This window comes from Mirounga angustirostris, unplaced genomic scaffold (genome assembly GCF_029215605.1).
Source record: "Mirounga angustirostris isolate CCGP_5_RB_7025 unplaced genomic scaffold, mMirAng1.0.hap1 SCAF_14, whole genome shotgun sequence".
NCBI classification, from domain to species: domain Eukaryota; kingdom Metazoa; phylum Chordata; class Mammalia; order Carnivora; family Phocidae; genus Mirounga; species Mirounga angustirostris.
In genome coordinates, this window is record NW_026991722.1 from 37,779,275 (window position 1) to 38,315,283 (window position 536,009).

At 36.3% G+C, this 536,009-nt stretch overlaps 2 protein-coding genes and 1 pseudogene across 9 annotated transcripts; 1 reads left to right on the forward strand and 2 right to left on the reverse strand.

Moving 5' to 3' along the window:
• The first annotated feature begins 14,355 nt into the window (after window positions 1-14,355).
• Window positions 14,356-434,797, forward strand: NOL4 (nucleolar protein 4). Of its 8 annotated transcripts, XM_064578809.1 has the most exons (14): window positions 14,356-14,619; window positions 110,050-110,199; window positions 112,455-112,457; window positions 114,021-114,056; window positions 120,423-120,452; window positions 132,797-132,908; window positions 133,820-133,932; window positions 139,881-140,013; window positions 227,688-227,971; window positions 320,398-320,577; window positions 321,298-321,489; window positions 337,768-337,881; window positions 378,365-378,545; window positions 434,604-434,797. In XM_064578809.1, the coding sequence occupies exons 1-14, from the start codon at window positions 14,356-14,358 to the stop codon at window positions 434,795-434,797; spliced, it is 1,986 nt and encodes a 661-aa protein (XP_064434879.1). The 8 variants fall into 8 exon arrangements, with proteins under 8 accessions (XP_064434879.1, XP_064434881.1, XP_064434882.1 ...); XM_064578811.1 differs by lacking the exon at window positions 321,298-321,489; XM_064578812.1 differs by lacking the exons at window positions 112,455-112,457; window positions 114,021-114,056; window positions 120,423-120,452; window positions 321,298-321,489 and adding an exon at window positions 111,177-111,239.
• LOC123852349 (glia maturation factor beta-like) lies at window positions 257,127-257,617 on the reverse strand. The gene has a single exon (XM_045886389.3). It carries the CDS (start codon window positions 257,609-257,611, stop codon window positions 257,183-257,185), a length of 429 nt encoding a protein of 142 aa, XP_045742345.1. The 5' UTR covers window positions 257,612-257,617; the 3' UTR covers window positions 257,127-257,182.
• Window positions 345,318-345,442, reverse strand: LOC123853372 (U4 spliceosomal RNA; annotated as a pseudogene).
• Window positions 434,798-536,009: the final 101,212 nt, after the last annotated feature.

Here is a 536,009-nt window from a genome sequence, read left to right on the forward strand (position 1 = left end):
ATCTATAAATATTTCCATATTGCAAACATATGCATCTCTATTAGGTTAAACATGAATTCATACTGATGTCTTCAACTCTAATTCAACTAATGTTTATAGGTCATTCTAGCCTTCTCCCCTCGCTTATATGTAAACTCCCACTCCAACAATGAGAAATTGGCTCCAACCACCTGACTTAATTTTTAATTTAATTGGAATTACTTGTTTACTTAATTGTTCAATTCAAGTATACATGTACAGAGGTATCAGAATGATTAACTCTTACTCTCAATATGTTTAGCAACTGGATAAATGTTTTGGTTTTTTTTTTTGCCTTTAGTTTCATAGAATCCATTCATTTCCAAGGTTACTTAGGTCAGTATCTCTTTCTCCTTCAGTGAGATTGTATTCATACTTTTGTAATACAGTTAGATTGTCTTGTCATCCACATTTCATCCTTGGATCCCTTGACTTCCGAAATGATCTAAAATTTGCATACATTAAGGTTCAGTCTTTGCTAAAGTTCTATGATTTTGAACAAATGTATAGTGTCTTGTATCCACTATTATACTATCATAGTGAATGGTTTTACCATCCTAAAAAATTCCCTGCTCTTCACTTATTCAAACCAACCCTACCCCGCATGCCAGGAAACCACTGATCTTTTCACTGTCTATAGTTTTGCCAGTTCTAAAATGTCATATAATTAGAAAGAGACGGCATGTTTTTCAGGCTTTCACTTCACAATAGGCATTTAAGATTTACGCCTTTCATCTTTATTTCTGAGCAATATTCAATTGTATAGGTGTTCATTTATAAATTAAAAGTTCACTTGTTTTATTTTTTGGTCAAATTCCATTGTATGGATATACCAAAGTTTGTTTACCCTGTTAGGTGTATCATCTATTGAAGGGGCTCTTGGTTGTTTCCAGTTTTTGGTGATAAAGCTGGTATAAACTTTTACAAATAGTTTTTTTGCATGGACATAGATTTTCAGATCAGTTGAGTAGAAGCCTAAGGGTGTAATAGCTCAATTATACGGCAAACCTATGCTTTGCTTTGTAAGAAACTGTCAAACTGTCTTTCAAAGTGATTGTGCCATTTTACAATCCCACCAGCAATAAATGAAAGTTCCTGTTGCTCTGCATCCTCCCCAGCCATTAATGTTGTCAGATTTTTTTATTTAGCCATTCTAATTAGGTGTGTAGTGATATCTTATTGTACGTCAGTTTATAATTCCTTATGACAAATGATGTTTCTTATGTGCATTACCTTCTTGGGTGAGATATATGGTTAGATTTTTGGTCCAATTTTAATTAGATTATTTACTTTCTTATTGTTGAGTTTTAAGAATTCTTTTTGTATTTTGGATACAAGTCCTTTATCAGATATGTGTTTTGCAAATCTTTCCTCCCAGTCTGTGGCTTCAGTCTCTTAAGAGTGTTTTTCATAGAGTAGAAGTTTTTATTGTTAATAAAGTCCAAATTATATTTTTCTTTCATGGATTGTTGCTTTTGTGTTATATCTAAAAACTCATTGCCAAACTGAAGGTCCCATAGATTTTTTTCCTATGTTTTTTTTTCTAGAGGTTTTATAGTTTTAGATTTTACATAAAGTTCTATGATATTTTTTGAGTTAATTTTTAAGTGTAAATTCCATGTCTAGGTTCTTTTTCTTTTTCTTGTGTATGAATGTCCAACTGTTCCAGCACCATTTGTTGACAAGAATATCTTTTCTCCATTAAATTGCCCTGTCAGTATATTTTCTTGGGTGCATTTCTAGGGTCTCTATACTGCTTAATTGATCTATTCATCTATTCTTTAGCCAATACCATGCTGTCTTGAATACTGTGGCTTTAAAATGAGCATGGAGATTGTGTCTTGTGTTTCTTACATCTTTTCCTTCTTTACCATACTGTTGGCTATTCTAGGTCTTTTGTCTTTCTATATAAATTTTACAATCAATTTGTTAATTTCTACAAAATAAACTCAGAGTATTGTACTTTTCTGTATATATATATCCTGTATATATTCTGTAAGATTTATACCAAGTATTTAATAGATTTTTGGGGCTATTATAAATGGTATTTTTAAATTTTCAAATTAAAAATGTTCATTTCCACTTTATAGGAAAAATTGGCTTTTGTATCTTTCAACCTGTATCTTTGCAGTCTTTTTATAATGACTTATTTGTTCCAGGACTTTGGACTTGTAGACTACCTAAGGTTTTCAACACAGACAATCTGTTATCTGTGGAAAAGATAGTTTTATTTCTTCCTTCCCAATCTGTGTACCTTATATTTTTTCCCTTGAAAAAAATCTTATTGCATTAGATAAGACTTATAATAAAATGTCAAATAGGGGTAGTGAGACAGGGCATTATTACCTTATCCTAAAACTTAGGGAAAAGTGTCTAATTTTTCACCATTAAGTATGATGTTAGCTTTAAGGGTTTTGAAGGTGTTCTTTATCAAGCAGAGGAAGTTCCATTTATTCCAAATTACCTGAGAGTTTTTAATATGAATGGGAGGTGGGTTTTATTTTATCTTTATAAATTAATATGGTCATATGATTTTTCTTCTTCAACCTCTTGATGTGGTGGATAACAATGATTGATTTTCAGATATAGAAACAGCCTTCCATATATGGAGTAAATCCCATTTGGTTGCAGTGTATAATTCTTTTACATATTGTTGTATGTAATTTGCTAACATTTCATTGGGGATATTTATATCCATGTCCATGAGATATTTGTCTCCAGTTTTTTATTTCTGAGATGCCTTTATCTAGTTTTGGTATTGAGGTAGTAATAGCCTCCTAGAATGAATTAGGAACTGTTTCCTCTGCTTCTAGTTTTAAAAAGAGACTGTAGAGTTGGGATCACTTCTTCCTTAAATAGAATTCAGTAGAATTCACCAGTGAAACCATCTGGGGCTGATGCTTCTCTTTTGGGAAGGTTATTATTGATTCAATTTCCTTAATAGATATAGGTCTATTTAGATGATCTATTTTTCTTTGTGTGAGTTTTGGTAGTTTTTATCTTTCAAGGAAGTAATACATTTTAATTAAGTTATCAAATGTATGGGCATATTGTTTATAGTATTCCTTTATTATCCTATTAATGTCCATGTGATAAATATAATGACTTCTCCTTCATATCTGAATTTGGTAATTTGTGTCTCGTATTTTTCTCAGCTAGTTGTCTAGAGATTTATTGCTTTTATTCCATTTTCCAAAGAACCAGTGTTTGGTTTTATTGATTTTCTCTACTGTTTTCCTATTTTCAATTTCATTAATCTTTGCTCTAATTTTGTATTATGTCCTTTCCTCTTGTTTTTGTTAAATTTGTTCTTCTTTCTTCTTCTAAGGTGAAAAGTGGTTACTGATTTTACATTTTTCTTCTTTTCTAGTATATGTATTCAATGCTATAAATTTCCCTCTATGCACTGCTTTTGCTGCATCCCACAAATTTTGATAAGATATAATTTTATTTTCATTTAGTTCAAAATATTTTTAAAATTTTTCTTGAGAATTTTTAACTCATGTATTATTTATGTGTTTTGTTTAATCTCCAAAACTTGGGTTCTCCAGTTATATTTCTGTCATTGATTTCTAATTTAATTTCATGTGGTTTGAGGAAACATACTTTGTATAATTTCTATTCTTATAAATTTGTAAGTTTTATTTTTTGGACCAGAATGTGGTATACCTTGATAACTATTCCATGTGTTATACGCAAACGATGAATCATGAACACTACATCAAAAACTAATGATGTAATGTATGGTGATTAACATAACATAAAAAAAAAAGAATGTGCATTCTGCTGTTGTTGGATAGAGTGTTCTATAAATCTCACTTAGGTCAAGTTGACTGATAATGCTGTTCAGGCCATCTATATATCTTCACTGATTTTATGCTTGCTTTATCTATTAATACTGGCAAAGAGATGTTGACGTCTCAACTACAACAGCAGTTTTCTTTATTTCTCTTTACAGTTCTATCAGTTTTTGGCTGACATATTCTGATGTTAGGTGTATATGCATTAAAGGTTGTTATGGGTAATTGAGGAACTGATCACTTTATCATTCTATATGCTCCTCTTTATCCCTGATTTTTATTGTTCTGAAGGCTGCTGGTTCAAAATTAACATAGTAGATCAATTTTCTTTTGATTATGTTAACATGTTCTATCTATCTTCATTCCTTTACTTTTAATCAGTGTAAATTCTTTATTTAAACTCCATTTCTTGTAGACAAAATACAATTGGGTTTTTTTTATTATTATGTTATGTTACTCACTATACATTACATCATTAGTTTTTGATGTAGTGTTCCATGATTCATTGTTCGCGTATAACACCCAGTGCTCCATGCAGAACGTGCCCTCTTTAATACCCATCACCAGGCTAACCCATCTTCCCACCCCCCTCCCCTCTAGAACCCTCAGTTTGTTTTTCAGAGTCCATCGTCTCTCATGGTTCGTCTCCCCCTCCGATTTCCCCCCCTTCATTCTTCCCCTTCTGCTATCTTCTTCTTCTTCCTTTTTTTTTTTTAACATATAATGTATTATTTCTTTCAGAGGTACAGATCTGTGACTCAACAGTCTTGCACAATTCACAGTGCTCACCATAGCACATAGCCTCCCCAATGTCTATTACCCAGCCGCCCCATCCCTCCCACTCCCCACCACTCCAGCAACCCTCAGTTTGTTTCCTCACTGATATGAGGAATTCTTAATCTCGGGATACAATTGGGTTTTATTTTGTGATCCACTCTGACAATCTCTATCTTTTAATTGGCATATCTAGACCATTCACATTTAAAGTGATTATATTGATATCATTGGATTAATATCTATCATGTTTATATCTTTCTTTTCAAAATTTGTTGTTAGTTTTTGTTCCTTTTTCTCTCTCTTTCTGTCATCTCTGGTTTTAATTAAGCATTTTCTGTGGTTCCATTTTATCTCCTCTCTTAACATATCAATTGTACTTTAAAAAATATTGTTAGCTATTGCTCTACAGAGTTTGCATGTTTATTGTTTTGTAAAAGTACAGTTTTTAATTGAAGGTAACATACATGGGGAAAAGTCCAATAACAGTTTATAATTCAATGGATTTTCATGAAATGGACCACCTGTGTAATTAGCACAAAGATTAGGAAATAATGTTACTAGCATTTTAAAAAACCTCTTAGTGTCTTCCACCAGTCACTATAATCAAAGTAACTTCTATCCTGACTTCTACTATCATAGATTAATTTTAACTGTTTCTGGATAAAATCTTTGGAAGTTTAGCTTTGTTCTTGTTACTTATGATGGCTTTTATTTAATTTACTTTTTTGAAGGATTTATTTATTTGAGAGAGAGATAGCATACGTGCAGGGGTAGAGGCAGAGGAAGAGAATCTTTAGGCAGACTCCTCACTGAGTGTGGAGCCAGATGTGGTACTCAATCCCATGACCCATGAGATCATGACCTGAGCCAAAACTAGGGGTTAGTCACTTAACTGACTGAGCCACCCAAGCACTCCTATGCTGGCTTTTGAAGATGAAAGTTGCTCTTCTTGTATGTGGACATTTCTGATTATTTGCTCATATCTGGTTGATCTTAATCTGAGATAAACCTGATTACTCAAATTGTGGCTGGTTTTTTTCTGCAGAGAATTTATATTTACTTTTTTACTATGAGCTAAGTGGCAAGGCACCCTTCAGGGTTAATACAGGAATTTTAGACACAACTCCAGCACTGTGCTGCTGATTTCATGCTCAGTCTTCCTACTATAATGTTGAATTTTAGTTTGCTCATAAGATAATCTAGCCCCTTGGGTGTGTTAACTGGATTTCAATAGACTCTTTCTGTGGGGGCAGGGGAGAGTGAGATGCTTTCTACATATCCTGTGAATCCAGTCATGCAATCAAAGCTCCCATTATGCATCCTTGAGTTGCTTTTTTGAAGAAGGTTCTCTTAAACTTTCTAGTTAGCCATAGCACTAGAAGCAGAAATCCACATCAATTTTATTCTTAAAATGTACACATCAATACAACGCCTTTACCTTGATGAGTATTGATAGGAAAGTGAGCCAATGTCATCACTACATATTTCTTAATTAATTGACTGATAACTTAAAAATGACATAGTTTCCTGCTATTTTAGAAAATAATGGTCATATGAATATTTTGAAACAATTTTAAAAAGTATAAGACATGACATCATTTCATTTTACTTGGGGTTAGTAAATTTAATACTCTAGCAAAATGGGATGCTCAGATGATTTTACTTGAGTCAAAGAAATCGAGATTTCAAGGACTGTCGCTGTTTCAAAATTCATGTATATCTGTTCTACAGAAACACATGTGCACATAAGTATACTCAGAAATATAGTTGTCTTTGTAAACCATTCTCTACTATTGATCCTCATGGAACTGCTCTATCATCTTGTATGTGGGGGTTTGTTCCAATCATCACACTGAATTATAAATTAATGGCTAAAATGACAAAGGTTTGATTGGTTAATTGCTTCATTATACCTAGTGAGGTTGTTCTTAATAAATTATGCTGTATGATATGTTAAGCAATTTGGATGTCATGCACAAATGTTTAAAACTTTGCCCTGAAGATTAATTCAAGCTAAAAAAATCACAATAATGTCACCCCTGTGGTGGTGTTCTGTTTTTCCAGGCTGGCAGGATGACCAAAGTGGACAGTTTTAAATTGAATTGTGAAAGAAGTATTTTTGCATATAAGTTGAACACTTCATTCTTTAAAAATTGACTTTCATTTCCAAACTTAATATAAACTATAAAGAGAACTTAAAATTTTGGAAACTCTAAGTGGTTACAACTGCTTTTTGATCAAGAAACCTAATTAAAGAGTTTTCTAAAAACTTGGGAGATGTTCATTTGAAAAGATAAAAGAAAAGGGAAGTCCAAAACTTTTTTCTGCTTTGCTTTTCAGTGCCTATTAGTATAGTCCCAGGGAAATTAAGGTAGCTATTTCTTCAGCTTCTCCTTTTCCAAAGGACAGTATTTTAACATTGTTACAACTACTTTACAGATTCTGATGTTTGAACTCAGATGTCTCCCCTGTGAAAACTGTTTATAGAGTCTGTGGTTTTAGGCAAGAAATCTTTGTGTCTTTTCTTGTCACTTTTATTCTGTAGGTTAAACAAGTGTCCTAGAATGATTAATAATGTATTACAAATAAAATATAATGGTCAGATGATGATGGTTATGATATTAATTGGTTTACTCAACAGAAATCAGAGTAAAAACTGGAAATCTGGAAAAGTATAATAGGAATTGGGCAGAAGTGGATTGCTCCCTCTTTCCAAAAGAGTTTTTATTTCCTATGACAAAATAACTATTCTAAAAATAATGTAGAAATTCTACAATAGTACTGTCCACTGAGTTGAAGATGAATATGTGGATTACTGTTTTAAGATATATATTTTGGAAGAAAAGATAAGCCATATGGCTAGTGGGAAATAAAGCAATATTTGGGGCCAGAAAAAATGTATTTTCTTCTCTCATACAAGGGACATGAACACCAGACTGTTAACTTTGGACTTTACCATAGTTATAACAGCTAGATGAAAATGTTGGGTGGATGAATGTTGAATGAATCCATATGTGGCTGTCAAAATGTAAGAACTGGCTGTGCCATGGACTTGCTTGTACAGAGATGTAAAAGGTAGGAATTAAAGAGAAATTCAGCAAATCGATTAGGTTGTTGAATCTAATTTGTTCTTAGTTTGCACCCTTAAATATTTATAGAAATTAACTTCTGCCCGATGCATCCTATTTAATGATGATCACACCAGACCTAAATATCAGTCAACTTGGGGCTGAACAACAAACATTAAATTTCTAATCTTTTTTTCTTTAAGTTAGAAAATGGACTAAAGATACTGATATTATAGCTCACAAACAGAAAGAAAGAAATGTTTTTTGGTGTCTTAGTAATGACAGCATGAAGATCGGGACACTATTTTAACACTCTCAAAAGCACTTTTTTTCTGAATCAAAGGATAGCTACAACATATTAAAAACAGGCTCTTTTCAAAATTATTTGGGAGAAGAGTCAATAGATGGAGGTCAACTATAAAATCAGATTTGTGACACTTTTTGTATGTAGTCCCCAATTGCTCTATCCACACGAGCTGTACATTTCTGCTGTAACTTTGTTCTCTGTTTTATTTTGAAAAGCTAACATGTTATATGTTAATCAAGATGCTGATTGAGTTGGCCATTTGCTTCCTTCACAAATTTCTGTTTCTTGGAAGAGTTATTAATAGACTGTTAAGCATCTGAATGCATAATGATGTTCAGAACTTCCAGGTTTCAAAGTGACAAGTACCATCTATCACAATGTCTAGTACAGCTAAAGGGCTCACATTGTCTTACTGACTCAACTCAGTAGCCCAAATGCCTATCCCTTTGATGACAGATGTGTTCATAGGCCATCCTCAAATTTTAGATTCCTATTTTAGCACACCTGCAGGTCCTGATCTAATCTAGAAGAGATCTAACCCAATGTTTTCTATCTTTTCTTTTTAAATTTTAGAGGATTTTAAAGCCCCATCAAATTTGGAACTCACTAATGATTTAGGTATAGTCAAGGATTGAGCCAAATGGCTTTGCTGTGTTTCTCAGGCTTTCCCATTATGTGTTATACCAAAAGAAGCCAACTTTGGCTGTTCAGTGTCTGACATTCTATTTTAGTCATGGGGTATTAGTTTATATAAAATCAATATCTAAAGATGAAGGTTTTTCCTTTTGGGGGATGGAGGAATGTGGGTAGAGGTGATGTCATTCATTCTTATGGCTTTAAAATTCCTGTATTTATATCTTCAGCCCAGACTTTTCTCTGTAGTTCAAGCTTCTATATTCAAATGCCTACATGAACAACTCTCCTGGTATTTCAAATTTAACTTCTCTGAAATTAAATTCTTCCTGCCTCTCCACATCAACCTACTTCTGCTCCTACCTCAGCCTCCAACTCCAATCTGTTCCTCCTCAAACATCCTTCTCTAAGTCAATGGCCTCACAAACCGTACTACAAAAGCCAGAAGCCATATGGTCATCCTTGACTCAATCTTTTCCCTCACCTGCCACATGCAATACATCAGCTAGCCCTCTTCTATCTTTAAAATTTATCTGCCATCCAACAATTCTCTCTACCTCAACCGTTATTTTCCTAATCTATCATGATGATATCTCACCTAAGCTACTACAACTACTGCAAGTTTCCTAACTGGTCTTCTGCCTTCCATGCTTGTTCCCTTCCAGTCCTTTCTCTTCAGAATGGCCAGTGAAACATAAAAACGCATATCATATCACATAATTCTCCTGCTTTAAATCCTTTATTAACTTTCTGCTGGATCAATAATAGAATGCAAACTCTTTATCATGGCAAGCACTGTCCTACAAGATCTGGCCACAGAAGACTATCAGACCTCCATTCCCGTACTCTCCCTTCCACGCTCAGTAAGCTCCACTTGGACTGGCTTCTTTCTATTCCTCAAACGTGCCAATAACTCTTGCCGTAGGACTTTTGTGCTGTGCCTGTAGTTTCCCTTCCTGGCTCTTCAGATGGTTGATCCCTTTGTATTCTTGAGGTCTCATGATAAATGTCACGTACTCAGAGATCTTCCCTGAATTACGAAGTCCCCCGACTCTGCCACTGTTTTCTATTACGGCACCATTTTTCCCCTCTTAGCTTTCACTTCAAGTGCTATTTTCTTCCTTGTTTATTGTGTTTTCCTGAGAAAAATTTAAGCTCCATTAGATGAGTACAATGTATATATACATGTCTTGTTGACTACTTGAACCTTAAAGCCTATCCAAGTAATTGGCACTCAGTAAATATTTGTTGAATAAAAGCATAATTACATGATGAAGCCTTTTTTATTCTTTGAACATTTATTTTATGATTACAGATTATATGTTGTTTGGACTATAACATTTTGCTGATGAATATGTGGTGTTGCATAAATATTTGTGATTGATATTAAAATATGAGTTTCCAGATTTTTCAAATTGTCATACCCAAACTGACCCTGAGGTTGGAAGAGATTTTACTTTCATAACAAAATCATGTTGATTATAGCTGAAAATTTACATTATCTTTAATTAAAATATTATTTTCTGATACAATACTTTCTGATTTCTTCTCCCCATAAATAGCAGGCAGGACCCTGGGCAGGGGTTAGGAGTTGGTGCTCACATCTGGGGGTGAAGAGTCACTTTTTGGGGAGATATGCTCTTAGAGAGGTAAATCTGAAAAAGTGTCTTGGGGGAAATGCCAAATTAAATTCCACGCAGCCTGTCAAGTTAATCATATAGCTGAAGGAAAGGGTCAATATGACCCTCCAGGTGGAGCTGGGAAGACCTGGCTCTAGAAAAATAAAAAGGAGAGAAATGAGTCTAGGGTGAGTTGCTGAAGCAGATTTTAGATTTTTGTCAGGTGCTTATGCTTTTAAGTAGGAAAGATAGGGTAAAAAAAATGTTGATTTAGATTGCATAATTAATAAAGAGAATAAATAGAGAACAGAACACACTTTAGGTTCCATTGGAGGCAAGAGAATCTTCATGGCTCTGAGAAGCTTGACCCTTACAGTCCTGGGACTTTATTTTTTTAGTCCAGTGAGAATATTCTTTCAATAGTGAATTATTTACCTTTTCCTTTAAAAAAAAAATCTTTATAATTGCTTAATTTGTGTGTGGGTTTTTTTGTTTGTTTGTTTTGTTTTGTTTTTGTTTTTTGTTTTTTTGCTTGTATACCAAATCCGGTTAATATAGCTGGGGGTTGGTGACATATTTGCTCTCATCCTATGAGTTATGTCTAAAGTGTTTTAATTTCCATACATTAGAATGCCAAGTATAATCATAAATATAACGAACACAGTACATGGTAAGGCCTTGGTCTGTCTTTAAGTGGGAACCAACTTCATCCAAATACCATCCAGCAAAAGCCAACAGGAATTGCTAAGGATTGTGCCTCCTGCTTATTTCTTCCTTTCTTCTCTTTCTCTTCTCTTTATTAATAACTTGGTATCTATTTATGAAGCACTTACTGTGGGCATTGTTCATTGTGGTGAAGTTACTTAAACAAGTAAATATAAACTCTCAAGGGTCTTCCAATCAAAATTCTATTTGAACAGTCAAACGTACTCATGTGAAACTATAAATATAGTACAAGGAGTGGTGTAGTTCATATAATCTAAAACAGTATTTTCCAGACTATAGGTTGCCAGGCATCCTTTGCTGCTTCATAAATTTATTGGGTTAGGACTACACTTTACCAAATAGTAATGATAATAATAGGAGAAGATCAGGTAACTATCAGTGTGTATTCCATATAATAAAATATGTTTTCTCATAATATTTTTGGAGGATAGATGTATGAATGCACTGTGTGTCAATGTAATGTATATGTCTTACTATGAGACAAGTTGAAAAAAAATGGTTGAAAGACACTTACCCGGAGGAGTTTAGAGACACAGACTGTTTTAACTTGAGTAGTCAAGGAAAGAAAGCTTTACAGGTCTGAAAGTACTTGAATGAGACTTAGAGGAGATGAGATGACTCTTCAGATGAAAGAGTTACCAAAAAGAATCCAGAAATTGTGAATTGTTATAACCATAAGAGAAAGTGAACTCTATAGAACCAGCTTACTCTTGAATGAATTGACCACTCTAGGATCAGCTATACTTCCAGAATCCTCTAGGAAACATTTAACTAACATACAACACAACCTTGATCTCCCAACTTGGAATTATCCTCTATCTCTGATGACACGAGGTAAACTTGTAATAGTGTTCCTGTGAGGTATACCACACAAGGGTGATTCAAAATTTCCAATTCCTTATTCCACATATCTGTTTAAGATATTGAAAAAATTTTTTAAATGTGAAAGGCCTAAAGATAAATACCTAATTTAACACATTTAAGGTGTTTTTTTCCTCCCTGCCTCCCCCCACCCTTATATTAGATCCACTTGTGACTTCTATTAGACAGTGGACTCTCTGAGCTCTACTGGTCTAATATTTACTGGGCAAAAATTCAAGGACTCAGGACAACTGATTTATTTTAGCATTTTTTAAATACAAAATAAAGAAATAAAAAGAATAAAAGCAGTCCGGGTGGCCTCTAGAGAAGGGTAGCTGTTGTTGCAGCAATCTTGCAAGTTAATGAGAATTCACCCGGGACTCAAGAGCGACCGAGAAGGGAGAAAGGAGGAGACGGGGTGGGAGGGTGTGTGTGGGGGGGAGGATAAAAACTCTTCCTTTGCAGCTGGCCCTCTCCCTCATTTGTTGCTCCAATAAGCAGTAATTAGGTCCTGAGCTAATGGTGTCAGCTGATCTGCTGTTTTTAGGCTAGACCCAGAGGAATCTCCATGGAAACCCTGCTGGAGTCGTCCCCCCACCTGGATGCTGAGTGCTCCTTTCCGCCACCTGGCTGCCGCCGCGCCCGCTGCTACCTCCTCCTGCCTCTAACCTGAAGCCTGCAGCATGCGCACTGCCCCCGGGATCCCTAAATGGGACAATTCTGCCCGTGACGTCAGCGCCCAGCCGTCTCCACAGAAACTTTTGTCCCATTGGCCAATCAGAGAGCTTGGAAGGGGCCGGGGAGGGGGGGTGGGAGGAGAGGGGAGTGGGAGGGGTGGGGGTGAGGGGAGAGGCGAGAGGTTTAGTGTGTGGAGCTGCTCGCGCTCCGCCCGGGCTGTCAGTCCCGGCTCCAGCCGCCGCGAGACCTTCCCGGAGACGCGCGCACACACAGCGCACCCCTCGCACACCGCACACCCTCGCTCCCTTGCTCACACACACGCACACACTCAGCCTGGCCGAGCGGGAGCCACTGACCATTTTGCAAGTGCCGGACCAGCTGCGGCGCAGTGGGTACAAACACTCCGCGTTCCCATTCGGGGCTTTCGTCTTGGAGACGACGACGAGGGGCGAAGGTGGGCTAGGACGCGGACCAGGCGCGGGGCACTGGTCGGGCCGCCTTCCTGGCAGAGCCGCCTCCCGGGACGGGCGCGGGCCTCCGCAGAGAGTAGAATAAAGAGGAGCGGCCGCAATCGCAGCGCGAGGAGGATGGGAACTCCCCTATTTCCAGCTCTGTAACAAACGGGTGGAAATCCTGAATGGAGGAGCCGCTGATTTCATTTGCTTGAGAAAATCGTCCAGAGGAACTCATATTTGGCTACTCTGAGCAGTGGAGGGGTGTCCATGACGTGGCAGGGGGAAAATAGACATACGAAACCTCCTATGTGTACTGCAAACTGTAACCAAGCAAGGGGAAAATAATCTCTATTTTAATTTCATGCAAAGGGTTTTAAGCATCTGTATTATAAACTTACTTCTATGCCTTGTACCCAGTTCAGCAGAAACCAGAGAAGTCCTGTCTGGGGACCCCATCATTATCCGGGAGACCCGCCGCCAGCGGCCTGCCTTCGTTTACCCACATCCCCCTGGAACGGATATCTGTTTGGGGTACCACAGTCTTTCCTATAGAACTATGGCCAAATATCCATGAATGTTGCTAATTCTGGGACCTAACTCCTGGAATCTACCTGCAGGGCTGGAATTTAGCCTAACTGCATATGAAGAAATGACATTTTAAACCATTTTAAAAATACCTTAAAAATTTCCTGTGTAGCAGGATTTGATAGGCTTAACAACATGACAGGTAAGAACTTTCTCTCTTTCTAGTCCCCGAACGCCCCACGCCGGGAAGGCTGAAGCGGAACGGGACCCTGGAGGAAGGAGAGCCAGGGGACCTGGGTGCCCCTCGGGGCTCGCAGGCGCTCGGCCCCGCGCTGCTTTCGAGAGCAGCTCAGCCCTCGCTTCCTGGACGGTGGGGCCAGCGGCTGGGGAAGCTTCTGGGGCGCGCGCGGGGAGGCGGCGCAGCGCTGCACCTGCCCTGCCCCGGACACAGCCCCGGGGCGAGGCTCCAGGGACCACCCCGAGTCAATATTGGGATTTTTAATAAACCAAGGAATGGGATTTTAATTATTTAAAACCCAGTTCCTCTGGGCCGGATGCTGTTGGGATGGTCCTAGTCACACAATATTAAAGAGACCCATCACTAAGAGGACGAGAAAAGCGTCCGAGACAAGCGTCTGAGACATCCGTTGCAATTACGAATGAACCAGAGACTTGGTAGCACAGGGCATTGATTGCTGGTGCCCAGCCGGACCCTCCTCCCCTCTCCCCATTCCTCCCCCCACCCCCACCCCCACCCGAGGCAGGCTCCGGCGGCGGCCGGGACCTCGCGTCCCTGCATCGTGGCCCGGGCTGCATTTTTCATGAGCCCGGGGTGAACAGGTGCGAAGTGCGCTGGGAGCATCCGGCCGACGGCCAGGAGCGGGGAACATGGAGAGCGAGCGCGACATGTACCGCCAGTTCCAGGACTGGTGCCTCAGGACTTACGGGGACTCAGGCAAGACCAAGACGGTGACCCGTAAAAAATACGAGCGGATCGTCCAGCTCCTCAACGGCTCCGAGTCGAGCTCCACGGACAACGCCAAATTTAAATTCTGGGTCAAATCGAAGGGCTTCCAGCTGGGCCAGCCGGACGAGGTCCGCGGGGGCGGCGGCTGCGCCAAGCAAGTGCTTTACGTGCCGGTCAAGACCACGGTGAGTGACTCGCCTTCCTCTGTTATTTGTCTGCGGGAGCAGCCAGCGGGGAGGGGAGAGAGGGGGGGAGAAAGGGGGAGCCGTGAGCCACCGTTGGCTCGTGTGCCCCCCACCTTTCTCAACCCCCTCCCCAAGTCGTCCCCCCTCGCCTTAGCCGGGCGCGTTTCCCCCACGGTGGAGTCTTTGTGGTCCTTTATTTTAAAGCGGCAGCGCACCTCCAGAGCTCGCCGCCCTCCTAGCCTCCGGGCTCCTGAACCCGCTCCTGGAGCTTCCATCCCCGCGTCGGGCGGCCTCCCGCGTCCTCGGGTTGGGCCATTGTCCCATGTCCTTCGCTGGGCGCCTGGCGTGTGTCCCGCTTTCGCCACCGAGCATAAGGGCCACGCAGGAACCCCAGACGCACGCTCCGATAATAGACGATTCTGATCGATCGTCTACAGTGTCTCCTAATTGGCACAAAGCCCGATTGTGGCGCTGGTCGGAGATGTGGGGTTCCCCCCCTCCCACCCCCCGGACACTATCGGGTTTTATTGTTAGACCGCCGCCTGGGAGACACCGGGCTATCCCATCGCCTTGATCACTCCCAGAGATCTTGCCACGACTATTTAGATTGTAGATAAGGTCCTGGGGATTCCTCCTCCCCGCCCCCCATTCCCTTCCTCACTTCCCCCTTTCACAAATAAAGCCGCAGCTACACGATGAACAACAAAGAGACGTGGGTTTCAGCGCAATCAAATGGTGTATGTATTTGTTCCCCGTTCTGGGATAGCTCTAGTCTCACGGCCACAAAGCTCCCAGCCCAGGCGCAGCAAGGTACTGGGCACTGAGAACCCAGTGTATCTCAGCCTGTCAGGGCAGAAGCCTGTGAGGTCGGGGAGCGGCAGCGGCATCAATTTCCTTTTTAAGAAGATGGGAACGGTGGGCTACAAGTAGGATTGCAGATCAGATCCGTAAGACCTCTTTCTTCGTCATGCTACGGTGGGTACTCGCCTGGAGTAGGGGTGGGGGAGGGTATTTGGCATCCTTTGCATTTTTGCCTGGCTTTGAGGTTTCTTGAGCATTTGCTCCTTTTCCTAACCCCCCACCCCCACCCCATACTGGCAACTGTTTCCCCGAGCAGTATTCCTGGAGGATGCTAGAAAGGAGATGTCTTGCAAGCTATTCTTCTGTCTCAAACGGAGGTATATTAAATTGGAAATATGTGCATGAAAGGTTTTTCAGAGGACTATTTGGAGGACTCTTTCAGGTTTGGAAAATAGTTAATGGTTTCCCGAGATTAATCAGGGATAGTTGTTTGAAGGAAGTATATTTCTTTTGGAATTTATCTGGAAAATGGGAAAAGGAAATAAGGGTGAAATAGAAACCCACATAAAAGTTCTGCTTTTTTTTTTTTAAGTACTATTGTTGGAATTTTCTAGGAGGTAGGTCTATAAACACAGCCTTCCCTTTTAATGTGGCATTGCTAAAGACAATGGTGAGATCACTGTCTTTCTTTACTAAATAATGAGGACTAGATGCCTATGGATTAGAACTGAGGTTTATTTACATCTGGATGAGCCAGAAGTCTGTTGTGGAGAATGAAGTGCTTTGATTCATTTGTATCGGAAGTAACTTAACCTGATTTTTTAAAAATAACTTGTTAGACAAAGTAGATTAGAATTCAGAACATAAGGATGTATTTTCTTTTGGGCACCACTGGGTTAACTGAATAAATAAAGTAGTCATTTAAGGTATATTTACCTAATTATTATTAAATAATATTTTATATGTTTTTCAAAACAATTGCTAGCTGGGAAGTTTGTTTTTCATTCCTTTTATATTAAAATCAGGTTCCTCTGTTTATCTGTCAGATAGCTTCACTTGTATATATTGGTCCAGTTTATACTTGCAGGGGTTTGGTTACATCCACTTGTGTATAAACAGATGTGCCCTTTTAAAACATTAATTAAAAATTCTAAATAACATAAATTGTGTAACAGCTATAGAGACACTAAGAGAAATATGGATGCCTAGTAATTCAGACCAGAATTCGCATGTTCAGATACCCATATTTTCATTCAAAAATTTATGCAGACTTGTTAAAGAACTATTGCTAAGACATCCATCGTAGAATAACAACTCCAGCGTTAACAATAAAGTAACACATGTTTCCCTTTTCAGTAAAGATTCCATATATTTATGGGAGAATATGTAATTCATCAGGTGGTGTTCTTAGATAGTGGTTTCCATGTAGTATTTAAGAGATTTGCTCTTCATGCAAGCCTGTTTTGAAATGTTGAAGAGGTTTTTAATTCATGAACTCTTCTGTTGCTCTTTATGAAAATTTTCTGCTGCTCCTTACATAGAATTATAGGCTCCGCCTTCCCTGAAAGACAGCCAATCATCATTTCAACAAGTTAAAAAATAAATAAAAGGTTCCCCTTTTATCATGTGTTTCTCTGCATCTCAAATGATCTCTTCCTTAAAAATAAGCTTTTCTTTATAATAGCGGGAGTACAATCCACCAGAAAGACAAGAAACATATTTTTATGTCAAAGGCGTATCTTGGTTGAAATAAAGTACTGTATTTGGTATTTTCAAGTAGACTGAGAATCATTCTAGCTGTCTGAGGTTTGAGGGTTTGCGGCTGGCTCTGCTGTCAGTGAGAGAGATTTGCGCCTGACGTTGCAGTGACCCACTGCTGCTGGTAATTAGACATCATTACTACCTTGAAAAGGGACAGAGAGAAGGCAAGAGGACAGGCTGGGGCTAATTAACTGCTAGTGTTTAATGAAAGAAAGAGAGACTGATAGCAACTGGGAGGTCGTAGCAGAACAGAGTAGACACACCACATAGACTTAATTGAAACAGACTATCTTCCAGTTTGAAAGAAGCTTGGTTCTCCCTCTTATTTTCTTAAAACGACAGCGGTAGGGTTCCAAATACTCTTTCCCCTAAAATCTGAATTTAATTGATGACAAAATCAAGAAAGTGACAACTGAACTTAAAATGCAAATGTAGAATACTAGAAAAGATAAACATGCCCCTTAATATTTGTCCTGGCCATGCCTAAAGCTGAGGGGACATATCTCTCACTGCTTAAATGACTCTGTGGCTGAGTAGATACTGTTTGGTCACCAAGCAACAACATCCCGCAACTCAGCCATTTTAGGTCTAGAGTAGGATCTGCCTGTGCGCCTGCATGCACACGCACGCACGTGTGTATACACACATGTGCAGTTTGTTGAGCATCGCATCTAAGTTTTGTTCACACTACCACCATTATTTTTATGTGTTCTCTCATTAAAGATGTCAGAAACTTTAAGGGATGAAGTAATGAATAACTTAAAACAGTTCTGAAAAAGATACAGATGTCTGACATTGATTATAAGAAATGTTTCATCAGTGATCATTTTAAATTAGCATCACTATGGTTACTCTCTTTTACATTTTTAATAGTTTCAGTTTAGTTTGTTTTTAGAAGCTTTTCATCCTGATTGATATTTTGCTTTTAGCCACAATTAGCTGAAACATCACACTTGTGACTCAAACTACCAAAACACATTATATATACCACTTGATATTATGAAAGGTAAACTTAGGAAATAACCAGAAAAATCATTAAACCTTTGTAGTAGTATTAGATTAATGCATTACTGTGTATTTTTTAAAGGCCCACTGCACTGTACAAAACATTAGGAAATTTGGCAAACTCACGTTTTTGTTTTTCAGTCTTAAGCAAACAAGGCAATGAATATCCAATTATGCGAGTAATGCTTTTCTTGACCTGTATATGTAGGAATGGACATTTAGGTCCAATTTTTGCCTTTTGTGTATTTCTTCTTTATATTTATTCCACCAGGGAACATAAAATGAATTTTCATCCAGAAAGGAAAATATATTATCTTTAGTTATATCTCTTAAAAATGATGATTTATTCAGTTCTGCAATCTGTAGCCTCAGATTTCATATTGTTCTTGCTGTGTATACTAATTGATTACTATATAGTGATTAGAATGAATATTCATGGACTGGTTTATAAACAGTTACTGTTTTTTTAGTTCTCTGACTATGGTTTTGGTTACAAATTTCTCTCTGCTCTATCAAGAGTGAAGGAAATAATGTCTCATAAAGAGTCTCTATACATTTCTACAGGGCCTAACTTCATGCCTGAGGCACATACCATGTATATTAGGCCATGATCTGAAATTTGCTACAGAAATTCCAGAAAAACAAAACTGAGGAACCATGCTAGCCACACATCAGGACACGTTATATCTCTGACACAGGCAAATCATGATAATAGTAATTAAGATGTAAACAAAGTTTTGCTTATCTCTTATACTTTCTTTTTTTTTTTTTTTAAAGATTTTATTTATTTATTTGACAGAGAGAGACACAGCGAGAGAGGGAACCCAAGCAGGGGGAGTGGGAGAAGCAGGCTTCCCGCAGAGCAGGGAGCCCGATGGGGGGCTCCATCCCAGGACCCTGGAATCATGACCTGAGCCAAAGGCAGACGCTTAACGACTGAGCCACCCAGATGCCCCTCTCCTATACTTTCAAGATGGGCTTTGCTGCAGATAACCAATGCATTTTTTCCCCCTCTTCATTGAGGTATTTTGAAGAGCTCTGTAATATAGGTCTTTGGGGATCAAATAGATCCCAAGTATGAGTCTCAGCAACGTGGCTTATAAGCGGACTTTAGTGGTTCCTTGAGAATTGTTGTGAGGAATAACTCATCTATGGCAAAACCCTAGTACACGGCCAATTACAGCTGTCAAGAATAGTGGATATATCCTTACAAGGGGCTGATATGGCCTGAGTATTTAGGGACAAGGGGCTTGTAGAGATAACTCCCCTGAATTTATGGAGGAAATCAGACCCTGTTAATATATGAAGACTAGCCCATACATTTCCTAAGATACCAGTTCTTGATTTTTCCATTGGTTCTTCCTTGTTTTGTTAATAAGCATACTGGGGGGCAGGCAGGGCAAGATTCAGCACTCATTTATATTACATCAATACACCTCCTGAACCAGCTGAGATCCTGCTTCTCAAGATTTTACACTCGAGACTTTGTGCATAGGATAAAGGAAATATCAAAAAGCAAATACAGGGATGTAGCAGCAGAACTTCTGAGAGTTCCAATCTCATGTCAAGACTATAAAGATCTCTCACTAATAGCTGTTGTATTTGCTAAGACTTCTTATAACTAACTGGGAATTATTAAAGTGAATCTACAAAGTTTTAGGTTACATTTGTTTTGATAGTCCTGGGATAACAGGATAAAATAAACTTCATGGACAGCATAGATGGCAGGAAACATGACATAGTGGGCAGGGTACAGATTCTAGAGCAAGATTTGAATCCTGGATTTGCCATTTACGATAACTGTAAGTAAGGGGAAATTTCTTAACTAAAGACACAGTTTCCTCTTTGTAAATGCCACTAATTAATATTTGCCTAACTAGTTTGGATAAGAATAAGAATTCATAAGTATATAGTGTATGTAGTATCTGTCTGGCATGTAGTAAATGCTAAAAAACATAGAAGCTGTTCTAAGTATTATTAAGAAAACAAGGATACCATGATGTAATTATAATTAGGTATATGTTATAAACTCAAGATCACGCTGCCACAAGGAGTTAAAATACATCTTTATGAATATGTATGTTATTCAGATATTTATTTTTTTAGAAACTAAAAATGACTATTTGGTAAAAGTGATACGTTTTCATTATTTAAAAAAATCTAAGTGAAAAGGAAAGAAATTTTGTTATATTAAATCCCCCATCCAGATTTAACCACCATTAGCTAATTATGAGCATCATTATAGATGTCTGTCTAAACATACATACCAAAACAAGATTAGATATAGTGATTGATTGATATAATGATTGATATGGACAGGAAGAAATAATTTTCCAAAACTGGGATGGCAATTATATGCTAATTTAAGTAAGAAGCATAAAACATAATATTATCAAAATGAAACAAAAGAAACAGAAAAACATGCAATTCAAAAAATTGCTAATAGATAAATACTTCTCAGAGGTATTTATTCCTGAAGTTAATAGAAAAGATTAAGAAAAACATTAAGAGATTGAATTACATTCATTTTTTTTTTCAACTACAGATTTCAGTTTCATTCTTATCATTGACTTTCTCCAAAGGTAGATGAGGAATAAGCCTATTTCACTTCTTTTTTTTTTTTTTTAAAGATTTTATTTATTTGACAGAGAGAGACACAGTGAGAGAGGGAACACAAGCAGGAGGGAGTAGGAGAGGGAGAAGCAGGCTCCCCGATGAGCAGGGAGCCCGATGCGGGGCTTGATCCCAGGACCCTGGGATCATGACCTGAGCCGAAGGCAGACGCTTAACTGACTGAGCAACCCAGGCGCCCCAAGCCTATTTCACTTCTCACTGTTTTGTACTCCCTGCTTATGTTAGGTTTATTATAATTATGTATTTTATTGTGTTATGTTCATTATATCATCTTATATACTATAATTGTTTTTATTGTCAAGGTTTTATAATGGTATATAATTTGGTTCTCAGGACTGTTTTTCTTTTGGTGTATTTAAATGCTTATACATTCTTCTACCTGTTTTTTTGTTTTGTTTTTTTTCTGAATTCTTTGATTTGATTCATCCCTTGGCTACAGTTCCTGGTCATTTTTTTCTAAAGAAAGATTATGTGTTCCATTCTTTGAGGTTTGTATGCAATTAAAAATATTTGTCCTTAGCCTTTATAACTAAAGAACAACTTAACTAGGTGTAATTTCTTTATTTTCCTCTTTCTACCAGAACATTGTTGATAATGTGGTTGCTCTGTAGAATTCTGAGGCAAACCTGTTTTTCCAAATTTCATGGATTGTTTGCTTCTTTATCCTTGAAATGAAATAATGTCACTGAGATATGTTTTGAATTCCTTTTCTCACTGAGTAATTGCATTTATGTCTGTGGCTTCAGTTGTGACTATGTTATGGCGACTTAATGCCTGTTATGTGAGGTTCACATCTGTATTTTACAATTTCTACTGGACGTTTCTACCAGGATATCCCAAAGCACCTCAAACTGAACATAACCCAAAATGACTATTTCTTCTCTCCATTTCTTCATCCTGGGTCTTCCCAGCTGACACCTTTTTTTTTTCTTTTGTATTGTCATTTTTAATAATTATACTGAAATATATCCTAGTATGAGACTGAATCCAGCTAAGCATTAAAACAGTGAACCAAATGAAATATTTGGTTCTCAGAATAAATGACTGTTCATAGATCATTTATTATAATTTCAGGGTGGCAAACAAATTAAAATGATTTGAAACTATGTAATATTTTGAAAGACTTGGAGAAAGTTATTAGCACTATACATTGGAAGAGGAACAGGAAAAAAAAGGTAAATTCAATACAATTTTATAAGTAGAATTTCCATAAGCTAATACAGTAAAGTTTTATGAAAAAGGAACATTTACTGATTGGCCTTTCTATTTTATTACTGAGTGTAACATTTAACATTACATTGTGAATTTAGAGAACAGCAGAAACATGACAAATAGTACATTTTCTCCACTTAAAAAGTTACCTGTATTTCTTGCCTTTGTTTAGAAATTGAAAACACTAAAATAATAGCTTGTCCATGAATCATCCAACGGGCACTCTGAAAAATTTAGAGGCTCTTCTTTACAATAATATTCCTGGGAATATATGCCTTTCTTTTCCTGCTCCCTATCTACATTTCATAAGAGTCATTTTGCCATTTATGTCCATTATTTGGTGTACAGCATATGCTACTTTACAAAAATAGTACTGAATAAATGAAAGCATGAATTTATGTTGTAATCTCTATTCTTTAAGGATTATCTTTTTAAAAATTGAATTATAATTGACAGATAATATTGTATTAGTTTCAGATACACAACAAAATGATCTGATATTTATGTACATTATAAAATGAACACCACAATGTCTAGTTACCATCTGTCAATATATAAAGTTGTTACAGTATTATTGACTGTATCCCCTATGCTGTATGTTACATTCCCATGTATTATTTATTTTATAATTGGAAAATTGTACCTCTTAATCCCCTTGTTCTTTTTGTCCATCTCCCCATCTCCCTCTCCTCTGCCTACCATCAGTTTGTTTTCTGTATTTGAGTCTATTTCTGTTTTGTTTCTTCATCAGTTTCTTGGGTTCCACACATAAGTGAAGTCATATAGTATTTGTCTTTTTCTGTCTGATGTATTTCACTTAGCATAATATCTTCTAGATCTGTCCATGTAGATGCAAAAGGCAAGATTTATTCTTTATGAGTTATATTACACACACACACACACACACACACCACATCTTCTTTACCCATTTATCTATCAGTGGGCAGTCTGGTTGCTTCCATACCTTGGCTATTGTAGATAATGCTAATGCTGCAGTGAACATGGGGGGGGCATATATCTTTTCAAGTTAGTGTTTGGGTTTTTTTTTTTTTTCATAAAGTGGAATTGCTAGATTCTATGGTATTTCTATTTTTAATTTTTTGAGGAACATCCATACTCTTTTCCATTGTGGGTGCACCAACTGACATTTCTACCAACAGCACATGAGGGTTCCCATTTCTCCACATCCTTGACAACACTTGTTATTCCTTGTTTTTTGACATTAGCCATTCCAACAGGTGTGAAGTGATATTTCATTGTGGTTTTGATTTATTAGTTCCCTGATGGTTTTTTAAAAGTATTTTATTTATTTGAGGGGGGAGGGCAGAGGGAGAGAGAGAGAGAAACAGACTCTTCTTTGACCAGGGAGCCCAAATGTGGGGCTCAATCCTAGGACCCTGAGATCATGATCTTAGCCGAAGGCAGACGTTTAACCAACTGAGCCACCCAGGCTCCCCTCCCTGATGATTTTTAATTGGATTTTGTTTTTTTTTAATATTGAGTTTTGTCAACTCCATATATTTTAGATGTCAACTGGTTATCAGATATGTCATTTGCAAATATCTTTTCCCATTCATTAGATTGCCTTTTTGTTTTGTTGATGGTTTCCTTTGCCGTTGAAAGGCTTTTTAGTTTGATATAGTCTCATTTGTTTGTTTTTCTGTTGTAAAAAGTAAATGTCAGAGAGCTTACTGACTTTGTTTTCTTCTAGGAGTTTTCTGATTTCAGGTCTTATATTTAAGTCTTTAATCCATTTTGAATTTATTCCTGTGGATGGTGTAAGAAAGTGGTCCACTTTCATTCTTTTGCATGTGGCTGTCCAGTTTTCCCAACACCATTTATTGAAGAGACAGTCTTTTCCCCGTTGTATATTCTTGTCTCCTTTGTTGTAGATTAATTGACCATATAAGCATGGATTCCTTTCTGGGCTTTCAATCCTGTTCCAATGATCTATGTGTCTGTCTTGTTTTGGTGCCAGTGTCATCTGTTTGGATGATTGTAGTTTTGCAGTATAGTTTCAAATCCAGGAGAGTGATACCTCCAGCCTGCTTTCTTTTTCTCAAGATTGCTTTAGCTCTTCAGTCTTTCCTGGTTCCATACAAATTTTAGGACTATTTATTTTAGTTTTTTGAAAAAGGCCATTGGTATTTTGATAAGGATTGCTTTGAATCTGTAGATTTCTTTGGGTAGTATGGACATCTTAATAATATTAATTCTTTCAATCCATGAGCGTGGAATATCCTTTCATTTGTCTGTGTCATCTTCAATTCATTTTACTGATGTCTTGTAGTTTTCAGAATATAGATCTTTCACCTCTTTGGGTTAAATTTATTTGTAGGTATTTTCTTCTTTTTGATGCAATTGTAAATGGGATTGTTATCTTAATCTCTTTCTGTTTGTTATTAGTGTGTAGAAACACAACAGATTTCTCTATATGGAATTTTTTATCCTGCACTGTTCTGAATTCATTTATTAGTTATAATTGTTTTGGGGTAGAAGCTTTAGGGTTTCCAGTATATAGTACCATGTTATCTACAAATATTGACAGCTTTACTTCTTTTTTTTCTCATTTGGATGTCTTTTATTTATTTTTCTCACCTAATTACTATGGCTAGGACTTCCAGTACTATGTTGAATAAAAGTGGTGAGGGTGGGCATTCTTTTCTTGTTCCTGATCGTAGAGGAAAAGTTTTTAGCTTTTCACCATTGAGTATGTTTTTAGCTGTGTGTTTGTCAACTATGAGCTTTATTATGTTGAGGTATATTCCCTCCTTACCTACTTTGTTGAGAATTTTTATCACAAATGGATGGTGAATTTTGACAAATGCTTTTTTTGCATCTTTGAGATAATCGTATGATTTTTAGCCTTCATTTTGTTAATATGGTGTATCACGTTGATTGATTTGCAGGTTTGGACTATCCTGGCATCCCTGGAATAAATCCCATTTGATCATGGTATATGGTCCTTTAAATGTATTGTTAGATTTGGTTTGCTAATAGTTTGTTGAAGATTTTTGTGTCTATCCTCATCAGGAATATTGGCCTATAATTTTTTTTGTAGTGTCTGTCTGGTTTGTATAATAGGGTAATGCTGGCCTTTTAGAATGAGCTTGCAAGCATTCCTTCCTCTTTTATTTTTTGGAGTTTGACAAGGATAGGTATTAGCTCTTCTTTAAGTGTTTGGTAGAATTCACCTCTGAAGCTCTCTGGTCCTGGACTTCTGTTCTTTGGGAGTTTTGTGATTACTGATTCAATTTCATTACAAGTAACCAGTCTGTGGAGATTTTCTTTCTTTTTTTTTTTTTTTAAGATTTTTATTTATTTATTGAGAGAGAGAAAGAATGATAGAGAGAGACCATGAGAGGGAGGAGGGTCAGAGGGACAAGCAGACTCCCCGCTGAGCAGAGAGCCCCATGCGGGACTCAATCCTGGGACTCCAGGATCATGACCTGAGCCGAAGGCAGTCGCTTAACCAACTGAGCCACCCAGGCACCCCGAGATTTTCTATTTCTATTTCTTCACTGATTCATCTTGAAGAAGTGTATGTTTCTAGGCATTTATTAATTTCTTCTGGGTTTTCCAGTTTTTTGTTGTATAATTATTCGTAGTAGTCGTTTTTATAATTCTTTGTATTTCTGTGGTATTTGTTGTAACTCCTCCCTTTCATTTCTGATTTTATTTGGCCCCTCTCTTTTTTTCTTGATGAGTCTTACTGTATGTTTATTAATTTGTTTATCTTTTCTTATTTTTTTAAAATTTCCTTTTTCTGTGGATGGCAACACAATTTGCCCATCTATCCAAGGCAAAAATCCTTGTGACATTTTTGATTTCCCCCTTTTCTTCCCCTTTATGGTCAACACTCAATGGAATACTGTTGATTCTATGAACTTAATATGTCTGGAATCCATCATATTCTTACCATACCATACTAAGCAATATGACCATTGCATGACAATTTCATAATTTTCCCAAAAGCTTTGAAGGAGGGGATTTGATTTCCACTGCTTGAAGATGCATCTTTGGTGCTCAGTATTAATGCAATAAATGAAAAACTTCCCAGCCTGACATCACATGAGAGGCCCTTCTTATTAACTACCATACAATAGCTATATATATCGGGAAATCTTTTTTTCACAAAATGTAATTAATTAATTTAAATTATTGTAAAAAACACATAATATAAAGTTAATCATCTTAACCATTTTTAAATATACAGTTGAATAGTATTAAGTATAGACGTATTGTTATACAATAGATGTCCAGAACCTTTTTATATTGCAAAACTGAAACTGTACTCATTAAAAAACAATTTTCACCCTTTCCCCTTTTCCTCCAGTGCCTGGTAACCACCATTGTACTTTCTGTTTCTATGTATATGACTACATTAGATACCTCATATAACTGGAGTCCTATAGTATTTGACTTCTTGTGATTGACTTATTTCAGTTAGCATAATGTCCTCAAGATTCATCCATGGTATAGGGTAGGACAGAATTTCCTTCCTTTTTAAAGCTAAATAATATACCATTATATGTATGTAGTACATTTTGTTTATCTACTCATCTGTTGATGGACCTTTGGGTTCCTTCAGCCTCCTGGCTATTGTAAATAGTGCTGCTATGAACATGGGTGTGCAAATATTCCTCAAGACCCTCGTTTCAGTTCACACACACACACACACACACACACAAGTGGGATTGCTGGATTAGTTCTATTTTTAGTTTTTTTGAGGAACTGCCATGCTATTTTCCAAAGCAGTTGCACCACTTTATAGTGCAACCAACAGTGCACACAAGAGTAAGCACTCTTTAAGAAACTGGTGTCTTTGCTCCTCATCTTGACCTCTTCAATGAACATACTTCTTCCTAAGGCAATTGCAAGTATTGAATATAACAAAGTTAGTAACAATACTAATGCCTTAAATTTATCAAGTTCTTACTAGAGGTTAAAGATTGGGCTAATCACTTTAAAGGAAAGATCACCTTTAATGTTCAAAACAGCCCTATGGTTATTAATGCTTTTTATTACACACTTGAGAAAATTGTGGTTTAAGTTAAGGTGACTTTCTGAAGGCACAGAACTTCAGAGTGTTAGAGTTCAGATGGAAACCATTTCAGTTGGATTCCAAAGTCCTTAATTTGATCTCCAGACTTAAAATAACACACTCCAATTGTTAACAAAAATGAACATGAAATTATATATATATAAAATATATACAATAAATTAATAGATATACTACTGTATTAATAATTAACACATTTTTAAAAATATTCAAAAATATAAACATACAGAGCTGAGATTAAAATACATATAAATTTTAATATTTTCTTCTTCACCTCAGTAGGTCATCTCATACATATCCTGGGATGTGCATATACCAGTTGGAGATAATTACTCTAATCCATAGTACAATTTTGCCTCACAGTAGAACATTGTGTTTAAGACCTTACACTTCAGCTAAAATATCACTTTTTTATTAAAGAGGGTGTACTCTGTACTCAACCAACACAACATTAAAATAGTATCTTAGCTCTACAAACCCTTGACATCCATAAAACAATGATATGTTTGATGTTGATATGACGGGAGATGTTGATATCAAAGGCATATTCAGGGGGTGGTGCACAGTCAAGAATAGCTAAAGTATAGGGTATGGTGAAAGGTGAAGTTGGAAAAGTAGGCTGGGGCTAAAAGTAAACATTATAAGATGACTTGATTCATATTCCTTTTAAGAGACTTTAAATTTGTTAAAGTCATGAATTTAACAAATTGCCATGTTAAAATGTTTGGACTTCATTCCGTAGGGAATGACAGCTACCAAAAGTGTTTGAACAGGGATGTCATTATTTAGGTCTTACAGGTAGAGACTTGATGTCTCATAGTGGTTTATATCGCAGAATATAAATCAGATGAGTAAACTAGAAGCTAAACAGTTCCTTTAACTCAATATATTGTTTTAAATATTATAATTACAGATATTACAGAGGCATTAAATTCAAATTATCAAGCAGTAAATCAATAAAATTCAGTAGCTTGATGTTATAATTGAATTATGTATGTTTGAATCATGCTATATAAATCTCAGACTTTAAGTCCAATAAAATGTTAAAAATAGAATTTATGAAACTTAAGAATAAATTTAAAGTCTCTTAAAAGGAGTATGAATCAAGTCATCTTATAATAAACAGGTTTTCTGTTTGTCGTTTTTGGAGTTGAGGAGAAATGATTGTTGATCTTTTAGTTGTTACTATATCCACAATTACAAAGACTTCCCAGAGAAATCCTTCTAAAAATCCAAGTGGGAGACGAACCATGAGAGACAATGGACTCTGAAAAACAGACAGGGTTCTAGAGGGGAGGGGGGTGGGAGGATGGGTTAGCCTGGTGGTGGGTATTGAGGAGGGCACATTCTGCATGGAGCACTGGGTGTTATGCACAAACAATGAATCATGGAACACTTCATCTAAAACTAATGATGTAATGTATGGGGATTAACATAAGAATAAAAAAAAATCCAAGTGGAGAATTCTATATAGAACACTTATTCAAGGGGTGCCTGGCTGGCTCAGTCGATAGAGCATGCAGCTCTTGATCTCAGAGTAATGAGTTCAAGCCCGATGTAGGGTATAGAGGTTACTTAAAAATAAAAATCTTAAAAAAAACTTATTCAATCACAGGCCTTTTCAAAGTCAAGTTAGTGTTTCAAATATTTATTAAAACATGAAGTTTATGCTTTAAAGCAGTGTTTTAAATCTTGCTCATACTTCTTTGATTTTATACCCACATGTCTGGCTCTACCACTGAGAGTCTTCCCGTGATCCTTCGATTTTTGTGCACTGTGGTAGGCAGGATTCTAAGATGACTCCCAAATGACCTTCACACTTGTTTAATTCCCCCCTTTTTGTGTGCGGTAGAACCTGTGAATATGATGAGTTATCCCTCCCACAATTTTGTTATGTTTTATGGTGCTGTTGACTTTAAGAAAGAGGGCTCTTTTAGGTAGGTCTGACTTAATCACATTAGCCTGTTAAAAGCAGAGAGTTTTTTTCATTGGCTCACAGCAGAAGACATAGAGTTTCAAAGCCTTAGATGGAGGGGGCCATGTGGTTAAGAGCTGACAGCAACCTCTAGGAGCTAAGAGCATGCTTTGCCAACAGCTAGGAAAACAACAGGGACTTAAGTCCCATAACCACAAGGGAATGAATTCTGCCAACAACCAAAGAAAGCTTTTAAGGGGATCGTTCTCTGTTGAGCTTCCAAATGAGAATGTAGCTGGCTGACACGTGTTTCAGCTTTATGAGGATCTGAGCAGAGGACCCAGTTAAAATGTGCTAGGCTTCTGACCCACAGGAATTGTGAGATAGTAAGCTTGTAAAGTTGTAAGCCACCTAATTTGCAGTTACACAGCAAAAGAAAACTGATACATAGGTCTTTGGTGCAAATTTCTTGAAAGTCATGTGCACAATCAAAACAAGTCAATTTTTTAAAAAGCATATTTGACTAAGACTGTGGTTTAAGATACAGCTGGGAATAATGTAAATATTCTTCCCACCTAATGCCTAATGTGTTGCCTTTTTTATAGTTTTTGATGAGATGGTCCCTAATTTAGTAATTTAGTAAAATATAAAATTTCTAACGGATCATTTGAAATATTTAATTATGGCTTGTATTGGGAGTAAATATATATTATATATGAATATATATACATATATAACTTTGATTTTTCTCTTAATGTCTTTATTTTTAAATGATTTTTATTTCATTATATTTCATCTATTTCCTAAATAGAATACAAGGTAGCTTACTGTTTTAGGCTTTTTGTGGGAGGATGAAGACAGAAGAGTATACATATCAAGAGATTATTATTATTTACATAATTATGTTGAAGTATTTTTGAAAACAATACAGAGAAGATAAAATATAATCATTTTTTAGGAATAATCATTCTGTAATTTTATTTTTAAATAATTATTTTAATATAATAAGCATTTTAAAAAGATGTGCCTAACATTTAGGGGCTAGAATATAGAAAATAACATCTATAGGTAGATCTTTTTCTGTTAAAATCTTAGCAGGTACTGGGAATATTTTCTCCTCTCTGTGTTGAGAAGGTAAAATCTTTGTTTTGATTTTCTTCCTTTCTATCTATCTGGCATTTATTCAATAGGCTCTTATGTTCCACTCTTCCTAATTTTAATCAAGTATTCATTTGTGGTAGTTTTTCTCACAGTTACAGATTTTCTCACTGTTTAGGGCTGTTAGAAGACTGTGAGATTGAGAAGGAGATTCAAAAGATAAGTTCAGTAACTTGGAAATTTAATTTTGGTAATAAAAAGTAATAACCTGTCTTATAGGCAGAGAGCTGGTGTTTTTGTTATTTGTGGTTATTTGTTTTCAGGGAATATTACTTGAATATTTGTGTCTTATCATTACGTATAAAGGGAGCAGTCATTGAAATAAGATTGGCAAATATTTTTGAAGTTTTCTTCTCTGGTGGGGTACCAAGATGGGGGGGCTGCAGTTCAGGCAAGGATGCTTACATTTGGACCTAACTGCACTTGCCAGATGGCTGCAGGGCTTTAGGGGTTTAATCTAGAGACCTGGGGCAAAGCTAGGTGGCATATATGAGGATCTAATGTCTAGCTTGGTCATATTAGCATCCTGCTCTAACCAATTGACCTAATTAGATGAGATTTTCAAATCTAATATCACAGGTTTGTTTGAATTTTAAATGTGGGTCATTGTTCTCTTAGTAGTCTCTGTTTACATGCTCTTTGATGTTTATCTGAGGTCAAGAAGGAGTTTTGCTATATTTGTTTTAATTAATCTTTCTTCATAAAAGCTACCATTATAAAATAGTTCATTTGATGATTTGTTTGGTCTCACTAATTTGTAATATGTTAATTTAAAATTAGCATTAATTTGAACAGGGGTAGGATGACATTTACCTTGAACTACCTATTAAAGGAGGATTTCATAATTAATAAGATAGCAGAGGGGGTATGCTTATCTACTATAATGGGTAAAAACTTTTTCTTAAACCATCTCTATCCTCATATAAACAATTCATAGGTCCATTCCATTATAAATGGATCTCTACTTAATAAAGACGGTATTATGAATAAATACCCGTTAGCTAATTTGCATTACTCTGTTGTTGATACATAGATATAATAGTAATATGTTCCCTAGAATTTTCAAATAAGGGAAATAAGATCATCCTCTAGAATTTAAACTTTAAAATCAACACAGTTAGTTAATATGTGAAATTCAAAGTCACTTCAAAGTGACAGAATGGCTATTAAACTGTGAGAATAGATGGTATTTTGCTTGAAAATATAATAAAAGATCTCTTAATAGAGCCTCACTAGCTAGTGAATTAACCAAAACTCTTTCTTCCATCTATAACGTGCTGATTCCCAGGGTGTGAACAAACTTGTTTTTGTAGCCTACCCAGTAGTTACTTGCACTTTGTGCCCATAAAATTGAGTTGTATGCATATTATTGGTTATGTTTTTCCCACATTCTTTTTTTGCTAGTTTCATTTGTTTTAATTATACTATTTGAATATTTTATAAACTGGTAGAATACAATAACAAATTTGGTGCTGTATAAAGTCTAAAAATAAATGTGAATTGTTAAAAACAACTGGGAAAATAAGGAAAAATAAGAAATTTTAGGTTTCTGCACTGCCTAAATTACAAGTAATGACTAACTTCTCATTCTACTTTAACTGAAATTTGAAGTCATAGACAATGCATTTTTGAGGGCTTATACCCTTGGAATGTCAATTAGTAGTCCCATACTTAAAGAAGAGATTATTGTTCTAGCACTAAAGTTTAGCAAGTAAGTATGAATGAGCATATATTAAATGAAAAAAATTGATATTTAGGTGTGTATGTGTCATCTTCTGTGTCTTTCAAGTTTAACATTTTTTGTATACTGAGCTTCACAATGGCTAAAGAGCTTTATGTATTATAGAAAGAAAGTTATAGGTTGTGTTTGTTTAGCCATAGGAATATGAGTAAAAGATGCACATCTTGGTGGTGCTAATAATATACTGTCATGATGACAGAAGCACTCAGTGTTTCCTGAAGACATATCCTTATTATGCACAAAAATGTTTCCATCCAGATGAACCTACTGCCATAACTTAATTACTTGGTATTATATCCTCATTCAATCCAAGTTTAACAAGCCACTTTTGAATTATTTGGGTTTCCATGTGGCTTGACTAAAGAGAGAGACTGCACTGGTTGAACTGTTGTCTATGTTGGAAATGTTGAAGTTATGTTTTTCAGTATAAGTTATGTTGTTTTAGGCTTTATACTAAAATCTCTTGTGAGTTTGGGTTGAATTCAGAGTCTCTATGTCTAATCAGTTTATATACACTGATGAGATCTCCAAAAAAATAATAGGGAGCTTAAGGGGAGGGAATAACAGATGCTAGAAAGACAACAAAATGGTGTCCACCATAATCTGACTTACTTAGAACTCTTCCTTCTAAGCAGTCATTCCTCTTGGTTCCCAGTTTTCTTGACTTTCTGGTTGTTCTCTTCTGAACTGATTCTTTTCTTTTCTTTTTTTTTTTTTTTTAAGATTTTATTTATTTAAGAGAGAGAGAACATGAGAAGGGGGAGGGTCAGAGGGAGAAGCAGACTCCCTGCCGAGCAGGGAGCCTGATGCGGGACTCGATCCGGGGTCTCCAGGACCATGACCTGAGCCGCAGGCAGTCGCTTAACCAACTGAGCCACCCAGGTGCCCTGAACTGATTATTTTCTAAAATTTTTGACTGGCATACTTTTTAGAGTTATAACATTAGTTTAATATAACTTTGAATTGTGCTTTTTCATTTAAAATTACTATCATTAACTTTTTCCCAATGTTACTAATCTTGATGATTATTTTTATGGCTTCACAAATACCTGCTCAAACATCTCTACCATGATTTTCTTTACCATTTCCATATGATGTGTCATTTTATTTTTTCTGTTTTAAGCTTCCCTTCCCACTGGATTATGATAATTACTTTTTTATTTTAAAAATATGTTTGTGTGTGTGTGGGTTTGTGTGTTAGAATTTATTTTTTGGACTTCATTGAAGGATTTTACATGAATCTTCTTAGATTCCAAGAGATTTTTGAATCTTATTCCTGTGATCTAGCTCAGACGTCTCTTATTTTAATGTGCTCACTAGTTACCTGGGGAGTTTGTTAAAACGAATCAGGGATCTAGGTCAGGGCAGGACTCATGATTTTTTGTTTCTGAAAAGCTACCATATGGGCTTCCAGTGCTGGCCAAAATAGCATAAACATTATGGACTATCGTTTCCACTGGTTACACTAAAAACTCTGGAGACAGTATAAAACACAACTACTTGAGAACTCTGAAAAACAAACAGTAAAGGAGATGGAAGTCAACAACAAGCACAGTAGTACAAGGGGTGGGTGTCCTTGTTGGTTTTTTCCTTCTGTTTTAACTCTCGGATTTAATTGAAGGTTAGTCTCAGTCATGGAATTGCATGGCGAGAGCAGACAATACAAATTCTGACAGTAACTTCTGCCCAGAAGATCAGAAAAAAGGGCCCCTACCATCTAGAGAATGTCAGGGAATCACTTTTTTTCCTCTCATTGTCATTGAAAGCCCTTCCACTGAGGCAGTGCTGTGAGAGGGACCTAAAACTCTGAGTGGAAGACCTATCTCTTTGGCCAGAAGAACAAGGTAAAAAGGCCCCTGTGGTCCAAAGAGGGTGTGTGAGATCCCATTACTACTTTCTCTCTCCCTGTTTTCCTGATGCATTTTTGTGAAGATGGACCAAGTCTCATGGAATTGTGTGAAGTGCAAAGGTCTAGAGGAATCAGAAAAAAAGGGGATTTAGGGGAATAACATAATGTGAGCAAAATACCAGAGAAGAGATACCCTAAATCCTTGTGTGAATTGAATTCATTGTCAAGCTTTGAATGTAAAGAACATATGCAAAGCACCATGACCAAGTCTTTGAGAACTGAGGTATGATATAAACCACTGTCCAAGGCCCAGATGAACCCCTGAGCTGCCCATGTGCAGAGTAGACCCAAGGAAGCAGAGCAAAATTTGAAAAATGAACTGATGTTGGCATCACTGTTGCAAAGGAAATGTTAATAGGAAAAAATCAACATACGAACTCTCAGTTGAGCTAGATGTTGGAATTAAATTTAAAGAAATTTAAAGCAGCTATTATAACTTCGCTCTGTGCAGGAAATGTGAACACTCTTGAATGGAAAAATAGACATTCTCAGCAGAGGAAGAAGAGCTACAAAAAAAGAATAAAATGCCAATCTTTGAACTGAAAAAAATATAGTAAGTGATAAAAATTCACTGGGTGGGCTCAAGAGTAGAATGGGGAGGGCAGATGAAAGAGTCAGTGAATAGAAATTATCCTGTCTGAAAAACAAAGTAGAAAAAGTTTGAAAAAACAAAACAAAACACAGCCCTTGAGGGATCTGTGGATCAATATAAAAAAAAGCTAACGTTTGTGCTAATGAAATCATAGAAGAAAAGAAAGAAATTGATATAGGAAAAAAAAGTTGGAAAAATTATGGCTGAAATTTTCCCAGGTTTGGTGACAGACCAATTTAAGATGCTTTCGTGAGACCCAAACAAGATAAGCTCAAAAAAAATTATCATAGAACACATAATAATGCAACTGCTGAGAGAAAACAGTCCTGAAAGTAGCCATGGAAGAACAACACATTATATGTGGGTAAATAGTAATTTAAAAGATTGCAGACTTCTCATTAGAAACCATGAAGGGTTTGAGACAACAGTATAATTTTTTAAGTGTTGAGAGAAAAGGATTGTATATCCAGTGAAAATGTCCTTCAGGAAAGGTGAAGGAAAGACATTCTCAGATGAAGAAAAACTACGAATTATTTTACAGTAGACTTGCTCTAAAATAAACCCTAAAGGATATTCTTGAGGATGAAGAGGAATGATACTAGAAGGAGATTTAAAGCTTCAGTAATAAAGGAAGAATGCCAGACATAATAAACAGACTATTTTTCATTATCTAAATTCTTTAAAATATGTATGACCACTGAAAGCAAAAATTATAGCATTGTTTGGTGGGGTTTTAAGTCTATGTAAATATCATGCATGTAACCATATATAACACATAAAAGATGCTCTCTGACCACAAAAGATTTAAAGTACAAATCAATATGAGAATGTTATGTGGTAATTCCCCAAGTATTTAAAGATTAAACAATGTACTTTCAAATGATCTATGAGTGAAGAGGAAATTCCAAAGGGAATTGGACAATTCCAAAGGGAATTGAACTGAATGAAAATGATAATGCAACATCAAAATTTATGGGATGCCCCTAAAACAAGGCTTTGGGGAAGATTTGTCATAGTAAATACTTAACATTACAAAAGATGAAATGTCTCAAATCAATAATCTCAGCTTGCACCTAAGGAACTAGAAAAAGAAGAGCAAATGAAACCCAGTGAAAGCAGAGACTTAATTTTAGTTAATTCCTGATGATCTCAGTAATTCTTAAGTACCCCTTTACCTGAGGTTCTAAGGATTAAGGATAATTCATATAGTGTCACAGCCTCGGAGTGCAGAGGTAAATGGGTCTTGGTTATCAGCTGATGGTGATGGCATCTACTGAGATGTACATTTTCTCATACATTTTGCTCCTACCATTTAGATTGGTGAGGTGGTACACCTTGCTTCTGAATATATGGAATATGTAAGTATGGGACCCTCTTAACATATTTAGGTGTCCTTTTTGATATCATGGGATGAATTCACCTACTCTCCTCTGAGACTGTCTCAAACTAATATGTGTTCAAGGCTACTTCTCAGGAACTCATGAGTATATAGGTTATATTTCGTTCTTTCCATGTCTTTCTCTACCCACTGAGAGAATTGTTACCTTATTGGAAGTGTGAAAACTGTTTATTACTTCATCAGTATTCATTCAGATAATTTTTGTGTGGCATAAACATTATATGATGAGCTCTCCAGGCTTTAGGTTCATGAAGCTCAAAAGCTCAAGCTTTTACAACTCCAAGTAAATCTCTGAAATCTAAAATGCAAGACTTGAATGTTTGTAAACAATGTGTGCCATCATAACAGTCTTTCCCTAGGGCAGCAATGATGGAATTCCCTGACAACCTGGTTTGGGAACAAGGCCAGAATACACATAGAAATGCAAATGGAAGAAATCCATTAACACTTCAAAAATTCTCCCAACATATGTGAAATGAGGAGAATAAATGATATTTATTTTACCTGGGGATTGGAATGATTAAATGAGTCAATACATATGATTCATGTGTCAGTTTTGGACAACTAAGAGTTTAAATATAAATTTTTCCTTTTTTAGTTGAAAATAGAGCTACCATATGATCCAGTAATTGCACTACTGGATATTTACCCCAAAGATACAAAAGTAGGGATCCAAAAGGGTACGTGCACCCCAATGTTTATAGCAGCAATGTCCACAATAGCCAAACTGTGGAAAGAGCCAAGATGTCCATCGACAGATGAATGGATAAAGAAGATGTGGTATATATATACAATGGAATATTATGCAGCCATCAAAAGGAATGATATCTTGCCATTTGCAACGATGTGGATGGAACTGGAGGGTATTATGCTGAGTGAAACAAGTCAAACAGAGAAAGACATGTATCATATGACCTCACTGATATGAGGAATTCTTAATCTCAGGAAACAAACTGAGGGTTGCTGGAGTGGGGGGTGGGGTGGGAGGGATGGGGTGACTGGGTCATACACACTGGGGAGGGTATGTGCTCTGGTAAATGCTGTGAATTGTGCAAGACTGTTGAATCAAAGATCTGTACCTCTGAAACAAATAATGCAATATATGTTAAGGAAAAAGAAAAAAAAAGAAGATAGCAGGAGGGGAGGAATGAAGGGGGGGAAATCAGAGGGGTAGATGAACCATGAGAGACAATGGACTCTGAGAAACAAACTGAGGGTTCTAGAGGGGAGGGGGGTGGGAGGATGGGTTAGCCTGGTGATGGGTATTGAGGAGGGCACGTTCTGCATGGAGCACTGGGTGTTATGCACAAACAATGAATCATGGAACACTACATCTAAAACTAATGATGTGATGTATGGGGATTAACATAACAATAAAAAAATTTAAAAAAATTTTTTCCTTTTTTTTTAGTCATTGTCATTTCTTCCTTTTCCTCAATAAATACAACTGGTATAAATGTATGAATTCTGAAGTATCCTCTATGTGTAAAGAGGATGTGAAGATATCTTAGAGTTTGTTCAATTATTTATAAAACAATTCAGAAAAATAATATGCTTGGAGAGAGGCTCAGGCCCATAGTACTAGAGTAGAACACAACTGGCCAAGTGAAGAGTAGGGACTTAATTTTCCTTCACCCATTGTTTTCTTACCCATTATCCAGCATGGATTTCAGCCAAAGACCATTTTAAAAGTCTCTTCATATAAACCAAATGATTACTTTGAAATACAGTATATTTAAAGTTATAAAACTTCAGAATATTGAAATAAGGAATGATATAAGACAAGTATTATAAAAAGCTTTATTGTAAAGATTGTCTTAGGGACCAGCGGATTAAAAAAATGCTTACAAAGTAATTACTGGCTGAGATTATTTGTGATCAAAGGTCTAGAACTCACTGTCAAAATGTACAGATTCTCCCCTTATTGCAGCAACTATATAGAACAATTAGATGATGGGAGAAATATCATGTATGCAATCATGGATCAATAGGGTGTTATAGCTGTGTATTTTGTATGCACATACTCAGGTTTGTCGAGAACTGTTTTAAAGACAAATAGCACTTTTTTTTTTAAAGATTTTGTTTATTTGACAGAGAGAGACACAGTGAGAGAGGGAACACAAGCAGGGGGAGTGGGAGAGGGAGAAGCAGGCTTCTTGCCAAGCAGGGAGCCTGATGTGGGGCTCGATCCCAGGACCCTGGGATCATGACCTGAGCCGAAGGCAGACGCTTAACGACTGAGCCACCCAGGCGCCCCTTAAAGGCAAATAGCACTTTTAATGATTCAGAACTCTACAGGAGATACCAGATGAGGTAGTATGGAATGAGCAGAGGCGTATACTGTCTATGATGCCTTATCAGTGCTTGGCACATTGTGTTCATTTTTCAAACAAGTAGAAGTTTGTTTTTCTCTCATTCAACAAAAGGCCATAGATAGGTTGCTTTGGGATGATGTAACAGAGCCCCAGTGTCTTAAGGGACCAAGGCTCCTTCTGTTTTCCTATTTGCCATCTTTACTATATAACATTCATCCTCACTTGCTGGCTCAGCTCTAGTTCTGGTAGCCATGCTGCTTTCCAGACAGAACATTGTGTGTGTGTGTGTGTGTGTGTGACAGAGAAAGAGAGACAGAGACAGAGACAGAGGATAGAGAGACTGCTCCAACTCTCTAATCGCCCTTTGTTGAGTTGAAATTTTTATTGAGATAATTGTAGATTCACATGCAGGTTATAAAATATTACAGAGCGATCCTTTGTACCCACCGTTTCCCACCAATGATTAACATTTTGCAAAATTATAGTATAATATGACAGCCAAGGTAATTATATTGATACAATCCTCTAATCTTAGATTTCCCCAGTTTTACCTTGTATTTATTTGTGTGTGTGTGTATTAAATTCTACACAACTTAATTATTTGTGTGTGGGTTTGTGTATCCAGTACCATACTCAAGATACTGGAACAGTTTTAACAACACAAGGATCCCTTAATCTACACTTTTATAACTCCACCCACCTCCCTCTTGCCCCCTTTTCCTCATGACCCCAACCTTAACCCTTGGCAATCACTGATCTACATTATATTTCTAAAACTTGTAATTTCACAGTGAAATTATATAGTATATAACCTTTTGGGACTGACTTTTTTTTTCATTGAGTGTGATTCCCTGGAGTCAAGTGTTATATGTATCAATAGTTTGTATTTTTTGTTGCTAAGTAGTACTCCATGGTATAGATGTTACACTATTTTTTTTAATCATTAATCTGTTGAAGGATATTTGGTCGTATTTCAGTTTGGGGCTGTTACACATAAGCTGCTATAAATATTTGTGTACAGGTTTTTGTGTGGACACAAGTTTTCATTTTTCTGGGATAAATATCCAAGTGTGCAACTGATGTGTTAGAGAATAATTGCATGTTTGCTTTGTTAAACTGCCAAACTGTGTTCCAGGATGTCTGTATCATTTTACTTTCCTACCAGCTATGTATGTATGACTTTCCTATCCTATCCAATTTTTAATGTTATGGTAATAATAACTTATGTCAGTTACAACATAAAGAAAGTCATACTTTCTCTTTGGGCAATTCTTTAGTGTATGAAAGTAACTGTCACTGATACAACCATAGGGAGGTATCACTGTGACATTTTCTCAGACACTTTTTATTTTGGAAAAGTCACTGATATTTACTAAGTTCATTCCTCTTGAGCATCACTATCTATTACCTACAGGTCTGTAATTCACTTTCTTTGAAAAGTTTCCTAGTAGTGCTCTCCTATATAGTCAAGGTTAGAGAAATTGACATGTGTAAATACCTAGCCAGCAACTATCTTCTTAAAGTGGAAGCTATAGAAGCAAATACTTTCAGTGCTGATGTTTATAGACAATGAAAGGAAGGATGCAATTTTTAACTTTAGGACAAAGATACTGAAGTGAACAATCTATATAATAATAAATTATGTAACCATGAAATTTAACTAAGTAGGATTTGCCAAAATTTGACTCTCAAACGTATCTTAACAGCACCAACACTCATATTAATCTTAGTATCCCTAGAATTCTGGGTGGTGTCTACCTCATAGTAGCTACATGATAAATATTTAATTAAAGAATAAAATTGTGGCAAAGGTAGGGTTTCGATCTTTTTTTAGGTCAATACAAGTTGAAATCAACTTTGTTGGTCTTAAATCTCTAATTCATGGTTACTCCCAGGACAAATAGAATTTAATAATAATGTTTACTTTTCTTTTTTTAATGCTCCAAAAAAAGTAAAATAAGCCAATACATTTATTGACAATAAAAAGGTATTCACACAAATCCAGGTAATGAGAAATATTTCCATATGGATTAAAGGCAGAACTAGATGAGAGGAGAGGTAGTTTCTTTTTTGACCAGAACAACATTAGTATAGAATGTTGGTATTCTCATGACACGGAATATAAGATTTGCATTTATGATATAGATATATTTAAATTGTAGGTTTAAATTAAACATTTATAAGTATTTTTAAAATGTAATTCTGGCCTTGAAAGAATTTTGAAAAACTCCAGAAGATTGTTATTGAACTAAAAACCCAGATGAAAGTTTTTGAATTCAGAAATTTACTGGATGTGGCCTAATGTTCTCTTGGGTCAGCTAACGGGTACCAACCACTGTGAAAGAAAGGCACAATATTTTATGTCTAATAGACAAAGGATGCGGAGGGAAAGTATTAATGCTGTACAATCCTTAGATGTGATTATTTTGCTTTTCTGTTTCTTGGGATCTCTAATTCCTACCATTAATTCATGGTAACATTAATGGTAGTTAAGAGCATGAACTCTAAAAGTAGGTAACTGCCTGGGTCTGATTTCCAGCTCTTCACAAATTAGCTGTGTGACTTTTGTCCAGTTACTTAATATCTCTGTGCCTCACTTTATTCATCTCTAAACTGAAGATGATGCTTACCTCATAGGATTTTTATGAAGATTAAATGAGTTAATATTTGTAAAACAGAGAAATGCCTTGTATGTATTGTGTGTTATCGAATAATGGCTAAGTAAAACTTCTGTGTTTAGAAATGATAATGAAAAAGCTGACAGAGTATCACTTTCTTTTCTCTCTTTATATGTCTGTCTGTCTGCCTCTATTTCTCTTCTTTGTCTTTTTTTCTCTCTCAATCTCTAATCATACAAAACATTAACCCTCTATCTAGGTTGAAACTTAGAAGGGATGCGTATTATTAAAGTTAATTTGCCAAGATAAATGTGAACCTTTTTTTTTTTTTTTTATTAACAACTGATCTTCGGTCCTGGAATTTCCTCTATACCATAAGGAACTCTTCTGTTGGTTGGAACGTTCTGGAAAAAAAAAATTCTCCTTATGGAATTTTCTTGTCACATAGAACTCTCACATTGAATACTTTCACTGAATTAGCCAGTTTATTTGTTCTAACAATTTTTTTTTTATTTCTCTCAACTGATCAGCTCTCTCCTATTGGCCGCTGACTTTTGTACTATGGTGGCATTGGCTAATTTCTGACCTGAATGGATTAGGATCCATTGTGTGTAACACATCAATATATTGCTTTCTCAAAGAGGTTCATAGAGACTTTTTCCTTTCATAGATTAGTAAATTAAAAAAAATTTAAACATGAGACCACAACAAATTTACCAAATTTTTGTTTTTCCATGTAAGGATATAAGAACACTGAAACAAAAGAAAACCTCTGTCACCTATTATATCAACATTTTATAAAATAGTAGACATTTTAACCTAAAAAACAACAACATAACAACAACAGCAGCAACAACAACAAGGAAACAAGGAGGGATTTAATCTGAGAATCAAAAACAGCTCACTAAATTGAGTAAGTTTAACTTAGTGAAAAACTCACTCAATTTTTACTTTATTATTTCTCCTTGAATAGTGGGAACTACATCATGGATTAGCACCAGAACTGAGACAAGCCCATCTCCTTCTGGATACATATTTTGTTTGATTTGTTTTTAAGGATCTATTGGTTATAGAAGAAACACCAGTGAAGTGCTATCAAATCAACATGGCTCTATGCTCCAATTTATAAAGTGGTGAAAGCCATGACTCAAAATGAAGTTTCTAGAGAGCTCTTCTTCACAGTAGTCTTTTTTCTTTCTGTTCCTTCTGTGATGAAAAGTAACACATTAATTTTCCTGTCAACTCTTATTTTGCTTACTGCTCTGATGACACTCAGTAGATTGTGCCAAGGGATGGAAGACAACAATTACTAAAATTGTTAAAAATGGAAGAAAAAGCAGAGATTATATAAGGAAAGGTGCCCTTTCCCCCCAATTTAAGATGCGGCTGCTCTTCTTGTTGGAATCCATTTACGTGAATAGGCTGGAAGGTATTGGTTGATACCAGCCACCATTTGCATTGTGTATTTACAGCTAGCCCCCTCCTCCCTCTCCAGCTTGTACCAATTTGATGTGAAATTATTTTTAAATGCATAGTTAAATAAAAGTTTATTTTTATTTATTGGCTTTTTGGTTGTAAGAAAACTTCTCACCTCCTAGAGCTAACTGATGTCACTGATTTTTTTTTTTTTAACCTTATGCCATAATAAAGAATTTTCCTAGGGCACCTGGGTGGCTCAGTCAATTAAGCGTCCAACTCTTGATTTTGGCTCAGGTCATGATCTCAGGGTCCTGGGATTGAGCCCTGCATCGGGCTCCATTCTCAGCGGGGAGTCTGCTTGAGGATTCTCTCTCTAACTCTGCCCCTCCCTCTGCACTCTCTTTCTCTCTCTCTCTCTCCCAGAATATTAAAGTCTTTTCTTCTGCAACCCAATCATTAACCTATGCCACTTATTTCTACACTTGTGTCATTATAGCTGCAAGTATAAGTTTATAGAATTTTGAAGAATTCATCTTCTTTTGTTCTGTGAAAGTGTTATGCAGTTTATATGGTTTGGTTTAGTAGAGAATAGTAGTAGAAACTACATTAAATATTATGGATACAGAGGGCGCCTGGGTGGCTCAGTCGTTAAGTGTCTGCCTTCGGCTCAGGTCATGATTCCAGGGTCCTTGGATTGAGCCCTGCATTGGGATCCCTGCTCAGTGGGGAGCCTGCTTCTCCCTCTCCCACTCCCCCTGCTTGTGTTCCTGCTCTCGCTATCTCTCTCTCTCTCTGTCAAATAAATAAATAAAATCTTTAAAAAAAATATTATGGATACAGAGATAAATAAGTCTAGAATTTTTTCCCGGTAAGGAGCTAAATTGTTTTGTGTGTAGAGGTAAACCTGATTATGTTTTAAATTCTTCTTAGAACATTCTTACCCTTCAAATGAAATTTGAAACTATCATCTTATTTTAACCAGATTTCATCTACTTAAAAGTAGCTCTAGTTAAGCTACAGGTTAGCACTTTTTCAGCTGTCTGTGGCCAGGAGATAGGAACCTGGGTCCACCTAAGCTTGGAAGTTGGAATCAAAGACCCCTCATAAAGCTGAAATCAAAGAATTTCATTTTCAGTGAAGGGTGTACAAGGATATAATAAGGGAACTTCTCTGTCTCAGGCATGGGTCTGGAAAGGAAAGAAAGTTTCTCATGAAAATTTATAACCATAGACCCCACATGTCTGTTGGTTTGGGTTCACATCTCCCACGGCACTGTGGTCTTAGAGATCCCAAGCTAAGAAATTAGTATAAGTGAATCAGAGTTGCTTGCATGGACGGTGACTGGCAGAAGCTTTCTCTGAAATGGTGTACTTTCGACTCAGTCTTCCCAGGATTCCAGCTGAGAAAACTCAACTGTACCTGAATGTGCCAAAATTGTAAAGTATAAAACAAACACCCATAACTAAGAGTCAGCAGAAATCTTAGAAGAATTAGACCTCCAAGAACTTGGGATATTAGAATTACTATGTACAGCATGTATGAGGAAAATGTTTTAAATGTCTCTCAAAACATTGAATCAAAATCTAAGAATGAAATGAAATATGTATATAAAAAAAGACAGGAAGATATTCAAAAGAACCAGATACTTCTAAAAATGAAAAAAAAAAAAAATCATCAAAGTCTGTACTAGTTTCTGGAGGCTAGAAGTCCCCAGTGAAGGTTTCAGCAGGGTTGATTCCTTCTGAGGGCTGGAAGGGAGATTTTCCCCTCACCCCTGCTGGTTGACTGACAGCCATTGATCCTTAGCTGTGGCAGCTCAGCCACTTCACAGAATGGCATTCTCCCCCTGCCAACAGAGAAGTTAGACAGTGCATGAGACAGAATTTAATAGTGAATTTGTGAACTGAAAGATAAATCTGGGTAAATTTCTTTAGATTTAAGAGATGGCAATAGTGATAAAAAGTAGGAAAGACAGGTTAGGACACAGAAGAGAATGTGAAGGTAAAAAATACATTCAATTATGTTCCATAAGCACAGCATAGAAAATAAGGGAAAGGAGGGGCACCTGGGTGGCTCAGTCGTTGGGCGTCTGCCTTCAGGTCAGCTCATCCCAGGGTCCTGGGATTGAGCCCCGCATCGGGCTCCCTGCTCCGTGGGAAGCCTGCTTCTCCCTCTCCGACTCCCCCTGCTTGTGTTCCCTCTCTCGCTGTGTCTCTCTCTGTCAAATAAATAAGTAAAATCTTAAAAAAAAAATAAAAAAAAATAAAAAAAATAAGGGAAAGGAGATTTTCAAATATATATTTGGCTAGAATTACCAAGAGGCTTTGAAAGAGATGAACCCACAAATTCAGGAAAGATACAAAATATCAAACAGGATAAATACAAAAGAAATCCATAACTAGACCTATAATAGTGATGTATGAAACCATAGGCAAGAAGAAAAACTTTAAAAGCAGACAGAATAAAAATGATTTAAGAACGATTTATTTAGGAATGATTAGATAAACAGATAGCTTTCTTCTCAAGATCAGTGGAAACCCAAATGACTTCAAAATACTGAGAAGAAAAAGAAGGTGTAATGAGACATTTTCATTTAAGAGACTTTGCCATTAATAGACTCTCACCCAAGAAATTTTGATATGATATGCTTAAAGACAAAGCAATACAGAGATCTCAAAAGGAATAATCAGAATGTCAGAGGAAATGGTGAATATAAAAATGAGAAAACATGAAGGCATAGTAAATATTATGAAATGATATTAATATGTGATACACGGAAATAAAAAAAGTGGTAGCAAAATTCTGGACAAAAATAACATTTTAAATGAAAGATGACTGAAATTTAAAGCAATTTAAGCTTGTATTGAATAAAAGGAGGGCTGAAATATTACTTAGTTTGGACTTAATTAGATATGCATTTAAAAAATTATAATCACTACAAGAATAGAAATTAATGTTCAGTTTGTTAGAGAAAAGTGAAATACGAAAAATAACTTCAGTGCATTGTAAAAATCATATAAAGGGAGAAAAAAACATGTGAAGGAAAATGAATAGCACAAAATGAAACTCATAGAATTGAATTCAAATACATCATTAATACAGTAAAATAAATGAACTAAACTTTTTGGTTAAAAGGAAAAATGGGCATGTTAGAGTAAAAAAAATCTATGTCCATCTAATACCATATTTTTTAAAGATTTTTATTTATTTATTTGACAGAGACACAGTGAGAGAGGGAACACAAGCAGGGGGAGTGGGAGAGGGAGAAGCAGGCTTCCCGCAGAGCAGGGAGCCCGACGCGGGGCTCAATCCCAGGACCCTGGGATCATGACCTGAGCCGAAGGCAGACGCTTAACGACTGAGCCACCCAGGCGCCCCAATCTAATATCATTTTTACAAGGGGTACACCAAATTATAAAGTTATAGGTTAAAATGAAAATATGGCAACAAATATTAACACAGCAGGGGGATGTCTATTTATACCAGACTAAATAGAATTTCATTATTCATAACAATGTTGTTAAACATAAACATAATTCTAAACTTGTATGCTGCTAATAGTGAAATCTTTATTATATATATATAAGCCAAATTTGACAGAATTACATGGAGTAACTGACAAAGCCAACAGTCAGAAGTTTATTGTGTATCTCTCATTTAATTTTTGTTTGATTTGACTGTCCTTTACTAAAGAATACAAGATTTAATTCAACAGTAAATAGACTTGGTCTAATGAAAATATATTTAGCTTCTATGTAGGAGTTATAACATTCACATCATTCTTAAGAATATACAAATTATTTGTAAAATTTGCATATGCATTATAGTGTAGGAACAGGTATCAGTAAATTTCTAAAGCTCTGATTCATATATGCCGTTTTGAAAAAATTAAGCTAAAAATTAAAAGTGAATTACTAAAAAATATAGTTGGAGATTTTAAAACTCCCTTTTAAATTACTCATGCATCAAAGAAAAACTCAAAGTTGAAATTAGAAAATATTTTAAACTAAATGATTAAAAAAATTATGTCAGAAATTTTGTGATACACCCAAATTGGTATTTGTCACTTCTAATGTTTCTCTTTATATAGAATGCAGAAAGTGGAAAATCAATGAGATATCATGTTCAATTTAAGAAGTTAGGAAAATGATTTAAGGGAAATAAGCAATGAAAGAACAGAAACTAATAAATATTTTCAGAATTTTTAGAAGATTTTTTCCACGGACTTTTGGCTTGCATGCTTTTATTTTTAAATTTTTAAAGATTTATTTATTTATCTGACAGAGAGAGAGTAGGGGGAGGGGCAGAAGGAGAGGGAGAGAGAGAATCTGGAGCAGAGATCACTGCCTGAGCGGAAACCAGGAGTCTGAGGCTTAACCCACTGTGTCACCCAGGCATCCTTGGCCTGCATGCTTTCTGATGAGAAATTCACAATAATTCTTTGGGGTTTGATGAGCTCTTAACTCTTAATTTATTTAAATTTTATTTATATATTTGAAAGAAAGAGAGCTCTGGGGGGGAGGAGCAGAGGGAGAGGGAGAAGCAGACTCCCTGCTGAGCAGGGATCCTGGGGTGGGGCTTGATCCCAGGAGCCCAAGATCACGACCTGAGCCAAAATCAGACGCTTAACTGACTGAGCCACCCAGCTGCCCCTTAAAATTTTTTGTTTTGTGTGGAAGTTTATGTCTTTCACCAAATTTGAGAAGTTTTTGCCCATGATATCTTCAAATCCTCTGTCTTCCTTCTGGGACTCCAGTTACCCATATGATAGAACTTTTGACATTTTTCCGTGAATCTTTGAAGCTATGCTCATTTTTTCCAATTTGTTTCCTGTCTGTCCAGATCAGGTGATTCCTAATCTATCTTTATTCATGTCCTTAAAATACTGATACTCTCTCATCAAGAAAAGCCTTTTCATATGGTGTTCCCCCTCCTAGGAACTCAAACCACACTCCCATAGCCCCTTTCACCTACTTACCTATTATGCATCCTTCAGGTCTCATCTCAAATGATGCCTTTTTCAGGATTCTGTCTCATTCAATTCCTTCCTAGCACTTATTTCACTTTATGATAATACATGTGCTAGGGTGATTAATTAAAGCTTCCTAGTCCCATGAGATAAGTTTCATGAAACAGGCAGAATATAAGTTTCCCCCCACTATTGTATAGCCCCAGCACAAAGCAAGTACACGATAAATGTTGAGTGAAAACTTAGGGCTTTGCTCTTTTATAGTATTATCAGCTCCCACACATGTGTTTATTGTCGACAAGTCAAATATTAATTTGCCTATTTCTGACCTCACCTTGCTGAACTATAAAATGAGGGGATTGGATTAGATATACTTGTGAATCTGTTCAACTCTGAAATGCCATTTGTCACCTACTCTTGGTTTAAAAGGATAAACTTATGAGAAAAAGAAAAAAGATCATAGTTTTCAGGTTTCTTTCCATTTTCTTAATTGTTAAGGCACAATGAAATGGAATAGTGTATTGCCTATCCCTGAAACTTGCTTAATTCCCATGTTACATGCTGTAATTTTATATGAGTTAATACTCTGTTGTATTGTTTTCTCCATCCTAGTAATGGATCTGCACAAATTCATTATTACATTCTCCACTCAAAAAAGCAACAGAACTCAAAACTTTAGTAGTCTCTAAGGACATTTGAGAGACGGCAAGGCAGCAGAAATCCATCTCCAAAAGCTCTAAAATATCTGTCTATCAATTTAAAGAATGTTATCAGAAACATCTAAAGAGTTATACAGTGTTTGTACCATATATAACTAAACTACAATCATTCAATGTAGAGGAAATATTCATTTGTTAAATATTATTTTCTTTCTTAAACCTTTAAGTGTGGCTTCTCTACAGGGAGGAAGGCAAAAGTAAATGGAAGATAAGTTAAATTATTGAAAGGGAAAAGTACCTTCCTGTCAGATTCTGGAAATGCCGAATAATCTTTCCATTGCATGAAAATTTGCTGCAAATTCATACGTTTTGCAACTAACAAAGTGTGAATAAATCTCCGAAATGTTTGCTTGAGGGCCCTCAAATCCCTGCTGTGAACATCTAATCAAAATTCATGTTCTACAAATCTTCTTCGACTTATGTCCTGATAAACCCATAGTAAATTGAAAATATCATAAGTCAAAAATGCATTTAATACGCCTAACCTACCCAACCTCATAGCTTAGCCTAGCCGACTTTAAATGTGCTCGGAACATTTACATTAGCCTACAGTTGGGCAGAATCATCTAACACAAAGCCTATTTTATAATAAGGGTGTTGAATATCTCATGTAATTTATTGAATACTGTACTGAAAGTGAAAAACAGTTGTCTGGGCACAGAAGAATTGTAGGTGTATCAGTTGTTTACCTGGTGATGGTGTGGCTGATTGGGAACCACAGCTCACTGCCATGTTCAGCATCACAAGAGAGGATCTTAGGGCATATCGCTAGGCCAGGAAGGGCTCAAAAGTCAAAATTTAAAATCTGGTTTCTACTGAATGCCTATCACTTTTGCACCATTGTGAAGTTGAAAAATTGTAAGTCGAGGGGCGCCTGGGTGGCTCAGTCGTTAAGCGTCTGCCTTCGGCTCAGGTCATGATCCCAGGGTCCTGGGATTGAGCCCCGCATCGGGCTCCCTGCTCAGCGGGAAGCCTGCTTCTCCCTCTCCCACTCCCCCTGCTTGTGTTCCCGCTCTCGCTGTGTCTCTCTGTCAAATAAATAAATAAATAAAATCTTTAAAAAAAAAAAAAAGAAAAATTGTAAGTCGAATCTTTGTAAGCTGGGGCCTATCCTGACAATAGTTCTGTAATGTCAATTTCGCTTGTAGAATAGGCCATTTATTTTTGGATGAATGATATTTTGGGATAAAACCACTTTGTGATTGTGACACTGCACAGCTTAAAATGTTGTGAATATGTGTGGTCTTCCAGTCTCAAATGGCTCTGATCAGCAATTTCTGTAAGCTGGTGTGATGTTTTCATACTTGGATTAAAATAAGATAATTGAGTCTTTGTAATCTAGTTGACTGTCCTCAGAATTGCCATGAGAGAAACTATGTGCACACATTTTAGCAGCCACCTCCACCTAGCTTAAAATTTCATAAACCAGATACAGTAGTACGGATACCTTTCTCTGGATCCTCAAAGGATATGATGGAAACAATATCTTCAGCGTGGACATTTCTGAAGAGAATCTGTTATTTAAAAAAATTAATGCATTTTTTTCAAACATATGAAGAAAGAGAAGTGTATGCATCTAATCTCTTTCTCTTTCCCTCTCTCTCTCTCTTTTTTTTTGGTCAGAAAATAAGAATTACCTTTCTTTATATTTTATTACCTTTATTGTATCTTCATGAATATATCTATTTCTTGCATGGTCATCTACAGTTATCTAATTTTTTTTAAATGAGAATGTTGGGTAGAGATTAGTTTGGAGGGTGGAAAAATGGATTCTTTATATACTGGGAGGGATTTTTTTTTTAAATAAAAGATTGGCCCACTTGTGCATCAGATGCTGACATCATGATATTTCACCTTCCTGAAGCAATGCTAGTAAAGAATTCCAGACAAGATGACACTTATTAAGGTCTCAGATATCTTGATCACTGCTAGTGGAAGACAAAATGCATATAATCACATGTAAAACTGGCATAATTGACCTCAATGCAATGGCCAGATGAAAGCTTATTTTGGCGCACATAGTTGTTAGAGTAAAATAGCATTCTTTTTGAGAAAACTAACATTTGTTTTACAAACACTGAGACTTAAAGGAAAACATGGCAGAATGATTTTAACAGGTCACCCTCCATCAATACCTACATACAATTTACCCAAACTGAGTTTGGTTTTTCATTATTTCGCACTGATAAAATCATCAAGATTTGCAACTTCTGTTTAACTTAGCTGCTTGGGTTTCTATGTTGAGAAATATTCATTTTGTTATTTGTGACTCATCCTTAGATTATCTTTTATTAATTTCAATTTTGAGAAACTGATTAGAAAGAGCATATATAGGTGATGCCACTTGTCAGTGATAAAATCCATAAAATGCACATTTGAGAAAAATGTGGTCATGCTTCAGTGTTTCATGAAAACTATTTCAATAATTTCTGATAAAGTGTCATTTTCAATTTTATTTGTAAATGATTTAACACAAGGCTGTAATTACAAGATTCTGGTAAGCCATTTGAAAATCCCTTTTCACTGAAACTTTCATCAACTTGAATTAATTGGGTTAGAATCCCATTAAAGATCTCTATGTTAAATCTTAGCTCTTTAAAGATATTTACATTCAGGTGAGTAGTTTTTATATTAATTACATGCAAAAATGCTCTACAGTCCTATCATCAAAAACCTGCTGAAGATGAGAGAGCCAACATAGTAGCTCTTGGAAAATAAGGTGAAACAAAATGTGTGACATATTTTAATGTTTGAATTTTGAACAAAGGCATTTAGGGATGCTGGAAATGGTTACATTTTTTGACCAACTAACTTATAAGAGAAATACATAAGTCCAATGAAACCTATTTGCTGCTTTTTTTCTTTCCTCTTCCTCCTTCTTCTTCCTTTTTTTTTTTTTTTTTTTACCAAAACAGTAAATTTCAAAGAGCTACAAACCTGTGGCAGCTATTTGTTTTTGTAAAGACCATCAAAGGCTTCTGAATCCTTTTAGGTAAAAATGTAGCCAAGAGTCAAAAGGTTTAATATACAACTAGATACAGTGGAAAGATGTACATATGATCTCTTGGCACATTAGAATAAGCAGCATTTTCCTTACACAGGCTAGTAATTGCAGGAGAAAAGTACACACATAGGGTAGTGTGTGTGTGTGTTTGTGTGTGTGTGTGTGCGCACACGTGAGTTTGCAAGAAAGAGAGAGGAGGGGATACATAGGTAGGTGAATTTTGAACAATGTAGGGTAAATTAGACATATCTAGAGATGTGGCAGACTTTAGATAATCTCCGTGACTCCTGTCTCTCTCCGGCCCTTCTCTGCTTAACCCATATAAAGGTTGAATATGCTTATATACTTGCTTTCCCAGTTTCCCCTGCGGCTAGGGCATTGGAATATAAACTCATTCTGGCCAGCGGAATGTAAGGGAAAGTCTTTTGTAAGGCTTCAAGAAAGTTAATTCTTCATAAATAAAGGAGATGAAAAGAATAAAATACCCTTCTTTGCTGGGTGTGGCGGTGCATACACATGAAACCTGGGACTTGTGAAGCCTTCTTGCAATCATAAGAGAGAGCTGACATGGGGAGGATGACAGGACCCTGAAGGAAGACACTTACTTGGGTCATAATGATCCTGCTGGCTTAGAACCAAATCTAAAACAACAAACACTACCTCTGGAAATTTTTGTGTACAAAATATTAAATATATAAGTATTTTTAAGGTGGCCATTCCATTGACTGTAGCAAAATCATCTTCACTGACACGTGATCAGTTATGTATATATACATACATATATATGATGTGTGTGTATATGATGTGCATATATATGTGTATTTTTTTCAGTATCATGTAACTCACTTTTCCAATCATTTAGACAAGTCAGAATAAGGAAAGTGAACTTGGTTGCTGCTTTTCAATGGACAATATGTTCTAAAACAATGAGGTTATTAGAAGTGGGTGGAGATACCCTCGTTTTTATGGAATTTTCCTACTTTATCACATAGGCAGAGCCTTCTAAAACTGTGTGCCACAATTACAGAGCCATCTCATTAGGAAAATACAGCTAAAGTTGGGTTCTTTCTTCTGTATTGTGATTTCAAGCTGAAGTTTATTAGCGTCTTCAGGGATTTTTGAGCATTATCTTTATATAACTTTTAATAACATGAGATACTTATGATTCAGGGGACCCCAGTGGGTTTCTTTGGCTCAGTTAGAATAGTTTTGTAATTTCATGTGAAACTGTTTTGCATTGTATACCAGACCTATGTATAGAACACCATTTATAATTGCTTTAAAAGACAAAGTAATTGCCCTAATGTACTGATCTGAATAATACCAGAGTACTTTTTTTGAGTGGGAAGTATACAATTGTAATAACATATAAAAGAAGCTTAAAATCATTGTCAAAATATAGCTTTTTGTGTATTTAAATAAAAATATTCTTTAAGTTTTAAGCTATCACAACCTAAAATTTCCATTCAGTATTTTTGTATTTAACACTGTCTTTGGAGTCTTTCCTTGACTGTTCCACTTAGTTTTGCAAGGAGGATTAAAAGACTGTGATTCACTATAAACTAATAAATCCTAAAATCTTACTAACAATTTGGGATGACTGGGTGGCTCAGCTGGTTAAACGTCTGCCTTCGGCTCAGGTCATGATTCCAGGGTCCTGGGATCCAGTCCAGCATTGGGCTCCTTGCTCAGCGGGGAAACTGCTTCTCCCCCTGCTTGTGCTCTTTCTCTCTCTGACAAATAAATAAATAAAATATTTAAAAAACAAAAAATCTTACCAACAATTCAAAGCACACATTTTACTCATAGTGACTGGGTAATTCTACCTTCATTTACAAAGGACAGCACATTCATTCATATAAATATTGAAGATATAAACATAATAGAATTTTACTGAATTTATAGTTAGTTGGCAATTATTTATAGAAAAGCATTTGGGAGATCTATAAAATCATATATATAAATTATTTGTCCAGTTTTATTACATTTTAAGAGACTATTTTAATTTATATTGCAAGCTTTTATTTGCATATGATCTGTTACAGATGGCCTTTAGCCATCCTTATCAAGAGATAAGCATTCTCAGCTCTTGTAAATTATGGTGAATGAATATCAATCAATCTGTTTTGCCTCTTTATATAGACTATAATTCCAGACGGAAGCTTGCTGCTTATAAATCTGAATTCTTGCCAAAACAGAGATGTTGAAATTCAAATTCATTTGGATATTATCTGTATGCAATGGATCATATATATGTATATATTTTTTCTCTATTACTTAAATTGTAACTAAAAAACTCCACAATCATCCAGTGTGTAGTTAGGAGAGGAAACCTGATAAGGTCATAGCAACAAGCAAAAACATGCTTAAAAATGTATCTCTAAGTCCAAATGTCAATGTGAGTCTTCTGGATTCAAATATCTCAGAGCCATATGGAAATTAAAATATTTATTTGCAAATGAAGAATGGAAAGAAAGTATTTTGAAGTTGGTTAAAGGAGTTTAGCCTTAATCTTTTCAGGACTGATTTATTTCTAAACTAGAATAACATTAATTTAAAATATACCAAATGACATATCCTGAAACATTTTATTAGATATAGGAGGAAAAACTTAAATGTATATAATAAAAATCATTAACTTTATCATTTATCATCATGATTCTGCTCACCAACATATTGTTTGCTTTGGAATAGTGCCTAGTATATAGTAAACACTCAATAAATGTTTGCTGAATGAATTAACTTTGAAAGTCAAATTGTCAATTGTCATTATTTGTTTTTAAGATTTTATTTATTTATTTGACAGCAAGAGAGCACAAGCAGGAGAAACAGTAGAGGGAGAGGGAGAAGCAGGCTCCCCACTGAGGAGGGAGCCCCAATGGGGGGGCTCAATCCCAGGACCCTGGGATCATGACCTGAACTGAAGGCAGAGCTTAACCATCTGAGCCACCCAGATGCCCCTCAAATTGTCATTATTTAAGATTTTGGGAGATCATTGATAGGAGTTAGCATATTGGAAATATAGTTCATTTTCCCTTTAATCTCTCTCAGGCTATGCAAGCAAACAACAAAGCAATAACCGTAGTACAGTAAGGCCATGTACCTTGGGCTCACAGACCTATTTCATAAGAAAGAATATCATCTGTGAACAAATATACCAATAAAGATTTACAAATATACAAAATTACTACAATTCCAACAATGACTGATTCTGGTATTACAACTTAGACAATTCTGAGGCTGAATTCATCTTTCCAATCAACTGAGACAATTGTTTTTCATTTCTTTTATTTTCCCTCAAATCCTAGCATTTTGTTCAATAATTATTTCAAGGCTTTATATTACATTCAGTGGATGAGAAAAAGATGAATAACTTTGGCTACCCTTAAGAAGTCTATAATTAAAATGAAGATATAATGCATACAAAAATTGTTATAATACTCAATATCATATGTTATTCAGGAATTGCAAATTAAAACAAGATATCATTATACACTATTAGAATGACAAAAATCTAAACACTGACTTTTTTTTTTTTTTTAAGAGAGAGTGAGAGAGCACATGAGTGGGGCAGGGGAGGGGCAGAGAGAGAAGGAGAGAGAGAATCTCAAGCAGGCTCCATGCCCAGCAGAGAGCCTGATGCAGAGCTCGATCTCAGGACCCTGAGATCATGATCTGAGCTGAAATCAAGTCAGAAATTTAATCAACTGAAGCACCCAGGTGCCCCAAGGAACTTTCATTCATTGGTGGGAGTGCAAAATGGTATGGTTACTCTGGAAGACAGTCTGGCAGTTTTTTTTTTTTTTATAAAACTAAACATATTCTTATCTTATGGTCCAGCAATTGTGCTCCTTGGTATTTGCCCAAAGGAACTGAAAATTTATTTCCACACAAAAACCTGCACACAGTTGTTTATAGCGGCTTTTCAGGATTGCCAAAACTTGGAAGCAACTAAGATGTCATTCGGTAGGCAAATGGTAAATAAATTGTTGTACACCCGACAGTGTAATATTATTCAGTGTTGTAAAGAATTGACCTATCAAGCTATGAAATGACCAGGAGGAACCTTAAATGCACATTACTTAAGTGAAAGAAGCCAATCTGAAAAGGCTACATAATGTATACTTCCAACAATCTGACATTCTGGAAAGTGCAAAATTATGGAGATGGTGAAGGATCAGTGGTTTCTATGGTTTATAGAGGAGGAAGGGGTGAATAGGTAAAGCACAAATAGTTTTTAAGGCAGTAAAACTATTCTGTATGATACTACAATGATGGATATATGTCATTATATATTTCCCAAAACCCAGAGAGTATATATTTGTCCAAATCCAAGAGTGAACCCTAATGTAAACTATGGACTCTGAGTGACAGTGTAGTTTCATCAGTTGTAACAAGTGTACTACTCAGGTGTGGGGTGTCGATAGTGGGTAAAAACTGTGTATTTGTGGGGCAGGCAGTATAAGGCAAATAACTCTGTAACTTCCACTCAGTTTTGCTGTGAACCTAAAATGTCTCTAAAATATGAAGTTTTTTTTTTTAAAGCTATATTATAAAGAAAGGCTGGTGGTGTTCCAAAAAAGCAAAATCCACATGCTTTGGGAATTTATAGAAAATAGCTATTCTGGTTTAGAAAAAAATTGTGAAAGATGCAACCATTATGTATGAATATTATTTTATTAGGAGTAGGAGTTAAATATTGCTTGCAGAGAGGAATGCCAAGGGCAAAACTTTGCCAGGTGTAGTACTTGCAAAGTCCTTTCTGTGGAATGGCTCATAGTTTCATTGGACGAAATACTCCATTTAGTGGAGTAATGGAAGCTAAGATTTGAAAGACTTGCGTAATTCTATAGTAAGCCAGAATGGTTTTGTTTTGTTTTGTTTTTTTGATGTACTCATTCCTCATTCTACAGATAAATAAGAAGGCTTAGAGGTACGATCGCACAGTTAGTAATAAGCTTGTTCTTCTAATTCCTAGTCCAAATTTTCATTATTTTATGCTTTAGCAACTAGAGGGGATCCTTGAATGTTAAAACACGGAATTTAGACTATTCAATTGGCCATCAATGATTTTTTTTTTTTTACATTGGAGAGTGGCAAAATAAGACATGATCTTAGGAACAATATAATGGAAAATGAGCAGAATAGATTGTGGACAAAGCAGAGAGACTTAAACATGGAAAATATCATCATTTTGATAGGGAAGACCTGAGGGTAGTTGCAGTGGTAATGGAAAAGGAGACTTGGCATGATTTGGGGCTTGAAGACACAATTTTCTATCACAGTCATTGTGCCATAGACCAATCTTGAAATACGTAAAAGGAACAGGACATGGAAGTTGGGGTTGAAGTATTAACAATTTTATATGCAAATTACATTTGTAATTTAAACATCACTATAAAGAAAATAAGCATGTTTTTAAAAGGATAAAAAGGTTTTAATATTGACAGTAGGTAAGGAAGTAAAAGACTTGGAGGTTGAGCCTGGATTGCTAGTGCAAAAATGTTACAAGTGGCAGGGGAAATATGAGGCAGATGTGTGTCTGATGTTAGGTAGTACATGATAATGAGTTTGTTTTGGAAAAATTACACTTGAAAATTTTTACCACATAAGTGAAATTTTTCTGTCAGGGAGATAGCAAAAAGAGTTAAAAATTCAGAGAAGCCAAACTGGATTGGCAAGTTATCCTTATAGAGGTTGTCTCCTTGGAGTCAAAAGGACGTTAAGGTGAGTAAAGAAAAGGAGAAATATACACATTTAAAGACTGTGAACTTTTATTGGGCATATATTAGTTCTTAGATAGTCTAGGTAGGTGATGGTCAATGGGTAAAAATCTTTGCCTTCAGGGAGCTAAGACTGGTAAGTGTATCTCAAAGCAAAATCTTTGGCCTACTTTATAACCTGTCTGAGCATCAAATGGTCTACAAGCAGTTTAACTGGTCCAGAGAAAAAGGGATGAAACATTTGTTGAAATACATTTAATAAATATGAAATGCAAGATTAATTGTGATGTTATTATCATCAGATTACATTCTCAATACTTTCTCAATGATGGCTCATGACTATTATATACTTGGTTGTTCAAGTGTCATGAAGGAGATATTGGTCACTGGCCTTGGCTAACAGTTAACAGGGAGCAGGTCAGGTTGGCTAAAATGTTTTCATGCTATTGTTTGTATTTGTGAAATTTGCATATTTGTGTATTGAATTATATCCCAAATTCACAGAAGTGGACCAGAAAATAAAATGATTTGTTGACATATAAAAGTAATGTAATTCACAATAAAGGAGACAGAATAGAGAATACAAGTGTACATATGTCAGAATAAATGGATTTGCAAGTGTAACTTTTCCATGAAGCAGCCCAAGAAGAAAAATTACGTAAAAAAAATATGATGATGAATATCTGAAAATTGGATTTTTGACTGTGTATCTATTTGCCCTCTTTCCCATACACATTGACAATAATGAAACTTTCTATGTATGGATAATATGCCATTGTATGGATGTGACAAATTTTGTTGATCCATTCATTAGTTGATGGACACTTTGAGAAGTTTCTACATTTTATTTATCATGAGTAATGTTGCTATGAACAAAATTTTCATATGTACAGTTTTTTTTAGTTCTCTTGGCTATATACCCAGGAGTAGAATTGCTGGGTTATATGGCAACCCTGTTTAACGTTTTTAGGAACTGCCAAACTGTTTTCAAAGTAGCTTACCATTTAAATTCCCACAGCAATGCATGAGGTTTCCAAATTCTCCACGTCTTTACCAACATTTTTTTTTTTTTGAGGGTAGGGGGAGGGGCAGAGGAAGAAGGAGAGAGAATCTTTAAGCAGGCTCCACACTGGGTGTGGAGCCCAACTCAGGGCTTGATCTCACGACCCTGAGATCATGACCTGAGCTGATAAGAGTAAGATGCTTAACTGACCAAGCCACCCAGGTGCCCCCCCAACATTTTTTATGTTCCATTTTTTTTTTTGTTTTACTGTAGCCATCCTAGTGGATATGGAATAGTAACATCTTATGGTTTGCATTTCCCTAATGACTAATCTTTTGAACGTTATTTCATGTGCTTATTGGCCATATGTATATGTCTATTCACATTCTTTGCACATTTTTTAAATTGGGTTGTCTTTTTATTGCTGAGCTGTAAGATTTCTTTATATATTCTGGAACTATACCCTTATCTGATATATTATGGGCAAATATTTTCTTCCACTCTTTGGGTTGGATTTTTACTTCTTTTCAAAGTGTTTTTTGATGTGTAAACATTTTAGTTTTGATAAAGTCCAACTTGGTTATTTTTTCTTTGGTTGCTTGTGCTATAGGTGTCATATGTAAGACACTGTTGCCTAAAGCAGGGACATAAAGTTTTGCACCTGTTTTTTTCTAACAGTGTTATTGCCTTAGTACCTACATTTAGGTTATTGATCTATTCTGAGTTAATTTTTGGATATGTTATGAGAGAAGTATCTAGTTCATTTCTTTTGCATGTGCATGTCAAGTTGTACTTGCACCATTTGTTGAAGACGATTCTTTCCCCAATTGAACTAGCTTGGCACCCTTGTCAAAAATCGTTTGATTATAGAGACCTGATTTACTTATGGATATTCAATTCTACACCATTGATCTATGTCTATCTCTAAGCTAGCGCTACACTGTCTTGATTATTGTACCTTTGTAGTAAGTTTTGACATTGAGAAGTGTGACTTGTCTTAGTTTAACTTTCTTTTTTAGGTTGGTTTGGCTTTTCTGAGTCCCTTGTGTTTCCATATGAATTTTAGGATCAACTTGCCAATTTCTTAAAAAAAAAAAAAAGCAGGTGGAATTTCAATATAAATTGTGTTGAACATGTAGATTAACTTGGGGAGTAATGCCACTTTAAGAATAATAAGTCTTCCAGTCTAGGAAGCTGGAATGTCTTTACATTTATTTGTCTCTTTTTTTTCCTAAAAAGTATTTTAGCTCTATTGAGGTACATTGACATATACAATTTTAAGATATTTAAAATGTACATCTGGGGCGCCTGGGTGGCTCAGTTGGTTGAGCGACTGCCTTCGGCTCAGGTCATGATCCTGGAGTCCCGGGATCGAGTCCCGCATCGGGCTCCCTGCTCAGCGGGGGGTCTGCTTCTCCTTCTGACCCTCCCCACTCTCATCCTCTCTCTGTCTCATTCTCTCTCTGAAATAAATAAATAAAATCTTTAAAAAAAAAATAAATAAAATAAATAAATAAATAAATAAATAAAATGTACATCTGGTAATTTGTGTGTACATTGTGATAGGATTCCTCCCGTCTAATTAATTAACACATCCATCAGGCCACATATTTATCGTGTGTGTATGTATGTGTGAAAACATTTAAGTCCTATTCTCTTAGCAAATTCCAATTATATGATACAGTATTATCAACTATAGTCACCATGTTTTACATGGGATCCTCAGACCTTATTCATCTTATACCTGGAAATTTGCACCCATTAACCAGCTTTCCAATTTTCCTTACATCCCAGCCCCTGGCAACCACTTTTCTATTTTTCTTCTCTTTGTTTCTATTGACTTTTTTTTTTTTTTTAAGATTCCACATATAAGTGATAGAACACAGTATTTGTCTTTCTCGGTTTGGCTTATTTCATTTAGCATAATGCCCTCCAGGTACACCTATATAATACAGGTGGAAAGTATTCCTCTGTGTGTGTGTGTGTGTGTGTGTGTGTGTATCTTTATACATTCATCTGTTGATGAACAGTTGTTTCTATTTCTTGGCTATTGTGAATAATGCTGCAGTAAACATGGGAGTGTAGGTATCTTATTTTCATTTCTCCTGCATACACAGAAATGGGATTACTGGATCATATGGTAGTTCTATTTTTAATTTTTTGAGAAATATCTATATTGTTTTTCATAGTGGCTGCATCAATTTACATTTCTACTAATGGTGAACAGGGGTTCCCTTTTATCCACATCCTTGTCTGCACTTGTTATTTCTTGTCTTTTTGATGGTAGCTATTCTAACAGGTGTGAAGTGATATCTCACTCTAGTTTTGATTTGCATTTTCCTGATAATCAGTGATGTTGAGTACCTTTTCATGTACCTCTTGGCCATTTGGAAGTCTTCTTTGGTAAAACGTCTATTCAGATCCTTTGCCACTTTTCAAATTGGATTTTTTGTTTTTTGCCATTGAGTTGTATGAGTTCTTTATATCTTTTGAGTATTAACCCCTTATCAGATGTATGGTTTGCACATATTATCTATCATTCTGTAGATTGCATTCCATTTTCTTGATAGTTTCCTTTGCTGTGTAGAAGCTTTACAGTTTGATATAGTCACATTTATTTATTTTTGCTTTATTTGCCTTTGCTTTTGGTGTCAAATCCAAAAGCTCATTGCCTAGATTAATGTCAAGGATTTTCCCCATTATGTTTTATTTTAGGAGTTTTATGGTTTCATGTCTTATGTTAAAGTCTTTAATCCATTTTGAGTTGATATTTGTGTATGGTCTAAGATAGAAGTTTAAGTCTTTTTTATTTCAACAATATTTTGGGGGCACCTGGGTGGCTCAGTTGTTTAAACATCTGTCTTCAGCTCAGTTCATGATCTAAGGGTCCTGGGATGGAGCCATGTGTCAGGCTCACTGCTCAGCAGGGAGTCTGCTGCTCCCTCTCCTTGTGCCCCTCCTCCCCACTTTTGCTCTCTCTCTCTCAAATAAATAAAATCTTAAAAATAACAACAACAGTGTTTTGAAGCTCGCAGTGTATAGTCATTTCTTTTGGTAAGTTTAGTTCTGATCATTTTTTTTTTTTTTGATGGTAGTATAAAAGGAATTGTTTTCTTAATTTCATTTTCAGATTTTTCATCACTATTGTGTAAAAACTCAACTGACTTTCATATACTGATCTTATATCCTGCAACCTTGCTAAACTCTTTTTTACTCAATATAGATGATTTTTATTACCTCTTTTTTTTCTTAATTTCCTTGGCTAGAACTTCCACTACAGTATTGACTGGAGTGACAGGAGCATAAAACCTTGTCTTCCTGAGCATAAGAGAAAATTAAGTATAATCTTAACTTGTTTTTTCATAGATATCCTTTATCAGTTTAGGAAACTTTCTTCTATCCCTAGTTCATTGAGCTTTTTATTTTTTTGCCATGAAAGTGTGTTGAACATTTGTCAAATGTTTTTCTTGCATCTATATACATGATCATATGTTCTCCCCTTATTTTATTAATATGAGGCTTTACACTGATTGGGTTTGTATATATGGAATCTGCTTTATATTCCTGTGATAAAGCCCACATGATCATGGTATTTAATTTTTTTATAGGCTGCTAGATTTGGCTTCCTCATAACATAGCTCTTTATTTCTTCATGTGTATTAGAGTTACTTTTTAGTTTCCTGTCATTTCATCCTACTAAAGAACTCTCTTTGGTTTTTCTGTTAGGTTAGATATGCTAGGAACAAATTCTTTGAGTTTTGGTTTATCTAAGAACATTTTAACGTCTTTACTTTTTGAAGGATAGTTTTGCTGGGTATAGATTCTGGTTGACAGTTGTTTTTTTCTTTAGCACTTTGAATATGGTTTTTGGCATTCCTGCTTTATGGCCACTGCTTCTGGGCCTCTCTGGTTTCTGATTAGAAATCAACTCTTTATCTTACTGAGGATCCCTTGTGTATGATGAGTTGCTTCTTATTGCTTTCAATATTCTCTCTTTGTCTTTGCTGCCAATAGTTTGATGAGGTACCTTGGTGTCTTAGTCTGCTTGGGCTGTCATGACTAAATACCATAGGCTTTCTGACTTAAACAAAAAAATATTATTTTCTCAGCATTCTGGAGGCTAAAATTCCAAGATCAAGGTACTAATAGAGTCACTTTCTGGTGAGAATTCCCTTCCTAGCTTGTAGATGGACACCTTCTTGCATGGTGGGAAAAGGGAGCACAAGCTCTCTGATGTCTCTTCTTATGAAAGCACTAATCTCATAAAGTTCCCACCCTCATGACCTCACTCTCTCTAATTACCTTTCAAAGGCCCCATCTCCAAATACCATCACATGGGTATTAGAGCTTTAGCATATGAATTTGGGGCAGACATATTTCAGATCCACTAGGTGTGGATCTATCTGAATTTAACCTACTTGAAGTTCAGTGAAATTTCTGAATACATATATTCATTTTTTTCATCAAATTTGCAAAGTTTTTTCCCCATTATTTCTTCAAATACTCTTTGTGCCCTTTTCTCACTTCTCTCAATCTGGGAATCCCATTATACTTTTGTTTGTATGCCTGATGATGTCCCACAGCTCTCTAAGGTTTTGTTTATTTTTCTTTTTTTCTTTTTTTACTCTGCTCCTCAGAATGGATAATTTCATCAACTTTATGTTCATGTTCATGGATTCTTTTTCTCTGCCTGCTCAAATAGCTTCTGTCTTTTCTTCTGCTTTCTTCTGTTGAACTCCTCTACTTATTGTTCATTTCAGTGATACTACTTTTCAAATCCAAAATTTCTTTTTTCCTTTCTTAAAAAAATTTTCTGTCTCATTATTGATATTTCCACTGGTGTGACCTTGTTCCAATATTTTTCTTTGGTTCTTCATACATGATTTTCTTTATTTAGCTTTTTGTAAATATTTTAAAAAGCTGGTTTAAGGTTTTATTTTTTTCCAGTTTTCTAGTTTTCTAAGTTTCATCTGAGATAGTTTCTGTTGATTGCTTTATTCTTGTGTATGGGCAATACTTTCTTATTTCTTTGAATGTCAATTCCAATTTCTTACTGAAAAATGAACATTTAAAATAACATTGTATGGGAATTCTGAAAATGAGATTCTCTTCTTTTTTCCAGGGCTTGTTTTTGATGCTTATTATAGTTATAGATGTTTTTTGTTTAGTGGATTTTTAAAATTAATTATGTAACATCTATATTGTTTGTCTTCTGCAGCCACTAAAGTCTTTTCTCAGCCTAATAATCTAATGATAAAACAATGATTCCCTTAAATTCCTAGAACCAGTATTTGCTAAGAGGCTCTCTGTGTTAGGGCAAACCTCTGATAGTCGGCCAGTCTGCTTACAACTCTTCCCTAACCTTTATTTCCTGCTTGTGCAGAGTCTCAAGTTCAGTTAGAGGTGAGACCTGAGGGCCTTCTTAGATCTTTTTTGGGTGTGCAGGAGTGTGTTGTTTTGGATTTCTAGGGAATATGTTAGAGCCTTTTAAAACCATATAGACATCTTATTCCCTAGCTTTTACTTTTAGGCTTTTGTTTAGTCTATTGTTTGACTCAAATGTTATTCACTGTTGTAGGCGGCTGTGAAGATAAAACATTTTCCTGTAATTGTTTTCCATAAATGTTCCCGAGGTGGAGGCTTTTCACAGTGGGTGAGTTCCAAGTCAGGTCAACTTCAGACAGCTTGTTAAATGGGGTCTTCCATGGAACCACCTGACCGGTAAAATAATGCGACTGTTCTTTGGGACTGAAGCTTTGAAAAAGCTCGGGTTCCATTCTCTTACTTCTGGTGACTAACAGGCTGCTCTAATAAAGTGGGTTGTTACTTTTCTAGGCTACGGCAGAGTACTACATTAGGAGATGGAACTACAGCAAGTTAAAACACCATAAATTTCCCTATTCTTTTCAATATTTAGCCCTTTTTCTTTAATAAATACTTGCTGGGTTTTGTAAGGTTTTGATGAGTTTCCAATGTTTTGGAAAAGTAGATCCTGACAGTTTTGCCTGTTCTTTCGTGACTTTTAGGAAGGGCAGATTTTCAGAGGTTCTTACTCTGCCATTATAGTTTTGATGTCACTTCTGTACACTAATTTAAATAGTACAGTGTAAGCTCCCTGCCAAAATTTTTGGGTATTGGGCTGGAACTTTAGTTCAGGATCACTCTAAAGGGGCAAACAAGCTGGCAGGACACCACTAAGTGAATAATGCAAGGAATTTTCCAAGCATCATTCAGTCTCCTCATTGCTACATGGTGTTGTACCATTCAGTTGCTCACATTCACTCTGGGAGGTCATGTGTTTCTCAAAGGATTTTTAAACTTTTTTTTTTTTTTAAGATTTTTATTTATTTATTTGGCAGAGAGAGACACAGCGAGAGAGGGAACACAAGCAGGGGGAGTGTGAGAGGGAGAAGCAGGCTTCCCGCCGATCCCGCCGAGCAGGGAGCCCGATGTGGGGCTGGCACCATGACCTGAACTGAAGGCAGCTGCTTAACGACTGAGCCACCTAGTCGCCCTGGATTTTTAAACTTTAATTAGTTAATAAAAAGTATTAATTGACATTAAATTCAGAAATACTGAGCAAGTATTATGATTGAAGTTAAAATAAATATTACCATTCACATTGGGATATCACATTCAACACATCATCCATGTTGAGAGGGACACTTTTCCTTAGTAAAAGCACATTCACACAACACATGGCACTGTTAATATTTGATTTTGATACATCTGCAACATCTGTGGGTATAAAGAAGATTTGCCATTCAAGAATTCATATAATACTTTAAAGACAGATAAAGATATGTAGAGTCCCAGAGCAAGTTTGTAGTTTGGTGTCCCTTAAACAGGTATCTTTCAATAGTTTTTCAGCATTTGTTTGGTGGATATGGAGAGAAACTACATTTATAAAGTGATTACTTCTTTATTTTCACAACAAAGAATTCTTAAAATAACATTTTAATTGATTTGGAAGTATGATTTTTTATTTTAATTAGTTTTTAAAACTGGATAATTCAAAATTACATTAGTATTAGATTAATATTAATTAATATATTGATGTCATTATCCAAAAATATTTCATTCATTTGTAGTTATAATGCTGGGTGGTGACACAGAACAGATGTATCTTAATAGTTTCAGATATGTAACAGGACCTCACAGGTTGTCAAAAGTATATTTTATAATAACTTGATTATATATGTATATATGTTTGTATAAATCTGTATATGCATATATGGTATGTATATACATATACAGAAATATACACATACAAATATTCATAAATGTAAAATTCTAGGTTAGAAATAATTGGAGTTTTACATAAAATATTTGTCTCAAGAAGTCCCTTGTCCAGATTGAAACAGAAAATAGATGTACTTGAAGTAACATCAGAACAATAATAAAGTAATGCATTAATTAAAGAAATGACAGGTGATACTATATTCTTAAACTCATCAATAGACTGAGGCCTTTGATTCTGGAAAGAAGGTCAGGGTTGAGAGTAGCATGATAAAATGCAGTTTGGATGACTAATAACTTGAGTATTTTCTATCTTGTAAAATGGTATGAAACTCCATTCTTTTTATAAATCCTACCTAAATTGTATTGATGGCACGATGTCTGACAGTTAAAACATATATGGTTTTGTTATAGAATATGTTTATGATAATTAATTCTCTACCTGGTATTGATATTTCCTCTTAATGGCTTACCCAGTGCCTGAATTAATAACCTGTTTAGATGTTTAAAACTAGATAAATAGAATAGGGCACTAACTGAAGATGTAGCAAGAATAATAACCATTTTCGTTGCTACAGAGATGACAGGCTTTATCTTCAGTGGTTACTGACAGTTTATGGGCTATAGATGAACAACTTCGGAATTTTTTTTTAATATTTAGTATGTAGATTACACATTTTTCATGAAGCTTGTAATTGACAAAAGTTAATTTTACTCTGATATTTTCCTAGTGAAGTTATTTGATTTTTCCCTGAGTACTTAAAAATAGCTTGAAATGTTAGAAAAATACAAAGTCTGTCTTCTTTTATTCAACAAAAATATTTGAGCACAGTGGTAGAATAATGGCCTTCAAAAGATGTCCACATCCTGATCTCCAGGCAAAAGGAACTTTGAAGATGTGATTAAAGATCACAAGATAGGAAGATTATCCTGAAATTTCCAGGTGGGCCCAATTAATCCCAAGTGTCTTTATAAGAGGGTGACAGAAGGACTAGAGAGGTAAAGGAGATGTGAGGACAGAAGCAGAGGTTGGAGTGATGCTCTTTGAAGATGGAAGAAGACGCCTTGAGCCCGGAAGGTAAGCGGCCTCTAAAAGCTGGAAAAGGCGGAGAAATGATTTTCCCTTAGAGCTTCCAGATGGGATCTGAAGAAATTGTGGGTGGGGTGATTTGATAGAAGCAGCACCTACAAAGGCTAAAAAGCAAAGGAGAAAATTGATTAAGAATTGAAAAAAGAATGGCATAGCTAGAGAGTAGAGTAAGACAGGGAGACCGGTGAAAGACAATGTTAAAGAATTCCTTGGGCCAAACCATGAATGTTTTGGCAGTTCGTATTAATGCGTATGTATTTTTGTTAGGTGTGTCTTAAGTACAAAGCGTAGTTAAACGTTGTCCTTTTTCCTGTTGGAGAAGTTTCCTTTAATTCCTACTTTTTTGAGAATTTTTATTAGGAATGGATGTTGGATTTTTCAGGTGCCTTTTCTGTATTATTGGCCTGAGCATATGGTTTTTTAGTTTGTTGATATGGTGGATGACATTGATTTTTGAAATGTTAAACCAACCTTGCATTCCCACCTCCCACTGTGGGAGTCAGCCACCCAGGTGCCTCAACATCTCATTTTTTTTGTTTTCTAATTACCTTGCTCTTTTTTAATGTTCTCTTTCCTACTACCTTGACATTAAAATTTTTTTTTTTTACTCACCTTTCCCCTTCACTGATTTGGAATTTATACACTAGATTTATCTTAGTTACTGCCATTTACATTTGGCCATGCATAATTATTAAATTCTACCTCTGGACCTTCCTGCCTACCATCTTGGACATGAATTACAATCTTTTGTTATCAAGGGTTTGGTTTATAGTCTTTTTTCTCTTGAACCCCAGAATGTAGATAATATTACTGTTCTTCTTTTATATAATTATTTCTTTAATTTATGTATTACATACTGTACTTTATTTCATAGATCATGTTTCTTTTACACTGTATCATCTTCAAATTCACTAGTTTCTTTCCATGTTTCTTATTCCAGTCTATTAGGTTTTTTCTTTGGAGACAAGTTTTCTTCCTTGAAATTAGTGCTTTAGAAGTTCCTTTATTTAAAGTTCTATGGGTGGTTAAGTTTAAGTATAAAGTATAGTTTAAGAAACTTAATTTTCCAGCTGAAAATATTTTTATTTAGACCTGTTATTTTAACTTTTTAAATCCTTTTTTTTTTTAAAGATTTTTATTTATTTTTCAACAGAGAGAGAGACAGTGAGAGAGGGAACACAAGCAGGGGGAGTGGGAGAGGGAGAAGCAGGCTTCCCTCGGAGCAGGGAGCCCGATGTGGGACTCGATCCCAGGATCCTGGGATCATGACCTGAGCTGAAGGCAGACACTTAACGACTGAGCCACCCAGGCCTGAGCCACCCAGGCATTCCTTAAATCCTTTTTAAAAAGGTCTTTTTATTTTTCATATTACATCATATCATCCTGTTGAGAAATGTGCTGTCACTCCTATTATCCTTTTTTGTAGATGATCTCTTTTTTGAAGGTGTTTAAATCTTTCTCTTCTGATGGTGTTCTACAGATTCACTTATAATGTATTTAAGTGGAGACTTAAAAATAATTAGGCTTGGGCACCTGGGTGGCTCAGTCAGTTACGCGTCTGCCTTCAGCTCAGGTCATGATCCCAGGGTCCTGAAATCCAGTCCCAAACGGGGAATCCCTGCTCAGCGGGGAGTCTGCTTCTCCCTCTGCCCCTCCCCCTACTCATGCTCGTGCGTTCTCCCTCTCTCGCAAAAATAAATAAAGAAAATCTTTAAAAAAGTAATAAAAATAATTAGGCTTTCTAATATATAGTCTTGAATTTCTGAATTAATGACTTTTACCAGTTGTGGAAAATTCTATTATTTTCTTAAATTAGAGGGAAAGAAATGATATAAAAGTGACTGGACAGATCTAGAACATATTTTATAAGTGAAAAAACAACAAATATAGAAAGTAGGAACTCAAAGGTTTCAATAGAAATTTTGATAACATTGAAGAGTTGGTGAACTGAAATCTAGATGTGAAGATATTGCCCCAAATGCAGTCTTTTTTTTTTTTTTTTTTGTCATTCCTTTCCCTCTAAATCCTTGCACTCACAAATCAGCTTATTTACTGTGCTTTGCCAGAATCCAAGGTTTAGTTTCTTCCTCTGGCTCCCTCCAATCCCCAGAAGCTGTAGGTTCCTGGTATGGGCAATTGCCTCCAGATAAGCCTAAGCTTTAGTTTTCTGTTATAACTTACTTCTCTGATTTCACTTTGCCATTTCTTTTAAATTTTAATTTTGGTGTTCTTGGGGTTTCTCATATGTGTGCTCAATAATATATTTAAAATGTATACACATACGAGGGAGAGAGAGTAAGTTGGCTCAGATTTTCATTTTATGAAAATACTTTAAATTGTAGGTGTCAAAAATGAAACCAGTAAAACAAGTAGTAAATTGAATAAGTAATCCAAGCAAGAGATACAGGCAAGTGTCAGCAGATTTGAGAAGGGTTTAATAGTTATGCTTAGTAATTGGATATGTGGGAGGTGTAAGAAATTCAAGATAATTTAGGTTAAAGCTTAACAGCACTTTATATACAAGTATTCCATAGCTGTTCTAGAACAGTTTGATTGTTACAAATTTATAAGCTTTAGTGGATATTACTGTAGTTCTAGATTTTATTATCAGCTCAAGTTTAAATGATGTACCTCTGATGCTGGGACTGTGGGAAAATGAACATAGACAAATTTTTGTGTAATCTACGTTCTGTTAAAAGACAAACGTCTTTCAATTCCTCCCTGCTTGCCTATGACAGACTCTGTTTGTTTACTTCAAATCTAGGTGCAAGATCCAACTGACATACCCTGTTGAAGTGGGAATTAGAAGGTGGCTATTTTTATGTTGTATTTGTGTTTTCTTAATTGTTCTATTAATATTTTTCTGTCAAACACTTTAACTCCAACTTATGAATTAGTTGGTACCTACTGGCCCAGGTAAGCTATAATGTTATATTCTGATCAGTGGATAAAAACTGTCAGCTTTCTATCATATGAAGCTTTGGAGGTTTGACAGTCTTATAATAAGGTTAATGAATATTTTAAATATAACAGTTTCTTCTAATATAACATTCTTTAGTGAGTAAGCTGGAGATGTACATACAAGTTTCTCTGGCTCTGTATTCTGTGTTAAGAATCTCTGAAATATTCCCAACTCTTGGAAAGACATATTTTGAAAATTTTCATTCAGTTGGCTTTTTTTTCTAGGAAGATTTTAGACATTGAAAAAATATAGCATTGCTTGTCACAACTAACAGATTAAAATAAACTTATGCTTTTAAAAGTGTAGACATTTATCAATTTAAATATATATAATGTTTATTATTATTCAATTAATACCTGCTTATTATAGATTTCTTGAAAAGTAGAGAAAGAAAAAATAACCTCTGGTTCTATTATCTAGAGACATCTATTAACAAAAATTGCATATTGAGTACATGATATGTGTTTCTTTAAAATCATTTCTTTATATACTTCTTTTTCCAGTTTCCTCAATTCTAGTGTGCACTAATATTAAATGATCAGATAATTATTCATTTTGAAGGCTTTAGTTAGCAGCTCTGTGTTATAGTCTATATTTTAATGCCCCAATATATATTGTACCTTGGGAAAACGGAACAATACTTGAATATGCAAAGATTGAGACCTAGCTGAAAGCATGCCAGACCTGCTGAGAGCTAATCATACCATGTGAAATAATAAGGAGTGAGCAGCTAGGTCTTTTCAAACGGCAAAAGAAGCAGTCCAGAAGGCCAAAAGCTTTTCTATTTGCTTCCCATTCATTTAAACCTCTACCATTGGGCGATGGGGTACTCTGATCATGAGCCTTCTTCTGTGAGATCCTGATGACATAAAGTGAGATATTTTAAACATTAGTCCATATACATTCTATGGCTTATATACAGATCTATCTCCCAATTGAAATATGCATTTTCCTTTAATCAATGTGGACAAAAAAGGAGCTAATTTGGCACTTGAGGGCATGGATAAATCCCCAGGGAGATAGAAACATTTCTGCCATATAGAAATAGTTTGACAGTTTGGAAGATGATTAAAGATATATTGTCTTTATTAATCTCCTACTCACTGTATCACATTTAAAGTGAACTTCTTTATAAAAATCATCTTTGGAAGTAACTGCCTTATAAAATTGAGTATTTCAGTACAAATATACCAGAACATACCTGAATTAATCAGATAACACTTCAGTTTGCATTTTAAGGCATATATCGAATATTGAAACTCTAACTGAAAGATCTTCTATGTTTTAGTACCAAATTTATTTAGTATCCAAATATGTATACATATATACATATCACTTAAAAAATTCTTAAGCAAACTATTAAATCTAATTGACAAATGTTGTTCATTTCCCTATGAATTTCCTCCAGTTGCAGATTATCTTTGCCCTAAGTGCTAAGTAACCAACAATTATTGAACAATACAGTGATTCATCAAGCATCTCCATAAATGTTTGGAAAAATCAATGATACAATGTATATTCAACAACACAGGTATTGCTTACAAATTTATTTTCAAATTTTGTGGATCTTATTTAAAAGGTAATACTAAAAGCTTCTATTATGAAAAGCCCTGGTTATAGCAATAAAATATTGCTCAAGAAGTGAACAGGTCCATATTGTAACTATGGAAAACGGTCCTGAAAATTTCAACTAGAAATAAAAAATAGTTTCTTTGGTTTTTTTCTTTGTCTACACCTAAGCAATAATGTTTATTTCTTTCAAAATCGTGGCGCCTTTTGAAATCAAGGCAACAGTCCCCATTGACTTCGCTGCCAGAAGAGACGCCCTTCTCCACCCGTGATTGTTTTGCTCCAGTGAACAAACACATGATTCAGTTCTTCTAGGCTCTGGGCAAAAATCAGTTTCTGTATGCAATTTTGAATCATTGGTCACGGGTGCCTCTAAAGGACAGTTTACCTGGCTGGGGGTGGCAGCGCTCTGCCTGCTGACGACTCCCCCTCCCCTGCACCCCTCTCCCATGGGAGGCCAGGGCAAGCGGAGCTGCTGACCCTGGGGAAGGCTGGGGGTACCCTAGGGTCCCTGGCTGCACTAGCCACCTTCTACTGAGTGGCTCCGAGGGAGTCTACCTCTCGCTCCCCAAAGCCAGGGAAGGGCAGGAAAAAAGAGCGAGGACGCTGTGTCCTGGTCCTTGGACATAAGCCTAGGTGGGCGTGAAGGGCAGGTGGCAGGCGTTGCGAGGGGGCCAGGAAGCGGAGGGAATGGGGGCAGAAAGCCCGCAGCCAGCGGGAGCGCCCCCCTCCCCGGAACGCACCTCGGCCCTCGCGTGGATGTGGGGATGGATTGGGGTGGGGTAAGCTTCTAACGGGCTCTCTCGGACCTTTGGAAGGTGGCCCGCAAATCCTAGCGCCTCGGCCGCGGAGGAGAAAGCAGATGCCTCTCCAACGTGCTGGGAAGGCGGGGAGGTTGAACCTCTCCCCGGCTGCCTCGGGTCCCCGCCGGGTCTCCAGGCCCCGTCGCCTCCTTCTTCCAAGGGCACCATTGGGCCCGGCCCGGCTTGATGAGTCCTCAGATCTCCTCCCGCCCTCAAGCTCCGGGCCCAGGGGGCAGGGAACGCCCGAGGGAAGAGGGCCGTGGCCTTCCTTACCCCCGGCCTTTGCCCAGGCAACAGCGCGGTGGGCCGCGGGCGCTGCAGAGGCTGGAGCGCCGAGCGTGTGTGGCTGGAGGACCAGCGGGGCGCCGGCGCGAGGTCGGGGGAGGCGCGGCGGGCGCGGGGCGGCTGGACGGCGCCTTTCTCACCTCCGCCCCTCCAGCGTTGCGGTGGAGACCGCCGGGGCAGCCTCACCTGTCCCGGCTGCTACCGGCGCCGCCGCCCGACGAGCTGCAGCCACCAGAACCCTCTCTGGCCCCAGCGCTCTCTTCCAGGAACTCTGACCCGGCCCCTGCCACTGCTCGCCTCCCACAAACAGGAAATGAGAGGGTAGACTTCCAAAATTCGCCCGGGGTTCCTCCACCACACCTTTCTTTATTCGGCTTTCCACCCAGAATTCTCTGTATCTCAGTGTTTTCCACTATTAACGGTCTGGAGGATGAAAAGTGACTCCCTTTGTACTATGTCTGCCACACCTCTTCTGTTGACAAACAGCTTATTCCGCAGAACACTGTTCTGGACAAAATCTAATTATCAACAGAAAGATTTAAATTTTTTTTTTTTAATTACAGTAGATACGTGAAATTCCTGCTTTTCATTTGTAGTATATGGATAACATAGAAACATCCTTTTGTTGAAATTAACCACTCTTTGACAAATGAGTGGAATAATTATGTGTCGGAATATCTGGGGACATAATAGAGAAAGAATAAGCTGTTCAGAAGCCTCTTCCTTGTTTTGTTCCCCCCCCCCCCCAGTCTGTATTCCAATCCAGTGCTAAAATGTCTATTTCTGGGCTCCATTCCATCCATGTTTGAGATCAGTTTTTGGCTTTGCAGGGGGGTAGGGGTTATTTTAGCATGGATCTGCCTTTGAACTGGGGTGGGAGGTAAATTAAATACCCTAGAATATTTACACTTAGTTCAGGTTCAAGATTTAGTGCATGGATGCATCTCTACTGACTACCGGCATGAATGCACTTAGCAAGAAGGATTCTCCCTGATTAGAGCAAGTTGAGGCATCTGTGATCTTGAATTGCCAACCATACCCTGGCAGGCTCTGTGAACTGCTGTTGGTCTCAACCCCTTGCTTCTCAAATTTCTTTTCTGTTTAATGTGTATATGGTACAACTTTCATTCTCTGAAAGCACCCTGGTAGCTTTTGCTACTGATAATCATGAGTTTCCTTACATAGTTCTGCAATTTTGAATAGACTAGCCTTTTCTGCTAACTTTAATACTACCTCTTTAGAAAATTCCAACAATGTCGGATAACTATTTATTCCCTAAAGCTGATAGGTGAAGTACTTAATAATTTAGTTTTGTCACACTTTCTGTGTCATGGGGTTTTCAAAGCCTCTAAAAAAGATTTTTATATAGTCCAAGGGCTAGGTAAAGCTATGAATTTGAAACACGTTTATCTTCAGTGTCTTAATCTACTTGGTTGCAGCCTCTCCCAGAGGCCATTAGGGTTTCCTAAACACCAACCCTGAATCCCCCTTTTCATTTGTCATCCTAATTAACTTCTCCTAAGACTTTGACCCTCCCTCTTGATTTAACCTCTCATCATCCTGGAAAATCTGTCCTCATCTTCTCCTGGTGCTTCTCTGATCTCTTTGAAGGCTTTTCCTCATGCTTTTCATTTGTCCTCTTTCTTCTTCTTCTTCTTTTTAAAGATTTTATTGATTTGAGAGAGAGTGAGAGAGAGAGAGAGAAAGAGAGCGCACAAGCTTGAGTAGGGGGAGGGTCAGAGGGAGACCTGCTGAGCAGGGAGCCTGATGGGGGTCAGGGCTCAATCCTGGGACTCTAGGATCATGATCTGAGCAGAAGGCAGAGGCTCAACCAGCTGAGCCATCCAGGTGCTCTTGTCCTTTTTCTTCTTTTATATTGCCTGTTGGTCTTCTGCTTTATCCATTCAGCTTGTTTTCCTGGGCCTTTTCTTTCACATCCATAGCTTCATCTGCCCTGTTATTCTCGTGTCTTTCAAACCTACGTTATCTTGTCCAGACTCTTCTCTGAATGCCAGACCTACCTATTTCATGGACATTTCTACTGGTCTTTCCTTCAGGCATCTCTCTCCCTCACTGAACTAAGTTCCTTTTCAAAACTTGCTTCTGCTACTGTATTTCATATCTTGGTTAATGACCTTACTATCCCCCCAGTTACCCAAGATAAGAAACATGGAGCCATTTATTGATTCTTGCATTCATCTCATCAGATTTCTTATTGGTATCTAGGATGTGCCAGGCACACTGTCATGAGGGTTAATTCTAGTAGGAAAGATAGAGTACTGCATTTATGACTAAGTAATAAAATTACAGCTTTTTAGAAAGTTTACTACAGAAGTAACCAGGGTGCTATATGATAAGAAAAGTTCTTATGTTGAGATGAGGATGAGAAGAAGCCAAACATTTAAGTTGTTGGAGAAAGAACAGGTCAGGCAGACAGAATAGCAGTCACCAAGATCCTGTGGTAAAGAAGGGCTTCTTGTATTCAATGAATTAACATAAAAAGCAATGTGCATGGTGAGAAGGAAAGTGAGGAGCAGGATTAGGGAAGAAAGGGAAGCAGGGGTCAGATTTTGTAGGATTTGGTGGGCCCTAATAAGGATTTTTTCCCTGTGTGCAGTGGGAAGCTATGAAATGTTTTTAAGAAGGGTGGTCTGAGCTGTTTTATAATTTAAAAAGATCATTCTGGCATGGAGAATGAATTAGAGGAGGTGACAGTTTAGAGATGGAGAGGAAATTAAAGACTATAGAAGTGTTAGTGATTAGAAGGTTAGTGATAACAGGGTGGAAGTGGAGAGGGAGATAAGTGAACTGACATGAGGTATTTTCAATAGTCTTTGTCACTCAGATTGGGTCTCAATTTCATTTCTGTCTTTAGGGTGCACCATGCCCTATGGGACTTTCCACATTCGGGTACTTACTACTAAATCCTAATTGTTATGATTTTATTCTTTTATGGCCTTAACTGCCAATGATACATGATAGCTGGCAAGGAAAATGTAGAGAACAATAGATAAGAAAGAAGCTCTAGAGTCAAGCTGCCTTGGTTCATGTCCAAGGTCCATGACTTACTAGCTGTGTCACTTTGAGCAAATTGCTTGAGCATCCTGCTATAGAATAGTAATAGTAGCGTAATACTTATTTACAGGACTTTACAAGGATCAAATAATGCATATAATATACAGTGTATGTCAGGTGCTCAGTAGATGTTAGATGATGATGTTGGCCCTGATGATAATGATAGAGGACTTGTTATCTCATTCGATTAAGGGCTTTTTATGAAATCACTTGAGGGAGGTTCTGTAGCTTTTACTTCTAACTTATTTATAAGTGGGTTAAGAACCAAGAAAAGAAGTGCATGTGGCTAGTCTTGAGGGCAGGAGGAAATGGGGAATGTTTTGACAATCTTAGGGTTGCTCCTCCTCAAATATCCCTTCTTGGAAAAATTCTCCTTGAGGAGTTTTCTGTTCCTTTCTGATTTAAAAAAAAATATTACTTTCCTTAGGCTTGTGTTTTGTCGTTTTATTTTTCCTTGAGTGATTTGAAAAGAAAATGAATATGGAGTTGTTAATCATGGCAAGAATGATAAAAAGCCTCTAAGTTGGGAGAAATTGGGCCTTGTTGTTACTTGGTGTGATCATTATAGTAAAAACGAATTCCAAAGTAAACACTCTTCAGTAATTCAAAACTTTCATTTTCCTAAGTTCCCATCTGCCAATATTGACTGCATTTTATCAAGTATTCACTGTCCTTCATAAATTGTGCATATCCCATATTTTTCTTAATCAGTTATCAAGTCTTCTCACAATTGAATAGATGAATCAATCCTTTATAAAGTGTCTCTCTCATCTTTTTCCTTTCCTTTTTATTATTGTTGCCCTCTGTCTAAACTAGGCTCTCATTATATATATACATACATTATCAGGAAATATATACATTATCCTTTTAACATTTCTCTGCTTGACTCTTTCATATTCATGACAGATGAATTTTCTCAAAACATGGAACTATTCTTGCCACTCTCTCATTCAAAAAATTCAAAAGCTGTTCACTGAGAAGAAAGTTACAAACTGGCAAAGGATTCATATTCAGGCTATCTATAGAGCTCCTATAAGTTAAAAAGACCACCCAATAAGAAGACGGTAAACAGTTAGGAGGGATACTCAACAAGAGTAGTTCTCCAAATGACTAATAAATAAGAGAAAGGGTCCTTGACCTCAATAGTCATCAGACAAATGAAAATTAAAACTACTAAGTAGTTAGCAGACAAATGAAAATCACAACTGCCAGAATGGCTACAATGAAAAGGAATGATTTTCCCATGTGTTGGTGAGAATGTAGCTCAAATAGAATGCCCCTGTGTTGCCAGGGGAATAATAAATGATGCAGCTACTTGGGAAAAACTATTTAGCATGATCTACAAAAGTTGAATGTAAGTATGTTCTTTTTTTTTAAGATTTTATTTATTTGAGAGAGAGAGAGTGAGTGAGAAACAGCATGAGAGGGGAGAGGGTAAGAGGGAGAAGTAGGCTCCCTGCTGAGCTGGGAGCCCAATGCGGAACTTGATCCAAGGACTCCAGAGGCAGTCGCTTAACCAACTGAGCCACCCAGGTGCCTGAAATGTAAGTATATCCTATAAAGCAATTCTACTCCTCTGGTATATAGCCAAAAGAAATGAGTAATGGGTGCACCGAAAAACACAAGGGAAACTGTTAGAGCAGAATTATTTTTAGTAGCTGAAAACTGGAAACAACTCTAATGTTTATCTTGAAGACAATGGTTAAATAAATTATGGCATGTTCCAGAGAAAGAAGAACCCCTGGCACACTGTTGGGGGGAGGTACAGCCACTCTGGGAAACTGTATGGAGGTTCCTCAAAAAAGTTGAAAATAGAGCTACCCTATGACCCAGCAATTGCACTACTAGGTATTTAGTTTGTAGTGATCTGAAGGGGCACCTGCACCCCAATGTTTATAGCAGCAGTGTCCATATAGCCAAACTATGGAAAGAGCCATATTTCCATCAACAGATGAATGGATAAAGAAGATGTGGTATATATACACAATGGAGTATTAGTCATAAAAAATGAAATCTTGCTATTTTCAATGATGTGGATGGAACTAGAGTATTATGTTAGGTGAAATAAGTTAATCAGAGAAAGACAATTATCATATGATTTCACCCGTATGTGGAATTTAAGAAACAAAACAGAGGAGCATAGGGGAAGGGAGGGAAAAATAAAACAAGATGAAATCAGAGAGGGACACAAACCATAAGAGACTTTCAACTATAGGAAACAAAATGAGGGGTACTGGAGGGGACGAGGGTGTGGGGATAGGGTAACTGGGTGATGGACATTAAGGAGAACACGGGATATAATGAGCACTGGGTGTTATATAAGACTGATGAATCACTGAACTTTACCTCTGAAACTGATAATATACTATATATTAATTTGTTGAATTTAAATAAAAAATTACGGTATGTTCTGTAATGGAATACTGTGCAGCTGTAAAACATTAAAAAATCCTGTCACATACTACATATATGAATCCCGCAAACATAATGGCATGACAAGATAGGCAACACAAATCTACATAGAGAAGTTAGGTCGTGGTTATCTTCAGGGAGGTGAGCAAGGTTGGTGATTGGGAAGGGCATGAAAATGCGGGTGGAGAGCTGAAACTTAAATTTCTTGAGCTGAGTGATTCTGACATGGGTACGTTGTATAAATTTAGCAGGCTGTACATTTATGATATGTGCATTTTGACCGTATGCTCTATTTCAATAAAAATATTTATTTTTAAAAAGGCTTCTCATTAGCTACCATATGAGGTCACTCTCTCCAGATGGTCATTCAAGCCTCCCCCAACTGGACTTTACACAACTACTTTTCCAGTTGTTTCCTTGTTACATCTTGGCACATGTCCAGTTTCTTTTTTTTTTTTTTAAGATTTTATTTATTTATTTGAGAGAGAGAGAATGAGAGACAGAGAGCATGAGAGGAAGGAGGGTCAGAGGGAGAAGCAGACTCCCTGCCGAGCAGGGAGCCTGATGTGGGACTCGATCCCGGGACCCCAGGATCATGACCTGAGCCGAAGGCAGTTGCTTAACCAACTGAGCCACCCAGGCGCCCCACACATGTCCAGTTTCTGTCAGGTCTGACTAGTAAATGAGGCAGAGGCTTCCACTTTTTCATATTCATTGTTTTTTTTTCTTTTTAGAAATAGAACCATCTGAATTTCAGCAGGACACCTGACTGCCTTTGACCAATTTGCTGACTACATTTTCTAGCTTTCTTTGCCTGTAGGTGTGGTCCTGTGATTAAGTTTGGACCAATGCTGCATGAGTAGACATTATACTTTGTCTTTCGCTTTTACTTCTGGCTGGGAACTAGTGAAATTTAGAGAATCCTTGGCCGTTGCCTGTTTCTGATGGCAAAACTACTGCTTTGGCCAGCTCTCTGGACTGTTACGTGGGAGGGAAATGCATTTCTGTTTATTTAACTTACAATATTTTGAGATCTCTTTATTAGAATATAGTCTCTATCTTAGCAGACTTAATATTTCATAAACATTGTGATTCATATGTGCCTCTGCATTGAGTGAGGCTAGTTTTTCCAGAGATGCCCTGACCCTAGGTTTCTTCTACTGAGAGGATCTCCAGGCTGCGCCATAGTTATTATTTGTTCCCTTGCAGTGTGTTCCGTGGCCTATATATGTGACCATGGAGAATGCATTAATTTTTCTGAGCCCCATATTCCTCACCTGTGAAATGACAATGATAGATGACTCTTAAGAAGATTAAAATATATGTGAAGCATTTAGCACAGTCTGGGATACAATATGAAGCACTCAACAAATATAAGCTTATTTTCACATAATAATTTTAATATACATCATGACATTATAGAATTAAGCAAAGGCATAGCATCAAAGATCAATATGTGTTGGAGGTAGATACCCAAGTTAAGGGTATTTTAAAAATGAGCTCATCTTGCTTTATGATTCCAGGGCTTCTAGAAATTCCTAAATATTGGAAGTAGTGCAATGTGAACATAAATATACCCTGTAACTAAACATTTCTACTCTTAGTTATATGTCTAAAAGAAATAAGTACATGGGTATACTAAAAATATGAACAAAATATTCACAGCAGCACTATTTTTAATAGACAAATGGAAATAACTTGTTTCTTAGATATAGGAGCAAAATTGATTTTTAATTTTGGCATTTATCTTTAACTGTTCCCTGCTTCTCTTTCCTCTTAAATATTGGGGGGTAAGAACTCCTTGCAGTTGACTCCTTAAGAACCTGACTTATCTATTAGGAAGTGCTTTGGAAAAAATTTCTAAAAAGTCTCTAATGTTACAAATAAATTATGCTTATAATTTTAGTATTTCCTTTCTAGAATCATCTAGCAATTTTCTTGGATCTAAAGTACTTCCTTTAAGTTCCCTTAGTGAGGGTGGTAAATGCTTTTGGTTTTTGTTTCAAAATTCATTGTTGAATGATAATTTACCTGAGTACACAGTTCTACATTAATATGTATTTGCCCTTAGAGCCATGGAACTATTATTCTACTGTCTTCTGAGTTTTCTGATTACTGAGAAGTTTGCAGTCAGACAAATAGCTGGTATTTAAAAGTAATCTGTTTTATCTTTCTGGCTGCTTGTTAATGTGGTCAGTCTGTGGATATCAGCAGTTTAACGGAGATGTATTCAAGAGTGAATTTTTTAAAAACAAAATTATCCTGTTTGGAATTCATCGTATTTCTTAAGTCTGAATAGCTCTACCTAAATAGCTCTACCAAGTTTTTTCTCCATTGTTTTCCCAAGGGTGAGACTTTTTTTTTTTTCTCAATAAAGAGATAAAGGAAAATAAGACAAATCACTTTGTCTTCCCTATTTTTAAATGGGCAGATTTTTTCCTATTCCATTTTTTTTTTCACTACATGTGTTGACCCTGTTTTGAGGGTCTTGTTTTTATATGTGGAGGTATCTCTTTCAAATCTTATGGCCCATTGTTCACATGACCCTAGAAAGTTGCCTTATTTTGAGAGCTGTGTATTTATTTTATTTTTATTTTTATTTATTTTTAAAGTTTTTACTTTAATTCCAGGTAGTGAATATACAGTGTTGTATTAGTTTCAGGTGTACAATATAGTGATTCAATACTTCCATACATCATCCAGTGCTCATTGCAACAAATGTCCTCCTTAATCACCAACACCTATCTCACCCATCCCCCACCTGCCTCCCCTCTGGTAACCATCTGTTTGTTCTCTATAGTTAAGAGTCTGTTTTTTGGTTTGTCTCTCTTTTTTTCTTTGTTCATTTGTTTTGTTTCTTAAATTACACATATGAGTGAAATCATGTGGTATTTGTCTTTCTCTGACTGGTTCATTTCTCTTCCCATTATACTCTCTAGCTCTATCCATGTTGTTGAGAATGGCAAGATTTTGTTCTTTTTTATGGCTGAATAATATTCCATTATATATGTATACCACATCTTTATCCATTCATCAACTGATGGACACTTGCGCTGCTTCCATATCTTGGCTATTATAAATAATGCTGCAGTAAACATAGGGCTGCATGTATCCTTTTGAATTAGTGTTTTTGTCTTCTATGGGTAAATACCCAGTAGTGCAATTACTGGATTATAGGGCAGTTCTATCTTTAATTTTTTGAGGAAACTCCATACTGTTTTCCACAGTAGCTGCACCAGTTTGTATTCCAAGAGCTGTGCATTTTAGTTATTTTATGGTGGAAAGTCTTTGTTTTTTAAGAGAATATTAATGGAAGTGGATGGTTTATATCCTTGGCAAATTTTTATTTTTTAGTATGAATTGTTCTAAAATATGAAGAAGTATTTTTAGAAATACATGCAATTAAAAGAGACATAGAGATTTTGTTATATTTAATTTTTTGTGAATTTTCATTTTTTTAAATTGACCAAGGTTACCTTACAAAAAAAATGCCTTGAGCTGGTTTTTGGTCCACTTAAATAATTTTCCATAGTGGTTACACAAGAAACAAGGCTTTCATTCACTTTAACTTTTTTCTTTCTTTTCTTTTCTTTCTTTTCTTCTTTTCTTTTCTTTTCTTTTCTTTTCTTTTTTTAAAAGAATTTATTTATTTATTTGACAGAGAGAGACACAGCAAGAGAGGGAACAGAAGCAGGGGGAGTGGGAGAGGGAGAAGCAGGCTCCCCACTGAGCAGGGGCTCTATCCCAGGACCCTGGGATCATGACCTGAGCCGAAGGCAGACGCCTAATGACTGAGCCTCCCAGGCTCCCCTTTTTCTTTCTTTTAAATAGACTTTATTTTTAAGATCAATTTTAGGTTTGTGGTAATATGGAACAAAAGTACAGATTTTCCATACATGCCCTGCCCTCACACATGTATAAGCCTCCCCCATTATCAAAATCTCACACCAGCTGGTGCATTTGTTACCATTGGTAAACCTACACTGACATACCATTATCATCCAAAACCCATAATTTACATTAAGATTCACTCTTTGTGTACATTCTGGGGGTTTTGACAAATGTATAATGACACGTATTACCACTACAATATTATAAAGAATAGTTTTGCTGCTCTAAAAATTCTCGGTGCTTCACCTATTCATCCCTCCCTCCCCCCACCCACACTTTACCCTTGGCAACTGATCTTCATGATGGTGACTGTCTTGACTTTTCCAGAATATTCATATGTCTGTAATCAGTGTGTGCCCTTTTCAGATGGTTTTATTTCACTTAGTATTATGCATTCAAGGTTCCTCCAGGTTTTTTCATGGCTTGATAGCTCATTCATTTTAACACTGGGTCTACCACGATTTATTATCCATTCACCTACTGAAGGATATCTTGGTTGCTTCCAAGTTTTGGCTATTTTGAATAAAGTTGCTATAAACTTCCATGTGCAGGTTTTTGTGTAGACATAAGTTTTCAACTCCTTTGGATAAATACCAAGGAGCACAACTGCTGGATCATATGGTAAGAGTATGTTTAGTTTTGTAAGGAACTGCCAAACTGTCTTCCTAAGAGGCTGTACCATTTTGCATTCCTGCCAGCAGTGAATGAGAGTTCCTGTTGTTCCACATCCTTGCTAGCATTTGGTGTTGTCAGCATACTGAATTTATGCCACTCTAATAAGTGTGTAGTGGTAACTTCTTATTTTAATTTGCATTTTCCTAATTGCATATGATATGGAACATTTTTTCATATGCTTGCTTTGTATCTGTACATCTTCTTTGATGAGGCGTTTGTTTATATCTTTTGCCCATTTTTTAATCAGGTTGATCGTTTTCTTATTGTTGAACTTTAAGAGTTTTTTGTATAGGGTGCCTGGGTGACTCAGTTGGTTAAGCGACTGCCTTCGGCTCAGGTCATGATCCTGGAGTCACTGGATCGAGTCCCGCGTCGGGCTCCCTGCTCGGCAGGGAGTCTGCTTCTCCCTCTGACCCTCCCGACCCTCCCCTCTCTCATGTGCTCTCTCTCTCAGTCTCTCTCTCTCAAATAAATAAATAAAATCTTAAAAAAAAAAAGAGTTTTTTGTATATATTGGATAAAAATCTTTTATCAGATAGGTCTTTTGCAAATATTTTCTTCCCATCTGTGACTTGTCTTCTCAATCTCTTGACAGTGTCTCTCACAGAGAAGTTTTTAATTTTAATGAAGTCCAGCTTATCAATTATTTCTTTCATCCATAGTACCTTTGGTTTTGTACCAAAAAATCATCATCATGCCTAAGGTCATCTAGATTTCTTCGTATATTATCTTCTAAGAGTTTTTATAGTTTTGAGTTTTACATTTAGGTCTATGATCCATTTTGACTTAATTTTTGTGAAGAGTATATGGTCTCTGTCTAGATTATTATTTTTTTTTTTGCATGTGGATGTCCAGTTGCTCTAGCACTAGTTGTTGAAAAGACTATCTCTTCTTTTTTTTCCATGGAGATTTCTAAGATTTTATTTATTTATTTGAGAGAGAGAAGAGAGTGCATTTGTGCATGAGCTGGGGGAGGGGCAGAGGCAGAGGGAGAGAGAATCTCAAGCAGACTCTGCACTGAGTGTGGATCCTGACCTGGGGCTGGATCTCAGGACCCTGAGGTCATGACCTGAGCCAAAACTAAGAGTCAAAGGCTCAACCAACTGAGCCACCCTGCACCCTGGCTATCTTTTTTTTTATTGTATTGCCTTTGTGTCTTTGTCAAAGATCAGTTGACTATTTTTGGAGGCTGTTTCTACACTTCATCTTCTGTCTCATTGATCTATTTGCCTGTTCTTATGTGATATTGTCTTGATTACTGTAGCTTTATATTAAGTCTTGAAGTCGGATAGGGTCAGTCCTTTGACTTTGTTCTTCATTAATATTGTGTTGGCTCTTCCAAGTGCATTTTACTCTTTTTCCCCTATTTTTTTTTTTTAGGGAACTATACCAAAATTCCATCTTTCTGTAATAGGCTTAGTCAGATATTTGAAGGATACATATTATAATAAATTAACAACTAACTTTTGTTGAGTGCTTATTAAATTCCATGCAAAGTTCAAGAAATCCTCAAATCAAACCAAACAGATAAGTGCTATAATTATCTTCATGTTATAGATGAGGAAACTAAGGACCAGAGAAATGTAAGGGAATTGCCCAAGGAAACTTAGGAAGTAAATGGAATATAGTAGTTTGTCTCAAAGAGGCATAGTTTATCACTTCCCAATACCTACATCATGAGCCAACTGGCAAGGAGAGTCTACAACATCCAGGTTAGAAAGACACAAATTATACTCCAATGGGATGATTACTGATCAATTACTATATACCAAGGACTACTCTTAGGTATTACAATTTCAAAATAATCATCATCAAGCATCGTCTCTTGATGAGTTCATTGTGCAAAGTAAGGATCTTACAGTGAAGAGACTATTTAAAATACAACATAGTAGCTATTTTCATAATAGTGCCAAACTAGAATCTACCTAAATGCCCATAAACTAGAAATTGGACAAATTGTGGCTTAGGCATACAATGGAATATTATTCAGTAATAAAAAGAAGGGACTACTGCTACAGACAAAAACAAGAATAAATCTCTAATATTATGCTAAATGAAAGAGATGAGATACAAGTACACAAGTATACATCTATAATCCCACTTATATAAATGTTTGGAACAGGCAAATAGTAACCTCTGGTGACTGAAATCATCAGTCATTGCTTTGAAGGGGTTGACAAGGAAGGAGTATGAAAAAATTATCTAGGGTGATGGAAATATTTGTTTGATGCATTTGCCCAAACTGGCTGAATAGTATACTTAAGATCTAAGCATTTCATTGTGTATAAATTATAAAAAAGAAAAAATGAACCAAAAATAGCATATTAAATGCTAAAACCAGGAATGAACAGAGGGATACAGAAGCACAGGGGAATAAGTGGGTAACTTAGCTTTGAGGAGTCAAGGAAAGCTTCCTTGAAGACTGGACATGTGAGATGGGTTTTGAAGGGTACCCAGGAATTTGCCATTTAAAAAAGAGATTCTGGAGAGAGAGCAAAAAATGTTAGTTTATTCATTTCTTATTCATTTTTCTGCTCAAAATTATAGTCCGTTTATTCTCTGCTTGGTACAATTTTAGGTAAAAAGACAAATGCAGACTTTGCCCACAGAAAGCTTAGGTTCTAATGGAGAAATCATGAATCATGAGTTTTACAGAATTTTCAGGGAAGTTGAGAGGTTCAGTGTGATTTGAATGTGTTTGAATGACAGGAGATAGGTGAGTAGTGTTAAGTCAATTGGGACCAGATTAAGAAATTTAAGTGTATAATAAATTAAGGAGTTTGAATTTTGTCTTACAGGCATGAGAGTCAAGTAGAAATTTGTAAGTCATAAGTTGATATAGTTACAATTTTTAAAGAAAGATATTTTAGCAATGTGAGGACAGATTGGAACAGGGAGAAATTAATGGAAAAATGATAAAAAAAATACTGTTTCCTTAGTTTATGCCAGGGTTGGCAGAAACTCAGTACATGTGCCATATCAGCTTTTTGAGCATGTAGTAGACAATACTAACCTATAAAATCACTCTTTCTCATTAAGCCAAAACAAGGCTTTACATACATACTAGTAGCCACTATCAAAAATAGATTTACCAACATAATGAAACCTATTTGCAATTCCTGGTCTAGGCTCCCAAAGTCATTTCCTGGGCTAGTAAATCAGGAATCCAATCAAGTGGGGGGTGGGGTGGGAAGGAGTAGATTGGAGAGCCAGTCCAGAGGTAGAATTATCTGATTACTGGATAAGAGAATGATTCAGAATTTTAGATTGTGAATCTAGGTAACAATAGCATTAAGCAAAATCATCATCATCATCATCATCATCATCATCATAACACAGGATATAAAATATGTTCGGATTCTTGGGGAAGTATGATACCAATGTTTTGACAAAGATCTCGCTTACACATCTCACTAGCTAACTCTTCACATTTACTTCTCAGTGGAACTCCTTTGTAGCTCTTCTGTCCAAGTTAGAAGTGAAGAATCTTTCTTTCTAGACTCTAGTTCCTTTCCTTGCAATTAGGTCAAAACTTCTTACTTTCTGTCCATACGTATCTAACTCAGTGACTATTTTTGGAATTTTCCGAAAATGAGGTCTTTCTTTTTTTTTCTGGGATTATGACTCAAAAGATTGGCTTCTTCACCTTAAAGGTTTTAAATTATTTTTTTGTCCTGTTATGATCTTTTTTTTTAAATTTTTAAATTTTTTTTATTTTTTATTCTTATGTTAATCCCTATACATTACATCATTAGTTTTAGATGAAGTGTTCCATGATTCATTGTTTGTGCATAACACCCAGTGCTCCATGCAGAATGTGCCCTCCTCAATACCCACCACCAGGCTAACCCATCCTCCCACCCCCCTCCCCTCTAGAACCCTCAGTTTGTTTTTCAGAGTCCATCGTCTCTCATGGTTCGTCTACCCCTCCGATTTCCCCCGCTTCATTCTTCCCCTCCTGCTACCTTCTTCTTCTTTTTTTTTTTTCTTAACATATATTGCATTATTTTTTTTTAAAGATTTATTTATTCATTTGAGAGAGTGAGAATGAGAGAGAGTACATGAGAGGGGGGAGGGTCAGAGGGAGAAGCAGGCCCCTCGCTGAGCAGGGAGCCCGATGCGGGACTCGATCCCGGGACTCCAGGATCATGACCTGAGCCGAAGGCAGTTGCTTAACCAGCTGAGCCACCCAGGTGCCCTAGGATCTCCTTTTAAAGTTACTTCTGCGTTAGAGGCTATTGGCTGTGGACACCATGTATCTTAGACCTATTAATTTTTTTTAATCAAGTTTGTAATGAGTATTAGCATCTCTAAAACTCATTTTTAGTTGCCTTGCTCTGGCTGTTAGTACTAAAGGAATAAAAGGGATTTACCAGTGTTAGGTCCTGATTATGCCAGCTAGTTAAGGGAAAATGCAAGAAGGTGCAGTTGCATTTCCCATTCACGACCAAGTCCAGAATTATCCACATGATGACTGAAAAAGTGCAAGTGATTTAGTCTTTAGATGAACCCTAAACTTATATTGAACAAATAAGTTTTCAAGGGGAGAAATTTAGTTTTACCTTTGTCTTGGTGACTGCATAAACCATTAATGATGTTAGTGCAGTGAAATAATTAAAAGCAGGGAAATACACAGCCTAAATAATACTACTGGTCCTGGTTCATCAGTATCTGAGAATCAAAAGTTATTTGTATGGCAAGGGCAACAACAGTGTGTCAGGGAAGTGCTGAAAAGTCACTACTCCAAGACAGTGTCTGAAAGGAAAGTTCATTTTGCCAGCATCTGAACATATGGCAAAGCAGTGTTTCTCCAGACTTCTGTGTGCTGGCAGGGATTGGCCTCCTAGTAACTTGGACTTTTGTTTGTGTCGAAGACAGGATGAATATTCTCCATAAATAATTGTAATTATCTTCTCAATGAAGAAACATAAACTTGGAATTCAGTACTGTTTTCTTGAATAAATCATCAATTTTGGAAAGAAGTGGAGTTACATTTTCTCTGTTTTTGCAAATGAATTGCTAGTACAAAATTAACAAATTGCCTTTCACAAAAACATATTTTTCGGTTGAAGTACTTTACGTTGAAATACTACATCTTTCTCTTTATGCTACTTTTACTTTGTGCTGTTTTTTCTTCTCCCCCAAATATTGTCTGTTTGAAATTCTACAAGTTGTCTTATTTTCCTTTTGAAAAATACAGTCAGTAACTTAAACACTTTAGAAGATGTTAAAGAATGCTGCAGGTTAAAAGTTCTTCATTTGGTTTCCAAACATACTATTTTACAGAAAATTAGAGTGCTTTTCTTCAATAATAAATACATAGGATCGAATTTTTTTTTTTTAGCTGAAGGTTTCTTCCAAATTATTTACTTTACCAGATGTTTGTTGTTGTTTGTTTTTAAATATATGTGGGAACTGAAGCACTGAGGGCCAAATAGCAGGATCTTCCCCAGAGGTGAAAAAGAGTTTATAGGGCTGCAGATGGTCACTTTGAAAATTAGCACATTCTGCTTGAATGAGAGCAGAAATGTGTATTTTCATGTCTGTTTCCTATTCCTAGGGGATAACTGCTTGAGCTCTGGAGCCCTGGGTTTGTATCCTGTCACAACCTAGTGATGGGAGAAAGTTATAATCTCCAGGCCTGGTTTCCTGTTTGTAAATTGGGAGTAGTAACAGTTTCTGGCCCCACAGAAGAGTTGCTATGAGGGTAAAGGACTGTGCTTGCACATCAGCGGGGTCTGCCTGAGCACAGAGAGCTTAATGTTCAGCAGCAGCTCATTCCATGCCCACTTCCCGCGCCAACCTCAGCCCTGTAGCTTCTACTTCATACTTCACCTACCGATGATTTTTCCCTTTCATTTTACTTTTTATTTTTCCCTCTTTTTTTTTTTTTTGCGGGAGGCGGGGGCGCGGGGGAATCTCATTCATTTGGATTCTCACATTGAAAAACCGTTGAATGGTTTCCCACTACATGTTAAAGAACATGTTAACTAAATCTGACATCCATGACCACATTTGGTCTACCCCATCATTCTGTTTCATTTTTATCTGTAACTAACTCCTCTCCTGATTCCTCAACTTTGGCTGCATATAAGAATCCCTGACAGAGAGGTGAAAAACTCCCATGCCCAGGTGCACCCCTGTCCTATTCCATCACATTCTCCGGAGAAAGGACCTTGGTATCGGAAATTCAAAGTTCACCAGGAGATCTCAATGTGCAGCCAAGATTGAGAACCAGTTTTAGAGCATATTGAATTTACCATGTTCTACTTACTACCATCTCTTTTGACATACTCATCTAAACTAATACTCATCTAAACTACAAAAATTTAGGAAGGGAAACAAAAATTTTTCTTTGTAATTAGCCAAAGTAACCTATTACAGTATCTTGCACATAGTAGAGGTAATTTCTTAAACCTTGCTAACACCTTATATTGCCTTATACTGTCTCACTCCCAGGCTTTCTGATTACATCTCTCTTGCACAATTATATTCCAAGGCATCACCCTTAGGTAGTTACAGTAAGATAAGCTAGGTTTTGGGTACCTTCCGTCTTCACAGACTGAATCCTCCTCCTCTTCCATCCCCCATTGATTTATCTCAGCATACAACAAAGGACTTGCCAATGGAAAGTGAGTTTCTAGGGTCAAGTGAATAGAGTAGGAGCAAGGGTACCTTTCAGTTTAGGTAGCACATTGAAAGTATTGGTAAAAATTCGATTATTTACAGGTGGTCTCTATAAATTCTTGAATTTAGGACTCTCGAATATTGAGCATTGGAAATTTATATTTATTTAACTATCCTTTTTTTTAAATTATGTTGTTTTATTTGTTGTTTATAAACCGGCAGTCCTTCATTCTGCTTTTAATTCTAGGTATTTCACTAAAATTGCTATCATATCAACTAATTTATCATGACGATTTTGCCAGTTATTTGTTTGATAACAACTACACTGAAGAAGGAAAGGTGATAACTGTTTTCACTCATTGATTCCCTGACAGTAAATGTGTTATATTGGCCTTAGTTTGACTTGCATAATATAATTCAAATAAAGATTATTTCAGTAGATGTTGTATTTGATGTATCAAAAATTTGACTTTCAAATAGTTTTTAATTGAGTGGAAAATTCTCACAAATTATATGAATATGCTTGAGTGACATTCTAGTGTCAATGTCTATCTGTATCTTACCATAGCTTAGTAATGCTGCAAGCAAATACAATCTCCTGTGGAGAATGGGAGTCAGGAAGGATTGCAGGAGAGAGATCTACCCCCTAATGGCTCTGTTTTCATTAGTTCTTATTTAGCTTCATAATATAACTGGAAATGAGGAATTTCAGAAGAAGTTGAATTTGAAACTTAGGAATGGTGTATTTTATTTAGCTCCTGTATGGCCAAGAAGAAACATGTAAAACTTTATGATAGTCTTTTAACATAATGGCATTTTGATTTCACTATAATAATGTTAGTATCTCTAAGCTTTGTGTCTCTCATTTATTAATTTCACATGTTTGCCTTCAATTTTTATGTGTATGTATCATCTCACCAATGGCAATTAGTAAGACAGCAGGAAGTGAAGTAAGGGTGATTCATTTTTGAGCTTAATTATTGAGAATTAGTTGTCTATATGGAATTTACAATAAAATATATAATTTTCCTTCAATATCATTTTAGTGTGTTAATATAATACAATAAGGGCATTAAATTAACCAAATTTTTTGAGCACAGACTTGCCATCCCATACTCAATTTACAAATTTGATTAGTTTGGCTATCATATTAGCTTTAATATAAGATTTTTCCAATAGTAGCTATATTTTCTAGCACCCTGAAGTGTTATGTTAGATCAGTTAGCATTGTGAATTCCTGTTATCTAAGGCTTTTTATGTCAATGGTTAACTACAGGAACTACACTATAAAATATTCACTTAATTCATTATTCACTCATCCTGAATGACATAAAAACAGTGGTATCCTGGAGCTATTTTGTAGTAGCTTAAGAGAGCTCATTATTAAATTTTCAGGAGCTTTTCAAGCCATTTGTGAAACAGGTATTAGGAAAAATTAAATGATAGAGACTTATTAAGTTATTTATTAAGAGGTGGTAGATACTCAAAATGTATCACTGCCTAATTATTTTCTTATTATTCATATTCTTGAGGTGGTTTTTCTGGTCTATAATACCAGCATGGTGAAAATACCACATAATGGGGCGCCTGGGTGGCTCAGTTGGTTAAGCGACTGCCTTCGGCTTGGGTCACAATCCTGGACTCCCAAGATCGAATCCCACGTCGGGTTCCCTGCTCAGCAGGGAGTCTGCTTCTCCCTCTGACCCTCCTCCCTCTCATGCTCTCTCTCTATCATTCTCTCTCTCTCTCAATAAATAATAAAAATCTTAAAAAAAATTACCACATAATGGTACACTGTTGTGCATCTCTTCCCAACTCTGGGCTCAGTGACTGCACATTAGTATCTTGTAGTATGCCTTGATGGAAGTACTTAACACCACAAAAATCAGCAAATACCACAAATCAGAGCTGGATTTATTGTTTTGTTTATTGTCATAGTGCTGAACCTGAAAGAAGTTTCAGTTTAATAAAATTTTTACAGGGGAGAAATAGTACGACAGCAGAGTACATACCATATTAAATTACAAAAAAACTTATTAGGAAGAAGTCTGCAATGAAATTCCATTTGATGTATCCTATTTCAATTAAAATAATAGGTTGGTTTGCTGAACAAGAGTTCAACACAAGTCAATGAAAGCATTCTGTGAGAATTAGTTGTCTATATGGAATTTACAATAAAAACATTACCTATTTTGCTATTGTTTATAAGTTGTATGCTACACATATTTATATTATTAAAATTTATAAAAACCTTATGTATTTGGGGGGAGACAATTGGTAAACATATACCAACACATCACTATAAGCCTTGATAATTGAGCCCTTCCCATTTCCACTTTACATTTATGGGTTTGTGGACTGTTAGAATTACATTGTATGAACTCCTTTTTTTGTTGTTGTTGTTTTTGTTTTGTTTTGGTTTTTGTTTCTTTGCATCTTTGAAATTAAAATGTATGTTGTCACAAATGGTAATAGATGGTATTATGTTAAGTGAAATAAGTCAGACTGAGGACAGATACCATATAATTTCACTCATGTGAAATCCATAAAACAAAATAAATGAATATACAAATAAGCAGAATCAGACCTATAAATATGGAGAACAAACTGGTGGTTGACAAAAGGAAGGGGGTTAGAGAGATGGGCAAAATGGGTAAAGAGGAGTAGGAGATACGCACTTCCATTTATGGAATGAGAAAATCACAGCATAGGGAATATAGTCAGTGATATTGTAATAGCATTATATGGAGACAGATGGTAGCTACACTTGTGGTGAGCAAAGCGTAATGTACAGAAGTTGAATCACCATGTTGTCCATCTGAAACTAATATAATATTGTGTGTCAACCATACTCAAAAAATGTTTAAAAATTTAAAAAATACACATTTAGAAATAATAAAATGAAAAAGAAATTAAAATCCCAAACTATTGGAGACCACGTATTTTAATTACTTTTCAGAGGTATAACATACCCCGTGCAATTCATCTATGTAAAGTGCACAATTTAATGTGTTAGTATATTCACAGGATTTAAAACCATCACCATCATCTAATTTTAGAACATTTTTGTCCCTTCTAAAAGCCACTTTGTACCCATTAGCAATCAGTCCTCATACAGCTCTCTCTCTAGTCCTAAGCATCCAGTAATCTACTTTACATCTACAAATTTGCCTTTTCTGGACATTTCAAATAAAAAGAAACAAACAATATATGTCTTTTTATGTGTCTGGCTTCTTTCACTTAGCTTTATGTCTTTAGTTTCATCCATGGCATAGCATGAAACAATACTTTATCCCTTTTATGACAGAATAATATTCCTTTGTGTGGTTATACCACATTTTATTTATATATTCAGTTCAGGGGCATTTTAACTGTGTTTTTACTTTTTGGCTGTAATGAATATGTTGCTGTATTTTGTACAATTTATTTTGTGTGGTTGTATGTTTTCATTTCTCTTGAATATATACATGCTTAGGGCTTATTAAGTCATCTGGTAAGTCTATGTTAAAATTTCAAGGTACTGTCAAACTTTCCAAAGCTCCTGCATCATTTTGCTTTTCCACCAGCAATGCATGAGAGTTCTAAGTTCTCCATATCTTTGCCTATACTTATTTTTGGTTATAGCAATCCTAGTCAATGTGAAGTAGTATCTCATTGAAATTTTGATTTACGTTTCCCTGATTACTAATGATGTTGATCATATTTTCTTGTGCTTTGCCATTTAAACATCTTCGGAGAAATGTTTACTCAAAATCTTTACAATTTCTTTGTTTTAGGTATACAACATAATGATTCTGATATAGATATATAATGATTATATGGTTATAATGATTGTATATATATATATGTAAATGATCACCACAATGTCTAGTTAACATCCACCACCACGGTTACAAATCTTTTTTAGATTTGTACTTAGAACCACTAAGATCTTAGCAATTTCAAATATATAATATAGTATTTTTATCTATAGTAGCCATGCCATATATTACATCCCCAGGATTTATTTATTTTATAACTAGAAGTTTATACCTTAACACTTTTGACCATCTTTACCCATTTTATCCACTCCCTACTTCCTGACTCTGGCAACCACCAATCTCTTTGTCTGTTTTTGTTTTTTATTTGCTTGCTTTTTAAGATTCCACATATAAGTGAAATCCTATGGTTATTTGTCTTTCTCTGTCTTATTTCTCTTAGCATAATGCCTGCAAGTGGCAGGATTTTCTTCCTTTTTGTGGCTGAATAATATTCCAGTGTGTATATGTGTGTGTGTGTGTGCACATAATAGCACAATTATGTGGTAGCACAAAATGTGGCATACATACATATGACCACATTTTCATTTATCCATTCATTCATCAACAGATACTTCAGTTGCTCTCATGTCTTAGCTATTGTAAATAATGCAGTGAAAATGGAGGTGCATGTATAGTTTTGAGTTAGTGTTTTTGTTTCCTTTGGACAAGTCCAGAAGTGGAATTGCTAGATCATAGGGTAGTTCTATTTTTAATTTTTTGAGGAATCTCTATACTATTTTTCATAGTTTTGCAACAGTTTATAGTCCCACCAGCAGTGTGCAATGAAGTGTTCCCTTTTCTCCATATGCTTACCAACACTGGTGATTTCTTGTCCTTTTGATAATAGCCATTCTAACAGGTATGAAGTGATATCTCATTGTGGTTTTGATTTGCATTTACCTGATGGTTAGTGATGTTGAGCACCTTTTCATGGGTGCCTCCTTTGGGAAAATGCTGATTCAGATCCTTTATCCATTTTTTAGTTGGATTGTTTGTTTTTTAGTATTGAATTGAGTGTTTATATATTTTGGATATTAACCCCTTATTGGAATTATGATTTTCAAATGTTTTCTCCCATTTCTGTGGGTTGTCATTTCATTTTTTGATGGTATCATTTCAGCATAAAATATTTTAATTTTAATGTAGTTCAATTAATTTTTCTTTTGTTGCTTTTGCTTTGGGTTTTATAACTGAGGGGTCCTTGCCTTACCCAAGGTTAAAACATTTACTCCTATGTGTGTTTTTTTTTATCTTAAGTTTTAGCTTCTACATTTAGATCTATGATGCATTTTGACTTAATTTTTATGTATGGTGTGAGGTAAGGATTCTACTTCATTCTTTTGCATGTGGGTATCCGGTTGTCCCAGTACCATTTATTGAAAAGATTATTTTTTTCCCACTGTATTGTCTTGATACTCATGTTGAAAATGAATTGAAAATAAGTTTAAGGGTTTATCTCTGGAATCTCACTTCTCTGCCATCGATCTATATATCTATTCTCATGCCCAGTATCATGCTATTATGTAAGATTTATAGTAAGTTTTGAAATCAGGAAGTATGAGACCTCCAAATTTCTTCTTTTAAAAGATTATTTTGGCTGTTCTGAGCACCTTGCATTTACATATGAATTTTAACTTGTCAATTTCTGCAAAAAAGCTAGCTAGAATTTTTAAATAGGGATTACATTGACTTTGTAAATAAGTTTTTGGAATATTACCATCTTAACAATATCAATCCTGTGGTCTGTGAACAGAGGATATCTTTCCATTTATTCAGTTCATTAAAAATGTTTTTTAACAATGTTTTGTAGGTTTCATGTACAAGCTTTGTACTTCTTTTGTTAACTTTGTGTCTAAATTTATGCCTTGTATTCTAATTTATTTTTTATTTATATATATATATATATATATATATATATAGAGAGAGAGAGAGAGAGAGAGAGCATGAGCAGGGTGAGGAAGGGCAGAGGAAAAGGGAGAGAGAGAATCTTAAGCAGGCTCCATGCCCAGCATGGAGCCTGAAGTGGTGCTCAATTAGATGACCCTGAGATCATGACCTGAGATGAAATCAAGAGTCAGACACTTAGCTGACTCAGCCACCCAGGTGCCCCTGTATTATTGTAAATGAAATTATTTTTCTAAATTCATTTTTAAATTTTTATTGCTAATGAAAGGAAATATAATTGTTTTTTGTTATTGATTTTGAACCTTAACTTTGCTTACTTCACTTATTCTTTTTTAAAAAAATTTATTATGTTATGTTAATCACCATACATTACATCATTAGTTTTTGATGTAGTGTTCCATGATTCATTGTTTGCATATAACACCCAGTGCTTCATTCAATACGTGCCCTCTTTAATACCCACCACCAGGCTAACCATCCCCCCACCCCCTTCCCTCTAGAACCCTCAGTTTGTTTCTCAGAGTCCATAGTCTCATGGTTTGTCTCCCCTTCCAATTCCCCCCCTTCATTTTACCCTTCCTACTATCTTCTATATATTGTACTTTTGATAATAGCCATTCTAACAGGTATGAAGTGATATCTCATTGTGGTTTTGATTTGCATTTACCTGATGGTTAGTGATGTTGGAATGAATATATATATATATATATACCACATCTTCTTTATCCATTCATCTGTTGATGGACATCTTGGCTCTTTCCATAGTTTTGCTATTATGGACATTACTGCTATAAACATCAGGGTGCACATGCCCCTTCAGATCACTACATTTGTATCTTTGGGGTAAATACCCAGTAGTGCAATTGCTGGGTCATATGGTAGCTTGATGCAGAAGAAGCATTTGACAAAGTACAGCATCCTTTCTTGATCAAAACTCTTCAGAGTGTAGGGATAGAGGGTACATACCTCAATATCATAAAAGCCATCTATGAAAAACCCACAGCGAATATCATTCTCAATGAGGAAAAACTGAGAGCTTTCCCCCTAAGGTCAGGAACACGGCAGGGATGTCCACTATCACCACTGCTATTCAACATAGTATTAGAAGTCCTAGCCACAGTAATCAGACAACAAAAAGAAATAAAAGGCATCTGAATCGGCAAAGAAGTCAGACTCTCACTCTTTGCAGATAATATGATACTTTATGTGGAAAACCCAAAAGACTCCACCCCAAAACTGCTAGAACTCATACAGGAATTCAGTAAAGTGGCAGATATAAAATCCACGCACAGAAATCAGTGGCATTTCTATACACCAACAACAAGACAGAAGAAAGAGAAATTAAGGAGTCACTTATTAGTTTTAATAGTTATTTGGAGGATTTTATAGAATTTTCTACATACAAGATCATGTCATCTACAAATAGAGATAGTTTTTCTTCCTCCTTTTCAACTAGGTGCCTTTTCTTTTCTTTTTCTTTTTTTTTTTCTGATTCCCCTGACTAGTACTTCTAGTAAAATGTTAAATAGAAGTGGCTAGAGCAGACATTCTTGTTTTCCTCTTGTCCTTAGAAGGAAAGCGTTCAATCTTTCATCATTAAATGCATATTAGTTGTAGGGCTTTTGTAGATGCCCTTTATCATATTGAGAAAATTCCTTTCTACTTCTGCTTCACTAGGGTTTTTCTTAGGAAAGTATGTTGGCTTTTGTTAAATGTTTTTTCTGCAACTATTGAGGTGAGTATATGCTTTTGTCCATTATTCTTTAATATGGTGTATTACATAATTAATTTTTATATGTTAAATCAACCTTGCGTACCTGGGATTATCCTACTTAGTAATGGTATATAATAATTTACATATATGTATATATATATATATTATTAGATTTGGTTTGCTAGTATTTTGTTGAAGTTTTTTACATCTATATTCATAAAATATATTGGTCCATAGTTTTCTTTTCTCATAATACATTTGGTTTTGGTATATGGGTAATTCTGGCTTTATAGAATTATTTGGAAATGTCTCCTCTTTTTTTTTTCCCCCCAGAGAGTTAATGATAAATTGGCCTTCATTCTTGAATGTTTGGTCCAGTGAAACTTTTTGGGCCCAGGCTTTTCTTTGTAAGAATTTTTTTAAGTTACTAATTTTATCTCTTTTACTTGTGGTAGGCCTATTCAAATTTTCCATTTTTTCCACTCAATTTCAATAATTTGTATCTTTCTAGAAATTGTTCACTTTACATAGTTATCTAATTTATCATAGAGTTGTTTATACTATTTCTTATAATCCTTTTTTATTTTTATTTTTATAAGATCAGTAGTGATGTTCCTTCTTTCATTCTTGGTTTTAGTAATTTATGTCTTCTCTCTTTTAATCTTGGTTAATACAGCTGAAGTTTTGTCTTTTAAAAATATATTTTCAAAAGCTGCACTTTGGTTTTGCTGATTTTGTCCATTGTTTTCTATTATCTAATTTATTTCTCCTCTTTAAAAATATTTCCCCTCTTCTGCTTGGTTTTAGTTTACTCTTTTTCTAGTTATATAAGATGGAAAGATAAGTATGTTATTTTTTAAAATATGCAGTTACAGTTATAAATTCCCTTGAAATACTATTTTTGGCATTTTGTGTTTCTGTTTCTGTTCATCTCAAAGTATATTTTAATTTTCCTTTTGACTCCTCTAACTCTAACTCTAACTCTAACTAACTTTTGGGAAGTGTGTTGTTTAATTTCTTCATCTTTGTAGATTTCCCTATTTTCCTTCTGTCATTGATTTGTAATTTAATTCCATTTTGATCAGAAAACATATAAAACGTATTTCAGTCCTTTACATCTTATTGAGACCTCTTTTAGGCTGAAATATGGTCTGTCATGGAGAATGTTCTGTTTCTGTTGTGTGGGATGTCCTATGTATGTCTGTTAGGTTTATTTTTTATAGTGTTGTTCAGTGTTCTTTTCCTTGATCATATTCTCCCTTGTTATTCATTTTTGAAAATAGAGTTTTGAAGTCTCTATTATTGTTGATTTCACCTGTTAATACTGTCAGTTTTTGCTTAAACAATGTGTGTGCGTGCACATACTACTTGGAATTTTGTTTTTTGGTGCATATATAATTATTATATCTTGCTGGTGAATTGACCCTTTTATTATTATGAAATTTTCCTCTTTGTTGTGAGTAACATTTGTTGTTGGTTTGTTTAAACTCTGTTCTCTAATATTAATATAGCGATTCCAGCTCTTTTTGTTGTTGTTGTTCTTAATTTCATAATGCAGCTTTTTACCTTCATCCTATCTGCATCTTCTTAAAAAAGATTTATTTATTTATTTATTTATTTATTTATTTATTTATTTATTTATTTAAGAGTGTGAGCCGGCGGGTGGGGGAGGCAGAGGGAGAGGGAGAGAGAGAAAATCTCAAGCAGACTCCACTTCCATCTCACAACCCTGAGATCATGACCGGAGCCAAAACCAAGAGTTAGATGCTTAACTGACTGAGCCACCCAGGCACCCCTTATCTGCATCTTTGAACCAAAATTGTTACTCCTCTACATAATATACAGTAGGATATTGTTTTTAACCAATTCTTTTTGTTTGGATTCCTTAGTCCATTCATGTTTAATGTTATTGATGTGATTGGATTTATATTGGTGATTTTGCTTTATTATCTGTATATCTCATGTCTTTTTTCCTTTAATTTTCCTTTGTTGGCCTTTTTTTCTATTAAGTACATATTTTGCCTTGTAAAATCTTAATTCCTTTAATGATTTGAAATTATATATTTTTAAATGTGGGGGTTACTTTAGGAATTACAATATATGTTTTAACTTATCAGAATCTACTTCAGATATATACTGATTTAGTTATAATCCAATATAAAACTTTACTGCTAAAGAGCTCAATTTTCTCACTTTTTAATTCTATGATTTATATATATATAATATCCAGATATATCAATAATCTCACAATATTATAGTTTGATAATTATTTATGTACTGCTATGTCTTTCAAAGAGCTAGGAGAAGGAAGTAGAAAAGCAGAGTTTTGTTGTTAACCTTATTAACGTTTTTGGTTCTCTTTCTTTCTACCTGTGGATTTGAGTTATCATTCTGTTATTTCTTTACTCCAGACTCCAATATCGCTTCGTTACTGCCTTTTTTGTGCTGTCATTGTCAAATTTATTACATTTATGTATGTTATTATACCAGTAATACAATTATTTACATATTATTTTAGTCAGTTGCCTTTTAAATCAGTCAATTCCCAAAGAATCAGTATTCAAGGTGAATATTTAATCTTCAATCTTTCTTGTTCTCTAGTATTGTAATTATATATCTTGCTATGTTTAATTGCAAATGTAGATTATTTCAACACCACTATGGGTTAAAAAACCTTTTGTGGAATCCTTGGTAAAATAACCACCAGTTACATCTGTGTGGGATATGTCCAAGTGTATTTTTAGGATGAACAGGATTTTCTTTCTTTCAAAAAAACTCTGTTACCCAGCTTTAGTAATCGCTGTGAGTCTTTGGGAAGGTTACATAACTTCTGAGTATTAGTGTTCTCACCTCAGAAGATGATGGTAGAGATTTAAAGAAAATATTTGAAAATCCCTTAAGGTATTGCTTGTCAAAAATGAGACCCTCGGGGCGCCTGGGTGGCTCAGTTGGTTAAGCGACTGCCTTCGGCTCAGGTCATGATCCTGGAGTCCCTGGATCGAGTCCCGCATCGGGCTCCCTGCTCGGCAGGGAGTCTGCTTCTCCCTCTGACCCTCCCTCCTCTCATGTGCTTGCTCTCTCTCTCAAATAAATAAATAAAATCTTTAAAAAAAAAATGAGACCCTCATGTTTGAGACTGTGAAATTAATTTTATTATCAGTAATAGGAACAAGATATAAGTTGTAGTGTATATATTTTCCCTTATGGCAATGTACCTGTTATATATTCATTTTCTGTCTTCATGATGTGGTTCTGGCCCACCTGTTGCAACACAAAGTCTACTAATTTTTGTAACTGAGGAAGGATTGTAGATTAATAAAGAAAACAATAAATAAAAATGACTCAATTATTATCTTTAAAAAAGAATAAATAAGTAATTATATTGTATTTGGCTTGCTATTTATTTATTTATTTATTTATTTATTTATTTATTTATTTATTTATCTTTACCTACCTTTACTGAAGCTCTTAGTATTTACATTTGTATTTGGATTACTGCTTGATGTCACTTGCCACTTTTATCCTGGAAAACTCCCTTTTACTATTTATTATAAAGCATGTCTATAAGCATGGAATTGTTATTGGGGTTTCCTCAAAAGTTGATAAGTTACTTATCTCTTGTTGCTTTTGAGAGTTTGTCTTTGGCATTCAACATTTCCACTATAACATGTCTGTTTGTGAATGTCTTTCTTTTTATGGTACCTGAAGTATGTTTTTTAAAGATTTTTTTTTTTTTTTTTTTTTGAGAGAGAAAGAGGCATAAGCGGCAGGGCAGGGTGGTGGGGAGAGGGAGAGGGAGAAGCAGACTGCAGTGCAGGAGCCCCACATGGGCCGATCCCAGGACCCTGAGATCATGACCTGAGCCAAAGGCAGAGGCTTAACCCACTGAGCCACCACACACCCCATGGTATTTTAAGTATGTTAAGCTCCAAGCTCATTGAATATATTTCTCCCACTTCCTGAAGGGCTTCATTACTCCTTATTTTCTTACCACAAATACTTGGCTCACTTCCATTGTTGGCCCAACCTCTGAAGGCATTTTGGAGTTTTAATAAGAGTGTGGATATGAATTGAGCTTAATTACAATTGCAAGTAAGCAGGTCTACATGACAGAAGGATAACAGATGACCTCCCTTCCCCAATGTATGTGATTTCAATATTATCTTAACACTGAACTTATGATTTCCTGAAAGAATACTGACTATTAACCACCAATAGTGAAGCATTTCCAATATATGTTCCCATAGCACAACTTGTACCTTCTGTACTCTAATTCATAACTACATGTAGTTAAATAATGACCATCTAATGATTTCAAGTTCTGGGGTGCCTGGGTTGCTCAGTTGGTTAAGAGTCTGACTCTTGATTTCAGCTCAGGTGATGATCTCAGGATTGTGAGATTGAGCCCTGGGTCAGGCTCCACTCTGGGTGAGGAGCCTGCTTAAGATTTTCTCTCTATCTCTTTCCCTCACCTCCTCCTCCCCACCCCTCACACCACACCCCACTTTCCCTCAAAAAAAAAAAAAAATTCAAGTCCTAATCTCTGGAATTTGTAAATGTTACCTTGTTTAGAAGAAGAGTCTTTGTAGATGTAATTAAGTTAAGGATATGAAGTGAAGAGATTAGCTTGGATTATCTGGTTGGGCTAAATTAAGGATATTGAGTGAAGAGATTAGCTTGGATTATCTGGTTGGGCTTTAAATGCTTTCAGATAAGATGAGCCATTAGGAGAGACACACACACACACACACACACAGAGGAGAGATACACCAAAGACAAGAAGGCAGCGTGATATGGCCTCAAGCTATGGAATGCTAGCAACCACAGGAACTGGAAGAGACAAAGAATGGATTTGCCCCTAGAGCTTCCAGAGGGAGTGCAGCTCTGCCAACATCTTTGAATTTCAACTTCTGGCTTCCAGGACTATGGGGGAATAAATTTCTCTTGTCTACAATCATTGAATTCTCTGTTTTGTTTATCTGGGAATGTCTTTACCTCACCTTAATTTTGGAAAACTAGTTTTTCTGGATATAAAATTCTTGTTTAGCAGGGTTTTTTTTTTTTTTAATATTCAGCATCTTGAATATATTGTACTATTGCCTTCTGACCTCCATTTTTTCTTTTGAGAAGTCAACTGACCTTGGTAACTTCAGCACCTAGTAGAGGGCTTGGCAGTATTTAGTCTTTCTGGGATACTTGTTGAAGGAATGAATAAATAGGCTGTGATTCCTACATCACTCACAGTTTATTAACTGTACAACATTTCTATGTTTCTGCTTACCCAGCAAAGGAACTGAGAGGAAACTGTACAAATTTTATGAGTGAGAGAAAAGAAGACAAAATTTTGTGGGTGGTTTTTGCTGATGGGCAGAGTTAGAATTTGGATTTCTAGCCTAGGAACAGTGGATGTTCTCTGAGGAGTGGGGGTAGGCCAGGGTGGTTGAGGGGTAGGCATCTGAAATAGTCTTTCCCAGGCACTGTACACTAAGCTACAACAGTTTTTTGGGCTAGTCGTAGCCGCACTTCATGCAGCTTCTCTGTACTTTTGTTACATATTGGTCTTGCATCACGAGACAATAAGGGATTATCCATGGGGCCCAGTATAGAAGAGATGCCTCAAAATGTTAAAGGAGAGAAGTGAGAAAGGTCTAAAACCTGATGACGAATCACATGCATCATAGGTAATTGTGAAGGAGTGCTTCAAATTTAACAGAGATGAGATACCATGCAGTTTGACCTTACGTACAACTCATAAATATTTGTATATATTTAAATATATACACATACATATATATGTATACATATATATGTATACACAGACATATATATGTATATATGGCTATTTGAATATACAGCCTCAGACACTGCTACTTCTGAGACCTATTATAAATCAGAAAAAAAAAAAAACAAAGCCAAACGAAGAAAAAGCACCATGTGATTTGTTTTGAGTTTTGCAGTGAGCTCCGTCTGCTGGGACTACTGTTCAAAGAGGCTTTCACCATTTGACTCATTGACTGCATAATGATTTTGCTCAGATTAATCACCTTCTTATGTTGTCTACCAACATAATGGCTATGTCACGTTACTTCAGTTTATGCCTCAGGGTCCAAATAAGAACATTGTGTGTGTATGCATGTGCGTGCATGTCTCTGTTTGCAAACGGGAAACCAGTTCATAAAAGATTAAAAGATTAAATTTCTTTTTTCTCTAATTTCCAATTTCTTATTCTTTTCTTATACATTTCTTATTTTCTGTCATCTATGGGAGGGTTTGGCTCTTTGTTACACTTCCCACCAGCACCACCATGGCTTAGGCACTGTGTGTATCTCCACCCACATCAAATTCTATTTCTTCCAAGAATTTACTTCACCCAGAGGTGATATCTTTATTCTTTGAACTCCCATATTTATTTTGCTTATATTTTTATCATGATCGTCAAAATGACAAGAGTCACCATTTGTCGAGTGTTCACTATATACCAACCATTGGGTCAAATCCTTTACCTATGTTACCGCATTTAATTCTTACAATTCTGTGAAGTGGGCTCTACTCTCTGTTTGCCAATTGAGAAAACTGAAATTTGAGAAGGCTGAAATTTAGGAAATTTAAATGATTTGCACTAGGCATATAATTTCCGAGTGGAGAATCCAAACTGCACACCTAGATAATTTCTATAGCTCACATTTTTAACCTTGAACAATTATTGTCCCTTAGTCCAATCTGATAACATAGTAGATGCATTTTCTTTCTTAGCTTATATGATGTTTAAGGATAGAGATTCCATATTATTTCTTTTCTTTTTCTTTTTTTCTTTTCTTTTTTTTTTTAAAGATTTTATTTATTTATTTGACAGAGAGATAGTGAGAGCAGGAACACAAGCAGGGGGAGTGGGAGAGGGAGAAGCAGGCTTCCTGCTGAGCAGGGAGCCCCATGTGGGACTCCATCCCAGGACCCTGGGATCATGACCTGAGCCAAAGGTAGACGCTTAACGACTGAGCCACCCAGGTGCCCATTATTTCTTTTCTTTTTCTAATAACAACTTCCAGTACCTAGCAACTCAATAAATAGTGATTGGATGAATGAATCAATATCTAGAATGAAATTATTGTGATAAAAATTACTAAGCCTTAACATATATTTTAGAATAATTTAAGAAAGTTATGCTGATGGCTACAAATAAGTCATGATAAAACTTAAAAGATGTTATTTATGGGTAAGCATGATCACTATGCCAAATATCTTTTCTCAGGTTTCTTTTTTTTTTTTTTTTAGATTTTGGCATAATTCTTTTTTTTTTTCCATTCAATATGTGCCCTCTTTAATATCCATCACCAGGCTAACCCATCCCCCCCACCCCTCTCTGCTCTAGAACCCTCAGTTTGTTTCTCAGAGTCCATAGTCTTTCATGGTTCGTCTCTCCCTCTGATTTCCCCCCCTTCATTTTTCCCTTCCTACTATCTTCTTCTTTTTTTTAAAACATATACTGTATTATTTGTTTCAGAGGTACAGGTCTGTGATTCAACAGTCTTACACAATTCACAGCCCTCACCATAGCACATACCCTCCCTAATGTCTATCACCCAACCACCCCATCCCTCCCACCCCCCACCACTCCAGCAACCCTCAGTTTGTTTCCTGAGATTAAGAATTCCTCATATCAGTGAGATCATATGATACATGTCTTTCTCTGATTGACTTATTTCGCTCAGCATAATACCCTCCAGTTCCATCCACGTCATTGCAAATGGCAAGATTTCATTCCTTTTGATGGCTGCATAATATTCCGTTTTGTGTGTGTGTGTGTGTGTGTGTGGTATGGATGTGTGTGTGTGTGTGTGTGTGTGTGTGTGGTTAGATTTATTCCTAGGTATCTTACATCTTCTTTATCCATTCATCTGTTGATGGGCATCTTGGCTCTTTCCATAGTTTGGCTATTGTGGACATTGCTGCTATAAACATCGGGGTCCACGTACCCCTTCGGATCACTACATTGTATTTTTGGGATAAATACTCAGAGGTGCAATTGCTGGGGTGTATGGTAGCTCTATTTTCAACTTTCTGAGGAACCTTCATACTGTTTTCCAGAGTGGCTGCACCAGCTTGCATTCCCACCAACAGTGTAGGAGGGTTCCCCTTTCTCTGCATCCCCGCCAACATCTGTTGTTTCCTGACTCGTTAATTTTAGCCATTCTGACTGGTGTGAAGTTTTAATTTGGATTTCCCTGATGCCGAGTGATGTTGAGCACTTTTTCATGTCTCTGTTGGCCATTTGGATGTCTTCTTTGGAAAAATGTCTGTTCATGTCTTCTGCCCATTTCTTGATTGGATCATTTGTTCTTTGGGTGTTGAGTTTGATAAGTTCTTTATAGATTTTGGATACTAGCCCTTTATCTGATATGTCATTTGCAAATATCTTCTCCCATTCTGTCAGTTGTCTTTTGGTTTTGTTGACTGTTTCCTTTGCTGTGCAAAAGCTTTTTATCTTGATGAAGTCCCAATAGTTCACTTTTGCCCTTGCTTCCCTTGCCTTTGGCGATGTTTCTAGGAAGAAGTTGCTGTGGCTGAGGTCAGAGAGGTTGCTGCCTGTGTTCTCCTTTAGGATTTTGATGGACTCCTGTCTCACATTTAGGTCTTCCAACCATTTGGAGTCTATTTTTGTGTGTGGTGTAAGGAAATGGTCCAGTTTCATTCTTCTGCATGTGGCTGTCCAATTTTCCCAATGTCATTTGTTGAAGAGACTGTCTTTTTTCCATTGGACATTCTTTCCTGCTTTGTTGAAGATTAGTTGACCATAGAGTTGAGGGTCCATTTCTGGGCTCTCTGTTCTGTTCCATTGATCTATGTGTCTGTTTTTGTGCCAGTACCGTAGTCTCTTGATAATGACAGCTTTGTAATAGAGCTGGAAGTCCAGAATTGTGATGCCACCAGCTTTGCTTTTCTTTTTCAACATTCCTCTGGCTATTCAGGGTCTTTTCTGGTTCCATATAAATTTTAGAATTATTTGTTCCATTTCTTTGAAAAAAGTGGATGGTATTTTGATAGGGATTGCATTAAATGTGTAGATTGCTCTAGGTAGTATTGACATCTTCACAATATTTGTTCTTCCAATCCATGAGCATGGAATGTTTTTCCATTTCTTTGTGTCTTCCTCAATTTCTTTCATGAGTATTTTATAGTTTTCTGAGTACAGATCCTTTGTCTCTTTGGTTAGATTTATTCCTAGGTATCTTATGGTTTTGGGTGCAATTGTAAATGGGATCGACTCCTTAATTTCTCTTTCTTCTCTCTTGTTGTTGGTGTATAGAAATGCAGCTGATTTCTGTGCATTGATTTCATATCCTGCCACTTTCCTGAATTCCTGTATGAGTTCTAGGAGTTTTGGGGTGGAGTCTTTGGGTTTTCCACATAAAGTATCATATCATCTGCAAAGAGTGAGAGTTTGACTTCTTCTTTGCTGATTCAGATGTCTTTTATTTCTTTTTGTTGTCTGATTGCTGTGGCTAGGAATTCTAATACTGTGTTGAATAGCAGTGGTGATAGTGGACATCCCTGCTGTGTTCTTGACCTTAGGGGGAAAGCTCTCAGTTTTTCCTCATTGAGAATGATATTCGCTGTGGGTTTTTCATAGATGGCTTTTATGATATTGAGGTATGTACCCTCTATGCCTATACTCTGAAGAGTTTTAATCAAGAAAGGATGCTGTACTTTGTCAAATGCTTTTTCTGCATCTATTGAGAGGATCATATGATTGTTGTTCTTTCTTTTGTTAATGTATTGTATCACGTTGATTGATTTGCGGATGTTGAACCAACCTTGCAGCCCAGGGATAAATCCCACTTGGTCGTGGTGAATAATCCTTTTAATGTACTGTTGGATCCTATTGGCTAATATTTTGGTGAGAATTTTTGCATCCATGTTCATCAGGGATATTGGTCTGTGGTTCTCCTTTTTGATGGGGTCTTGTATGATTTTGGGATCAAGGTAATGCTGGCCTCATAATGAGTTGGGAAGTTTTCCTTCCATTTCTATTTTTTGGAACAGTTTCAGAAGAATAGGTATTAATTCTTCTTGAAATGTTTGGTAGAATTCCCCTGGGAAGCCATCTGGCCCTGGGCTTTTGTTTGTTGGGAGATTTTTGATGACTGCTTCAATTTCCTTAGTGGTTATAGGTCTGTTCAGGTTTTCTGTTTCTTCCTGGTTCAGTTTTGGTAGTTGATACATCTCTAGGAATGCATCCATTTCTTCCAGGTTATCTAATTTGCCTGCATAGAGTTGCTCATGATATGTTCTTATAATTGTTTGTATTTCTTTGGTGTTGGTTGTGATCTCTCCTCTTTCATTCACGATTTTGTTGGTTTGGGTCATTTCTCTTTTCTTTTGGGTAAGTCTGGCCAGGGGTTTATCAATCTTATTCTTTCAGAGAACCAGCTCCTAGTTTCGTTGATCTGTTCTGCTGTTCTTTTGGTTTCTATTTCATTGAGTTCTACTCTGATCTTTATTTCTCTTCTGCTGGGTTTAGGCTTTATTTGCTGTTCTTTCTCCAGCTCCTTTAGGTGTAGGGTTAGGTTGTATATTTGAGAACTTTTTTGTTTCTTGAGAAAGGCTTGTATTGCTATATACTTTCCTCTTAGGACCATCTTTACTGCATCCCAAAGATTTTGAACAGTTTTGTTTCATTTTCATTTGTTTCCATGAATTTTTTTAATTCTTTAATTTCCTGGTTGACCCATTCATTCTTCAGTAGGATGCTCTTTAGCCTCCAAGTATTTGAGTTCTTTCCGACTTTCCTCTTGTGATTGAGTTCTAGTTTCAAAGCATTGTGATCTGAAAATACGCAGGGAATGATCCCAATCTTTAGGTACCAGTTGAGATCTGATTTGTGACCTAGGATGTGATCTACTCTGGAGAATGTTCCATGGGCACTAGAGAAGAATGTGTATTCTGTTGCTATGGGATGGAATGTTCTGAATATATCTGTGAAGCCCATTTGGTCCACTGTGTCATTTAAAGTCTTTATTTCCTTGTTGATCTTTTGCTTAGATGACCTGTCCATTGCAGTGAGGGGGGTATTAAAGTCCCCTACTATTATTGTATTGTTGTTGATGTGTTTCTTTGCTTTTGTTATTAATTGGCTTATATAAGTGGCTGCTCCCATGTTAGGGGCATAGATATTTAGAATTGTTAGATCTTCCTGTTGGATAGACCCTTTAAGTATGATATAGTGTGCTTCCTCATCTCTTATTACAGTCTTTGGTTTGAAATCTAATTTGTCTATTATAAGGATTGCCATCCCAGCTTTCTTTTGGTGTCCATTAGCATGGTAAATGGTTTTCCACCCCCCTCACTTTCAATCTGGAGGTGTCTTTGGGTCTAAAATGAGTCTCCTGCAGACAGCATATTGATGGGTCTTGTTTTTTTATCCAATCTGATAGCCTGTGTCTTTTGATTGGGGCATTTAGCCCATTTACATTCAGGGTAACTATTGAAAGATATGAATTTAGTGCCAGGGTATTGCCTGTAAGGTGACGTTACTGTATATTGTCTGTGTTCCTTTCTGGTCTATGTTGCTTTTAGGTTCTCTCTTTGCTTAGAAGACCTCTTTCAATATTTCTTGTAGGGCTGGTTTCGTGTTTGCAAATTCCTGTAGTTTTTGTTTGTCCTGGAAGCTTTTTATCTCTCCTTCTATTTTCAATGACAGCCTAGCTGGATATAGTATTCTTGGCTACATATTTTTCTCATTTAGTGCTCTGAATATATCATGCCAGTCCTTTCTGGCCTTCCAGGTCTCTGTGGATAGGTCTGTTACCAATCTAATGTTTCTACCATTGTAGGTTACAGATCTCTCGTCCCAAGCTGCTTTCAGGATTTTCTCTTTGTCTTTGTGACTCCTAAGTTTTACTATTAGATATCGGGGTGTTGACCTATTTTTATTGATATTGAGGGAGGTCCTCTGTGCCTCCTGGATTTTGATGCCTGTTTCCTTCCTCAAATTAGGGAAGTTCTCTGCTATAATTTGCTCCAATATACCTTCTGCCCCTCTCTCTCCTTCTGGGATCCCAATTATTCTAATATTGTTTCATCTTCTGGTATCACTTATCTCTTCAATTCTGCCCTCGTGATCCAGTAGTTGTTTATCTTTTTTTTTCTCAGCTTCTTTATTTTCCATCATTTGGTCTTCTATATCACTGATTCTCTCTTCTGCCTCATTTATCCTAACAGTTAGAGCCTCCATTCTTGATTGCACCTCATTAATTGCCTTTTTGATTTTGACTTGGTTAGATTTTAGTTCTTTTATTTCTCCAGAAAGGGTTTCTCTAATATCTTCCATGCTTTTTTCAAGCCCAGCTAGTATCTTTATAATCGTCATTCTGAACTCTAGTTCTGACATCTTACTAATGTCCATATTGATTAGGTCCCTGGCAGTCGGTACTGCCTCTTGTTCTTTTTGCTGTGGTGACTTTTTCTGTCTTGTAATTTTGTCCAGAGGAGAATAGATGAATGAGAGAACAAAATGCTAACAGGGTAAAGATGACCCCAGAAAAATATACACTAAACAAATCAGAAGACACCTGAAACTGGGGGAAAAGAAAGGGAAAGAAAGAAAAAAGAAAAGAAGATGAAAAAGAACAAGATAAAAAGAAAAAAAAAAGAATATGATCATATATGATCAGGCTGGTGAATAGATCAGTGCCACACACTAGATTTTGGGTGTATTTTGGTCCATTAGAAGAAACTGCCTCCCAAAATTTTAAAGAAAGAAAAGCTTGTATATGTACAGAAATAAGAGTAAATACAGTGAAGGGATGAAATATGACTGTAAAGATGAAAATTATAACAGATTTTATAAAAGGAATTGATAAGAAGTTGGTTGAAAAAAGAAAGAAGGGAAATTAAAAAAAAAGGGAGAGAATGTGATCAGGCAGGAGACTAGAACAAAGCCATACACTAGAGATTTAGGGTATATTTTGGTCTGTTAGAAGAAACTGTATCCCAAAATTTTAAAGAGAGAACAAATTATATATATACCAAAAATAAGGTTAACTATTATGAAGGGATAGAATATGACTCTAAAAATGAAAAATAAAAAATATTTTTATTAAAAAAGGGATTGAAAAGATGTTGGTTGAAAAGGGAAAAAGAAAAATTCCAAAAAACAAAAAAAAAGAAAATTAAAAAAAATTAACTTTGAAAGACTAAAGAATCGGAGGAAAAAAGCCATGAATTCTATGTGCTGTATTCTCCTAGTGCTGGAGTTCTGCTGTTCTCTTTGACTGGTAAACTTGGTCTTGGCTGGCTGTTCCTGCTGATTTTCTGGGGGAGGGGCCTGTTGCCGTGGTTCCCAAATGTCTTTGCCTGAGGCGGAATTGCCCCGCCCTTGCCTGGCCTGGGCTAAGTAATCTGCTTGGGTTTGCTCTTGGGAGCTTTTGTTCCCTGCAAGCTTTCGGTACAGCTTTGGAGGACGAGAGTGAAAATGGCGGCCTCCCAATCTCCACCCCGAAGGAGCCGAGAACTTGGGGCCCCACTCCTCAGTGCGCCCCCAGAGAAAAGCAGTCAATCACTCCCGACTCCGAGACCATACTCCGTGCTCACCCAGCGTGTGACTGCGTGTTTCTATCTCTGGCACCCAACTCAGTGTGGAGTCTCCAAACCCAGCAGATCCCTGCGGTGAGCTCCCATACTGCTCCTCCCAGGGGAGGAAGGGGAGTCTCCCCGGATCTGCCGCTTTTTGGGTCCCTGCTGGAGGAGCAGTGGCCCAACTGTGCTGCGGATCATGGTTTATGGCAACCCCGCGCCTGGGCTCCACGTCTGCAGCCAGCTTCCCTGCTCCGTTACCTGGGAGCTCTGCCACACTCAGGCACCCTTGGTCTTTCTGTGACCCCGAGGGTCCTGAGACCACACTGTCCCGGAGGGTTCCACCCCCCGCTTAGCCACCAGAGTGACGTCCCTCAGCAGAGCCGACTTCTAAAAGTTCCGATTTTGTGCTCTGAGGCTCTATCACTTGCCAGAAGTGGCTGACGGAGGCCCCTCCCCCCACCTATCTTCCAGAATATCACCTCGGATTCACTTCTCCGTACGTCCTACGTTCCATAAAGTGGTCACTTTTCTGTTCAGAGGGTTGTTGCAATTTTTTTCTTCAATCTCCTGTTGAGTTTGTAGGTGTTCAGAATGGTTTGATCCCTATCTGGCTGAATTCCTGGGACCAGAGGAAATTTAGGTCTCCTACTCCTCCGCCATCTTGCTCCTCCTTTTTTCATGTTTCTTAAAGTTCTCTATGTAAACAGTTTATGAAATGATGCAATATTCACTCACAGTTTTTGGAATTTCCTATCTGGATGATTTGGTTCAGTTTATCAAAATATTTTTGTTTAATTCACTCTCTCTGTTAACTTTGTGTCTTTTTTTTTTTTTTGGTTTTGTTTTCAGGATGGTGTAGGGGTAGATGAGAAGCTGTCTTTGCGGCGGGTAGCTGTGGTTGAAGATTTCTTTGACATTATCTATTCGATGCATGTGGAAACAGGGCCAAATGGAGAACAAATTCGAAAACATGCTGGACAAAAGAGAACTTACAAAGCAGTAAGTTAAAAAACAAAACAAAACAAAAAACAAAAAGAGGCATGCTTTTTGAAATTTGATATTATGTATGTTTGTTGAAATTGGATTAAATATTTATAAATATTCTATCTTCAATATAAATTAAACCATATTATGTTACACCTAACATTTAAACTATTATTATTACTGATTCTGTTTTGGCCATATATTCACTAAGTCTATTGCATATAATTTAAATCTGTCTCTAGCACTCTCATTTTGTTTTCTTTAAATATACTTAAAATGTGGTAGTCCCAGTCAAATGCCCACAAATGGGAAGATGTATTTTTGTCATATATTCAATATATATTCAAATCATAATGTATGAATTATGGACTGGGATATATGAACTTTTGTACTACCACTATAATCTTAACATTCCTTCCCCTTCAAATCATATTAATATGTTCAGGTATTTCCTATTTAATATATGTTTCCATGCATAAGGGAAATTTGATGTACTTTTCTTGTGTCACCTTATGTTAAATACATTTGTCCTGAAGGGTATGCATTTCTTAATTTTCCAGAATAGAGAATTAAAATATATGTGTTGTTTTAATAGATCCAATTCCCTTAAACATTTTAAAATGGAAATATACAATGTTTTTATCGTAAATTATGTGGAAAACATTTAATTAACTGTTAGATATTGAAATATGTATATTCTCAAAATGGAGTTATATATTATTTTTTAAGTTTCTATTATATTTACAGTTTGACCTAGACACTTTAATCTAGCTTTTATTTAATCAAACATTTTATGAAATCATCTTATAGATATTTCATCCTTTCTAGGAAAATTGAACAGTAAATTATTCTTTTCCAACATGAGCAAAGTATACATCAGAAGTGTTTTATCAGCAACCAGAATAATATCCTTTTTTAGAATTCTTATTTGAATTTTGCTTTTGGCTACCTTTTTATTGACTGTTTTCAGCTATATTGATACACAATATCAGTCTGGATCCATTTTTTTTTCAGATACAGAAAAATGTGTGAAATGCTCAAAGTTTCAAATACAGGTACATATGTTTGAAAATTAGCTACTGAGCATAAGAAATAGCTTCTTTTTCCATAACTATTTTTTGCTATATTTCCAGGGTCATATTGAACCTTTGTAGTTGCATAATAACCCCTAATACATGTTGTATTTATCTCTCCTTCTCTATGGTTTTGTTTCTTGGCTGTTTCCAAATTGCATGGTTTGTGGGCAGGCACTATTGTAAGTTTCCTTACATAATTCTGCCACATAAACTTTCTTTTGACTTACATATCCTAGGAGACATTCTTATCATGACTAATGACAATGGCCTAGCTTCTTAAGATATTTTTATGCAGACTAATATTACTGAACATACTCATTTTGCTTGTCTCCTAAGCTAGGGTTGTATCTTTGGATAGTAACAGGAAAAAGGATATACATTGATCTACTAATATCACTAACTGTGTACTCTGATGATCATGCATTTTCATGAAATAGCTGCCTGAACTTGATAGAACTTTGTAAGGTAGGAATGCATAAGTTCAGCTGTGAAATGAGAGCAAACCAATAAGCAAAAAAGCAGCTTCACTATTGGTAGAGTGTAGCAGCCAAATCTGTTTAGGTGCCAAAAGCAATTTAAAATGATTTAATCTTTGGAGTGCATTTATTAGAGACCTTTAATTCAAATGGAAACATGACACAGACCCAACTCTGTCACCCTGTTTTCTTAGGTGAAATGTAGGGAATGTGATCCATTGCCATTATGCATGCTAGACACTTCCAGTACATTGGTAAACATGTTCCCGACATTTATCATTTTGCACTAACATTATGAAGACATTTTCTGCATTTTGGGGTGGAAATACCAACTGTGGACATGTAAGCAGCCCTGAAGCCTCCTCCATTCCCTCTTGAGAACATCCTATTTAAAGATCCTTTCCCCAGTGGATTTTTAATTTCCACATCTAAAGTACTTTCACCTTTTTTCTAATATCATGAAGGTTCTTTTTTGGCATAATCTTTTGCCTTCTGGTATCTCTTAATTGAATCCTAGTTAGGAAAGATTTCCATTTTATAGAGTCATAATACATCATAGAAAAAAAAAAAAAAGAGCTGCTGCTGCCAGCAAAACTGCACATATCACTCTACCATAGATTAAGTCTAATGTTAATATTTCATATAAATGTTCACCTAAATGGGGCATAGGATGAAACGCAATTTGAAATGGAATGCGTTAGTGGTATTAGGGCCCTAGCCTGTTGGGTCAGTGTTGAGTTCTCAATACTAATGCTAGAATTGGCTAGTCATTGGTACCTATGGCAATTATAATGGTTCCCATGAAGTTTAAGATTTTTTTTTGCTACTTCTAACACATTAGTCATAGCACATGCATGATTATGTTTATTGACCTTTTTCTCCCTTTTCCTACATGGCCAAGAAACCATACTTATACAACTAATCATTAAAGTGTTTCATATTGTTTTAATAATATTATCAATAGATTTAGTGGTCATTTTATTTACTTTGCCTTTTTTTGCCAATCTTTCTATGTTTTCACTCTGCAGGAAATGGTGGTCCTTTAATATTGGATTAACTTCTGAATGCTATTTGTTTTTACCTATCTGCAGTATGTCATTCCTTGAAATATCTAGGCATTTTACAACTTAACTATTATTGCAATCTGATCTGACTATAGATAAAATTGGAGGGTATGTATCCTACTACTGATGAGCTCTTTTTAAAAATCCACATAAAATGACACATTTTAGGAATATGTAAAGGCTATCATAATTGTTTTGTTCAGTCATGGGGAATTCTAATGTCTTTTAGGTCTTTTTTTTTTCTGCATTTGTCCTTGTGTATATATGACTATTATTGCCGCACTGAATGTGTTTCCTTCAATATATTTGACTATAGTCAACTTTTGATTATCTACATTCACAGAACAGAGAGGAGGTATGACTCATTCAAATATCACTTATATTTGAATTTAAAATATATCTTTGTACTGAAAATTGAATGCAAGCAGGCTTAGCAATTTGGAAGGTTACTCCAAAATTAATGATGTAATATTGTAAGAAATTATTGCGAGATGTTGTCTTCCGGTACTTAATTCTCAACTTCTGCCTGAGCTCCACCTTTGGGAATATATCAGTCTTCTCCAGTTGTCTTTTATCACGTGTATTTTATTCCAGGCTAAGCACAGTTGCCCTTCCAGTAACATAAGTTAGGGTCCGATTAGAGGATTAAGTTTCAAAGCTCTCTCTTCTACATGTAAAATGAGAGTGACTGCTGGAAATCCAGGAGCTAAGGGGAAAAGTCAGTGTTTTCAATAGAGAGAACAGTCTGCATATAAATGTGTATATGTACACACACACACACATACAACTTGTAGTGTGATACAGTAAACCTACATGTATTATTCACATACATCGCTGCCAATAATTACATTCATTTAACTCAGAGTGGAGAACATATGCTAGAGCTAAAAGAAAATAGGCCAGAAGCCAGACAAACTCAGCTTCAGATTTCAAATCTAGCACTTCCTATCTATTCAGTTTTGGCAAATTATTTACTTTTTTCATCCCCCTTTTTAGAGGGAGATAACAATATGCATGGTGTGGTGAAATAAATGAGTTCCTGTACGTAAAGTGCTTGGCATATGGTAAACCTTGGAATAGTATTATTTTGCCTTTATCCAGTCACTACTCACTTTCCAAGTAGAAGGACCAGCAGGACAATTAACACAGCTCTGCCATTGTTCCAGTTATAATTATGGATATAATTTCCTCTGCCCACCCTGATGCCTCTGTGTTGGGAGATAGAAATAATAATAACTTCTCATGCATCCTTTTATGTCAAACTCTAGATGTCACCATCCCTGGAAAGTCCACAGTGTAAATTTACCTGAGGTTTCACTGGGCAGAAGGGAAGCATGAAAGCAGGCCAGAGTTTCCTTGCTCAGAAGTTCTCCCACTTGATGAAGTTTATGAGAATATCATTCATTTTTCTTTGCTTTTTCCAAAGTTTAGGTCTATTATATTAATTTCAAGTGAACTTTTTGAAAAATTTTAAAAGTGGTTCTTTTTAAAGAATGTGTTTTTAATATGAGTTGAACATCCCTTTCTAGGGATGTACATAGAAAAACACATCATGTAGAATGTCTACATTCCTACTCTGAAAATTAAAAAAGGTACATCTTTATCTTATCAGATCTAGAACACTTAACCTTAAGACTTTAGTTAGCATAATTTTTGTTCTCTTCTTTTTATGAATACTTTATTGGCTTAGTGTTTCCACTGCTAAATAGAATATCTTAACTTGCACTGGTTTCTGCTGATTTGTTATGTAAAATTTTCTAGAGTTCTTGTCAACTTATAATGAGATTAATGAGCAAAATTTGTAGCCATCGTGGTGTGAAAAAATAACACTACACTAAAATTCAAGAGCTCCAAACAATTAATTTAACTTCTTTTTGGCTTAGGTTACCTTTCAGTTTTCTTTAAACTCTGAAGGAACAACACCAAAGAAAATGAAACAAAAAGTAGGGGGTGATGTCTGGGTGGCTCAGTTGGCTGAGCATCCTGCTCTTGATTTTGGCTCAGGTCATGATCTCAGGGTCGTAAGATCAAGCCTCACATCAGGCTACATGCTCAGTGGGGAGTCTGCTCGAGATTCTCTCTTCCTCTCCCTCTGTCCTTCCTCCCGCTCGTTCTCTCTCTCTAAAATAAATAAATCTAAAAAAAAACCAAACAACTCTGAAGCAATAACACCAACAATAATGGTGTGTATGGGACCATTACTGTGCTGGCAACACAATGGAGATAGTAACAAAAACGAGTAAATTAGTTGGCACCAGAAATGTGCAAACATAGGGAATGTATCCTGCTGTTATAAAGGCAGATTGGCTGAGAAGCATAGCTAAGAGATAGAACATTTTGGCTCCACTCTTATCTAGAGAATTCTTCTGTAAATAATCATAATGATGATGATAAGAATAGTAATGAAAAGGATGTGTAGTCATTGGACTTCATATTTCCAGGAATTTAAAAGAGTAATCAAAGGAGAAAGCCACCAAATGTCAGATCTTCACTGCTCTCCTTTTTTTGTTAAAAATTTTGCTGTAATCTGAGCCATGTTATGAACGGGCAGCTTATTAGTTATAATATGATTTTAAGCTGCATCACAACACATGTGGCTGTTCCTCAGTTGCATTTATTCTTGTCTGGAACCTGAGGCTTTGCTGTATATCTCATTTGTTTATTTATGGTTTTTCTTCTGCATTTTCGTTGTAAACATAAATGATCATGTGACTGTCAGCATTGCCTGTCTTATGGTCCTATAGTCTGAGACAGCATTTAATAGGATTTGCTAGATCTTACTGTTGAAATATATCTACCTATCTAGTTCTGTGATTAGGACCAGGGAGGCTTTGCTCTCCAAATCTCTTTCCCTTCCCTATCACAGTGTGTCAAGTTTTCCAGTTAGGATTTAAATTATTCGGGTTAAACCATTGACCCCTATATCTTTATATGGACTTCAAATATCCCTGGGCAAGAAAAGTTGGAGAACAAATAGACTGCTAGCAGTCATGGGCATTTTGTATAATCATTTCATAAACTTGCTTCTGTATCTAGCTGGGTTTAACTCAACCATAGAGAAATCTACAGAAAGGGAATTCTGGATGCTCTAAGTCAACATTCCTACATCTCACACCCCAGGTAGCGTAGGATCTGCCTGATTTTTGTGGGAATCCCAGTGCAGCATTATATATTATAGCTTTCGAAACATGTATGATATTTGGAAGTTGAGAACTCATGTCGTCAAGACAAGGATAAAAAGCCTTTACAAACCTCATTTGAAAATATTTTCCAGGGCGCCTGGGTGGCTCAGATGGTTAAGCGTCTGCCTTCGGCTCAGGTCATGATCCCAGGGTCCTGGGATCGAGTCCCACATCGGGCTCCCTGCTCCTTGGGAGCCTGCTTCTCTCTCTCTGCTCTCTCTGTCTCTCATGAATAAATAAATAAAATCTTTAAAAAAAAATATTTTCCAAAAAGAGGGTACCATTTCTTTTAATGAAATATTTTTAAAAGATGAGAGTACTGTTTTAAAAATAGATAGGAGGACGCTTGTTGCATGAGCGCTTGGTGTTATATGTAAGTGACAAATCTCTAAATTCTATACCTAAAACTAATATTACTAAGTATTAGATTTAAAGTATTAGATTTAAAACTATGAAATTTAAATAAGATTTCCTAGTAAAAGTGCTATTCAGTCATGATTTACTAATAGAATATAACAATGTGTGCTTCTGCCCCTTCTCACTTCCTTTTGCCATTTTGAATTCTTCCCTTCCCTGCCACAGATCTAAATGCATGGATAGGGTGTTACTGAAGATAAGTGTTGAGAAAAATATTCTGTGGGACTTAGAAATTAATATTATGTCTATCAGCCATCTTCTTTGACTTAATGTGCAAAAATATCAAAGCAAATTAATATAACAAATAAATATAGGTTCCTGTCTTTTTTATATAGATGACATTTTTTATTTCGTTATTACAAACTACAGCGTCTTAAATAACCAACTGTTCTGGATATTCAAATAGAGATAGAAAAAACCTTAAAATTATTTCAAATTCAAATATTTTTGCAGACACTCTTTAATATTGAATTCAGTGATAATGTTATACAACAATTCAGTGATTTAGAAGGGTGTTTTACAATTAGTTTATCTTTGAGAGTTTATGAGTACAAAATATTACTCAGTTATAGATAAGATATTTTATGCTCCTTTTGTTAGCATCCTTTCATTCGTTTGTTTTTGTATAAGTAGAGTAGATGTTTAAAAAAAAAAGTCACACAGTTCCTGCTGGTGGGGGGACCATGTCTCCACTGTATAAGCACATTTAGCAGAGGGCCGGTCTCATAGGAGGTACTCAATAAGTACTTGTTGAAGGAATAAATTCTCCTTGTCTTTGTGAAATCCTTGCCTTTTTAATATCAACTAAACAATACAGAGTTGTTACTATAAATAGAAATAATGAAATAAGACTAGTAAAGTATCCCATGGCTGTGAAGAGTGTGCACGTCCATGTTTACACTCAACACAGCCCCAGATTTATGCAGTTTTGGGGGTTCTCAATAAGGTAAAAAAAATATTTAACACAAAGTTTCCTCATTTGCTTTCTAGGGAAAACGTCAGTGCTCCATGAAATAATGTACCCATCTTTGAGGCAGGATGTAAACACTTGACTTACTTTTCCAGAGATTGGTTTATTTTTATTAGATACACACTTATACCCACATATTCTACACAACCACACATACATAGGTTTTACAGAAGTGATTTCTATGTATTGGAAACAACCATTAAATTCAACATGGGACATATCATATTAGATCCACTTTTATGTTAGAGCAGCCCTATTGTTTTTGAAAACTAAAAATAATATTCAGCCTAATAAGTCAAATGTGTAAAACATCTCAGACGGAAAAAAAAAAAATCAATGGCATGGCAATTAGAGTTATTAAACAACCATTCTGAAGCAGAAGACAGGTATACCGCCATTCATCAAAATTGATTTATTTCTCATCTAGGTGTAGTTAGAATTAGCACAGGTGGGCAGATTAATAGTGCAAATCCATCATACTCAGAAGCTGTCTTTTTGGTAGTGGAGATCATCAAAAGACATAAGAGCTCACTGAAACCGGTTAATCATCAACGAATGTCACAAAACCTGTCATTAATAATTTTTGTATTAAACGATAATGTCCCAGTGAATAGATCTATTCCTTGAAAGGGAATTAACCTTTTGAAGAAACCATTAACTCTTTACGTTCAACCTAGTAAATTGCTACTTCAGTGCACCCTTGTGGTGAAAATGAGCCAGTGCAGCTTCCTGACTACTGGGGATGATTCATGCCTCCTAGAGGGTGATTTTCACTCAGATCCAGAGGTTTTAGGTATTCCTGGGTATGGTCATTGTATAATAAATAAAATCTCCTGAATTTCTTCAAGCATATGCATGTGTGCACTTGTATAAATACCTATATATGTATTTAATTGGGATAAAATATGACAAGAAGAAGATGTAAGTTGTGAATGACTAGTATGAGGTAGTACAGAGAAAATGGTGCTGGTTTTGATGTCAGCCGTACTTGGTTTAAATCTCAGATTAGGTGACTTCTATATGTATGAGTTGGGCATGTATTATTTGAAGGATTTTTATGAGGCTCAGAAATAATATATATGGTTTTAACATAGTAATTGCTTCAAACAGGATTGAAATAATGGAAATTTGATTTTTAAAATGCAGAGTTGCATGTGGGGTGACAGATGCTATAAACAGCTTCCTATTAACTAGATTTTGAAAGATCTATTTCTTTCTTTGTATTATCTGTGCTCCTCATTGGCCTATGGATAACACCCACCAGGTCTTCATTCTTGACTTTCCCAGAATTGAGATTATTATTCACTAGCTTTATCAGCAGCAGTTTTCATTTCATACTAGGTAAAAAGAAACCAGCCTTTGCCTATTTCTTATCTGTTTATCTGTTTACTCCTTTCCCTCCCCTCCCCCTCATTTTCCTGGGAATGCCCTCTCCCGATCAACACACAGCACAGCCATGTTTGAGTATGGCTCTGCTCCTTGGCTACAGTAACGGGAGAGGAGGTGAATCCCAAAAGAAACTGATCTACCTGCTACTTTTGAGAATTTGGAATTTCCACCGAGAAAGTTCTATCTTGGTATGCTTTTTCTCTTTAGTAGAGTACATGTAAACATGGTATCTTTTGTCCTATGTATCCATTAGTTGTATAATTATTTGTGTAACCTAAGGTGACATTTCTCAGTTGGGCCCTGTAGGCTTATGGGCAGGCAGTTGGCTTTTTTCAAATACTCCAAGCCATTTAACATCCTTTCCGTCTGAATGTTAAGTTCCAGCAACACCGACCCAGCTTCCTGTGATAATCAGAATGCAGCCCTGTTCTCTATTTCAGGTCACCTCTACAGCACAGCAAACACCCCAAGTTGAGAGATATTTTCTTTCTTTTCTTTTTAATTTTATTTTATTATGTCATATTGGTCACCATACAATACATCATTAGTTTTTGATGTAGTGATCCACGATTCATTGTTTTCATATAACACCCAGTGCTCCATGCAGTACGTGCCTGCCTTAATACCTGTCACCAGACTAACCCATCCCCCCACCCCCACCCCTCTAAAACCCTCAGTTTCTCAGAGTCCTAGTCTCTCATGGTTCCTCTCCCCCTCCGATTTCCCCCCCTTCATTTTTCTCTTCCTTCTCCTAATGTCCTCCATGCTATTCCTTATGTTCCACAAATAAGTGAAACCATATGATAATTGACTTTCTCTGCTTGACTTATTTCACTTAGCATAATCTCCTCTAGTCCCATCCATGTTGATGTAAAAGTTGGGTATTCATCCTTTCTGATGGCTGAGCAATATTCCATTGTATATATGGACCACATCTTCTTTATCCATTCATCTGTTGAAGGGCATCTCGGCTCTTTCCATAGTTTGGCTATTGCAGACATTGCTGCTATAAACATGGGGGTGCATATGGCCCTTCTTTTCACTACATCTGTGTCTTTGGGGTAAATACCGAGTAGTGCAATTGCTGGGTCATAGGGTAGCTCTATTTTTAATTTTCTGAGAAACCTCCACACTGTTTTCCCAAGTGGCTATACCAACTTGCATTCCCACCAACAGTGTAAGAGGGTTCTCCTTTCTCCACAACCTCTCCAACATTTGTTGTTTCTTGCCTTGTCGATTTTTGCCATTCTAACTGGTGTAAGGTGGTATCTCAATGTGGTTTTGATTTGAATTTCCCTGATGGCTAATGATGATGAACACTTTTTCATGTGTCTGTTAGCCATTTGTATGTCTTCTTTGGAGAAGACATGTATGTCTTCTGCCTGTTTTTTGACTTGATTATTTGCTTTTTGGCTGTTGAGTTTGTGATGTTCTTTATAGATCATGGATACCAGACTTTTCTCTTTCATTTGCAAATATCTTCTCCCATTCTGTGGGTTGCCTCTTTGTTTTGTTGACTGTTTCCTTTGCTGTGCAGAAGTTTTTATCTTGATGAAGTCCCAAAAGTTCATTTTTGCTTTTGTTTCACTAGCCTTTGGAGATGTATCTTGAAAGAAGTTGCTGTGGCCGATGTCCTAGAGTTTACTGCCTATGTTCTCTTCGAGGATTTTGATGGATTCCTGTCTCACATTGAGGTCTTTCATCGATTTTGAGTTTATCTTTGTGTATGGTGTTAGAGACTGGTTGAGTTTCATTCTTCTGCATGTAGCTGTCCAATTTTCCCAGCACCATTTATTGAAGAGACTGTCTTTTTTCCATTGGACATTCTTTCCTGCTTTGTCGGAGATTATTTGACCATAGAGTTGAGGGTCCATATCTGGGCTCTCTATTCTGTTCCATTGGTCTATATGTCTGTTTTTGGGCCAGGACCATGCTGTCTTGGTGACCACTGCTTTGTAATATAGCTTGAAATCGGGCAACATGATGCCCCCAGCTTTGTTTTTCTTTTTCAACATTTCCTTGGCGATTTGGGGTCTTTTCTGATTCCATACAAATTTTAGGATTTATTCCAGCACTTTGAAAAATGTCATTGGAATTTTGATCAGGATGGCATTGAAGGTATAGGTTGCTCTGGGTAGCATAGACATTTTAACAATGTTTATTCTTCCAATCTATGAGCATGGACGGTTTTTCCATCTTTTTGTGTCTTCTTCAATTTCTTTCATGAGTGTTCTGTAGTTCCTAGAGTATAGATCCTTTACCTCTTTGGTTAGGTTTATTCCAAGGTATCTTATGGTTTTTGATGCTATTGTAAATGGAATCGTTTCTCTAATTTCTCTTTCTACAGTTGCATTGTTAGTGTATAAGAAAGCAACTGATTTCTGTGCATTGATTTTGTATCCTGCCACATTACTGAATTGCTGTATGAGTTCTAGTAATTTGGGGGTGGAGTCTTTTGGGTTTTCCACATAAAGTATCACGTCATCTGTGAAAAGAGAGTGTTTGACTTCTTCTTTGCCAATTTGAATACCTTTTATTTCTTTTTGTTGTCTGATTGCTGTTGCTAGGACTTCTAGTACTATGTTGAACAATAGTGGTGAGAGTGGGCATCCTTGACGTGTTCCTGATCTTAAGGGAAAGGCTCTCAGCTTTTCCCCATTGAGGATGGTATTTGCTGTGGGTTTTTCATAGATGGATTTTATGAACTTGAGGAATGTTTCCTCTATCCCTATACTCTGAAGAGTTTTAATCAGGAAAGGATGCTGTATTTTGTCAAATGCTTTTTCTGCATCAATTGAGGGGGCCATATGGTTCTTCTCTCTCTTCTTATTAATGTGTTCTATCACATTGATTGATTTGTGAATGTTGAACCACCCTTGCATCCCGGGGATAAATCCCACTTGGTTGTGGTGGATGATCCTTTTAATGTATTGTTGGATCCTATTAGCTAGGATTTTGTTGAGGATTTTGGAATCCATATTCATCAGAGATATCCGTCTGAAATTCTCCTTTTTGATGGGGTCTTTGCCTGGTTTGGGGATTAAGGTAATGCTGGCCTCATAGAATGAGTCTGGAAGCTTTCCTTCTGTTTCTATTTTTTGAGACAGCTTCAGGAGAATAGGTATTATTTTTTCTTTGATTGTTTGGTAGAATTCCCCAGAGAATCCATCAGGCCCCGGACTCTTGTTTTTTGGGAGGTTTTTGATCATTGCTTCAATCTCATTACTGGTTATTGGCCTATTCAGATTGTCAATTTCTTCCTGTTTCAGTCTTGAGAGTTTATAGGCTTCCAGGAAGACATCCATTTCATCCAGGTTGCTCAGCTTATTGGCATATAGTTGTTGATAATAATTTCTAATAATTCTTTCTATTGCCTTGGTGTTAGTCATGATCTCTCCCCTTTCAGTCATAATTTTATTAATTTAGGGCCTTTCTCTTTTCTTTTGGATAAGTCTGCCAGTGGTTTATTGATCTTATTAATTCTTTCAAAGAACCAGCTTCTAGTTTCGTTGATCTGATCTATTGTGTTTCTGGTTTCTAATTCATTGATCTCTGCTCTAATCTTAATTATTTCTCTTCTAATGTGTGGCTTAGGCATCGTTTTTTGCTTTTTCTCTAGTTCTTTAAGGTGTAGAATTAGTTGGTGAATTTGGGATTTTTCTATTTTTTTGAGTGAGGCTTGGATGACTATGTATTTCCCCCTTAGGACTGCCTTTGCAGCATCCCATAGGTTTTGGACCGATGTGTTTTCATTCTCATTGGTTTCCATGAATTGTTTAAGTTCTTCTTCGATTTCCTGGTTGACCCAAACATTCTTGAGCAGAGTGGTCTTTAGCTTCCAAGTGTTTGAATTTCTTCCAAATTTTTTCTTGTGATTGAGTTCCAGTTTTAAAGCATTATGATCTGAGAATATGCAGGGAATAATCTCAATCTTTTGGTATCAGCTGTGACCTGATTTGTGACCCATTATGTGGTCTTTTCTGGAGAAAGTTCCCTGTGCACTCGAAAAGACTTGAGTATTCTGTTGTTTTAGGGTGGAACGTTTTGCATATATCTATGAGGTCCATCTGGTCCAGTGTGTCATTCAAAGCTCTTGTTTCTTTGTTGATTTTCTCCTTAGATGATCTGTCTGTTGCTGAGAGTGGAATATTGAGGTCTCCTACAATTAACGTATTGTTATAAATATGACTCTTTATTTTGGTTAACAGATGGCTTATGTAGATGGCTGCTCCCATGTTGGGGGTGTACATATTTACAGTTGTTAGATCTTCTTGTTGGATAGACCCTTTAAGAATGATATAGTGTCCTTCTGTGTCTCTAACTACAGTCTTCAGTTTAAAATCTAATTTGTCTAATATAAGAATTGCTACCCCAGCTTTCTTTTGAGGTCTGTTGGCATGGAAGGTGGATCTCCATCCCTTCACTTTCAGTCTGGGTGTATCTTTAGGTTCAAAATGAGTCTCTTGTAGACAGCATATGGATGGATCCTGTCTTTTATCCAATCTGCAACCCTGTGCCGCTTTATGGGAGCATTTAGGCCATTCACGTTGAGAGTGATTATTGAAAGATATGAATTGTCATCATGTTGCCTGTGAAGACCTTGTGTTTATAGATTGTCCCTGTAAATTTCTTTTCTATATCACTCTTGGGGCCTTTCTACTTTTATAGAACCCTCCTTAATATTTCTCGCAGGATGGGCTTAGTGGTCACATATTCTTTCAGTTTCTGCCGGTCGTGGAAGCTCTGCATCTCTCCATCCATTCTAAATGACAGCCTTGCCGGATAAAGTATTCTTGGCTGCATGTTCTTCTCGCTTAGTACCCTGAATATGTCTTGCCAGGCTTTTCTGGCTCGCCAGGTCTCTGTGGATAGGTCTGACATTATTCTGATGTTCCTCCCTCTGTACCTAAGGAATCTCTTCCCCCTAACGGCCCTTAAGATGGTTTCCTTTGTTCTAAGATTTGAGAGTTTTACTATTACATGCCGGGGCATTGGCCTGTTTTCCTTGATCTTGGGAGGGGTGCTCTCTGCCTCTAGGACACAAATGTTTGTTTCATTCCCCAGATTAGGGAAGTTCTCAGCTACGATTTGCTCAAATGTATCTTCTAGTCCTCTCTCTCTCCACCCCCTCAGGGATTCCAATAATTCTCAGAGCAGAGAGATCACAGTCTGTTTTTCAGTGAGCTCTCCAGGCCACACTATCTCCGTTTCTGTCTGTGCTGCTATAAACTGCAGCGTCCTGGGTTGTGTGCCCCTCAGCAGGCTCCCAGTCCTTGCCTCCAGGTTGGGGCATGGGGGCACTCTGCCCTTTGTGCTTCTAAAACCGCCAGCTGCCCCCAGATGGCTCGTGCGACCCCGCTGCTCCAGTTTCCGTCTGGGTTTCTGCCCTAAAGTCCTTTCCCCACCACTACCGGTCTGCAAGTCTGTGCCCCGTCCCCAGCGGGGGAGGTTGTCGCTCACTGGTGGTGTAAGATCCCCACGGCGAGGCTCCCTCCCCCTTCCATTTATCTTCCGATATGTGCCCACGGAATCACAGCTCCCTGCTTCATACCTTGAAACCAAGGGCCTGCGATATTCTGTTTGTAGAGATCCATATTTATCTTCTTACATCTCAGGCTGATTTCGTGGGTGTTTGGAGTGTCTGGTAGATATCCAGCTCAATTCCAGGGACCGATTGGAATAGGGTCCTACTCCTACTCCTTCTCCTCCCCCATCTTCTCCCCCCTTAAGAGGCATTTTCTAAAGGAAACCATCTCTGGCCAGTTTTCTACTTAGTATCTCAAAATATTGTTTTCATTATTTGCCAGTTGTTGAGCAATTCAAGAATTCACACAATGATTTCTGCATCTGTGGCACATGGTTAGCATCTCCTGACTGCTTTGCCTGCACAAATCTGTGAGGGTTGTGTAACTTGAGATCAAGCCCCGCCTGTGGTCCTGCTTCAGGCTCCATGCTCAGTGGGGAGTCTGCTAAAGGTTCTCTCTCCTTCACCTCCTCCCAGCCCCTGTCTCCTCTCTCTCATAAATAAATAAATCTTTAAAAAAAATTATTTTCAGGCTCTAACTCATATTTTCATTCATCTAGTTAAATGCATCCTGTGAAATTGCCAGATTTAATGAATAAGACACAGGATGCCCAGTTATATTTGAATTTCAGATAAACAATAATTTTTAATAGAAGTTTGTCCCAATGTTGCATGTTTATCTGGAATTCATATTTAATTGGCAAAGCTGTTTTATCTACTACCATTAATCCTATTTAAAAATCAGCACTAGACCCTAAGGGTGGAAAAAATTGTGGCGCCTCCCCTCATCTGTAATGCAAAATAAAAACTGTACTAAGTCCCAAATAAGCGTAAGGATGATCTGATTTTGCCGTGTTATACTCAGTTGCTTTTTAAAAAACCTAACAGTAGTTCGGGTTTTGAAGCAAAAATTGTTGAGGTCCAGAGTGAATGCAGACTTGATATAGGCAGGCCAAATATCTGGCTTTTTGTCTAATTGATTATTGCTATGCATGTACTTTTTACCTAAGGGTATTTATGTTGAGTCCTGATGAAAGCATTTTTCAGAATCACTTTGGAATTAATCAAACACTTACCAATAGGTGAGTCCAATAATTTGATGTATCCAGGCACATTAGTGGTGTAGAACCATATCTAGCTGTATGCAGGGATAATTATACTGTCTGTGCATTCAGTAGATATTTGTTGAAGAAGTAAATGTTTAGGTGAAAAATGTCTTCATCTTTGAAAGAAAGTTTCCATATGCACCTCTGCAAATTAGTAATTACCTCTGTAGAAGTACAACGATGCTTACTGCTCATCTTTTCTCATGCATGAAATGGGTAATAGAGAACCCATATAAATATAAGGGCAAACCATTGGCTAGACATTTCAATTTCGTAATACACCTAGAAAAATATCTGAGCGAGGTGTTATAACATTTGCAAACTTTTTTTTTTAATTGTCTGAATTCCCTCTTTTCAAATGTATTCAAAGATACACAATGCGTAAAGTAGATAAAGGCAGGGTAGCCCTTGTTGAATAAGAGGTGTTACACTGTACCAAGAATTCCATTCCCCAGTAGAGGTTTCTCTGGACTATGGTGTGCTATTTCTTTATGAATCAGGACATATGAGGTCTTTAATAACATTTAGATTTATAGGCTTTATTCAATGATAGTTAAATTTTATTAGTTTTTTAAAAATATGTTTTCTATAGTTGTATTATCCAGTTATGTACATTGCAGGTGGTTTGTGATAGAATAGCAGAATATTAAATATCACAATACTAAATATAACAAGATAAATTTCACTAGGAGATTATTTCTAATTTATTTTTTGTTCAGAATCTCAAGAGTGTACATATGAGAAAATATCGAAAGTTTGGTCCCAAGCGCAAATTCTTCCGTAAGGGTACGGCATGGTCAGCAACAAACATGTTTTTAATGTTATCATTCCAGTAAAATAAAAGTATTACTGCTATTCTCATTTTTATAAAATAAAGGCAACGGTAATTTTAAAAATAGTGTGATTAGACCAGTTTTATTTGCTCTGAGGCTCAGTATCTGAAATGGAGCATACTATACCAAGGCAGCAAGCTGAGGAGTAATGTAATTTAATGGAATGGAATAGAATTTATAATGAAATTCAGCAGAGCCTCCTAGTTTTCCAAATTACTGATATTTAGTAACATTAATTTTGTTTGTTTTTGTTTTGTTTTTTGCTAAAACCTTAGTGAACTTAGGACAAAATGGTGTGATTTTGGTGGATAAATCTTTTGGCTTTAGCCATTTTGTTTTGCTTTAAAAAGTGGTTGCTAATGCACATGACCAGTGTCATGTAATATCTCTATTTCAGTTCATGGGTTAGTTTTGCATCTTAAGCCGAGCATGCCTTCTCTATTGGTGAATTTCCTTCAATAATTGGAATTCTTATTCCTTTAAAAATAGGCTACTCATACTCCTTGTACTTTCTATTAAAAAGGAAGTCCTATGCAGTTAGTTCCTGGCTGTTAAATATTACAACATTGTTGCAAAGCCCGTCACTTTAACCATCAGTTCTGCGGAATAGCCTCCAGGTGGCGCCCTCCATTGTTAGTGTGCAGTCTGATGTGTTTCTTGTGAAGCTTTGTAACCCAAGCCCAGACACAGAGTTTGACTGCCCCTTGTATTCAGAATGGTCGCCTCAAACCTGCTAGAGCATCTTAAACTTACAAAGAACCTCACACCAGAGAACATTACAAACATTTCAGGATATCAACCTAGGCTGTGAGGTTAATATTCCAACTCTCTATGGATGAGACAGTCTCTCTCTCTCTCTCTCTCTCTTCTCTCTCTTTTAATGCTGATAAGCAGGAGAGGCTAGAAAATATAGTGATTAAGGGGATAGTCTCCAAAACCAGATTATCACCTGAGTCCTTTCTCTTTACTTGTTTGACAAGTTATAAAACCTCTCTGAAGCTTAGTTTCCTCATCTTTTAAACAAAGATGACAATGGTGATGATAGTAATCTATTCTTGGGATTGTTGGGAGGATCAAAGGATAAAATCCATGTAAAATCCTTGCTTAGTATAATCCAGTTATTAAGGACTCAATTAATGAAAAACTTAAACACACATGTATTATTTAGGAAGCATTTCCTTTTTTGTAAAACAGCAACAGTGAGTAATAGTTGTCATATATTGAGTGAGAATCTTAATTTTGAGAACTGTCCATTCTCTACTATAACAGGAACCAGAATATGTGGCAGCTGACTACATTTAGAACACCTTTCTTCTGAAAATGTTCAGAAATTAAACAGTTAAATATAGAGAAGAGGCTTGGGACTGAGGAAGAAAGACATAGGACAAGTAGTCCTGTTTTAAAATTCTTCTCTGTTAGCAGTGTTGTTACCAAAATTTTATGGCTTGGGTTAATGAGATAAACTTGCATCATATAACTGTGAGACACAGAGTCTGAGAAAATACAGCAAAGCAATGGTTTATTATTACATTGTTTTGATTAACTGACCAAGTTCTTCAACTTTTCTAACTTGATGTTACTTCATGTATTCAGATCCAGGTAGGAAAGATTTACTTCTGAAGACAAAGCTCTGCTATTCAAAAGTAAATGTAAGAAAATTTTAAGAATTATATATTATTGAATTTACAAGATAAGATTTGCAAATCAATTTAACCACAGTTGCTCTTTTGTTTCCATTCTTTCGGATCACTGACATTTTTACCCTAACTGAACTGTGTTGAGAGGAAGCCAGAATTTGGCTTTATAGTTGTAAGATTTTGAAAAAAATATTTTCTTCTTTCTTCAGAGTGGCAGGGACATTGACAGGGTAAAATGCCCATCCTCTTTTCAATCATAATATTTGCCAGTAAACTTTTCAAAAATGTGCCCCCAATAGTTTGTTGTTGTTGTTTTAACCCACAAGTGGAAGATCAATAGCAGTGTCCCTTATGGGACTTGATCATTAGGCCTTCTTCAGGTGGATTTCTTTATCATTAGATTACTAATGTCATACTGTCTTTGCTATCGAGGCCAGTTTTATTGTTTACTCTATCAAAAGATGCTGCAGTTCCATTATTCTTATGTAGAAGTATTACCATATTTTTTTTGATGGGAGAAGTCATTTCTACTTCTAGTTTATGATAATAATTTGATTCATGATATTTGGCATTATTGATGAACTCTGGTTTTAATGGACCTAGGATGTAATATTTTCATTGCAAACAGTATTAATGATGTCCAAAACACAGAGGAATTAAGGTCTTTAGAACTGGTAAGAAATGAAAAAATAAGTTGTGCCACAACATCTCCTCCCCTCTCAACCGTAGCTAATTCAAAGTTAAAAGCAACACCAACAGGGGGCACCTGGGTGGCTCAGTCGTTAAGCGTCTGCCTTCGGCTCAGGTCATGATCCTGGGGTCCTGGGATCGAGCCCCGCATCGGACTCCCTGCTCAGCAGGAAGCCTGCTTCTCCCTTTCCCACTCCCCCTGCTTGTGTTCCCTCTCTGGCTATCTCTCTCTCTCTGTCAAATAAATAAATAAATAAATCTTTAAAAAAAAAAAAAAAAAGCAACACCAACAGAATCTTCAGCCATAACTCAAGTTTAGTGAAGTTTCACAAGTGCTGACTTTGTCCTATGAGGATACTTTGATACTTCAGGTGTTTTTGAAATATACAATTTTTAAAAATCTGTTTTGACATTTCTGCTTTCCTTGGACACTACACATTTCTCTATTGGATAAGGCCACCATGGTCCATTCAATTTATGGAAATAGACAAGGATTTGGGAGATCCAGGCTTGAGTTCCAGCTCTTTGCTTTGTCCTCTGTTGTGTAACGATGGCAGTTCATTTCATCTCTTCATACCAATCAATCCACTTATCAGATCTGTTTAGCTACTGTTTAAAATAATGAATGCAAAAAGTCAATGAAAAATATAAAGCATTATATAAATCTAAGAAAACAAGTCTGGATTCTTAGGAAAAAAAAGCATTTTTATGAAAGAGATGCCTCATAATTATTTACATGATAAATAGTGTTTGGTCATTAGTTTATAAATTTCTATATGGTTAGGTTCTCATCCTTCCTTTGGATGTTAATTTCTATTAATAAGCAATATATGTGCCTTGTCATAAGGCAGTTGTCTTTTTAGTGTTTAGTTCAGAGAGAGCAAGACTAATATCCATTCGTGTTTTGTTTTGCTTCTTATTACTAACAAGATGCAGTGTTTCTGCATGAACAAATTCTAAGTAAATACTCTCTATCCTTCCAAAATATAAAGATATTTCTAAGAATACATTTTCAAGTGAAGTATTAATCTCATCAGTGTTCTTGAAAATGTTCTGTCCTCTATATTCAAAGCTCACTTTCTATCCCAGAAACAAATAAGTGGATTAGATTTGAAGAGTGGGTCAAGGAAAAAGACATTTATGCATGATTAAAGCATTTTATGTAATTAATTATGGTATTGGTAGAATGGTATTTCAAGTATCCAAGTCAAAATATTTTTCAATTTTGGTCCTTTACTTCCAGGTTTTATTTGCAACAGCTAGTACATATTGCATAAAGGATGTTAGGACTTTGATGAATGGACAGCAGAAGAACACATCTCTGAGTTTTATCACCGCTTATGAATATCTATTTAAAGTTGACTTAGCATCTCAAATGTTCACTCCCAGCAAATGGAAACAGAGCCTTTCATTAGAGTAGGAACCATAAGGGCGTTTAGCCCCTGCCTCAATTTCTAAAGAGGCTTCCCGTGTGGGCTTTCAATGTTATCTCTAAATGGGGTTACTGGAGGGTACCGACAGGATCAAAAGACAGGGCTTTAATTATGAAATGTATTTATTCAAATGTACCATAATTTAAGAACTTTTTAAGGATATTTCTTCATTTTTAAAAATACTCTACGTACTTCAGCAATGAAGGTTGCCTAGGATTCTTAAATTCAAAGAAGCCGGGGAGGAAAAATTCTAGATAAGGAAAAAGAAATTATTTTCCGTCTTCACCTGCATGGCCAGAGAAATATTATTTCAGAAATGAGTGTGAGATGTGATGAGTCTGTTCTGGGGGTCTTTTGTCCTTGTGCTTAAGAAGACTCCGGGGTCTGCGGGCCCCAGTGAGCTTGAGGTGGGGAAGAAAGGACTTGAGGAGAGTGGGATGCCTTGGCAGGTCTCCCCATAAAATGGATTTTGAACACCAAGAAAAATCCCCCCAAGTAAGTGCTTTTATCCACTTACATAACATGTAGTGACATGCCAAGTGCTGTGCCAGAATAACATTGCAGAGAATAGTGTGATAAAAGACTTGCTGAATTTTTTTTCTAAGATACAAAGTGGGACTTTATATTTTTTCCATGTACACATGAACACAAACATATTTGTGACCCTTACAGGTACTCTATTTTTCAGAGTTAAACTATAAAAGAAATGTAATATGATTAATAATAATTATTTAAAAAATGGATTTGGGGCGACGTAATGCTAGGACAAGTAATACAGTTGAGTCAGGTCAATGGTGAATCTGTCTAGAAGGGATTCCTACACAGGTGCCTTCTTAGCATGGGGAAAAGGGCAGATTGTGGAGAGCATCAGGACCCTGGAAGCAAATTCAGGATGTCTTCAAGTCCATCATTTGCCCATCATTTTTTCAATGGAAGGTTTCTCTTTTATATAAGTAGAGAAAGATATAATAGAAATCCTCTATGAAAATCAATCGGACATTCTTCTCAAATCCTCTTTGTTGAATTTACTGGTCAGCCCCATAGTTCCAATGGACTATGACTCCATGTGAGTTAAAATATCAGGACCAGGCATGTCTCATGGATTTTTTTTTTTAACTTCGGAATTGCTTTAATGTAGGTTTTCAGAGAGTCAGAAAAAAAGAAAAAAGATCTTTAAGTTAGATAAACAAATCAGGCAAAGGTGTGAGTTCCCTCAGTAAAATAGATGAATAGGAATCAAATTTGTGTGTGTGTGTGTGTGTGTGTATGTGTGTAGTTAAGGGAAATAACATAAGAGAAAGTGAGAATTTAAATTGTGTATATATTTCCTTATTCAATAACTAATATAAAACAGTTTGATGAAATACTTTCAAATTGTTCTGTTTATTTTTCTCTCATGATTCTTTGTACAGTATGAAGAAGTATATTTTAAAACCGGACAACAAATTTTAATTTACAAAGGATAGTTATATTAAAAACCCTAGTAGAGTTGAATTTTAATACCTGTGTATGGATAAGCCACAAGAGATTTTAATTGTGGACTTATACCTTCTCTTTGGTATTCTTATGGCTTTTTTTGCCCTGATCTAGGATAAGTGATGCAAACTGATTTTATTATTAAATTCAAGGCAAAGTACGCTTTACAATTTTGGATTTTAATATGTGGGGTTTCTTCAATGGTGTGCTCTTTCTACAGCATGAATAAGTAAAAGTTGATCCCATCACTATTAATGGAATTGGTGTAGACTTGTACTTAACTATACACAAACTGCATATTTTCTTTCCTAGCTACAAACTTAAAATACAGTAGTGTTCGTAACAGCTGTGCATGCACCTGAGAAATTGCCTGTAGCATTTATGTCTAATTCCCAACTCATTTCTTCTTCTTTATCTCATATTTCATGTACCAGTGTTAGTATGATGGTGGAAGACTAATGCCCTGTATCACACTTCTTAGTAGCACTGCCTGAGTCCATGTCTGCTTTTATTTAGAGAAATTTAACTATCTGTCAGCTTCCCTTCAGGAGTTATTTGCTTTGATAAGAGAAATACCTTGGTTTTTGAAAAGTTAATATTTTAAAAATTACTGACGAGAGTATTGATTTCTAATGTGATTCTAGATCATGTTTCTGAAAATAGAAACTCTGTATAGGGTATGGGGAAAGCTTGCTCTGACCCTCAGTGTGAGCTGTTGTGGACATAAATTATGAAAGACTGACATAAGATAACAAATGGAAGAAGTGGCCAAAATGCATTTCCAGGTGTGTCATTTTCTGTGGAAGGGATGATTCACTGCAGTAAATATGTACGAGTTCTTAGAATTATCTGTTATTTTCAATTAAAATGTTTTGAAAAGCCATAACGAAGAAATGCTCATTAATGCAAAGTCCAAAGTTTCTTGTTTCTAGTTGGGGCTAAATTTTTTAAAATATATGTAAAATTGGATAAAACTATGGTGGTGCTAGCAGTAAGTTTAAAAACAACATTGACAATTTTTAATAAGGAAAATTCACTATAGACTATCTGCACACTGTGATTACTTTTCCTAAAAGAAATGCAGAAATATAAACAGATATCCATCCAGATGTGGTTGATTTTTTTTTCTCCACATCACCTTATTAGCTATTATTAAGACACATGCAATCAAGTTGGATAGATATTTCTTGAAATGATGCATGGTATGCAGTGCATGCTTTCATTGTGCTTCCTGCCATTATGGAATAATGCGTCTTATTTGGAAATACACTGATCATTTCTGTTGACTCAGGCTCAGTCAGCTTATATAATAACACCTCTATTTTATGAATCATTTCAGATTTCAGAGAGCTATGCCTTCCTACCAAGAGAAGCGGTGACACGGTTTCTAATGAGCTGCTCAGAGTGCCAGAAAAGAATGCATTTAAACCCAGATGGAACAGATCACAAAGGTAGCCACAGTGTCAAATAGTGAGACTTAAAGTAATTCTATTCATAGTGGCAATTTATATCCCACATTTTTATAAAAATGTGGCAGACTGAAACAGTTCAACAAGTCAGATCATCTCATTTATTGGAGTAGGAGGCAGTGAATTTTGAATATCCACTTCCAGAATAATTCTGTGCCCATTCTCAGAAGAAAGGCAGTTTTGGCTGTGGCAAATAATTTTTTTTCCTATAATAATATTTTAGCTTTCACATATTGTGTGTATTTCATGGTATTTTAAATATATTTAGCAAGGAAATTGATGTTCCATCAGTGTCCTTTTAAACCTACCAATTCCTTATTTGTGAAAGTGATGAGTAGTATGGAGCTCCCTAACTGAAAATTTTTATATGCAAGTTATAATTTGTCTTTAGCTCTCATTAAAAATTATTTAGATGATTTTCCTAATCTATCAATTTCTCTCAGAGTTTAAATTCATCTCAAAGATACATTTAGGTTAGCCCACTCCCATATGTTGGGGGATGAATAGACAAAAAAGAAAAAGATAAAAGAAAAAAAACTGCACAAATTTCCTTTTTCACTCAAGTAGCACATAGAGAAAGTAGTTATGCAGCAAAGGAGAAAAATACAAAAATACAGGTAATTGTGTTTAATCACTATATTGGCTTGACCCACTGTTACTGGGGTATCAAAAAGCTCCCCTAGAGTTAGAGGTAGCTAATTTATCTGTAGCGTTAATTTGGCCCATACACCTTTTCATGGTTATTTTTTTCCTACAACCCATCCATAATGCTACCAATCTCCTGAAGACTTGGTATCTAGAATCCTATTTCAATTTGAACAAATTGAATCATTCTGAAATTATAGGTAGAATGTGGTATCACTTTCATACCCATTAAAAATGTTTCATTACAGATAATGGAAAACCTCCCACTTTGGTGACCAGCATGATTGACTACAACATGCCCATTACCATGGCCTATATGAAGCATATGAAATTGCAGCTGCTAAACTCACAGCAAGATGAGGTAAAGCGGAAATATCTACTTCCAAGTCAGAATGAAGTTTGATAACCATGACTATTGTATTAAGCATGATGGCATTGTAAAGACGGTAATTTATTTTTTAATGAAAGGAGTGTCACTGGGATTGCACAGATGGAGAAACGGGCAGAAACTTCTAGTCCTTGACAGAGAGTCCCTGTCTCAACGCAGCTACCTTAATGCTCTGTGGGAATGTGTTCGTTCCCAAGAAAGATTCATTTCACTTAATTAACTGCCATCAAGCCGGCCTTGGTAAAGGGCTAGAAAGTTCAGGGGAAAGCATCCCGAATGAGTGAGTATCCAAGGAAAGTATCCAAGCCTTTAGTACGAAGGCTATTTTGCCTGGAAGTAAAAAAAAAAAAAAAAAAATCATTTTAATAGGTATTTCAGGTATAATAATTTTTCCACCATCAAAATCTTTCATACGTTTTAATGCTTTTTTTTCCCTTTCATTAGTCTATATATTAGTTTGTCTACTTCTCCGCATTTTCTAGAGATAAGTTCGGTGATTCTTCCTAATTAGAGGTATTTCGATGTTTCAAGTTATTCTGTTTAATTTGTATGGTAAGAATCTAGAAATATGCTTGCTGGCAGGTATTAGACACAAATGCACATTTGTTGAATATTCTCCAGGATACTAATGAACTATTCAGTTTGGTGGAAGTGTCTCAAAGACAGGGACCAATTTATATATATTCCCCCCAAAACCTGTAGCAATAGGGACTTGGGAAATCCTTGTAAACTAGTTTAGTAGTCATTAACTAATGGGCACATTTGGATTATCAATATTAGGAATAGGTTCACAGGCTAATACATACACTGCTTCTTGAAATTTCTCAAGAACAGGAAATGTGGTTAAATATTTTTCAAATACAGCATTACTTGGTGAAGTATTATAAAATTCTTTCAATATTACTTTGTTGAGCTTACTTTATTAAAACTCGTTTTTTTTGTTTTGTTTTGTTTTCCTCTGTATTTGAACAGGTTTAATCTCAAAACTATATTTATAAATTTGTTTGATCTCAAAAAACTAGTAAGGGTACACTCTATGAGATGATCTGCATTTGTACGATGGCAGTTTGGATTTCATATTACCAGATGGCTACATATAAATGATTAAATAAATAGTAGTAAAATCATTGGGTTAAAGACGTGAGAGATAACTAAAAAAAATATTAATGTCTATCTATCCCAGAGAATGGAAAAATTATTCCCATCACTTATTATATAATTGGAAAAAAATTTAAAACTTCATAAACTAGTTAGAGCTGTCAAATTATTTGTAGGAAGCTCATTCAGATGTTGGTACATTTATTTCTAGGCTAAAAAGTAAGAAGATCAACTTTGTGCCAACAATACAGCCTACACATGCTGAATCTTTCTGGCTTCTAAAAAATCATAAGTATTTCACACAAAGGAAGTAGATCCTTTTAATTTATAACTGGATTAGGAAAATAACTCTCATCTTTACGTTTTGAAGATACCAATTGGATGTACACTGCCTTAAAAATATTCAGATAAGTGACTGCATTTTTTGCAAAATTTTAGAAGTCATGATTATCGAAAGATAGGAAGGTGATTAAGTAAATCACATAAAAAAGGAATTCAAGTGATACATTTCTTTGTGATCAGTTATATTTAAATTTTAATGTGTTAATTCAATTAGTTCAACAAATGTTTATTGACTACCTTCTATGTAACTGGCCCTCTTGTAGATAATGGAGGTAAACAGTGAGTAAATTGACAAAAATCTTACGTTTATTAAACTTAACTTCTAGTGAGGGGGAGAAAATGAAGTAAGTAATGAAAGTGTGTTTGTAAGAAGATGCGAAATGCTATTAAGAGAGAGAAAGACAGGAGTGGGAATCCCTTTAAGATTACAAAATACTTTATCCAATGTAAGATCAGTTGACTTTCTTATAAATTGTTGACGGAGTTTAAACCAGGATAAACTTACAGGGAGGAAGTTTGGCAGTAATTATTAAAAGCTTTTAGAAGTTACCCATATGCTTTGACTAGAAATTTGTACTAAGGGATGTGGTGAATAAAACAATTTATATATTAGGATGTTTGTTGCATTGCTAATGGTGAATAATTGGAACTATTTTCAAGATCCAACAATGAGGAATTGTCAGATCTTCACTGACCAATATGATAGCCACCAGCCCATATGTGGACATTTAAATTTAATTGAAAATTAATTAAAATTAATGAAAATTAAATTTTCAGTTCTTCAGTTGCACTAACCATGTTTCAAGTGCTCAATAGCCAAGTATGGATGGTAGTCACCTGACTGAATAGGGAGTATTATAGAGCCATTCCATCAGCACAGAATGTTTTTCTGAACATTACTGGCTGAATAACCAGCATTAGGGGCACCCCTGGAGCTTAGTGAGCTGCATGTTGCAGGTCCCCTCACCCCAAGATTCTGATTCTAGACCTAGTGTGTGACACCTGGTGATCCGAATTTTTAACAGTATCTACCCTCATGCACACTAAGGTCTGAGGTGGTACATTTCATGGGAAGGCTAATAATATAGGCTTTAAGTTGATTTGGGCATAAGGTAAGTGAAAAATAGAACAAAGAAGGGATTGGTGAGAGCAGTTTTCAGGCAATCTTATGGAAACCCCTTAATGTTTGATTGAGCAACTTACACATTACTTGGTAGATTTGGATTGACTTGAATATAGCTGCAAATTTATGAGCAGAGAAGGCACTCTCTGAAGTGGAAAGATTAATTTAACAGTAGTCAATGAACAGGACTGGTGGGGAAGAAATTGGAGGGGGGTAGATAACTAGGAGACTATTATTCATCATTCAGGAAATGGGAACATGAGCTCAGGACGATACCAATGGAAATGGAGAGTTACATGGTACAGACTCTTTAAAGGTAAAATCTGGAACTTGAAAACTAAAATAAGATATGGAACAGATCAGGGATCTGAATTTCAAGCAACTGTCTTAAAAGGAAAAAGACGGGATAAAATTATTATAGTAAAATATTTATTCTAATTTTTAAAAATTAAGTTTTAGGGAAGCAAATGCTATGATAACTGGCCATAGCTTTCATTATGATAAGATTTTAGTAACATAAGGAATAAGGTCACACTGTAGGATGTGAAGACTTTTTCTGGTTATCATTCAGAATAAAATACTCACAGAGGGAAGAATTTAGATGAATGGCTTACAGATGATCATGAATAAAATAAAATACTTAATATCATTTCAATAAAGTTTTCTGATTCTTCACTCTTAGAAATCTTCAGTAATTTCTTTCCAGAGTGATTAGCATTGCCTCTATGTTGATAATAAAAAACCCACAGTACTGTATTTTATAAACTTTTGCCACCTCTTAAAAAACAAACAAAAGATAGTAATTTAATCATTTAATAATTGGAATAGAACTTACAGAATGAATGCATGCACTTAGTTTCATTAAAGGTCTTAAATCTAAGCAATTGGATAATTTATATTCTAATGAGTAGAATTGGGAAAAGTGAATTATATTTCTATAGGAAATCATGGAGGAAAATATTTAAGATAGTCACAATCATTAAGCCACTTATGATAAATAGAATGGTGATTTTTTAAAAAAATAAGTACATTTGGTTATATAACCGTTTAATTTATTGTCCACATTTCTTAAAAAGCATGCTGATATGAGTGTTATTTATAGCTGATAAAATGTTGATTATTCATAATGCGTTATAGAAGTTTATATAATCATTCTGTGGATTAGAGATTGTGATCTCTTTGTGTCTAGCTTTTCTTTAAACACACATACAGTCTCATATACACATACGTTTTACACACACACATGCATACACATGCACACATAATATATATCAGATGGTATATATTGGAAATTAGCTATTTGTAGTATATATAATAAATGTTGATTCTAAAGACTATGTTTATATAGAATACACAGCTATTTTATAAATACATGTTGGTCATCTTTACTATTAAATTTATTTTCTGTATGTGTTCATAAAATATTATCGATATGAATCCTATTATATGCTGTAGGGTTTCCTATATAGTGTACATAAAAATATTAAACAGTTTTATACTTATTATATATCTGACATTGTTCTCACTACTTTAAATATTATTATATTTCCTTAATCTTTATATATAGCCCTATGAGATTGATGCTATTATTCCCATTTTATAGATGAAGAAATTGAGGCACAGAAAGGTTAGGTAACTTGCTTAAAGTAACATATTTAAGTGGCAGAGCATGGGTCTAAATCAGTTCAGTCTGGCTCTAGAGAATGTGCTCTAAATTACTATCATATTGTAGACACTACATATAGTGTATATAATAAATATCTGTCACTTATGTGTGCATATATGTGTATGTATATGTATATGGTACACACTGATAACATTGATGTGCACATTGAATTCTGTTATTTTTTCTCTTTTTAACATATATATTTATTTCAGATGCTTTGGATTTTCTTAGAATTTAGAATTGGAGAAAACATAATGTACCGAGAGAGAGGGCATGCCGCCGGGAGAAGTCTATGTGGCTGATTGCCCAGAGGCCTCGCAGGGTGGCATTTCCTTGCTGAATTAATGAAGAGCTAGTGCTACTCAGTAGACCCAGACATGATCAGACCTTTTGTAAAGGAAGGACACCAAAATCACCTTGACCTGACCTATGGATCAGAATGCCAATTTGTTAGTCTACTAGAACGTTCCTGTCCCCTAACCATAGCAACTTCTTTGCTGAAAACAAGATGTCATTTATGAAGCCAAGGTAACTCTTCCTATTCAAAGAAGCTATTTTCTCAAGCCTGAGTGACTCCATATAAATCCCGGTTCTGGTATATAATAGTGGGATACATTCTTTAACTGCTCTGTGCCTCAATTTCTCAATCTGTAAAATGGGATGAATCCTGGGACCTGACTCACAGGTGGTGATAAAGCTGAAGTGAGTGAACAAATATAAAAAAACAGTTATCTGTAACATTAATAGCACTACAACTACAGCTGCTGCTAATTATTATATTAATGCTAAACTTTCAGATCAGACATTTATAAATTAAAGTCAAACCTGGTGATTTTGATTCAGTACTTACAGTATGTCAAAGCAGATTCCTCAGGCCCCTCTTCCTACATAAGCCCACCATTGGCCAAAAATCAATTCTCCAACAGGAGTTCGCTTCAGTAAAATGGCTACAGCAAAATATCTTAGATTGGATTTAAGTTCATTTTTGTCAGGTTTTGATGAACTGGGTGTTTGGAAAACTGGCCTTTTTGGTAATTTCTCCACTTGGTGACCTGGCTTTTGGGAAATGGGTCTTTCACACTTCTATCCAGAACTTCTTTTTGGGGTTACAGTACAGTGTATATTCACTTATAACGAAAGAAGGGATGTGCTAAAACCTTGCTGTCAGTAAACGTGTATTTTCAATCTAGCCATGTAAGTTTGTCAATTATTAGAATCCATACTGTTTGCCAATGACAGTATTTTGGTTAAGGTTTTCTTACTACATCCTAAGATTTTTGCTTATAATATTTTATTAAGTAATTTATTTTTAGACTCAAAACATATACTTCTCTATATTTTGTATTTTGTGATTTGACTCTTCTAGGAAGTTTTTACTAATTAAAAAAATCCATTTTTCATTATTTAGGATAATTCACCAACTACATCCTTCCTAAACACGTTATTTTACCTTTCAAATATGCCTGTGCATAGATACATTGTTTGATTTTTCACAAATCTTGAAATTCTTTAAAGGGAGAAATTATTACATTATTTGTTATTTCAGGTATCTATTAATATGTAACATGTTTTGCTGAGTTCTGTAAAAGCTTACTTTCTGGCTAAACTCTAATTGACCCTGTAGATAAAATGGTCACTATTTGAATGTGTTATATTTTATGATGCTTGATGATATTTTAAAACCATTTTCAGGATGAAAGTTCAATAGAAAGTGATGAATTTGATATGAGTGATTCAACACGGATGTCAGCTGTGAACTCCGATCTTAGCTCCAATCTTGAGGAAAGAATGCAAAGTCCTCAAGCTCTTCATGGCCAGCAAGATGGTAAGCCTTTCAAACTGAATAAACACAACAACAGAAATCTGAGTCAGAATGTATGAAAACATCTTATTCTCTTGTGCCAATTTTTTATCTGTTCCTACAGGGACTTTGTACGCTCAGGTTCCATTATCCACTTTCACTATTTTTTGGATTCAAGTATTTTGTTTAAAACTAGTGTGACAGACTGATTTATAAACAGATGTTAGTTACAAAAATCCAAGCTTGGCCACGTTTTGCTCCCTGAACATAAAATGTGTCGTATCAGTGTGGTTTTGGTTTCTGCAATGTTTCCTAGCTTTGGTTTCTTGAGCCATAATAACTAAGAGTTTAAAAATGATCAGAAGAGTAATTTGGATGTTTTAATTTTCCTAAAAGACAAAATTGTAATTAAAAAACAACTTACATAAAAGGACAGTTTTACCAAAGTGATTTTGCTGGGTAAGGAGATTTTTGCTGGGATTTTGACCTACTTTATTCAGCAGTAAAGGGAAAAAAAAGATCATGATCTCTTATTCCTGGGTCCATTGACAATCCCTGAATTATCCAATTGTTCTTGACAGGAAGAAAACTGGATATGAGAAAGTACACTAGGCAGTTAATGTTTTAAGTCTCCTATTTGCAGAGATCTTTTAAAAATTATTTTGTAGATTTCTATCTTTGTAAGTATAGAATAATGTGTGAAAATAAATGTACCTTACGAGGGTCATTGTGAATGAAAATGAAGGGTTATAAATAAAAGGCAAATGGCCAATTTTATTCAACATTAGTTTATTATTCCTGTAATTAACAAGTTTACATGAACTTTTTTGGCTGTATAATTTTGTGCCTACATCTGTAGATAGGGAAATGAAACATTTTTCTTGCTTTCTCTGATACTTGCTATTAAAAACTGGTTGTAAAAGATTATTCCTGGATTTCTAGTGGCTATTAGTGATCTGCTTTTGCTGTCAAGGTTTAAGAAATCCGTAGTTTTAAGTATACCAAAAGTTCAAAAAAAAAAAAGTGGCAAGGGTGTTTCTTTTTCACAGTTCAGATGAGTCTAAAAGATGTTGGTGTCCTTGGCATGAATTACAAGGAAGAAGGAGTGCGTTGATCAGTGGCCTTAAAATCATATCTTACCCACTACAGAGTAGCATAGCTATTGGGATAGAAAGGACATTTACTTGGGAAATTTCTAAGAATGAAGTTTTTCTGGTTTGGATATAAATTATCTTTTTAAAAATTATTTACTTATTTATTGGAGAGAGAGAGAGAGAGAGAGGGAGAGCACGGAGGGAGACTGAGGGAGAAGCAGACTCCCCACTGAGGAGGGAGCCTGAGGCAGGACTCGATCCTTGCACCCTGAGATCATGACCTGAGCCAAAGGCAGATGCTTAACTGACTGAGCCACCCAGGCGCCCCCATCTTTTTTCTTTTAAAATATGAGTAGATGTCTTCAGATTTTGATTTTTTATTGGAGATTGTCTAGCACTGGGATCATAGCATAACGGAAATATGTATCAGTGATATATCACTCTACTAATATTTGCTCATGTGTTTTGCCTGTTTATACCATCATCTTTTTTAGTCTATAATTCTAGAGAATGTAAATAACAAGAGGATGTGATGCAAATTCATGGTTTTCTTGTTTGAAGTTGCAGTTGTGGATCTTTGGCTAGGGAATAGCTGATGTGATATAAATCTGTATTGATTTTAATAAAATCCAGTGGAATAATTTCAAATATTATTTACTCTGAGGGGAAAGTACTTTCTCATCATATATCAATGTATGCCTCAAGGATAAGGACATATCTAGTCATTCCTTCTCCAACCTAAGCCTAACCCTTCCTGCCTTTTCCTCACACTTCTCACTGAGTTTTCTCTTGCAGGTACTTCTATTCTTTTCCTACATACAAGCCTGGTGTAATAAATGTCCTTTTTAGAAAGCCTCCTCTGATCCCATTGTTACCTTCCATTCCATGCCCCATTCCTCTGCACCATTCCCACAACACACTTTCCAGCAAAACTCATTTAAGGACTTGGCTCATCATCTCCACTTTCTCCCTTCTGCTCCTTCTGCTCATCTCGGGTAAGCTTTCATCCTTGCCACTCCACATTGGAGAGCCCTAGGGTGCAACCCTTAACTCTCTCTTCCCCTACATTCACTCTCTAGATGATCACATTGAATCATGTAGCTTTTAATACCATCTGTACCCTGATAAATCCCAAATTTACTTCTCCAAGCCCTGATATCTTTCCTGAGCTCAGGACTATCTCCCCCAGACACCTATATTTTAATATTCTTCAGAAGACTTATCATTGTATGAAATGATATTATTTTTCTTATTTATTAGCTGTTTCTCTTCTAAAATACAAATGCCATATTAATGAATAGATCTTATGTTTTTGATTTTCCTTTCAGTTGTTCCATTTGAGGTAGTTCTTGAATGCCTCAATATTAAAAAAATGAAAATATAACTTTTTACCATTATCATGATTTGCCACATAAATTTTACATGTTTTTTTCACTTTTTTTATTTTCTCCTTTCCCCTGACAGTAGCACTCTCCTAGGGAATCCGCATTGACCAACTACTGTATCATTCCATTTCCTCTGTACTTATACACACATACACACACATGAACACACCCAGACACACACACAAACATATGTACATACTCAGAAGATTTTCTCACTGTTCTTTTATAAAAATAAGTTCATATCATTTACACTATTCTGTATCTTGTTTTTCTCATCCAATATTACCTTTCTTTTAGAGCTTCCTATAGACGAATACATATATTATGAAATCCCTATATAATGGTGAGCAAAGACATGGTCCCTACCTTCATGTAGCACACAATCTAAAGGAATAAAATTGTACATGACGTCACTCACGTTTGATTACTGTTCATCTACCCAATGTGGGGAAATTCCAGCCTCTGTAAAAATAAGAATCGTGGTAGTAAAATTTGTAGTTTATGTCTATCTTTCTTAAGTTAGTGGGGACTCTGAGTGCTAGACATATATTGGATCTAGGGGGTATTACTTTCTTGTAGATGGTGTACATTGATATTTGAGAGTAGTCAGAAGTTGGGGGACTTAGGATATAACAAATCCAATTTTGGGTGGGCAATCCACATACAGCTTCAATCTAGAGTAGTCTAGTCCAGAGTTTCTCAACTTGGGCAAGATGGACACGGCATTCATTGTTGTGAGGGGTATCTGTGCATTGTAGGGTGTTCAGCGGTGTCTCTGGCCTCCACTCACCACGTGTCAGTATTAAATCCTGTCTCCCAAATTGTGACAACCAGAAATGTCTCAGACATTGCAAATGTCCCATGGGGGAGCATAATCTCCCTAGGTTGAGACCAACTGGTGGAGGCAGAGAAGGAGGGTCTGAATAAGAATCCAGTAAGATGGAGATTGAAGAGACCTAATGAAGAGAAGTTTAGAAGTGGAGGTTGGAGAAGAGTCGAGGAATCGTATTAAGTCTACTTTCTGAGATAACAGAAATGTTCTATATCTGTGCTGCTAGTAAGATAGTCACTAGCCATGCTGCAGCTATGGAGTACTTGAAATATTGCTAGTGCAACTGAGGGACTAATGTTAATTTTAATTTGATTTAACTTTAATTAATGTTAACTTAAGTTTAAATAGTCACATGTGGCTGGTGGCTATTGTGTCAGGTGGGGTGGTCTAGACTATTGTTTTACTGTGACTTGGCAGTTAAATGCCTTTCTCTGTAGCCATGGGTTTGATGTTTCTGAAGTCTTTAGAGAAATTATAGGTGAAACTCACATTTTAACAGTCAGCTGGAACCCAAGTTTAATATTTGTAGAATATGAATAATGTAACATTTTAAATTTTAAATTAAAAGGTTCTATTTTCTTTACTACTAAGTGATCAATTTATTATTGTAAAGAAATTGAAATACTGTGATTTTTAAAAATCTTTCCCTATAACTATAACGCAGGTAGGTATAATAATGTCTTTATTAGACAAATGGAGAGTTAAAAATCCCTTTTTAAAGTTTTTTTTTCCTCACTGTGGTTATGAAAGATTTGCAATTTAATCAGTACGAAGGGAAATAATACAAAATCATTTGGGGGATATATGTATATTATGTGTGTTGGAGAAAGAGAAGAAAAGAAGAGAAATATCTTGCCACTGGGCTAGATATTTAGGTAAAGTTCAAGAAGACATAAACTGGAACGAAGAATTTAGAAGAAGGAAAATTGATGTATAATATTCAGCTTTTGTTTATTTTAAGCTTATAATGCTTCCCTAAGTCAACAACAACAAAAAAATAAAAGTAAAAAATGCGCAAAACCCCTGAATCTTAGCATAGTAAATATTTAACCTATTTTACCTTTAAAATATTGAGGTATAATTGACATATAACATATTAGTTTCTGGTGTACAACACAATGGCTTGATATAGGTATTTATTATGAAATGGTCACCACACTAAGTCTAGTTAATATCCATCACCATACATACTTACAGTTTTTTTCTTGTCATGGGAAGTTTTAGAATCTCCTCTTTTAGCAAGTTTGAAATAAGCAATACAGAATTATTAACTGTAGTGACCATGCCATACATTGTATCCCCAGGACTTATTTTTATTTTATTTTTTTATAACTGGAAGCTTGTACCCTTTGTCCACCTTCACCCAATTTTGAGTAAAATATATTAAGCTATGTAAAACTTTACAGACTTCAAATAATTCCTGCAGGCTAAAATCATTTAAAGATTCCATAGTCACTTGAGTTAATCATAAAAGCAGGAGGTCCTTGGAGCTATCATGAAACATAAGTAGCTAATTGTGAAAGAGGCTCTCCTAGGCAATGGCTGTGGTTTACAGGATTCCAAAAGGTATTCCAGATCAAAAAGCTTAAATATGGGGGCACCTGGGTGGCTCAGTTTGTTAAGCGACTGCCTTCAGTTCAGGTCATGCTCCCGGAGTCCCGGGATCGAGTCCTGCATGGGTCTCCCTGCTCAGCGGGGAGTCTGCTTCTCCCTCTGACCCTCTCCCTTCTTGATCTCTCTCTCACTCTCTCTCTCAAATAAATAAATAAAAACTTAAATCCATAAATTTTTTTTTTAAAAAAAGCTGAAAGATACTCTGTATTCAGGTGTTCATCAATTTGTGTCTTGTTCTACCATCATTTAACAGCCACCATAAAGAAAAGAGCCCAGGGACACCTGGGTGGCTCAGTCAGTTAAGTGTCTGCCTTCAGCTCAGGTCATGATCTCCGGATCCTGGGATCCAGCCCCAAGTGGAGCTCCAGGCTCAGCGGAGAGCCTGCTTCTCCCTCTGCCCCTACCCCTCCCCCCTCCCCCATCCCCCTCCTAGCTCCTGCACACTCTCTCTCAAATAAATAAATAAAATATTTTTTAAAAAATGATTTATAAGTAGAAATGTGCTCATGTAGGCTCTGTCTTTGAATCCTGATTCTAGAAATTTGTGGGAACATGCCATAGCTCAAAAAATATTCTTTTTTCCTCATTATTTGTTTTATTCTGAATTTGTACATTCTAAAAACAGTTGATTTGTTTTTTGTTGTTGTTGTCTAAAGTTATGTATTAAAGGATGTCTGGCAAAATAAAAGAGCCAGATTTAGAGACAGACTTGAAAGTTTCAGTTCAAAATAAACATTCAACTTCATTTGATAGAAATATACTTTTCTAAGAACCATTTTAATTGTTTTTCTGAGTTAATATATTGTATACTATTGATAGTTTTGCAAAGGAATATTTGTACTTTATTTATCTCAAAAATATTATTAGATCGGGGCGCCTGGGTGGCTCAGTCGTTAAGCGTCTGTCTTCGGCCCAGGTCATGATCCCAGGGTCCTGGGATCGAGCCCCGCATTGGGCTCCCTGCTCCGTGGGAGGCCTGCTTCTCCCTCTCCCGCTCCCCCCGCTTGTGTTCCCTCTCTCTCTGTCAAATAAATAAAAAATCTTTAAAAAAAAATATTATTAGATAATCAGCAAAGGATTTCTGTTTTTTTAAGTCACAACAGATTGTTGTGTTTTTCCCTTTTGCCCTTTTAAGATTATAGGAGTACAAAGGAAAATTGAGACATTCCCTTTAACTCTGCATATTAGCTTAATCAGCTTTTAAATTGAGGGATTGCGATAGAAAAAATATATATACATTTCCCTTAAGTCCTCATTTTTTTAATGATTTTAGTCATGACATCACAGAATATATTGCTCTTTGGAGAGTGTGTTCTGTGTCCCCAGACTGTCTCTCAACTTAGTGGAGTAATAATAGAATTTTTTCATAGTTTTTTGTTTTGTTTTATTTTTTGCAGTATTTGGTACTTCATTTATGTATCAAAAAATGACTTCTTTATGCATTTGAAACCTTAACAAGCAGCATCCTATGTGCCAGGCAAAGGGTTGTGATAATGTCTAGAAACCAAAAAGAGGGAGAAGGACTTGAGAATTAAGAATTCTCTTAAAGCGTTCACTAATACTTCAGTGTCTACCCATGATGGATAAAAAAAAAAAATATTCAAGGCAACTTTTTCATTCAAAGATATGTTTGGTAATTCTATTAGCATGTAGAAATGCATAGTTCATTTACTAGAATTTAAAAATCTCCCCCTTTCCAGGGCGCCTGGGTTGCTCAGTAGGTTGGGCATCTGCCTTAGGCTCAGGTCATGATCCTCGAGTCCTGGGATGGAGCCCTGTGTCAGGCTCCCTGCTCCGGGGGGGAGTCTGCTTCTCCTTCTGCCCCTCACCCCACTCCTGCTCTCACTCTCTCTCTCTCTGTCAAATAAATAAATGAAGTCTTTAAAAATTAATAAAAATAAATAAAAATCTCCCCCTTTCTGCATAATATTTGTATTCTAGAAATGTTTTGATAGCTTCAATTGGTCAGACCATTTTTGAGAAACAGGAAAAAAATTTAATTGGAACTCAGTGGTTAACCTGCATACAAATACTAAACTACAACATATATATTATGTATATTATATATAATATATACACATACATACAATCATGTTTAATTATAAGAAACTTTGAAGAATTTTAGGTTTTATTTCACTGCTAAAAACAGGCAAATTGTTTGCCATAAATATCAGTTTGGTAAGAATAAAATAATTTATATGTTATAAATATCTTATAGATTAATAGCTAAATATTCTGCATTCTAATAATTTGAATTGCATATCTTTGAGTAAAATCATAATTTTCCTTTAAAAGTGTTGTGGCTCTCAGGATCAAAAGGTCAGAAGACAGTTTCTGAAAGTCAGAAAAATACCTTGTTTTGAATCTTGTTAGAAAAAAAAAATTGAATCCCACTGAAGCCCACTTAGTCTTTCAAAGCCTAGTTTGATTAGAACAAATGACTAGAACAAATATCCCTTTCTAGAATCTAGGGTTAAATTCCTGTTTCCAGGAATGCATAAATATTTTGTTTGATAACATATTAGTCTAGAACATTTTTCCTATATAATAATCCACAGTGTACTGATTTCCAAGAGTGTTAGTAAGAAACCCATTGAAATAACATTTCCATGTGAAATATTTTTCCAAGATTCTTTGAGCCCCTTTGGCTTCTGTAATGGGGATCTTTGTTCTTACTAAGACATATGATATAGCATTAACCACCCTCAACCCTAATAAAGGAAGCATATTCAGGAGCTAGGTATCCAAAAAGGAAGCGTATGTCCCATTCAGACATACAATTTTAGTAAGTATCTTACTTGCAGCTTTGAGCATACTTAGGCAAGGGTAAGACTCAATATTTCATTATTCATTTAAACAAATACCTACTGAACCCAAGAATGAGCTACACAGTGGAATTAGAAGCATGGACATGACATATAAGGTTAACCATAAGAAATTGTCATATTGGATCAGCCTAATAGTTCAAGCTCTAAAATAAATGGAAACAGAAGGGAGTAAATTTAAATTATAGCTAATTAGTTGTGAGATAAATAAGTGGGGAAAGAGATATAGTAGTGGAAATTTTACTTTTCTTCTGTCCTAATTTAGATTATATGCTCAGTTGGTAGCACAGATTCCTACCTGGGGAACTTACCTTAAAAAAAACCCAAAAACCAAAAAACAAACAAAACAAAACAAAACAAAAAAAACCCCACAACAGATTCATGGGACCACCTCAAATGGGATGACTAAGACCATAATGTGGGAAAAGTGTGGAGCCGGTATTCCAGACCATACTTTTATACTCTTCACATTTCTACTAGCAGTGTCCAGATGGCAACAATCTAAAGAGTATCAAGTCATGTGGGTATAGTCCTGCTCAAATGCTGGTTTTGGCCAGTGTTATCTTCTAAATTACCTTCTGAGTGAGGATTGATATGCATGGGTTTCACTTAACATTGTTTTCTTAGTTATGACAGTTGTGTACTGCAATTTTTTAATACTTCTGAAAATGTTCCTTGTCTACTAAATTTTACAATCTGTTTGCAGTCTTTTTTATCTGAGTATTGCACACATTTGGATTTCATTTTAGAAGACACACACACACACACACACATAACACTCTTTAACTGCTGTGTATACATGAATAAAATTTTATTAAAAGTAGGTTTGTGACTAAAATTGCATCTAATTTAGCCCAGTGGAATAGTCTCAAGTAATTATTAAAGCATATAAACCAGTAATAAAAGCAATTACTATTCACCATTTAATTTAGTTGGAAAATCTAATAAAACATGTTTTTAATAAAAATGATGTAAAACCAGTATATTTAATATGAAATTAAATTTAGTGGTTAATTTTTTATGATGGTGAGTTTTAATTAGAAAAGCTATTAAAATTTTTTTAGGTGGAACACCAAATTCCCTATTGAGGTTATGTTGTCTTACGTAAGTCACTTTCTTTGTTTGAAAACTTTGTTTTCCTTTAATGGTTTCTAATTGTTTAGGAAATTTTGCAGAAAGCAAAAAATAATTAAAAGGATTTTTTTTACATAGATGTAATAAAATATTTGACTTCCCAAATTGAATCTGTTCCTACTGGTGTTAATTCCCAATTTTTAAGTTGCATACACTTCTGGACTTAAAATACCTAAGAATGATACAATGATGCTATTTTTTCTTAATTCAATTTGTTTTAATGCTAAATTTAAAAAGAATTTACATGATAAACTTATTTAGTTAGTTGAGGTAGTTACACCAATAAAGTTTTTAGAAAGTTTTCTCTTCATGGCAATTCCTTTATAAGTAATTATATCATAATTGTCAGAAATATAAAGCATCTTTGTAAGTACTATGAAGAAGATAGATAATTAGATGGAATGTTTCTATGAATTGGAGGAAATTTTGATTGCTAGATTCTTTTGTAGTATTATATATGCTTGTGTGTGTGTATTTAATCATTTGAAATTGCTTTTAGGCAGTTATTCTATTTCCAAAAACAGAAGAAGAAACAGCAATTTGGCTTACATGTAAAACATCAGTATGGCAAAAATATGCTTAGTTATGCATTTACTTTAAATGTTTTTGTAGGGAATATTTTCTTATATTTAGGGTGATAATATTTGAAAGTTTACTTTTCTCTTGAATTAAAATTCTGCTTCTTGATACTTTACTCATATAAGTAGCTTTTCATATAAGTGAGTGCTTGTTTAGAAATTTAGCTTATTGATTTCAGTCTAAAGCTTGCATACTCCAGACCCTAATCCAATCTTAACTAGTTCCTGGACCTCTGGAAAACTAAGGGAAATTGGCTAGGTTCCAGTCTTGACTTGGAGAGTCTAATCTGATCAGTGAAGGATGTCAGATTAATTTGGAATTTTACTCCTGGGTTATTTCTTTGTTTTGAAGTATTGTTCTTGTGCTTTGTCATGACCTTTATGACAGTGTTCACTGGTCCATGAATGATTACATGGATCCAACACTCAGTTTTTTAGTACCTCCAGGAGATGCCAAAATTCTGTTAGGACCAAGTAGCAGAGACTAGACCTGTTAGTCCTTAAATATGGAGTTTTGTCTGTCTGATAATAAATGCATAAATAAGGTAAGAATACACAAGACACCAAAGAGATGTTAGAAAGTATGTATCTTCTGAGCATTTATTCAAATAAACTTTGAACCTATAAATTCATGTATCCAGCTATATTATAAAATCAGAACCACTTGAATTTTACCAATTTGAAAGTCTAAGTAGTTTTTTTTTTTCTAAATTTTTGTTTGTTTTTACTGCCACCTGCCTAACCTTTATAAACTCTCACTGTAAAGTCAACACCATGCTGTGTTTCTTTACAACTTTCTTATAGCTAGTGTGGGTCAGCCAGCTATTACTTTAAAAAAAAAAAACAGCTTTAGCCTTTGGTTAAAAATAATTTCAAGGTTGAATAATTTCAGGACTTTGAAGCTGGTGTTGCATGAGAGTTACAGAGAGATAAAGCAGTTACAAAATGGTGCTAAATTGACCATAAAAATCTTTATTTACTAGGTTTACAAAGATCATAATTAGATGATAAGTTCACAAAAGGAAAGAATCGTCAGAGGATATTGAAGAAAAGAGTTGAAAGGATATTTCATTATATTCATTATAAATATATAGTGTAATTGTTTTCTTATCACTCTCACTTCTTTATTTGGGAATGCCTGCAGGGAGGAAACAGTGCATCATCTGCATTCATGCACCTGGCCTTTGGAGCCAAGAACAATGTTTGACATATCATAGAATGTAGTTTTTGAATTAAAGTGGGGTTTGAAATTTCTTCCCCATCTGCTTGCTTCTGAGGTGGATGTGCACTCACCTCTTAGACTCAGTCTTTCTTGCCAAACATTAGAAGGGCAGTTGATTTCCTTGCCCATGAATGAATCTTCTGTCCTTTTCACATCTCAATCTGGGGTTTCTAAGACCTATTGCTGTCTCCCTTACCTACCTCCCAACCCGCTGAGGAGCAATGGAACAATAAAGTAGCATTGCGACCTGAAGTGAATTCATTAAGGAGGCAGCAGGAAGAAACTTTTAAGTTTAAATCTTGACACCTGATTTCTTATCCCAGCTCTTCCAGTAACTACTTTTGCAAACTTATTTAAGAATTATTAAAACCTTTGGGCTACCATTTCTACATCTGTAAATGGGAAGCTCAGAAAACCTCTAAGATTTATTCTAGCTCCAGAACACTCTGAGTGATCACCCTTTTAGGATCCTCTTTCTCATCTATAACATTTTCTGTTGTTTTCATCCTGACAAAACACTTCCTTTAAAAAATAAGTGGGACATGGGGCGCCTGGGTGGCTCAGTCGTTAAGCGTTTGCCTTCGGCTCAGGTCATGATCCTAGGGTCCTGGGATTGAGCCCCGCATCGGGCTCCCTGCTCTGTAGGAAGCCTACTTCTCCCTCTCCTGCTTCTCCCTCTCCCACTCCCCCTGCTTGTGTTCCCTCTCTCGCTGTGTCTCTCTCTGTCAAATAAATAAAATCTTTAAAAAATAAAAAAAAAATAAGTGGGACTCTATCATTTTCTTTTTTTTTTTTTTTAAGATTTATTTATTTTAGAGAGAGAGTGAGTGAGTGTGAGTGGGAGGAGGGAAAGAGGGAGAGGGAGAGAGAGAATCTCAAGAAGACTCCCCGTTGAACACGGAACCTGACTTGGGGCTCAATCTCACCACCCTGAGATCATGATCTGAACCAAAATCAAGAGTTAGATGCTAACTGACTGAGGCACCCGGGTGCCCCTCTACCATTTTCTATATGTCCTTAAACTTCCTTAATTGTTTTCTCAGGCTAGAGGAAGGAATTAAAGAATGATGGAGACACCCCCATCCTTCTTCTTCCAGCTGACCCTTCCCATCTTTAAAGAGCAATTTCATTTATTATTTTTTAGTTTTTATTTAAATTACAGTTAGTTAACATACAGCATAATACTAGTTTCAGCTGTTTTAATTCCAAGGTATATATATATAAGGAGTACTTAGGAAACCAGGGTGATTACTGAAGGAGCAGACTTCCCACTTTCCCTCCAATCTTGACTACAAGAATCTTCCAGAGTCTTTTTCTGTCTTGTTTTTGCTGCCAATCTTCCATGCTTTTGGTAAGAAACTATAGTCAACACAAAGGCTGTTAGGTATTACCAATATGTGAAATTAATTCTCCCCCTTTTTTCCCCTCTTCTTTATGAACATCATGCTTAAGAACCCTTATCCCTTATTCCTTCCTGAATATATGTATATAGTATGTACATATGTATGTAGGAGTGGCTGTGTGTATATGTAGAGAAAGAAAGAATGGGGCGCGATGGCTATGTGTGTGTGTGTGTGTGTGTGTGTATAAGGGATAAAAGAGAGAGAGGGAGAGAGAGGGAGGGAGGGAGGAAGAGTTAGTTTTAGTACTTTCAACAATTATGATTATCATCTTCCTTTAAGCACTTTTCATAAAATTTATCCTGAGTTCCTGAGGTACTGGAGGGTTTCTTAGGATTTCCTTTAACAGCAACATCATTGAAGATTTGACAACCTTAAATGTCTATATACATTTCAGAAACTTTGAGATTTTTGGCAGTCAAGTATCAATCAGCACATCTCTCAGTGTGGGGATTTATTTCACTAACATATCATTATTGCTACTGCATAATAACATCTTGGAGAATACATTCCAGCAGCATACAGAATAAAAAATACAACTCATCACTGCTTAGCTCTGTCTTTATTCAAATCTATGATAAAGCAATCAAGAAAAATCAGATTCGCATTATAGGTACAGGGGAGGTTAGTGCACTGAACAATGATGCCAGGGTTCTAAATTGGGCTCAGTGAGAACATACTTACTTAATGCGTGTCAACAACATCAGCAGTTTGTTTATCTAAAATGTGATGTGCATAATCCTATTTTTGAACGGATGAAAAACATCTAGACTCTCATCTGAATTTAACCATCTAAAATCAAATTGTTGTAAGGTATTTCCAACAGAAAGTGAGGATAGGTGATGACAAGAACTGTCTTGATTGCTTACTGTATGGCAGGCGCTGCCCCAAGAACTAACTTTTCAGATTTTCTCAACAATCTTATGAGGTACAAACCGTTACTATTTTTATGGTATAGATGAGGACATGGAGGCTAAATAACTAGTCTGTCATCACCCAACTGCAGAGTGGTAGAAACAGAATTGGAACACAGACATTCTAAACCTGGAGCCTATGTCTTTAAAGATGAGATTCTAAGTGGCCACAAGCCTACCTCTGTAACCATTGCATTTATTATGTTCTGTAACTGATGCATCTTATGCACATTATTTTATGTTCTTATTTTCTGAACAGGGAATTAATATTCTGGTTCATATTTTAGTCTTGCCTGTGCTTTTTAAACTGCTTATGATAGCTACTTGTAGATGTTTTCCCCATACTTTCCTATTTTCATGCACATATCTTCTTTGTTTCTGCATTGTTATAAAGATATTAAAATATTATTTCTAGCCATTGAAGTATGTTGGTTTCATCTAGCTTTCTAAAAGAGGAGTAGCAAACTTAAAATCTATTTCAAAAACACCTCTTGACAATAATTGCCCTGTGTTTAAAATTCGTATTTCCTTTTATCTGTCAAATATGTAACTGACTGTTGACAATTTCTTTCATTTCCCCCTATTCTTCCCTTGTTGGAAAGGACAGTAAGAAATTATGATTGACCTTCTCTACTGCATTCATTATTTCAGATCTTCTCATTTTACTTTACTATTCTTTATTCTAAATAATAAGACCAAGCTTTGGCAGAAGAGGAAAAAAAAACAACAACACTTTTCATTCATGACCATCCACTCATGTCAATAATGATTTATCTTATAAGCTTCCTGGAGGTAACATTTCAGTTTTGCTTTGTGTGAATAACAATAAAGTGTACACTTTTTGATGAAGAGTACCATTTTCCTACATAAAGCAGCCAGATGAATAGGTTATTTTGAAATATCAATCATACAAGGCACATGTCTTAAAATAACATACATACTTAAAACACTCATTGAAAGAATGTTAAATGGTGTAAAATGTGGAAATTATCCAGATTAAGTTAGGTAAACTTATATAATAATGGTATATTCAACTGTACCCAAATGTGAATAAACTTTAAAAATAAAACATCAAACTTCAAAAGAAGGCTTTTAATATTATAAATCGAAATCACTTGCATTTGTGACAAGAACATAACTAGACCCATAAAGGTTACTAAATGCTCATGAGATATTGTGGCTTTGAGAACTGATACTGAGTGAATGAAGGTTAATAATAGAACCAGTTACCACTTTGGTGTATTTTTTGTCTAGTGATTGTAAATGTCACTACATAGGGCTTGTCAACTGGCCAAGCTGTAAATAGGCCAGCTTTTGCATTTGCATCTATAGGTAAGGACCACTTCATATTTTCTTAAAAGGAAGACTATAAAATGTTATTCTGGAAATGAAACTTTTATAAATAAGCTCCAAGTAGACTAGGCATTTTGACTTTCTTTTGAAAATGTTTCTTACCCCATCGTGGTGGTATTATAATAATGTCATTCAGTTTAATAATCACCATGGTCTCTTGGGTCACATATTATTCTTATTTCAAAATTGAACCCTGTCTTTTGTTTTCTTTCCATTAAACCATGCTGCTTTTTTGTTACTAAAAATAATGTTTTACCTTGTTAAGCAAGCGTTTACTAAGAATTCTTTATAAGGCAGATTCCAAGCCGTTATGAAACAGGACAGTGGACAAGGGAATGGTACAGTGGATAGTGGTGTGCCAGGGTTCACAGGACCGAAGTGTAGATCCCATTTCTATGACATAACATGTCCTGATGCATTCCATTTCACATATGTTAATGTAAGGGTCCTCCATTTTAAGGTAATATTTGCCTTATTAACCTCACAGAATCTATGACAGGAACCAATACGATAATATGTCCATTTACAATAAATATTTATTACCACCCACTGTATGCCAGAACTATGTAAAGTGCTTGGAATTCAGCAGTGTGCAAAACATAAAAAAGGTCTACACTATTACACGATATGTAGTCTAGTAGGGTGGGGACAGGAGACTAAATTTCTGATTACAAATTGTAACAACCACTATGAATGGAAGGAGCCTCATGGGAGAAGATGGCAGTGATTTAACCTGGCAGTGGAGAGCTGGGAAATGCCTCTGAGAAAGAGTGATGTAGATCCAGAAGGTGAAAAACAGTTCAGAGGTGATAAAAGGCCCAAGAGCACCTCAGGCAGAAGCACCTGCATGTACAAAAGCCATGTGCTTTATAAACTGTTAGGTATAATGGGGCCATATTTTGATGTTAAACTCTGTGTGCTTGGTTTTTCAAATCCTTTTACTTCTGCTCACCACATCTCCTTTCAAGCAGAGTCCAGGGCTTTTCAAATGAACTGCCCTTAGGCTAAGCATATTATGGAAAGAATAAAGAATCAATTGTTTGGCTTCTGAGTACTTAAGTAGATATTTTAAAATTAATAACATAGATATGCATCTTTAACACCATGGCTTTCAGTGGCAAGATACAAACATAGAATAGAATTCTAAGAAATTGGTTTTAAATAGGAGCAAAAGCCTAGAGGTCTGGATGAATAAATTATAGAAAGGACAAGAATGCATAATAACTTTTTTCCTTCCCAAAGAAGTTAAGCTTCCTACTCTATGGGGGAAAGAGCAATTTAGAGAGATGAGCCACATGGTTCTCTGCGAAAAGTTTAGTGGTCATGGCCAGGGCAGCAGAGTAATTGGAATATGCTTGAAGGATAAGAGAATTGAGTTCTTTACCCAGGGTATAGTTAGGAAGACTGCAAACCTCACAGAGAGATGCCCTGTGTCCAACATGGCATCTGAAGAGTACAGTAGCCATAGCATGAGGTACTTAGATGATAGGCTAAGGAACATCTCACAGACACACTGGCTAGCATGGGGTAAGATGGCAGGAAAAAGCAACTGGGGGGTCTGGTGAACCAGAAAAATCTCTGAGGTTGAGAGGACGAAGTTCCGAATCTACGATTTGGAAGCCCTGGTAGACTCATGGTCATCATCAACAGATGCCGCAAGGATAGGCATCTGATGAGAAGGTTACTCTTCCTCCTTTTCTTTCTCACACTTCCTGAGCTTCATTCAATGTCATGTCACTGAGATCCCTAGGGAGAAGGGGAAGGAGTGCTGGTGGTTAGAATCCTGACGAGTTTACAAGACAGAGTAGTTCTACAAACAAGACTGAGTTTTCACTGGAAATGACTGAACATCCTTCATGTGGCATAAATTTCCCTCCCTGACCAGGAGTGGAGCAAATAAAGTGAATTCAATTAAAAAGGAAAACGCCCCCTTTTTGTACACTTGAGTTGGTGACCATGTTGATTTAAACCAGTTCTACATAGAATACAGACGTCAGTAGTAATCATCATTAAATTTGGGGCAGAGCTTAGAGGTTAACATTTCTAAGGTACCTTCACAGTTATCTTAAATGTATCATCCTGAGCAATGTCCTACTTTTTTCAATGCCTTGTAGGAAATTGGAAAGCTGGACCATTTTGTACCCATGTTCTTTTATAAGTAATCACTAGGCATTCCAGAAATCCTCTTCCAGATCAAAAGATGTTTTAAAACTATGCTATTTTGATCCCATGTGAGTAATTGCTTTTATATTGGCTTGATATTGTGTATACATAGTTGGCTGGACCATGATGTATTAAATAGTTTATCTTCTCCTACACTTACCTATTTGAAATGAATTATTTGATAATATGTAGCAAAGGAACACATTCTTGTGGGAAGTCATTTTTTTTTTGTTAGAGTGATGTCATTGAGGGTGTGTGTCATTGGCTCCTGGGAGTCGTTCTATAGCTACAACATCTAGTGTCACCTAAAGAATGCTGCTGTGTGCAGACATCCTTTGCATTTTGCCAATTGTCTTTATTAATCAGGGGCAAAAGCCATCATTAACAAGAATGACTTAAATTTGGGAGAAGGAAATTAACTTCACCTGAGACTTCACCTTCAGCTAGAATACAGTATATGCCCACCTAATGCGATTTTCTGTAACCTGACCAATGTTGAGAGGTTTACGTCCATCATACTTCAAAACCGACATTTATTTCATTTTCATGTAAAGAAAAATTGTGTTACTTATTGTCTCCCTTGTAAGTAAAATCATGTATTCATAGCTCACAGGTTTAAATGTAGACTAAAATACCTTGGCTAAAGAAAATGCTAACATTTCAATTATCTGAGATGAAAAGAAATAACACATAGGTGCATTGAATTCCTCTTTTCATGGAAATTATTTTACAATCAGAAAGGTAAACCTCTGGATTTAAAAACCTATAAAGGCATTTTTCAAGTGTAAAAATAATAGAATATTTTTATGTGATAGTTTATAGCCAACCTACTTTGGAAGTTAGTTTTTTTTATTATTATTATTTTGCTTTTCTGGAGATATGAACAGATATTTGCTACTGTTTACACTGTTGCCATTGAAGGTAATATCCTGGAACACTTGAACACTTTTAGTTTTATGCTGGAAGAGGCTGTAATGGGAAATAGTAAAATCACCAGTTACTCTATTAACCACTAGAGGTCTACTGATATCAAATTTCTGCCAACATCCTTCATTTCTATAAATACTTAATTCCATATGAATTAAAGTAAATTTCTTCTTTTTTGTTATGTATCTTTTTTTCCTGTGGACTTTAATTCCACTTAAAATTGAGGGTGTTTGGCAGTTTAGGGGGTTTGTTTTTGTTTGGGTGTTTATTTTTTGGTTTTTGTTTTCCTCTCAAGTTGTATTTAAATACTATAACATGACTGTTAACTTTTAGGAAAAGTTAACTTTTAAATGGTTGGTATGTATTTAGTGTGTGTGTGTGTTCTGTGTGTATGTGTGTGTGTGTATATATATATTTATATCCCATGTGTATATATGATAACAGTTTAAAAATGTCTGGCTTGCCTTTCATTCAGTAGATATATGAATGCCATTTGATTCTAAAGCAAGAATTTACTGCCTGGTGTTTCACATTTTCACATTGACTTGTGAGTACACCTTCAGGGAGTTTGCAGCATGCATATACATCAAACATAAGCGGAGTTCACCATTCAGGGACTCATGTTGTAGTCCCTGTCATGTTGCTAAAAATAGATGACTTCTATTTTGTTAGAAACAAGTAAGTGTTACTAACCACCATTTTGTAGAAAATTTGTGTCTAAGAACCCTGGAATTACATGATATTGTGCTCTTAAAATACTTTGCCATTTTATATTCACTTATATAAAAAAAGGTAGCAATTGAAATCTGAGTGAAAGAACTGAGGAGCTCATCTTTGAACCCTTAGGAAGGTTAGGAGGAGTTCGGTAAATGCTGTTCAAGTGATTGTCTGTCTTCCTATCATGGACCAGGGGTGACATTGGAGGAACTAAGAAACACCCTCTAGTCAGAGGTCTCCTGCGCCTACAGTACTTTAAAGAGTCCCAGCTCTCAAAGCTCCATAGAAATGTCACTTTCATTATTCACTAATCCAACCCATCCAGCTCCAGCCCCATTCTCTTGCCCCCAGATGAATAGTGAAATTAGAAATACGGTGTCATCTTGTTGGAACTAGGAGGAAGGGCAATGTGCAAGTTCTGGGATTCCCTTCTGGTAAGCCAAAATAATTTTGAATGCATCTGCAATAAAGAGAAAACCTCAACTTAATGAAACATTACATCTACATTTTTTAGAGCATTTAGTGAGCTGCCCTTGAATTTATTTTCAGACAGCATTCTGTCTTGGCAGAAGCAAGATTTACAAATGCAACAAACGGAAGACTTTCATTTAGCCCAGGAAGCCAGCTTTTTGTTTATGTTTTTGCCCTATGTTGCTGGGTAGTTGTATTTTACACTATCCAGGACGACCTTTTTTTGAGTAGGCAGGGTAGGCTACCGGGATTTGGAAGATGCCAGAAAGGGCTCCCGTTGGCTGCTATGTGTAGGTATGAAGTGAGGAAGTCTGTGCACTCTACAAAGGCTACTGTTGGCCATGCAGTGAGGGAAAGCTGATTATTGGTCATGTTCTGTTCTGCCAAGCCAAATGTGCAAGGCTCCAGAAGATTGGAGATCTTTGTGTAATTCATCTGACAAGGGGAAACACCTCTTGCAAGTAGCTAGCCTTTCTGTAGTTCGTTCAAGGAATCCCATGTGTCTGCTACTGTCTTCCCCCTACTAAAGTATCACTCCCATTCACCTATCAGGATATATAAAATTTTACCATTATATCTTTGGTATCCGAAGTTTCTCATATATTCTCCTTTATCATAATTAAGAAAACATACACTTCTCAAAATATAACCTTTGCAACTATAAATGAATACCTAAATTTAAATTATCAACTACTAACTGGGAAGACTCACAGGAACTTAAAGATTTTTTAAAAAGTTTATGGAATATATATATTATACAAAATATATATAAAAATTTCAAACACAAATAGAGGAAACAATAAAGTGCATATGTACTTTATATGTATATATATGTATATATATTACATATACACATATATGTATTAAATGTACATATGTATTAAATATGTATATTTATATACAATAAAGTGCATATTTATTTATAATAGGATGTACTCATCCCCCAGCTTCAAAATTATTTGCTTGTAAACCATTTAAATTGGGGAATAAAGAGCCCTGAAAGAGAACAGGATTCTGCCTCCACTTTGGCCATGCCGTTCATGTCAAGATCGTAGTGAAACTTCCATGGAGATTAATTCCTTCTCTCCTTTTGTTCAACTGTGATCTGATGAATGAAAAAAAAATTATTTCACTTACTACTTCTGGAAGCATTTCATAAAAATGATTGAAAAGACATGATTGCTGATATACTGGGTTCAAGAGTAATTCACTTGTTCTTCAATTATTAAGCTCTTACTTTGAGGCAGAAATGTTTTTACTGCTAGGACCATAGCAGCAAACAAGGCAGACAAGATATCTGTTATCCTGGAATTTATATTCTAATAAAAGAAAGGCCAAATTACATAATATAAACTAAAACACTAAATCCTGTATATCATCTTCCATGAGGAAGCAGGGACCACTTATACAGCTTTTTTTTTTTTAAGATTTACTTATTTATTTTAGAGAGAGAGAGCAAGCCTGAGGCAGGGAGGGGCAGAGAAAGGGGGAGAGAGAGACTAGCAGACTCAGCACTCAGCATGGAGTTGTGCAGGGCTCGATCTCATGACCCTGAGATCACGACCTGAGCTGAAACCAAGAGTCTGACGCTTAACCGACTGTGCCACCCAGGTGCCTCAAAACAGCCTTTTTTAAAGAAAGAAAATTAGAATCTACAAGTTTCTCTTTTAAGAAAGGAGAATTTTTTATTAAAACTGTTTAATAACTAAGAGGGAAAAAATCTAGAAAAGTATGTGTTTGTTACAGTGTGCTCTGTTCTTTTCAGGGTATCTAAGAAAAGACAAACTTTCTTGGGTTATGAAACTCGTAATCCCTGTTTTCCCCTATAAAATACACTTAATGACTTCATTCTTGAGTTAGTTTCATAATTTATGAAATATTGCTGATAAAATTAGATAAGCAATGAAAAAATGATCACTATAAAAACTGGTCCTTCAAAATGTTATCAGTTGAGGTAAGTAAAACTATATAAGATCTTGGATGTCTTATGGTTTTGTAGGCTACTTTATTTTCAAAGCTATGAAAAACACCACACAATTGTGATCAGCAAAAAGAACATGACTACCTGGTATTTTCTTGCTGCAAAAATTATAGTGTAAAATCATTTTGCCAGTGTTTTTCCTGAAAACTGAATATGAAGCTTTCTTTATTTCTTATTTCTTATTTTTAAAGCTATTTTTTGAAGCAGTTTTAATTTTACAACAAAATCAAGAGGGAGGTATAGTGATTTTCCATATACATCCTGCCCCACGTATACATAGTCTCCACATTATCAAAATAGCTCACCAGAATGGTACATGTTTTACCAAGGATGAGCCTACCTTAACTCATCATAACCACCCACAGTCCTTGGGCTTCATTCTTGGTGTTATACATTCTTTGGGTTTGGATAAATGTAAAATGACATCATCATTATAATAGAGTATTTTCAATGCTCTAAAATTCCTCTGTGTTCTTCTTTTTTTTCTCTCTTCCTACCCATCCCTGACATGCAGTGATCTTTTTATTGTCTCCACAGTTTTGCCTTTTCCAGCATGTTATATAGTTAGAATAATACATTATGAAGCCATTACAGATTGGTTTCTTTCACTTAGTAATATGCATTTAAGATTCCTCCATGTCTTTTGCTGACTTGATAGCTCATTTATTTTTGGCAGTGAATAATATTTCACTCTCTGAATGTACCACAGTTTATTTATCCATCCACATATTGAAGGTCATCTTGGTTGCTTCCAAGTTTTGACAATTATGAACAAAGCTGTTATAAGCATCCATGTGCAGGTTTTTTGTGGACATAAATCTTCAGCTCCTTTGGATAAATGCTAGGGAGTGTGATTGATGGGTTGTATCATAACGGTATGTTTAGCTTTCAAGAAACCACCAAACTGTCTTCCAAAGTGGCTATGTTATTTTGTACTCCCACCAACAATGAATGAGAGTTCCTGTTGCTCCATATCCTTATCAGCTTTTGATGTTGTTTGTGTTCTGGATTTTGGCCATTCTAATTGGTATGTGGTTGTATATCATTGCTGTTTTAATTTGCATTTTCCTAATGACATATGAATGTACTTATTTGCCATCTGTATATCTTCTTTCCTGAGACATCAAGTAGTCTTTGGCCTATTTTTTAAATGAGTTGTTTTCTTATTGTTGAGTTTTAAGAGTTCATTGTATATTTTGAATAACAATCCTCTATCATTTGTCTTTTGTAAATTTTTTCTTCTAGTCTGTGCCTTGTTTTCTTATTTCCTTGATATTGTCTTTTGCAGAGAAGAAGATTTTTATTTTAACAAAGTACAGCTTGTCAGTTATTGATCATTTATGTAAAAAAAGTCATCATCATGGGGCACCTGGGTGGCTCAGTCAGTTAAGTGTCCAACTCTTGAATTCAGGGCATGATCTCATGGTTGTGAGATGGGGCCCTGCATTGGGCTCCACACTCAGCAGGGAGTCTGCTTGAGATTCTCTCTCCCCCTTTCCATCGGCCTCTGCCCCTCCCCCAGCTGTCTCTCTCTCTAAAATAAATAAATCTTAAAAAAAAAGCCATCGCCATGCTCAAGGGCATCTAGGCTTTCTCCTTGGTTATCTCCTAGGAGTTTTCTAGTTTTCATTTTATGTTTAGATCTATGATCCATTTTGAGTTAATTTTTGTGAAGGGTCTGGGCCTAGATTAATTTTTTTACATGGGGACATCAGTTGTTCCAGCACCATTTGTTGAAGAGACTGTCTTTGCTTCATTGTATTGCTTTTGCTTCTTTGTCAAGACCAGATGACTCTATTTATATGGGTCTATTTCTGGACTCTCTCTTCTCTTCCATTGACCCGTTTATCTAATCTTTGGCCTATACCATACTCTCTTGACTACTGTAGAATTAGAATAAGTGTTGGGCGCCTGGGTGGCTCAGTTGGTTAAGCGACTGCCTTCGGCTCAGGTCATGATCCTGGAGTCCCGGGATCAAGTCCCATATCAGGCTCCTTGCTCAGCAGGGGGTCTGCTTCTCCCTCTGACCCTCCCCCCTCTCATGTGCTCTCTCTCTCTCATTCTCTCTCTCAAATAAAAAAGAATTAGAATAAGTGTTTAAGTTGGGTAATGTTAGTCCTCCAACTTTATTCTTCTCCTTCAATATTGTATTGGCTATTCTGGGTCTTTTAACTCTCTATGTAAAGCTTAGAAGAGTTTTTCCAATATCCATTAAATAACTTGGTGGGATTTTGACTGACATTACATTGAATCTGTAGATCAATTTTAGAAAACTTGGCATCTTGACAATAGTAAGTCTTTCTACCTATTAACATGGGATATCTCTCCCTTTATTTAGTTCTTTTTTGGTTTTGTTCATTGGAGTTTTGCAGTTTTCCTCATATAGATATTATACATATTTTGTTAGATTTATACCTAAGTGTCTCATTTTTAGGGATGAATATGTGTTTTTAATTTCAAATTCCACTTGTTCATTGTTGGTATGTAGGAAAGCAATTGACTTTTGTACATTAAATTTGTTCTACAACCTTCCTCTAATCACATAATTTCAGGAGGCTTTTGTGATTCTTCAGATTTTGTACATACACAATCATGTCATTTGTAAACAGACAGTTTATGTTTACCTTCCCAATATGCATATATTTTACTTGCTTTTCTTGATTTATTACATTAACTAGAATTTCCAATATGATGCTAAGAGGAACAGGTGAGAGTGGACATTCTTGCCTTGTACATAATCTTATGAGAGAGCTTTAAGTTTCACACCATTAAGTATGTTAGCTGTGGGTATTTTGTAGACAGACTTTATCAAGTTGAGAAAGTACCCCTCTATTTCTATTTTACTGAGAGTTTTTTTTTATCATGAATAGCTTTTGGATTTTATCAAATGCTTTTTCTGCTTCTATTGATGTGATCATGTGATTTTTTAAAATCTATTAATATGATGAATTACATTAATTCACTCTGGAATGTAGTATCGGATTTGCATACCAGGGATAAATCCCACTTGATCATGGTGTATAATTAATATTATGCTTTTTTAGATTCAATTTGCTAATAATTTTGTTGCATCTATGTTTATGAGAGATTCTGATAGGTAGTTTTCTTTTCATGTAATGCATTTTTCTGGTTTTGGTATAAGGATAATCCTGACTTCATAGAATGAATTAAAAAATACCCTCTCTATTTCTGTCCTCTGAAAGAGATTTTCAAGAATTGGTATAATTTCTTCATTAAATGTTTGGTTGAATTTACCAGTAAACCCACCTGGTCCTAGTGCTTTCTGTTTTAGAAGGTTATTAATTACTGATTCAATTTCATTGATAAATATTGGCCTATTTAGATAGTCTATTTCTTCTTGTATGAGTTTGGCAGCTTATGTCCTTCTAGGAATTGGTCCATTTCATCTAGATTATCTCATTTGTGGGCATAAAGTTGTTCATACTATTCCTTTGGTATCTTTTTAATGTCCATGAGATCTATGGTGATAATGTCCTTTTTCATTTCTGATATTACTAATATGTGTCCTCCCTCTCTCTCTCTTTTTGGTTAGCCTGGTTAGAGACTCATTGATCTTTACAAAAATTATTTTTTGTTTTCTTTGATTTTCTTTATTGATTTCCTATTTTCAATTTCATTGATCTCTGCTCTAATTTTTATTCTTTTGTTGAATATATGTTTGATTTTCCCTTCTTTTTCTAGTTACATAAAGTGGAAACATTGATTTTAGATCTTTCATCTTTTCTAATATATACATTAAATACTGTAAGTATCACTCTAAGCTCTGCTTTCATTGCATTCCACAAATTTTGATAAATTGTGTTCTAATTTTCATTTAGTTCAAAATATTTTAAAATTTCTCCTGAAATATCTTATTTGACCCATGTGTTATTTAGAAATATATTGTTTTGTTTTGTTAAGTTTTTATTTAAATTCCAGTTAATATACAGTGTAATATTAGTTTCAGGTGTACAATTTAGGGATTTAACACTTACATACAACACCTGGTGCTCATCACAAGTGTACTCCTTAATCCCTATCACATATTTAACCCATCGCCCCACCCCCACATGCCTTCTGGTAACCATCAGTTTATTCTCTATAGTTAAGACCCATAAGGTTGGCTGCAGATTTCTCAACAGAAACTTGGCAAGCCAAAAGAGAGTGGCATGATATATTCAAAGTGCTGAATGGGAAAAATCGGCAGCCAAGAACATTCTATCCAGCATGGCTATCATGCAGAACAGAAGAAAAGATAAAGAGTTTCCCAGACAAACAAAAGTAAAGGAGTTTGTGATCATTAAACCAGCCCTGCAAGAAATATTATAGGGGACTCTCTGAGTGGAAAGGATAGAAGTATATTGTTTAAACACCACATATTTGGGGACTTTTCCATTGATCTTTCTGTTATTGATTTCTAGTTTAATGCCATTGTGGTCTAAGAATATACACTGTATAATTTCTATTCTTTCAAATGTGTTAAGGTGGGATTTATGGCAGAATGTAGTGTAACCTGTTGAACGTTCCATGTGAGCTTGAGAAGAGTATATACTCTGCTGTTGTTGGATGAAGTAGTCTATACATGTGAATTAAATCCAGTTGATTGATGGCGTTGTTGAGGTCAACTATGACCATACTGATTTTCTGGCTGCTGGATCTGTCCATTCCTGAGAGAGGGATGATGAAATCTCCAACTATGTTAGTAGATTTATCTATTGTTCCTTGCAGTTCTATCAGTTTTTGCTTCACATAGTTTGACACTCTGTCCTTAAGCACATACTCGTTAAGAATTGTCATGTCTTCTTGAGGAGAATTGGGCTCTTTATTGTTATATAACGCCCTTCTTTTTCCTGATAAATTTCCTTGATTTGAAGTCTACTGTGTCTGAAATTGATATAGCCACTCTGCTTACTTTTGATTATTATTAGCATGGTAAGTTTTTCTCCATCCATTTACTTTTAATCTATATGTGGTTTTGTATTCATATTTACAGTAGATTTCTTATAGGCAACATATAGTTGGATTGTGGTTTTTTATTTGACAATCTCTATCTTTTAATTGGTGCATTGATACCATTGACATTCACAGTGATTATTGATGTGGTTGGATTAATATCTACCACATTTGTCACTGTTTATTTGTTCCCCTTGTTCTTTTTCTCCTTTTGTCTTCCACTCTTTTTCTGCCTTTTGAGCATTTTAAGATTTCATTTTCCTTCCTTTCTTAGTACGTCAGTTATACTTCTTTTTTACATTTTTAAGTAGTTTCACTAGGGCGTGAATGTACATTTATAGATAATCCAAGTCCACTTTCAAGTAACACTGTACCACCTCGCAGGTAGTGTGAGTACCTTATAATAACAAAATCATCCTAATTTCTCCCTCCTGCCCCTTGTATCATTGCATATGTGTATCTCTCTCTCTCTCTCTCTCTATATATATATATATGATATATACAAAACCAGACATAATTGAATATATTATAGGAATTATTATTTTGAATAAACTAATATCTGTTAGATCAATTAAGAATAAGAAAATAATTTTTTTATTTTACCTTCCCCTATTCCTTCTTTGATGCTCTTTCTGGTGCAGTTTCTGACCAGTTTCTGACCTATATTATTTACCTCCTCTCCAAAGTTCTTTTTTTATAATTTTTTTGTAAGGTTAGTCTACTGACCACATATTCCTTCAACTTTTGTTCATCTGAGAAAATCTTTGTTTCTCCTTCTTCGCTTTGAAGGATATTCACAGGGTACAAAATTCCAGATTAGTAGGTTTTTCCTCTTAATACTTTAAATATTTTACTCCACTCTCTTCTTGGTTTCATGGTTTCTGAGAAGTGGGAGTAATTCTTATCTTTTTTTTTTTTTTTTAGCATATATTTTTTTTATTCTTATGTTAATCCCCATACATTACAACATTAGTTCTAAATGAAGTGTTCCATGATTCATTGTTTGTGCATAACACCCAGTGCTCCATGCAGAATGTGCCCTCCTCAATACCCACCACCAGGCTAACCCGTCCTCTCACCCCCCTCCCCTCTAGAACCCTGTTTGTTTTTCAGAGTCCATCGTCTCTCATGGTTCGTCTACCCCTCCGATTTCCCCCGCTTCATTCTTCCCCTCCCGCTACCTTCTTCTTCTTCTTTTTTTTTTTTTCTTAACATATATTGCATTATTTGTTTCAGAGGTACAGATCTGAGATTCAACAGTCTTGCACAATTCACAGCGCTTACCAGAGCACATACCCTCCCCAGTGTCTATCACCCAGTCCCCCCATCCCTCCACCCCACCCCCCACTCCAACAACACTCAGTTTGTTTCCTGCGATTAAGAATTCCTCATATCAGTGAGATCATATGATACATGTCTTTCTCTTTTTGACTTATTTCACTCAACATAATACCCTCCAGTTCCATCCACGTCGTTGCAAATGGCAAGATCTCATTCCTTTTGATGGCTGCATAATATTCCATTGTATATATATACCACATCTTCTTTATCCATTCATCTGTCGATGGACATCTTGGCTCTTTCCACAGTTTGGCTATTGTGGACATTGCTGCTATAAACATCGGGGTGCACGTACCCCTTCGGATCCCTACTTTTGTATCTTTGGGGTAAATACCCAGTAGTGCAATTGCTGGATCATATGGTAGCTCTATTTTCAACTTTTTGAGGAACCTCCATACTGTTTTCCAGAGTGGCTGCACCAGTTTGCATTCCCACCAACAGTGTAGGAGGGTTCCCCTTTCTCCGCATCCCCGCCAACATCTGTCATTTCCTGACTTGTTAATTTTAGCCCTTCTGACTGGTGTGAGGTGGTATCTCATTGAGGTTTTGATTGGGATTTCCCTGATGCTGAGCGATATTGAGCACTTTTTCATGTGTCTGTTGGCCATTTGGATGTCTTCTTTGGAAAAATGTCTGTTCATGTCTTCTGCCCATTTCTTGATTGGATTCTTTGTTCTTTGGGTGTTGAGTTTGATGAGTTCTTTATAGATTTTGGATACTAGCCCTTTATCTGATATGTCATTTGCAAATATCTTCTCCCATTCTGTTGGTTGTCTTTTGGTTTTGTTAACTGTTTCCTTTGCTTTGCAAAAGCTTTTTATCTTGATGAAGTCCCAATAGTTCATTTTTGCCCTTGCTTCCCTTGCCTTTGGCGATGTTTCTAGGAAGAAGTTGCTTCGGCTGAGGTCAAAGAGGTTGCTGCCTGTGTTCTCCTTTAGGATTTTGATGGACTCCTGTCTCACATTGAGGTCTTTCAACCATTTGGAGTCTATTTTTGTGTGTGGTGTAAGGAAATGGTCCAGTTTCATTCTTCTGCATGTGGCTATCCAATTTTCCCAACACCATTTGTTGAAGAGACTGTCTTTGTTCCATTGGACATTCTTTCCTGCTTTGTCGAAGATTAGTTGACCATAGAGTTGAGGGTCCATTTCTGGGCTCTCTATTCTGTTCCATTGATCTATGTGTCTGTTTTTGTGCCAGTACCATGCTGTCTTGATGATGACAGCTTTGTAATAGAGCTTGAAGTCCGGAATTGTGATGCCACCGGCTTTGCTTTTCTTTTTCAATATTCCTCTGGCTATGCGGGGTCTTTTCTGGTTCCATACAAATTTTAGGATGATTTGTTCCATTTCTTTGAAAAAAGTGGATGGTATTTTGATGGGGATTGCATTGAATGTGTAGATTGCTCTAGGTAGCATTGACATCTTCACAATATTTGTTCTTCCAATCCATGAGCATGGAACGTTTTTCCATTTCTTTGTGTCTTCCTCAATTTCTTTCATGAGTATTTTATAGTTTTCTGAGTACAGATCCTTTGTCTCTTTGGTTAGATTTATTCCTAGGTATCTTATGGATTTGGGTGCAATTGTAAATGGGATCGACTCCTTAATTTCTCTTTCTTCTGTCTTGTTGTTGGTGTATAGGAATGCCACTGACTTCTGTGCATTGATTTTATATCCTGCCACTTTACTGAATTCCTGTATGAGTTCTAGCAGTTTTGGGGTGGAGTCTTTTGGGTTTTCCACATAAAGTATCATATCATCTGCAAAGAGTGAGAGTTTGACTTCTTCTTTGCCAATTTGGATGCCTTTGATTTCTTTTTGTTGTCTGATTGCTGTGGCTAGGACTTCCAATACTATGTTGAATAGCAGGGGTGATAGTGGACATCCCTGCCGCGTTCCTGACCTTAGGGAGAAAGCTCTCAGTTTTTCCCCATTGAGAATAATATTTGCTGTAGGTTTTTCATAGATGGCTTTTATGATATTGAGGTATGTACCCTCTATCCCTATGCTCTGAAGAGTTTTGATCAAGAAAGGATGCTGTACTTTGTCAAAAGCTTTTTCTGCATCTATTGAGAGGATCATATGATTCTTGTTATTTCTTTTGTTAATGTACTGTATCACATTGATTGATTTGCGGATGTTGAACCAACCTTGCAGCCCAGGGATAAATCCCACTTGGTCATGGTGAATAATCCTTTTAATGTGCTGTTGGATCCTATTGGCTAGTATTTTGGTGAGAATTTTTGCATCCATGTTCATCAAGGATATTGGTCTGTAATTCTCCTTTTTGATGGGGTCTTTGTTTGGTTTTGGGATCAAGGTAATGCTGGCCTCATAAAATGAGTTTGGAAGTTTTCCTTCCGTTTCTATTTTTTGGAACAGTTTCAGAAGAATAGGTATTAATTCTTCTTGAAATGTTTGGTAGAATTCCCCTGGGAAGCCATCTGGCCCTGGGCTTTTGTTTTTTGGGAGATTTTTGATGACTGCTTCAATTTCCTTAGTGGTTATAGGTCTGTTCAGGTTTTCTATTTCATCCTGGTTCAGTTTTGGTAGTTGATACATCTCTAGGAATGCATCCATCTCTTCCAGGTTATCTAATTTGCTGGCATAGAGTTGCTCATAATATGTTCTTATAATTGTTTGTATTTCTTTGGTGTTGGTTGTGATCTCTCCTCTTTCATTCATGATTTTGTTGATTTGGGTCATTTCTCTTTTCTTTTTGATAAGTCTGGCCAGGGGTTTATCAATCTTGTTAATTCTTTCAAAGAACCAGCTCCTAGTTTCGTTGATCTGTTCTACTGTTCTTTTAGTTTCTATTTCATTGATTTCTGCTCTGATCTTTATTATTTCTCTTCTCCTGCTGGGTTTAGGCTTTACTTGCTGTTCTTTCTCCAGCTCCTTTAGGTGTAGGGTTAGGTTGTGTACTTGAGACCTTTCTTGTTTCTTGAGAAAGGCTTGTATTGCTATATACTTTCCTCTTAGGACTGCCTTTGCTGTATCCCAAAGATTTTGAACAGTTGTGTTTTCATTTTCATTGGTTTCCATGTATTTTTTTAATTCTTTAATTTCCTGGTTGACCCATTCATTCTTCAGTAGGATGCTCTTTAGCCTCCATGTATTTGAGTTCTTTCCGACTTTCCTCTTGTGATTGAGTTCTAGTTTCAAAGCATTGTGGTCTGAAAATAGGCAGGTAATGATCCCAGTCTTTTGGTACCGGTTGAGACCTGATTTATGACCTAGGATGTGATCTATTCTGGAGAATGGTCCATGGGCATTAGAGAAGAATGTGTATTCCGTTGCTTTGGGGTGGAATGTTCTGAATATGTCTGTGAAGTCCATTTGGTCCAGTGTGTCATTTAAAGTCTTTATTTCCTTGTTGATCTTTTGCTTAGATGATCTGTCCATTTCAGTGAGGGGGATGTTAAAATCCCCCACTATTATTGTATTGTTGTCGATGTGTTTCTTTGCTTTTGTTATTAATTGCCTTATATAATTGGCTGCTCCCATGTTAGGGGCATAGATATTTACAATTGTTAGATCTTCTTGTTGGATAGATCCTTTAAGTACGATATAGTGTCCTTCTTCATCTCTTATTACAGTCTTTGGCTTAAAATCTAATTTGTCTGATATAAGGATTGCCACCCCAGCTTTCTTTTGGTGTCCATTAGCATGGTAAATGGTTTTCCACCCCCTCACTTTCAATCTGGGGGTGTCTTTGGGTCTAAAATGAGTCTCTTGCAGACAGCATATCGATGGATCTTGTTTTTTAATCCAGTATGTTAGCCTGTGTCTTTTGATTGGGGCATTTAGCCCATTTACATTCAAGGTAACTATTGAAAGATAGGAATTTAGTGCCATTGTATTGCCTGTAAGGTGACTGTTACTGTATATTGTCTGTGTTCCTTTCTGGTCTATGTTGCTTTTAGGGTCTCTCTTTGCTTAGAGGACCCCTTTCAAGATTTCCTGTAGGGCTGGTTTTGTGTTTGCAAATTCCTTTAGTTTTTGTTTGTCCTGGAAGCTTTTTCTCTCTCCTTCAATTTTCAATGACAGCCTAGCTGGATATAGTATTCTTGGCTGCATATTTTTCTCATTTAGTGCTCTGAATATATCCTGCCAGTCCTTTCTGGCCTGCCAGGTCTCTGTGGATAGGTCTGTTGCCAATCTAATGTTTCTACCATTGTAGGTTACATATCTCTTTTCCCGAGCTGCTTTCAGGATTTTCTCTTTGTCTATGAGACTCGTAAGTGTTACTATTAGATGTCGGGGAGTTGACCTATTTTTATTGATTTTGAGAGGGGTTCTCTGTGCTTCCTGGATTTTCATGCCTGTTTCTTTCCCCAAATTAGGGAAGTTCTCTGCTATAATTTGCTCCATTATACCTTCTGGCCCTCTCTCTCTTTCTTCTTCTTCTGGGATCCCAATTATTCTAATGTTGTTTCGTCTTATGGTATCACTTATCTCTCGAATTCTGCCCTCATGATCCAGTAGTTGTTTATCTCTCTTTTTCTCAGCTTCTTTATTTTCCATCATTTCATCTTCTATATTACTGATTCTCTCTTCTGCCTCATTTATTCTAGCAGTTAGCGCCCCCATTTTTGATTGCACCTCATTAATAGCCTTTTTGATTTCTACTTGGTTGGATTTTAGCTCTTTTACTTCTCCAGAAAGAGTTTCTCTAATAACTTCCATATTTTTTTCAAGCCCAGCTAGTATCTTTAAAGTGATGATTCTGAACTCTAGATCTGACATCGTACTAATGTCCGTATTGAGTAGGACCCTGGCAGTCGGTACTACCTCTTGTTCTTTTTGTTGAGGTGATTTTTTCCGTCTTGTCATTTTGTGCAGAGGAGAATAGATTAATGAGAGAACAAAATGCTAGCAGAGTAACCACGTCCCCAGAAAATATACTCTAAACAAATCAGAAAAGACCTGAAGCAGTGGGATAAGAAGGGGAAAGAGAGAAAAAAGAAAAAGAAAAAAAAAGAAAAAGATAAAGATAAAAACAAAAACAAACAAAACAAAACAACAACAACAAAAGAAAAACCAGAATGTGATCAAGTATGATCTATATGGTATATAGATCAGTGCCACACACTAGATTTGGGGTGTATTTTGGTCTTTTAGAAGAAAGTGTCTCCCAAAATTTTAAAGAAAGAAAAACTTATATATGTACAAAAATAAGGGTTGATATGATGAAGGGATGGAAAATGACTCTAAAAATGGAAATTATAAAAAATTTTATAAAAGGAATTGATAAGAAGTTGTTTGAAAAAAGAAAGAAGAGGATTTAAAAAAAGAAAAAAAAAAGAAAATAAAGGGAGAGGATGTGATCAGGCAGGGGAATAGAAAACACCATATACTAGAGATTTAGGGTATATTTTAATCTGTTAGAAGAAACTATCTTAAAATTTTAAAGAGAGAACAACTTATATGTATAAGCCAAAAATACGGGTAACTACTATGAAGGGATATAATATGACTCTAAAAATGAAAAATAAAAATGTTTTTTTTTTTTTAAAAAAAGGGATTGATAAGATGTTGTTTGAAAAAGGGAAAAAGAAAAATTCAAAAAGAAATAAAAAGACAAAAAAACAGTTGAAAAAAATTAACTTTAAAAGACTAAGGAATCATGGTAAAAAAAGCCGTGAATTCTATGTGCAGTAGTCCCCTAGCGCTGGAGTTCTGCCGTTCTCATTGATCGGTAAACTTCGTCTTGGCGGGCTGTTCTCGCTGATCTTCTGGGGAGGGGCCTGTTGCCGTGGTTTCCAAATGTCTCTGCCGGAGGCGGAATTGCCCCGCCCTTGCCCCCTCCCGGCTAAGTCATCTGCTCGGGTTTGCTCTCCGGGGCTTTTGTTCCCTGCGAGCTTTCCGTACAGCTTTGGAGGCGGAGAGTGAAAATGGCGGCCTCCCAATCTCCGCCCCGGAGGAGCCGAGAACTCGGGGCCCCGCTTCTCAGTGAGCCCCCAGAGAAAAGCCGTCAGTCACTCCCGTCTCCCCGGTCTCCGGCCGCACTCCGTGCTCACCCGGCCTGTGACCGTGCGTTTCTATCCCTGGCACCCGACCCCGGATGGAGTCTCCAAACCCAGCAGATCCCTGCGGTGCACTCCCGCGCGGCTCCTCCCGGGGGAGGAAGGTGAGTCTCCCCGGATCCGCCGCTTGTTGGGTCCCTGCTGGAGGAGCAGGGGCCCGACTGTGCCGCGGATCACGGTTTATGGCGACCCCGAGCTGAGAGCCCGCGCCTGGGCTCCGCCTCTGCAGCCGGCTTCCCCGCTCCGATACCTGGGAGCTCTGCCGCACTCAGGCACCCCCGGTCTTTCTGTGACCCCGAGGGTCCTGAGACCACACTGTCCCGGAGGGTTCCACCCCCCGCTTAGCCACCAGAGTGACGTCCCTCGGTGGAGCAGACTTTTAAAAGTTCCGATTTTGTGCTCCACTGCTCTATCACTTGCCAGAAGCGGCCGACGGAGGCCCCTCCCCCGCCGTCTACCCTCCCGAATATCGCCTCGGATTCACTTCTCCGCACGTCCTACCTTCCAGAAAGTGGTCGCTTTTCTGATGAGAGAGTTGTTGCTCTTCTTTTCTTCGATCTCCTGTTGGGTCTGTAGGTGTTCAGAATAGTTTGATCCCTATCCAGCTGAATTCCTGAGAGGAGACGAAATCCAGGTCTCCTCCTCCTCCGCCATCTTGCTCCGCCCCCAGTAATTCTTATCTTTGTTCCTCTATAGGTAAGGTGTTTTTTTCTCTCTGGTTTCTTTCAGAATTTTATCTTTGACTTTCTGTTATTTGAAAATGATATGCCTTGGTGTAGTTTATTTTCTCCTTTTGGCATTCATCTTGTCTGCTTCCTAGCTTTGTGGTTCAGTGTCTGACATAAATTGAGGGAAATTCTCAGGCATTCTTCTTTCAAATATTTCTTCTCTTCCTTTCTCTCTCTTCTGCTTCTGGTATTTCCATTATGCGTATATTATATCTTTTTTAGTTGTCCCACAATGCTTTTTTTTTTTTTTTTTTTAGTCTTTGTTCTCTTTGCCTTTTTGTGTTTTTGGATTCTATTGATATATCTTGTAGCTCAGAGTTTCTTTTATCAGCTCTGTCATCTACTAATAAGCCCATTTAATGCATTCTTTTATTTCTGTTACTTTTTTGTTTTAATCTGTAGCCTTTCTTCTTGGTTCTTTCTTAGTATTTCCATCTCTTTTCTTACACTTCCCATCTGTTTTTGCACCTGTCTACTTTATTAATTAGCGTCCTTGGTATATTAATCATAGTTGTTTTCTATTCCTGGTCTGATAATTCCAACATCCCTACCATGTCTGGTTCTGATGTCTGTTCTGCCTCTTAAAATTGTGTTTTTTTACCTTTTGGTATGCCTTGTGATTTTTTTCTTGGTAGCTAGATGTGATATAATAGGTAAAAAGAACTGTTGTAAAAGGCTTTTAGTGATGTGCTGTGAGATATGGGAGGTGAGGAAAACCTTCCATAGTCCTACAATTAATTCTCAGTCTTTTAGTGGCCTTGTGCCCCGGTGTTTCTCAGTTTTCTCCCTGCCCTTGGTAGGACAGGATAGCAAGATTGGGCTGGATTTGGATATTTCCTTTTCTTAGGTCACTTAGGCTCTAAAATACTGCAGCAGATTTTACTCTGGTTAACTCATTTTCCTTGAGTGCAGGCCTTGTTTAGAAGAGTCCTCCGTTTTATTTCAGAATGGTTCCTTTCCCCTCCCGATGCCAGATACCCGGGGAGGGGGGGGGTTCTCTGATATTTACTGTAGGAATCTGGTTGAGCTCCAGGAGGTAAATCTCACAATATTGTGGGCCCCCCCATTTAGGATTGGATCCCATTGGAGTTATTCACTCTCAGGGTTGTCCACACTGAGCTTCCAGCAATTCGTCATTCACAGTTCATGTATTCCTACTCAGGCACTGGCTCCCATGGCAGTTTCCTTTTATGTGTCTGTGTCCTGGTAAGCTAAGACTCCCTACATTCACCTGTCTGACTGTTCAGTCTTGGTGGCTGCTATTTGCCCTGTGTCATCTCCTCTCTAGGTACCCAGAAGATTTGTTGACTTCCTTCTTTTGGCTTTTTACTCATTAGGATACAGTGGTGACTTCCAAGTTCCTTCCTTCCATGCGGAACTGGAAACTGGAAATAATTTCATTATGTTTTAGTCCCTCACCTAAAAACCAAAACCAACAAAACAAAACAAAACAAAACAAAAAACCGTAGTTGTGAGATGAAAAGACATAAAGTCAACCCTCCAAAGAGTAAAAACAACAAAGAGGAGATAACTAATATGAGAAAACTTTGCAATCTAATAAATAATTTAAAGAATAGAAACTAATAAAAGAATGATTTCCTCATCAAACTAGAAAATAGTTTTAGAATATAATGGAATTGTTATGGTAGAATATAATTTTGTAAAGCAGACAGTCCCATATCACACTGATAAAAATGTAAATTGGTACACTTTTTCTAGGAGACAATTTGAAAGTATGTTTCAAGAAACTGTAAAATATTCATATGTCTGAATTATAATTTCACTTCCAAGAATTACTTAGAAACATATACTAAACAGTCATTATAGGTGTAAACAGATATATATTATCTGGCAACAGAGATGTTTACTGAAGCATTATAACAACAATAACAGGGGTGCCTGGGTGGCTCAGTCGGTTAAGCGTCTGCCTTCAGCTCAGGTCATGATCCCGGGGTCCTGGGATCGAGCCCCGCATTGGGCTCCCTGCTCAGTGGGAAGCCTGCTTCTCTCTCTCCCACTCCCCCTGCTTGTGTTCCCTCTCTCGCTGTGTCTCTCTCTGTCAAAAAAATAAATAAAATCTTAAAAAAAAAAATAACAAAATAAGTAAACCTAAATGTTCTACAGTAATGGACTAGTAGAGGACAGCTAATACCTGTTTTTTCATTGATGTATCTTAAGTGCCTAGGAAAGTGTCTGGTAATATTAAATACTCATAAATATTTGTTTAATTAATGAATTTTTTAATAGAAAATTATATTATCATTAAAATATTAGCTTTGAAGAATAGTTACTGACTATTCCATATTATTGATATGGGAAATATCCATGATATAATTTTAATTGAGAAATAAGTTTGCCAAATTTATATATACAGCATGTTTCCGACTTAGCAAAATATTTATTTTTTTTGTTTCTGTGTTTATTACATGATATTATATAATACCGCAACAATATGAAGAATGACTAGCTTTAAGTTATATTAAATGTGATTTTTCTTTAGACTTTTTAATGTTTAAGTATCTATAATGAGCTTATATTATTTTAATTTTTAATAAATATAATGCATATAAATAGTTTAAAATCTCAAAAATTAAATAGCATATACAAAAATACCATCAGTGCCTTACCTAATCTCTCCTCTTCTTGCTTCATGAAGGTAACTGTTTTCAAATATTTTAACTGTTTCTTTTTCATTTCTAACACATTTCTAAATAACTGCTACTTGCTATTTTTTTTGGTTTACATTTTGGACATCATATTTATCTCTTTCCTGTCTTCCCAATTTTGTTATATCACATTTTTTAATTAAAAAATATTTAACTTAGGGGCGCCTGGGTGGCTCAGTTGGTTAAGCGACTGCCTTCAGCTCAGGTCATGATCCTGGAGTCTCGGGATCGAGTTCCACATCGGGCTCCCTGTTCGGCAGGGGGTCTGCTTCTCTTTCTGACCCTCTTCCCTCTCGTGCTCTCTGTCTCTCATTCTCTCTCTCTCAAATAAATAAATAAAATCTTTAAAAAAAATATTTAACTTAATTATTGTGTAAATGGTATTCATGGATGTCCATATCTCCTTCTCTATAAAACATTTTCCATTATTTCTTTCCTGAAGAAAATAAATGCCTGATTTTTTATTTGATTGTATTTCTATATTTCTATTATTTTGTAGATCCATTATCTAACACATACAGGGATATTTCAATTATTTCTTTTGTTACATTTGTGGTTTTAAGAAATTTATCTATTTCATCTAATTTACTTAATTTTTTGGCTTAAATGTTTAGAATATCATTTTATTACCCTTTTAATGTTTGTAGAATCTTCCTTTGATGCCATTTCTTGTTTCTGATATTGGTAATTTATGTATTTTGATTTTTATTTTCATGAATAGTTATTCCAAGGGATTATGAATTTTTACTATTTTCAAAGAACCAACTCTAGCATATTGCTTCTTCTCTATATTTTTTATATTTTCTACTTAAAATGATTACCACTCTTAATTTTTAATGGTTTACTTTATTCTTCTTAGTTTCATTTGTTTTTCTTTTTCTAGCTTCTTAAGTAGTTTTAGCTTCCTCACATGTACATTTTGTTTTCTTATTAATTAAAATGAACGTATTTTTAAAATTTCCTTGTGATATTCAACTCATGGATTAAATAGAAGCAAGTATTCAATTCTTTGGGTTTTTTGTGGGTTTTTTAAAGATTTTTAATTGTCTTCTATATGATTTACATACTTCTAAATTTACTGAGATTTGTTCCATGGTGCAGTATATGATATCACTTGATGGAAGTTTTGTGTGCACCTGAAAACAAGAATATTATGTAGTTGTGTTCTGTATTACTCTACATATGTCAATTAAGTCAATTTGGTTGATAGTGTCATTCAGGTTTTTATCTACTTGTTTTATTAATTACTCAGGAACATATATTAAAATCTCCAACATAATTGTACATTTATCTGTTTCTCCCTTTAATTCTGTCCATTTTTGCTTCATGTATTTTCAAGCTCTGTTATTAGATGTACACACATTTAGAACATGTCTTCTTGATAAATGGACCCTTTGTCTTTATAAAATGTACTTTTATATCTCTGGTAATACATTTTTATCTTAAAATCTATTCTAATGCTAATATAGCCACACCAGATTTCATACAAATGGTGTGCCCTTTTCTGTCATTTTTCTTTTCACCTACCTGTTTCTTTACATTTAAAATACAGCTCTGTATGACATATATAGTTGGGTGCCCCTCACCACCTCTCTCTCTCTAGACTGACAGCTAGCTAGATAGGTAGGTAGGTACATATGTAGTTAGGTAGGTAGATGGACCTAGATCTAGATCTCGGTATTTGTCTCCAGTCTGACAAACTCTAATTGGAATATTTTTAGTTCTAATTTTTTTCATGGTTATCTAAGAACTTCAATATGTATCTACCTTATTATAGCACACTTTTTATTTATTTTTTTTTTATTTTTATTTTTATTTTATTTTATTTTTTTTTTTTTTAAGATTTTATTTATTTATTTGAGAGAGAGAATGAGAGACAGAGAGCATGAGAGGGAGGAGGGTCAGAGGGAGAAGCAGACTCCCTGCCGAGCAGGGAGCCCGATGCGGGACTCGATCCCGGGACTCCAGGATCATGACCTGAGCCGAAGGCAGTCGCTTAACCAACTGAGCCACCCAGGCGCCCTATAGCACACTTTTTAAAAAAAGATTTTATATATTTGTTTGACAGAGAGAGAGGGCACAAGCAGGGGGAGCAGCAGAGGGAGAGGGAGAAGCAGGCTTCCCGCTGAGCAGGGAACCGGACATGGGGCTCAATCCCAGGACCCTGGGATCATGACCTGAATTGAAGGCAGATGCTTAACCAACTGAGCCACACAGGCGTCCCTATAGCACACTTTGAATTAATTCTTTACCATTTTATTTTTAATGTAAGAATCGTAACATTATTTATTTCCAATTGCTCCCTTTTTTGTACTATTGTTTTCATGTTTCACTTCATAATTTATAAACTCCATGTTTATAATATCATTTTTGCTTTTAATAGCCTTTTAAAGAGAGAAAGATTAAAAAATAGACTTTCATATTTTCTATGTATTTATAATTTCTTTCGCTTTTAAGCTGAGTTTCCGTCTGGAATTATTTACTTTTGTACTGAAGGATTTACTTTATCTTTTTTGTTGCACAGATTCTGCTAGTCACATATTCTTTCACTCAAGCTCTTGCTTAGTGGATATATCTTTATTTTGCCTTCATTTCTCAAGGACCTTTTCCACGGATTGTAGAATTCTAGGTTATACAATGCTTTAAAGATTATGTTTTTTATATTCTGGGTTGACTTGTTTATTATGTATAGTCAGCAATCATTCTTGTTCTATACATTACGTGAAAATAAATGAAGACCAACCAAATGAGAACAGGCAAAGGCTATTTATTCAGAGCTTGCTATAGCAAGAGTCAGCCACCATTTCTTATGTTTGGCAGAAATTCAAAGACAGCCAGAGGAGTGGGAAAGCTTTATAATGAAAAAAAAAAAAAAAGAAAGGCTTCAAGAACGCCCTGATTGGAAGCTGTTGGCCTGGGGAAGCTGGAAGTGGGCTAATTAGAAGTGGTACATTCTATGCAGTTAGTTAGGGGTGCACAGGGCTTGCTTTGGTTAGTCATAAGTTGGATGTGGGACAAAAATTAGGGAAGCTGTCAGTTATTAATCAGGTCCTGGTCATTTTGGACCAACTGTATAGGGTTTTTGTTGGGCTTTTTAGGCAGGTTGCTAGAGAGAGTCATCTGATTTCCTACGCATCTGACTTATAAAAAGTAGTCTGACTTCCTGGGCTAGTTACTGTAGAAAATGGGTTGGTTTTCTGGGATGATTGCTGCAGATTGTGGGTCACAGTTCTACTTTTGTACGCAGTCTGGCCATTATCCATATGTATATTCATTCTTTCAGCTATGTGTATTTTGTCTCTGTCTTCTCTTAAGATTTTCTTTTATTTTTGCTTTATAACAGTTTGCCTATGGAATGCTCAGAGATGTGTGTGTGTGTGTGTGTGTGTGTATTGTGTAAATTCTGATTAGGGTTTGTTGAGTTTTTTAAATCTGTGGGTTGAGATTTTTCATCAGTTTCTTCAATTTTTCAGACTTCTCTTTTCCAAAAACATTTTCAGTCTCATTTTCCCTCTTATCTCCTTTTATTCATTTGCATAATTATGTGTCTATTATTGATATAATGTCACAGATAACTGACATTTTTACTGTCATTTATTTTTTTTATTTTTTTTTAAGATTTTATTTATTTATTTGAGACAGAATGAGAGAGACAGAGAGCACATGAGAGGGGGGGAGGGTCAGAGGGAGAAGCAGGCTCCCTGCCAAGCAGGGAGCCCGATGCGGGACTCGATCCAGGGACTCCAGGATCATGACCTGAGCCGAAGGCAGTCGCTTAACCAACTGAGCCACCCAGGCGCCCTTTACTGTCATTTTTTAAACAATCTTTTTTCTTTCTGTGCTTTTAGTTTAGATAGTTTCTTTTCACTTGACTTCAAATTCACTTATCCTTTCTTTACCCATGTCAAGTCTTCTTTTAAACTCATCTAATAAACTTTAGTTTCAGGGAATGTGTTCTCTAACTCCATAATTTCTGTTTGGTATTTTTTTATTGCTTCCAGTTTTCTGCTGAAATGTGCTATCACTTCACCCAATATATTACTCTTTTGCTATAAATTGTTTACCATATTAATAATGGTTATTGTAAAGCCCAGGCATGCTAATTTCAGTAATTGAATTATCAATGGATCTTCTATTTACTTTGCTTTCTCTTTATTATGGATAATATATCCCTTCATGTATCTTGTAAAGTTTTATTTTTTTTTCTGAACATTGTTATAAAAGAATGGTTGAAGTATAGGTATTGTTTTGATTTCTTTCCCAGGTAATAAAGCCCTTTCACTTGTCTGGTGGTTAGGGTAAGGAGCTAATCATTCCAAATTCCTCTTATAGCTGGGCCAGTTTTAATTATATTGAGTTAATCTTTGGTTTGTCAGGCTACCACCCCTTTTCTCATTTTATCAGTATTTGGGTAGAGAGGGTGTTGTATTGCAGTTTTAAGTATGTTTGTTCACTATTTAATTCAAATTGGAATGTGTTTTGAAATACAGTCACTGCAAGAATGCTTAGGAATAAGCTAATTTTCTAGGGGATTTGTCTTGCTGTTTTTTACTTTGTTATTACTATATATTTTTACAATGGCTTTTTATTTTTTATTTTATTTATTTTAATTCAAGTATAATTAATACATGGTGTTATATTAGTATCAGGTGTACAATATAGTGATTCAACAATTCTGTACATTACTCAGTGCTCATCATGATAAGTGTCCTCTTAGTCCCCTTCACCTATTTCACCCATCCTTCCACACACCTCCCCTCTGGCAACCACAGTTAATTATTTCTATTTTTTAAAAACCCAAAAAGAAGGTTTAAAATAATAAAATAACAGCTAAGTGAATTGTCATTGTGTTTTTTATTCATCAAGGACAATAGAACATTTACAGTTAGTTGTTCTTGTTTGATTATTACTCAGTCTATTAAAATTGTAAATTTTAATACATAGTATTTCTTAAACCTTAATCTCAACTTGTAGATTTTTTTTTATAAACTTATTGGTACTTTTTATGTTAAAAGAATGCTTAGGAGTAAGCAGTTTCTTTTTGCATTGTTTCTCCTCCATAGCTGCTTCCTGTTAACATTTGAGGAGGGGAGGAAGAAGAATTGACATACTAAGATGCTAGTTTTTACATTTGGAGCTATTTTCAGTTTTTAAACCATTCTGCATGACCAAACTGTCATCTGGTGTTGCCTGACTTTTCCTTATCCTGGTGAAGCCTCTCCAACTTTTACGGGTCTGTGCTTCCATTGCTTCCATTGTTCGTACACGTTCATGCCCACCACCAGGTATAGAAGCTGCAGCACCACGTTGCTCACCTCCTGTTTCCTCTTATCTCACTGGCTTTTCCTTCTCATGTTGTTTCTTAATTTTTCATCTTTTGTCATATCTCTTAACTTTGCAGCACCTTGTGACTCAGTCTTTGAATACTTTCTATTTTCTATGTGCAATCACTCCTTTGGTGATATCAGACTTGTGTGTTATACATTTCGTCTATGCAGTGATGACTCATAGTTATATCTCCAAACCAGACTTCTACTATTAACCCCAGACGTGTATTCCCAACTGCCCATTTGATATTTCCATTTGGACGTAGAGATCTTTTTAAAAATTTTAAAAAAGATTTTATATATTCTGGAGAGAGAGAGAAAGAGACTGCACAAGTGGGAGGGACAGGGGAAGAGGGAGAGAGAGAATCTCAAGCAGACTCCACCCTGAGCATGGAGCCCAACATGGGGCTCGATTCCAGGACCCTGAGATCATGACCTGAGCCTAAACCAAGAGTCAGATGCTTAACCGACTGCACCACCCAGGTACCCCTATAAACATCTTGATACATCCAAAATTTAACTCTTTACAAAATAATCAATCAATCAGTCTCACTCCACGTGCATTTTTGTCCACCTCAGTGGCAACTCCATCCTCAGTTGCTCAGACCAAAATACCTGGAGTTATCTATGACTTTATTCTTTATAATGCTCAGCATTCTCTCAATCAGATAATTTTCTGGTTCTTTTATCTTCAGAGTGTATCCAGAATCTGGATGCTTATCTCTACTTCCAAACCTATTCTCCTAGTCCAAACCACCAGCATCATTTGCCTGGCTTATTCAAGTAGCCTCATATCTAGTCTCCCTGCTTCCACTCTTGTCTCCTCTTCTGTCTTACAGTATATTCTCAACCTGGTGATCCTTTTGAAGCCTGAGTTAGATCATGTTACTCTTTTACTCAAAACTAGTCAGAGGCTTCCCTATGTCTCAGTGTAAAATTTGAAGTCCTTTATATGGGCTGGCTACAGTGAGCTTCTTGCTGTTCCTCAAACATGCCAGTTATACACTGGCCTCAAGGTTCTTTGTGCTTATTAATTTTGCCTGAAATTTTCTAATCTACATTTCTTGCCCTATTGCCTCCTTCAAGGGTTTGCTCAAATATCATCTTCTCAGTGAGTTCTTAAGTGACCAGTTTATTTAAGTTGCAAACTCAATACACTTCCCCACCTTATATTGCCCTATAACATTATTTTCTTCAACTGTCTAGGTAATTAACTTTAGTATTTTATTTTCTCCTCCCTCCTAATTAGAATATAAGTGGGGTAAAAGGGATTTTTTCCTATTTTATGCTGTATCCATAGAATAATTCCTGACACATAGAAGGTATTTTAATAATGTTTCTATATATTAGTAGCTGTTCTTTTGTCCCTTGGTTTGTCCCTATTGGTTCATATTGCCACTTTGTGTCCTTTACATTATGACAATCTAAAGGCAAAGAGGTTTTGTTCGTTTACAGTGATGCCTGGCCCCTTTCATACATTGTTATATTGATTATGTTTGAATTTTGGGATTATTTTTACAGTTAAAATAGAAAAAGCAAACACAGTTTTCTTGAACAAAGGTTAAATGTTATATTAGAGAAAGGAACATATATTTGTACTCCATCTTTCAAAAACTCCTTTGTAAATATTAAAATACTTTTCAAATATAAGGAATTAAAATATTTTACATAGTAGACAGCCTTGGAATAATTCAGTACTGATTTGACATGCAAGCTCTCTACTAGAAACTACACGCTGCTTTTAAATATTGTGGAGCCTACAGTGTAAGTAAAGTTTGAATATCCAAATTCCATTTAAATAATTTAATATTTTTATAACAGAGTTCCAAAATACTTTTCCCTTTATAGCATATTCAAGGCTAATTAAATTCATAGCAATACCTATGCTCATGTACCATATTTTAATCAGGTGTAAAGACTCCTAAATAATTGAAACCAACAGAAAATTAGGAGTAGCTGCTCATGTTTAAGAATGGAATTAGAGTGGAGGTGGGGGGATGGGCAAAATAGGTGAAGCGGATTAAGGGGACACTTATGATGATGAGCGCTGAGTAATGTACAGAGTTGTTGAATCACTATATTGTACACCTGAAACTAATATAACACTGTATATTAATTATATTGGAATTAAAATAAAACTTAATTAAATAATGGAATTAAAGAACTTTGTATTTTAATGTAATGAAATGATAAACTCTCTTGAGAGCTATTTTGATAATTCTCAAGAGTGAATGAACCATCTAAAACTAAAAGATGTTTTACCATCATAACTTTGCAGTGACTAAAAAGTATAACCCAAATTTACCTTCTTTTTTAGATTAATTATTCATGGCCAATATTTTAAAAATTTATATAGACATTACTTTGAATCTCTGTGTAAATATCCCCAGCAAATTTCAAATTATTATTTTTGTTGTTAGAATATGTACTTGAAATCACTTCATCCTAAGAGGTTGCTTGTATTTTTTAGAGATTGATAATCCCCAAGTCAAATTCTTTAGAGTTGTGTTTTTAAAGTTGTTTAGATATTTAAAACCACTCAAAATGTTATATATGGCAAAAAATTTAAACTTTTTGCTTGGAAATTTCCTCACACATTCAAGCAGAGTCCTTAATTAAGTCAAAGAAACCAATATTCTAAAAATTCCTACAAATTAAATACTTAGCATTTTTTATATATCCTAATTTTTTATATCTCCTGTCAGAAATTCTTAGCCCTTAATCCCTAATCACTAACAGATTATTTAAAGTTATAAAATAGTTATTTTACTATGTAGTAGTCAGGAAACATAGATGTGTAAGCATCTTCTAATTAAAATATAAAATGAAGAATCATAATTTTAGTGCATTTCATAGTATAATAGTATACCAATCCATTGCAGAGTATTTTTTTTAAGGGGGGAACTCATTTGCATGCTGAAATCCTTGTTAGTATCACAAATAAGAAAAGTCATGCATTTTAGTCTTTATTTATTTATTATTATTATTTGCATTTTAGTCTTTAAAAAAAGAAAAAACTCATTTCTTTTGATGAAACTATTGGGTATTCAATTTTAGAATGTTTGATATTAAAATTTGAACTCTGGATTTTAGAATGCATTGTGACATCATTTTAAATTCAGTGGGATGTAGGCAGAATGCATTTAACTGAAAGAGTAATAGAAGCCAATTTATATGAAGATTAATAAGCTGCTATTGGCTTTGAGTTGATGGTTTAACTTTCAAATAAAATTAATAAATACCAAGTGTCAAAGATACACAATCAAATGGAATTATGAGATGATTGGTGATATTTGAGAAAATAAATTATGTGTGTGTGTGTTCTCTTTCAAGCACCTGATCTCCCTTCTAACACTTCTTAAAACTGTACTAAACTAGATTTCTGAGCTAATTTCTAATAAGATTGTACTCCTTTCTCTTCTTGAGAATGTAGTGATATCCTTATTTGAATAGCGCTTATTATTCAAGTTAATTGCCTATTTTATTGAGTTGGTTTAATAAAACCAAATAACTTTCTACATAGATTGTGTTATCTAGTACATGAGTAAATATTGTATATTTTAATTTTTTTGGCATAAAACCAGATGTTTATAAATTACATGTATACTAAAAATGTCATAGGGGATAAAAGTTATAATTTTGGAAATTTTTATGCATTAGGATGATCATAGTAGAATGCTTTGGGTAAACCATCTGGAATATGGTTGGAAGATTTGTAAGACTTGAATGATCATTTTCAAGTCTAGGGAAACCAATGATACATAATGACAAACTACAGAAATTTATATATGATACATTATATCATGATTAATAGTACTATTGAATTATATTTCACATTTCACAAGTAAAGTATTTATATTACATCTATTATTAATAATAACACCTATTTGTTTTGCATTTTCAAATTTCAAATACAAATTTTCATAATAATGATCTGGGAATATGGATATTTCATAATTTGGAATGCATGCTAACTACCAGAATAAAATATAGTCTAGCATATGATCCTCAAAAACAGTTCTTCCTTATGAATGATTAGATGTCAGACTCTGTAATTTCACTGACACTACTTCAGATGAACTTATGGTTATAGGATCCCAGGCTTTTGTGATATTGTAATAGAAGTGGGAAGAGGAAAAGGACATGTGCCGTGGGGCTCTATACAGTCTCTACAGTACAATGAGAATAACCATAGTAATATTTACGTATGGTGTTAATGACTATTCTATATTGTAACCTTTGTTTCTCTTTATTCCTTGACCTTCTTCATTAAAATTTCAACAAATAAGAGAAGTTAGCAAAGGTGGCTCCTGGGTGGCTCGGTCGTTAAGCATCTGCCTTCAGCTCAGGTCATGATCCCAGGGTCCTGGGATCGAGTCCCGCATCAGGCTCCCTGCTCTGCGGGAAGCCTGCTTCTCTCTCTCCCACTCCCCCTGCTTGTGTTCTCTCTCTCGCTGTGTATCTCTGTCTGTCGAATAAATAAACAAAATCTTAAAAAAAAAAAAAAAAAGAGAGAACTTAGCAAAGGAGACTGTCCAGTGGCCCCTGCTTTACTTTTCTTGGACTCATTTGATCCTTTACTAACACTCATCTTGCACCAATAAAAGAGTAAATATGTTTTGTGTTTCATAGGTGACAGTGTGTTGATTGTACTCTGTAAGTTGTACTTGAGTTCATATGATGGCCTTTGTATCATAATAATTAATTCTTTATAAACACAAGAACCATTCAGCCATACTAGTCAGTATATGGCAAGGAAGAAAAAAAATAGCAATTTTCAACTATGTGAATAGAATTAATTGTTTTCTCTACATTAGTTTAATCATAGTAAAGGATCTTTTGTAGAATTGCTACAATGTATTGCTTTAAAGTAGTAAGACAATCTCACTTTGAGAGAAAATAATTGAGCTTTAGTATAACATTCAGTGATATACTATTGATATAATTAGTTTCATATTAATTAATTATTAACACATAATAAAGCAGTACCTAATGTCTGGAAACAGTATTTGTTTATATTTTTGTTGCCTTGGTTTATAAAGTGCATTTACAGACATTATTTGGGCATAAAGGTGGACAGGATTGGTTTTCTCACATGCCCACTTAAAAAATGTAAAAGCTCAGACTTGAAGAGATGACTTTTCAAGTGCCCAATAACAGCACACAGGCAAGAACAAAGGTTTCCATCTAGTTCTTATTTTAATATCCAATCTTTTTTTTCTTTTTTTTTCTTTTAAAGCACAATTTTTTAAAAAAGATTTTGTTTATTTATTTGGCGGGGGGAGGGGGAGAGCAAGCACAAGTAGGGGGAGTGGCAGAGAGAGAGGGAGAAGGCTCCCTGCTCAGCCCCAATGTGGGTCTCCATCCCAGGACCCTGGGATCATGACCTGAGCCGAAGGCAGACATTTAACCAGCTGAGCAACCCAGGCACCCCTAAAGCACAATTTCTGTTGTCAATTAGAGATTGCCAAATTTTGATATAAATAATTACATATATGGTATCATAAAACATATTTTGGGGGGTTAGACAGAATGCCAATGGGAGAAAAAAATGTAAGATAGTTAATGGGTAAAGTTGAGGGCACTGAGTAGCAGGATGATAAAGATCGAAAATGCCACTTAGCTTATTTTGGGAAGGCAAACTGTTTGCTCAGTGCTTACCCCTATGAGAGAGGCATTGCACTGAAATTTTGGCTGGTGGTTTTACACTGCTGCTAGTCAAGGTTGCTGTCTTTTCAGATTGATTTCCCTAAGGTCTGATCATCTCTGTTGGATCAAATCAAGATACAACTATGGCTTTTCTTCTCTGTTCATTTCATTTGGGATCAATTATTCATCTTTTGCCTATGTCTCAGAATGAGTGAGAAGGTAAAAATTACCAAAGGTGAATGACCTCTTCAGGAGCAGGGATCCATTACTGATATAAAAGACAATAGGGGCACCTGGGTGGCTCAGTCGTTAAGCGTCTGCCTTCAGCTCGGGTCATGATCCCAGGGTCCTGGGATCGAGCCCCGCATCGGGCTCCCTGCTCAGTGGGAGGCCTGCTTCTCCCTCTCCCACTCCCCCTGCTTGTGTTCCCTCTCTCGCTGTGTCTCTCTCTGTCAAATAAATAAAATCTTTAAAAAAAAAAAAAAGACAATATAGCATCAACAAGTAAATTCTCTTTGTAATTTTATGATGTAGTTGATTGAATGATGAGTGGTGTTTTACATGACAAATTTTGGGATGACTAACCAGTTCTGAAATTGGCAGTCTTTTTGGTTTGTGATTTGCATTCACTTCACATATTCCAAACATTTCATTCTGGATATAATTAATTTTTCATATGAATATGCACTGTTGCTTTCTACTTGCTGCTAACTAAGTCAAAATGACTTCTTTCTATGATATTATATTGACATATTTTCCATCTACCTGTCTATTTTAATTTTGATTTAAAATAAAATTTTGATATAAAAATTTTGATATATAAAAATGTGTGTGTATATATATGGCATGGATATATAAAAATGAATATTTGAATATATTATTACTCATTTTTAAACATTAGCTCTCCCCTTTGACACATTCTCAAACTTGATTAAACTTGTCTCTTAGGGCGCCTGGGTGGCTCAGATGGTTAAGCGTCTGCCTTCGGCTCAGGTCATGATCTCAGGGTCCTGGGATCGAGTCCCGCATCGGGCTCCCTGCTCCTTGGGAGCCTGCTTCTCCCTCTGCCTTTCTCTCTCGCTCTGTCTCTCATAAATAAATAAATAAATAAATAAATAAATAAATAAATAAACAAACAAACAAACAAACAAACAAACTTGTCTCTTAGACATTTTGAGCATTTCAAATGAGGAATGGAATGGAAATAACAGGTATTACTACTCCAAAATATTACATATATCTGAAGAGAGGATAATGTTTATATCTTTAGTTAACTTATAATATTCTAGCGGAAGTTTACTAGAAGACTTCTTTAGGAAAAAATTCATGCTTGTTGAGGTTCTGCCATGTCTCCTTCTTGCCCCTCAGGTGAGGCTCATGTATTTAACTGGAAGTTAAGGTCCATTACCCAGTGCTGTATTTTTATGTCTCTCTAAAGTATTTAGTTATTATCTTTCATTATCTCTCTTTTAGGTGACTTCTACAGCTGTTTATCTTCTTTTGTCCCTTCAAATGAATCTTTATGTTACTTATTAGCATTCTAGGCTTTGATAATGCTATTTCTTATTTTAATTCTTCCTTTTCTTTTTTTTGACTGTTTTCCTTTTTCTCATTTTTCCATGTCCCTGCTTTATCTTTTGTCCTATTCTGATAGACTGAATGTCTTTTCTGGTATATATCATTCTAAATAATACGTAATTGGTTTCTTGGGTAATTGGAGGAAGAGTGAGTTTTTAATAATGTATCTAGAGGAGTTGTAGCAACTATAATAAGCAATATTAACTCTCTACTAATTGTTCACTCTTTCTAAATACTGTAAGATACAACAGTTATTTAAGACATGATCCCTTTACCTAATGAATTTATAATATTGCTGGTTAAAAATATCATATTATATATAAATAAAATAAACTGTTGATGTTAAAACAAACTGACTATACTTTCTTTTCCTTCATTTATGCATAGTTCTTATGAGTTACTATTCCACTAATGTAGAGCTGATGAAAACAACAAATTTATCCTCCCTCAGCTAACCCAATAGTGTGACTTCAGCAGACCAAGGATATGTGCCTTGAAAGAATATGTTTAGCCAGACCACCGGTCAACCTTCTTGTAGGAACATTATAATGTCCTGGTCACCATCCCCTAAGGTCACCTTGTGCATATGATAATCTTCCAAAGAGCTCTCGAGCTGTCTCCACTTAAAATCACTGTAATAAAGAGTATAAGAGACTAATATGCTCTTCTTTCCCCATACAGCTAGGTCTGTAGGATTAGAGTGTTGGTGATAACACCTGATTGAATTTTTCTTATTCACCATATCTTGAAGAGCACCGTTAAGATAATTTATTATCTTAATAATAAATGTTATTACTAAAGCTATTGTGTGTAAGATTAATGTTTCTTTATTCAACACTAATTCAACACAAACATCTTTCAAATATTTATTATGGGCTACTGACTAAAGTAAACACATGTGTATACTCCTAGTTCTTAATTATATTCTCTCTGAAATTTTTATATCTTATATTTAACTGACTGCTGCGTGATAATATAAAACTGTTTTTTGTTTTATAACACATCTTAGGATTTCTTTCTGTATGAAACTCAGACCACTTAAGTCATGTCAGCCTTGTATATTCCTTTAAGTTAATTTGAAGTTCTGTTTTCTGAAGAAAAAATACTGAACGTCTGAGAAATAAATACTTTCACAACCTGGAATAGTCACATCGCAAGGTAGAATGTGATGTCTTTCCATCTACGTAGAACCTTTATTCTGAAGAGGTCAAGGTGTTTCCTACACATTTATCTCATTTCCACCCAGATTTCCTTTCACTAAATACTAAACACAGAGAAGTGAAATTTCTTGTCTTGGGTCATGTAGTCCTCTTCCTTAGCCACTGACTATATACCTTTTCTGTGTCCTGGTTTTCTCTACAGTGTAGATCACAAGTATGTCCAGTTTCCTCCTAAAATAATGAATTAGGCCAACCAGCAAATATTGTACATCTGCTGCTACTAGGTATTATTCTAGGTACTTGGGATAAATCAGCAAACCAAACAGAAAAAAGAAAAAAAAAAAACCTTCCCTTGTCCTCCTGGCATTTACATTTTAATGGGAGGAAGGGGATAGAATGGGGGACACAGACAATAAACATCATAAATTAATATTACCTAGCATTATGATGAGAGGAAAAATCAAAGGCAAAATAAAGTAGGAAAAAGTTAGTGAGGTAGGAACATATAAATGGGTTAATGCAATTGTTGCAGAAATAATTTAAATTCCCAGCTGTGTAAAATAATGTCAATAAAAACTAGTTCAGAACTGAAAATTAAAAGCAAGTTTGTTTGGGAGGTTTTTGCACATTCAAATTGAGGAGACTTGAATTTATTAATTCAATTTAGTAAACATTTATTAGAACCATTCTGTACAAAGTACGATTCTAGTGGTTTTGAGTACAAGAATTGATCTAGTGCAGATTCTGCTCTCAAGCTGCCCAGAGTTTGAAGGACAAGATATTCTGGTTATCTGTCTCTGCATAAAAATAACACCTCAAAGTGTAACTGTTTAAAACAATAAACATTTTATTATCTCGTGATTTATTGGCTTGACAGCTTAGCTGGTAGTGCTTCTGCTTCTCCTGATGTTGGCTAGGATTGCAGTGGTCTGAGGGTTTGATTAGCATCAGAGGTGGCTCATTCACAAGGTTGATGCCTTGGTGTGAGAGGCTGGAAGGCTCATTTCAGGTAGGACATTGGTCACTGGGACAGCTCGTACTCTATGTGTCAGGGCCTCTTCACCTCTCAAATAGTTCTGCACAGGGTTTCTCCACATGGTTCTTTCAGTAGGTAATGAGACTTCTTATCTGTTGGCTCAAGGGTCCATAAAATGCAAAAGGAGAAGCTGACAAACCTTCTTAAGTGTTAAGTCCAGAATTTATACAGGGTTCCTCTCTCTGCATTCTAGTGGTTAAGGGAGTCCCAGGCCAGGTCAGATTCAGGGAGAATCCTTCACAGGGGGAAAACTGTGGGATTCACAGATCATCTGGGGCCATTTTTGGAGACGAACAATCTCAGGAGACAGTGCTTACGATATGTGCAGGGTACTGTGGAAACACTGATGAAGAGCATCTGCCAGTCTGGAGATGCTCAAGCAAGGCTTTCAAGAACAAGAGAATGCTGAGCTGGTCTTACAGGAAAAATCCGAATTAGCCAGTAAATGAGGAACAGGATATGCCAGCCAGAGAGAGAGAGAGACAGTGTGTGTGTGAGAGAGTGAGCAAGAGAGAGAGAGCATGAGGCATTATACAAGACATGGTGTCAGAGGAGAGGACGATGTGTTCTGAGAACTTCCAGTTATTCAATATGAGAATAGAGTACAGCCTTTTTTGGTAAATGCTGAGAAAGAAGACAGAACTTTGACCCAGGGGTATTTTATAAAATGAGGACAGCACTGTATCTCAGAAAGTTGCTGTGAAGATTAAATTATACCAAATATCCAGTATATATATGTGTATGTTGTCAATATACTAGATAATTTCTAATACTTGTTTTGCCATGATGAGGGTTTGAAATTCACTCTAAAGCTGATGGTAAGCCAAGTATTCTGGAAGAAACATTTTGCTACATGGAATTTACAGCAGGGACTATCTTACATTTCATTATTATTATTATTATTTATAAATTGTGTGTTAGACATCCTTTATATCAGTGAAATTTATAATATATGCTCACTTTTTTTGAGAACTGGTTGTTAAACTTTTACTGGCACATGAAAAGTATTAAATCATTTTCCCATTTCCTGTATGTTCTGAACACTCGTTCTCTACATTTCATGCATTTAACTCAATGTTTCCACCTGGATATATTCTACTGATCTATATTCCAATTCACTAATCCTCTCTGCTTTTCTCTCCAACTATTGTCAACAATAAAACCTATCTTAAATGCCTAATTTTAGTGTTCCTCATATTTAAAATTATTGAATTTCCTTTGGATTCCCTTTTGTAAATTCCAACTCTGACAAAATTCCCACCTCTTTTTCCACTTAATATAATAATCACAATAATTTTAAAATTTACTTCTGATAACTCCAGTAACTGGCTGTCTCCTTCTATTGTGTTTTCCTGTAAAATGTTTTTCCTCTCGATCCTGTTTCTTGTAGGCCTTATAATTTTTTATTATTGATACTGTGTATAGGAAAAATAATAGATGGTCTTGGGAATGTTGTCTGGCTCAGGGAGAGTTTCCCTTATTTCCTTGTAGGCTGATAAGGAGACATAGATCATTTCAATCAAATCAAGGATTGAACTGATTTGATGTTGGGTCTCAGGTCTTATAATAAGCTTCCTTTCGCATCTGTTTTTCCTCAGCTGGAGGGTGTGACCTTCCAGAGGTTGGAAGGATAACCTGGATTATTTACAAAAAACCCTGCCCCTCTGCGGGTCCATGGCCTTTCAGTCCAGAGCAGAACTAAAGCAAACACTGCTGCATTTGTTTGTTTAGAGGTTTTCTGCTTATCTTCTTGGCCTTTTGCTCTGTGCAACTTATAAATAGGCAAAAGTCTCAAGAACAAAGCCACAAGTTGTGGTCTCACTTCCATGCTGTTACCCTTTCTCTGGGATCTTGACTACTCACAATCTGGCTACCCACACTGAAAAAGTGTGAAATCCATTTTATTTTCTTTACAGCTTTATGAGATTTCCAAAAGTTCTACTCTCTTCTCTGTCTCTTAACAATGTATGCTCATATTCTTGGTCTGTCTCTTCACATGAACACCAGCATTTGCCTAGAGTAAAAAAAAAAAAAAAAGCTGCTTAGAGAATGTTAGTTCACAGTTCTCTGATTTCCTTCTCTCAGGGATCTTGGGCTCTCAAATCCTGGTTGCCTGCTAGCTGTCTGATGTCTTCAAACGGATTTCAGGCATATATTTTTTAAAAATTAGCTTTTCTGGCTATTCTCAGTGATAGCATTGGCCTACTCAAATCTCTTCCATTCTGGCTGCATCTACACACTCCTTTAATGATTTCATACGCCTGTACTGGGACAAAATTCTCTCCTAGGTCCTCTCATAGCATTCTGTGCATAATTTTATAATAATTATTACTCTGTTGTGGTAAAGACTTGTGTATTTTTCTGTCTCTACTGCTGGACCATAAACTTGTAGAAGGCAGACTGTCCCATTTTTCTTTGAATTCCCAATATCTGGTGCATCATTGCACTGAATAAATGATTGTTTAATAAATAATTTAAAAGTGGGTATGGAAATAAAATCTTTAAACAAAATAAATAAAAGTGGGTATGGGTGTATATCTGTAGATTTCTGGACTGATCAGGATGTCAATTATCTGATAGAATATTTCAGAATTTGTTTTCCTCTCTCTCTCTCTCTCTCTCTCTCTATATATATATATATTAAAGATTTTACTTATTTATTTGACAGAGAGAGAGCACAAGCAGGGGAGCTGTAGGCGGAGGGAGAGGGAGAAACAGACTCCCCGCTGAGCAGGGAGCCCACTGTGGGGCTCGATCCCAGGACCCTGGAATCATGGCCTAAGCAGAAGGCACCTGCTGAGCTACCCAGGCACCCCTATAATTATGTTTCTTTAGTCATGTTTTACCTTAGGAAAATAAGAAAATTACTTTTTCAAAGTAAAGGGAAATTACTTCTGTAGATCAACCATATATTATTTCAGTTGCTGGGATAACATGCTTTTAATTGACCATGAAATTTTGAACATTGTAAACCCATAATAATTAGTTAATAGATGTATATTTCTCTTTTGAGATATTTTAGTATTTTTATATGTTATTTATTCACTTTGTTGTGGTAGGTATTACAATCAAACAGATGATGTGAAAAATACTATTGAATACACAAACAAGAACTTTTTTGTATTTATTCTTAAATTTCTTAGTTGGAATTTGACCGCTCCTTCTATGAAGTCTTCCCAGATTACTTAGGGAAGAGTTAGTTGATCCCTTTTGTAGCTGCCCATGGTCCTTTGTTGCTCTTTTATGACTGTTGCCAATTTGCATTATACAGATCTGTTTAACATTAGAATTTCGACCCTGTTTCTTTCTTTTTAAAAAAAATAGATTTTTATTTATTACTTATTTGACAGAGAGAGAGACTGCAAGAGAGGGAACACAAGCAGGGGGAGTGGGAGAGGGAGAAGCAGGCTTCCTGGCGAGCCCGATGTGGGACTCGATCCCAGGACCCTGGGATCATGACCCCAGTTGAAGGCAGATGCTTAACGACTGAACCACCCAGGAGTCCCTCGACCCTGTTTCTACCACCCTTCCTATTTCCCAAACTTGTGTCATTTTCCTCTCAAGCAGTTATAATCTATTTATATACTCACATTTTGACCCCTAACACATGCACACACACACACACACGCACACACACAGAACATGAATAACTCTCTTGAGAGTAGACATTTCTCTCTGTTTGGTTTACTGCTATGTCTCCAGCACCTAGAACCGTGCCTGGCACATAGAGTATGTGTTGAATGAATGTCTGTTTCCTACATTAGATTCTGAACTCACTGAGAACAGAACCCATGATCTAAGCCTTAGTATCTTGGTGTCTAGCATCATATTTACTAAAGCAGGTGCTAAATACTTTTGTAATAAGTAATAATTCATTCTCTTGTAAAACTAAAGGGATTATGGTACTTGTGTTCAGATAATTCTACTTATTGTAATGTGTAGCTATTGTTCAGCAAATAGTTCTTAGAATTAGTATGCAAGAGGGCTACATATTGAAAAGCTACTCCATTCCTTGAATATGTATTTATTTATTTACTTATTGAACTTTATAAACCCATAATAATTATATATACAGATTTCTTATTTCTCTTCTACTATATTTTAGAATCCTTAGATATAATATATTCACTTTGCTTTAAAGATATTGAAATCATATAGATGATATATGAAAAGTACTTTTGTACATTTACTGAGTACATATCCTATAGCAGATATTGTGTTAGGAATAGGAGGAACAGAACGAATAATATTTAATCCCTGTCTTCAAAATCCTAAATAATATCTAACATTTACATCGTATTTTGTGTATGCTAGGCACTGTTATGAGAACTTTATATATATTTAGTCCTTGAATTCTTATGAGAATTCCATGATAGAAGTACTATTATTTTACCCATTTTGAAATTGAGAAACTAAGGCACAGACAGATGAGCAATGCAGTTTGTCATTAGAATCTGTGCTCAGTGTCCCACTAAAGTCTAGAGAGTGTACCTAAGCCTTTCTACCAAAGGTAGCCTCTTAGAAAAAATGGTTCTTGACCCACACTTTGCTCCCCTTTCCAAGGGCTCCGGTATCTCAGTCTCTTTCCTGAGAACTGCTTTGGGGTTCATCTTCAAAGCTGGTTTTTAGAAAAATGCTCTTTCTTCTACTCTCCCTATCTCTATTTCCCTAAGACAAACTTATTGTGGTTTGACAGACATACTAATTATTATGTGAAAAATAGAAGATCAAAAGTCATACATAGGAGACAATCATAAAGCTCATAAATTTCTAACAGTAGGGATCTCTGGCATTCATATTATTTTAGTTGGTTATAACTTGCTTGCAAAATTCAAATTTAGGTTGTGATACCCTAGCATGACCTACTTAAATACTTTTTTTTTTTACACTAGTAATATCATTTTTTAGAAGGAAGGGGAAGTGGGAAATATATAATATGATTGATCTCCAGGTAGTTAGTCTAAAGGAATAGCAGATGGTAAACATTAGCTATTAGAGCAGGAAATTATTTCTTCAACATATTTTTTTAGCTAAGAGATTCTTTGAAAATGAGTAATTCTGGTTGGTTGATTTTGAAAGTAAACCATATGTTGTTTACATGTTTTGGCATTTATCCAGTTTCCCTGAAGATGAGAGTGAAAATGGAAAAAAAAAAAAGCCTTTTACTAATTAGATAATAATGAACATAATGAAAACAGGTGCCATAACTTTTTGAAATATGAGAATGTATCTTCAGAACATGCTCTGGGAATAGGATCATGAGGGAAAAATGTTCTGTATATGCCCATGATGTGAGCACATAGGTGTCTGGAGGTACAGACCAAGGCACACATTAAACAAATTTAACTGCTAGTTTTTACTATGGTAGAAATAAAAAAAAAAAAACGACACAAATCAAAGTGAGTTTTAAAATGCCCTGCTCATTTTATGTGAACAACTCAATGTACATGCATGTATTATTTGCGATCTTGACATTCTAGTTAATATCTTAAAGTTTTTCACACACATTTGAGTAAGAAACAAGAAGTAACTAAAGAAAGCTAGATGATTCTCCTAGAAGGCAAATAGGACACTGAATCCCTCTAACCTGTAGATCCCCTTACCTCTGAGTGACAGCAACACCCATGAAGTCATGTTCTCCCTCCACAGTCTGAAGGATGGATGTAGATGATGCAGATGATGCTGCTTCAGCCACAAAGGAGAGCAATTGCAACCTAGTATGGGGGAAGGGTGATGTGTTAAGAGCTTCTCCTGATAGATAGGGTTGAGAAATGGATGAGGTATTGGGGAAATCAAGAGGGGCAAAAAGGACAGTTTGGATGACTCTGTGGGTGAAAGCCTCACTCATGGTGGGGTAGGAAACTGAATGTCTGCTGCTGAAAAGGGAAAACTTTCCCTGCCCTGTGTCTTTTCCTTCTAATGGATGAGATGGACGTGTTTGAATTCACAGGAATGCCTTCTGAAGAAAAATGAGTATCCCAAATGGTACAAAGTTAGGACTATTAAAATGCATGATCAACTTTTAAAAATATGTAATAATGTACGTGTTAATTATTTTCCAAAAAATATAACTGCTGTGTTTGAAAATAATATGTGAAACCTGCCCTTATACAATATGACCCGATACTGGCTCTCTTCTGTGGTTGCAAAGGCGCTTAAATTCTACTGGTGATTATTTTTCTAAATGATTAATGCTTATTGTGATTATTCTCCAGCTAATATATGTATGCAAAATGTGGCTGCAGGGATTTGCTTTTGTTAGCATATCCCCTCCCCCACCCTGAAACCTCAAGGCTCCAGACGTTGATGCTGGAGAGAGAAAATGGATGTGTGTGTGTGTGTGTGTGTGTGTGTGTATCTAACCTTCAAGTTGATACATTGGTGATGATTATACAAACAAACGAAAAAAAGATAAAGCTTTCCCCTTGATAATGCCCTTCTCAACACATTAATATCATTTTCGAAAAACTTAACAGTAAGCAGAATGCTTTAAATTTAAGTGAGGCTAGTGTCTTAAAACAGCTATACAAAGCAGTTACAACTGGAAATTTAATATAACTGAGAATGGCACTTTTATTAAATAATTCTGTGATCTTCCAGCCATGTTCTTAATCAGTGATCTCCCTGTAGCAAAATGCATAGATAATCAACAACTCAGTCTGTCAGTGAAGTTGTTGGTGGATTAAATCCTAAAGGAAGGAGCCCATAGCCCTGGAGGAAAACTGAGTACACGTTTCCCTGAGTCTTTGAAGGCTCATCTCGGTAGTCCCACTGCTAGAATGTGCTCTGTTGTCATAGCAACACCATCTCCTGCTTCATACAGGAAAGATTAGCTCTTACTGTGCAGAGGAGAGAATTTAGGGGAAGTCAGACTAATCCCTGGGTTCACTTGGAGAGAAAGGTTGGACCTCGCCTGAGGGATGCTGTCTCTGCAATGATAGAATTGGCTGCCACAGACACTGGTATTTAAGTTGAAGAGCAGAATTCACAGTAAGTGTCAACTCCTCCAGAGTAGAATATTGATGAATGAGGTTTGTCTAAGTCTTGTTGAAGACTGTCCCATGCAGCAGTGGAATGACAGCAGGAGACTCTGATAAGACTGCCAATGTTTTCCTCGTTTAGGTGGTATTTAAAGGGTTGACCACATCAGAAACTTGAGGAAAAATTTTAGGTACTTTTGAAACATCCATCTAAAATCCTGGGAGCATGGCAAAATTAGATAAGAAAAAAAAAAGTATGTTTTTGGCGCTTAATTTATTTACCCTAGATTTTTGTGCACTTAAATTTAAAATTCCATAGAGAGAAAGAAAAAAAAACTCATGAAAAAATTTATTATTTCTAAGCAAGTGGGTTTCTTTAACACCAAAAGTAATAAGATTTCATTTTAGGATTGCAAATGTTTGTTTTCAATTATGTATACAGTTTGTGAAAATCCTTTTAGAAGCATACAAGTGGTATAGTTCTTTAAGGTAGTTAGAATATGATTAAAAAGGTATTCTTTGGGGAAGATTAATTTATTTAGGTCTTCTCTTTGGTGCTGTTGGTTCAATTTGTCAGCATAAAGTATGTGCAATGTGTAAATCTTTCAGGATTTTCTGTTGCTTGTCTAAAATGGATTTTAATCTGGGGGGCTATGTGGGTTTATTTTGTTTTTCCTCCTTGGTTTGTATGGGCACAATTCTTTCTATAATTACTGAATAGTACATGGATTTTAGCTTAAGAACTTGTTATGGGTTTGAAATGTTTGATACTGATATCCATTGTAGAGTTATCTACTCATTGAAAAACTTAATTATTTCAAAGTACACTTTAATCCACATCCAAAAATAAAAAGAGTATTTCAAGCATATGTAGATTTTTTGTACTATATTACTAATATGGAAATTGTGGTTTTGATGATCAATGTGTATTATCCTGAAAGTATATATATATAAATATTTATATATATAAAAGTATTCCTGGTGAAGATTGTATCACGCTGCATTCATCATGTTTTTCAATTGCTTTGATCATGGCCATATATTTACAATGTGTATTTAGAAACTGGGTTTTGGTTCCTACGTACAAAATCTTAGGCTACCAATGTACTACCACACTACAACTAATACTGCAGTCTATGTTAAATATAGCCAATATCATAAAAAAAAACTTGTTATTTGAAGTATACTGCTTTAATTTACCAAAATGAAAGAGATTTGGGTGTTCTTGTAAAAGGAGAGTGCAGATTACACATAGACTCCTTTTCTCTGAAACTTAATGCTAGAAGAGACCATAGGTCTTAGACCTGAAGGAACAGTTGTATTAAATGGTTACATTAAATTATTCTCTTTATGTGTCAGGAAATATACACAAAACCATAAGGGTCACAATTGGCTGAATATCATTCAAGTTATAACTATGCAGAAGCCTGATGCTCTAAAGAAAATGGAGACAAAGCAGGAAGTCAGGGAGCCCCTTTCAGTAAATGATTGCAAATTATTACAACAACCTCTTTTCTATCAGTAGTTCAGGGTAGAGCCCTTAGAAATCACAAAGAGAAAGAAGCAAATCTGCTATTTCTCTCCAGCCTTCCCTCCTCCCCCTCTGAAAACAAACTGGAATAACTTATTTCTCTTCCTTTATCGACTGGACAAAAATGAGGAAGCCAATGACCCTATTCTAAAAGGAGAGAAACTTCGGGTTTGGTATGATGCCAGGCTCAAAATTAACACAACAGAACTGGGGAAGGAGAAGGATGGCAGGTAAAATGGACAGCACTGACTGAGATCACAGAATAAAGTATATACATAGATAACCGAATAGTAATTGAAAGCTAAGGCAGGGATTTAGCCCATTCACTACCTTAACCAAAGTTTTTCAAGAGGTAGTTCTGACTAGTTTAAAACAACAACAACAACAATGTATCATATTACTTAGAGTTTTCCATTTCCTGTCTTCTGGGCTCATTTCTTTTGTAAATACAGTAATGATTGAACTAGAGCCAAATGCTGTGAGCTGAAGACTTGTGGGAATTTATTACCTCCCTGAGGCAGTTTGGTTTGGGCTCCTACTATGTCAGGGTCTTGCTTGGTGAGGAACAGGTCATACTCCAAAGCCTAATTATCCCTTGAAAGGCATTGCTTCAGGAACCTTTGAAAGAGCAAGCTGTTCTCTTCTTGAACTGGTCTCAGAGGTTTAGACTGTCTTTTGGAAAGTCTAGAAGTCAGTTTAAGAATAAAAATCTTCAGGACGCCAAGGTCTTGAGGTTAGTGGGTGATCTGGAAATGGTCTGAGCTTTTACGAGGGAAACCAGAGTACAGAAAAGGGAAAGAGGAAGATCACAATAGAAGCTTCTGCTAGGGAATACTCAACAAACACACACACGGAAGGCATTGATGCATGATTTTATAATAGTCAGTTTTCATGTGTACTAAGGATTGCTTCTAAAACTACCCAGTATGGTTGATGGTTGACATATGTATTATAGCACATATTGAAGATAAAAATATTTAGCCCAAAAGATAATACTGTGATATGAATGCTTTTTGCTTTTAAAAATCAAATTAAGAAAGTTCAGTTTTGACTATATAAGATTCGATTCTATCACACATTGTTGGGTTAGAAAGGCCACTTTAGAGAACAGTAATATAGCAATGATTCCTCCTCTCTTTTTAAAATTTTGAGACTTATGCTTATGTTAAAACCTCCTTATATTCTTTAAATTTGACTTTATATGTCTCAGGACAAATATGTAAGATGCTAAATTTATCTGTCTTCTTAGGATTGCGTGTAAGCAAATGTGTAGCATCATGTATGGGAAGATGGCTAGAACAGTTGTTGAAATTAGGTTATATGTAGAAAGACCAGAATGTTAGTTGGGGCTATGTACTTTTGGGGATAGACACTTTTGAAAGCAGATGGGGGCCAATGGGCATTTCTGAGCCAGGAGTGAGAAATAGGAGCAGGGCTTTGTGAAAAGGTATCCTACAAATGTGGAGAGGAAAAATAGATGGTATGGGCAAGTGTTAAAGGAAGGCTATTAGGACTGAGAACCTAAACTAACATAGAAAAACTGAGAATTAAAGGTAGGGAATAGATGAGAAAGCAGTCATAGCCATATACTATAAAGAATTTCATGTGTTAATGTACTCAACCAAGGTTTAATTTGGCCACTGCCAAGATGGATGCTAAGAATTACAGAGCAAAATGCATATGTTCAGGCATTCGTAAAAACACTTGGTCTGGTGGGAATGACTGAGAGATAGCAAATCAAAATATTTCGTGCTAAGACGTGTGGTAAAACAAGCACAGGGGATAGACTTGGCCAATGACTGGATAGCGTTAAAGAACTTTCAAACTTGGAAACCCATGGGTGCCATTACTAGACATAAGGAAAGTCAACAGGAAGAGGGGGTCTGCGAGGAGATGTAAGGAAAGAAGTGACGCTAATGGAGACAGCAATGAATTTGATTTTGGGCATCCTGTTTGATCTGTAAGCCTTAAAGAACAAATACTGCATTTAATTATGAGTTAATTTACCCATAATTAGTGTGTTTGGTTGTTTATTTATTTGAGAGAGAGAGAATGGGGGCAGGGGCAGAGGGAGAAGAGGAGAGAGAATCTTTTTTTTTTTTTAATTTTTTTTTTTTTAAGATTTTATTTATTTATTTGAGAGAGAGTGAGAGAGAGAGCGCAAGAGTGGGTAGGGTTAGAGGGAGAAGCAGACTCCCCGCCGAGCAGGGAGCCCGATGCGGGACTCGATCCTGGGACTCCCGGATCATGACCAGAGCCGAAGGCAGTCGCTTAACCAACTGAGCCACCCAAGCACCCGAGGAGAGAGAATCTTAAGCATGCTCCACGCCCAGTGCGGTGAAGCCTGATACAGTGCTTGATCTCATGACCCTGAGATCATGACCTGAGCCTAAATCAAGAGTTGGATGCTTAACTGACTGAGCCACTCACGCACCCCATGATGTATTTTATTTTAGAAGGTCATGTTAGTGCATATAATTTCATAGCATCTTTCGCATTTATTTTATTACTCTATCTTGTTGCCTCTTTAATAGTTGTATATAGCAATTACAGTATGCAAAAACTTGGTTATGTGTTTTCATTTTGAAGTTCAACCATTTGGTATGACCCAAAAGAAGTTTACTTTCATTATTGGGGCCTGACAGTCTAAAATTTAATAATTTTTATCTTTGCGTTCTGCTCTTGGAATTAACATAGATTAAAAATAAGTTTAACACAAAGGAAAAAAGAATATATTCACTGACCTTTTGAGAAAACCACTTTCGGGAGAACTTACCCATTGAGCTGGTATCAGAAGTATTTTATCATCTTTTTTATCTGGATAATGGCATAATTTTCATCACAGTAGTTGTGAAGTGATAATAATTATAGTAATTATAATAACAACCTCAACAATTAAGAATTTTTGGCACTTTACAGTTTATAATTGTTTGGGAAATAAAAACGACCCTGCCCTAAAAAAGACCCCTCTGTACCTGTATAGAAGAAAGAGAGAAAACACAATTTATTATAGTGTAGGGATGCATTGTGACATCCAAGTGACTACAAGGACTGTACAGAATCTCGCACATATTTATACAGTAAAGTAGAATAAAGAACAATGACAATTTCTCTATCTTCTTGAGAGATAAATAGCTGTACCCGATTGTCTCCTATTTCTCTTGTGAGGGAAAGCTAATTCTGAGCTAATTCTGGAGGCTCATATTTACAGTTTGAAGGGTCAGAAGTGCTAACCTTGCACTGGAAAATCAAAAGGTTGGTCCTGCTACACCTGAATATTTTCAAGAAGACACCATAAAGGGGATGGTAGGGAAGCAGCTGCCTGTCCCCTCAAAGAAAAATCCATCCACTTATCCTTACATGATGCACCTTTTTCTACACATTATCTCATTTAATTATCACAATACTGTCAGACACATATAATTACCATTGTGTCCCAGTTTTATGAATAAGAAAACTGATGCTTGGAAAGGTCAGGGAATATTTTTAAAGTCAGAGAACTAACAGCAGGAGATTATCCAGCTCACTCTTTATCTTTCATTCTCATTTCTTAAATGAGGCATTGGAGAAACTCATTTTTGGATGCTACATGGAGAGGTAATGATAAGGAAACAATCATTTTTATTGTTCTTGCCTTAGGTATGTATGAACACTTATGCCGCATGTTATAAATATGCAGGCCATTGCATACAGTCTGGTCCAATTTTTCTGTGTAATAACTATTTCACGGAATTGTTTTGGGAATTAAAAGAGATAAGTAATGTAAAGAAACTTGGACTGCACTAGGTGCTTAATAACTGAGAACGGTCACAGAAACTTATTCTACTCTAGGAAGAGGAGAATGATGAAGGCAATTGAGCTTTATTTATTTTTTTTAATTTTTAAGATTTTATTTATTTATTTATTTTAGAGAGAGAGAGGGCGAGCAGGGGGAGGAGCAGACAGAGAGGGACAAGCAAACTCCCCACTGAGTGGGGAGCCTGATGTGGCGCTCAATCTCACGACCCTGAGATCATGACCTGAGCCAAAATCAAGAGTAGGGTGCTGAACCAACTGAGCCACCAAGGCCCTCTTGCAGTTGGAGCTTTAGTAAAAAGAATGCTGTCCTGAGATTCAGAAAATTATTCATCCATCCATCCATTCATTTCTTTACTCATCATTCATTCAACAAGCATTTAAAACCCTTAGATGAAATCAGAGAGGGAGACAAACCATAAGAGACTCTTAACTCTAGAGAACAAACAGAGGGTTGCTGGAGGGGAGGGGGTGTGGGGAGATCGGGTAACTGGGTGATGGACATTAAGGAGGGCACGTGATGTAATGAGCAACGGGTGTTATTCAACTGATGAATCACTGAACTCTACCTCTGAAACTAATAATACACTCTATGTTAATTAATTGAATTTAAATATAAAACAAATAAAAAACCCTTACCCTGGGACTCCTTCTGCATAGACACATTGTAGGAAAATGAAGAAAACCAGAAGCTACCCCTCCCCTCAAAGATAATGTTAAACTCTTCCTTGTTATGGACCAGGTATGGAGTTAAATACTCTGCAGACATTAACTCATTTAATTGTTATCAATTATCCTGTAATGTAAATGTTATCCCTGCCCCTATTGTTTCTATGGGGAAGCTAAGGTTCCCAGAGAGTGTCCAAACCACCTGACTTAAAAGTGACAGACCTGGGTTTGAATCTATGTTTTTCTAGCCACATCACCCATTCTCTAAACCACAGTGTTATTCCTCCTGTTGCACATGTGTGAAAAGTGCTATGAGGAAGGTTAGTATGGGATACAGAGCGGTCACAAAGGATAGTGGTGACAGGGTGGGGGTGGTCACATGGGGAGGCCTTAGCAGGTACAATTTTCCTTCAGCAGATCCAATTTCTCTGTACAATAACTATTTCATGGAATTGTTTTGGGAATTAAGGGAGGTAACCAGAAAAAATTTGCAGGGCACTAGGTGCTAATATATATTAGCAGCCACTTACTATCACTCAACTACCATGTTAAGTCTCAGTTACCGCTCAGACTTACTCTCCCTTTCTCTTTCTCTTTCTTTCTTATGGCTTTGATTGTCTGTTTCAGAGACAATATGCGAATATGCATTCTACCTCTCCTTCACTTTGCCTAACAGTTTGGGAGGTGATTAATGGTTCACAGAAAACTTTCCCAGCATTTGACCTCCCATGTGTATCCATTAGGGTTCCTAACAATTGGGATAGGCAATGGTGGACATATTTCTCTAAACACCACCATGTTTTCTGTCTCAATTTTTTCTTTTCTTTGTTGTTGTTGTTGTTGTTTTATGTTTTGTTTGGTTGTTTATTTGTTCAGAGAAAGGGGCTTGGTGGGAGGAATGTCTCAAGAATTTTTCATTTTTGCAAGTAAGATGCCATTCCTGGGTAGGGAGCTTGCCTCCTTCTGCATGCAGCCTTCATTTATAGGTTTTACTGAATGTGTAGTAGAGAAGGGTAAGAAAATTAGTGCCAGAGAAAGGGAAGGGCAGTGTTTATAATCAGGTCTTCAGAGGAGTCAGTGGCTCAATATCTGAGTCAAAACATCAAAATATACTAAAGGATATTGAAACTTTGTAACCTGTAGAAAAGAGGTTTTCACACATGGGTCCTGAATGCATGTATATGTATTATATTGCAGCCTTTTAAATCACGTGCAGAAATTCACGCAACGGGAAACTCTCTGAAGGCTATTACTTCATCTGTGACAGAATCACTTATATCTCATACCTTTTAGTAAAAGCTAACAATACGATTATAAAGTTTAGCCCTGTATAATAAATATTAAGAACAGCAATTCACATAACAATGTGGCCAATCCAGTGACTTGTGGAACAAACCTAAGGTAGATTTTAAAAGGAAAATGAGAAATTAACTTTGACACTGCCTGTACCTTCCGACCTATCTAATAATGGTCACCCCAGTTAGTAAAAAAAAAAAGGAAGAAAGAAAGAAAAATCACATAGAACACTTTTCTAACACTTAGAAAGAAGCTTAGAAATTTAGAAAATCCCAGAAGCCATGACTTTATTAGAGAATGCTACACATGGGTATCTTCTCTGTAGAAATTGCTTTAAGCAAGTAGGGAATTTAAGGGTGATAACCAAGTTTTTTTTGTTTTTTTTTTTCTTCTGTAGCTAATAAGGTCCCAAGGGATGACGCTACCCATATCAGGAAGGAGACATGGGCTTCTCTTAACTCCTGCTAAATAGAGGATATCATGGATCTTCTTAGCCTTTAGTTCTTTCCTCTGATTGCCTTTTCTACACAGTGGGGAGTGGGGGGCAAGAAAAGGCCCAAGAATGTGACTTTTCTTTTCTGCTCATTTTTTTGTTACAAATTTTCACAGCATTTTTTTTTCACGTTCTCTTAAGATTTCTTTAGAGCTTAAAATTGTAACCTGTTAATTTAGCATTGTTTCTTCTCAACCCCAAGACTTGGTTTTCTTAGTGGCCCATCCTCTCTTGAAACAAATACCATAGTTTTTAACTGGTCAAGAGAAAAAGCAGTACTGGGACTAACATGATATCATTAGTAACTTTCTCATTTTAAATGTCTTAAGTATTCTTTTTTTTAGAAATAGTCCGTTGCAAGCAAATTATGTGTTATTGGACCTCTGGTATAAAATTAAGTTTATAATCTGGCAAATATTTGCATTATGCTTTCTCCATCCTAGAATATCTTTGGTTATCAGATAAAATTATCTTCAGTATGATAGGTGACCTTTGTCAACTTAACATGTTCTTTGCACTCATCACTAACCTTCTAAAGACTAAGTGACTCTCTTACTGGTTTTACCAGACCAGGGGAAAAGTTTGGTAGGGTAATTAAAATATAAAATATACTTCTGACAAACGTACCTGAACAATTTTGGCTCAGAACTACCTCAAATTCTGGGTTATATCACTGTCACAGTGCAGGTTTCACATGGGTCCTGTTTGTTGTTTATCTACCCCGGGAGACCTAAGTTAGAGATACAAGAAGATTCCATTAACTGATGCAATGTGCTCATTTGTCATTGCCCTGCAGCATAAGGAAGTGGGAAGTTCACAGACTTTGGCATAACACATATTTCCTTGGAATCTCAGCCCTGTACCGCCACTGTAGTTCCCTCATCTATCTACTGAAGGGCTAAGAACCTGCCTTGCATATTGCTTTACTTCGAAGTTCAGTGGATAAAGTAATAAAATGTATTAATAAAATATTACACATTTGTTTTAAATATATATTCATGTTTAAAACATTTAGACTTCCGAGAATCACTTCCATCACCAATATATTATTAATAAAATATTACATATTCATTTAAATACATATTCATGAGAAAATTTTTTTAAAGTACAGAAATGTACAAAGAAGGAAGGGTCCCCTATTTCCTACTTCCAGTCTGCTGTACTCCCAACAGATCGTTAACAGTTTGGTATGTACTTTTTTCCAGAAAAGATAGATAAATGACAGCTTGTTCAATAGATATCCTTTAAAAAATGGTCACCAAGATTTTGAATATAGGTTTCATTTTTATCATTTTGAATCAGTTGTTGGAAAGGACATTTTGCCAATGATTTGCTGAAGTTGTTGTAGTTATTGTGTTGTTTTTATACTAGCTGTTTTATACTAGCCAGTACTACCAAAGGCCTAACAATTTACAGACTAAAAGAAAAGTACAATGGGATTGACCACACACTTATCTTTTGGGAACCATTGATTATTTGTAGCAGGATCTCTTCAGGAATGACAATTAAATACCCATCTTAACATTAAAAATACAGAAATGGATGCTAAGCCAAATTAAAAACTAGCTCTTAGAATATTGGTCTGCAAATGTCTGCAGAGCTGAAATGTGTAAATTAGAGATTCACTGGAGTCTGCTAGCCAAAAGTGAAAACGAAAGTGCTTACAGCTTGCTAATTAATGCTGCATGTCCAATTTGATTGCAGAAAAAAAGAGCCACAGAGGCCTATGGGAAAAAGCAGTGGCCTGGGAGTCGAGAGAACTGAGTCCCCTTCTATTCTGCTACTCAGTACAGGACCATCCTCCAACAAGCCTGTCCTTTGTCCTCAGTGTAGCCATTTAAAAATAGGGGTCAGATTCACCACTCTGTTAACTTCTCAGAATTGGCAATAAAATGGGGGGAAAAAACCAAAGAGATCAAGTTCCAGAAAAACCATGGTTCAACTATAATTTATTGCTGAACTGTTGATGTTCTGATGGCTGGATTGTTTAAACATGTTACCAGTTTTTAATGAGTTTCTACCAGGTCAGTCTCCTCAAGGAGCAGTTAGTGGACCTCATAACGGTTACTGGTCCATGACAAGATAAATGCATGACTTGAAACAACAATTTCATGTCTGTAGAATTTAATAATAAATAAATGGGCTTGTATTTTGTATGTTCTGTTTCAAGCTTTGTTTGTTTTCACAAACTATTTATCCATGACAGAGTGGAAATTAAAAGATCAGTTCTTCATCACAGATACTTTGAGCAGCACTGTCCTTGGGAATTGGAGCTGTGTTGGATTAAACAAAGAGCACAAATGGACCTAATCCCTGTTCTCTCTGAGCTTGAGGTCCTGGGAGAGACCCAGATATTAATCAAGTAACCATATCGAAGTGATTGTGTTATTCAAGGTGAAATAAGCACTTCTTCTCAACCACTTTCCTCCTCTCTCCTGTTTCCCCCTCCCCTTTCTCTCCTTCCCCTCTCCTGTCTTCCCCCTCTTCACCCATTCACCTCTTGTCTCCCTCTCCCTTCCCCTGCTATGACTCACTCTCCCTACTGTTCCTCTTAATCTTTCATTTGTTTTCACCTATTCTGCTTTATTTATCTGAGAAATTTTATCAATCTACACAAGAGAATAAATAATTACCTTGATTTTAATCATGGTCAACAAACAGAGCTCTTCAAATATGCCAATTTGGGTGGAGCATATATATTTTCTTTGATTACTAAAGAATATGTGCCTACATCCCTATGTGTTTCTTCCTCTCTCCTTTTCTTCCTTCCTTTTGTTCATTTCAATTTATTTCAGTTATTTAGATTTATTTATAATTTGTTAAGTCTCTCATATGTGGCAAGCTTTATGCTTTTCACCCCACTATATCCCTGCTTCCCATTCCCTGTTCCTATCCCTAAAATGAAAAATAAGCAAAAGTAATTAGAACTGGAATACAGGAATCTGTGAATATTTAACCTGAGCATGTGCAATCTTAGGATGCATTCTTGCATTGTACCCTTTAAAAAAAGACCTAATGTTAAGAAGTTGAAATTCATGGGCACCTGGGTGGCTCAGATGGTTAAGCGTCTGCCTTTGGCTCAGGTCATGATCCCGGGGTCCTGGGATCGAGTCCCGCATCGGGCTCCCTGCTAGGTGGGGAGCCTGCTTCTCCCTCTGCCTCTGCCTCTCTCTCTCTGACTCTCATGAATAAATAAATAAAACATTTAAAAAAAAATAAAAAAAAAGAAGTTGAAATTCAAAGCTTTTATTATTAAGAATATAAAGGGGTGCCTGGGTGGCTCATTTGGTTAAGCCTATGACTCTTGGTTTCAGCTCAGGTCATGATCTTGTGGGTCCTGAGGTAAGAGAGCCCTGAGTTGGGCTCCCTACTTGGGGGGAGGGAGTCTGCTTGAAGATTCTTTCCCTCTGCCCCTCCCCCCATGTGTGTGCACATGCTCTCTCTCTCTATCTCTCTCTCAAATAAATAAATCTTAAAAAACAAAAAGAACATAAATACAATTGGAATGATTCCTTTCCAAATGCCGGAAAATGTGGGCAAACTAGAATCTCACTTAAGCCATTGCTTTCCTTTGCCTTTAAGATAAGATTCTTACTATAAAAAGGAGAAAATAGTTTTTTTCTGAGGTACAAAATCACTTAATCATAGTACATTTTGCACTATTTAATAACAGTTGTAAATAATAGCTGAGATGACTTGTATGTGAATAAATGTGAAATTTTGTCCTGGTTTCATCCATTAACTTTTCAGTTATTTTGTCACTATTTACTACTGCAAATTGGTTAACATACCTTGGTGGTTATAGGAAAAAGGCACATTTTGGGTAAGAATATATTTAAATAGAGTAAGATAAAAAATTTCCATGTCTTGGTTCAGTATAGTCTAGAAAATAATGCTCAGCCCATATCTGCAAACCATCTAAGCATTTTGTCAGAAAAATAGAGGATAGTATCTTATAAAAACTACTTGTATGCCTCCAGAGACGATACATACCATATTTTTTTCATGACTGGTGTTTGCAGCATCACTAAAAGAATGGGATGACATGAGATCATCTCCTAGAGAGGTATGTGGGTGAGGGAAAAGGACAGTGGCTCTGGAGTCAGCTGCCCTGATTGTGATTCGGGCCTTGGCACCTGTGGTACCTTTATGGAAGTCATTCGATCAAGATCCCAGAATATGCCTCTATGATTTTAGATTAGCTGGGTCTGCTTTGAGGATTAGATATAATGAAATAAGTACCCAGCATATAATATTAAATTATTTTTAATGGCAGTCAGTCAGCACTAATTAAGCAGTATACTTTTTTGCATCAGTTACTTCAAATAATGAGGGCAGAAGGGAAGTGTTGGTGTTTGTAAGAATGATGTCACAGTAAGGGAGACAGCGATTTAAGGAACCCAAGAATTGGAAGTGTAGAACAGACAGGCCATGAATTAGCCTTGGCCTCACTGAATTATACACAGGGTTATCATACAATTTATCATCCAAACCAAACATATTTGGAGTCAGAGGGGGCACAGTTAATAATTATGTTGTCACCAAGACATAGTCCCTCTGTTATATACCTTTTCTCTTTTCTCTGTGTCCATCTGTCCCTCGACTCTGGCTTTCTCTGATGAATTTGACTTGCTCATGGCCCCTGTAACTCCTTCTGTCCAATGCTCCCTCATGGCTCTTTAGCTGCAGTTACTAACCAAGGTAGGAGTTTGGGCTTCTGAGATTTTTATTATGCTAAATAATAAAATAGCTGAGGTGATTTGTATGTGATTATGTTATTCAAAGTGAAATAAGTGCTTCTCCTCAACCCCTTTCCTCCAGTCTTCTGTTCTCTCCTTCTCTCCCTACCCCCGCCTATCATACAATTATCTGGAAGTCATGTTAAAATGCAAATTCTGATTCAGTAGGTCTGCAGTAAGGCCTGAGATTTGATAGTTTTAACAAGTTCACAGGTGATTTTGATGCTGCTCATCATTAGCCTACATGTTGAAGAGAAAGGTGTTAGTTTAAATTCCAAGAGATAGAATCTTTTTGAGCTAATGTGCCTTTCTGGTTTGACCACAGCGATTGTGGCTTTGACTTCTTCTGGTTCATTGATCCTTTGGTCAGGTGTCTACCTTGGCAGTTTGGGCCTGGGAAGGTCATATAGCTACCAAGGCAGTAGGCAGGTTAATATTTTCTAGAAGGGAGTACAGGGAGGAGATCCAGACACTAAAATGATATGTTCAGTGTAAATTAGTTGTCCTGTTTCTTTTCATGGAGAGCCACTGAGGAAGGAGCTTGAAAAGCTTTTTTTTTTAGGATTCTGCTATTATTAAGACATTGTATTATAAAAAGTACCTGGTTTATAGTTTACTCTCTACTTTGTGTATAGTGTGGACACCCCTGTACACCAGGCCAGTCAAATCACAGTAAGTTTCCTCTCTGCTAAAGCCAAGAAACAATAGCTTTCAAACCGGAATCTACTGCGCTTTATCCAAAGAAAGATTTTATGGATGGCCATGGTTGTGTAACATTAGTTTAGCAGCATGAGACGTGGGGGGCAAGGGGGTGTATTTTGAGCAGCTCTTGGCTAATTAGAAATAATCACACTGTAAGAGCTCTTATCTTGGTATTATTCAGAGAGTTTAAATTGATATAGTCAGTACAGAAACTTAGAGAAATTAGTTTTTTAATGGTCAACCAAGATAGATTTTGTAATTTTGATTTGAGGGCAATTCAATGATTTGTTATGATAAAACAGTAGCAATGAAAATGAGCACATATATCACTAATATAAAAAGAATATTCATTACCTGGGAATCCTTTTTTTTAATGATTATTTATTTAAAAAGAGAATGAGAGTGTGAATTGGGGTTAGGGACAGAGGGGTGGGAAGAGGGAGGGGGAAAAGAATCTCAAGCAGTTTCCCTGCTGAGAACAGAACCTGCTGTGTGGTCCATCTCACAACCCTGAAAACATGACCTGAGCCAAAATCAAGAGTCAGACGCTCAACCAACTGAGCCACCCAGACACCCTTCGTTACCAGGGAATCCTTTCAATTCTTAAGTTGTTTTTTATTTTTTATTTTTAAACTCGTGCTGACATTACCTCTTGCCAATCCTTTTACTACAAAAAATAAAACATCAACAAAAACCAAAATGTTTTCTCCTCTTCCATTGACTTTTTAAGAAACATTATATTTCTACTTATGACTTGCTAAATACACTACTTTATATAAAGGAGTATTAAAGCAAGGTCCACACTCTACATGAATATTTGGAAAAATATGACAAACATGTGAAAAGTTAGTGTATAATAAAAAAAATTTGAACTGTGAAAACCAAAGCTTTAGAAAATAAGATCAATGTAAGTAGTATTCCTTGGATGTTGGTAGAGATGGATCTGTGAGAGCCTGTGCTCTAAAAGGAGGATTTGGGGCAAGATAGCTGCCCTGATGTTGCCAAGGCTGCTCAATGAGAGTCTACCTAACTCCTCAGCCATACATGATTTGAAAGTTTGCTTGGTTTCAAACTAGATGATGACTTTGAGAACTTTCATGGTTCTCTTGAACCATAATCCTCCTTTTCCCCCAAATCAGTGCTAGGACTAACTATTGGTCATTTAATTTGGGATTAACAAAATTTTTTAAAGATTTTATTTATTTATTTCAGAGAGAGAGTACACAACCAGGGAGGAAACAGGCTGAGGGAGAGGGAGAAGCACATTCCCCACTGAGCAGGGAGCCTGATGTGGGGCTCAGTCTCAGGACCCTGAGATCATGACCTGAGCCGAAGGCAGACAGACGCTTAACCAACTGAGCCACCCAGGCACCCCAACAAAATGAAATATTTAAATTGACTCAAGTATACAGAATTTGAGAAATGTAAAATGTGGAAACAACTCTTCTGTATTTACTGTTTGCAATTAATACAAGAAAAGCAAGTACTATTTCTGTTATTGAAGATGTTTCACCATTTTATCCCTGGGCAGTAACAAATATCTGAATGCTATGTGGACTCATGATGTGTAGTCTAGGATTCTGCTTTTTGTTTTTGTTTTTGTTTTAGGATTCTGCTATTATTAAGACATTTTATTATAAAAGTACCTGGTTTATAGTCTACTCTCTACTTTGCAAACACAGTGCTTCCTATTTTTTACAGAGCACTTTATTTTAGATTTGGGCAAGTAGTTCTTTCTCCCCTTTGTATTTACTTACAGTCCTTTCAACCTGGCACCTAGAAGTCTATACACACCTTGTGCACTTACTGAATACTCATATATAGAGATGAAGCCATCCACAGTCATTCAGATTTCACATCCTCTTCCATGAATGTGGCTGTTGGTCCTTGACTACCTCTCACCTAGGCTCTGCTGATATGGTGTGATGGGAGAGAAGGATGTGGGAATGTCAGTGGTATTAGAGCTTTATCTTTTTGGGATGACCACATGACCCCTGGCTTCTTTGTGCTTTAAATAGATTTTAACTGTGGCCTGTGGGTAACCCCTTTATTGATATTTTTTTATATTGAGGTGTAATTGATACTTAACATTTTGCTAATTTCAGGTGTACAACATAACGATTTGATATATGTGTATATTGTAAAATGGTCACTATGATAAGTCTAGTTAATATCTATTGCCACACATAGTTACAAATTATTTTTTCTTGTGATGAGATGAAATCACTTTTCAAATAAAAAAGTAGCAAATTTTCAAATAGAAAAGTAGCACTTTCAAATAAAAAAGTAGAAAAGTTACTATTCTCTTTCAAGAGTAGGGTTAATTTTCTGTATCCTCCAAACACTGATGTTAATGTTGGTTTTCTTTTACCTCATATTTCATAAATTATGTTATTTTTTCTCCTCCTACTTACTTAAAGCTTTAACCACTTTCCTAAAATGATATAATTTGATGTCATTCGGCCCTGAATATCAAATACAGTTGTATTTGGTTATAAATATCACGTAATTGGTCAGCCTGTACTTATAATCATGGTGATATTGAAAGTTTATCTGCCTTTATAAAAACATCATAGCTGCTCAGTTTATGCTAATTGCAGGAAGGATAGGCAGAAGATCTTTGTTACAGTGAGTGAAAGGTGGTAGTAGGCTATTCATTGTGAGCCCTGATTTTATGAAGTACTGCAAAATGGGTAACCTCAGATGACACCTTTCAATTTAGTGACTCTAAAAGTTTCCTAAGTCCAAAGTTAACTTGTTTTTGCCCCCATGTAGCATATTATTTGTCTTTTTCAGGCTCTTCTCTTCATAATATCTAGATAGGTGTTTCCTGCTGAGCTGTAGTTATGCAATTTAGACAGAAATTTGGTCTAGAATTAAGGAGCCAGTTTTTAATCCTTTATTTGTCACTATCAATGTGACTTGAGCAAGTTCTTCATTTTATCTTTATCAAGCTCTTTAAATGAGGAAAACTGATAGTGTTATTTTATTCCTAGATCTGTTTTAAATTTTGTAAAGGTAATGACTACCAAAATGATTTGTATAATTAAAATGTGTAATGATTCAAATCGATGATATTATTCAGATGAATCTAGAATAATATAGTCTTTGTTAGAAAGATACTAGTACTTTGAAAAGTGTCTAAATAATGCTTTATAAATTGCCACCAAAACTCTTACTGGCTTAGAGTCCTTTAAGATGGCCAATAAATTCTTTAATACCACTGTTACTGATGATGATGGATTTTAACACCAGAGGTAGAAATAGTAAAGAAAGTTTGGTGGAGATCTCCTGGATATCAAATAATGAATTGACATTAGCAAGGGGAAATAGATCACAAAGCATTGGCTATAATAACATCAAAGATGATAGAAAACAGAAGTCTTGAAGCCAGAATAAGGTGAATTTTATCAGTTGCGATCCAATCTAGAAAATGGAGTTCCATTCCATGTAATTCATTAGAAAAACTCAATACCAGGAACTATTTCCAATGGTGTTAGAAGAGCTGAAAGGCTAAACTGAAGATAGTAAAGCAATACAGGAATTAATAACAGAAGGAAGCCACTGCTACAGCTGGAGGTGGAAAAGTCGGGGAGGAGTTGGTGTTAGTAGAACTCAAGAACCCAAGAGCCAGAGCTGCCCACCTGGTTGTGTGAGATTCATGGAAGATGCTTCCTGGCAGGGTCTGGGATATGGGGAAGAAGCATCCTGAGCTGGAGCCCCAAATCAGAGGGGGTGTGTGTAAAGTGGGGGTAGGGATACCCACCTATTTTCACTTTCTCCCATCCTGTCTTTGCCAGTGTCTCCCATCATTTGAACTAAGCCATAAGACAATAGGCAAAGAAATCTGGGAAATGGTTTGCAAAGAAATGGAGAATAGATCAAACCAGCAAATACCAAAGTGTTAGATGGAACGTGTGTGGAAGCCTTTCATAATCCTATTTTTGGATTTGTTTGCTTTTTAGGTCTAAGAAGTTCTGAGTGGCTCAGATTTCTGGTCATCTCAGAATGTTGGGGATGAGATCTTCAGCTTCCTTTTTGAGTAGTCCTAGCTCACCTACTACAGTAGGGAGAGGAACTTCTGGGGGAAGGAGTGCTTAGGAGAAAACATCATGGAGCATGCACTCTAATCTAATCATTAGCCTCTACATTACTTTAAAAATGTGGACATTAAATAGGTCTAGTATGACTGCAAGATTTCTCCCTCTACACATACTCCCAAAATACAATACAATTCTTCACCTGCTTGCTAATGGCTGAAAATACCAAGAGTAAAAGCCTTTCATTCCACAGTTAGAAATAAGATGTTTAAATTACAAGTGCCTAGCTGAAGTAACATTTTTTTCTGTGGAGAAATTTCAGTCAAAGGTCAATCAATCAATCAACCAGTCATTCTCTTCCTTAGTAAAACCACTTACATCTGAGCCAGTGTGCACACAAATAGCTAGAAGATTGGTCATTAAGATGGGAAAGAGAACGTGAGGGACCCAGAGGACAGACTTCGAAGGTTTTGACAATTTTTCCTCTTTACCTACTATATGAGCAAAACCAACAGTGATTTCAGTACATGTGAGCATATAGGTGATATGCAGCTCTGCTTTATGGGCTGAGTGAAGATTCTTGACTTTGCAAACATACACTTGACCGTGGGAAAAATCTTTCCCAAGAGTTTGCCAATCAAGATAATTAAGGTATTCTTCTTGCCTGAAATAATGCCTTTAGTTCTTTAGTTACACATTTATATTCGCTCTATGGGAAAAAATTCTATTCTTTCATGAGTCTTTTAAATGTGGGGCCACACTGGCAATAAGTGCTCTTGTTTATTAGTTTGGGTTAAGAAAGAATATTTGGCTTGCTGGCGTCTTTTTCTGAAAATTTCCTAAAGATTTACTAAATGGGATTAAAATATCCTCAGATTCAGTCTTCCTAAACTCAGATTTCATGGCTTTCAGTTGTGTTTGTTCTCTTGGTATCAAGAGTTGCTTCCTGCAATCACATATTCAACCAGTTAGTTATTGGATATCATCTACATTAATTTCTCACATGTGGCCCCAAAACTCTTCTTTGAGAAATACTTCTAGGTTACCTGCCCCTTAAGATGAATTAAACCAAGATTTCTGGGTTTTGTTGGGGTAGAGGTTTTTCGTGTTCAAGTGGATCTGCATTTTTAACAGTTTCCCTAGAAAATTCTGAAGAAATTAAAGCTTGAGAACCACTGATACACACTTATCATATGAAATATGCTTGAATAATTTTGAGTGGTGTTATCTTATCCCAAGACACCATAGAAAATCAGTTATGTTTGTTGCTATATTCATTTCATATTGCTGTGTAACAAATTACCACTTAGCAGCTCAAAACAACACCCATATCTCACAGTTCAATAGGTCAGAAATCTAGACAGCCTCATGTGATTATAGAACTGAGGTCCCTGTTTCCGTACTGGCTGTTGGTAGAAGTCTCTGTCAGCTCTTTACAACTGCCTGCATTCCTCCTTGTGTGACCTCCTCCATCATCAAGCCATCAATGGCAAACTGAAAAAACCTTTATGCTTTGAGTGTCCCTGACTTCTGCCACTAACCAGAGAAAGCTCTGTGCTATTAAATGATCATGTGACTAGATCAGGCCCACCCAGCTAAACTCCCTAATTAAGATCCACTGTGCCACATGACATTCCATAATCACAGGAGCGATATCTCACCATGTTTATGGGTTTTGGGAATCAGGATATAGAATCTCGAGGGGAAAGGCACTTTTTAGATTCTTCCTACCACAGCATCCACTGTAGTAGTGCTTTCAATAAGTAGTTGAAAAACATGTAAAAGGATATAAAAAGATTCACAGTCCATTTTTTTAAGCAAACATTAAATAGATATGTGATTATCACCTCTTATGATTATCCAGTTCAACAAATAGAGTATTTACTATGTGGTGATCATAAATTGGTAAAAGAATAAGAACTGGAACTTTCCCTTCAATAGCTTACATTTCATAATTAAATTCCTCTAGAGGTAGAGAAACATCTTTGATGTTTTGATAATTTTGTCAAAAAGATTTCCCATATATTGTACAAAAATACCGATTCTGTGTAACTTCTAATCTTTGATCTTCTGACAGTTAACATCTATAAATTTGATTCAACTGTATTTCTCCTCATAATCTCTGACAATGTTCTTTTCAGGTTTGGAGTCCTCTAGTTCTTTGACTATATTTTATTATGATTTCAAGTCCTTTCAAGGTATAAATTATATTTTTATTAAAACATAATCAAGTCACTTAACATTTCTGTGCCTCAGTTTTGTCAAAAGTAAAACAAATATTATGCATTAGTTAAGGTTGCTTTTTTCAAGTTAAAAATTACCTTTGGCTAAATTAAGTGAAAACAACACAAAGAATGGGAATCTAATGGAGAGGTACTGGAGTTTCTGACAAAATTCATAGAAGAGTTGGTCACCCACTAATCTGAAAAAGGAACAAAAGACAGCCCCAGTTTTAGAGAAGTCATGGTACCTCCAGTGATAGTAATTTTTGTACTTTTTTCCTAGAGGTTAAGATAAAAAGACCTAGTTCCAATGACTCCCTTTTTCTGTCTCACAGCTCCAAATTTTTCTCATTTCTTGACATGATATGCCATCTGGAAAATACTCTAGGAAGGGATCCAATGCACTAAGTTTACAACTCAGTGGGTGCTTAGTACCTACCATCATTTGGCTGCTAAAACACATACACACACACCATACCATTGTGTATCACACATCACATAACTTTTTCATATAGTCAAAGATAATCCTACTAAATAGTTACCACCTATTTCACATAAACCTCAACCAACCTCATTCTTCCCCAAATGGAAAGAAATCTAAGTCATGTCCAGCTATTGCATTCAGAGATGCTATTGAGGAGCCCCAATTTCTGAGGCCAGATCACCAAATGATGTTCATTTCTTTTTTAGGTCTGTAACAATTGAAATTATGTGATTAATGGACTGATTAGTATATTTATCTACTACCACCACACCATATATACAACAGTGGAAATAAAACCTAAAGAAATGAGAAATGTGTTTTAATCTCAGACACTTGACAGCAAACAAAGAAATCCAGATGAGTATTACACTCCTTTCTGCATCTAGTTCCAAAGCCGTAGACAGTATGACTAACAAGCTCCACTATTCATTCCACATTGTCTTCTCTTTAGCTAGCAATTAAACAACTTAGAGTATTTTCCAGATGGTATATCATGTTAGGGAATGAGATTTTATCTCTGCCTATAAGGATTGCCTTGACCAATATTTTCCTTTTGGCAGAGTGAAATGAGAAATGCTTCAGGTGCTCTTATGGGCCTATGTCCCAATCCATTTTGTTTTTTGGACATCTTTCATTCCCTTAGTATTCAGGATCAGTGATCACAGCCAACACACAGCTCTTCTTTTTATCTACTCCCATAGTGGCCTGCATGGTGTGAAATGGGTAGTTGTCCATTTTTATGGAAGTGTCCTTCTTACAGGCCAATGGAACCCATACCTGCAGAGAATTATGAGAAGTGTCACTGCCATCTCAGAAAAGCCTTGTTTTCCAGACTGATATTGTGGCTATGAGGGAGGCAGCCCCAAGAATCAGTAGCTGGTTTAGAGCATATATGGCATCCTGAAAAGCAGCCCCTCAGGCTCAGATTGTATCTTTCAGTGGCATCATGGCTGAGTTTTTAATAGTTTATTCCATTATTTTAGAAGGTCCATAGTTTGTCAATAATGGAGTAGAGAATAAGAGTAATAGCTCCATGGGAAATCCTCCAATTATTTCATTTATTTTAGTATGATGTGATTTCCTTGATTAAAATTAATGTGTGGGGGAAAAGGCTAGTATATGAAACATTCTGAGGGTTCTTATGAGGTGGTGGTGAAGGAAGAATGGGTGAGTAAAATGCAGGACCAAGTCAAAAATAAGTGTCCGTTCTGCTGAGGACAAGTAACTATCCTCTCTAATTAGAGGTGTCTAATATAATTGTTCTGCCCTGGCCTATTATGAAAGATCTATCAATATCATCCTTCCTTCAACTTCTATTAAAAAGTCCTCCAGACTTTCCCTTTTCAAGTCTCTACACCATTTGGCTACTGCCAAAGAAATATCACAAAAAATAACCTCTGACTATCTTTGTTCTAAAGAGAATATACAACCAGACCTACTGTTCAAGTTTCACTAAATGGATTTCATTGTCCGTTTGGGCCTATCCATGAAAGCAACTGTACCATCATAGAGTTTCACAGAATCGTGGAAACCTGGCTGACATTTTTTATACTCAATTTTTCACAAAGAATTTCATTTAAGACAGTGTCTAGACAGAGATTAAAGAAGGAACTCTTGTATGGCAGGTCGTGCTCATACACCACTGGGGCATGAATAGACTCCTTTCTATATATTGTACTTATGCTCAATGAAAGAGGGCTCCTAAGCGTGCATGAATTTGACATTCAGTGAACCAGGTGGCACTCAGTTCATGATGGCCAGCTGGATAAAGAGTCAGGAGCTGTTATCACAAAGCAAAGTTACCACAGGAAGAATACAGGGTCTGCCACTAAATCTTGTTTTTTACTGACAGAATTTCTCTGGTTGGAGATTAGCCCAAGCTCTCTGCCCAATCCTGAGCTGCTACAGATGCCTAGAGTACCATCTGATCTATTTTGCCTTCACAAATGTCAAGTGGAGGGGCGCCTGGGTGGCTCAGTCGTTAAGCATCTGCCTTCGGCTCAGGTCGTGATCCTGGGGTCCTGGGATAGAGCCCCGCATGGGGCTCTCTGCTCCGTGGGAAGCCTGCTTCTCCCTCTCCCACTCCCCCTGCTTGTGTTCCCTCTCTCGCTGTCTCTCTGTCAAATAAAATCTTAAAAAAAAAAAAAACCCAAAAAACAAATGTCAAGTGGAAAAGCCACTTTCATTGCAATCAAAACCAAATGAAACCTACTCAGTGATGTGCCTTCTTCTTAGTGATAAAGAGGTCAAGTTTCAAGAATTTATCCTTTGGAGGGGAAAATCTGAAGCCCTCTCTACTTTCTTACCCTCAGTATTGGTATTATCATTTTAAAATCAATGCCCTTTAACTTTTTTTATATATACCTAGATATACACACATATATATTTATTTATATTAGTAAACTCCTTAATGTGAATGTTTGACTTCAAAATATAGCATCATTCTTTTGTACATGTTTAAGATAGTATTACTAAATAGTACATAATCTGGATTATAGTTTGCAAATACAAACAAAAATAGAGGATTACTTTTGTTGATTACTTATCTTTTCAAAGATTTTTGTGGTGTTAAAGACTTGGAAGTGCAAGACTTTTGTAATCAGCAATTAAAATTTTTGCATATAAGTAAACAAAATATAGAACACAGAACAGTGCTGTTTACTTAATAACAGTATTCTAGAAGATGAGTAAAATAGAAATCAAAGAATGGAAAAGTCATCAGAAGGATTTGAAGAAAGGAAATAAGAAAAATGAGGAAGAAATTTCTAGGTGGCAACTGCAAATGGACTAAGGCAGGAATGTGTCAGGGTCTTGGACTGGGGGAGGAATGGGACTGACCAGCAAAGTATCTATCTATCTATCTATCTATCTATCTATCTATCTATCTATCTATCATCTACCTATCATCTATCTATCTATCTATCTATCTATCATCTATATCTATCATCTATCTATCCATCATCTTCATTTCAAGTTTTTATTTAAATTCTAGTTAGTTAACATACAGTGTAATATTGGTTTCAGGAGTAGAATTTAGTGATTTGTCACTTACATATAACACCCAGTGCTTATCACAAGTGCCTTACTTCATATCCATGACCCCTTTTGCCCATCCACTGCCCACCTCCCCTCCAGCAACCCTCAGTTTGTTCTCTGTAGTTACTAGTCTCTTACGGGGCACCTGGGTGGCTCAGTCATTAAGCGTCTGCCTTTGGCTCAGGTCATGATCCCAGGGTCCTGGGATTGGGCCCCACATCGGGCTCCTTGCTCGGTGGGAAGTCTGCTTCTCCCTCTCCTACTCCCCCTGCTTGTGTTCCCTCTCTCACTATGTCTCTCTCTGTCAAATAAATAAAAAAATAAAAAAATAAATTAGTCTCTTACGGTTTGCCTCCTCCTCTCTTTTTTTTCTTCCTTCCCCTATGTCATCTGTTTTATTTCTTAAATTCCACATATGAGCATATACTATTTGTCCTTCTCTGACCAACTTATTTCGCTTAGCATAATATACTCTAGCTCCATCCATCCTGCAACTCTAGTCTCATTGCAAATGGCAAGATTTCATTCCTTTTGATGTCTGAGTAATATTTCACTGCATGTATATGTGTATATATATATATGTATATATATATATATATATATATATATATATATACACACACACACACACCCCACTTCTTCTTTATGCATTCATTAGTTGATGGACATCTGGGCTCTTTCCATAATTTGGCTATTGCTGATAATGCTGCTATAAACATTGGGTATATGTGCCCCTATGAATCAGTATTTTTGTATCGTTTGGGTAAATACCCAGTAGTGCAATTGCTGGATCATAGGATAGTTCTATTTTTAACTTTTTGAGGAATCTCCATACTGTTTTCCAGAGTGGCTGCACCAACTTGCATTCCCACCAACACTGTTAAGAAGGTTCCCCTTTCTCCACACCCTCACCAACACCTGTTGTTTCCTGTGTTGTTAATTTTAGCCATTCTGACAGGTGTGAGATGGTATCTCATCATAGTTTGGTTTGTATTTCCCTGATGATGAATGACGTTGAGCATCTTTTCATGTGTCTGTTAGCCATTTGTATATCTTGTTTGGAAAAATGTCTCTTCATGTCTTCTGCCCATTTCTTAACTGGATTATTTGTTTTTTAGGCATTGAGTTTGATAAGTTCCTTATAGATTTTACTCTTTATCAGATATGTCATTTGCAAATATCTTCTCCCATCTGTAGGTTGCCTCTTAGTTTTATTGACTGTTTCCTTCACTGTGCAGAAGCTTTTATCTTGATGAAGTCCCAGTAGTTCATTTTTGCTTTTGTTTCCCTTGCCTCCAGAGACGTGTCTAGTAAGAAGTTGCTATGGATGATGTCAAAGAGGTTGCTGCTTGTGTTCTCACAAAGGATTTACTTAGACTGGTTGCCTGCTTCATGTTGCAGAGTAGAGGGAGCTATGGTGTAAGATGTAGAGTATGGACATACAATCTCACTCATATGTGGAACTTAAGAAACAAAATAGTTGAACATAGGGGGATAAAAGAGAGAGGAAAACCATAAACATACTCTTAACTATAGAGAACAACCTGATGGTTGCTGGAGGGGAAGTGGGCAGGGGAAGGGATGGGTTAAATGGGTGATGGGTATTAAGGAGGGCACTTACCATGATCACTGGGTTTTGTATGTTAAGTGATGAATCCCTAAATCCTACACCTGAACCTAATATTACACTGTATGTTAACTAACTAGAATTTAAATAAAAACTTGAAAGGAGAGAAAAAGATGTAGGGTATAGTCTAGCAATGGATATACTTCCATTTTTTTATAGGGGACCCTAGGCTGGGAGAGGACTTAGAGCAGAGGTCAAGAGTGACAAAGTGATGAAGGAGACTGGCCCCTAAATTCCATTTTGCAAATAGATTTTGAAGGATTTAAAAAAAAAATTCTACTTTTTTTGGGTGTTAAGGTACCAATCTTTTGACACAGCATTATTTACATCTATATTTTGGATCTAAAAGTTAGCTTTATGGTGAGATATTAAAGGGAGGTTTTCTAAGGAGGCACCAAAGGACTAGAGGCGGAGGACTGTGGTGCATTTGGGGGAAAACCATAAAAAGCTTTTTGGACCCTATACGCAGCTGACCTGGATTTTTGGACTAAATTTCCAAGTACTAATCTTAAAATGAGGATTATATATATATTTTCCTATTCATTTTTCCCAAGGCACTTGGCCTAAAGGCCATAATGAAGAACTACTGAAAGTAGCTGAATGAGAATGTAGGTCAGGTGCTTTGGGAGATTTCAAATATATATACATCACATTATGTTTATATATAGAGAGAACACATATATGTATATTTATATACTTAAATACACATCATACTTACTGTTATGGGTTAATTATCCTTATATAGAGAGAGCTAACCATTGAATCTTGTAACGACATTAGACATAATTTAAACAAATAGTATTTCTAGGGTCTGTGCTAATCGGTGGAGGGAATGGGGAGTAGGAAAGGAGAAAGAAGAAAATGAATAGCTGGTCTCTATGGTTGGTGTTACTGCACCTTACATGCAAGAGCCGCAGCTGAGCTCGCTTGGCTGGTCCTCTGCACAGCCCTAAATCCATCCCAGCAAAACCAACCTCAGAGCAATGCAACCCAAACATCCAATGGCCCTGCTGATGTCACTGGATGCCACGCTACCTGTCATCACATTCCACATTCTCATCTGTTGCTAGGTACCCTGGACATTCTTAATTTCCAGAGCTCTAGGTGCTGTTTTCTCCTTGGCCCTCAAACACAGAGTTTTTAGTTCCAATGCCATGGTACCCAGGCTGACACTTGAGAGAAGCACCAGCGTTCTGGGCCTGTGAACCTAAAGGCCATAACTACAGATCTCAACACTGTACCTTTTGTGTAGCAGCTTGGTACCCACACGCCAGCAGCCACTTAGGATGGAGCAAATTATCTTGGGTAAGGAAGCAGATTTCCCCTTTAACGCAATAAGCTGATATGAGTTGGTTTTGATATATCGGCGTCTGAGATGTGTGGTTTCAAATGCTGAAAAAGTATCCTTAAAGAAGAGAAAATAAAGGCGCCTGGGTGGCTCAGTTGGTTGAGCGACTGCCTTCGGCTCAGGTCATGATCCTGGAGTCCCGGGATCGAGTCCCGCATCGGGCTCCCTGCTCCTTGGGAGCCTGCTTCTTCTCCCTCTGACCCTCCCCCCTCTCATGTGCTCTCTCTCTCTCATTCTCTCTGTCTCAAATAAATAAATAAAATCTTTAAAAAAAAAAAAAGAAGAGAAAATAAAAATCGGTAACGTGGTTACAAGAAACCAGACAATAAAAAATGGTTAATTTCGCTTCAGTTTAGTGTCTGCTCACTCTTTATACTGAATTTTTCTAATATAGATATCAAAACCTTTGTTTTAAATTTTGACTTATAAGATAGTGGCATGTGACATTACTGGTTCTTTTACTATTTAAATGATAAAATGTGTGGATATATATTTAATACAAATAAGTAAATCATTCATTTGTTCTTCATAAAACATACTGATTTACTCATGAATGAAATATGGAAAGCTGTGGAATTTAGTTACCTTGGTAACATCTGGAGTGAACTACTCTAAAAATATTTTCTCTTTTATTGTTTATACTTCATACCAAAATTATAAATACATGACTTTTATTAAAGATTCTCCTGATAGGTAATAAGGTTTATTTTATTTAAAATGTGAATAAATGGTACACTAGTTACTAAATATGTATGACGATTTCAGACTAAAGATACAGATATACTATTTTAATTTTTAACTATAAAAGATATTGGATTTGTTTTATGCTAATATAGATTTGGTTTTATTTTATTTTACTTTTTAAAAAAATTATTTATTTATTTACTTATTTATTTAAGAGAGATAGAGCGCACAAGAGAGCACAAACGGGGGAGGAGCAGAGAGAGAGGGAGAAGCAGGCTCCCTGTCAGGGAGCCTGACAGAGAAATCGGGCTCGATCCTAGGACCCTGAGATCATGACCTGAGCCAAAGGTAGATGCTTAACTGACTGAACCACTCAGTAAAATGTAATATATCTTTAGGGTTATTCATTCTTTTAACATATTGATAAAATTTTCTTACATAAAATATTTAGCATTTTTTAAAAATTCTAGTACACAAATGTTAAATCACACTTTTCTTCATGAATTTAATAATTGGACTGGAATGTATCCATTATGCTTTTCTTTGGACTTTTGTGGAAAGAAAGAAATAATCAGAAATGACCTTGCATACTTTAGCTTTGGATTTGACTTCACATAAAGGACATGCACAATTTTCTGAATTACTTATGTAAATTATTCCCCTAATTCTTTATTTCAAAAACCTTATATATTTCATAATTAAAAGAATGTTTTTGATTTCTCAATAGCTATGGAAAGTGCTATGTCATATTATTTATGACTGGGTTTCCCTAAATTCTCTTATGTTTGCTTTCTTTCCACATGAAGTCTTTTGTTGAATGGGATGTAAAAGGAGTAATTTATTAGTAGAATCTTGCCATTTGAATATGTTTTAACTTTTTCACAAAATAGTTTTAAAATATTGTTTTTAAAATTTAAGTTTTTAAAATATTATTTTGCTGAAAATTAAGCTTAATGCCCTTTGTTTTTATTTTCCACTGGAGCTGGAGATCTGGGCTTCCTCCTGGACCCTCGTCTGTCCTACTCTCAGTCTTTACCTGTTCTTTTCTTATGATTATTCTAGTCCCCGCTTGTTCTACACTATTGTTGCTTTAGTTTGGGCTTTCAACAATGCTGATTCAGATGGCTTCTAGAACTCTTAACGGTTTTCCATTTTGTCACCATCATCCCAAACTCCTCATAAGAGTCAGAGTAATCTCCTTAAAAGATTTTTTTTTTTATATCACCTCCAACAATAAAATTGCTCCTATTTGCTCCCAAGGTCCAAGCCAAGCTCTTGATTATACAAAGCACATCCTCTGCCTCCGTATCTAGGTTTCCCTTTCTGACTGTTTTGTTTGCACTCAACACCCCAACCTTATTTCTCATCTGCCCTGCACATTCTGTCCTTGAAGATATTGCACCTACTGATCTCTAGGTTGCAAACGCTGTCCCCCAACTTCTTCACCTGGTTAAGGCTTACTCATCTTTTGAAATTCAGCTCATATGCCACCTTCTTTAGGAAAACTTCTGTGGTGTCCTTACCCCCTTGTTTTGAATCAAAGCCTTTTTCCTCTGCATTTTAGTTGCATGTTTGTTTGTTTTTTTCATGTCTTTTAATTATTTGTGAACTCATTGAAGGCAGAGTCTCTGTTGGCCAAATTATTTAACCCCCTTCTGGCCAAGTGTAGGTATTCAATAAATGTTGAATAAATGAATGAACAGGTGAATGATACCACTCCTTCAGAATTTAAATATTATTTTCATGAATTTAATTGATTAGAAGGCATTAAATATTTCATTGCATCCTACAAAAATAAAGCAAACTTGAGAATGTTCAGAAATCAAAATATTACTCTTGCGCACTCATATTTATATGGCTTCATCAATAACCCTTAACTAAAGGAAACAATTGAACACCTTCGTCCTTCATAATCCTTTAAAATTAATATAAAAATGAAATTAAGAGAAATAGAATTTTATTGTTTCATGTAAATTTTGTTTCTTACTCTAATTGTTATTGGTGTGTATTTCTAAACAAGCTTATCATTTATTTTAAAGCCAGAAAATTTTGACTAATTTTGTTTCTTCTCTTCCCTGTTTTGCTTTTTATTTATTTATGTTTTTATTCCTACAGTTATTTTATTTTTGTTATTAGAAAATTATATATGTTGTAAATAATAAAGAATATTTAAAAATCTAGTGCCATTCCAGTTAAGAAGAAATTAATATTAACATTTTAGCCTACATATTTTCACTCTTCTCCCTCTATATGGGTATGTGTTTTCTTTTTAGAAAATTGGGATCATTTGACCATTTTTGTAGCTAGCTTTTTCCATTTAACACTTCACACTTCCCATTAATATTAATGGAAAAATATTCCACATTTCCCATATTCTAATCATTCCAACATGTATTGAGCCAATTTTTTATTTTTGGTAATTTCTGTCACTTCTGGATGTTTGCTATTATAAACAACACTGATATAAAGGCCTTTTTACCTACACAGAAATGCACACAATGAAGTCCCAGAAGTGTAATGACTGGAGCAAAGGTTATGAGCGCTTTTAATGTTTTAGATGCATATTAAACACTCATAAAGCTTGAACCAACATACACCCCACTAGCAGGATAAATAATGCTTTTATCAGAGAATTTTCACCAAATCTGGATATTCTCACTAGAAAAACAAACTCTATGCAAATTAATTAACAAGTTTTCTTTGTCTCAATTTGCTTTTCTTTGAGATCGCATTTGAGATTGGACTGTTTTCCCTCTTTTATCTTCTTCTTATCATTTTACTTCATTTCTTGTGCCTAAACGTGCCTACTAGATTACAAATAACGACTGCTTCACAAGTTTGTTTGTAGGGATAAATTACACAGGAGATGTAAAATTACCACAATGCCAAGCACATAATAGGAGCTCAGTAAATGTTAGTTGAAGTAGAAACTGAATGGCACATTAATTAAAATCACACTATTCTTTCCAACAGATGATTCTGCTGCGGAGAGCTTTAACGGCAATGAGACTCTGGGGCACAGTTCAGTTGCTTCAGGGGGAACACACAACAGGGAGATGGGTGACTCCAATGGTGATGGCAAAACTGGGCTGGGGCAGGAGGAGCAGCCTCTGAACCTGAGTGACAGTCCCCTCTCAGCACATCTGACTTCGGAATACACAATAGATGACCACAGCAGTAATGGAAAAAACAAATATAAGAATCTCCTAATTTCTGACCTCAAGATGGAACGAGAGGCAAGAGAAAATGGAAGCAAGGTAAGGTCACGTTACAATTTTCAGCGTTTCTAAGTTCTTCATGAAGGTCATAAAGAAATACATATTTATACGAGAGATGAAGATCGTTGTTGCTAAAACCATTTTAAACAAATCTCAGTAATACGTTGCCAAGAGATTTATAACCATAGATATCCTGTGTCCATATAAGCAATGATTTTCAGGAATAACAGTGAGCAAAATGGATAGTATTTCAGACAAGGCTGTTGGTATGTGGGGTTTTTTAAATTTAAATTCAATTAGCCAACTATAGTACATCATTAGTTTCAGATGTAGAGTTCAGTAATTCATCAGTTGCATGTAACACCCAGTGCTCACCACATCACATGCCCTTCACATTTGTGTGTTTTTATACATGAAATCACTTGATGTAATGTTTCTCCTTCATATAATTCTCCTTCATATAATTTTCTTATGGGTCTGTCTCTGGGAGTTTGTTGAGCTCAGTTGTGAAAGTTGAGCTTTCAGAACACAATTATGGGCTCTAAAAAGATCACTATCTAGTTTCTCCTAGACTGAATAGGTGTATGCCGTAATAAAGTTTCAATTACACTCTCAAGTTTGCTTTAGAGACCCAGGGACTTTGGTCAATAATTTACTCCCCATACGTGGGAGAAATGTGTCAGTGTTCTAGATGAAGCTTGCAGATTAAATAACTGCTGGAACAAGTAATTTATCACAAACTGTATCCTACAAAAGACAGAAACATGTTTCAGACATATCTAAATTTCTAGATTCTTTATATTAGAATAAATTACAATCCTCCCCATTCCCAATTGATTTATTTATTTTTTTAATTTTTATTTTTTGGTCCTTCTGTTTTGATTTCTATCTCTTCACACCCATTTTCAGAAATACTGCCAATTCTTTTTTTGTTTGTTTTTATTTAAATTCTAATTAACATACAGTGTAATATAGTTTCAGGTGTACAATGTAGTGATTCAACACTTCCATGCAACACCTGGTGCTCATCACAAGTGCACTCCTTAATCCCCATCACCTATTTAATCCATTCCCCACCCACCTCCCTTCTGGTAACCATCAGTTTGTCCCATTTGATTTCTTAAAAAAAAAAAAAAAATTAACTTCACATTTCTATCAGTTTGAAATAATGCATGCTGGTGATTTTTGTTCTGTAATTTTTGAATGTATACTTTGGAACACAGAAAGATTTTTATGGAATATACATTTTGACTCCTTCCTCCCACCCCTCCTCCACTTCTAAATTAGAATTGAAGAACTGATCTTTTGACATAGATCTTAAAGCAAAATGTCTTAATTTGAATTAATTTCTGAATTTGCTGAGGCACCATACTTCCTAAATTGGCTCTATTTAAATCCTCTTGCTTGCCTGAGGGTATGTTGTTTTATCCTCTTTTAAGCAAGTCACTGACATCATCAGACACTTAAGCATTTCTGCCTGAGGGAGGCTGCTACAACTTTTGCTGGGGTAAATGCGCAAATATTCTCTCCAGTGGTTTAAAGCCAAATCACACAAGCACAAATGAGTTTGTATTCACTCACATGATCTGAATCAAGGTTGCATTTTACAGAACAAAATAACCTTTAAGTGCTCTGGCCATCTACGTTGTCTGTCTGGTCTTTATAAACATCCTTTTTATGCCATGTATCTGTTGAGTATTTTTCTCAAATTATTCAGTGGTTTGCTCTTCTCTTCTATATCCCTGTATTCATTATAATGATAGGAACTATGCTCATTTGAAACACGCTGTTGCACATTTTAAACAAAGTGAAGTTACTTTTCCACTCTCTAAGACGAAGTTGTAAAAAGCACAGATTGAATTTGGGCTATATGTGAAGAGTAAGATGAGAAATGGACCCGGGGAGGAGACATACCTGAGGAACCAAATATTTAATGGTTTGGTAAAGGAAGGACAGCTGTATGTGAAAGTAGCCAGAGATACAGAAGAAAAATCAGAGGGGCATAGTGTATGGAAGCTAAGTGTAGTCTACCTTTCAAGAGAGTGGTCTGCTCTGATGGACCAATGCTGATATACCAAGTAAGACAAAAACAGAAAATAGTTACGTCTGTGAGAGTAGTTTTAGAACACTTTGGGAGCAGAATCCAGAGTGATTCTTTATTCATTCCTTCAAGGATAACAGAATAAAAGAATATATTCAATATCTGCCATACTTGCACTCATGAAGTAGCAGAGACAACTCAGAGAGGAGTCTTTATTCATAAGACCTTTGAGAAATTGTTTTGGTAAAAAGGGGTACATATACATAGAAAAGTTTCTTAGTAAGAGTATAGGCAAATACCCATTTCTGTGTTAAAACCCTGGGAGTTCAAAGTAAGAAAATACTACTTCTATTGAAGTAATAAAGAAGGCTTCCCTAGAGGAAGTGAGTCTTGAACTTTGAAGGAAATATAAGATTACCATTTTTTCAGAAGGGCTCTCCTGTTGGACATTGTGAAGGGCCTGGAATGCACAGGGAAGATGAGTTGGTCTCATAGGTTAGGGAACCATTGTCTCTTCGGAGCCAGGTAGGACTTCATAACACAATGTTTGAGGAAGAACCCAGTATCATTATGCAAGATAGACTATTTGCCACCAATTAATTTATTCACTGAATATTTACTGAAGGACTCCTACATGCAAGGCACTGTTGTAGAAAGCAAAAACATGGAAATGAGCAAACTAGGGGCTCAGCCCCTCAAAAGTTTAAAGTCTAGCAGGAAAGAAAGGCAAATCCATGATTATAATCTGATTCCATAAGTAATATGATGGGCAAATGGCAAGGTGAAATGAGAAAAGAAAGGTGGGGCACCAATGGGACTATAATGATTTTTAAGGAAGATTTTATAGAGAGATGAATGCCAGCATGAATGTGAAGTGTAAGTAGAACTTATTCAGTTGGAGAGGATTATTTATGGTAGAGCATGTGTAGAGGCATGGAGCCACGAGAGAGCATACTTGGCATGGAGATTTGCAAGGATCTTAGCATGGCCACAGCAGAGAATATGGTGGAGAAATGGAGTACAGAGAGGTTCCATCAGCAAAGTCTTTATGGGCCAGTTCAAGGATTTATGATTGTATCCCATAGCTAAGTTGAGCGTGATAAAGTTGTGGTCAGCTTGCAATTTTAGAAAGATTATCCTGGCTACATCAGATCAGATAAATAGGATAGGGACTAGGAAATAAAAAAGACAGAAAACTGGTTAGAGAGCTATTATGGCATTCCAGGAAGAAAATAATGCAGGAATACAAAATAAAATGAACATATTACTTTTGCTCTTTTGATATTGTATTTGTGGGATATATAGCTCGAGAGATTTTATATTGCCGAACTCCTAGGAATGTTTTTCACATACACTACAGTGTGAAAAACCTCTTTATACATCCCATTAGGATGTAAATTCTATGAGTATGGGAATGGTATCTACCTTGCTTACTGAGGTATGTCTAGCACCTGGCTTAATATCTGGTACATAGTAGGTTCTCAAATATTTTGAAGAAATAAAGTTTTATCAAATATGGGAAGTGAAGCAGAGAACATTCATGAATGATTCTGGCCTTATTGGCTTGATTGACTAGGTGGATGGTGACACCATTTTCCAAGATTCAGAATGAGAAACATTTGAAGAAGTGCTTTTTTGATACATAAGGTTAACCGTGCCTATGGAGTATCCACGGGATATGTTTAATAGGCATCAGGGATATATGTTTCAGCTCAGAAGAAATGTCCAGATTGGAGAAAGAAACATGTGAAAGGTTTAGAAGTGCAGCCTAAAGCTCTTGTGGTTGATGAGATCACCTCAGAAGAGCATAGACTGAGGAGAGAAGAGTCAAGATATATCATCCTACAGAAGAATATCGGCCCATCAAGAACAGGTGGCATAAAAGGAGTTTGTGGAGGGCAAAAAAAAAAAAAAAAGGAAGAAGAAAATGAAGGCAACCAGATAAGGAGATGTTTTAGAAGCCAAAGTGTGGGGCATTTCGAAACTGATGTGTAGTTAAATGGAGTAATCCTTAGGTGAAGTCACATAGGTCTAAACCCAGGCGATGGTTAGGAGTTAATGCTAAGTAAGAGTTGGAGTTAGAACAGGTGGCAGAAGAAGGGGCAGAATTAGTGGGGAAGTGGATTGGAGACGGTTATAGAGGCTGGATAGGGAAGCTGAATCATCTTAATTGTGAAGGAGACTGTGTCTGGAATTTTGTTTTAGGGCTTCTTCTTGCAATGTGAATTTGTATGCAGAGAGCTCTGGGGTTCTTGGCTTTGGATCAATACTTGCTGTACCTGAGGCTGCCAGGTGAACTTCATACGAAAGGTTTAGCACTCATCTTTCACTTAGCACTACCTCTTGTAGTCCTTAGAAATGTTCCAACACTTATGTACAAATTTATAGAGTGACACTACCAATTTCTTCTTCCAGTATTGTTCAGGGTAGCCTCTGTAATAACTTGGAGAAATATAAAAGCTTAATTATATAGTATATTTGAAAAACTTAGATTTCTGTGAGTTTGATATTGACCTATTTCAAAATTTTATTGTGAATAATATCAAACAAAAATGATTATAAAGCATTTAAATCTGAACAGTGAATAGAAATGCTTAAAAAGAATAGCTCAGCTGGACTATGCCATTTACCGATTGCTTGTTATTATGCAAATTCACTCACTAGACCAGTGAATCATATTAATCAATCTAAAGAATAAATATATTGCTTTGAAAGAGCTTAGGTGATATTTATTTTCTGCTTGAAGATGGCCACATTTTTAGAGGACAACTAGTAACATTAGAAATCAGAAGAAAGTAGAAATATTGATTAAAAGCTTAGAAAATGAGACTCCTGAGTAAGTGTAAAGGAACAAGTTATATAGGAAAAGAAAGGTTAAGAAGACACAAATTTGGATATAAATATGTTTCAAATTATTAAGTGAGAATAAAAACAAAACAAAATCTAATAGAGGGAATTATGTAACTTAAAAACACTATCATTGATTTTTTTTTCTTTTTGGTTTTCTCTTTTTCTTTTGGTATTTGTGACCTAGCTGCATTATACTTAAATATGGTAAAATATTCTGAATCAACCTCCCAAAAGAATAATGTTTCAAGTAATAACTGTGGTAGGAGGGTGATTATTGTTTGAGGGTTAATGTGTCACTGTGGTTACTGCATATTTGGTTTGGTTTTTGGCTCAGTTCCAAGACCCTTCAATCTTCACTTTATTAAAACAGTATTTTTCTCTAAAGTGGTCCATGTGACACTTTTTCAATGAATCTTTCCTTTAAATTCTTACCAAAATGGATATTGACATTCAAATTAAAGTTTATAAAATACTTATCATAATTACCATTAATAATTACTATGTAATTTTATTTAGACATGATGAATGGAAGTAGCGCATTTTTCTAAATATCTTTGTAATATTTAGGTGTAAGGAGATTGCCTTTTAAAACATAAGAGCCATGGATTTACTTTTGGAACAATGTTATCTTGGTCTTTGTTGTGTGGATATTCTAGCTCATTATTGTTTTAACTTGATGATTTTCCTTTCTTTTTTTTTAAATATTTATTTATTTATTTATTTATTTATTTATTTATTTAAGAGAGAGAGAGAGAATGAGAGACAGAGAGCACGAGAGGGAAGAGGGTCAGAGGGAGAAGCAGACCCCCCCACTGAGCAGAGAGCCCGATGTGGGACTGGATCCTGGGACTCCAGGATCATGACCTGAGCTGAAGGCAGTCGCTTAACCAACTGAGCCACCCAGGCTCCTAACTTGGTGATTTTCAATATCTAGCTTCTTGGTGTTATATAAAGATTTGGGCACAGATCTTCTTCAGGGTAGAAACAGCAGTGTATATTCAACAAATATGCCTCATGTGCCAGGCACTGTCCTGGGTGCTAAAAAAAAAAAAAAAAAAAAAAAAAAAGTTTATGTCATTAAGAACTCCCATTTACTAGAAAGATAGACACAAAAGTAAATAAGTGTGTTATAATATAGAAATTAATTTATATGTAGGTGTGCCTTCTAGGCCTACTAACCATGTCCTGGAAAGTTCCCAAGTTAATTTTTAATGGTTAAGTAGGAGATAGCCACTTGGTGAAAGGAAGTAGGAAATTCGCAAAGAACACAGCATTAAACTAAGGCCTAGAACTGTTGAGGATGGAAGTGGTGAGAGATAAGTCTGGAGTGGTAGTTCAGGGTGTCAGGATAGGGTAGGCTATGGATGCCCTTTTAAAGCTTGAACTTCACTCTGTCGTTGACAGGGAATTTCTTAGGATGGAGGATAGGAAAATAGCATGAGCAGATTGTGTTTTGGGGTAGATCATTATGGCATCTTTGTTACAAGATGGCTTTAAGTGGCATAAAAAGGGAGGGAGCTATTAACAGGATGAGGTCTTGCCTTAGTGAGGTGGTGGTAGGAATGGAAAGGAAAGCAAAGAATTAAGAAATATTTAGATTGTTAAATGGGCAGAGTTGGGAGTTTGATTAGGTAAGTGATGGAGGGTGTGAAAGACTTAGAGCCAGGAGATAAAGGATATATTAGTTCTGATATTAAGATGTTATGTCAACTGTAACAATGATGAACACTTACTTGGGTATGCTTTCACATTCACAACTCAAACCAACTCCATGTGGTAAAGAGAGCAAGTGTAATTAGCAGCCGTATTTAAACATAAGTGCATAAAATCTAATGGATGCTAAGCTATTTAACTAATATTAATTATATACTTAGTTAAGTGATAGAGCCTGGTGTTGAACACAGATCTTCTGACTTTGCAGCCCATGTGCTTTTCATCATACCCACATACTGGTTGATGTTGTGTAGGACTAGTTATCTCTGTGGACCATATGGTGACTATGATGAGCACGCTCTCCAGAGAGGCAGAGATTTAAAATAATTAGTGAATAGCTCCTTGATAAATGGCACATATTTGCAGTGGCATTTATTATGCATATATTTGTTTTGCCCTCCTATATGAATTACTTTACATAAAAATAATATACTAGTGCTTCTATTAGAAAACTAAGCATGTATCCATTGTTGCTTTTTGTGCATAAATGTAAATAAATGGGTAGTTGAGTTAAAGTGGGTCCTTGAAAAGCCCCAAGGTAAATTTTAGACTTCTATTTTGCTAACTACCAATTTAAGATGGCATCTTCATATATTTTACATATATACATATATATTTACATATGTATTATATATAGATAGAGTGTGTGTATGTGTTTTATAAAATATAAAGTTATGTGGACTTCAGTTCTGCTCATTATTGGACGTATTTTTTCCTTCTGTCCTTAGAAGATCTTTTTTTAATCAAAAGATATATAAGAAGGATATAGTATCATATGATTTTTTTGTAGTGTCTATCATATTTGCAACCTAAATTTAAATGTGTATAATGCTTTAGCAAAAAAAAATATATATATGCCTTATTCAGGGACCATTAAATTAACTACTCTGTAGAATAATATAATTTTAAAACTGCCTCATTTTCCAGATGAAGAAATTAAGACCCATTCAAGTGACTCCTAACACCCAGATCTGTGTCCTTCTGAATCATCATGCTGTCATGGTTACCACCTGCATGTGCTTATATTCTTGACATGTTATTATAGGAAGAGAAGGGGTAAAGTCAACATCTCTGAGTGCCTACTATGCACGATCTAGTCTATGTTTGTTCATTTCACATTTGTTATCTCAGGAGAATGGAGAAGACAAGGGGCTTCTAAAATTTATACCCTGAAATGTGCAAAGTGAAGTTGATTTTAATTCTCCATATGCAGCAAAATATACATTTTGAGTTCCCTTTTAAAGATATGAGTTCAATCAGTTCAATACAAAATCTCAACTGATCCTTCAGCCATCAAGTGCTATGCACTGATAAGTAATCTGGTTAGAGTAATACATTATATTTTTGGCCAAAATACAAAACCAAGGAAAATGACCAGTTATTATCTTTATCTTTATTTGATGGTTAATCAATAGCTCAAAAAGAAATAGGGTTGTATTTCGTATGCTTTGTGTAATTTTGTTTTGTTTTGTTTTGGGTTGGGTTTTTTGTTTTGTTTTGCCTGTGTATGTTTATTTGTCTGTCTTACATTTGTATTCTGTCTTTTGGGATAAGATAAAATGTTTGATATTTTTTAAAATATCATTTGGTCTGTAGGTTATCTTGAGAATGGTAGAGGACCTCTAAGTGAGAGAACTATAATTAATATACCCAGAAGTAATTCATACACATCTCAAAATAATTGGTATTACCAGGACTCCTTGTGAAGTACTTTGATATTGACCCAAATTTGGGGAAAGAATAAAAAAAGAAATACCAGAAACCAAGAGTGATATATTATAATTTGCCTCAATATAATAAATTTATATTATTTTCACTAATATTAAATATTTGATGAGTCTTAAAGTATATTCCTGAAAGCAATTATCTGTAACCTTGTTATTAGTATGATTTTTAAAAAATATTTTTGAATTGAAGATCTTGGGGTTATTTGGAATTGAGAGAATAACATGGATGAGAGTTTAAAGAAAAGGATCAAGTAATAAGTCACAAACTTTCATCCCAAGGAATAATAATGAAAGGTAACATAATTGAGTTCTTACCATGAGTTCAGGCAGTATTCTAAAAACTAACTCATGTAATCCTCATATAACCCAGTGGAATTAGGTTCTGTTATTATTCCCATTTTTACAGATGGGAAAACTAAGACCTGGTGACATTATAAATATGGTTACACTAAGAATTTCTAGGATTTGGATTTAAGCCCCCAATCATTTGGGCCACATTTCAAACATACAATTTGAGTTAAGATCATGGTGTAGGGCCTGAAAATGAGCAGCATATTTAACTTGGTGCTGAGACCCCCAGATGCTATTTTATGGCTCACGGTTACTACTTGATCAGGAAGCCACACTGATCAACTCTGTGACCTGGAGCAAGTCTTTACCTTTTAAGCCTGGATATTTCATTAGTTACATGGGGATAATAATACTTAACCTATAGACAATTGTGACAATTGTTTATATAAGCACATAATAAATGGAATTGCTGTGGTGGTTGTTACTGGCTCCAGAGTTTGGGGCTTAGCTAAATCTTGCAAAAACATTCTTGACTCATAAATATTTATTTGGAAAGTTGAATATCCCTTTTTTATAGCCTACCAAGTACTTACTGAGATTGGCAATTTGGAGAAGCGTTTTACTTTATTTTATCTTATCTAGCAAATACTATCTTTTCTTCCTTTATTCCTTCTTCCTTCCTTATTTCCTTTTAGTTACACTTATTTTCTAGGCATCTGGAATATATAATACATTCCCAGAGGTATTTTATAGGCATTTATTCTAGGACCTATTTCTGTGAATATGTAACAGGCACTCATGGAAATAGATCCTAGGATACCTTGCAATTTCTGCTTGTTAAAATCTTCCTGACCCTGTTGGAATCTGTCCAGTTCAAATGTCACTTCCTTTATAGTATCTGTCTTGATTACCTCAGCGGGGGGGAAAAAAATCTTTTCTTTTCTGAACTTCTAGGGAGAAAGATCCATGAGGAATAAGGACAAGGAGGCAGGATGATAAATTGTGTGGGTGGTGGATTGTATGGTTACGCCTTAAAGTGATTTACATGCATAAAACTTACTCCTTACAAAATGTTTGTTGAACAAAAATGATGCAGGATGTGGGAATAAATCTTATTGATCTTACCCCACCCACTTTCCTATATCAACACTTTCCTCACATTGCCACCTGGCTTCCCCAAACTTCCTCCTATGTAGCTGACTCTGACCTTAATCTGGAATATGAGTATGTCCTATTCCAGGTAATATGTATACAATCTTATTTCTCTGGGCCTTAGAGTCTCATTATATTTCACCATAGTGACTCAATTGAATATGACATCAAAAACCAACAAATCAGGGGGCGCCTGGGTGGCTCAGTCATTAAGCGTCTGCCTTCGGCTCAGGTCATGATCCAGGCTCCTGGGATCGAGCCCCGCATCCGACTCCCTGCTCAGCAGGAAGCCTGCTTCTCCCTCTCCCACTCCCCCTGCTTGTGTTCCCTCTCTCACTGTGTCTCTCTCTGTCAAATAAATAAAGAAAATCTTTAAAAAACAAAACAAAACAAATCCAACAAATGGGGTTACATCAAATATAAAAACTTTTGCACAGCAAAGGAAACAATCAAAATGAATAGGCAACCTAGAGAATGGGAGAAAATTTTTGCAAACCATATATCAGATAAAGGGTTAATACCCCAAATATATAAAGAATGTGTAACAACTCAGTAACAAAAACAAAAAAGTCAGATTTAAAAAGAGGCAGAAGAACTAAATAGACATTTTTCCAAAGAGGTCATCCAAGTGGCCAAAAGGACATGGAAAGATGCTCAACATCACTTATCATCAGAAAAATGGAAATCAAAACCACACTGAGATATCATCTCACACCTGTTAGAATGCCTATCATCAGGAAGACAAAAGAAGATAAGTATTGGAGAGGATGTAGAGGAAAGGGAACCCTTGTACAATGCTATAGGAATGTAAATTTGTTCAGCCACTATGGAAAACTATATGGGGGTTTTTCAAAAAATTAAAAATAGATCTACTGTATGATCCAGGAATTCCACTTCTAGGTGTATGTCTAAAAGAAATGATATATATCTCCTATCTTCTATATCTTAATTGTTTTATATATATAAAAAACATATATATATATGAATATTATTCAGCCATGAGAAAGAAGGACATCTTGCTATTTGCAACAACATGGATGGACCTTGAGGACATTATGCTAAGTGAGATAAGTTAGACTGAGATAAGTTAGACAGAGAAAGACAAATACTATGATATCACTTATATGTGGAATCTAGGAAAAAAAAAAAAAGCCAAACTTGTAAAAACAGAGAATAAGATAGTGTTTACCAGGGGGGGGTGGGGGGTGGGAAAACAAGACAGATGTTGTTTCAGGATACAAATTGGCAACAAATAGTAAATAAGTCTTTGAACTCTAATGCACAATGTAGTGAATATAGACAACAATATCATATTATAATAATCAAACTTGCTGAGAGACTTGATCTCGATTATTGCCATCACTAAAAAGAAATGATAATTATGTGGTGTGATAGAGGTGCTAATTAGTGTTATAATGCCAAACATATAACTATATGTGAATGTATCAAATTGACATATTATACACTTTAAATTTACACAATGTTATATGTCAAATATATTTCAATTAACAAAAAAACAGTGACTCAAATGAATTGAATTTCTAATATGATGATTGATGAGCATAGCATCATCGCAGGCTGGTAAAAGAGATATTTGGGAGTTTATGAGGTCTTGTGTTATGATTCTCAAACGTGCACACTAAATATAAAGAGAATTGATTGGTTTTTAAATTGGTTTCACTTTGGTGTTTCAGACATAATTTTTTAAGACTTAATTTTTTTAGTTATAGTTTTAGTTATAGTTTTAGGTCCACAGAAAAATTCAGAGGAAGGTACAGAGACTCCCCATATCCCCCTTGTTCCCACATACGTATTAACATCCCCTACCAGAGTCATACATTTGTTAAAATTGATGAACCTGTATTGATACATCGTAATTGCCCAAAGTCCATAATTTATCTTGGCATTCACTCTTGGTGTGAATTATATGGGTTTGGATGTATTATATGGGTTTCTATGTATTCCTCAGTTCCTGTATAGGCAGGAGATTGCGGGCGCTATAGAATTGCTTCTGAAAGAGCTACTACCTAACAAAAACAAAAGGTAAAAATATATGAATGCCAATCATTACGTGCAAAAATGTTCTGTGAAAATACAAAGCAGACAATTGAAGAAGGGTTCATAGAGGAAACACTGTGTGTATGAATCAAAGGATAAAGATAGCTGTGACGAGAGAAGTTTGAGGAGGCGAGAAGAGGAGAGTTAAGTCACAAAAGCAAGAAGGCACCAAACTGACCTGGAAGCAAATAACCATGAGTTTGGATAGACTCAAGGGTGCATAAAAGCAAGTCAGGGGGGATATTTCCCAGGGCCAATACTAATATGCTATTTGGTTTATATCTCTGAGTGTGGGGAACTATAGAAAGATGTAAGCATGAGAATGATGCAGTGAGCATGATCTTGGGCAGGAGGATGGATGGCTTAGCACTTCATAGAATGGTTTGAGGATGCTAGAGATAGGAGGTACAGAGAACCTTTTCAGGGGAGAGGTATGAGGGCCCTTGCCAGGGCAGGAGCTGTGTCAGTTTGTTTTAAGCTTATGGAGCTTCAGGTGCTAGAGGGTTGGTTAGGCATGGCTGATGACAGGTGGAAATGTGAGGCCAACATATAGCAGAAAGACTGGGAGGACAGAAGTAGGGGTCATCTGCTGTGTCAACAGGAAGCCAGACAGCAAGTGGCCAGCCAACAAACCTGAGCCTTTTCTATGGATGAAAGAAGAGAAAACAGTGACGAAGGATAGAGATGAAACTGACACAAAGAGCCAGAAAACAGAGAACTTAGCAGGTCCAGGCCCAGAGTAAAAGAAAGGGGGGCAATGGATCATTTTGAGAGTGGAGGAGAAGGAAAAATGAAAGGAACCTTTGACTTGGATATCCCTGGAGACCATCCAGAAGGTAGTTTCAGTTGAGTGGTGAGAACAAAGGCACATCTCAAAGAACTGAGGCATGAGTCAATATACGGTTTCTTCAGAAAAAGGCAGTATAGTAAAAGGGTTTGTTGGATTTGTATGCTTTTAAAAATGATATATGGTTAGAGTAATAGTTTTATGAAAATTAAATATAAGTTTAAATTAATATTTTAACACAATATCTTAACACTGACTTTTCAACTGAATTCAGCAAATAACTTTGGGCACCAATTACACACTGAGCACTGTGAATGATGCTCCAGGGGCATCAGGAAAAGAAGGGAGACATTAAACATGTTACAATGTGACACTCTGGTAAGTGCAGTCACTAAGGATAGTAAATAAGCCACATGTGTAAGAGAATGACTCATTTTATTGAGAAGAGTGCTGGGAATGAAAGTTTGGAGGAATCAGAAAAGATTTTTTTTTCCTGAAAATATCCCACCTTACTTGGGTCTTAAAGGAAAAACAGTTTCCAGCCAGAAAAAGGAAGAAAGATGATTCAAATCTCTGGAATTGACTAAACTGTATGGGCTCAGACAAATTACTTAATCTCTCTTTAAATCAATTTACTTACCCATGAAGTGAGGGAGTAATCTTTATTGCTAAGGACTCTTCATTTAGTCATCAACATAGATTTGCTATTTACTGTGTGCCAAGCCCTGAGTTAAATGCTAGGCACTTGGTAAATGCAATGAGAATCAAATGGAAAAAAAACAAAAACTGAAAATGTTTAATGTGGATTCAGTACAAAATGAAAAGGATCTATCATTTTTTGTGTTACGAATGTAAATGAATGAAACAATGCAGTAAGTTAAGGAAATAATAAGCAGCCAGTCATGCTGAAGACTAGGATGAGTGTGTAGTGTGTATGAGAATGATGGGTGGTGGGGTGTGCTCAGGACGAGAGGAGAGGCAGGAGAGAGGAAATGAGGTGGGAGCCAGATCATGAAGGATCTCATAGGCATGCTGAAGGCTTTGGACTTGATCTTACAGGGAAAAGTGAAAAAGAAAAGGATTTTTCAGCAGGGGGAAGATGTGATTCCACTTGTATTTTAGAAGGCCAAATAGTATGCTCTTCTAATTCACTAAGGTGTTTAATATGATCAAAGTACTGGATTTGCAAAATTGGTAAAGTAAACCTCATTTCATCTATTGAACAAGAATGTACTGAAGATCTACTATTTGCCAGGTATCATGCTGGGCTCTGAGGATGCGGGGATGAATAAAATGCAGTCTGTTCTAAAAAACCCTGTCCATTGAGCAAGGCAGTTACATAAATAGATAATGGCCTATAATAAAACACATGCAATGATAAAGATATACACTAGGCAGCATACTTGCATGAAAGTTTTGGAACACTGGAAAACATCAATAAAAGCCAAAAGATAATCATTTACTTTAATACTTATTCATAAGAAGTTCACAGATTTGGGTAGATTTCAAAAATGCCAAACGTAAAATGTAGAATAAAATTATTTCTGCACCTCCTGCAAAAATATTATTATGCAGGGACTCAGAGAATGAGTATGACTGAGTTTTCTTGGCACTCCTCTTTTTGAAAAATAGGGATAATGTTTATTCCCATAATATTTCACACAATTTTGATAAATGTAATTAAAGGGTATCTACATTAGGAAGGACTGATCCCAGGTTTTGACCTTAAATATAAAGCATGATCATTTTTGACATTAACTTTAGTAAAGTGGCAGTGACTTCTTAATGAAACTTTCATTAATCTACAATGTTCCCAAGTCACGTGGTAACTTTTAATGGGTGAGAAAGTAAATGGGGATTTAATTTACTATTTAATGTTTGTATTGGAAGTTCTTATTTAACACTTATGTTGGAGCTTATATTTAATATTACATATTTTATGTTGTTTTACATCTTACCCATCATTCAACATTTATTGAGCCCTTCCTGTGAGCCAAGTATTATGTTGGCAGCTAGAAATACAAGGGTAAAGAAGACAGAGGTGGTTCCTGTTTCTCAGAGGCTGGTTGGGTCCTGCTAGGAGGACATGCTGAGGGAGGAGCACTAGGAGAGGCACTGATTGGGATTTGGGAAGTCACGACCTCCTTTGTAGAAGAAATAATATCTAAGTAGGAAACTGAAGAATAAGTAGGAGTTACACAAGAGAAAAGCCTTATGTTCTATGCTGAAGGACTGGTTGCAGGCAGAGACAAAACTTGGAGAAAGACAGTGCATGGCATGTTTGAGGAATTAAAAGAACTTCAGTATGGCAGGATTTTTGAGTCTCAGGGACACAGTATCAAAAATGAGTCTGGAAAAGTAAACAGAGCCATATCTCAAAAGTCTTTGTAAATTATGTTTATGAATTTGGACACTGTCACTATAGAAGTCATTAATCGGGCCAAGATTTATATTTTTAGGATGTCTGAAACTGGATGAACCAAGGTAGAAGGAATCAAGATAATCTCAAATACCTTTGAAATAATCTAAACCAGTTATTTTGGTGGCCTAGTGTCTAGCATGGGGACTTGGGTGGATAGTAGTGCACATCACTGAAGTAGGTCTCTGTGTAGATGTCACTTTCCCCACAAAGCTGTTTTGACACCCATTCTGGGAATACTTGCCTCTCTTAGTCCATCATCCCATAACATTCTCTGCTCTTCCTACTCCAATACCTAAATATTATGTTTAAATTTCAGCATTAGTGCTTAACACTCCCTATGATGAAACCTGAGTTCTACCATTTCAGAAATACTGTGCTTGGGGCGCCTGGGTGGCTCAGTCAGTTAAGTGTCTGCCTTTGGCTCAGGTCATGATCCCCGGGGTCCTGGGATTGAGTCCCGCGTCGGGCTCCCTGCTCGTCAGGGAGCCTGCTTCTCCCTCTCCCCCCACCTCATGCTCTTTCTCACTATCTCTGTCTCTCAAAATAAATAAATTCTTTAAGGGAAAAAAAAGAAATACCATGTTTGAACATGCACTTCCTTTACCCAGAGTATTTATTGTGTCTGCTTTCCTCTTCCTACCCAATTCCACATCCCATCTACCCCACACACACTTCTTTGACCTGGTGTGCATCCATTACCTACCACTGGGTTCAGGTATGTAAAGTCTTCCCTGATGATAATGACTATAACTATCTTCTTTTGTCTATTAGAATTGGTATATAATTCTATGTCATTTACATTAGATTCTGAATATATAGGTTTGTATATTTTTCTCCTATGCTGGACCAAAGAAGAAATATGTATCAACCATCTCTGAAGCATTAGCATTTAGTGCAATTTCTAACAAATATTTATTGAATCAGACTGGCTGGAAGATGGTAAAGTATATGTTGTTCTTAGCTAATGTTGTATGTATGAGAAGGACAAAAAAAAAGGATGAGGGCAATTAAGTAGTTTGGAATTCTCTGGTAGAAAGAATTTATAGTCAGAGATTAGAGAATTTAGCTATCATCATCTGCAGTGCTAAAGAAGTAGTGCTTAGAAACACTAAATCTCTCAGGTATATTTAGGAAGAATTCAAGTTTAAAAACAAGTTGTATTGAAGTGTACCCTACTACACTAAAAATAATTAAGCCTTCTGAGCCATCTTCCTTATAATCATTAGGAATAACTGAATTGAAATAATTCTTATTTGCACGAAGCCTGGGTGGCCCAGTCAGTTAAGTGTCTGCTTTCGGCTCAGGTCATGATCCCAGGGTCCTGGGATTGAGTCCCTCATCCAGGTCCCGGTTCCGCGGGGAGTCTGCTTCTCCCTCTGCCTCTCCCATTCCCCCTGCTTGTGCTCGCTCTTTCTCTATCTCTCTGCCAAATAAATAACTAAAATCTTAAAAAAAAAAATTCTTATTTGTGCTGAGATTCCTGACCTACCTACATTCTTGTCCTAACGTATAAAATCTAAGAATATAACTTTGTCCTTAAAATTTTCAGCTACATTTTTTAATTTCAGGTTTATAGTTCGTTACTTTTAGGAAATAAATTCAGTATCAAATCACATTCTCTCTCAAAAGTCATTGTTGAATTTTAAGAACTTCTTTGTTATGACAGTGCTGTCGCTATTTCTGAGTAGAGAAAATAGAAATTAGTATCTGTCATGTCTGCAGCAGAGTTTCCAGGCACTGAGAATGATATAGATATTATCTTTCCCCCCCAAAAGGAGCACACATTGTCAAGTGTTCACACTCTCTTGAATTTTAGCCCCTTGGGATTCTATGATTTAATTTGGATATCGTGCCAGATCAGGAGTGTTCTGGGGACTTTCAGATTTTGATCCAATTATGGTAACAAATCTCTCCTTATTTTCTTTTATAAAGACAGAGACAGACTGACATATTCAACAAAAGTTTTCCCAGAGATGAATGGAAAACAAAGAAATAGTAATGGGAAAAAAAGACTAGTATAAAAACTAATATCTTCAATATCTTCAGTGTCTTTACTCCATGGTAGCTATAGTATAAATATCTATCGGGCAACTATGTATACCATTTTGTTCATAGTTGAAACCTAAGTACCCAACACAGTGTTGAGATCAAGGTAAAATATATTCTTTAAACAAAGTCTGGAATTGAATTAATCTACAGTAATTACCAAAGAGCTGGTTGTATTTTATAGGCACTTTTGCCTGGTTTCTTGCTCTTTCAGCAATTGGCCAACTATTGAGCAGGTTGGCTGTAGGGGCCATATTATATTTTTAAAATTGTATTACTCGTGGACAGTCAGATTAAATACCAAATGCCTGATAATGTCTCCAAAACTATTTCTTATCTACCTGATTTACACTTCTTGGCTGAGAGATGTTCCACTCAATATGACATTTGAATGATCTTTATCCTAGGAATGGAAAATAGATTTCAATTTTTGTTTCAGTCGCTTGGTAGTGACTGTGCTTGTTTTGGAGATACATTTTGCCCAGGCTAAAAATGATCAATTAAAACGTGTGTCCTGGGGCGCCTGGGTGGCTCAGTTGTTAAGCATCTGCCTTCAGCTCAGGTCATGATCCCAGAGTCCTGGGGTAGAGTCCCACATTGGGCTCCCTGTTTGGTGGGAAGCCTGCTTCTCCCTCTCCCACTCCCCCTGCTTGTGTTCCTGCTCTCGCTGTCCTCTCTCTGTCAAATAAATAAAATCTTAAAAAAAAAAAAAGTGTGTCCTGAGCATGGGTTAGGAGAGTAGTGGCATCCAAATAAGAAAGGAAGAAATAAACTTGTCTTTGTTTACAGATGATGTGATCTTAGATATAGGAATTCTATACACTCCACCAAAAAACTGTTAGAGGTAATGAGTGAATTCAGTAAAGATGAAGACGCAAATTCGACATAGAGAAATTATTGCATTTCTATACACCAACAACAAAATAACTAAAAATAAAAAAAATAAAACAATCACATGTACAATAGCATCAAAAACAATAGGATACTTACAAATATATTTAACCATGGAGATAAAATATCTATACACTGAAAACTGTAAGACATTTGTGAAAGAAATTGAAGAAGACACGAAATAAATGGAAATATATTTGGTGTTCACGGAAGAGAAAAATAAATATTGTTAAAGTGACCAAACTACCTAAAGGCATGTATAGATTCAATGCAATCCCTATCAAAATTCCAATATCATTTTTCACAGAAATAGGAAAAATTATCTTAAAATGTGTATGGAATGCAAAAGAATGAATGGCTAAAACAATCCTGAGAAAGAACAAAGCTGGAAGCACCACACTTCCTTATTTCAAACTATACTACAAATTTATATTAATCAAAACAGTATGGTACTGGAGTAAAAATAGACCTAGATCAATGGAACAGAATCAAAAGGCCAAAAATAAACTCCATATATATGGTCAACTAATATTTTACAAGAAAGCTAATACTCAATGGGAAAATGATAGCCTATTTAATAAATGATGCTGGGAAAACTGGACAACCACATGCAGAAGAATAAAATTGGATTCCTAATTTACACAACTTACAAAAATTAACTGCAAATGATTAAAGACTTAAACATAAAATCTGAAACTATAAAACTCCTAAATGAAAATATAGGGGAAAAGCTATTTGACATTGGTCTTGGCAACAATTTTTTGGATATGACACAAAAAGCACAAGTAGCAAAAACAAAAATAAATCTAAAATATTTCTTTTTTAAATTTAATTTTATTATGTTATGTTAGTCACTATACATTACATCATTAGTTTTTGATGTAGTGTTCCATAATTTATTGTTTGCGTATAACACCCAGTGCTCCATGCAATACATGCCCTCCTTAATACCCATCACCTGGCTAACCCATCCCCCCGCCCCCCTCCCCTCTATAACCCTCAGTTTGTTTCTCAAAGTCCATAGTCTGTCATGGTTCATCTCCCCCTCCGATTGCCCCCCCCTTTACTTTTCCCTTCCTTCTCCTAATGTCCTCCATGCTATTCCTTATGTTCCACAAATAAGTGAAACCATATGATAATTGACTTTCTTTGTTTGACTTATTTCACTCAGCATAATCTCCTCCAGTCCCATCCATGTTGATGTAAAAGTTGGGTATTCATCCTTTCTGATGGCTGAGTAATATTCCATTGTATATATGGACCACATCGTCTTTACCCATTGGTCTGTTGAAGGGCATCTTGGCTTTTTCCACAGTTTGGCTATTGCAGACATTGCTGCTATGAACGTTGGGGTGCATATGGCCCTTCTTTTCACTACATCCATGTCTTTGGGGTAAATAATTAGTAGTGCAATTGCTGGGTCATAGGGTAGCTTTATTTTTAATTTTTTGAGGCACCTCCACACTGTTTTCCAAAGTGGCTGTACCAACTTGCATTCCCACCAACAGTGTAAGAGGGTTCCCCTTTCTCCACAATCTCTCCAACATTTGCTGCTCCTTGCCTTGTCAATTTTTGCCATTCTAACTGGTGTAAGGTGGTATCTCAATGTGGTTTTGATTTGAATTTCCCTGATGGCTAATGATGATGAACATTTTTTCATGTGTCTGTTAACCATTTGTATGTCTTCTTTTGAAAAGTGTCTGTTCATGTCTTCTGCCCATTTTTTGACTTGATTATTTGTTTTTTGGGTGTTGAGTTTGAGAAGTTCTTTATAGATCTTGGATATCAGCCCTTTGTAGTGTCATTTGCAAATATCTTCTCCCATTCTGTAGGTTGCCTCTTTGTTTTGTTGACTGTTTCCTTTGCTGTGCAGAAGCTTTTTATCTTGATAAAGTCCCAAAAGTTCATTTTTGCTTTTGTTTCACTAGGCTTTGGAGATGTATCTTGAAAGAAGTTTCTGTGGCCGATGTTGAAGAGGTTACTGCCTATGTTCTCCTCTAGGATTTTGATGGATTCAAATAGTGATCTTAATAGTAGGTCTCACATTGAGATCTTTCATCAATTTTGAGTTTATCTTTGTGTATGGTGTTGAAGGATGGTCGAGTTTCATTCTTCTGTATATAGCTGTCCAATTTTCCCAATACCATCTATTGAAGAGACTGCCTTTTTTCCATTGCATATTTTTTCCTGCTTTGTCGAAGATTATTTGACCACAGAGAAATGGTCAATAAAATGAAAGGCAACATATAAAATAAGAGAAACTATTGCCAATCATATATCTGAAGGGGGTTAATATCCAAAATATATAAGAAACTCATACAACTCAATAGTAAAAAACAAAACAAAAAATATGACTAATAAATGAGCAGAAAAACTGAGTAGACATTTTTCCAAACAAAATATACAAATGGCCAACGGGTACATGAAAAGATGTTCAACATCACTAATCATTAGGAAAATGCAAATCAAAACTACAATGAGATATTAACACCCATCAATTAGAATAGATATTATCAAAAGGACAAGAGATAACAAGTATTGGTAAATATGTGGAGAAAAGGAAACCCTGTGCACTGTTGGTAAGAATGTATATTGGTAAAACCATTATGGAAAACAGTATGGAAGTTTCTCAAAAAGTTAAAAATAGAACTATCATGTGATCCTGCAATTCCACTTCTAGGTACATATTGAAAGAAAATAAAATCAGGATCTTGAAGAGATATCTGCACTCCCATGTTCATTCAGCATTATTCACAATAGCAAAGATAAGAAAAGAACCTAAGTGTCTGTCAACATATGAATGGATAAAGAAGGTAGTATGTGTGTATATAATTACATATATATAATTTAGCCAAGAGAAAGAAGGAAATCCTGCCACTTGTAGCAAATGTATGATATCACTTACGTGTGGAATCTAAAAAAACCAAACTCATAGAAACAGAGAGTAGAATGATAATAGGGGCTGGGGTTGAGGGAAATGGAGAGATGTTGCTTACAAAGAACAAACTTTCAGTTATAAGTTGAATAAGGTCTAGGGATCTAAGGTATAGCATGGTGATTATAGTTAACAATACTTATTACATACTTGAAAGTTGCTGAATAGTAGATCTTAAATGTTCTCACCACACACACAAAAAAATGATAGAGGTGTTAACTAACTCTACTGTGGCAATCATGTTGCAGTATATAAGGGTAACAAATCATAACATTGTACATCTTAAGCATATACAATGTTATATGTCAATTATGTTAAATAACAGGAAAAAAAGAGAAACCCCATCCCCTTTAACTATGACTCTATCTCTCCATTCCTCTCAGCCCCCTTAGCAGCCACTAAACTACTTTTACAGCTCAGTTGATTTCCTATTCTGGACTTTTCATATAAATGGAATCATGTAATATGTGTTCTTTGTGATTGGCTTCTTTAATTTAGTATAATACTTTTAAGGTACATCCTTGTTTTAGCATGTATTAGTACTTCATTCCTTCTTATGACCAAATAATATTCCATTGCATGGATATACAGAACTACATTTTGCCTAACAATTCATCAATTGATGGACATTTGAGTTTTCTTCTTTTTTCTTTTTTTCTATTATGAATAATGCTGCTAATAAGCATATGTGTGCAAGTTTTTGTGTGGACATATGCTTTCATTTCTTTTGGCTATACACTTGGAAGTAGAATTGCTGGTTCATATGGTAACTCCATGATTAACCCTTGAAGTATTGCCAGACCGTTTTCTAAGCTGTGTGTATCATTTTACATTTCCAACAGCAGTATAGGAGGGTTCTGATTTCTCCACATCCTCACAAACACATATTATCTGACTTTTTGATTCTAGCCATTTAGTAGGTGGGAGATGTTATCTCTTACGTTTTTGATGTTCATTTCCCTGATAATTGTTGGTGCCAAGCATCTTTTCTTTGGTTATTTGTATATCTGTTTTGGAGAAATGTCTATTCAGAAACTTTGTCCTTTTTAAAAAATTGGGCTATTTGTCTTCTTATTAAAAAGTTGTGTACGTTTTTTGTATGTTCTAAATACAAGTCTCATCATATATATGATTGGCAAATATTTTCCTCCACTCTGTGGGTGGTCTTTTCATTTTCTTGATAGCATCCTTTGAATCACAGATAATTTTGATGAAATCTAATTTATCTATTTTTCTCACATTGCTCATGTTTTTCATGTCATATCTCTGACTCCATTGCCAAATACAAGGGCATGAAAAATTTATCACTATGTTTTATTCTGAGTTTTATACTTTTAGCTCTTTTCTCCAGATGTCTTAGCACCATTTGTTGAAAAGACTGTTCTTTTCTCATTGAATGGTTTGGGCACCTTTGTTGAAAGTGCATTCACAATAACCACATGGGTTTATTTCTGGATTCTGAATTCTATATCTATCTATCCTACGCCATACTGCACTGTCTTGATTACCATAGCTTTGTGGCAAGTTTTGAAACTGGGAAGAATGAGTCGCCCTATTTTGTTCTTCTTTTTCAGAATTGATTTGGGTATTCTGAGTTCCATGCAGTTTTATATAAATTTTAGAATCAGCATATTAATTTCAAAAAAAAAAAAAGCTTGGATTCTGGTAATGATTTCCTTGAATCTGGAGATCAATATGGGGAGTATTGCCATCTTAACAATTTTAAGTCTTCTAATTTATGAACAGGTGGGTTTTTTTTTTTTTTTGTATTTCCATCTTCAATTTCTTTCAAAAATAGTTTGTAGATTTCAGAATATAAGTTTGTACTTTTTTGTTAAGTGTATTCCTAAGTGTTGTATTCTTTTAGATGCTTTTGTAAAAGGATTTTTTTAAAATTCATATTTGGTTTGTTCATTGCTACTCTATAGAATACTATTAATTTTTGTATATGGATCTTGTATCCTGCAACCTTGCTGAATTCACTCTTTAGTTCTAACAGAGTTTCACGGGATTCCTTAGAAATTTCTACGTATGAAAGCATTTCAGTTGCAAATAGCGATAGTTTTACCTCTTCCTTTCTAATTCTAGGTGCCATAATTTCTTTTTCTTATAAAATTGCTGTAGCTAGAACCACCTGTACACTTTTGAATAGAATTGACAAGAGTGTAGGTCCTTGTTTTGGTCCTTATCACTGATGAAGGCATCCAGTCTTTTACCATTAATTTAGGTGTTAACTGTGGGTTTTTGTAGATGTCTCTTCTGAGGTTGGTGAAGTTCCCTTCCCTACTTTGTTGAATTTTTCTCATGAAAGAGTGTGGGCTTTGTCAAATATTTTTATGGGTGTCTATTGAGTTGATTATCTGGTTTTTGTTTCTTATTTTATTGATATGATTAATTACTTTTCAGATGTTAAGCCAACTTTGTATTTCTGAGATCAATTCCAGTAGATCGTGGTATATAATTTTACTTAAATGTTCCTGGATTTGGTTTGCAAGTATTTTATTGAGGATGTTTGTATTCATATTCATAAGGTATCAGCTGTAATTTTCATTTCTTGTGATATCTTTGCCTGGCATTCAGACCAGGGTGATACTGGCCTCATAGAAAGAGTTGGGCAGTGAAGCCATATGAGCATGGGCTTTCCTTTATGGTAGTTTTGATTGTTAATTCAATATCTTTATCTTTTATAGGTCTTTTCAGATTGCTTATCCTTGAGTCAATTTAAGTAGTTTGTATATTTCTAGGAATTTGTCCATTTCACCTAAGTAATTTGTAGGCATATGATTATTTAGAGTATTCATTTTAATCTTTTATTTATGTAAGGTCAGTAGTGGTGACCCCTGCTGCATTTATGTTGATCATTTGAGTCTTCTCTCCTTTTTTATCAATCTAGGTAATGAGTTGTCAATTATGTTCTTTTTCAAAGAACCTTTTGGTTTCATTCATTTTGTCTACTGTTTGACTATTCTCTATTTCATCAGTCTCCACTCTAATTATTGTTATTTACTTCCTTTCCCTTGCATTAGGTTTTGTCTTTTTTTCCCAGTGTCTTAAGGTGGAAGATTAGGTTATTGATTAGAGATCTTTATTCTTTTTTAAAATGTGTTTACAGCTATAAATTTCTCTCTAAACACTGCTGTTTTAGCTGCATACCATAAGTTTGGGTATGTTGTGTCTTCATTTTAATTCACCTGAAAATATTTTCTAATTTCCCTTTGATTACTTCTTTTACCAGTTGGTTATTTAGAAGCATATTGTTTAATCTCAATATATTTGTGAGTTTACCAAATTTCTTTCTTTTGTTGATTTCTGATTTCATTCCATTAAGGTCAGAGAGAACACATTTTTACTATGTCAGTCTTTTTGCATTTATGGATATTTGTTTTATGGACTAGCATATGGTCTGTTTTGGAGAATGAGCCATGTGCACTTGAGAAGAATATATATATTGCTGTTGTTTGGTGAAGTGTATTCTATTGATGTCTATTAGATCTAGTTGGTTTATAGGGTTGTTCAAGTCTATTTCCTTGTTGATCTTCTGCTTAGTTGTTCTACCTATTTTACTGGAAGTGAGGTATTGAAATCTCCAACTATTATCCACCTATTATTGTTGAATTGTCTTTATCTCCCTTCATTGTTGTCACTTCTTCCTTCATGTATGTTGGTGCTCTGTTATTAGGCTCACATATTTTATGATTGTTATATCTTCCTGATAGATTGACCCTTTTATCATTATAAAATGTCTCTCATTTACAGTGGTAGCATTTTTGTTTTAAAGTCTATTTTGTCTGTTGTTAGTATACTCACTCCAGCTTTTTTGTGGTTGTTGTTTGCATGATATATTATTTTCCATTCTTGCAATCTCGTTCTGTCTTTGATTTTAAAATGTGTCTCTTTTAACAAAAATTAAAAATTAAATGTTTCTCTTTTAAATAGCATATAGTTGTATATTGCTTTGTTTTTTGTTTTTATCCAGTCTGATAATCTCTTTTTTTTTCATGTTAACATTTTATTTAAACTAGTACAAGCACCATGCTTAACAGAAGACTGTCCAAAATAAACATGCAATATGAACTAGCAGAGACTGAAATCACAGTTTAAGAAGTTGTGCCAGTTGTTGAGTTTGTTAAATGATGACAGGGAGCTGTTAAAATTCACAAGACAAAACCATTAATGTTTCAAGCCTCCTGAATGAGATTATATTGGACCATCTAGATCATGGGAACTGCCCTGGCAAGTTAGTGATCTCAAACAATATTCAAGTAATATATGTGCATGAACTATATTCCAAAAAGCAAGAAAACACAGTTTCTATCATAACCCTAACATAGTTGTTCTGAATATTACAGGAACATGGTCACTGATGTGAAATGTCAAATGGCATAACAAGAAACAAATTTCTCAAGAATATTCAAGTTGGGCCGTTAGTGTTAAGTGTCCTAAAAAGATTTTTATTCTTCTAGAAATACAAAATAAGATTTGCCCAGAAATGTTTGAGACACTTCTTCACATAAGTTGTAAAGGCTCAAATTCTATAGATTCCAGTATTATCAGTCTATTGAACAAATAGGGAAAGCAACCATACTAAGAATATTTGAATTGATAGAATACAAGTTACTCTCTACTTCCACAAAATATCAGCATTTAAACTCTCATGAGGATATCTATTCATCACTAGTCCACGTTATGGATTAATGACATTGCTCAGGTTTTAAAGTAGTCCAAACATTTTTTTAAGTATACCTTCCTTACTATCTATATAGGTGGGGAATAAAGACAGCCAAATTTAATTTGGCAACAAATTCCTCTAACTGGAAATTTTTAGTTAAAGTGTCATACCAGGATATAGTTTATGGCTACATTTGAATCCTGAAAATAGGAGATAAAAGGGGAAAGAAAAGTGCAGACAAACATTTTGCTACAAAGGTTATTTAGTAACAGTAATAAAAAAAATTAGCAACACCCTCTTAAACAGGAGTATGTGTAACTGCACTAGCCGTTTGGTAAACTTCTTAGAAATAGACAATTTGAACATTTATTTTAGAAGTCAATTAAACAAAAATGGTCTAACAACCTTTCTCTTAACATGGTTGCTTCAATATCAGAACAAAGCAAAGACTATTCAAAATTCTGACATTTTGGAATTTCAGCATAGTAACCTGAGAACAGTTTTCTTCATATGTCATTTATGTTGCCACAGAAACCGTACTAAAAGCATGCTGGAATTACTAGTTGGCTCTATTGTGACAACATTAGATTCTATGCAGGACTCATGCAAGGTCAACAATTTCAAAACTAATGCTGACTTGGAAGACCATGAAGGAGGTTCCTAAGAAAAAAGCTGATGCCAAAAGGGAAAGATTAAAATATGAATGGGAATGGCTGCACCAGAAAGCTATGGAATGTAAAAACTGGAATTATCCAATCTGGAGTTACTATTTGACAGAAGGCAGAAAAAGAGAGCAAATTGAACATATACTTGAAAAGAACAATGCAAAATTTGATTACATGGGAGGGAAATTTATATAAAAGTCTGATAATACTCTAGAGCATAGGATTTTTAAGTCTCCCTGTAAGACAGAGGGAGTCAAAACATGTTCTACTGATTCCCCAATCATAATCTATTGTCTTGCAAAATACATGCTATTGATAAGGAGTCAAACAAGCTCAAAAAAGCATGATTTCTCACAACTTTTTGTCCCTGTTAGAGAACAGGGGAACTATATTCTGTTTATGGAAGTCAGTATCATCTGACAATATGGAGGACTTTCAAATTTAAAAACAAAACAAAACAGCTAAAACATGCAAGATAAAATAAGGAACCTCATAAAAAGATACATTCTTGCAGCACTAGTTTCCCCTATTGCTGCCAACATGGTGAAATGAAATCTCATTTCCTTCATTTGAAAACATTAAAAACACTCTCCATTCACTTGGGTTGTATCTGCATTTCTACAGAATTGTAAGCATTATTCTCCAATACCAAAATAGCTATTTAAAGAATTCGTAAACTTCCTGGATTTGAAGTTCTCTCTCTCTGGAAATTGGAAAAAAGAGTCCTTCCCATTCATTAACCAAAACAAATGCCCACTCTATCACTTCCTGATCTCCTACTAACTTCCTATTGCTTCCTGTTTTTTAGATTAGTGAAGCCAGACAGTGTTGGCCACAGAAGATTCAATATTGTGAAAATTCCCACTATCTTTACCTCTTTATTAGTGTCGGCACAGAAACCTCAAAAAAATGCAAAGAATATATAAATGAAAAATACGCCAACATAAAATAATGCCTTTCTAGTTTTGAAATGACTAAGATATTCTTTTTTTATTATGTTATGTTAATCACCATACATTACATCATTAGTTTTTGATGCAGTGTTCCATGATTCATTGTTTGCATATAACACCCAGTGCTCCATTCAATACATGCCCTCGTTAATACCCATCACCAGGCTAACCCATCCCCCCCACCCCTCTCCGCTCTAGAACCCTCAGTTTGTTTCTCAGAGTCCATAGTCTCTCATGGTTCGTCTCCCCCTCCGAATTCCCCCCCTTCATTTTTCCCTTCCTACTATCTTCTTCTTCTTTTTTTAACATATAATGTATTATTTGTTTCAGAGATACAGGTCTGTGATTCAACAGTCTTACACAATTCACAGTGCTCACCATAGCACATACCCTCCCCAATGTCCATCACCCAGCCACCCCATCCCTCCCACCCTCCACCACTCCAGGAACCCTCAGTTTGCTTCCTGAGATTAAGAATTCCTCATATCAGTGAGATCACATGAGACGTGTCTTTCTCTGATTGACTTATTTCGCTCAGCATAAAACCCTCCAGTTCCATCCACGTTGTTGCAAATGGCAAGATTTCATTCCTTTTGATGGTTGCATAATATTCCATTGTATATATATACCACATCTTCTTTATCCATTCATCTGTCGATGGACGTCTTGGCTCTTTCCATAGTTTGGCTATTGTGGACATTGCTGCTATAAACATCGGGGTGCGCATACCCCTTTGGATCACTACATTTGTATCTTTGACTAAGATATTCTTAATATAAGAATTTGCTCACCAAATTTGGTTAGTCTTTACAGTCTCAAGACCTTTTGTCAAATTAATGGTAAACAGTTACTAATATGTTGTTCTTAAAGTACACTATATACTAGAATCCTTGCTTTATGATGGATGTCCAGTTTGGAATATCTTCTGACATTTAGGATATACGATGCAATTTCTATTAGTGTGTTAATGTTATTAACTCTGGCCAAGGTTTTAAGGTAAGTAATTTTTCTTATGGCACAAAGGTAATCATAAATACACCCCAAATTATAGTTCTCAACTGCCATATATTCACCAACGCAAGCAGATAGTTGGAATTTTTGAAGTTGATTTTATTACAAGTTTCAGATACACACATTAGAAAATTGTTTTACTTGGACCCTTTACAAATGTATTAATTTCACCAAATCTGGAATACTGGCAGTGTAAAAGTCTTAAACTAACTTTAAAGCTAACAAATCAAAGGCACAGTATTAACACATTTAAAATAACTTGTGTTCACAGGAAAACATCAAGAGGTGCTTTATAAATAAAGTGTTATTAACCTAGATCCAAAACTATCTAGCTATGACACAACCAGGAATGAAGCCTTTGATTAGTTCCAGCCTATCAATTTCCAAGACTAAGATGCTATTTCCTGTAAGAAGAAAACATAATAGTCATAACTACTATAAAATCTAACTCCCAGACCTTAAGAATGAATGACTGATGAACAAAGTTTCTGGTCTTCATTAAAAAGATATAGGAAACCAAAGAACGTACGGAATTGATGACAAGTGTACTTGTAATGCAACTTACACTACAGTAAATTATTTTTCATGGCTCTAAATTGGGTCATTCAAGTCTTTTACCCCAAATAAATTTTAAAGATTTGACAAGTGATAATATACTATTTTCATATATAAACTGCTAATATCCAGTATTTGTCAGAAGGAGGCAACTGTTCTCTATCACAATCTAATACCCACTTTCCAATGGTGTCTGTAAATAGTAACAAATTCTGAACTGTAAGTTATAGAAATCAGTCACAAGAGTGCAAAAGTCCCTGGAGAGAAGTAGTCCACCTAACAATTACAAATATAAGGAAACACTTCACAAAGTTTCATTACTATGAAGATGATTTCCCCTTTGTTCAAACTTTGAACAAATGAAGAATTTTTCTTTACTGCAGGAAACCAACTGTAAATAACAGTGCATTTTTAGGCATAAGATTTATGTCTGGTTCCAGTATGGTCAGGTTAATACATAAATACTTTAGAAACACAGTTCACATTAGTGGAAAAATCCAAGTTTCTCACGTAACCACTCTTCAGTTAGGTCTTCGGTATTTCTTATTTCAAATACCTTGGTTAGTTCAGCTGTTTGGACTAGCTTATTCTTACTCCCAGCATACATCATCTGTTGTTCAGGCTTACACCCAACAGGACTGGAGAAAATAAAGCACAGAGGATATGAAACTCTTCTATCCTCATGTTGGTATTTATAACTATACACAATGAAGTGAGGTTGTCGTTCAGGCAGTTCATCTTTAAGTTCATCCAGTGAAATGCCCTCAAGCTCTTCATCCAGTACCACCAGGCGTTTATCCTTATCAATTTTCATTATAATGGCAGCATTGTTCGTTTCTTTGTGAAAACAAAACTTTATCATCTTTTCCACTAAATCTTCAGCGACATCACAAACCACCAAAGACTCACCCATTTTCTTTCCGGCCATCAGCAGCTCCTCGCCTTCCCTCGGGCCCCTTTAAGCAATCTCTGTCTTTTAATTGGATTATTTAATACATTCACATTTAATGTTGTATTGATACTGTTGGATCTATATCTGCCATTTTGCCTTTTGTTTTCTACATGTCTCATGTCTTTTTTGTTCTATTTCTCCTTTACTCTTTTCTTTTGCTTTGAATAAATATTTTTAATGTAGCATTTTAACTTCTTTAATGATTTTTTTGTTCTTTTTTGAATTATTTCCTTAGTGGTTGTTCCAGGTCCTATCATTATCTTAATTTCCAGTGAGAAACAGAAATACTTCTATATAGCTCTTTTCCTTTTTTTTTTTTTTTTGGTACTATTATTGTTACATTATATCCATAAATATTACAGTACATTGTTATAATTATTACCTTACATAATCTTATCACTTTTAAAGAATATGAGCAAGGAAAGGAGAACCTAGTATATATAGTTTTTTCTATATTTACCTTATTTATCATTTCTGGCTCTCTTCCTTTGTTCCTCTGGGCTCAAGTCTGGTGTCAAGTCTGGTGTCATTTTCCTTAACCTAATAGAGCTTTGCTCCCATCCATCTCCTTTGTGCTATTACAGGTATTCCCTCTTTTTTGAAAGTTTGCCTTACACCATTCCTTTTTATGAAAGACCTATATTAGTACCTCTTTCTCTAACTGAAAGAAATCTAAAGAGAATTTTCTCTTTTGTGTAAAAAGGTAAAAAGTGGAAAGAGCCTTCAGTATTTGTTTATAGCAAGCTGTGATAGAGATACACACCCTGAGTAGCAAGAGTGCACTACCAAGCTCCTTTCCTGGGGACTACACTCAGGATCTCAGCATCACGCCATCATAGCTTTGAACTATGTCTGGGAACATGTGTGCTTTATCTTGATTTTTTATTCATTTTGAAATAAATTATTTTTAATTCCTATGAGCTCTCATCATATCTTTTAGGTTAAGTGTGTATATGACCAAGATGCAGTACAGATAGGATAGGAGAGCTAGGTCAAACTGAACTTTACAGAATGTCAACATTTCTCCTCATTACCTCTGTGGATCACATTTTGTAGAGAAAGAGCATTGCTTTTATCAGGACTATTTTGTAGGGCTAATCATTTATGAAAAAAAGAAAACAAGAAAACTAAACAAATATGAGGTTAAGTGGAATTATTAAACTGTGAAATGAATTTTTAGGGCAATATTCTCAATTTATCATACATCATCTCAAATTTTGAACTTCAAAAGAAAAATAGACATGGGGTTAAAACATTAAAAAGATATTTTATTTAATTATAAATAAGAACTTAAAATTATGCAAATGCTAAGTACAATTTCAAGTTACGTAGTTCCAAATGAAGAGAAAATAGATTTTCATAGTGAAGAAACTATTCTCGTGTCGACTTTAGAGGTTTTTCATTAACATTCTCCTATTAACATTTATAGAAGATTTATGCATGCACTGATGGGAGAATTAACCTCTGAATCTGTAATGTCAAGTATTTTCCATAAAAAGCTTAGCGATATCTGCTTGAAGAATTTGGCTGTTTGCAATTAGAGATGATACTACTAATTCTACAAAAATGATTTTATTAATTTTACTTGCAGATATATTAAGTGGCAAAAACCTAGGATTTAATTTAGTCCCAATTTATGTCTCCATAGATACCTGTCCATTTATGGTATAGAATTCAGTTTAGCTGGATCAGCACCGTCCAGTAGAAATTTTTGTGATGACAGCAATGATCTGCACAGTCCTGGTAACCACTGGCCACATGTGGCTATTGAGCATAGGAAATATGGCTAGTATGACTAAAGAACTGGATTTTTAATTTTAGTTAATTTAAAATTAAGTAGACTCATGTGGCTAGAAGCTATTGTATTGAACATCACAGAGCTAAAATCATTAGTTAATGGTAATTCTGCTGTTTTGATTCACTTATCCTGTCCCTATTTACCTTGCTCCCTCCCCGACACACAGGCTAACATTGACTGCCACCCACAATTGTAAAAAAAAACAACAACAAAAAACTATGCTATTATTTCAATTTAAAAATAATAAGATGTATTCTAGAGAAGCCAAGTACACAAGATCATTTAATGGTTGGAAAACAGTGGTTATTAAAGAATAGAGATAAGTGCACTAGATTATTTGTTATTTTCACCATTATCTTTTTTCTTCATTATCTTTTAAAGCAAACAAATTTGAAATGAAAATATGCATTAACTTATAAATAAAGTTTTCCTCAGGGGTTTTAACATGAAAGTTCCAAGAAAGTGGAGCAATATAAAATAGTAGGATCACACAGTATATCTAAATAAACAGGTGAAAACGTTTTGTTCATATGAAAATTGCCAGAATTAGTTGTTAAATAATCATTCTCTTTCACACTGTAGTAGGTCATGGAGACTCAAAGATGAAACTGATTTTCCTCAAAAGGCACTTCATGTAGACGGGAGGCAGACAAGTAGAGATTATTAAGAGAAGATGGATTAGGGCACCTGGGTGGCTCAGTTGGTTAAGCGACTGCCTTCGGCTCAGGTCATGATCCTGGAGTCCCTGGATCGAGTCCCGCATCGGGCTCCCTGCTCAGCGGGGGGTCTGCTTCTCCCTCTGACCCTCTTCCCTCTCATGCTCTCTGTCTTTCATTCTCTCTCTCAAATAAATAAATAAAATCTTTTAAAAAAAAGAGAGAAGATGGATTAATGTTTGTGATGTGAAATACACACAAAAAGATGCCTAACCCATTTGAAAAGGGCAGGTGGGGATCAGTTAAGACTTCCTTGTGGAGAATCTTGAAAGATGAATAGGAGTTCACCAGTTGACAAAGCTGAGGGAGTAATGTGTATGAAGAAGAGAAAATTAAGAGGACATGATAGGAACAGGATGATACAACCATGCCAGTACCGCTGGACCACAGGCTTCTTAGACCAAGGTGGGGGAAGGTGAGTACAGAGGCAAAAAAAGAGGCTTGACAGGAGGGAGGGTTCATCATTGTAGGGCTATTGGACTTTAACCTGAAGGTAGCGAGTAACTGAAGGATTCAAAACAGGGGTATCTCTTTTATATTGTGACATGTAGTCATAGCCTTGCAGATGTATGGAAACTGGAGTGAAGTTGAGCAGAACTAGGGGGAGCAGTGAGATCAGTGAAAAGATTGAGAAGTCAATGAGAAACCCTGAACAAGGATAAGAGGAAGATGGATGCAGGGGAAATAAGTTCTCTTGTAGATAGGGAGGCAGGATGTTGAGGGATTTTAACTGTGAAGGATGGGGGGAATGAAAGTAGGTAATAGGCATGAGAACATAAAGAGGCGGGGAAGTTTTGACTCTAATGATAATAGGAATTGGAACAGATATGGAGCCCTCGGTGGGGTTGGCAACCACAACATTGAGAGGACACCATCTCTCATAGTTGTGTAGCTTTCCTAGATTGTGAGGCAGGCTCAATTAGTGATACAAGGTGTGTGTTTTCTCTTTTGAATTCAGCTAAAGATCAAGGGATAAGTTAGTTGTGGGCATTGGTAAAGGGGTATTTAGAGTTATGATAATCTTTTTAGGTTGAATGAAAGGTAATGAAAATGGGTGGGGATTGGTAAATTGGGAGAAATTTTGGTTAAAGAATTGGAAAACTTGGGACGCCTGGGTGGCTCAGTCATTAAGCGTCTGCCTTCGGCTCAGGTCACGATCCCAGCATCCTGGGATCGAGTCCCGCATTGGGCTCCCTGCTAGGCGGGGAGCCTGCTGCTCCCTTTGCCGCTGCCTCTCTCTATCTCTCTCTCTGACTCTCATGAATAAAAAAAAAAAAAAAAAAAGAATTGGAAAACTTAATGAAGACAGCTAAAAGACAGTGGGTGGGAGATAGTGACAAAGTTGTGAAGATAATAATTTATAAGTAGAGAATTGAAAATTGAGGTTTTGTATTTCAAAAGAAGAATCATTTCTTGCGATAACGAGGTCTAGGGTATGATCTTATTTGTATGTGCCTGAAATGACCTGTCATTTAAAATGAAATGAATGTCATTTGAATTGAGGAGTACACAGTGTTATGAGGCTGGGATGATGAATACATCATCTTTAAGGACATTGAAGTAATTCAGGAAAATGGTGTCATTTGGGGTAGAAAGGGAGACTGTGGGCCAGGTGATAAATAAGTCTTGAAATACAGGAAACTAAACTGCAGGTAAAATAATAAATAAGGAGAGATCAGGGGCTATAAAACTGGACAAGACAGACTTCAAAGAAGGTTGTTTTCACGTAATAGTGGAAAACTAAATGTTAGGAAGGGGCAATGTGGATCTAGTCTCCCTAGGTGATGGTCAGTCATATGCAGCCACCAGAGAAGACACACAAGAGGCTCAAAAGAGCAAAGTGTGTTATACTCACAAGTCCTAGGAACTGGAGACATGGCTCACCAGGCAGGGCCACATGAGAAAGCACCAGTGTTGGTCAGGAGGAAGAAGGGGCAACAGCAAGGGGCCTACTCCATGGGCTTAATTGGAGTTTCTGTAAGAAAAGCAAGGCAGGGCAGAGTAGACAATTTAGGTTGGTTAATTTGAATAATTTCAGCAGACTCTAAGCTATCCTAGTAGTCCTTAGTTGCCTGGTACCTGGCTCTGAGATGACTAAGGCAGAATAATATCGCCTCCTGGAGTATATGAGCCACACAGAAGGGATTTGGCTCTGGGTTATCTAGTTTTCTGATCAAAGGCATGATTCAGGCTAAGCTCTGTGCTGTCACTAAGAATTGATTAGCCTGGGGAGGATCAGTTTCTTCCCTACTCAGACAATAAGGCAATGGTCTCAGCAAGGGCTATATTTAACATATGGCAAAGAAAGGAAGGAAGCATGTTCTCTTCTGCAAAGGTTAAAGTGACAGAGTGTGCTTGCCATGAAATGGGCGGTTTTAGAGATGGGGGAGCGTAAGCTATGTGAAAGGTGTATAACATGGTAGGATGCTCAAGAGAATGGATGAAATATTTATATTTTGTGCAGTGACCAAGAATGATTAGAAGTCAAGTATGAAAAATTAGTTGGCTTCTATTTTCCAAAAGGAATTATTTTATAAAGTTGTTTTGATATTAGTAAACTGATAGCTTCAACGTCCCATTACTATTATAATACCTTATTTGATTTTTTTCATGATTCTTACCAGTGTCTGAAATTACCCCTGGTTAATTGTCTCCTGATTATATTCCTCCCCTAGTAGAAGATTCCTTCCTTAGAAGAGTAGGATCTTGTGTTTTATCTTGTTACTACATCTCTAGTCCTCAGAACAATGCTTGGTATATAATAAGTGCTCAATAAATATTTGTTAAACAAAATAATTAACTCAGTTACATTCTGCTATGTTATTATAAGTGGGAGAAAAAAAGACTAAAAAGATTATACCTAACTTTTTAGACACTGTATATGACATATCATACATCATAATTATGCCACAGCTATAGGGGGACGTCAATATAGAAGTAACCCTAACATAGTTATTTTTATTTTGCCAAACACTTGTATAGTGCTTCTGTAGATCAGAAATTGTTCAAATTACTTTCACTAATATTAATTCATTAATTATTAATAATGAATTGTTATACCACCTTAATGGTTTCCTAAGGAATTTGCTTTGGGTTTTATAAACATTTGACTTTAACCACTGAAATATGCTGAGCATAAGAATATCATCTACCATCTGTGTCTACACAGAAAGTAAACATTATAATAAGGTTAAGTGAATATCCTTAGCAGCTCTTTGCTGGCCTAGGCACTATTCATGAAAACACATTCTTTTTGTCTGATGCCATACAATAACAATTTAAAGTCCTATTAATAGATCCCATATTAAAAGTTATTTATCTATTGATTCATTCAGCATCTAGCAAACTGTCTTCATTGTGTTGCTTAAAGATATTGTGTGTTACAGATTTCTATTATTTCTCCTACCCAGCTGGCTCATAATTATTAACAGATGCTATCATTCATCTCACTGAGATGCAGTGTTGAATTGCAGCAAATCCCTTTACACTAATCAGTCTGTATTTTAGGCTTTGATTCAGGATGACTTTTGCCATTGATTTTATACATCTATTTCAAATAATTCTGATGGAGTTTTCAAATTATACTTGGTGCCATTGTCCACAGAAAGGGAAGATGGTATATATAGGGGTTTTCGAAGTGCTTTTCATTCTTTAGCCTTTGACAGAATTCCAATAAATAAAATGTATGTACCATTAGTGTCTTCTTTTCTTTTCCCATAAGATGCATGTGTAGCTACCTTCGTTGGAAATAGGTATATAAATCTGAATAATCAGTCTTTTCACTCTTCAGCTGGGTCAAAAGCCACATCATCTATACTTGTGGTTCCTCACGGCCCCAAATCTGTAGTTATCGTTGGGTAGATGCTTCTTGTATTTCAGTAGTCCATGATGAATGTGATGCCCACAATCGCAATGACCATGAAAGAGGGCTTCCTCCTACCAGTTCCCAGTAGCTCCTATTTTGCCTTATCATCAGTGAACAGGGCTTCCCTGCATGGGCCATTTCCTGGGATGAGTTATCTTTCCCTAAAGAAATGATCAAGAATCAAGTACATTCTTATGCTTAAGCATTTCATACTTCTGGCATCCTCTGAAACTCTTCACCTCTATCTAGTTTCTTGGGCGCTTCAGAAGAAGAGAGAATTCCAGAGGAGGAGAGGAGACAGGTCTAGTGATATCCAGTGTAGGATAGGGAAGGTGGGAAGAATAATATTGATAGTGTCCATTTTACTTCTCTGGCTAAGGTTTTATTTTCCTCAGAAACATAAAGTGAATCATAGCATGCTCCATGATCTTATTCTTCCAAGTCCACCTTATGGTCTACATGAGAATTTTATATTTCATTAACAACATTTGGGCCTTATTTTTTGATCTGGAAACCTAAGTCTTGATACTTAAGTGAGCATTGTATTGCCTGTCCTTCTCCAAGAAGGAGCAAGAAATTAAGTTTTTTCTTGTTTCTTGAGTAGAGTGGGGAAATCACTGTAACTGTAACTGCACTCCGATTTACTGATAAAAGCAGAAATCTTCTGATTTTAGCATGCCTTGGGGCATTAGGGCTGCTCCAAGCCTCCCCAACTCAGCCTGCTCATTTTTGCCCACACACTACAATATGCTTTCCTTGAAGTGGCCTCTGGTGCACAGATGGCTGGCTGGAGATCACTAGTGTGTAACCTCAAAACTTGCTATAATCATCTGTTAGTTCAGGGGTTTTATTGTCCATTCTTTCAGATTTTTACATAGATGATCATGTAATTGGCGAACAATAACAGTTTTATATCTTCCTTCCCAATGTGTATACTTTTGTTTGCTTTCTTTTGCCTTATTGCATTAGCAAGTCCTTCCAGTAGAATATTGAAAAGGAGTGGTGAAAGGCGACATTCTTGCCTTGTACCTGATCTTAGTGGAAAACTTTCAAGTTTCTCATCATCAAGTAAGATGTCAGCTGTAGGTTTTTATTGATTGTCTTATCAAGGTGAGAATGTTTCCCTCTATTCCTATAGTTTACAGAGAATTTTTATCTTGAATATTCGGTGTTGATTTTGTCAAATGCTTTTTCTTGATTGATATGATCATTAATTTTTTTTTATTCTTTTGATGTGATAGATTACATTAATTGATATTTGAATGTCGAACCCACTTGCAACCTGCGGGAACTCTTGCTTTGTTTTGGTGTGTCATTTCTTTATACTTAAAAGAAAGATTATTTATTTATTTGAGAGAGAGAGTAAGAGAGAGAGAGGAGCATAAATGGAGGTGGGAAGGGAGAGAGAGAGAGAGAGAGAGAATCCTCAAGCCAACTCCCTGCTGAGCTTGGAGCCTGATACGGGGCTTAATCCCAGGACCCTGAGGCCATGACCTGAGCTGAAACCAAGGGTTGGATGCTTAACTGACTGAAACACCCAGGTGCTCCTTATACTTTTTTGCAGTAAATTTACTATTTTGTTGAGAATTTTTTTTTCTCCATGTTCATAAAAGATACTGCTCTATAGTTTTACTGGTTTTGGTTTTGATATTTGCATTATGTGGACCTCATAGAATGAGTTAGGGAATATTGTCTCTCTGTTTCTATTCTCTGGAAATGAGTGTAGAGAATTTTTTTTAAAAAATTTTATTTATTTATTTGTCAGAGAGAGAGGGCGCGCAGCAGGTAGAAGGAGAAGCAGGCTCCCCGCTGAGCAGGGAGTTCGATGCCGGACTTGTTCCCAGGACCCTGGGACCATGACCTCAGCTAAAGGCAGATGCTTAACCAACTGAGCCACCCAGGGGTCCACAGTATAGAGAATTGATATAATTTCTTCCTTAATGTTTAGTAGAATTTACCAGTGAACATATCTGGGCATCATTTCTTCTTATGTGAGTTTTCCCACTGTTTTTCAAGGAATTGGTCCATCTCATCCATGTTTTTGAATCTGTGGGCATAGAATTGTTCATAGTATCCCTTTATTATCCTTTTTGGGGGGCTTAAATTCATGACCCTGAGATCAAGACCTGAGCTGAGATCAAGAGTTGGACGCTTAACTAAGCCACCCATACACCCCTCTTTATTATCCTTTTATGTCCATGAGATCTGTAGCAACGTCCTGTCCTTCATTTCTGGTATTAGTAATTAGTGTGCTCTCTTTTTTTCTTTCTCTAAGCTTGGCTAGAGGCTTGTTGATTTTATTGATTTTTTCAAAGAACCATCTTTTGGTTTTGTTGATTTTCTATGTTGTTTTCCTGTTTTTAATTTTATTGCTTTCTGCTCTAATTTTCATTATTTCTTTTCTTCTGGTTACTTTGTGTTTAATATTCATCTCTTTTTCTAGTTTCTAAGGTGGAAACAATATATATTATTAATTTTAGATCTTCTGTCTTTTCTAATATATATGTTCAATGCTGTAAAATTCCAAGTACTGCTTAAACTGCATCTTACAGATGTTGGTAAGTTGTGTTTTCATTTGCAAAATATTTTTAAAATTTTCTTGTGATATCTTCTTTGACTTATGTTATTTAGAAGTGTGGTTTTTTACTGCCATGTTTTGGGGGATTTTCTAGTTAGCTTATGGTATTCATTTCTAGTTGAATTACACTGTTGTTAGAAAACAGGCATTGTATGATCTCTATTATTTTAAATATGTTAAGGTGTGTTTATGGCCCAGAATGTGAATATTCCATGTGAGCTTGAGAAAAATGTGTATTCCACTATTATATGAAGTAGTCTATGGATGTCAGTTATATCCAGTTGATTGATGATGTTGTTTCTGACTGCTGGATCGTTTCTGAGAGAGGGGTGTTGAAACATCCAATTATGATAGTGGATTCATCTATTTTTCTTTGCAATTCTATCAGTTTTTGCATCATATAGATCAATTATTCAGTGCATACATGATAAGAATTGTTATATCTTCTGGGGGAATTGACCTCTTATCATTATGTAATATCCTTCTTTGTACTTGATTACTCTCCTTACTTTGAAGTCTGCTTTATCTAAAAATAATATAGCTACTTTCTTTTGATTACTGCTGTTTTTTTTTTTCTCCATCCATTTACTTTTAATTTCTGTGTCTTTATATTTAAAGTGGGTTTCTGGTAATAATACATTAGTTGGGTTATATATTTTTTTATCTACTTTGACAATCTGTGTCTTTTAATCAGTATATTTAGACCACATTCAATAAGATTATTGATATAGTTGGGTTAGTATCTACCATGTTTTATTGCTATGTTCTATTATTGTCCTTCTTCTTTGTTTCTGTTTTCTGTTTTCCATTCTTTTCTGCCTTTTGTGGTTTTAACTGAGCATTTTATATGATTCTATTTTCTCTTTTAGCATATCAATTATACTTTTTAAAAACTTTTTTCAGTACTTGCCCTAGAGTTTGCAATATACATTACAACTAATTCAAGTCCACTTTTAAATAACACTATCCCATTTCACAAGTAGTGTGAGTACCTTATAATAACAAAATATCCTAATTCCTTCCTCCCATCCCTTGTATTATTGCTGTCATTAATACTTATATAGACACATACATAAGCATATATATATATATATATATATTAATTCCAAATATATATATATTTAATTCCAAAATCCCTATCATGTCTGATTCTGATCCTGCTCTGTATCTTCAAATTGTATTTTTGGCTTTTTGGTATGAGTTATAATTTTTTCTGAATAGCCAGATTCAGTGTACTTGGTGAAAGGAACTGCTGTAAATAGGCCTGTAATGATGTTTTGGGAGGTGTAGGGGGAGGGGCATGTTCTATAGTCCTATAATTAGGTGTCTGTCTTTTAGTGATCCTGTACCTTGGACTGTGAACTTCACAAGTGTTTTTCAGTTTTTTCCTCCCCACTTAGGTGAGACAGGGGGACAGATTGGTTTAAGTGTGCTAGAGTTGGATATTTCTCTTCCCCATGTCAGTCAGGCTGTGATAAAACTCCAGCAGGCTGGGCTCTGGTTAATTAGTTTCTCCTGATGGCAGGCCTATTTAAGAACAGAGTGCTCTGGCTTATTTCAAAATGGTTCCTTTTCCTCTCTCTCTGCTGGAAGTAGGAGAGGATTTTTCTCCAATATTTACATTGGGAATCTTGGGCAAACTTTTGGACGTAATGCTCCCAACATTGTTGGGTTCTATCCTATAACTGAGTCCCCCTAGGGTTTTTACTTCTGAGAGTCAACACTGAGTCTCCAGCAATTCATCAGTTACACTTCAGGTTTTCCTACCCTAGCACCCCGGTTCCTGCAGTGGTTTCTGCTTGTGGGCGTCTGCTGAGGTAAGCTGTGAGTCCCAGTCTTCACCTCTCTGCCTCTCTAATTTCTGGGGTAGCATTTGCTCTGTGTCTTTCTCTCTCTTATGAACTCAGAATAGTGATATATGTAGCAAGTATATGAACTTATAAATAATGAGTCCACTATAATGATTTTCTCAAACATGAAATTTATTTACTTTCCCCTCAAAATATCAGATAATCTCTCATTATGTTTTTTATTTTCCCTAGTCAAAAACCATAAAACTGTGTGACTATTTACTTCTTTAAGACCTATAGTAGATTGAATGCTAATACTATGCTAAAATCCTTTAAGTGGGTCAGAATATCCATATCACATTATCTATAATACAACCAAGGTTGGAGAATAATTTGAAGATTTATACTAGGTCTTTATGACTTAAGGAATGAGTATCCTGCAAAACTTTAACAACCAAGAATTTGTAGATACTATAAATCCTTATTAAAGTCAATGTAATGATCAATATCCTTTTGTGGTTCAACAAAGTTTCCACATCTGCCTAAAAAAAAAAGCCTAGCTTTTAATTTCTAGATAAAAATGGTCAGGATAAAAATGGTCAGTATTCGTATATAGTTCATGAGTCATAAAATACTCTGTAAACCAGAAACTTTGGGGGAATAATATGAACTATTTCAGAGCAATGAGCTGTATTTTAGTCACCAACTGCCCTAGGACAAAAACTATATCAAGAGTTTCCTTTTAAACTTCTCTCTTATAAGGGTGCCTGGGTGGCTCAGTCGTTGTCTGCCTTCAGCTCAGGTCATGATCCTGGGGTCCTGGGATGGAGCCCCACTTTGGGCTCCCTGCTCAGCGGGAAGCCTGTTTCTCCCTCTCCCATCCCACCGCTTGTGTTCCCTCTCTTGCTGCGTCTCTCTCTGTCAAATCAATAAATAAAAAATCTTAAAAGTTCTCTCTTACAACAGGAAGAGTCAAACAGGAGAAATTTGGCCCCCTTATTTTAACCTATAAGGAACACATCTATGTAATGAAAACAATAAATACAGTTTGTGGTTAATTCTGTGTTTCAAACAATTTTCCTTTTAAAAATAGTTGTTTTTAGGGGTGCCGGTGTGGCTCAGTTGGTAGGGCATCGGGCTCTTGATTTCTGCTCAGGTCTTGAGATCGAGCCCAGTATGGGGCTCTGTGCTGGGCATGGGACCTGCTTGGGACTCCCTCTCCCTCTCTCTCTCCTCCCCTCTCCCCTCCCCCCCCCACCCCCCGCTGGCTAGTGAATTTTTTTCTCTCTCTAAAAGAAATAGTTGTTTTCATAAAAAATTAAGTACATGACTTAGTTCTTTATTTAGCAGAATATTGTTTGCATTACCCTGTTTCATGTAAATTGACACTATTACATCATACATTGGTTTAGAGCTCCTCCTGGTTGTATTATTTGGTCTTATCCCAAAGTTATTTGAAGAACATTAATAGACTTTAAATCAGTATATCAAATAGCTACAATTACCGTTATTAACAAACATCTCTTCTAAACTGATAGATATAAGGGAATAGAGCATAGTTTATGCCATAAAGTACTTAGAGTACAACGTAAGTAGACAGATGTTATATCAGGCACACTTTTTTTTTAATTGCTTTCTTTTATTTTGGCTTAAGAATAAAGCAATAAAAAGTGGTTGATTTGATCAAAGGTTGATAACCAATTTCAGAGGTTATTTATCTACATACCTATATCCCAATTTATCTATAAAATCCAAGTGGGTATAACCTTAGGCTGTTTGCTGCATCACCCTAGGCTTAAGCAGATAGTCAATTAAGAGAGATTAAGGAAGCCAGAACATCATTTAGAATCTTTCTGTATATTTCATACCTTCCCCAACACACACTGAAGATGGGTTATGGTTAGAATTTTACCTAAAATCTATTGAATGTACAGCCTTTACTGCAAAACTAAAATGGTTGATTGCATTTTATCTTACTCAATATTGTGTTATTTAGTGTGTTTTTCTATAATAGGAAGACTAAGACAGGCTTTTAAAATATTGGTCTAGAGGAAAAACAAAGTGTCTAAAAGGAGATTTTTGAGGATCAGGCATAACTGAGTCATAAACCATTCAGAAACTATAGTGATGGCCATGCAAGCTTTTTTTTTCCCCAATAGAAGACATAAATTTTTATAGCATTTTAAAATACAAAAACAAAATACTAAAACTCAAGTAATCAAATGTTGGAAGGTACAATATTTAGGCGCTCACAATTAAGTGCCTGTGAAGGTTTTATTTTCCCCATCTGTCAGAGGGTTCGTGCTGTCTCAGTAAACACTTTCAAATGCCTGAATTTCCCAGCTGTCAAAAATAGCTCTCAAAAATGATCTCATGTGAGGTTTTACAACTGGTGTAGCCATTTAGGGTTAATTAGTTTAAAAACTTATCTTAAAAATTAAACAGCCTTTAAACTATATAATCATATTCTAGCTTATGCTTTAGTCATTAGTTGACATTATAGCATTTTTCTCTTTGGGAAATAATTTTCAATCAGTTTTTGTTCTTAAACACCATCTCAGTAATTTCTCATTTCAATCCTGTGATGTGTAGGTACTAGTAATATCCTGTTTTTAATGAGGAACCTGAGATTTAGAGAGGTGAAATAAATCCTCCAAGGTCACAGATAGCAAATGGGGGAGGGAGAATTGAGTTGGTTAAATTAAAGATAGCGCTTGGACAAATGCTGACAATCTGTAAAAGCTTTGGATTCATTACTTTTCTCCAGAGTTGATAAACCAATAGAAACCACTAAGTTTTATGTTGTTTTTCTTTTTTAATTACAAAACTGACCAGTATTAGGAATCTTGCAAACTCACATACGCCAACCCAGGAGAATATTTCTATGTAAGTGTGATGTGGTCTCTATCTAGAGGTATATTACCCTGTATATTTGGACATAGGATAAAAGTGAAAATTGGATCAAGATTGAACTTGCATTACATTTCATCATAATCCATTGTGTCTTATAAATTTACTGTGACTTAACTTGTTGGAAAAAAACAATATATTCTTTGTTTCCCTGTCGTTGAACAAATATGGCCCTATGGCAAGAGAAAAAATTTGGTCTGTCTTCTGTGTAAGGTGTGAGCATCCAGTTTCCTGTGAACTGAGAACATATTTTTTCACAAGCTATACATTGGTTAATGTCAAGATAATTTTATTCTGATTCAAATCATGTGCAAGCAAGAAAGAAAGCTTTTATTTTTATAAGTTAAGCACCAGCTTATATTCTATAGTTAATTTTAACTTTGTTGAAATTGCTAATGTTTGACTTTTTACTCATAAGAAATGGCAAATTCATATGTTTAATCTAATATAAATGAGAATAGGAAACTAAACTATTGGCTTAGCTGAGTGTTAAAAAAACATTGAAGAAAGGAAGTAAAAAAGAAAGCCAAAGATCCTGTGAATAGTTTGGAAGCAACAATGGTTTATATCAAAAACAAAATCATTTTTGTTGTTGTTTTTAAAATATACCTTATTTTTAGAGGAATTTTAGGTTCACAGCAAAATTGAGAGGAAGTACAGAAAGTTCTTGTAGACCTCCTGTAAACCCCCTATAGACCTCTGCCCACTATTAATATCCCTCACCAGAGTGGTACCTTTGTTACAATTGATGAAACTACATCATTATCATCCCCAAATCCATAGTGTACATTAGGGATAAATCTTGGTGTCGAACATTCTATGGGTTTGGACAAGTGTAAAATGACATGTATCCATCATTACAGTATCATACAGAATAGTTTCATTACCTTAAAAATTCTCTGTGCTCCTCTACCTATTCCTTCCTGCTGCCCCCCCCCCCCAGGACTCCTGACAAACTATTCTTTTTACTGTCTTCATAGTTTTGCCTTTTTCAGAAAGTCCTATAGTTGGAATAAAAAGTATAACCTTTTCAGACTGTCTTCCTTCCTTTAGTAGTATGCATTTAAGTTTCCTTCATGACTTTTAGTGGTTTGGTAGCTCATTTATTTTTTGCACTGAATAATATCCCACTGTCTGCATGTGCCACAGTTTATCCTTTTACCTACTGAAGCACATTAATAGTTGCCTCCAATTTTGGCAATTATGAATACAGCTGCTGTAATAATTGGCATAAAGGTTTTTGTGTGGACTTGTTTTCAACTCATTTGGGTAAGTACCAAGGAGTATGACTGCTGAATTATTTGGCAAGTGTATGTTTACTTTTGTGAGAAGCTGCAAACTGTCTTCCAAAGCAGATATAGCATTTTGCATTCCCACCAATGATGAATGAGAATGCTAGCATTTGATGTTTTCAGTGTTTTGGACTTTCACCATTCTAACAGATATTTAGTGGTGTGTCATTTTTGTTTTAATTTTTAATTCCCTAATGACATATGAGTTTGAACATCTTTTCATTTGTTTATTTGCTCTCTGTTTATCTCTTTTGGTGAGGTGACTCTTTAGATCCTTTGCCCATTTTTTAACTGTGTTGCTAGGTTCCTTTCTGCTGAGTTTTAAGAGTTCTTCATATATTTTGAATAACTGTCTTCCTCAGATATGTCTTTTGCAAATATTTTCTTCCAGTCTGTTGTTTGTCTTCTCATTTCTTGACAGTATCTTTCATAGAGAAGACATTTTTTGTTTTAATAAAGTCCTGTTTATTAGTTATTTTTTCATAGATTATGTCTGTTGTATCTAAAAAGGTATGGCTATGACCAAGGCCATCTAGATTTTCTCTTTTATTGTCTTCTAGGACTTTTTTTGTATTGAATTATAAACAACATACAATATTTTATTAGTTTCAGGTATACAACATACTGATTCAACAATTTTATACATTACTCAGTGCTCACCATGATATGTGCAGTCACCGTCTGTCAACCATATAGCATTATTACAATATTATTGACTATATTCCCTATATTGTACTTTTAATTTCCATGACATTTATTTTATAACCGGAACTTTGTACCTCCTAATCCCCCTTCTCTATTTTACCTACCCCTCCATCCACCTGCCTTCCAGTTTGTTCTTTGTATATAAGAGACTGATTATTTGTTTTGTTTTGTTTTTTGTCTCTCTGTCTTATTTCACTTAGCATAATACCCTCTAGGTCCATCTGTGTTATTACAAATAGCAAGATTCCATTCTTTTTTATGGTTGAGTAATATTCCATTGTATATATGTGTGTGTGTATATACTACATCCTTTTTGTGTGTTTGTTTGTTTGTTTTGTGTTTACTCTGATTTTTATTCCCATGACTTACTCATTCCATAACTGGAAGCCTTTATCGCCGTCTCCCCTTTATCATTTTGCCAAACCAACTACCACCACTACCCTCCCTCTGGCAACCGTTTATTATCTGTATAGTTTTGATTCTGCTTTTTGTTAATTTTTACACAGTATTTGTCTTTCTCAGTCTTATTTTACTTAGCATAATACCCTCTAGGTCCATCCACATTATCTCAAATGGCAGGATCTCATCCTTTATTATGGCTGTGTAATATTCCTGTGTGTGTATGTGTGTGTGTGTGTGTGTGTGTGTGTGTGTGGTGTTCACCCACATTTTCCTTATCCATTCATCCATTAATGGACATTTAGGCTACTTCCATGTCTTCGCTATTATAAATAATGCTGCAATAAACACAGGGATGCATATATCTTTTAGAGTTAGTGTTTCTATTTTCCCTGGGTAAGTACCCTATAGGGGGATTACTGGATCATTTGGTATTTCTATTTTTAATTTTTTAAGGAAACGCCATACTGTTTTCTGCAGTGGCTGTACCAATTTACATCCCCACCAATGGCACACGAGTGTTCCTTTTTCTCCATATCCTCACCAACATTTGTTGTGTCTTGTCTTCTTGATTTTAGCCATCCTAACAGGTGTGAGGTGGTATGTCATTGTGATTTTGATTTGCGTTTCCCTGATCATGAGTGGTATTTAGCATCTTTTCATGTGTCTGTTGGCCACCTCTGTGTCTTCTTTGGATAAATACCTATTCAGGTCTTTCGTCCATTTTTAATTGGATTATCCATTTTGGGGGGTGTTGAATTTTAGAAGTTCTTTACATATTTTGGATACTAACCATTGATCAGATATGCCATTTGCAAATATCTTCTCCCATTCAATAGGTTGCTTTTTAGTTCTGTTGATTGTTTCCTTCACCGTGCAGTTAAGTTTTTATTTTGATGAAGTCCCAGTAGTTTACTTTTTGGTTTTGTGTCCCTTGCCTAAGGAAACCTATCTCTAGAAAGATGTTACTATAGCCAATGTCACAAAATTTATTGCTTGAGTTCTCTTCTAGAATTTTTATGGTTTTGGGTCTCACATTTAGGTTTTTACTCCATTTTAAGTTTATTTTTGTGTATGGTGTTAGAAAGCAGTCCAGTTTCGTTCTTTTACATATAGCTATCTAGTTTTCTCAGCACCATTTACTGAAGAGATTGTCTTTTCCCCATTGTGTACTCTTGCCTCCTTTGTCAAAGATTAATTGACCATATAAATGTGGGTTTATTTCTGGGCTGTCTATCCTGTTCCACTTATCTTTGTGTCTATTTTTGTGCCAGTACCATACTGTTTTGATTACTACAGGTTGGTAGTGTTCTTGAAATCTGGAATTTAAACCTCCAGCTTTGTTTTTTTTCAGGATTGCTTTGTCTATTCAGGGTCTCCTGTGGTTTCAGACAAGTTTTATTCTAGTTTTGTGAAAAATGCTATTGATATTTTCATAGGGATTGCATTAAATCTGTAGATTGCTTTGGGTAATATGGGCATTGTGGCCATATAAATTCTCCCAATTCTTGAGCATGTAATATCTTTTTGTTTGTGTCATCTTCAGTTTCTTTCATGAGTGTTTTATAGTTTTAAGAGTACAGGTCTTTTACCTCTTTAGTTAGGTTTGTTCCTAAATATTTTGGGGGGGGGTCCATCGTAAATGGTAGTTTTTAAACTTTCTTTTTCTGTGATGTTGTTATTTGTGTATAGAAATGCTGCCAATTTCTGGTGTTCTAGTCTTTACGATTTTCTATGTATAGTATCATGTCTGCAAACAGTAACAGTCTAGCTTCTTCTCTACCAATATGGATGCCTCTTATTTCTTTTTCTTGTCTGATTGCCATGGCATACCACATCTTCTTTATGCATTTATCTATTGATGGACACTTGGGTTGCTTCCATATCTTGGCTGTTGTAAATACTGCTGCAATAAACACAGGGGTGCATATATCTTTTTGAATTAATGTTTTTGTTTTCTTTGGACAAATAAAGTAGTGGAATTCCTGGATCATATGGTATTTCTATTTTTCATTTTTTGAAGAATCACCATACTGTTTTTCACAGTGGTTGCACCAATTCACAATCCTACCAACAATGCATGAAGTTTCCCTTTTCTTTACATTCTTGCCAACAATTGTTATTTTTGTCTCTTTTTTATTCTAGCCATTCTGACTGGTGTGGGGTGATATCTCGTTATGGTTTAATTTGCATTTCCCTGATTAGTGATGTTGAACATATTTTCATATGTCTGTTGGCCATTTGTATTTCTTCTTTGGAAGAATGTCTATTTGAATCCTCTACCCATTTTTGGAAAAATGTCTATTTGGCTCCTCTGCCAATTTTTAGATAAATGTCTGTTTGGATACTCCACCCATTTTTTTTTACTGGATTGTTTGTTTTCTTATTGCTGAGTTTTGTAAGTTCTTTATATATTTTGGATATTACCTCCTTACTGGATGTATCATTTGCAAATAACTTCTCCCAATTAGTAGGTTCTCCCTTTTCATTTTGTTGATGGCTTCGTTTGCTGTGCAAAAGCTTTCTATTTTGGTATATTCATAATAGTTTATTTTTGCTTTTGTTTCCCTTGCTTTAGGGGACCTATTCATAAGTATGTTGCTAAGGGCAGTGTCCAAGAGATTACTACCTATGTTTTCTTCTAGGAGCTTAGTCTCTTTAATCCATTTTGAGTTTGTTTTTTGCCTATTGTGTGAGTTATCTACTTTCATTCTGTCCAGTTTTCCCAGCACCATTTATCAAAAAGACTGTCTTTTTCCCATTGTATATTCTTGCCTCTGATGTCATAGATTAACTGACCATGTAAGTGTGGATTTATTTCTGGGCTTTCTGTCCTTTGCCATTGATTTGTCTTCTTTGTGCCAGTACCTTACTGTTTTGATTACTACAACTTTGTAGGATATCACGAATCTGGATTTGTGATACCTTCAGCTTGCTATTCTTTCTCAAGAGTGCTTTGGCTATTCAAGGTCTTTTATAGTTTCATGCAAATTTTAGGATTATTTCTTCTAGTTCTGTGTAAAATGCTATTGGTATTTTAATAGAGATTGCATTGAATCTATGGATTGCTTTGGGTAGTATGGATATTTTAACAGTATTCTTCCAATCCAGGAATATGATATACCTTCCCATGTGTTTGTGTCATCTTCAATTTCTTTCATCAGTGTCTTATACTTTTCAGAATATAGATTTTTCACCTCCTTGGTAAAATATATTCCTAGGAATTTTGTTTTCTTTGGTGCAATTGTAAATGGAAATGTTTTCTTAATTTATTTCTGCTACTTGATTATTTTAGTATATAGAAATGCATTTGATTTCTGTCTATTAATTTTTATCCTGCAACTTTACTGAATTGATTTATCAGTTCTAATACTTTTTTTGGTGGGTCTTTAGAGTTTTCTATATATAGTATCAGGACAGCTACAAATAGTGATGGTTTTACTTCTTCCTTACCAATTTGGATAGATTTTATTTCTTTTCCTTGTCCAATTTCTGCAACTAGGACTTCCAGTACTATGTTGAATAAAAGTGGTGAGAGTGGGTATCCTTGTTTTGCTTCTGATCTTAAAGGAGAAGCTTTTAGTTTTTGACCATTGAGTATGATGTTAGCTGTGGGTTTTCATATATGGCCTTTATTATGTTGAGTTATGTTCCCTTTAAACCCACTTAGTTGAGAATTTTTATTATGAGTGGATGTTATAATTTCTCAAATGCTTTTACTGCATCTATTGAGATGACCCTATGATGTTTATCCTTCATTTTGCTAATGTGATGTATTGTATTGATTTGCAAATGTTGAACCACCCTTGAATAAATAAATAAATTCCACTTGCTCATGGTGAATGATTCTATTATTGTATAGTTGAATTCAATTTGGTAATATTTTGTTGAAGTTTTTTTCATCTATGTTCATAAGAAATATTGGTCTGTAGTTTCCTCTTTTTGTAGTGTCTTTGTCTGGCTTTGGTATCAGGGTAATTAATGCTGGCCTTATAGAATGAATTTGGAAGTTTTCCTTCCTCTTCTATTTTTTGGGATAGTTTGAGAAGAATAGGTATTAACTCTTCTGTAAATGTTCAGTAGAATTCACTTGTGACTTGTTTTGTGTCCTAACAAGTGATCTATCCTGGAGAAATGTTCCATGTACACTTGGATGTGTATTCTTCTTTTGGATGGAATGTTTTGTATATATCTGTAAAGACCATCTGGTCTAATGTATCACTCAAAGCCACTGCTTCCTTTTTTATTTCTGTGTGGATGATTTATCCATTGTGGTAAAAAGGATGTTAAAGTCCCTACTGTTATTTTATTACTGTCAATTTTTCCCTTTATGTCTCTGAATATTTGCTTTATGTATTTAGGTGCTCCTCTTTTGAGTGCATAGATATTTATAAATGTTATATCCTTTTGTTGGATTGATCCCTTTATCATCATATATTGCCCTTTGTCTCTTGCTACTGTTTTTGTTTTAAAGTCTATTTTGTGTGATATAAGTATTGCTATCTCAGTTCTTCTTCTTTTTTTTTTTTTTTGCTTTGATTTTCATGGTATATGTTTTCCCATCCCTTTACTTTCAATCTGTATGTGTCTTTAGGTCTGAAGTGAGTGTCTTGTAGGCAGCATGTAGATAGGTCCTTTTTATTTTTTGTTCATTCGGTCGTTCATTCGGTCACTGTATATTTTTTTATTGGAGCATTTAGTACATTTACATTTAAAGGAATTGATAGGTATGTACTTATTGCCATTTTCTTAGTTATTTCCTGGTTGTTTCTTGTAGTTCTTCTGTGTTCCTTTTGTTACTTTCTTCCCTTGTTTTGATGACTTTCTTTAGTGTTTTGCTTGGATTCCTTTCTCTTTATTTTTGGGGTATCTATTACAGGTTTTTGACCGGTGGTTACCATCAAGTTCATCGATAATGTTTTATGTGTTAGTCTCTATTAAGTTGATGATTGCTAAAAGTTTGAACAGATTCTAAAAGCACTAAATTTTTACTTCCTCCAAGTTTTATGTATGTTGTGTCATATTGTACATCTTCTATGTGAGTGTATCTCTTAACTAATTTTTGTAGATAAAATTCACTTTACTAATTTGGTGTTTTAACCTCAATATTGGCTTTGTAAGGGATTAATCTACTATCTTTACTATATATTTGCTTTTACCTGTGAATTTTTTTCCTTATATAATTTTATTCTAATTAAAGCCCTTTCTTTCCACTCACAGAAGTCCCTTTAATATTTCTTGTAATACTGGTTTAGTGGTTATGAATTCCTTTAACTTATGTTTGTCTTGGAAGCTTTTATCTTTCCTTCTTTTTCAAATGATAACCTTTCTGGGTAGAGTATTCTTGGTTGAAGTTTTTTCCCTTTCAGCCCTTTGAATATATTATACCACTCTCTTCTGGCCTGCCAAGTTTCTGCTGAAAAATCAGCTGATAACCTTATGGGGTTTTCCTTGTATGTAACTCTTTTCTCTTGCTGCTTTTAAAATTCTTTATCATTACTTTTGCTATTTTAATTATGTGTCTTGGTGTGTACCTTCTTAGGTTAATCTTATTAAGAGCTGTCTGTGCTTTCTGGATGTGAATGTCTGTTTTCTTCCCTAAATTAGGGAAGTTTTCAGCTATTATTTCTTCAAGTATATGTTCTGCCCTCTTCTTTCTCTTCTTTTGGGATTTCTATAACGCAAGTGTTGTTGTGTTTGATGGTATTGCTGAGTTTCCTTAACCTATTCTCTTTTTTTATTCTTGCTTTTTGCTTTTAGTTTGGTTGCTTTCTATTACCCTATTTCCCAGATCACTGATCCATTCTTTTTCATTCTCTGATCTGTTGATGATCTAGAAGTTTTATAGTTTATTTTTAGGTCCATGTATTACTTTGACTTAAGGTCTGTGAAGTATATAATGCCTGCATCTACATTCATTTTTTAAAATTTTGCATGTGGATGTCTAGTTGTTCCAGCACCATTTGTTGAAAAGGCTCTGTTTTCTCTATTGTAATGCCTTACTCCTTTGTCAGAGATCAGTTGACTATATTTATGCAGGTTTATTTCTGGACTCAATCTGTTCAATTGACCTATTTATTCTTTCACCGATACCATGCTGTCTTGACTACTGTAGCTCTAGAGTAAAGTGTTAGTCCTTTGCCTTTGTTCTTCTTCAATATTGAATTGTCTTTCTGGGTCATTTGCCTTTCAATATAAACTTTAAAGTCAGTTTGTCGATATTCACAAAATAACGGGATTTTGATTGGGACTGCATTGAATTCAATCAAGTTGGGAAGAACTGACTTTTTGACAATATTGAATCTTATCAAGGAAGATGTAGTATTTCTTTTTATTCAGGCTTTCCTATTTTTTTCAGTTTTGTACTTTTCCTCATGTATATCTTATACATACTGTTACATTGGTACTTAAGTATTTAATTTATTTGAGTGTGAATATAAATGATATTGTGCTTTTAATTTTGAATTCCACCTGTTCATTACTTGTATATAGGAAACAAATGACTTTTATATATTAACCTTGTAACCTGCAGCTTTGCTGTAATCACTAATTAGTTCCAGGAGTTTTTTGGTTGAATCTTTACAGTTTTCTACATACACAGTCATTTCATCTATAAAGAAACTGTTTTCTTTCTACTTTTCCAATGTGTTTACATTTTATTTTTTTCTTGCCTCATTGCATTAGCTGGGACCTCCACTATGATACTGAAAATGAGGGATGAGAGGGAATATCCTAGTCTTATTCCTGATCTTATCAGAAAAGTGTCTAGTTTCTCACCATTTGAGTATGATGTTTGCTGTAGGTTTTTTTTGTAGATGTTCTTTATCAAGAACATCAAGAAAGGTTCCCTATATTCCTAGTGTGCTGAAAGTTTTATCATGAATTTAAGTGCTGAATTTTTTCAAATGCTTTTTCTACATCTATTGATATGATTGATATGATTGTGTAATTGATCTGTTCATGTGAAGGATTACCTTAGTTGATTTGTGAATATTGAACTCACCGTGCATATGTGAGATAAGCCCAACTTGGTCATGGTTTATAATTATTTTTATACATTGTTGGATTTATTCTGGTAATATTTTGTTGTATATTTTTGCATCTGTTATGAGAGTTATTGATTTATAGTTTCGTCTTTTTAAAAACTTTTTATTTAAACTCCAGTTAGTTAACATACAGTGTAATATTAGTTTCAGGTGTACAATACGGTGATTCAACACTTCTGTGTATCACCAGTGCTTATCACACAAGTGCATTTCTTAATCCCCATCATCTATTTAACCCATCTCCCATCCTACCTCCCCCCTGGTAACTGGAGAAATGGGAACCCTCTTGCCCTGTTGGTGGGAATGCAAACTGGAACAGTCACTCTGGAAAACACTATGGAGGTTCCTCAGAAAGTTAAAAATAGAATTAGCCTACAATCTAGCAATCACATGGTTAGGTATTTACCCAAAGAATATAAAAATACTAATTCATACTAATTCAAAAATACATGCACTCCAATGTTTATAGCAGCATTATCTACAACAGCCAAATTATGGAAACAGCCCAAGTGTCCATTCATTAATGAATGGATAAAGAAGATGTGGTATATATACACACTATGGAATATTACTCAGCCATAAAAACAAATAGAATTTTGCTATTTTCAATGACATGAATGGAGCTAGAGAGTATTATGCTAAGTGTAGTTTTGTCATTAAAATTTTTTGTTGTTGTTTAATTTTTATTAAGTAGGCTCCATATCCAATGTGGAGCTTGAACTCATGACCCCAAGATCAAGAGTTACACAATTTACCAACCAAATCAGCCAGGCACTCCAGTTCAGTCATTTTTTAAATCTAGCTTTGGTATTAGGATAATGTTGACCTCATAAAATGAGTTAGGGAGTATTTCCTGTCTTCTGTTGTCTGGAAGTGATAATAGTGTTACAATTTATTCCTTAAATGTTTGATAGAATTTACCAGTGAACACTTCTGGGTCTCATACTTTCTGTTTTGGAAAGTTACTAGTGATTCCATTTTTTAAATAGATATAGTTCTATTTAGATTGTCTACTACTTCTTGTGGGAGTTTTTACAGATTGTTTCTTTGAAGATATTAGTCCATTTCATCTTGGTTATTGAAATTGTGGCCATAGAATTGTCCTTTAGAATTGTTTTTGTAGTATTCCTTTATTATCCTTTTGATGTCCATGGGATCTGTAGTGATTTCCCTCGTTTCATTCATTTTAGTGATTTGTGGTTTTTTTCCTTGTTCTACTTTAATAGCTTGACTAGAGGCTTACACATTTTCCTAATCTTTTCAAAGAACCAGCTTTTAGTTTTGTTGGTTTTTCTCTGTTTTCATGTTTTCAATTTCATTGATTTCTGCTCTAATTTTTCTTTCTTCTGATTAGTTTGGATATAACTTGCTCTTCCATTTTGAGTTTTCTTCAGGTGGAAGCTTAGGTTATTGACTTTAGATATTTTTTCTTTTCTAATATATATAGTCAATGTAATATATAGTTTAATATATCTTTTTGCTGCATCACACAAATTTAGCTAAACTGTATTTTTTTCATTTAGTTCAAAGTATTTTTAACTTCTTTTGAAATTTCTTTTTTGACCTAAGTGTTATTTATAAATATGTTGTTTAATCTCTAAGTATTTTGGTATTTTTTAGCTATCTTTATGTTGACTTCTAGTTTTATTCCTTTGTGTTCTGAGAGTATAGGTTATATGAGCTTTTATCCTTTTAAATTTAAGATACTTTTTATGGCCTAAAATGTGGTCTATCACATTTGTTTTTAATTTTTTCTCAGAAATCATCTGTCTATGCTTATGTTGTCTATCTCTTCCTGCATATTGTCTAGTTTTTACATTACAGTCCTTAGTATATTATGCATAGTTGTTGTAAACTTAGAGTGTGATTATTTCAACATTCCTGGCATATTTGGGTCTGGTTATAATACTTATTTTGTCTCTTCAAAACTTTGTTTGTTTGCTTTGTAATTTTTAATTGAAATGTGGACATGTTGTACTAGGTTAAAGAAACTGTAGTAAATAGGTCTTTAATAATGGTAAGGTATGTGAGAAGTGTTCTATATTCCTATGATTAGGTTTCAGTCATTTAGTAGACTTATGTCCCTCAGCTATGAACTCCATAAGTGTTTCTCAGTTTTTTCCTTCCCCCCACCCTTTAAATGGTATTGGATGGCTGGGGGTGGGGGGAGGCTACATTTGGATATTTCCTCTCAGAGTAGGTAGGGTATTTTTCTTCCCCCAAGTAAATTAGGACCTGATAAAACCCCAGTAGTTTAGGCTTTGGTAAAAGAGTTTCTCTTGAGAGCAGGACTTGTTAAGAAGTTCTGAACACTGAAAAATATCACTTTCTCCTTCCCTCTGGAAGCCCAAGGTTTTGTTTTGTTTTGTTTTGTTTTCCTCTGATCTTCACTATAATAACCTAGTAGAACTCCTGGAAGAATAAATGCAAATTGAGGAGCTCCCTTCACTCCAACTGCCATGACTTGGTCCCTCTGGAGTTTTTATCTCTCAGATTTTTCTACATTGAGCCTCCAGAATTTCATCTATTACAGTAAAAATTTTCCTACACCAATACCAGTTCCTGTGATGTGAGTTTCTGCTCCAGTAAGTCATGATTCTTTCTTCCCACCTGTTGGTCTATCTGGTTTTGGGGGTAGTAGTTTGCCTTGTGACCTCACCTCTCTGACAGATGTAAGAAAAATTGCTGATTTTTTTGTGTTCACTTCTTACTTGTTAGCTTCTTACATGCTGGACCAACAACCACCAGAAACATTTTTATTTGACCATACAATAGTTGTTTGAAATTTTTGAGATATTTAAATATCTGTAATTCATTAGAACTGCTTCATGAACAGGCAGCATAGGAACAATAATCTAAACACTGAAGATTTAATCATATTATGAGCCCATTGTTCCTTTTTCATGATTTTAAAATCTAAAAGGCTCTCAAAAATAAAAATTTTCTACATAAATTTGTGACAAACTCATTTTTAGCAAAACCTGATCTGAATTGACATGAAGCTATTTATGGCCTCCATCTACTTCAGTGTATTCATATTTTCTAGAGAAATATTAATATATTTTTATAGTATTCTTCTGGGATATTTCAAACTATGTTTATGTTCCACATACTATATGTAGATATAAAAAATTCTAAGTCTGAAATCTATCTGGAACCAAAGGTTTCCAATAAAAGATTATGAACCTATAATATTGTTCTTAATCTCAGAATTCAAGACCTTTCTTTAATAGATGGTATGTTATTGTATAATTAACTAGACATGGAGTCACACAATATGGTTAGGGCATTTAAATAGTTGGGTAAAAAAGGAGTACAAAATTTTATTTATAATTTTAAAGGATAAGATTTTGTCTGGCATGTTGTTTGAGCATGAATAAACCTCAAATGCCAATAGGATAACTAACAGAAAAGTACTTATTTGTCATAGTTGTCTGATTGCCCTTTTATTCTGATTTTGCATTAAGGGGAAATGTGGGGTTGATTTTTGTTTTTAATTTTTTTCCAGAGACCTAAGAACAAGCATGCTTTAATGTATTTTTGAGTCTTGCTTTTCAGATTTTACATTTATAGTATAAAAGTTCATGTGCTTCACATATCAAAGAGCATTGCCCTACAATCAGCCATTTCCTACACACCTACCTTCAAAAGTAAATATGAAAGGAAAACAGTCTAATCCTTCTGTAAACCTTTAATTTAGATTCAAAGTTTGGATTCTTTCTCTTTAGCCACAATTAAAAACCAATATTGTCCAAGCAATAATCCAAAACTTCTACTAATAAGCACTTGCTATGTTCCTAGCACTAAGTATTTACAGAGCACTTTTAAATTAATAATTAACAAACCCAGGATATTCTTGGATGCTTACTATATATCAATAACCAATCCTGTCAAAATTCCTCAAGGAATTCCTTAAGTTCTCAAGGGAGTTAATATCTTGTAGCAGGGACAGATAAGAAAACAGGTATCTAGCAGATAAGTTTTCCCTCACAGGAGAGAAAGAAAAATTTTCAGTGAAGACCTGATTGAATATTACATTGTCTAGCTTTTTTTTTTTCCCTTGACACCCAAAATCTCCTCATTGGCCAGAATCTGGCCATTTTTTAAATCCTACTCTACCTTCATAACATCCTTTGTATATACTGGTATCATTCACTTTGATATATGTATATGGAGTGTCTAGAAAAGATAGGTATAATGGAATAAATACTAGTTTTAGAATCAGAAAGTATGAGTAGCACATCACTAAGATAGGCAAAGACCGATGTGGGAGATATTGGCCATCTACTCACTGATCTCCTTTTTTTTTTTTCTCCCCCTGGGCACACACATACCTAAACAGCATTTCTAAGTGTTCCTTGCCCCTGTAATTGAGTTCTGGGCAATGGAAAGAGAGTAGAGATGAAATGTACCAGTTCCAGGACTGGCCCATAGTAATTTCCATGCATGATCCTCCTTTCCTTCTCTACTGGCTGGAGACAGGATTCCAAGGTCCTAGATTTCCACACATGGAAGAAATGTAGGACCCTGAATTACCACATGTGAAGTCCCTACCAGTCACAGAAACCACTTTGGACCTGATTTGAATGAGAAATGAATTCTGTTTAGTCACTAAGATTTGGAGGGTTTGTTTTTTATAGCAGCTAGCATTGTATTGACCATGCAGTTATAAACATAAATTTAAGGATAGATGTGTGTCACATAGTATCAAAATAATCTCAAACCAGAAGTCATATCAGTTAAATCTTGCGTGCTATAACACAGCACATATGGGTGGACAGCATTGAAGCTAGATTGCAAGGGTTCAAATCATAACTCCACCATTCACTCTCATTTTTTTCTCACCAGTAAAATGAGCATAATAGTATTTACCTCCGTGGGGTCCTTGTGAGAATGAATTAATATGTGTAACATATTAACTATAGAGGTAGAACATAACTAACATTTATATTGTGGTTATCATTGTCATTATTGGTGGTCTTGCTGTTATTTACAACTAGACTTGTTTTTAAAAAAAATGAAACAAGGTTAAATATGTAATCTACAAGTTAACAGTACTTTAATAATAGATACCAGGTTTGGAAATTCTACCTTCCAAAACTTCAGTTTTTAGTGTCGGAGGCCTAGGCTGTGAAATTTTTACTAAATAATGTTAAAATATTTATATCACCCCCTTCCCTTGTGAATAAAAATTATAATAGTGCCTCAAAACCACTAAAAATATTCTAATCATTTGAATTGTTGGGGATGGAATTAAGGATTGGGAATTTAATTCACTTTCAACTGAAATTTAACTCAAAAAAGAAAAAAAACCTCTAAGAACACAAAATTAGTAATTGGGGGAAAATATATTAGCAGTATGCATAACATTTTTCATCTTTTTAAAAGTACTTGAACAAAATCTAATTGATATTCATGAGACATTCAGAGATCCAATGCCCACATTTACCTTTTATTATTTTAATCGTAGAATGAAATGGAGATATTAGAAGATGAATTTTGCCATTTGGGGATTTCTCCTTCAGGGTGATAAGTTAATAACTTTAATAGTCGTGTTTGAAACTTTAAAAGAAGAGTTAGATCAGAGATTCATGTTTTTACTAAGGCACAAGACTTCTCTAATATCAGTATATTCTAACCCTATAATAACAGATAAAATCAATATCCCTAACATTTTTGGAAGCTTCAGGAACATAAACTGTGTTGGCTTCTTGCTCTTAAAAATGGTGTAATCCGAGAAACTTGGAGTTCATAGAAACCTGTAATGTCATTCCTCCCACATATTTCTGTCATCATTTATATAATAAAAATAAAAAGCCTTGACAAATTGGTTAAAATATATACCAATTCTCTCAGGGGAAATTATTTCACATAGAAGTGTATAGTAAGTTTAAATAAAATGTGTTGCTTTTGACTTATGCCTTTTATTTCTAAGTGAAATCTGCAGAATGATGGGACATTTTTTTTTCTCAGATAGGAAAAACTTCAGTAACCATTTAGCACACCAGGCATGTGTGCCAAGGGACAATCATGAGAATCTGTTGTTCTGCACCCATTTTAGAATGATGGCTTATACTTTCCTCCCCACTTCTACTCCATGAGTGTTTATGTAGCCTGATCAATATTTCTTTTCTTTGCCTTGGTATGTGTGTTAATATTGAAGATTAATTGTTTGGTGTTGAATCTCTGCATGATCTCATTGCATGTTTGAGGCCATACATCCTCAAAAAACTGCTTCCCGTAGATGACTTCCTATCATCAATGGATCAAATTATGTTTGATATAAAAAAAAAACCCACATATGTTTAGGATGGCAGGAAGGATAGCTCTCTTCTCTACCTCTACCTCATCGTCTAAAAGTGGTACCCAAACAATACCAACTTAGGAGAAAGCCCACTTTGATTGAAAGATAAATCAGACATGCTTGACATAAAGGTGTTTTTTTCTTTTTTATATATCTTCTAATTTCTTCACTGAATGTCTTTTAATAACCCCGTAGTATTGCTAGTAAAGAAGAGAGCATGTGAAAACTCAAACATGGGAATTAATCAGAGCAAAGAAAAACAGGAGGTACTCCTTACCTTATGTTTGGATTTCTTTCCTTATACAAATTTTGGAGTTATTTGTTTTTAAATATTTATTTATTAGAGAGAGATAAAATGAGAATGAGTGGGGAGAGGGGCAGAGGGAGAGAATCTTTCAAGCAGACTCCCTGCTGAGTGTGGAGCCTGACTCAGGGCCCCATCCCACCACCCCTGAGATCATGACCTGAGCTGAGACCAAGACTTGGACACTTAACTGACTGATCCACCCAGGTGCCCCAATTGTGGAAACTTTTTAATTAAAATATTTTGTGTTCTTGTGTGTTGTTAGAATTGTGGTAAAAAGACATATAACAAAAAATTGCCATCTTAACCATTTTTAAGTGTACAGTTCAGTGGTTTTAAATGTGCAAATATCATGACTATCCAAGTCCATAACTCTTTTCTTGTCTTGTAAAACTGAAACTCTTTACCCATTAAACAATAACTTTCCACTCCCCTCTCCCCTCATCTCCTGGCAACCACCATTCTACTTTATGTCTGTGTGATTTTGACTGCTCTATGTACATCATATAAGTAGAATCATACAGTATTTGTCCTTCTGTGACGGGTCTGTTTCACTTAGCATAATGTCTTCAAGTTCATCCATGTTGTAGCATGTGACAGTATTTCCTTCCTTTTTAAGGCTGAGTAATATTTCATTATATGCATATACCACATTTTGTTTATCCACTTATCCATAGATAGATATTTAGGTTGCTTCCATCTTTTGGCTATTGTGAATAGTGCTGCTATGACCATGGATGTGCAAATATATTTTTGAGACCCTGCTTTCAGTTCTTTTGGATACATACCAACAAATGGGATTTGAAGATTATATGGTAGTTCTATCTTTAATTTTTTAAGGAACCAACATATTTTTCATAGCCATCACACTATTTTACAATCCCACCATCAGTGTACAAGGGTTTGTACTTTTCCGTGTAACCACCAACACTTGTTGTTTTCTGGGTTTTTGATAGTAGCCATCCTAAATGGGTTTTATTGTAGTTTTTGTGTGCATTTCTCTGATGATTAGTGATGTTGAGCGTCTTTGCATATGCTTGCAGGCCATTTGTATGTCAGTTTGGGACAAATGTCTACTCGAGTCCTTTACCCATTTTTGAATTCGGTTATTTAACTTTTTTGTTGAGTTGTAGGAGTTTTTCTTTTTTTCTTGAGAGGGAGAGAGAGCATCTTAAGCAGACTCTGTGCTCAGCAGAGAGCCGAATGTGGGGCTTAATCTTACAACACTGATATCTTGACCTGAACCAAAATCAAGAGTTGGACACTTAACCAACTGAGCCACCCAGTGCCCCTGAGTTGTAGGAGTTCTCAATATATTCATAGTGTATTTTTAAAACTTGCAGTATATCATGAGTGATTTAATCTTGGGGCTAAAAAAATTTTTCAATTCAAATATCCATTTTCTCATCAAAGAGTTTGGCATTTGTAACACTCAGGGATTTTAGTGAAGGTGACTAATTGCAGCAGAAAGAAAATATTTATATAAAGCAGTCTCTGGGAGGTGTGAACAATCAGGCTTGGAATCTTCATAGCCAGGAACAATTTTGTAATTTGCATTGCACAAGTCACCTGTTGGAAATAGTTCAAGACTGAGCATAGGCAGTTGCTCCCTAGAACCATGGATACTGCTACCCCTGGAACTGAATGCCCTCTGGCTACTACCTGGCCAGAATGGTTTCTGTTTCTTTACATACTACCTTGTATTTAAAGTTTGTGGTGAGTACATTCAATATATGGAGTCTGGATTGAGAGTACCCCCCAAAAAGGCATTTTTAAGCCTCTGTGTTGGGAGTTGGGCTCAGTTTATATAAGGGGGGGGCTCCTCAAAAATAGGAAAAAGTGTCAAATGTCTACTGTTTATTTTCCTTCGTTCACCCAATATCACAAATTTACACTTCTAAAAAAATTGTTTTCCCACATCCTAAAATGCAACAGTTACTACTAAATGGAAAACATGCCCTTCTACAAAATAGAAGTCCACTGAAAATTTCATTGTTGTTGTGAAGGAAACAATCAATAAAACTAAAAGGCAACCTTCAGAATGGGAGAAGATATTTGCAAGTTATGTATCTGATAAAAGGTTAGTGTTCAAAAGAACTTAACCAAACTCAGAATCCAAAAAAAATAATCCAATGAAGAAATAGGCAGAAGACATGAATAGACATTTTTTCAAAGAAGACATATAGATGGCTAACAGACACGTGAAAAGATGCTCAACATCACTCATCATTTAGGGAAATACAAATCAAACGTACAATGAGATATCACTTCACACCTGTCAGAATGGTTAAAATTAACAACCCAGGAAACAACAGATGTTGGTGAGGATGTAGAGAAAGGGAACCCTCTTACACTGTTGATGGGAATGCAAACTGGTGCAGCCACTCTGGAAAATGCTATGGAGGTTCCTCAAAAAGTTAAACATAGAACTGTCCTACAACCCAGAAATTACACTACTAGGTATTTACCCAAAGGATACAAAAATACTGATTTGAAGGGATACGTGCACTCCAATGTTTACAGCAGCATTATCAACAATGGCCAAATTATGGAAAGAGACTAAATATCCATCAACTGATGAATGGATAAAGAAGATGAGGTATATACACAATGGTATATTACTTGGCCATCAAGAAGAATGAAATCTTGGCATTTGTGACAGCATGGATAGAGCTAGAGTGTATCATGCTAAGTAAAATAAGTCAGAAAAAGACAAATACCATATCATTTCACTCATATGTGGAACGTAAGAAACAATAGATGAATATAGGGGAAGAAAAAAAAAGGGAAACAAGCCATAAAAGACTCTTAAATATAGAGAACAAACAGGGTTGCTGGAGGAGAGGTGGGTGGGGGATGGGCAAAATGGGTGATGGATATTAAGGAGGGCACTTGTGATGAGCACTGGGTGTTATATGTAAGTGATGAATCACTAAATTCTCCTGAAACTAACATTACTCTATATGTTAACTAATGGGAGTTTAAATAAAAACTTGAAACTACCAAAAAAAAACTTTCATTGTTACTATAACTGGTTTTAAGTCTACGATCTCTAAGGTATGTTCATTGATTTTTCTCCATTTCATTTCATCATGGTTCCATCTTGTAACAGGTAGTTTAAACTGCTACCAGAATTTTAGAAATAAACTTGAATCACTGAAGTAGTAATTAGTAAAAGTTTACTGTGTACACACCAAAAAGACAGTTTGTAAACTGGGAGCATTCAAAACCTGGAATGAGGCTGAGGGGTATATCGTTACAAAACAGCTAACATAGTGAAGAGGCAGTGACTGTTTATTCACAGTGATTGGTTATCCTATTAGAATTTTCTTAAATGAGGAAATTGGTTAGTGATGACCTCATACCAATTTTGGGAGCCAGTTTAAGCTTCACCCATGATTTTCAGAGACATAAGCAAAAAATGACCCAGGTCAAGTTAATCTTGCAAAATAAACTAAGTTAAACTTTGCTTGTATAACTGACCTAGTTTTGTCTGCTCAGAATTGTCAGTTCTGGTCTCTTACTTATTTTTGATTTGAACACTATAAAGTTACCACACCTGAAACACCCTCTATGAAACAATGGAGGAAAAGAAAAGATTCACCGTCACTTCTGGGTGCACTTGAGTTACTGTAGCTATGCCAGCATAGGGAGAACTCCCAGGAATTATCCTAACACCAACTGTCCTGACGTTAATCCACAAGGTGTTTAGAGCCACAGATCCTGATTTGGACATGTACTGTTGTTCTTGGTAACAGAACTATATGGGAAATGGAGACAGGAGAAACAAAGATTGAATTGTTTGAGCATTCTTCTAATCATCACATATGTAAAATAAAAGATTTGCTTCTTACTGAGAATTAGTCAAAATTAAAGCTCTGTCATTTGAAGAATATTCTCAATAAGCCTACTATGGGTTTTTTTCTTTTTTATGGGAATCCCATCAGAATTCTTTTGTATGACGTAAACCTATAGCAGATCTGAGAATAGCTAATGTATCTACAGGCAAAGGTACTTGTATGCATCTCACTTACCACTCACTTATCTCTCTCACATACTGCATCAAGCATATATTCTGTCCAGATGAGACCTGGAAGTTCCAGAAGAAATGGCATGGAAAGTTGCCATTGAGAAGCTGAAATAGCTTGAAGAAATAAGTTTTCCAATAACAAAACTCTATATAAATTCATCAAGAACTTCAATGTATATGGTAGAAGGACAATGTGTTAATATAGTTATGTAGCTCAAAATAACATGGAAGTGACTTAAAAATATATATGTTGTAATTGTAGATTAATTTTATATATTCAGAATTCTTGATCATTCCACAATTCATATATAAAGGAAAGGAAGTGTTCTATTAAAAAATCCAAAAGAGAAAGATTGGTAGGAGCTCCAAAATGTCAACCTGTCAAAAACTATTGTTAAAAAAGTCTGATGGTCAAAATTATAAAAATAAGGAGTGACAAAAAATAAAGATGATGAAAATAACAGATAATGAGATTCAAGACCCTAACAGGAAACAACAAGGGAAAGATTAAAATAATAAAAACACAATTTGTTAGGGTGACAATACGTAAATGTCAGCAGCAGTTTCCTTTTGACTTTGATAAATACTGTGATATTTCATTATGGCATTTTAAGATGAATTGATTCCATTCAATATAGTTTAATTTTAAAAAGGTTTTTTTTCCCTTAAATCTTGATCAAATATTATTTATTTTTTTATTTTTTTATTCTTATGTTAATCCCCATACATTACATCATTAGTTTTAGATGTAGTGTTCCATGATCATTGTTTGTGCATAACACCCAGTGCTCCATGCAGAATGTGCCCTCCTCAATACCCACCAACAGGCTAACCCATCCTCTCACCCCCCTCCCCCCTAGAACCCTCAGTTTGTTTTTCAGAGTCCATCATCTCTCATGGTTCGTCTACCCCTCCGATTTCCCCCGCTTCCTTCTTCCCCTCCTGCTACCTTCTTCTTCTTCTTTTTTTTTTTCTTAACATATATTGCATTATTTGTTTCAGAGGTACAGATCTGAGATTCAACAGTACATTGACAAAAATAAATTCTTTACTAACATTTTATGGAAAAAATTAAAAGTGTCAAAGTGATAAAAGATGCTGACCAGTTTTTTGAAAACCAAAGGTCACATATACTATTTTGCTTGTAAACTATTTTGAACAAGAAAGACATGCACCAGGGTTTATAAAATGGGATAAATATCTTGAAAAAATATTTAAAAATCTTAGAGGTTATGAAGATTTCATGGAGCTCATAATGGTAATGGTTACTGGATTACATGTGAAGAAAATAAAAATGTGCTAGCTTCTCAAAGTGTGTTCCCCAGACTTGCAGTGTTCTGAAATGAGTATTTGTGTCCTTCTGAAATTCCTGTGTTGAAATCCCAACCTTCAATGTGATACCAAGAGGTGGGGTTTTGGAGAGGTGGTTAGGTCATCAGTGTGGACTCTCATGAATGGGACTAATACACTTCTTAAAAAAAACCCAGAGAGTGCTTTTACCCCACCTGCTATGTGAGGACCTAGAGAAAAGATTACTGTCTATGAACCAGGAAGCAGGCCTCATCAGATATCAAATTTGCTGGCACCTTGATCTTGGACTTCCCAATGTCCAGCACTGTGAAAAATAAGTATTAGTTGTTTAAGTCACCCATCTGTAGTATTTTTGTTATAGCAGCCCAGACTAAGACTAGCTGCATCTGCATTACCTGGGTGTGTATTAGAAATTCTAATTTGGGGGCCCTATTCCAGACCTACTGTATGAGGTACAGAAATCTGTTTTAACAGCCTCTTGGGGAGATTCCTTTTTTTTAAACTTGAAGCATAATTGATATAAAATAGTTTCAGGTGTACAACACAGTGATTTGACAATTGTATACATTATGAAGTTCTCACCACAATATGTGTAGTTACCATCTGTTACCATATGTTATTAAAATGTTATTGACTATACTCCTTATGCTGTACTTTGTATCCCCTGACTTATTTATTTTATAACTGAAAGTTTGTACCTCTTATCCCTTTTACCTATTTTGCCCATCCTTCCACCCGTCACCTTCTGACAACAAGTTCTTTGAATTTGAGTCTGTTTCTGGTTTTTGTTTGTTCATTTGTTCTTTTTAGATTCCGTATATAACTGAGATTGTATTTGCTTTCTCATGCTTATTTCACTTAGCATAATACCTTCTAGATGCATCTGTGCCATAACAAATGGCAATATTTTATTTTTTATTATGGAGGAGCAATCTTTCATTGTATAAATATACATACTACATCCTCTTTGTCCTTTCATCTGTCAGTGGATACTCAGGTTGCTTCCGTATCTTGGCTATTATAAATAATGCTGCAACAAACATAGGGGTGCATATATCTTTTTGAATTAGTGTCTTCATTTTTTTCAGATAAATACCCAGAACTGAAATTACTGAATCATATGGTATTTCTATTTTTAATTTTTTGAGGACCCTCCATACAGTTTTCCATAGTGGTTACACCAATTTAGCTTCCCACTAATAGTACATGAGGGTTCCCTTTTCACCGAACTTGTTATTTCCTGTCTTTTTGATACAGGCCATTCTAACAGGTGTGAGATGATATCTCGTTGTGGTTTTAATTTACATTTCCCTGATGATTAGTGATGTTGAGCATCTTTTTATGTACTTCTTGGACATCTGTGTGTCATCTTTGGAAAAATGTCTATTCAGGTTCTCCACCCATTTTTTTTTTTGAGATTTTATTTTTTTTATTATTATGTTAGGTTAATCACCATGCATTACATCATTAGTTTTTGATGTAGTGTTCCATGATTCATTGTTTGCGTATAACACCCAGTGCTCCATGCAGAACATGCCCTCTTTAATACCAATCACCAGGCTAACCCATCCCCCTTCCCCCATCCCCTCTAGAACCCTCAGTTTGTTTTTCAGAGTCCATAGTCTCTCATGGTTTGTCTCCCCCTCTGATTTCCCCCCCTCTTCATTCTTCCCCTCCTGCTATCTTCTTCTTCTTCTTCTTTTTTTTTTTTTTTTTAACATATAATGTATTATTTGTTTCAGAGGTACAGGTCTGTGATTCAACAGTCTTACACAATTCACAGCGCTCACCGTAGCACATACCTCCACCCATTTTTAATAGAATTGCTTGGTATTGAGTTGTATGAGTTCTTTACCTACTTTGGATATTAACTCCTTATTGGATATATCATTTGCAAATATGTTCTTCATTTCAGTAGGTTGCCTTTTTGTTTTCTTGATGGTTTCTTTCACAGTGAAAAAGAGTGTCAGTTGCATATAGTCTAAATTGTTTATTTTTGTTTTTGTTTCCTTGCTAAGACCAATGTCTAAGAGTTTACTGCCTGTTTTCTTTTAGGAGTTTTAAGGTTTCAGGTATTACATGAAAGACCTGTATGAAGAAAACTGAGACACTGAAGAAAGAATTTAAAACTGACATAAATAGATGGAAAGATATACCATGTTCATGGATTGGAAAAATATTGTTAAAATGCCCATATTACCCAAAGAGATCTAAAGGTTATATGCAATCCCTATAAGATACCAATGACATTTTTCACAAAACAAATAATCCCAAAATTGTATGGATCCACTAAAGACCCTGAAATAGCCAAAGAAATCTTGAAAAAAAAGAACAAAGCTGGAAGTAACACAATCCCAAATTTATAACCATACTATGAAGCTATAGTAAAGAAGACAGTACAGGCACAAAAATAGACACATAGATCACCTAAACAGAATAGAAAGTCCAGAAATACATTCTTTTATGGTAAATTAATCTATGACAAAGGAGAAAAAGTAGATGACAGGGATAAGACAGTCTCTTCAATATATGGTGCTGGGAAAACTGCACAGCTACATTCAAAAGAATGAAACTTAACCATTTTCTTACACCAGATTTTTTATCTCCTTGGTTAAATCTATTCCAAAGTGTTTCATTTTTTGATATAATTGTAAATGAGATTGTTTTCATAATTTCTTTTTCTGATAGTTCATTATTAGTGTATAGAAATGCAACAGATTGCTGTATATTAATTTTGTATCCTGGAAATCTACTGAATTCACTTATTCTAAATAGACGTAGCTATAGTACTATAGCTAGGACTTCCACTACTATGTTGACTAAAAGAGCTGAGAGTGGACATTGGTGCTTTGTTCCTGATCTTTGGGGAAAGGCTTTCAGCTTTTCACCATTGAGTAGGATATTAGCTGTGAGTTTTTCATATATGGTCTTTATTATATTGATAAATATTTCCTCTAAATGTACTTTGTTCAGAGTTTTTAGCATGAATGGATGTTAATTTTGTCACATGCTTTTTCTGCATATATTCAGGTAATCTCATGATTTTTATCCTTTATTAACGTGGTGTATCATGTTGATTGATTTGCAAATTTTGAACCATTCTTTCATCCCTGGAATAAATCTCACTTGATCATTGTGAACAATCCTTTTAATGTATTATAGAATTCAATTTGCTAATATTTTCTGAGGATTTTTGTATCTATGTTCATCAGGGATATTGATCTGTAATTTTTCATAGTGTCTATTAAGTTTTGGTATCACGGTAATGCTGATTAGAAAGAATTTGGAAGCATTACTTCCTCTTCTATTTCTGTGGAATAGTTTAAGAAGATCAGTATTTTTTGCTCTTTCCATAGGCTTTCTTTGTTTGTAGTTTCAAGTTTTTATTTAAATTCCAATTAGTTAACATATAGTGTAATATTAGTTTGGGGTGTAGAATTTAATGATTTATCACTTACAAATGACACCCAGTGCTCATCGCAACAAGTGCCCTCCTTAATACTTACCAGCCATTTAAACCATACCCCCCATCTACCTCCTCTCCAGCAACCCTCAGTTTGTTCTCTTATAGATAAGAGTCTGTTTTGTGGTTTGCTTCTCTCTTTCCCCCCCTATGTTCATTTGTTTTGTTTCTTAAATTCCACATATGAGTGAAATCATATGGTATTTGTCTTTCTCTGATGGACTTATTTCACTTAGCATAATATATTCTAGTTCTATCCATGTCATTGTAAATAGTAAGATTTCATTCTTTTTGACAGCCAGGTAATATTCCATCACACACACACAGACACACACGCACACACACACACACTCTCTCTCTCTCTCTCTTTCTCGGTCTCTGTCTCTCTTTCTCTCTCCCTCTCTTTCTTTATCCATTCATCAGTTGATGGATGTTTGGGCTCTTTCCATAATTTGGCCATTGTTGATAATGCTGCTATAAACATCACGGTGCATGTATCCCTTCAAATCAGTATTTTGTTTCCTTTGGGTAAATACCTACTAATGTAAATTCTGAGTAATAGGGTAGTTCTATGTTTAACTTTTGAGGAACTCCTCCATAGTGTTTTCCAGAGTGGCTGCACCAGCTTGCATTCCCATCAACAGTGTAAGAGGGTTCCCTTTCTCTTCATCCTCACCAATCTCTGTTGTTTCCTGTGTTGTTAATTTAGCTATTCTGACCAGATGTGAAGTGCTATCTCATTGTACATTTGATTTATATTTCCCTAATGATGAGTGATGTCAAACATCCTTTCATGTGTCTGTTAGCCATCTGGATTTCTTCTTTGGAAAAAAAGTCTATTCTTGTCTTCTGCCTATTTTTTAACTAGATTTTGAGTGTTGAGTTTGATAAGTTCTTTATAGATTTTGGATACTAACCCTTGATCAGTTACAAATATTTTCTCCCATTCCAAAGGTTGCATTTTAGTTGTGTTGTTTTCTGTGCAGATTATTATCTTGATGAAGTCCCAATAGTTTATTTTTACTTTTGTTTCCCTTGCCTCAGGAGATGTATCTAGTCAGAAGTTGCTATGGCTGGTGTTAAAGAGGTTACTGCCTGTGTTCTCTAGAATTTTGATGGTTTCCTATCTCACATTTAGGTCCATTTTGAATTTATTTTTGTGTATGGTATAAGAAAGTAGTCCAGTTTCATTCTTTTGCCTGTTTCCAGTTTCATTCTTTTGCCTGTTCCTGTCCAGTTTTCCCAGCACCATTTGTTGAAGGGACTTTCTTTTTTTCCATTGGATATTCTTTCCTGTGTTATTGATTAGTTGACTATATAGTTGTGGGCCCATTTCTGAGTTTTCTATTCTGTTTTGTTGATCTATGTGTTTATTTTTGTGCGAGTACCATACCGTCTTGATCACAACAGCTTTGTAATATAACTTGAAGTCCAGAATTGTGATGCTTCCAGCTTTGCTTTTCTTTTTCAAGATTGCTTTGGATATTCAGCATTTTTGTAGTTTTATATACATTTTGGGATTGTTTGTTCTAGCTCTGTGAAAAATGCTGGTGGGATTTTGATAGGGATGGCATTAAATGTGTAGACTGCTTTCGGTAGTATAGACATTTTAACAATATTTCTTTTTCCAGTCCATGAACATGGAATGTTTTTTCATTTCTTTGTGTCATCTTCAATTTCTTTCATAAGCATTCTATAGTTTTCAGAGCATTTTACCTCTTTGGTTAGGTTTATTCCGAGGTATCTTATGGTGGTTGGTGCAGTTGTAAATGGGATCGATTCCTTGATTTCTCTTTCTGCTGCTTCATTTTTGATGAATAGGAACACAATAGATTCTGTATATTGATTTTGTATCCTGCAACTTTACTGAATTTGTGTTATCAGTTCTAGCAATTTTTTGGTGGAATTTTTCAGGTTTCCTACATAGAGTGTGATGTCATCTGCAAATAGTGAATGTTTGACTTCCTCTTTGCTGATTTGGATGACTTTTATTTCTTTTTTGTTTTGTGATTGGTGATGCTAGGACTTCCAGTACTATGTTAAATAACAGTGGTGAGAGTGGATGTGCCTGTCTTGTTCCTGCCCAAAGAGGAAAAGTTCTCAGTTTTTCCCCATTGAGGATTATATTAGCTGTGAGGTTTTTTTGTAAATGGCCTTTATAATACTGAGGTATGTTCTCTTTATCCCTATTTTGTTGAGGGTTTTTATCAAGAATGGGTGCTGTATTTTATCAAATGCTTTTTTCTGCATCTATTGAGAGGATCATATGATTCTTATCCTTTCTTTTATTAACATGGTGTACCACATTGATTTGTGAATATTGAATCACCCTTGCAACCCGGGAATAAATCCCACTTGATCATGGTGAATGATTCTTTAAATGTGATGTTGGATTTGGTTTCCTAGTATTTTGTTGGGAATTTTTACATCCATGTTCATCATGGATATTGGCCCATAGTTCTCTTTTTTAGTGATGTCTTTGGTTTTGGAATCTGGGTAATTCTAGCCTTGTAGAATGAGTTTGCAAGTTTTCCTTCCATTTCTATTTTTTGGAATAGTTTGAGAAGAATAGGTACTAACTCTTCTTTAAATGTTTGGTATAATTTCCCTGTGAAACCATCTGGCTGGCCCTGGACTTTTGTTTACTGGGACTGTTTTGTTTTGTTTTGTTTTGCTTTTAATTAAGCAAATTTTATTTCCAAGCTCATCAAAGATTATTACAAACACAAAGTATCCTTTTAAAAGTGTCCCAAATTAGGGGTGCCTGGGTGGCTCAGTTAAGCATCTGATCTTGAATTTGGCTGGGTCATGATCTCAGGATCATGGGATCTATTCCGAGTTTGGCTCCATGCTGAGCATGGAGTCTGCTTAAGATTCTCTTTTTTCCCTCTCCCTCTGCTCCTCCCCACTCTGCTCTCACAAGTTCTCACTCGCTCTTAAATTTTTTTAAGTGTCTGAAATTAAATCAAAGGGACATCATCAAAGTAAAAGCACTTGCGACATTAAGAATTAATTTAGGTTGTAGTATTTCCACATTATTTGTTTTTAATCATTTGCAGTGTTTTGAAGATCACATTTACATTTTTTTTAAAGATTTTATTTATTTATTTGAGACAGAGAGAATAAGAGACAGAGAGCATGAGAGGGAGGAGGGTCAGAGGGAGAAGCAGACTCCCTGCCGAGCAGGGAGCCCGATGCGGGACTTGATCCAGGGACTCCAGGATCATGACCTGAGCTGAAGGCAGTCGCTTAACCAACTGAGCCACCCAGGCGCCCCACATTTACATTTTTTTAAGACATGAAATAGGGGTACCTGGGTGGCTCAGTCAGGCATCAGACTCTTGATTTCAGCTCATGTCATGATCTCAGGGCTATGAGAGTGAGCCCTGCATCAGGCTCAGTGCTCAGCTCAGAATTTGCTTAAGATTCTTTCTCTCTCCCTCTTCCCATGCCCCTGCTTGCATGCATGTTCGCTCTCTAAAATAAATCAGTAAATCTTTTTATTTTTAAAGACATGAAGTAATGTAGTTTTTTGGCTTTTTTGTTCTTTTTTTTTTTTTTAAGTACAACCACAACTATAAAGTAGAGGAACTTAAGAAGACAAAGACCAAATCTGCTTCATACACATGAATCTTTCCAAACAAGTTTGCTGAGAAATAGCTCCCATGTTTTTAGTTACAAGTAAAACAATCTTCTCATGTAGAAAAATGTGGACATTCTTTGATTAATAAAGCCTATTCTTCCCCCAGTTTTATACTTGCTTATCTTCATTTAGAAACTAAATTCATGAGAAAAGAACAAGTTTTGTTATGCTATAAAAACCTTTGGAACAACAAATTACAAATATTCCATTTTTTAACAAGCAAAAATGTTTTCTTTCCCAGAGTGTAAACATCCAGTAAGAAACCCCAAATATTCCAGGTATAGAAACACCAGTAATTTGCTTACGAAAAAGGTGTATTGCGGGGGGCAACATTTTTGTTTGTCTTAAAGATAAAAGTACTTTACCAAGAGTCAGGCCATTATTATTTAAAGTATACTCCTTCACCCAGTTTTCTTATCTAAGTAGAAACTCATCAATTTCTATAGAATTTTGGCTATAGGAGCAGACCACAGGAAAGGTCTGAAATATCTAAAAGTCATTTGGTGGGTACCTGGGTGGCTCAGTTGGTTAAGTGTCTGCCTTAGGCTCAGGTCATGATCCCAGGGTCCTGGGATCGAGTCCCGCATCGGGCTCCCTGTTCAGCAGGGAGTCTGCTGCTCCCTTACCCCTCCCTCCTGCTTGTGATCTCTCTCTCTCTCAAATAAATAAATAAAATCTTTTTTAAAAAAATAATAGTCATTTGGCTGGAGAAAAGTGTTTTCTTGAGACTTGGAGGCAGTTATTCATCACTTTGTGCTTAAAAGCATTCCTCAGTGAACTTCTTCCCTACAGCCTTTAGGATAAAGCACAGCATCTGGGCTGCTGGGATACCTACCAGCAGGGCATCGCTGCAGGCATTCTGCATGCTATACTCTTGAAGCTGGGCAGCTGCCTGAAAGACCTTGATCTTCTCCATGTTGGCCTCCAACTTGAGCTGCTCCACCAGGTGCTGCATGGCATTCATCCTGGCCCCAGAAGACATGGCAGCAGCGGCACTGGGCTCTAGGGTTCAGGAGCTGGGCTGCAGGAGCCACAAGGCTGTTGGGAGATTTTTGATTAGTCCTTCAATTTCTTTGCTGGTTATGAGTCTGTTCAAGTTTTCTATTTCTTCCCATTTCAGTTTTGGTTTTTATATGCTTCTAGGAATTTATCTATTTCTTCCAGATTGCCCAATGTATTGGCATATAATTTTTCATAATATTCTCTTGTGATTTCTTGTATTTCTGTGGTGTTTGTTGTGATTTCTCCTCTTTTGACTGTGATTTTTATGTATTTGAGTCCTTTCTCTTATCTGTTTGATATGTCTGTGTTGGGATTTATCAATTTTATTAATTTTTTCAAAGAACCAGCTCCTGGTTTCATTGATCTGTTCTACTGGGTTTTTCTTGTTTGTTTCTATATAATTTATTTCTGCTCTAATCTTTATTATTTCCCTTATGCTGGCTTTCAGCTTCATTTTTTGTTCTTTTTCTAGCTCCTTTAGGTGTAAGATTAGGTTGTATATTTGAGATTTTTCTTGCTTCTTGAGGTAGACCTGTATTGCTATATGCTTCCCTCTTCTGACCACTTTTGCTGTATCCCAAAGGTTTGGGATGATGATGTTTCCATTTTCATTTGTTTCCATGTATTATTTATTTATTTTTTCTTTAATTTCTTGGTTGACCTACTCATTTTTCAGTAGGATGTTCTTTAATCTCCCTGTATTTGTGGTCTTTCCAAATTTTTTCTTGTGGTGGACTTCAAGTTTCATAGCACTGTGGTCAGAAAATATGTATGGTATGATCTCAATCTTTCTGGACTTGCTGAAGCCTGATTTGTGAACTGCATGTAATCTATTGTGGAAAATGTTCCATGTACACTTGAAAAGAATGCGTATTATGCTATAGGATGAAATATTCTGAATATATATGTTAAGTTCATCTGGTCCAGTGTGTCATTCAAAGCCACGGTTTCCTGATTGATTTTCTGCTTAGATGATTGTCCATTGATGTAAGTGGGATATTAAAGTCCTACTATTAATGTATTATTATCAATGAGTTCCTTTATATTTGTTATTAATTGTTTTATATATTTGGATGCTCCCAAGTTAGGGACATAAATATTTATAATTGATAGATCTTCTTGTTGGATAGACCCCTCTATTATGATATAGTGCCTCTTCATCTCTTGTTACAGTCTTTGGTTTAAAATCTAGTTCACCTGCTATAAGTATTGCTGCTCCAGCTTTCTTTTGATGTCCATTTGCATGGTAAATGTTTCTCCATCCCCTCACTTTCAACCTTCAGGTGTCTTTTGATCTAGAATGAGTCTCTTGGAGGCAGCATTTAGATGGATCTTTTTGTTTTGTTTTAAATACATTCTGATACCCTATATATTTTTTATATTTAATTTTTATTGTTATGTTAATCACCATACATTACATCATTAGTTTTTGATGTAGTGTTTCATGATTCATTCTTTGTGCATAACACCCAGTGCTCCATGCAGAATGTGCCCTCTTTAATACCCATCACCAGGCTAACCCATCCTCCCACCCCCCTCCCCTCTAGAACCCTCAGTTTGTTTTTCAGAGTCCATCGTCTCTCATGGTTCGTCTCCCCCTCCGATTTCCCCCCTTCATTCTTCCCCTCTTGCTATCTACTTCTTTTTTTTTCTTAACATATATTGCATTATTTGTTTCAGAGGTACAGATCTGTGATTCAACAGTCTTGCACAATTCACAGCGCTCACCATAGCACATACCCTCCCCAGTGTCTATCACCCAGCCACCCCATCCCTCCCACCCACCCCCACTCCAGCAACCCTCAGTTTCCTGAGATTAAGAATTCCTCATATCAGTGAGGTCATATGATACATGTCCTTCTCTGATTGACTTATTGCTCTCAGCATAACACCCTCCAGTTCCATTCACATCATTGCAAATGGCAAGATCTAATTCCTTTTGATGGCTGCATAATATTCCATTGTGTGTGTGTGTGTGTGTGTGTGTGTGTGTGTGTGTGTGTACCACATCTTCTTTATCCATTCATCTGTTGTTGGACATCTTGGCTCTTTCCACAGTTTGGCTATTGTGGACATTGCTGCTATAAACATCGGGGTGCACGTACCCCTTCGGATCCCTACATTTGTATCTTTGGGGTAAATACCCAGTAGTGAAATTGCTGGATCATATGGTAGCTCTATTTTCAACTTTTTGAGGAACTTCCATACTGTTTTCCAGAGTGGCTACACCAGCTTGCATTCCCACCAACAGTGTAGGAGGGTTCCCCTTTCTCCGCATCCCTGCCAACATCTGTCATTTCCTGACTTGTTAATTTTAGCCATTCTGACTGGTGTGAAATGGACCCTCAACTCTATGGTCAACTAATCTTTGACAAAGCAGGAAAGAATGTCCAATGGAAAAAAGTCTCTTCAACAAATGGTGTTGGGAAAAATGTGATACCCTATATCTTTTGATTGGAGCATTTAGTCAATTTACATTCAGAGTAATTATTGATATATATGTATTTAGTGCCATTTTATTACTTGTTTTGTGATTGTTTTTGGTGATTTTCTCTGTTCCTTTCTAGTCTTTATTGCTTTTGGTCTTTCTTACCCACTCCAAGAATTTCCTTTAATATTTCTTGCAGGGATAGTTTAGTGGTCATGAAATACTTTAGTTTTTGTTTGGGAAACTCTTTATATCTCTTTCTATTCTGATGATAGCCTTTCTGGATAGACTAGTATTGGCTGCATATTTTGCCCATTCAGCATGTTGTCAGTATATCATGCCACTGTATTCTGGCCTGCCAAATTTCTGTGGAGCGATCTGCTAACCTTATTTGTCTTCCCTTGTAAGTTAGGGACTTCTTTTGTCTTGCAGCTTTTAGGATTTTTTTTCTTTATCTCTGTGTCTTGCAAATTTAACTATATTATATCTTTGTGTTGGCCTGCTTTGTTGATTTTGATGGGAGTTCTCTGTACCTCCTGGATTTGGATGTCTGTTTCCTTCCCCAGATTAGGAAAGTTTTTAGCTATAATTTCCTCAAATAAACCTTTTGCCCCTTTTACCCTCTCTTCTTCTGAGACTCCTAAGATATGATGATCCTATGCTTTATGGAGTCACTTAGTTCCCTAAGTCCACACTCATATTCCAAGATTTTTCTTTCCCTCTTTTGTGTACCCTTATTTCTTCCTCATAATTTTATCTTCTATATCCCTTATTCATTCCTCTGCTTCTACCATCCTTGTGATCATTATATCCAGTCAGTTTTGAATCTCGGTTATTGAATTTTTCATTTCGGCCTGGTTAGTTTTTAACTCTTTCATCTCTGTGGTAAGGGACTCACTCATGTTTTCTTTGCTCTTCTCAAGCCTAGCTAGTATCCTTATGATTGTTGCTTTAAATTCTGGATCAGGCATATTACTTATATATGTTTCGATTAGATCCCTGGCTGTGACCTTTTCTTGTTTTTTTCTTTTGGGATTAATTCCTCCATCTTGGCATTTTGTCTAGGTCTCTATTTTCTTCTCTGTGTTACAAAAGCCTGTTAGGTTTGCTGCTCCTGAAAGTAATGGTTTTATGAAGAAGCGGTCACATATTGTCCAGGGTCTGACAATTCAGGAAGGGGGCAGGGGAGGGAAATGGCACCAGCCAGCTCCTTAATCCCTGGAGAGGGGAGTTCACACTTGCTGCTATCAGGGTAGCTCTCCCAGAAGAGTGAACAATTTTCCCTCTGGTGTCCCAGACGTCCTTCAGATCACTGCCTTCACACTGTCTGTCCAGATTACTTGCCTGCCTGGAGCAGTGCAGTCACTTTGGTCTCTATCCCAGCCAGGCCTGCTGAGTTTTAAAACTCCAAACTTTAAGGACCTGGTGTGGTGAGACTATGCTGGTCTTCTGGAGGACAGTCTTACCACATCAGGACTGATTCAAGTTTGACCCAGAAGTGCACTCACATCAGAGTGCAGTATCATGGGTTTTGCAGTAAAGCCCAGTAAAGAGCCAGTGGTGTTCAGGTTAACCACCCTCAGCAGGTGTCTCTGCACCTATGCTGAGGGGTGGGGGAGGGAAATGGCACCTGCCACGTCCTTTTTCCCTGGAGAGGCAATGCCATCTCTTTCAGATGCTCTCCATGAAGGGGGAACCATCTCTCCCAGTGTGTCTTAGTGATCCTCAGATCATTGTGGTCCCCTCAGTGCTCTATACCAGCCATGCTCTGGACCTCTAAAATACAGTCTCTGAGCCCCACTGGTTGCAAAAACTCATGAAAGTCAGCCCCCTTGTTTTTCCAGTGTTTTCCTTGTGTAATTTCCTGTGTACTCTTCTCTCTCTCTCTCTCCAACCAGGGCCCTCTCCCCTCTACAGTACCAGTGATTGATCCATTTCTCCCCCAAACCATGTCTCTGCACCTCCTACCTTCCACAATGTGGCCTCTTCTCCTCCTCTTGTTGTGTAGTTTGTTCTGTCAGTCCTCAGATCGATTTCATGGGTATTCAGAATGATTTGATATTTATCTAGCTGTGTTTGAGGGATGAGCAAGCCTAGGGTGCTCCTACTACACCATCTTAGCTCCTCCCACCCGAGGAAGGTCGTTATTAACTCTCCCTTAAATGTTTGGTAGAATTCACCTATAAAGCCATCTTGGTTTTAAGTTTGTTGGGAGTTTCCTATTACTAGTAACACAAGTGAATCAGTAATCCATCTGTTTAGATTTTCTATTTCTTACTGATCCAGTCTAGGAAGATTGAAGTTTTTAGGAACTTATCTATTTCTTCTACATTGTATAATTTGTTGGCATATAATTTTTTGAAGTAGTTTTATGTAATCCTCTGTATTTCTGTGGTGTTGGTTGTAACTTCTCTTTCATTTGTGATTTTGAGTCTTCTCTTTTCTTAATAAGTCTGGTTAAAAGTTTGTGCATTTTATCTTTCCAAAGAACCATTGTTCATTTCTATTCTTTTAGTCTCTATTTCATTTAATTCTGCTTCATTCTCTCTTATTTTTTCATTCTCCTAAAAACTTTAGGTTTTGTTCTTTTTCCTTTAGGTGTAAGGTTAAATTGTTTGAGATTTTTGTTATTGTTGTTTCTTGAAGTGGGTTTTAAGAAACAAAACTTCTTAGAACTGTTTTTGCTGCATCCCAAAGATTTTGTTGTGTGGTTTGCATTTGCTTTTGTCTCAAGATATTTCTTTTAAAGATTTTATTTATTTATTTGACAGAGAGAGACACAGCAAGAGAAGGAACAAAAGCAGGGGGAGTGGGGGAGGGAGAAGCAGGCTTCCTGCTGAGCAGGGAGCCCAGTGTAGGGCTCGATCCCTGGACGCTGGGATCATGACCTGAGCCAAAGGCAGAAGCTTAATAACTGAGCGACCCAGGCACCCCCAAATTTTTTTTGATATTTATTCTTTGATTTCTCCATCGACTTATTGGTTATTTAGTAGCATTTATTTAGCCTCCATGTATTTTTGTTTTTTCCATCTTTTTTTCCTTGTGATTGATTTTTAGTTTCATGCCATTTGGGTAAAAATGATGCTTGATTTGATTTCAGTCTTTTAAAATTTATTAAGACTCGTTTTGTGGCCTAACGTGATCTATCCTGGAGAATGTTTCATGTGCAGTTGAGATGAATGTATGTTCTGTCCATTTTGATAGAAAGTTCTGTAATCTCTTAAGTCCATCGTCTAATGTGTCATTCAAAATAACTCTTGCCTTATTGATTTTCTGTCTGGATGATATATCCATTGATGTAAGTGGGATGTTAAAATCCCTACTATTTTTGTATTACTGTGAGTTTCTCCCTTTATATCTCTAATATTTGCTTTATATATTTAGGTGCTCCTACATGGGTGCACAGACACTTAAAAGGTTATGTCCTCCTTTTGGATTGATCCCTTTGTGATTATGTAATGCCCTTCTTTGCCTCTTATTGCAATCTTTGTTTTAAAGTCTATTTGGTCTAACATAAGTATTACTACCTGACCTCTTTTTTTTTTTTTTTTTTTTTGTCTATTCAGTCACCCTATGTTTTTGATTGAAACATTTAGTCCATTTACATTTAAAGTAATTGTTAATAGGTATGTACTTATTGTCATTTTCTTAGTTTTTGTAATTCTTCTCTGTTCCTTTCTCCTTCTCTTGTTTTCTTCCCCTGTGATTTGATAACTCTCTTTAGTCTTATGCTTAGATTCCTTTATTTTTTTTGTGTGTCTATTACAGGTTTTTGGTTTGTGGTTACCGTTAGGTTCATATATAAAAACATATGTATATAGCAATAGGTTCATATATAACAGTGTATGTATATAGTAGTCTATATTATGTCAATGGTCATTTAAGTTCAAATACGTTCTCTATATACTACATTCTTACTCTGTCCCCTTCCTACATTCTATATATATGATGTCATATTTATTTTGTGTATCCCTTAACTAATTTTTGTAGATGTAATTGATTTTACTACCTTTGTCTTTTAACCTTTATACTAGCTTTATATGTGATTAATCTACTACCTTTACTATATGTCTGCTTTTACCAGTGAAATATTTTCCTTTCTTTTTTTTTTTTTTTTTTTTTTTTTTTTTACTTGTACTTATGGCCTTTTCCACTGAAAGGAGTCTCTTTAACCTTTCTTTTAAGGCTTGGTGGTGATGAACTGCATTAATAATGTCTTTTTCCCCCCAGTCTGGGAAACTCGTTATCCCCCTTTCAATTCTTAATGATAGCTGCTAGGTAGAGTATTCTTGATTTTATTTTTTGTTTGTTTGTTTTTTGTTGTTTTGTTTGTTTGTTTTGTTTTGTTCCTTTAGCACTTTGAGTTTATCCTGCCATTCCTGTCTAGCCTATAAAGTTTCTGCTGAAAAATCAGCTGTAATAGTCTTATAAGGTTTCTCTTGTTATGTAACTATGTGCTTTTCTCTTACTGCTTTTAAGATTCTCTATTTTTAGTTTTTGACATTTTAATTATTATGTGTCTTGGTGTGGGCCACTTTGTGTTCATCTTTTTTGGGGCTCTCCATGCTTCCTGAACCAGGACATCTGTTTCCTTTCCCAGGTTAGGGAAGTTTTCAGCTATTATTTCTTCATGTAGGTTTTCTGCTCCATTCTCTCTTCTCTTTCTGCAACCCCTATAATGTGAATGTTAATATGCTTGATATTGTCCCAGAGGCCCCTTAACCTGTCCTCATTTTTAATTTTTTTTTTTTTTGGATGATTTCTACTACCCTATCTTCCATATTGATGGTCCATTCTTCTGCTTCCTCTAATCTGCTGTTGACTTCCTCTAGTGTATTTTTCATTTTATTTGTTGTAATCTTCAGCTCTGATTGGTTCTTTCATTTCCTATCTTTTTGCTGATGTTTTCATTGAGTTCATCCATTTTTAAGTCTGGTGAGCATCGTTATGACCATTACTTTAAAATCATTATGAGTCAGACTGCTTATCTCCATTTTAGTTATTTTTTCTAAGATTTTGTCTTGGTTTTGTTTGTTCAGAACATGTGTTCTGTCTCCTAATTTTGTCTGACTTTCTGTGTTTGTTTTTATGTATTAAGTAGATCATCTATATCAATAGCTCCTGGTCTTAAAAGTAGTAGACTTATGTAGAAGGTATCTTATGGGGCCCATAATACAATATCGTCTGGTCACCAGAACCAGGTGCTCCAGGGGTGTCCTTTATATGAGCTGTGTGCACCCTCCTGTTATGGCTATGCTGATGAGAAGGGCTCACTTCCAGTGTAGCTGGTTGCAATGACCAGCTGTAAGTACTGTGGGGACACTGCTGGGCAGGGCTGGCCCCAGTATGGCTGGCTGAGAAGCCCAGCTATAGATGATGTGGGCAGGCTGGTGGATGCAGTTGGCCCCTAGTGCAGCTTGGTGAGAAACCAAGCCACAACTGTTGTGGGTGTGCTGGTGGTCAGGACTGCCTCTTCCCCACTCCCCCATCACTGGGGTAGGAGTTACTTTGGAGGTGTTTCAGTCCTGGCCAGGACTACCTGCTGGATGTGGCATGACAGTAGTGACTCTGGGAGGACTCTGGTCCCCACTGAAGCTGCCTGCCAGGTATGGTGAGAGGCTCCTTTGGAGGGGTACTTGCCAGCTGGGCATGTTGGGTGGGGCAGTTTCAAAGAATATAAGCCAAGTAGATGGAGAGTGTCAAAACTACCTTCTACTAGCATCTGCCAGTTAGGCTAAAAGAGGCAAGAAAAATGGTATCTGCCAGTACTTTCATTCTGGAGAAAGTTCCTAAAGTTCCCTACCTTCCCAATGCATGCCTAAAGTTAGTCAATAAATCGTCATGTACAATCCAGTCACTTTTCAAACTGCTGCCACTGTGCTGTGTCTAGGAATGAGTGAGATAGCATGCTTACCCTTTACAAGCAGAGTAGTGGAGTCTTCATTTCTTATAGTCATCCAGTTCTCCTGGAGTTAAGCACCCCTGATTTTTAAAGCTTCCAGAGTTAAGCCCCACTGTTCTTCAAAGCCAGACTTTCTGGGGTTTTGTTATCCTGGTGCAGATCCCCCATGCTAGGGATGACCAATATAGGGATTAATACCCTGACTCCTCCAGGGGGACCTCTTATCTGTGATAGTCCTCCTTGCCAGGCTGACCTCAGGTGATACTAGTGCATGCCAATTGAGAGAACCACTGTGCTAGCCAACATACATCTTGAAGAACAGGCTTGAAAAACTTGTATTATTTTGAAGTACCAAAGAAGTAGCTTTAGTTTTAAAATTATTAAGTGAGAGATTACCTTTCAGAGGTTATGATGAAAAGGAATGATATTGAAATAGCTAAAATTTCATGAGAATTTTCAAAGTAATTGTTAAATTTGGTTCATTATTGGACAATGTCAAGATGAAATGTCAACTGTGACTTATTTATCCAAAAACTGTTTAAGATTAATCTCAATCATTGGAAAACATTTACACAATGGTAAATCAATAAACCAAATAACAAATACCAATCCATGGTTATATAAATGGATAATTGCAGATTTGCATGCAATTGTAAGTAATAATACAGAGATGTCTTGTGAAATATGACATTTCAGCTACCGGGTGGGAAAATCTTTTTGACAAAACAAGTGAGAAATTACAAATGCCTAATTTGAAATATATGAATACTATATCATTTTGTTTTCTTTATATTTAATAAATGATTGAAAGAAAACTCAGATAAAATATTAATGGAATATGAAAAGCAATAAAAGAGAAGGGACATCAATAGACATTCTGACACTGAGAAGTAACGGACTTGTAATAAAAATTTTCAGATCTTACTAAAGGCAGTATTTAGGAGTAAGAAAAATACAATTAATGATGAGGAATGAATTATATTAACACAATGGGAGAAGATTTAAATTTCATATTGAATTTGACAGAATATACCAATATTAAGAAAACATAATCTCATAAAATGCCACTTTAATGAAGACAATCATTCACTTCACAGGAAAACTTGAAATGCCCTAAAAATTCATAGGTTAGACATGAAAAGAACTTGATTAAGGGTTTCCTCAACAGAAAACAATGTAACAATTATGTGATATTGGCAATAATTAATTTGAAGAGCAAAGGAAAGTTTCTAAACTATCAACGGTAAAAGGCACATTTCCATCAGACAGGCTAAAGACTGAATCACTTTTCTATTCTCAATAGATGATAATACAAAATCATTGTCATATGAAGAAGCAATCAAAGAGCATGCCAAGAAATATGAAAAGAAAACAGTATTATAGAGATGTGCCAGGGAGTTACTTAATTTTTAAAATATTATTTTCCTATATTTTGTGATTGTAGCATTTATAAGCTTTCAGCATCTCATAATTTGTGATTTTACTCTTATTAAATCTCTTTTGTATCTAATTTTTCAAATAAGTGAGGCCCATCTCCAAATTTTATAACTTTAAGGACTTAAGAAACTTGGATCAGATCTATCGTATGAGCCTAGAATGCAGCTCTAAGCATGGATTAATGATTCTGTAATTGTTGAATAAATTACTGTTATGTAAAATATCTGAAATGGAGGAAACTCACCAAATGAATCATAAATCTTATAAATTTTAAAATTTATTTTGGAATTTTAATATGTATTGAAAAATAGAGAAAATAATACACAGAACTATTATCTATCAGCCAAATTCAACAGTAATTAAGACTTTCCACACTTTTTCACATTTTTCCTTTTTTCTGTAGTATTTTAAAGCAAATCCCAGATACCCATGTCATTTCATCTCTTACACCTCAATTTGTATTTCTAACAAATGTGAGCATTTTCTTACATAAATATTTACTTAACCAAATGTTAGGTCTTACATTTAGCAAAATTAATAAGAATTCTATGTTATCATGTAATACCCCCATCTATAGTCAAATATTCCCAAATTTTTTTCAAAATTGACATTTTGTATTGAGTTTATTTGAATCTGATACAAGCAAGGTCAACACATTTAATTTTATTATAGGCACAACCTCAGACACATTATGGGTTCAGTTTTGGAAAACCACAATAAAGTGAAAATCACAATAAAGTGAATATCACAATAAAACTAATCAAAAGAATTTTTTGGTTTCCCAGTGTATATAAAAGTTATGTTTACAATATACTATAGTCTATTAAGTGTGCAATAGCATTATGTCTAAAAAACTGTACATATTTTAATGAAAGAACACTTCATTGCTAAAAGATGCTAACCATCATCTGAGCTTTTAGTGAGTCATAATTTTTTTGTTGGTAAATGGTCTTGCCTTAATGTTGGTAGCTGCTGATTGATCACGGTGCTGGATACTGAAGGTTGGAGTGTCTGTAGCAATTTCTTAAAATAAGACAACAGTGAAGTTTACCAATTGGACTCTTCCTTTTACAAACAATTTATCTCACATGCAGTGCTGTTTGATAGCATTTGACCCAGAGAACTTCTTTCAAAATTGGAGTCCATCCTCAAACCCATCAGTGCTTTATCAACTGGGTTTTTTGTTTTTTTTTTTAACAATCTAAATCCTTTGTTGTCATGTCAACAGTCTTCACAGTGTCTTCACTAGGAGTAGATTCCATCTCAAGAAACTACTGTCTTTGCTCATCCATAAGAAGCAACTCTTCATCCATTCAAGTTTTATCATGAGATTACAGCAATTCAGTCTTGTCTTCAGTTTCCACTTCTAATTCTAGTTCTCTAGTTATTTCTACCACATCTGCAGTTATTTCCTCCACTGAAGTCTTGAATCTCTCAAAGTCCTTTATGAGGACTGGAATGAACATTTTTTTTTCTTTTTATAGATTTTATTTATTTATTTATTTGAGAGAGAGAGCGAGAGCAGGGTGGGAGGGTGGGCAGAAGCAGAGGGAGAGGTAATCTCAAGCAGACTCTGCAATGAGCATGGAGCCCAATGTGGGGCTTGATCTCCTGACCCTGAGATCATGACCTGAGCTGAAATCAAGAGTTGGATGCTTAACTGACTGAGTCATTCAGGCACCCTGGAATCAACTTCTTATAAAATCCTGTTAATGTTGATATTTTAACCTTTTCCTATGAATCACAAATGTTCTGAATGGCATCTAGAATGGTGAATTCTTTCCAGAAGGTTTTCAATTTATTTTGCTCAGATCCATCGTAAGAATTGCTGTATATGGAAATTTAACTTTATGAGATGTATTTCTTAAATAAGACTTGAAATTCAAAATGACTTCTTGATCTGTGGGCTCCAGGATGGATGTTGTGTTAGCAGGCATAAAACCATTGATTTTATTGTACATCTCCATGAGAGATGAAGTGACTAGGTGCATTGTCAATGAATAGTAATGTTTTGAAAGTAATCTTTTGTTTTTTCTAAGTCTCAACATTGGGCTCAAAATGTTCAGTCAACCATGATGTAAACAAATGTGCTGTCATCAAGGTTTTGTTTTTCCATTTATAAAGCAAAGGTAGAATGGATTTGGCATAATTCTTAAGGACCCTAGGATTTTCTTAATGGTCAGTAGGCATTAGCTTCAACTTAGTCACCAGCTGCATTAACTCCTAACAAGAGAGTCAGTCTGTCCTTTGAAGTTTTGAAGCCAGGCATTGACTTCTCTCTAGCTATGAAAATCCTAGATAGCATCTTCTTCTAATATAAGGCTGTTACTTGTTATATTTAAAATTTGTTATTTAGTGTAGCCCCCTTTATTATTTTAGCTAGATCATCTGGATAATTTGCTGCAGCTTCTACATCAGCACTTGCTGCTTCACCTTGCACTTTGATGTTAGGGAGACAGCTTCTTTCCTTAAACCTCATAAACCACTCTCTGCTAGCGTCAATGCCATTGGAATTTTCATGTGTCTAAATAAATTTTATTTAGAGTTAGGGCCTTGCTCTGGATTAGTCTTTGGCTTAAGAGAAAGTTGTGGCTGGTTTGATCTTCTCTAAAGACTACTAAAACTATCTCCATATCAGCAATATGATTGTTTCACTCTCTTATTATTCATGTGTTCCCTGGAATAGCACTTTTAATTTCCTTCAAGAACTTTTCCTTTGCATTCACAATTTGGTGGCACAAGAGGCCTCACTTTTGGCCTGTCTCCATTTTTTATATGCTTTCCTCACTAAGCTTAATCATTTCTAGCTTTTGATTTAAAGTGAGAGACATGTGACTCACTTGACATTTAGAGGCCATTAGAAGTTTATTAATTGCCCTGATTTAAATTTTGTTGTTATCTTAGGTAATAGGAAGGCCTGAGGAGAGGGACAGAGATGGAGGAACAGCTGTTCAGTGGAGCAGTCAAAACACAAACACTTTCTCAAGTTCACTGTCTTTTATGGGCATGGTTTGCAATGCCCCAAAACAATTACAATAGTAACATCAGAGATCACTGATCACAAGTCACCATAACAATTATAATAAGAAAAAAGTTGAAATAGTGTAAGCATTACCAAGTGTGACACAGAGACACAAAGTGAGCTTAATGCTGTTGGAAAAATGGTGCTGATAGAGTTGCTTGACACAAGGTTGCCAAAACCTTCGATTTGAACTGCCCTCCCCCCCCAAAAACCAACCCCACAATATCTGTAAAATTCCATAAAAAAAGGTATGTCTGTACACCTCTTTTTTTTTTTTTTTAAAGATTTTATTTATTTATTTGAGAGGGAGAGAATGAGAGCAAGAGAGGGAAGAGGGCAGAGGGAGAAGCAGATCCCCTGCCGAGCAGGGAGCCCGATGTGGGACTCGATCCCGGGACTCCAGGATCATGACCTGAGCCGAAGGTAGTCGCTTAACCAACTGAGCCACCCAGGCGCCCGTCTGTACACCTCTTAAATCTCTTCTAATGTGTCACTTGTTTTTCTGGTGTCACTTACTGAAGAACCAAAGTCAGTTGTCCTATATAATGTCTCATATTTTGGGTTTGTCTCTGTGCTTTCTCTGGTGTCATTTAACTTGTTATTCTCTCTGCCTTATTTCTTGTAAATGGAAGTTAACTCTGGGCTGGTATTTTTCAAATTTGAGAGAGCATTAGAATACCCTGGAGGGCATGTGAAAACGTAGATTGCTGGGTCTAGCCCCAAGGTGTCTGACTCAGGTGGTCTTGGATGCGATCCAATAGTTTGTATTTATAATAAGTTCCCAGGAGATGCAGTTACTGCTGACATAGCAAGCACTCTTTGAAAACCAATGCTTCTAGACTGCTCATATTTTTAATGATTCTAAGATTGCCCAATATATTCAGTAATCAATAATATATTTTTAAAAGCTGACTGAATTCAATAAAGTTACAAAATACCAAATCAATATACGGAAATCTGTTGTGCTTCAACTATACTTCAATTAAAAAATTATTTCTATACATTAATAATAACTATCAGAGAAATGAAGAAAACTATCTCATTAAAAACTACCTAGGAATGAGCTTAACCAAGGAGGTGAAAGACCTATACACTGAAAAGTGTAAGACATTGACGAAAGAAATTAAAACTGATACAAACAAATGGAAAGATATTCCATGTTGATGGATTGGAAGAAATAATATTACTATCCCAAGTAATCTAGAGATTCAATGCAGTCTTATCAAATAAATAAAATTTATTTAGACACATGAAAATTCCAATGGCATTTTTCATAGAAGTAGGACAAATAATCCTAAAATTTGTATGGGCCCACAAAAAACCCTAAATAGCCAATGCAATCTTGACAAAGAAAAACAAAGCTGGAAGCATCATGCTCCCTGATTTCAGTATGTATTACAAAACTATATTAATTAAAACTATATAGTGTTGGCATAAAAACAGACACATAAGTCAGTGGAACACAACAGAAAGACCAGAAATAAACCCATACCTATATGGTCAACTAATTTATGACAAAGCCAAGAATAGACCATGGGGAATGACAGTGTCTTCAATAAACAATGTTAGGAAAATTGGACAGCTGCATGCAAAAGAATAAAACTAAGCTACTACCTAACACCAAGTACCTAAATGAACTTAAAATGTTTTAAAGACTTGAAGTAAGACATGAAACCCCAAAAGAAAATATAGGCGGTAATTTCCTCGATGTCTGTGTTGGTGATGATTTTTGGATTTGACATCAAAAGCGAAAGCAACAAAAGCAAAAGTAAACAAATGGAACTACCTCAAACTAAAAAGCTTTTGCACAGTGAAGGAAACCAATGAACAGGAGAACATAACTTGCAAATGTTATATTCAATAAGAGGTTATGATCCAAAATATATAAGAACTCCTACAATATCAAATCATTATTATATACCTGAAACTAATATAATGTTGTTTGTCAATTATAACTCAATTAAAAAAGAAGTAACTGGCAAATAAATGTTTAAATTGCAATTTAAAAATTAAATTAAATTATCTTCTGTACAACTCTAACGTGTAAGCAATCACTTATTCAGAAAACATTTATTACCTTATTCCCACTATGTGCTTGACATTGTGCAAGATTTTAAGGGTGGAAAAGGCATAGTCTCTGAGTGACCCCAACATCAAGTAACTCTTAGACTGTGTGGAAGATGGACATATAAGCTAACTTGTATAGTATTTCATGATCAGTGCTGCGACAGGGCTACATACAGGCTATTATGAAAGCATGGATGCCTGCCACTCAATTCATGAGAGTCTTACCTTATTTAGGGCATGATAAAGAAATGACAGGTTTGTTTTTATTTCCCTTGGCTGTATATATCACAAATTGCCCCTCTAGCCTCAGCTGGTTCTCCTATCAAGCACTATGGATGGTCTTGCTCTCTCAGCCATTCTATGCTCTGACCACAGAGTAAGCAAACAGATTAAGCTTTCTTTCTAGGGTGCGGAAGTGAGGTTTCCTAGGTCCAGAGCTGGCAGTTCTATTAGGGTGGTAAAAACGTGAGAAAATAGAAGTGCAAATGTATTTTTCAAGAAGTCTTTGCTAAGGAGAGCCACAGGTTATCTCAAGAGGAAAAAATGGAATATGTAATCAAGGCGAAGATATACCTTTGGCCCCATGAACTAACACGTGTGTTATGAGAATAAGCAAGTTTGCATCTTCTATAGGGCCTAAGTGGTGATTCCTTAACATTTGGTTTTTTTAAGATTTGATTTGGGGGCACCTGGGTGGCTCAGTCAGTTAAGCATCTGCCTTCAGCTCAGGTCACGATCTCAGGGTCCTGGGATGCAACCACGCATCAGACTCTTTGCTTGTTAGGGAGCCTGCTTCTCCCTCTACCTCTGCCTCTCCCCCTGTTTGTGCACTCTCTCACTGTCAAATAAATAAATAAAATCTTTAAGAAAAAGATTTAATTTGGATTTTTTCAATTTATATCTGGAATATGAAAATAACTGCTCCTGAAATTAAGGCTTCTTAGAGTATGGTCATCCAAAGTTCTTAATAAAGTAAAGTAGGTTTATGGTGTAGAGACTGCAATATTTTATGTGGGATGTTAAAAGACTATAGTAATTTTTATGACTTGATTCTAGATTATCATCCCAATACCCATATTCCCCATTTTCTAAAAAAAGGGCTTTATTTTTTAGAGCAGTTTTAAGTTCACAACAAAATTGAGAAGATGCAGAGATTTCCATACACCCCCGGGCCCTATGCGTGTATAGCGTCCCTCATTATCAACATCACTTACCAGAGTGGTACGTTTGTTATAACTGATGAACCCACATTGACAAACTATAAACATCCAAAGTCCATGGTTTATATTAGGAGTTATGGTGTTGTACATTCTATGGGTTTGTACAAATATATAGTGACATGTATGTACAATTATAGTATCATATAGAGTATTCTCAGGGCCCTAGAAATCCTCTGTGCTCCACTTATTCCTCCCCTACCCCCCACAACCCCTGGCAACCAATGATCTTTTAACTGTTCATGGTTCTGCTTTTTCCAAAATGTTTTGTAGCTCAAATCATACAACATGTAGTCTTTTCAGATTGGATTCTTTCACTTAGTGACAGGCATTTGGTGTTCCTTCACGTCTCAATTAGCTCATCTCTTTTTAGTATTGAATAATATTCCCTGATCTGGATGTACCACAGTTTATGCATCCATTCACATACTGAAGCACATCTTGATTGCATTTGTTTTAGCAATTCTGAATAAAGCTGCTATAAACATCCCTGTGCAGTTTTTTTGTGTAGACATAAGTTTTTAACTCCTAGGATAAATACCAAGGAGCATGACTGTTGGTTCATATGGTAAGAGTATGTTTAGTTTTGTAAGGAAATGCCAAACTGTCTTCCAAAGTGGTTGTACCATTTTGCATTCCCATCAGCAGTGAGTGAGTTCCTGTTGTTCCACATCCTCACCAGCATTTGATGTTGATGTTGATGTTCGAGATTTTGGCCATTCTAATAGGGTGTATAGTCGTATCTCATTGTTGTTTTAATTTGCATTTCCCTGATGACATATGATGTGGAGCTTCTTTGAAAAGTCTATTTGCCATCTGTTTATCTCTTTTGGTGAGTTATCTCTTAAGGTTTGGGGCCCATATTTTAATCAGGTTGTTTGCTTTCTTATTTAGTTTGTAGTGTTCTTTTGTGTATTTTGGCTAACAGTCCTTTATCAGAGGTGCCTTTTGTAAATATTTTCTCCTAATCTGTGACTTGGCTTCATCCCCCATTTTTTTTTTTAAAGACTTATTTATTTATTAGAGAGCAAGAATGAGAGAGAGTACATGAGAGGGGGAGGGTTAGAGGGAGAAGCAGGCTCCTCGCTGAGCTGGGAGCCCGATGCGGGACTCGATCCAGGGACTCCAGGATCATGACCTGAGCCGAAGGCAGTCGCTTAACCAACTGAGCCACCCAGGCGCCCCTTCATCCCCCATTTTTTAAGACCAAATCATTTTGTAGAAAATGGGACACTGCTGACAGTCTTAAGTGCTATTTCTGTAGAGAACATTTCTTTGTTGCTGTGAGAGAAGTAGTAGAGGTCATGTGTTGATTCCTATCTCAGTCTAGCTTGAAAGAAAATGCAAATTAACATGAGAAGTAGAGAACAATGATAGTGTTTAATTCTGTGTCAAATGTCATAGTATATTAAGACTTCACAGTTTAGGGGCGCCTGGGTGGCTCAGTCGTTAAGCGTCTGCCTTCCGCTCAGGTCATGATCCCAGGGTCCTGGGATCGAGCCCCGCATTGGGCTCCCTGCTCGGCAGGAAGCCTGTTTCTCCCTCTCCTGCTCCCCCTGCTTGTGTTCCCTCTCTTGCTGTGTCTCTCTCTGTCAAATAAATAAATAAAATCTTTATTAAAAAAAAAAAAAAGACTTCACAGTTTAGAGAAACATTGAAGGAGATTGAGAAAGAAGAGGGAATCTTGGTGGAAATTGAATTTACTTGGATTGGCCTTGAAAGCCAGTTAATAGTATCTTTAACAGTGAAAGAGGCAGGAAATGATACTGCAGCTGAGAAACTGGATTCAGAGTCATACAAATTTCAGTTTATATTACAGAAGGAAAAATTGATTATGTTTTGGATTTAGATTCTCAATATTCTCAGATCTGTAAGACTGGGGTCTTCTTTATCTAGAGGGAGTAGAGGTGTAAAACAATGTCATTCCAAATGGTTCTGTTTATAGCAGACGGCTAGGTTGTGTATTTCACGTGGCATGTGGAAAGAATATATTAGCCCAGCATATTTGCATTCAGTGTATTGTAACATTTTTAAAAATGTTGCACACTGGCATTAAAAATATATATATGATATATTTTTCAAACCTACGGAATATTTGCCTTACATTTTTTAAGGTAAATCTACCTTCCTAATAATTTGAAATACTATAATATTACAGTAATATAAAATATGTTGCTTTTTAAATTTTAACTTTATTTTTTATGTCTATTCTACTTTTATTATTCTTCCTCTGATTATGCAGTAATAATATATTATCGTGATCCTTACAACACACTACACATGTTATCGCACATAGGCATTTTTGAACACTGCTGATTTAAAATTTCCCGTTGTGAGGTTCTTTCAAAAGCATTTTACTTCTTTGATTTGAGGATGCTGCTGCTGTTTAGAGATATTATCCATTTCACTGAGGTCACCTATGTATCTAAGTTCTCATATGTGAAATTTGGGTTGTTAATCTGGCCTTACCATGATTGATTTCTGTACCACTCCAGACACAGTCTACTGTTATTTAAGATTTAAGCAAAGAGAAAATGAAGGGGGATGGGGTGTAGAAGAGGTAGAGTATCACACAACTGACAGGTTAATTTCAGGCACAGTTGAATCTATAATCTCAGATGATGTTATTAGGAGTCTATTCTGCTTAGCCTTGCTGGATTCAACTTGATTTCAGTTACCCGGAGGTAAAGTTGGGGCACAGCTGGAATAGAGAAGGTTGCTGCCCAGGGATTGGCACTCTCACCTAGGGGAGCAGAGGCTGTTTCTGAAAGGCAAAGGTGCCGTATGGACAAAGAAGTAGGAGATACCACTGCAGGACCCATGGTTAGTCTTGAACACAGTTATCGAAGTTTGTGAGAACTGTGTCGGCTGGCATTCATCTTCCATTAAGCATTAGGAAGCATTAAGCTTAACATGATTCAGAGGAAACCTGGTTCCTTTTTTCTAGACCAAAATTCAGTGCCATCCTAAGACTCACAGACAATTTAAAAACTGATTTTCAAGACTTTGTCTTATAATTAGCACCCCTAGCATCAATATTTTGTGTAGTCCTTGTTGGGCAAATCAATTAAATATATCCTCCCCTCGGTTTCCTTATCTGTTTAAAAAAATACTGATACGATTAGATTGACTAACCTCTGAGGTCATTTCTGTTTCTAAGAATATGTGACTCAATGATTCTCTCGCAAAGGTGATTACAGGTTGATTTTTCTTTCTTTTTTTTTTAAGTATGTATATTGAGTGGAAACTATCTTTGCTCTCAAAAAGCTAAATCCAGTAGAACTTTCTGCAGTGATAGAAATGTTCCATGCAGCTATTGAGCACTTGTAATATAACTGGTGTGACTGAGGAGATGAATTTTTCATCTGAACTTCATTAATTTTGCTTCAAATTAAAATAGCCACAACTCTGGGATTAACTTCTTTCAGCAAGATTTTTGAGAAACCATTGAAATTAAAAACAGAATTCATATGCTCTGCTATGAATTTAAAAACAGCAATTTGCCCCTTTCTTTTCAGTCTCCTGCACATAGCTACTCAAGCTACGACTCTGGCAAAAATGAGAGTGTAGACCGAGGTGCCGAGGACCTGTCTCTAAACAGGGGAGATGAGGATGAAGATGACCACGATGACCACGACGATTCTGAAAAAGTGAACGAGACAGATGGCGTTGAGGCCGAGCGGCTGAAAGCTTTTAATGTGAGTCCGGCCACCCTCCCTGTGTGGCTTACTTTTTACCACTTCACTTTCATGTTGTTGCTTGCTGGTAAATGTGGATCTTCTAGAGACATGTCTGTTTAATTTACAGAAGGATTTAAAAAGTACATGAAACACTCTTTGCCAACCAGACACCAGAATTGCTGTGTTTTGTTTAGAATTTTAAAGCCAAATGTGAGCTGAAAACTGGATTTGTGTTGTGTGAGTATGCATGTTTACCTAGTGGACGAGGGGGCCTCCGCTTCTTCCTCGGAAGAGTATGCCTGTCTTCAGTTATTTCTCTTGCCTTCCCGGCTTACCTAATTATGCATGACAAAAGAGTCCATTGTTTTCAGAGATTAGTGCACTGTGCAGCATAACAATGTAGCAGTCGCATTTATCATTAGTGGAGAATTTGATGGGGTGCTTAATTGTCACAGTCTACTGTTATTTCCTGATTTTTTTTCCTACACGATAGTCTATACTTTTCTGTCTGTCTGTCTGTCTGTCTGCCTCTCTCTCTTTTTTCTCTCTATTTTTTTATCCAGCCATTTAGAAAGCCTTTAAAGGGTGTTTGCTTAAAGTTTCTGGCTTTCCATTGCAAAGTTCTTCAGTGCATAAAGCAGAAAAGAGTATTTTCCTATCGGTAATCAAGACAGGAAGCTAGGAACAGCAGAGAGCAGTCCTCCAAACCCTTCTCCTCTGTCTCCCTCTTGCCAACAGATGTTTGTCAGGCTGTTTGTAGATGAAAACTTGGACCGAATGGTCCCAATCTCTAAGCAGCCCAAAGAAAAGATCCAGGCTATCATTGACTCATGCAGGCGACAATTCCCTGAGTATCAAGAGCGTGCCAGAAAACGTATACGTACTTACCTCAAGTCCTGCAGGCGGATGAAAAGAAGTGGTTTTGAGATGGTGAGTTTTGAATTAAAACACAGCCCTAGATTTCATCAAAATCCCACATGTAAACCATGACACTATTTTTTTTTTCATCTTAGTGTCTTTTTTATTTTTTCCATAATGTCAGGTCCAAGGGGTTTTTGTTTGCTTGTTTGTTTTTTTCCCCTTCTCCTTTTCATCTTCCTGAAGTATTTATCCCCTTTGTTATTCAATGAGGAATACCTGGTGAGACCAACACTCCCAGGCACACATGGTACCATGTCACAGGAAATGAGGGGGATCTGAGTTAAAAACCAATGAGAACCAGCATCTCATTCGTGTTTGTTTTCTGTCACTACTGAAGCAGATAGAAGGTTAACCAAGTCTTCAACTGAAGCACAGGTTGTTGCTTTAGATGGTATATGAGAATGGCTTTCTCTGGAACCAAAGGAAATGGATGGATCCACCTAAATAATACTGTTTTCATACCGGTGGTTAATAAGTAGCAAGCCTTGAGAGTAAAGATCAGGGAATGAAAATCCTCATGTGAAAAAGAAGGCTTTGTTGTACTCAGTGTATTTGTGTGCTTGTGGATGGTAACATGAGCTTTTCTATTCACCTAGGCTTTACAGATGGATGAGATTATGTTGACATTAGTTATTTATGGGTGGAAATCAGATATCAGTGGTTTTCCAACTTTATTTCACCTTGCACTAATTGCTATTCCTAGAACTAGTGTATATGTTTACAATGTATTTTTTTTTTATTTTTGTTTTTTATGTATGGGAGCAGAAATGTATTAGAAATTTTCTGAAGCCATTTTTTTTTTTTTTTCCTTTCTTGGCTCCATCGAAGCCAAGACTGCTGGTTTGTGATCAGTGCCTGTCATGTATTAGTTGTAATGGAGTAGTGTTGGTGAAGCTAGGAGAGGTTTCAGAGATGTCATATAGGAGAAATAGGTTCTTAGATTTAAATGAAATGACAAAAGCAATAAATCCACTATCTACTATCAATGCTTCTTCACTGGCTTCTAAAAATACCTTCAATATTTTTTTCTTTTTGAGAGAGAGAGAGCATGTGCTGGGGGGAGGGGCGGAGGGAGAAGGAGAGAGAGAATCTTAAGTAGGCTCCACACCCAGTGCGGAGCCCAACAAGGGGCTCAATCTGATGACCCTGAGATCATGACCTGAGCCTAAATCAGGAGTCTGATGCTTAGGCCTTTGAGCCACTCAGGTGCCCCCCCTTTGATATTCTTTGAAACAGTATGACTTTATAGAGAGGCAGTCTGCCTAGATAGTACCAAGCACAAGGCTCAGTCCCCAGAGAGCCTGGTTTGGGGTTCTGGATCCACCACGTCCTAACTGTGTGGCACGTTACTTCAGCGACCTGGACTCAGATGCCTCTTCTAGAGGTGTTAACTCCTAATTCATAAAGTTGTGAGAATTATATAAATTGTCACTTGTAAAGCTCTGCAAACCATTTCTGACACATAGTAACCACTCAATATATCTTAACTGTGACAATATTTTCAAATATTATTCAATCTATCATCTGATAAAAGCTTCCCAAACTGTTTGTATTAAACAATCACAGAATACTCCATTTAAGTACTTATTTACTTCTCAGAATAATAACTATATTGAAGTCAGAGTTGGTAGTGCATAAGTCATTTTAAAATCAAAATGGCATTTCTGTGCCTGATCAAACTAAATTATGACAGTAGAGGTATAAGAGAGGAGAGTTTGCTTAAAGAAAATAAAGCTATTTCTCCCATTACTGAATGATTTAAAAATTATTATTACCTACTCAATAGAAGAGAGATGACAGAGAGAAAGGGTATCTAAACAGGTATAAAAACCTAGAGTCCTAGCACTGTCATTTGGCTCAGAACACTCAGCAGCTGATGTAAAATTGCGATAGAACCTAAATATGTCTCATTCAGAATACAATGTACAATATTTACTTTTCTTTTTCAGTAACAATAAAGATGATATCCTATACCAAGGTTTTTATTTTACCAGCATCTGGCATTTCTATTTTTGGAGATATTTATTCGGAGATTTTTTGGTAAAATTTCTTATTTTCCATTAATTATTCTTTATGAGAAAAATTATCGTCATGTAGAATTCTTAATTTCTCTAAGGCATATTTGAAACTTTCACAGGTTTTTCTATTGCTTGTATTTATTTACTTCAATATGGGCATCTATTTGTTGTATACCCTGTGCTATGCATAGAGAAGAACAAAAATTGACTAATTCAAAGTCAAGGAGTTTTACAAACTAATCACAAAGAAATATACTGTAAAGAAATGCTATTTTAATTAACTTATTTTTTATTTATTCATTTATTCAATAATGTACATACCATTATACAAAGTAATAAGCAGAAATATTAGAGATTTCTAACCAGTTATTTAGGAAATATAACATGTTCCCTGATATTACGATTCATTGAGGTGACAAGTTGTGGGAAGTGAAATACCTAAGTAATAATATAAGGCCTAATATAATTAAATGTTAAGTGAACAACATGAATGAAAATTTTTATCATAGGTTAGGGCTTTTTTTATACACAGGAATATTCTAAAATAACAAATCTACCATTCAGTTGACACTTGGAATCTTGATTTTTTTTTTTAATGTATTACTTCACTGTCATGGGGCATGGGGAAGATTATGTGTCATTTTGAATACTTATCCTTATCTAGAACAGATAGGAAAATGTATGACTAGGGCAGATAGTAATTACAACTAAATATTGTATGTGAATATTTTTCCCTCACTTTTAAAAATTTGATATAAAGTAATATCCATAGTTGTTCTTTTTAATTGAAACAGCATTAAATAAAAAACCTTTGTTCTATTGTGTTTTATGTAGGTAGACATGGAGAAAAAGTCTCATTTTCAGCATGTAGTTGTTTTTACATACAAATTATTCTGCAATACTTAACAGGTCAACAAGTCGAAATAAGAATTTTTTACTATATTTGTAAAATGAAATTGTTAAGTGTAGGATTATTTGGGGTTTTTAAATTTTTATTTATTTATTTGACAGCATAAGCAGGGGGAAGAGAGAGGCAGAAGGAGAAGCAGGCTTTCCATTGAGCAAAGAGCCAGATGTAGGGCTCCATCCCAGGACCCTGAGATCATGACCTGAGCCAAAGGCAGATGCTTAACTGACTGAGCCACCCAGGTGCCCCATTATAGGTTGGGATAAGTGTAGAATTATTTGGTAGGAGATTCCATCTTATAAAATGAAAGTGGCTTTCAACAAGCTTATCTCTTCCAGTTATTTGGGTGAAACACAAAATACTGAATTATGTTTTGTGTTGACTTTAAGAAATTCAAAGAGGTAATCCCATAGAAGTGGGTCATCACAACATATATTAGTTGAGAATGTTGGCATTCACTTTTATTAATTTCCCACTGTCATTAAGACAAAATATATGCATGGTTAATAATAATTATCCCTTAAGAATTTACATGTCAACATAAATACTTTTAATTGACTTCACTGAATGTATACAAATATTAGAGTAGATGTTTAAGCATTTTTTTATTTCACTAGAATTATCAAGACCCCACAGATCTTGATTGCCTAAGTAGCCAAAATTTCATGCCATCACTCCAAATAGTCTCTGTAATGGGCTAAGTACAATAACTGTATTACTATATTTATATAACTATAACTATATTATTCTATATTCTATATTCTTTTCGTACACTTTCACCAACTCACTGCTACCAATCCTTTCAAATCATAAACTCCTCAGTGTTGAATATCAAAGGGCATGTTTTATGAAAAATCTCATAAGTTTGATCCAGAGTACGGTTTTAATATTCATTAAATTTTTAGAACCCAGTGAATGAGTTAAGCAGCCATTAAATTAATCCTTTGACAAATACATCCAATTGTTACTGATTCACTTGTGCAGCTTTGACTCTCAAATTACTTAACTAGTTTTCTAAAGAATATCTGTTGATTGTTCTAGAAAAAAAAAAGCGTTTCTTCAAGATGTTCTGATCTTAAAGAGCATGTATAACAGATAAGATCATAAAAGCAAAACTTTATGAACAAGGTGGGATTGGTCCATGCCTAAGTATAGTCTGTGTTATGTGATGTGATTTCTCTTTTTGTGTTCTGAGCTTATATTGTTAGAGACTGTTTCACCATGCTGCACATGTTTACCTGTATTTTTTATAAAACTCGATATTTCGGGGAGCCATTATAAGACCCTTGCAGCCCATAATTCCTACTGTATCTCAAATTGTGCCACTCTACCAAGATAGATCAGGTAGCCTAGATATTTGAATTCAATAAATTTAGCGTCTTGAAAATTACTTGTTTACTTACTTTTTAAATATCATGTGATTAACTATGTTTGAAGAAATAGGTCTATGACATTTTTATAATATTTTGTTAAGGATGTTGTCCATGAGGCTACTAAATGTCCATAGTATATTACCTCATTTCAGAAACTTCTTTTAGAATGTCATACAAGAAAAAAAGTGCTTCTCCTATGGAAATAGAATGTTTTTTGTTTTCTCTTTACTAGAACAATGCAACTAAATTTGTTTACTTTTGTGCCCACTGCCAGCAAGTTCAGAGCCAAAGTTTATCTGAAGTCCTAGTTATATTTTTTTAATTGATCATAGCGTATATTTCTTTGGTGGCTCTGATATCTATTTTAGGGGAAAATGAGATATAAATTTAAAAAAATTAAATCTAATTATGGAAACACCATATTTTAATACCCTAATCGAAGTTCTTTATTATAGTATTTCTTTTTAAATACATCCTATAGTGCCCTCCTCAGCTATTTTGATACTGGTCTTCTGAGCTTATGACTCTTTCATCAGAAAAGAAGTAATGTTTAGGAAATAGTACATTTTTTTAGGGAATTTCACTAATTAAATCATTTGCCTCGAGTTGTCTAATGCAGATGAAAGTAGAGAGATCGGAATTGTTTTTCAATTTAAAACTTCTCTGATAATGAGCATTGCAAAAGCTACAGTGACACTTGCTATTCATTCTTTAGCAAATGGAGATATTATAAAAAATGAATTAAAGTGCTTCTTTAAAACTTTGATTAGAGATATAACCATCCCTTCATACAAGGTCATGATTAAAAACTATAATAACCTGTGCAGCCATTATTCACATTATTATTCGCACAACTGTGTAAGTTTCTGTCTTTTGTGACCAATTAACTTAATTGATGCTAATTAGCAAACACATTTTGTTTGAATTCCCCACCTGTTACTTGTGCCAACTTTTGGTCTGTTTTTTTATAAATGTCATCTACCATCCTCCGGGATACTTTACATGCCATCTTCTGAGTTCTTTATTCATAGTATTTCTTTTTAATTACATCCTCTAATATTCTCCTTAATAATTTTGCTATCTGACCTTTTGAATTCACAATTCTTTTACTTTCTCAGTTTCAAGATCTGCATCTCTATTTCACTTTGGCCAGTGTTAACATGGATGTACCTTAGTCTTAGTTATCAAAGAGTCTGCACAAGCAATATTAAAAACTTTGACAGTCATCTAAAATTTTTCAAATATCTGCCACTGTCTTTGCAGAGGAAATGCCCTCATTGTATTTGCCCCTGGATGAGCCCGAAGCCTCTGTTCCCCCATCATTTAGCCTCCTTCAGGATGTTGCTTCATCAACCATCCCAGTGCTCATATTCCCTTTTCATTGAGAGGGAAACTTCTCTTCTGACTTAAAAAAAAAAAAAAAAAAAAAAGGTCCCCAGACTCCAAGAAAATATTTCTTCTGGTGTCTTCTTCTTCTTCAGTTGAGACCATCCTTCTTTGCCAGATTCCTGAAAGATTATTTTATACTCACAGATCACCACCAACTCCCCCAGTGGTCCCTCACATCCAGACTCTGGTTCTCACGACCCTTTGAATTGGTTCTTTAAAAGATCACATGACTGCCTTTGTACCAGACCCAAACATTGCATCCTCAATGAAACCACCCCCATTTTCTTGAGGCTCTTGTTACTCTCCCTCCTTATTTACTTTTTCTTGCTTTTGAGCCACTTGCTAAGATATCCTGGGCTTGGCCATGTACAGCATCTTCCCCTATCTGCAACTGAAGAGGTCTGTTCTGTGTAAGCAACTCTCAACGTTGAATCCCAGTCATCTGCAGAGCTTTTGTGTTTCATTCCAAATGTCAGCCAGATGCTGGCAAATGTATTCTATCTGCAAGGAACTCATTGTATTCTTCATCATTCATCTTCTCCCCTGGCCTTTCACCTCATCTACCAAACCACCAGTAAATTCCTCTTGACTTGCCTCTTTCTGGTAATAGTGCCACTAATTGTCATTTTTACAGCAGTGCTCATAAACCTGGAATGAGACTGGACTCTTTCATACACTTATGGCTTGCATCTTACCACTCACTGAATTTCTTTCTTTGCTATGATTCCTGAATCAGTCGAATAATTTTGACTTTTATCGGCTACCATTTTAGTTCTAGCCTTTCATACCTCATACGTATACACTTACAGACTCATAACTCACCTCTATTTTCATCTTATTCTCCCTCCCTACCCTCTATTCCTAGGCAGAGACAGAACTAGGATTTGTGCCTGAAAGTTATAAAAGTTGTGCCTTTCATTAAAAGAAAAGTAATACAAAATGTTGAGCAAAAAATTAAGTAGAGGATGAATATTTATTTCTACTTAGAAAAGATACCATACACAAAAAATTTCAAAAACAGAAGTCATGAAGATTCAAACCCTTTTCCTCTGACATCTCTTGAGACAATTTTCGGACACACTTACATATAAATACTTCCTGATTTTCACTTGGCTTTCCCTCCCTACCCAGAATGCTGACAATACCCAGAAACTCTGGTGAGGGACCCTGGTGTCTAAACTTCATTGGCTTTATGAGAAATCTTCCTTTGTGCCTGGAGTAGTCTTCCTTGATTCTGGCTTTGATGATGTCAAACTTTTGCCATCTCAGAACAAATTCTAAGTTTCTTACAATAATAGAGCATGGCCTTTTGAAACTGAGAGACCTAGATTCAATTCCTGGCTTAGTTCAATCCCTGTACAACTTTGTGTGATGTTTCTGAATCTCCACTTTTCTAAAGGAGTGGGCTATTGGGGTATTGTATGTGATAATGCATATGAAATATTTAGCGTATGATCTGGCCTCTTTCTACCCTTTCTTCTAATACACTCAGTTATTTCATTTACCACCTAAAGCCTTCACATGGGACTTCTGGTACTGTTCTCAGTGTGTGCTCTTGTAGTCCACGGATTGCTCCTGACTCAGGGATCATGGGTGTTGTTTATTAAATATATTAAGGTTGAAGAGTAACTAGAGTGTAAAGAATATAGCCAACAGAGTTGTCAGAGTTACTTATCACTGGATCTTTTAGTTTTAGCAAAACGTTGACTTAAGCCTCATGGAGTACCCCTCCCACCCACCCACTTTCCCTCTACAAATACATAAATACTGAGTAGAATATAACAACTTTTTAAATACCTAGCCAAGAGCAAAAGAGAGAAAAGGAAATTTTCAGGCTATGAACTTGGTAGGAAACTCATAGCCATAAGCCCTTAATTTGATAGGGTAACAGACTAGCAAGGTAGAAAAACTGAATGTAGGCCAAAACAGGTCAGGGTTGCCATCTAAATGCACACTTAAATTCAAGAGATGTGGATTTTGTAACCGGAGAGGAACACGAACTGCAAACTGTATAAATAGCTGGGCCTCGGGAAGAGTTACTGCCCTGTGAAAGGAGAATTAGAAACATCCAGTTACAACTTTGAGAAATAAAACGGCAGGCATTATAAGCATTAAAATTAAAACCTTCCTGGATGGGTTAAATAGCAGATAAGATTCAGCCAAAGAGAAAAATCAATAATCTGGAACATTGAACTACGGAAATTACTTCTAGAAAGAAAAAGAGAAATAGGAAAAAAGAAGTGAAGATGGAAAATAGAATGATAAAGATAGATCTAAAAGGCATTCCAGAAGAGAAATTAGAGTAAGGACAACATTCAAACAGATGCGAAGGGAGAGTTTTTTAGAATTGAGTAGACCATTGAATCCTAAGAACAGAGAAATAGACCAGTGCTGAGCAGTGTAAATAAAAACAAATCTGTATCTGTATACATCATAGCGAAACCACAGCAGACCCAAGAAATTCTTAAATGTCGCTATGAAGAAACGAGGCTATCTTAAAACAGAAAACTGAATGAACACACCTCTTTCCTCAAAATAGATACCAGAAGACTGTCTACAAAGGACTAAAGGAGAAATAGTCTTTTTTTTTTTTTTTTTTTTTTTTTTTTTAGAGAAACTACTTTTAATTAACAAATCAATGCCCAGCTAACCTCTGCTTCCAGAGTAAGACAGTGACCAATGTTACCACTCACAGGCTGGCTGTGGAAGAGCTGAAACATCCTCCAAGCAGAGGGAAGCTGAGCCCTGAGGGAAACAATGGGAAATTAGCAGCATGGCTGAGAAAATCTGAAGAAAAACGCCCTGATTTCACAGTCCGTGGATCTTGGTTCTTAGACCTGCTTTACCAGTCGTTACTCGTAGACCCCGTATCCCTGAGCTTCAGTTTCCTCCTGGGAAAAATGGAAACAAATAGCATTTGTTTCGTACATGTCACTTGAAATAACAAATGTAAAAAGTCCTACCTAGCCTAGTACCCAGTATCTGAGGAACATGATAAAATGCAATCTAATTTGGAATTGCATTCCATGGCTCCCTTTATTGGAAAATCCTCACTGTCTCAATCTCTGGAACTAGTTGGAGGACTAAATCAAATATGTCTTTATCTATTTAGTCCTCACTTCTCGCTAAAAGCAGCCTTAAATCTCTCTCTCTTCTGTGTGCAAATTGTACTTTGTGGTACTCTTATGTAGTTTTATCCTGTCTTTTATTGCTGTTATTTATATATGGGCCTTAGCTCCCTTACAGGAAGTTCTGTTCCTCAAGTACTATGCTGCTTACCTTGTTCATGTCCCTATCACCTACAGTGTTTTATATAGAGTGCGATTAATTGCTCATGAAAGCAGCTCAATATATGTTCAATTCAACTGAATTGACGTTGTCGAATGAAAGACGAATGAATGAATGGACATTTACTAATGTGTTACTTTGTGGTAGAAATTAGCTGGGAGATAAGCTAATTTTTATTGTGTGCTATGTGTTTCACAGTATTCAGCATTTGGCGTTTCAATTTTAAAAGTGACTGCTAACTGAAAATCTAATAGGAAAAAAAAAATCTCCCTAAAGAGAAAAGTTACATTGCATTTAATTTTAACTCTTGTTAACTCTTTAAATACTGTTTTTAAAATATTGTCATCTATTTGGCAGTTTGTGTGAATAGGTAGTGATATTAACTGAATGGGTAGAAATTGTGTACTGTATTGGTTTTCACAAATAAGCTATTGGGGCAAAGAGACCATGACTGACAATAATCATAAGCATATCTAGTCGCTTATTTTCAAGATTAAAAGATTTAAAAGATTAAAAGATTTAAATAAGTAGTCACTTTGTTAAAAATGATAATATGTCATTTCAGTTGATAATTTAGTTTTTCTTGTCTTGATCAAAGATATTTTCAGATGGGATTAGCCAAACTGGGCTTCTGAGTATTAAATACAAGACATTAAGTCCTCATGTATTTGTGAGAGATCATTATTAAAGGCCAATAATGCTCTAAAATTAAGGCCAAAGTGCATACCATTAACTCATAATTATTATCAAAGCTTGGATGAAGGTTAATTAGCATTTTTGTTGAAAACACTTTTTCAATCTCCTTTCAAATAGGTCCGGAGAATTTTCTCAAGAAACTGGGAAGTTCAAGGATTCACACATAGCTGGATCCATGGGGTCAGATGTCAGGGCTTCTCTGCTCTCCTATTTCTTAACTATATGCTTCTCTTGTGTGTTAGTTAGCTTACTTCTCAGACAGGTCCTTGCTACCTGTTATAAAATGCTGCCATCCGCAGCTCTCAGTCTCTCTTCTTAAAACATAGAGTCCAAGAACTGTCTTCCAGCTCCAGATCCCCCTTCCCATGAAAGGACTTTGCTCCTATTTGGATCATATATCCATCCTTAGATCAGCCACTGAGAACAAAGGGATGAGCTCTCATGATTGTCCACACCCACACCTAGGTCATGGCGAGGGTCAGGTCACTGAGAAGCTTTGTCATTTTTTCTACCAAAACCATATAGGATGAGGGAAGAACAACTAAACTATGATTTTAGTCCATATCCACAAACCTTATCTGAAACCTTGGATCATATGTGGTCCAGAATTCAGAACTTTTCAAATTTGGGGCATGTGACACAGTATATATTCTACTTATTGCATAGCACTCACAACAGGGTCTGGGAAAGCCTCTCACAGACAAATATATAAGTATTTCTGCCATAAAAGATATGGATATTCACAGAAAGTAGGAAAAAGAAAGATTATAGGTATTCTCATGTCAATTTTTTCTGCCAAATTTCCCCAAATTTATCAAAAAAAACTTTCAGTTTAACAACATGAACATTACAGAATTGTGATAAAAGATTGTGAGTCTATAATTAACATACTTTATTGCATGTATATTACACCCTACATGCTAGGCATGTATTAGCTTGTAAACTATGATAGCATAGAGAGTATTGATACTGTTTATATATTTGAACTTGACACAGTTCCCAACATATAGAACGTGCTCATTAAATACAGTTGTTGAATAGATAAGTGAAGATATCAGTGGCTTTATGTACATTACCTCATCATGGAATTGTAACAATTATCTCATGAGATGGAGACTATATTGCCTCTTCAGAACTTACTGAATGAACCTTAGTTTTGCCATTTGTAAAAATAGAAATAATGATATCTGGCAGGATGAGTGAGGTTCGAGGGGAGTGTATAGCAAAAGTGGACAGACTGATTACAAGTAGCTGATCTCATAATAATATCCTAATAGTCTAACAGTTCATTGCTAGACTATTACTTTATTCCACTGATGTATACAAATGAAGCTACTTGGTTAGTAGAAAGGATCCCATAAGGGCTACAATTTACTACACAGCCTATAACAATTATCCCTTTAGGTATAGATATACCATTTGGGGGAGATAGAATATGCATTTCATCTAAGCTGCAGAATTTTAAAATTATGTATTTTATGAAGTAACAAGATTAGGAAAAATAACCTTAGTGTAGGTCTCTATCTAAACTGACTACTGAATCATTTGCTTTGGTTATTTTGAAAGAGCTCATTCTATATAGAATCTTGGGTGGATGTGCAGTTGCTCGCAATCTGACCTCATTTAATACTTGATCTGGTAATGCTCGCACCCTCGATTCTAGCAAGCCTTGCCACTAATAAGTACTATTAACCCATGAATAGAGTCTTACAGTCATGATTTCTTGTTACTTTTTTAAAATTGTAAAAAAAAAAACAAAAACAAAACTGGAGCATCCTAAATGTATGGCGAAAGTTCAGAGGACTCTAACATTGTTTAGTTTATATCTTATGACCAAAAATTGGAATAGTTTGTTGATGTGGTGGTTTTACATGTATATATAAGGAAAGGCACCTTTATGTTGTGCCAACAGCAATCACATCTTAAGTCCCCAATTAAAATGTGACTTTTTCAACTCCAAAAGTTCCATGCGACAGTTTAGCCATCTGTTTAATGAAATGACCACCACTGATTTGGTCATAGATAATTATTACAATAAGAACAGTGCTAGGGAAAGATCAACTCATCCCAGTTGAGGATGACAGTTAATTACGAAGAGGTAATTAGTGAAGGTGATTCGCACTGTCTCATCTCCAGGGTAAGAAATAAGTAACAAATCTCACTCTAGGTATAGATCATGTAGTGTGTATGATTATATACATCTTTGAATCATTATTTTTAAATCTTATAAGATATATACCAAATAGTGTATTTACTGAACTAAATTCAACCAGAAGTGTTGTTTTTCATAAATTATCTACTGAATTCTATGTATTTGAGGGTTTTTTGGTCAAAATATTCTCAGATTATTACGTGGAGGCTTTTGTGTTCTCTGGCCACTCTTAGTGATGTAAGAGGGAATTTTCAGCATTTGTCCCTCGTGGAATCCATGATGAGAGCCCTTGATACACTTTGCTAATTACCTGCCGGGAAGACCCTAGTGCAGCAATATTAGAATAAGCTCTGTGCTATCAATGTGGCGAAGGAAAGGAGAGTTCTGATGACGGTGGTTCTCAAAACTCACACTAAATAGTTTTAAATTCCTCTATGATAACATTGCTTTGCTAAGGAGCAAAATTGATTAATTTCCTTCTCACTATCTTGGCTTAAGTACTCCTGAGCTGTGAAATAGACAAAAGTCAAATTATGGAGGAACAATAAACAAAAGACTTTCATTTTTCGTATCTTAGAGCCAGGCACAGTGTAACGGACCTCTGTGTGTCGTGAAGAGCTTTGGCATTCATTATTGGCTCCTCAGTATTAGAACCAAGGGGATTTTTAACAGATTGCCTCACAGGAAGGCAAGAACTCTGCCTGGCTCCTCGTTCTCATTTTGGGCATGAGACTAAGCTTTTCTTATGTTTCATATACAGTTATTTCTTGGCACTCCTGGTTTCTCCAACATGAAATTCTTATGAATTTATATGGCATCCATTTAGAACATATGAAGAACTGAGCTAAGTTACATTTATTTTTGTGCTTTTAATGAAGAAGGGTTCTAAAGCATCAATAGCAAAATATATTAGGAGATTCTCAGTCCCTTTAAGAGGAGGATTTTGGTGAGATCCTAATATATTCTTTGCTTAAATGCAAAATAGGGTTAGCTGTAAATGGATTCCGCTGTAGGAGTGTGTAGTATTTAAGGTCTCTAGCTTTGTTTAAGCTTACTGAGACTTTAGTTGTGAACTGAGAATAATTCTTTACTAGGAATTATTCCCAATTTATCATCAGTCTTAGATATAAATCCAGGTGTTTCCACGTACATAGCTGTGTCATCTTGGGCAAGTTATATAATCTCTCAGAACTTCAATTTATTTTTCATCTAAAATATGAATATTAGAAGTACTTTTCTCAAGGGTTATTTGGAAAACGAAATTAGATAATGAATCTAAGCTGCTTGTTATAATTCCTGGCCATCTTAACACTCAGGATGAGATAGGTATTATTAATATTTATCTAAAAATTAAATTAGGATGGTACTCATTTTCTACTTAGAAGTACATATTTCATTATATACTTAAGATATAGTAAGTTCTTTGAAAAATACCTATTTCTTAAACTGTAACATAGACTTATTCATTCTGCCTTTCTTTCCAATCAGCATGTCTGAATTGTAATACATACTTGTAAAGGGTTAGCTTTGGCCTGCTTATTGTTTAGTTGAGCGTAACAGGGTGTGTGTGTAAAGATTTTTTCTATAATATTTTATATTAATGATAAATTAGGTAAAAGTACTAAGTATAGAACAGAATTTAGAGAGTAGAAGGGTTGAGAATTGGGAGACATGAAATCTGGGTTCTATATCTGGTCAAATCACTTAACTTCTCTGGGTTTCAGTTTCTTCAAACTTTAGTGAAGAAACTTGTACTGAATGATTTCTGTGGCCGTTTACAGTTTTCAAGTTATAATTCTAGCATAAACTCAGAACAACTCTATTTTCAAAATTATACTATTTAACTACTGGCAATGTCTATCACATATCTTTGCTTCTACTTATTTTTTTCCCACTTAATAGAAAAGAGTACGTGATTGCTTTATCTTAAGCTGATTTTTTTTCCCCAAAATATTGAAACATTAGGCTATCCAGTGACCTTAAAAGTGATCTAGCCCTTCTCAGCCAGGGCATTATTCTAGTTTCTGAGAAGACCAATTTCCTATATCTGGAAAAGACTCAACTCTCCCTATCATTATCTTTGAAAAAGAAATCATATAAATTATCATGCCTAACAACTTTTACTGTTCTAGTGAAAGTTATTTCCCATTTTGTTTTAAAAAAAATTTTTTTTAATTGAAATAAAATGCTAATTTTAATTACAGGGATATTTTACCTTTTATTCTCCTGTTCAACAGACTTTTATGCATTTAAGAAGGTGTGTGTTTATTACTTTAATTGAATCAGCTTAATAAAGTTCTATAGCTTTATATATTCCTAATTTTGAATGGAAATACCTGATGGAGAAAAATAAAGATAATGAAGAGCAGGAATACATCTCTCTGAATTTCATGTGACTATCAATAATTGGATCAAGAAAAGAGAGGCTGCTGATGTTTTATTTAGATTGTGTTAATTCAGTCCCCAGAACCAGATGAAAGGTCTAATAATATAGTTTATAATGATGTGAACTGTCACTTCTATTTGAATAATGTTAGCTACAATCAAATAATTTTTTCTTTTTTCATTATGGAATGTTCTTATTCTCATTTTTTCTATAACACCTTTGCCTCCAAACATAATTCAATTGGGAAAAACAGCACTGTGTACCTAATTCCCATGTGGTTTAGATTATAATTTTGAGCTGAGCTGTGGCCAAAGCTTTGCCCTTTCACGAGACACTGATTTTGTGGCTTAATATATTTTGGTTCTGAGCTAGATTATCTTATCCATACTCAGGGAAGTACAGAATGAAATGAAGAAACCATATGAATTTTGAAATTATATTTACATCTTTATGGCCATTTACTTTTTTTAAATTTTCAATTATTTATCTGATTTGATCCTCCTCTCTGTTCCCAGCACACACTCCTGGCTTTCTAATTTCCTTCTCAAAATGATGCCACTGCATTTACCTGCCACTTCAAGGGCCTCTCTCTTTTCTTTCTTTTACAAAAATAGCATTTCCAGTATCTTAATGCTTTATTGTCAAGGTTGTCTAAGCATCCTTCCAGGCATCTCGTGGGGTTAGCAGTGGAGACAGTACCCTGTACCTTTCCTACCTTTTGTCTACAGAGGTAACTTTAGAGGTGGAAGCATGAGGAGATCGGCTGAGGCAGCTACAGAAATTGTTTCCTAGTTCAAGCAAGGTCAGAGCCTGGTCTTGTTATACAATATACAAATTCCACTGAGGAGTACCTTTGAAAGCCCTCATGGTCTGAATTTAGCTGTTCTTCAGTACTGAGATATAAACCCTATGGTTCAATTTGCTAAAGCACATTTTACATGCTAGAGTTAGCAAAAGTGAATCAAGTACCATAAAGGCATGCTCCTATTCACTTAAAAAAATTAGAAGGTCTCTATTACGTTAGAGACTTCTAATAAATGGCATCCATAAATATTTGAGATTCAGGCTTTGAAAACTCTAAGGTGGCATGTTACTATATAGGCTAGCTTCCCAAAGGACATTTTTTATTTTGTAATTTCATATTTTGCTATCTTATCTGGCTTAATTGTCATGTTATTTCTTATCATTTGCTTATCTTCATTAAAAAACTGTTCAATATCATTAAGCACTTCATCTTTCAGTTAGATGATTTTGCATGTAATTATGGGAAAAGAAAATGGAAAACTTTTCTGATTATCACAAATGATACGGAGAATTGCAAACAATTTGAAGTTAATTATGAGCTTAGTTGGGTGGGTTAATTAATTTCAACGTGGGCTACATAGAAGACGGATTTCCAACATGTATCCATTAAGTTAATAATATTAACTCCTATTTTATAAATAAAACATGTAGGTACACATACAGCTCATATGAAAACATCAAACTTTTATTATACTGAAATCGTTCCAGGACTGACGTTTTAGTTTGTATTTAAACAAAGTATTTTTAGTGCTCGCTTCAGCAGCACATATACTAAAAAAAGTATTTTTAGAGGATTTGAATCCTACCAATTGTGTCCCAACTTTGACTGCAAATATTCATATTTCATATTAAACTTGTTCAACATGGTCTGAGTGTCTGTCAGTTTTTCCAACTATGTTTCAGCCTCGTCACTTGATTTTGTTTTGTTGTGCATTGTCATATGTTACGAGAGAATTAAAGCACTTCTTTTATTTACAAAACCCAGTCAGCATTTTGTCACTGCCTATTCAAACTCCAGCTTAATGGCCCAGACTGACTATTTGTGACAATGGAGCTATGGGAATGAGTGATGGATCGGTGTAGCAGCGATAGCTTTAACCTCTAACTAGCTTTCATTTCTCATCTTTGCAATTTCCATTTCCTCTTTTTATTGAAATAAGTTCAGTTGAAATAAATGGATGCTCCTGCACAGCCTGTGAGCTCTTCTGAGAATAACATTGGTCTGTTAATAATTTTTCATGTTTCTCTCTCTCTCTCTTTTTTTTTTTTTTTAGTCTCGACCTATTCCTTCCCACCTTACTTCAGCAGTTGCAGAGAGTATCTTGGCCTCAGCCTGTGAGAGTGAAAGCAGGAATGCCGCCAAGAGGATGCGTCTGGATAGACAACAGGTACTGAGGAGCCTTGGGGGCTGGTGTGCACCCACGATGGCAGACAAAATACGGTTCATTTAGTCCAATTTATGTAGAAGGCGAAAGACTCTTGAATGGATTTTGAAGTACACCAAGATACAGTTTTTGTGTCTTTCTGATATGAATTTGAACTTGAAAATGCATGTTCATGAGATCAGTAGGCATCCGTCAAATTTTCCGTGGTGAAAAATGGCCAACTGTAAAGTTAATGAGCCAGAATTCTGTTTAGTATCCAATTCGCGGGCTAATGGCTTATTTAAATAAGTGGTTCTAGCTGATCATTGACAATAGTTTTGTAAATTTACCTGATTGTTTATGATAGTGACATGATTGTGTTCATTCTGAATGAAAGCAAACATTTCTTTAATGGCCTCTGGTCTGCTGCTAAATGTCTGTGGATTATTCTGGAAATGGTGAAAAAGCACAGATTTTGCAAGCCTAGAAAGCTGTAAAATGGGGATATAAAACAATGAAAATGTACGTCCTGGGCTTGCTTCCTCATTAATGAACCATTTACTATATACCCATTAAGAATCATCTTTCTCTGTCTCTTTTTTAAGGATGTACCCCCATGTGGTGTGGACGTGTGCATTTTTTGTGCATTGTGTGCTTATGTTTCATTCAGTTTTCCCTTGGTTTATCTGCATCCATCTGTTGCCCCTTCTCAGGTCTGGAATGCCTTTCTCTGTCTTCTTTTTCTCTCTGGCCTTCTTAATTATCCATAATAAATTACTAAATTGTAATATATAACGTTAAATGCTACACATAAAAGTATGCTGTATTCTGACTTCTAAGTTACTTTTACAACAAGTGATCTGGTGCTTCATATCTTTAATTAAGTTTGGAACGAGAGGACTAAATTGTTAGTCTAATTTTGTTTTTCCTGTCAGCCAATGAGCTTCTAAGAAAAATAGAAAAAAAGTTTTTCTCTCCCAGGACTAAAATATGTAAAAATGTTTCAGAATGGCATTATTTAAAATTTTACGTGTTTATTATCAATATGGCATGTGCTAATAATTCTAAACAGTGCAAAGATGAAGCCTTCAATTTTTTTTTTAAAGATTTTATTTATTTATTTGAAAGAGAGAGAATGAGAGAGAGCGAGTACATGAGAGGGGGGAGGGTAGGAGGGAGAAGCAGACTCCCTGCTGATCAGGGAGCCCGATGTGGGACTTGATCCTGGGACTCCAGGATCATGACCTGAGCCGAAGGCAGAAGCTTAACCAACTGAGCCACCCAGGCGTCCGAGCCTTCAATTTTTTTAAATGTATTCACCTCAGATAAAATATATATTTTGAGTTTGTTAATCATTCTTGGCCAACAGTATTTATTCACATATGCATGCCCTCAGTGAGACTTTTATCATTATCGTAAGTCTAGAATTTGTCTTCCTTGAAATAAGTCGGAGCTCTATATACGGTACCACATAGCAGAGTGATCAAGATGGCACATTCGGAGTTAAAGACATCTGGTTTTGATTCTCAGCCCTACCTTCACTAGCTGTGTGCCATTCAGAAAGCTGCTCCATTCTCTGTGCCTTAGTTTCTTTATGGGCAAGCTAACAGTAACAGTTCTCATCCTATAGGGTTGTTGTGAGAATGACAGATTTACGTTAAGTACTTAGCCTGGCATGTAGTAAGCATCAGTAAGTTCAGCCTAGAAAAGAAGATTTTAACTGATATTCTCTCAGTGCCTTGGCATCAGTAAAACTAGAAAGAAGCACTAATAGGACTATCTTAGATACAGGAGTTTTGAAGTCAGACTAAGTCTATTTGAGACAAGATCATAATTCTAGAAACAGGAATGGTAGAATTCTGGGATTGAATGGGCTCTTCTGGGTGTTGTCTTGCCATATATCCCACCTAGTCTACACTCTAGAATGGTATCAGTCATATATACAGTTATTATGAAAATTGAAGGACTGATTCACATTATGGACTACCTATGATATCACTCTACAGTATCCCCAAAAGCTGGGCATCCACCAGTATTTGGTCCAACTTCTTAAACCACTGTTGGCCTAACCTATAACATGGAGGGTACAAATATTAAGTTCACAGATTTATTTTGAGGATTTCACAAGGCAAGGCATATGAAAGCATAGTTCATTTGATTAGTTTATGTATTGTCAGAGCTCTACTGTGGTCACCATTTGCTTGAATACCTAAAGTGGTAGGAAAATCCCACCTCTAGGGCTGAAGATCTACTATTTACTAACACATGTGTCCTGTTATCAGAGAGCTATAATCATTTTGACAGTCCTTAAATTGAGATCAAATTTGTTTTCTAGAGCTTCCACCCACTGAAGAAAAGCTGCTAGCAATCATGAGGAGAGTGACTTCTTACTATTCCCCTACTTCCCAGGGAGTAGGGACTGGAATGGGTGAGGACCAACTAGCTGTTTCCTTTTTCTGTCCTCCTATGTAGTGGTCATTTATGACAAGGCTTCATCACCTGAGAATAGGGCATGTCCAATATCTCTCCCACCTAGTAGTGTTCTTTCCAGGCTTTAAAAGTGTTCAGTGAGTTTGGGATGTATGGGGGATATGGAAGAAATGATTTAAAAAATACATTCAGTAATTTATTGGAAACCTAATAGGCACTTTTTAGATTTTTTTTTTTTTTTTTTTTTGCCATTTAGTAATTTCGACAACCCCATGAGAAGCAGGTATTATTATTCTCATGTTCCTATAAGGAACCCAAGGTTCAGAGAAGAGGGATTATTTGTACAGGGTCAGCTACATCAGACTCAAATCAGCTCAGATCAGACTTTGAGTTTACATTATGTGAGGCTGACACTTGAGATCTCTATACAATCCTATACCTCTCACTGATAAATTCACTGAGGGAAAACCGGTGTCCTGGAAGAAACTCTTAGGACACATATCATTTGTGCCTCTGCTCATATTGTTGTTGTTGTTTTTTAAGATTTTAAGATCAGTAGGCATCCGTTAAATTTTCCATGGTGAAAAATAGCCACAGCGAGAAAGGGAACACAAGCAGGGGGAGCGGCAGAGGGAGAGGGAGAAGTAGACTCCCCGCTGAGCAGGGAGCCTGATGCAGGGCTCGATCCCAGGGTCCTGGGATCATGATCTGAGCGGAAGGCAGACACTTAACGACGGAGCCACCCAAACGCCCCCACTCATAATGTTTTTGATAGTGCACTTTTCTGTTGGTAAACTATCTATTTTAATCACAAAGATATTTGCACTCTTTTGTAACTAGCAAACCAGCCTTCCCCAGTAAGCAAGTTATTCCAAGCAGGACATTTTTGTCTCAATATCAGCTTGAAAAAGTGCCTCACTTCATCTGGGAAATGAGTTATGCATTGCAAATGCTGGTTTAGTGTTTATTTAGTATTTTAAAATAAATAATACATATTACACATAGATATTTAAAAAATCTAAGTTATTTCTGTTTAACATGAATTCTGTAGATTTCATTTGGCATGCCACACAAAGACTTCTACCAAGTGACTTTGCACTTCCAACCCAAGCATGCAGATGGGAGAGCCCTCTCCTAATTAGATCTAAACCCTCTTTACCCAAGCAGAGATAGCAAGGATTCTTTTGGGTGTTGGCAATGAGATCATTCTTTTCTGTGCCCATTCTTAACCCAACTCACAATTCATAGAATTTGCTGGTGATTCAGAGATTCTTTGTCATGCCCCTGCATGCCTGTAGGTGTAGGTGCATGAAAGTTCAAGAACTGGACAGTTAAATCTGCATGCTGTTAAGCCCCATGTCTGAGTGCTTGCTGCCAGGGGTTGACCACATGTAGAGCGATAATTATGTATGTCCTTCAGACTTTATGAAGCTTGATGAATTAATTGGATTTTATAAAGCTGTTTGAGCTATGGACATGAAAGTTATTATGGATGTGTTAAATACTTTATTTCATATGCCCACCTTGAACCACAGTCCAGAGGGGCCTTGTTATTATGCAGCCTGAGCCCTGGAGCAAGCCAGTGGCAAGGACAGGAGCCTCCTGTTTATCAGGAATCAGATTTCACAAAACTGAGGTCAACCCTTAGTGCATTATCAAATACAGTCAACATTTCTTTTAACATGAAAATCTGGAATTTTTATGGTGTTTGGGAAATTCCTCCTCGCTCTGACAATTCAAAAAAAAAATGGGCAAAGTTAGACTTCACTTTTCTATGACAGAGCTTGAATTAAAAGATTATCTTTTTCTCTATCTTTATTTCATTCCTCTTTCCTTAAAAAGAGTTTTCAGTGCTCTTGGTTACAATTCATCTAAATGGAGAGACCAAAGCAGAAAGTGAGAGATGAGAACCAGTTATTTGCTGGTGATTTGTTTCCCACTGGTGTGTATTTTTTGCTGTGTTTCAGGGATGCCATATCTTTTATTCCTGGCTTGCTGACTGATAAACTTAGGGAGTTTCTGAATGATGTGTTTCTTGGGTTTCTTCTCTCTATCCCCAGTTCTTTGAGTTAAGTTAGTTTGTAGTGCTGTACTGGGGATCACATAGAGCCAGGGGTCAAGGGCTTCCCCGGCATCTGTGTGACAGATACAGCCCTCATGAAGGACAGCTCAGTACCAGTGCGAGATGACACTTCTTGCGGTGACTGGGACAGATGGGAAATCAATGGTAGGCTGCGATGCGACCTCTTTATCGAAAAGAACAGAGAAGGGAGAAGGAGAAATGGCTTGTTAGTTCCTTGTGACATAATAACAGGCGAGAAATTAAGGGAAAAAAATACTGAAAACTGGTGTTTTGCAAAGTTAAAAAAGAAAGTCACTGCTAGTAAACTAGCATGAAACCACCAGGCAGGACCTAAAAATATTCAGTAAGCCCAGAGTTCCCGGTGCTCTGTTTTCTTTAGCAGTGGTGAATGCCCTGCAGACTGCATCTCTTCATGATTCTTCCGATGTCCTGTTAGGGTACCAATGAGTGGGCATATTATTAAATGTAAATGTAGATACAAAAGTTGAAAATAGAGCTGTGTAAGTATGGTGGCGATTTTCATACAGACTTTGTATTTTGTCAAGGATGTTTTTGAAAACTAGAGAAAATTTTCAAAACAGGCGGCTTTTCTATCATATTTCATTCTGTACAGTCGTATGTCCTTTTGATTACCACTTACAAGCTTTAACAAGGGCACAACTGAAAACAATATTTTTCAATAGGATTTTATGCTTAAATTGAAACCGTAACTGAGATGTGGCGTGAAACCTCTCTCTGTGCCCTTCCGGCCCACACCCCCGGGGCTCCCATTCTCAATCATCTTCAACTTCTGTTCTACTCCCATAATTTTTCTTTCTTTTTTTTTTTTTAAAGATTTATTTATTCATTTGAGAGAGCGAGAATGAGAGAGAGTACATGAGAGGGGGGAGGGTCAGAGGGAGAAGCAGGCTCCTCGCTGAGCAGGGAGCCCGATGCAGGACTCGATCCCAGGACTCCATCCCAGGACTCCAGGATCATGACCTGAGCCGAAGGCAGTCGCTTAACCAACTGAGCCACCCAGGCACCCTAATTTTTCTTTCTTTTATGGAATATTTTACGGAAAACCTGACATCTTTGAATCTTTCAACCTATGTTTCAGCACGGCCCTTGCATCCAAAGGAGAAAATATACTATATAAGAAGCACAAAGTACCATAGAGGGTAGTTCTTGGATGACATCGTATTTCTGTTGTAGCGTGTCTAATTTAAAGCTACTTAGGCAGGGGGTGCCTGGGTGGCTCAGTCGTTAAGCGTCTGGCTTCCGCTCAGGTCATGATCCCAGGGTCCTGGAATCGAGCCCTGCTTCGGGCGCCCTGCTCCGCAGGATGCCTGCTTCTCCGTCTCCCTCTGCCCCTGCTTGTGTTCCTGCTCTCGCTGTGTTTCTCTCTGTCAAATAAATAAAATCTTAAAAAAAAAAAAAAAAAAAGGCTATTTAGACAGAATAAACTCCCCAGGTCATCTCACCATATGGCACCTTATTTTCCTCATTGATAATAATATTAATATTAACAACAGCATCAGAAGTATTTATGGATGCACTAGTGTGTGAGGTGTTTTGCAAGCTCATTATATGTCAGCATGGCTTTTAATGAAGTGGGGAAACCGCGGCTTTGGCGAGGTAACTTCTCGCAAGGGTGCAGAGTTGTTCCAATTCTCCTGCTTTTTAAGATCACGTGTTCCATGTGAAATCACTAAAGCAACCAGAGCAGCTACAGCTCATCTGATCTATGTGTGTGGTGGCAGCTCACCGTGTTCGGTGACAGGTACTTTCCAAATGGTGAAAAACTATCGGTAAAGTTCCAAACGATATATATAGTACGGCATTGCCTTGATTTACACAGTAGCACTACACCTGAAATAATTCAATTTATATTTAAAAGCATGCATAAACGCTTTGTGTTTATACCTAAAGTAAACTTTTAGGCTCAGATAACTATATATAGGCTTTCGCCTAAAAAATATCCAGCAGGACTTTTTAAAATTGACATGGGAACAAAGACAGTGCTTAGTGATTTGAGATTGCCTGGAGCATGTCAGAGCTTCCAGTAAACTGGTCCCCCACCGACTTCACGCCTGTGTCACCTGCTATGTGTTTTCCAAATGTCCCCTGTGAGTGGTTGGTAGCACTCTCATCAAGAAGCACTGCTATGGACAGACTAGGATTTGAATAAGAATGGGAATCATAAATTCTCAGATCCATTCCTTGATAGTGAACTCATAACTCTGTTACTCCCACTTGCAGAGACTGACTTTGAGTTTCAAAAACCACACATTTTCCATAGGCTCTGCATTTATCATATTAAATGAATTTTCCATCCATCCTTTTCTCCTTCCTTTTACTTTTTGTTTTTATATTCACTAGAACCTAGAAATAAAAATTGCATGGTATCAGATAAAAATAACTTAACCGGGTCCTTTGATTTAATTTTATGTCTTTGCAAGGATGAGGCAATTAAATATCAATGGCCATATCAATTACGCCCTTGGTCAGGAAACTAAGCCACATGTGAATTCTAATTCCAGTTTTATTCTTGAAGTACAGTTCCATTTTGTATTCATCATTCAACTATTTTAAAATCTCTCCCAGAATTGCATTTCTATTCTTTCTAATTTTGAAGTCTCCATTATGTTAGATATTTATAATAGGGATGCCACAAGATCCAACACTTTGCTACAAATAAAATACCCCAAAAGGATAAGGCTCTGTGGTCTTCAGAAATGCATGTTTCATCAGTTTTCCTCATCCGTAAATACGCTGTTTGCATGCTCACCATTGGAGGGCATGACTTGGCAGCTCTTCTCTTTCTCTGATGGGTATCCACTGAACTATCTGCCTACTCACATCATCTCTAAAATGCCAGGCAATGTGTAGTAAGTTATCATATTCTAAAGGAATAGAGTTTTTCCTATATGGGAAATAGCTAACACAGTGGATATCAACCATGACCTTAAATTCATGAGCACCAAAGAATAGACCAATTAGTAAACCAATCCAGAGAAACTTGATTACAATTAGTAATAATCACGCCTCGGATAAACCTCATCGACTACAATACTGCCCCTGCGCAAAGCTGAGAAACTTGATTACAAACATTCTTACTACTGCAAAGCTACCATCATACTTCTTTTAGACCAGAACAGACTCTGGGAATATGTATAATCACATTTTAAAATAATAAAAATACGGAAATATTTTATGTTCCATTTTATTTCTGTAAAAATATAGAAGCTTTATATGTATGAAAACTAAGCAAAGTAAAGGTATATACCAAAATAAAGTGTTTTACAGTTACATAAAATATCCCTTATGGATAATTAAAATGCATTTTTACCATTCCATTTCAAAAGTTTGAGATTATTGTACACATTATATAATATTTGAGAAACAGGGTTAAAATAGTTTTCCCGGAATTTTTATTTGCTCTGTGGGGAAGAATACTTGACCTGAATTCTGTTGATATTTTGTGAGCAAAATAATTGCTTTATGAGTTTGCATTCTTTCAGCATTAGTTAATGTGGCTGGGCTTTGAATATGAATTAATTCCAACTTGAGTTTTTGCAAGATATCTTTCTTAATGGATATTAAAAGTTTAAAACTTTTTCCATGATTTTTTTTTAACTTCTCTGGTTCGTTCCTTAAATATTTAATTTATCTCTGTCAGCAAAGAACATGATTAATAGTAGAAAATTACTTGTAAATGAGCCCTAAAGTGGTTTGCTTATTTAGCAACTATTCATCATATGGAAGATATTTTGCTACATATAGAGGCCATGAAACAAGTAAGGAGAGGGGAACCTCTCTTTACTACTAAGTGCTGGATTTACTTGGTTCTTTGCATATATGACTTTCTTTGTGGCAATATCACTGCTGAGCTAGTATCATCATTCTCACTTTACAGATGGATAAAACATAATATTTTTCCTCAAGAAACTCACATGCCATTAAAGATAAGTGAAATTAGCATGGTAAATGCTAATTTTAGCATGGAAATTATAAGGGTGTGATCAGATTGTTGTGAGAGCCAGGGGACAGTGCTCTTAATTCTGCCTAGGGAACCCAAGAGGGCTTCCCAGAGGAGGCACTATTAGATTTGGACCTTGGGAAATAAAGGAGATTTTGACAAACAAAAAAGCTAGAGGATGATATTCCAGACATATAGAGCATTCCCACACATGAAAGCTGCTTGAGTATTCAAAACTGCAGTCTCCTGTGAGGGAACCAAGATTGTGGGGAAGACCTAGAAAGAGAAAGGATTGGACATGAAAGTTTAAACTAGATTGTGTAGGTGCTTTCTATGGTGTTATTTGGACTTTAAACACATGCCAGAGAGGAGTGAGAAGGAGAGTGAAATGTTTTATTTTTAGGAGGCTTCAGAAGCCTATGGACAAGGAAGTGTTGAGGAGACACTGAGGCAAATGTGAGGTCCTGATTCAGCAAGGAATTACTCTCCTTACTACCTGTCATTTCAAACTTGCTATTTATTTTTGTGTAAAGATTTTATTTATTTATTTGACAGAGAGAGACACAGCGAGAGCGGGAACACAAGCAGGGGGAGTGGAAGAGGGAGAAGCAGGCCTCCCGCTGAGCAGGGAGCCCGATGCAGGGCTTGATCCCAGGACCCTGGGATCATGACCTGAGCCGAAGGCATACGCTTAACAACTGAGCCACCCAAGAGCCCCTCAAACTTTCTATTTAAATGAGGTGAAATGTAAAGCTGAGCCTATGCCAAAAAGTGATTATGAAGATGAATCTGCTACTAAAGAATCGTATGGTTACAGGGCATTTCTGAGTTAAACACGACAGTCTCGGGAATGCCAACTCCTCCGTACCACATTAGCTCAGCTAATTAGGAATTGAAGCTTAATGTTTTTCTATAGTTTTAGCTTATGGAATTATATACAAAGATTATTATTCTGTCTTAAAAGTCTTTTAATCTTTTTCTATCTTTTTATGATGTCTCAAAAAACTGACATTACCGTTTTCATCCATGATTTTATTTTTTTAAAACTTAAATTGAGAATATGGTTACTTCTGTATAAAATTTTTCCTTGGTGTATATGCTTTCCTTATATAATGGTGTATCAGTTTATATCTGTGTAGTGATGCATAGAACATCATTTTGTTGGCCCCTCATAATACTCTGAAGCATGTAGATCAAATGGTTTCCTTCTTCTATGCCTGGGGAATATCAAGCTGAAAAACCTTTATTCCTTTTGGGTGCTATCTATGGGGTTGATTTTCTGGCTTCATTGAGCATTCTCCCACATTCTTTTTTTTTTTTTTTTTTTTTTTAAGATTGTATTTATTTGAGACAGAGAGAATGAGAGACAGAGAGCATGAGAGGGAGGAGGGTCAGAGGGAGAAGCAGACTCCCTGCCGAGCAGGGAGCCCGATGCGGGACTCGATCCCGGGACTCCAGGATCATGACCTGAGCCGAAGGCAGTCGCTTAACCAACTGAGCCACCCAGGCGCCCCTCCCACATTCTTATAGAAATGATTTCTTTTTAAGTTTTTAGGTACATCTTTGGCTTAGGATGTTATTAGTTTCTGGATCAATGTCAGGGTATGAGTAGGTGGTTTGAATTCAGACAGAGAAATTCACATAATATGTTTATACATTTTTTGGTGCCAAAGTCAGAGGAACATATGGTTTACTGAGCTCTCCATGAATACAGCATTTATGTTAATATTTATTTTAAAATGGATTATTTTTAGGCTTAGTAGATAAATGAAAAGTCTGACATTCGGCTTATGCCAAATGTATTCATTTTTATAATTTATTTCTCATAATCTATTCATTCTTTGTCTTGTCTTTTCTCTTTAACCACTTTAAAACCCACTATTTACCCTGAAACAACAATATTGTGTGTATTGGTGAAATTTAGCCATAGTTACAAATTTATTAGAAATTAGATAACGTAGTAACTTGACAAACTGGACTACGCTTCCTAAAGAGATTTACGATGTTTGACATGACTCATGTGGTAAATACAGTGAGACCAGTGGCCTCAAGAACCACGTTTTTCTCTCAGTAACTCAGCACTTTGGGAAAGTGGGGTTTCTGCAGAGCTGAGTATTTTGGGTGGCTAAATATTAAATCATTAAAACTGATTTTACTTTTGTTTCTCATTTCATTTATTTCTCTTTCATTTCATTTCATTCTAAACTTTCAGTGCATCTTCATTTCATGACAAAAGTCTTCTGATCATAAATTTAACCATGGATTTAGTTACGAATCTTCACTAAGGATGGGCAGTTCTGATATCAGAGCCTCAGCTCCAAACATAGGTACCACAGAACAGGTGATTTAACAGGCGATCCTATAAAGTCGGTCTTAGAGAAAACCCCCAAGGCAGGTCAACCTGCTTTCTTGGTAATTGACCTCTTTCTCATAATGGTGAAAGGAGCCTGGATTTCTGATAGGCTTGCCAGCTAAGTTGATCTTTATTGATCCGTTTTGCTCAAATGGATCAATCTCATAAATTTCTCACCCTCAGGAAGAAGCCCCATCTGTCCTGGGCTACCAGTGTTCTTTACCTTGTCAGCATTTTAAATTATTATTATTTGCTTCAACAACCCAATGGCTTCTAGATATCTCTAGGACATGTCTGTATTTGTTCTCATTTACACCCTGTTGATGGGATATATGAAGGACTACCTCTCACTGTTTTTAGGAGTTTATGCAAACATATTTTCTAAGAGCCCTTACCCACGATCTTTCATGAGGAAGAAAATGATGTTTATATAGATCAAAAACCAAGTCCCATTTCTTTCTAAGTTCTTTTTTTAATGTTTTGCCTTGAACACAAATAAGATCAAGATAACACTTTAAATGATACAATTAGGTTGAAAGCCCAGTGATCTTCCTACATTAAGATCAAACTTCTCATTAAATCACTTCTCTAGTAACATTCCATGTTTTTATTTTTCTTGGTTTTGGTGCTCATTTTGATACATAAGGAAACATAAGAGCGCAGTCTGGTCCTGATACTCAAGGACACGCAGAGAACTCCAACCCATGGGGGCGCCTGGGTGGCTCAGTTAAATGTCTGCCTTCTGCTCAGGTCATGATCCCAAGGTCCTGGGATGGAGCCCCTCGTCATAGGGCTCAGTGCTTCTCCCTTTCTCTCTGCTGTTCCCCCTGCTTATGCATTCTCTCCCTCGCTCTGTGAAATAAATGAATGAAAATCTTAAAAAACAAACAAACAAACAAAAACTCCAGCACATGGCACAAACGGTCACCTTTTTCACATCTGAGGTTTGTGTTTTGTCTTCTCCCAAGTCTTCTAGGAACATTTAAGTGCGATTTAATAGAAGTCCTTGTTCTGAGTTCTGGAAAGAGGGCAGAGAGCAAATGTACAAAAAGATCATAGCTGTAACTATAAACTTAAGTAATAAAATAGGTAGATGTAAGTGAAAAGTTTATCTGAATCCCAAAGGCATTGTGATTTGCATCAAAAAACAGCAATTAAAGCTTTTTCCTATGCCAGCATCTTTCCTATTGGTTATTTATGCTCCATGATTAATTAATTTCAGGTGAGGGAACCTGAGAAGTTAGAGGCAGAAGGTAGGCTTTCATTCAAACTTTAGAAAACAAAGAGTCCAGGGGTGCCTGGGTGGCTCAGGTCATGATCCAGGCTCCTGGGATCAAGCCCCGCATCCGGCTCCCTGCTCAGCGGGAAGCCTGCTTCTCCTTCTCCCACTCCCCCAGCTTGTGTTCTCTCTTTCACTGTCTCTCTCTCTGTCAAATAAATAAATAAAAATCTTAAAAAAAAGGGGGGGGGGCTCTCACTTTTGTTTACTAAAAAAAAAGGAAACAAAGAGTCCAGAGAATGAGAAGCAATGGGATATTTTAAATACACCTGTGTGGCATTTACACAGTCAGTATACTTGGGGATTGCTAATATAAAACTTTACAGAAGAAGAGCCTCTTTTTCAAGTTATTAAATTTTCATTTTTATTAGGGGACATATTAGACTCATTTTAAAAAGTTAGAGCTCCAGGGAACCTTGCAGACCACTTAGTGCAATAAATTTATTTTATAAAAGAAGCAGGCCTGGAAAAATTAATTTTTAGATTTTCTTCGTCTCTTCCACCTTCCTTTCTTCAGTGATTTTTCCATATTTCTCTAGAAGTGGAATTTCTCTTTAAAAAGAAAAAAAAGACCAATATAGTACAAAGAGTTTAGCTCCTTTTTTATTTCAGGGTAATGTTCTGAGTAATGAAAATCAGAATGCTTCATAAATTTCAGCTTTTAATGCCATCATACATTCATAACATGCAAGAATTTGAATACAACTTTAGGTGGGGAACTCAGAAGGTCACATTAGTTTAATTCAATTTCATTTTTCTCTCATTTATGATTGCCTATGAAGCAAGTTTCAGAAGTCCAATGAAGCTGTCAAGCTTTGTACAGTCTCCATGTATGTGAGGAACATTTCCTTTCTAGGGAACTGCCCAGTTATTAGTGTATTTTCTTTAATTCTTTCTAAAGGATCTGCATCTGAGGTTTTTAAAATATGGAATCTTTTCTGTAGCTTTTTACATCACTTTCTTAAACTACTCTTTGATAATTTTTCTTCTAAGAACATTTGTTGAAACCATTTCAAATATCCAGATTCAGGTTTAAATTCCAAGTTCTTTAACATGCCAACTCTCAGCCCCACTCTATGTGGGAGATAAGCCAGGACATATATAGGAATAACATCACACATAATTGTACTCATGTTTGTGTGTTCTCTTATCCCTTCGTGTCGAATTCACACAAATTTTCTCATTTAATTTTTCCCCACACCTTAGTGAGGTACATACATCATTACTATTATTCGTGACTCAAAATGGCACAAAGAAGTGCAGCCCCCTCATTGTTACTCCTGTTTTCTTTTTAGCTACATGAGATTTTGAGGATTTGGAGGTCTGTGAAAGTAAAGCAGGACTCATCATCCTCTAAACACACCCTAAATCTTTCCACCCACTTGTCTTTGCCCAGTCTGCTCGTCCTCTCCAGTTCCAATCCTGCGCTTATTTGTCTCCATCTCAAAGTGCGTCTGTTTAAGGAGCACCTGCTGGATCAAATCAGCCCACCAAATGAGTCCTTTTCTCTCTGTAGTAACAACTCTCAGCCCGACATACCGCACTGCTTGATACATACTCGGCTAACATCGCTCACAATGGCCTCCAGGTGTCTTTTGGAATATTGACTGTACAATTACAGATCACTCTGTAGGATTAAAACAGCTTTGGCTTTTCATCATTTTGAGCCTCAAAGATATACCTACTAATATACTGGGATGAGGTTATGCACTAAATAAATATCCATATGTGGCTTGATGTAGCATGGCAAAAAGTTCGGTTTTAGGGAAGGAAAGAGCCTTTTAAGGAGATGCCTTCTAACACAGTAGGGATGCTCAGGCCTGAGAATGGTAATAGGTAGTCAGAGCAGTAATCATTAGATTTAATACTACAGTCTAAAATGCTGACTGACAGCCCAGCACACGTAGTTTTAGCACCAAATGGGGAAAATAAAAATACTTTTGAAATTTTTTTACCAAGCATGTAAGCTGGGGAGAGGGTGAAGAATGTCTCAACGTTTAGTCTTTGGGCACTGTTGCTTTTACTTGTTCAGTGAGAAAAAGAAGGCAGCTAGGAGGTTTCTGACAAAGCAATTATAGCAAGACACAGATGCTGGGAGCTGACCTGACATTTGCCTCTGGATAGTTGTCATAGCAGCAGGCTGAATAGAGCAGCCTGCTAGGAGTGCTGTTGTAGGCTCTGGAGGAAGTCCCGCCCTAAATGGACCACATTAAAACAATATACGAGGATGTTTATCACTCCTTAGCGGTGGCCATCTTTCTCCTTTATTTGCTGTTTATCTAATTTTTAAGTACTCATTTCATAAGAAGTCCATATGTAAAGGCAATGACAACCACAGGCCTTGGGGTGATTTGCAACACCATCCACCATAAGTAGATCCCATGTATCTAGGGTATTGTTCCTTGGGGAGAAGGTATTTTAAAGTGTTGCTAACAAAAGAAATGTTTAGATGCTAAACTGGATGTAGCTCTTTTTTTTTTTTTTAAGCTCTGTATGCTGTATCCATACTCAGCACATTTTTGTCCTTAATTACTCTTTGATGACTCACAAATGTATGCATGCACCCCTTCATCTTTGTCTTATCCACGAAAGATAGCCACTTAAGGTTATATATGAAAGATGTAAACATATATAAATATATCTACATAAAGAAGAGGGTGTCTGTTAACATGTTAAAAAAAAGGCTCTGGGATTATTTAGTGGGGTACCCATTTGAGTTTTGAAAATGTTACTTTTGGTTTAGTAGGCTAGAGTTGGCATTAACATGGACATGTCTTTCTAAAACTGAAGTCTTAATAACGTTAAGTTGTATATCATTAGACGATCGTATTTTATAAATAGTTATAATTGTTCATGCATAATCTCGAAACACTCAGATAAACTATTGATAACTACCTAACTTTCAGCAAAAAAAGGATATTTATTCCAACGATAAGTAAAGTCTATGATAATCTTGGATGATTCTGCCTAAAACAAAAAAGAATAAAAATCCTAATCCTATGTATGATCAATAGAGAACCTGCATATTCTAAGGGCGCCTGGGTGGCTCAGTTGGTTAAGCGACTGCCTTCAGCTCAGGTCATGATCCCAGGGTCCTGGGATCGAGTCCTGCATCGGGCTCCCTGCTCTGCGGGGAGCCTGCTTCTCCCTCTCCCACTCCCCCTGCTTGTGTTCCCTCTCTCACTGTGTCTCTCTCTGTCAAATAAATAAATAAAATCTTTAAAAAAAAAAAAAAATAGAGAACCTGCATATTCTAAACCATGACCTAAAAAATTTCTAAATATTTTCCAAACAATGGCCTTATGTAGTTATAGAGTAGGCATCATAAAAAGATCATAAAAATTTAGTATAACCATAAACATGAGAGTGCTTTTTTCTCTTTCTCAGTCAATGTGTATTTCCACCTTTAGGAGGAATTGAATAATTGCATTTTGTTCACTCAATGTTTTGACCCGAAAAAATATAAGCAATGCTATTGGCAAAAAGAAAATAATATGGTTTTGCGTAAAGCTTGAAAAAATGAATATAATATATTGACTCTATAGTAATTTCAAACCAGCATTTCAGAAGTTACAAAATAATGCATATACAAGAAGCTAAAAAGAATATAAACTAAATTGAAGAGTTAGAGTCAAAATTGCATTTTGTCTCTGTTATGAATCAGGTTGGAAATTGGGGGAGTTTTCCAAAAAAGCTTGGAAGCACAATTTGTTTGGACACAGAATATGTAGACATTAAAATATAGCTTTTTACTGTAATGAACCAACTTTTAAAATGTATTTAAAAGCATAAAATATATTCACCTCAATGGCACAAAAATTAAAGATATATGTAATCCAAATGTACATACATTTGAATCCATATATATATGAAGAGAGACTCTTCTGTATTACTCCCCTGGGGAAAAGTTAAGCGACATTTGTCTGCTCTCGCCTGCAAGACTAGGTACTAGATATGAAAGTATCCAAGCAGTCCACGTTCAGAGATGAGGAAACCTGATGAACTTTTTTCTCCTCAGAAATAACTTGAATTAGGAATTGTCAAAGTATTTCATTCATTAAGTATTTGGTAAAACATCAGACCAAAAGCTTAACTTTATTTTTAAGGTTAGAAGTGACCCAAGAGAGAGGGACCTGGCATTCAGTGACTATTGAAAGCAAATGAAGGAGGAGAGTGCCAGTTGGGAGATCGAACACCCAGAAATGTCTTACTTGAAAGTGTTAGAAAATGTAGTTAGGGATGGTTTGAGCAAAGGGAATTGATAAGCTCAGGCAACTAAAAATTCTAGCAATAGGGTCAGCTTTATATGGGGTTGACTATCTTATAGATAAATAGGATCTCCCTGAGATCTCTGCCCCATCTTTGTTTCTATTCTTGGACAAGTTATTCCTCATGGTAGCAATATGGCAGCAGGAGGTCCAGTTTTCCGTCTTCCCATGGACTGTGATTGGGTTACACATGCATCCCTGAAGCACGTGCTGAGGCCCAGAGAACAGAATAATGCATAGGTTGCATGTTCAGTTTTGGATCCATGGGCGCAGTCAGCTCTGCAAAGCACATGGAGTAAGAGCGGGAGAGCAAAAATCAGAAGCAGTTACTAAAAGGGGGAGGGGGAGAAGATAAATGCTGACAAGCCAAAGAAAAACAATATTCACTAGAGTGGGCTGTGTTAGTTTCCTAGGATTGCCATCTCAAAGTACTACTAACTCAGTGGCTTAAATCAAGAGAAATTTATTTTCTCACATCTCTGGAGGCTGGATGTTCAAAATCAAGGTACTGCAAGGGCCACATTCCCTCCAAAGCATCTAGAGGAGGATCCTTCCTTTCCTCTTCCAGCTTCTGGTAACCCCAGGCATCCCCTGGCTTGTGGTAGCAATCACTGTCTCCATCTTCGTAGGGGCATCTTTCCTCTGTGTCTGCATCTCTTATTTTCTCATGAAGACATCAGTCATATTGGATCAGGTCCCATCCTACTTCAGTCTAGTCTCAACTGGATTATACCTGCAAAGACCCGATTTCCAAATAAGGTCACATTTGCAGGTATCAGGGGTTAGGATTCAACATATGTTGTTTTGTTTTTTTTAAAAGATTTTATTTATTTGACAGAGAGCAAGCACAAGCAGAGGGAGTGGAAGGCAGCGGGAGAGGGAGAAGCAGACCCCCTGCTGAGCAGGGAGCCTGATGTGGGGCTGGATCCCAGGACCCTGGGATCATGACCTGAGCCGAAGGCAGAGATTTAACCGACTGAGCCACCCAGGCGCCCCTAAACATATGTTTTTGAGGGGCACAATTCAACCTGTAACAGTCCACCCCCTGCCCTCCTCCCGAAATTCATGTCTTTTCCACTTGCAAAATGCAGTCGCCCATCCCAACTTCATCAGATGTCTTAACCCATTCCAGGATCCATCCTAAATCCCAAATCTCCCCTAAATATAATGAACTCAACAAGTCTCAAGTCTTCTAAATCTGGTATGGGTGAAACTCTGAGTATGGTCCATCTTGGGGCAAAATTCCTCTCCTCCGGCAGACTTGGGAAACCTGGAAAACAAGTTAGATGTTCCCAAAATACAATGATGGGACAGGCGTAGGATAGCCATTCCCATCCCAAGAAGGAGGGATAGGAAAGGAAAAAGGGATCACAGATCCTGAGTAAGTCCAAACCCAGCAGGGTAAATTCCATTATATTTCAGGGCCTGAGAATAGCCATCTTTGGTGCAATGCTCTGTCCTCCCTGCCCAGCCAGGCAGCAGCCCCAGGCTCCCTGCTCTCATAGCCCAGGGACATCTGGTAAGCTGGCTTCATCAGCTCCTCCCTCTCTCTCAGGTCTCTGCCTCTTTCCTTTGCCCTACAAATCCTTCTTCTTTCGTTCTATCCCATTTCAAGCTTGCAATTTCTCTGCCAGCATAACATTTTTAATACATTTGTCAGTCTTCCGTGGTTGTTGAGGTGATCCACATTATTTGACGTAACGGTTCTTCACACACCCTTCCTAGATAACCTCGTTTCTATCCCTAGCCTCTCCTGACATGGTTGATTGGACTTAGAAGTCACACTTAAAATCTTTAGCATAGGGTGGCCCAGCCATACCCTTTCTTCAAAGCACGCTGTCTATAAAATTTTCCAAATCAAGTGCTGATTCCTTTGTGTTAGCAAATTCAACCTGCAACATGGATTAACTCCAATTTTTGCATTTTTTGAAGAATGTGTGTATGTCTATTAGGTGGTATTATACCTAAGAAGAATTAACCAACAGAACTATTGAAGGCATAGAACTTAAAGTACACCTATAAATGGAAATATATTACTATCCCCAGTTCTATTTAAATGGGAAAAAAATTACAAATTATCTTTGGGTTTTACTTATTTAAAGATGTAAGGTAGGGCTAATATTTCCATTTATTTGCTTGTTTTTTTTTTAAATTACATGAGTTTTATTATCAGGAGATTGGCCCAGATTCCCTCTCTCTCTCTCCTACATAGTATAAATATAGTAAACTCTTATACAAAATAAAATTTTGTATCAAAATATGAAGAAATGCTAAAAATCTTAAATCAGTGATAGGTATGGAAAGGATAAACATTTGAAATAAAATTCAAAAGAAAGGTGAATATAGCCCTATTGCTTATTGATAGATGCTTTGCTCTCTCATGAATGTAGCAAATATATATACTCTGTTAGGTTGCTACTGTCAAAACAATAAAAGTACTTTATATACCTCATGTCCCCACATCCAGATAATCTTTCTTTAAAAATATTAAATTTTGTATTTTTCCTAAGCATTTTTTTAAATGCTGCAGCTCAATGCTTTGTATTTATTTATTCATTTTCAGTTCAGACTATGGCCAGAGGAAGGGGTTTTCAGCCTTAAAAGAATCAGGGTAAAACGTAACTCTTACTGCCCACTGATATAAGTACATTTTGCTTAGTTGTAATAATTGTTAAGTATAAGATGGGAATACTGTGTAGATTTACATTGTTTTTCTGCTTTAGAGACAAAGCTGTTCGAGAACCCAGTGATTCATGCGTATATACCGTGTACATTTCCCCTAATCAAGGCCATCTATAATTAGACTAGTAATAAGGGCTTCTTAATGATTAGGAGGAAACCAATTATTAATGAGCTGTCTCTTAAAAAGTACTGTCCATTCATTAGCTGTAGAGTGCTGACCAAGCTTTAAATGTATACATTCTGTTCTAAAACATTAAACTAAAATTAACATATATATATATATATACGTATATATATATAGCGCCATCTTTTGTTTCTTATTTACCTCGTTGCTCTTTTCTGAATGTTGAAAGCACCATAGAAAATTTGACAGTGATTTATTAATTATAGAAATGCCCACTCAAGACAGGTTCTGAAAAGTTGTGTGTATCTTTGTACAAAGGCAAGCACACCCCAGCCCACATTCACCCCTGCACAGCACTGAGGGGATAAACATCAGGGCTGCCTGGCCTCAAATATCTTCCCTTAATCCCTTCCTGAGCAACCCCCTCAGGAGGAGGAAAGGATCTGGTCTCTGTCTTTGTGACACATCAGGGTCCCATGTTCTTCGGACGTCAGACATGAAGTAAATGCAATGGATGCTGTTGTATCAGGTAGCTCGAAAGCCTCAGTCCGTGAGGCACAGATAGGGAACCTGGAGCTGAGTTCTGGCTGTGGCCACAGGGCCCAATTCATCTTGACAACTGATTAGGTCTAATAGGTATTTCCAGGAATAATTCAGTAGAGCCCTGCATTGTTAACTCATGACTTGCTTCAACAGGTCAGGAAACACTGCTTCAGTATTCTAAAAAAAATAAAATTAAATTAAAATGAATTGAATAATTTCTCAATACAGTAAATATATATATATCTCAAGATATATATATATATCTCAAGATTATATATATATATATATATATATATATATATATCTCGAAAGTATATAGGAGGATGGCAAATGGGAGGAGACCATGGAAGTGTTTATTTGGCCTAAATGTTGCTGGCAAATGTTTGCATTTGAACCCTTTTCAGGGGGGCATGTGCTCTGGAATCTACCACCGTCCACAACTTCTCATTGTCCTATAGTCAGACCCCTTCTCTCATTTACTTACTTCGCTGGGTGCTTAGAAGCAGTTGAGAGTACCACCTATAGCATATCAAGACTTTTGATTTACCTCATAATAGCTGAGTCTTTTATCATCTGAATAGATCTGCCAGCATTTTGGCTTCAAAAATGAAAGCTTTGCTAAACCTCTGAACAAAAGAATTAGGATGAGAAATAAGATAGCCTGTAGATGTTCTACCCATTCCAACTTATATGAATACGCAAATACTAACTCCTTTCCACATTTTGATAGTAGAATAGAAAATATTATTAAAAGAATAGAATGAGAAAGCTATTTAGATTTGATTCTTCTCTCTTTCCATATTTTAGCATGGTTTTGCCCTTGAGGTGATACTTGCTGTATTTAGAAATAATACCTATATCAGTAAGAATACATGAAGGACATATGAATATATATCAGCAAGAATGTACGAATATAGATGTATATATTCAACTCAAGCTGAATTATGAACCTTGTTCTTAACCAACCACTGAATTAAAGTTTACTTCCTTTTTAAAATTCTAACTAGCTGTGTGATTTCTGTGAGCTACTTGGAACCAACAACCTTGCTTGCTACAAAACATGAAGGAGAAACAACTGGGCAGATTTTCTTTTTCCACCCGAAATGAATCTATCAGTATTCCTTTTGAACTGAGTTGCCTGTTGTTCCTGGTAAATTCAGAGGGAAAATAAGCCTCTGGGTCCCCAAATAGGTAAACACATTATTTATGTTTGGTCATAGCAAAGACATGTTTAGTTAAAAAAAAAAAAAATGGGGCCAGAGTCCTTAAGCTAGAATTAAAAGACATTTATAAAGCAGAAAAACAACTAAATTAATTCATTTAAAATGAAGGATTCCTGGGATAAAGCATCTTGAAAGCCCATAGCTCATGAAGCATTTTAAAGCCATGGAAGGAGGCTTAACAGCCTTCGTTAAGCAAGCCCCAAAAGACACACATCTTAGAATGAAGCCCTCATTTTTATTTTTATTTTTTTATTATTATTATTTTTTTAATTTATTTATTTGACAGAGAGATAGCACAAGTAGGCAGAGCAGCAGGCAGAGGGAAAGGGAGAAGCAGGCTCCCTGCCGAGCAGGGAGCCCGATGCGGGGCCCAATCCCAGGACCCTGGGATCATGACCTGAGCCGAAGCCAGCCGCCCAACCAACTGAGCCACCCAGGCGCCCCAAAGCCCTCATTTTTAATTAGCCCTTCTACAGAGTTTGAGATGATCATCTTGTTCTTTAGGTGGTGGTGGTATTAAACACCTATACAGCGTTTTATTCTACAGTCCTCAAAAAGCTGTACAAAGATTAATATGACCCTATTTAGATGGCTTCCACAGGGCAGGTAGAACTGTGCACCTCTGTTCATCCAAACACACTTGGAGACAAACGGGCTGAGGGCTGGGCCAGCATTTGACTGCAACTCTGGATGAGCCACTGACAGGAAAGGGGATGTTCTTACCAGCTCTTCACTCCTTTACACACAGGACTCTATCCTATCTTCCCTTTGCCAGGAAAGGCCCACAAAGGAGGGAGAAGGGGGAGGAAAGAAAGTTGTAGTTCATTTGCATTATTTAGGCTTCTGGAAATTAAAAGTATTAATCACCTTGCTGATTTTGCACTGAAATGAAAAAACTGCTTATCAGCAAATCCAGCCTCCTGCACAGTGCCTGGGTTAAAACAAACAGCAAATCCCATCGAAGGGAAATTTTGAAGTGAAGATAATGCTGAATTCATGATGAAATAGCCTTGTGCGGTTCCATTATTTTTCACTTTGCTTAATTTTATTTTAAAGGCTATTTTAGAATTAAAACGCCCCTTCCTTAATAACTAAATGTCGTTTGTCCTTGAAGCTATAGTTGAGGGCAGTTACAAATTTTAAAAGATGAAAAAACCCAAGTTTGAATTTTTGCCTATAAACATCTGAAGATATACCTAAAAATATATTTAGTATGAGGCATACCAAAAAAAAATCATATTTAGTGTTCATCAGAGTAAGTATTGTTTATTAAGTAAACAGATGAAAATAAAATTTAAAAATTTTTTTTTAATTTTATATATTTGAGAGAGAGAGAGCACAAGGAGGGGGAGCAGCAGAGGGAGAGGGAGAAGCAGGTTCCCCACCGAGCAGGGAGCCCCATGCAGGGCTCAATCCCAGGACCCTGGGATCATGACCTGAGCCGAAGGCAGATGCTTAGCCAACTGAGCCACCCAGGTGCCCCGATAATAGAATATTTTTTATTTGAAAAATTTCTCAATTCTGCTGTCACATTGTTTCACATTTAAATAGATAAGCATGGAATATTAAAATGATAGCGCTAGCCATATTTCTTTTTTGCCCTTTGTGTCTTAATTGCCTAACATTAACTTATCCTGTGGAACACTGGGTACGATCTGCTTTGGATATGACTTTTCTACCAGCTGTGAAAGAGCTCCGATCAGTATTTGACAGCTTAAGCCTGATAAAGATCATTCCCTGTGAAGGAACAAATGAATATTACTCTTTGTCTCTTCTGGTGAAACATCCCCAGTTCCTTTAAGTTCATTCTAAAGTTTTGAGATCTTCCAGCAGCCTGGTTTTTCTTGCCTGGACAGGTTCAGTCTATCCTGGCTCACAGTGTGGCCATCACGAAGGTCTGACTTGCTCAGCATAGTGCATTGGGTAAGCCCGCAAACTCTGGAGTCAAGAGTGCCTGAGTTTAGACCTCAGTTTCAATACTTACAGCTGTGTGAACTTGGATAAGTCACTTAGAAACCTTTGTGTCTCTGTTTTTCCAGTATGTAAAATGAAAGTTTAATAATATATAATTCATTGGGATGTCATGTGGATTAAGATAATATGACAGTCAATATGACAGTTCCTGGAATATAGTCAATGCTCTGTAAGTGTTAGCTGGTAATATATTTAGCTCTCCTCCTCCTCTCTCTCTCTCTTTAGTGTCATTCTTTATTCAAGGAATAATTAAATGCAGGCAGCTCAGCATTCTAGGATTTATAGACTTTTATCAATGCAACTTAAGATGGCATTAGATAATTTTTGTCTAATTCATCCATACATTAGATCCCCTGTCATATGCATTCTAATATTAATTGTTCTCTTTTGTTATACTTCAGTCAATTATAATCAGTAATTCTTAAGTATTATCTGTTTCCCCTGCTCCTGTGTAAGTTCATGGGAAGCGGGCATTCATTCTGTATCACTTATTACAACTGCAGTGTCTTGCACATTGTGTGCCCTCAGCAAATATTTTCACAAATGTTTTAAGGTACTTATAACTGTACATTGTTTCAGAGATGCTAATGTTACAACATTGCCTCCTCACTTTATGTGTAGAGATAATATTTTGGACTTAAGTTTAAGGTCTACTTTCAGCCCTGTTGAGTTCACTGTATAAAATATCAGCCTGTAATGAAGTTATTCAAATCCTGTTGCTGTTAACTTTGCATATTGTTTACTCTTTGTCCTCCTTCCCATCCTGCATCCTGTTTCTTGTTATCACCCAAGTTGTTCAGTATTCTATCAATACACTGACGTGTCTCAGTTTAAACTTTGAATGGCACAGGCTAAGAGCACAACTCTGTGGCATGCCTTCTAAAAACCTCTTTTCCAGCTGCTCTAATCCATTCACCTGTCTTTGGATGCGGTCATTCTGTTAGATGTGAACCATCCTCATGGTGCTCTCTTTCAGCACACCCTGCTTTATCTTGTCACGTGTTTTGTTCTGTGTCTAGAAAATCATGATCTGCATTTTTAAGTTTTTGGTTTTTTTTTTTTTTTTTCACAAGGAAAATGAGGTAAATTTAGCATGAGTTGTTTCTTGCCATTTTTAACCAGTTTTAAAATATTTGTCAACTTTAATGACTTATATTGCCCTTACAATAGAGACAGTGTGATCTTTCTACTCACATATTTTAAATTTTCCTTTTCTATTAAACAAAACTTTCAGATAGTTTGCCATCTGATGTATTCAAACCATTTCAAATGACAAGAATCTGAGATTAAAAGATATACTTAATGTAGCTATCCAAATCCTAAACATATTGCATTACATCCTGAAGTTTTCCTGCCTGTAGTCTTATATATATTAGTTTGAAAGTATACAGGTCTTTTGTCATGGCAAAGTAAATCCTTGCCTTTATCTCTGCTTCCTTCCAAAACCCCACTAAAATAATTGTAAGTGGAATATAAAGAAGTTAGTCCTACAAGGAGATACAGAATGGGGAGGATTCAGAAAAGGAAAATGGAAATCTGACATGCAAATGATAGCAGGGAGATACCAATAAGAAGCCATTCAATCCGTGTAGACCATGAAAGTCTGAGAATTAAGGGCACCAGGTATTACAGAAAGTGGAGAAGCATGAATATGAAAATAGAAGAATTGGCTCAGTAGACCTGAGAAGTTATTAGACCCTTGGTCCCCTCCCCAATTCTGTATTACCATGGAATCTCTTACTCTGATCCCCCAAGGAGGAGATGAGAGGTTTATCCTGCAGAGAAATAAAGGCAAAAGGCTCTGAGCCCCGGCAAGCCAGGTATAATCGCAGGAACAATATACTGAAAATGGGCAGAATAAATTCTTCAATCTGAAGGCTCTGTATCTCTGCTAAAGGCCTTTTCACATTTTAGCTCCAAGAATGGAGATAGCCTAAAAATTTCTTCCATTCAAAAAATGAGAAATCTTCTCTCAAAAATTGAGGATCCAGAGAGGAAGAGAACTATGAATCCTGGCACTCAAATTTCAGAAGCAAAGCAAAGAACAGAAGAAAATTTTGAAGCAAAACATAACCCAAATTCTCAGATTTTTTAAAAAGGTTTTTCCTTGAAATAAGAAATGAATACATGAAAAAGAACAATAAACAAAATCAAACTCTTGGAACATGAAAAAATATATATGATAGTCAAAATTGTTTGAAGGATTGGAAGATCATTTTTTTAAATTTTTTTATTAACATATAATGTATTTGTTTCAGGGGTACAGTTCTGTGATTCATCAGTCTTACACAATTCACAGCACTCACCATAGTACATGCCCTCCCCAATGTCCATCACCGAGCCACCCCATCCCTCTCACCCCCCTCCACTCCAGCAACCCTCAGTTTGTTTCCTGAGATTAAGAGTCTCTTTTGGTTTGTCTCCCTCTCTGGTTTCATCTTGTTTCATTTTTCCCTCCCTTCCCCTATGATCCTCCATCTTATTTCTCAAATTCCTCATATCAGTGAGTTCATATGATACTTGTCTTTCTCTGATTGACTTATTTCGCTTGGCATAATACCCTCTAGTTCCATCCATGTTGTTGCAAATGGCAAGATTTCATTTTGATGGCTGCATAATATTCCATTGTATGTATGTATGTGTGTGTATATATATATATACCACATCTTCTTTATCCATTCATCTGTAGATGGACATTTTGGTTCTTTCCACAGTTTGGCTATTGTGGACATTGCTGCTATAAACATCGGGGTGCACGTACCCCTTCGGATCACTACGTTTGTATCTATGGGGTAAATACCCAGTAGTGTAATTGCTGGGTCGTAGGGTAGCTCTATTTTCATCTTTTTGAAGAATCTCCATACTGTTTTCCAGAGTGGCTGCACCACCTTGCATTCCCACCAACAGTGTAAGAGGGTTCCCCTTTCTCCACGTCCTTGCCAACATCTGTCATAGGATTGGAAGGTCATTTGGGAAATTATGCAGAAATTTTTAAAAATTAGACACAGAATGGAAAATTAAAGAGAAAGTTTTTTTAAAAGGAGGATCAGTCTAGGAGGGACAACATCTGGCTAATTAGAGTCAATAGAAAGAGAAAATATGAAGAAATTATTAAAAAAAAAAAAACCACAAACCTTTCAGAACGAAATAACACGCATCACCAGAACAAAAGCCCATAAAGTTATCAGGACAGTAAACACAAACAAAGATCTGAGTCAGTCACATTACCATGAAATTTTCAGAACACACAAGATGAAGAGAAAATCTTAAATACTCGGGGAGGGAGAAAAAAAATGTCACATATAAAAAATTAGAAAGCCAAAGGACATCACCCAGCAAAAACTGTCCTCAACACTAAAATATATGGGAGTAAAACCTGGAAAATTCTACAGACAATTCTATATCCAGCAAAATTATCAATCAAATATAAGGGTAAAAGTAATTTAAAATAATTTTCTGGTATGTATCTTCTAATAATCTTTCTCAGAAAGTTATTGGAAAATATTCTCCACTGAAACAATAACATAAACCAAGGAAGAAGTCACTGAATCTAAGAAGAGGAGACCCAAAATAGAAGGGGGAGAGGAGGTTGGAAGAATATCTGGAGTGATGTTATGGAGGAAGCCTTGGAGAAGAATCTTTCCAGATTAGAATAAGAAGATAGAATTCCAGGAGAGAAGTGTCCAGGAGAAATACAGAACTGATGAGACAATGGATGGATTTGATAATATGGAAAATGTTCTAAGGGGTTTTATATTTGTGTTTGAGAATTTGGGGAAAATTACTGTTAGTGGCTTAGAATACTAGCCAATTAGAAATAGTGGCTTGGAATACAAACAGCAGCAAAGAAAAAAAAAATTAATAACAAGGAAATACAAATTAGGTAAGACAGTGTATTCATTGCTCACTGGTTGGCTCAATAACGAATACCACTATGTCATTCTGGGACACAGCAGGGCACATAAAGCATATTCGAAAGAATATTTTTTCTAAAGATTTTATTTATTTATTTATTTGTTTGTTTGTTTATTTATTTGTTTGTTTATTTATTTATTTATTTGACAGAGAGAGAGAGAGTGCACAAGCAGGGGGAGCAGGAGGGAGAGGGAGAAGCAGACTCCCCGCTGAGCAGGGAGCCCCAAGCAGGGCTTGATCCCAGGACCCTGAGATCATGACCTGAGCAGAAGGCAGACGGCTTAATGGACTGAGCCACCCAGGTGCCTCCGAAAGAATATTGAAGACTGTTTAACAGCGGGACTATTTACGTGGGTGTGGGATGGCCTAAGGAAATGCAGAAGAAGAGGCGAAGCAACACTATCAAGTGAGAGAAACCTGGAGGAGGAATGGAAGGGAACTCTTAGCAGAACCAGATAGGAACCGAAGCCCTGGCAGAGGGGCTGGTTGCTAGGATCCAGGTTCAGCAGAGGATGAAGACAGCTGCAGCAGAGCACGACAGGGCAGGAGAGGCTGCTGGGGGATGAAAACCCCAGGCACTCCCATCTCTCCACCTCTGAATCCTGCCTAGGCTTCCCCTTGACCAAATCCTAGCAGCTGGAAAGCAAGGAAGCTAACTAACTTCATAGTGATTCTACTCCCAGGGAACACTCTTAGCACATCTGAAGGGGGGAAGTGAGAATACTCAGTTCAGTAGCAAAAATGGGTGTTTAAATGTTTTGTTGTAAGGCAAACTCTAGTCTAAGCTATGTGAATATTTAACGTGATATTATGTAACGAAATCTCGGGGATCATAGAGATCTTTGGGTATGAAGAATGTTTCATAATCAAGTGTAGGATGGATTTCTGTGCAATTTTCACATACACACTTCCCCTGTATGTTCATATGTTCATATGACTGCCTCTTTTCTATCATTTTTAGCTTGTTGGCTTATATACTTTTCTCAGAAATGCTTTCCCTCTTGGACACCCATCTCCAATTATTTTTTACATCACCCTATTTTCTTTCATTATTAATGGTTCTCACTCTCTGAACTTATTATATCCTATAGTTTTCATTTCTTCCTCTTCCCTAGTTTCTCTCCCCTCCCATACCTCTGTAGGTCCCCTTGAGGGCAGGGATCCAGTCTATTTTATCTGATGATATATCCCCAGCACCTAGCTGGATGTGTAGCCCAGTAAATAGGATATTCAATAGAACATTTTTAAAACAGTCATATAAGATTTCATCCTGGGTTGTACATATGAGGTAATCAAAAGGGGGCCTGTTCAATATGGCCTAGGTCTCTAGCTCAGGAGACTGGATGGAGGTATTACTAATAGAAGTCAGGAGTTCAGGAGGAAGAGCAAATTACGGCTACAGAAGTGAGAGTGTGAGAAGAAAGTGTATAGTTTTGACATACTGATTGGAAAGCACCTGTGGGTTATGCAGGTATTTATGTCCAGTAGGTGGTTGAAATGTGGACTTAGGGAAAGGTCTTAATTACAGATTGAGATTTAGAGGTCTTTGGTATAGAAGAGATAGATGAGTCATAAACACAGTTGAGATTTTGCAGGAAAACTCTGCATAGAAAATAGCAGACTCAAAGAGAAGCTTAGTTACACTATTTTTACCAAAATTTATTATGGAGTAGGATAACATAATCCAATATCTTAAGGAAGGAAAATTTATTATGGAGTAGGATAAGATAATCCAATATCTTAAGATAATACCACTACTCCAAATACATGCAGTGTTCAAGAACATTAATGGGGTTACTTGTGTATATTTTTGAGAAGTTAGAGAGTTAGAGAACTCCTAGAAGTTAATGACTTCTTGAACAACAAATTAGTTTTTCATCATAGATGGAAATAAAATTGTAAACTTTACATCTGATGTATGAAGAAATACCCTAATAGTGCTATTTCTTTTCTTACTATATACCCTACACCCACAGCCAACATAGTAGATCAGAACACTTTACATAACTAAGTTATAAGTAACAGAAACAGTACTATTCAGGAGAGGAACATTAACAAAAAGCATAGTATTTTGTTTATGGATATATATAAACACACACCCATATGTAGTCAGGCTTAAACAATGTGTGTTAAATTCATCACTAGATTTATTTTCAGTTCATGTTGTCTCAAGCATGTTCCCTTTAAAAGTTAATTTCACATTAATATAAAAGCATTATGATTCAGTGACTCTGGCATCACCATTTTGATGGCTTTTCTAATTACTTTAGTTTGACTATTTCATAATTAATATACCTGAAATACCAAAATGGATGGGTAATTTTTACACCCAGATTAAATTAAAATAAACTGTGAGCTTTTATTCCAATATGTAGGAATTAAGATCTCAATTATGTGGCTCTTTCAAGATACACAATTCAGATGGAATTATGTTTACTATATGATTGAACATAATGTTCATCAAAAGTAGCCATGAAGGAATCTATTATGTAGAATGACATTAAGAAGGAATTGTTCTACATTCTGCTCATTCATCCATGCTGACACACCTGTTTCTAATTTTGAAATCATCTAATTATATCCCAACATCAGTGTTGAAATAACATCATTAGTCAAGTTTCTCTATTTGCTCAAAATGAAAAGATGAAAATCGTGTGCTGTGGCTAGTTTTTTTTTTTTTTTTTTAACTTTAATTGTATTTTCAAGTCTCTGTTTTCCAGTTGAGTCTAATTTTTTTAAGCCAGTGATGAAAACTCCCAGGATCATACTGAGAAGATTTTGGGTGACTGCCATCTGGGATAAACAAATAGTATCTGAGGGGTCCCTTTTAAAGTACTCAGCCTGAGTTTTGTTGATCTATGTTTATGTAGCCATTTGTGACAAGGAGTTTAACCACAGTTTTAACATAAATTGTAGCTTAATCTTGTACTTTAGAAAAACTGGTGTTTTCCTAAAATGAAATGAAAAAAAAATGAAAAGTTTGTTACTCTTAATGTATCTTTTAAAGTGGCATGCGTTTTGTATTTAATTTGAAATAAAATGTTAGTCACAACAGCATTAATACCTCTTAGTTTATTTTAGCCAATAATATATAGATGTTATATGTGGACAAAATAAAATAAATATCAGACTAGAATTGGTAAGTGCCAGTAACTAGTTAAATCCCTTTAGGAAGCTCCTTTATGTATCACAGACTTGACTACATTGTCGATAAAATAATACACCTCTTCAGGCTGTCCAACATTATACTCTAGATGGCCATTGCACAGAGTTAGGCTTAATCTTCTGACATCATCATGTTAATGGGATTCCTATATAGTGGCTAATGGCTAACTGCTCTGAAAAATTCTTTACTGCCTCCATTGTGCTTCTCAAAGTTTAACACTAAAAATATTTGTTCTGAATTTTGGTTGCAACTATAATATTTATTTGTTCTGAATTTTTATTACAGTTGTAATATTTTTATAGCTAAAGATTCTGACATAGCTATCATGTTGAGGTTCTTGCCTTGAGGGAAATTTCTAATTGTTAGAATATAATTGTCTGACATTCTTTTTGGACTTCCCATCTTCTGTAGAGTATTTATTCAAGGTCTTTTGGTCTATAGCAGTCTGAGAATTAAACAACTCATTTACACACAATTGAGGTATTCTCTTCTACAATATCTTTTAGTCTCTATTTGCTTTTCTTGCATTTTTTTCATAAAGATAATTGTATACAGGAAAAGAAGTAGAAGAATTTCAGACAAATAGGACTTGTTTCTTTTGTTTAAGGGTGGCTGGCAGATATATTAGAGATTTAGGGAGGAAAAAACATTTTGTTATCCTGGAATTTAGGTTAGTTAGGATGTGAAAAAGGAAAATACTATCTTTCTCAGTTCTTAGTTTGATGAAAGCCATATCTAAACTTGCTTTATCTATATAACACTTTTTGATTTCACACAAAAGGCAAAAAAAAAAAAAAAAGAAAAGAAAAAAACCTAAAAACTTTAAAGAACCTTTAAAAAAAATCTTTTAAGAAAAAAATTTAATTTGTTATTCAACCTTAGATACATATGTTAAAATTTTGGAAACAAGATTAAAAATTAAATGACACTATCATCAGATATAACATATACAAACAAAACTTAACACCAGCAGAAATAAAGAAATGATAAAGATTAGAGCAGAAACAAATGATACAGAAACTAAAACAACAATAGAACAGATCAAAGAAACCAGGAGCCGATTCTTTGAAAAAAATTAATTATGAGAAACTTTCTATATATTGATGCTCTTTTGGGACATTTAAATGGCTCAGAATATTACAGTTAAGATTTTTTTTTTCCAGTTTAAGTTATGACAGAGTATAGAGTGTTATAAGAGGAAGTAATAGAAAATGTGACTGCCAAGATTGTTCTCCAACTCTGAAGAACTTTGGATGCCGGGAGCTTCTAGGTTTTGTTCTCCAAGAAAAAAGAAATCTCAAAGTCCTTAAAGAGAAAAGCAACATGATAAATAATTTTTTTTTAAAGATTTTATTTATTTTTTAGAGAGCGAGCGAGAGAGAAACAGCATGAGAGGGGCGAGGGTCAGAGGGAGAAGCAGGCTCCCCGCTGAGTCGGGAGCCCGATGTGGGACTCGATCCCAGGACCCTGGGATCATGACCTGAGCCGAAAGCAGACACTTAACCATCTGAGCCACCCAGGTGCCCATGATAAATAATTTTAAAAGACAGGTATTATGCTAAGCAAAATAAGTCAATCAGAGAAAGACAGGTATCATATGATCTCACTGATATGTGGAATTTAAGAAACAAGGCAGAGGATCATAGGGGAAGCGAAGGAAAAATGAAACAAGATGAAACCAGAGAGGGAGACAAAACCATAAGAGACTCTTAATCTCAGGAAGCAAACTGAGGGTTGCTGGAATAGAGGGTGGTTGGGGGGATGGGGTGGCTGGGTATGGACATTGGGGAGGATATGTGTTGTGGTTAGTGTGGGGAGTTGTGTAAGACTGATGAATCACAGACCTGTACCCCTGAAACAAATAATACATTATATGTTAAATAGTTGAATTTAAATTAAATTAAAAAAAAAAAAGGTTTGAAAAGATGTGGACAAGATTTGAAGGGGAAAACACTAGCCAGAGGGTTATCACATTAGCCCAGAAGAGAGATTATGGGACTCTGAATTATGTATTCTCAGATGTATGCCAATGAGGGTCATTTCCAAGATAGAGCTGAGGGGACTTAAGGTGTTGTTTGACTAAGAGAAGCCCAGTCTAAGAGAAGAAAAAAATCTTGGTGTGATGCATTAACTAGCACAAGATATATTGGTAATAGAACAGGTGTTGTTTTGTTTTTTAATTAAAAATTTTTGTAAGAGGTATCTGGAGAAAAGAACACATAAATTTAGTTTCAAAATATTAAATTTAACATACCTGAATTTTCTGTTACTCAGGAATGAGCCTCAGAGGGAAGGTTGATATTAGAAGTAAGAATTTTGAGTGTGACAGTTAGGTAGGTAATATCTGACACCAGGCCTGCCATGGAATCACCAGGTAGAGCACTGCAACTGTCTTACCCAAAACAGAATATTATGTGAAAGGGGGACTAAGAAAAAAATAATCTGAGTGTTCTTTTTTTTAATCAGTAGAGCCCAAATTGCAAATAAAGGTATGTTTTGAGTTGCTGTAAATGTAGATTTTGGTTTATTTATTTATTTATTTATTTATTTAAAAAGATTTTATTTACTTGAGAGAGTGAGAGATCGCATGAGTGGGGGAAGGGGTAGAGGGAGAGGCAGAAGCAGAGTCCCCACTGAGCAAGGAGCCTGATGTGGGGCTCGATCCCAGGACCCCGGGATCATGACCTGAGCTGAAGGCAGATGCTTAACCAACTGAGCCATCCATGTGCCCTAGATTTAAAAAATATTAAAAAAAAAAAAAAATTCAGGAGAAACAAAAACATCATGATTAGGAAAAAATACTTTTTATCCCCAAAAATACATTAAAATTTAATGTTAAAGATACTGATTTGGTATTGCTTTGTTAAAATTTATTTTTCTGAGACCAAAAATACTATGAAATCATATAAAAACACTAACCAAAAAATTTTTATCTGCAATCCAATTTTAGAACCTCAAAGGGACATTGCCTTTAAATTTTCATTTTGGTCATATTAACAAAGGAACTCAAAATTGAGTGTGAGAAACCTGTAGAAAATGACATTTTTTTTTAATTCAATTTTTTTGGTCGATAATTAAATGGCCCCGTGTTAAAGTTGAAATTTTTTTTTAATATTTTATTTATTTATTTGACAGAGACACAGCGAGAGAGGGAACACAAGCAGGGGGAGTGGGAGAGGGAGAAGCAGGCTTCCTGCTGAGCAGGGAGCCCGACATGGGGCTCAATCCCAGGGCCCTGGGATCATGACCTGAGCTGAAGGCAGACGCTCAATGACTGAGCCACCCAGGCGCCCCAAAGTTGAAATTTTTAAATGCTAAGTCTATACTTTTATTTTTTGATAGTAAAACTTTAAGGCCATCAGGAAGAATTTTAGAGATGACTTTGCAATGTACTTGGTTACTTCTTGCCAACCAGGTATCTATGCTTACTGGGTTAGGGACTGTATTTACTTTGTAGTTTTATTTAAGCCAATAGTTCTCAAATCTTCATTGTTTATGAAATCATGCCAGTGTGTAAAATAATGCTACAAAGGAGTTTGTTAATATAATAACCTGTTCTTCTGAGAGTTTGATAAACATCTGGGTAACCGCTATCTTGCTGTGGCTTTGGTTTCTCAAGTCAGAAACACAATCTAGCGTCTCTGTTATTTCACTTCTTACCACTAGGTGACTTGGATTTGGGCAAGAGATTTTTGCCTTATTATCTCAGTGGGTTTGGGAGCATCTTTGCAAAGAACGGTCTTCTGTGTTGGCTGTCTTAATTATTTGTATAGCCCGCAAGGGGAGGAGACTATATAGAATGCTCCTCACTGAGCGAAAGAAATGACTCCCTGCATATTACTATATATGTGTGTATGTGTGTGTGTTGATGGCATCATCAGTCACTTCTCATCTCAAGTAATAAGTACATTTACTTTAAGTGCAGACTGTTGTTCTCAGCAGTAAAGCAGTTTAAATGGAAGTTCCGGTTCTCTCAGATCTTTTATGAATTTCCTTGGAAACTCTTAGCAATGTACTTAGTTCTGAAACACTTGCTATCAAATGGAAGAAGAGAAGCTTTTAGGAAGTAGAGCTTTTTCCAATAGTTTACATGTGAAATAAATTGTACTCCCTCACCCCATCTGTACTAAAAAAGCAAAGAAGACATTTAGAGCAGTTACTTAAGTAAAAATTCTTCTGTCATATAGACTGCAAAGAACACGTAAAGATAGGGGACATCCTGTAACAGTTGTCTAGAAAGTTCAGCAAACTGACACTTGAATTATCTGTGTGTTTACATTCTCACAGTGAGAAGCTTGAGGTCTGTGCAAGTCTCTTCACCTTAAAAAGTGGATCACTAGTTCCCTGACCACCTCAATGATAAACTAAAAATAGAACTCACTATTGATGCAACATTGCCTTGCAAACTCCAGTAGCTCTAACAATGTAAGGTAAAAGACAAAAAGAAGAAAGATATCTGGATTATTGAACCTAGCAGTAAATTTTATTGGAGTTTTCTAATTACAGATAGAGAAAACTTAATGAAAACAAAGTATACTTAATAGATGGTAGAAGCTATGGTCCAAGAAAAAGTGTAATTCTTGGAAGATATAATAAAGGCAATGTAACATTTTCCATGCAAAAGTTTTTTTAAATCTATTGTCAAAAATTTGAGTGGAATCAATCAAATTTCATTTTTATAGAGAAAGTATCTGCCTAAGGTATTCGAGTTAAGGATTCCTTAGGCATCTGCACTTAGGAAGTCAATGTGTATGGCCCAAGTACCAGATCAGGTTCCGCAAATTCAGGTTCATCCCTGTCCAGTTTCTGAGGATAAGGTACAAGGCAGTACCAACCAGTCTTCTCAAAGAGTGCGATAATGTCTATGCTTTCAAATCATTCCCAATCTTGCCCTCCCTCCATAAGTAATCACACATCCTATTACAAGCCTATATTTTTTGGAATATGAAATGCATACTTATATACATCAAGGGTATATTTATTGATAAGGCCAGTAATTATAGAAGTAACTGTATTTCTTTAATTTGTTGTATGTTTTTAATCAAAGAAATCTGAATCAAAACAACACTGCATTATCTAGTGCACTGCGGGTGGTCATTAAATCACTGATGCGATCTTATTTTTATGGAATTTTTTTTATTATTATGTTAATCACCATACATTACATCATTAGTTTTTGATGTAGTGTTCCATGGTTCATTGTTTGCGTATAACACCCAGTGCTCCATGCAGTATATGCCCTCTTTAATACCCATCACCAGGCTAACCCATCCCCCCCACCCCAGAACCCTCAGTTTGTTTCTCAGTGTCCATAGTCTCTCATGGTGCATCTCCCCCTCCATTTCCCCCCCTTCGTTCTTTCCTTCCTGCTATCTTCTTCTTTTTTTTTTTTTTTTTAACATATAATGTATTATTTGTTTCAGAGGTACAGGTCTGTGATTCAACAGTCTTAACAAGTTTTTAAAGAAAATTGAACTATGTCTCATAAAAGCCAGGGTAGGATTTTGTCTGATTTTTGATGAATAAAATTTATTTCATTGCCTGGATATGCAGTCTTGTAACCTGTTAATATTATCCTCTTTTAAAAATAATCTTCATAGCAACCCAGGGGGCAGACTGTCAGCCTTGAGAAGTTTGGGAACTAATGATTATTAAAAGTTGCTTACAGAGATAAAATGTGACTCTAGGGGATATTTATTTTTTATGTCATTAAAATCTATGCTTCTTCGAAACCAGTAACAGTGATCATTCAAAAGAAAAACTTATATTAAAGTTTTGCCCAAAAGATACGGCAGACCAGATTTTATTGGGACTTTCATATGTTTTCTTTCTCAACATATAGTGGACTGCCAAGAACATTAATAATGCAAATCTGTGTTTGAACACAAATGACTCCCTACAAGGCCTGTTTTGATTATTAATGAAATTATCTGCCTGCTCCATGCAGATACTGTGTTTTGGAATAACAGTTAATAATGAAAGACTAAGGCACATTTTCAAAATAGAATGTTTGATAATACAAATTATTTCTATCATACAAAGAATCAATGAGCAAATATTATGGAGACAATGCCTTCTCCCTTCTCCCTTTTTACTGGTCATCAAGAAACTCCTCTCCTGTGAGTGTATCTTATTGCCATTTTCCAAACACAGAAAAATAGACTGGGATGTTCAGAAGAGCTACGAGTTTTGCCAAAGTAGAAACTCAAATTTTATCATGTTGCCCAAGTTATTTTCAGTCAAGAAACTGGGAAGTTATGCTAGCTGTGGGCATTGTTTGAGGCCAGCCCCTTCCCAAGGACCTCAAAATTGCTTTGAAGTATGGAATATTCTGCCTCCTTTCAGAGTTTCAATGGCTACATGTCTTTACAGAAAGAATACTTTACAGCCCAGTGGTTTTATTATGCAAATGTGCTTTAGATGTGGTGATTTTCATAAAATCCGCTAGTCTGTGTTAAGAGGAAGAACGTGTCAGGACAGCATATCTGTGTGCCCTTGTTCCATGATCTCAGAAAGACTCTAAAACATTTCCCCCAGAAGACTTATAGTTCCATGAGTGTACTTTGATATCTATTTCTTTAGAGAAGATAGAAGCCATTTGCATAAAAAAAATCCATGGTAAATATCATGGATTCACCTATCAATTTTCTGATAAGCTTTACTCATTTAATAAGTTTAAATTGAATGACTATATCTATATATAGATAGATAGATATAGATATATCTATATATTGATATAGGGGAATATATATATAGATATACATAAATATATAGTATATCATTCATATATATATAGTAAATATATATGTATATATATTATATATATATGTGTGTATGTATATGTATGTATGTGTGTGTATATGTATATGTGTGTATAAATACACAGACACACATATATATCATATATATGTCATATATATGATAATCTCTGTCTCCAGGCAGGGAGGAGATTGGCACTCCTAGATGAGAGACCATTTCACTGCACTTTTATAAAAGACTTTTGGACACTGCATGAGGTGCTGTCATCATTGATTTGACCATTTTCCACTCACCCTGTCATTGTAACATGCCATTTAAAAGGCCGCTGGTTACAGTTTCTAAGATTGTAATAGTTGCTATGTTCCTGTACTACTAATACTGCTTTATTAACAATTCTTGTTCACATCAGCACTATAATTAGTATAATTATTTACCTCAGACCTACTTATTATGGCACATACTTCCAGTAACAAAAGATTCTTGGAAATATCCTCTTTGATATCTTAGATTATTTAAACTTTCTTACTACCTGGGGTGCCTGGGTGGCTCAGTCAGTTAAGCATCTGCCTTCAGCCAAGGTCATGATCCTGGAGTCCAGGTTCCCTGCTCAGTGGGGAGTCTGCTTCTCCTTCCCCCTCTGTTCCTCCCCCCACTGGTGCTCTCTCTCTCTCTCTCTCAAATAAATAAATAAAATCTTTAAAAAAATAAATTCTCTTACTATCTGTAATATCATATTGCATCATAGTACCAGGAAAAAACCCACATATTTTGGTATGTTTCTAGGAAAAGCCCCAATTTGGTGAAAGCCCGATATCTCTATTCTAAAACCCACTGTCTTTGGGTACTTTCAACTAGCAAAGAGTAACTTTCAGAATTAAAAAAAAAAAAAAAAGTCTGGAACTTTCTGACTTCCCAGTGTAAATAGTAGAGCAGTGATACCAAAGAAATTTGATTCTATCTCAATCTCTTCTAATGGGTTGTTTCTCCAGGAAAGTGTTATACTAAAGTAATTCACCCTCTCAGAGATCACCAGGGTTTAAATGACAAGAGGGAATTACAATCAGATATTCCAGTTCATACACCAATTTAGGTCAGTTCACATTTGTTTGTTTATTTTTAAAGGCAATGCTGGGCAAATTCTTATTTTCAGTTCAGTTTACACAGAGGATTTTTTCCATTTATCTTGAATTTTTTTTTTTTAAAGATATTTCTTTGAGAGAGGGAGAGAGAGAAAGGGAGAGAGCACAAGCTGAAGGAGTGGCAGAGGGGGAGGGAGAAGCTCCCCACTGAGCAGGGAGCCCGATGAAGGATGCGGGACTCGATCCCAGAATCCTGAGATCATGACCTGAGCTGAAAGCAGACACTTAACCAACTGAACCACCCAGGCACCCCTGAAATCTTTCTACTTAGAAATGAAATGATGAAATGCTCACAGATTATGTGTCTAAGTGTAATGGTCAGAATAGATCAGAGATGAAAATATCAAAAGAAAAGAACAAAATCATAATTGCATAATTCTGATAGCTGTGGTGATGCTTTCGGTACATGAAAGATTAGAATATTTCTGAATATAACAATAATGCTGGGTCCATAAGAGCAAACTTATTCCATGTGTCCTCTTTTTCTAGTACTTGATGCCTTTTAAAAATGTATTTGAAAGTTACTTTATTTCTCTAAGCAAGTACTCTAAATTTAAAAGTTGCAAAATACTTGATTATGACAAAAACACTCCTAGGTATTCACTAGGAATCTATTTATAATTCTTTCTTAAATAAAAAAAAGAAAATATGAAGAATGTAACAGGCAAGTGAAGTCATATATGCTGTATATATTTTAGACTTTATAAACTCACAGCTGAAGAGTAATCCAACCTGTTTTGCTATTGAAAATACATACAACTTATTACAAATTTTAATTTCATTGTCCTTTACAACTTGACATGGTTAGAAGTTTTAATGCACAGTTCGCAGACACTAGTGTAGCTTCAGAAAGGAAAAACAAGCTGAAAGGCCCAGGTTTATTTGGGTTTTGTTAGGCTGTTAAAATGCATGAAATGGGCCTAGTGTGGACTCAGCAGGCAATCAGTTTTGCTACAATCATGAAATAAAGTGAGAGGCAGGGAGGGAGGGAAAGAGAGGCGGGGGTGGAGGGCAGGCAGGCGCAGGCTCCAAAAAAAAAAAAAAAAAGAAAAAAAGATTTTAAGAAAGTCAACTTTGCAAAGGTTTTTCTACAAATTGTGATTTCTCTTCATGTATTTTTTAAGCCTAGCTAGTTGGGGTTTTTTTCTAATTTTTAACATAAAAATTCCCCCTCCCAATGAATTCCAAACGTACAGTACAGTATCGTCAACCATATGCATGTTGTGCGCTGACTCACCAGAAACCCCCCCCAATCCTCCATGATTGAAACTGCACCCAGGTAACAACTCCCTGGCTCCCACCTACCCCTTCCCCAGCCCCTTGCCACCACCCTTTGACTTCACTTCTGTGTTTGACTGCTTCAGATACCTCGTATGAGTACAATCATGCAAAATTTGTCTTTTTGTGACGGACTTATCTCACTTAGCATTATGTCCTCAAGGTTCATCCACACTGTAGAAGGACAGGATTTCCTTCTTTTGTTAAGGCTGAATGATACTCCACTGTAGTTCTATACCATATTTTTTTTCTTTCTTTCTTTTTTAATTTTTTAAATTTTATTTTATTATGTTAGTCACCATATATTACATCATTTGTTTTTGATGTAGTGTTCCATGATTCATTGTTTGCGTATAACACCCAGTGCTCCATCCAATACGTGCCCTCCTTAATACCCATCACTGGGCTAACCCATCCCCCCCACCCCCTCTCCTCTAAAACCCTCAGTTTGTTTCTCAGAGTCCATAGACTCTCACGATTCATCCTCCCCTCTGATTTCCCCCCTTCATTTTTCCCTTCCAACTATCTTTTTTTTTTTTTTTAACATATAATGTATTATTTATTTCAGAGGTACAGGTCTGTGATTCATCAGTCTCACACAATTCACAGCACTCACCATAGCACATACTCTCCCCAGTGTCCATCAGCCAGCCACCCCATCCCTCCCACCCGCCACCATTCCAGCAACCCTCAGTTTGTTTCCTGAGATTAAGAATTCCTCATATCAGTGAGGTCATATGATACATGTCTTTCTCTGATTGACTTATTTCGCTCAGCATAATACCCTCTAGTTCCATCCACATTGTTGCAAATGGCAAGATTTCGGAGTTTTTTGATGGCTGCATAATACTCCATTGTATATATGGACCACATCTTCTTTAACCATTCATCTGTTGAAGGACATCTTGGCTCTTTCCACAGTTTGGCTATTGTGGACGTTGCTGCTATAAACGTGGGGGTGCACGTACCCCTTCGGATCCCTACTTTTGTATCTTTGGTATACCGTATTTTCTTTCTCTCTTCATCTGTCCGTGGACATCTAGGATACTCTCACCTCGGGCTCGGGTGAACAGCTCTCTTCATGTAATTTTAAGTTCAGCTGGAAAGTGCAAATTGTGCCATCTCCAGTCTGTCTCACATTGTTACTTTGCTTTCCTTTTTTTTTTGTTTTTTTAGTTTTTAGCCAAGTTGTTGAAAATGTGCCTATGTGCTGACTGAATGGTGTGGACCGTAGATTCTTTTTCTTCCCATATAGATAACGATAAGATAGTCCTGGTCAAGGCGGAATAGCGCTGTGACTTGACAGTCCCGCATGCTGTTGTCATTGCAGGACGAATCGGCGCCGGGGGACAGACAGTGTAAGCCGGAGGCGGCGCAGGCCCCGCACTCGGCCTCAGCGGTTTCGGGCTCCCAGGAGGTGCTGTACATCAACGGAAACGGGACCTACAGTTACCACAGTTACCGAGGGCTCGGCGGCGGTCTGCTCAATCTCAACGACGCCTCCAGTAGTGGTGAGTCTTTACTGTTTATTGTGCTTTTTCTGTCCGATTGGGGATAGCAGGTTCTCTAAATCTGAGAGGAGAAAATGAGTTTGCTGTGATACGCAAGAGTACCAATCGGCTAAAAACAAGACGTTTAATAGGTCGCGTTCGTCTCCCTACAAGGATGTCTCCCGGTTCTGTTGCTGTTTCCGAAAGGAGCGGCACTAGGATGCAGCTGGATAAGTGATGTTTTGCACTCAAAAAAATCTCAACCAGAGAAATAGCAATTTTTTTGTTTTAACCAAATAGTTGTACATTCTCTCCACCCCCCCCCCCAAGCTGTAATGCACGATTTGTCAAGAATAATGACCCATTTTCTCAACGTTCAAAGAGGTTTTTAATCTGGAAAATTTGAGGCACCAGGAACTTTACTGACTTGATAAAACACAACTAGTCATCATACCTAAGAACATATGAACGGAAACAACACATAGAAACAACCCCTGGCTCTCCATGCTCCACCAGTGATGAATGGTGTGCCGGGGACAGCTCATACTGGCTCATGCTTGGTAAACTTTTAGGAATTTCTTGAGCTTATATACCAAAATGAGTTCCAAATGTGTAATATAAAAGGAATAAAATACATGGGTGAATTTCTTATAACTGAGTTGTAGCAAAATTTTCCTAAAGTATACTTAAAATCCAGGGAAAAAATAAATTCCATTTCACACACACACACACACACATGCACACACTCTTTTGCATGACAAGAAAACATACACAAAGTAAAAAATAAATGATAAACTGGGAAATTATTAGCTACCTATACTATAAAAGGTTAATAAGCCAACACATGAAGTTCTTTGAAAAAGAAATGCCCAAAACTATATATTAAAAAAGTAAGGTTAGAAAATGAATAATACACAGTTTCCAAAGAAAGAAATGCAAATATCCCTCAAATATGGGTAAAGTTACTTAACCCCACTCACTCCTAATAAGAGAAATGCAGATAAGCAAAAAGCAAAATATTTACACAATATTCTTTTGACAAGGCTGTGGGGGAAATGAGGATTCTCATGCATAGCTTGTAGAAATGCAAAAAGTCGGGGTGGAATTTGGCAGTGTCTAGAAAAATTAAATATGTAGTTACTATTCAGTCCAGCAATCTCTTTAGGAATCTCTTATTAGGAATTTATCTTAAAGCCATATGGGTAAACATACAAAAAGACATATGCACAAGGCTATTCATTGTAGTGTTATTTATAAGTGCAAGAAAAAAGGATTACCAATAAAAATGTCCACAATAAAAATGTCTATCAATTGATGGTTAGTTGATTCATTTCGAGTGCATCCAAACAAGAGAGTAACATGCAGCTATAAAAAGTGATAAAAAATCTCTTTATGCATTCCAAATCCTGAAAAGTACCTATAGTATGCTAAGATTCATTAAACAAGGATTTATATAATTTAAAAAATTTTTACATAGAGGCAGGAATGGGGGAGAACAGTATGGGAAAGGAATGTAAGTTGGAATTGTGAGTATACTTGGTTTTTATATTTTGTTTTATAAATTTAACCTTGAACAATTTAAACACATAATTATAAACCAAACTGACTTTAAGCATTCCTGATATTGAAAGAAAAATGATGCAAATGAACTTTATCTTTTTAATGAGTGGTTGGCATAGCCCCCACACAGAGGAACTTTTCCAAGTGATCTCAAAAACCATTATTTGACTCCAGAGCATGTAAGTCTATGATAAAACCCTATTTTCAGTAATAATATTATTATTTTGGGACTGTTTGTGCATTGTGGTTTAAAGCAAATTTATAATTCTGTGATATCAGTGGAAGTTGGAATTTCTAGCAGGAGGCAAAGTAGATATAGATATAAAAGCAATACGTTCAAACAAAAACTCCATACTCTTGTATTTGAATTGGTAGCTATCAGTGAGACATTTTCTACTTAAAAATGCCTAAAAATAAAGACCAATTTTAATTTGAATATTTGAATTAGGCTTGGTGGGATTTTCATATATTTGGGAGGGAATTGCCTTACTAATGTCAAAGGAGTATATACTCTAGAAAATCACTTACCTATATAATACCGGAAATAGGCTCTGAGTGTGTTCAGGGGTGACTCTGTTTGGAAAGCTAGGGCTGGCTTTTTGGTCTGCTTTAAAATTAAGGGTGCTCTAAGGACACGATCACTGAGCTTTAGTCTGAATCAGTTACCTCCAAATCAAAAGAGGGGTGCCTCAAGTAGAAGGAAAAAAAAAGAAAACCTCTTATTTAGGAAAGAAACTAAGTTTCAAATGTATATCCCGTTTTTTCCAAAGCTAATGAGCCTTCTCAGTTGTTTTTAAGTCTTGTATTTAGACAGCAAATCAGCTGGAATAAGAAAGTTCAATACCAGAAAAGGACAACATAAACAAAAGCTGAACATTCCTTTAGCCAGTAAAGCTGGAAACTAACAACTCTTTTTAAAAATTTGACATGGGAAATAAGAACTGTTAGGTAGTTCAGAACTCAACCACCAAATCAAAACATTTGGGGGGAAAGTGTATTGACTATAGATTTTATTGACAGAAACTTTGTTTTTTAGACTTAAACAGTCATTCATTTATTAAAGTAATTTATTTAACATCAAGTAATAGCAATACCAATCACTTACTGAGTCCTTGTGGTGCTTCATGTAATTTCCATTTATTCCTTACACAGTCCTCTGAGATCTGTTTTGCAATTTTGTGGAAAAATTTTGTAAAATTGAACTTACCCCAACTTAAAAAAATAATGCTTGGGCACCATTTCCTTTTTTTTCTAACATGATTGAAACCCGTTTTGTGAGGCTCAGAGACAGTGAATGACTTTCCCACGGTCCCTCCTTAGTAAAGGGAGGAGCCAGGATCTGAGCACAGGCTTTCTGACATCAGAGGCCACACTGTAAACCACTGAGCTAACAATCTGTGCGAAGGAAGCAAGTGCTGAAGTATGTGATAGTCTCTGGTAAGAACTAATCAACTTTTTTTCTCCAGAGACACTCCTATTCTGGACATTTTATTTAATGGGCGAATCGTACAATATGTGGTCTTTCGTGTTAGGCATCTTTCATTTAGCATGCTGTTTTAAAGGTTCATCTATATTAAAGTATGATCAATACTTCATTCTTTTTTATTGCCAAATAATGTTCCATTCTGTGGCTATGCCATATTTTGTTTAGCCATTCAATTGATGGGCACTTGGATTTTTCTCACTTTGGCATTACTATGAATAATGCTATAAACATTTATGTACAAGTTTGTGTATATATGTTATGATTCTTTTGGGCATATACCTGGGAGTGGAATTGCTGGTTCATACATGTGGTAACTATGATTAATTAACATTTTGAGGAAATAATAGACTGACTATGAGATGTCTTTTCATTTGTTATCAATCTTTAAAAATTTTTAACTATGTCTTGTAATATTTACAGTACAAGCTTTGCACTTCTTTTACAGCTATTTCCTTTTGTGATGCTGTTGTAGGTGGAATGTTTACTTTAAATTTTATCCTATATTTTTCTGTGTTTGGAGGAGTTTGCAAAGTAGTGGAATTAATTCTTTAAATGTTTGGTAGAATTCAGGAGTGATGATATCTGTGTCTGGGTTTTTCTGAGGGGTTTTTGATCACTAACCCAATCTCTTGTTATATGTCCACTTATATTGTCTATTTCTTCTTGAGTCAGTTTAGGTAGTTTGTGTATTTCCAGAAATGTGCCCATTTCAGCTGAATTATCTAATTTATTGACACAGTTGTTCATAGGATTCCTTTATAATCTTTTCTATTTTCATAAGGTCAGGAGTGATGCGTCCTCTGTAATTTCTGATTCTAGTTATTTGAGTTCTCCCCTTTCTTCTTGGTGACTCTAGCTAAAGGCTTGTCATTTTGCTTGATATTTTCAAAGAACAAGCTTTGGCTTCTTTTATTTTCTGTATTATTCTATTCTCCATTTCATTGATTTTTACTCCCACATTTATTATTTCCTTCATTTTGCTTACATTAAGTTCAGTTTGTCCTTATTTTCCAGTCTTAAGCTGAAAAGTTAAGACATTTATTTGAAGCCCATTTTTCTTCTTCATTTATAGCTTTAAAGTTCCTTGTAAGCATTTCTTTATCTCCATCAAATAGGTTTTGGTATATTGTGTTTTTGTTTTCATTCACCTTAAAGTGTTTTCTAATTTCCTATGTCACTTCTTTTTTGACCCACAGGTTATTTAGAAGCATGTTGTTTAATTGCCACATATTTGTGAATTTACCAAATTTATTTAATGATTTCTAATTTTATTCCATTGTGATTGGAAAACATATTATATATATATTCCAATCCTTTCAAATTAATTGAGGCTTTTTTTATGACCCAGATTGTGATCTATCCTAAAGAATGTCCCATGTGTACCTAAGAAGAATGTGTATTCTGCTGTTGATGGTTGGGTATTTATAAATCTGTATTAGGTCTAGTTGGTTTATAGTGTTGTCCAAGTTTTCGATGTTCTTGTTGATCATCTGACTAGTTATATCCATTATTAAAAGAAGGTTATTGAAGTCTCCAACTACTATTATTGTTTACTTTGCCTTCGTTTCTAATAGTTTTGGTTCATTTATTTTGGGACTTTGTCATTAGGCATATTTATTGTTTATATTGTTATATCTTATTGATGGACTTTTTCATCATTGTAAAATATCCCTCTTTATCTCTAGTAACTTCTTACATCTATTTTGCCTAATATTAGTTATTTCTGTAATATCATGGTGGTACTGCAAATGAAGAGAAGTGTGCAAAACTTTGGACATGGAAGTGACATATAAAAGAATATAGGACAAATTGAGTATTGCTCACCTCTACCCAAATACAACCAAAATAATTTATCTTTGCTCCATAATGACTGTGTAATTTGGGAATCCAATGCCAAGTGAAAATGTAGGGCTTCTTATTTAAAAAGTAAGAATATCAAGATGGTGACAACAGAGCATTACACAAAGCATGGGACTCTTCTGAGCTCAGGATCCTGTGGGACTATACATGTGTCATGCTCCACTTTGCTCCTTTGACTTATTGAGCTAATTGGAAGAAGCACTGTGTTTTCATGAAAAAGGCAGATAGTTACTGGTGGGAAGAAAGATAATATATACAAAGAAGGACAAGATTGAAGACACAAGTGAGAATATGAGAATATTTTGAGTTTTTTGAGGAGAGAGGAGAGAACTTTGGGGCAACTGGCAATCATGAGTAAATATTGAGAAGGAAATTAAAGGAAAAATTTTGCTATGAATTATTAATGAGCAGGGCACCAAAATTTTTTCTTGCCCTTCAACCCATTCTCCACATTGGAATCAAAATAATTTTTTTTTTAAGATTTTATTTATTTATTTGAGAGAGAGAGAATGTGAAAGAGAGAGAGAGCACCAGAGGCGGGAGGGTCAGAGGGAGAAGCAGACTCCCCACCGAGCAGGAAGCCTGTCGCAGGACTCCATCCTGGGACTCCAGGATCATGACCTGAGCCGAAGGCAGTCACTTAACCAACTGAGCCACCCAGGCGCCCCGGAATCAAAGTAATTTTTAAGAAAAGAAAAATCTGATTGCATCACTTCATTATCTAAAACCCTTCTATGGCTCTCCTTGTTCTTAGGAAAATGCCATTAGTTAGCCTTTTATGCCTCAAGGTTCACCCACCTGAACTTTTCTTTGATGTGCCCTTTTCACCCCCATGTCCCTCATTTATTGCTCATCTTTTAAAGCCTTCATTCTGAGTCTAGCTAAAATATAGTCATAATTTTCATAGCTTCCCGAGTTTGTCCTTTGAAGCATGTACCACAGTGCATGGACAGATACACACACTACACACCCCTACACAATATATCGGTATCCATTCCTCAATTTTATTGCTCAGTGCTGCTCAAAAGCCACGTAGAAAATTTGGTATAGATTCTAACTATACAGCCGTATATGTGGTTAGAGAGCAGGTTTTATAAACTGGCAGTTCAAATGTAGGTACTATGATACTGTGGTGAGGTTTACCTTATCTGTAAGTTATCCCCCAAAAAACCCATCATAGGATGATAGGCCTAAAGAGACTTGAGAAATAATTTGGTAGCAACCTCTTTATTTTTAAAAGGCTATGACTAAAGAAACACCCCAGGAAAGTAAGGTGACTTGCTCAAGTTCACACAGGCTGACTTTTTGGTTATTGGATTAATACATCTTTGGTTTTTGTATGTATCTCTTAAGGACACAGTAAAGAACAACTTTGAACAATTCAGACTGTGTACCAAAGCAAAGAAACAGGAATAGGAGAATAACCAGTATGGCATGCAACAAATTTAAAATGGATGGCTTTCTTTGAGCACTGGCTTCGGGATGAGTGTAATGGAGTTTAAAAAAAAAAAAAAAAGCAAAACGTTAGTCTTGGCAAATAACAGTTTCAAGCTTAAACCAAAGAGAATTTCTCTACCTCATGTTTGAAAAATAACTCTGGCTATAATAGTAGTAGCAAGGCAAATGGGTAATTTCAGGTTGTGAAGGAGCTCTAAATAACGTTTTTTCTCAAAAGCACATCCTACCTGTAATACTTGTAATGGCTACTGCTATTTTTTTTTTTTTAAGATTTTATTTATTTATCAGAGAGAGAGAGACAGAGGCAGGCAGAGGGAGAAGCAGGCTCCTTGCTAAGCAAGGAGCCCGATGTGGGACTCGATCCCAGGACCCTGGGATCATGACCTGAGCCGAAGGCAGAGGCTTAACCGAATGAGCCACCCAGGCGCCCCAGCTACTGCTATTTTGATAGTGTTTAGTTTTTGCTTGTTTTAATCACAGAAAGGCAGCTTGATTGGATCAGGCTCACAATTTCCTTTATTTGGGGACTTTCTTCATAAATTCTGGAAACCCCAAACATTCTGACTTTTAAAAGTGGTATTATCTTTAGCTTATTTCTTCACTTGTAAGACCTCAGAATAGTCATTCCCTGTAACATATTTGGAGCTGTGGGGAAAGAAAATATATACATATACATAAATCTTGAGAGCTAAAAAGGACATAGCAGAAGATTAGCATTATATGAGATGCTAACATCATCTCTGATGGCTGACAACTCCAGTTACTCTAAGTTTGAGAATTCTTGATTTTAGGATTTGTAGAGATCTTCTGAAATGTGTAGAATGGAGCAGCAACTTTCAAGAGAGCAAGATGAATTAGCTACACATCTGAATTATAAAGCAGATAGGAAGACAATCAGAATTTAAATCATTAAATGGGAAGCAGGATGTGGATTAGCTGCCTAAATAGGAAGGCAAAGATTGAAGGAGATACTATGTTTGTAAAACCTTTTACGCTAACGTAGTAAGAACATGAACCCTGTAGACTGTGCTATGTTCAAAAAGAATGCGAGGGCAAAAGAATGAGAAAGGATACCTTAACGGGATTTGGACTTAGAGTCCAAAGACTTAAGAGTTTGGGTTCTCATTTTCAAATCACTTTCTTAATTTATTTCTTAATTTCTTTGGGCTGCTATAACAAAAATGCCATAAAGTGGGTAGCTTAAACAACAAACCTATATTACTCAGCATTCTGGAGGCTATGGAGTCCAAGATCACGGTGCCGGCAGATTTGGTATCTGGTGAGAAGCTACTTCCTGGTTCCCAGCTGCCCACTCCTGGAGAAGGAGTGGGGCCTGATAAAGGCACTCCTCCCATTCCAGAGGGCTCCACCCTTACAACCTAACCACCTTCCAAAGGTCCTACACCTCCACATACCATCACACTGGAGATTAGATTTCAATATATGAATGTTGAGAGGAAGGCAAACATTCAGTCCATAGCAGGCACTTTAAGAGAAACAAAGTTGAGTAAGGCAGAATCACTGACCTCAAGGAACTTACATGTCAAAATGAGATAAAATATTCTTCCTCTTCTTGTCTAAACATCAGAATCCTTTAAGATTCTGATTAAATAATACTTCCTCGGGGAAACCTTACTGTACCTCGGCCCCCTTCCATCCTTTGGGAAAGTAATTATTCTCCTGTTTATGTCTCTATTCTAGCACTTGTCTCCTTGAATCGTGACATAGGTTTTCAGATATTTTCCCTAAATAGATGTGTATTCCTTGAAAGCAGAAACTCTGTCTTGCTCACTATTATATCTCCTGAATAAATATAAGTGCTCAACCATATTAGCTTAATGAATAATAAATGTTTTAAAAATAGAACACTTGGTGCCAAAGGAGAAAAAGGTGCAAAGAGAATTATTTATGTATATTGGATGGCAGGGGTAAGGGTTGATTTTAAATAAAGCAAAGGAATCAGAAGTAAGAAGAAAGACTAAACTGAATTTGAAGATTCTGTGGGTGAAAGAGGAAGAGTCCAAGAAGCTTTACACACTGCTTAATTTTGAATACAGTAGCAGTAGGAAAGCTTGCCCCTGGTGGAGACTTGATAGCAAGGGAAGGGTACCCTTCAAATCCTTCATTAGCCAACCTCCATTTGTTTAGCACTGGCAAGGGTCTGCACCCAACAATCCAAATTTTCAAGTTGGAGTGTTATCAAAATGACAGCAGTGACAATTTGTATAAAGAATTTGTTCAAATTATCAAACTGAAATGAGAAGCAAGCAAGCAGCCAATCCTCCCGTTATTATCACATCCAATTACATAGGACTTTGGAATGCTTTCTTTCTATCAGGAAGTTCACACTGAGCTGTCTAAAGAGGGCAATTGTGGTTTGCTGCAGTTATCCATTGGATCTCTTGAGTCTAAATTATATGCATAATACGTAAGTTAACTACTGATGTTTCCTCTCCACAAACTCCATTGGGCAGACTTTTCAATTTGTTTTTCAACTGTGATATAAACTGGGCTGATATACAGACCGAAATTTAACAAGACAAAATTGTAGTAATAATGACCATAATAACTAACATTTGTGTGGCAATTTCTAGTTTGCCTGAATCTTTACATCCATTATCTTATTGGCTCCTCACTAATATTCAGGGTTGTTGGTTGTAAAGATGCTTTGGATCAGAACTTATAATTATGAGTCTAAGGAAGGTTGGCCCTAAGTTTCACTACCATTCTAGAGATCATTGATAGTGATATGACTGGCTTTGTGTATGGATAGTGCTTCCCCTTGGCATCAACATTCTGAAGCATCACTTATCATCTGAAATTTTCAGAGGAGTGCTTCTATTCATGCACTGTCTTTGCTTCTCATCTATCCTTCACTCTTCAATCCACTATAGTTGGCTTCTCTCTCACTATTTTGCTGAAACTGGTCAGGGCAAATTTATCCACGATTCCACTTATTATCAAACTACAGATGATTTTTGTCCTTTATCTTACCAGATTTCTTGGGTATATTTGTATCTGTTGATGATTAGAACCTTGAAACATCCACTCTCTTGGCTTCCACGATAATACATTCTCCTGTCACTTTTCTCCTCAGATAATTCTCTTTCTGCATTCTAGGGCTTTCTCTACTTGTGCCTTCCATCCTGGGGTTTTCCTAGCATATCCTGCCCTTGTCCCTTTAATCGTCTTGTCCTGCACACTGCTCAAAGGTGAGCCCGCTAGCTCTTATGGTTTTAGAATATGCCAAAAGGGGCATATCTCACCCAAGCTTTGCCCTGAGCTTCGGGTTTTATATCCAGTTGTCTACCAGATCACTTGATCTAGACATCCCGAGAAAATTCATATTCAATTATTTAACAATGAATTCTTCATCTTGACCCCTCCTATTGCCTGCCTCTCATGCAGGAATGCCCTCCCCTGCACCTGACTTATATCAGCTATTATGTTCTCTATGATAATTTTCTGGATGCCTCCCCCATTAAGTTTTCTTCTTATATGTTCCCATGATACCCTAGCCATACCTCTTATTTAACCTGTTATGTGCTCTTTTCTATACTGGACTGTGCTCAGTTTGAGGACAGGCAAGGTGATTTTTTTTTTTTTTGACTATCATAACACTAGCATCAATAAATAACCGGCTTATATTCATGCTCAGTGAATATTACATGCATAAATAAGTGATCAGAAAGAAATTGTTCCAATAAAATATTGTACCTGTTTAGAGAACTTAACTAAATCCAATTGAGCATGGTAATCATCAGTTAGGATGTCTTCTTAAAGTTTATTCTCTTTTTCTCTTAATATCCTAAAGAGCACAATACTAGAAGAAAAGTGTTTCATATCAAACATTTCAGACAAATGTTTTGAAGTACACAAATTCCATTTTTAAATGTATTCAGATTTAAGTTCCCTGATTCAAGAGAGAAATGTTTACATAGTTATCCAGGGAACTGGCAAGGTGCTCTTTTTACCTTTACCTTATCCTCTTAAATAACTTGTTCTGGTTCACTAGCCACATGCAAAGTAGTGCAGAGGCATGGGGGAGGGATTCATCATCATCCTGCTCTAGAAGACCAGCTGGGTGTTTCTGTTGTGTGAAAGATACATAAGATCTATTACGTAAAATTGTGAGAATAATGATTTTACAGAGTAGAGCCTAAAAGTGATACACAGAAGTTCAGGAATCCCCTAAGGTTAATTTGTATGTCATTTCCACAATGGAAAGATCTACATGATGATAACATGTAAAAAAAAAGATGACCATGTGATCTAATTGAAGTCAACATAGTTGGGATTATGCACTTATTATATCTCAGTAGAGTTCCAATAAACCTGAGTGAGTTTTCAAAGCACATTCTATGGCACATAATAGAGACTTTGTATCTGGTGATTGTGTCATCATGGTGTCCAACTTGTGACTATTCTTAGAAAGCCCATTTCTTCCATGTGAATTCCTTTGATGACCTCTCTTAGTGTATTTCCCTACTTTAAACCCTACTCATTTGTACCCTTATTTTGATTTTTTTAAGTATGTTTCTCAACATCTGTATTATCCAATAGAATAGCCACTAACCACAGGTGGCTATTGAAATGGGAATTAAATAAAATTTAAAATTCAGTTTCTCAGTCACACTGGGACACATTTCAGTGTCTCAGTTGCCAAAGTGGTGAGTGGCTACTGTATCCAATAGCACAGAAGAACATTTCCATCACCACAGAAATTTCTGTTGGACAGTGCTGATTCCAGATACTACTCTGCTCACCCCACACCATTATATTGGCTTTTGGACGGTTTTATTACTGCAGAAAACTTTTTCTACATTTATTCCATCAAGCTCTGTGCGTTTAATTATATATGTATTTTCACTCCTCAATAAAATAAGTGGGGTCAATGAATAAACTTATGGAAACTTAAATGGTGATTTTTAAGTAACAATGCTTTTAATTCAAACTGCCCAGCTTTTAAATAACTTGCAGTCATTTTAGGGTTCTGAGAAAAGCTAATAATTTGTAACATAGGCATTGAAAACCTCTTTGGCAGAAGCTGACATTACTTTAAAATTAGAAACAAGACAAATTTTTAAAAAGATTTTCTTTATTTATTTGAGAGAGGGAAAGAGTGAACACACACAAGGGGGAAGAGGGAGAAGCAGACTCCCTGCTGAGCAGGGAGCCCACCCTGGCCCCAGAGATCATTACCTGAGCCCAAGGCAGATGCTTAACCGACTGAGCCACCCAGGTGCCCCAAAACAAAACAAATTTTACAAGAGTTTCATTGTGACAGAATTTTAAATTGTGTGACATTTAGAGAAAGCAAGCCCAAACTGAAAATGTTTGAAATGTGACTCCAGTTTTGCCACTGAGTTCATTCTATTTTTCCAGGTTTTCCCCCATGCACCATGATAATAATCTAGAACTGAGGTGAGACTGAACGATTTACACACCTATGTCTTGAGATACATAGAGTTTCAGGGAGATGCTTATTGGTAAATTTTAATGATTGGAAATTATGTTAATCAGTTGCTGGAAAATTGAAAGGAAAATGATACGAATTACCTGCAAAACAAACCGAAATATCTTTCAGTTTATCTGACTGAGCCCCCAAATCTTTCAGCAGGTTTTTGTTCAGTCAGGGAGCCTCAGAGAAAGGGCTCTGAATAAAAGAAGTTAGTGGCCCTGTGTTTTCCATGGACTGCCAAGCACATGTAACTGGTTTTACAGTTCCATATTGATCAGGCTTTCTGGCAGCAGCTTCCTAAGAGCCCTTCTCTACAGTAAAATGGATCTTTTCTGACTGTTAAGATCCTTTTTGTTTTGTGTTTTTGTGTTTGTGCCTACTCACTGAAGGGAAGGAATGAAAGGATGACTCCATTAGTATTCTGGGACCTTTCTTTTTGAGCCTGCTAGGATCCACTCCAGGGGCTATCCAGGCGGTATGAGTTCCTAATGGTTGGCTGGGCTTGTTTTCCATACAACCTCCTTTGGACTTGGACATGTCCTCTGGGAATCTGTCTGAACAAACAAGTTAAATTTTACTGGCCTCACCAGCCCGCTGCTACTCAGGAAGGAGCTCTTTGGGGAGTTCAGAATGTTCTACTTTTCTAGGAAGTCAGAAATATCACTCTCTGTATGAAAATTGAATTAGCCATTTTCTACATTCCTCTTTCCTGGGTTCAGGTACTGATGCATCTTCCCGAAATAGGCACCAGGCTGCTCCTCGGCCTCACTAGAGATCTTGGGTCTGTCTGCCTGAATCACTCCAAGAGGGTAGGAAGGCCAGAGTTGCCTTATTTTTTTCTCTTTCATGTTAACACATTTCAAATGCCAAATACGATTACAGTTACAATGCTAATATTTCCTTTTGTGGTTTCAAGGCACACAGTCGTTTTAAATGACATTTGGTTCTTGACTAACATACAAATGCTTTTTCAGAGTCCTCCTTCTATCCGCGTACCATTGCTGGAACTCGGGGAAGTGAGTGAGTCCACAAAGTACAAACTGCCTCCTGTGTTTCTATTTCCACTCAGTCAAATTCAGAATTAACAAATGATTAATGTGTGGTGACTAACATTCTGGCCAATATCGCCGTGATCTCAGGAAAAACAAATTATCTCTGGTGATTAAACTCATAAGGGAATATAATCCTCTTGAGTACAGTAGTCCCCCCTTATCCGCAGGGGATATTCCCAAGACCCCCAGTAGGTGCCTAATACTGTGGGTAGTACTGAACCATATATACCGTATGTGTTTTCCTATATTAACATACCTATGATAAAGTTTAATTTATAAATTATATTTTTAAATTTACATATTTATAAATTTAGTAATTTATAAATTAGGCTTAGTAAGAAACTAACAATAACTAATAAAATAGAACAAACAATATACTGTAGTAAGTGTTACATGAATGAATGTAGTCGCTCTCTCGGATATCTTACTATGCCATACTCACCTTTCTTGTGATGGTGTGAGATGATAAAATGCCCACGTGATGGAAGTGAGGTGAGTGACATAGGCATTGTCACATTAGCATTAAGTCGCTATTGACCTTCAGATGATATCTCAAAAGGAGGATCACCTACTTCCAGATGAAGTTGCCCAGAAGTAACTGAAACCCTGGAAGGGGAAACCATGGATAAGGAAGGACTGCTGCACTCTGAATGTATCCAAAAGTAATTTTTACACTAAATTTAGAAATTTTTTTCTGGTTCCTATTTCTGCAAATATAAGTTACTCCATTGTTCCTTGGGGCACTATTGTAGAAATAAACGTTTTTTTAAATTTTAATTCTGGTAGAACATAACATACAGTGTTATATTAGTTTCAGGTGTACAATATAGTGAGTCAGTAATGCTATACTTAGTGCTCATCATGGTAAGTGTACTCTTAAAGCCCTTCACCTGTTTTACCCTTCATCCTACTCACCTCCCCTCTGGTAACAATTAGTTTGTTCTATTTGAGAGTCTTTTTTTTTTTTTTTCGGTTTGTCTCTTTTCTTTGTTTTGTTTCTTAAATCCACATATGAGTGAAATCATATGGTATTGTATTTCACGGACTTATTTCACTTAGCATTATACCCTCTAGATCCACCCTTGTCATTGCAAATGCCAAGATTTCATTCTTTTTTATGGCTGAGTATATTCCATTGTATAGATATACCACTTCTTTATGGATTCATCTATTGATGGACACTTGGGTTGCTGCCATAATTTGTCTATTGTAAATAATGTGGCAGTAAACATAGGAGTACATGTATCCCTTTGAATTAGTATTTTTGTATTTTTTTAGTAAATACCCAGTAGTGCGATTACTGGATCACAGGGCAATTCTATTTTTAACTTTTTGAGGAACCTCCATACTGTTTTCCACAGTGTACAAGAGGGTTCCTTTTTTTCCCCACATTCTCACCAATACTTGTTTCTTGTGCTTTTGTTTTAGCTATTCTGACAGGTGTAAGGTGATATCTCTTTGTACTTTGGATTTTCATTTCCCTGATGATGAGTGATGTTGAGCATCTTTTCATGTGTCTGTCGGCCATCTGTATGTCTTCTTTGGAAAAACATCTGTTCATGTCTTCTGCCCATTTTTTATTTATTTTTTTTTGTTTTTGTTGTTGTTGAGTTATATAAATTCGTCATATATTTGGGATACTAACCCTTTATTGGATATGTAAAGATATTGCGACTATTTCTCCCATTCAGTAGGTTGTCTTTTAGTTTTGTTGACTGTTTCCTTCACTGTAGAGAAACCTTTTGTTTTGATGTAGTCCCAGTAGTTTATTTTTGCTTTTGTTTCTCTTGCCTCAGAAGACCTATCTAGAAAAACATTGCTATGGCTAATGTCAGAGAAATTAGTGTCTATGCTCTCTTCTAGGATTTTTATGGTTTCAGGTCTCACATTTAGGTCTTTAATCCATTTTGAGTTTATTTTTGTATATGTTGTAAGAAGGTGGTCCATTTTTCCCAACACCATTTGTTAAAGAGAATTTTCCCATTGTATATTCTTGCCTCCTTTGTCAAAGATTAATTGACCATATAATCATGGTTTTATGTCTGGGCTCTCTATCTGTCCCATTGATCTATGTGTCTTTTTTTGTGCCAGTACCATACTGTTTTGCTCACTATAGCTTTGTAGTATATCTTGATATCTGGTATTGTGATACTTCCAGTTTTGTTCTTCTTTTCAAGATTCCTTTGACTATTCATGGCCTTTTGTGGTTCCATACAAATTTTAGGAGTATATGTTCTAGTTCTGTGAAAAATGCTATTGGTATTTTGATAAGGATTGCATTAAAACTGTAGATTGCTTTGAGTAATATGGACAGTTTAACAATATTCGTTCTCCCAATTCATGAGCATGAATATCTTTCCATTTGTGTCATCTTCAATTTCTTTCATCAGTGTTTTAAAGTTTTCAGAGTATAGGTCTTTCACTTCCTTGGTTAAATTTATTCCTAAGTATTTCAGTTTTTTTGGTGCAATTGTAAATGGGACTGTTTTCCTAATTCATTATTAAGCTATTTCATTATTAGTGTCTAGAAATGCAACAAATTTTATATATTGATTTTGTATCCTGTGACCTTACTGAATTCATTTATCACTTCTAGCAGTTTTTTGATGGAGTCCCTAGGGTTTCCTATATACACTATCAGGTCATCTGCAAATAGTGATAGTTTTACTCCTTCCTTACCAATTTGGATGTTTTTAATTTATTTTCCTTGTTTGATTTCTGCAGCTAGGACATCCATTACTATGTTGAATAAAAGTAGTGAAAGTGGACATCCTTGTCTTGTTCCTGACCTTAGGGGGAAACCTCTCAGTTTTTCACCATTGAGTATAAGGTTAGCTGTGGGTTTTTTATATATGGCCTTTATTATGTTGAGGTATGTTCCCTCTAAGCCTACTTTGTTGAGGGTTTTTATCATAAATGGGTGTTGTACTTTGTCAAATGCTTTCTGCACCTATTAAAATGATCACATGGTTTTTATCCTGATTCTTGTTGATGTGATGTATCACAATGATTGATTTATGAATATTGAACCACCCTTACAAGCCTGGAATAAATCCCACCTGATTGTGGTGAATGACTTTTTTTAATGTATTGTTGAATTCAGTTTGCTAATATTTTGTGGAGGATTTTTACATCTATGGTCATCAGAAATATTGGCCTATAGTTCTCTTTTTTGGTAGTGTCTTTATCTGGTTTTGGTATCAGGGTAATGCTAGCCTGGAAGGTTTCCTTTCTTTTATATTTTTTGAAATAGTTTGAGAAGAATAGGTATTAACTCTTCTTTAAATGTTTGGCAGAATTCACCTGTGAAACTGTCTGGTCCTGGACTTTTATTCGTTGGAAGTTGTTTGATTACTGTTTCAATTTCATTGCTGGTAATTGGTGTGTTCAAATTTCTGTTTCTTCCTGATTCAGTTTAAGAATTTGTTTCTTCTAGATTGTCAAATTTGTTGGCATATAATTTTTCATAATATCCTCTTACTGTCCTTTGTATTCTGTGGTGTCAGTTGTTACTTCTCCTGTTTCATTTCTGATTTTGAGTCTTCTCTTTTTATGAGTCTGCCTAAGGTTTATTAGTTTTGTTGATTTTTTCAAAGAACCAACTTCTGGTTTCATTAATTCATCCTATTGTTTTTTCAGCTTCTATTTTGTTTATTTCTGTTCTAAAATGTATGATTTTCTTCCTTCTAGTGGTAAGGGTTTTGTTCTTTTTCTAGCTCCTTTAGGTGTAAGGTTAGGTTTTTGTTTGAGATGTTTCTTGCTTCATGAGGTAGGCCTGTGTTGCTATAAACTTCCCTCTTAGAACAGCTTTTGCTGCATCTCAATGATTTTGGACTGCTGTTTTTTCATTTTCATTGTCTTGATGTACTTTTGAATTTCTTCTTTGATTTATTCGTTGATTGATTCATTGTTTAGTAGCATGTTATTTAACCTCCATATATTTGTGTTCTCTCCAGACTTTTTCTTTTTGTTGATTTCTAGTTTCATAGCATTGTGGTTAGAAAACATACATGATATAACTTTGATCTTTTTGAATTTGTTGAGACTTGTTTTGTGGCCTAAAATGTGATCTATTTTGGAGAATGTTCTGTGTGTGCTGTTTTAGAATGGAATGTTTTGTATATATCTGTCAGATTCATCTGATCCAGTGTGTCATTTAAAGCCATTCTTTCCTTGTTGATTTTGTTTGGACGAGCTAACCATTGATGTAAGGAGGGTGTTAAAGACCCCTACTATTTTTGTATTACTATTGATCACTTTCTTTATGTTTGTTTTTAGCTGCTTTATGTATTTGGATGCTCCCACATTTGGTACATAAATATTTACAATTGTATCTTGTTGGATTTTTTCTATGATTATATAATGTCCTTCTTTGTCTCTTTTTACAGTCTTTGTTTCTATTTTGTCTGGTACAAGTTTTGCTACCTCAGCTTTCTTTTCACTTCCATTTGCATAATAAATGCTTTTCCATCCCTTCACTTTCAATCTGCATGTGTCTTTAGGTCTGAAATGAATCTCTTGTAGGCAGCATATAGTTGGGTCTTATTTTTTTCATCCATTCTGTGATCCTATGTCTTTTGATTGGAGAATTTAATACTTTACATTCTAAATTATTATTGATATATACATATATATTGCCATTTTGTTACTTGTTTTATGGTTGTTTTTGTAGTTCTTTGTTCCTTCTCTTGCTCTCTTCTCTCATGGTTTGCTAGCTACTTTAGTGATATGATTGGATTCCTTTCTCTTTTAGTTTTTTATCTATTTTATTATTATCTATTTTATACATTGGTTTTTGATTTGCCATTACCATTATGTTTATAAATAACATCTTATGCATATAGCAGTCTATATTAGGTTGATGGTCCTGTAAGTTTGAGCCCATTCTAAGAGCACTAAATTTATACTCCTCTCCCCTTCAAACATTTTAGATATAATGTATCATAGTTTATATTTTTATTTTGTGAATGCTTTGACTGATTTTTTAGATATTCTTAATTTTACTGCTTTTGTGCTTCCTATTTTCCTTACCCCTACTTATGATCATTCCTTGCCACTCAGAGTCCCCCTTAACATTTCTTGCAGGGCTGGTTTGGTGTTCATGAATTCTTTTAATTTTTGTCTTGGAAACTCTCTCTTTCCTTCTATTCTCATTGGTAGCTTTTCTGGATAGAAGTATTTTTTTTTTTTCCCCTTTCAGCTCTTTGAATATATCATGTCACTCCCTTCTGGCCAGCAGTGTTTCTGCTAAAAAATAAGCTGATAGCCTTGTGGGTTTTCCCTTGAATGTAACTCTTTTCTATTGCTGCTTTTAGAATTCTCTCTTTATCACTACCACTTGCCATTTTTATTACTATGTGTCTTGGTGTGGACCTCCTTGGACTGATTTTATTAAGGGCTCTCTGTGCCTCCTGGATCTGGATTTCTGTTTTCTTCTCCAGATTCAGGATGTTTTCAGCTATTATTTCTTCAAATACATTTTCTACCCCCTTTTCACTCTCTTCTACTTAAGGGAAACCTATAATGTGAATGTTATTACACTTGATGGTATTGCTGAGTTCCCTTAATCTATTTTCATTTTTATTCTTTTTTCTGTCTCCTGTTCAGCTTGATTTCTTTCCATTACTCTGTCCTCCACATCACTGATTTGTTCTTCTGCTTTTTCTAGTCTATGTATTCTACCAAGTGTGTTTAATTCAGTTAATTGAATCCTTCATCTCTGATTGGTTCTTTATATTTTCTCTCTCTTTTTTGAGGTTCTCACTGAGGTCCTCCACTCTTGTTCTCAAGTCCAGTGAGTATCTTTATGACCATTACTTTAAATTCTCTATCAGGCATATTACTTATATATGTTTCATTTAGCTCCCTTGCTGTGATTTTCTCCTTCTCTTTCGATTGGGACCTATTCCTCCATACTTTTATTTTGTCTAACTTTCTGATCATTTCTGTGTGTTAGGAAAGTCAACTACATCTCTTGCTCTTGAAAGAAATGGCTTTATGATAAGAGGTCCTGTAGTGTCCTGCAGTCAATGTCCCCTGTTTACCAGAAGCTGGTGCTTCAGAGTTGTCTCCTACGTTCATTGCACGCATCTTGCTGTTGTTGGCTGAGCCCCATTTGTCTTTATTCCAGTCACCTACAATGGCTCTTTCTGCCTGTTTTGGGCAGGGCTTGGTCCCTGTGTTGTTATTAGGCCAGTCTAGGGCTTCCTTGGGCTTCATTTGAGTCAGACCAAGCATTGCCAGATCCGTGGTAGCACCAAATTGCAGGGCCCTCTCCCTATATTCTCCCCTGTGAAGCTTTTGTTGGTGGATAGGGCCTGTAGTCAGACCAGACATCTGCCCTCAGCCCACTGCTGAGGCTGCAGTTGGGCTGGTGTGGGTGGTTATCTTCCCCTCTCCCTTGGACAGGAGTCACTTTGGAGTGTTTCTGAACCCTGTTAGGCTTATGTTACTGCTTTGAATAGTCTCCTATCAAAGCATGTTGGAGAGGGCATGTCCACAGGAGAATGTGGGGGCAAAGTTCATGGTGCCAGCAAGGTCTGCACCAGTTCAGTGTGGGAGGGAACCCGCAGCCCTGTGGGAAAGCTCCTGCCCAGGATGAGATGAAAGGGGTCAGGCACACTGTTAGCAAGCTAGGTGGAGAGTTTCCACTGTGCTGGTTCCCACGGGTGTCCATGTCACCATGAGACAAGGTGAGGCTAGGATCTTCCTAGACTGCTAGCCTCCCCAGAAGTCAATCATGTTTTCTTAATACTTTGTTCTTAAAAACATATTCATAAACAGTTTATCCATAATTGTGAGAGAGGTCTTACTGTTTATTTTTGGTGTGATATTCCAAAGGAAACCTATGCTTTGGTGTTTATAATATACCCACCTCTTTCATATCCTCATTATTCACAAGATATTCTTCTCATACCACTCTAATTATGATCTCCCATGATTTCTTCTATTTTGTGTAAAATATTAATTTGCCTTGTATATAACTTAAAAACAAAATGAAACATTGAAAAGAGGACATTAATATCCATGGATATCCATTAACCCTGTCTGCCTTCACATATAAGAAAGTATTTTGTTTATGTTCAAAAAAGTGTTGTGCTTAACTTTTAAATCTCTTGATTTTTAACAAATCAAAGTACGTATTTGATTAAAAAAACAAACAAACCATTGAGGGAAGACAGGCACAGGTGCCCTAACCCCAAACATTACTTCTTAAAATTTTGTTATTTTTTTAAGTGAGGTCTAATAGCCATATAACATTATATTATGTTAGTTTCAGGTATCTACATTATTCAGTATTTGTATACTTTGCAAAATGATCATAAAAAGTATAGTTAACATATATCACCATACATAATTACAAGACTTTTTTTCTTTGTGATAAGAACTATTAAGGTCTAATATCTTACCAGTATTCAAATATGCAGTACAGTATAATGAACATATGATCACCTTGATGTATATTATATACCCATGACTTATTTATAATTGGAAATTTGTATCTTTTGACCTCTTTGCCTATTTTGACCACCCCACAACCCACCTCTGATAGCCCCACTAGTCTGTTCTCTGTATCTTTGAGCTTTTTTTTTTTTTTTTTAAGATTCCACATATAAGTAAGATCATATGGTATTTGTCTTTCTTGGCAAAACTTATTTCACTTAGTGTAAAGCCCTCAGAGACTGTCTATATTGTTGCAAATAGCAAGATTTTTTGTCTAAATAAAAATTGTATATTACATTTTCTTTATCCATTTATCCATCAGAGGACACTTAGGTTGTTTCCATATTTTGGCTATTGTAAATAATGCAGCAATGAACATGGGGGTGCATATACTTTTGAGTTAATGTTTTCATGTTCTTTGGATAAATACCCAGAAGTGAAATTGCTGAATCGTATGGTAATTCTATTCTTAATTTTTTGAGGCCCCCCTCCCATACTCTTTTCCACAGTGGCTGCACTAATTTGTATTACCACCAACAGTGTACATGAGGCTCTTTTCCCACATCCTTACCAAAACTAGTTATTTCTGGTCTTTTAGATAGTAGCCATTCTAACACATGTAACATGATATCTCACTGTGGATTTGATTTGCATTTCCCTGATGACTAATGTCGTTGAGCATCTTTTCATGTGTCTGTTGGCCATCTGCATGTCTTCTTTAGAAAAATGTGTATTCAGATCCTCTGCTTATTTTTTAATCAGATTGTTTTTAGGGGTGCTGAGTTACAGGATTTCTTTATATATTTTTGGTATTAACCCTTATCAGATATATGATTTTCCAATTCAGTAGGTTGCCATTTATTTTTGTGGGCAGTTTCCTTTGCTGTGCAGAAGCTCTTAGTTTTATTTAATCACATTTGTTTATCTTTACTTTTGTAGCTTTTGCTTTTGGTGACAGATTTAAAAATCATCACCAAGACTGGTGTCAAGGAGTTTATGGCCTATGATTTGGTCTAGGAATTTTATGGTTTCAAGTCTTACATTCAAGTCTTTAATTCATTTTGAGTTCATTTTTGTCGATGGTGTAAGATAGTGTCCAATTTTTCCATCACCATTTATTAAAGAGAAAGTCTTTCCCCATTGCATATTCTTGGCACCTTTTTCATAAAATAATGAACCATGTATGCATGGATTTATTTCTAGGCTCTCAGTTCTGTTCCATTAATCTATGCATCTGCTTTTATGCCAATACTACTTTGTTTTGATTACTATCACTGTGTAACATAGTTTGAAATCAGGGAGTGAGATGCCTCCAGCTTTGTTCTTCTTTTTCAAGATTGTTTTGCCTATTCAGGGTCTTTTTGTTGTACCACACAAATTTTAAAATTGTGTGTTCCATTTCTATAAAAATGCCATTGAAATTTTGATATGGATTGCATTGAATCTGTAGATTGCTTTGTAGTATGAAAATGTAACAATATTAATTTTTCCAATCCATGGGTATAGAATAGCTTTTTATTTGTGTTGGCTTTAATTTCTTCCATCAATGTCTTATAATTTTCAGAGCACAGGTCTTTCACCTCCTTGGTTAAATCTATTCCTAAGTAGTCTATTCTTTTTGATGCAACTTTTTGATGACTTGTGTTCTTAATCTTCTGGTGATAATTTATTAATGTACAGAAACACAACAAATTTTTGTATATTGATTTTGTATGCTGCAACTTTACTGAATTTGTTTAAAGTCTCCACCAAAAAAAAACCCCTACTATTATAGAGTTTATATATAATATGTCATCTGGCACTTTTTTCTTTCTAATTTGGATGGATTTTCTTTTTCTTACCTACTTCCTCTGGTTGGGACTTCAAATATGATGTTGAATAAAAGTGAGAATAGGCATCCTTTTTTTTTTCCTGGTCTTAGAGGAAATGCTGAAAGCTTTTCGTGGTTGAGTATGATGGTAGTTGTGAGTTTGTAATATATGGTCTTTATTATGTTGAGGTAAGTTTCCTCTCTATCTTCTCTGTGAGAGTTTTTATCATAATTGAATGCTTTTGTGAAATGCTTTTTCTGAATCTATTAAGATGATATGATTTATATCCTTCATTTTGTCAATGTGGTGTATCACATTGAGTTGCAGATGTTGAACTATCCTTGGATCACTAGAATAAATCTCACTGGGTGATTTGAATGATGTTTTAGTGTATTAAGTTAGGTTTGCAAATATTTTATTGAGAATTTTTGCATTTATGTTCCTCAGGAATATTGGCCTATAATTTTGTGTCATCCTTGTCTGGTTTTAGTATCAGAGTAATGATGGTCTTGAAAAAAATGAGTTTGGAAATGTTCCCCTCTTATTTTTTGAAAGAGCTTGAGAAGGAGTGATATTAATTCTTCAAATATTTGGCATAATTCACTAGTAAAGCCATCTGGCCCTGGACTTTTGTTTGTGTGGAGGTTTTTGATGACTGAGTCAATCTTACTAGTTATAAGTTCTTTCACATTTTTAAATTCTTCATTATTCAGTCTTGGTAGTTTGCATATTTCTAGGAATTTGTTTCTTCTATGTGGCCCAATTTGTTGGTGCATAATTGTTTCCAGAATAAATCTCACAGGGTGATAGTGAATGATGTTTTAGTGTATTAAGTTACGTTTTCAAATATTTTATTGAGAATTTTGCATTTATGTTCCTCAGGGATATTGGCCTATAATTTTGTGTCATCCTTGTCTGGTTTTAGTATCAGAGTAATGGTGGCCTTGAAAATGTCTGTTCATGTTTTCTGCCCATTTCTTGATTGGATTATTTGTTCTTTGGGTGTTGAGTTTGAGAAGTTCTTTACAGATCATGGATACCAGCCCCTTATCTGTAGTGTCATTTGCAAATATCTTCTCCCATTCTCTGGGTTGCCTCTTATTAATGTGTTCTATCACATTGATTGATTTGTGAAAGTTGAACCACCCATGCATCCCGGGGATAAATCCCACTTGGTCGTGGTGGATGATCCTTTTAATGTATTGTTGGATCCTATTAGCTAGGATTTTGTTGAGGATTTTGGAATCCATATTCATTAGGATATCGGGCTGAAATTCTCCTTTTTGATGGGGTCTTTGCCTGGTTTGGGGATTAAGGTAATGCTGGCCTCATAGAGTGAGTCTGGAAGCTTTCCTTCTGTTTCTATTTTTTGAGATAGCTTCAGGAGAATGGGTATTATTTCTTCTTTGAATATTTGGTAGAATTCCCCAGGGAATCCATCAGGCTCTGGACTCTTGGGGGAGGTTTTTGATCACTGCTTCAATCTCATTACTGGTTATTGGCCTATTGAGATTGTCAATTTCTTCCTGTTTTTTTCTTGGCAGTTTATAGGTTTCCAGGAAGGCATCCATTTCTTCCAGGTTGCTTTAATTTATTGGCATACAGTTGTTGATAATAATTTCTAATAATTGTTTCTATTTCCTTGGTGTTAGTCGTGATCTCTCCCCTTTCATTCATAATTTTTTAATTTGGATCCTTTCTCTTTTCTTTTGGATAAGTCTGGCCAGTGGTTTATCGATCTTATTAATTCTTTCAAAGAACTAGATTCTAGTTTTGTTGATCTGAACTACTGTGTTTCTGGTTTCTAATTCATTGATCTCTGCTCTAATCTTAATTATTTCTCTTCTAATGTGTGGCTTAGGCATCATTTGTTGCTTTTGCTCTAGTTCTTTAAGGTATAAAGTTAGTTGGTAAATTCAGGATTTTTCTATTTTTTTGAGTGAGGCTTGTATGGCTGTGTATTTCCCCCTTAGGACTGCCTTTGCAGTATCCCATAGGTTTTGGACCAATGTGTTTTTGTTCTCATTGGTTTCCATGAAATGTTTAAGTACTTTGATTTCCTAGTTGACCCAAACATTCTTGAGCAGAGTGGTCTTTAGCTTCCAAGTATTTGAATTTCTTCCAAATTTATTCTTGTGATTGAGTTCCAGTTTTAAAGCATTATGGTCTGAGAATATTCAGGGAATAATCTCAATCTTTTGGTAGCAGTTGAGACCTGATTTGTGACCCAGTATGTGGTCTGTTCTGGAGAAAGTTCCATGTGCACTTGAGAAGACTGAGTAATCTGTTGTTTTAGGGTGGAATGTTCCTTATATATTTATAAGGTCCATCTGGTCCAGTGTGTCATTCAAAGCTCTTGTTTCTTTGCCGATTTTCTGCTTAGATGATCTGTCTATTGCTGAGAGTGGAGTATTGAGGTCTCCTACAATTAATGTATTATTATCAATATGACTCTTTATTTCGATTAACAGTTGGCTTATGTAGATGGCTGCTCCTGGGTTGGGGGTGTAGATATTTACAATTGTTAGATCTTCTTGTTGGATAGACCCTTTAAGAATGACATAGTGTCCTTCTGTGTCTGTAACTACAGTCTTTAGGCTTAAAATCTACTTTGTGTGATATAAGAATTGCTACCCCAGCTTTGATATCCATTGGCATGGAAGATGGATCTCCAACCTTTCACTTTCAGTCTGGATGTATCTTTAGGTTCTCTTGTAGACAGCATATGGATGGGTCCTGTCTTTTTATCCAATCTGCAACCCTGTGCCATTTTATGGGAGCATTTAGGCTGTTCAGGTTGAGAGTGATTATTGAAAGATATGAATTTATTGTCATTATGTTGCCTGTGAAGTCCTTGTTTCTATAGATTGTCTCTGTAAATTTCTGTTCTATATCAGTCTTGGGGTCTTTGTCCTTTTATAGAACCCTCCTTAATATTTCTTGCTGGGCCAGCTTTGTGGTCACATATTCTTTCAGTTTCTGCCAGTCTTGGAAGCTCTGCATCTTTCCATCCATTCTAAATGACAGCCTTGCCAGATAAAGTATTCTTGGCTGCATGTTCTTCTCATTTAGTACCCTGAATATGTCTTGCCAGGTTCTGCCTTGCCAGGTCTCTATGTATAGGTCTGATGTTATTCTGATGTTCCTCCCTCTGTACGTAAGGAATCTCTTCCCCCTAACTGCCCTTAAGACGGTTTCCTTGGTTCTAAGATTTGCGAGTTTTACTATTACATGCCAGGGCATTGGCCTGTTTTCCTTGATCTTGGGAGGGGTCCTCTCTGCCTCTAGGACACGAATGTTTGTTTCATTCCCCAGATTAGGGATGTTCCCAGCTATGATTTGATCAAATATATCTTCTAGTACTCTCTCTCTCCACTCCCTCAGGGATCCCAATAATTCTGACATTGGAACGTTTCATGGTGTCACTTATTTCTCTGATTCTATTTTCATGGATTCTGAGTTTTTTTCCCCTGGCCGCCTCTTTTTCCTTCTTGTCTATTAATTGGTCTTCTAGATCACTAATTCATTCTTCTGCCTTGCTTACCCTAGCTGTTAGATTATCTAGATTAGATTGGATCTCACTGATAGCATTTTTAAGTTCTGCCAATTCAGCTTTCATTTCTGCCCTTAAAGACTCTATGTTGCCATTAATTGATTTCTCCATTCTAGCTATTGTCTTCACAATTGCTAGCCTGAATTCCATCTCTGACATCTTGGTCATATCTGTATCCATTTGTAAATCTCTGGCATAAGTCATAGTCTCTGAGTCTTTCCTATTTTGGGGGTTCCTCCTCCTAGTCATTCTGTTGAGGGGTGGTTGAGGGAATGTATAGAGTCCAAATTATTGACCACAACCCAAGCAAGATGCTAGGGCTAGGGTTGCTGGCCTCTTTTTTTCCCAACCTGTCTTCTGGGGGAGGGGTCTGCTGCATTGTTACTCAGGCAACCCTGTTTGGGCATAGTTGTCCTGCCCCCTGAGGTGGGGGGATGGGCTCAGTGAAAAACAGTTTTTTGGGGCTTTTGTTTTCTGGCGGCTTTTCCTGGCAGCTTTCCGTGTCTCTTCCAAGAGTCAGAGCAGAAGAGATCGTTTCCAACCCTCTGCCTCAGAGCAGAGAGATCACAGTCTGTTCTTCAGTGAGCTCTCCAGGCACACTATCTCCGTTTCTGTATGTGCTGCTATAAACTGCAGCACCCTGTATTTTGCGCCCCTCAGCAGGGCTCCCAGTCCTCACCTCCAGGTCAGAGCACGTCGTGCCCTTTGTGCCTCTAAAACCGCCAGCCACCCCCAGTTCACACGCGCGGCCCCCGCTGCTCCAGGTTTCAGTCAGGGGGCTGCCCTAAAGTCCTCTCCCTGTCACTGGTCTGTGAGTCTGTACCCTGTCCCCAGCACGGGATGCTATCACTCACCAGCGGTATAGGATCCCCACAGCTCCCTCCCCCTTCCATTTATCTTCTGATATGTGCTGGCAGAATCATGGCTCCCTGCTTCATACCTTGAAGCCAACAGCCTGTGATAGATGGGTTTGTAGAGATCCAGATATATCTTCTGACATCTCAGGCTGATTTCGTGGGTGTTCAGAGTGGTCTGGTAGATATCCATCTCAATTCAGGGGACTGGTTGGAATAGGGTCCCCTACTCCTCTGCCATCTTTTTGCAAGAATAATTTTCTTGAATTTTTATTACTACTTTAGCTCTCTAGTTTTCTGGTAGTGTCCTAATCTGGCTGTGATATCAGGGTAATTCTTGCCTTGTAAAATGAGTTTGGAGGTGTTCCCTCCTCTTCAATTTTTTGGAAGCATTTGGGAATGATTTGCATTAATTCTTCTTCAAATGTGTGGTAGAACTTGCCTATGAGGCCATCTGGTCTTGGGGTTTTATGTCTTATATATTTTTGATTGCTGATACAATCTCCTTACTCATTATTGGTCTATTTAAATTTTCTAGTTTTCCTGTTTCAGTCTTGGTAGGTTTTATGTTTTTTAGGAATTTATTCATTTCTTCTGGGTTGTCCAGTTTTTTTAGCATATAATTGTTCATAGCAGTCTCTTATGATTCTGTTTTTGTCATATCAGTTTTAATTTCTCTTCCATTTCTGATTTTGATTTTTTTCCCTTGAGTCTAGCCAAAGGTTTGTGAATTTTTTAATATATATTTTTCAAAAAAAGAAGAAAGCTCATGGCTTTTTTCCTTCTGCTAACTTTGGGCTTAGTTTTTCTAATTCCTTGATGTGTAAAGTTTGGTGGTTTGTGATCTATTTTCTTAATAATATGCACATATCATTATAAAGTTCCCATAAAAGAACTTCTTTTGGGGGCACCTGGGTGGCTCAGTCGGTTAAGCGTCTGCCTTCGGCTCGGGTCATGATCCCGGGGTCCTGGGATCGAGCCCTGCATCGGGCTCCCTGCTCCGCGGGAGGCCTGCTTCTCCCTCTCCCACTCCCCCTGCTTGTGTTCCCTCTCTCACTGTCTCTCTGTCAAATAAATAAATGAAATCTTTAAAAAAAAAAAAAACTTCTTTTGCAGTATCTCATAGATTTTGGTAGATTTCCAATTTTGTTATTTTTTATTTCCCTTTTGATTTCTTCCTTGACCCATTGTTCAGAAGTTTGTATTACATTTGCACGTTTATAGACTATTGAGCTTTCCTCTTGATTTCTAGTTTCATACTGTTGTGATTAGAAAAGATACTTCATATGATTTCAGTCTTAAATATACTAAGACTTGTTTTATGTCCTGGAGAATATTTCATGTGCAATTGAAAAGAATGTGCATTCCACTGCTGTTGGATAGAATGTTCTGTATATGTCTGTTAGGTCCATCAGGTCTAATGTATGGTTCAAGCCAATGTTACCTTATTGATTTTCTATCTGGATGACTTATCTATTGCTAAACTTAAGGTGTTGAAGACCCCTATTATTACTGCATTGTATCTTTCCTGATTTATTAATATTTGTTTGATATATTTACATTCACTGACGTTGGTCCTTACATGTTTATAAATATGTATCTTCTTCATTAATTGACCCCTTTATCATTATACAGTGACCTTTTTTGTCTCTTATTACCATTTTTGTTTAAAGTCTATTTTGTCTGGTGTAAGTATAACTAACTGCATTTCTCCATTTGCATTGAATTTTTTTTTCATGCCTTCACTTTCAATCTATGTATGTCCTTAAAATTCAAGTGAGTCTTGGAGGCATTATATAATTGTTTTTTTTTTTTTAATTCATCCAGTTATTCTGTGGCTTTTGATTAGTGAATTAAATCCATTTACATTTAGTTATTATTGATGTATATGAATTTGCTAATGTCATTTTATTAATTGCTTTCTGGTTGTTTTGTATTCATTAGAGTTGCTGTAATTATTTTTGATAAGTGGCTAACACACTATCTTACAGATTTAGACTTTTCTAAATCTGACTGTATATTTACCTTTACTAATGTTATATACTTCCATATCTTTTCACGTTGTTGATTAGCCTCTTTATTTTGCTGCTTAATGACCTGATTTTAGCACTTCTTTCATGGCAAGTCTAGTTGTGATTAACTCCCTTAGCTCTTTTTTTTATGAGATTAATTTTGCTATATAGAGTATTCTTGCTTGGTAATTCTTCCCCCTGCCCCCCCCCCCCCAGTACTTTCCTAGCCTGTAGGATTTCTGCTGAGAAATCTGCTGATAGCCTAGTGGAGAGTTCTTTGTAGGTTAAAATATTTTTTCCCTGGCTGATTTAGGATTCCCTTCTATCTTTTAAGTTATCTTAAATAATTTCTTTTTACATTGAGATAATATCCCATTATCTTTTGTGAACTTGGATGCCCAAGTTTTTCCCCAACTTTGAGAAGTTCTCAGCTATTATATAAATTTTCTCTGCTTTACTCCCTCTTCTCCCTCTGGTATACTAATTATTCCAATATTTGTTCTTTTAATGAAATTTCATAAATCACTTTCTTCACTATTGTTTCTGCTCTGATTTGGTTATTTCAAAATTCCTGTCCTCTAATTTACTTATTGTGTATTCCATTGGCTCTACTCTGCTACTGATGTTCTCTATTGCAATTTTCATTTCATTCACTGAAATCCTCAGGTCCAGAATTTGTTGGTTATGATTTATGTCTCTTTGCTAAGGATATAATTTTGTTCATGTGTTTTTTTTCCTGAATTCATAGAATGGTCTTTCTGGGTTTTAAAATTCATTGTATTTCTTCTAAATAGCTATTTTGAATTCTTTATCAGCAATATCCTGACATTCCATGTCTCAGAGCTTAGTAATTAAAAAGTTATCTTTGTTCATATTTCCTAGTTTTGCATCACTTTTCACATGAAGTAGCTGATATCTCCTTAAATCTCTACCGATTGCCTTCATGTGAGGTATACTATTCATTGATGCTTTTATATTTAGGGTTTTCTCTCCTTTCTGGGTTACATAAAGTGGTGCTGTATAGTTCACATTTGTGGTTTCTCCCTTGCCACAGGTCCTGATCTATTTTTCTGATAGTACTCCATTTACCAGACCTCCACTCAGGACTGTGCATAAGGAGTCAACTGCAGAGTTGGAAGAGGTGTGGGTTTGGCATTTAGGGTGTCTGTGGACCCAGTGAGGGAGATCCTTGGGTGAGGTGCTCCCAGATGCCATGGGCAGATTTCTTGCTGAAGTATTGAACTTAATTAGCAAGAACCCTGTCACTTTCATGTCACCTGATATTTTTATCTGCTTCTTCCCCACTCTCCCTCTCCACAGTTACAGCCACTGGCCAGAAATGGGTATCTCAAACATTCATCCCACACACCTAGGATAGCCAGGCATTTACTCACCACTCTTCAGTTTTTCTGCTAGAGAGGTTACTGCTGCTGGATAATTCAGTCTTTTGTTGTGGGGATTGGAGTACCTAGGGTAAATTCCTCTTACTGTCTCCACTGCAACCAAACTTTTGTTTTGGCTCCAATGACATGCTGGAATCTCTCCTTGGGATGGCTGACTTACGGAAATTTTCTCTTATCTGTGGGTATTGGTCCAGGTCCATGCTCTCCAAGTTTTTTCATAACCTCAGTGAGAGGGATTGGGCCAGGTCTGCTTGCCTATTACTGGATGCACAGGAGGGTGAGATTCCTTCTGGGTCTCCTGATATATAGTCTGGATCCTACACTTCTCACAAAGGTGCTTCAGTTCTTGGCTGTATATCTAATTCATTGTTCAAAAGAAGGAATAAAATGGAGGAACTTCTTATACTGCCATAATGCTCATGTCAGTCCTGGACATGTTTTTCTTTTCTTTTCTTTTTAGAATTTATTTGACAGAGACATGGCAAGAGAGGGAACACAAACGGGGGGAGTGGGAGAGGGAGAAGCAGGCTTCCTGCCAAGCAAGGAGCCCAATGTGGGGCTTGATCCCAGGACCCTGGGACCATGACCTGAGCCGAACTGAGCCACCCAGGCACCCAGTGGACATGGTTTTTAAACATACAGAATAGCCATGCTTGCTGACTGTAGCTTCAATTTAATGACTTACTTATAGTCTACTCTTTGTAAAAGAATTAATGCTAGACATCTAACAAACTAATAATTAAAGATTAAGAAGAGGAAAAAAATAAGACTAAGTAAAATGAATACTCCAGAGATAGAAGGATCTGCCCATCCCATTTCACCTACACTTTCAAGAAAAAAATGTTAAAAATTACCTTGGATTTATACAATTTAAACATCTTAAAATATGTGCATTGAATTTATTAAGATTTGGGCACATACTTAAACACAGAAAGCTCAAATTTTAAAAACAAATGGATCAGACTAAAACATCTCATTTATACTTTGTCCTATAAATATATAACAGTATGTAACAGTTATAGGAGTCCATATATAACTATTTCCATAATTGTTTATAGTGAATTTTGAGGTATTTATGTGAATAGAAATATGTCATAGACATTACACTTTGATTGATAGTGATGAGAATATTGGAAAATTGCTAAAGAAAAGTAATTTTGTTTTTGAAAGCAGAAAAAATAACTATTCTACCATACATTAAGGGATTAATGACCAAGCTGAGTCAGTGTTGCATTTTTATATTGTAATATAACATTGCAGTTATTAGCTATAAATTTTATTAATTATTGGTAATCCTAACTCTGGAGGGGTCATTATTTCATATATGTCTTACCTCATGAGCCATCAGAATTTCTGCTAATGGTTGTTGTTATCCTAAGCTTTTTAATCACGATGGTATTAACATTTTTGGGAGGTGTGTGTTTAATATCCTGAATTCAAAGGAATTTGACACACATTAGTTTCAGGTGTACAACAGTAACTGTTGTGTTCACCATAATTGCAGCTACCATCTGTCACTATACTCAAACTTTAATAATTATTGAAAACAAAACAAACACAGTAGAAATCTAAATGAATAAAATGCCAGGCTGAATTTCATTTCCTTTGAATGAAATAATTTTACCATTGAGCATATAGAACAAAAAGCAACTCTTATTAAATCTTTATTTGTATAGTAGGCATTTATTTTATAGTAAACATGCCTTATATAACTATCTCAAAACATTAAAATGATTTTGAATATCTTCTGTTTGGAATATCAGAGTTGAAATCATTTTTATATGAGGGTTATGGGGAAGATGGTGGAGTTAGGAGGACCCTGAATTCACTTTGTCCCATGGATGCAACTAGATAACACATCAATGTAAATAACCCAAAAAATGATCCCACGACTGGTATAACAAACTCCACAACTAAATGTAGAGAAGAGGACACATTGAAGAGGTTGGGAAGGATAGAGATGTGGTGGGGAGCTAAACCCTCTAGGTATGGCCAATGGAGGGGGCAGGAACCACAGGGGTTAAGGGTGAGAAACAGAACATCACCCTGGGAAGCCTGCACAGGGAAGACAAATCCCCATAGCATTTGGCATTGAAAACCAGAAGGAACAAATTTCATGAGTTCTAGCAACCAGAAGGATGTAAAGCCTGGCACTCTAAAAATCAGTGGGCTTGGCTCAGCTTAGAGGGTGCTAGAAACCTGAGTTCTTGCCCTTTAAGGCTGGCACAACAAAGAGACTGAGGAGCTCTTTGAAAAACATCTGGGGCACACCAGAGAGAGAGAGAGTTAATAATCTCACAGATCCCTGAGGGACTTCTCCAGGAACAAATGAGTTAACAGGCACCCTCCCTTGCTCCCCAGCATAATCACACAGTCACCTGCAGGAACCAGTGCTACACAGGCATTCACTACCTAAATTCCTTACACTGTGCCCCATCCTCTCCAGCTGGTCCTGACTCAGCCCTGGCCCTGCAAGCCTCTCCCCCCAAAGACCACAGCAAACCTTGCCAACATTGCCTCTCCCAACCTCCTGTAGAGGTCATATGCACCTTGTTAAAACTGCATCCCCTGCCCATGTTTTGCAGAACAGCCACAACCAGCCCAGTCTTAGCAGTGGTTCTGTGTCCCCTGTGGAAGAAGACAAGTGCCACCTTGTTAAAAGTGTGTGCCTTTCCCACTACTTTCAAGAACAAGAGACATAGCTGACTTTCCTAATACATGAGAACAGACACAGAGTTAGGAAAAAGAGAGGACTATGCCCCAAATGAAAGAACAAGACAAAATCCCAGCAAGAGACCTAAGCAAATAGGAGATAAGTAATATACCTGCTTAGAGAATTTAAGGTAATGATCATAAAGATACTCACTGTACTTGAGAAAAGAGTGGATGACATCAGTGAGACCCAACACAGAGATAAAAAAGACCCATTCAGAGATGAAGAACACAATAAATAAAATGAAGAATATACTTGATTGAATAAATAGCAGCTAGAGAAAACAGAGGAATGGATTAATGACTTGGGAGACAGTAATGGGAAAGTAATCAGGCTCAGCAAGTGAGAGAAAAAAGGGTTATGCAAAATGAGAATAGACTTAGGGAACTCAGTGACTCCATCAAGCATAGTAACACTTGCATTATAGGTTTCCCAGAAGTAGAAAGAACAAAGGGGACAGAAAATATATTTGAAGAAGTGACTGCTGAAAACTTCCCTAATATGGGGAAGGACATAGATCCCCCAACAATCAACCCAAAGATGTCCACACCAAGACACGTGGTAATTTTAATGCTAAAAGTAGAGATAAAGTATAAAATTTAAAAGCATCAAAAGATGCCAGTTACATACAAGGGAAACCCCATAAGACTATCATCTCGTTTTTCAGCAGAAACTTTGAATATATCATGTCACTCCCTTCTTGCCTGCAAAATGTTGAGTGGGAAAAATCTGCAGCCAAGGATACTCTATCCAACAAGGCTATCATTCAGAATAGAAGGAGAGACAAAGAACTTCACAAAAACTAAAGTTCATGACCACTGTACCAGCCCTACAAGAATTACTAAAGGACTCTTTGAAAGACCATGAGTATGAAAAGTAGAAAACATAAAAACCATAAAAATAAGGATATCTGTAAAAATCAGTGAAGGGATTCACAAAATAAAAGGATGTAAAATATGACGCCATATACATAAAATGGGAGGGAGAGGAGTAAAGAATGAATTCAACCTTAAGTGACAACAAACTTCATATAGACTGCTGTATGCAGATGTTATATACAAACCTAATGGTAACCACAAACAAAAAACCAGTAATAGATATGCAAAGAATAAAGAGAAAGGAATCCAAGTGTATCACTAAAGAAAGCCAGAAAACTATGAAAGAGAGCAAGACTCAGAGAAAAACTATAAAAGCAACCACAAAACAAGTAACAAAATGGCAATATATCCATATCTATCAATAATTACTTTGAATGTAAATGGACTAAACACTCCAATCAAAAGAGAGTGACAAAGTGGATTAAAAAACAAGACCCATCTATATGCTGCCTACAGTATACTTTTGCAGACAGAAAGACACCTGCAGATTGAAAGTGAAAGGGGTGGAGAAACATTTACTATGCAAATGATGCCAAAAGAAAGCTGGGGTAGCAATACTAATATTGAACAAAATAGACTTTAAAACAAAGACTGTAACAAGAGATAAGGACACCACATATATAATAAAGGGGACAATCCCAACAAGAAGATATAACAATTGTACATATTTCTGTACCCAACATAGGAGCACCTACATACATTTTTTAAAAAGTGAATAGCAAACATAAAGGAACTAATCAATAGTAATAACAATGATAGTAGGGGACTTTAACACCTTACTTACATCAACAGATCATTAAAACAGAAAATCAATAATAAAAGAATGGCTTTTTTTAAGTTTTTTTTTTAATTCCAGTTAATATACAGTGTTATATTAGTTTCAGATGTACAATATGATTCATCAGTTTCATAGATTGCCCAGTTCTCATCACAAGTGCCCTCTTTAATCCCCATCACCTATTTAATCCATGCATTCACCGTCTCCCCTCTAGTAACCATCAGTTCTCTCCAACTAAGAGTGTTTCTTGGTTTCTCTTATTTTTCCCCTTTGCTTGTTTGTTTCTTAAATTCCACATATAAGTGACACATGTGGTATTGGTCTTTCTGACTTATTTCATTTAGCATTATACTCTTAGCTCCATCCATGTTGTTGCAAATGGCAAGATTCATTTTTTATGCCTGAATAATATTCTATTGTTTAACTATACTGTATCTTCTTTATCCATTCATCAATTGATGGACACTTGGGCTGCTTCCATACCTTGGCAATTGTAAATACTGCTATAAACATAGTGTGTATGTATCCCTTTGAAATAGTGTTCTTGTATTCTTTGGGTAAACACCTAGTAGTGTGATTGCTGGATCATAAGTTCTATTTTTAACACTTTAAGGAACCTCCATACTGTTTTTCACAGTGGCTGTACAGTTTGCCTTCCTGCTAGCAGTGCAAGAGTGTTCCCTTTTTCCTTGCCAACAGTTGTTGTTTCTTGTGTTGTTGATTTTAGCCATTCTGACAGGTGTGAGGTGCTATCTCATTGTAGTTTTCATTTGTATAGGAAACAGTGGCTTTGAACGACACATTGGACCAGATGGATTTAAGAGTATATTCAGAACATTCCATCCTAAAACTGCAGAATACACATGTTTTTCAAGTGTACATGGAACATTCTCCAGAGTAGATCACATATTAGGCCACAAAAGAAGTCTCAACAAAATAAAGATTGAAGTCATACCATGCATCTTTTCTGACCACAAGATTGAGAAGCTAGACATCAACAAGAAAAAAAATCTAGGAACACCACCAATTCATGGAGGTTAAATAGCATGCTACTTAGAAATGAATGGGTCAACCAAGAAATCAAAGAAGAAATAAATTACATGGGGACAAAGAAAATGAAAATACAATGGTCCAAATCTTTGAGATGCAGCCAAGTGTTTCTGACAGGGGGACATTTATAGCAATGCAGACCTACCTCAAGAAGGAATAATAATCTCAGACAACCTAATCTTACTCCAAAAGGAGCTAGAAAAAGAACAAAACCCAATACCAGCAGAAGGAAGGAAATAATAAAGATAAATAAGTGATATGGAAGCTAAAAGAACCCTAGAGCTGATCAATAAAACCAAGAGCTGGCTCTTTGAAAAGATCAACAAAATTGATAAGCCTCTAGGCAGACTCAAAAATTAAAAAGTGGTCTCAAAATCACAAATGAAAGAGGAAAAATAACACCATCGAAATACAACTTTAAGAGAAAATTATGAAAAACCATATGCCAACAAATTGGACAACCTAGAAGAAATAGATATATTTCTAGAAACATATAACCTACCAAAACTTAAGCAGGAAGAAATGGAAAATTTGAACAGACCAATTTACCACCAATGGAATTGAATCAGTAATCAAAAAAACTCCCAGCAAACGAAAGTCCAGGACCAGCTGGCTTCACAGGTGAATTGTACCAATCATTTAAAGAAGCTTTACTACCTAGTCTTCTCAAGCTATTTCAAAAAAAATAAAATAGAAGAGGAAAAAAACTTCTAAATTCATTCAATGAAGGCATTACTCTGATACCAAAACTGGATAAAGACATTACAAAAAGAGACCACCAGGCCAGTATCTCTGATGAACATAGATGCAAAAATCCTCAACCACATACTAGCAAATAAGTCCAACAATATATTTAAAAAATCATTCACCACCATCAAGTGGGATTTATTCTTCAGATGCAAAGCTGTTTCAATATTTGCAATTAAATCAACATTACATCACATCAATAAGAGAAAGGATAAAAACATGTTCATTTCCATAGATGCAGAAAAAGCATTTGACAAAGTACAACTTCCATTTGTGATTAAAAAACCCTTAACAAGGTAGGTTTATAGGGAACATACCTCAATCATAAAGGCTATAAATGAAAATCCCTCAGCTAACATTATACTCAATGTTGAAAAATGAATGTACAGAAATCTGTTGCCTTTCTATACACTAATAATAAAGCAGGAGAAAGAGAAATTAAGAAAATCCCATTTACAATTGCACTAAAATTAATTAAATACTTTAGGACTAAACTTAACCAAAGAGGTAAAAGACCTGTACTCTAAAACTACAAAACAATGATGAAAGAAATTGAAGATGACAAAATGGAAAGACATTCCATGCTTATGTTGTTAAATTGTTAAAATATTGTTAAAATGTCTATACTACCCAAAGCAATCTATAGATTCAGTGCAATCCTTATCAAAATACCTAAAGCATTTTTCACAGAAATAGAATAATTGTAAAATTTGTATGGAAACACAAGATCCCAAAAAGCCAAAGCAACCTTGAAAAAGAAAAACAAAACTGGAGGCATCACAATTCCAGATTTCAAGTTATATTACAAAGCCATAGTAATCAAAACAGTAGGTACTGGCACAAAAATAGACATGTAAATCAATGGAACAGAGTAGAAAATCCAGAAATAAACTTGAAATTATATGGTCAGTTACTCTTTAACAAAGGAGGCAAGAAAATACAATGGGAAAAAGTCTCTTCAACAAAGGGTGTTGGGAAAACTGGACAGGAACATGCAAAAGAATCAAACTGGACCACAGTCTTACACCATACACAAAAATAAACTCAAAATGGATAAAAGACCTAAATGTGAGACCTGAAACCATAAAAGTCCTAGAAGAGAGCACAGGTAGTAATTTCTCTGACATTGGCCATAACAACATTTTTCTAGATAGGTCTCCTGAGCCAAGGGAAATAAAAGCAAAATAAACTATTGGGCCTATCAAAACAAAGAGCTTCTGCACAGTGAAAGAAACAATCAACAAAATTAAGAGGCAACCTGAATGGGAGAAAATATTTGCAAGTGACATCCAATAAAGGGTTAATATCCAAAATATATAAGGAACTGATACAACTCAACACCCAAAAAACAAATAATCCAGTTAAAAAATGGGCAGAAAACATGAACAGACATTTCTCCAAAGACAACGTACAGATGGCCAACAGATACATTTGAAAAAATCCTCAAATCACTCCTTATCAGGGAAATGAGAATCGAAACAACAATGAGATATCACCTCACACCTGTCAGAATGGCTAAAATCAAAAACATAAGAAACAACTGTTAGTGAAGATGTGGAGACAAAGGAACCCTCTTACACTGTTGGTGTGAATGCAAACCCATTTCCACAGTGCAGCCACTGTGGAAAACAGTGTGGAGGTTCCTCATAAAGTTAAAAATAGAACTACAAAATACAAAACCACTAGTTCAAAGGGATACATGCACCCCTATGTTTATTGTAATATTATCTACAATAGCTAAATTATGGAAGCAGCCCAAGTACCCATGAATAGATAAACCGATAAAGAAGAAGTGTTATATGGAATATTATTTGGCCATAAAAAAAGAATGAAATCTTGCCATTTGCAACAACATGGATGGAGCTAGAGAGTATAATGCTAAGCCAAATAAGTCAGAGAAAGGCAAATACCATATGATTTTACTCATGTGGAATTCAAGAAACAAACTAACAAAGGAGAAAAGAGAAAGACAAACGAAGAAACAGATTCTTAACTATAGAGAACAAATTGATGGTTTCCAGAGGAGAGGTGGGTGGGGGGATGGATGAAATAGGTGAAGATGATTAAAGAGTACCTTTATCATGATGAGCAATGAGTAATGTGTAGAAAACTGAGGCACTATATTGTACACCTGAAACATAATACTGTAGGTTGACTCTGCTGAAATTAAAATCTAGAGAACTTAATTTAAAAAATATACATAAATACGATGGCCAATTTTAAGTGTCAACTTGACTGGTCATAGGGTAGCCAGACATTCTGCCTAACATTATTCTGGATTTGTCTGAATGAGATTAACTTTTGAATTGGTAGACTAAGTAAAGGACATGGTTCTAATATGGGTGGGCATCCTCCAATCAAATGAAGACCTGCCTAGAACAAAAAGGCTAAGTCAGAGAGAAATCCATCTGCCTTTTTGAGCTGGATAGCAGTCAGGTCTTGCTTTTGGACTTGAACTGAAAAATCAGCAATTTGGGGGTCTTGAGCCTGCAAACTTTCAGACTAGAACTTACATAGTCACCTCTCCTGGTTCTCAGGCCTTAGGACTTTGACTGAAATTACATGGTCAGCTTTCCTTAGTGTCTAGCCTGTCAACTGCAGATCTTGGAACTTCCCAGCCCCCATAATCATGTGAGCTAATTCCTCATTACATATATTATACACATACACATGTATTAGCTGTTAGTTCTGTTTCTCTGGAGAACCTTGACTAATACAATGAGTTACATCAACTTGAATAAATCCTTAGACTTTAGCCTAAATAATCCATAAATCCTCTATTATTACTGAGAAGTTAGGCAAGGATAGGAGTCCAGTTAAGAATCAGATCTCACACTCACTGGACCATTTAACATTCATAATTTCATTTCCTCTGTTCCAACAACCTGACAAATGGACAAAAGTAGTAGCAATGTTCACATTTTACTTGTGAATCTCAGAGGATACATGATTTGCCCAAATTTACAGTTCACATATCTAGAAAGTTTCTGTATTAAGACTTGAACCCAGGTTTTTCACATATTAGTTTTATTATAACTATCTTTATATGTATATATTAAATGAGATTTCATCATTTGAAAATGAAACCTGTGTCCAAGTCCAAATTCTCTAGTAGAGATTTACTATTTATTTGGATTACTAGTACTTTATCACAGGTACAGTTTCCATTTAATTTACATCTTTAAAATGTCTTCAAATATTTCTGAAAATAGATTGAATACACAGATACATTTTACAGCTGACATTTTAAAATTTTAGCTTATTGAGGTTTCCTATTAACTTAAAAATGGAACAAGAAAAAAAGTATAAAAGAATAAAGCAAATATCTAGTTTTTACTGAGGGCATTCTGGAGATTTTTTTTTATCTTGCCCCTTGTTTACCAAACTTCCAACTAATCCTTGGAAATCCTTAGAAAGGTAAAACTTTAGGAGCCCCTGGGTGGCTCAGGTTAAGTATCCCACTCTCGGTTTCAGCTCAGGTCATGATCTCAGGGTTGTGGGATAGAGCCCTGTGTTGGGAGTCTGCTGGAGATTCTTTCTCTCCCTCTCCCTTTGTCCCTTCCCCCACCCCCACACCTCCAACCCCTCCCAGTCACGCTCTCAATAAATGGGAAATAAATACTTTTTTAAAAAAAAAGGAAAGCTAAAACTTTAATCGTGGGGTGGGTGGAGGCAGAACCCAGTACTCGAAGCAATTAAGATATTTTTGGTCTCAGCTCTGAAAAATAATAAATGGATGTTCTGGGCTTATTTTGGGGGGAGGATTGCTTCCTGTTCCTTGAAAAAAAGTAAACATGTATGAAAATGCATAAACTCAAGTAGTACAATAATTCATTATACCCTCATGTAGTATGTTTGATTCATCTGAAGTTAAAAAACAAAACAAAAACAAAAACTCTAATGTTTGTGTCCTTTCCCACAAGCCAAAGCTAGGCACAAAACAAGCATGCTGAGTTGTTTCCCTCACAAATTTCTCACTCTGCTTGGACAGTGACTCACACTGCCAAGTCTTCCTACAGTTCATCAGAATTAGTTAGGTCTCTACAAAATGTTGAATTTGAAGCTCAAGTGGAAATGCCACACAATGAAGAACGTAAGGCAGTTTATAGAGCTGGGTGCCAGCAGTTAGCAAATCTAACTAGAGGAAAGACTGGCCTTCCTAATGGGGGAAACAATGGAGTCTTTTCAAATTGTGTAGAAAAACTCTTCAACTGCAATTTTACTTTTTGTTTAACAAGGTACATTTGGATGAGAAAAATGAAATAAAAAATGGATTAAGACAATGGGAAAAAAAGATTAAATACAGGAAGACCTGGTAAAGGAAAAATTTAATAGATGAATTTTTAAAAGTAGATGTAAGAGATACACATTTTGAAATATACTCAGATTTGTCTCAGGACAATCATGTAATTTTTTGTAATGTATGGGATATCAACAATTACAGTCTAAAGTAAACAATCAAAATTGCCTTCAAATCAGCATGGAAGTATGTTATGGAAGATAATTCAACCTGTAATCGCTGTCAGTGCTGATCCTTAGTTTTGGTAGAAAGTAGACTTATACTTTAGGGGCAGAATGGGGTGATTCATGTACTCCTCTCTTCTCCCTTGTATAATGCCTTAAACAGCTACTTGACAGTGATAAATATCTTGCTTTTTGTATTTTCTTAGTTGTCTGTAGAGTATGTATCTCAGCAATTTGGTGCATATTTTATGGATAAATACCCTGTTCCTTGATAACCTAATGTTGATTAATCAGTGTTTATTAAGTAGAAAAGGATAAATTTGATGAGGTCAAGAGGAGTTAAGTACTTAACAGCCCAATCTCTTAGGCTTACAGTAGACCTGAAAGGGTTGAAAATGGCTTGAGTTTGACATAGACTTCAGAAGAGACAAACAGTTCTCACTGAACTGTAGCATCTGACATTCTTTCCTAATCAAAGGGTAAGTCCCCTGAAGATGGAGTGATCCCAGACCTTACATTAACACATCATATCTTGTTTTGTGGTAATCCATTATTTGTTAAAGGACAAATTCTTAGGCAGATGCATAAATAAAAAGTGGTTTCATTTTGGTAGAAAAGACCCATACAAAACACAATCTTGCAAAAATATTTAAAGGAAATATATATATATTATGTGTGTGTGTGTGTGTACACTCACACATGTAATAAGTGAAAAAATTGGCTAAAGGCAAAAGCTTTAGATTTATTACCTAATAATGCAGGGAACAGTTCAGACTCACAATTGTCTAGAAACTATGTGCCCCAATAATATAACCTTAAAATAAATTTTAAAAAATTAACAAAATTACAAGAAGAAATTGGCATAGCCATAGACTTTTGTGTGTGTGGTTCTGAAAAATATATTTTTTTAATTTTATTATGTTAGTCACCATACATCATTAGTTTTTGATGTGTTCCATGATTTATTGTAGGCGTATAACACCCAGTACTCCATGCAATACGTGCCCTCCTCAATACTCATCACTGGGCTAACACATCCCCCCCGACCCCCTTCCCCTCTAAAACCCTCAGTTTGTTTCTCAGAGTCCATAGACTCTCATGATTCATCCTCCCCTCTGATTTTCCCCCCTTCATTTTTCCCTTCCTACTATCTTACTTTTTTTTAACAAAATGTATTATTTGTTTCAGAGGTACAGGTCTGTGATTCATCAGTCTTACATAATTCACAGCGCTCACCATAGCACATACCCTCCCCAATGTCCATCACCCAGCCACCCCATCCCTCCCACCCCTCCACCACTCCAGCAACACTCAGTTTGTTTCCTGAGATTAAGAGTCTCTTATGCTTTGTCTCCCTTTCTGGTTTCATCTTTTCATTTTTTCCTCCCTTGCCCTATGATCCTCTGTCTTGTTTCTCAAATTCCTCATATCAGTGAGATCATATTATACTTGTCTTTCTCTTATTGACTTATTTTGCTTAGCATAATAACCTCTAGTTCCATCCATGTCGTTGAAAATGGCAAGATTTCATTTATTTGATGGCTGCATAATATTCCATTGTGTGTGTGTGTGTGTGTGTGTATCTCATCTTCTTTATCCATTCATCTGTTGATGGACATCATGGCTCTTTCCATAGTTTGGCTATTGTGGACATTGCTGCTATAAACATCAGGGTGCACATACCCCTTCGGATCCCTACATTTGTATCTTTGGGGTAAATACCCAGTAGTGCAATTGCTGGGTCATAGGGTGGCTCTATTTTCAACTTTTTGAAGAACCTCCATACTGTTTTCCAGAGTGGCTGCACCAGCTTGCATTCCACCAACAGTGTAGGAGGGTTCTCCTTTCTCTGCATCCTTACCAACATCTGTCATTTCCTGACTTATTACTTTTAGCCATTCTGACTGGCGTGAGGTGGTATCTCATTGAGGTTTTGATTTGGATTTCCCTGATGCCGAGTGATGTTGAGCACTTTTTCATGTCTCTGTTGGCCATTTGGATGTCTTCTTTGGAAAAATGTCTGTTCATGTCTTCTGCGCATTTCTTGATTGGATTATTTGTTCTTTGGGTGTTGAGTTTGATAAGTTCTTTATAGATTTTGGATACTAGCCCTTTATCTGATATGTCATTTGCAAATATCTTCTCCCATTCTGTCAGTTGTCTTTTGGTTTTGTTGACTGTTTCCTTTGCTGTGCAAAAGTTTTTTATCTTGATGAAGTCCCAATAGTTCATTTTTTGCCCTTGCTTCCCTTGCCTCTGGCAATGTGTCTAGGAAGAAGTTGCTGTGGCTGAGGTCGAAGAGGTTGCTGCCTGTGTTGGATTTTGATGGATTCCTGTCTCACACTTAGGTCTTTCATCCATTTTGAGTCTATTTTTGTGTGTGGGGTAAGGAAATGGTCCAGTTTCATTCTTCTGCATGTGGCTGTCCAATTTTCCCAACACCATTTGTTGAAGAGACTGTCTTTTTTCCGTTGGACATTCTTTCCTGCTTTGTCAAAGATGAGTTGACCACAGAGTTGAGGGTCCATTTCTGGGCTCTCTGTTCTGTTCCATTGATCTGTGTGTCTGTTTTTGTGCCAGTACCATACCGTCTTGATGATTACAGCTTTGTAATAGAGCTGGAAGTCTGGAATTGTGATACCACCAGCTTTGCTTTTCTTTTTCAACATTCCTCTGGCTATTCGGGCTCTTTTCTGGTTCCATACAAATTTTAGGATTATTTGTTCCATTTCTTTGAAAAAAGTAGATGTTATTTTGATAGGGATTGCATTAAATGTGTAGATTACATAGCATTGACATCTTCACAATATTTGTTCTTCCAATCCATGAGCATGGAATGTTTTTCCAGTTCTTTGTGTCTTCCTCAGTTTCTTTCATGAGTATTTTATAGTTTTCTGAGTACAGATTCTTTGCCTCTTTGGTTAGATTTATTCGTAGGTATCTTATGGTTTTGGGTGCAATTGTAAATGGGATCGACTCCTTAATTTCTCTTTCTTCTCTCTTGTTGTTGGTGTATAGAAATGCAGCTGATTTCTGTGCATTGATTTTATATCCTGCCACTTTACTGAATTCCTGTGTGAGTTCTAGCAGTTTTGGGGTGGAGGCTTTTGGGTTTTCCACATCGAGTATCATGTCATCTGCAAAGAGTGGGAGTTTGACTTCTTCTTTGCCAATTTGGATGCCTTTTATTTCTTTTTGTTGTCTGATTGCTGAGGCTAGGACTTCCAGCACTATGTTGAATTGCAGTGGTGATAGTGGACATCCCTGCCCTGTTCCTGACCTTAAGGGGAAACCTCTCAGTTTTTCCCCATTGAGAATGATATTTGCTGTGGGTTTTTCATAGATGGCTTTTATGATGGTGACGTATGTACCCTCTATCCCTACCCTCTGAAGAGTTTTAATCAAGAAAGGATGCTGTACTTTGTCAAATGCTTTTTCTGCATCTATTGAGAGGATCATATGGTTCTTGTTCTTTATTAATGTATTGTATCACATTGATTGATTTGCAGATATTGAACCAAACTTGCAGCCCAGGAATAAATCCCACTTGGTTGTATTGGCTAGTATTTTGGTGAGAATTTTTGCATCCATGTTCATCAGGGATATTTGTCTGTAATTCTCCTTTTTGATGGGGTCTTTGGTTTGGTTATCAAGGTAATGCTGGTCTCATAAAATGAGTTTGGAAATTTTCCTTCCTTTTCTATTTTTTGGAACAGTTTCAGAAGAATAGATATTAATTCTTCTTTGAATGTTTGGTAGAATTCCCCTGGGAAGCCATCTGGCTCTGAGCTCTTGTTTGTCGGGAGTTTTTTGATTACTGCTTCAATTTCCTTACTAGTTATGGGTCTGTTCAGGTTTTCTATTTCTTCCTGGTTCAGTTTTGGTAATTTATACTTCTCTAGGAATGCATCCATTTCTCCCAGATTGTCTAATTTGCTGGCATATAGTTGTTCATAATATGTTCTTATAATTGTTTGTATTTCTTTGGTGTTGGTTGTGATCTCTCCTCTTTCATTCATGATTTTATTTATTTGGGTCATTTCTCTTTTCTTTTTGATAAGTCTGGCCAGGGGTTTATCAATCTTGTTAATTCTTTCAAAGAACCAGTTCCTAGTTTCGTTGATCTGTTCTACTATTCTTTTGGTTTCTATTTCATAGATTTCTGCTCTGATCTTTATTATTTCTCTTCTCATGCTGGATTTAGGCTTTATTTGCTGTTCTTTCTCCAGCTCCTTTAGGTGTAGGGTTAGGTTGTGTATTTGAGACCTTTCTTGTTTCTTGAGAAAGGCTTGTATTGCTATATACTCTCCTCTTAGGACTGCCTTTGCTGCATCTCAAAGATTTTGAACAGTTGTGTTTTCAGTTTCATTGGTTTCCGTGATTTTTTTTTACTTCTTCTTTAATTTCCTGGTTGACCCATTTATTCTTTAGTAGGATGCTCCTTAGCCTCCATGTATTTGAGTTCTAGTTTCAAAGCATTGTGGTCTGAATATATGCAGGGAATGATCCCAAGAATGGGGATGGAGAATGTCCCATGGGCACTAGAGAAGAATGTGTATTCCATTGCTTTGGGATGGAATGTTCTGAATATTATCTGTGAAGTCCATCTGGTCTAGTGTGTCATTTAAAGCCTTTAGTTCCTTGTTGATCTTTTACTTAGATCTGTCCATTTTCAGTGAGGGGGGGTATTAAAGTCCCCTACTATTATTATTGTATTGTTGTTGATGTGTTTCTTTGCTTTTGTTATTAACTGGCTTATATAATTGGCTGCGCCCATGTTAGGGGCATAGATATTTACAATTGTTAGATCTTCTTGTTGGATAGACCCTTTAAGTAGGATACAGTGTCCTTCCTCATCTCTTATTATAGTCTTTGGTTTAAAATCTAATTTGTCTGATATAAGGATTGCCACCCCAACTTTCTTTTGGTGTCCATTAGCATGGTAAATGGTTTTCCACCCCCTCACTTTCAATCTGGAGCTGTCTTAGGGTCTAAAATGAGTCTCTTGCAGACAGCATATTGATGGGTCTTGTTTTCTTTTGTTTTTGTTTTTTGGTTGGTTGGTTTGTTTGTTTTGGTCTTGTTTTTTTATCCAATCTAATACCCTGTGTCTTTTGATTCGGGCACTTAGCCCATTTACATTCAGGGCAACTGAAATTGGCATAGCCATAGACTTTAAAACACTTCTCTCAGAGACTGACTGATAGAAAAGGAAATCGCTTGAATTTGGAAATACAACAAAAATTTAATCTGGCTATATCTAGAACCTGCCCAGACATGTTTGATGACACACATTCTTTCAGACATATCAACTAAGCAAATGGTGACAACCAAAGGATTATTAATATACTGATAGCATTGTGCTTAGAAATGTATATAATTAATGAAGATGAAAACACTACACATTAAATTTGTGGGATGGAACTAAAGTGGTATTTTGGCACACACATTAGAAAAAGAAAATTAATGAGCTATTCATTTAACCCAAGAAGTTAGAAACAGAACCAAGAAAATAAAAGGAGAAATTAAACAAAACAAAACAAAAGCAATAGAGAAGACCAATAAAAGCAAAATCTTTGAATGGACTTAAAAATATCTAGCAAGATTAACCAAGAACAAGTATAAAATAATAAGAATGAACAAAAGATTTTAAAAATTAAAATATTAATGCCTTTATGCTAGTATATTTGAAAATTTAGTTAGACTGTTTTACAAAAACATAATTGGCAAAGATTGACTCAAAAAAAGATATTCATGAATTTACAATGATTAATACATTGAATCAGTATTATAAATACCTATGCACTAAAAAATAATACCCAGATAGTTTTACAAATGAGTTTCACCAAAACCTTAAGGATGAAATATTCATTTTAGACAAACAGATTGAAAGGAGGGGAAAGTACCCCAGCTTATTTTGTGATAGCATTATAATCCTATCATCAAGAGCAGTATTAAAAGGCAAATTCTATTATAATCACTTGTGATTGTAACTGCAACTCATTTGTATGTTGAATTTAGTAATGTGTATCTGCTATTACCCACTCACTGCACGATGCTTTGTATGTAATTAGCTAATTTAGCCAAGATGCTAAAGAATATTTTTTTTCACCCTTTGACAGAAAAGTATGAAATTATTATCAATAAAATACTTCTATTAAACATATGATCACAATATAAAATAAAAGTAAGCCTGCAACCAAAGTAAGTTTCTAAGTGGCTCATGTATTAGTCAGGCAGGGAAAGTGACCTCACTTATGGATAATGAGTTTATTAAATTGGGTTTGACTGCAGCAATTGAAGAAATGTGTCTAGAGAAATTAAACTTGCTTGACTAATAGCATTATGGCAAAAACAGTGCTTGAAGGGCTGAAATTTAATAATCAACTAAAAAACAAGACAACTAATTAAAACTTGTTTTGTCTCTTGAGATGTTATTAATACTGCTGGGGTTTTTTGAGTAATCACTGATGAGTCTGAAGTGACAGAAGACTTAGTATTTATGAGTAGTATTGGTGGAACACCTGTAGCTGAGAATATTTTCAATGTAAAAAACAAAATAACTCAGTAAAACCTAAAGTGGAATCTAAGATGTATGAAGCAGAAAAAAGTTTATTTGGACAAATTTATAAAGTTTATTAAAACATAAGGCATTCAGTTATTTCTTGAACTATTCATTTCTTGAATTAGGTACATTGTGGAAAACCTTTGAATCTATCATGTGATATTGAACAGTAGTGTCTGTGTTAAACTTCGTTTTCATGAATTTAATCATCAGTTCTGTGAGATTTTGTCCAAAATAGAACCCAAGAATTACTTGAACCCAAATCCTTACTTGTCCTAAGACACAGCAGCTTGATGGCTTTGTGGGAAACTTTTATTACAATTTTTTTTCAGGTCAGGGCCAAGATTGAAATTTTTCTGAACAAGAACTGCCCTAAAACTTTATAACAAACACTAAATGGCTTTGGAAATTAGCTTATACTGCAGAATGGACAATGATTCTTGATGAATTCAATCTAAAATTAAAAGATGAAACAGTTTTTATATGTGAAGCTTATGCCGTGATAAAGCCATTTTGCTGATAACATTGGTTGAATCACATGTAGTGGCTAAGCTGCTTTATAAATTCATACTGTCCAAGTTAAAACCAGAAGTTCAATCTACATTTCCAATGGATATATTTACTGAACACATACTATAGGCTCAGCAATGTTTTTTTGGACTTTATACATGTGGAAAATAAATTCCCATATTTCAAAATAGTTTTCACTGTTCAATTGAAGAACTGCCAGTTTAATCTTCAACTGGAAGTACTTAATCTTCAATGCATTGACAAGTTATTAGGTAAGTATCTAGAAAATCCAGAAGGTGGCTATAAATCCTTTACAAATGATGAATATACTCAATTTGGAAACATCTATATAAAATTCATAAAATCTCTATACAGATCCACATTAACAGATGGGCATTTACAATTGATTTTAATAACAGGGAACATAAATTTGAAACCCCAGTTAAGCAAAATGTTATCCCCGTCCAAAGAATTTCATTCTTAGTAGTAGACCTATAATATATATTTTCTAATATATTTATCGGTTGTTGAATTTTGAGTTTTGTCCACAGAATTTTATGAAATCTTGTAACAGCGATTTTAACATGTGTGAAGTGATATATCATTGTGGCTTTGACTTGCATTTCCCTGATTATTATGAGATGTTGAACACCTTTTCAGGTATTTCAGGCCACCTGTATGTTGTCTTTGAAAAACTGTCTATTCGGAGCTGCCCATTTATTAATCAGATTTTTTTTTTTTTTTGCTATTGAATTGTATTAAGCTTGTATATGTTTTGGATGTTAACCCCTTATCAGATATGATTGTCAATATTTTCTCCCATTTGATAGGTTGCCTTTTATTGATGGTTTCCTTTGCTGTGCAGTGCTTTTTAATTTGCTATAGTCCCAAGTGTTTCTTTGTTTTGTTTTGTTTTTACTTTTGTTGCCTTGCTTTAATGTCAAATCCAAAATATCATAGCCAGATTGAGGTCATAGAGTACCATCTATTTTTTTCTTCTAGGAGTCTTATGGGTTCGGATCTTAAAGTATTTGACCTACTTTGGGTTAATTTTTGTGTATAGTTTAAGATAGAGTTCCAGTTTAATTCTTTTGCATGTGGCTATCTGCTTTTCCCAGAACCATTTATAAAAGAGACTGTTCTTTCCCTATTGTGTATTCCTGGCTCTTTTGTCCTAAATTAATTGACCGCGTATGTGTGAGTTTAGTTCTGGGCTACTTTTTTCAGTGGTTTCTGTATGTGTTTATGCCAATACTGCACTATTTTGATTACTAAAGCTTTGGTAATATTGCTTGAAATCAGGGAGGATGTTGCCTCCAGCTTTGTTCCTATCTCAAGATTACTTTGGCTATTTGAGGTCCTGTGTGGTTCCATACAAATTTTAGGGTTGACAGTTTTAAGTCTTCCCTTCCAGTTTGGAATGCATTTATTTCTCTTTTTTTTCCCTTTTTCTTTCTTTTTTTTTTTTTTCTTTTGCCTAATTGCACTTCCAATACTATATTGAATAAAATTGGTGAGAGTGGGCATCTTTGTTTTGTTCACGGTCTTAGAGAAAAAGCTTTCAGCTTTATTTTGAGGTACCTTTCCCTCTATACCTGCTATGTTGACAGCTTTTAACATATGTTGGATTTTATCTGCATCTGTTGAGATGATTATATGTTTTATATCCATTTTGTTAATGTGGTACATCACACTGATTGATTTGTAGATACTGAACCATTCCTGCATCCTTGGAATAAACCCACCTGATCATGCTGTGTGATCCTTTCAATATACTGAATTCGGTTTGCTATATTTTGTTAAGGATTTTTGTCTATATGTTCATTAGGGATACTGGCTTTTAATTATCTTTCCTTATTGTATACTTGTCTAAATTTGGTATTTAACCATATCACTACAGAAAATCAAAACACAAAGACAGCAAGAAGGGAACAGAGGATTTGCAAAAAGCCAGAAAACAATTGACAAAATGGCAATAAGGACATGCCTATTGATAATTACTTTAAATATAAATGCCTACATGATCCAATCAAAAGACACAGAGTGGCTAAATGGATAAAAAAATAAGATCCATCTTGATACTCCCTACAGGAGACTAACATCAGACCTAAAGACACATACAGCCTAAAAGAGAAGGGATGAAAAAATATATTCCATGTAAATAAGTAGACAAAATAGACTTTAAAACAAAGACTAATAAGAGACAAAGAAGGGCATTACACAGTGATAAAGGGATTGATCCAACAAGATGTAATAACTGTAAATACCTATGTATCCAACATAGAAGCACCTAAATATTAAAAGCAAATATCAACAAAGGGAAAATTGACAGTAATATGAAAATAGTAGGGAATTTTAACACCCCACTTATATCAATGATAGATGATCCAGACAGAAAATCATTTTTTTTTAAAGTGGCTTTAAATGATACTTTAGACCAGATGGGCTTAACAGATATATAGAATATTCTGTCTAAAAACAGAATTCACATTCTTTAAGTACACATGGAACATTCTCCAGAATAGATCATGTTAAGCCATAAAAGTCTTAAGATTGAAATTATACCAACCCTCTTTTCTGACCATAACAGTATGAAACTAAAAATCAAGTAGAAAAAAAAAAATCCAAACATGTGGAAGCTAAACAATATGCTACTGAACAACCAATGGTTCAACAAAGGAAATTAAAAAATACCTTGAGACAATAAAAGTAGAAACACAAAGTTTCAACATTTTCAAGCAGTTCTAAAAGACATGGTTACAATGATACAGGCTTACCTAAAAAAAAAAAAAATTCAAATAAACAATCTAACTTTGTGGCCTAAATGAATTAGAAAAAGAACCAACAAAATTCAAAGATAGTAGAGAGAATGATATAAGATCAGAGCAGAAGTAAAAAGAATCTTTAATCAGGATGTTAAAGAACAGTACTCGGAAAACATTAAATACTAATGAGAGAAATTGAAGACAAGACAAATGGAAAGGTATCTCATGCTCATAGATTGGAAGAATGTTGTTAAAATGTCCATACTACCCAAAGCAATCTATAGATTTAATTCAATCCCTATCAAAATACTAACAGAATTTTTCACAAAACTAGAATACTAAATTTTGTAGGGAACCACAAAGACCTCAAATATACAAAGCAATCTTGAGAAAGAAGAACAAAGCCAGAGGTTTCACAGTCCCAGATTTCAATATACACTACAAAGCTATAGTAATCAAAACAGAATGCTACTGGCACAAAAACACATATAGATCAATGGACCTGGATAGAGAGCCCAGAAATAAATCCACACTTATATGGTCAATTAATCCATGACAAAGGAGACAAAAATATACAGTGGGGAAAAGACAGTCTCTTCAATAAATGGTGCTGGGAAAACTGGACAGCTCCATTTTGCAAAAAAGAAAGAAACCGAACCAATTTCTCATACCATACACAAAAATAAACTCAAAATGGGTTCAAGAACTAAATGTGAGACCTGAAACCATAAAACTCCTAGAAGAAAACATAGGCAGTAATATCTTTGACACTGGCCTTAGCAACATTTTTTTTTTTTTTGATATGTCTCCTCAAGCAAGGAAAACAAAAGCAAAAATAAACTATTGGGAATACACCAAAATGAAAGGCTTTTGTGCAGCAAAGGAACCATCAAACAAATTGAAAAGACAACCTACTGATTGGGAGAATATATTTGCAAATGATATATCCAATAAGGGGTTAATATCCAAAATATGTAAAGAACTTATACACTCAATACCAAAAAGCCCTCCCAAATGATGTGATTAAATAATGGGCAGAGGACCTGAATAGACATTTATCAAAAGAAGACATACAGATGGCCAGCAGACACATTGGAAGATGCTCGATGTTAGTAATCATTAGGGAAATGCAAATCAAAACCACAATGAAGTTATCACCTCACACCTGTCAGAATGTCTAGACTCAAAATGACAAGAAATAACAAGTGTTGGTGAAGATGTGTAGAAAAAGAAACCCTCCTCATGCACTGCCAGTGGGAATGTAATTTGATGTAGCCACTATGGAAAATAGTATGCAGTTTCCTCAAAAAATTAAAAATAGAAATACCATATGGTCCAGCAGCTCACTACTGGATAGTTACCCAAAGAAAATAGAAACACTCATTTGAAAAAAAAATATATGTACCTCTATGTTTATTGCAGCATTTTTAACAATAGCCTAGATATGGAAGCAGCCCAAGTGCCCATAAATAAATGCATGGGCTGTGTGGTTGTGGGCATGTGTGTAATGGACTATCATTAAAAAAAAATAATGAGATATTGCCATTTGAGACCACATAGATGGACTTTCTCTAATACCATGGATGGATGGTATTAGACAAAGTCAAACACCATATGATTTCACTTATTTGTGGAACTTAAAACAACAAATAAAAGCAGAGACAGACCCATAAATACAGAGAACAAACTAATGGTTGCTAGGGGGATGGGGGATGGCAAAGTGGTTGAAGGAGAATAGAAGATATAGGCTTCCAGTTATGGAATAACTAAGTCACAGGGATGAAAGGTACAGCTTACAGAATATAGTTAATGGAATTATAATAGATTTGTATGGTGACGGATGATAGCTACATTTTAGTGAAAAGGCAACCTTCAGAATGGGAGAAAATATTTGCAAACGACCTATCTGGTAAAGGGTTAGTATCCAAAATCTATAAAGAATTTAATAAACTCAACACTCAACATCCCCCCAAAAAACCCAGTTAAAAAATGGGCAGAAGACATGAATAGACTTTTTCCCCAAGATGACACACAGATGGCTAACAGACGCATGAAAAGATGCTTAACCTCACTCATCAGGGAAACACAAATCAAAACCATGATGAGCTACTACCTCACACTGATCAGAATGGCTAAAATTAACACCACAGAAAACAACAGATGTTGGTGAGGATGCAGAGAAAGGGGAACCTTTTTACACTGGTGGTGGGAATACAAACTGGTGCAGCTGGAAAACAGTATGGAGTTTCCTCAAAAAGTTAAAAATAGAACTACCCTTGACCTAACAATTGCACTACTAAGTATTTATCCAAAGAATACAAAAATACTGATTCAAAGGGGCACATGCACCCCAATGTTTTTAGCAGCATTATCAACAATAGCCAAATTATGGAAAGAGTCCAAATGTCCATTGACTGATGGATAGTGGAATATTACTTGGCTATCAAAAAGAATGAAATTTTGCCATTTGAATGATGTGGATGGAGCTAGAGTGTATTATGCTAAGCGAAATAAGAGAAAGAAATACCATACAAGTTCACTCATATGTGGAATTTAAGGAACAAGACAGATGAACATAGAGGAAAGAAAAAAAAAGAGGCAAACCATAAAATAGACTCTTAACTAGAGAGAACAAATGGGGGGTTGCTGAAGGGGAAAAGGGGAGGGGATGGGAAAAATGGGTGATGGGTATTAAGGAGGGCACTTGTGATGAGCACTGGTTGTTACATGCACATGATGAATCGTTAAATTCTCCTGAAACTAATATTAACCAAATGTTAACTAGAATTTAAATAAAAACTTGAAACAAACAAAAAGAAAACAAAAAGAACCTAGCATAACAGAGTTGTTGAATCACTGTTGTACACCTGAAACTAATATAACATTGTATGTGAACTATATTTTAATTTAAAAATATATCAAAAAATAAAGTGAATTACAGATACTCATTTTCCTTTAATTAGAATTTACTTATAACTTAAATCTGCCTCCAAACCTTAAACAAAAAATCAAAGATTGGTTTTGGTGGAGTTTAATTTTTCTAACATTGCCTGTTACCATGAAATATCTCTTACTCAAATTTTCAGAATGAACATAAAGAAAGTAGATCTGCATAATTATGGTTTTAAAACTTGTCAAGTTTTTTGATTTGCTTTAACACTTGATACTCAAATCATTTTCTCTTGAAATACCTATTTTGTCATTATTTTTGCTTGTTTTGTTAACTGGTCCCACTCTTCCAGAACCATACTTTTTAGTGGCTTTGTGATTTGATTAAATCTCCAAAATATTTTCCTCGAATTCATTAAATCCAGTGTCTTCATAAGATTTGAAGTTTTACTTTGTATTGATTGTTTGGGTTACGCTAACCCAACGAAGTAGGACATTGTCTAAATGAGGCAGTTAAGAATACTAGTAACAAACAAGGAAAGGCTGTTTGAGTAGTCACTAAATTTGTTCATTTGTGACTTTTAATTTTTTTGCTTCCCTGCTCAACCTCTTAGCTTTGAAGTTTTAGTAATATTCAGCAAAAAGAATTCCTTATAGTTTTGATTATACTTAATCCTGATCCTGTAGATCCAAAAGACACCAAGATAATGAAGTCAACTTTCTTCCAGAAAAATAACAAAGGTGTGAATGGCTTCTGTATTCCTGAGCTATCTAGAATTTGCCTATGTTGATAATCAGAAAGAAAGTGAAAGCCATGTCTTAGTTGGGAAGCCTTTACCCCCGAGCCAGAGGTAGAGAATAATCTATAAAGTGCAGTGTTAGAATGAAATCACCACCTTTTTCATCCCAAAAAGAACCTGAGCCCTAGGCTCACCCTTTCTCAATTCCACTTAAAGATGTCAACCAGCCACTTAGCTTGTCAGCAAAAACATCATAAAATGTTACAACTTCTAACAAAATAATGATCAACTAGACGTGCCATATCTACATAACTGAGAAAAATCCTTTCCACTTCCTTTTATAAAGATTTGTACTGGTACTGGGATTCTTGAATATAAAGGACAAAAAAATCCAAATTTAAAGTTGGTTCATCCATAAACCAGAATCCATTGTTATGATATTTTCTTAATCCATTCAGAACTTTCCAAATAACCTAGTTGCTATTGATTTGCTTGCACACTTCTTCATTAATTCCTGTTTGCAAGTGTGACATGCCCACATCTCTCCCTTTCAGCTTGCTAGGTCAGCAGCAGGATTTTGTAAACAGCAGAACAAATGGAAGCTAACTCCTGCTAGGAAATCAAGGCTTTGAAAGGCTGTGGCAGAAGTGGAAATAAGTCCCTCTCAAATGTCAGAGTTCTTATGTGCTAGGCTTGTCTCTGTCCTAATTAAATTACAAGTGAAGCTGTTCCCACCTCATGGGACATGTGCCACCTAGCTGACAGGAGTCCTCGTCTCCCTTCAGGGTACAGAGTGAAGGGGGTTGGGTCCTGACCGGTCTCCATCAGGCCTCAAGAAGAACGAACAGGATAAAATAACATCCCTTGTTTCGGTTCAGGAAATGAATACCATTATCTGAAACGTTATCTTTAAGAAAAATCTGTTTAAATCATTTCAAGTTAGAGCATCGCTACAATTTTTGAGCCTGCCTTATGTCCACAGTAATATTTATTCAGGGCTTTTAAATGTATTACTCATTGCAAATTTAATAATTATAGTTCTTTTCATTAAGTAATTGCTATAACAATGAACACTTAACCTTTATAACACATAAAAAACCCTTAATCAAGAATTGATGCAAAGCATCTTAAAAATCTTTAATTCAGACATTTGTGTTAACTAAGTTGTTTTAAAGTAAAAATTTACAAAAAACTAAAAATTTACGAAATGTCAACAGACCTATCTGATTTGGTTTAATTATATGTAATAAACATTTTGACACCTAAATGTTTTATGCAAATAATATAGAAGCATCTTTAGCAATACCTAAAGCACTATTCCAGGTCTGGTTTCTTTGCAGATTGTGTGTACTGATCATTTACTTTTTGCACCCCTCTAAAACAAACTGCTAATATTTTTAAATACTAATTTTTACTAATTTAATACATATTTTTAAATACTAATCAACTTGATGGAAGAAAAGCATTCGCCTGAAATGAAATAATATGCAATTCACATCCTTACTGTGCCACTTAAAAGTTGTTGAATTGTAACCATGTCATTGAATTCCCCTGTCCAAAATTTCCTTTGTTCTAAATGGAGGAGTTTGTAGTCTGGAGTCATTAGCCTCACAATCTAGGATGTTTCCAAGTCTGAGTAGGTGGAATCTAAAATTATTTGTTAACCAACGGTGCAAACACAAAGCATTTATAAGTCCCAACATTTTACGCTGCTGCAGAGAAACTTCTACAACACGGGGTAAAGTAGACTTAAAATTGAATTTTCCAAAAAGCACACGTTAGGAGAAGTTCTTCTTCACGGACTTCCCACAGTAAGAGGCGATTGCCTGGACAAGGACTCTCAGAATACTCAGCCACTCATCTCACATCATGTTGCTCTTTGGCATTTCGGAGAGCTGATGTATTTGATTAAAGGTATCAGCAGCTTCTCACAAAAGAGTAAGTGAATTAAGTCCACAATTTAATGCTCGTGTTCAAAGTTCCGGAACAAAGATTGTTCATGTTAATTTTGTGATTATTTTTTCTAGGACCCACGGATCTCAGCATGAAGAGGCAGTTGGCAACTAGCTCAGGCTCCTCCAGCAGTTCAAGCTCCAGACCCCAGCTGAGTCCAACTGAGATCAGTGCTGTGAGGCAGCTCGTTGCAGGATATCGAGAATCAGCTGCATTTTTATTGCGTTCTGCAGATGAACTGGAAAATCTTATTTTACAACAGAACTGAGTCAAATGACGGTCCTCTTCACGGAGGTCTAAATTTGCAGTTTCCACTAATGACATTTTGATTTCCCAGCAGAGATGCTTCTGGTCTTACTGCACAGTCTTAAGAGAAGTACTTCCATTATGCCACATTGTCCTTGATCCATAAAGTGATGTGTTAAGGTGCTTCAAAGGAACTCTGACCTCTGAAGTACTTGAGATACCGTAATGTGTCCAGCCTACTGCTTTTTGTTTTAGTTTGTCAGCATAAATATCTGGGGCAAAAAAAAAAAAAAAAAAAAAAAAAAGCTGTATATTCCTAATTCAAGGATAAAACAGAAGAAGCTTGTGGTATAAAAAAAATAGTTCAAGATCCAACTGAAATATTAGTGGAATTTGCTACTGACTTATTGGACAGAAAGCTGCAGTATCTGGCAAAAAAAAAAAAAAAAAAAAGCCAAATTTCTTGTTGCTACAGGATATAACAACATTGAGAAGGATCTTGTATTTTAAAAAAATATATGTAATTTTTATAAAAAGAAAACTTGTTTTTCATTCAAAATTGTCATTTTTACTTTGGTAACTTTTTCATAGGTCCTAAAAGAAAACTGTTTTGAGAAACTACTGTAAGTACCTTTTCCACATCCCTTTGCCTTCTCCTCTTTCCAAATTCTTTCTACAAAAATAACAATGCTGGAAAACAAACCCTTGCTACGTTCTTTAAATCGTCACATCAGGAACTACTTCTAAGAGAAGCCTGCGTTTCTGCACTCACGCTCATCATGCCACTCAACATTGCGGTTTCGCAATAGAGGTTTTCATCACAGAATTTTTTAATATTAAAAAAGACATCATTGAAAAAAAAAATCACACCTTGGTTCCTTACAGCTGCTCACCCCGGATTGACGCTGCTGTGTTTCAGGCATGCCTCCAGCAGCAATTGGATGTAGATGGCTGAATGTTAAGAGGTTGCAAGTGACAATCTGAAAATTTGCACTCGTGTGTAGTTTTTCCTTCACTATTTCAGAAAGTTTCCAAAAAGACCATTACCTCTCCTGATAGGATTTGTATAATTTACAGTTCTAGGTAACAATGATGTAAAGAACTCTCAGTGGATGCAGCTGCAATTTTCAATGAACTGTCCCCTCCTTTCCCCCACACTTTGCCCTTCTTTCTTATTTTATAGTGTTGGATACACATGAATGGTGTTTTCTTTGTGCACTGAGGCAAGCCTATTTTCTAAATATTTAGGGAGAAGTACATCAGTTTATGCTTCTTGTATGATTATTTTTCTGTTCAGCTTTGGTTGGATTATGAATTCTTTGTGCATTCCTGAATTTGCCTTATTTCATGTAAAACTTATGTCATTCAGTTTTTGATAATGAGTTTAAGGCATCAGTGATATCTCTTATGTACTTGTTACATATAGTTTTTCAAGTAATGACTGTGATTGTGACCAAGTAATGTGCACTTTTTCTTGTAACTGTGGACATTGCTATGCTTTTTCTTCTAGTGTTTCTAGAATTACTGTTCCTGACAGTTACGTAAACAAAAGAAAAAAACAAAAAAACTTTTGTGATACTGTTGGTGAATATAATGTGAAAATCTTATTGAAATATGAGTATTTTGGAAATACATAGATGCACAAACATCTTTTAAGGTGTGGATTTAGAGTTTGCTTATTTAAATGAAAATTCAAAAAAATCGAGGGCTGGTATAATTTTCTCTGTTTTGTTTGGTTTAATAAACAGATTTCTGTGTTAAAACACTGATTGTGAAAACTTACAAACTTTCTGAAACATACTGTACTTTTAGCAGTTTGCTTTGAAAATATGCAATGCCATTGTGTACCCAACATTTAGCACAAAAAGGACAGTTTAACCTTTTATCTGAAGATTATCCCAAGATCCCCTAGAGTCTCAACATTGTTGAACAAAGAATTTTTTCCAAGACAGGGTAAGGGATATTAGCAAACCAAGGATATTTCATTTGATTATTTAAATTTAAGAACTTATTCTTTTATTCCTCATTTTTACATAAGTAATCTGGCTCTTTTAGTCACTCCTGATTTAACATCTTAGGAAAAGCATTTCCCTGTTTGAAGTGCCCCTTTTGTGCTTTGGGTTTTATTGCAGTTGTCCTTGAAGACTTGGACATGGTTGCTATTTCACAAAGTAACAGGTTTGACTTTGCCATACACATAAAAAAAAAATCCTTAAGTGTGATAGTGAAGCAAACGGAGAGAGAAGGTAAGTTCCAGCAAGGTGCTCTTGTTTTCATTACATTCCCATCATTTCCCTAGGAGACCTTAGAGGCCAAAGCCAAATACCCTCTTGTTTCTCTTTTTCCTTTAGGACTTGTACCTAAAAACACCAGGGTCCTCTTTTACACTGTGTCACAGAAGAAATCACATCCGCTTTATAAAGCATTTTGGAGAAACTAGGTGCAGGTTTGTATTCTCTACTGAGGTGATAGGAAACAAACACAGGTCAAACAGAAGTTTCTGCTACTTCTGCCAGTTAGCTTCCCATACAACAGCAGTTTCTTGTTAGATACGTGTTACTTTATCACACCTAATAAGAAGACATGCCTTGAAATGACCAAACACAAGCAGTTACTGAATTTTCTTAAATTGTGTAGTTCAAGTAACAATACTCAGTAAAAAGGGCCTTCAGCTATAATGATAGCCACCAATTCCTGATACAGGGAGAACCATTTTGTTTCCTTTCCTTCTCATGATAACTGTAGGCGATGAGGATCGTCACAGTCCCTTTTACAAAGGAACTCAAGAAGTTGGAGTCACTTGCAGGAACAGAGACACATCACCCGTGATGCCTGAGCTCCCCTCCTGTCGCTGCAGTCTGCTGCCTCCCAGGTACTAAATAATGGTCTTCTACCCAGTGACTCGGAACCAGGACTTTATATTAAAGTTGAGCAGTTTTGTATGGTAGATAATAGTTATTGAAAATGCTCTTGACATCAAAGCATTTGACTTAACTTGGAGAATTTTATTCTGCTTATAGAGGTTTAATTTCCTTTAAGTTACATTCTCTACATATATCAAGAGCAACAATAAAACCCACCACTAAAGAAAATCAAATACATAAGGCATGAAGGGGAGACTTTTTAACAATGATGGGTGCCAGGAGTGTATCTGGTAAGGAAAGGTAAAAGGCAGTATCCAGCTGAGCCCATAAAGGTTAAGTCCACTCACCTCAGGTTTTAGTCTTAGATACTACACCTATGTACTTAGTTATCCTGCTATTGTAATCTTTATACCATTAATACAAATACTCAGAGATTAATCTTTGTATGCCAAAAATATTTTCTAATTTTGTATGGCTCAGGTTTCAAACTTTAGTTCATAAAAAAAATAAAAAATACAGCAGGTAGACGTTAACATATTTTCAATGTGTTTGAGATGCAGAAATTTGGCAAAGTAAGGATTGAGCACAAACAAGCTAACCTACAGGAGCTTACTATATTCATCGGAGCTCATCTCCTCTCCAAGATTTTGAAGGAGTTAAAATACTATGAGTAACCTATCTCCACTGTTAAGGTCAATCATGTTCAACATTTAATTTTATTTTCTGATTAAGTAAGAAACTTGGGAAGTACAGGAAGAAGACAGAAAAATAATAATCCCAACATCCACAGAGAACCATGAATATAATTTTACAGCCTATCTTTCAAATTTTCCCTAAACGTCTATATGTTTGATTTCACTGTCCTACAGTGTTTCCTCAGCTGCTTTTCTAACCCAACAATTTACCATGAATATTTTCCACATTATGTGTTAAGTATTATTTTTAATGACTGTGCAGCATCACATCGAATGTACCTGTATTAGTGTCCTCTTGCTGTTGTAACAAATGACCAGACACAGAAATGTATTCGTCTCATAGGTTGGAAGTCTCTCACTGGACTAAAATCTAGGTTTTGGTAAAAGTGTTCCTCTCTGGAGCTTCTTGGGGAGAATGTTCCCTTACCTGCTGTGCTTCTAAGGCACTCCCCAACTGCTGTCCCCTTTTCCTATCTTTAAATCTAACTGACTTCTCCTGGCCCCCCTTCCACATTTAAGGACCTTTGTGAGTAGCCTAGGACCACCCGGATCAAGCAGGATAATCTCTTTATATTAAGGTCAGCTAATTAGAAACGCTACTAATATCCTCTCCAAACAATTCCTTAATTTGGCATTTAACAAAATATTGACAGAACCTGATGAGAATGTAAACATCTTTGGAGGGCATTATTTGGACTACAGTACCTTAATTTCTTTTTAAAAATACCTCTCTGTGCTCAGATACTACAGGTGCATTTTCCCATCACCTGTAGTAAAGATCCTAAGTCAGCAGCACAGACCTTTTTCAAATAATTGTCAGCTGCCATACCACAGTTTTTTTCCCCCTGTATAAAGGATATCATCTTAGAAATTTTAATGGAATTTTCCTCAGATGTCTCACATTCAAATTAAATATAATGAACAAATAAATACAGTTAAAAGTACATCTAAATCTTGCAAGGGAAATGAAACAAAAATACCTCTGAAACCTTTCCTCCACTTTAATTTCTTCCAGGGTGGTTCTGCCTAAGAAATTCCCTGATATATGTTTGAGAGCTCTCCAACTCATTAGGCCAGAAGGGGTACAAGAGAATCCAAAGCTTAACTAAATTATTTAAATAAACCAACTGCATTTATAAAGCTTTCAGTGCCAATCACTAGTGGTGTTTTCTTTATTCGAACAAATGATATATTTGACATTAAATGTTATAGGTGACACTTTTTTTAAAAAGGGTTTGGAAATATATTGAATTTAAGATAATCAGCTGAGTTTAAAAATTAAGTTTGCTAGGACAACTGTATTTTTATCTATGTGTCAAAATTTTTATTTCCCTTATTTACTGTTTTTTGTTTTTTTTTTTCCTTTAAAGGCTATCCACTGAATGAAAAAAGATCAAGATAATTCAAGGCCATTTTTAATGCTAGGAGAAAAAAAAAATACAATAAAACCATAGACCACAGAAAGCAAATGCTATTACCAACAGTGTGGGATTGGCACTGGTTTTTTTCCCCTTAAAAGTTCTGATTTCTCCTATTGTTGTTTATTGGAGAAGGAATTATATCAGTTTGCCCATGATAAAGGTCTTCTACTTAACTAAAGGTGCTCCATTACGGTCATAGAACAAGTGGCCAGAGATTCCACAATGGATTCTTCTTAGTTCCTTTGCTGATGGAAGAATTCTGAAGTCTGCCATGAACTACTCTCCTTGGACAACAAGCCTCTTAGCTTGTTTTAATGCCATTCATTTTAATGAATATGTATTCTTTGACCTACTATGTGCTAGGCATTGTGCTGTCACCCAGAGAGAGACTATTTTTGCTTCAAGGAGTCCCATCTAGTGGAGGAGAGGGACAGAGGTACAGATAATTACAATACAAAGGGATAAAGATTAACAGCATAACATGTAATGATAGAAACATGCCAGACAGGTCAGAGGGGAGCACAGACCCTGTATTGGCAGTAGAGGGGTGGACTGGGGCTAGCTGGTCTCCAAGACTGGAGCTGTGGGCAATACCTGGCAAAATTGTTGGGTGTGTTTGGAGAGGAAAGAAGAAGGAAGAGGTGTCAGAGAAGGGCATTTTAACTACAGGGGACAATACCGGGAGAGGAGAGGAGATATGGAGTAACATGGTGTGCACAGTAACTCAAGCAGCTTGGTGTTGCTTGATGGTAGAGTTCAAGAATGGAGAGAGATTCCTGGGGATGAATAAAGGAGCCTAGCCTGCCATGCCAAGGCACTGGGCTGTGTCCTACAGAGGATGAAGAGGCACTGGCATATTAGTGGAGTGGTAAGTGCTGTGCGGGCTCTGCTTTTGACTGTTTGGATGAAATTCTGGGGAAGGAGATGGAATAATGCTGGATCATAGGACCTCCCCCTTCCCAAAAGAATTAACCAAATCTCCACTAGTTAAAAAAACAAAAGTATTACATGAGAAGCATGCTAACAAGGAAGGAATGGCTTTTTCCTATAACCGCTGAGAAGTGAGAACCAGGAAAATGCAGTAAATGTCACAAATTAATGTGGCTTCTTCCTCAGGAGACAGATCCAAGGAAAGAGATAAATGGAAAGGAATTTTGAAAAAACTCCACTATGAACTCCCTAATTTGGAAAAAAGGAGGAGGAGGGGTGGGTGGACCACCCAAAGTATGTACACAACGCTTCAGGAATACAGGTCCCTCCCTGCCCTCACGAGTCTCCCAAAGTAGAAACAGTGGTGAAACTTGACATGTGGTGCATCCTCCAGTGGACAGAGAAAGGCTGAAGAGTAATGGCAGGGAAATGGTGATAACCTGGGCAAATTTTCTATGAAAGTAAATTAAGAGATCAACCAACACCCTATCTTCCTGTCCTATCTTCTTTCTCCTTTCCTTTACCTCCTCCCCACCCCAAACTAACAACACAGTGGCCAAAACTCATGAGCTCCATTTCTCTTGCTTGATTTTTTCTGAGAGGGAAACAGGCAAAGCTGTCGGGGAAAGGGTAAGGTATTAGGAGAAATGAATGATGGGGTCTCATTGCCTCTGTCAAAAGAAAAGTTTTAAAGGACCCCCCCTGAAATCGGGGAATTTAGAAATCTTTAGACTAATTCTCCATTCTCAAATCTTGATAGCATAAAGTCCTATCCAAGTGGAGTTATAAACCAAGGATATTGGAGAAGAAAATGATCACAGACTGATGCTTACATTTCAACGGTGACACCTCCTAGGACAGATAGTAAGTTAAACAATGAGCATATCCCAGAAAAAATAATAAGCTGTAAAGAAACAGCATGACACACCTAGATACCCAGCCAGTATCAATGAGTGGCCAGCAGGCAGGCAGACAGGAAAGAAGAGTTCATAGAAGTTAAAAACACATTTGAAATAAACTATCTCCTAATATATAATTTTTTCTACAAAAAATGCTTTGCTTGCAACAATAAACTATGAGACCAGGGAAACAATTTTTTACCTCACTTGACAACCTGATATTATAACAATGGCACCTATGACAAACCTTTCATTGTAAGGAATCTTTCTTCAATAGCTCCCAAGTACAGAAATGTCTATTACTGCACACATCGTCGCCCCACTAAGAAACAGGAGGGATGTCTTTTACACCACACCAGACCAAGGAGAACCATGTAGTATCTCTGGAGATTGGATAAGAGAACATCAGAGTTGCTCTAGGGAACTTGGCATTGGAGAAGGACTTATTTGGTGTTGATGTTTTGTTTTTTTACTGGTGAAATGAAAATTACTCATGAGTTGTGTTTCCTTTGAGAAAGGGGTGACAATGTGACATTACATGTATCACATGGGTTCTACGCTTCCCATGCAGAGAGTGGAGTAGTGCTGGACTTCAGACCTGCAGGAATGGGACGCCGTGCCTGTTCCACTCCTAACTCCATTCTCATTCTCCTCGTTATTATGCAGCTTGGCTGCAGCTATTGCCAATTCCAAAGATCAGTTTTATGCAGAAGATCTTTCAATTAAATAGGAACTCCTACGCCTGACTGGTGCCTCTGAGGTCATGTTTGGATAGGATTTCTCTCTCTCAGAACTCCCCCACCTCACCCCGCAGGACTTAATCGGTCTGTCCTTTCCAAAGCCACTTATGGTCTGGGAATCTTTGCTCTTGTTCTACACTTATGCGAAGACAGGGATGGGTTTGCTTTTGCTGAGCTGTCAGCACTCCGACTCTCAGCAGCCCACTCTCACCTGATCTTGGGGCCTGGGTGAGTGACTGCAGAAGGCTTAGCCACAGCAACGCCATGTCTAGACTGGGTGAGGCTGACGCCTGGAGCATAAGGACGAACAGCTGGAAATGGGAAGGACCTTTGTGAAGTGTGGATCTGCCCACATATATACCAGGCACCTTGCTCAGCGGCCAGTGCTTTAGGCCAGCAGCATAGTCTCCTCATTAATCCAAACACTGCTGCTGGTGTTGTGACAGAAAAGGCCAGCTCAGCTGACATTTGAAAGGAGTCCCAAATATATGGACACTTACGGATGCTCAGAAAGGAGAGCCCAGCTGAGCTGGGCGAGCTAACCCCACCAATCTTTTCTCTCCCTCCTCAAAGTCCCCTTCAGTACCTCACTGAACATTAAGCAGAATATAATAAACTGTGCAAGTATTCTTAATTTATTACCCAAGTACTAGCACATAATGTTTATGTTTAAAAAGAGAACTTTAATGGACAATTTTGAGCTCTCTTAGAAAGTACCCTCATATACGTTGATTTATTTGATCCATATCATAGGGAAGACAGAAGATTTTAGAATCACTTTCGGAAACCAAAGCGCAGAGTTTTGAGACTTCTCATCATTACAGCCAAGAAGAGCAGCCTGGCCTTCTAATTCATCCTGTGCTCTCCTTGGCCCCTACCCCGTGAATTCACGTTGCATTTCAAAGAGTTGTTCCTCTCATGTGTTACAAACATATTATCTAGGTTTTCTGGCTCGTTTATGAACCCATCCTTTGACACGTTCATAACCTCGGAGACCTTCAGACCAGAGTATCTTTTGATTTTCTTTCCTTTGCCTGTCTTTTTCTTAATGAAAATTCATTAGGAGAGTCATTCCAGCAGCATATATGAACTGCAGAACTGCATGCTCTTCTGGCCTCAGAGGTGGGAGATTTAGATGGAAAAGAAATATATGTGTATGAAGAGCCTGCAAGCCGGCATGAGGATTTTAGCACCAGGCCCTGTGCTGACAGCCACTGGGCTGGATCTGTCTATCCATGTGTAAAATGAGAATAAGCTCTTTCACAATATCAACATGGCAGTAAATAGGAAGCTAGAACAGGTTTCGAGGTACACACTAAATAAAATTTAGAGTCTCAGAGTGCTACTCCTTCTGGCATTTCCATTCCAAGCCCTTGGCAGTGTTCATTGTAAAAAAGTAAAAACCACTCCTGCTAGACCAGTATAACCAAATGAAAACTAAAACCTAAGCGCTTGTCCCCATATTTGACAGGAAACATGCTTCTCAGCACTCCTTTACACTCCTAGGCAGCAGAGTAATGGAACATTCCAGAGATAGCTTACACCAGGTCTCTGTTGGGTCTCCATGTACATTGAAAGCAACAGAAGTCAGTAAAATGAGGCACATTTGAGCCAGACCTAATTTTCAGTCTGTGTGCTCACTCTATTTTAGACAGTTATTTAGTAATTGGACGCTTGAAGAAAAACAGCATCATAGTTTTAATTCATATTTAAATCCTATGAGGATTGCTTTTCTAATTCTTTAAGGCTATAATCCAGAAAGGCTCCAGACCCACTTTTTTTTTTTTTTTTTTTTTTTTTTTTTTACCCTACAAGAGGCACCAAATTGGTTATGAGGAGTCCTCTCCCTCTCCTTGCTGGGTCATGGGATTTTCTCAGTGCCCCACCCCTTCCTCTGTCAGTCACCTCCCCCCCTTTGCATTAAAATATTAAAATACTTTCTGAGCTCTTACTATGAGGCAGGAGCTAAGGGTTCGCCATGTATTAGTTCTCAAGCCCACTGTGAACTAAGTCAGGCATACATTACCCCAGTTTTGTCCCTGAGGAAACGGAGACAGCAGCATCTTAACAACATGTCCATTGCGACACACTGGTAAGTGCCGAAGATGTGGTTTGAGCCACCACCGTCCCGCTACAGAGCCCATGATTTTGGCCACTCTGTTGAAATGCCTGTGCCATGTATTCAGTAGTTCTGTAAGAAGCTCCCACCAAACAATAAAACCTTAGCTCTTGTTACCTTTTTTTTTTTTAATGAAAACAGAGAATTGGTGCAGGATTTGCTACATTTTCTGCATTATCAAATCAAGGCAGTATGCCCGAGTCCCTAATAGCCAGTGTGCCTTGAACAGTACTATGGGTCCATTTTGTTCTAGCAGGTATAACTTCTTACCCCCTTTATCCTAAAACATAGATAGGAAAAATTAGCTTTTCCGATGCCATTCAGCTACAAAGTGGCAGAATCTTAGCTACCGGGCTACCCTGCCTCTCTAAAAATTTAGTTCCCATTAATGAAAAATCCTAAGATTTACATAAAACCTTATGATCAGAAAATAAAATGAGCTCCCTATAAACACGAACACACATGCCAAAGTTCTAGTCCCTTTAATTCTTTAATTCCAATTATGCCATTTTTTATGCCATAAACACCATCTTTATGCCATTCCACATCTGATTCCAGACAATTTTTTACCCTAGAGAAGTATTTCTCAGAACATGAGAGTCAGAATTTTGACTAATCTTTTGATTATCTTTTTGTGGGGAGAGGACAGAGGGAAGTGTGCAAGGGATCTATGTTTAATTGTGAAAATGCTTACGCTTTCTCTCGTGATTGGTATGGGACACCCGCCACTTCTCCAGCTACAAAGAATAGGTGGCATCTAACAGCCAGCAGGTGTCTGTGGGCGGGGCCAAGCCCCCAGGGCAAATGAAGGGAAGGCTGCACACTTCCCCCCCCACCCATGCCTCCACTTCCCCTCCCTCCCCTCAAAGCTCCTTCTCATGGCCCTCAGTTCCCCATGCCCTTCCCTGGGTGCCAAATTTATAAGTTAAGGCAATGAGTGATAGTTCTGTGGTGTCAGAATGGCCTGGCCAGGAGAGAGAAGGAGAAGGAAAGGAAGATCCCCTTCTCTCTGTTAGAGAAAGAGCCCAGCCTTTATGCCAGTCCCTAGCTCTCCAAGGCGAACAACAGTCTGAGTTAGGTCTGTTCACTTCATTCATTGCACGGGGGGCCATCAGACTGAGGAGCTCTAATGCTGCAGTAGGCTACTAAGCAACCCAAAATCAGCCTGTAAATGCCTCATGGTTACAGAATCAAAACGCTGAGAACAACCAGTCACTAGCAGCCAACTAGGCTTTAAGCCATCCTTAGTCCAATAATTGTTTTGCTTTGCCACTGTACTTTCTCCATGTAAGTCTTTCCCCTCACTCCTGTGGGCACAGTGCGCCTACTTCCGGCTTGGTCCTGCCCTATCGAATCGAGTCTTGTTCAAAGAAACTCTTAAAATGTTTGCTAGGCCTCAGTTTATTTTCAGCAATGTATACGTGCTACCGGCCTAGACTCCAGAGTACCACCACAGTTGTATCTGAATCAGACCAGAGCAGGGACGGCTGGGCGCCCTGACAGTGTGGTTAGGCCACAGCGATCGGCCACCAGGGATGCTGATGCCGAATTACCATTTCAAAACTAACCAGGACCAGAGCAGGGGAGGAGGTGGACCAGTAGGTGGGCATGTTTGAAGGAAAATAAAGTGACACCCTGAGAGCCCAGGGTTACACAGTGTTCCCAAGAAGTGGCATTGTTGAGAAGCTTTGAACCCCATGGCTACTTTCCTCACAAATAAATCCCCCTTCTCTCGTCCGGGAGATTCCACTCTATCCCTGAGCAGCTTTGCTCTGATAGAAGGACAGCCCTGGGCCATGGACTCTTTTTTTTTTTTTTTTTTAATTTGAGAGAGAGAGAGAGGGAGCACGAGCAGGGCAGAGGGAGAGGGACAAGCAGGCTCCCGACGGAGCAGGGAGCCGGATGCGGGGCTCGATCCCAGGACCCCGGGATCATGACCTGAGCTGAAGGCAGACACTTAACAGACTGAGCCACCCAGGCGCTCCTACCATGCACTACTTCTGACTTCTAACAAGAAAAGACTGGGTGGTTAGGAGAGTCCCTCTCTCTCCAACAGGCTAAAAGCAAGTTTCTGTCAGAGTGAGACACAACTGAGTGCTTTTTATCACAGAACTAGTGCTACATTGGGGTGCCTGTGTGGTTCAGTCGCTTAAGCGTCCACCTGGTGATTTCAACTTAGGTCATGATTTCAGGGTTGTGAGATCGAGCCCTGTGTGGGATTCCACAGTCGGCAGGGAGTCTGCTTGAGAGTCTCTCTCCCTCTAACCCTCCCCCCACTTACATGTGTTCTCTCTCTAAAGTGAATGAATGAATGAATGAATGAATGAATGAATGAATTAGTGCTACATTTGATGACTGGGTTCAGTTATAACATATTCCAATTACTATATTTTTATCAATACAGTGATATATACATATATTCCAGGGCAGGGTTCATAAAATTATGGCCAGCTGGCCAAATCCAGCCTGCTCACTGTTTTTGTAAATCAGGTTTCACTGGAATACAGCCATGTTCATTCACTTACATGTGGTCTATGGCTGTTTTCACACTACAGGAGTCAAGCAAATGCAACAGAAACTGGATGCCCCACAAAGCCAACAATATTTGTTATTTGTTTACAGAAATGCTGGTCAACTACTGGTCTAGAAGATTATATTATGGACCATAACTATCTCCTACCATATATGCCAGGCACTCTACTGGGCCCCTTTCGTAAGTTATCCTTAATGCTCCCAATGTATTATGATCATGATCTTACAGGTGAGGAAAGAATGATGTGTCTGAAGCAGACTACTAGTAAGTATCACAACCAGAATTCAAACACTGTTTTGGTGGTTGTTGTTATTGTTATTATTGTTGGTTTTTTTGAGTCAAGTCTTTTATGAGCTGCTTTAGGAACATAATCGCCATGTTTTACTTTTCATGGGGAAAGTAGTTCTCAGTAACAAACCATGGACCTAAAAATGAGCTATTAGAAAGCAGCCCACATAGAATTTGGGGATGGCCTCCTAGTCTAGAGAGGCCTTCCTGACCACCTAACCACTCTCCAGCCTATTTCATTTTCTAACAATTACGAGTGTCTACAAACATTTTATTTAGTCAGCAATTTCTGTGTGGACCTTCTGTGGCCTTTCAGAAGAATGCAGGCTGCTTGCAGGCAGAGCTTTTTACCATTCACTTCTGCCCCCCATGGTCTGGAAGGGGGCCAGCCCCAAGGACTGCTGCCAAGCATTTCATATATGGCTCTCCCTTAGTTAATAATAGACCTCTATATTGTCTTCTTGTCCTAAAATACAACATCTGGGTATAGCCTGAAGTATATAGTAAATTTTTAAATTTCCGTTTGCTTATTTATCAACACTGCAAAATACTTCCTTGAAATCTGTGCAAGCATATAGGTATTCTGGAAGAGAACTGGGCTATGTGTTAACTTGTTACAACACAGTATTTTGCAAATTATCACAATCTCACTTTTGGAGACTTAATTAATCAGAACATATATATCAGAGGAAAAAATAACAGCTTTTTAATTAAACAGTAACTCCAAATGAAGGTGATACTGCTCCTCATTTAACCCCTGAGAAGTTTGAGTTTACAGATTGCTACATCCTGCCCCCTACTGGAAGAGAGGCTAACGACAAACAGTAACTAGCCAAAAAGCACTTGAAGCTTTTCTATAGGGAAACAAAATTTTTCCTTTTGCTTAAATAACTACATGTTCAATTGCTTTTTACCCCTCTATTCCTTCCTACTTACAAGATAAACAGTGAAACAAAAGGAATATAAGATGGCCACCAGAAGATGTATTTCTATATTTCATACTTATTTCTGTATTTCATACATATATATGACATGATTTGAAAACAAAACTGTATTTCTATAGACGTATTTAAAGTGTGAGAAGTTTGATAGGTAGCTCTATACAAACTCACCATATGGCATTACCTCAAGGAACGTAATTGTAAGGGTGAAATTAAACTTCTAAAAATCAGTTTCTGAGTATTAAAGGCAGCACATATTCATGTTTGTTAGTATTAACACCTTCATTTTAGTTTCTCTAACTCTTAACTAATGGAGCAAATGTCACATATAACATGATAATATTAAAAAATATGATCCCTGGTTTAAAAAATGCATATCTTGTAAGATACTTTCTTTTATGGACAAGAGTATTTAATTAAACCTGACTTTTTTTCTGGCCAAATTGGTCCCTTCCAGTTCCATAGCTCACCCTACCAAACCCCATGTCTAGATGGAGTTAAAGCAAGCCATCCGTAAACACCACCCAGTGCTCATCCAGATCACACCATCCTACAAACCAGCGTTTGACTTCTATAGGTATAGGACTTTACTCAATAATCTACAATATATATTTTTAAGCACTGGCTAATCTGTGCTAATTACGACATTATAAAGCAAAGTGTGTACACCTGGAAGTTAGTTATAGGTTAATGGTATTCCCGTAATTTGGAAGATAGTGACACAAGAAGTTGCCATGTGGAAAGTGCATTGTTTCTTTTGCAAAACTGGGACCAAGTTTTTGATTTTCATTTTTCTATTACATTACCCAGTCTAAGGCTAACCTAACTACATTTTTCTGAAATTCAGGGCAAGAAAAACCTTTATCTTTTCGTGTTCCCTCCTGGAGAATAAGAAGAGTCTTTGCAGTTAAGAGCATACACTCTGAAGTCAGATTGCCTAGTTCAGATTCCAACTCTCATGTAGTAGCCATGTTACCTTGGGCAAGTTATTTACCTTCCTTTGCCTCAGTTTACTCATCTATAAAATGTGGGTGTCAATACTACTTACCTCAGGGTAGTTATGGAAGTAAAAGAAATTCACACATAAAAAGGCCCTTAGAATTGGGCCTGATGCATAGTAAGCATTCAAAAGATGTCAGGAGCAATTCATAACTCTTTCTGCAGGGCACCCTGTGGACAGGAGCCTCAGAGCTGAGTGCTCCACCTTTTGTTGTAACTAACTCATCCCAGACACCTGCTTTGTCTGTCTCCTTCTTTGATTTACTTTTAATTGTTCTGTATCACTTTTATTAATATAAGCTGACTTTCAATATTTTAAGGAAATAAACAAGATTCAAATTATAAATAGACTAAATTGAACTTGGCCTCTTTGGCCAATTATTCAAGACCAGATTACTTAATTTTCTGCTTTGTAAAATACTCTTAAATTAGGTCACATAAATTTCAGAAAGCACATCTTAGAATAGGATTATCTTCCATGGGCAAGAAAATCCAGAATTTAAAAAAATCTTGTCTTCATATCAGGCTACTTTGATGGCACATATGGCTGTTAATGGTTTAATAAATCCATATAAAGAAATAATTCTTAAAACATTGAATGTGCTGATGGGTTTTCATGCTCACTGACACATGGATAAGGGATAGAACAGAGAACAGTTATAGTCCATTGGCCCTGCACTTGGAATAAATTGAAATCAAGCTTCCAGCAGAGTCCAATTCCAGTAAAGGTTATAAAAGGGAACCCAGTATGGAGTTCAAGTTCATCAGAACAGATTGATCTGACTTGCATGAAACTCGTAGAACACTTCTGGGAGACCTATGGATAACACTGTTCCCAATGGATAGCTGTCTTCAGAACTTAAGTTCTCAAACACAAGTGGGGAACAAAGGCTGTCTTTACCTCCTGGAGAGTACCCCTCCAGATAAATGAGGATTATTCCTGGGGCACCTGGGTGGCTCAGATGGTTAAGCGTCTGCCTTCGGCTCAGGTCATGATCCCAGGGTCCCGGGATCGAGTCCCGCATCGGGCTCCCTGCTCTGCGGGGAGCCTGCTTCTCCCTCTGCCTCTCTCTCTCTCTCTCTCTGTCTGTCACGAATAAATAAATAAAATCTTTAAAAAAAAAAAAAAGTTTCTCTAAAAAAAAAAAAATGAGGATTATTCCTCGAGAGCTCTATTCTGGGTACCTAATTGTTGAGGATGGAATGTTTGGGCTGCAAAACAAGAAGCATTAGTTTTATTGTTCTGTGATCAGCCTTAAGGAAGTATCTCAGCAGCTTCAAAAAGAAAGTGTCTGAAAATAAAGCTGAAAGAGTTGAAGCACAAGAGGTATCATCAGAAACTGATGGAACACGGCTGTCCCATCAGGAATACTGGGAGTGGTGATGGCAACAGGGTTACTAGTCAAAGAAGAAAACAAGAAACATGCATTATCATTGTTGACTATCAGCCAGCTGAGCTGGCTAAGGGAATCATTTGGGAATGCTCACAGGTAATGGTTAAGGAATTTTGTGAGAGGAGTATAAAAGAAAATGTTGAGATTCCAGTGTTTTCACTCAGGGGTGTTCAAAGACAAATGCTAATATCCTTCCTGCCCTCATTATTATTCTTAGGGAGTGAAAGCTGGAGAGTGTTATTTACATGATAAATAAGATACAGGTACTACCTTCCTGAACTGCTTGTTAGAAGACACAGACTTGCAATTTGAAGTCAGCTCTCCCCACAAACAAATGGTATTTGTGCCCCCCACTACCATGAAACACATCTCCGTATCTGTTCTCACAACCCAGAAGGAATCCTGTGGCAGCAAACATGTCACTCATGAGGTACATTTACTGACTTCATATGGCAGATGGGGATAGGGAAAGGTCACAGCACAGAATTATTAGAAAAATATTTAAAATCTTAACCAGATGGGTCTTTCTAAAACTCACTCTTTACAGCACCAACAATATATCTCTTCTCCACTCAGCCTCATTAACTTTTGTCTTTTCCCTCCTGGATTCCCCCTACTTGACCAACCCAACTCAAGTTTCTTTACCACTTATCAGAAAAAGCAATTCAATTCTCTCAATTCTGCCTATGCATCATCACCATCATCATGGGTTGACTCAGGATTGACTCATTTAATCCTTGCAAAGACCCAGTGGGTTAGGTTTTACTATCATTTGCATCTTTATACTTGAGGAAACCAATGCATAGAGGGGAGATAACTTGACAAAAATTGAGTAGATGTTATAGTCAGAGATAGAGCAGGGCTGTCCAATGTGGGCAACTGAAACTAGTCTGTGCTTTTAGCCAGGGACACTTCTTCTCACACTATATATCCCATACTACTCAGTGAACAAAGGCTAGCTGGTCAACAGGATACACCTGCTCCTAGGAAGCAATAAAAATTTATAAATTCATTTTTATGCTACAAAATATTAAAATAGTACTCAGAGCAACTGAAACTGCCAGAGGGAAGGACTCTTCAGTCAAGTCTACGTAGGAAGTAAGCGGAGTCTTAAGAGATGCATAGAAGTTCAACAAACAAAATATGGCATTGTAGCTATAAGGTCATGTGTAAATGTGTGGTTTATGTTGGAATTGGTCAGACTTGATTGGAGGACACATTATTTGAGGAAGATGCAAGAGATACAACTAGGAAAAAGAAAAAGATTTGAGGAAAGATAATAAATTGGCTTCAAATGACAACATTAAATACATGACTAATTTTAAGTTGTAGGAATTCAGAGATTTTTTAGCATGGAAAGGATATAATCGAATTGATATTCTGGAAAAATCTGAGTGCTTAGTGGAGGACAGATTGGAGGGTGTCAAGAAGTGTGTGCATACGGGGGTTAGGACTAGATGCAAAGGTACTAGTTGGACTACCATGCTTGTTAAAACTACAGCCTTCACTTCATTCTCAGTTCCAAATGCCCAAAGAGATCTGCTTTTTTTTTTTTTTTTTTTTTTTTTGGTAAAGGCAAGGGACTGCAACAACCATTTTCCTTAGACTTATTTTTTTCCAATTTAGTTTTTCCTCTTGTGTTCTGGAACCGTGAGCTCATCAGAAAGCATTCAGAACCAACTTATTATCTTGCCTCAAATCTGTTTTCCTCTGCTTCAAATTTCTAGACCTACTTTCATTCACTCATTGATTCAACAAATGCTTGCTGGTTATCTACTACCTAGTGGGCATATACGTCTATTCCTTCCAAATTTTCTTCTGCTTTAAGGTGGATTATTGCCATTGTAAGAGGGCTGACCTGCTGAGACCTTGAGACGAGTTTGTAACACAAGGTAGAGGGTGAAATGGCCCAAAGAAAGAAGCACTTATGTGAAAAGGCCACATCCCCAGCTAGAACATGCTTGGAAGGATATCTTACTTCTTCTTTGGTCTTCAGTGGATGTAGAAACATTTGAGAAGACTCCAGGGGGTTAGGGATAAAATGACCTTTGCCACAAAGAAGCTACTGAAAGCTTGGCAAAGAAGTTACTTGTGAGCAATTCTAAACTTAAATGAAGCAATCTGTATCCTATAAACTAGTCTTTCTGTGATGAAAATTGCCTTGTGTTATCCTCAAGTCTTTTTAAAAATCTTGTTGTAAAGTTCCAGCAGTCTCCATTAAGACTATACAAACTGTCTTATTTCCATACCTAGGCCCAGTCATTGAAGAGGATGAAATCAAAAGGGATCATTAAGGCCAGTAGGATGAAGACAGAATTTCTTTAAGAAGTGAATCTTCTTGGATTCACTTGGAATAAAAACCAAGGACAAGAAATTTCCAGTTTTAGCTCTGCTATATAAAGAGCTTAAAGGTTTGTTTCCCATACCAATAACAAGAAAACGCTGGGCTGATAATCATTTTTCTTGGACCCAGAGAATTAAGGACTCAGGGCCAACTACCACTCAGTAATGTGGAAAGACAGACACGAATAGAGGACCTTAGACAAAACCTACTTACCTGGAATAGCAGCCACTAGCATAAACTGGTAGCAATACCTAAATGGTAATTGGCAAGTTTCTGGAGGCTGAGTGGAGACTAGCATGACAGTGAGGAACTCCTGGGGGTTGCATTCTTAGGAGAGGACCAACAATCAGGGGCTTTATCCGCAGGAGCTCCATTTGGCCATCCTGATGAAGATCTAAGTGATATCCCCTTGTGGCTTAGGAAGAAGAGTAATTATTGTGAAATAAGGAGTATTTGCCATAGTAGCAGTCTTCTTTTCATGAGGAAAGTCTTTAATGGAGCCTTATACCAACTGCGGGACAGTCCTTCCATTCTCTCCCTACCCCCAATCTTTCTGGTCTCAACTTGGGATGGGGGTGCTAACGTTACTGTAGAAACCTTGTGAAGATCAGCCAGGAGACAAAGGCCCACTTGAAGACTGAGATTTAACCATAACATTATAGAAAGTTCCCACTCCCACACACCCTACCACTATACCAACAGGGTTTCAGTTTAACAATGGGTTATAGCTAAACAAACAGCAGGATGCATACTCTGAGAAGGAGAACTTAAGAAAGCCCCAAATCAACAGGAAATAAAAACAAAGGTGCTAGAGGAATTTGAAGCACCTGACACTCACTGCTATAGCCAAAATTAAAACACAGCCCAGCACCTACACACACGAATGTAAGCCCTCATATAAAAGCCTCTTTATTTCAGTTCCCATCACCCAATAAAATATGTCTGGCCTTCAACAACAACTAATCACAAGGTATGCAAAAGAGCAAGAAAAAAAAAAATCACAATTTGAAGAAAAAGCAAGCATGAGAACCAGACTCTGATATGGCATGGATATTAAAGCATAAGATGCAGAACTTAAAATAACTATGATCAATATGTTAACCTTAACATATCCACCGTCCAGTGGATACAGAAGAAAATATGAAAGAATAGATAGGTAATGTAAACAGATATGGGAACTCTAAGAAAGCATGACAATTAATGCTATAAATCAAAAACACAGAAATGGAACAGCTTTTGCCACACTCATCAGTAGAGTGAACACAGATGAGGAAAAAAACGCAGTTTGAAGACAGGACAATAGAACCTTCTCAAACTGAAATGCAAAAAGAAAAACATTAAAATTTAAATAAATCTAAAATGTGGGACCATTTAAAAAGATGTAGCATATGCATAATTGAAGTATCAGAAAAAATGAATAAAGCTGAAAAAAAATATTTTATTAATAATGGCTTCAAACTTCCTAGAATTAATGACAGAAACAAAACCACAGACACAGGTAGCTCAGGTACAAGAAGCTCAATACAGGAATACATAAATTGCAGTTTTATCAAGCTGATAAACATTAAAAACAGCAACAACAACAACAAAAATAGGCGGACTTCCCATTCCCAGTTAGCGTGTTAAGAAGCTTGGCAGTTACCATTCTACCCTAATAAGTAAAAAGCTGAACAAACTGAAAAATAAATAGGTCTCCTTAGATCCTTAAAGAGAAGTGAAGCCACAGGGTAAACCACTGACTCCCCAATTGGAGAGATGAACAATGAATACAGAAAATCAAAAGTTACTGTACCAGAGCCCCAGGAGTAGAAGCCTGGGCAAGAACCAGTGCTAAGGTAGGAAAATCTGAACTGTAATAAATTGCTAGAGACTCAGTGTGGACCAGTCTGAGAGTTAAAACTCCAGGGAGATCCAGTCATAAAGGATCCTCCACACTTTCGTGAATTTCATTTCCAGGAGTTCTATCAGGTCCTCATGACGAATTGTGGAGAAAAATCCCCTTGTGTTCCCAGCAGGAAGAGGGAAAATAAAACATTGTAAAATACACCAGAGCATTCTGTTCTTTTTGAGATCTCCCCCCAGGAGAAACTATTTCACCCAAGCCTAGCCTGATGGGGTTTTATCAGAGACTAAACACCCTTGGGGAAGGTAAATATGCAACTCCCGCCAGCCTTAAACCTTCCACATGGAGGAAGGAAAATACCAAATTCCAGCCATCCTGTCCAACAGAAAAGGGGGGAAATCCGAGAAGCACATGTGAAGTTTGCAATCCATAGACACAGGCTCTCTTCAAGGCGGAGACCTGATCATAGGACTACTGAGCACGCCCCTCCCCCACATCTCACCACCTATTACTAAAGACCTATTTATAGCAGTTCATTTTCCTCAGATCCAGCTATCAAGAAAAACTTGCAAGGCATACCAAAAAGCCAAAAAAACACAATTTGGAATGACAGAGCAGCGTCAGATTCAGACATGGCAGGGATGTTAGAATTATCAGACTGGGAGTTTCTTTTAAGAAACTATGATTAATATGCTATGGGCTTTAATGGATAAAAAAGATAGCATGCAAGAGCACATGGGCAATGTAAGCAAAGAGATGGAAGTCCAAAACATAATAACAATTGCTAGAGATAAAAAAAAAAAAACAAAAAACCACTAACAGAAATGAAGAATGTCTTTGATGGGTTTATTAGTAGACTAGACATGGCTGAATAAAGAATCTGAGCTTGAGAATCTCAATAGAATCTTAAAAAACTAAAAGTCAAAGAGAACAAAATGTGAAAAATAAAACAGAATATCCAAGGATTGTGGAACAATTACACAAGTTATAGCAACAACATAATAGAAATACCAGAGAAGAAGAGAGAAAGAACAGAAGAAATCTTTGAAATAAGAATTCCTGCAAATTCATGTTAGACACCCAACCACAGATCCAGGAAGCTCAGAAACCAAGCAGGATAGAGGCCAAAAAAATTAAAAATAGGCATATCATCTTCAAGCTAAGAAAATCAAGTATTTTAAAAAGTGCTAAAAGAAATCAGAGGAAAAAAAGCACCTAATTTATAGAGGAGCAAATAATTGTATCCAACTTCTCAGAAACCATGCAAGGAAGAGAGAATGGACTGAAATATTTAAAAAATGTTGAGAGAAAAAAAAAAGCCACCAACCTATAATCCTCTATAGTTAGGCTTCAAAAGTGAAGAAAAAATAAAGACTTTCTTGGAAAAACAAAAATCAAGGGAATTTGTGGACAGTGGACATGCCTTGCAAGAATTGTTAAAAGATATTCTTTAGAGAAAAGGAAAATATCATAGGTAAGAAACTCATCTAAGTGAAGAAAGGAAGAGCATCAGAGAAAGAATGAAAGAAAAATTAAAAGCTTTAATTATTCTTATATTTAATTGATCTAAAATGTTTATTCAAAATATAATAGCAACAATATATCCAGTTATGTATGCTTATATATAAGTAAAATGAATGACAGCAATTATATGAAGGATGAGGGAGAAATTAGGATGATTTTGTTACTACTGGGTACTTGAATTATCTGTGAAGTAGTATAGTGTTATATGAAAGGACACTTGAATCAGTTGTAAATCTATTACAAACTATATGGAAAACTTTCAAAAAATTTAAGAGAAAGAAGCATAACTGATACGCTAAGAAGGGAGGAAAGTAGAATCACAAAATGCTCAGTTAGAACCACAAAATGCAGAAAAAGAGTGGAAGACAAAACAATAACAATATTATAGCTATTAATCCAACTATATCAATAATCACTGTGAATGTCAAGGATATAAATGTACACAGATTGTTAGAGTGGACCAAAAAACAAAACAAAATTTTTGCTATCTAGAAGAAAACCACTTTAAAAATAAGGTCACTTGTTGGGGCACCTGGGTGGCTCAATCAGTTAAGTGTCTGCCTTTGGCTAAGGTCATGATCCCAGGGTCCTGGGATCCAGTCCTGTGTAGGGCTCCCCACCTCCGGCCTCGCTTCTCCCTCCTCCCCCCAACCCCCTCAGGCCCGGCTTCTCCCTCCTCCCCCCTCGTCCCTCCCTCTGCTTGTGTGCTCTCTGTCAAATAAAATCTTTAAAAAATAAAAATAAAGACACTTGTAGATGAAAAGTAAAGATATGAAAAAAGATATACAATACTAACATTAATCAAAAGAAAACAGGAGTAGCTACATTAATTTCAAGCAGAGCAGATTCAGAGCAAGGAAAGTAATCAGGGATACAGAGGAGCATTATATAATGATAAAGGGCTCAATTCTCTAAGAAGACAAAACAATCCTTAATGTGTATGTGCCTAATAACAGAACATCAAATTACATGAGGCAAAAACCAATAGAACCACAAAGAAGAATGGATGAATCCACTATTATAGTCAGAGACTTCAACACTACTCTATCACAAATGGATAGATTCAGTAGGCAGAAAATCAGTAAGGACACAGTTGAACTCTACAGTACTATCAATCAACTGGATTGACATAATTGACATGTATAGACTATTTCACCCAATAGCAGAATATACATTCTTCCAAGTTCACATGAAGCATTCATCCAGATAGATCATATTCTGGACCATAAGATATTCCTTAACGAATTTTTTAAAAACTGAAGTTATACATTGTATGCTCTCAGACCACAAAAAATCAGTAACAAAGATAGCTAGAAAAACCCCAAATGGAGATTAAACAGTTCTAAATAATGCATGAGTCAAATAAGTCAACAAATTAAATACTTTGAACTAAATAAAAACACAGAATTATCAAAAGTTTTGGGATGCAGTGAAAGCAGCCTTTAGAATGAAATTTATAGCATTAAATGTATATATTAAAAAAGAAGTTCTAAAATCAACAATCTAGGATTTTAAGAAACTAGAAAAAGGACAAATTAAATGCAAAGTGGGTGGAAACAAAAATTAGAGCAGAATAAATGAAATTGAAATAGTAAATCAATAGAGAAAAATTAACAAAACCAAAACATGATTCTTTGAAAGATCAGTAAAATTGATGAGCCTCTAGACAAGGTAATTAAAAAAAGACAAGATACAAATTACTAATATCATAAATGAAGAAATATTACTACATATCCCAAAGATAACAAAAGGATAAAAAATAGTATTAACAATTTTATGCCCACAAATTTTGATGACCTTGATGAATTGGATCAATTCCTTGAAAGATAAAATCTGCCAAGACTCACACAAGAAGATACAGATGATCAGAAGAGGTCTTTATCAATTAAAGAAATTGAATTCATAATCAATACCCTTCCATAACAGAAAGCACAGGTGTCTAGAAGTTCACTGGTAAATTCTACCAAACATTTAAGGAAGATTATACCAATTCTCTACAACCTCTTTGAGAAGATAGAAGTAGGGGTACCTGGATGGCTTGGTGAGTTAAGCATCTGACTCTTGATCAGGTCTTGATCTCAGGATTGAGTTTAAGCCCTGCGTTGGGCTCCACACTGGGCATGGAGCCTATTTAAAAATAAACAAAAGAAGTACAAGGAATACTTCCTAACTCTTTTTATGAGGCCAGAATTATCCTGATACCAAAACCAGACAATGATACTACAAGAAGACTATAGACCAATATTTCTATGGTTATAAGTGCAAGAACATTCAGTAATAACAAGTAGCAAATCAAATCCAACAACGATTACAAAAGTTATACAGGGGCGCATGGGTGGCTCAGTCGTTATGCATCTGCCTTTGACTCAGGTCATGATCCCGGGGTCCTAGGATCAAGCCCCACCTCGGGCTCCCTGCTGAGCAGGAAGCCTGCTTCTCCCTCTCCCCCTCCCCGCTTGTGTTCCCACTCTTGCTGTCTCTCCCTGTCAAATAAAAATCTTAAAAAAAAAAAAAAAAAAAAAAAAGGTTATACAACACTACTTGGTGGGATGTAGTCCAGGTATGCAAGACTGGTTCAACATCTGAAAAATCAATTAATATCAACCATCACATCAACAGGTTAAAGAAAAATTACATGATCATATGAATAAATGAGGAAAAATAATTAAACAAAATTCAACACCCACTCATTAAAAACTCTCAGTAAACTAGGAGGAGAGGGGGAACTTCCTGAACCTGTTAAAGATTATCTACAAAAAACCCCCAGCTAAGAGCATACTTAATGGTAAGAAACCTGAAGCTTTCCCATAAGATCAGGTACAAGGCAAGGATGTCCTCTCTCACCACTCCTTTTCAAGGTCATACTGGAAATCTTTGCTAATGTGATAAAGTGAAAAAAGAAAACAAAATGTATACAAATTGGGATGAACAAAATTGTCTTTGTTTGCAGATGACATAATCATCTATATAGAAAATCTAAAAGAATCAACCAAAATATTCCTGGAACTAGTAAGTGATTATAGCAATGTTTCAGAACACAAGGTTAATAAACACAAAAGTCAATTGCTTGTGCATATAGTAGCAGTGAGCAAGTGGAATCTGAAAATAGAAACAATACCATTGGGGCACCTGGGTGGCTCAGTAGTTAAGCATCTGCCTTCTGCTCAGGTCATGATCCCGGGTCCTGGGATCGAGCCCTGCATGGGGTTCCCTGCTCTGCGGGAAGCCTGCTTCTCCCTCTCCCACTCCCCTGCTTGTGTTTCCTCTCTTGCTGTGTCTCTCTCTGTCAAATAAATAAATAACAATCTTTAAAAAAAAAAGAATACCATTTATACTAGTACCTCTGAAACTGAAATACATAAGTCTAACAAAATATGTTCAAATTTGGGACGTCTGGGTGGCTCAGTCAGTTAAGCATCTGCCTTCAGGTCAGGTCATGACCCCAGGGTCCTGAGACCGAGTCTGAGTCCTGCATAGCATCGGGCTTCTTGCTCAGTGGGGAGCCTGCTTCTCTCTCTGCTTCTGCACTCTCGCACTCTCTCCCTAATAAATAAAATCTTTAAAAAAATATGTTCAAGTTCTACATGAGGAAACCTTTAAAATTCTGAAGAAATCAAATAAATCAATAAATGGAAAGATAATTCATGTTCATGGAAAAGACTCAACTTCTTCCCAGCTTAACCTATAGATTAATGTCAATCAAAATCCCAACAAGTTATTGTGTAGATTTTAACAAATTGAACTAAAGTTATTATGGAAAGGCAAAAGACCCGGAATACCCAATATTGAAGTACAATGTTGGAAGAATAACTATCTCGGGGCACCTGGGTGGCTCAGTTGGTAAGCGTCTGCCTTTGGCTCAGGTATCCAGGGATCCTGGGATTGAGTCCCAGGTCAGGCTCCCTGCTCAGCGAGGAGCCTGCTTCTCCCTCTGTCTCTCTCTGTGCACACACTTTCTCTCTCTCTCTCTCTCAAATAAATAAAAATCCTTTAAAAAGTTTTAAAAAAAGAATAACACTATCTGACTCCAAGATTTATTTCAAGGCTACAGTATTCAAGAGTGTTTAATTGGCAAAAGAGTAAACAAATCAATAGAATATAGAGTCCAGAAACAGACTCCCATAAATATAGTCAGTGATCTTTGGCAAAGAAGCAGAAGCAAAGGGAATGTAATGGCAAAAGATAGTCTTTTCACCAAGTGGTCTGGAACAACTGGAGAGCCACATATTTTAAAAAAATGAATCTAGACACATATCTTATAATCTTCACAAATATTAATTTAAAATGGATCACAGACAGAGCACCTGGTTGGCTTAGTTGGTAGTGCAGGTGACTCTTGATCTCAGGGTAGTGAATTCAAGCTCCACATTGGGCATGGAGCCTACTTAATTTAAAAAATAAAATGTATCATAGACTTAAATGTAAAATGCAAAGCTATAAAACTCCTAGAAGGAAACATAGGAGAAAATCTGGATGACCTTGGGCAAGATGATGACATTTTAGATAAAACCAAAGACAATACAAGAAAGCAATAACTGATAAACTAGACTTCATTAAAAAAATTAAGAACTGTGGTTCTGTGAAAGACATTATCAAGAGACTGAAAAGTCAAGTCAAAAACTGGGAGAAAATATTTGAAAATGACATCTCAAAGAATTCATCTAAATATACAAGAACTCTTGGGACGCCTGGGTGGCTCAGTCGGTTAAGCGTCTGCCTTCAGCTCAGGTCATGATCCCAGGGTCCTGGGATCGAGTCCCGCATCGGGCTCCCTACTCCACGGGGAGCCTGCTTCTCCCTCTGCCTCTGTCTCTCTCTCTGTCTCTCATGAATAAATAAATAAAAAAAATTAAAAATAAATAAATAAATAAATAAATAAATAAATATACAAGAACTCTTAAAACTCAACAACAGAAAATGGACAATGTGGTTTAAAAAATAGGCCAAAGACCCTAAGAGACACTCCAAAGAAAATATGTAGATAGAAAATAAGCACATGATCAAGAAAGGATGCTGTGCTTTGTCAAATGCTTTTTCTGCATCTATTGAGAGGATCATATGGTTCTTGTTTTTTCTTTTATTAATGTATTGTATCACATTGATTGATTTGTGGATGTTGAACCAACTTTGCAGCCCAAGGATAAATCCCACTTGGTTGTGGTGAATAATCCTTTTAATGTACTGTTGGATCCTATTGGCTAGTATTTTGGTGAGAATTTTTGCATCCATGTTCATCAAGGATATTGGTCTGTAATTCTCCTTTTTGAGGGGGTCTTTATCTGGTTTGGGGATCAAGGAAATGGTGGCCTCATAAAACGAGTTTGGAAGTTTTCCTTCCATTTCTATTTTTTGGAACAGTTTCAGAAGAATAGGTATTAATTCTTCTTTAAATGTTTGGTGGCATTCCCCTGGGAAGCCATCTGGCCCTGGGCTTTTTTTGTTGGGAGATTTTTGATGACTGCTTCCATTTCCTTAGTGGTTATAGGTCTGTTCAGGTTTTCTATTTCTTCCTGGTTCAGTTTTGGTAGTTGATACATCTCTAGGAATGCATCCATTTCTTCGATTATCTAATTTGCTGGCATATAGTTGCTCATAATAGGTTCTTATAATTGTTTGTATTTCTTTGGTGTTGGTTGTGATCTCTCCTCTTTCATTCATGATTTTATTTATTTGGGTCATTTCTCTTTTCTTTTTGATAAGTCTGGCCAGGGGTTTATCAATCTTGTTAATTCTTTCAAAGAACCAGCTCCTAGTTTCGTTGATGTGTTCTACTGTTCTTTTGGTTTCTATTTCATTGATTTCTGCTCTGATCTTTATTATTTCTCTTCTCCCTGCTGCATTTAGGCTTTATTTGCTGTTCTTTCTCCAGCTCCTTTAGGTGTAGGGTTAGGTTGTGTATTTGAGACCTTTCTTGTTTCTTGAGAAAGGCTTTTATTGCTATATACTTTCCTCTTAGGACTGCCTTTGCTGCATCCCAAAGATTTTGAACAGTTGTGTTTTATTTGACAAAGTACATCATCCTTTCTTGATCAAAACTCTTCAAAGTATAGGTATAGAGGGGACATACCTCAATATCATAAAACCATCTATGAAAACCCACAGCAAATATCTTTCTCAATGGGGAAACACTGAGAGCTTTCTGCCTAAGGTCAGGAACACGGCAGGGATGTCCACTATCACCACTGCTATTCAACATAGTATTAGAAGTCCTAGCCACAGCAATCAGACAATGAAAAGAAATAAAAGGCATCCAAATCAGCAAAGAAGAAGTCAAACTCTCACTCTTTGCAGATGATAGGATACTTTATGTGAAAAACCCAAAAGACTCCACCCCAAAACTGCTAGAACTCATACAGGAATTCAGTAAAGTGGGAGGATATAAAATCAATCCACAGAAATCACTGGCATTCCTATACACCACCACCAAGAGAGAAGAAAGAGAAATTAAGGAGTCGATCCCATTTACAATTGCACCCAAAACCGTAAGATACCTAGGCATAAATCTAACCAAAGAGGCAAAGAATCTGTACTCAGAAAACTATAAAATACTCATGAAAGAAACAGGAAGACACAAAGAACCGGAAAAACATTCCATGCTCATGGATTAGAAGAACAAATATTGTGAAGATGTCAATGCTACCTAGAGCAATCTACACATTCAATGCAATCCCCATCAAAATACCATCCACTTTTTTCAAAGAAATGGAGCAAATAATCCTAAAATTTGTATGGAACCAGAAAAGACCCCGCATAGCCAGAGAAATGTTGAAAAAGAAAAGCAAAGCTGGTGGCATCACAATTCCAGACTTCCAGCTCTATTACAAAGCTGTCATCATCAAGACAGTATGGTACTGGCACAAAAACAGACACATAGATCAATGGAACAGAATACAGAGCCCAGAAATGGACCCTCAACTCTATGGTCAACTAATCTTTGACAAAGCAGGAAAGAATGTCCAGTGGAAAAAAGACAGTCTCTTCAACAAACGGTGTTGGGAAAATTGGACAGCCACATGCAGAAGAATGAAACTGGACCATTTCCTTACACCACACACAAAAATAGACTCAAAATGGTTGAAAGAATGGAATCCATCAAAATCCTAAAGGAGAACACAGGCAGAAACCTCTTCAACCTCAGCCATAGCAACTTCATCCTAGAAACATGACCAAAGGCAAGGGAAGTAAGGGCAAAAATGAACTACTGGGACTTCATTGAGATAAAAAGCTTTCGCACAGCAAAAGAAACAGTCAACAAAACCAAAAGACAACCGACAGAATGGGAGAAGATATTTGCAAATGACATATCAGATATAGGGTTAGTATCCAAAATCTATAAAGAACTTACCAAACTCAACACCCAAAGAACAAATAATCCAATCAAGAAATGGGCAGAAGACATGAACGGACATTTTTCCAAAGAAGACATCCAAATGGCCAACAGACACATGAAAAAGTGCTCAACATCGCTCGGCATCAGGGAAATCCAAATCAAAACCTCAATGAGATACCACCTCACACCAGTCAGAATGGCTAAAATTAACAAGTCAGGAAGCGACAGATGTTAGCGGGGATGTGGAGAAAGGGGAACCCTCCTATACTGTTGGTGGGAATGCAAGCTGGTGCAGCCACTCTGGAAAACAGTATGGAGGTTTCTCAAAAAGTTGAAAATAGAGCTACCCTATGACCCAGCAATTGCACTACTGGGTATTTACCCCAAAGATACAAACGTAGGGATTCGAAGGGGTACATGCACCCCGATGTTTATAGCAGCAATGTCCACAATAGCCAAACTGTGGAAAGAGCCAAGATGTCCATTAACAGATGAATGGATAATGAAGAGGTGGTGTATATATATATATATATACAATGGAATATTATGCAGCCATCAAAAAACCCAAAATCTTGCCATTTGCAATGACGTGGATGGAACTGGAGGGTATTACGCTGAGCAAAATAAGTCAATCAGAGAAAGACATGTATCATATGACCTCACTGATAGGAGGAATTCTTAATCTCAGGAAACAAACTGAGGGTTGCTGGAGTGGTGGGGGGTGGGAGGCATGGGGTGGCTGGGTGATAGACATTGGGGAGGGTATGTGCTATGTTGAGCACTGTGAGTTGTCTAAGACTGTTGAATCATAGACCTGTACCTCTGAAACAAATAATACATTATATGTTAAAAAAAAAAAAAAAAAGAAGAAGAAGAAGATAGCAGGAGGGGAAGAATGAAGGGGGGGAAATTGGAGGGGGACACGAACCATGAGAGACTGTGGACTCTAAAAAAGAAACTGAAGTTTCTAGAGGCAAGGGGGGTGGGGGGAATGGGTTAGTCTGGTGATGGGTATTAAAGAGGGCACGTTCTGCATGGAGCACTGGGTGTTATGCACAAACAATGAATCATGGAACACTACATCAAAAACTAATGATGTAATGTATGGTGATTAACATAATAATAATAAAAAAAAAGAAAAGCAGCACATGAAAACATGCTCTGTATCATGTCATCAGGAAAGTGCAAATTAAAACAATAATCCAATACCACTACGCATACATTAAAATAGCTGAAATCTGAAACACTGCCAAGACCAAATCCTAGTGAGGATATGGTAAGAGGAATGCTCATTCACGGCTGATGGGAATGCAAAATGGTATAGTCACTTGGGAAGACTTTGTATTTCTTACAAAACTAAAAATACTTTTACCATGAGATGCAGCATTCACGCTCACTGGTATTCACCAAGACGGTGAAAATTTTTGTTCACCCCAAATCCTGCTTACAGATACTTATAGCAACTCTATTCATAATTACCAAAACTTGGTAGCAACCAAGATGTTCTTCAGTAGGTGAATAGATAAATGAACTTTGGTATATCCCGACAATACAATATTCAATGCTTAAAGGAAATGAGCCTTCAAGCCATAAAAAGCCATGGAGGAAACATAAATACATATTACTAAGTGAAGAAGTAATCTTAAAGGCTACTTACTGTATAATTACAACCATATGACATTCTAGATAAGGCAAAACGATGGAGATCATGAAAGGATAAGTGGTTGCCAGGGATTAGACAGAAGAGAGTGATGCATGGGTGCAACCAGGACTTTTAGGGATATTTAGCAAGAAAACTACTGTGTGATACTATAATTGTAGATACTATAATTGTAGGTCATTATAAATTCGTCCAAGTCCATAGAATATACAACACCAAGTGTGAACTCTAATGTAAATTACGGACTCTGAGTGATAATGATGTGTCATTGTAGGTTCATCAATTGTTTTTTTTTTTTTAAAGATTTTATTTATTTATTTGACAGACACAGCGAGAGAGGGAACACAAGCGGGGGCAGTGGAAGAGGGAGAAGCAGGCTTCATGCTGAGCAGGGAGCCTGATGTGGGGCTTGATCCCAGGACGCTGGGATCATGACCTGAGCTGAAGGCAGACGCTTAATGACTGAGCCACCCAGGTGCCCCTAGGTCCATCAATTGTTAACACAAGCATCACCACATGCAGGATATTGATATGGGAGAGGCCATTGCATGTGTACAGACAAGGGATTTATGGGGAATATCTATCTTCTGCTCAATTTTGCAGTGACCCAGAAGCTCCTGTAAAAAGTAAACTCGAACAAAAAAACCACAGGCAAGCATGCATATTCAAAATGAAGAAATCCAAAAACAAAGAAAAATTCTTGAAATAAACAAGGGGAGTGTTGAAGCCCCTCATAGAGGAACATGAATAAGAGTTAAGGCAGATTGACACCATGCAAACAAGATAGCAGGTGAAATAATTTAAAGTTTTGAAAGAAATCAAATCCAAACCATAATTATATATCCAGCAAAGCTTTTCTTCAACAACGAAGGAAAAATAAAGACTTTCTCAGAGGGGGGAGGAAAAAAAAAAAAAACAAAAACCTGAGAGAAGTCATTGGCAGCCAACCTGCCTTTAAAAAATGTTAAAATCCGTTCAAGAGAAAACTTATAGAGATCAGAAATTTGGATCTAGATAAAGAAAGGAAGAGTACTGGAGAAAGTATACAGGATTGTAAAATAATTTCTTCTCTTAGTCTAGATGACAGTTTGTTTAATATAATAATAGTAATAGGGTCATCACCACGTATGGATAAGTGAACTGAATGACAAAGTCATAAGGTCTGGAAGGTGGAATTAAGAATACTCTAAGGTACCTACACTGCAGGAAAAGTGAGAGAGTGGTATTCATGGCAGCCTTTGGACGCTAAATCCTAGTATTGTGAATTCATCTTCTATAAATTCCTTTTATCCTTTCTTTGGTTTCTTTCTCCACTTATTTTTACCATGCTATACTCTGCGGATCTTTGTAAGGTATCTTAAAACCATTCAAAAGAACATACATCAATCAATCTTTCTAAATGTCCTCTGAGGAATATTAGAACAAATTATAGCTATCACTTTATACTCTTAATCACTGATGAAGTTATTTTTTAGTTGCCTCGTTGTCTTTGAGCCACACTAAGGTAGCAATAATGTCACTATGGTTTTATCATCCTTTGATATAGTTTTCTTATTTCACAGTCATTATAGTACTTGTCACTCTGAGAAGCATTAATTAATAGCAAAATAAAAAAGATAATTGTGATGCAGTTTACACTCATCAATTCACAGAAACATATAATCCTAGAGTTGGAATCTGTTTCAAAGGATCAATTGTTCTAGTCCTTGCAATCAGCTGATGATTATTTCTAAAGCTCCCAATTACACAAACCCTGCTGGTTCTCCCAGGGCTTTTGAAGGATCTTTACGCTTTCTTCTTCCAATAAACTCAGACTGAACATTGAATATACTAATTTACACACACACACACACACACTATCCTTATCTACAGTAAACATTTTAGTGTTCCTCAAAACCATTTAATACCATAATCAATAAACATTTTCTATTTCTGGGAAATGGCTATTAGAACACTTAGTTGAGGGAAAAGAGAAAAAAAAATACCCTACATTTTAAAGAGAGTTAAAAAAAATTGAAGTCAGATTACCCTTGGCCACCTGGGTTTAGCTCAAAGGCAGCCTCATAAGGTTTGGTACCACTGTATCAGTATGCCAGGTCTCCCTTAATTTCCCCTAGGCTCTATGAAGAGAAAAATAGGGCTTGCACAGAAAGGGGCAAACCTTCAGTCCTGAATCACTTGCATAATGGAAAGTATTGTGCTGCCTTCATTCCTTGCACATGCCCTCTGCCACCAACCCTGAGAGGAGCTATCTGAAAAAATAACTTGCAAATATTGAGGATGCCTCAGTTCATATCCAGTGCCCCCTCCAAAACAGTTTTTAAAGAAAAAAAAAAAAGACTGAAGATTCCTACAAGAAAGGGAGAATGAAATCTCATTCCCTGTTTGGATGTGTGCTTAAGAAACTGTCAATTATATTAACTCAAATTAATGGTGACTCCTGAGTTGCCCCTGTGTGTCATCCTAGCTTTCCTATATAATAGTATCAGCTCTTTTTTTTTTTAATCCCCTTTCCCCCCTGAAAAAAATAAAAAGTAAAAAAAAAAAATCTATGAAGTACAAAATCCTTTATGTGTAAAATATATTTTATAGAAGACTTTTGAAGAGATTCAAGAGGACAAACTGCTTATTTCAAGGAGGGGCAATGTAGTAAATGTGCTTCCCGAGTTATGAAATCCTTGTATTTCATTTCACAGATCGTATTGTGGGACTGTTGTTCCATGGAGTAAATATTGGAAAATGTTGTACCAGACTTGTTAAAATCAGCAACAGGAATGCTCATCCACTTCTCACCATTACTATTTAATATTCTTTTAAATTTTAATCAATTAAATAAGGCCAGTGAAACAAATTTAAAAAACGTAATTATTGGAAAGGATATGTAATCATAATTTGCCAATGATGTGATTATAGGAGAATTCATGATGATAAATTACAAAACTTAGAACAATTAAGAAGTGCAATAAACTAGAAAATACAAGAAAAATGCTCAACTATCAATAACTACTTTTTAATATAAGCAATGAAGAACTAAAGGATATAATAAAGAAAATGTCTATTTAACATCAATAGAAAAATATAAAATCATTTAGAATATCTTGAAGAATGTAAAGAAAACTTAGTAAGACTGAACAGCTTTCTTCCTAAGAGACTTTTTTAAGTGAGCAAAAGGAAAAATATCCCACATTACTGCACAGAAAGATTATAAAATAAGATTTTCCAGGGCTCCTGGCAGTCAGTTAAGACTCTGACTCTTGGTTTCAGCTCAGGTTGTGATTTCAGGGTCTTGAGATGGATCCCAGTGTCAGGCTTCATGCGTGAAGTCTGCTTGAGATTCTGTCTCCCTCTGACCCTCCCCCAAGCTCACTCACTCTTTTTCTAAAATAAATAAATCTTTAAAAAAGTCTTTCCAAATTAATTAATTTATAGTGCAATGCAAGTAAGATAAACATTTACTGGGAATTTTTTGGTAACTTGATGAAATTATTTTAAAGTTGCTGTAGCTAAATAAACAAGAGAAACAAAATTTCTGAAAATGAACTTCCACTATCAAATATAAATACAGATCACAATCTTTCATTAATTGTATTATGGTATTGGTGAAAGAGTAAACAGGTAGATTAATGAGATAAAGTATATAAAGCTCTGAAATATTAGTAAGTGTAATAACTTCATAAAGGTATTATCATAAATAAATGGGGAAATAATTGTTCAATACATAATATTGAGAGAATTGACTAAATATACAGAATAGTTAAGTAGACATCTTCCTCCTACAATGGAACAAAGCAAATTCAATAAAGTTTAAAGAAAGTATTTTAAAAAGCAAAAGAATATAAATACAGATTTTAGGAGAACATACTGACACTGGGGTGGGTACTTTTCTACTTAAGACTCATACAAATGAAGAATCCAATCAGCTTATATATATTTTTAAGCATTATAGTCTGGTACATGGTAGAAATCTGCATATATATCCATTAATAGGAAATGAAATATAAGCTGGTCCCCACAAGGTGAATAATTTGGAACTAAAACAATCAGGCTCTGTCTCTAACCCCTCTCCCTTTAAGGGTGACAAATTCTCACCCCGGTGCTCTATCTGCTGCTTTTCTCTCTAGCTCAGCTTCCATGTAGCTCTAATCTAAGATAACTTTAGTGGGCTTCCTGCATCTGCAATGTAACTGTGAGCTCAAGTTTCTGCGAATGACCTGCAAAACCTCTGTGAGGTTGTGTTTCCTATGGGTTTTAAAAGGGTAATATGATTTAGCTTATATTTTTTGAGCCATACTAATCCAGAGGGTGACTCAGTTTCTCATGTAAAGCAGGACACTTTAGAGAGTGAAAGCTTATACAGTTACTCATTGAAGACTAACTGGGGCTATTTCAGGCCAAAGAGGACCAATGTTTCTTCTAGCCAAAGTCGCCCTCCAGCCAAAGTTGGTCTTCTGCTAGTCTGATGTGTATCTCAGCCAACCCAGTGTGGTCACATGTGACAGGGTAATAATTCAGGCTGCTGCCAACGAGGCTGCAGGCTAGGATAGGGTCTATGAGAAGTGTAGGTAGAACAAGAACTATAGAACATGCCCACTCTAACAAGAACTTTTTAAGAATGAAAACAATGAAGATGGAAACACAAAAATATCCTGAACTCCCCTCTTCCCACTGGCACACTAAATCTATAGCTACATATGGGATCATTTACTCTGGAAAAAACAACCCTAAAAACTGATGATGATTACACATTGGGCACATGAGGAAAAGAAAAAAAAAAAGAAAAAAAAAAAACCTCTTAAAGCAGGTAGGAGAGGCTGAAACAGAAGTTCTCCATAAACTGCACTCCCAGTGTGGTAACTCACAATCAGGAGCTAATTCAAAACCTGAACTTCTCCCTGTGGAGCCAAGGGCTTGAACCCCCATATCAGGCATCATAACTTTTAAGAGGTGCACCTTGGAGACAAGCCCCCAAAACATCTAGCTTTGAAAACCAACAGGGTTCACATTCATGAGACCCACAAGGCTACAGTAATCTGAGAAATAGCTCTTATAGAACCCACAAGCTTGGACTCACTTGACACAAGGCTTAGTGCAGAAACAGCTGATAACATCCCAACTTTATGTGAAAGAGGCATATTTGCGAATGGCAAAGCATCAGCCTGAGGAGCAGGCATCTACCTTATATATCTGGAATCCTGCCGGCTGGGATACTTTCTGGGGACAAAGGTTGGTGGGTACCATATTCACACCCCCCCTCCCCCACAACCCTAAACCTTTTTCTTTTTCCCCTCACCCCTGGTGGGTACCATTTTTATGCTCCCCCTTTGCCTTGCTCCAGCCATGGGGGCCATCTTCATATTCTCCCAGTGCTAGAATGCTCCAGAGTGTCAGTGCCTGCTGGAGGCGAACTTCCACATGCATCTGGATCAAAAGAGATTTAAAAAATACCTTGATCCAATTAAGAAATGGGCAGAAGACATGAACAGACATTTTTCCAAAGAAGACATCCAAATGGCCAACAGACACATGAAAAAGTGCTCAACATCGCTCGGCATCAGGGAAATCCAAATCAAAACCTCAATGAGATACCACCTCACACCAGTCAGAATGGCTAAAATTAACAAGTCAGGAAATGACAGATGTTGGTGAGGATGCGGAGAAAGGGGAACCCTCCTACACTGTTGGTGGGAATGCAAGCTGGTGCAGCCACTCTGGAAAACAGTATGAAGGTTCTTCAAAAAGTTGAAACTAGAGCTACCTTACGACCCAGCAATTGCACTACTGGGTATTTACCCCAAAGATACAAATGTAGTGATCTGAAGGGGTACATGCACCCCGATGTTTATAGCAGCAATGTCCACAATAGCCAAACTGTGGAAAGAGCCAAGATGTCCATTGACAGATGAATGGATAATGAAGAGGTGGTATATATATATATATAATGGAATATTATGCAGCCATCAAAAGGAATGAAATCTTGCCATTTACAATGATGTGGATGGATCTGGAGGGTATTATGCTGAGCGAAATAAGTCAATCAGAGAAAGATATGTATCATATGACCTCACTGATATGAGGGATTCTTAATCTCAGGAAACAAACTGAGGGTTGCTGGAGTGGTGGGGGGTGGGAGGGATGGGGTGGCTGGGTGATAGACATTGGGGAGGGTATGTGCTATGGTGAGCACTGCAAATTGTGTAAGACTGTTGAATCATAGATCTGTACCTCTGAAACAAATAATACAATATATGTTAGGGTGCCTGGGTGGCTCAGCTGATTAAGCGACTGCCTTCGGCTCAGGTCATTATCCTGGAGTCCCAGGATCGAGTCCCGCATCAGGCTCCCTGCTCGGCGGGGAGTCTGCTCCTCCCTCTGACCCTCCTCCCTCTCATGCTCTCTGTCTCTCATTCTCTCTCAAATAAATAAATAAAATCTTAAAAAAAAAAAAAGAAGAAGAAGATAGCAGGAGGGGAAGAATGAAGCGGGGGAAATTGGAGGGGGAGATGGACCATGAGAGACTATGGACTCTGAAAAACAAACTGAGGGTTCTGGAGGGGAAGAGGGTGGGAGGATGGGTTAGCCTGGTGATGGGTATTAAAGAGGGCACATTCTACATGGAGCACTGGGTGTTATACACAAACAATGAATCATGGAACACTACATCAAAAACTAATGATGTAATGTATGGTGATTAGCATAACATAATAAAAAAAAAATACCTTGAGACAAATAAAAATGGAAACACAACATACCGAAACACGGGATGCAGCAAAAGTAGTTCTAAGAGGGAAATTCACAGTGATAAATGTCTACGTTAAGAAACAAGAAAGAGAAACATTATTCAAATGATGTCAAAAGAAAGCTGGGGTAGCAATACTTATTTCAGATAAAATGGATTTTAAAACAAAGACTGTAACAAGAAACAAAGAAGGACACTATATAATAAGGGGGACCATCGAACAAGAGACTGTAACAATTACAAATATTTATGCACCCAACATGGGAGTACCCAAATACATAAACAAGGTAATAAATATAAAGGAAATAATTACTGATAATACAATAATAGTAGGGGATTTTAACACCCTACTTACATCAATGAACAGATCATCCCAACAGAAAATCAACATGGAAACAGTGGCTTTGAATGACACTGGACCAGTTGGATCTGACAGATATATTCAGAACATTCCATCTTAAAACAGCAGAATATACATTCTTTTCAAGAGCACACAGAATATTCTCCAGAGTAGTTCATAATCTCAACAAGTTAAAAATTTGAAGTCATATCATGCATCTTTTCTGACCACAATGCTCTGAAACTAGAAATCAACTATAAGAAAAAAATCTGTAAAGAGCACAAATATATGGAAGTTAAATAACACTACTGAACAATGAATGGGTCCACCAAGAAATCAAACAAGAAATTAAAAATTACATGGAAACAAATGAAAATTGAAACACAACCTCTCAAAATATTTGGGATATGGCAAAAGCAGTTCTAAGAGGGAAGTTTTTAGTAGTAGAGTCCTACCTCAAGAAGCAAGAATATCTCAAATAACCAACTTACTTACACCTAAAGGAACTAAAGAACAAGAACAAAAAAAAAGCAGCAAAAAGGAAATAATAAATATTAGAGCAGAAATAAAAGACATGGAAATTTAAAAAAAAGAACAGATTAATGAAACCAAGAGATGGTTCTTTGAAAAGAACAAAATTGATAAACCTCTAGCAAGATTCATAAAAAAATGAGAGGGAGGGAGAGAGGGAAAGAGAGAGGACCCAAATAAAATCATTAATGAAAGAGGAGAAATAACAACCAACACCACAGAAACACAAACAATTGTAACAGAATATTATGAAAACCTATATGTCAAAAAACTGGACAACTTAGAAGAAATGGATAAATTCCTAGAAACCTATAACCTACCAAAACTTAAGCAGGAAGAAATAGAAAATTTGAACAAACCAATTACCAGCAACGAAACTGAATCAGTAATCAAAAAACTCCCCAAAACAAAAAGTACCGGACCAGGTACTTTTTCACAGACAAATTCTACCAAACATTTAAAGGAAAGTTAATACCTATTCTCCTCAAACTATTCCAAAAAAAATACCAGGGGAAAGAAAACTTCCAAATCTACTTTATGAGGCCAGTATCACACTGATACCAAAACCAGATAAAGATTCCACACATACAGACAATAAAAGGGAACTACAGGCCACTATCTATCATGAATATAGATGCAAAAATTCTCAACAAAATATCAGCAAATTGAATCCAACAAAAAATACATTAAAAAATTCATACATGACAATCAAGTGTGATTTATTCCTGGGATGCAAGGGTAGTTTAATATTCACAAAAACAATCAATGTGATACATCATATCAAGAGACAGGATAAGAACCATATGATCATTTTTTTTATTATGTTTAGTTAGCCAACATCGTACATCATTAGTTTAGAAAAAGCATTTAACAAAGTACAACATCCATTCATGATAAAAAGCCCTCAACAAAGTAGGTTTAGAGGGAACACACCTCAACATAATAAAGGCCACATATGAAAAAACTACTGCCAACATCATACTCAATGGTCACAAACTGAGAGATTTTCTTCTAAGGTCAGGACAAAGACAAGAATGTCCACTCTCACCACTTTTATTCAACGTAGTACTGGAAGTTCTAGCCACAGCAATCAGACAACATAAAGAAATAAATACTCCAAATTGGTGAGGGAGAAGTAAAGCTATTTGGAGATAACATAATACCATCTATAGAAAACCCTAAAGACACCACCAAAAAACTATTAGAACTGATAAATGAATTCAGTAAAGTCACAGGAGACAAAAATCAATATACAGAAATCTGTTGCATTCCTATACACTAATAGTGCAGCAGCAGAAAGTGAAATTAAGAAAATAGTCCCATTTATAATTCCATCAAAAAATAATAAAATACCTAGGAATAAACCTAATCAAAGAGATAAAAGAACTGTACTCTGAAAACTAGAAACACTGATGAAAGAAATTCACGACAATGCAAAGAAATGGAAAGATTCCACAGTCATGGGTTGGAAGAACAAACATTGTTTAAAATGTCTATATTACTCAAAGTGATCTACAGATTTAATGTAACTTCTACCAGATACCAATAGCATTTGTCACAGAACTGGAATAATCCTAAAATTTGTATGGAACCACAAGGACCTCAAATAGCCAAAGCAATCTTGAAAAATAAAAACTAAAGGTATCACAATTCCAGACTTTAAGTTATATTACAAAGCTGCAGTAATCAAAATAAGTATGGCAGAAAATAGACACATAAATCAATGGAACAAAATAGAAAACCCAGAAATAAACTTGCAGTTATATGGTCAATTAATCTTTGACAAAGGAAGAAAGAATATACAATGGGAAAAACAACATCTCTTCACCAAATGGTATCAGGAAAACTGGAGAGCTATATGCAAAAGAATGAAATTGGACCACTTTCTTGCACCATACACAAATATAAACTCAAAATGGATTAAAGACCTAAATGTGAGACCTGAAACCATAAAAATCCCAGATGAGTATAGGGAGTAATGTCTCTGGCCTCAGCCATAGCAACACTTTTCTAGATAGGTATCCTGAAGCAAGGGAAATAAAAGCAAAAATAAACTACTGGGACTATATCAAAATAAAAAGTTTCTGTACAGCAGAGGAAACAATCAACAAAATTAGAAAGCAACCTATTGAATGGGAGAAGGTATTTGCAAATGACGTATCTGATAAAAGGTTATTATCCAAAATCCATAAAGAACTTACCAAACTCAGTACCCAAAAACAAATAATCCAATTAAAAATGGACAGAAGACATGAACAGACATTCCTCCAAAGAAGACAGATGGCTAACAGACATATGAAAAGATGTTCAATACCACTCATCATCAGGGAAATGCAAATCAAAACTACAATGAGCTATCACCTCACACCTGCCAGAATGGCTAAAATCAACAGAACAGAAAACAATGTGGGCAAGGATGTAAAGAAAGGGGAACTCTCTTACACTGTTGGTGGGAATGTAAACTGGTGCAGCTACTGTGGAAACAGTATGGAGAATCCTCAAAATATTAAAAATAGAACTACCCCATGATGTAGTAATTGCACTACCCCCCAAAACCAAAAACACTAATTCAAAGAGATACATGCACCCCTATATTTATTGCAATAGCCAAACTATGGAAACAGCCCAAGTATCCATCGACAGATGAATGGATAAAAAGTGGAATATTGTTCAGCTGTTAAAAATTAAATCTTGCCATTTGCAACAACATGGATAGAGCTACAGAGTATAATGTTAAGCAAAGTAAGTCAGAGAAAGACATATCATATGATCTCACTCATATGTGGAATTAAAGAAACAAAACAAAGGAGCAAAGAGAAAAAATTCTTAACTATAGAGAACAAACTGATGGCTACCAGAGGGGATGTGTGTATGGGTGGGGACATGAATGAAAGAAAAAGATAATAGGGTTTAAAGAGTATACTTATGATAAAAAAAATTAAATGTGATTTAAAAAGAAACAAAGATATCAAATAAACTTCTCTTTACACTTTAAGAAACTTTAAAAGATTAACAAATGAAGCCCAAGTTAGTAGAAAGGAGGAAATAAAAATCAGAGAAGAAATAAACGAAATAGACACTAAAGAGGCAATAAAAAGCTAAATTTCCCAAGAAAAGGACTCAAAATCAGAAATGAAAGAGTAGACATAACTGACACCGCAGAAATACAAGGGATTCCTCAGATTTCTATGAACAATTGTGTACTAACAAATTGGACAACATAAAAGCAATGGACAAATTCTCAGAACCAAGACTGAATCATGAATAGAATATCTGAAAAAGTAATTACTAGCAAGGAGATTGCATCAGTAATCAAAAATCTCCCAACAAACAAAAGTCCAGGAGCAGAGAGCTTCACTAGTGAATTTTGCAAAATGCCGAAAGATTTAATATCAATCCTTCTCAAACTCTCCCCTCAAAAATAGAGGGAACACTCTCAATTCATTTTATAAGGCCACCAATACTCTGATACTAAACCAGACAAAGACTCCACAAGGAAATTACAAGTCAATATCCCTGATGAACTTAGATTCAAAAATCCTCAAAATATTAGCAAACCAAATTCAACAATACATTAAAAGATCATATACCATGATCAACTGGGATTTATTCCAGTGATGCAAGGATGATTCAACATCCATAAATCAATGTGATAGACCACATTAAAATGAAAGATAAATATCATATAACCATCTCAGTAGATGCAGAAAAAGCATCTGACAAAACACAACATCCACTTATGAGGAAAACTGTTAACAAAGTGGGTATAGGAAGGGAACATACCTCAACATACGGCCATATATGACAAGCCCACAGCTAATATCATCTTCAATGGCAAAACGCTGGAAGCTTTTTCTAACAAGAACAAGACAAGGATGTCCACTCTGGCCACTTTTATTCAAAATAGTCCTGAAAGTTCTGGCCAGAGCAATTAGGCAAGAAATAAAAGGTATCATAAATAGAAAGGAAGAAGTAAAACTCACTATTTGCAAATAACGTAATAATATATATAGAAAACCCTCAAGATTCTACCAAAAAACTGTTAGAACAATAAATGAACTCAGTAAACTTACAGGATACAAAAATCAACATACAAAAATCTGTTTTGGGGCACCTGGGTGGCTCAGTCTTTAAGCATCTGCCTTCTGCTCAGGTCATGATCCCAGGGTCCTGGGATCGAGCCCCGCATCGGGCTCCCTGCTTGGCGGGAAGCCTGCTTCTCCCTCTCCCACTCCCCCTGCTTGTGTTCCCTCTCTTGCTGTGTCTCTCTCTGTCAAATAAAATCTTTTTTTAAAAATCTATTTCTATACACTAATAATGAACTCTAAGAGAAATTAAGAAAGTTCTCCCATTTATAGTTGCATCAAAAATCATAAAATACATAGGAATAAACTTAACCAAAGAGGTGAAAGACCTTTACACTGAAAAACATAAAACACTGATGAAAGAAACTGAAGATGACACAAATGGAAAGATCTTCTATGTTCATGGATTGGAAGAATACTGTTACAATGTCCATATTATCCAAAGCAATCTCAAAATCCAGTACAATCCCCGTGAACAGTCAAATGGCCTTTTTTCACAGAAATAGAGCAAACAATTCTAAAATTTGTATGGAACCACAAAATACCCCAAGATCACAAAGCAATCTTGAGAAAGAACAAAGCTGGAGGCATCATGCCTTCTGATTTCAAACTATATAGCAATGTTCTTTTCCTTCCTTCCTTCCTTCCTTCAACATAGGTATGATTCAGGTTCAGGTATAAGCCCTGCAGGTGATCTGGAGAATGGTAGCAATGAACTAACAACTGTGAACCTATCTCCAGATATCTTTTACATAACAGAGAAAATTTGATCTTATTTAAGCCACAATTAATGTCAGACTTTGATATAGGTAGCTAGATGCAATTCATAAAAGATATATCCACACACATCCAAGTATCACTTGATCTAATGGAACAGTGATCTCCTTTTTCATTTAAGATTTAATACCTTCTCCTATGCTTTGGATCCTATCCATTCCTGCCATTCTGGAAAATATTATACAATCTATTCCATTCCATTTTGGTATATGTAACTTTTTTTTTTTAAAGATTTTATTTATTTATTTGAGACAGAGAGAATGAGAGAGAGAGAGCACATGAGAGGGGGGAGGGTCAGAGGGAGAAGCAGGCTCCCTGCTGAGCAGGGAGCCCAATGCGGGACTCGATCCAGGGACTCCAGGATCATGACCTGAGCTGAAAGCAGTCGCTTAACCAACTGAGCCACCCAGGTGCCCGTTATATGTAACATTTCTTTCTACCAAGCCCAAGTCACTCTTGTCTTAAGCTTTTTTTTTAAAAAAGAGGAAAAGAAAAAAAAAAACACTTTCTATCTTAGCCTCCACAACACTTCCCAAGACTTCACTATTTATTTCACCCTTTGTACATTAAAAAAAAATCATTTAAAAATAATCTATATTGTCACCATTTTTTCCCTTTCTGCTTCATTTTCTCACTTCCTGCTCAATTATCAACTTACTTTAATCTGGTCACCACTCATCCTCACCACAATGGCAGTTGTTAAAATACGAATGACTTTTAGGATATAAATTTCAATAAATTTTGTTTTTTAGTCTTCATCTTATTTGACATCTGCCTGGTATAAGACATTTGAGAATATCCCTCCTCCTTTTCATGACCCTTAATTTTTTCAGTCTTTCATACATCACATTCTTCTTATTCCCCTGGCTATTTCTTCCCTTTTTGGCCTCCTTTACAAAATAGTTATCCTTTTTTCTGGCTTTTAGTGGAATCCTTCAATGCCAGGTCCTATCCTCCCCCTTATCACACTCTGGGCTTTATCCTGAAGCAATTTCATTTATCCCTACAGTGTCCATTACCACTGTAGACAGATAACTCAAAGTTATATGTTTCAAGCCCCCAGACCAAACTTTGCAACTCCATAGTCTTAAAACTCTTCCCTCAATTTCAAATTCGAGGTCTTTGCTATTATCTTAAAAATTACGGTTTTCAAAACCAAACTCAAAATATATGCCCAAATCTTCTCTTTTTCCAGTATTTTATTTACTAGTGACTGGTACCACCATTCTAGTTACACAATCCTGGTAACTAGGAGTCCTCCTTGATATTTCCTACTTATTTATCCTCATATCCAATCTATTACCAAGCTCTACCAGATTTTATTCCTAAAATATCTTTCAGAGTCTTTCAACTCTATCTCCAATACTGATAGAATGTACATATAGTTCACTTTCATTGCATTTGTTATAAGTTATAAATGACAAGAATATATATTATATGTAATGTTCATATAAATTATACATTATATGGGAATTTCTGTGGGAATTTTTTAAAGATTTTATTTATTTAGAGAGCATGGCAGGGGGTGGGGGGCAGAGGCAAAGGAAGAGGGAGAGGATCTCAAGCAGACTCCATGCTGAGCATGGAGCCCAGCGTGGGCTTGATCTCACGACCCTGAGATCATGACCAGAGCTGAAATCAAGAGTCAGATATTTAACCAACTGAGGCACCCAGGCACCCCTCTGTGGGAAGTTTTAATAAAAATCTGATTAGACTGTACATGAGGACACATCCATACCTGTTTACCATTCTATCTCTACCAACTGTTATAACACCTGACTACAGTAGATACTCCAAGAATTTATATTGATAGAATACACATATAGCTCCGTAGACACTTATGTAGGTCTCAAAATAGCTTTAAATACGGTTTCTGCAATGATAAGAACTGTACTACAATTGAACTCTTTGTATTATGTCTAGTATGATAGTATGATTCCCCTTCTTTTGAACCTTCTTCATTTGACTTCTGTTCTGTATAGTCACTACTTTCATGTAGCTTTTGTCTATTTTTCCTTTTTTTTTTGCTTTGTAATAAGAAAATATCAGGAAACACATTTTCTACTTTGATTAAACTCTCTATCATATCATTTTTGACCATTTATATAGGTCTTGCACTGTGCTAGTTGCTGGGAAGTAGCTTGACATGGATGTAACATAAGACATAAAACCTATGCCCCAGGTCACACAATCTGGTGGGAGAGACATACTTTTACAAAGGTCTGATTGTGAGAATTCAGTTTCAAATGCAAGTGACAGAAAACCCTGAAGAACAGAATCTCAAATAAGACCAAAATGTAACCTTCTCATTAAACATAGGGAATACAATATAACAATGGGAGTCCCATGATAATTAAGATCACAGGCGCTTATAAAGAAGACAAAAAAAAAAACAAGCGTTGGCAAGGATGTGGAGAAAAAGGAACCATCATCCACCATTGGAATAAATGTAAATTGTTGCAGCCACTATAAAAAACAGTATAGGGCGCCTGGGTGGCTCAGTTGGTTAAGCGACTGCCTTCGGCTCAGGTCATGATCCTGGAGTCCCGGGATCGAGTCCCGCATCGGGCTCCCTGCTCGGCGGGGAGTCTGCTTCTCCCTCTGACCCTCCCCCCTCTCATGTGCTCTCTCTCATTCTCTCTCTCTCAAATAAATAAATAAAATCTTTAAAAAAAACAGTATAAATGTTCCTCAAAAAACTAAAAGGAACTATCATATAATGTAATAATTCTACTTCTTAGTATTTACCCAAGGAAAACAAAAATACTAATTTGAAAAGAGATATTCACCCCTATGTTTATTGCAGGATTATTTTTAATAACCAGGATATGGAAGCAACCTAAGTGTTCATCAACAGATGATTGGATAAAAATTTGGTATAGGTACACAATGGAATATTACTCAGCCATAAAAAATAATGAAATCTTGACATTCATGACAACATGGATGGACCACGAGGGTATTATGCTAAGTGAAATAAGACAAAAAGACAAATATCATATGATTTCACTTATATGTGGAATTTAAGAAACAAAACAACTAAAAAAGAGAAATAGACTAATAAATATAGAGAACTAGTAGTTGCCAGAGAAAGAGAGTGGTGGGGAGTTAGGTGAAGGGAATTAAGAGGTACAAATTTCCAGTTATAAAATAAATAAGTCATGGGGCTGAAAAGGACAATGTAGGGAATATGGTCAATATTGTATAAACTTTGTGTGGTACCACATGGTAACTACTCTCATGGTGAACATTTTGTAATGTATGTAATTATTGAATGACTATATTGTACACCTGGTCCTAGTATAATATTAAATATTGAATAGACTCTAATTTAAAAAGAATCACAGATTATTTTCTTCTCCTAGACCAGCATGGCTACTCCTGTTCCAACCATTCTATCTATACTCTGAACAGCAACAAGATTGAAAGGGAAGAAAAAGGACACATGTCCTTCCTTTCATGACATTTTCTGGATCTTTTACATGCCAATTCTTCCTGTTTCTCTTTGACAAATCTTAGCCACAAATCTGCTTCTCGCTGAAATGGTGCTTGGGAAACCATCTGCTAAGAAATAACAAGTTCTAATATTGAGGAAAAAGGTGAGAATGGATACTGGGAAGCATTCTCTACCAAATAAAGAAACTCTAATATAAAGGGGGAAACAAATAACCAAGAAGAATAACAAAATGTAATGAGTGAACACAGGAGAAAGTACTTCTGACTTGGAAAACATTTCACCATCATGAAAAATAGTTCTTGATACATGATAAATATTTTAACAAACAGATAAAAAAGAGAAGGGCAAGGAAGAGTCCTAATCAAGGTATGAAATCCAAAAACTACTAAGTAGTGAGGAGAGAGAGTAGTATAGTTCAGAATGGTCAGACCCCTGGAGATAGTGTGTAGCAGGGGGAGTAGAATGCTATTGTGGTGGAGACATAAGGATAAGAAGGTATGTTGAATTTAAGATATTGAGAACTGCTAATGACAGACTGAACACATTCTTGGCATTGATTAACAGTCAAGAAAATTTGACCATTCTATTATTTTTGTTAATGTTTAGCTATTATTTTTTTTCCATTTTTAATCATCATTCCTCCATTATTTCTGGAAACTTATAACCAGTACTTTCAATGTTCAATATTGCAGATAGTGCAAATTTTGGCTTTGCTACTATCCCAGTTAGGACACCTTGAAACATCATTGTTACTTTATAACAGAGAGGAAGTCACAGAATGGAAACCATTATCAATGCCCTGGTGCATCCTGTTTGGTTGAAATTATATTCCTCAGAGGCACAGGCACCAATGAGAATGCGTGTAACAAATGTGAAATGGGCTCTTATGATGAACCAGCTTTTTAAACTTAAGCAACTGATTTCTCCCCTCCATTCAGACCCAAGAGCCTTCTGCTTCTCCAGCCAGATAAGGAACATGCCCCTCTCTTCTCAGGGTATTGGTAGAGGGAGAATGGGATGGAGTAAGACATGATCAACAGCTGCTTCTTGTCAGCCTCCAGGACCAGTTTGTGAAAGCAGCCATCTATCTGAAAAGGGCTCAGGCTAAACTGCAATCACTGGCTATAGACACCCATTATTAAGAAAGCAGCAGGGAAGGAGTTTTTCTTCCTGATGCATGAATACTTGGATCAGGGGCTTTTGTTTTAGCTCTCTCGCTGGGAGGAGCTCCGATTGGTAAAGTGAAAACAAAACATTCATGCCTCTGATATTTATGTTGCCAGTTATTTTTCTGCTTCCTATAATTACACAAGACATGACTAATATCAGTTTTACTGTCTGACTCACTCTGCAATGAAGACATTTGACCATATTTTCTTCTGGCCTGTGGAAATTGTGTGAGGTCACATGACCTACATAATTTTACCACAATATCCTAGGGAGAAAGGCAATGCTGTTATAGAAAGAGCAAAAAGCTTTGCTTGTAACAATTGCCAAGTACAGAAACATATCCACCCTGGAAAATGGAAGACTGTTTAAAAGAGGTCCATGAATGACAAAGTTGGATTTTTTTCTCATTTTTCACTTGATTTTCTATGTAAGGCATAAACTTTCAAACTGTTCTTTAGTCAATTAATTCCTAAGCCTGGCTTTTAAAATTCATTTCCACACACACATATTTCTAATCAAGCTCCCTATTGAGGACAATGTCTCTACCAGTGGAGAGTAATTCAGGGGGAACTCAGCTTTCACTGAGTCTCATCAGCCTGTGGGTTTGAGAGGTCATATTAGAACAACACTGAGTTAGTAACTGCCTCACCACAGGGGGTCACTGACAACCCCTAGGCTCCTCACTTGTTTCTGGGAGCCACAGGAGATATCCCCTGTGCTCCAGGAGTAGGCAGGATCCCATTGTGCATCTCAAGTCACGTGGTGAAAGAGGCCCTCACTCTCTGAGACATAGTAATGTCCAGGCTCAGTGGCAGGTCCTGCTGGCTGGAGGCTGCAGAACATCCAGGGTGTGCATTGCTTTGCTTTTACTCTTCATTGTTCCAAAGCCTCACTACATTCCACATAGAGAGTTTAGGCCTCTCTGCAACTCCTGTTGCATGGTTATCTACTAGGATCTGAAGCAGCCCAATTTATGCCAAAGTGTCCTAGGTAAAAACAGTCTCAAAGTTTTCTTTGTTGTGGTTGGTTGGTTTTTTATAGCCTCTCCCTCTCTAGGGCTCAGGCCTTGTCCCTGTGGGCTCAGTTGGGAGACAAATCACAGAGGTCTTGGATTCCTCCCCCCCTTTTCTGCCTCCAGGCACTGAGCATACTGGTCATGGGATCCAGCGTGCATATACTTACTGGGAGGGGCTGGGGGCTGCAAGGTGGCATCAGTTAAGATTACACTTCCCATACTAATTAATGCAGTATTTCCAAAAGCACTCACGGCCTTAGAGAAATATTTATAAAATTTAATGCCTCTCTCAGGACTTAAAAATAAATTTACCTTTTCATTTTCACTATCAGAAGAAAATAATCAAATAGTGACAGTCACCCTGGATTGCTTGCCTAGGCTCTAGCAACTGATGGAGGACCTGTATGGTAGCCTCTAATAATGGACTCCTCACAAGACTTATTTTCTTGGTCTAGGGTGCAGCCTCCCAATGATTTCAGTGTTCCCACCTCTTACATGACACCAGGTTTTGTGTGAGGGTTGGGGAAAAATCTACCCTTTGTTATCTGGGCTGCAAACCAACATTGCTTACATCTAATATTTCATGCCTTCCCCACACACAAAAAGATCCCACAGCTTCTCCCCACCATGCCCCAGTTCTTACAGGGACCTCTCAAACTCTCCCTCCACTTACCAACAAGCCCAAAAAGCAATTTAAGAAAAATTCACCCAAGAACTCCACAGCGTTAGCCATTAAGGGAATGCAAATTAAAACTACAACAGGATACCACTGTGTCAATTCTAAATGGTTAAAATTACGGGAAAAAAGGTTAAAATATCAAGTGCTGGTGAGGATGAAAAGTAGCTGAACTCTCATATACTGCTGGTGGGAAAGCAGAAGGACACAGCTACTCAGGAAAGCAGTTCAATGGTTTCAGATAAAGTGAACAGACATTTACCATGTAACTCACAACCCAACTCCTGGATATTTTACCAAAAAGAACGAAAGCTTATGTTCACCGCAAAAAACTTAAGTTTAACTTATGTTTATATAACTTTATTGCAGTTTTATTCATAATTGTCAAAATATGGAAATAATTCAGAATCCCTTAACCCAAGAATGGATAAGCAAAGTGTGGTATGTCATGTCAATGACAAACTACTCAGCAGTAAAAAAGAAGCAAATTATTGGTTCATAAAGCAACATGTAGAACTCCCACATGCATTTTGCTAAGTAAAAGTAGCCAGATCCAAAACGCTTTATATGCTCTGATTCCCCTTATATGACAAGGCAGAACTTTAAGGAGGGGAGCAAATCATTAGTTACAAGGGATGGGAATTGGCATTGACTGTGAACGAGAAGCACAGGGAATTTTGGGGGGTTGATGGAACTGTTTTTTATTCTATATTTGTCAAAGCCAAAGACTTGTGCTCCACAAAGAGTGAATTTAACTGTGTGTAAACTTTTTTTTTTTTAATCAGGCTGTTCCCAGTTTCTCATGTAAGGAGCTTAGAAGTCTCCACTCCATCTTAACAAGAAAAAGCTGAACAGACTAAAACAGAAAACTCAGTAACTGTTCTTGGATCACTAAGAGAGGGGAATACCCAGGGCAAACCACTGGCCTCAAGATTGGAGAGAAGAACAGAAAAATACAGAGAATAACAACTTACCAGAGCAGGGACTGGTGAGAGGAATCTGCTGTAAGAACCAGGGCCAAGGCAGGAAAACCTGAACTCTTGACTGACGTATTACTGGAGGCTCAGCGTAGACTAGTCTGAGAGTTACAAAATCCAGGGGACCCAGTCATGGTGAGGCCCCAGCAATATGTGAAATTTACCTCCAGGAGCTCAACCAGATTCCCACAGTAAATATCAGAGAAAAATCCCCTTGAGCATCAGGCAGAGGGAAAGGAACCATTTTGAAATACGCCAGATCACTCTGTTCTCCTTAAATAGGCCTGCCCTCAAGAGAAACTAATTAGGGGCGCCTGGGTGGCTCAGTCATTAAGCGTCTGCCTTCGGCTCAGGTCATGATCCCAGGGTTGTGGGATTGAGCCCCGCATCAGGATCCCCACTCTGCGGGAAGCCTGCTTCTCCCTCTCCTGCTCCCCCTGCTTGTGTTCCCTCTCTGGCTGTCTCTCTCTCTGTCAAATAAATAAAAAAAAAAAAAAAGAGAGAGAGAGAGAGAAACTAATTACCCAGAGCCTAACTTGCTGGGGTTTTATCAGAGCCTAACTGGCAAGGTTAAATACTCAATTTCAACCCACTCAAACCAACCTGTCACTTGGGGGATGGGAGGGGGGAGACTGAGAAACACTTGTGAATTTCAGAACAGAGAGGCACAGACTCAGTATAAGACTGAAACCCAATCATAGGACCATACGATATGCCCCTCCCCAGTAGCTCACCACCTCATTACTAAGGCCAATTTACAGCAAGTCATGTCTATCTATCAAGAAAAAATTAGAAGACATTCCAAAAGGCCAAAAGCACAATTTGGAGAGACAGAGCAGCATCAGAATCAGACATAGCAGGGGTGTTGGAATTATCAGACTGGGAATTTTTTAAACTGTGATTAATATGCTAAGAATTCTACTGGATAAAGTAGACAGTATGCAAGAACACATGAACAATGTAAGCAGATAGAAATCCTTAAGAAAAAAACAAAAAGCTATGATGAAGATAAAAAAGTTGTAACAGAAATAAAGAATGCATTTGGAGGCGTCTGGGTGGCTCAGTCCATTAAGCGTCTGCCTTCAGCTGAGGTCATGATCCCAGAGTCTTATGATCGAGTCCCGCATTCGGCTCCCTGATCCGCGGGAAGCCTGCTTCTCCCTCTTCCACTCCCCCTGCTTGTGTTCCTTCTCTTGCTGTGTCTCTTTCTGTCAAATAAATAGATAAAAATCTTAAAAAAAAAAAAAAGAATGCATTTGATAGGCTTAATAGTAGACTAGACACAGTAGTAGACTGGACACAACCTAGAAATGAAAAGACTCTATACACTAGAATTTTCTAAAACAGAAAAGCAAAGAAAACAATGAGTAAAAAAAGAACAGGATATTTAAGGACTATGGAAAAACTACAGAAGGTGTAATGTACACATAACAGGAATAACAAAGAAGAAAGAGAAAAGGAATATCTGAAACAATAATGACCAAGAATTTCCCCCAAATTAGTCAGACACCAAGCTTCAGATCCAAGAAACTCAGAGAACACTAAACAGGATAAATGTCAAAAAATAAAAATAAAAAATACACCCAGGCATACCATTTTCAAATTACTGAAAATTAAACAGGGAAAAAAATACAACTCTGAAAGAAGTGGGGTGGGGGGAAGAACTTTAACCTATATAGGAACAAAGATAAGAATTAAATCTGACCTCTCAGAAACCATGCAAAAAAGAAAAGAGTAGACAAAATTAGTTTTAAAACTCCTCCAACCTAAATTCTGTACCCTGCAAAATTATCCTTCAAAAGTGAAAGAGTGAAGAAGAAATACAGATTTTTCTTAGACAAACAAAAATTGAGGGACTTTGTTGCCAATAAACTTGCTCTGCAATAAGTTCTTTAGAAAGAAGGAAAATAATATAGGTCAGAAACTTGGATCTGCATAAAGAAAGAAAGAACATTGAGGAAGGAATAAATGAAGGAAAAATAAAAAGTTTTTATTTTTTCTTATTCTTAACTGACCTAACACATACCAGTTTATTCAAAATAATAGCAACAGTGTATTCAATTATATCCATTTACATATTATGTATATGTATGTTTGTGTGTGCTTATATAAATTAAATAAATGACAGCAATACTACAAGGGATAGGAGGAAGGAAGTAGGATATTTGTTATTATAAAGTACTCACACTACCTGTCAAGTGGTATAGTGTTATTTGAAAGTGGACTTGGATTAGTTATAAACTCTAGAGCAACCACTGAAAGAAGGGAAGAAGAAGAAAAGGACTGATATGCTAAGAAAGGAAAGAGAAAATGGAATTATAAAATGCTCAATTAAAACCACAAAAGGCAGAAAAAGAGTGAAAGATAAAAATAGGAACAAAGAACAAGAAAAAAAATTGCATATAGCAAAGAATATGGTAGACATTAATCTGGCTGTATCAGTAATCATGTTGAATGTCAGTGGTCTAAATATACAGATTAAAAGATTACCAGAGTAGATCAAAAAACATGACCCAACTATACCTTGTTTATAAGAAACCTGCTTGAAATATTAAGAAACATAGAGATTAAAGGTAAATAGATGGAGAAAATATACCATGATAACAATAATAAAAAGATACAATAAAAATAGCAATAAAAGGCAATAGTAGCATATTAATTTCAGACAAAGCAGACTTCAAAGTGAGGAAAGTAATCAGAGAAAAATAAGTACCTTCTCTGATGATACAAGGTCAATTCTCTAAGGAGACATAACAATTCTTAATGTATATGCCCCTAACAACAGACTATGGAACTACATGAGGCAAAAAGTGATAGAATTGCAAGGAGATGCAATCCCTAACAAAATACCATCAACATTTTTTACAGAGCTGGAAAAAAATAATCGTAAGATTTGTATGGAACCAGAAAAGACCCCGAATAGCCAGGGGAATGTTGAAAAAGAAAAGCAAAGCTGGAGGCATCACAATGCCTGACTTCAAGCTATATTACAAAGTTGTGATCGCCAAGACAGTATGGTACTGGCACAAAAACAGACACATAGATCAATGAAACAGAGAGCCCAGAAATGGACCCTCAACTCTATGGTCAACTCATCTTTGACAAAGCAGGAAAGAATATCCAATTGAAAAAAGAAAGTCTCTTCAATAAATGGTGCTGGGAAAATTGGACAGCCACATGCAGAAGAATGAAACTGGACCATTCTCTTACACCATACACAAAGATAAACTCAAAATGGATGAAAGACCTAAATGTGATTCAGGAATCCATCAAAATCCTAGATGAGAACACAGGCAGCAATCTCTTCAACCTCAGCCACAGCAACTTCTTGCAAGACACATTTCCAAAGGCAAGGGAAAGAAAAGCAAAAATGAACTATTGGGACTTCATCAAGATCAAAAGCTTCTGCCCAGCGAAGGAAAAAGTCAACAAAACTAAAAGGCAACCTATGGAACAGGAGAAGATATTTGCAAATGACATATCAGATAAAGGGCTAGTATCCAAGATCTATAAAGAACTTACCAAACTCAACACCCAAAAAACAAAGAATCCAGTCAAGAAATGGACAGAAGACCTGAACAGACATTTCTCCAAAGAAGACATACAAATGGCCAACAGACACATGAAAAAATGTCCCACATCACTTGTCATCAGGGAAATACAAATCAAAACCACAGTGATATACCACCTCATACCAGTCAGAATGGCTAAAATTAACAAGACAGGAAACAACAAATGTTGATGAGGATGTGGAGAAAGGGGAACCCTCCTACATTGTTGGTGGGAATGCAAGCTGGTACAGCCACTCTGGAAAACAGGATGGAAGTTCCTCAAGAAGTTAAAAATAGAGCTACCCTATGACCCAGCAACTACACTACTGGGTATTTACCCCAAAGATACAAAGGGGCACATACACCCCAATTTTCATAGCAGCAATGTCCACAATAGCCAAACTGTGGAAAGAGCCAAGATGTCCTTCAACAGATGACTGGATAAAGAAGATGTGGTTTATATATACAATGGAATATTACTCAGCCATCAGAAAGGATGAATACCTACCATTTGCATCCATATGGATGTAACTGGAGGGTATTATGCTAAGTGAAATAAGTCAATCAGAGAAAGACAATTATCATACATCATATGTGGAATATAAGAAATATGAGAAAATAATGCATAGGGGAAGGGAGGGAAAACTGAATGGGAAGAAATCAGAGAGGGAGACAAACCATGAGAGACTCTTGACTCTGGGAACCAAACTGAGGGCTGCGGAAGAGGAGGTAGGTGGGGGGATGGGGTAACTGGGTGAAGGGCATTGGGGAGGGCATGTGATGTGATGAACACTGGGCGTTATACGCAACTGATGAATCACTGAACACTACATCTGAAACTAATGATGTACTGTATGTTGGCTAATTGAATTTAAATAAAAAATAAACTGAAAAAAAAGAACTGCAAGGATAAATATATGAAATAGTCTCATCATTGGAGACTTCAACAACCTTCTTTCAGAAACAGATCCAGCAGGCAGAAAATCAGTAAGGGCATAGTTGATTTCACCAACGCCATCAATCAACTGGATGTATGTGGCATCTGTAGACTACTTCATGCAACAGCAGAATATGCATTTTTCTCGAGCTCACATAGAATATTCACCAATGCAGACCACATTCTGGGCCATAAAACATACCTTAGCACATTTAAAAGATAGAAATCATACAACGCCCACTCTCAGACCACAATGGAATTAAATTAGAAATCAATAATGGAAAAATAACTTAAAAAATTCCCAAAATATGTGGAGATTAAAAAACATACTTCTAAATAACACATGGGTCAAAGAAGGTACCTCAAGAGAACTTAAAATTTTTTTCATTTTTAATTGAAGTATAGTTAACATACAATATTATATTAGTTTCAGGTGCACAACACAGTGATTTGACAATTATATATATTATGAAATGCCCACCACAGCAAGTATAGTTAATGAAAACACAACTTTTCAAAATTTGTGAGACGCAGTGAAAACAGTGCTTAGAGGAAAATGTGTAGCATTGAATGTACATATTAGAAGAGAAGAAAAATCTAAAATAATCTAATTAATTACTAAGCTCTCTAGAGAGACTAAGAGAAAAGAGAGACAAATTACTAACATCAGAAATGAAAGAAGGGCCATCATTGCTGTTCCCATGAAAAGCAAAAAAATAATGAAGGGATACTATGAGCAACTCTACACCCACAAATCTGATCACCTAGATGAAATCAACCAATTCCTTGAAAGACACAGCTGCCAAAACTTATACAAGAAGAAATAGATAATCTGAATAGATCTATATCTATTTAAAAATTGAGTTAATAGTTAATAATAATAAGACAGCATCTAAGGATGGTGAAGAGAACTACCTACTAATGAAGGAAAACAATATTTGACCAGATACATAAAGGCTGAAGACAAAAAAATCTGTAGACAACTATTGTACTTTAGTTAGCAGATGTGTTTTTCATCAGAATATGGGTTAGAAATTCTGAAAATACTCTATGAATATAGTAGAGTTAAACAAGCAAGTAAATATATTTTATTTAATGAGAGCCAGGTTTCTCACTGTGGTAGAAAGAAGTTGCAAATAAGAACAAGGGAAAGCTTGGAATGAACATCGTGGTACTAGATTGGAATGAAAGGTATCTGTGATTTAAAAAAATATATTTACAGATAAATGTGGAAATAAATATAGAGGTGTTCATATACATGGGTTAGTATACATGCACATATTCCAACTTCTGTTTGATTACAGGTCTAGAAGTAATGACACATCAGTAGGAATGAGTACACCTAGGAGCCCAGATTTTGATTTGTAAATATTGTTCTCCAGTAAAAGGAACCAGGGGCTCCTTGCAGAAGTGGTTGATTCTAGGGCTGGGGCAGGGGAAATAAGATGCATCTGGGGCATCTTTTAGTGCCAGAAAGTAAAGTATTTCTCAAGTAGAATGGGGCATTTTGAACAGGCACAGGAGCCAACCTTAAAGAGCCCAGAGGCCAAAGCTGGAGTGATTTGAGCAAATAATAAATATAATGTTGAATTATAACATATAGCATAAGATAAATACCTATAAGTCCATACTGACATATGTAAATTAGTGAATAAATTCTGAATTTATGGGAGAGAATTCTTCCTTACAGAATTCTAATTAATAAATGCTGAAGGAATAAGAGAACATCACCATTAGAATGCCCACAGTCCTAATCATTATAGGCAAGATCCACCAATGGGGCAAAAGATTGAAACTAATAGATCTTTGTACAGTGGCAAACTGGGAAGTGTGAAACCTGTTGAACCCTTGATCTAATGACAAAGGTTAACATTACCATTGAAAAGACATATCAAATTTATATGCCCTGGATGTGATGAGCCACCAAGAAAGTCACATCACTTTTGAGATATTCTTGCCAAAAATTCATAATCTCAAATTAATCATTACAAAATATCAGGCAAGCTCAAATTGAGGTAAATTCTATTACAAAACTGATCAATATTCTTCAAAGGTATCAGGAAAGACTGAGAAACTATCACAGTTTAGAGAAAACTAAGCAGTCCTAACACTAGTCCTAACTAAATGCAAGATGGGATCCTGGAATGGATACCAGGAAAGAAAAAAGATGCTAGTGAAGAAACTCGTACATCCAAATTAAATCTTTAGTTAGCAGTATTGTACCCATGTTCATTTCTTAGCTTTGATAATTGTGCTTTGGTTATGCAAGATATTAATATTAGGGAAAACAGGATGAAGAATATATTGAAACTCTGTCATTCTGTATACTGCAGATACCTTTCATTACAATCTAGCACCATGACGTTCATTCCAAGATTCCCCTTTTTCTTATCTGCAACTTCTTTCTACCACAGTGAGAAGCCTGGCTCTCATTATTTTGCAACTTTTCTAAGTCTAGAATTATTTCAAAATAAACGTTTAAAAAATCTCTTTAGAAACAACAACAACAACAAAAGAAACGTGAGAGTTCAGGGAAAATGTGGTCTCATTTAATAAACACTGAAAACATTTTATACCCAGCTCAGCTTCAGAGATATATAAATATTATATTACCAAAATAAATGGTTTACAACCATATTAAGGTTGTGCAGGAAATGGCATTCTGTCTCACAACATGTAGATGTATGTTTTATATTTGTGGAACTGAGGGGTTAGTTCCTGGAGTTTCCTTAACACAAAAGACAAGTCTGCCCCAAATGTGAGTTGAAGGCTCTATTTCTAGAGAAGAGAAGAACCACTGGAAACTTGTAAATGATAGCTTGTTCCCACTTTCTCTCATCAAGATTCTAAATCTTTATGTTTGGATTCCTCCAGGGCAACCTGTTAACAATAATAAAATTTGGGACTTCACTATATGCTATATATATTGTATAAAAAAAAAAGACCTTCTGTGTGGGTAATTATAGAGCCTTATGATATCTCTGCAATGAAAACGAGATTTTATGATAAATGCCAAAGCCTCCATTTCAAAACTTGAACAAAATTTAGCTAGCTAAATTTAGGGCAATAAAATAAGAGTCCAATCAAGAGTATTCTTTGGCTTTGGGCCCACCTCATTCATTTGATTGTGAATAGAATATATTTCCACTCACAATAATCACTTGCCTTCTAGCACTTGGTTATTCTGAGAGAGGCAACAAATAGCAAAAACCATATTTGGTCCACGATAGCTGCTTTTTTACATGAAGGATCTATTGATGTTTATTATTGCCAGCTCAAGCTGGTCACATGCTTGTTGACAGTTTACTTGAATAATCAATCAAGACATGTTTCCCTTCCTTGGTTGGCAAGACATGCAATTTATATCCAGCAGCCCCTTCTCTTCTTTTTGAAATATTGTTTCTTCTGTCCCAGTGCCCTACTAGAGACAGAATCCAAGATTCAGCATGCATCATACATTATTGTTGCAATAGAATAATATATGTATAGGATATACATATACATATATATATATACACACATATATATATAAAGAGTATAACATCATCTTTGACCTTGGAACATTTTTATGCCAAAAGAAGTTTGAAACTGTAATCACCCCAAATTTTACTTGTTTTACCATGGACCCTATCATCCAGAAGCAGGTAAAGTTTGGGGCTTTGGGGAAATGTTCTTTATCAAGTTGAGGAAGTTCTCTTCCTAGTTTGCTAAGAATTTTCATCATGAATGAATGTTGAATTTTGTCAATTATTTTTGACAAATTTGACATTGTTGGATTTGATTTGCTAATATTTTGCTGAGGAATTTGGCATGTGCATTCATGAGAGAACATGTAGTTTTCCTTTCTTATCCTTCAATTTGTAAATACATTTGCATCCTCTTTCAAGTCACTCTGTACCATTTCACAGGTAGTATGAGTACCTTACAACAAAATATTCCTAATACCCCTCTCCCATCCCTTATAGTATTGCTGTCAATAATTGTACTGATCCATAAGCTATACATTATTGCTATTATTATTTTAAACAAACTATTATCTGCCAGATCAATTAATAGTAAGAAAAATTGATTTTATTTTTATTTCTTCTCTAATACTTTTCCTTTCTTTATATGGATTTAAATTTCCTATCTAAATCATTTTCCTTCTTTCTGATGAATTTCTTTAAATGTTTCTTGCAAGGCAGGTCTACCAGCAATAAGTTTCCTCAATTTATGTTTGTCCAAGAAAGTCCTTTTTTGAAGGGTAAATTCCAGGCTGGTGGTTTTTTTTCTTTCAACACCTTAAATGTTTTACTCCATTCCCTTTTTGCTAGCATGGTTTCTCAAGAGAAGAGTGATGTAATTCTTATCCCTGCTCACTCTATGTCACGTGTCTCTCCTCCTTAGTTTCAAGACTTTCTCGTTGTCTTTGCTTTTCTGAAATCTGAATATGATATGCCTACGTGTGGGTTTTTTGTTTTGTTTTGTTTTGTTTTGACATTTACCTTGCTTGTTCTTTGAGCTTCCTGCAAATGTGGTTTGTCATCAATCATTAGTTTTTGAAAATGTTCAGACATTGTTGCTTCAAATATTTCTCTTCCTTTCTCTCTTTCTTCTCCTGGTGGTCCAACTATGTGTATTACATCTTTTGTAATTATCCCACAATTCCTGGATATCGACATTTCTTCAAGCTCAGAGAACTTTTTCTTGGCCATATTAAGTCTATTAGTGAACCCATTAAAGTCCATGATTTATTTCTGTTATGGTGGGGTTTTTTCTCCAGCATTTCCTTTTAATTCATTGAGTTCCCATTTCTCTGCTTACATTACTCGTCTGTTCTTACATGTTGTCCACTTTCCCATTACAGCCTTCATCGTATTATTGATAGTTGTTTTAAATTCCTGTTCTGTTAATTCCAGTATCTCTGCCATAGCTGGTTCCAGTGCTTGCTTTCTCTCTTCCAACTATTTTTTGCCTTGTGGTATGCCTTGAAGTTTTTGTTGAAAGTGAGATATGATGTACCTAGTAACAGGAACTCAGTTAAATAGTTGTCAAAGCGAGGTTTTATATTTGCCTGCCTAGGAGTAAGTCTGTTTACTGTTTGTTATAGCTGTGGACGTCAGAGGCTAGAATTTCCTCTGGTGTCCTTATTTTTGTTGCTGTCTTTGGAGTTTCCTGAAGACCACTTCTTAAATAAAGTCTAAGACTTGCAATAATTTTGTTATATTTTCCTGTTATTACACAAGAATGGTACTGATGTAGTGTATGTAGGGGGAGGGGAATTCTATAGTCTTATAATTAGGTCTCAGGCTTTTACTAAATCTGTGCCTCTGGTCTATGACCTTTACCAGTGTTTCTCAGGTTTTCCCCCCTTGTATGAATCAGGAAGGCTAGCAGGGGCTGGAGCTGGATATTTCCCTTGCCTCAGGTCAGTTAGGCTCTGATAAAACATCAGTTAGATACACTCTGGTAAATATTTCCCTTGATGACATGCTTTATTAAGAAGGACAGAATGCTTGGGCGCCTGAATGGCTCAGTTGGTAAAGCATCTGCCTTTGACTCAGGTCACGATCTCAGGGTCCTGGGATCTAGCCCAGCATCGGGCTCCCTGTTCAGCAGGGAGTCTGCTTCTTCCTCTTCCTCTGCCTTTCCCTCCCAGCCCCGCCCCCCACCACGCGCATGTCCTCTCTCAAATAAACAATTTTTTTTTTTTAAGAATAGAGTGCTTTGGACATATTTCAGTATGGTTATTTTCCCCTTCTCCCTGTCATAAACACAAGGGAATTATTTGTGATCTTTACTGTGAGAACTTGGTAGGGCTTCTAAATGTAAGGCTCACCATAGTAGGGGGCTCTCTGAGCGTGGGCCCCAGGAGTCTTTAACTCTCAAATTTATCTATTCTGAGCCTCCAGCAAATTGTCAATTACAGTTTAGGTTTTTCTACTTATTTTTTAGAATGTTCCTACCCCTGGGCTTCTGCTCCAGTAAGCTGTGATACTTTGTATACACCTAACTGTCTCTAGTTTTGGCGCCAGCAGTTTGTCTTATGTCCCCAATTCTCTGATTAATCTAAGAAGCGTTTTTGATCTTCAATATGTTCAGCTTTTGTGACGATGGGAACAATGACTTCCAAGCTCTTTACATGTTAGATCAGAAACCAGAAGTTCTCAACATGTGTTTTTAGTTATGAATAATTGAAAACACACAAATGTCCATTACTGGGAGAGTGAATAAATACATTGTTTTATGTTTATATAATAAACTATTTTATATCAATAAAAATTAAAAATTAATGAAGTAGAACTTTCTATCTCAATACTGATGACTATCATAAACATTTTGCTAAGGAAATAAATATATTTTGATACTATTTACATAAAGTTTAGAAACATGCAGAAAAAATACAGTAAGGCATACATAAATATGTAATACAAAGTATAAAGAAAGTACAAAGAAATGCAAAGGAATAGTAAAGTCCAAATTCAGGTTTGGAGTTATTGGAGGAGGGGAGGGGTATGATAGAATCACATGGGGAACTTCCATAATGTTGGTAATATGTGACTTCTTAAACTGGACAGTGGTTTCATGAGCAGTAATATTTATATCTTTTATTTTAAATATTGCTAAGAAATGAACATTCATACTTTGCAATACTATAGAGCTATTAAAATGAATTAAGTAGAATTATGTACACAGACTCAGAAAGATCCCCCCCAAAAAATCAAATCATACAACCACATGAATGAAATGAGCATGTTTGAGTATGAGTATATGTAGATATACATGAAAGTTTACATACTAAATTTTTAATCATGGTTACCTCTGAGGAGAACAGCTTCAGTTTGGAGGAGGAGAAATGAAGAAAAAAAAAATATATGTTAGACTTTGTCTATTTGTGTATTATTTGATTCTTTTACAAAAAAGAACAAAATGGCATTGTTCCTCTCTCCTAAAATGCTTAGATATTCAGTATACTTTAATCATGTAAGTGAGAGGAAGAAACATATGAGGAGCAAAGATATGGGGAGAAAGTGAGAGGAGAAAGTGAGAGTTAGCAGGAAAACAAAGATTCAAAGTTCCAAATTGAAACACTAAGTTAAGGTGAAGAATCCCCTCTCTGTTAAAATTTATTACAGTAGACTAATCAAGGCACAGAATACTCAAGAATCTGTGAGCAGTAAATACAGTGCTGGATGAAATGATGGTTCAACAACCCAGGGGCCTGAATTCTTAGAAAAAGAAATTCTGGGAGTACCATTATAGTGGCCTATTAAAAGCCTGGTGGTTTTCTTTGTTATGTATATTTATCATAATATACTCATGAATATCACCCAATGAACACCTCATTCAAAGAGACTCAAAGAGGGAACTGCTATCTGAAAAAGGTTTATTTCCTTTGTCATTGGTTAATAAATCTCAAAAAGGCACTGATTCCATATTTTGGATTCGCCTGGGAAAAGGACAAAGATTTCATTGGATAGTTGGTTATGCTCTTGAGTGATTGCTTAACATTTAAAGTTTTACAAGAATGTAATATTCACATTTTGGACATACAAATTATAACCTTAAAATTTTGATCCAGTGTTGTTAAAATTAAAATAAACTATAGGTCACAAAAATATTTTATGAACTTGGGAAAGACTATTATTTGTCCATACTTTGACATTCCAAAGTTATGATGACAGTTAGAATATTTATATTCAGTGACCACAGACTCCAAGTAAACCAAGTGCATGGTGGGAGACAAGTCGTGAGGGGGAAAATGTTCTATTTACATTTATGAAGGCTCTATCTCTGGCTATGTCTTTGCTATGGTACTGAAAATGGAGCAGTAATCTTCAGGAGATATTCAATGGGAATTACAAGTTAGTTTGGTGTTTGTTTTTCCTGGGGCATTAAATATCTCATCTCCCAGGAACAGAACACTCAACCTTCATGAGGCACGCAAAACGTTGTATTTACAATTCTTCCCATAGAATATATTTGTGACCAAAAGTGGAGTATTTTCACTTAAATTGAAAATGAACTCACCAGGCTTGTATATCAACAGACAAATTACATGGGCTCTTCTGATGGTCAGAAAAACACTCAGAACTCTGGGTCTAGTTTTCTTCTACAGATTACAAATAAAATATAACAGGGCCTCTAGCAAGGTCACAATCCTATTTCAACACAAAGTTCTTTGACAACCATACAAAAAAATCACCCTCTGTGTATATTTTGGTATCATTTTATTTCTTTATTTTTTCTATAAATCAAAACTCTTTAAGCTAACTTGGATGGTAACTTCTTTATGATGAGGTAATATGTCTATTCTAATTGGCTGTTCCATTTCACTCATGTCCACAAGTCCTTAAGCATTATCATTCTTTTGACTATAAAAATCACTTTTCTCAGCATTCCTTTCCTTTTCTCATTGACCATCTGACATGGAGAGTCCATAAATATTAAGACATTGACATCCTAATATAAATTCAGATTTCATCTTCATTGATGACTGCATTAGGAGAAGACAATTTTGAGATTACCCCACATTTGCAATAAGAAGTTTCTATATTTTTTAAATTTTATTTTATTATGTTAGTCACCATACATCATTAGTTTTTGATGTAGTGATCCATGGTTCATTGTTTTTGTATAACACCCAGTGAGTGCTCCATGCAGTACATGCCCTCCTTATACCCATCACCGGGAGAAGTTTCCATATTTTTACCTAAAAAGGAGATAGAACTTACTTTCTGGAGGTCAGAAAGCAAGCAAGCAAGAAAAGAACTCTTTTGTAGAAATTATTTCTCCTAAGAAAATTACCTATTAAAAGAAAATAAATGAGTTAAAATCTAATCCTCATAACCAAGAACAATAGTTAGCAATTAGTGTTTATTTACTGAGAGCCAGGCTCTATTTTAGAATATTTTCCTTGCATTATTTATGTAATCTTTTTGGTAACCTCATGAGGTATAAAATTTCATCTCATTTCACCAAAGAAAAACTGATAAACAGGGGAAGTAACTCACCCGAAGCACATACCTGGAATTGTAAGAAGTCAAAGCTAATTTGGATCAAGTCTGTCCTTTTATTCTTATCATTACTGCTTCGAACATTCTACTCCCATCAAGTGTAGAGTAGTGTCCAGTCCACACCCAGTCTCCTTCTTCACCTGCAGTTGCTGCCAGTAAAACAACAGAAATAAATCCACTTAAAACTGCAATATGAACATTGAAGACAAACACATGCCAAACCTACGGGACTGAGCTCCCCTTTATTTCTGATATTTGTAAATAATAGCCTCCAAGTGTGGCTTTTCATATTTTTTCTTGGATATGTGTGTTCTATATCTTCTTTACAATCTTTTTGTTCACCATCCAGTTCATTATTCTTTTTCCTCCTGACTCCCTACTTAGAAATTGACTTTTACTCTTTCATGTTGTTTCCTATAAAAACACCACTCTGCTTTTCCTTTAAGATCAGCTGTCCCATATCTCTGTTTGATAACATTAACTTATTATAGTATCCATGATGGAGTATATCTTTGGACCGTCATGGGAAAGGATTTTATTTTCCTGTGTGAATTCTATCTGCTTCTACTCCACATCCTTTTATCCTTCTTTTCCTGTGTTCAGCAAAAGGTCAGTTCTATGTTATATAAAATGTATATTTGCCACCTGGTGCTTTTCCTGATTTAAAAAAATCGGCTTTTCAACATGGTTTAAAAGAATTTTTTATGGAGGCAATGTAGACTCTTAGCAGAAACTTGGAAATAGTGGCATATTTTTTCTCAGGTATAATAACCTCTAGATTATTCTGTGACAGTTTTTAAATGTTACCTTAATCACGATGGTGAACATTAATGAAGGTTTTTGCCAGATGAAATGGGAAGTTGAAGGTCACATGAAGCTTGATATACTTAATAAAACTAACTTTGAGTTTCACAAGCATTAAATCAGTTGGTTATGAACTATTTCCTTGAAAGACGGGGAGGAGATCATCAAAGACTCACATTTCACACAGCAGTCTTTCCCACAGAAGGTAATAAATCCTATGCTGAGTGGTCTGCTATAACCATAAATGCCACGATGTGGCCAGTTTCCACCTCAGTGAACACGAACCAGCAAGGGTGCTCTTAGAATGAAGTTTATCTACTGAAGAAACTTCAACCAGATTTGAATTTAAGCAAAGGAAGAAAACTGCAATTTCTCTCATTCTACCTGTGTCCGGTCCTGTCTTTGGTGGTTTCATACACTGTCATTTCATTGGAATCCCTTCAGGAGCCTCTGTTGAAGGTGCTGGTACTGTTGTTTCCCTTTATACACATGACAGAACAGAGGCTTACGATGCTTGACGTGCTAGGCAAGTGGCAGGACTAGGATTCAAATCACTAGAATCTAAAACACAGAACAAATGAATAAACAAACAAAGAGCAGAATCAGACCTATGAATACAGAGAACCAACTCAGTTGTCAGAGGGGGGAGGGGAAGGGATGGGCAAAATGGGTGAAGGGGAGTGGGGGCTCCAGGCTTCCAATTACAAAATGAGTAAGTCACGGGGAGAAAAGGTCCAGCATAGGGAAGGTAGCCAGTTCTATTGTAATTGTGCTGCGTTGTGTGGTGACAGATGGTGGCCACACCTGTGGTGAGCAGAGCAAAACTTAGAGATGTCAAATCACTATGTTGTACACCTGACACCAATGTAACATTGTATGTCAACTATACTCAGATGAAAAAAAATGTAAAAACAAACAAAAACCAAGTCACTGCTCTATCCAACATTCAGCTGCCCCTAAGGAAACACACGGAAGGGCCAGCACGTGGAAGTACGTGCACGCAAACCAGAAATGTCTTTGCTTCCCTAATGTTATTTCTCTTTGCTGATCCTTAACATTGTGGAATTAGGTAGTTTTGTGTTGTTATTGTTGTTGACATAATATTTATTATTTTCTCCTAAAATGTAAATGTTCTAGAAACAGGTTAACGGAGTACTCTATATCAGTCATTGACGTTTTAGTATGAATGAGTTTTTTTGTTTTAAAGATTTTATTTATTTGAGAGAGAGAAGGACAGAGAGAGAACATGGGGGGGGGGGTCAGAGGGAGAAGCAGGCTCCCCGCCCAACAGGGAGCCCGATGCGGGACTCGATCCCGGGACTCCAGGATCATGACCTGAGCCGAAGGCAGCCGCTTAACCAACTGAGCCACCCAGGCGCCCCAGTATGAATAAGTTTTTAAACTTCTTTCTGGAAGGCAACTTTGAAGAGAGGAAAGTAAATGAGGAAAAAGGGGTGCATGAGAAGTAGGTTGAAGATACACTTCAAATACCACAAACTGTTAGCTCTGTGTCTGTAGAGCTCGTCTGTGGACAGACTATCAGGCATTTTTTCAGTGGAAATTTAGAAATACAAAGAATACAGTTCTAAGATAGCATCATTTAGACTTCTTCATTGAATTGATGGAGTTTCCACAGCTCTAAAACTGATGGAAGTAATTTTTCTTGTAGATGGCTAACAGTTGTCAAGTGTGTTTTAAAAGGAAGTCTATATGTGTCTCCTGAGTTCACCTGGGATTATTTTACCAAAGAGAAAATAGTTGTGATCTAACCTTTAAAAAAATCTCTAGATTTCTATTTCTTCTCCAAGGAACTTTCCACTGTTTGTGAAAGGAAACCTAAAGAGCCCAAGTCATATACGTGTTTCAAAAAAAAAAAAAATTTTTTTTTAAATAAATCCAAAAGCTGTAGTGATTCTTTTCATTTATTTATTTCTAGTATGAGTATTAAGGTAATTTTCCCTTGTCAACTATTGTAAGAAGAAAATTGTTAACTAAAGGAAAAGACAGTGAGGAGCTTTTCAGCTGTTTGATAGTATTTTCAATTGTTTGATAGTATTTATTGGTTTCATAAGTGAGTTTGGTAACCACAATTAATAATTAACATGCTGTATCTCTAGACAACATTTTTTTTTTCTATTTGGGGTGTTTGCTTATGCTCTCCAAACACAGCTGAGAAATGGAAAGCTCTGAAATTTTCTTAATCTCTAAAATATGCTTGTCTACAGTGGCAAGCAATAAAGTGCTTACATATCATCTCTCTTCGGTGCTGGTAGAAGGTGTGGTAGCTTATGCTTCCTGCTCTGTCAGCTAAACCCACAAAAGATTAAATGCTAGGTACACAGTAGCCAGTTAGCACAGGTCTGTCTCAGAGGCTGGCAGGTGTTTCCATGAAATTTTGCCCCACCTGTCATAGCACCTGGGGAAGCCAGCACCTGGCAACCTCATAAACAACACACTCTTTAATTGCTTTGAGAAAGCACAAGCAGCTGCCGCCGCCACCAACATTTTTAAGTAAACAACAGGTTTTGCACCTGCTGGAGCAAAAACCCTGACCTTACTATGTGGCCAGTCATGTGACACCAGGTAACTCAGGCAGCCTATCCTAATGCACGTGGCCTAGGAGATTAGTGGCGGTCCGTCAGTATTGATTCTTGCCCTGGTTATGTGATGTTTGCCCCCTGCTTGCCTCTTGAGGGCATTTAACTCAGCCCCTTCATGTGAAAATTAGAATAATTAAATTTGGCTTATGGACAGTTCCTTTTAGTTCTTCTTCCTTCCCTCCTCTGCCTTCTTTTGAGGATGATAATGAGAAAAGAAAATGACTTAGGTCTAATTTTCTAATTTTCCATGTTCTCAACAATACCTATTTACAGGTCCAGAATGGAGGATGCAAGTCAGGCAAATGAACGTTCTACCACTGACCACTCAAAGCTTTCAGACCGTGACCAGCAAAATGAGGCTGCAACAAAATATATTTGTATACAAATAGGCCAGCTGCCTTTTGCAAAAAGAGATGATTTTTAGTGTTTTATGACCTTGTATAGGTGTCCCTTTACCATGAAGTGAGACCAGACAGCTCAGTGTTTATCTGCTGACACAACAGTGAACTCATGTTTAATTCTCCCTCCTACTGGATATCCCCCTCCCCCTTCACATACACACAGATACTATTCTGAGGTTTTTAGCAGATCTATCCCAAGGCTCAGTGAAAACACAGCTCAGGCTTTAGGGAATCAGGCCAGAAAATGGAACACAAATAGGCAATGGAGACATCCAGCCCCAAAGCGTTTCTGAGAATTTCCCTCCCTTGCTCGCAACTTCTGTAAGTGGTAGAAGTCTCTCTTCATGGATGGAGCACTGGAGTTGACTGAAACACACATGCACTTCTAGGTAGGAAAAGACAGATTCCATAAGGCTAATTCACAAGGCAAATCACTTGATTTTCTCACACTAAGCCTATGAGGATGATTTGGGCTTTGAAATGCATCTATTTGTACACAATTTTATCCTTTATCTCTTTATGACTTGACTGCTTTCTCAAAACAGTAAAAGAACAGGCTTCAGTTTATCAGAGAGGTAATACATTTCCAACAAGTGAAACACAACAGAAGCTGAGCCTTGAGAAGGAGAAGGCAAAAAGGAATATCGTGAAGCATAGGTGAAAATATACGAGACCATGAGATGTTTTCAATTCTCTCATTTTCATCACAAGCACACAGAAAATTCAACCTGGTAGAACAAAGATCAGATGGGCCTGAAGGCAAATGATCAGAAGTCTGTTTCAGAGCCTAAAGCCAACAAAGTGTTTGCCTATAGCTTGTTTAAGCATTTTGATCAAAAAGAATAATGCAATTGTGAGCTAGTTTGAGGTGGAAGAATATTTCCAATGAGATTAATTATTTACTACTATTGATTTGGGAGAACATTTCTACAAAATCAAAGTATATTTCTCCTTCCACTTTAAATTTCTAAGAATCTTATAACAACTCCACAGAGTTATTAAACCAAACATTTTTTTAATAGCATGCTTAAAGCAGTTAGTCCAATTGTTATATCGAACACATATATTCATAGATTTTAAATAAAATAATATACAGGTTATGTTCCTCATATATATTAAATGAAATGTAACGATAAGAATGTAAATTTTCATGTTTGGTCTATCTGTTGGGTCATACTAAGCACAGAAGGCTAGTAGTGTACGGAGAGAAATATATCCAGGAATTATGGGGAAAGCTGTAGGGGCTTGTTGAATCCACTTATTGAAGTTCCAAAGAACATTTAGATAACCATTTTTATAGGTTATAAAAATGAAATGTGAAGGAAACAGTGAAAAAATTCACTCCAACTTTTTCTCTTATTCTATCTCTTAACATCTGCAGCAACATCAAAAAGGAAAACAGATATTTAAGATACACAGGAGGGGCTAGTTTCATGATCTGGATTATAGTAGGATAAGAGTAGCACTATTTATTCTTGAAAAATATAGACAATGTTTGAAGTATGTAAATAAAATCATATAACGAAAACTAATTTTTCATAAGTAGGAAAGGGGGGCATTATGATACCTGCCTCCTAGTGTTTTTGTGTCTTGGGATATGAATCTGAGAACATTATTTGGCCTGTGCTTTAGAGTTTTCATTTGTACAAAGGCAATAACAAACTGACATTCAAGTAACTGAAATAACTGGTTGGGTGGGGGGGCCTGTGTGGTGCAGTTAGTTAAGGCTCTGACTAACGGTTTCCGCTCAGGTCATGATTTTAGGGCCCTAATTTCAAGGTCATGAGGTCGAGCCCTGCATCTGGCTTTGTGCTCAGCGCGAATCTGCTTAAGATTCTCTCTCTCCCTCTCCCTTTGCCCCTCCCCTCCGCATGCTCACTCTCACTCTCTTTCTCTCTCAAATAAATAAATTAATTTTTTAAAAAGAAGAAATAACTGGTAGGAATGACAATGAAAGCTGGATGCTTATCTGTTCATCTCCATAGTGTGCCAACTTTTTAAACATAGATATGGCTCCATTTTCTCAAAACTAGCAAAACAGGTAAAATAAAATAAAAATCAATTTTTTCCTTCTGTCAAACTAGTCTCAACAAAATAAAAATAAAAACATGGAGTACCTGGCTGGGTCAGTCGGAAAAGCATGTGACTCTTGATCTTGGGACTGTTCAAGCCCCACGTTGAGTGTAGAGCTTACTTAAAAATAAAATCTTTAAAATAAAATAATGAAATAAAAACAAAGATAAGTGAAACTGCATGTGGGTGAGAAAGGTAGAGGGCAAGAAGGAGGGATCACTAAAAACAGTTTTAGGAGAGGCTAATATCTACATAGAGAAGAAAGATCACCTTTTGTAAGTAACATGAAATGGTATAGTAAGGCTTTATACCCAGAATTTTGCCTTACACACACTAGAACCTAAATAATTATTAAATTATGAATTTATTAGTTTTGATGGTTTGTCTGTTTGGTTTTTTTGTTGTTGTTGTTGTTTGCTTTTGTTTTTTAATGGGTGAACCAGAGTTTATACCTCTAAGCCATTTACTCTAGTTAAGGTTATCAAAGGGTTTTCAAATAACAGAAGGCTAATTTTCTGAGGCACAGAGGAAGAAACTATCACAATCCACTATTTCATATACAAAATGAGAATTTTTCCATTTCCTCCTGTGCCAATTACCAATGTGTTGTCATGGCTCCTAATTCATCCTCCTTCTCCTGCTCTGTGATAATAAAGCTGAACTGTAAAAATTTTTCTTTTGTAAACTGACACCATGTTAAGTTTTGTCAGGTGAAGGGACAGGGGAGACACTGGAAGTGAAGGTCTCTCTCCCTGGTTCTGCTGCATTCTTCTCTCTAGGCTCCCGCCCACTGGGGCTCCCCCAATGCCCAGTGGCCAGCAGTCCCCCTGACCCTGAACAGCAGGCTCTGTGTGAGTCCAACAGTCAGTCCTCTGAGGGCAGCTTACCCCATCACGACAGAGGGCGGAGTACCAGCAAGTTCCATCAGCGCAGCACCTCGATGACTTCTCTGCCCTCCAATGAGTGACAGCCAGGCCACACGTCACGAGTTTGGAACTGGGTTCCAGGAGTGGGTATCTCTAACTTGGGCACTCTATCTTATACCTAGATGTAATGGAATAGGTAAAAAGTGTTCATTTTACTTCTCCCTAGTTCATCCCTCCTCACTCCATTTTCTGTTAAAGGTAATAATATAGACTTAGCACCAGAAAAAACTCTAGGTCAGGGAGCTAGAAATATGATTTGGTTTACTCTCCTGTCGAGTCCAGGGTCTAGACTTGAGTGAATTCATAGACCCAGAGCCCCTTGATTGAAGGAAAATTCTGGTCCCCATGAAGAAGGACCACTGTCACAGGTACATGCTATAAATCTTTACTGAAGGCTTTCCACGGGGACCTATGGTCATTTACTAGAGGTATTGTGCATTAGTGAAGTGGAAATACCCAAACCTTTGGAGAATTACTAGACTTTGGCTCTGAATGGAAGCTGATTCCTGGGGACCCAAAATGCCAGTGTAGTCAGGTGATAGATGGAGTATTAGCTCAAGTCCAATTTAAAATGAGCCAAGTTTGGGCGCCTGGGTGGCTCAGTTGGTTAAGTGACTGCCTTCGGCTCAGGTCATGATCCTGGAGTCCCGGGATCGAGTCCCGTATCGGGCTCCCTGCTCAGCAGGGAGTCTACTTCTCCCTCTGGCCTTCCTCCCTCTCATGCTCTCTGTCTCTCATTCTCTCTCTCTCAAATAAATAAATAAAATCTTTAAAAAAATAAAAAATAAAAAATAAAATGAGCCAAGTTAGTCCTTAGACCCACCTTGTGGTTATGTGACCAGCTCCTATATGTATAATTAGGATAGAGACTTGGCAACGGTCAGAATCCCTATATTGGCTCTGATTCATAGGATTTGGACTATTATTATATAAAGGGCCAAGAGAAAGCTCCTGGAACTTTTCCCTCCCTGCAAAGATAGGATACCAAAAGCAATACTGCATCACAGGGGGAATTTCAGATATTAATGCTATCATCAAATATTTGAATGAAGCAAAAGTGGTGAAACCTATAATATCCATATCCTACTCAATGATTTGACCTGTGGAGAAATCAGGCAGATATTGGAGAATGAACATGGATTACTGTAAGATTAATAAAGTGGTCATTTCAAGGGAAGCTGCTATCCCAGATGTAATATCTTCATTGGAACAAACATGGGCCTTGCCACTTCATATGCAGCTCTTCCTGATCAAGCCAGAAGTACACCTTCAGAGACCTCTCTTAGGTCTCCTGCTCTCTGCAGGAGTATGGTCTGCAAAGACCTTGATCTTTTTGACATTCAGTAAAATAATTGCATTGGTCTACTATATTGATGACATTTGCTTATTAGATATAGCCAACTGAAAGTAGCAAGGATTTTAAATGCCTTAGTAAGACGTATGTGAGTTAGAAGGTGCCAAATATACAAAAATGTAGGGGGCCACCTCAGTGAACCGCCTGAGGGCTCAGTGGTTTGGAGCATGTGGAGATATCTCCTTCCAGGTGAAAGATAAATTGCGGCACCTTCCATCACCTGCCAAGAAAAAAGATGCTCGATGCGCCTTTTTAGGTTTTGTAGGTAACTTACATCACATTTGAGCACAGACTTCAACCATTTAAAGAGCCGCCTGTAAGACTGCCAATTCTTAGAGACCAGAGTAAGAGAAGGCTCTGGAACAAGTTCCGTCTGTAGCACAAGCTCCACTATCACTTTGGCTCTATGATTAAGCCTATCTGATGGTATACTCAGTAGCAAATAAGGTGCTGCATGGAGACCCTGGCAAGCAGCACAGGGAAAAATCACAGTGTGCATCTCCAAGATCCTGGAATTTCTCCATCTCCATCTATTCATATACTTATGTACATCTATATATACTTACATTTATGTCTAATACAGATAACTACTCTCCTCTTAAGAAACAGCTTCTTGGTCTGGTTTTCTACTGGGCCTTGGTAGAGACAGAACACTTAACAGTGGACCATCAGGTGACTGTATGGGTTGAGTATACCTTCACAGACTGCATTGTTTGAGCCACACAGCCCTCAGATGGGAAGCAGCAACCACAGCAATCTATCATCAGATGGAGATGATATAAAAATTGTGTATAAGAGATGATGCTTGGGCAGGTCCTCAAGATATGAGTAAGTTGCAAAAGCAGGACTCCTTCAACATCAAGAAATGTTGCATTGCCTCTCAAATTCATACCTATGGCCTCCTGGGGTATTTCCAATGACCAGTTGTCTGAGGAAAAAAACAAACAAACAAACAAAACCTCAAGTCTGGTTTCCAAAGGGGTCTTCACAACATGACAGTTCTAATTGAAAGTGGATAAATATAGTACCAGAGTCCCACAGGGTAGCCCTGATCACCATTAGTGAAAGACATCTTCTCAATGGACAAGACCTTAAGCAATTCATCTGGTTGTTCACTCTGTCTGGAGTGAGAGGGCAAGAAGTACATATCTCTGTGATTCCTGGGCAGTTACTAATGGTTTGGCTGAAGGGTCAGGAACTTGGAAGGAATAGAATGAGAAAATTGGTGATAAGGAGTCTGGGGAAGAAGTTGTGAATAGGGAGCAAGAGCTGTTTGTGAGCAAGAACGGCATGACATCCCACCCAGGTCCTTCTCTCCCTGTCCCCTGCTGAGCCAAAGCTTTAAATGAGGCTGGATGGGGAGCAGCCAATGTGGACACCCTTAGGGCACTAGAAAGAAACTTGTAGCTGTGGAAGGAAATAAAAGTTACGTCTCCTCTTGGTAGCTGGACAATGCTGGGCTCAGAATTACAGCTTAAAGGGAGACAGGTGCCCTGGGAAGGCCACACCCATGATACCCAAGGACAGTGTCTGCCTAAGACGAGGCATAACAAGAACCATCACAGCAGACTTTTTTCTTTATAGTTATCAATAAACTAACTCTAAAATTTATATAGAAAGCTGAAGGAACTAGAAGAGCTGAAACAATTCTGGAAGGAAAGGCAAGGATTGGGGACATTTTGTCTTTTTGCCTTGGCCTACCTTTTAAGATTTTTCTCTATATCATCGGCAGTTTAACTAGGATGCACCTAGATGTGGTTTTCTTGTATTTATCCTGAATAATGAGTTGCTATATTCTTTTTAAATCAAATCTGGTCATTTTTATCCCATATTTGTTCAAACATTCTTTTCTCTTTCATTCTCTTTTTTTCTGTTATTCCAGTTACATGAATATTAACCTATTTGATATCCCATTGGAGTTTTGTTCTCATGTTTTCAATCTTTTTGCTTCCATTTCAATGATTTCTATTGACCTGTTTACAATTTCAATGGTCCTTTTTTTGTTGTTTGGTCTGCTGTTAACCCCCCTGCCCACCCCCACCCTGGTAGATATTGTTATTCCAAACATATTCATCAGTTCTCGGTTTTCCACTTGTTCTTTTTCCAAAGGCTTCAAATTATTTCTCGAAATTCTTCATCTCAGTATATCTATGCTATTCTAAGGATTTTTTAACATATTTATTACAGCTATTTGAAAATTTTGTTTGATCATTCCTACATCTTCATTATCTATATGTTTGTATTTTATGACAGATGGTTCCTGTTAACTGTGTTGTTCTGTTTTCTTGCATATCTTTTTTATTATTTTTTATTGTACATTGGACATTGCATCTAAAGACTGTGTATTTTATTTGTTCCTTTTTTAGCACAAAGAACACCACTTTCTTCTATTAACGTTAGGTAGCTAGGGTGAAATGGGGTAAGAAGCTGTTCAACTTGATTTGGTCAAAGGCTAAATTGGTTTGGAAGGAGGTGGCTTTAATTCCTCTAGCAGAACTTTGGAATTAGAACACCAGGAATTTAATAGATCTTTCTCTGTTTGTCAGCCCCATGTGTGTACTGTGAAAGCACTGATATTTTTGATGTTATCAGAATTTGAATTGGGTAGTAGTTGGTTATGATTTTGGTTAGACTCCCTTCATCTCTAGCTTCCACTGGTTTGACATTGAGTTAGTTCTCTCCCTATAGTAGGGACCCGCACATCACAAGACTGGAGGACCATGAAGACTACATATCTGTGAGACTGTGAGACCATGAGACTTCAAGACTGTGGGAATGCAGATCAGAAGGCTGTGGAGATTTTCCACTTTCTGGCCCCACCCCAGCTTCTCCTGACTCATCAGAATTCCTATGTAAGAGCATTACTTGGCAAAAAGAATTGTCTCTGCTTTTGAGGCTCCAGCAGTTTCAAATCCAGCCTGCCAATGCTTGGGCTTGTTAAAAGGTAGCTGGTTTCTTCTTTCTCCAAGCAAACACGGTGCAGGCTTGATTCTCTACCAGCCTTGCTGCAACCCTCAGCAACTCTTCTAAGTATAAAAACATGAGCTGTCCCTTTCTTGTGTAGAAAAGGTTTGCTTCCCTGGACTTTAGTTCTTTTAGATTTCTTGGTATCCAAAGATCTTCACTAGTTTTAAAGAAATTTATGATCTTTTTGTTGTTGTTGCCTGGAGATTTCTTATGGTTTTGGTGAGAGTGAGGGCTATCTAAAAAGACTATCTATCTATCTATCTATCTATCTGGCCCATAGATATGGAATGTCCATGCTTAAGCACAGAGAAATACCTTTATTAAGGTAAAGGTCAGATGCTGAAATTAATAAAAATTAATTTTAAAAACTAAAAGCTATAGAAAATCACCATTAATCCCCCTACTTCCTTTTTAAGTATTTATACTGAGGGGTAAAATTATCACTGATTTGAGACCTCAATCATAATCATTATTGACATTTTGGTGAATATAACTTAAGATATTTCCTCACTGGATTTTGTTTTTGCTACTTCTTATATGGACATAACCATATGTACATATAATCACATCTCTATTTTTATTCAAAAAAGAGAATAATATAACACATATTGCTCTTTAACTTGCTCTGCTCACTATTACCCTTCCAGATCGAAATATATAGATTTTTGTTCTTAATTGCTGCAGAGAATGCCATTGCCCTGGCAAGCCATAATTTGTAATAGTCCTCTACTGAGCACATTTACATTGCTTCCATTTTTCACTGCATTTAATATTCTTATAATTATATATTTAAACATCCCTAAAAGAAGGATTTATAAGATGTAAAATATAGGTTTTAACAGGTAAAAGGGCAGTTTTGTAAGTTCAAGGAAAAAGACGAAGCTAGTGCATTTGATTTAATGTTCTGGCTTTCATGTTTTCTACCTAGTAGTTATTCATATAAATGCCTTAATCATTGTTTATATGCCTGCAGGTAAGCTTTCTGTTTGACCAAAAGTTTTGGTTTCTAAAGTATTTAAAACATAATCTAAAATGCTTGAAATGTTACAGTCAAGTACAGTAGGAAAGGGCCATTATGAGGTATATGTGGCCTTGAATCCCAGGTCCGCCATGCACCAGCTGTGTGTAACTTCTTTGAGCATGTAAAGTGAACATAGTGACAACTCTGAGCTTCACAGATGTTGTAAGGATAAAAGGAGAATGTTTGCAAGGCACTTAGACACTTCATAGGCATATACTCCGTAATTTGTAGCAACTATCATTATCTTTCTGGAAATGTTGATCCCAATGGAAAGAGGGTGAGGACCAGAAGAAAATTAAATTAAAAAATAAATGATTAACAACTAACATCTGACTAGAGATAAAAATCAGTGTTATAATACATAAGAAGGTTACATCAAGATAATGAAATACCAGTTTTACTTCCACATTTCTGAGGTGGTTAAAATGAATACCAAGGAAACTAGATTGGAAAAATGGGTAATCCATCCCTTTCTGGATAGGGAAGACCATTTTTAAAAGACTTAGATAAAGAAAAGAAGTTTTAGGAAAAAAATACACTTTCCAAACAGGAGAGTAAAGCTTTTGGTCTCAGAGAAAGCTGATGGCTGGAAAAATAGTAGACAATTTAAAAAGCAACAATGTCCTTACATACAGGGCTAGTTTTGTTCACTAAATACCAAAGCAAACAAACGAACAACCTCAGTTTCATATTGTTCTGGTCAACTAAGCTACAGAAAACCAAGCCAAACAAATAAATTGCATTCTTTCCCCTTTTTATGACATAGAATCGATCCAGATTTAAATCCAATTCATAGTAATTTTCTGCAAAATTACTAGTGCTCAGTGACTATACTTCAACAGTCTTCCTGTAGAGAGCAGAGTCTCAATTGCTTGAGAAATGGAACTTCCTTTTTTAAAAATTTTTTTAATTATGTTATGTTAATCACCATACATTACATCATTAGTTTTTGATGTAGTGTTCCATGATTGTTTATAAGGCCATGTGGGAACACTCCTCTGGGATGCCAGGTGACAGGGAGAGATGGGGACACATCACCTACCGGCCATCTCCTCTTAGGTAAGAAAAACATCTCAGATTTTCAGCTCTCTGCTTTTGCCCACTGGAGCCCATGCTCCTCAATTGCTCCCACCAAGCCTAAGGAAGGGAGGGAGGACTTCTAAGGAACCCCCACCCCCACCACCCACTCGGCTGTCCTCTATGATGCATAGCTATGATTTGCATTTCACCAACAGACTAATTAGTTGCTAATGGAGGTGACAAACTGAACTATGGGGAAAAAAATACGGGTAGCAACTCCACCCGGCTCCCTTTAGCGGGAGCAGGAGAAGGATATCAGAATCTAGCCTTCTACTTGCACCAGATGTCCCCTTGCACATCCAGATACAGCGATGCAGAGAACGGTGAGTGTTGCAAGGATCCACTAATGAGCCCGCAATGCAGACCCAGCCACTGCAAGCAAATGTCGTGATCCCTCCCACTCAGCCTCATTCTCTGCGTGGCAAACACAGCAACCACCACTCAGTGACCATGCTGTTACTGAATTTCTCTGTACATGAAGAATAAATAATAAATTAGCTGTAACCATGGAAATATGGCCTGATACCTTAAAAAAAAGTCTTTCTCTGCAAGGGTTAGCATGCATGGTCCCTCTTTGTATTGCACCCTCTGCATCCAGTGGTTTGGATAGCCCAAGAACAGGAGCTTTTAACCAAGCTAGATTTTATTCAAATATCCTTGGGAGTCCTGTCTCACAGTGTTTGGGAAACTTTTTTTTTTTTTAGAGATGGGGAAAGAGAGGGAGAGAGATGTGGGGGGGAAAGGCAGAGGGAGAGGGAAGGAGAGACTCTCAAGCTGACTCCATGCCCAAAGCGGGGTTCTATCTCACTACCCTGAGATCATGACCTGAGTTGAAATCAAGAGTCTGATGATTAACCAGCTGAACCACCCAGGTGCCCCAACAGTGTTTGGGAAACTTTTAAAATAAAGCAGGGAACATCACATTATTTCCATAGGTGTTGTTTTAGGCCTAATCAGTAGGCTAGGGAAGAAACCCCCATAATGATAAAAATTACACAGAAAACAGACAGACACACATACAGTCAACTGTTATTTCTTTGTTATTCAGGGATATACTTGCACAATATATGTGTTGTGCTTTTCTTCTTCACCTTATACTATCCATTAGCTACTCTACCAGAGAATATACTAAAATTAAAAAAGAAATGGGCAGAGTTATATTTCATTAGGTGTCGAAGGTGCCCTGAGCACAAAGTGAAAAATTGAAAAAAAGTTACTGTACACCATTGTGTTAGGCAGAGAGGGAAGGTCAGGAACCTGAAAAGCCTCTGCTTTTGTTCAAAACAAATTGGTGTGTATTGTTCTCATTAAGATTTTCTTTTTAATTATAAAATGCTAACAGTTGTATAACATCCTTAATTCATTTATGTGTTCATTCAACCAATCAACCAACATTTATTAAGTGTGTGTGTGTGTGTGTATGTACCCAGCACTATGCTTAGAACAAGGAATTCAGGACTAGGATACTGCCTGCCTTTTGGGGTTCACAGCCTGGGAAAGGAACCCAGACGAACAGCTCTAGTGAGTTGCAAGCCCTGGGCAATATTCAGAGATTGCGTCTTACAACAAATGTATGCAGAAGGTTTCTGAACTATATTATATAAGTGAGGACACTACGGCTCAGAGACATGAAGCCATTTACTTGGGGACATTCAGCTACTAACTGGAAAGGTAAGATGCAAGCCAGCCTCTGTGACTCCAAAGCACGCTCTTCCCACTCTGCCGCAGGGCCTCTAGTGGGAGACAGGAAGGTTGACTCACCGCACAGTGCAGCCCAGGGGGAGATGGACAAAAAGAGTTCTGTGGCACAAGGCACTTTATCTTCCTCCCTCTAAAATGGCATAGGCAGGTTGATCAGAAGGAAAGTCAATACTATGACTGCTTGTTTTTGTATTTCTGCCTGACATTCCAGATAAAAGGCTTTAATTCTGAGTATCTTGGAGAACACAAAGGCTTGGAGCTCTGAAGCATTGATTCAATAAGCGCTTCTAATTAAATGGTTTAATAGGCAATCCTTACCTAGTAAGACTCATGAAAAATTTACATATGCCTTCAGTGCCCCACCCGCTCTCTCCCAGCAGATCCTGTCTTTTCCAAGAGCAAATGGACTGAGTTCTCCCCAGCTCGGGAGCCTTCGATGTTTGTGCTCTCCTAGCTTCTTTTCTTCTGATCTAGTCCCTTCAAAGGCCAACATTTCCAACCCACTTCTGCTCCATTTTCTCCACTGGAGGAACAGTTCTTTGTTAGTCCAGCGTCTCTTGCCTGCATCTTCAACATCCTCCTCCCTTGGCTGGCTGGAGGAAATTCAGTCCGTAAACATGCAAAAGTCTCTTCCATTTAAAAATAAAAAAGAAAGCAAAACAGAAACAGAACAAAACGCTCTTTAACTTTCTATCACCCTTTTTCTATTGCTTGTCTTCCTTTTTTTCTCAATTCTGGGATGCTTTATCTGTATATGCTGTGTTCAGTTTCTCACTTTTAATTCACTTCTCACCCACTTGTGTTGTTGCCTCTGGCCCTTAAAAACAAACAAACAAACAAACAAACAAAAAACCTCTGAATCATTGTAGAACTTTATTTTTTTACTCATTTATTTACTCATTTACTTTTTATATATAGGTATATAAAGTATCACAAGTCCATGAAAATCTCAAGTCCATGATTCCAAATGCACAGGACATCTTTAGCTCCTGACTTTTACTGGTGCTTTTTGCTGTGTATGATCCTGCTGATGCTTGCCTTCCATGACATGTCCTTTTGCTCCCTTTTAACTCAAACCATCATTTCTTTGTCGTATTTCAGAGTGCTTATGCAGTGCTTATGCATCTTGCCCAATTTGCATAGGGTTTCCCTGAGTCTGGTCTTCAAGCCATTGGTTTCTTCTCTCTACACACTACCCTTGAACGTTCCTTATTGATTCTGATGGTATGAATAATTATAAGTTGATGACACTCTAATATTTAGCTTTATCAAGCTTCAGAATCATTTGTTCAATTGCCTACTACAATTACAATCTTCATGTCTCATAAGCACATCAAAGTCAATATGCATCAAGTTGAATTTTACACCATCTCCCTACATGAATTCCTCCCCCTTGTTTGATAATTCAGGTATCCATGTGGTTCTGCGCTCAACACTGAAAACCTAGGGTTATTGTGGTCCCATCCCTCCTTGTCCTTTATCTACCCCCTCTCCATTATACACATCTTCTAAAGGGGTTCCCAAATCCTGTTTACTCTAGCTCTCAAATATCTACCCAATTTATCTCCTATTAATTTTGTGATCACCTCTTTCCTGAACTACCACAGTAGTCTCTGCATGAATACCTCTGTCCTTGTTCTTTGCAGTGACAAGAAAGTGGTTTATCCAAAATATAAAACCAACCATGTCTCAGCACTGCTGAAAATCCCTCACCAGCTTCCTCCCATCTATGGGATAAAGCCCAAACTCCTAAGTGAGGCACAGGATGCCCTCCATGCCCTGCCTCCCGTATCCCTCTCCCACCTCCACCCCACCACTCTCCTTACTTATGCTTTATGCTCCAGCAACAATAAATTACTTAAAATTTCCTGCCTATGCCCCACTCTCATCTATCTTTATACTCTTCCTTTGCTTGGAATATTTATCTCCATTTTCTTTGCCTGGATAAGCCCTACTCAATATTCACGATTCAGATTCAGCATTGCTTCTTCCAAAAGCCATTTTTCAACCCCAAATCTGTCCTAAGTTATTATTTCCTGTGCTTCTATAGCTATCTCTATCATAGTATCTATCACATTATTTTGAATTTTCTGTGTAGCTGTCATCTTTCCACCTAAAATAAAGATCTGAGGACATTGACTATTTTTAATTAATTGCTTATTTTTGCAGCCTACCACAAGGGCTTGCCTGTAATAGGAACTTTATGCTGAAATATCCATTAAAGCTTCACTGAAATGTCCATTGCAGCTTTGGTCCTGAGGAATTTGTTCTTCTGTGTTTTTGTTGTTAGAAACAAGTCTAGTTCTGTAGTCTAACTGAACCAGATGGAAGATTCACAACATTCCCAAAACAACATACTGTTCCTTTGATTATTTTTGCAATAATCAAAAACATCATAGCTGGTTTGCTATGAGTTTCCTATTTGGAATCTCTATTATCTCTCCTCCTTAGGATTATTTTGAGATGCCCCCAATGATGCCTATGGCAGACTTCTCCAAGGGAAAACAACAAAAACAACCACAGAACTTTATCCATTATTAATGCTTTGAGGGAAAACAAAGAAATTTATACTGAGTAATAGGTTAAAACATTATAGAAAAATCTCTTTAATATTTGCTACTATCCTTTTACTTCATAATTAAGGTAGCCAGTTTAAGAATCTCTAGAAATCCAGGGATGGCTGGATGGCTCAGTCAGTTAAGCCTGAGCCTTTGGCTTAGGTCATGATCCCAGGGTCCTGGGATTGAGTACCGCATCTGGCTCCCTGCTCAGCGGGGAGTCTGCTTTTCCCTCTCCCACTCCCCCTTCTTATGCTCTCTCTCTCTCCCTGATAAATAAAAAAAAATCTTTAAAAAAAAAGAATCTCTGGAAATCCAGATGGTAGCTACATTTTTGCCAAAAGTTTCCCATTCAATGCCCCAAACACACATAATATATACTCCTGAATTTTAGTACTAGTATCATTTTATATGACAGTGATTAGTGATTATTTTTAGAGCCTCAAATAATAAAACCTCATTTTGTGTAATGATGAGAATTTTACAAATGGTTTGCAAATACATTATCTCAAGCTTTAACAGAGCCCTTAAATAGATATTGATATACCTATTTTATAGCTGTAAAGATGAGAATCTATTGAGGATATTAAGTGAATGTGTTTTATTCCCTCCATTTAGTCATATTTCTATATAGTGTTATGCCATTATAATTTCCGAAAAAGAAAAGGGATGGATGGCCCACTGGGAAGAAAGAGGCCGTGCTGTGGAGTGAAGCCACAGCAAAAATGACTGAACAAGAGAAGAGCCCATCCTTCCTGGACGTGGGCAATTCCTGAGATGAAGAAGGAGATACAGTGCAGAAGCTGACAGAGAGACCAGGTTGTCATGGCGTCCCTCCTTTTGAGCTAAAATTCCACAAGAAAAAATGTGAGATGTCATTGAGAGAAAAGTCAGGGGCAGAGAGGCTTTTGGCCTATTGACTATTTGAGACTCTGAAAAAGACTTGTCTCTTGGATAAACCTCTGCCCTGATACAGAGCTACATGAAGGATGGTCAGATTCAGATTCCATAGGCTGTGCAAGTCTGCAGTTCCAGCAAGGTTAACATGGGACTGGGTCAGCAGAGAGGGCTATGAGAGCCAGGAGAGGGAAGGTCATGGACTCACCAGGCACAGACCTAGCTGCCGACACTTGCCGAGCACGTAGTACACAGGTATGCAGGTGACACCTCTGGAAAGACCCTATAAGACACAAAGCAGAACAAAAAGCTGAGAACATATATACGGACCCCTCCACTGGAGGATCATATATTCCCCTTCTCCCAGATGCTATCTTAGAAAAGAGCAGGGGAAGAAGAAAAGAATTCTTTGGTTTGCAGATGAGTTTTCATGTACAATACTGAGGCATGATTAATAGAAGAAAAAAAAAGTTGGATTAATTAAAATTAAAAAGTCCTTCTCTGCAAAAGACATTATAGGAGAATTAAAACACAAGCCATGGTTTTGGAGAAAATATTTCCAAACCCAAATTTGACAATGCACATGTATTGAACATATAGAAACAACCCTTAAAACTCAACAATAAACAAACACTTCAGTTAAAAAATGGACAAAAGATATGAACTGAGGACTCACCAAAGAACATATGGAGATGGCAAATAACCATATGAAAATGTGAACATCAGATGACATTAGGGCATTGTGAATTAAAGCCACAAGATACCCTGTATACACATTAGAATGATTAAACTTCAAACCTGACATCAAATACTGATGAGAATGCAGGGCAACAGCAATTCTCATTTATTACTGGTGGGAATGCAAAATGGTACCAGATTTTGGAAGACAGTTTGGCAGTTTCTTATGAAGTTATATATGGTCTGACCATATAATCTAACAATTATGTTCTTATTTACTCAATTGATATTTCAAATTCAGGTTCACACAAAAACCTGCATACAAATGTTTTTTGTTTTAAGATTTTATTTATTTATTTGAGAAAGAGAGAGGGTACAAGCAGGGGGAGCGATAGGCAGACGGAGAGGGAAAAGCAGGCTCCCTGCTGAGCAAGGAACCTGATTCGAGCCTCGATCCCAGGACCCTGGGATCATGACCTGAGCCGAAGGCAGACACTTAACCGACTGAGACACCCAGGCATCCCAAATGTTTATAGCAACTTTATTCATAATCACCCAAACTGGAAGCAACCAAGATGTTCTTTAGTGGATGAATAGATAAACTGATGGTGGTACATCCATACAGTGCAATATTATTTGGTGGCAAAAAGAGATGAGCTATCAAGCCAAGAAAAGACATGGGTGAAACATAAATGCAGTGAAGAAACCCAACAGAAACTACCTTAACCACATGATCAAGGTCAGCATCAACAATGATAAATCATGGGCACCTGGGTGGCTCAGTTGGTTAAGCGGCTGCCTTCGGCTCAGGTCATGATCCTGGAGTCCCTGGATCGAGTCCCACATCGGGCTCCCTGCTCAGCAGGGAGCCTGCTTCTCCCTCTGACCCTCCCCCCTCTCATGTGCTCTCTGTCTCTCTCATTCTCTCTGTCTCAGATAAATAAATAAAATCTTTAAAAAAAAAAAAACAATGATAAATCATGTTGATAGTGTAAACTCTTGATATTGTGTAATGAGAATGGCATTTTACCTCTGTTCTTTCTCCCCAAAACCCATGTCACCAGTCTAATTATGAAAAAGACATAAGACAAATTCCTGCAGTGGGGAATCCTATAAAATACCTTACCAATTCTCCTCAATACTATTATAGCTATCAAAAACTAGGAAAGTCCAGGAAACTGTCACAGCCAACAGGAGCCTAAGAAGACATGATGATTAAATGTAATTGATATCCTAGATAGGATCCTGGAACAGAAAAAAAAATTAGGTAAAACTAAAGAAATAAGAATGAACTAGCGACATTAGTTAATAATAGTGCATGTTGTGGGGTGCCTGGGTGGCTCAGTCAGTTAAGCGTCTGCCCTCAGCTCAGGTCATGATCCCAGGGCCCTGGGATCGAGCCCCGCATCAGGCTCACTGCTCAGCGGAGAGCCTGCTTCTCCCTCTCCCTCTGCCTGCCACTCTATCTGTGCTCTCTCTCTCTCTCTGTCAAATAAATAAATAAAATCTTTAAAAAATAAAAATAACAATGCATGTTGTTTAATTATAATGAATATACCATAGTAAAGTAAAATGTTAATAGTAGGGAAAACTGAACACAAGGTATATGCTAACTCTTTCTATTATCTATTCAATTTTTATGTAAATCTAAAACCTTTCTAAAAAATAAAATCAATTATTGGGGTGCCTGGCTGGCTCAGTCAGTAGAGCATGCAACTCTTGATTTCAGGGTCATGAGTTTGAGCACTGGGGTGCAGAGATCACTAAATAAATAAATAAATAAATAAATAAATAAATAAATAAATAAATATTTTTTAAAAAATAAAATCAATTAGTAAAAAAATAACTTCAAATAATTTGATCAGACTAAAATATCATATTTTGCTAAATTTAATTTCTGAATTCTCCTCATGTTCTCCTCAGCTAGAACATAATGCCATATTTTTTAACCAAAAATAAAACACACTCTTCTTCCAAGCAAGCTACATTATGCTTATGACAAATCCTCTTAAATATGTGAAATAGTAAATTTCAGATAGTCTGAAAAAGCCATGTCATATATTTCAGGAGGATGGTACAGAGAGCCATAGTGTGGACACAGAACATGCAAGATATATAGTGAAGACAATGAGTCAATTTCATTTCTGTAATGGTTCAAAGAACCATACTCAGGAATGAAATGAGAACAATGTGAACTCAATTATTCACATCAGGAGAATCTTTATTGCTGTATCTTTTATGAGCTTTGTCCAGGGTCTTTTGGTCACTGCAGATCAAAAGCTTAAAGGTCTCACCTGTAATTTAAATTGTTATGGTTTGTTACTATTTTATAATCTAAAGGCTAAGAAAAGTATAATTAGTTCATTTTACAACAGTAAATTTTTAACACTGCAGCAGTTAATTATCCAATATCTGAAATATCTTCCTACTTTCAAATTCTGACTGTCTGTACTTATTTCAGACCATGAATAGAAAAAGCAGAGAAGACAAAACTTAAAATTGTTAAATTGCCTATTACTATTTACAAAGGGAAGTGTTATACAATTAGCCAAAACCATGCTTAATGAGTAGCTGTGCAAATTCAAAAGGTAGTTGGAGGATATTATGAATACAATAATATTAACACTATGAATGAAGTACAATAAAGTTAACTCCATATTAAACTTGTAAAATATGATTCCACATATATGTAAACAAAAATGGTACAAGATATTTAGAATAATACATATTTATTCAATGATGGAAATTTCCTTTCAATAAATACACATTCCTGGCTTTTATGAAAATAGATAAATAATTACATAACTCTAGTTGATTTAGTATAACGGCTGATTACAAGTTGGAAATAAAGCTAAGAGACTTGGCTTTTAACAAACAGACCACATTTGCTTTTCAAGTAAGGTGCTCTTGAGTTAAAAGACTAATAGATAAAGAAGATGTAGTGCATATATACAATGGGATATTACTCAGCCATCAGAAAGGATGAATACCCACCATTTGCATCGACATGGATGGAACTGGAGGGGATTATGCTAAGTGAAATAAGTGAAGCAGAGAAAGACAATTATCATATGGTTTTCACTTATATGTGGAACATAAGGAATAGCATGGAGGACATTAGGAGAAGGAAGGAAAAAATGAAGGAGGGTGGAATCAGAGGGGGAGACAAATCATGAGAGACTATGGACTATAGGAAACAAACTGAGAGTTTCAGAAGGGAGAGGGGTGAGGGGATGGGTTAGCCCAATGATGGGTATTAAGGAGGGCACATATTGCATGGAGCACTGGGTGTTATATGCAAACAATGAATCATGGAACACTACATCAAAAACTAATGATGTACTGTATGGTGACTAACATAACGTAATTAAAAAAAAAAAGAAAATAATATTAAGTCCATGAAAACTCATTCAGCAGATTTAATTTGTCAAAAACTTACTTATATCCCCCTACTCAAATAGACTATGGGGTGAACAGTCAAATAAATTATAGAGGTAAAATGGAGACACAGAAACCCAGGAGCTGAAACTAAATTAAAAAATCAAGGAAAAGGAAAAATATCATTTGCCAATGTGTACCACTGTGAAATGAAATCATTTCATATATTTGGGAAGTCCCAGCCCATATACTTTTCCCACAAATTCAACAAATCCTCCTCCTCAATGTAAGCTTACCTGTCACAGGTACTCATATTATGGTTTTCACTGTCCATTTTTCTCCAGGAATTATTAACTTCTAAAAGGATTAATTACATGTCAGGATATAGTAAAAGCAGATGAAAATCACATACTTTAAATCTCTAGACTATGTATATCAGAATCACCTGAGTTGCCTATTGCATATGTGGATTCTTACCATTCTTGATATACCAATTCTGATGGCAGAGACCCAGAATCTACCTTATCAATGAGCATCCAAGTTGATTCTTGGCACACTAATATTTATGAACTTTGCTTCAAGCTAATATATTTGATTATAGTATAAGATAGCTGAATCACTATATTGTACACCTGAAACTAATATTACACTATATGTTAACTAATAAGAATTTAAATAAAACTTTGGAAAAAGACATAAAACTACTGAATAGGAGCTAAAAGTGGTAACAAACAAAATATAAAGGTTTAATGAGCTGACAACTGAATTTGTTTCTTCACAAAGTTAAATGAGATTTTGTCTAAAAACATCACAATACAAATTAAGTAATAGTGATATAGATCAAATCCCAAATGTTTTCAGACTGGCTGAAGATAGTCTGCATTTGAAAATATCCTTCTTTCCTTCTTTCTTTTTTTTTCTTTCTTAAGAAAAAGCAAAACAGTCTCATATTTGAACTGGCATTGAGATCAGAAAAATATAAAAGCACCATATCTATATTAAACAACTGATTGCTTTCCTTTTATTCTTATCCCAAGCAAGCTTTGTCTTTGGTAATGATAATTATTCAGAGGAAAATAAAGCAGGGTAAGGGGAAGAGAAAGAGGTGAGTGGGGAAGTCTATTTTATACAGGTGGTCAGCAAGTATTTAATCTTATAAATGCATAGAAATAAATACTTTAATTGGTCTTACCACATTTCTTGTGTTGTTTACTCAACACTGGTAGTTTCATCAGTGTTAGAAATATATATCAACTGTTACCATTCTGAAACTAATAAATTTTGATGAATTGATTTTCAAATAGTTCAGAAACATAATTTAAACAAGCATGTGCTGTTATTTTACATGTTCTTAATTTTAAAATATAAATCACGTTTCTGAAGTGGTCAATAGAAGGCACTCAAGAGTTTACCTCTTTTCAATTCCTAAGGAGCTAATTATTCAAGAAGAAAGAAATAAAAAACAGATCTCCATATATCTTTGAGGTCAGAGCCTTTCAAAATCAATGTCTGACAGGAACAAGCCAAACAAAAAGGGTACCACAGAGACAAGAATCCTAAGACATACACACACAAGTGAGAATCATGCTTGTCCCTCTAAACTTAAGTGACAGCCTGGTCCAAAAAAGATCTATGCAGGAGTGAGAGACTCTGAGACCCAAATCTTTACAACTGACCAATCCTTGCTCTACCCTCCAAATGCTCCAAAGTCCACTTCCCTGCTTCAGAATTAATAACCCATAGGCACCAATCAGAAGCACGATTTTCACAGGTACTGAAGGGTTTCCATTCTGTCCTGTTCAGAGCGACCATTGTAGGTCTGCTTCAATCAGAATTTGAAATGTGCCATTATTCCATATGAGTGCTTTTTTATTCATTTCCCTTTAGCTCCTAAATTACTTTTTGACATCGCCCTTTCAAAAACTTGATTTAATATTGGCTTCAACTGTGTGAGTTACCTTTCAATCAAAAGATATTTCCATTTTATATTTGTTTGACCTGGTTCTACTGGGGCCCCAAACTGCCTTGCTTTGTGTTGAGGCATCTCAACCTCTATCCTTTCCTACATTCATGTCTTCTTTGGGAAAAACAACCCTGTTACAGCCCTGAACACAATTCCAGTTTGCTTTTCCCTCCTACCCAGAGAAATACAAGAAAGAGCCACTAGACCGGCACTTATTATATTTTCCTTCATTTCACAGTAACTATTTTCTAGGCTTTTACAAAAATCCGATTTATCGTTATGTATATTCACGGTAACAATTAAAAAAAATAGAGAGGGAAGAAAGATAATTTTCCTCTTCTTCCAACCACATCATGTAAGCAATGATAATATTTTAGTGTGTATCTCTCCATTCTTACCTCGAGGCTTTGGCAAACGTATACAAATATAGATTTATATATTTGACCTTTACTCTTACGTGGTTTTCTAGATGTGGCTTGTTTTCTAAAATGTATTTGCACTGGAATTGGAACTTGTTCAAGTATTGTTTTTTCTTATTTTTCTTCATGCTTTTGCATGTTTTCATTGAAATCACACCCTGGGGACTTTGCTTCAGCTATTAGCCGACCTGCCAGTGCCTTCCTGTCGAGCTATGTCCGGGCTGAACTGAGGCTGCCTGCCCTCTGGGATATCCAAGCATCCTTTGGCCTCCTCGTCAGCTTTTCTTTTCTCTAAGAGTTTAAAGTGACTGGATCCAATTCAATGAGCAGGTGTTAATGATTGCTACTGTGTGGCAACTGTCCCTTTGTAGGACTCCTGGAACATTGGCTTCAGAGGGACTTTGCTGTAGCAAGAAAAGGATTCTAGAATTTGTGGAACAAGCAGGATGTATTGGCGAATTACTCATGTGGACCCAAAACATCTTAGTGCTGATCTACTGAAACTTTTTTTTTCCTGTTACTTCATATGGTTTAACTGGTCATTTCTTAGAGCTAGAAAATCACTGCAGGCTGATTTTTACCCACAAATGATGTGTTCTTCCGGAGCAACTTTGCTGTGCAATTAGCTAGGTGAATGATATATGTAAAACAGACTGGGCAGCCACTGGGTGGCAGCAGAAATTTGAAAAATATACAGCATGAATCTACTTTCTTTATTGTTTTATCTTATCTCTTACTGTTTAGCATACTAAAAGACATTATTTTCAACAAAATGTCTTTTGACAGACAATATTCACTAGCTTGTCTCTCTAATGTAAACTAGCATATTCAACTATGAAAAAAATATATAAAACATTAAACCTTATGACCCAATATTCTATGAATATAATACACATTTTTAATACTACTCAGGATGACTTTAGATGGGTTTAAGTTATTTTCCTGATCATTAAAAGCTGCCATTACTTTTAATAGTTTTAAAAATCTGCTAACAGAAGTCTTATATATTCAAAGAAGAAATGCTGATGAATTTAGAAAAGACAAAGAATAATATTACTCAAAATCTCCAAACCTAAATTAACCATAGTCACTTTCATATATATATATGAAGTTTATTAATTCAATCACTTCATATAATTTTATATATATCTAATTTTTGATGTGTACTTGTTTTTTTCAAATAATAAAGTCTTTTTTTACATAATGCTTTAAACTGCTAGGTTTTTTAATATAGTGTGAATTATGTGCCTGTCTCATTAAATATCCGTTTACAATGTTATATTTAGAAATAGAATAATATTCCCTCACTTGGCTATAAGCAATTCCTTCTGATTAAGCATTTACCAATTATTTACCGATTTTTCTAATATTTACTCTTACAAATTTTGCTAATTTTTAAGTCAAGGTGGCTGATGGTTTTCAGCCTTCCAATGGTAAATTTGCCAGCCTTCAGTGGCAAATTAATATCTTATATAGTGAGAGATCCTGAACTTTTCTCTGAGAGAGAGTCCAAACGTTCCAATCAGAATTGCCTGGACTGATGCTAAGTCAGAACGTCAAGTTTGCGGTCCAGACTTCTGCATTTTAACAACCTACCTGAGCTAGTTAAAAGCATACTGAAGTTTAGAACCATCGGCACTCTGAATCAAACTATATAGTCAGAGGACTTCAAAAACAATGTTAACAGGAAATGCACAAACTCGGAGAAACATTTCTATTTCACTTGTCTCCATTTCTTCCTTTATTCTGTGGAAACAATGATGTGTTCTAAGGCGAGGGTGATGTCAAGGGAATACTGGTGTTTATCAAGAGTTTATTTCCAACCTTAAAATGCAGGTTTTGGAGACACTATGGGCAAGAATATGCTTCTTTGAATACCAGAGATCATTTATTGTGACTGTCATATGCAACAAATTTTATGCTAAGCATTTTACACGTACGGCTATCCCTCACAGCAATCTTGCTAGGTTGCTATAATTTCATCTTAGTAGATAAGCTCAGAGGTTCAGATGGGTTAGTTAGGTAGATCAACCCAGGTGACAGTTGGTCAAAGTCAAAATTAGAATTCAAACAAGTCTTTCTGGGGCTATGACCCATGTTCATCAACTCTAGGACTCTGTCAGGCAGAATGGTGTATGGATAGGTAGGCAAATGAAGTCCCCTCCTGGCTGGATAAGTTGCTAAGAAGTCATGTACAGTTACTGGTTTGTCTCTTTCCCCTGCCTTTTGCGAATGGCGAGAATACTTCAGAGCTGATGCTGTGATATATCATGGAGTTCACTGAGAGGCAAATGCATTTATTTGTTCCTTTTATTTTAACTTTTTAATTTTAGATGGTGCAATTATTAACTACAGGTCAGAAAGTGTATATACATTGTCCAGAGGTTTTGGGAAACAATGTAATAACGGAGCAGACAAAAACATATCCTTGCTGACAGTTTCTTTAAAATGTATAGCTACTCACACCTACAAGGGAGCTGTGGGCAGACAAGCTAATTCTGAAGTAGTTCATGCAAATTGACATGTAACTAGAATTGCATGGTTTAAACAGGGCATGGTTTTTGGAGACAGAGGGCCCTTTCCGGGTGACTTAATAGGTTTGACTCTTACTTTCCTTATCTGAAAATAGGGATCATACTACTTTCTTTGCTATCAGAGGTGGCTTAAGTCCGAGCAAGGCACGAGATGACATTATACACGAGCCCATTTTAATACCCTGCTTGGTGAATAAATAATCCAACTTTTTATCAGAAGCCCAGTAACATGGGCAAAGGGAAAAGAACTGATTTTAATCATTTACTAGGAAAGTTGCACTTTCTTCTCAAGTTGGGCCTTTGGAAATAGCTGATCCTATCAGTCATGCAAGAATCTTGGTAAGTAGAAGGCCTAGGAAGTTGATTATTTTGCCTTCTGTATGAACCTCCCCTACGCAGAGGGTCATTTGGAGAATGATAGATAATTTTATGTAAATTATGTCCCACAGTACACTGAGACCCAGGGCCCTACATTTTGCTCTTATCTATTATCCAAAGGCCTCTCCGTCAGATGTCCACTTGGCATGCTCCTGTACCCACACACCTTCTTCGATTCTCAACTTAAAAGTAAACTTCCACGTTAGTCACCTTGGGCGGCCACAACAGAAGACCATGAACTGGGTGGCTTAAATACAGAAATTAATTTTCTCATGGTTCTGGAGGCTTGGAAGTCCAAGATCAAGGTGCTGGCTGATTTGGTTTCTGGTGAGACCGCTTCTGGCTTGCATATATCACTGTCTTGCTGTGTCTGCACATGGTGTGGGGTGGGGTGGGGTGGGGGAGAGGAAACCCACTCTGGTACCTTTTCTTATAAGAACACTAATCCTAGAGTATCAAGCCCTGCCTCTATGACCTCGTTTACCTGTAGTTACCTCTTTATAGGTCCTATCTCTATTACAGTCACATTTGGGGATATGAATTTGAAGAGGAGACACAATTCAGCCCATCGCATTTTCTCAGTGAGGCCTTCCCTGGGAAGCCCATCTACGTCAACAACCTCTACACCACGATACACTCTGTGCCCTTACCATGATTTATTTTCCTTTACAACACTTTCCATTTTCAAACATACTATATATGTCATATATTTATATCTTTGTTACCCGTCTCCCAACACGAGAATAAAAACTTAGGAATTTTGACTGTTCATTTCAGTAATCATAGCACCCATGATGGAGCCTGGCACAGAGGAAGCCTACAACATAAATACTGCTCTGCACATGAATGGACCATCCTCTGTTATGCGTGATGGAACCTGCTAGAGACACCAAAATAGATGAGCTCCTACACCTGCTCTTCAGAAGGTCTCCGTCCTATTACATAGACAAGGCTCACTATATGTGAATGGTAGCTCTCTATAACTATAAACTAAACCTCAGGAAATGATCAAAAAGGAATGTAGAAATCTGTACTGTGCACAGTCAAGGGAGACATTTGCTTCTCCTGCAGGAGCTAACCTCTTCAGATTTGCATAAATCTATTTGCTGAACCATGGGTCAGGAAATCAGATTTCCCATTATTAAGATTATCATTCTTTTCTTGGTAATATTTGTATGAGCCAAATGCAAACCACAAGAACAGGTCAAATCTATGTGCTGAAGTACGTTTTAAATATCCATCCCCACAGGTAAATTATACACAGAAATATCCCGTGACAATAGTTTAATAAATGACCGTGTGTAAGAATAGCCAATTGTAAAGCCCAGGTTTTCTTTTCTGATAAATTAGCTTGATATTCACTTTAAAAAAAAAAAGAAATGATTTACTAGGTCTCGGCCAGAGAGCTTTCGAAGTAATCCAAAATGTTATTAAGCTTGCAAAGGTATTTTTTAAGCATCCCCTCATTAATTTGGATGTAAAATTATAGGAAAAAATAATCTCTAGTTTAGCTACAAGATAACATTCAATGAGGAGATGCTGATTTTCCTTGTCTGGTGAATCATGCAGGACACAAAACCACAGTCCTGAAGCAAACCAGACCATCTGTGCTGTTTTTTCCAGATGAGCCAAATTTGGTGACAAACCATTCTCCATACAAAGGAGCGTTTTTTCCTTTTTCTTTTTCTATTTTAAGTGAGAAAGTATAATTCCTCCAGTAAAAGATGCAGAGAATTATTTTGCTTCTCATATCATATTGCCTAAATATCTTGACTCTGAACCTAAAGTAAATTATGACTTCAGAGGAGATTTTTTTATCCAAAACTTCCATTCCCTCAATTATTCTCCCCATCCAAACCCACGCTGTTCTGCAAAATAGGATGTTTTCTGGAAAGGTACATTTAAATGGCCTTTTCTACTGAATTTAAAGTTAATTTTTTTAGAACGGCATTTTCTGAGAAAATTCCCTTCATTTTATGACAGTGTTTTTTGGTACAATTCTGAAGCACAGCGCACTAAAGAAATGTTTGGTAACTATTTTTCTTGAAGGATCAAGTCATCAGTAAAATCTTTTGTCCCCTGTAATGCAGCCCCTACCATAGATGTGGTGATCAAACAAAACTAGTTTGCTCATTGAAGGTTGGATGAATCCTGGCATCAAAAATGCCCCAGTTAAAAAAAAAAAAAATGCCCCAGTTGTTGGAATCCCCTTGTAGGTATTGAGGGTCAAGGAGCATGCTCTGCTTGTTGTATACAGTGAAATGACATATTCTCCTTCAGTAGAAAAGAAAGTTAAGGCATCTCTTTTGGGAAATAAATTTCTCATGCAATCTAACTTTATAAATTTTTTTTATAAATTTTTTTTTTAAGATTTTATTTATTTATTTGAGAGAGAGAGAATGAGAGAGAGCACATGAGAAGGGGGAGGGGCAGAGGGAGAAGCAGACTCCCCGCCGAGCAGGGAGCCCGATGTGGGACTCGATCCCGGGACTCCAGGATCATGACCTGAGCCGAAGGCAGTCGCTTAACCAACTGAGCCACCCAGGCGCCCCTAACTTTATAAATTTATTATTACTTTGACATACCATCAAATAATTGCTTATTAAAATACTTAAAATATTAGCTTGCCAGATGGCTTCAGGAAAAGTAGTTATGAGTTGATAAAAGATGATTTTGTCCTCTGGGGAAGATGGTGAGTCAGACACTGAGTAGGAATGTGAGTAGCCCAAAGTCGTGCTCTTACCCGAGCGGCATGGAAAGAGACACGAGGGCAGAGGCCACTGGGCACTACCGAATAAGCTTTTTTGTATTTCTACCACGTATGTTCCTAGTTGCCAGGCTGGAATAAAGGAAGCAGTAGGATTCACTTAACCAGGTAAGGTTTGCTTGGAAAAATGTAGGTGATGTAAGTGAAGTTGATCTCTGGCACTACATATCCTGGTGTTACCTGTTGGCTGTCCTATCTATGCTTTCTCATTCTCCCCAGTGACCAAGACATTTCCTTCTTGTGATCACCAGCTTCTATTTCTTAGAAGTATTGCACAAGGCACTGTAAATTCCCTGACTTCAGTCCAAATCTGCAACTTGCATGTGCAGGACTCAATCTTTGTGTTATCTGAACTCTACTGAATAACAGAAATAGAAGCGATGTCTTCTCCCTTAAGAAAAGAATAGCCCACATTGCAACTTATATCAGGACACTGCTATTTTTTGCTGTAGTCTCTGTAGTGCGATTTGACTTTTTAATGTCTAGAAACATGGATCCCTTTGATCTAAAAAATTATTAAGAAGTCAACGACCACCAAGGACATCTGGTACCGCAAACATCATTTTAATATGCTGTTAACTTTACAAAATCAATTAGCAACATTACCGACATCTAAACAAATTCCTAGGTTCACGTAAGAAGGGCCTGGGGACAGAGCTCTAACATGTCTAAAGGATCATACACCTTGCAGAGTTCATTATCAGGAAGGACCGTGTATTTAGCGATGGGCCCTGTTCAAGGGAAATGATTGGGATGCTGCCCCGGGGTGGGGGCGGGGGGAGCATGCCCTCTCTGCCGCTATGTCAGGGACGGGCAATGGATGTTCCTCTGGAGGTTTCGTTCTCACCCAGTGGCAGTCCTAAATGGTTTCACCCACCTGGTGTCTCTCTTCCCCAATGCACCTTTGTACATGTCTTGATTATACTCTTGTCATATTGAAATTATTTTATCATCTTTCCCACTAGCCTGTAATTTTTTTTCAAGGTTTGGGACCCTCTGATTTTTTCTCAGACTCCCCAGTACCTAGAAGTCTGCGAAGCAGTCATTGTAATCTTGTAGCAAATAAGAGCATAGGCATTGGTCTCTGAAAAACATTCTTTCAAACTCCAAATTTTTGCCATGTATTCTTTTCTTTAAACCCCTTAAGCCTCGGGCTCCTCGATCATTACATGGCTATAATAGCAGTACCTGCCTCACGGGATTTTTCTAAGGACAAACGTGATCATTAATACCTGTGAAATGCTTTGCAGCACTCCGTACTAGCATTTTGCAAGTATTTTCTATTTTTTAAAATACAGTCTGCCTTTGGGGAACAATTCGGAGAAATTGCTGATTTGCTTAGTATACAGTTAAAACTCTAAAAGTTTATTTATATGAAGATAGTTTATAAAATTTCCTTCATATTCAGATGGCTAAAGACTTGAAAATGATCTGTTGAAACATTAAGTCTAGGCAACATATAATTAAAGTCTTCATATAAATTTATGGAGGCAGACACACTTCCTAGGATTTCTATTCAATTGTCTTTTGCAGGAAAAAAAAAAAAGTCCAAACTGTTGTGTCAACTGCTCTCCTGGCTAGGTTCTTCCAAAATAAAATACTTATCTTTGATCACAATGAAGCGTGTACGTGAAACTCAATGAATCACTGGGTAAACTACTTGTTCTCAGCCAAGGCCTATGATGGATACAAATAAATACTTCAGATGCTAAGAGCAATTTTTACTCAAATAAGGCCACAATAATGTACTAAGGATAATTGAATATTTATGTAAAAACTGTGTAATTATTCCTATTTCATAAGAATATAGGAATTAAAACATAGAGCATTCAGATCAGTTTCAATAAATGTCGGCTTAAAGAATGCTGGACCGTTCAACTTCCTCAAATGAATTTTGGGATAAAGGATTTCTGTGGAGTAATGCAATGAAAACAATAAATAAATTCCATGTTAAATAAAATTAAGGAAGCATTTTGTAAATATTTTAATCGAAAAAATAGGACAAAAAGGGAATGCCATCATTGTAGCGAAAATAGCTACAATAGCTACCTGGCTATCAATTTTCCATTGACTTACTTGGATAAGTTGGACTTTCATTACTATAAGCATTTAATTCAGTTTTTGGAGGAAGCAGTGTATTTCGTTCTTTTTCTCCCCCCACTCCAAAAGTAAACATCCTCTTTCGCCATCTGGTGGCCAAAGACAGCATTGTCCATGTAGATGAAAACAGTCAAACTATGATTTAACCATAAGTTATGTTTAATGCTTTCTGATTCATCTTAAAGATATGCGTTTTTAACCAATGTAAATATAACTGAGGCAATTTTGTTCTAACGGTTCACAGCATTTCCTTCAAATGACTCTAGCTGTAATATTTAATGCAAGATAAAAAAAAAATAACCAAATCCATTCTTTTAAAAAAGAATTTTAAAAGTTAATTCATTTGGAAAATTAAAATTAAATATGGTAGTTAACAATTTGACCTGAATGTCTTTTGGTATAAAGAATTAACAAGATCTTTATGAAAGCAAATTCCAAATATATTTTTAAAATGATAAGCACAATAGATACTGTTAATTTCAAAGAACTTTCAGTTTTGACAATTTTAACGGTAGTTATAACTGCGTGTTGGCAATTCACCAAACCAGAAAGGGTAGATAATTTAACAGCATATGGTTTTTTTTCTCCCTATAATTTTTTAAGTAAAATTTTCAATGTATTAATTAACACATTTTAGGTAGCTACTTCATTTCACAAAAAAATTAAAAATGACAATTATTTAATGTTTAATGTCTTTATTTTCTCCAGAATATTTTAATATTGAAACCCAAATTGTTACTTTGAGAAAGGGAAAAACAGAGAAACATGAAGAGACAAACATTTCATTTCATTTAACTTATGGTATTGTGAGCAGTCACTTTTGTAGGCAACACTTTTTTTCTTTGTAGAAAAGAAATAAAAAACAAACAGCACCATTAAAGAATGCATGATCCCTGAATTCTAAACAAAACACTGTCTAAAAATTGTTTAAATGCTCCTTGCACTCAGTCACATTTAGTCAGGTATCAAAGCAAGCATAACAGTATTAAATTGTAGCAGTCTTACTGAATCAACTGCTCCCCCTTCTGAGGATTTTACACACCTTTTCTGAGTTTTTCCTGTGGGAATAATATATTCTTTGGTAGAGGACTGAAGGAGGGTTTTACTTTTCTGTATGCTGATATGAAATGTCTGTATGTTCAGGGCCTTCGCCCCCAATCTGTGTTTGTCATGCATGTTATGTTTGGGTTGATTTCACATTTTGCTGTTACACTGTAGGAGAAATACCGCCTTTTTTTTTTTTTTTAAAGGCATTAAATGGCTAATGTCAAACAGATGTAAACATTCAGAATACTGACCCCCCCCAAAAAAAATACACACACACATTAAAAAAAAAAAAAAAACTGTACTGAAAATACGAATCAGATTAGGTTTCCAGGAAGCAGGGGGAAAAATACAGCAGTACAAGAAAATTATGGCAACCAAGTAAAGCACTTTCTTTGAAACATTCATGAACAGTACAAATACAACAAAGTTTTTCTACAGTCTAAATTATTCTGCAACTATCAAATATAGTACAAAGCGAAATAGTATGTGCTATAAAAAAGCAGCTCCTTTAAATTATAGTAAAAATGCTTTTTGTTCGCTTTACAGTGACAAAGCATGAGGACTGAAGACAAGATTTTTATATTCAGTGACATTTTGGCTACATAGGCCCCTGACAGTCTGACGAGTTCCTTTTCTAGGACTCTTCACATTGTTCTCTAGAAACACAGAAAGACAGTGACTCTGGGCTCTGCACGCTCAGCGGGCTCATTCCCACCAGGCAGCTAGTGCGGTGCTGGCCTCCACACCAGAGAGACGCTGCAACCCTAAGCTTGGCTTCAGCTTCTGTGACCTGGAGGCTCACCAGACCAAGGAGGAACTGGGAACCCAAGGCCACAGTAACTTCTTCTCTTGAAATTGTGCGAGTGTTCAAAATGGGGCTGCAACATCACGTATTCTTATTCTTGGCTGCATTATGAAGCACCGTATGCACCAGCCTGTTGGGGTCTGTAGGTTTATTCTGAACGACTAAGAACATCCAAGGTCTAGAAGTCACCTAAACCTGCTAGATCGCTCATCCCAGAAACACATACCACCATAAAGTCTTTATAGCAACCGGGCTCAACCTCATAGGTTTGTTTTCAAGTTTTTCCTTCAAACTAGACCTTAGCAGAGAAATATTATATAGAACTATGGTGCTCAGTTCACCAACATTTCTGCTCTTCTCACAATGGGGAAGGGAAACTGTTTTCATTTTGGAAATGAATTTGCATCAGAACGTTCTTATTAACATGCCCATTAACTACTTAAATGTCTTTACACACTTCAGGCATATGCATATCATAGAGGAGGGGGATGGGGGAATAGCAGTTTTTTTCCTTCCCCTGCTCCAAAAGTGCTACTTAGGGAAATACATCCTTTGTGATAAAAAAAAAAAAAAAAAAATTACATGTTACATGTGCAAGTTCTATTCCTGATAGGGATTATCATAGTGCCCAATAATCAGGATAATGCACACACTAACATTTGCACATTACACCACAATAACCATGTAGTAAATAACATACTACATTTGCACATGGGCAGACACCTGTGGAAATCAGGAAACTAAGAACCTACTTACCTAATCCAAATATACTGGCTTTCGTATATATGTTAAGGGGACATTTGTAAAACATCTGACCCATATTTTACTTCTGAATTTTTCATTCCGTTATTTTTTAGCCCAAAGATATTAAATTTTCACTAATATAAACCATATGCAGACACCAAGAATTTGAACGGGGGCAAAAAAGAGGGCACAGAAAAATTATCCTCTTTGGACCTGGGTGACCGAATCCATTCACGATCAACAATCAGTTCTCCAAAATTATGTGAAAAATCACCTAGTTTGTGAAAAATCAAAACATATGGAAGGACACTTTTTCGTTATTCCCAGTAAGTATTCCACAAGGATGGAACTGATAATGAGCTCAGTATCACTTCAGTCTCAATTGTACCTCACAGAGTACAAAGCTTGGTAGACCAGCGTTTCTTCAACACCCCGTGCCAGTTACTGATGTAGTAATTTTGAATCTGCTGGTGTGGACAGTACCTGACACTGGTCGAGGGGCGAATGGATTTGGAGGGAGTTGGCATGTAAGTGTCTACAGCACAGGGGTTCCCCTCTGTGAGACTAGAGCATGCTCTTCTGAACCAAGATGGTATTGCAGCCAAGCAGACCACAGAGAGGATGCTGCCCCAACACAACCTGGCGCAGAATGAGCTGGGACTTCCGCTGCATTCCTTGGGAGGGGCTGGTGAAGTGCACTGCTAACTTTCTCAGTCACTAACTTTGTTAATTTCAACGTGACCATGAACAACAGAAGCGACCTTACCGAAGCACCGAATCTCAGCCACAGAGGCAGACCCCTCTCTGCTTTTAAGTATCTTTCACTATTAGCAATGTATTAATAAAAGTGACGTTTGTAACACCTAATAAAATTTGGCAACATCACAATAATAAATATGGAGGAAAAAAAGAAACATATACTGTGGTTGATTATTATAAAAAAAAAAAATCACAAGGTGTTGTTTTTTTTTTTCCTTTTTTCTCCAGGAATGTAATCTCTGCTCACTCCAGTTAATTTTTAAGACATCTTTTAAGGGAATGTCAAAAGTTTACATTGATGTAAGAATGTCTGTCATTCTTACCCTGGATACAGATGATTTCTGCGCCCCCCTCCCCATGTTTTGCTTCTTTTTTTAATTCTGCAGCCACAATCAATCAATGGGTTAATGGCACTCCAATTTTGTGCTCTGTAATCTGAAGTTAAATGGGCGTGGTTTCTGTTGTCTTTCATCTTCCCACAGTGTGCATGTGCTTTTTGAACTTGTTTTAGGGAACAGAGCCTCCTGAACTACAGCTGTTCTCTGGCATGAGGGTGGCCAAAGTATGTGGAATGTAGCTCAAATACTCAACACTCAGACTTTACTGGATAAACACTGACGATATTTGTAAGATGCAGTATCCCATTTTCAAAAGCAGTTCCACTCCCCCAAATATGGAGAATGTACTGAATTCTACCTGAGGGGGGCTGGGGGGAAACCAAAACATGCAATACCTAGAATGATTTTTAAAATAAGGGCTATTTCAGAGTCAAATATAATGAATTATATGGATTGCGAATCATGAGGGAAAAAACCGTTCAGAAATAGATCAACATGTCAGCCTTCTGTAGTTCCTTTTTATCATCAGTGACGCTTTAAAAGAGAGGGGGCCAACCTCTGCAGAGCCAGAAGCCAGCATGTACTGCTGTCATCAAAAAAGGGTACAATTATCCCCCCCCAATTTTAGCATCTAGTAGTTGTATTAGAGTGAATAGAATGGACCAATATTTACATTATCAACCCACTTCTATGTGTTTGCATACACAGCATTTTACGTGCTGATTTCTTAAATTTTAGGGTATTTTTTTTTCATACTTGCTCTTAAAAGCTACACATGATGCTCTGCAATCCTAAGGGCCTCTGGGCCTCTGGGCCTCTGCTGGTCAACTGACCTTACAGTATCAGGTGTCCAAGGGCTGGAACCAGATTCCTGGGCTTGAGGCCCACACGGCAATTTCAGGTATCAGACACATTTCACTACAATGTGTGCACAATGTCCGAGGCAGATCCAGACATTCTACCAGTCTCTGAAAAGAGTAAACAGGGAGGGAAGAGAATAAGGACAGTGGAGTGCATTACCAGCATACCTCCTTTAATGTATCTTTCAGGATATGAGCAAATACAAGGAATCATACATTTAAATCAGATTCCCCTTTCCAAACATGATTTAATCACTGTGGTAAAGGTAGGTCCAGAAGAGTCAACTACGAAAACCCTTGTTGAAATGGT

Excerpts from the sequence above, each read along its gene's own strand:
- NOL4 (XM_064578809.1), top strand. The coding sequence starts at position 14,356 with ATGGAGAGCGAGCGCGACATGTACCGCCAGTTCCAGGACTGGTGCCTC. Across the intron at positions 120,453-132,796 it reads GATTCCTGTCTCACATTGAG|ATTTCAGAGAGCTATGCCTT; the intron begins GTCTTTCATCGA and ends GAATCATTTCAG. Across the intron at positions 337,882-378,364 it reads TGCGTCTGGATAGACAACAG|GACGAATCGGCGCCGGGGGA; the intron begins GTACTGAGGAGC and ends TTGTCATTGCAG.
- LOC123852349 (XM_045886389.3), bottom strand. The coding sequence starts at position 257,611 with ATGGGTGAGTCTTTGGTGGTTTGTGATGTCGCTGAAGATTTAGTGGAA.